This window comes from Felis catus, chromosome E2, assembly GCF_018350175.1.
Source record: "Felis catus isolate Fca126 chromosome E2, F.catus_Fca126_mat1.0, whole genome shotgun sequence".
NCBI classification, from domain to species: Eukaryota; Metazoa; Chordata; class Mammalia; order Carnivora; family Felidae; genus Felis; species Felis catus.
Window position 1 is genome coordinate 14004245 of NC_058382.1, and position 552927 is coordinate 14557171.

The window sequence follows — 552927 nt, forward strand, 5'->3', positions numbered from 1 at the left end:
CCATGTCTTCGGGAACTCGCGGAAAGCCGGAGCCGTGGCTCGGAAAGAGAGACCTGCCTGACCCGATGCTAAGGCAGAAAAAGTATTTTTTAAAAAAATTTAAAAATTGTTGTCTTAGCCATCAACAACATTCTTCAGGCTCTGGTCCAGCCGTAGGCTTCTTTAGTAAGTGCTCCCTGAGTCTTCCCATCCGGATCAGCAGTCTCCTGTGCTTCCTGGAGGAATCCCATCCCTGACCACCCTGCCCTTGCTTCCCCATCGTGGTCCCCACGCCCCTGGGCTGTCACTGTCGGCCTGTGAAGGCAGGGACAAAGGCTGTCTTGGTCACCACTGTGCCCGCACAGTCGGGGCACAGAGTAAGGCTCAGACGACCAGCACCTCTTAGGGAACATTCATTTACTCCCTCAACACACATTTTGCTTTGTTTTAATAGTTGTATACAAAGGAGGTCATAAAAGTCCCCTGTTTTAAGTGTTTTGGTGATTTGGGGTTGCTTTTACAGAGTAGTACAGCCATCACCACAATCCAATTCTAGAACACTTCCATCACCCTGAAAAGATTTCTTGTGCCCATTTGCACAAGATCTACTTTCTGCCAGGTCTGTATTCTTTTCTCATTTTACCTGCATTTGTTGACTACTTGCTTCCATCAGATATTAAGTGCTGAGGATACACTATGACATACGCAGGCTCTGCCCTTCAGGGAAGTCAAAGTCTGGTTGGGGCAATGGCTAACGGGAAGATATGTCCACTCATTCATTCATTCAAAAATATTTATTGATGCTTATTGAATGCCTTCGATGTGCCTAGGACCTAGGGATAGAGCGTGGTGGGGGAGGGGGATGAAAAAATCCTGCTAAGCTGTAGTTGATATTTTAATGAGAGGATAAAAAATAAGGAAATAAACAAGGAAATGTGTGATACAATGGCTGGTTGAGTGCTATGTCATGTTATGAAGGGAAATAAGCCCAAGGAAGGGAAAGAAAGTGATGCGGTGTGGTTTTATTTTTTTTAATGTTTATTTGTTTATTTTGAGAGAGAGGGCATGGGGGAGGGACAGAGAGAATCTCAAGCAGGCTCCACACTCAGTGCAAAGCCCGATACGAGATCCCACAAGCCTGGAATCGTGACCTGAGCTGAAATCAGGAGCCGGACACTCAACCGACTGAGCCACCCAGGTGCCCCTATGCGGTGTGATGTTAGACAGGGTGTTCAATCGTTCTCAGCACGTCTCTGAGAAGTAAACATTTGATCGGGAACGTGACCTCTTTTATAATAAAATGTTGAATATCCCATGTAATTTATTGTATACTGTACTGAAAGGGAAAACAGATGGTTATATGGGTACAGAATGGTTGAAAGTGAGTAGGTTTTTTACCCCAGTGATCCTGGGGCTGACTGGGAGCTACAGCTCGCTGCCACTGCCCAGCCTGAGGGTACTGTACCCCATATAAATGAATCGGGGGGGGGAGTCAAAATTCAAAATCTGAAGAACAGTTTCTACTGAATGCACAGTCGAAAAGTCAAAAAATCGTAAGTTGGGGACGGTCTGTATGATGAAGTTTTGGGGTGAGGTGGGGTGGCCCGGGGCCAACAGCCAAGAAAGAATTCTTGAAGACGTCTTTGATCTTCAAAATCAATGGTCAGTAAAATCAATGGTGATTTTATTAAAGCACGGGGACAGGACCCGTGGGCAGGAAGAGCTGCACTGGGGTCCTGACGGGTAACTGATTACATACCTTCAGGTTGGGAGGGGGTCAGGGATGGAGTGAGTCTCGAAGGTATTTGGGGAGCAAGGTTGCCAGGACCTTGAAGGGCTAGCTGTTGCTATGGAAATGCCATATTACTATTTAGTAAAACTAAATAGGATGGGACCCTTCAGATGTATATGTGGGGGCCATAAGCTTGGAGTATGATTGCCAGCATGTATCTTGGGGGAGTGGAGATAAAGGAAGTTTCCAAAGGAATTTTTCTATGTTAAAGGAACTTAGAGGAGCCTGGGGGGTCAAGATACCCTGAAGCCAAGATTCCCTTTTGCCCCCGGCAAAGTGTCAGCATGGGGCAGCTGAGCTCCTAGAGGTCACTCTGCCAGTTTCAAGGACTTGTCAATGGGCTGTGGGCAGTAAAGGAAGCTCATTTTTCATTCGCCTTAGTTTCCCACATCACCGTGGCAAGCACTTAAGCCCCTTTCCTGTGTTCTCGGGGAGCCAGGAGTGTCCGAGGAATATCACACAGATCCCCCCTGGGGGGTGGGGGGTGCCAGCCTGTATTTTGCCCTCATCATGTAGTTTATTATTTTTTAATGTTTTATTTTACTTTTGAGAGAGAAAGAGGTAACGTGCGAGCAGGGGAGGGGCAGAGAGAGAGGGAGACACAGAATGGGAAGCAGGCTCCAGGCTCTGAGCTGTCAGCACCCAGGCGCCCCTCAGCTCAGGTCTTGAGCTCATGGTTTTGACTTCAAGCCCCACATTGGGATCTGCGCTGGGCGTGGAGCCTACTTAAAAAAAAAAAAGGAAAAAGAAAAAGATACAGCATAAGGAATAGTCAGTGATATTGTAATAAGGTTGTATGGTGACAGATGGTCTGTATACAGATGTTGAATCACTATGTTGTACACCTGAAACTAAAGGCACGTTGTGTGTCAACTATACTCAAATAAGAAAAAAAAAAATTAGTAAAAACAAAATGAAGGAAAATGAGAGAAATCTGAGGATCTGGTGAAATTGTCATCAAGGTTCCCTACGGCCTTTATCCAGCAGGGAAAAGGGGGACAGGAAAGGAAAGGAAAAAGAGAGGAGAGAAGAGGGGAGGGGAGGAGAGGGGAGGGGAGGAGAGGGGAGGAGAGGGGAAGGAAGGGGAGGGGAGGGGAGGGGAGGGAAGGAGAGGGGAGGGGGGGAGGAGAGGGGAGGAGAGAAGAGGGGAGGGGAGGGGAGGGGAGGGAAGGAGAGGGGAGGGGGGAGGGGAGGGAAGGAGAGGGGAGGGGGAGGAGAGGGGAGGAGAGGGGAGGGGGGAGGGGAGGAGAGGGGGGGAGGGGAGGAGAGGGGAGGGGGGAGGGGAGGAGAGGGGGGGAGGGGAGGAGAGGGGAGGGGGGAAGGGGAGGGGAGGAGAGGGGAGGGGAGGGGAGGGGACGGGGGGGGGGGGGGGAGGAGAGGGGAGGGGAGGGAAGGAATTAACGTAGAGAGCAGGTAGGAGCAGTAAGTGAAAAACAAAAGGAAACTATCCTGTTTTGATCCCATGGAATTGAGACTTCTCAATAAACCATTTCCACTTAGAATTGGGACGTGGAGGCCATGACCCAGGTGGATGGTATTGGACGCTGGTTGTACAGGGGTGGGTCTTGCGTTAGTACCAACACGAGCCCAACTGTAATTTCCAGAGATGTCTGTAACAACGTTTCCCATTCCATATGTTTTCCCTGAACCTTGACACCCCTCTCGTCGAGGAGCGAGGCTTGTGTGGCCTCTCTCTGGAGGCGGCGTCCGCCTCTTCTGTGAAACACACTTGGGGGCCTGAGCCACCCTGTGAGAATGCCAACCGCCCTGAGGCCACTAGCCTGTGAGGAAGCCCAAACTGATCCACGTGGAGAGACCACGTGGAAAAGCCCTAAAACGACATGGGGAGAGAGAGCTGCCCGCCCGCCCGTCCCCAGCTGCTTCTGTCCCTGCTTCAGCCACTAGCTGATTGCAACCATATGAGATCCGAAGCCAGAACTGCCCCGGCGGGATCCTGCCCCCAAATCTGACCGCAGGCATGGTGAGAGATAATAGCCTGACTGTTGCTTTAAGCCACTATGTTTTGGAGAGATTTGTTACCCAGCAATAGTAACTAGAAAGAGGGTGAGTGCAGAACATAAGTAGCTTGCAGAGAATTGCAGACTTCAGAGCTGAGCAAGATCACATAGTGACAACAAGGGCAGATGGCATTAAGTGCTTTCTGTGTCCGAGCACCGTTTTAAGTGCTTGGCATTAACCAACTAATTTTTTTAACGTTTATTTATCTTTGAGAGACAGCGGGGGGGGGGGGGGGGGGGGGGGGCAAAGAGAGAGGGAGACACAGAATCCGACGCAGGCCCCCAGACTCTGAGCTGTCAGCACAGAGCCCGATGTGGGGGTCGAACTCACCAGCAGTGAGATCATGACCTGAGCTGAAGCCGGATGTTTAACCGACTGAGCCACCCAGGCACCCCTAGCCAACTAATTTAATCTGCACAGCAACCCTAGGAGGAGCGCGTCATTATTACCTCCTTTTTACAAATGGGAAACTGGGCAGAAAAGACAGCAGAAAGTGGCTAAAAACAATCCGCACCCCGGTTGTAGCTTCAGCAGCTGGTGTTTACCACTCACCTTACCAATGAGGTACATGTGACTTGGCTCCGCCAATCTGGGCGTTCAGCCACAGGGATTGGCCCTGCGATGGGCATGTGACTAGATCTGGCATGATCGCGTGACCTCGGCCCGCCAATCAGAGCCAGCCTCATTACTTTGGCAGGGAAAGCTGAGCCAAAGGTGCCCTCCTTTAACTTCGGGTTATGAATGAGGTTCCCAGAGGTGGGAAGGCTGCTGGCAGCCATCTTGGGAAAAGACGGGGCACTGGAAAAGATGGGGCAGAGGGATGGAAAGAAATCGGGTTCTTGGTGACGTTGCTGAACTGTTGTATCAACTTTAGCTGAAGCCAGCCAAGGGTGGATTTTCCAGTCACAAATTCCCTTTACAGCAAAAGCCATTGGAGTCAGCTTTTCTGTTACTTGCATGAGACTAATAAAACACATTTAACAACCCGTACTTTGGGCACTAAGCGATCAGCGTGGTTCGTTGCCGGGCCGGACAACACCACTTTCCTTGCTGCATTGTGGGGAGGGCTGGGAAGTCCCGGGGGAGGGACCGGGGCAGTTGGAGTGGCCATGGTGAGGGACACTTTGTGGGCCTCAGGGAAGCATGATTTTACCAGCCAACCCAGAAATATTTTAGTATCTCAGCAATTGACATGGCAAGATAGTTTATCCAAGCTGAATGTTCACTTTACTTGCTGACTGATACAACCGCCTTTTGACATAAGCTAGTGTGAATGGATTTCTGTTTCCTGCAACTGGAAAAAAAAGACATCCTTTCATGAACCTGAGTCATGAATCAAACCTTTAGGAAATAACAAATAGCAGTGAGATCTGGCTTTCACCATAGGAGATCATTTCAGCTTTGGGTCAGGCAGAAACCCTACGGAGATTTTGACTGAGCTGCCAGAGTCCACACCCTTTGGCCCAGGAATCCTGCTTCTGGGACATACAAGGATGTGGATCGCGGCATTATTTATAATGGGAGGAAATTGGAAACAGCTTCAATGTCTGGCAACGCTGCCTCGTTGAATAAACATCGTGCAAACATTAGAAATTGTGTTTACACAAAGATGTTTTAACAGGGGACCAGCTTACGTTTTAAGAAGGGAAAAAGTAGGGCTGTATAAACAATTTGCTCACACAGTTATGTAAAACACGCGCGCGCACACACACACACACACACACACACACACACACTTTCTTATAGTCTGAATAAAACAGAAAACACTGAATGGAAATACATCAAAATGCTAACTACAGTAGTGATGTGGGATTTTCAGGCAAAGGTATCTTTGTCTCTCTAGTTTCCTGTATTTTCCAAGTTGTGCTTAACAGACAAAGATTTATTCATTTATTTGTTTCCTTAGAAATGTTAAATTTTGTTAAAGATTTTTTTTTATTTAAAAAAAATTTTTTAACGTTTATTTACTTTTGAGACAGAGAGAGACAGAGCATGAACGGGGGAGGGTCAGAGAGAGAGAGGGAGACGCAGAATCTGAAGCAGGCTCCAGGCTCTGAGCTGTCAGCACAGAGCCCAACGCGGGGCTTGAACTCACCAGCCGTGAGATCATGACCTGAGCCGAAGTCGGACGCTTAACTGACTGAGCCACCCAGCCGCCCCTTAAAGATTTTATTTTTAAGGAATCTCTGCATTCAACGTAGGGGTTCCAAATTACAACCCCAAGATCAGGAGGCATGCGCACCATGGACTGAGCCAGCCGGGTGCCTCCAAACTCTTTTTATTTTCAAAAATTTTAACTTAGATTATGAACATTTCCAGATACAGAAAAACAGAGCGACAGTAAACCCACATGGGGCCCATTACCCAGCTTCAAGAACCATCAATATTTTGCCATTTCATCCTCTTTCTCCTCCCACTGTTTTGAATACTTAAACAAACAAACAAAAAAAAAAAACAAGTGACAGACATCACATCCATTTAAACACACTGAGCATCTAAAAAGGGGGAGGATGGGGCGCCAGGGTGGCTCAGTTGGTTGAGAGTCCGACTTCGGCTTAGGTCATGATCTCACAGTTCGAGAGTTTGAGCACTACGTTGGGCTCTGTGCTGACAGCTCAGAGCCTGGAGCCTGCTTGGGATTCTGTCTCCTCTCTCTGCCCCTCCCCACTTGTGCTCTGTCTCTCTGTCTCTCAGAAATAAGTAAATGTAAAAAAAATTTTTTTAAAGGGGAGGAGTGTATTTCCTTACATAACTACATTGCCTAATCACATCTAATGAAACTAACGCTTTTTTTAAAGTTAATTTACTTTAGTAATCCCTACCCCCAACTCATGACATGATCAAGAGTTGCATGTTCTTCTCTCTTCTGACTGAGCCAGCCAGGCACCCCAACACATTTCTTTTTTCTTTCTTTCTTTCTTTCTTCTCTTTCTTTCTTTCTATTTTATTTTTGAGAGAGAGAATTGAGGAGGGGCAGAGAGAGGGGAACAGAGGATATGAAGCCAGCTCTGTGCTGACAGCAGAGAGCCCCATGCAGGGCTTGAACTCACAAACTGTGAGATCATGACCTGAGCCGAAGTCAGACAACTTACTGAGCCACTCAGATGCCCCCCTCAACACATGTCTTTCCTTCTTTCTTTTTTAATTTTTTAATGTTTATTTATTTTTGAAAGAGAGAGAGAGTGGGGGAGGGGTAGTGAGAGAGGGAAACGCAGAATCGGAAGCAGGCTCCAGGCTCTGAGCTGTCAGCACAGAGCCTGACGCGGGGCTCGAACTCACTAACTGCGAGGTCATGACCTGAGCGGAAGTCCGACGCTCAACCGACTGAGGCACCCAGGCGCCCCTAATAGCCAGTCCTGATTCTGTCTACATTTATTGTATTTGTTCTTGGTTTTGTTGTTGTTGTTTTAAAGAAGCTCTACTCCCAATGTGGGGCCTGAACTCAGGACCCCAAGATCAAGAGTCGCATGCTCTACCCAATGAGCCAGCCAGGCACCCCTGCTTTTGTTTTTTTTTTTTTTTTTTCACATTCTTATTTACAAACAGTGAACGTCGTGTGCACGTGCGCGCCCGCGTGTATGCAGGTGTGTACAGTTCCAGGAGTTTTGACAAATGCAGAGTCATGTTAAGGACCATCACAACTAGGATTCCTGGCAATACCACCACTCCAGAAATGCCCCTGGGCTTTGCAGTCAAGCGCTTTTGGTTTTTGGGTTTCCGGTTTGGGGTTTCGTTTTTGTTTTTTCCTAATGGGAGAGAAAGCGACCACCAGAGCCGTGAACTTACTTAAAATTCCAAGTACGGGGTTAGGTAGGAGACCTGGGGCTCCAGTCCTGCTCTCTGCAGCTTGGGGCCTTCCCCTCTCCGAGCCTGTTTCCTCATCTGTCAGGTGGGTGCTATGAGGGCCCAGTGAACTAGGAAGGTGGTCAGGAAGCTCTCAGCGACAGCAGGGGTTGGGCTGATCGGCCCTTCCTTCTTTATTTACAGCCCCCTAGACCAAGTCATCTGGTCCAGGCACCAGGCCTGCGCAGATCAGCCTGCACTCCTTGGCTCCTCCCCTCTCTCTCCCCAAAGCCAATCAGACACAACGTTCTGTGGTTTCTACCTTCACTGCGACTGGAATTGATCCAGTTCCCCAGCGCGGAGACCCCAGGGCCAGTCCCACCTGGGTCCCTGCCTGGCCTTCGGCCTTCCCTTGTTTCCCCTGGAACCCACTCCCCCTCTCCACACCCCCACCCCCAGCTTCCTAAATCACGCCACACCCTTCCGTATCCCACAGGATATCACAGAGGCCTGCCAAGTGCCCTCATGCCCTATATGGCAAAATCATTTCCAGTAATAAACAGAAAATGAAGCGAGCAATATTAATGGCCAGACGAAAAAGAAAATGCAGCGTGAACATTTTCTTTTCTTGAGCCTCATATATATAAAACCTTGCCAGTAAAAATGAGTTTAAAAATAAACATTACAGTACAAAAGAGAAAAAAAAAAGCACTACTGTTTATTCAAAGTTTATTCCAAGATTCAGAGTCTGAACTTGGGTCCTTTGGTTATAGTCTGATGTAATAAAGCTTTATGTAAATAATTGTGAGAGGTTTTTTTTTGTTTGTTTGTTTCCCCCCTCCCCCCCCCCTTCTTGAGAGAGAGATTGGGAGGGAGGAAGGGAGACAGGGAGGGAGAGAGACACAGAAACAGAGAAACAGGGACGAGAGAGCGTGCATGCGAATAAGCAGGTTGCATTTCAAATGGCTACTTTAAGGGGAAGGTTCAGCTCTGAGTCCCACCTTCCAGACACTGGGCTCTGAGCACTGGGGGGCGCGCCCCCACCCCCACCCCAGGATTTAGAGCAAGGGCATAGCAGAAACGTTACCTCTCAGGCCTTGGCTGCCTCGTGAAGCTCCATCCCTCCCCTCCCCACCCCCAGCACCCAACTTGGCCCAGCCCCCACCCGCAGCCTGCGTCCTTCGAGAGGGCGGCCTTGAACTGCGCGGGGCTGTGAGCTTAGCGAGCCAAGGGGAGGAACTGAGGCGGCGGGCAGGGTGTGCGGATATAAAAGCACCTGTCGTGGGAAAGAAGGGCGTGAGGGCTGGAAGTGGCCTGTTTCCTAAGCTGAGTGGTGGGAAGGCGGAGGTTCTTTTTTTTTTTTTTTCTTCTTTTTTTTTTTTTAACTGTTTATTGAAGCAGACGCACGTGCAAAACAGTACAAACCCGTAAGTATACAGCGGGATGAATTTTCACCAGTTGAACACACCCGTGCCACCAGCTCCCAGACCAAGAAACATTTCCAGGCCCCCCCGAAGCTCCTCTTTTTAGGCCGTGCCCCCTCCCCTCAAGGTCACCATCATTCTGACTTCTGACTGCATCACTGCATCCACTGCATCGATGGGGTTTTTTCCTGCCTTGAATTTTATGTAAATGGAGTCAGAAAATACATTCTCATTAGTGCCTGGCTTTTTCCACTCGACACTGTGAAATTCAGTCTCCTTAGCACGGGTAGTTATAGGGTGTTCCCACTGCAAATTCCGTTGTGTGACTATGCCCAGTTTATTTATCCATTCTCCGTTGGTAATGAGGGAGTGAGCCAAGTGGTAAGAGTCCTCCAGGCAGACAGAAAAGTCGGTGCAAAGGTCCTGAGGTGAGAACACGTCTGGTATTTTAGAAGAACAACAAGGAGATCCCTGTGACTAGAGAGGAGCAAGCAAGGGGTGGGGGTGGAGGGGGGAGATGAGGTCAGACAGGGAAAAAGCAGATGGTGAAGAGACTTATGGGCCATGGTGTTGAGTCTGGCTTTTACTCTGAGTGAAATAGAGCCAAGGGAACGTTCTGAGTAGGGGAGGGACTTGATCTGCCTTGGGTACTCAGAATCCCTCTAACTGTGTGAGGGAAGAGAGCCCAGGGACAGGGGCGGGAGAGGAAGCCCAGGGAGGAGGAGGAGGGGGAACGGAGCCAGGGGGCTAGAAGCAGTGGAGGCAGCCAGAAGTGTTTAAACTCAGAATACATTCTTGTGCATGTGATTAGGGATATATTTTATTGACGTCCACCACCTTATTTTGTGATTCTGTTGTCCTCATTTTTGCAATGAGTTCCACCCCCTCCCATTTAGGCTTCTTTAAAGTGGTTGCATATTTGGTTTGGTTTTGTCTTATGTTGTCTTTCTCTCCCTTTTCTCTCCACTAGTTTGCAATCTATGCATCATTTGTATTTTTTTTTTAGTAGTAATCCTTTTTTTTTTAGTAGTAATCCCATGCACCCTTTAAAAAAATTTTTTTTGAATATTTACTTATTACTGAGAGACAGAGAGAGACAGACCGTTAGCAGGGGAGGGGCAGAGAGAGAGGGAGACGCAGATTCTGAAGCAGGCTCCGGGCTCTGAGCTGTCAGCACAGAGCCCGACGCAGGGCTCGAACTCACAAATGGAGAAATCATGACCTTGAGCCCAGGTCGGACGCTCAACCGACTGAGCCCCCCAGGCGCCCCTACCATGCACACTTTTTAAAATCAGGTTTGACGTTCAATTGAGAGTTTAATCGTTGGGGCGCCTAGGTGGCTCAGTAAGTTAATCGCCTGACTTTGAGTTTCTGCTCAGGTCGTGATATCAACAGTTTGTGGGTTCAAGCCCTGCGTGGGGCTTCGTGCTGACAGTGTGGAGTGCCCTTGAGATTCTCTCTCCCTCTCTTTGCCCCTTCTCGCTCTCTTTCAAAATAAACTTTTTTTTAAATTTTTTTCAACGTTTATTTATTTATTTTTGGGACAGAGAGAGACAGAGCATGAACGGGGGAGGGGCAGAGAGAGAGAGGGAGACACAGAATCGGAAACAGGCTCCAGGCTCTGAGCCATCAGCCCAGATGCGGGGCTCGAACTCACGGACCGCGAGATCGTGACCTGGCTGAAGTCGGACGCTTAACCAACTGCGCCACCCAGGCGCCCCCAAAACAAACTTTTTTTAGAAGAGTTTAATCAGTATACCAGACACTACTTGGATCATGAGCCCCGTGTGCGGACCGAAGGTGTGTTCACTGGTGACTGTGTGAGCATCGGCCACTAGGGGGCAAGGGCGACTTGGGATGTGCCGGCGCTCAGTGACCGTCAGGGGCCGCTGCTGCTCTCCTCCCGTGAGCGCGGTGACCACCTGGACTGTTTCCCTCTGGACATTCCAGACGAGAACGCATTGGTCCCCGATTTGGGCCAAGGGCCTCACAGCACCGAGGCTGAGGATTAGTACAGGGGATGTAGGCAGGGTAAAGGCTAGATCCTTGATACACGTTGCAGGCCCCAGGGGGACGGGGGGGGGGGGGGGAGGGATAGTTGGGGTTCTCAAACCCACCCCACCCCACTCCCAGGATGCTGAAATTGGACCTCAAAGTTTTCCAGCACTGTTGGTCGCCCCTGTCCCCATTCCTGGGACATTTATACAGGAAGGTGGTCATGGGAGGAAATGGGATGCCCATGGGCTTCCCGGCAGAGGAGCTGGAGGGAATGAGAATAAGGGAATAAGGGAATAAGGGAATTGCCTACGTTTGTTTGTGTTTTTCTGCTGTGAATGTCCAGAGCTTCAACAGATTCTCAAAGGGACCTAGAACCCCAAACACAGACTGTTTAGAACTCTATCTCTTCCTCCAGGAAGCCTTCCCTGATGTTCTCTCAGACTCATGAAGTGCCTCCTCTGGGCACCGACGGCCTCAGATCTTCCCCTCTGGGCCCTGACCCCTCTACCTTTGCCTTCCCTGTCCCAGAATAGATTGTCACGTCTGGAAATGTGTCTATGTCCCTCACTGCAGCTCCATGAAGGCAGGGACCAGGGATTTCTTAAGGCACCAAAAATGTCACCATCACATTGTTCAACGCAGGGACTGACAGACTGAAAAAAAAAAAAAGGCACTTGAAAGATATCTTCTGGGGTACCTGGGTGGCTCATTTAAGCATCTGACTTCTGCTCAGGTCATGATCTTGCAGTTCATAAGTTCTGGCAACGTGTTGGGCTCTGTGCTGACAGCTCAGAGCCTGGAGCCTGCTTCGGATTCTGCATCTCCCCCTCTGTCTCTGCCCCTCCCCTGCTCATGTTCTGTCTCTCTTGAAAACAAATAAACATTAAACATTTTTTTTTAAAGATATCTGCCTTCCTTAACTCTAGACCTTTGCAGATGTTGTTCCTTCCACCTGGAACACCCCCTCCACTGCTTTATCTGGTTCATCTCACATCACTTGGACATCTCTCCTCCTCCAGGAACCCTTGCTAGTTCCCACCCTCTAAGGCCGGGTTAAAGTTTGCTTGTGTCCCCAATTTACTACAAAGCAGATACTACATAGAAAATATTTGTTGAGTGACTGAATGAATGAAAGGTAAGTGTTTGGGCAGGGTTACCTCCAGTATCAGCTGGAGCGTCACTTCTAGACCTCTTTTGTAGAGTTTTTCCCCCCTTTTTGATGGCTTTATTGAGTTATAATTCATGTACCATACAACTCACCCATTAAAGTGGTTTTAGTATAGTCTCGTGCAGCCATCACCCCTTTGGTGGAGCTTTGAGCCCCTTCTAGCCTGAAACCCCTCCCGTCAGGTGCTCTGCTAGGTATTTCTCACTGTCCTGTTGAAGGGGATATAGTCTGCCCTCCTCCCTCACCCTGGGAGGGAGATCAGGTAAAGAACGAGGTCTGGCCATCTGCCCTTGCCCATCTGACCAGCCACAGGGCTCAGCATTTAACCCAGAGGCCCATGGTTATGCTAATATCATGAAGGATTTGCTACGTGCCAGGTGCCGTTCTAAGTGCTTGACATACAGAACGATTCACTTACCTGCCACCAACACGCCTGAAGAGTAGGCACTATTAGTATGATCCTCTGTGTGGCACCAGGGGCTCTTGGGAATTCGACCCTTCCTGAAGCTCCAGACGTGAGCAGGGGTTCAGGTCAAGAAGGAGCCCCTGTACCCCATTTACACTGCTTGAAATGCACTTGGTGTGGTACAGCTGGTGGCTCGTGGGCTAGATAAGAGCCACAGGGTGGTTTTCAAAAATATATTATTTAAAACGGGGAAGTTTCCTTCTCTCTTCCACCCACCCATCCCGGCCCTTAAACAGAATATCCCTGATTATGTATCCTCACCTTTGTACTTTGATTTTCTTGGGGCGCCTGGGTGGCTCAGTCGGTTAAGCGGCCGACTTCAGCTCAGGTCACGATCTCGTGGTCTGTGAGTTTGAGCCCCGCGTCGGGCTCTGTGCTGACAGCTCAGAGCCTGGAGCCTGTTTCGGATTCTGTGTCTCCCTCTCTCTCTGACCCTCCCCCGTTCAAGCTCTGTCTCTCTCTGTCTCAAAAATAAATAAACACTAAAAAAAAAAAAAGTTAGATTTTCTTATCCTGCACCTGCTCCCCTAACATCATTTGCCTGAAGCATTTGACTTTGAGACTGTAACACTAATAGGTGGGTGGAGAATGACTCAGATACAGTCTTTTGTTTTGTTTTGTTTCAGTGCCAATGAGTCCTTCCACTCCCATCCACTCCCAACCTTTCCCCGTACCCTGACCTTGTGCCTTTCCAGGCCGTTTTTGTTCTTTTTGGGGGGGAGGAAGATTTTGGACACTCCCCCTGCCCCCACAGCCCCCCCCCCCCCACTATGATCAGGAAATAGGCAGGGGCCACTAGGGTAGGGCGGTCTGGTCTTTACGGGACACTTTACCATCACACACACACAGCTCATTCTCACTCCCATATGGGCCTGCACAGGCCACCCACCAGGACTGCCACTCCCTGTCCTGCCACAGCACAAACTTAGCTGGAGGCCCAGGTCTCTGTTCATCCCTCCAGGGACTCCTGCCCCCCATGTCTCCCAAGTCCCACTTGTCCCAGAACAGCTTTTGAATTCTTTGGGCAGTATGGAAATCTGGGGTCCCCTCTAGCTGAGGAAAGAGGCAGCGCCCTGAGCAGGGTCTGAGGCCACCCTTCCCATCCCCTTCCGGGGTCCCACATGGGGAAAAGATCTCTCTCGAGTTTAGAGAGATAATAAAACAGGGAGGTAGGAAAAGAGAAAGAGAAACAGAGACTAGGTCCCCGTGTCATAGAGCATCGGGCAGAGAAAATGAAATAGACAAGCGATAGGAAACAGAGATAGAGAAACGGACATAGGAGAAAGACTAAGCGACAGAGGCACGGAAATTAAGAGCCAGACACGGAGTCAAGGATGGGAAGAGGATGTAATTTAGGGGCTCAGAGAACAAACTCTGGAGCCAGACTTTCGGAAACATAGACTGGCAGAGGCAGAAGGTACAAAATAGGTGTTTTTTTAATTGAAACTTTTCATAAAAAGTAAAGGGAACGTGAAGGGCGCCGTGGGCTAGTCCCGGGCCCCCGCAGCGTCGGTAGGAGTTGCTGAGGGTGGCAGGAGCAGCGAAGGGCATCCCTCCTTCCATTGGTTCGTGCGTCCTTCCTCTCCGACCACTCGGGCTCCCCGTGCTCATGCGCGCAAGCGGGCGGGAGAGTGCGCGGCAGGGAGCCGCGTGCGCAGGCGCGGAGCAAACAGCCTGGGACCGCCGGCGCTCAGGCCCGCGGCCGGGCGGGCGCGCAGTGGTGCGGCTGGTGCGTGGGCGCGAACCCTGGGCGGCAGATGCAGCGGAAGGAGCCATCGGTGTTGACGCAGCGTGCGTTGACGCAGAGCGGGGAGGCCGCCTCGGCCTCGTCACACTCGTTGATGTCTGCAGAAGGAGGTACAAGGATCTCTGCTCAGGGCCGGGGACCCTGGAGCCGGCTTATCTGGCCCCTGGGGGGACAGGGGTTCAAGGGGTGCTGAGCCTCCTGCTTGAAGTTGAATCCAATCACTACCACCTGCCGGCTGTGTGAGCATGGGCAAGTGGCTTAACATCTCTGAGACTCAGCTTTGTGTTCTATAAGATGGGTATGGTAGGGCCTGTGTCACTAGGATTTTGTTAGGAAAATAATACTGATAATGATATCACAACAATTAATGCTTACTCGATGCCAGGCATTGTTTAAAGCACATAATGTGTATTTATCCACTAAACCCTGAGGTGGGTAGTGATTCTGTGTTCATATGGGCAAACTGAGATGCAGCCTGGGGAAGCTCCTTGCCCCAGTATCACACAACAAGCCCACCTTCCGCCCAGTTCTCAGAGTGCCCAGTCCCCTGCTATTTTTTGGCTGTGAGTCCTTGGGGGGACTCAGTTCTCTTTTCTGAACCTTGGTTTACACATAGGCCTCAGTCACAACTCTATGACATGGATTCTACAACTTATGCTCATTTTTCAGATGAGAAAAACTAAAAAAAGGGACGGTGACCTGCCCCAGGGTCACACAGCAAGTTGCTGGACTGAGCCTGAGGTCTGTCCGACTCCCCCAGAGTCCTTGATTGTAACCACTTTGCTTTACTACTGCCTGAACTAGGCAAACATGATTCATATAAGACGGGAGCTCTCCAAAGCGGTCAAGTTGCCCACGGCAGCACTGGAACTCCCTAGCAATCACACCTGCGGGATTCTACAGGATTCTTCAATCCTGCTTCCAGCCCAGCCCCTGGGCCCGGAGGTCAAGCTCTGCTTTTCTCGCAGCCTGACCTCGCCTTCTTCAGGCACATCCCATCCCTGCGCGGGATGCACTTCCTGCTTCCCCTGGTCCGGCCCGACCCCTTGACGTCCCTGACACCTCCCGCCCCCCCCCCCCAACCTCCGGTCAGGGCTTCCACCCTAGCCCCGCACAGGCTGGCCCTGGCCGCCTCTCACCGACGCAGGTCATGCGGGTCGTGTCCAGGCGGTAGCCACTGAAGCAGTCGCAGGTGAAGCCCTCGGGGACGCGCACGCAGCGGCCGTGGGCGCAGCCATCCAAGATCCCGCACTCCTCCGCCTCCAGTCCCTCGTAGGGCCCAGACAGCGCGCCTGCGGAGAATGCGGGGCTCCTTGGTTGGGGGGTCTCTGCCTTCTGTATCTTAAACCCCCAACGGGGAGGGGGGCGGTGCGCGTCCCTGGCCGGATAGCCTCTTCTAAACCGTGAGTCCTGTTCGCGGGCTGTGGGGGGCGCCGTGGGGCCAGGTTTCCCTAGCACTGCTCCCCATCACTTTCCTCCTGTCCTCAGCTCCTTGGTCTGCAGGTATGTTTCTGTCCCTCGTCATCGCTGCTCTCTGACGCTCTCTCCTACTGTATCTGTGTTCTCCCATCTCTCTGAGCCAACCCCCGACCCCAGCTTCTCTTTGTTTCTGGATCTATCTCCCTCCGCCTTCCCTGTTTCCATCTCTGTGCACACCTGACTCTTCGTCTTGGTCTCCATCCCTCGCCCGCAGTGCTCACCAGCATAGCTTCCACCTTCAGGTGACTCCTCAGGCTCTGGGAAGGAGCCACGCGTGTCGCGGGACCGATAGCGCCAGCGGGTTCCCGGGCCGGGTGGTGCCGCAGCCTCAGATTCACCATATGGACCACCGTCGTCCTCAAAGTCGGGCATGTCATAGGGTGGTGCTCCGTAGGGGGCCTCTCGGCGGGCGAAAGGCCCAGGAGGTGGTGGGTAGGGGTCGTAGGGTAGCACGGGTGGCGGGTACAGCTCGGGCCCGTAGGGAAGGCCCTGGTAGGGTGGACCTAGGTCAGGGCCATATTCGTAAGGGAGTCCAAAGCCACCTGGCCGCGGGGGGCCATATGCAGGGGGGCGCAGCACATTGCACAGGGCCTCAAAGTCATCTGTGAATAGGAGCCAAGCCTCGTGGTTAGCCCTCAGAACCCACCATTCATGTTCCCTGGCTGGAAAGAGGAGCCCAGAGGAGAGGAGAGGAGGAGGGCCTTGGGCTGAGGCATGGGAGGGACTTCAAATGAGGGGGCTGGGATTGCAGGGCCCGATAGGGTTTCTGGAGGCAGGATTAGGGCTGAGGGTTGTGACTGGGATTCCATGGTGCTGGGATGGAGAGTACTAAGTACTGGGGCTAGGAATCAGGGTCCAAGTTGTGGAATAGGGAGGACCCATGGGATATTGGACTAGAGGCCTAGAGAAATTGGATGGGGGTGTTTTAGGAACCAGAACTGGGGAGTCCCAGGACTGTTACTGGGGTGCTCAGGGGCCAGGATGCACAGGAGGGGATCTGAGCCATGGGACCTGGAGGTCTGAGGACCAAGGATCAGGGTTTTGGGCCTGGACTGAGTTCCCATGGGCTAAAGATTGGGGGACTCAGGAGTTCCAAGAGCCAAGATTTGGGGGATCTCTGGGGTTGTGGGTTGGGGTCTTAGGCACCTGGAAGTGAGTGTCCAATACATTAAGACTCGGAGGTCTGTGAGCTCTGACCAGCTAGTTTGTGGGCCAGGACGGTGTGTCTGAACAACTGGTATTTGAGGTCTAAAGGTCCAGGATTTGGCGGGGTGGGGGGTGGGTGTCTCATGGGATGTCTTGGCCTCTGAGTATGACCCAGGCAGGTCGTAGTACCTGAGTCCTGGGCGGGGCAGAGGGCACAGTCCATGCCCCAGGCCTCGCCATAGAGGCAGCAGCACTCTGTGTAGGTGGCCTGGCGATCCAGCCGAGGGCGACTGCACACGAGGTCAGCCCCCACTTCCTGCCAGCACACTCCCAGATTGTCATCTGAGGGCAGAGACAGCATGCATCAGGGTGGGACAGGCAGGATAGGACCCTCCCAAATTCTTGGCCATCTCCTGTGCTGGAGCAGCCCAGCTACCCAGTGCCTAACACCAGACGCTCCTCCTCAGCTGTGATCTGACTCCCAGAAGGCCTCTGAGATAGCTCCAGGGGAGTATGTGCTTGGTCTGGCATGAGGCAGTCACATAGGAGGAGAAAGCGGGGGTGTGGGGAGGGGGGATGTAGACACAGGAAGTGGAAGGAGAAGAGAGTTTGGGACATTGGGCAAAAAGAAAGGACCCAAAGAGATAGAGACGAACACATCGAAAGAGTCAGAGAATCCAAGAACAGGAAAGTAAAGATGGAGAGAGAGATGAAAAGGAACAGACCTCTAGAAACAAAGACAGACCCAGAGAGTGGCAGAAATTCAGAGAAAAACCTAAAGACAGAAACCCCAGAGAGGTGGAAGGAGACAGAGACGCACAGGGAAATAATAAGAGGAAGCACGGCTTTGGCACTTTGTAAGATCGGGTCCCATAACGGTCCTGAAAATGAAATTCCTCACAGCCACCCTGTAAGGTAGTCCACCCAAGGTGCCAGAAGGAAGCTGCGGCCAAGAGGCGATAAGCAACGTGCAGGTACACACGGCCAGCAAGTGCCAGGCTCCTCCGGAACCTTGGCTTTAGAGCAAATCCCCGACGCCAGCCCAGCCAGCCCAGCCAGCCCAGCAGTGGTGGCAGAGTCAGACACCCAGAGTAAATAGGGCGGGGGCGGGGGGCGTGGCCGAGCACGTGCGCAGGGGCGTGGCCTGGGCGGGGGGCTGAGCCCGGAGAGCGAGGGGCGAGGGGCGGGGCGGGGCTACCGAGGCTCTGGCTCTCGTTAGAGACGCAGCGGCGCCGGGAGCCGTCCAGCACCAGTGGGGGCTCGCAGGTGCAGTGATAAGAGCCCACGGTGTTGACGCAGCTGCCGCCTTCACACGCCGGCTCCTCGTCTGCGCACTCGTCATTATCTAGGGAGGCATGGAGGGAGTGGTCAGGAAGTAGCCCTCTACCCTTTCCCACTTCCCCAGCGCGTTGACAGCCTGATAGATGGAGTCTAGACTTCGGGAAGGACTTCTGCTGGCGGTGGCGACATTCCAGAGAGGCGCTGGCTTGGTAGAGGGTTGGGAGGGGGTGGAGGTGGAACGGGGAGTAGGGGGGCAGGCGAAGCTCGTACCGACGCACTCCAGTCGCTGGGCATGGTAGTAGTAGCCGTTGCTGCAGTAACATGAGTAGCCTGGGGCCGTGTTCACGCACACGCCGCTCTTGCACACCTGGTCTCGGAAGAGCTGGCACTCGTCCACGTCTGCGGGAAGGAGGGTCAGAGGTGCGCCCCACACCAAGAGAGATGGGGCCGGGGTGTGGGGCGGCTGGATGGGGGGAATGTGTGATTCTGAGGCTTGACCGGGGAAAGAGAGAGACCGAAAGGTGGCGACAGAGACCCAGAGGTAGAGATCGGGAAAGGTGGAGATAGGCGAGGGGGCGGGGTAGAGACAGAGAAAAAGGATGGGAGATAGAGGTGAAGAAAACAGAGAGAGTGAGATGGAGCTGGGCCTGGGGGCTGAGGGTGAGTGGGGCTTGAAGTCTCAGCTTACCCCTCCTGAGGCTCAGGTCTCCACTGGGTGCCAGGTAGCCCCGGCCATGGGGGCACAATGACTGATACTCAGCTGCACAGAGAGACAAAGCTGAGCCCAGACACCCTGGCCCGGGCCCCTGCCCTGCACCCTGGGCTTGCTCCCGCCCATCTATCTCAGGGCTTACTCCTGCCCCCTGCTCACCCAAGTTTTCAGGCCCCGTGCCTGTTTGTGCCCCCCTCTCAGCCTCACGCCCGCCTGGCTGGCAGCTTACTCTTGCCCGTACGGTACCAGTGCCCCAGCCCATGTCCAAATGTGTCCTCTGTCCCAGTCGCATGCCTGCCTATTTCTACCCAAACCCTCAGCCCTATGTCCGCCCAGGAACCCATGCCCACCTGTCTCCGTGCTGGGGCACTGCTGGATGCGGCAGCCGCTGCCCCAGCCCTCACCCACGGTACAGCAGCACTCCTGCCATGTCACATTGCGTGCCAGGATGTTGTCACATGCATCGGGAGCTGCTGTGTCAAAGTAGCACTCGCGGCGCCCGCTGCCCGCGGGGCCCTGCCTAGGCGGGCTGGGCCGGCGGGGTGGGGAAGGCGGAGGTGGCCTGGCAGGCAGACCTGGGCTGGCAGGTGCCTGGGGCTGTGAGCCCGGGAATGTGCCTGGAGAAACAAGGGGCTTTAGCCCAGCCAGCATGGGCTGAGCCTCCCACCCCCATGTTACAGACGAGGAAACTGAGGCCCCCAAACCGAGGCTGAACCAGACGCCACACCTCTCACCATCTGTCCTCGTTTCTCCCATTCTCACCTCCTGTCATATTGGCACCTCACACCCTCCCAGGTGTCTGGCCCATCATCCCAGCTGCAGTTTGGGATGGGGTGGGGGGATTCCTCTGGCCTCCTGGCTACCTTCTGGGTCCTCACATCCAATGTGTCCCCAGCTGGCCTCAGAGTCTTTGTCCCCAAACCTAGGCTTGGACCTGGACACCTCCCCTCCCCCGCCCCCCCCCCCCCCCCCCAGGCAGCCCACAGCCTCTCCACTTGGCCTCTCGCCTCCTGCCACCACCCTCCCCTCCCCTCTCATGGCCCCTGCCTTGGTCCAGTCTTCTCCTCTCCTGCCCAGGTCCCTGCCCTGGATGCTCCCTAGGCTCCCAGCCCCTAGTGTCACCCCCTCCAGCCCACCTGCACATGGCGGCCAGATTCTGATTATCCCCCTCTCCCACTCAAAACCCTCCCACGGTGCCACAGTGCCCTCAGGAAAGGCCAGCCCCCTGAGAGGGTAAATCAGTGTCATCTAGCACTGCATCCTTCTGCGGCCTCACTTCTCCCCACCCCTTCCCTTGCTCTGTCCAGCATGCCACCCCGAACTTATTTTTGTTCCTCAAGCATGGCAGGTCCTCTCTTGCCTTGCCAGGCCTTTGCCCTCGCTGTGTCCTCTGCCCAGAATGCCCTCCCTCACCCACATCACCTGGCTTATTTCTACTTTTCCTCCTGCTCTCAGTTCAGACCTTCCCTCCTATAGGAAGCTCTCACTTCCCTCTCCAGCTGGGGTAGGCTCCTCCTCTGGATTCCCACAATCCCCCAGCCTTTCCCCATCACAGCCTTGTTCCTTCCGGCCTGAGCTTCCTCCTTCCAGCCCTGATTTCTCTGGTTGTCACTCTCTGGTGATATCTCTGCCTTCTCCCACTGGACTGTGAGCTCCTTAAGGAAAGAGTGGTCTCTCCTGGTCACTACCATGTCTCTGGTACCTAGAATAAGGCCTAAACACAGTGGATGCCCTGTGAACATTTGTTGAAAGAAGGAATCTGGTAGAGTCAGGGACAGGGCTGACCCCGGTCTCACCGCCCACATTAACCCACGTGTTCTGAATTTTTTATTGTTCTTTAAAACAACAACATTTAACTGATGGCAGCCTGCCCATGACGGGAATGGTTAGACCACATCATTTTTCTGTGGGCCCTGAAGCCATCAGTTAAACAGACACATCAGTCTTACCAGCAGAAGTTCGTGGGGGAACACAACGTCCAGTCATAGGGTCAAACTCCTCAGGGCTGGTGGGACAGACACACAGGAAGGAGCCTTCAACATTCTCGCAGAGGGCAGCTCCACACACACCCTGTAGTGTTTCACATTCATTCACATCTGTGAGCAAGAGACAGAGGGGAAGGAGAGTCAATGGTTGTAGGTGTCTGTGATTCCAAAGCTCTAAAAGTCTGAGCTTTCAAATAGAAGGGTATTTTTCATGACCCAGACCCCATCATCCACTTATCTGCTGGTGACAGAGCCTGAATTTTCCTTGGGAGCCCTCTGTCTCTCCATTTTCAACTCATGTATTTATAAGTAGGGTTAAATCTACTCTGAGGGGTGGGCACAAGTTCCAGGCTTGGCCAACCAGATTACTGCATTTCTCTGGTTCAGAGAGATAGGCGGTGACTAAACTGGGCCAATCAAAACTAGTTCTGGGACTTCTGGTAGAACTACCAAGAAAGAGCCTCCCTCGTTAGCCCTAGGGTTGCCAAGCTGAGGATATGAGCCCAGAGATGCCAGGGCCTTCTTTGTCACTCTGAAAAGAGTCTGCCTGAGCAGAAATACAACAGGGGAAAGCAGAGGTGAGAGGGAGAGACAGCTAGCCTTGTTAGAATTCCTGGATCCAACTATGCCGAAAGTTCAAACATATTCCAGGACTTCACCATTTTAATTTTTTTCAAAGAAACCAAGCTTGTGTGCTTATCAAATGTAAAGAATATATCATTAAGATTCATGCAGTTCACTGTATATAAATTGAACCTCAGATAAAAAATATCTGTAGGGGCACCTGGGTGGCTCAGTCCGTTAAGTATGTGACTTGAGGGGCACCTGGGTGGCTCAGTCAGTTAAGCGTCTGACTTCAACTTGTCATGATCTCACGGTCCGTGAGTTCGAACCCCACAGCAGGCTCTGTGCTGACAGCTCAGAGCCTGGAGCCTGCTTCAGATTCTGTGTCTCCCTCTCTCTCTGCCCCTCTCCCACTCATACTCTGTCTCTCTCTCTCAAAAATAAAATTTAAAAAAACATTAAAAAAATTTTTTTAAGTATCTGACTTGAGCTTAGGTCATGATCTCACAGTTCATGGGTTCAAGCCCCACATTGGGCTCTGTGCTGACAGCTCAGAGCCTAGAACCTGCTTTGCATTCTGTGTCTCCTTCTCTCTTTGCCCCTCCCCTGCCTCTCTCTCTCTGTCTCTCTCTCTCAAAAATAAACATTAAAAAAAAAATCTGTAAATGCCTACTGAAATCTGGTTAGTGCTATGCATACTGAAGAACTTAGGGAGACGTGCATTGATGGCTACAATTTACCTTTAAACTTATCCCAGAAATAAGATGGATTACAGACAGATAGATGAGGAAATAAGGATAATAAAATAATGATAATGGAATATACGTGGTGTGCAGAAATTCATTCTACAGGTCTTTCAATTTTCTGCATGTTTAGAAATTTTCCTCAGGGGCACCTGGGGGGCTCAGTTGGTTGGGTGTCTGACTTCAGCTCAGGTCATGATCTCACAGTTCAGGAGTTCGAGCCCCACGTCAAGCTCTGTGCTGACAGCTTGGAGCCTGGAGCCTGCTTTGGATTCTGTGTCTCCCTCTTTTCTGCCCCTCCCCTACTTGTGTGTGTTCTCTCTTTTTCTCAAAAATAAACAAACATTAAAAAAATTTGGGGGGTGCCTGGGTGGATCAGTCCGTGAAGCGTCTGACTTCGGCTCAGGTCATGATCTCATGGTTTGTGAGTTTGAGTCCCGCGTCAGGCTCTGTGCAGACAGCTCAGAGCCTGGAGCCTGTTTCAGATTCTGTCTCCCTCTCTCTCTCCTCCTCCCCCCACTCATACTCTGTCTCTCTCTCAAAAATAAATAGCCATTTAAAAAAAATTTTTTTAATGTTAAAAAAAAGAAATTTTCCTCACAAAATGTTGGGAAAAAAGAAAATATTTCTGTGTACTTAAGATTAGTGTCCATTAAAAAAAAAAAAAAAAAGATTAGTGGGGCGCCTGGGTGGCGCAGTCGGTTAAGCGTCCGACTTCAGCTCAGGTCACGATCTCGCGGTCCGTGAGTTCGAGCCCCGCGTCGGGCTCTGGGCTGATGGCTCGGAGCCTGGAGCCTGTTTCCGATTCTGTGTCGTCTCCCTCTCTCTCTGCCCCTCCCCCGTTCATGCTCTGTTTCTCTCTGTCCCAAAAATAAATAAAAAACGTTGAAAAAAAATTAAAAAAAAAAAAAGATTAGTGTGCATTTTACAGACTTTATGCACATATTTTTTTAAGCCCTCCCCAAACAAGATCTGAACGAATAGGGTTTCTGTTGCTTGTAACCAGAAGAGTCCTGACTGACAAGGGAAATGCTGTATATTCCAGAGTCTAAATTCTACAACCCGAATGCATCAGTTCATATCTGTTCACACACCAAGTGTCAACTCACATTTGTTCAGGTCTACAGAGAGGAGCAGGGCCTGACCCACCTCTTCCCCACCCTCTGCCCGCCCCCCCCCCCCCGGAGCCCCGTACCCACGCAGTGACGCCCGTCCCTGGCCCCCTCGTATCCCTGGTCACAGAGGCACTGGAAAGAGCCTGGCAGGTTCTGGCACACGGCGTGGGCCCCGCAGAAGGACCGATTCCGGCATTCGTCCACATCTGCAACCACCAGACAGTCAGGCCATTGCTGGGCTTTCCATGCCCTCCACATCTCACCCAGTGCCTGATGGACACCCACCCTGGCATCCGCCCCCTGGCGTGGGCTGATAGCCAGGGTCACAGGCTGGTGTGCAGCGGTAGGAGCCGGGGGTGTTCTCACAGCGCTGGGCTCCGCAAATCGCTGAGCCATATTCTTGGCATTCATCCACGTCTGGAAAAGAGTAGGGTGGGGGGAGGGGAGGGGAGTCATAGGCCTGGATTCACAAGTTCCTGATGCCACTTCCGGTTCCCATGATTGAGAAGTCCCTATAAATCCGGTGTTCTAGGAGTCTGAGCTTCTGAAGTGTTGAGACTCTTTTAAGGTCTCATCGCCATTTCTCACGTAGTCCAAACATGGGCCCACCTCAGGGCCTTTGCACTTGCTGTTTCCTCTGTCAGGAACACTCTTCCCTCAGCTATCTGCATGGCTCCCTCTTTAACTTCACTCAAGTGTCTAGGTCAAGCTCTCCTAGTACCCCTTCCCCCACTGCCCTATCATCTGTGTCCATTTATCATGTTTTATTTTCCTTTTTTTTTTTTTTTTTTAAAGTAGGCTTCATACCCAGCGTGGAGCCCAACATGGGGCTTGAACTCACGACCCTGAGATCAAGACCTGAGCTGAGATCAACAGTTAGCTGCTTAGGGGTGCCTGGGTGGCTCAGTCGGTTAAGTGTCCGACTTCGGCTCAGGTCATGATCTCACAGTCTGTGAGTTCAAGCCCCGCGTCGGGCTCTGTGCTGACAGCTCGGAGCCTGGAGCCTGCTTCAAATTCTGTGTCTCCCTCTCTCTCTGCCCCTTCCCCACTCATGCTCTGTCTCTCTCTGTCTCTCAAAATGAATAAATGTAAAAAATAAAATAGTTAGCTGCTTAACCAGCTGAGCCACCCAGACACCTCTCTATTTCCCTTCTTAAAGTTGACATTATATTAATATGTCAAAAATATCCATGTATTTTTTAACATGCCAACTGTCACCTCCCTAGACTATAACCTCCATAATGCAGGGACTTGTGTCTGTCTTGTTCCCCCCTGTAACCCCAGGGTATAGAACCGTGCCTGACACACAGTGTGTGCCCCCAAACTGTTTGCTGAATGAAGCTTGAATGTATTTGCATACTTACTGTCTGTCTCTCCCTCCCCCCACTCCTACTCCCCCACCGTCAGCTCCGTGAGGGCATCGATTTTGTTTGGCTCATTGCCACTGTCTGGCACACAGTAGGTGCTTAATGAATTCCTGCAGAATGAGCGAACGAAGTCCCCTGAAACTAGGCTTCCACGGATCAGAGGTCTGGCAGCCAGAGAGCCAAAGATAGCCCACAGTCATTTCATCTGCTCCCCAAAATGTTGACCCACACACTATGCAAAAACAAATCTTTCCATTAGCCCCAACCTCCTGTCTCATCAGTACCCCGCTGGAGCCTGGTGGGGAAACAGGGCAGGGGGGTTGGGAAGGGAGGGAGGAGGGTGTGGGGGAAGGCATAAGGAATGAGAAGGGCAGCAACGGCTGGGACTGGAAGGGGTGGGCCTACACGTTTGGGGCGGGGCAGGGGCGCTGGAGAAGTCTGAAGAATGGGGGAAAGCACAGAATCCGGAGAGACTTGGAATAGAACTTGGGAGGCGGTGTTTAAACGGGCAAGGCCCAGCACGGTGGAACCTGGGGAATTTTGAACTGGGAAAGGATGGGCCCAGGACAGCCCGGGGAGGGCAGCTGGAAGTAGAGGGAGTGGTGGAAGGTGAAAGAAGGCAGGCTTCAAGGGACCCAGACAGAAAGAAACCCACTGGAAGCTGTGGAGGCGCTAACAGTTCTTCCTGGAGGAGATGTCTTGCTGGGGTCTAGCCTAAAATGTGCACTGAGCTAGAAGAGCAAAGAGGGCTGCTTCTGGAAGTGAGGCTTGGCCTGGTATCTGGTAGGAGTGTCTCCCCTCCCCTCCACCCCCATTTCCCACCTCACCTCCAGGGGAAAATGCAAGGGCACCCCGGTGGGTTATTTCCACCACAGAGATGGGGACACAGTTAAGTGCATTGGTTGACGGCTCCTTCCCTCCCCTCAAGTCCGGAAGGCAGGGTGCGCCTTCTCGGTCTCCAAGGGAGCTCATTCCAGCAACTAGTTCTAGAGACAGGAGCGGGGAAGGAGAGTAGTCTCACCGTCGCAGGTGCCCTCAGGTCCCGCGTGGTAGCCAGGGTCGCAGTCTCGGACACAGCGGTAGGAGCCAGGGGAATTCTCACAACGCTGGGACCCGCACAGGGCCGGGCCCCGCTCTCGACATTCGTCTATGTCTGAGAAAGGAGGCAGAGCAGTCAGATGCGGGAAACAGGGGAGGCTGGGAGGCAAATAAGAACAGGTGGGGGAGTTAAGGAAGGGAGAGGAGAGTCAGAAGCGGGGAAGGGAGGAAGCAGTGGAGGGGAGGCAGATGGCAGAGCAGGAGAGGCAGAGGGGCAGGGATCAGGCCGGGCAGGCGCCTCTCACCCAGGCAGGAGGCGAGGTCTGGGCCGGCGCGATGTCCGGGAGGACACACGCACTCGAAGGAGCCGTCGGTGTTGGTACAGATGCCGCTCTGGCAGAGGTCCTCCTCGCTGCACTCGTCCACGTCTGCAGGACAGTGTCCGAAACCGCGGACCACCTCCTCGGCTTACCATTCTCGGGCAAGCCCCTCCACCGCCCTTGCCCCGCCTCTCTGGCTGAGGTCTCCCCCTCTTCCCACCCCCCTCCGCCCCCAGCCTGCCTTAGGCTCCTCCTTTCCCTGAAAGCCCCACCCCTCCGACGCGTTCAGGCCCCGTCCTTTCCAATCACGGAGCAGTTTATCCCGACTCCGCCTTTCCCCCTCCAAACCCCTCCCCTCCCTGGCCGACGCCAAGAGGCTCCACAAGCCCCGCTTTGACGCTTTGAGACCTCAGTCCAAAACGTCAGGCGCCGCCTCCGCCTTCTCCCCGTCCCGGTTTTCTGGGTGAAAGCCCACCCTTTCCCGGTCCAGGCCCAGCCTGGGTACGGACCGAGGCAAGAGGCTCCGCGGGGTCCGGGCCGGTAGCCGGGGGCACAAGTGCAGGCAAAGGAGCCGTCGGTGTTGAGGCACTCGCCGTGGGGAAAACAAAAGTCTCCCTCTAAGCACTCGTTCACATCTAGGGTATGGGAGAAATAAGGCTGCGGGGTCCTGGCCCAAGAAGCATCAACTCCGCCCCTAAGCCACACCCCAGAGGGCGGGTTTCTAAGCCCCACCCACATCCTTTTCGTCCAGCTCCTACCTCCCCATCAGGCTTTGTCCAGGAGCCCGGACCCCACCCCCAGGTTCTCCGGTCCTCTCGCCGCCCTCTCCCCACCCTGCCCACCTGCGCAGGGCCCAGGCCGACCCGACGGCGCCCGGTAGCCCGGCGCGCAGCTGCAGCGGAAGGAGCCATCGGTGTTGGTGCAGTGGCCATGGGGGCCGCAGGAGGCACCCGAACTGCACTCGTCCACATCTGTGGGAACAGGGGTTTCAGAAAGGGTCTGGTTTGGGGCGCCTGGGTGGCTCAGTCGGTTAAGCATCCGACTTCAGTTCAGGTCATGATCTCACAGTCCGTGAGTTCAAGCCCCTCGTAGGGCTCTGTGCTGACAGCTCAGAGCCTGGAGCCTGCTTCAGATTCTGTGTCTCCCTCTCTCTCTCTCTGCCCCTCCCCTGCTCATGCTCTGTCTCTGTCTCAAAAAAAAAAAAAAAAAAAGGGAGGGAGGGGTCTGGTTTAGGGACGCTGGATGGATCCTCTTGTGGCAGAGGGCTCTATAGAAGTTGGTGGGTAGTGTCTTGAGTTGGATATGAGCTGAAAGATCCATAGCAGGAGCAGGTTGGAGAGACCAAGATTCCCTGATTCTGGCGACCATAATTGGGGGTCTTGTAGGTCAGGTTTTCTGGCAACTCCCTGTGCCAGGATCCTGGAGTCAGTGAAGGGACTCTGGATGAGGACTGGGGTCAGAAATTAATTAGGGTAAGAGGTCAGGTATTATAAACCAAGATGATTGGATGGCATTCTGTTAAATCAGGGGTTAGAGTCAGTGACTGGAATCTGAGACCAATTCAGGTCAGGGGTAACAGTCAGAGCCCAGAATTCTGCCTCTAGTCAGGGGTCAGGGTCAGGGATCATGAACCCACTACGCCAGGGAAGGTATTCTGAGAATGGGCAGGGTCAATGAAAGAGACAAGATCAAAGGTCACAGAGAGTCAAGGGTTATGGTCAGGAGTTATGGTTAGGTCAAATGTCATGGTCAAGTTTAGGAGTCATAGGTCATATTCAGGGTCAAGAAACAGTCAGGATCAGAAGGGTTACAATTGCTATCAGGGTTGTAGGGAGAGTTTATCAGTAGGGGTAATGGTTAGGTTCAAATGTCACAGACAGGTTGAGGGTTCAGGGGCCACAGAATCAGAAGTCACATTCAGAGTCAAGGGTGGTGGTCCAGGCCAGGACTTGCAATATGGGTCAGAGGCCCATAATCTAGGTCAAGAGTCACAATCAGACTCTGAGGGTCAGGGTCCAGAGGATTGAGGTCCAGGTCAGGAGATAATGGGCCAGGTCAGGGGTCACGGTGCAGGTCTAAGGTCATAGCCAGGGCTTGGTCTCACCAGTGCATCGGCCATGGTGTAGGTGGTGACCAGCAGGACAGGCTCTGCACTGGAAGGAGCCAGGTGAGTTCACACACTCCTGTCCAGGACATGCCAGATGATTCTCACACTCATCCACATCTGGGGGGCAGGGGAGAAGGTGGCCTTGAAGGAGCAGCCCAAAGCCCCCCTCCCCCATCCACATGCCTCCCTCCCTCCCCGGCCTCACCCTCGCACTCAGAGCCGGCAGCGTTGGGTTGGAAGCCGGTGGGACAGACACACTGGAAGCCACCTTCTGTGTTCTCACACCGGCCATAGGCACAGGGCGGGGGGCTACGGGCACACTCGTCCACATCTGGGGCAGAGGGGACCAGTGGGGCTGAGAAAGGGGCCTGGACCCAAACATCTCCATTGCCATCACCACCTACCCCAACATTGCAGTCTGGAGGCAGTCTCTTGGACTTTGCCCAGGCTCATCCCATCTCCCAGGAGAACAGATTCCTTCCCTGTTTCCCCAGGGAAGGTCTCTCCAGCTGCCAGGGTGAAGCTAGGGCACCACCTCCTGCATGTTGCCCTCCCCATGTCAGTTGTCCCCTCCCTAGGGTTCCCACAAGCACAAAAGTATCATTCCAAAAGGGAGGCGGAAGGGAGAGCACCCTCATATTTGCAGAAAGGGGAGAAGACTTGAATCAGACCCTCCCCACCCTCTCAGTACTCCTCTGCCCCTGTCCTCCATCACCAAGCCCCATTACTCTGCCTCTCTGACCCCAACCATGTCTCTTTCCAGTCCCCACAGCAAATGGGGGTGGAGTGGGCTTGCATTCGGCACCCTCACCTTGGCACGGGGCCCCCGGTCCTTGGGAGCGGAAGCCAGCAGGGCAGGCACAGTGGAAGGAGCCAGCCGTGTTGTCACAGCGGCCTGGCCCGCAGGGCGGTGGCTCTTGGGCACACTCATCCACATCTTCTTCACACGCCGAGCCCCGGAAGCCAGCCGGGCAAACACAGCGGAAAGAGCCAGACAGGTTCTCACAGACCCCTCTGCCACAAAGACCTGGGCTCTGCGTGCACTCGTCCACATCTGCCCGGGGCAAGGGGCCCAGAGTCACACCTTTATGTCCCCCACCCCGTGCTCCCCTCTGCCTCCCTGACCTCCATCAGTCTGCCTCCTTGTCTGTCTCGTTCTGCCCCCCATTCCCCATTATTCAAATTCTCCACCCTACATCCCTCTACCTGTTCAATCCCCAAGCTTCCTGTCCGCCTCCTAGAACTCTAGTCAGCATCAGTCGGCTTCTTTCTGTCCTGTTCTCCATAACTCTACCCCCTTCCCCCAGAACTGACATCTCTCTCCATCCTCCAGCCTCTCCATCCTCAATGACTCAGCTTTTCTGTTTTCGATCACTTGGCCTCTCTGTCCCCGTGTCACTGTGTCTCTACAGCCATCAGGCTACGTGTCTGGTTCTCAGAACTTGCCCCCTCCCCCCGCCCCGTCTCGCAGCAATCAGCCTCCCCCTGCCTCTTGCTCAGTTTCTCCATCCCTCATCACTGCCACTCTACCCTTCCCCGCACATCCCCTTCCCCTCTGTCCCTGTCAGTTCCTCACCCTGGCAGCCGGCTCCGTGGGGAGCAGCCTGGTACCCAGCGGGGCACACGCACAAGAAGCTGCCTGGAGTGTTCTCGCAGCGCCCGCGGTCACACGGCGGCGGCACGCGGTGGCACTCGTCCACGTCTGTAGTCACAAACCCGGAGGTTCAGACTGGGGCAGACACTCCCCCTCACGGCCCCCACGCCCGCCCTCCGAGGGCTCTGGGAGGATGCAAGGAGGGGAGGGCAGGGGCGGAGCCAGACTTGGGCCTGGGCCCAACTGGGGAGCGAGCCAGGGACAGTAAGGAGAGCAAGGAATGGGTAGGATTGAGGCGTAGGCGGACGGGGGGGGGGGGGGGGGGCGGGGCAGGTGAGAAGGAAGGGCTAGATGAGGACTGGGGAGCCGGGCAGGGCGGAGGCGGAGAGGGGAACCGTGGGTGGGGGGGGCAATTTGGGAAAGGCAGGATCTAGGCAGGGCAATGGAGGGAAGGGCGGCTATGGGGACCGAACCAAGGGAGGGCAGAAGCGAGGCAAGGGGCGTTTAGAGTACCGGGCCTAGGTGCGGCAGGTTAGGAATCAGGAGTCAGGTGCTAGGTTGCCGCGGTTGTAGAACAGGGGCGGGGCCTGAGGGAGGGCGGGAGCTAGTTGGGAATATGGTGGGGGCGGGGCCAAGGGAGGAGCGCAGCCTGACAGGGCTGGGGAGAGAAGTCGGCTAGTGGTACAGCAGGGACCCGCCCCGTCGGGAAGAGCCGGCTGGGCGGGGAAGAAGCCGTGGTGGGGCGGAAGGGAGAGCTGGAGCGGGTCTGGGGGCGGGACCGGGAGCGTGGGGAAGCGTGGGAGGGCGGGAACTGCTGGAGGGAGACCCGGGCAGGGGTGGAGCCTGCAGCTGGACAGGGCGGATTTCTCACCCAAGCACTCCGTAGCCCGCGGGCCGGCTCGGAAGCCCGGGCCGCACACGCAATGGAAGCTGCCTGGCGTGTTTTCACAGCGCCCGGGGGCACAGGGCGGGGGCACGCGGCGGCATTCGTCCACGTCTGAGGGCCAGGAAGGGGCTGGTCAGGAGGAGGTTGGCAGAGATTCCCCGCCCCGCCTCCGTCCACCCTCTCTGTCGGGCTCACCGACGCAGTGTGTGCCCTGCGGGCTGAGCCGGAAACCCGAATCGCACGCGCAGGTGTAGCCACTGGGCCGGGAGATGCAGCGTCCTGGGCCGCAGACCTGGGGATTGCGCTGACACACGCCCGCAGAGGGACCTGGGGAGTCCAGTCAGCCAGGGTTCCCCCATCTCTGAATCCTCTGTCCCTTTCACCCCCGTACAATTCCTTCAGACGCTCTGCCTAAGACACCCTCATGTCTGTCCCTCCCCATCCCTCTTCCACCTCTGATCCTCCGCTCCTTTATTATGGGACTTCTCATCAGATCCTCTGCCTGAATTCCCCTTATTGCCACCCCCAAAGTCTCCATTTCTGAATATTTGCTTTCCGGTCCTCTGACCGAGATACGTTCTTAGTGCCCTCTGTGGGAAAAACAATTGTCCAACATTAACTCAGCACTTACTATGTGGCAGACTCTTCAGGGATAGTTCAGTGAATCCTCACAATGATCCTCATTTTACAGATAAGGACACTGAGGCTCAGAGAGGTTAAATGGCTTGTGCAATCAAGTGAGAACTTGAACCCAGGCCTGTCTGACACCAGCTCCTAATGTTACCCAACACTCAGCTCTCCAAATCTTTCTCTCTTCCCACACATTCCTTAAGTCCTCTGGCTGTAACATCCCTAACCTGGAATCTTCACCTTAGAGCTCCCCGCTAGAACCCTCACCTGTGATACCCCCATTGATGCCCTCGATCCCCTCTACTGCACCTGATTCGGGGATCTCAGGACCAGACCAGGCAGGAATGCTGGGCAGGGGAAGCTCAGGGCCCGGCCTTGGTTCAAGTCGGGGTTCTGGACGGTGTGTGGGCAGAAAGCCTGGTTTAAAAAAAAACAAAAAACAAAAAACAAAGGAATATCAATGAATGGAGAGCTGGATTTGGGTGTCCCCCTCCTTATGAGGCTAGGGCAGCCCCTCAGAGATGACACCTCTTCCTCCAGAAGCCAGCTCACCTGTGGGTGGCCGAGAGGTGGAGGGTGGAGCCCGGTGGCTGAGGGACACTCGGGGTGGCTCCTGGCCCAGGGGTCTGGTGTTGTAGCGGAGGTCAGAGGCCGAGTAGTGGTAGCCAGGGCCAGCTGGACAGATCTCCCGAAAACCCTCTAGGAAGAAGAAAGGGAGGGAGAGGGGCAGAGAGAGGGCATGAAAGCAGGAAGGAATGAGACAGAAGAGGAATCTAGAATCTGGCCTTGACTGGGGGCAAGGCTTGGCCTGGGTGTGTGTCAGGGGTTTGGGTTGGATGTTGGCTTGGGGTGGTGCACTGGCCAAAGAATGGGACGTCCCTGAGGGTATGAGTGGGACCAAGGATGTTTTTTCCTATTTGGGAGAGTGACAGGGACAGGGGTTGAGGGTGGGATCTGCTTTGGTTTGTTGAAGGGTCTGGTTTTTAGGTAGAAGCTACACTGCCAGGGGACTGTCTCTGGGAAGGGCATATCTGGGGTGGGGACGGAGCTTAGACTGAAGGCAGGATCTCTGGAACTCCAGACTTGGCCAAAGCTTGGGGACAGGGTTGGGCAGGCAGCATACCTCAAGGGCTAGGGGTAGTCAAGGCTGGGGTTGATGCGAAGGGGTTTGTCTCAGGGGTGGGTGGGGGTGGCCAAAGGTGAGGTGGAACCCTGGTGGAGTCCACTCTGGGGATCTGAGGCCCTGGGGCACCTAGGGTGGGCACCGCGTTTAGTCAAGTCTAGAAATAGGCCGGGCAGGAGGCTGCTCACCTGAGCCAAACGGTGGGCAGAGCTGGCAGCCTCGACCCCAGGCTTTGCCCACGCGGCTGCAGCAGCAGATCTGCTTGGTGATATTGCGCAGAATGGGCAGGGAGCAGCCACCGTCGCGGAGGACGCGGAAGCAGGGCCCTTTGGCCTCTGAGATCACGTGCTGGGCTGGGGGTGGGGGAGGAAATTCTTCAGGGCGGGCTTTCGACTATAAGGAACGGTGGGGGCGAAGGGATCTGGGAGACAGGAGGATGGTCCCCGGGAGGGGTTGGTGGGTGTAAAGGCCATTCAGAAGAAGTCTGTAAAGGCCATTCAGGAGAGGTGAGGGGTGTGGAGGTGTGAGAAAGGTTTAGGGCCTGAGGGGGCAATGGGAGAATCTGAGAAGGATCTCAAGGTCTGCAGAAGGTCTGGTGGTCCAGGGAGAGGAAGGGATTTGGGGGCCTGAGAAAAGTTAAAGGAAGTCTAAAGATCGGAAGGGATATGGATCTAACAGTTTGAGGGGTTCTTAGAGGGGCTGAAGAAGGTCCAAGGAGTCTGAGAGTATGTAAGAATCCGAGACGTTCTGGGGGGGGGGGTGTCTAATAAGAGTGACTGGGGGGACCCGGGAGTCTGGGGGGATCGTGGGAGTCTAAGGCAATTAAAGACCCCGGGGGGGCTCTGGTATGGGGTCGGAGGGCCTGGCGGACAGGCGGGCAATCCAGCCTCAACCCTCTCCCGTGGCTCACAGATGCAGCTGCTGCGGGACGAGTCGTGCAGGAAGCCGTCCGGACACACGCACGTGTACCCACCGTGCGTGTTTGCACACTCCCCGTGCTGGCAGCGCCCGCCGGTCGCGCACTCATCCACATCTAGGAGGAATGCCGTGGGCTCAGGGGCATCAGGGATGGGAGCTCCCTGCCAGCCCGGCTCTTAGAGCCAAGCCCTTCCCACTCCTGCCCCCACTCACCTTGGCAGGACCCATTAACCCTTTCAAAGCCGGTTGGACACGGTCCATCTGGGGTGCCCACTCGGTCGGAAATGCCTGTGGAGAGAAGAGAGGGGTGGGCCAGGGGCGGGCGGAGCCAAAATAGATGGGCGGGGACAAAAGAGGGATGGGAGAGATTAAAAGATGAGTGTGGCTTGAGTGCAAGGTGAGCCTGAGATAAGCCGTCTGGCAGAAGGCAACGTGGGAGGCTCCAGAAATTTATGAGTGGGGCCATGGTATAAATGTGGGGTGAGAACAGAGTAAACAAAGTCAGAAAGTGGAGTGGGCGGTACCAGAGCGGTATGGATAGATCTAGACTGGAAACGATCCCCACAACAGGGTACGTGTGGTTAGAATTTGTGAACAGGGTTTGTCTATGGGCAGGGTACCAGGAACCACGGGGTTATCACCTCTCCCCAGCTCCAAGCACCTCGGGGACGTCCTGGGACTTACCCAGGTGCTCCGAGCATGCCTGACAGTCGTGAACGCCCCAGGCCAAGCCGGCCCCTCTGCAGCACACCTCCTGCGTCCGGAGCCCGGGCAGCGGGGACGCACACTGTGGGAAAAGTGTTGGGTGAGCGCGCCCCCGCGTGGTGGCACGCTCCGGGCCCCTCCCCACCCGCCTCTGCTCACTTCGCCTCCGCGCAGCTCTCGAAAGCAGTAACCGAAGCCCGAGGCATCCGAATAGCTGTCCTCGCGCGGCGCACTCTGTGCCAGCACCGTGTAGGGCGCCGCCGCCTCCGCCCGCGCCGCCGCCTCCGCCCGTGCCACTGCCTCGGCGTCCGCCTCCTCCCAAGAGCCGGACACACGCTCCACCTGGTGCACCACCACGGACGCCTCCTGCGGGTGCTCCACGTGGACGCTCACCATGGACGCCACGCCTGGAGGGAGGCACGGCGGGGCAAAGGGGTGTCTACACCCCAGTTCTTACGGAATGGGACTAGGAATGGGCGGAAGGGCGCACTGGAGAAGGGTACTTAGGGGAAGGCAGGAAAGATGGGGGTCAGAGAAACGGCGAGGTAGTGGACAGAGGGATCAGAGGGGACCCTGGCCGCGCTCTCCTCACCGTGCTCGTCGTCGCGGTGGTTGGCCAGTGGCATGGTGTACACCGAGCGGGTGAGACCTGGCATGGCTGGGGCCGGTGGCCGGGCGCCTGAGGAATGCAGCTGGCAGAATTTGCCAGCGAAGTCCGGGGGACAGAGGCAGCGGTCAGGCTTCACGCACACACCGCCGTTGTGACAGATCAAGGGACACAGGACTGGGGGGGAGGGGGAGGAGAGAGGCTAACTCAGTCCCTAACGTTGTCACCTAGTGGTTGTAAGCCGCTCCGCCTTGAGCTGTCCTGTGTCACCCCCACCCACCCAGACCACCTGCATGGGCTGGGTCCGGTCTTACAGCCCTCTGGTATAGCTCCTCCCACTGGGTCAGTTCACCACGCCCTCCCGCTCTTCACTTTCAGGTCACTCCGCCCTTCCTCTCGAGTCCCACTTTGAGGTCGAGTCCACCGTGTTCCAGCCCCACCCAGGCAGCGCTGTCCCCGCCCATTGGCTCAGCCGCGACCACTCAAGTTCTTTCCTTAGCACTTAGCCCCGCCCATCTTTTCACCAGGCTGGATTTTTTGCTGTTCTAGCTACGCAGACCCGGCGCTGGTCTCTTCCATTGCCTCAATCAACGTTTTGGCCACCCCCTAACACCACTCCCCTTTCCCAACTCTGTCTCTTTAGCATTCTAGGCACGCGCACATTCCGTCTGGCCAGGTCCACGACACTCAATCTCCGCCCACTGGCTATGCCTCGCCTTCTAAGAGCCTTGCCCACATTACCTTCTACCCCCGGGATTCTAAAGCTCGCCTGTCTAGGTGTTTAACCTGCTGCCTTTAGCCCCGCCCACCTTCCTTTCCTCGCGCGGATTTCCCCGGGCTCTCGGGCTCACGCTCCTCCCGCCCCACCTCCTCGGCTATCTGGGCGTCCTAGCCCCACCCACCGCGCTTTGTCTCCGCCCACCTCCCCTCCGGCTCCCGCTCCAGAGTTCTAGCTCTGCCTTCCCGCCTCCTGTCGCCCGGGGGCGGGGCCGCGACGGGAACGCGCCTCCTCTCCCCTCTGCGCGCCCTCGCTGGGCCCCAGGCCACCTCTGGGCGGGGCTCTGCCAGCTGTGCGGCGGGGTAAACAAAGAGAGGGGTGCGGCGGGGGTAGGGCGGCGGCTCCGCATTCCGGACCCTTGGGGAGCCCCGAGCCCGCTGAGCCAAAGAAGGCCGGACGTATCCTGCGAGGGCACCCCCTCCCTTTCTCCCCCGGGGCTGCAGAGAACAGCTGGAGACAGCTGTGCGGAGGGGAGGAAGGGGGCAGGCGGCTGGGGCCGTCCAGGAAGGCGTGTGTGGGATTCTGAGCCACACACTGGAGACAGGGAAAGCGTAGAGGGAGCCCCTTCAATTTAGAAGGGTAAAGAGACTGGACTCCTGGAAGGAGATCAGATAGAGTGCAGTACTGTGGGATTCAAAGATGGCTTAAGGTTTCTAGAATGGAAAGAGAGCCTAGCTCAGAAGAAACCGAAGCTCCCTTTCAACGGAAGAAGTCCGTTAAATCCTTTGGGGAAGTTGCCCAGAAAACAGGGCTCTAGTGCCTTCTAGGGGACAGCTAGTTTGAGGGTGCTGAGAAGAGGATTTACATGGAGAAATGGGATTCCCTGGGAGTCCCCAGCACACAAGAGCCTCAATTGTCTGAGAAGATTCTAAGATACTGTGGATCTCACATCCCCTCTCAACTAAGGGATTAGGTGCCCAAGTCTTTGGATGAATGGCTGCCTAGGGGGGCAGTCACAGTGTCTGTGGAGAGTCTTCTTGTGAGAATCAGTTGAGCAAGACCCTCTGGGGTTCTCTGAAGATAGATGGATCAGAAGTTCCTGGGGAGGGCGGTCAGCTGGAAGAGCGAGGCTTGGAAAGACAGGAGTCGGGAATCCGATGGCACTTAGTTGGAAATATAAGAGAATGGAAGTCTTTTGTGGAAAGAGAATTCAACTGGGGAGTGGAGTTATCACTACATAGGGTCTGTAGTCTAGGGTTTCTGTGGGAAGCAGGGAGGAATAGCTGAGGGACAATACTACAGAGTTGTCTGGTGAGGGGCACAGTTTGGGGGATTACATCAGAAGAATGGGAGGGAACTTTACTGGAGGGGCTGGTCTCTGGAGTCTGTTGATAGGGGGTGGGGAGGAGGCTTAGGGTCTGAAGGCTGAGACTCTGGGCTCCCCTAGTTAGGAGAGTCAGGCCAGGCAGGACTCCAGAGTGTCCTAATAAGGGTCCTTAATTGAGTAGCCGGAGAGGCTTAACTAGGAATCAAGATTCCAAAATAGCAAGGGTCTCTGCTGGCAGGCATGGTAATCCAGCTAGGTCTCAGGGCATTTCCCAGCCTCCTCAGGCATTTCTCCGCCTTCTCTTGGTCTGAATGCTGGCCCCCCACCCAGCTCCCTTGGGGCTCCCACACCCAGGACGTGTTGCTACATGGGCACGGCCAACTCCATGCCCCACGCCTCTGGAGGAATAAGGAGCTGAGGACACTGGGGTCCTGCCGAGGTCAGCCCCCCTTCACATGCCCCTCTTGTGCCTCCAGGGGCTTGGCACCCGCCTGGGCACGGCGCCTGGCACGGGCGCGTTGGGGCTGGGCCGGGAGGGAGTGTAGGCAGGAGGGAGGAAGGGGAGGAGGGAGGGAGTGGCAGCGGGCGGGGGCTCAGGCGGGAGATGAGCTCACGCCGGCCAGGGCTGGATTGGCTAGGGGCCAGGCTGGGCGAGTTCTCAGAGCCAGGGGCCCCCACTCCCCACTCCAGAGGGCCTCTGGGGTTGGGGGCAGGTAGGCCGCGACCCAGAGAGCCCGCCCATCCCTGCACCCTGGGGCCAACAGGTGACCCGCCCTCCCCACCTCACCTGAACCCGGCGGGGGGGGGGGGGCTCCCTATCTGTAGGGGTGCCTGGTGCGCGCCCTCCTGTCCCCTCTGCCCCCAGGGGGCGCCCCTTCCCCTAGGCCTCCTATCTGGGTTTCTCTCCCACGTGCGACCCTTGCAACTCAGAGTCCCGCAGAGACCCTCCTTCTAGGGACCCTGACCCCCTCAGCTCTGCCGATCAACTTTCCTCACCCCAACCCCCCTCCTCACAGGCATTCGCATCCTTTCCTAACCCCTCCCAACCAAAGATAAAGAAACTGGGAACACCCCTCGGGGCCCTGAAACTCTCCCTTAGTCTCCAAGGACTCCTTACAATCTCAGCATTGGGGCCCCCTTCCCCAAAGCTCCCAGGCTCCTCAATTCTGGTATCCCCCACTTTGACTCAAAGGCATGAAAGCCTGCCCCAGTCCCCTCACGTGGGACGCCACAGGTCCCTGCGAACCCTCCTTGCTTTGCAAAATCGGGACCCTCAGGACTCAACCCCAAAAGCCAGGAATTTAAGTCTCCCTTCCTTAATACCCCAGGGATTCCCCAACACTACCGTACACAGAATCTGGGCTCCCTCTCCTGGAGGAACTGTCTCTCCCGTCCCCGGGGATCCTCCTCCCCCTGGGAACCCCTCCCTCGGGACCACCACCCCGCACTCACAGGCGCGGAAGCCGGGTCCCCCCGGGGCCGCCCCGCCGGGCGCGCCGCTGTCCACGCTGGTGGTGTTGCGGGGCGCGCAGGTCGGGGTACAGCGGGAGCCGGTGGGCCCATGGACGCAGCGCAGGCCGCACACGGCGGGGGTGAAGCGCACGCGGAGGCGCTCTCGGGGCCGGCCCGGCACGGGCTGCGGCCCGAGCAGCGCCAGCAGCACCAATAGCGACACCCGCGCGCCGCCCGCCATGGCTGCAGCGCCGCGCTCCGCCGCGCCGCCGCCCCAGCCCGCCCGAGGGGCCCGGCCGCGCCCGCCCGCCTGCGGGGGAGGGCGGCCGCGCCCCCGCTCAGGCCCCCCCCTCCCCACCACTCCCTCCCCGGCGGCCGCGCGGGGGCGCGTGGGGCTGGGCGCGTAGCCAGAGGCGCGCAGGCTGGGCGCTAGACTCGCAGGGGGGAGGGGGCGCCCCGTCTGCCCCCGCCTCGCACCAACAAGTGAATGGGGCCCGCAGGGGAGCGGCGGGGAAGGGAACAGGTGGGGGCGGGCCGGTTTCCCCCTAGACAGGGCCGAATCCATAAAGAGGAAAGAGGAGTGGGGGCCACATTTGGGGAGGCCGGTACAGGCTGATTCTCCGCCCTAGACCCAGAGAAAGAGGCTTCATCTGGATAGGGGGCTGTCATGGCACATCTGGGCAGCCAGGTGGCACATCTGGGGGAGAGGAGAAGGGTCGGTGCACCTGGGCACATGAAAGAATTGAGGGTCTGGATGGTGGGCAGGACGCTGGGGGGCACGTTTGGGGATGCAGCCACATCTGGCCAGCACCCCACACCTGGTAGGAGAAGTCAGAATGGATAAGAAAGAGCAAACGGTGGATTGAGGCTGTGGGCGGGGGTCCTCACATCTGGCTGGATGCCCACATCTGGAAGACTTTAGGGAGAAGGGGACACATCTGGGCTGAAGGCCACAACAGGAGGGGGACTTTAGAGGGTGGTTGTGCTAGCCCAGGGGCCGAGAGCTGGAGTGGGAGGAGGGCAGGGGGAGGGTCGTGGAAGTAGGGGGAGGCCTTTGGCTCCCAGCCGCCCCGCAATTTTGGGCATTCGGTGACCGGGCAGGCGCCAACCCGCACAATCGCTTTTGTTGTCTGGGCTAGTTGGGCTGCGCTCTCTGCCGGGACAGCGCCCCCCTCTTCGGCCGCAGGGAGCCCGGACGCCTGGCTTCCCGGCCCCACCCCCGCGGGTCAGCGCCTCTGGCCGGCGTCTGGTCCTGTCCCGGGCTCACCTCGCACGGCCGGACGCCAGGGTCCCTAGAGGGTCCGTGTCCTGGGGGGCTGAGCTACAACGGGGGGCAGCTAGGCGGCGGCTGGACCGTGGGAACCAGACGGCTTTATCTGGCCCGGAACCCACCCCCCTGCCCCCCGGCAGAGGAAGGGCGGATGTTCTTACCCCGGGTCTGGCCGGCAGGGGCGCGCTGTGGGGGCCTCCTTCTCAGCAGTGCCCGGCCCCCTGGCCCACGGGGCCGCCTTCGTCTCAACAGAGCTCGGGCCTCCTGAAGCCTGGATAGGAGAGGGCAGAGGCGCTGTCAACGCGGTTAGACTGACACCCCCTTTCCCCACGACCCAACCCTAGCTGGAACGGGCCTTTCGAGCCACGAGATCTCCCAGTAACAGCTCTGCCCACCCCCCACCCCTATCCCTTTCCGGGGACCAGACCTTGTACGTTCTTCGCAGGCTTGGGGAGAAACAGAGATGAGGAAGGGAGAGAAAGAGAGCAAAGAAGACAGAGACAGAGGCAGAAAGAGAGAGTCGCAGAGAGACAGAGAGGGCAAGGGACAGGTGATGAGAGAAACAGAAAGAGACAGAGATGGAAAGAGCAAATACAGAGAGAGGGACATGGGGACAGGGGCAGAGAGACGGAGACTGAAAGACACAGAGACTTCGATAGGCACGAAAAGGAGAAATAGAAGCAGAGATCCAAGTCGCCAGGGAGAGGCAGAGAGAGACCAAAGGAAAAGAGATGCAGGGAGCAGAAAGAAACGTGTGCCGGGAATGGTGGCTGGTGGCGGGGAGCCGGGAGCTCCTGAGCATCTGGTAGGGGAGGGATTGCACACTCACGTCAGTGGCTGCCAGTTGAGGGACACCTGTCTCTTCCTCGCGCTGGGGCTGGGGCTCGGCAGCACCTGGGGCACTGGGGTCAGGCACTGCTGAGGGCCTGCACACTTTTCAGGCGGGCAGCTCTGGACCCTGCAGGAGGCTTTGGAGACAGCCAGGGACTTAGTGGAGAAGGAAGGGACCAAGTCTTTCCACCAAGTGCATCCAGCATTCTGGCTGGGATGAGAGGTGGGGAAGGGAGCGGCTGACACCTCTGCTCTTACCCCCTTTCACTCCCTGCCTATACCCCACCTAGAAGAACCCACCTCTGACGCAGCGACTTCTCTTGGGCGACTGGCCTGGGCAGCACCGACAAGCAGCCACGCTGTAAACAGGGGTGGAAGTCACTCAGACCCCTAACCCTCTCAAACTGCCCAAAGAGGGCAACGGTGGGTAGGGGAGGGAAAGTCAAGAGAAGGCTTGAGAGCAACTCGAAATCGATGTTTAATTAATTTGTGGCACTGCGCTGGATGCCTGCTTCCCCATCTGCACAGTGGGAGGCAAAATGGCTTAGATTCTCTGCGCATGAAAGTCGCAGCAACCCTACTTTAATTTGTTTTCTCAAGTGTTTAGTGGTAAAGTCTTATTGGTAAGGACATTTTAAAGCCTTAATTTTTTAATTTTTTTTTTTAAATGACGCAAAGTGGATCTTTAAGTTCACTGCCAAGCCCGTACTGCCTGGGAATCTAGAACCCCGCCCTCCCGCACATCTCTGTCCTTGACTCAGCCATCATCCCGAGCATGGCCAGCAGGTGGCGCCACTTCCACAGGCCTCAGCGGCTGGGGAGGGAGGTCCTCTTTTTGACTGTGGGTCCAGCGGGGTGCTGAGGAGGAGGAGGAGGGGGATACAGAAGGAGCCACAGCCCAGAACTGGGAATCCCAAGGTCCGAGTTCTAGACCGTTCCTGCGCTTCCACGCGCTGTGTCCTGGAGCCAGCATCTCCTTGTCTTTGGGCCTCAGTTTCTCGCCTGACCAGGAGGAAGGAGTTCTTTGAGAAATCCCCCGCTCAGTGGGTCTCAGATTCTGAGTAGCGGAGTCCTCAGCTCCAGCGCAAGTGCGTCGCAACCAAGGGGCCCCCCAGACAAATCCATTATCCCCAGGCTAAGGGGGACGAGGGACGAGGACGCGCGCTCTGGCCCCGAGAGAAGGGCAGTGGGGAGATGCTGTGAAGGGGACGTCGGGCTCAATGACTCTTTCCAGACGGGTGGGGCTCAGTGGGGAAGGAGGCCGCCCGAATGGGAGCCTCCGGGACCCCAGATCTTGCTGTTATCCCTCCCGCCGTTTCTCTGCGTTAACCCCTTCCCGGCCCCGCCCCCGGCGCGGCTCGGGTTACTAAACGCATTCGCAGAGACCGAGGCGGGAGCAGAGCCCGGGGCCTTTGTAACGGAGCGCTGGGCCGCAGGGCGGGGGGTGGGGGTACTAGGCAGACTGCTTCCTTCGATCTCGTCACCCGTAGACAGGAAGGGTGGCTATAACCCCCGCATCTATAGGAAGTTTTGGATCTTTTGCCGCGAAATCACTGGTACCTCATTCAAGCCCGGGATCCTCTTTCTAGGAAACAAGAGCATCCCCAACCCTCAGGAAATCTGAGGAACCCCCTCCGCACAACCCCTTGCAAGCCCCTCCGCCATCAGGCTGGAAGTCCACGTCTTCCTAAGTCACTAGGAAAACCCAAGGGTCCCTTTAATTAATCCAGTCGTTCCCAAACCCCAGAAAATCAGGACATCTCAACTCCACCATAGAATCCCTTCATAACCTCCCATACTCCTCCTTAAGCGCCCAAGAAGCTTGGGGAACCCCATCCTAGCTGGGGGGCCCCACCCATCTATCATCTTAGGAAAACTCAAAGCCCCATTCCTATATAAACTGGGACCCTTCTCCGGAAAAAAAAAAAAAAAACCCTGGAATTCCCTGGGGCTACATCCATCTATCACACCGGCGGGGACTCCCTCGCCTCAAAATCTCAGTACTCCCCGGATTCTAACCCCTGCAAAGTAGAGGGCCCTAACAAATCCAAGAGCTCTGGCTCTTTCATCCCTACCCTGAAGCACTGGGTTCGTATTCCCCTAAATCCGCAAGTCCTGGTCCTCACGGACCACCAGACTTATTGGATGGAGGGGGCACAAGGAAGAAGGGGCCGCAGCGGGGCTTACCCGGCCTGGCGGCCCGGGATCCCCGCAACCTCGACGGCCTCGCTGGGGCTGGGGCTGGTGGCGGAGGCGGCGGCTGCGAAGAGTGGCAGCAGCAGCACCAGCAGGAGGGGGCGGCGGCCGCTGGGGCCAGGCCGCCGCATCGTGTCCGGCGTGGAGTCCCGCTCCAGGCGGGCCGTCTGTCCAGCGGGTCCGGCTTGGCGCGGCCCCGCCCCCCGCCCCCGCCCGAGGCCGACTCATTTTCTCCACAGTCTTAGCCGCGGCTGCGAACTTCCCGCCAATCAGAGCCCGGTGCCGCCAGGGGGCGCTGTCCGCGCGGCCAATCGGAAGGCGGCAGGGGAGGGGCTAGCGGGACAGGTGCCGGGCGGGGGGCGCTGGGGCCTGGAGTTCTCAGTGCTGGAGGCGAAATCGGGAGTCGGGTACCAACTGGTGAAGGAGAGCCCAAGAGCGGAGGTGCTGGGACCCCCCGCCCCCCCCCCCACCACCACCACGGTTGGGAGGGACGCATAGGCAGTGGGCAGTCCCTTAAATTAGACTCAGGCCTCATCCTTCGCTCACAGTAGTGGGAGAATTTGATCAGAATTTGCTCCCTGACTGGTGTAAACGCTGGAAGCCCCCATAGGTGTCCACTTCTCACACTAGAGGCTCAGGATTCTGGGTGGGGGGTAGTGCTAATCCTGCAGTAGGCCCCAGGTCCGACCGCTCTGTGGCCCCAGGCCCACCCTGCACCTTCCCAAAGGGTTTCACCTTCTCAAGGCCCTGTGCTGCTGGGGTTCCGGGTCCAACAAGCAGAATCTTGTTCCTCGGAAGGTTGTAGCCTCTGTCCATCACAGGACCGAGTCTCTGCCCCTGACCCACAGACTTGGCTTTCCAAGGGGCTCCTAGAGAACTTACACCCCTCTCCTTACACCCCTCTCCGCAGCTGCCCCTAGGGGGTACCAGACTCCCCTTCCCTATCCTGAACCTTTAAAGATTTCCAACAGCACCCCTCCCACTGCCAGAATTACAGACTCTCTCTTTAGAGAATTCTAGTCCCCTCCCTTTCTGGGGACCCCAAGCCTCAGAGGGCCTTAGGCCCTATCTGCACTCTCTTTAGGGAGGTCCAGGCTCCAAGCTTTGCTTATGGTTTCCCATCTCCGTAGCTCACAAGCCCAGCCCCTTTACTTCATTTTAAACTCAAGGCCCCACCCTTTCCCCCCTCCTCGAAATTTGCCCCGCCTCTCTTCTCCCAAAGGCACCGCCCCCTGAGTTTCCGACCCGGCTCCCTACTTGCCCCCTTCCCGTCTGAATTTAAGGCCACTGCCCTTCCCATAGCGAATTCCGGTGCAGCCCCATGCTTAGGATCCCAAGCCCCACCCCTTTCATATTTGCCCCGCCTCCGAGGTTCCAGGCCCCATCCCTCCAGGCGGTTTTTGAGCCTTTTAGTTTCCAGTTCTGGATCGCTAGCTCCGCCCCTAGTGGATCACAGGCTCCACCCACACAGGATACTAGGCCACCTTCCCTGATCAGAGCTAGGTTGAGAACATCAACCTATCCAGCTTTGTCCTCATCCCCCATTCCTGCTCCTTCCAGTGGAGGGGCGACCCTTTCACCCTCCCCTGTTAGTGAGCACCGGGTAACTCACATAGCCCCGCTCACACTGTTACTGCCACCTACAGCGATCCACACCTCCATCCCACACGGACACCCAGAAATCCAGGCCCACCCACCAACCAGGGGCACGCAGCCCCTTAGAGCAGTAACGATGACACTCAGGGACATTCGTGGGCTGTCTTAGCATGATGAGGGAGTGCCTGACTGCCCACTGAATGTGTTCCGTGTCCCTGTTTTGGGGAAGCCCCCACAATCCCTGTTAACATGGCCCTGCAGGACAGCATGTCCTGGCCCCCATGCCCCCCTCCGTTGCCCTCCTCCTCACCTCCTACCCTGTGGCTGGAGCATTTGCTGGGGGCGCTGCTGAAATTTCTCCCTTCTGCCTGGGATCCGGGGCATCTTCAATGCTCGTTGCTAGGCAACAGCCTCTGGCTCACCACTACAACTTCCGGGGATGGCGTTGGCTTCCCATCCCCCCTGAATTTGGAGTCCCCAGCTCCCAATCCTTCCCCATCAGTGCCACTATCTCCCGGGGTCGTTTCTATGTCATCCCTTGGATCCTGATCTGATCTCAACCCTTCAGAATCCCTGAGTTCTGGTGCTGTGGCATTCCAGAAGCTTCCTCCCATCGTGTGCTCACACGCTGGGTTTTATCCCTGGTATTAACAGACAGACAAACCTCTTTAGTGTTCCAGATTTTCTTACATTTTCTCTCTCAGTTCTAGAATCACCAGCAATCCAGAAACACAACGTGTTCCAGATTCCCTGGCAAGGAAAAACTATCTCAGTATTCTAGATCTGTGAGCATTATAAAACATCCCACATTCTAGATTCCCTGAATTCACAACCCCTCCTCCTATGTTCTAGACTTTCTAACATTCAGACATTCCCTAGGGTTCTGAATGCCTTGGCATGTAAAAATATTTCTAAAGTTTGAGGTTCACAGGTATTCCAAAACACTCATGTTTTTGAATCATTCATCTCTGTTCATGTTCTAGAGCCCCTGACAATCCAGAGGCCCTTGCCATTATGGGTTTCTTGGAATGCAAACAAACCCTCTAGCGATCCAGAAGAGCTGACATTCCAGAATACCCTATGCTCTAGATTTTCTAGTACTCCACATTGCTGTTTCCTAGAATTCTCAGCATCTCCAAATCTCTGGCATGCAAGTGTAGAATCATAGGCATTCTACAACACTCCCCTGTTCTAGAACCATTGACTTCCAGGTCCTTTGGTCAAGCAACTTCTGTTGTGTGGATTCTCTGAAATGCAGGGCGGGGGGATCCTAATATTGTTCATCTGCTAGCACTCTAGAATATCCCTGTGTTCTAGATTCCCTCACACTCTGGACCCTTCTCCACTATGTTACAGAAACTCTGGCATTCCAGAACTAATTTCCCTTTTCAAGGGAAATCAGCATATTCGAAAATCCTTGTTCCCAGTCTGCCCCACTTTCTTTCCTCTTCGTTGGCTCAAGGAAAAGATGCACAAATCTTTCCTGAGAAGTTGCCATGGGAACAGGTATTATTTGGGCGAAAATCTCAAGGATATTAAGCTAGAGTGAGCTGAACCTGTCCCTCATAACCTCTCTGGCACGGGCAGGAAAGGGATGTGGGAAAGGTGTTTGTGATGGCGATGCTTAGGGTACAAATGTTCAGGATGTGGCAATCACATAGCTGACATCTGTGTTTCTGTTGACCTGTGGCCAGTCGTCCTTGCTTGTGGTAACAGTACCCCGATTCACCTTTCAGGAACTCCTCCTCCAATCTGTCAACCTCCTGGCCTGTGAGGGCACATGACCCCTGGAACCGTGGAAGGCCTCCATCACACCGGCCATAGTGGCTGGTTCAGGGATGGCCGTCTGACTAAATTCAAGTCAGTAAGAATCAGTCGTGTGATTTGTTGCTGTTGCTAGAAAAAAAAACAAGTTGCTAAGGAGGTACCTGGAGTCATCTTGGCACCGAGAGGGGAAAACCTGAGTATCATGCATCCCAGAGGAGAGCAAAACCAAATAGATGGAAAGACGTTCTGGACGAGTATCTGAATCCCTGGATCCAACTATGCCTGAAGCCAGATGTAAACCATTACATTCCCCTTCTTTGCTTAAACCAAGAGAGACAGATGTTCCTAAATCTACAGCCAGACATCTGGCTGGTCCTCACATCTCTCCCACCCTTTCCCTGGGGGTCCCCAAACCCTCTAAGAATGTCAGCAAGGTGTTGGCAGTGACGACTTTATTAGGGGAGGGCGACTTTGGCTCCAGAAAAGGGGGGGGGGCAGTGGGGGCCTAGTAACAACGACCATTCCAAGGAAGCCCTGGCCCTGAACCCAGGGCTCTGACAGGAAGCAGGGAGGCACCTGAGCCCCGCCACCCCACCCCACCCCGTCCCCCGCCCAGGACCTGGGTATCCAAAGGCACCATGGCAGCTGTGTTCAGAAGGAAGTCTCATTGAGCTTCACCTTGGGGGGTGCAAGGGGAGCCCCGAGACCCGTGGAGGGCCGAGGCGCTGGTGTCGGGGGCCGTCGGGACTCTGGCCCACTCCGCACCAGCTCCTGGCAGCGTTCCACGAAGCTGCCTCCCCCGCGGCGCCGGGCCTCAGCCTGGGGGGGGCTCAGGCTCCCAAGACGGCCAGACAGGGAGGCTGAGTGGAGACTGGGGGGCGGTGATGAGGGTCAGTGAGGGTCATCAGGGGCAGGGAGGCAACCCCCCCCACCTCCCCCGCCCCTCCCCCATTGCACAGAAGGGAAAGTGGAGTTCAGTCTACCTGGTGAGAGAGGTGCGAGGGGAGGGGCTGGGGAGAGAGCTCCGAGAGGAAGCCAGTGGCGCCAGCTCACATTGCTCCAGCTGCTCCATCAGCTCTTCCTCGGTCAGCCCACCTGCTGGGGGGGCAAGACAGGGGCCACTGGGCAAGGGACAAAGGTCACACGCAAGGCTTGAGGTCAGGATAGGAGGAAAAACGCAGAGGTCAAAGGCTAGGGGTCAGAAGCTACGAGAGGGTGGAAAAGTGAGGGCAAGCTGGGGTTCAAAGGCAGGGGAAAGGGGTCAGAGGGCAAGAGCCTGGGGAGGGAGACTGGCAAAGGAGGTTGTGGACAGGGGCCGGCATGGAGGCCAGGTATAGGGAGTACCGGGGGCCTGGCCGAGGCCGTCCATGGCGGTGGTCAGGTCCCACATGGCCAGGCTGCCATTGGCCTGGCCGGTGAGCAGGTAGCGCCGGGGCCGAGAGCCGAGCCGCCGGGAGCCCTCACACTCGAGCACCGTGAAGGCGGTGGTGGGGGAGCCGTCCACCGAGCGCACCGAGCACACCCTGACACGGAAGGGAGAGGGGGTCACCCTGGCCCCGGTCCCTCTTCTCACCTGTACACCCCTTCCCGGGCCACAGTCCCCACCATTATGGCTTTAGTCGCTGCCTCTCCAACCACCACCCCAGGCTTCTTTCCCCTTCCCCCATGTACTCTCGGGGTGCAGCGGCCTCTGGGATGGCTCCTGTCCAGCATCACCCCACGCCCCCATGGGGATTCTCCCCCACATCTGCTGCTCTCCCTGGTGGTTCCTGACTCAGAGAAGGCTTGTCATCCTGGGGGCCTCCCTCCCCTCCTACCACCAGCTTCCAACCCCCCGCCCCATCCCTTCGGCCTCCAGGGCCCCCTCCTCCCCTCCTGTCTGGCCCTGGTCAAGTCCTGCCGGCTCCTGTCCCCACCTGTCCCAGCCTCTTCCCTGGACTCTCGGACTCCTGTCCCACCTCCAGTCCAACCCCCATGGTGGTCACGGCTCCCCAGCAGCCCAGGCCAACCTCAGCTCCTCCGTGCCCCTCAGCAGCCTGTTCGGAGGTCCGGCCCCCAGACCACGTGCACCTCACTGGCTGTCCATTCCCAGCCTTCACCCACGCTGTTCCTTCAGCCTGGCGCACCCCCGCCCCTCCTTTCTTCTGCTCATTGCTATTTATCTCCAAGGTCCTCACGAAAACCCTCACAGGCCCCCTCCCCAGACTGGAGCAAGCACCTCCTCTGGGCTCCTACAGCTGCCCGTGCCCCTCCCCCTGTCCCCGGCACCCCCCACCTGTGCCTCCTGCCCCGATCCCGGGCTCTGACCAGGCCGAGTGACCTGCGTGAGGTCCGGCACAGGCACCTGGGGCTTCCCCAGCCTCACCGCTACCCACACGTCACACCTTGAATTCCTCCAGCCCCCAAACCCGGGACCAGGCCTCGTGCCCCCTCCCAGCCTTTGCTCCTTCAGGCGTTCCTTGGCTCGGACCCCCTTTTGGACTCCGTGACCCAGCTGGTGTCCTGCCCTCTCCCCTGACCACCCTCCCCGTTCGATGGGACGGTCCTCACCGCTGGCCAGTGGATGAAAGACGCACAAAGAGCTGGCTGGCGGTTGGCACCACCTTCTGAATGAACACTTGCTGGTCGTCCCGCTCGCCGTAGGGGCCTGGGCCAGGATGGTGGGGGGAGTCAGGGCCAGCTGGGCTCCCTGGGACTCCAGACCCTAAGGCTCTGCCCCCTCGTCCCCATCCCCAGCTTTCTGGAATTGGGCGGGGTCAGAGAGGGCTGAGGGTCAGTCAGTGGAGCTCAGGGCTGTGGGGTGGGGGTCCCGGGTCAGGTGGCGGTCAGCAGGAATCAACGGGGTAACAGAATTCAACGGGGGTAGCTGGGAGTAAATGGAGATTGACAGGGGTCAGGTGGCAGCCAGGTCAGCTGGGTGGGTCAGGAGAGGTCTACAGGGGGTCAGGGAAGGAGCCAGTGGAGGCCAATGGGGGTCAGGCAGGGTGCATGGGATGGGGGACCAGGGGCTTGTAGGCACCAATGTCATTGCCGGCGCTGCAGCCACCATGCCCGTCGGCCGACTCCAGTGCCAGGATCTTGAAGGAAGCGAGTGGGGTGGAGCCGGGCTGGGTGGAAATCATGCCCCGGAAGCGAGTCACGGACCACGTGCGCACGTGGTTGTTGTCGGCACAGACTGAGGAGCACAGGGGCAACGGCCGGTCAGGCCAGCTGTCATCACCACGGCCCAACCTTCCCGAGCCCCAGGATGACCCTTTTCAAAGGTGTCAGGATTCGGGCCCCTCTGGATTCTTCCCTTTCAGAGAATTCGCTCTTCCCCAGAACTCCCAAATGGTCAAAAATCCTCTTGGTTCTTCCTCTAAAATCGTTCCAGAGCCTGATCTCATCTAACCCTGTCACTGTCCCCACCCTGGTCCTGTCCATGGCAGCAGCCTCCTCCCGGGACTCCTGCTCCTGTCCTGCCCCGACGCATAGCCAGAGAGTCCCTGTGAATAACTGTGTCAGATCATGGCCCTCCTCTGCTCACAACCCTCTTTCCCATGATACCTACCCAGTCAAGGGCAAGGACAAAGTCATCTTCATGGCTTACAAGGTCCTACTGTCTCCCTTGCCCACTCTGCGTCCTCAGACACATCTATCATCCTCCTGGCTCAGAGCCCTTGCAATGCCTGTTCCCTCTGCTAGAATGTTTGTCCCCACCGAGGACTGCTTATTTCCTTGGTTTCGCTCAAAGCTCCTTCCTCGGTGACCCCAACCCTCTCAAGCCACTCACACAACTTTTGTTTTTATCCATGGTCTTCATCGTTGCCTGTTGGTGACTTATATTCTGATTTATTTATTTGTCATCTGCCTTCCCGCAGAACATCAGCTCCCTAAGGGCGGGCACTTGGCCTGTCTTGTCCATCACTGTATCCCCTGGGCCTGGCACACAGTAGGTGCTCAACCAATGTTTGCTGAATTGATGAATTTCTCACTCTTGCTTAGATGGGTCCCCTTACACTATTCTCTCACTTCTGCAATTACTGTTCCAGGTTAAAATTCCCTCCCCCCCCCCCTGGAGGTCCCACCCCCTGGTTTCATGCTCCCCTCCGGGCCATCCTCCTGCGAGGAGATGGGCAGTTGGGGCAGGCTGGTGAGGCCCACCTGAGATGAGGTGCTTCTCCGAGAGCATGATCTTGGTGACGGGGCTGCGGTGCACGGTGAAGGTCTGGAAGAGCTGAGGCCCGGAGCCCACGGTCTCGGGGTGCTGCACAATGACCCGCACACCCCCTGAGCTGGTGCCATAGGCAATCTCGATCCAGTTCCCGCTGTCACCTGGTGAGGGGCCGAGGATGAAGACAGCGACAGGGTCACAAGGAGACAGAAACCACGGCAGAGAGAAAGAGAAGGACAGAGATAGAGTCAGAAAGCAAGGAGAGAGGGGCAGACAGAGATAATAAGGCAGTGAGATGTCAGAAAGGGAGAGACAGAGGGAGAGATCAGAGAAAGAGAGGAGCAGGGACAGAAAGTAAGGCAGAGAGAGACGGAGCTAATAAGAGAGGGGACAGACAGAAAAATAGAGGGGCGCCTGGCTGGCTCAGCTGGTTAAGCATCTGACTTTGGCTCAGGTCATGATCTCACCGTCCTGGGATCGAGCCCCGCGTCTGGCTCTGCACCGACAGCTCAGAGCCTGGAGCCTGCAGCCTGCTTCAGATTCTGTGCCTCCCTCTCTCTGCTCCTCCCCAGAAATAAATAAATATTAAAAAAAATTTTTTTTCTCTCTCTCCCTGTGCCCCTCTCCTGCTTGACTGCGTGCGCTCTTTCTCTCTCTAATAAATAATTTTCTAAGTAAACGATAATTAAAAAAAAAAAAAAAAACCTAGCCTAATTTTCTGCATTTAAAGCCAAGAAACCAAATCAAAAAAAACTGTCCCCAAGTGAGAGAACTCGGTTTCGTCCGCCGTAAAACACGCACCCTCTTTGTTTTATGAGCGTGGAAACATCATGTCCTCATTGCAGAGGTGGAAAAGAAACACAAAGACGAACTGCTCGTGGCCAAGTCTGGCCCTGGTTGGAGAGACCTGCCACAGCTTACATACAAGCAGTGCCCGGTGTTTGTTGAATGACTAAGTGAGAGTTGAATCTTTTCTCCTTCCAGTAAATCTCACGGGGTCATGCTACACAGTGGTGGGGAGGCGGCTGTGGGCTGGGGCTGCTGGCGGGGGGGGGGGGGGGGGGGGGAGATGGGGGGAGCCGGTCATAGCTTACTGGTCTTGGGGGTGAGGTAGACGCTGAGGGCCGTGACTCCGTCCTCTGCCGGGTCCCGGTAGAGCTCACTGACAAGGAGGTCGTTGTCCTTCATGCGCAGGGGAAACTTCTGCACATCTGGGGTGGGCGGGGAGAGCAGCGTGGGCTAGTTCAAGGTGCTCAGCCCCGCCCCCTGCCTTCCCGGGAAGGTTCTCGGGCATGCGGGGTACCAGCTGCTGCTCACCCACGTAGTAGATAGAGCCGTTGTCACAGCCCAGGAGGAGGAAGGAGCCCGCCGCATCGTAGCTGGTGATGGGCTGCACCTCCTGGACCTGGGGGCAGGCGGGACCGGCTGTGGCTGGGAGGTCCTCCCTGCCTCTGCCTCCACGGCACCCCTCAGGGCGCTCCCCCGCCCGCTTCCAGAACCTACCCGGGGTTTCTAGGCCCACTTCTCTCCAGCCTCACCGGCTCTAGTTCTATCTCCATCTGCGTCTCTCTGTCTCTGGAAGTCTCTGGGTCAGCGCTTCTGCCTCTTGGCCTCTCTTTGACCCCATATTGCTGGCTTTTACTATTTATTTCTGTCTGTCTCTCTACATCCCTTCAGCACCACCGCCTTCCAGTCCCGGCTTCACTCTGCCCACCCTTCCCTCTCTCCAACACCTCTTTCTGACTTCCTCTATTGCTTTTTGTCTGTCTCCCCCCCTCTTTCTCTCTCTCCTTTCTCTGCTTTTCTGTCTCTCTCTCCCAAACATACTTTACAGGAGAAAGCAATACCGTAGGTATATTTTTCTTTATGTTTTGCACATGGCTTGGGAGGGAACGACAGACGTGTGCACGTCTGTCTCCTACGGCATCTTCACTCACCTGCTCCCCCATCCAGTGCCTGGAGAAGCCGCTCTCCTCCTTTGCAAACCCATCATCTTCCCTGTCAGCTCAGCGGCCCCTCTTCCAGAAAGGCTTCCCTGACTCCTCCTCCTTAGGCCTTTATCACCCCGGCACCCCCACCAGGATCTGGCCCGCTGCTGGGCTCTCCGGCTGTCTCCAGTTGGGCTGGGGCAGGAAGGAACCCCTCCCCGGGTCCGTGCAGACTGGACGCCTGGGAAAGAGGCAGCCAGGCCGGCCACCCCTCTGACCTGCCAGTGCTTGGTGACGGCGTTCCAAACCCCGATGCGCCCCGTGTGGCTCGTGGCGATGAGCTGGTTCCCAACGAAGAATAAGGCCTCCACGGGCACCCCCAGATGGAAGACTCCTGCAGAAGGCAAGGAGCACTCAGCCAGGACCCCACTTCCTGGGGGAGAAGGAGGAGGACTGGGGGAGAAGCCAGTCGCTCAGTGGGCCAGGAAGAACTCCAAGGGCCAGCGGATTCGGTGGGGCCACAGAATTTTTATAGGCTAGAGGATTCCAGCAGGAATTATAGAGGATTACACAGGCCAGATTCCTGACAGGGTGTGGAACTCTAACATGGTTGCAGTTTTCAATAAGGCAAACCGACGGGCGCCTGGGTGGCTCTGTCGGTTGAGCGACCAACTTCGGCTCAGGTCATGATCTCACATTGTGAGTTCGAGGCCTGCATTGGGCTCTGTGCTGACCGCTCAGATCCTGGAGTCTGCTTCGGATTCTGTCTCCCTCTCTCTCTGCCCCTCCCCCCCCCCCCCACACACTCTCTCTCTCTCAAAAATAAATTAAACATTAAAAAAAAAAAATAAAGCAAACAGAGATGTCTAATGGGAACATAGACTCTAGCCGGCTCTGGGATTCCCCTGGCATGGAGGTCTAACAGGGCAGGGAATTCTGGACGTGGGTGGATTTTTCTACAAGCCAAGAAATTCGAACAGGATACGGAATTCTAAAGGGTTGGAGCATCTTAATAATGCAAAGAATCCCTATGGGTGTAAGAACTTACAGAGTGGGTTAACAGGCCAGAGAATTCCAACGGGGTGGAAGAGAATCCTAACAGACCACAGGGTGAAGCGTAATTCTAAAGGGCAGAGGGTTCTGGAAAAGTCCCGGTGCCATACCTATCTCGGAGCCCCCGCCTTCTGCCTGCAGAGCCCACAGCAGGATCTCGCTGCCTGTAGCCGCTGCCACCATCTTATCATGTTCACCCAAAGCCCCACCGAGCACCCGGGCTGTGAGTGCCAGTCGCTCGATGGGCCAGTCCAGGCGGGGACTGGAAAACACCAGCTGCCAGCCAGAGGCTTCTTTCAGCCTGGAGGATTGGGGGATATCATCAACGCTCACCGCAAGCCCTCCCCATCAACAGGGCTTGAGCCTCCGGCCACCACCCTCCCCGAGCACCTATAGCAGACAAGAAACTGGGTATAGGCCACAGCGATCCAGTTGTGGTGTCCACACACCAGGCGCACGATCCCCGGCTCCTCTGGTGGCCCTTGGGGGGGAAGAGCAGGGATCAGGGCAGGGTCGCAGGGACCCCACTGGCTGCCCCAGTCTCCCAGGAGACAGAAACATACCCGATGGGGAGGGAGGGGCCCTCTCATCCAGCACTCGGCCCAGCAGCCCTGCATTGCCCAGGTTGGGGGGCATCGTGTTGCTCCGTCGAACGGGGGCTGGGCGTCCCCCTGACTGCTGGGGCCCCACCAGGCTGTGCCGGTTCCGCCGCTTCACTGGGAACACTGTGGCGGGGCGAAAGAGCAGAGTGACAATAGCTCTAATAATTGCCACGTAGCAAGCGCTTCAAATGCGCCAGAAGCCGACTTCCCCACACGTGGGGGCATAGTGTCCCGGCGAAAAGATTCTCGGTGGTGTGGGGACCTGGCACGAAAGGACGCGGAATCACCCAGCAAGTTACTGCCTTTTCTGTTCCTTTGAGCACATCACAAGGGCCGAATCAGTTTGGCGCTACCATAACGGTGCTATCTTTTCAGTATTTGCTAATCTTCTGTTTTAAGAAATGGAAGCCTAGGGGTGCCTGGGTGGCTCAGTCGGTTAAGCGGCCGACTGCACCTCAGGTCATGATCTCACGGTCCGTGAGTTCGAGCCCCGCGTCAGGCTCTGGGCTGATGGCTCTGAGCCTGGAGCCTGTTTCGGATTCTGTGTCTCCCTCTCTCTGACCCTCCCCCGTTCATGCTCTGTCTCTCTCTGTCTCAAAAATAAATAAATGTTAAAAAAAAAAAAAAGAAAAGATGGGGCGCCTGGGTGGCGCAGTCGGTTAAGCGTCCGACTTCAGCCAGGTCACGATCTCGCGGTCCGTGAGTTCGAGCCCCGCGTCAGGCTCTGGGCTGATGGCTCAGAGCCTGGAGCCTGTTTCCGATTCTGTGTCTCCCTCTCTCTCTTGCCCCTCCCCCGTTCATGCTCTGTCTCTCTCTGTCCCAAAAATAAATAAACGTTGAAAAAAAAATTTAAAAAAAAAAAACAGAAAAGAAAAGAAAAGGAAAGAAAAGAAAAGAAAAGGAAGCCTAGGGGCGCCTGGGTGACTCAGGTCATGATCTCACAGTCTGTCAGCGCAGAGCCCGCTTGGGATCTTCGGTGCTCACCCCCTCTGTCCCTCCCTGGCTCCCACTTGCGCTCTTCTCGCTCTCTCTCTCTAAAATAAATAAAACATTAAAAAAAGAAAAGAAAGAAATGGAAGCCAATTTCTTTGGCAGGCAGTAGCATCATAACTGTTATTTCAGGGTTTCGTTTTCACATTTACTTATTTATGGTATGAAGGCAGTGATAGAAAGCTTCTATTTATTTTTTTAAGTTTATTTATTTATTTTTTGAGAGAGAGAGAGAGAGAGAGAGAGAGAGAGAGAGAGCACACAAGTGGGGGAGGAACGGAGAGAGGGAGAGAGAAAGAATCCCAAGCAGGCTCTACACTGTCAGCACAGAGCCCAACGCGGGGTTTGAACTCACAAACCGCAAGATCATGACATAAGTCAAAGTCGGACACTCAACTGACTGAGCCACCCAGGTGCCCCTAAAGCTTCTACTTAAAATGACTTCTTTATGGGGTGCCTGGCTAGTTCAGTCGGAAGGGTATGCAACTCTTATTTTATATATGTTTATTTTAATTATTTTTGAGAGAGAGAGAGAGAGCAAGGAGAGGAGGGGCAGACAGAGAGGGGTACAGAGGATCCAAAGCAGGCTCCATGCTGAGAGCAGCCAGCCTGATGTGGGGCTTGAACTCACAAACCATGAGATCATGACTTGAGTCAAAATCAAGAGTCGGATGCTTCACCGACTGAGCCACCCAAGGGCCCTGAGTAGGTGACTCTTGATTTCGGGGTTGTGAGTTTGAGCCCCATGCTGGGTTTCCAGTAACCACTGAGGCATATCTTCCATGGCCAGTGGGGTTGCTGATCTAAGGTCCCATGGAGATTATGGTCAATAATTCCCCTTAATATTTCCACCTCCGCGCAAAATGTTTTATTTTATTTCTTCTAAGCTTCCTCACAGGGAAATCAAACGTGGACTATAACCCCCATCAGGCTCCAGAACATAAATCCTAGCCTCAGGGGACTAGCTGGCCCACTGCCTCACTGGAAGTGAGTTCCTACTTCCTTTCCAAGCATCAGTCCAGCCTCCGATATAAGGCTAAAACTCCCATCATGTCTCAGGGCTCACAGCACAGGTAAGCACAGGGCTCACAGCAAGGGCTGTGACCTTATGGGAAATGTAGTCTTTAGTCCACCCTCCCTCCCCTCCATCCCTTAGCTGTGCCCACCTGGTGGAGGCAGGTAACCGTTGAAGAGAACGTTTCCACAGGAAGATCGGTCCAACTCCTCCCGCAGCTGCAGGCGTCGAACTGAAGCAGAATAACCCCATGCTGGGACTTGGGGGTACTGAGGCAGATTCTAACCCCCTCACCAATCTCATTCTCCACCCCCATCCCCCAGATCCAGGACCAAATCCAGTGCTCTTGGCTCTAACCCAAACTTCTTTCAAGAGAGGGGAAGAGGGAGCATCTTGAGAGCTGGGGCTTGTTTTCTATGCAGTGAGGATGCTCCTGGGGCCCCACTTACCCAGAGGAGTGAGCCCGTAGAACTGGGCTTCGTGGAGGAGGCTGGAACCGTGGACACCCCTGGGTAGTAGAATTGACTAGGGGTCAGAGTCTGGGAAACGGGAGTGAGTGGAGAATTCTAAGGAGGAAGTTTTCAAAACTGTACAAAGAATCCCAAGAAGTAGCAAATTTTGACTGGATCAAGACTCTCAGGAGTGATGTTATATATGGGCAGTGGAAATGTGCGTGTGTGGTGTTTGGGGTAACTTCTAAGGACACGATTTAAATATGATCGAGGAGCTTAGGTGAACATTCTGAAGGGAAGAAGTTGAAGACAGTGGGGTCCCTTTATCCCCATGCAAACCTGGGGTCCAACTCTTTGGTGCGCAGGAAGTTGAGGATGGGGGCGAAGACGGTGGGGTCCCGGTCGATGAAGATCTGCGGGAAGGGGGGCAGAGGATGGATGGGACAAAACACGGGGCTGAGTGGGGCTCCTGTCCCTCCTCCTACCCGCTGCCCCGTTTCAGCTCTTGCCCTACTCACAGCTCCAGTCTCATCTTTCAGTGTAGAGATGCGTCCGCTGAGAAGACTGTAGGGAGGGGATGCAGAGTAGGTGTAAAGGGCAAGGGTGTGTGTGTGAAGGGGGTGGGGGGTGGGGAGGGTGAGTGGGGCATTAGGTTTTCCCATACCCTCTCGTCCTGCCCCCCACCACCCGACCCAAACTCTCTCTCCCGATCACCTGGAGAAGAAGGAGTCTGGGATCCAGGTGAGAGTCTGGCGAGAGGTACTGAACCTAAGCGGGGAAAGTGAGCGCACAGTAGGGGATGGAAGGATGGAAGGAGGGAAGGAATGTAGCTCCTTACCCCACCGCCATCCCGGGCGCCAGTCCGAGCACTCGCGCTTTCAGCAGGGGGCGGAGCAATCCTTGATGGACAGGGATTCCCCCAGAGAGAGGCGGTACTCCCACCCCGTTCCCGGTCCCCGAGGTGGGGGCCTCAGGAATCTCCTACACTCACCTCTTGCCTCCCACGTTCAGATGAATCACCTCCCCCGGAGGCCCCCGACTCGGGACCCCTTCTGCTGCAGGTGCCGCGGCTGCCATGGCCCCCGGGCGAGCCGGCCGGCCAGCACCCGCTTCCGGGTCTACACTCGGGTCCCGCCCCCCGCTGCCTGCTCATTGGCCTGGAGACTCCCAGAGCCACGGGCGATTGGACACAGCGCTCACCCGTCGCAGTTAAATTCTCCGCCTCCTTAAAGGGACCCGCCTTTCCTGTGCTGGACGGGGCGCACCGCAAGGCTGTTTTGGGGAAGTTTAGTTACAAGGGCTAGCAAAACATTCCTCTAGGAATGGTTCTCATTTTAAGAATGGAATCTAGGTGCTTCGTCGGGGACGTGTGTTTAGACCCCGAAGTTAGTTCACATCAAGGGGACATCTAAATGTTCTCTGCAGCCACAGTCTCTCCCCGCGCCCCCCTCCATTCCCCTCCCCCCGCCCCCCCTCTCAGGCGCAGCCCATGAAACGCGAACAAACCAGCATAGACCGTCAAAGCCAAAGTATTTATTATAGGTACATACAGTGTGCGCCTGCCACACCGCCCCACACCCCTGGGCCCCAGCGGCTCCTCCAGGTGGCTATGGGGGCTGCCCACAACCCGGTTCCCCCACTCCCTAGGGAGGTGCTTCTGCCAGAAGCATGCAGGGGGGAGGGCTTCCCCTCGCCCCTCCCCTCACGTAGCGGCATTTACAGCTGGAGGGGGGAGGAGAGAGGAAGACAGTTTTGAGCTTTGACGCCCCTCCCATTAAAAGCCTTCGCGGATGCGGGGCGGGGGAGGAGGAGGTCGACGTTTTGCAAAAATAAACTAAGTCAGGAATTAACCGCATGGCTCTGAGACGGCGGAGTGCAGGGGCTAAGGCCCCTTCACTCCTCCTTCCCAGACAGAGATCAAGGCAGCATTGGAAGTGAGGTAAAGGCGGGGAGGAGACGTCCCCTCCCCACCCCCTAGCACCCTGGATGGTCCAGGGGACCTCACCAGCGGCCCCATGCCCATCCCTAGGGCGGAGAGGGGGGCAGGAATTATCGCCCCTACCACCCCAGCTTCTTGGGGCAGGATCTGGGGATCGGGGCAGGGGGCTTGGCTCAACTGGCCCCTTACCCGCCCCTCCCAACTCAGTTATTGCATAAAAATAATGGAGCCCCAGCACCTGGGGTGGGGTGGCGAGCAGGAAGGGGCCGAGATATGGCTATAGGGGCAGCAATCCCCCCACCACTTCCTGGAGTGCAGAAGTCCCCTCCTTTCCAGTGCCCATCTTGGCGCGTCCGCAGTGTTGGTGGAACTAGGGGCTCCCGCCCCTGCGGAAGAGAAAGTGTCTTTGTGCCCACAGTGCGGAGAGAAGGGGCGGGGATGGGTCAGGCCCAGGGGGTGGGAAGTCACTTCCGGCGCCCGCTGGCCCTGCGCTCCCCTGCCTCCCGCTTGGGGTTGCCCTCATCCGTGGAGGACGTGGTAGGTAGTGTCTGCCCCCAGCGGGCGATCTCGGCGTGTTCTCCCACTGAAGCGGCCACAGCCTCCAGCCAGCCGTTCATCTCCTCCTGGGGGAGAGAGACAGGGCACAGAGTCCGGATTTGGAAGAAGGCAGACTGAGTAATAGATGAGCCTGGAATCGGACTGCCCTCTGAACTTCCGTTTTCCAGTCTATTAAATGGGGGTGATAACAATAATGCAAACCGTCGCATAGCACTTCAAGATGTGCCAGGCTCTGTTGTAAGTGCTTCTGTGGATTAATTCACTTAATCCTATGCAATAGGATTATATCTAACACCCACTATAGAGATAAACAACAACACAAACAATGATAACATCAGCGACATTTATAGAGCACTGACCTTTACCAGGCCATGTAAGTACTCTATAAGTATCAACTTAGTTCTCATAAGAACCCTAGAATGGAAAACTGTTTTCATCTCCATGTTAAAAGCAAATTGGCAGGGAGAGAATACAGGCCTACCCCAGAGCCTCTGGTAAGAATGAATGAGATGATGAGCATTATTTTCAACATCTCTTTAAACCACCTCCATGCCTGCTCCTCCCCTGACCTCTCCCCTTAGCCTCAGTCCCATTGTTCACTCTCTTCCACCCCCTCCTCCCCTCCCCACAGTCCGGCTGGGGGCCAGCCTTGTGCCCTCACATGTGGGTGCCTGTCCTGGTTGCCTCCTGGGCTCCACACCTCCTCTCTCCCTCTCGCCAGTCTACCCTGCACATTGTTGCCAAAGGATCTTTCTTAGACATCACTGTAACCTCTACCCCCCCCCCCCCCCCAATCTTGCTCAAACTCTGCCATGGCTTCCCAATGCCCTTCGGACAAACTCCAACCCCCTCCAAATGGCCCACAATGCTCTGTGAGATCCAACCCCTGGGAACCTTTCTGGGATCCTTCCTCCTTGAACCCTCCACCAGCTCAGTTAATGCTTTGTATTTCTGCACCTCTGGTTCTTCTCTGCCTGTATCATCCCATTTTTTCACTAACTCCCATCTTTTATCTTTCCAGTGGTGCTTCAGGGGCCAAGGCAAGGAGGTTGGACTTTGTCCTGGGGCTTCCAGGCAGCCCTCCAGGTCCCTGCCTCCCCTCCCCCCCCCCCCTCCTTAGGTTAGGAACTTCCTCTGGGCTCTCACTGTCAATAGGCTTTCCCATCATAGCCTGGTGACTCTGGCTTGTGTTTCTGGCTCACAGTTGCATCACTCTGGGCCAGAAACCAGCCAGCCAGGTTGCTCCTGAGGTCCAGAGAGGGGAGAGAAAGGACCAGATCTCACCTCATCTTTAGCCTGGAGCAAAAACTCGCTGCCATCCTGGGTCCTGTAGGAGGGGGACACAGAACTTGGGGAATCTGGAGCAGGGGCCCCGCCCACCCATCCACCAACTATCCTCCAGGGAAGCAGGGTATTGCCGGGGGGGAGGAGGGGAGTCAGGCCTTGGATCCCTCCCCCTTGCCCATTGGGGGGCTCACTGGAGCTTGAAGACGTGCTTCTTTTTCTTGTAGTCACTAGCCACCTCGCTGGTGGCCTTGTGCAGGCTGAGCAGTGGCTCCCCGCCGTGTGTGCCCCCAGACGCCGGACCCTTGGCGTCCTTGTAGAAGCCCAGCTCCCCCTTGCTGAGAACGCAGTACAGGCTCACCCAAGACCTGGGGTGATGATATGGGGCTCAAGGCAGAGTCACAGCACTCTGCCTGGGAACTCTTCATTAATACCTTTCATGGCTGAAAACACCTGAGCCTTCCTTCTTCTTGGGCCTTTGCCTTAGCTGGGCCGTGTGTCTGGGGTGCTCTTCCTTATGGATGTTCCTGAGCTGAGGGGAGACTCTAAGACTCTCAGTTCCAAGCCTTATGCTGACCCCTGCTGGGCCTGCCCTTACATATCCCCTCCCATACTGAATTTCCTGAAGGCAAGACTTAAGCTGTCTTCTCCATAAGCCTTTGCTTGGGCGTGTTCCTTGCGGACTCCTTCACCCACCATGGAATCCCCTGAAAGGAGATCTCTGTGTCTTGTGTCTGGTATGAGAAATGCCTATCTCCTATTCGGCCAAAGCCTCAAAGGAGAAGGAAGTCTCTTGAGTGAAATACACAGAAGGTGCCCCTTTATTCCCACCTTGGCCTCACTACGAGGAAAAAAGACTGCCTCAAGGCAAAACCTCAACCTGTTTTGCCCTTTTCACATCTTGGGTCTAGGCCTCACTCTGCTCGCTGGCCACCTCTCCCCAGATTCTGCCTCACAGTTGGACAAAAAAAGGGTTGGACAAACATGAGCTGAACTCCAAGAGTAAGTCGCTATTTAGACATCTGCACGTGCCCCCTACCTCAGACCTCAGAGCTTGGGCTCTATCCCTTTTCAGACCTCTCCATCCACCCCGGCAACAATTTGAAACTTCGAGGATGGATCCACCCCATTCATTGAGAGGTTGGATGACCTCTCCAAGCTTCACCTTACAAACCATTAGAACCCTGTAGACTAGACCCCAAATCCAATTTGCCATTAGCTCTATAGTTAGCTCCTGAGTTGGTTGCTATGAGTTTGGGTGGCAATTTATTTACATTTTTAATATTTTCTTCCTTTACGGTCCAGCTCCCCACCTAAGCTCCACCCCCTTGGCCACCGAACTAAACACTAAGTCCCGTTCCTCCAATTCAAAGATTCGAGTCCTTGGAGCCCCGCCCCTCTTCAGGCCCCGCCTGCCCCCGCCACCCGTAGGACTCCAGGAAGTTTAGTACCACCCCCAGGCCCATCTATTCATTTATTGGACACTCTGAGCTTGGGACCCGCCTTCCAAAACCCCGCCCACACGCTCACCGGTTGGACGACTTGCGGTTAGCGTCGAGCTCGCGCTTGCGCAGCAGGAAGCCCTCGTGCTGCACTGTGTGAGTGGGCGGTGGCGGAGGCGCGGGGGCGGAGCCGCCCTGGGCCGGGGCGGAGCGCGAGCGCCGGCTTCCCCCGCCCTCACCACCCTCTCTGGGCCGCGGCCGCCGTCGCGGCTTGGGCCGGTCCCGCGCCCGCGGCCGGTCCGGCCGAGGTGTCCGCTCGGGCGGCTCAAGCCCGTTGGGCAGGCGGCCTGGGGGAAGCTCACGAGGCTGAGGCAGCGACGGCTGTGTGGAGGGAGGGGGAAGAGGGGTGCTGTCCATAGGGGGGGTGTTGGAGCCATCTGCCTGGGGGACTCACGAGTCTGGGGGGTCCCATCTGTCTTGGAGGCGAGTATGGGAGGGCCTCAGGGCTGGAGACCCAACTTTTAGGGGCCCCATCGGTGTCGGGAGTGAGACTGTCAGGACTCCTGGGTTTGTAATCGCTCTCGATCTTAGGGAGGAAAGCGCTAGCCCTTTGGAGGTGGGTGTGCAGGCACGTTGATGTCCCGGCTGTCTGTAGGAGGAATCTGGGACTTCTGTGTGTGTGTGGCTGTCTGTGAGGATATGTGAACCCCCCACCGGGCTAGAGAAAGTCTAGGACAGATGTGGGAAGAGTGTGGAGTCTGCCTGTGTGTAGAGGGGAGTGGGAGTCTCCTTAGGTTGGTGGCCTTATCTTTCTTAAGGAGAGATTTTCAGTTTGTGGGAGGCATCTGGGGGCCCTTTCCATCACCCCGTGAGAATCTCTGCAGGGTTCAGATGGGGAGGGGGAGGCGGGAAGCAGGGCTAGGCATTGGTGTTTCTGACTCCTGCTGGGAGGAGAGGGTTCCCCATACCCCCACCCATCCTGAGGCTCAACTTACCCCAACAGGGAGCCCCGGGCCTGCTTCTTTCTCCTGCAGCTGCTCCACAATGTCAGCCAGGGTGGCCTTCCTGGGAGGGGGAGGCCGAAAGACCCAATGGAACTGGGGACGCGCTCTCCCAGGGACCAGCTTGGTTTTGGGGGGAGGAGCCTCCACCTCTTAGCCTGAGATGCCAGGCCCCTGTTCACTTCTTCAGCTACCTCTCTCAGATGCTTGCCTTGTACACCATAGGTACTTGGAACATGTCTGCTGGAGGACAGAACCTCTCCTTTGAGTTTTAGCCAGAGAAAAATCCAAACTGGTGCCTTCAAGCCTTTGGACATTATGCTGCCTTTTTTCCCCACCCACCCCCTGAGACCCCAAGCCCCTCAGACTTCTTTGGTCATTTTGGGTCATTACTATCCATTGTTTCCCCCGCTGGACTGGGATCTCCACCCAAACAGGGCTGAGGCTGGTATGGCCACTGCTCTCTCTAGCACATACCATATACAGAATGGGAACTCAGCAAACGTTCATGATATGCAAAATTAAAAAGGAGTCAAGAAGTCATTGTCTCCAAAACATATTTGACCAATGGTCTCTTAGTGGGGATACAGCTGATAAGATCAATCTGCCCATCATGCTCTGGTTAACACTGGACTCTGAAAGGCCTGGGTTCCAGTCCTGCTTCATCCAAACTGATCCACTTGCCCTCTCTGAGCCTCAGTTGCCCCATCCATAAAATGGAGATGACAGTAGCCCCCAGTTTAAATGGCGGAGAAAGACTGTGATGTGATGAAGCGTTAGAAGATGGTTTCACCATTAGCCCAGTAGAGAAACTGAGGTGCAGGGAGGACAAAATCCCTGCCTGGGCCACCTAGGCAGGGGCCAGAACTCAGTAGCTAAGTCCTTTCCTCCAACAGAACTGCCACTGTGGGACCATGGGCACCTCTCCTCCTCTCCTTCAGCCTGTTTGCACCTCTGCAAAATGGGTACCAGGGCAGTAAGCAGTTCTGAGCCCCAGCAGCCCTCCCCACGGGCCCGCGTGGCTCCAGGAGCTCTCCGTGTCCCCGCTCCCTCATTCCCTGGGCACCTGAGGGCCTCACCCCTTGGCCAGCTCTCCTCTGGTAGGCATCTCCTGTTCGCTGGACTCCTGTCTCTCCAACCGCCGCTCGCGTCGCTCGCGCCGCCGCTCCATCTGCTCATAGCGGCCCAGGGTGAGGCTGTGTGCCGCCTCGTGGTCCGCGGACTCCTGCCGCTCTGGCCGTCGCCTCCGCGCAGCCTCCTCGGGTTGATCGGCCGATTCGTGACGCTCCGGTCGCCGCCTCCTGGGCAGCTCCTCGGCGCGATCAGCTGACTCCTGGCGCTCAGGGCGCGGCCGGACCTGCTCCGCCGCCGCGAGGGCCCCGGGGGTCTCCGCCGCATCCTCGAGTGCGGCCGGCGGGGCTGGAGTCTCCACCCTCCCCGGGATCTCCGGCAGCCGGTCGATGCGCGGCTGGAGGCGCTCGGGCTTGAGCTCCTGGCGCACGTACCCCACCCGGGTCCGCACCTCTGCGGACAGTGTGTCCGAGGCCCGACGAGCCAGGGGCTCCAAGCCCCGCTCGTAGCCCCCTGGCCGCAGAAGGGGCGCTGCCTTGGCCGCCAGTTCCGTGGGGTCTCCGAAGAACTTGCGCCCCAGCAGGGGCGTCGGGGGCTGCTTGCTCTGTTCCGCCTTGAGTTTCTCTATCTGGAACGGAGGGGCCAAGGTCACGTAAAGGGGCGTGGGGGTGGGCGGCCTGGGAAGACGCCTCTGGGTTGTCTCCCACACCATGCAGTTTAACATTTTCTATTACTGACAAGGCAAGGTGGTGCAGGCCTGCGTCCATGTTCTCTCCCTGCCAGGAACTTAATTCCTTTCTTCCTTGGCAAACATCTAGTGTTAAGAGTCGGCTAAATAATCACTTTCTCTAGGTGACTTTCTGACCCTCACTGCCTCCTTCCTGAATGTCCCCTAACCCAGGGCATTGAAACAAGGGTCTCTCCTCATTCTTCAAGTCTCACTCAGATAGGCCTCCCCCTACGCCAGGACAAGTGCTCCGGGCTCCCACAGCACCTTGTGTTTCTCCCATCCCAGCCCTGGGCTGTCACTGTCTGGTGACAGGTCTGTCCCCTTCCTCTCCCCCACCGGACTGGGAGCCCAGTGAGGGTCTGTCTCAGCCCTCACTCAACCCAGCACGGAGTACCAAGTTCCAGTCCCGGTATGTCTGTCTCATACAGATGGATGGGGATGGGGGGTGGGGGGTGGGCAGGATCTCGGGTGCTGACCGTGGTCAGGCGCCGCAGAGAGCTGAACCTTTCTTCCCAGGCTGCAGCCGCTTTGCGGAAGGCCTCGTGTCGCCGGATAAGCTGTTCCACCTCATCCACGCTGCTGCCCAGCTCCCGGCTCTGCAGGAGCGGCTCTTGGGCTGTCAGCCAGGCATCGGCCACCACTGCCTCCTGGGCAAATTGGTGCACTTCCAGCACTGAGGGGAGACATTGGGGGTGAGGGTGAAGGGTGCACCCGTGGGCCCTCCACCCCGCCCCCTCCACACCCTCCCGCTTCCTGTATCCCAGCCCTGACCACTCTGGGCTCTGCAGGAAGGAGAGGGGCTGGGGGTATTTCTGAGGGCACCAGCTTCTCCCCTAGGTGTCCACCACCAGAGATTCAATGGCAAGACAGTCCTCTTGTCCACCGCCGCCCCCCAGGCCATCGTGTTTGCTGCTGGGCACCCATGTGATGGTGTACAAAGCATGCTGGGTCACCCTCTGGGCCTTTCCAAACATGCCAATCTCTGTGCCCTTGAACCCCATGCATGTGGGCCCCCACTCACTCTGCTGCAGCCATTCCCAATGGCGGTCCCACTTCTCTGACACCTCCTCCTTCCTGGTTCCCAGCTTGTCCAGCTGTGCCTGGATCTGGGAGTGGTGGGTGGGTAGGAGAGGCGTCAAGGGAGGTTCCTGCCCCAACGGGCACAGATGGCAGAGGGGCACCCCCGCGCCCCTTCCCACCTCGTCAGCCATGGCACTCTTGTTGAGCAGCAGAGAGCGCCCCAGCTCCTGGCAGGCTGTCAGCTCAGGCACCCGTGCCTCCAGCTCAGTCTTCAGGCCCTGGTGGTAGTTCATGAGCACCTCCACTGACGACACGTCCCTACGGTGGTCGGGGGCGGGAATCTGAGCCTCAGATAGCCTCTCCAGGCCCCCATGGCAGATGCAAGTCCCGGATGAACCCAGATCCCTGAGCCAGCTGTTTGGTAGCATCTGAGGACACCCACCTCGTCAGGCCAGGTGCTGAGGGGCCAGGCTCTTCACTGACTCAGTGACTCCAACTTTTTCCAAGGTGCTCAAATGGCACATTCTGGTGATTCTAACCTCAGGCGTCAAGATCTAATTTTTCTAACTTTTTAAAGCTAAGCTACTGAAGGCTCCACTGGCCAATGACCTGAACTTTCCAAGTCTGGGCTATCCAAACGGCAGGCAGCCGCTAGACCTGGGTAGCAAGTGAGCCCTTGAAATGTGGCTGGTCTGAATTGAGATGTGTTGAAGTGTAAAGTACACATCCTATTCTGAAGACTGTAAAATAGCCCAATGATTTTATTTATTAAAAAAAATATTTTGGGGGTGCCTGGGCAACTCAATTTCGGTTAAGCGCCTGACTTTGGCTCAGATCATGATCTCACAATTTGTGAGTTCAAGTCCTACATTGGGCTCTGTGCTGACAGCTCAGAGCCTGGAACCTGCTTCAGATTCTGTGTCTCCCTCTCTCTGCCCCTCCCCTGCTCACACACTCTCTCTCAAATATAAATAAACATTAAAATATATTCTTAATTTTTTTAAAGTAAGCTCTACCCCCCAACATGGGGCTCGAACTCATGACCCTGAGATCAAGAGTCGCATGCTCTACCGACTGAGCCAGCCAGGTGCTCCTCAATAATTTTAATACTGACTACATGTTGAAATGATATATATTTGGGTTAGTAAAATGAATCACTAAAATTAATTTTCACTTGCCTCTTTGTACTTTTTTATTGAGTTAAAAACATTTTTTTTAAAGTAATCTCCACACCCAACCTGGGGCTCAGACTTACAACCTTGAGATCAAGGGTTGTGTGCTCTACTGCCTGAGACAGCCAGACACCCCTGTACTTTTCTGATGTGTTTACAAGAAAAACTGATATTATATATGTGGCTCACATCTGTGGCTTGCATTATGTATCTACTGGACAGTGCTGTTCTCAGCTATCCTATGCCGAAACAAATCCCAAACTTCTGAAGGTTCCCCCAGTCAGCAAGCATAGCTTTGTAAGACTTAATACAGCCAAACTTACTTCTGAAGATCCTGAATTATAATGATTCCTGCCTAAGACTTAGTACGTCTGGAATGATCTATTTCCCCAAAGTGCCCTCCTCTGAAGTTCTCCATCTCAGTAAATTCACCCATTCATCCATGACTCCTCTTTTTCTCTCAGCCCCTGAAGCTAATTCATCAGTCAGACCAGACATCTATAACTTTAAAACAACACACTGTGAAATGCTGTGACACCTCTGAGATTTTGTATTAAAAGAACTCAGCAAGGGGTGGAGGGGGAGTTGGGGAGCACACAGATGAAACAAGGTGGGCCAAATGTTGATGGGTGTTCATTCTCTGCATGGGGGTTCACTGTACTGTTATCACGACTTCTGTGTACATTTGAAATTTTTCCTAATAAACATTTTTTTTAAATTCCTAAAATGAATAACTTCTCCCCATCTCTACAACCATCACACTGAACCAAGCCCCCATCATCTTTCACCTGGATTATAGCAGCAGCCTCCTGGCTGGTGCACCTGTTTCTACCCCTGTTCTCTGTACTCCTTTTCCCACAAGGCATCTGGAGTACTCTTTCTCAAATGCACCTCACATCACATCACTCCCCTGCGGTGAAGTCTCCCACGGCTCCCAACTCAGGGAAAAAGGCAAACTCCTCACCATGCCCTATTGCCCCTCCCAGCTCATTTGCTACCACTCTCTACTCTCCCCCACCCCCACTCACTCCATCCAACCATAATGATTGTCTAGCTCCTCCTCAAAATACAACCTACCTCGGGGTCTTTGCACTTGCTGATCCTTCCACCTGGAAAACTCTTCCCCCCCCCCCCAAAAAAAAAACCTTTACCCAACTCACCATCACTTCCCCAAAACTTTACCCAACTCACCATCACTTCCTTTAGGCCTCCATTCAAACATCACATCCTCAGAGAGGCCTTGCCAGCTAGCACCTCATCCCCTTACCTTGCTTTGTCTTCCGAGCGCTTATTACTACCTGAAATAATATTAGGTGCTTTTTAATTTATTTGTTGCCTGCCTCTATGCTCAGAATGTAAGCAGCATCAGGGAAGCAGCTTGGTCTTGCTAACCATCCACGCACAGTAGGCATTCAAGAAATATTTGCTGAGTAAATGAACGTAGGCAAGGCCTCACAGTCAGAGTCACCACTCTCCAAATCCCTGTCTTCCTGGACACGCTGCTGAACTACATTTCCCAGCCTCCCCCGCAGACAGGTTGGGGCTCCTGGGCTGACAGATGGGAGTGCAGGTTTAGTCCCTGAAACCTCCCGTGGGATCTTTCTCTCCTCTTCAGCGACTGCAACTTCTGGGGCCAAGTGATGGAAAGCCCTTGGGTCCCCATCGCCGCAGGATGGGTTTCTGTTGGCCGCTCACTTTGAAGCGTCAGGTCAGCAATAAATCAGTGCCCTCCACCCACTAGGTTAAGCCGCAAATGCAGCCCCACACCTTGCTTTCCCTATCCTGGCTGCAGCCCACTCCGTGATGTGACACAGGGAGGGCAGCAGTGGGCAACTGGGAAGGCCGGAAGGCAAGAGGATGCCCTGAGCCGCCAAGGCCAGGCCTGACAAGGGGTCACAGCACACATGAAGCATTTCGTCCAGCGCCTGGCAGTTGGGTATTGAGATTCCTTCAGGGAAGGGGACTGCCGATGGGCTGCGGCGGGGAGGGGGGCGGTGCCCAGAGGCAGGTAGGGAGCCCGAGGTGGGATGAGGGGCACCTGGGCTTGTCAGCTGCCCCAATCTGGCCGGCGATGCCGTCCATCCAGGAGAGCAGGTCACGGGCCTGGCTGTGGAATCGCAGCGCGTCGGCCGTGGAGCTGACGTGCAGGCGGGCGTCTTCACAGGCGGCCAGCAGCTCCTTCCAGCCCTGCAGCACCTCCTGCTCCCGGCTGGCGATGGCCTCTGCGTGCTCACCCGCGTACACCGTCCGCAGCTGGGCTGCCCCCTCCTGCAGCTGCCGTACCTGCGGGGCACGCCCGCTCCAGCGCCGGCCCTCCTCGGGAGCCAGGCCCCGCCCCCCGGATCCGGGCCCCGCCCCGCCTCGGCTGGCCAGGCGTAATGAGCCGCCACCCTTGTGATCCCACAACTGGGTCTCCCCCTTATCCGCTGCCTGATTTCTGTTTGGGTTGCCCACTTTCCGATTGCTTTTTAGACCCATACCGTGTTTCACTCACGTCTGCTGCCTGTTTGTCACTGACTCACCTGCGTTCTGACTGCTTTTGGACCTATGACCAGGTTTCTTTCAGTCCGCTGCCTGATTTCTCTTGGTCTGAGAGCCCTACTTCCACTGGGTCTGCCTCTACCTCAGTACAGACCGATCTGATTTCCTTCAGGAAACCTCTTTCCACCCTGATGTTGAGTAGACATACTGTCCATTTTTTTCTTCACTCAGTTGTTTTTTTTTTTTTTTTTTCAGACTCACTACCTACCGCCCAAGTTCCTTCAGAATGGTTATTCAGTTACTATTGGGTCTCCTACTCAATTTCTATCGGCTCTGCCATGTGAGTTCACCAGACCGGCCACTCACTCCCTATTGGTTCAGCCGCCTGACTTCTTTTGGAGTGACCACCATGTTTCTATCAGATCCACTGCCTAATCACTATCAGTTTCTCTGCTTGATTTCTAACAGTCTGACAGTCTAACAGCTCCATTGTCATTTCCATGAAACCCACTCCCATCAAAGTTCTTGCAGAAGAATCATAGGATGCCATCCGAGACCTATCAAATTTCTATCTGCCCCAGAGCCAAATTTCTCTTAACCCTCTGAAATTTCCTTTAGGCTCTCCATGTGGATTTGGAAAAGATTCCCTTCACCGTTTCTAGGAGAACCCCTGCCATTGGAGAAACTGTCTGATTTCTATCAGCCATTCTGTACCACCTTTCCCCCCACACTGCCTGAGTTCTATGCACCAAGCAATCAGGCGGTTTTCTGCCTGCCCCATCATCTGGCTTCTCCCTGTTCTGTGGTCTGTTTTCATCCGTTCTACTGTCTAATGTCGATCTGTTCTACAGCCTGACTTTCGCCTGCTCTGCAGCCCAACATGCCTTGGCCACGCTGTCCAGGCCCTCCCACCTCCCCTCTTGGCCACCGGCGCCCCACCTGGGACACGAGGAGCTGCAGGTCATGCTCAAAGGCCCGCAGGGTCCGCTGCATGGAGCTGGCGCTGGGTCTCGGCTCAGGCGGGGCGGTCAGACGGGGCAGTCGCCTTCGCTTCTCCTCGATCTGACCCTGAAGCTCTCGGGCATCGCTGAAGAACTTATGCAGCTCCCGAGAGGCGGCCAGCAGCTGAGCCCTTGTGCCCATAAGCTCCAGCAGCTCGGCCCAGGCCTCGTTCAGCCCGTCCTTCCACTCAGCCATGGTGGCCGCCGCCGTGTGGCCGCACTCAATCAGCTCGTCCACCATCTGGTTCACGGCCGCCAGCCGCTCCCGCCCTGCCGTGCCCGTCTCACTGGCGAACTCGGAGAATTTCTCCTGCAGCACCTGCCACCAGGAACACAGCATGGGCCAAGGCCCTTTACACACAAGCCCCCTCCACCCCTTGTACCGTGTAAGAGTAATAATAGTAACGATGATGATGACGGTCACGAGAAAAAGCAAGATCGAATGCTCATCGAGCACTTGCTCTGTAGCAATAACAGCAGCAAGAAAAATAATCCGATGACAGTAACTGACGCCATCTTGGGCACCATGTTTGCTGGGTATTGTCCTAAGTGCCTTACATTCTGGTAAATTCTTGGGGCTCACAAAAGAGCCAAGAGGTGGGTGCTATGATCATCCTCGGATTCGAGCTGGGGAAGCTGAGGCCCAGAGAACCGTAGGAGCATACGCGGTCGCCGCGGGTATTAATGTTATGACTGGTGGTGCTCACCGTGACGTGCTCAAAGTCCTGGCCAAGCTCAGGGGAGCCGGCCACCACCTCCTTCTCCGCGATCCAGTGCTCGAGCTCGTCCACCTGGCGGCTGAGCTGGTACAGCCAGTACTGCTGCTCCAGGCTCACCCTGCGCTCTTCGCCCAGCTCCTTGAGTGCCACATACAGGCGGTCCACCTGAGACTGCCGTCGGCTGATCTGCTCGCTGATGGGGGACACGGAGGGGCAGGGATGGAGCCCCCCGAGACTTCAGGACAGAGCTGTGACCCCCTGCCACCCCCCTCTCAGGGCAGGGCTGTGTTTCCTCTGAACCTTCGGCCACAGTAGCACCTGCTCGGACTCCTTCGCGGGGGCTTCTGTTTTCTGCAAGACTCGGATTCAGCGAACCCAATACTTGCATCTCAGCGCTCAGGGGAAACCGCTTCCCTAAGCTTGACAAGCTCACTGCCCCTCCCCCCTCCCCCCCATCTTCTCTGTGGTCCCACCCCCTGCCCCTCCAGTGACCCGGGCGGGGCTCCCGACTCCCTACTTGGGTCCCCAGCCAAGGCACCTCACCTCCAGTCCATCTCCTGGCTCAGGAGGGCAGAGGTCTAACCCTGGGCCCCCTCTCAGGTCCCAACCCTCGTCCAGGCCTCCCAGAGATGGCCCCTACTCCTGACCTTAGGGAGGCCATACACCTGGCCACCCAGGAGGTCTCAGGCTACACCCAATCACAGCACTCCAGGGTTTTCTGTCCTTCTGGACACTTCCCAGACACTGGGTGGAAAGAAGGCCCTTCCCTGTCTTGGGCTCTTCCTTCTCTCCTCAGTCTGAGGCATCACCTGGCATCCCTACACTCAAATCCCAGTACCCCCTGGCCCCACCCTCTCAACCATCCCTGCGCACTGCCCCTCCATCCGGGGCCCCAACCACGTGCTGAAATCCGAGGGCTCCAGCTCGGGGCAGTGAGGGCCCCTCCCACCCCAATGTCCAATTTGGGACCGTGTCCCAATTTCCACCAGCGAAGCTTCAGATCCTGCTGGGCCATTCCTTAAGAACTGGCTCCGCCCCCGCCTGACCCCAATCCCCCCCCCCCCGCCCCCGACCGCCCACCTGTCCGGGTGCCCCATCTCCAATAGCGCCCGGCACTGGCGCGACAGCTGCGCGATGCTTTCCTCGTAGTTCTCCACGCCCTGCTCCAGCTGCAGGTGCTTCTTGAGCAGCTGCAGGGTGCTCTGTTCGTCCTGGGGGCACACGGCGCCCGCGATGAGGCGGCAGCGGCCGGCCCCGGGCTCCAGAGCCCCCAGGTCCCCCGCACCCCCCAGCCCGGGCGCACCTTGCCCTTGTCCTCACTCATCATGAGCAGCTCCTGCTCGCCCAGCCACGCCTCCACCTCCGCCACGTCGAAGTAGTACTGCTCCACCTGGAAGGCGGCGTCCAGCACCTGCTGCCGCCGCTCCGCCGCCTCCCGCAGGCCGGCCCAGGCGCCCTGCAGCTGCTCCTGACCTCGGCGCACGGCCTCCGCCTCCGGGCTACGCAGCGAGGCCAGCGTGCCCGCGCGCTCCAGCACCTCCTCCAGCCGCGGCCCGTGCGCCTGGATCTCCCGTCGCAGGCCCTGGGGGCGGGAGGTGGGGGTGTGGGTGGAGAGGGGCTTTCCGAGGCCCGGCAGGACCGCTTGCGCACAGCCCACGGAGGGCATCAGAACCTCCCCCCCACCCCCCCCACCCCCCCCCCCCCCCGCCCCGCAGATAGCCCTCCACCTTGCGGCAGGTACCACGGAAGCAGTTTGCTGTAACTCGCTCACTCACACCCCCATGTTGCAGGTGGGAAAACAAGCAATTAGTAAGGGGGTGACAGGACTTGAGCACAGGACCCTGGCCCCAGAGACTGTGCTCTCAACCAAGCTGCCTGGTGGTGTCAGATACCCTCTAATGGTTGAAACAGGCTGAGAATCAGGTTGCTTAGGAGCAGTGGCTAACTCACGGGCAGTGAAGTGTGCAAATCTTTTTACACATGGGTACACCGTGTACCCAGGGCAGGATGTGGAACACTTCCATCACCCTCCAAGGTTCCTCCTCAAGCAGCTCTGCACTTGCCGTGTGCCCTCCTTGGCTTCTGTGCCTCAGTTTCCTCAAGTTGCAAACGGAGATAATACTTGTGGACACTGAGCGCCTGCTACCTGGCTGTCAGGCACTTTGCCAAGCAAGCGCTCTGCACGATGTAGCAGCTCATCTGGCCCTCATGGCAGTCCCAGGAGTCTGACTTCATTCTATCTCACTTTACAGATGGGGAAGCCGAGGCACGGCGCGGGGGGGGGGGGGGGGGTGGGGTGGTGTTGAGGAACTTGCCGACTACACGTGGCTGGTGGTGGCCCTAACATCCACTTTGTGGGGTTGTTACTATGGCGCACTCAGAACTGTGCCTGGTATGCAGTAGGTGCTCAATCAGTACCAACTGCTATCACTTGTCCAACAGCTCCTGAGTGTCCAGCACTCTTGTGCACACACAGTTGAGCTCCCCCAGCGTTAAGCACGAAGTGCACTTGACTGCTTGCCTCAACCGTGAAAAGGACAGGCCAGTTCTGCTTGCCCTCAACACTGTCAACGGCCAAGAGTGTGTTCATTGAAACAGAGACACGAAAGCTGGGGCGCCTGGGTGGCTCAGTTGGCTAAGCGTCCAACTCTTTTTTTTTTTAGAGAGTGTATATATATATATATATATATATATATATATATATATATTAACGTTTATTTATTTTTGAGACAGAGAGAGACAGAGCATGAATGGGGGAGGGTGAGAGAGAGGGAGACACAGAATCTGAAACAGGCTCCAGGCTCTGAGCTGTCAGCATAGAGCCCGACACGGGACTTGAACTCACAGACCGTGAGATCATGACCTGAGCCAAAGTCGGCTGCTTAACTGACTGAGCCACCCAGGTGCCCCAAGTGTCCAACTCTTGATGTCAGCTCGGGCTGTAATCTCGTGGTTGTGGGATCGAGCCCAGAGTCAGGCTCCATGCTAAGCGGAACCTGCTTGGGATTGTCTCTCCCCTCCCTTCTTCCTGCCCCTCCACTGCTCATGAGCGCGCTCTCTCTCTCTCTCTCTCTCTCTCTCTCTCTCTCTCTCAAAATAAATAAACTTAAAAAGAAGAAGAAGAAGAACGAAATCTAAAAAAACCCTCCATCTGTGCAGCGTGGTCACAAACTTTTGAGAATAATTTGTAAACCCACCTCCCCTCCATCTCTCAGTGCCCATTCTCCCAACTCATATTCTTTGGTAAAGGGGGTAATGAGAATAGCTGCTAGGGTTACTGTGGGGATTAAATTAAACAACCAACATACCCCCCTAGGACGGCACTTGGCACACAGTAAGTCTTTTAATCCATGTGTAATTATTATCGGTAGTCGTAGTGTTTCTCTTTTATGTGTCTTACACTAGGCTTTGACTGAGTTGTTTTGACTGAAGAGTCCTTCGGCTAAGTGATTTGAAAATTTAGATGTGGAACTAAGGCCCGGAGAAGTGAACAGAGATCCAGAGAGATCTTTGGGGGCTCAAAAGCACCCCCACCTTGATCAGCTGGGGAGTCAGCGCTCTCCCACTGATTATCTCGTCCTTTCTCCCTGTGGGTGGTTTGAGTTCTCATCTACTGTTGTTTTTCTTTGTCCTTGCCCAACAGCCATGCTTCTCACTGTTACTCATGGGACCCTGGCTTTCCTTTGAGGAACCCCCTTGCCTCAATCTCAGCCCAGGTGATTAAGGCTGACTCCACCTGCAGGTTCCAAGAGTGGGCCCTGAGTCCAGACCAGGCCAACAGAGCAGACAAATCCCTGGCCACCATGATTAGTTCGGGGATGGGTATGGGACTCAAGCTCGGCCAGGGAGAGTTTATCCCTGGGACTATTGCTGAAAATATTGAGAGAGAGAAATCCTCTTCAGTTTTACTGGTGGGATGTACACTTGAATCTGCTGGAGGTCTTTCGCTACCAGGGGAGAAGAGCTGGCCCTGAGAACAAAGCTACCACAGAAACATACACCCACACACCCACACTCACACCGCGTTGAGAGATCCGTGACATCACGGAAGTACCTGGATGCATCTATACCTGCTGTCCATCACAGTCTTCCCCATCACAAGAGCCAGCGAATTTCCTTTTTGGGGCCTTAACCACTTGGACCTGTTTTCTCTCATATCCAGATGTGTCCTAACCCACACCCTCACCCTGGCTCTGCTTACCTGGTTCTTTTTGATGTACTGTTGGACAGCCTGCAAACCACTGCCTCGCTCGGTCTGCATGGCCAGTGGCAGTCGCTCCTGGACCCATGCCTGGGGAGGATACAGGGAGCAGGTCAAGGGGAGAATGCACCCAAGGACCCCTGCATCCCAATTCAACTGGAAGCCACCGGCACAGTATCTAAGGCCCTTCCTCACCAAAGAGTCTTGGTCACATCTTTGGCCCCTTCTCTTGACACGCTCTGCTTTGCCCTCTGCATGCACTCAAGCCAGGTTCGTGCTTACCTCTGTCCTCTGCGCAGGCACGTCTTGCTTCCGGAATTCCGTTCCTGCTCCCTCAGTGGGCTCACTGGGACTCGTCCTTCCTGTCTCCACTCAGCATCCCCTCCTCTAGGAAACCCTCCCTGACTCTGGACCTCGGCCAGCTGCCTCCTAACTTCCTCATAACAGCCCTAATCACCCTGGATTGTCACTGTCTGGAGAGAGCTCTGTCTCCCCGCCCCCCCCCCCTTGGACTCTTGAGCCCTCTATGGGCAGGAATGGGGTCCGTCTCGGTCACCCCCGTGACTGCGTTATCATCCAAGCCCAGAGCTGGGCCCATAACGATCAAGTGAATGAGCAAATGCGTGAGTAAATGAACGAATGAGCAAATGAGGAAGTGAGTGACTAAGTGCGAAAATGAATGAATGAGGGGCGAGCGAATAAATGGATAGTAATAAATCAGCGAGGGAAGGAATAAAGGATGAGTCAGTGAACAACTAAATGGCTTCATGAATAAATCAAGGAATGAGAGTAAGTGAGGGTGGAAAAGGTGAATGAATAAATGCGTGGATAAGTGAACGAGTGAATGAGTAAGGGAAGGATTGAGTGACTGGGTCTAGCGCGGTGTCAGTCGGTAGGTCTCCCAGTCAGCTCCGCCCTTGAACTCGCCAAGGTCCCACGGCCTCGCCCCCACTCCCAACCTCCACTCCCCCGCTGGCTCGCCGGCTCCCCTGTGGCCTCCTAACCCGACCCATCCGCGCAACCCTCACCTCCCGGTTACCCCGGTCCCGCCCCGTCCCCGCGCCGGTCCTCACCAGCTCGTCGTCGAGGTCGTGCGCCACCTGGTGCAGCTCCTTGGAGGCGAGCAGCAGGCGGCGGCGCTCCTGCAAGGGCTCGAGCAGGCGCACCAGGCGCTCGCCCACCGCGTTCTGCCGCTCGCCCACCAGCTCCTTGCTGGCCGGCTCCAGGGGCAGCGCCGCGGTCTGCGCCTGCAACTCTCCCACCTCGCGGTACCACTCCTCCACCTGCGACTCCATCGACTGTGGGGACAGGGGCAGAGACAACGGGCTCCACCCTCCCTCCCCATCCTGCTGCGGCTCTCCAGGACCTTCATGGTGACGGCCAAACCCGTCACCACGAGGCACCATTTCACTGGGCCCTTGCCCTCCAGAAGCGCTACCCTCCTCGCTGATGCTGCCACACATTAAACAAGTTCCTGCCTCAGGGCCTTTGCCTTTGCTATTCCCCCTACCAGGCATGCTCTGTCTTGTCAATCAGATTTCAGTTCAAACATTATTTTCTCAAAGAGGCTTACCTGCCCCCCTGGACTAAAGCGGCCCACTAATTCGTTAATTGTCAGAACAACCCTTCAAATTTCCACCCTACTTTACAGAGGTGGAAACTGAGGCCCAGAGAAGTTAGGTAACTTGTCCAAAAGAGCCAACCTTTCCAAACGTCATAAATGCAACATTATAGTGATTTAAATGGCTGGTATGCCATAGGGGTAGACAGAAAGTGCAAAAGCAAACCCAAATACACTGGAGAATTCATACACTTTATAGATGCCATTTCAAATCTCCAAAGAAAAGATGGATTATTCAATGAGTGGTCATGGGCCAACTGGCTAACCAGTTTAGCTGGATCCCTTCCTTGCTCTTTGTGCTGAAAACAATTCCAGATGGATTAAAGACTTAAATGGAATAAGTAAATCCATAAGGCAGAGAAGAAAACCTGGGCAAATGCTTTTATAATCTTAGGATGGAGAAAATCTTTCCAAGCAAAAAAAAAAAAAAAAAATCATAAAGGGAAAGATTTATAAATTTGGCCACATAAAATACTTTTGCATCAACCAAAATTTCTAAATGTAGTTGGAAGGCAAGTGACCACCTGAAAAAAATATTTAACACGTATTAGAACAAGGAGCTAGTTTCTTTGACAGTCAAAGAATTCCCCTTCTCCCTGCTTCCTTTGTCTCCACTTACCACCATCAGATAATTCTGTCTTTATTTGAGTTTTTTTTTTTTTTTTTTTTTTTATCGGTCTCCGGCCTCTAGAATGGGAGCTTCATGAGGGCAGGGTTTGTGTCAATTGGCCTGTGTATTCCTGAGCACCTAGAACAGTGTCTGCCATGTAGAAGGTCTTCAGTTGTGATTTGTTCAATGCCAAAGACAAAGGCTGGCCCAATGTGAACAGGCACTTCTCCCAGTGAAAAGGCAAACACAGAAGACAAACTAAGCAGCCGAAAAGATGCCCAGTCTCACTAATCAGCAGGAAAACACATTTAAAACAAAGTATCTTTCCCTATTCACCAGATTGGCAAACATGTAAGGGGAGGATAATATCTAGTATTGGCGAAGATGCAGAGGGACGGTCAGGTACACTCAGCCACTGTCGGTCGGTGGTGGTGCAAATTAGTAGAGCCTTTTTGGAAGGCAATTTGGCAAGTCCTATCAAAATGTAAAAAAAAAAAAAAAAAAAAAAAAAAAAACACAAAAATGTGTATACGTTTTGACCCAGCATTTGCACTTGCCCTTCTAGGAATGTAACTAAAGAAATACTGGCACATGTGCATAAAGATGTTTGTCCCAGGATGTTCATTGTAGCTGTTTGTCCAAGGATCACATCGTAGCAGAGTTTATAATGGGAAAAAATTAGAAACAAACACGATGCCCATCAAGAATGAAATGGTTAAAAAAATCCACATCAGTATGGAATAATGGTCAAGACTTACTGTTAACAGAAAAAAGCAACTTAGAACACACATTTGAATATATTACATTTGTCACGGGTTGCACATGCATAACGATTCCCTGGAATAAACAAGAAATTAATCACAGATGGTACCTATTGGGGAGACGAGAACTCCATGAATGGGGCAGGGGTGAAGGAGAGACTTGTTGCATAGGATTTTTTTGTACAGCTTTTGATGTCTGAGCCATAAAATATAATTATTAAAAAATTTAAGCATTGGGGCCCCTGGGTGGCTCAGTCGGTTAAGCGTCTGACTTGGGCTCAGGTCATGATCTCATGGTCCATGAGTTCGAGACCCGTGTCAGGCTCTGTGCTGACAGCTCAGAGCCTGGAGCCTGCTTCGGATTCTGTGTCTCCTTCTCGCTCTCTGCCCCTCCCCCATTCATGCTCTGTCTCTCTCTGTCTCGAAAATAAATGAACATTTAAAAAAAAATTTAAGCATTAAAAAATTAAAAACAGTAAAAATCCATGCAGGTAGTGAATGAGTGCACAGAAAGAGGTCCAGGAGGATGCACACCAAATCATAACTGAGGTTTCCTTTGGGTGCGGGAATGAGAGGCATGGTTAAGGGAGACTTTACGTCTTACTGAAGACTTCTAGGTTAGTAAGATCTTTTACCAAAAGAATATATTAATTTATTACTTGTGTGACTCTAAACAGATGGGGGAAAGCCATAAAAGAAAGCAAAACAATAATGAAATTAAGTGGTAACAGATTAGAGCAAATGACTGCAACTCAATACTCAAGACCCAAGAATCAAGTGAAGACTTTTTGTTCCAAAGTTCGGTAATGCAGAACTGTTGATTTTGCCAGCCCACCATTCACCCTTTCCTCTGCAGCACCTCAAATCCTGCTCTCAGATCTGAGCTTCCTGAGGGACTAAAAGAACCTTGAGCTCCAAGGGTGGCCACATGACCCAACCTAGCCAATCAGAACACTGAAACCAACCATCCTGGCCACAGGGATTGGATAACAGATGGCGTGTGACCTAAGATCAGCCAATGAAAACTCTTCCCACTTTTGCGGGAAAAACGAGTGAGCTCGGGCAGGTGCTCTCTTTCCCATGGGGTCCCTTAGCTGTTAGAACATATGCCCGGGGTGCTGGGGGCCAAGGTGCCACCAGGAAGGAACAGACTCCCGGACAAGGAGGCCAACACAGAAGAAAGCAGGTCCCAGAAAAAGAGACAGATTGCCCAGGACACAATTTGAGTAACTGATCCAGCCATGCCTACAGCTGCATACCCGCTGGATTTTTCAGCTAGGTGAGCCAAGAACCTCCCCTTTAGCCCAAGTCAATGTGGTTTGAAGTTCTATGAACTGCACCCTTGAATCCCAGCTGATACAGTTAACAATCTGTAGGAGTCATAAAAATGGATAAAAATCAAACGTTGTAACAAGTCAAAACCATCCAAAAGAAATTTCAAAAGGCATAATTACATGCTGCAGAAATCAAAGCAAAGTAAAATAGTCACTCCAAAACCCTTTTCACTGAGAAAATCACTGCAGCAATGTGTAGAAAATCAAAATGCATTCGAATTCTGGAAACACATATAATCTGAAATGTTAAGGTTACAAATTCTAGTTCTCCACTAGATCAAAACCCCTCCATAACCTGCCCACCAAACGGCTGTGTGAACTGAGATGGGGTAATTACAGGACTGACACTTTTCTACTTCTGCAAGAATGCCACATATTTTGAACACTCATTTAATGTGAATCCTTCCCTGTAAATGTGAGCAAAGGTTACAGAAGGACAGTTGGTCATTAAACACACAGAAAGATGTGTAGCCTCCTTCAATGTTAAGGGAAATGCAAATTAAAATAACCATAAGGCACGGGCGCCTGGGTGGCTCAGTCAGTTAAATGTCCGACTTCGGCTTGGGTCATGATCTCACGGTTCATGGGTTCGAGCCCCGTGTCAGGCTCTTTGCTGACAGCTCAGAGCCTGGAGCCTGCTTAGGATTCTGGCTCTCCCTCTCTCTCTGCCCCTCCCCTACTCATGCTCTGTCTCTCTCGTGTGTGTGCAAAAATAAACGTTAAAAAAAATAACCATAAGCGTCTTTCAGGGGCGTCGGGGAGGCTCAGTTGATTAAGGGTCTGACTCGATTTCGGCTCAGGTCACAATCTCACAGTTCCTGAGATCCTGCATTGGGGATTCTCTCTCTCCCTCTCTCTCTGTCCCTCCCCCACTCATGCATGTGCACCTGCTCACTCGCTCTCTCTCTCTCTCTCTCTCTCTCTCTCAAAATAAATCAATAAACTTAAAAAAAAAGAGTATCTTTTACTTCTCAGATTAGCAGAGATGAGAAAGCTTGATGATGACCACTTGGGAAGAAGAATGCTGTCTCCTGGAGGTGTGTCCACTGCCTTTTCAAAATCTCTCGCAAAAAGTTTAACACCTACACCTTTTGGCCCAGAAATTGGACCTTGAGGACCCTTTTCTACAGAAATGTTTGCACGTGGGCTCAATACGTATGGACGGGGATGTCTCTCGCAGTGGTATTCATACTAGCAGAAGATTAGAAACAGCCCAGAGGTCTCTCAGCAGAGGGCTGGTTAAAGATGGATGGTGGAGCCACCCAACACTAGATCCATATATTCTTTGACAAGAGAGGACACCCAGGGTGTTTTGTCAGGTGAAAAGGGCAAGCTTCAGTATGGTCCATCTCTGTGTCAAGGCTCTCGTCCCTGGAGAGCGAGACTGTGCATGGGGGGAGGCGGCGGGGAAGGAAGCCTTTTTACTTTTCACGTTATACTTCTTACCATCACAGCAATCATAGGTAACACATCCTGATGCCTGCCCCCTGACAGGAGCTGCTCTAAGCGCTTGGCCAGGATTAATGTATGTAATCTTCACAGCACAGGAGGTCAGGAAGACGGGGATGTTTGCTTCATTCACAGCTGGATCCCAGTGCCTGGCCCTGTGCCTGGCACAAAGTAAGGTCTCTGTAAACGTGTGCTAACTTTGTTTGTTGGACTAGTCACTAAGCTGTTCTGCTTCTCTTAGCTGGGCAGTATGAAAAATTAAGAATGAGGGGCTCCTGGGGGCGCCTGGGTGGAGCAGTCGGTTAAGCGTCCGACTTCAGCCAGGTCATGATCTCGCGGTCCGTGAGTTCGAGCCCCGCGTTGGGCTCTGGGCTGATGGCTCGGAGCCTGGAGCCTGTTTCCGATTCTGTGTCTCCCTCTCTCTCTGCCCCTCCCCCGTTCATGCTCTGTCTCTCTCTGTCCCAAAAAATATAAATAAACGTTGAAAAAAAATTTTTTTAAGAATGAGGGGCTCCTGCGTGACTCAGTTGGTTAAGCATCCGACTCTTGATTTCAGCTCAGGTCACAATCTCACAGTTTGTGGGTTTAAGCCCCTCATCGGGCTCTGTGCTGACAGTGCAGGGCCTGCTTGGGATTCTCTCTCCCTCTCTCTCTGCCCTTCCCCGCTTGAGCTCTCTCTCTCAAAAACTAAACATTAAAAAAATTTAATAAAAATAAAAAATAATAAAAATTAAGAATTTTAAAAATTAGGGGTGCCTGGGTGGCTCAGTGGTTAAGCGTCTGACTCTGGCTCAGGCCTGCTTTGGATTCTGTGCCTCCTTCTCTCTCTGCCCCTACCCCTCTCACATTCTGTCTGTCTGTCTCTCTCTCAAAAATAAATAAACATTAAAAAAATAATAATTGAGGCTCAGAAAGGTGGGGTCACTTGCCCTGGGTCACACAGTAGTGGAATGGGGCCTCAAACCCTGGATGTGCAGCTCCTGTATCAGACTCTCCCCCTAGGCCATGCTGAGTTCATGAAGAAATGTGACAAAGAATGCTTGGGGGGGAGGGGTGTTTCCTTGGCCAGAGAAAGAGCCTTACTTGGTGCGGTGTGTGTGTGTGTGTGTGTGTGTGTGTGTGTGTGTGTGTGTGTGCAGGGGTGGGGTGGGTGGTAAGGAGTCCCCAGAGACTCAGCCTAGCAGCTGCAAATCCTCCAGTGCATTTTCCCCTGGCCCGTCCCCCTCAGATGGCAGGAGACCAGCCACCCCCCTCCCCAGGCAGGAGCCCGTGGCTGAGCCAGACCAGCTGGTCAGGCCCTTGAGGACCTGGCAAGTGGGGGCTTGGGACTCCACCATCTGGTCCCTGGGCCTGGAAGCACAGTTGGGCAGGAGGCTCTGAGAGAGGACTCTGGGTCACGTGGCCTACGCCTCAGGTGGGCTCCCAGGAAGCCGGCGGCAGCAGCTGGGGAGGGGGGAGGGGGGAGGACACAGGAGGACACAGGGATCAGGAGAGATCAAGGGAGAGATGGAGAACTGAAAGAAAAAGAGAAGAGAGTGAGAGAGTAAGGGAAATAAAGAGAGACACGACGATGGGAGACAGAAACTCCCAGAGTTTCCACACAGAGGAACTGGGGGAGCAGGGCCGAGAGACAGGCCCAGAGAGAGGCCGAGAGGGCAGACCACTCACACATCCACACCCCCTCTGCCTGAGCCAGCCCGCTCCAGCCCTGCCTGGCCCCGGGGCCTGAGGGGTGCGGCAGCCAGGAAATGTGCCGGCTGGATGGCGGCCGCCCGCCCTCCTGCGTGTGCCCAGTGTCTGAGCTCTCAGGCGGCCCCAGGGGACAGCGGGGCCTTGGGCAGCCCCTCCCCTCCCCAGCGGCAGCTCCAGAGGCCCAGCTGGGCTCCATCTGGGGGCCGTGGCCTACTGAGTCACTCCCCGCCGCCTCGGGCTCCCTCTGCTGGGGAAAGTCCTGTTCTGGGGCCTGCCCCGACTCCCATCTCTGTGTGATCCTGGCCAGACCCTTGTCTCTGCCGGGCCTCAGCCTCTCCCTGGAACAAATGCTTGAACAAATGTTTCCTTCCTTGGGGAGGGAAGAGTAGGAGGCCCCAAATCCTCCCTCCAAAACCTAAATGGCCAAAAGAAAGACAGGGATGTTCAAGCTCACCAGTCACGGGAGAAAATACAAATGCAAACACCCATCCATCAGACTGGGAAAAATCTAAAAAGTGACAACACCAGGTGTGGGTGAGTATGGGGGGAAACAGGAACTCCCGTTCGCTGTTGGGGAGAGAGCATTAATTGGCAGCACGCCTCAGGCAAGCTATTTGGCAAGATCACGTGACCTGAAGATAGCTCTAACCTTTGGCACTATGTTAACGTTTCATATGTCACCCCCCAAAATACACTTTTTTAAAAGTAGGCTTCACACACAGCACAGAGTCCAACATGGGGCTTGACCCCATGACCCTGAGATCAAGACCTGAGCTGAGATCGAGTCGGATGCCCAACCTACTGTGCCACCCAGGCATCCCCCAGAACACATTTTTAAGAGAAGTTTATTTATTTTGAGAAAGAGAGAGAGTGAGCACATCCATGTGAGCAGGGGAGGGGCAGAGAGAAAGAGAGGGAGAGAGAGAGAATCCCAAGAAGGCTCCACACTTTCAGCGCAGAGCCCGATTAGGGCTTGAACTCATGAACCATGAGATCATGACCTGAGCTGAAATCAAGAATCGGACGCTTAACTGACTGAGCCACCCAGGCACCCCCCCACCCAAAACACATTTTTATAAAGCAAAATGAGGGGCGCCTGGGTGGCTCAGTTGGTTAAGCGTCTGACTTCGGCTCAGGTCATGATCTTGAAGTTTGTGAGTTCTAGCCCCCCATTGAGCTCGCTGCTATGGGTGCAGAGCCTGCTTTAGATCTGTCTCCCTCTCTCTCAAAAATAAATAAACATTTCAGATAAATAAAATAAAATGCAAAATGAGTGGGAGGGATACCCCAAATGGAAAACAAAGGAAATAACTGTTTTGCATAAATAGCAACGACACCGAAGGCCAGGAAATAACTACCAACTAACTTTGAGCACACTATAGTGATGATACGCTCCATCCGGTTGAAGACAATTAAAACAAAAACTTAAAAACCTGTAAACAAATACTGAAACAACTCCATAAATTACATCTTTGAATCTTCGCTACGTCCACGTGAGGTATTATCATTGTGCCCATTTTACTGACGAAGAGACTGAGACACAAAAAGTGAAGTAATTTCCAGGTCAATCGGTTCGCAAATGAGAGAGCCAGGGCTTGACCCCAGGCAGCTAGGCTCCCACAACCATGACCTGGCCCATGGTGCCCCACTGCCTCCCGCGGTCCCGCTGCCAAAGAGTGACTTAGCACGATGGTGTTTCCCATCACACAGAGCAGGACCTGAGGTGTGGAGTTGGAGGCAAAGCCACTTGCCTAACATCATATGGCTGGTAAGACGCAGTGTTATCATTCAAACCCAGACCCGCCTGATTCCTGGGTCTGTGCCTTTACCCACCGCAATGTGCTGCCAGGGAGGAATTAGCAATAGCAGTAAGACCATTAACAACGCTAGTAATAGTTTCCCCTGCACTGGCTGCCTTCTTTCGCCCCTCCTGACCCCCAGTCTAAGCTTCTCCACCCTGCTCTGTGCCCCAGGGGCCTGACCCGTGCAGACGGCCTCAATCGGCCCCCCTGCCTTCCAGCTTCCAGATGGGCTGGGCTCAGGACTAGCTACAAAATTTGTGGGGCCCAGAGCAAAATGAAAACGCAGGGCCGCTTGTTCAAATATTATGAAGAATTTCAAGACAGCGACAGCAGAGCACCGAATTTCCTCAAGTTATCCTCGGTGGGGCATGCTTTCTGCTTCTGTCTGGGACCCTGACAGTCACAGAGCCTCGTTTCTTAAGAGCTCACGACACCCCCCAACACCTTTTCAAGGGGTGTGCAAGGTTACAACTATTTTATAAGAGTGCTAAGGTGTTTTTTGCCTTTATCACACCCATTCCCTTTCAAGGATATAGTGCGGTTCTGCAGGGACCATATGACCCGTGCCATTGTAACCAAATGCTGGCAGAAGCAAAGGTGAGAATCTTCTATCAAGCCAGACGGGAAAGAGTTGCAGCACTGAAAACAGTGCCAATCTTCCAGTGTTTTTTTCGTTTTTGTTTTTTTGTCTTGGAAAATATATTCTTCACAAAAGAACCCTTTGGGCTTGACGTGTGATTGATTTCTTATTGCTGTTTGTATGTGAATCAAAAATGGAAGTATTTCTCAGGTTTAATTTTTAGTCCAGTAAATATCAATAGGCATAATGCACCTGAACAAAAGCTCTTGGGGGATCTCCATGATTTCTAGGAGTGTAAAGGTGTCCTGGAGACCGGGCCATTTGAGAGCTGCTGCTGTGTATACAGCAATGACATCACTGGTATCAGATTCAGATCTATTTGTCTCTCTGCTCCTTTGCCTGTCTCCCCACTAGAACGAGAGCCCCAGGAAGGCCATGGTTTTTGGTCAGTTTTGCCCACTGCTGTATTCTGGCACCTAGAAGAGCACCTGGCATACAGCTGGTGCTCAATAAAGATTCGCTGCATGGATGAATGAATAGATGGTAATTAGTGTCATGCTTTTATTATTAGTCAGCTTGGTTTTTTGTTTTTGTTTTTTTGTTTTTTGGGTTTTTGTTTTTTTGCCAGACCCTATGCCAAGCCCTTTAGGAGCATAACTATGCAGAAGATATATTAAAGGAGCAGTGAAAAATCAAGGGTGTCCTGGATTTGAATCCAGGCTCTTCACTTGCTACCCTGGGCCAGTAAGTTCACCTCCTGGAGGCTCAGTTGCCCAAGGGTCATGGTCAGACATAGTTCCTGGCACATAAAGGCAGGAGCTGTCACATCCTGAGAGGGTGCATTCGCACCACCAGCCATTCATGTCAAATGGTCAGATACTGACCGCTGGCCAGCTGCCAGCTAGAAGCGGAGATAAGGCAGACACTGTGTCTGTTCCCTGAGCCCTCTCTGTGTCCTAGGGAGTCACTGGCTAGCTGTGTGTCCCTGGGCCAGGTGCTTGCCTTCTGTGCCTCACTTTCCCCATTGGTAAAATGGGGGACCGTAACGGGTTGCTGGAAAGAGGGAGAGCTTGGCACAGAGACTGCTAGAGGAGGCTCTCCATGAATGTCATTCTTTCTCTGTGCAAAGCCATTCCCCCACCTCTGGGCCTTGGTTTCTCTATCAGGGTCCTGTGAAACCGTCAGTGCGCTGGCTATCTAACTACTGCTTCTTGGTTCTGAATTCTTCTTCTCCCCTTTGTACCCCAGGCCCTCCAGGTGGTGGCTACCTCCAACAGTTACTATTGACTGGGTTTCCTCAGTATTCTCCTTCTGTTCTTCCAACCCTCCTAACACATTTGAAATAAATCTCTGTATTGAATCCCTCTGCGTAAAACACCTTGAGTGGAGTCTGACCCTGATTCCCATCACCCCGTGGCACAGGGAGTCCCTGTCTGGGTCAGCCAGGCCATACCTGTAGCTTCTTGAGCTGGCTGTTGACGGTGGCTAGGTCCCCACCAGGATCCACGTCTTGCAGCTGGCTTTCCATGTGAAGGAGCTTCTTGTCCAGCTCCACGAAGCTCTGCACCAACTGGTCGGCCTTGCTGGCCTCAAAGAGCTGTCTTGCCTTGGCCTGGGTGGTGCTCTCCAGCTCGGCCCAGCACTGCCGGATCTCACCCAGCTTCTTCCGCACTGAGGCCGCCAGCTCTGGCTTCTCCTGCATCAGCTGTTGGCCCTCCTGTCCCAGACAGGCAGGCGACAAGAAGTGAGAGGGAGGGAGAGGATGGTGAGGAGGGACAGAGAAATATGGGGGCAATGGGACACAGGGAGAGATGTGGAGAGAGAGAGACAGGGGCAAGGAGTTGGGGACACACAAAGAGACAGAGACATGAGGGGTGGATACAGAGACAGGCCCAGAGATGGAAGGAACCAAGATGTGGGAAGAAAGATGAGGCAAGAGACAGACAGAGAGACACAAACAAAGACATGGGAGGAAGACAGGGAGAGACAGACAGACATAGAGTGGTGGACACAGAGACATGCACAGAAAGTCAGAAACACGGGAAGAGGGCCATAAGAAAGACAGATACGTGAGAGAGATAGAGACAGAAGAGAAATAGAGGAAGAGCAAAAGAAGCAGAGAGAATGGACTTCCATTAAACTCAAAGAGTAGCTTTGCCCTGTGCCACCAGTTGTGGGGCATCAATGGCCATTTAAGTATTCAAGGCTGACTCGGGTGTCCCCTTTGAGTCACAGGAGAGGGGGTATTGAGGGCTGTAGGTCTAGGGGACCAGCAAGAGTAGGGATCAGTTTGAGGGTTGAGGCTGGGTTCCTCCAAGACCGAAGTCAAGCTCCTTGGTGGCCTAGAGCTACATATGTTATATCACATATGAAAAATAACAATACCGTAGCAATTAAGCTCCTAGGTGCCTGGCCTTGTATTAAGGACTTTACATGCACAAGAGTCCAGGGAAGTAGCAAAATTTATTATTTCCTTAATTTTCAAGCAGAGCAAACAGGCTCAAAGAGGTTAGCACAATTTCCCAAGGTGCATAGCTGGTAAGAGGCAGAGACACAATTAGAGCCCAGGGTTGTAGGAATCCAAAGTTCACGTTTGGGCTTCCCAGGACTGCTGTAGCCTTTGTACCTGAACATCCATCTTAGGGGCTCCAAATGGAGTGAGAGAAAACCTGGTGGGGGAGTTAAAATACTTAACAACCAGGAAAGTAAGGGCACCACGCAGGAGAGATGCTAGCCCTTTTACAGATGGGAAAACTGAAGCTCAAAGAGGTTACATGAATTCCGCAAGGCCACATTGCTAGGAGCAGATGTGGAAATGATCTGAAGTGGTTCAGAGATGTGCGGGTGGGCAGGGCAGCAGTGGAGGGCGCAGGAACCGAGATGTGGGTTCCCTGGAGGCCTCCAGCACCTGGCACGTGCAGAGGCACCTTCTACGTCCTCACCCTCTCGATCTTCTCCAGCCACTCCTTATTCTGAGCCAACTCGGCCATGAACGCCTGGTGCCGGAGCCATCTCTTATGCAGCTTGTGGCCGTCTTCCCGTGTGCCATCGCGCGCCATTAGCATCTTCTCATGGATCCAGCCATCCAGCTGTGCAGGACAGGGGGAGGAGCTCAGCCGATTCCCCCAACCTGGCACAGCACCCTATCCCCTCCAGAAGGTTCCAGATTCAAAGCCCAGGCTGCTAGATTTAGGGGGAGGGAGGGAGGAAGGGATGGAAGAACCTTTGCAGGTGAGGTCTTTGTTGAAGGGTGGGCACAGCTCAAGCTCTTTCTTAAGGGGTGGAGGATGGACGGGCACCCACAGAATTCCCAACGTCTTAGCTGCCCTGTCCTCAGGGCAGCCCTTCTCAACTCCTCATAAGCCCCCAAAGGCATGGCTCCTGGGCCAGTCAGCCTTCTCCCATCCAGGACCAATCAACCCTCCAAAACTAGACCTCCACCTAATTTAGCTAACTTCCTGTTTAGCCCATCTTCCCCCACCGTCTTCCCAATAGTAACACTTTGACCCTTCGATTCAGTCTTAGCCACCTCCAATAAGGACCAGTTCGAAGATTCCCAACCCATTCCCAAGGGTATCAAATGAAGCCTGTATCTAGCCCTAACCTCCCAATATGGCCAGATGAACCCTTAAACATCTTCCCAGCTAGATCCAAGTCTACTTCTCCCCAAACGAGCCCTCCAATCTGGGGCAAACCCATCCCCCACAACCCAGCTCCAGCTTCCCTAATAAGCCTACAGGACTTTCCACATTCAGCCCTGGGATGACTAGTTAAAGCCCCTAGCCAAAGCCAAACTCTCAAAAGTAAGCAACAGGGCTGCCTTCTCTGGCTCCACGAATGAGCCTACCCCAAAATATAGTCCCAGACTCCTCAACAGGATCGGATAGAAGCTTCCTAAGCCAACCCCCTTCCCAAACTAAAGCCAGTTCTACTCCCCACCCCCCACCAAGACCAGTCATCTAAAATGCAAGCACAGAATAGAACCCCCTCAGCAGGTGGACCAATCACCACAAGGCTGCTTTCTGAGCGACCCCCCCCCCCAAAATAAGACTTATCCCCCAAGCCGGAATCTCCCTACCCACTCATGGCCAAACCTGGCACCTGGAACATTTTGCTCCTCCCCCTTTTTCTCCCCCCTCCCCCAGTCACAAGATCCTCCTCTTCCCTCCTGGAAAAAAAAAAAAAAAAAAAAAAAAAAACAGACTCTAGCTGGTCTGAGAGGCAAATGCACAATTGCAGTCATAGCCAAGGACAAATCCTGAGCCGGCCAAACCCCACCCTGTGTCCCCTGAGCATGTGCTCCCTAGGGGTCCTGGTCAGCTTCAGACTCCATCATACACACACACTAGAGCCAAATCAAATGCTGAACCCCCCAACTCAATTCACAGGTTTCCAACACACAGGGAAGAGTTTGCCAATGGCAGGCACAGCTCCCAGGGAAGGCAAAGCCCCTAAAGGAGATGGTACTTCGTCATCAAGGTAAAGTCCCCCGAAAGTGATTGACCCCCATCACCGAGGGCAAAGCTAGAGTCCCAAACAACCAAGGAATTGGCCCTCAAAATCAAAGCCCCCAAACCCAGAACAAATCCAAGACCCTCATCGTCCAAAGCCGACCCTCGCAAAAGTGATTTGCTCCTATCAATCATCTAAGGCTAATACAGATCGCGCAAGAACCAAGGAAGAAACCTCTCAAAAGGCTGAGAACCCCCAGCCCCAGGGCAAACGTCAAATCCCCCATTACCCAGAGGAGAGCTCCCTAGAGAGGATGAGACCTCCGTAAGCCCCAGAGCAAATCCAGACTACCTCCGGAGTAGCCTTAGAAGTCCCCCCTCTTTCGCTTCCCTCCCTGGGGACCCGGCCCCTCAGTCCCGCCCGCACCAGCACCGCGGACAGCTCCCAGCATCCCTGCCCCTCCCCAGGGCTGGGGTCCCTGCGCGGGTCCGACCCGCCCCCGCGCCGCCCGCGCCCCTCCCTCCCGAGGCCTCGGCGGGCGAGCACGCGCCCAAGCCCCCTCCCCCTAACGCCTCGGCGGGGACGCGCGTCAGCCCCCTCCCCTGGGCGCCCCGGGGACCTGAAGTGGCGGCGGCGTTGGCGGAGGAGCGTTCCTGCGGCGGGCGGGCTCTCGCCCCTCCACTGCGACGGCGGTGGCAGCGGTGGTGACGGCTGAGACTCTAGCGGATGCGCGCCCCCGCTCCCGCCCCCGCGCCGCGGCAGCGCGCCCGCCCGCGCGCGCCCCCTGCCTGCCTCCGTGCCCGCCTCCTTGCCGGGCCTCAGTTGGGGGGTGGAGGAGGATTCACCACCTCTCTAAAGCTTGGGGGGTGAGGGGAGGGTTCTGCGCCATCTCAGATTATTGCTAGCTACTTGGTCCAGAACAATCTCACAAGAGGGAGGAGGAGTTCCTGGACCTAATCGAATGGCTGGAGGGGGGACCTGGGGCCTGGGCTACCTCCGCCATGTGAAGTATGGGGTGGGGGTGGGGTAGGCTCTTGAACCATCTCGAATGAGAAAGCACTCAGATTCCTGGCTATCTCAGAAATACAGATAGAGGATATGGGAGGAGTCCTGGAACATCTCTTATAAGATGTTCTGCCAGAAGGACTTATAAGATAGACTGCCAGAATAATCTCCATTGGGAAGGAGGAGGACAGGGGGTTCCTAGACCCATCTCTAGTGGGCTTGTGTCCCAGACCCATCTCTAATGAGCTTGAGTTATGTGGGGGTGGGAGGTATGGAGGCTCTTGTCCATTTCATATGTGGGGACAACAATCTCCCATGGGGTTCACCACGGAGGGTGTCAAACCATCTTTAATAGGAGGAATTGGGAAATAGTTCCTGAACCATCCTTATTTGGGAGGAACTTGGGTACTGGATCATTAAGGAGCAGGGGGCAATGATCCTGGGTAGATGGCTGAGACCAGGATCATCTCTGGGGTTAGGAAAATGTTTACCCGGCCATCTCTAATGTGGTCTAGAACAGTTTCTATGGAACGCAGGGGAAGGAAGGGGAGATAGCATGTCTCCTGAACCGTCTCTAATGGGGAAGGAGACCTGGACCATCTCTGATTTGGGGAGATCCTTACAGATGTGTAGATCATCTCTAAAGGAAAAGAGCTTGGTTGCTGGACACTCTTAAAAGGGTTAAGGCTTGTTTTTGACTGAAGTTGCGCTCTGGGCCTCTGGTCTACCCAAGCCTGCTCCTGACCCTGCGTCTTCCACCACTCTCCCCAGCAAGGCGCTTCTCACAAATCTCCCGAGAGAAAGGTGAGATCACCGCGCGTCCCCGCGGGACCCGTAGGCGCGAACGCGCGCCGTTGCCAGGGGCGCCCAGGGCCCCTCCCTCCTTCTCCACGGGAAAGGAGGCGGGAGCCGCGGAGCTTGCGCACTGAGGCTGGAATCCGTGCGCCTCCTGGCGGCTCCAAGTGAACGTCGCTCCGCGACCCACTTAGACGGGGCGTCCCCGCCCCCATGGCGCCTCAAGCCCAGGAGCACTTCCCTCCCTAGGAAAGAAGTCGCTGTGCCCAGCACAGCTGGAGTTCCTACCTCATGGCAGTCTCGGAGGAAGTGCTGCAGCCCAAGTTGGTCGTGTAGCTTCTGCATCCATTGCTGCGCCCGTAGTTGGTTTTCTTGGCTCCTGGGGATGGGGAGAGAGGGACTGGGGCATGCCTAGGTCGGGGGAGGGGGGCGGGGGGGGCACTGGCTGTAGGGCTGTGAGGGCATCAGGCTTGGCAGGGCTAGGAACCCGGAGCATAGGTAAGAGCGAGGAAGAGGAGAGAGTAAGGCGGGGATGGGGGGAGAGGCAAAGAAACGTCAATGAGGGCAGAACCAGGGACGAACTGGAGAGGGGCAGAGAGAGAGAGAGAGAGAGAGAGAGAGAGAGAGAGAGAGAGACGGAGACAGACAGACATCTGGAAAGACATACAGACACTTATAAAGAAAGTGGGACAGAGAGACAGACACAAGCCCAGAGAGAGAGAGAGAGAGAGAGAGAGAGAGAGAGAGATAAGAAACCTGCAGACAGAGTAAGAGATACAGAGAGATAGCAACTTAGAGATCAAGAGACACCTAGAGAGCAAGAGATTAGGAGGGGAACACAGATTCAGGGAGAGAGAGAGAGAGGTGCAGAGGCCTACAGAGAGAGATAAACACAGACACAAGACTAGAAACAGAACTTCAGAGGAAGTGACTGACAGAGACCCACAGATAAAGAGAAAGAAACCCAGGAAGAGAAAAAAGTAAGGAAAGACAAGTAAAGAAATGCAGTAGGGAAGTGCCAGAGAGGCAGAGAGACCAACAGCAGTAGACAAGGAGAGGGAGAGAAGGAGGCAAAGGGAGTGAAAGTGATAGAGAGTCGGGGCAGGGACAACCGGGAAAGGCAGAGAAGTGGCAAAGACCATAGCAGTAAAAGACACAGCTGGCCAGAAAGGAGGGTGCAACAGAGTTGGAGACAGGGAAGAGAGTGGGGCATGGGAAGAGAGGGTGGGCAGGTACACTGGCAAGCAGCGCCAGACTTTTGGCCTGAGTGAACTGGCAGGGCTGGACCCAAGCCCCACCACCCCGGAGCCAGCCAGGACTGCAGCCCCAGGCAGCCTGGCCTCCTGCCCACAGTACAAAGTGCCCAAGAGTCCCGGTGGAGGGGGACTGGGGACATCCCGTTTTCTTTTGCCTTAAACAAGCCGCTCCTACCTCAGGGCCTTGGCATTGGCTGTTCCCTCTGCCCAGAACGCTCTTCCCCTCAACATCTACTTAAATACCACCTTCTTAGCAAGGCCCTTCCTGATCACCCTCCAACACTTCCTGGCTTTCTTCTTTAATGTTCTCTCTCCAACTTAGCACTATCTAATACACTGTATATGTTACATATACATATGACATCTCCCCCACTAGAATGTCATTCCGCGAGAGCAGGAATTTTTGTCTGTTTTGGTCACAGATGTATCCTCGATGCCTAGAAAAAGAGCCTGGCACACCTTAGGTGCTTGATATATATTTCTTGAATGAATGAATGAATGCATGCATGAATGAATGAAGGCAGAGAGAAAGAGAGATGACAAAAACAAAGGTAAAGTGTATGAAAAAGAGAGGGAGGCAGAAGAGAATAAAGAGTCAGAGAGATGCAGATGCAGGGAGAGACACAGAAGGAAACAGAGACACAGAGATATACAGATAGATGGAGGCAAAGAGGCAAAGCTTGTGAGAGAAAACGACAGGGAACCCGGCGTAGAGCTGGACAGAGGAACCAGACAAGGCAGAGACAAACAAGCCAAGTACTGATTCCCTCCTGCCCAGCTGGAGGCTGGGCTTGGGCTCAGCTCAAGAGCCAGAAAATGGGAAATGCCTCTGAAATTGAACTGAAATAATCCCTCCAGGCCTTCACCGGCCAGCTTGCCTAGCATCAGTTCTAGGAACAAGGAAAATCCCTCCTTTCTGGGAGGGAGGGAGAGAAAACAGCAGCGTTCACATCCTTCATACCCCGGCTGGGTCACATCCTGGCTGTGACCTTAGGCAAGTCCATTCCCCTAACCAAGCCTCTCAAGTGCAACGTGCAGATCATGAGAACACTTCACACACAGGACTGGGCCAGGCTCCAGGTGATGCGAGGCACATGGAGGGACTAAACGACTCACCCTGAATCTCACAGGTTGAGGGGTAGAGCAGGGGCTAGCATCTGACCCTGTCTGACGTCAGGGCCCCAGCTCACAGCTCTGCATTGGTTCTGTCCCCCATATGGGTGTGGAAAGCCCTCCCCCCAAACCCTAGCAAATGGATGTTTTAGAATAACTTCCACAGGGTGGGAAATCTGTCCCTAGGCAACTGTCAGTGACCTAGGGGTGAGGGAGGCAGGGATTAGAACTGTCTCAGTTCCTGCTGTGTTTCCCAGCCTCACCCAGCCTAGGGCAGACATCACCCTGGGGCTCCCACAACCCCCTGCATTTCTCCCATCCCAGTCCCGACCATTCTGGGCCATCCTTGTAAGAAAGCATGTGAGCTCTGTGAGGGCAGGAGTCATGTGCTATCCTGGTCACGGCTGCACGCCCAGCATTGCCCCACGCAGGGCCTGAAACAGAGTATGGACTCGGTACCTGAGTCCGCTGAATACATGATAGAATGAATGGAGCAATTAATGACAGAAAAGGAAGGAAGGAAGGAAGAGGGAATCAGAGAATGAGCAGTCCACCAGGATCCTCCTCTTCGTTCTGCAGAGCCTGGCATACAGCAGGTACTCAAGAAGTGTGGGGTAAAGGAAGGGTGGGTCCAGGCCTGGTGCTGGGAGCACTAGATCATGAGTTTATACCTTCAGGACCAGAACCCCCATGAAAGTTTCCTTGACAAAATTCCAGCCTTGGGGCACCTTGGTGGTTCAGTCGGTTAAGCATCTGACTTTGGCTCAGGTCAGCATCTCTCGGTTTGTGAGTTCAAGCCCCACGTCGGGCTCTGTGCTGACAGCTCAGAGCCTAGAGCCTGCAGTCTGCTTCTGATTCTGTGTCTCCCTCTCTCTCTGCCCCTCCCCCACTCACACTCTGTTTCTGTCTTTCTCTCTCTCTCAAAAATAAAAATTTTTTAATTAAAAAAAAAAAGAAAAAGAAAATTCCAGCATTGTCCCAGATGAATTTAGAGGAAAAGGACACCTGAGCCCCAGACAGAGGAAGGGCTGGGGTCTCTGGGCTGTGGATGGTGGTGGAGGGACCAGGCATGCTTCCCATCAGAGGATGGGAAGACAGAAGGAGCAGCGCGGGGCCCTTGTGGCTCACCACAAGGGGCAGAAACAGTGATGATGATAAAGTCAGCCTAGAGGAGCCCCTATAAAGGACTCTACTTGAGGGCTGCAATTTGGGGGGCGGGTACTGTTTTGTTCCGGGACTAGAATAGTGCCTGGCACACAGTAGATATCAGTAAATGTCTTTGCTTAATTAGTACAAGGACAGACAAGAGACCGGGCGGTGGTGACAGACAGATGGTGATAGAAGAGACTGATAATGTGCAACAGCAGCAGGAAAGACACACACACACACACACACACACACACACACACACACACACCATGTGTGCTTCCTAGGAAACTGGGCAGTTGGGCCCAGAGGGAGGTGCTCACTCACAATATCCGACAACCAGCATGGCAGGGGACACTGTCCCATCCAGAGAGCCAGAACAGAACCCGGCTCTGGCCTTTAGCTGCTAGATCGGCGCACCAGAAGGGCAGGGTAGATGCAGGGCATCCAGGAAAAGAAGTTAACACGTTAACAACCAGTTCAGCTACCTCAGGCTGAGGGCAGGCTTGGCAGAGCAACTTCATTATATATCCTTGTGTATCTTTTGGGTTTCTGAGCATGAGTTACCTTTCCGCAAAGTATCAATTTAAAGCAAATTAAAAATGGTATGAATTAAATAAAAATCCGAGAGGGGAAGAGAAGCAGAAATCATGATGTAAAGCAGAGGAGCCCTGACCTCTTGATCCCTCCCCTGTGCCGAGACCACACCCTCTGTGCCGAGACCACACCCCCTGTACTGAGACAACACCCGCCCTGCCTGGACCACGCCCACTATGCCCAAACCACACCCCCGTGCCGAGACCACACCCCCTGTGCCTCTGGGGTCCGAGGGACCTACTTCTCCAGCAGCCGGGTCACAGCCTCCTGGGCCTGCTCTCCGTAGGCGTTGCCCTGCCTCAACAGGCCCTCGGCAGCCTGCACCGCCACCTGCATCTTTTGCTGGTTCAGCTCCATCGTGGTGAGAAAATCCCGGTGCCTTTTCAGTGCCTCCTCCACTGACTCCACCGTGCCCGGGAGCTCCAGACCCGACAGCGCCACCTCCTGGGAATGAGGAGGAGGGGTGGTGCTCAGGTGCGCCCTGCTCCATTCCGTCCTGGACCTGGGAGAGGCTTGCCACCTCGCTCCTCCCCCTTGCTCACTGTGCTCTAGCATCCAACAGGCCAGGCATGATCCCACCTCAGGGCCTTTGCCCATGCTAGTCCCTCTGCCTGGCTGGTCCCTCCTTTCAGATATGCCCATAGTGGGCTCCTTAACTTTCTTTAGGTCTCTGGCCATCTGCCAAAAACACCACCCTGCACCCCAGTTATATCCCTTTACCCTGCTTTATTATCTTTCACAGCACTACCTGACATGATATTATATATATCGTGTGTGTGTATATATATGTGTGTGTGTATATATATATATATATATATATATATATACACATAAATATATATTTGCATTTACTTGTTTATCATCTTCTCCCTCCCCACACACACTAGAAGGCCAGCTGCACGAGGGTGGGACTTTGTGTTTTGTTTCCTAATGTGTGCTCAGTCCCAGAATAGTACCTGGCACAAAGGAGGCACTCAGTAAATACTTGGTTAACTGATGAAGCCTGAACTGGGTGCTGTGTGACTTCAAGGAAGTTCTTTCCCTCTCTGGGATTATTTTTCTAACTGGTAAAACGGGTAGGTTAGAAAGGTTCTCTTAAGGCCACCTCACCTCCCATATTCAGTATCCTCAGAATTCCGGGGGCTCCCTGTCTGTCCCCCCAGTTAACCCTCAAACTGGGTCAGCTTTCACTAGATGACCAGCACTGGTGGTCACCCTTTCTAAAATCTCCAAAGCTTGGTACCTACTCTTGGGCAATCTGAAAACAGGATGTTCTGTCTTGTCCAAATGCTCAAACTTGGTTCCCATCCCAGAATGATCTCCCAATGGATGCGCTCTTCCCAGATAACCATGGCACTTCATCTCTCAAACCATAAACAGTTACCCTCTCCGTAAGGAATGCACGTTGCCATTCCCAATAAGAAGATTATCTGCTAATTTGGGCACCCACAACCACATAATCCACAATCAATTGCTGATCCGGATAACCTCTCAGCCTGAATTACCTGTTTCCATAATCTTTATCCTCCCTCATCCACCCCAAGATCTTTGAACCCCATTAACCATCATCAATTAACCTCACCTTCTTATTTCCTTCCAGACAATCCACAAACGCAGGAAGCCAGTGCAATGTATATCCAAGTGCATTACTGACTTGGGATAGTGCACACACTGTTAGCCACCTTAGATAAAACACTAATCCTCAAATCCTGTTACACACCTGCCCACACGTGTTCACACTGGATGAGCCACAAACCCGAGATCCCAGACACCCTCCCCGCTCCCACTGACCTCGGACAAGCCACGAACGCAGCGGTCCCTGCAAAAACTCCCTCCATACATTTCCCTCCGTCGCCACAATCCCCCACCGCGTGAACCCCGAAGCGGCCACCTGGTTGCGCAGCACCGCCCGAGCCTGGCGTAGGTCGCGCAGAAAGAGCTGGTAGACGTGTGCCTGCACCAGGGCCTCCCTGCGCGCCTCCCACAAGCCGAGCAGCTTGTGCCAGCCGAGTTCCAGGTGCGGCAGCCACTCGTCGAGTGCCAAGCCCGGGCCCAGCTCGGCGCCGTCGGCCGCCAGCAGCGCCTCGCTGGCCGCCACGATGCGGGCATAGTCTTCCTCGCGCTGGTCCACCTCCTCCTTGAGCGCCGCGTGGCGAGCCAGCAGCGCATCGGCCTCTTCCAGGCTGCCGGGCAGGGGGCCCTCGACACCGCCCGCCGCCTCCTGGGCGCGCACCAGCCAGTCCAAGAAAGCGTCCAGGTCGTGCAGGAAGCGCTGCAGGCGCCCGGCCGCGGCCACGGCCTCGCCACAGGCCTGAGCCGCGCTGGCCAGCGCGCCCCACTCGGCGCCCAGTTCTTCCGCACCCTGGTGCAGCCGCGCAGCCTGAGCCGGGAAGCGCACGGCCAGCAGGGCCGCCTCCTCCTGGAGGGCCGCCTGGCGGGGCTCCAGAGCTTGGAGAGCCGCCTCCAGGCCGCTGAGACGCCACTGCAGGGCGCCGCCCGCTCGGGGCGCGCTCTCCACGGCCCTCCGCTTCTCGCGCACCTGGGCGCGCACTTCGGCCACTTCCAGCACGTGGTTCTCCACCAGCAGCACTGCGCTCACCTCCTCTTTGCGCTGTTCCACCAGCTCCACGATGCGGTTCCACCTGCGGGGGGTTGGTGGGGGGAAGGAGGGCGGCTTGAGGTGGACAGGGACTCCTCCTGGGCCTGGAGGGCCCAACGCCCTGGGATAGAACCCAGCCACTGTGTGACTTTGGAAAGTCACTTTATCTCGCTGGGCCCCAGTTTCTGCTGGTGTAAAATAAAACCCTACAAGGCACACTTGCTTAGAGCAGCGGTTCTCAAAATGTAAGCTGAGCGAGGTCAAAAGTATCTTTGTAATAACGCTAAGACTAAGCCGCTATTTGCCCTCTCCGTATTCTCTCCCTGGTGTCCAGGGTACTTTCCAGAGGCTGCGTGAGAAAAGGCAGAACGCAGAAGCAGATCCGAGAATTCGGCTGCCTTCTCTTCAGCCAGACATCAAAGAGATGTGGGGCGCCTGAGTGGCTCAGTTGGTTAAGCCTCCAACTCTTGATTTTGGCTCAGGTCATGACCTCCCGGTTGGTGAGTTCAAGCCCAGCATGGGGCTCCATGCTGACAGTGCGGAGCCTGCTTGGGATTCCCTCTCTCTCCCTCTCCCTCTGCCCCTCCCCCAGTTTTGTGCTCTCTTTCTCTCAAAATAAATAAACTTAAAAAATTTTTTTTCATAAAAGACTTGCAACAACACAAAACAATGCCACTCACTACATTTTTTTGTTATGAAAAGCAGTTATTTTTCATAAAATATATGAGTATGCTGGTTACATTAACATAATGGGTTTATTATTATTTTATTTTTTTAAGTTTGTTTATTTAGTTTGAGAGAGAGTGAGTGGAGGAGGGGCAGAGAGAGAGAGGGGGAGAGAGAGGATCCCAAGCAGGCTCCGCACTGTCAGCACAGAGCCCAATGCGGGGCTTGAACTCACAAGTTTCGAGATTATAACCTCATGTGAAATCAAGAGTTGGACGCTTAACTGACTGAGCCACCCAGGTGCCCCTATTATTGTTATTTTATTTTATTTTATTATTTTTTAATTTTTTTTTTTAACATTTATTTATTTTTGAGACAGAGAGAGACAGAGCATGAACGGGGGAGGGTCAGAGAGAGGGAGACACAAAATCTGAAACAGGCTCCAGGCTCTGAACTGTCAGCACAGAGCCCGACGCGGGGCTCGAACCCACGGACCGTGAGATCATGACCTGAGCCGAAGTCGGCCACTTAACCGACTGAGCCACCCAGGCGCCCCGTATTATTGTTATTTTAAGACAACTTAATATCTTTACATTTCCCAGTATTAATTCCCAACACAGTAAATATTGATAGATATAACTCACGAAAACAAGCTCTTTGGGGCCCCGAACAGTTTTTAGGAGACCAAAGGGATTCTGATCCCACAGTGTAAGAAGTATAAGAATACTATGTTGCATCCAGCAAATAGAAACCGGGTACATTCCACAAGCCAAGTGCTGAGGATCAAATGATGTACAGGCAAATCTGTTCTATATCAAAATAAATTAATGGTAAAAAATACAGATTTCTTTGGGCCCTCAAGCAAGTGATGACACTTCACTGGGCCTGTGTTAACAGCTCAGAGCCTGGAGCCTGCTTCAGATTCTGTGTCTCCCTTCTTCTCTCTGCCCCTCCCCCACTCACACTCTGTCTTTCTCTCTCTCTCTCAAAAATAAATAAACATTAAAAAAAATTAAAATCACCTCCAGCCCCCAGTTGTGTTCTACCAGGTCACTTGAACTCTCTAAATATCTTGTTCATTTATTTGTTTATTTGTTCACTGTCTCTCTGTCCCCTCTAGAATGGACATGCCACAGAGCAGAGATTAGGACTCTGAAATCAGAAGGACCCAAGTTCAAGATCTGCTTTGGCCAGATTCATCATGTGACCTTGGGCAAATCATTTCCCGCTGCTCCTCAGCTTCCTCATCTGGAAAATGGGAATAATAATGTCCATTTCACTGAGCGTCTAATGATATCTTGTGGCTAAAGCACTTGGCATATAACCTTATTAAGCACTGTCAATCTTTGTTGTTGTCATTTGAGACCTTGATGCTTTGAGAGTGTCAAGGCTACAGAGGCTTTAAAATCACTGGTTATTGGAATCTTGCAGCACAGCAGTTAAGAATACCGTCTTTTTTTTTTTTTTTAATAATTTTTTTTTTCAACGTTTATTTATTTTTTGGGACAGAGAGAGACAGAGCATGAATGGGGGAGGGGCAGAGAGAGAGGGAGACACAGAATAGGAAACAGGCTCCAGGCTCTGAGCCATCAGGCCAGAGCCCGACGCGGGGCTCGAACTCCCGGACCGCGAGATCGTGACCTGGCTGAAGTCGGACGCTTAACCGACTGCGCCACCCAGGCGCCCCAAGAATACCGTCTTTGAGGGGCTCCTGAGGGGGCTCAGTTGGGTGAGCAACCGACTCTTGTTTTCCGCTCAGGTCATGATCTCATGGTACATTTCTCAGCCCTGCATCGGGCTCCGTGCTAGGACAGTGTGGAGTCTGCTTGGGATTCTTTCTCTCTCTCCCTCTCTCTCTCTGCCCCTACCGTGTGTGCGCTTTCTCTCTCTCTCTCAAAAATAAATAAAAGAAAAAAAAAGAGTATAGCTTTGAGTCAAACTCAACGTGAAATCCTGGCTTGACCCTCCCTACTTTGCTGTGTGACTTTGGGCCGGTGTCTTTGCATCTCTGGAGCCCCAGTTTCCTCTTCTCTAACATGGAGCAATTCATGCCCCAAAGGGTTGCTGAAAAGACTAATAAAAGATGCTCAAGAGCCCCAGATCCAGATTCAGACAGCATTAGGTTTGACCTCCTACTTACTGTACCGGGTAATCAATCATATTAAGGATTCCGCCTCCCCGAATCTGTCTTCATCTATGAACCCTACCCACATTGGAAAAACAGCTGGTAGTGTTCAAGGGGGAAAGATATTAATTTGTTACCATTTTTAGTAAAAGGCGAAAGATTTATACGATCTGAAGACAAACCAGAGTATCCATTTTTAAAGAGTTCTGAATTCTGGAAACTTTACTATGGAAACTGGGATATTAAAAGATAAAACAAGGCATATAAAGTGCTTAGAAAAATTCCTGGCAGATAGTAGACCCTCAGTAAATCATATCTGTACAAGCCAATTAATAATCCACTAAAATATATCGTATACCATATCCTCACTAGCACTGGGTATTACCATTTTCCTCCAAGACTTTGCTGACTTCCTAGGTGGCCACGATCACCTCAGGGTGTCGAAATTGCACATCCTCGACTCGCCACAGTTGAGCGAATGAGGAAAAGAATGAAGGAAAAGAACTGGCCTGAGGCGCCAGGCCCCGCCTACCTGCTGTTGAGGTGGTCCTGGCAGGAGCGCACCTCATCTGAACTGGGATGGCCTCCTTCCACCAGCTCCTGAACCGTGTGGTTCACATCCAGGACGCGGCCCATCAGACTGTTCATCTCCTGGTCCAGGCTCTCAAATCTGTAGGAGGAGGAGGGTCGTGCTCAAGCAGGCCTGGACCCTGGGGACCTGCCCACGTCTTGGCCTTCTCCTGGATTTCCTTCTAATTCTTATCCTCTTAGGACCCTGTGCCAGCTCCTCCTCCTTCTACCGGTCCCTTAAGTGTTACATTTCTCAGGGGCACCTGAGTGGCTCAGTCGGATGGGCGTCTGACTCTCGGTTTCGGCTCACATGGTTTTTGTGCCTCTCTGGGTTCCCAGCCACCATTCTCAACCCCTCCAACATACCCTCTACGTGGCAGCCAGGGAGATCTTTTTAAAGCTGGGCACAGTCCTCCTTTTTTTTTTAAAACAAATGCCCAAAGCTGTGGCTTGGGTAATTGTGGGCACAGTAAGGGCAGGGACCAGGCCTGGGTCTCAGCTATGCCCAGCACAAGACCGAGAACAGAGCAAGAGCTCAATAAGTTCCAGCTGAATGAATGAGTAGGCGAACAAAAGGGCTCATCCACTAATTTCACAATTCATTACTAAGTCAGCCAACAGACCGATGTATGTAACGTGTCACAGCGGGTAAATGCTACGAAGAAATGTAAAACAGGGTGATGGAAGAGAAAGTGACAGGGTCAGAGCCATTTCATTAGCTAGGGAGGTGACATTTGCGCAGGAACCGCGGCAGTCCCAGGGGAGGGGCCAGGTTGCGGTGTCTTGAGAAGTTTTAATTTCCCGCCAAGTGAGTATAAGTCCCATAATGATAGCAAACGCCCCTGAAATGCTCCCTGTACCAGGTATTTGCTCAGTGTTCTATTAAGTATTTACTCATTACTCGTCACCTGTGAGGTGGGGACTATTATCATTCCCATTTCACTGGAACCCCTGGTCGCAGCTGAGAGAAAATGGGAACTGTTGATGCACGAAGGCGAGGCTGTGTGCGTGAGAAAGGGGACCTGGAAGTCCCAGGAGGGCGCGCTCACCGGTGCTGCACCACCTCGACGTCGTCGAGCGAATCGGGCACACGCATGGCCAGCAGCCATTGCTCCTTCTCACCGATCCACAGCTCGCACGCGTGCACTTCGCCAAACATGCGGTAGACCGCCAGGGCGTCTCGCAGCCACTGGCGCCGCAGCGCAGCCACCTCGGTCACCTCGGCGAACAACTGCTCCGCCTCCACCACGCGCACCTGCAGGGCCACCACGAGTGGCCCGGCGCCGCTGGCGCCCCCCAGTGTCGCCAACTGACGCCGCAGGCCGCCCACGGGCCCGCGATGCGCCTCCACCTCCCCGGTGAGCGCGCGGTGCTGGCGGGCCAGGCGGCGGCTGGACGCCTCGTCGTGGCCGAAGTCGCCCGCGGCCGCTAGGCGGTACGCGTCGCGAAGCCAGTCGAGGAGCCCGTCGAGGTCGGCGCCGAACTGGTGCAGCGCCCGCGCCTCCTGCAGCCGCCGCTCGCGCCGCGCCGCCGCCTCTTCCAGCCGCTGCCAGCGCCGCCGCGCGCTCGCCGCGCGCTCCGCCAGGCCCGCCAGGTGCACCGTCTCGGCGCCCGCGCCCACGGCGCCGCCGGCCGCAGCCAGCTCCTCGCCGCGCCGCAGGGCCTGCTGCAGCAGCGCCCGCCGCCCGCCCAGCTCGCCCTGCAGGATCTTGTGCTGCGCCAGGAGGCGCGCAGTGCTGGACAGGTCGTGCGCGCCGCCAGCCGCGCCCCCGGCGCCCGCCGCTCCCGCCGCGCCGCCGCCGCCGCCGCCGCCCGCCGCCTCTAGGAGGCGCTCCTTGTCTCGGGCCCAGCTCTCCGCCTCCTCCAGCTCCTGCAGCAGCGCCCACAGGCTCCGCGAGGCCTCCAGCTCCGCGCGCCGCCGCGCCGCCTGCTCCTGCAGCTCCGCCAGACAGCCGTGCACGTGGTTCACGCGGTTGCAGATGACCTGCGGATCGCAGGGCTGGTAGCCTGGGCCAGGAGAAGGGGAGGATCCCGGGTTGGGCACGGGCCAGGGGGCGCCCAAGGAAGGGAGGTACAGGCTACCTGCCCTGTCTGTCCTTTGCTAGGTCGGCATCATCAGGTGCCAGGTTGTGCGTCCCCTCCTCCAGGCAGCCTTCCCTGACATGCTGTCTGGAGCAGGAACCTTCTCTGGCTCCCCCAGGCTTCTCTTATCCCAGCCCTGCCCCTCTGCCTGTGCCCCACGGGCACCATCCCTGCCTGCCCTGACCCCTCTGGCATGTCACTGCCTGTTCTGTCTCCCCCACTGGGCTGAGAGGCCCATGAAGGCAGGGTCTAGGGCTGTCTCCGTCACACTGTGTCCTCACCATTGCCTAGCACGGGGTGGAGCCCAGAGCAGTAACCTAATGAAAACGGCGACTTATTGACTGAATGATGTATAGAAACTAAGATTCAGAGAATCCTAGTATCTGTAAACTGTGTTTCCTTCAGAACTGGACCAAATGAAACATCTCTATTTTTTTTTAATTAAAAAAATTTTTTAATGTTCATTTATTTTTGAGAGAGAGAGAGAGAGAGAGTGAGCAGGGGAGGGGCAGAGAGAGAGAGGGAGTCACAGATCCAAAGCAGACTCCAGGGTCCGAGCTGTCAGCACAGAGCCTGACTTGGGGCTCAAACTCACGAACTGCGAGATCATGACCTGAACAAAGTCGGGCGCTTAACCGACTGAGCCACCCAGGCGCCCCACTATTTTTTTTAATTTTATTTTAAGTAATCTCTACACCCAACCTGGGGCTCAAACTTACACCCCTGAGATCAAGAATCGCATGCCCTATCCACTGAGCCAGCTAGGCACCCAGATGTGTCTCTATCCTTAAGCCATTTTCTGGGTTCCCTCTCTCATCCTCTGTTGCCTTCTCTCTTAACTTCAGTGATGACCTGAACTCCCATGTTTCTTCAAATACTTCACCTTCCTCCTAGACTTCTGGTTTGTGACAAGAGAACTGTGAAATTAACTTAATGGCTGGCTGCCAATGTTGCTTTAATGGAATAGAATAGAATGACTAGAAAATATCAGGATGCAACTTGCGGGGTAAGGGGAAGTATTGTTTCATACAATTTGTGTGTGTGTGTGTGTGTGTGTGTGTGTGTGTGTGTGTGTGTGTGTGAACTGTGGGTCAGGAGGTAAACACATTTCTTACTGGGTCAAAACACTGCAAGAGACACTGCCCTAGATGGGATACACCATTTCTGGAATTCTGGACATTTACTGAAATTGACCCAAATACCAAGGCATCCACCTGAATAATCAACAACAATAGGCATCCGTGTATCCAGACCTGACTCTGGCACAACGCCACCGTGGGGCAGTATCCTTATGAGCCCCATCTTACAGATGAAGAAACTGAGGCTCGGGGAAGGAAGCCACTTGCCCAGGATCAGCTAAGAAGCGGCAGATCAGGAGGCCACACTCTGGACCACTTATCAGGCATTGCTCCCTCCTGTCACCATGACAACACACATTAGCCTCTTTGCTGTTTTTGTGGTGCTGTTGGCCGCCACCAGGCACCAAGATCTCACAAGGAGAAGACAGAAGGAGCCTCCTGGGACAAACCTTCACAAGAAGGAGAGGGTCTCAATGAGCCTGTCCCGGGGTTTGGATGTGGGTAAGAGGGGCTGAGCCAGGGTGGGCATGTCCCATTGGGGCTTGGAAGGAGACTTCAACATTTGACCCAGCCCATGAGGGTGAGAACCGCCCCCCCCCCCCCCGCCCCAACACACACACCATCTTGCAAGCCAGATAGGCCTTGCCTTTTCTACTGATGCTTCCAGATTCCAAAGGGCTGTGGCTCCAGACACAGGAGTGAGACAGGCCAGCCCTAAACCCTCTGAGCTCTGCGGTTCTGGGCCTTAGTTTCCTCATCAGCAAGAAAGCAAAAAAGCAGCCTTGTCAGCACTCACAGCTAGAGACACAGTTTCTCAGGACGCCAACTTCAGACAAGGTCACTCTGCGACCATGGTGGAATGGGATGGAAACAAGACCATTCCATAATCACGTCTCAGCACACACAAAAAAAAGGTCACTGGGCAAGCCACAGAAACTATCATCCAGCCCCTTCACCCAGCTAAGCTGAATGACCACTACCAACTCCTGTTCCTCCCACTACCTGGATAAAAATGATTAAGATGGGGGGCGCCTGGGTGGCTCAGTCGGTTAAGTGTCCGACTTCGGCTCAGGTCATGATCTCGCGGTCTGTGAGTTCAAGCCCCGCGTCGGGCTCTGTGCTGACTGCTCAGAGCCTGGAGCCTGTTTCACATTCTGTGTCTCCCTCTCTCTCTGACCCTCCCCCGTTCATGTTCTGTCTCTCTCCGTCTCAAAAATAAATAAACGTTAAAAAAAAATGATTAAGATGGGTGATCACCTAATTACTCCCACCTCCAGACAGTATCCAATCCGCAGCAAAAGACACTGCATAAATCATCCCCAAATCACCTAACACAAGCCCACATCCTATCACAAGCCCCTTCCTAACACCCTCCTAGTGAGAAGCTCCATGGTTCTCCAGCGTGTGTGCGAAAAGCCAACAGACCCAGCTTGGTTTGACAACAGGGGGATTCCTGGCGGTCTGTGGCTGGAAGGTATTGACATCAGTAAAATGAGAACTTTATTAGAGCCAGTCTTGGCTTTTCCTATCAGCATCCATGCCCCTGATGCTGGTAATGGCTTTCCACCCTCCTCTTCTTCCTCCATTCCTGTCTTTGGAAAGAGCCAACCCTACTCTTGGCCATGGGTTGGGCATGTCACATAGATGTGGCCAATTAGCTCAGTGCAGAGCCTGGGGTCACAATGCTTGGCTAAGCAGAGGGCATGGAACCCACAGTGGGCTAAAGAAAGCTTTCCTGGAATCTTTTGTCAGAAATATTGGGAGAAAGGGGCTTGTCTCCTGTTGGGTCCGCTAAGTTGCTAGGATGAAAACATGGGGCTGAATGACCCCAGATTTACACCACAAGGGAAGGAACTGCCCGGTAGTGACACAAACATAGAGACTACAGTCAGAGAGATAGAGTCTTAAAAGCATCATCAGACAATCCCTGGATCCAGCCATACCTGAAGCCAACCTTGCCTTTTCCTGGACACTTTAGTTACACTGGCCAAGATGCTCCCCTTTTCTCCTTAAGCTAACTGAGTTGAGTTTCTATCATTTGCTGCCAAACAGGCCCTGACTATACATTACCTCACACGGTTTTTCATGGTATTCACTGAGATTTGGCTGTGAGGGGCTTAGCATAAAACAAGTACTCAATAGGGCCACCTGGGTGGCTCAGTTGTTAAACGTCTTTCTTCATCTCAGGTCATGATCTCACAGTTTGTGAGTTTGAGCCCCGCGTCGGGCTATGTGCTGATAGCTCAGAGCCTGGAGCCTGCTTCAGATTCTGTGTCTCCCTCTCTCTCTATCCCTCCCCTGCTAGTGCTCTGTCTCTGTCTCTCTCTCTCTCTCAAAAATAAAATAAACATTAAAAAAAAAAGCACAAGTGCTCAATAAATGTGAACTATTACTGCAGAATCTCAAAGCAGGAAGAAATCATGTGGTCTAACCTCCACCCAAGGCAATAATTTCCCCCATGATATTCCCTGATGGAGGGTGATCCTATTTTGTGCTTGGATGCCTCCAAAGACAAGGAGCTTACTCCTTCCTTCTGTCTCTTAGGGGTCATTCTGCTTCCATTAGCACCAGCCCTGGAAGTCTTCACCCCAGTCCCCGACCCCAGACTCACCCTGCAGCTGAGAGAAACGCAGGGCAGCAGCGTTGAGCGCCTCCACTCGCTCACTCTGGGCCGCGATGTCCCCCTCCAGCAGTCCATGCTTCTGCAACAGGTCCTCCGCCTCCACCAGGTGCTGCCCACATTCCCGGGACAGCAGCTGAGCCTAGAAGACGGGGCAGCCCTGAGCACCTTTTAGGCATTGGCCTCAGGCAGGCCCCACCCCACATTGTCAGGCCCACTCTTGTGTTCCTCCACCCCATCCCTTGAACTCGGATCTCTATCTCAATCTCCTTGTCTCCGTCAGCATCTCGCGCTGGCTCTCCCTGACTCCCTGTGTCTGTCCCCACATTCCTGCGCTCTGTCTCTGTCACGGGCGCCACCCTCCCTCTGCTCTCTGCCTCCATCTCTCTCTCTGCCTCTGTCTTTCCTGTTTCCATCTCTCCCTGCACCTGTATCTCCAGCCTGTCTCTCTCTTTCCCAAAAGGATTCCTTCTCCTATGTGTCTCTCTGTGGCCGCTTAGATTTCTTTTGCCACCCTCCTGCCTGCTTCTCTAGTTTGATCTCTCTCTGATTTCCCCTTCTCTCTCTCAAACCGTCACCATCTTCCTCTGGCTTAATCTGTCTGTCTCTATCTGTCCCTAGCTCCCTCTGGCTCTGTATCTCTGTCGCTTCTTTTTTTCTTTCTTCTCTCTTTTTTTTTTTTTTACATGTTTTTTTAATTTTATTTTTGAGAGAGAGACAGAGTGCAAGCAGTGGAGGGGCAGAGAGAGAGGGACACAGAATCTGAAGCAGGCTCCAGGCTCAGTGCAGGGCCCGACGCGGGGCTCGAACCCACGGAGCGCGAGATCACGACCTGAGCCGCGGCCAGACGCCCAACCGACCAAGTCACTCAGGCGCCCCTCCTCTGTCTCTTCCTTGATCTTCCTTTTTCTGCCTCTCTCGGCGTCTTTCTGTCTCTTTCTCTTTGTCTCTCGTTCTCTTCCTCTTCCTGTCTCTCTCTCTCTCTGTCTCTTTCTCTTTGTCTCTCTCACCTCTTCCTGTCTCTCTCTCCCCGTCCCTCTCCGGCTCCCTGACAACCCGTTCGGCGTCTGTAGCCCTCCCTGCCCTCCCCGCACACCATGCCCACCCTTGACCCCCAGGGCCGGCCCCACCTGCATCTCCTCCATCCAGTCCACCATGTACACCATCTCCTGGAAGATCTTCTGCAGGGCCAGGTTCTGCTCGAGCCGCGTCCGCCGGGCACCTACCAGCCCGGTCAGCAGGGCCCACTGGCGCAGGACGCTGTCACGCTGGGCCGCCACGCGCCGGGCGTCGTAGTAACCTTCTGCCGCCAGGGCCTGGGCCAGCTCGGCCACGCCCTGCACCCGCTCTTCATAGGCTGCAATGTCCGCCTCGATGGCCTCGTGTTTCTTCATGGCTGCCTCCACCGCCGGCAGCTCGTACCCGAAGTTGTCCTGGGGCAGGGCAGGCCACAGATGCTCACCTGTTTCCTTTGCTATCCACCTGTTACCTTGACCCTGCTCCGCCATCCCCAGTAACCCTGGAGACCAGCCCCCCCTTCCTGTTGCCCCGGAGACCAGCCCCGCTTTCTTCTGTTACCCTGGAGACCGGCTCCACACGGCTCCATTACATATCTAGCCTTAAACTTGTCACCCAGGAAACAGTCACCATCCTCCCATTGCCCTAGAGACGGGGGACCAGGCCTACCCTACCCTCTTACTTAGGAGACCAATTCTATCCTCCTGAGTTACCCCGGACACCAGCTACAACCTCCTTTGTCATTTAAGAGTCTAATTAAATACTCTCCCTATTTCTGATGAGCTTAATTTCGTCCTCTCTAGCTCCCCAGGGAGACCGACCTCACTCTCCCGTTACCTTGGAGATCAGGCCCGCCCCCCTCCCCCACCGCTCACTTAGGAGACCAGGTCTCCCTTCCCACCCTCATTGGCCACCTAGGAGTTAATCCAACACTTCTCTGTCACTCAGGAGGCCGAGTCTCCCTCTCTGGTCCCAGGGCCACCAGCCCAGCATGCCTCCCTGCCCCCACCCCCACCTTTCACCCAGAGCCAAGTCCTGCACCCTGTACCTGGGAGACCAGGCGCTGGTTCTCATTCAGCCAGCTCTCCCTCATGGCCACCTTGTGGTCAAACCTCTGGGCCAAAAGCTCCAGCTTCTCCTGCCGGATCAGCTCAGCTCGCAGGGCGGCCTCCCGTTCGTGCTCTGCCTTCTCCAGCTGGCCCCATGCCTGGGGAGATGGGAGGAGGCCGGTCAGGCCCCAACAACGCCCCACAATTCAATGGCCCTGGCTTCTCTGTCTGAGGTGGCTCCTAGCATCTATACACCTTTCTGTAAACTGTAAAAAGATATTGCTCCTTCGTGACACTTTCCTGCTGGAAAACTGTCAGAATGAATATCCAGTCCAGGATGTCTACAGTGTAAATGGCTCCCTTGAGCCGTGCGCAACCTACACGACGCCACGGAGTAACCCTGCCGCTCCTCCACATGCTCGACCTTACCTTGTCGATATCCCAGATGCCACAGCCCTCCCGAGGCACAAAGAGGCGACGATTACAGGCACGCAGTTTGCTCTGGATGCTGAAGAGCAGCACCTCCAGGTTCCCCTTCTCCTGAAACCTGAAGGGGCTCGGGCTCAGGACCCCCACCTCCAGACCTCCACTTGCCGCCCTCCCTCCTGAGCTGGGCCTCACTTGACTGGCTTCTCCAGTGTGCAATAGGCCGTGAAGGCCTGAAGCTGCTGTTGCACCCCGCTCAAAGAGTTGGCAAACTTCTGATTGGTGATGAGGCCCACGGTGCGATGGATCCAGGCCAGGAGCTCGGCCGCCAGCTCCTCGTAGCGCTCGATGATCTTCCCCACCTCCAACACCTGGTCCAGGACCTGACCCAGCAAAGGGAGGTGGGGTCAGACTCGTCCCGGATGTGCCCCCAGGTGGTTCCCAAGCTCCCACCCACCCCATCCCTCGGATCCCCAAACCTTCCCGATCCGCTTCCCCTCCACGGCCAGAGCCTTCATCTTGGAGAAATAGTGGTAGAAAGAGACCACGTAGGTGATGATGGACTTCTCATCTGGAGCCTCCATGTTCACATCTGGGGGTAAAGGAGAGCAGGGGAGAGCAGGACAGTGAGGGTGGAGGGAGGGAGAGCCCACTCTTACTAGCTGTGTGGCCTTGGGCAAGACAAGTAGCCTCTGCGCCTCAATTCTGGCATCTGCCAAATGGGGATCTACCTCATGAGATTAAATAGTACCTGACACCTACAAACCACCAGAGAAATTATCCATAATTACTTCTTGAACACACCATTCTACCTTCCACCTCAGGGCCTTTGCACATGCTGTTTTCGCTAGGTAGAACAATGTTCCCTCTTCTGTATGCCTACCTCCCACTCATCCTTCAGGGCTCCCCTCAGCTTACACTTCCTCAGATAAGCCTCCCTGTTCGCCCTGTGTAGAGTCGGTCACCCCTGTTACTCTTCCTCATGGTATCTTATCATTGCCTCCTGGAACTTATCATCTGCAATTAAATATTCATTTATGCAATCATGTCCTTATCTTGGGTTTGAGTTCCATGATGACAAAGGCTATGCCTGTCTTTTTTCCCATTGTTCTGGTCATGCCCAGCACACAGTAGGAGCTCAATAAATATTTACGAAGTGTATTTATTTATTTATTTTATAAGTAAATAAATTTATTCTATGTATGTATTTATTTATGAGGGCAGAGATCAAGGGTGTGGGCTTTGGAGGAAACGTGTGCTTAAATCCCTGTTCCACCACTTACTCACTGCATGTCCTTAGGAAACAGACCTAACTCCTCTTCGCCTCAGTTTCCCCCATTGCAAGACTGAGGATTAGCACAGTGCCTGCCAAAAAGGAGCGCTGTAAGTTTTAGAAAGAATAGTCTGGCACAGAGGAGAAACTCAGTACATTCCAATTATCGTTTTGATGTGCCCACTGAATGCACAATATTACACTCAGCTCTTTCTCCACCAACTCGTGGTTGGTGGAACAGATATCCACTAAACACCTACCATGTGCCAGACACAGAATATAGGCACCAGAAGTCCCATGTAGGGGCGCCTGGGTAGCTCAGGTGGTTAAGCGTCAGACCCTTGGTTTCAGCTCAGGTCACGATCTCACAGTTCGTGGGTTCAAGCCCTGCGTCGGGTTCTGCGCTGACAGCATGGAGCCTGCTTAGGATTCTCTCTCTCTGCCCCTCCCCCCCCCCAAGAAGTCCCACGTACTGGTTTTCAGTGTGACACTGGGCAAGTGACTTCACATCTCTGAGACTTCATTCCTATCACTTTAAAACAGGACAGATAAGGGGGCATCTGGGTGGCTCAGTCGGTTAAGCGTCCGACTTCAGCTCAGGTCATGATCTTGCGGTTTGTGGGTTTGAGCCCCTCGTCAGGCTCTGTATCTCCTTCTCTCTCGGCCCCACCCCCACTCGTGCTCTGTCTCTCTCAAAAATAAATACATATTAAAAAAAAAATTAAAACAGGATGGATAAGTTCTATCCATCCAGGTCAGTGTGAGGATAAAAGCGGGAAGTTTTGCTAAAATTCCCAGCCATGTGCTTGGCACAGAGCAGACTCTCAGAGAGAGGGAACAGCTGTTATTCTAGAGATTGGTGGGTCGGTGTTGGCATGGTCTGGGATTAGGAATGAGGCTGAAGTCAGGGGATAATGTTGGGGGTGGGGTTGGCTCTGGAGCTGGGACCGGAGTTGGGGAGGGAGAGGGGGTTGGGCTTGGGGGAGCTGACTGGGCTTGGGGTTGGGAAGGGGATGGGGTCAAGTTGGAGGCAGGAATGGAGAGGAGTCTGGGGCTGGAGACAGAGATGCGAAAGAAAGGGACTGGGAGATGGGGGCAAAGGGGATTAGAGGTGAAGAAGGGGAGGGGCTGGGTGGGAGCCAGGACTTAGAAGGACTCGGGTTTGGGACGGTGTTGCAGCAGGATGGAGAGGAGTTTGGGCTGGCATTGGGGTCGGGGGTCCCCCCAGGAGGAAGTCCCGCTGGGGTTGTGGGGGGCTCACCCTCAGGGTCCAGCAGACGTGTCAGCCCCAGGTGCTGCTCCGCCGTGCGGAAGGCTCTCTGCAGGTTGTAGTTGGCATTGGACTTGGTGAGTTTGCTGAAGTCCACGAGATCGGGCCTAGGCAGGGGCACAGAGCGGGCAGGCAGCAGGCAGGCTCCAGAGCCAGGGGGTGAGCAGGCAGAAAGACCTCCCGGCCTGAGCCCCACCCAAAGCCAGGGGCAGGAGGGGCACCGCCTCCCGAGGGGAAAGCTGTGTATGCTGGTGCACGCCTGTGCACTTATCTGTGGCCGTGAGTACTGCGTGCGAATGAGTGGGACCGACTTGGCAATGCACACATCTACTTGGGTGCTTTGCTAAACAGTATTACGTAGCAGTTAGAAGTGTGAGGTCTACAGCCAGCCCACGCAGCTCAAACCCCAGCTCAGCCATTTCCTGGCTGGCTGTCACTCTGGGTAAGCTATTTTGTCTCTCTGTGCCTCAATTTTTTCATCTGTAAAATGGGGATGATAATAGCATCTGCCTCACAGGCTCACTGACTATTAAATGACTTATTGGAAAGCTCTTAGAACAATGCCGGGTATACAGAAAGCACTTAGTAAATGTTACCGTTGTTAGTATGACATGGGTACAGCTGGTGGATTTCTCACTGTGTGGGGAGGACGGGTCTCGCTAAATGTATGGGTGTGTATGTGACAGGCAGGGGTTGTGAACGAACATGTGTCCACAGCAGAAAAGGCTGGGTTCCACTCCGACCACACCAGAGCAAGTCCCTCCCAGGCTCTGGGCCTCAGTTTCCCTCATCTGTCATATGGACAGTCACGATGTGGGTGCAACTTGTCTGGATGCCCACCTTTCAGCCAATTCAGCGCCAGGCCCTGGGGTGTGAAATGTGGGTGCACAGGGAGCCGGAAGGGGGGCTCTGCGGCTTGCCTTGAGGAAGGACCACCATGCACACACCAGAGAAGACCATCCATGGGGGGTGAGCTCTCCACCCTGGAGGCATCGAAGCATCAGGCACAGGCTGTGTAGGTGCATGAGTATGCGTGTGTCTACGCAGCTGCACGAGGGACGTGTGTTTCCACGTGTACACAGACTATGGGGCCCGGACAGGGTTCTGTGCAGGTGTGTGCCTCGTGTAAGTGTGAAGGGATGGGTCCTTGCGTCTCTGCGTGCCATCTACATGCATATGTGTACAGGTGTGTACCCAAGGGACGTGGGGGAGGGGGAAGGGCAGGGCCAGGCTGCCCCAGGCCACGTGGTACCTGTGCCGGTGAATGAGCGCGTTGAAGGCCAAGCCGTCCCGCCAGCTGGTGGTGAAATTCTGGATGTTTACCTCAGGGTAACTGGCAGCAGCGTGGAAGGGAGAGACAGAGGCAGAAATGGAGACAGTCAGGAGGGAAGAGGGAGGGAAGGAGAGAAGAAGGGAGAGAGAGAGAGAGAGAGAGACATAGATGGATGGTCGGGGGGTAGATAGATGATATGATGGATGGAAAGATAGATAGATAGATAGATAGATAGATAGATAGATAGATAGATAGATAGATTGGAGAAAGAAAGAAAGAAAGAAAGAAAGAAAGAAAGAAAGAAAGAAAGAAAGAAAGAAAGAAAGAAAGAAAGAAAGAAAAAAGAAAGAAAGAAAGAAAGAAAGAAAGATAGGGGCCAGGAGACGGAAAAAGAGAGACGGAGAGAAAGCAAGATACAGACAGAGATGGAGAAAGAAAGGAGGAAGGGGAGGAGATAAGTAGGGAGAGAGAAGGGGGAGGGAGAGACAGAAACAAGGAAAAACAGGCATAGAGGTAAAGACAGACACATGGAAAGACAGAGAGTGTTGCAAGACAGCTGGCCAGCCCCGGAAGGCTGAGCATCAGAGAAAGCCCAGTCTCCATCCATACCTGCTCTCCGCTTCCTCCCAGCGGCAGAGGGCACCTGAGTTTCAGGCCATGCCCTTCCCGCAGGGCAGAGGGTTGGGGGACCAGGAGACTTCCCAGCAGAGCCTGAGTGGCCCCCTTCTCAGCCCCACCAAAGGTACCCAGGAGCCTGAACTTCTCACGGGAACTGCCAGAGCCCCGGTATAGACCATCCTAGGCTGCTTTCGGGGTGGGGGTGGCCAGGACTCAGGACTAGGGCTGGGGTGTTCACACAGGTGCCCCCAAGGCCTCTCGAGGTACAGGATGAGATACAGGAGACCGAGCAGGCTGGGGACGGTCCACCACTAACTAGCACTGTTTTCTGAGGAGCCCAAGTTCTAAACTTTAACCAGGCCTTCCAGATTCTTACACGGGTTTATTTGTCAAGGTCAGAAGAGTGGACGTATTTTATTTACCAGTTCGTTAACTTCAAATGTAACATTCTGACACGGAGGACTTGGGCGGTCCCTTGCACTCTTGTCCCAGAAGGGACCCTCAAGATCAGGCTAGGGCCCCACCTGCCCAGTGGGGGCGCAGGGTGGGGGGTGCACTTACCCAGCTGTCTTCATCTGACACCACAGGAGCAGTGCGTCCTTGGCGGAGCGCGTCTCTCTGTTGTCCTCAGTCTCAATTTTGATTACTTGAATCTGTGAGGATATAAAACATGGCTGCTGGGACCCAGAGGGCTTGTGCCTGGGACCTGCCGGTGCACTCCGCTACCAGGGACAAAGGGGATGGGAGGGGCGGCTTCGGGCTGGGGTTGGGGGTTCAGGAGCGTGAGGGTGGGATCTGGAGTGGACCGGGACATCCACAACTGGGGGAGGAGGAGGCTGCAGACTAGGGTCTCATTTTCCAGGGAAGCCTCCATACTTTGGCGTCTGGGCCACTTCTCTGATCCAAGCCACCATCATTTCCCCCTGGGCTAGTGCCATCACCTCCAGGCTGGCCTCCCTGCTCCTGACCCCACAGTCTGTTCTTCTTATGGCAGAGAGGGACCCTGTGAGCACCCAGATCAGATCACATGTTTCCCATCCTCTGGACTTTCCGTGGGTCCGTCTCATTCACGGTAAAAGTAAATTTCCCCTCGTCATGCCTCTGACCTCCTCTTCAGCAGCCCACTCTGCTCCAGAGACCTGCTATCCTCTTCACTGAATCACCAGTGTCTTCCCACCTCAGGGCCTTTGCACTGCTTGTTCCTTCTCTCAGGGGCCCACATGGTTCCACCCCAATTTCAGGTCTTTTCTCACATATCACCTCTGTGAGGCCTTCACCAACCACTTGATTTTAAATCACAGTATGTGTACTCAAATTTCACATCCTCCTTTTCTACCATGCCTGTTATTTATTCATCTGGTGTACTGTCTCCCCATTGTGGACTGAACTGTGTCTCCCCCAAAATTCATAAGTTGAAGCTCTAACCCCCAACTGTAACTGTATTTGGAGATCGGGCCTTTAAGGAGGTAATTAAGTTTAAAAAAAATTTTTTTTTCAACGTTTATTTATTTTTGGGACAGAGAGAGACAGAGCATGAACGGGGGAGGGGCAGAGAGAGAGGGAGACACAGAATCGGAAACAGGCTCCAGGCTCTGAGCCATCAGCCCAGAGCCTGACGCGGGGCTCGAACTCACGGACCGCGAGATCGTGACCTGGCTGAAGTCAGACGCTTAACCGACTGCGCCACCCAGGCGCCCCATAAAGAGGTAATTAAGTTTAAATGAGGTCATAGGGTAGGTCCCCAAAATGATTGGTGTCCTTATAAAAAAAAAAAAAAGGGAAGAGATCCTAGGGATGTGCGCACACAGGGAAAAAGCCATGTGCGGAGACAGAGAGAAGATGGCTACTTGCAAGCTGAGAGAGGCCTCAGGAGGAACTGATCAGGAGGAGCTTGATCTTGAACTCCCAGCTTGTAGAACTTGAGAAAATAAATTTCTGTTGTTTAAGCCACTCCGAGTGTGGTATTTTGTTACAGCAGCCCTAACGGACTAATGCACTCACTAACTTATTAAAGCTCTAGGACCACAGGATGTTTGTTTTATATTCTGCGGTATCACACTTAGCAGGTGTTCAATGCTGTCCTCAGTGACCCAGAATCTAAAGCAGGTTCAAGAGCCCCGGATGGGTGTTGGAGACTTAGGTCCTGGACTCAAGAGCTGAGTTTGGCATTTGGGTTCCGAGGGAGAAAACTAGGTTCCAAAGAGGTGCCAGCCCCTAGTGCACGGCTCCAGCTGCCAGCAGGGATCCCGCCCCCCGCCCCCCAGTCTCATTCCTTGATTTTGTACTGGCAACGCCCATATCTGTCTCCAGCCCCCACCCCTTCCTTGAGCTCTATTCCCATGATCCAGTGGACTCCTAAATGCTCCCCCTGATGTTTTAGATATCAGATTCCTCATCACCATCACATCCCACACTGTCCCTCAGATCTGCTCCTCCTTCAAATCTGTCCCTGGGTGACCCCACTTTATCCCCCCGGTCCTGAGCCTTGAATGTTGGCCTGGACGCCTCCCTCCCTCCCCTTCCCCTGCCCATTCCCATTACAGGGCATCTTTCCTATCTGCCTCCCTCTGCACTTCCCTCTGGCCCCACCCTGGTCCAGCTCCAGTCTCTTCCCTGGGCTCCCAGCCCCCAATTTTGGCAATCACCCCCAATGCAGAGGGATCTGTCTAAATCTGATGATGTTGGGGTGCCTGGGTGGCTCAGTCAGTTAAGAGACCAACTCTGGCTCAGGTCGGGATCTCATAGTTTATGAGTTCGAGCCCTGGGCTCTGTGCTGATAGCTCAGAGCCTGGAGCTGCTTTGGATTCTGTGTCTCCCTCTCTCTCTGCCCCTCCCCTGTTCATGCTCTCTCTCTCTCTCTCTCAAAACTAAATAAACACTTAAAATAAATAAATAAATAAATAAATAAATAAATAAATAAATAAATAAATCTGATGATGTCTATCCTTTTGATAAAAATCTCTAATTTCTCCCCATCTCAAACAGAATAAAATCAAAACTGCTAATCACAGATCACCTAGGCCCTGTCAACTCCTCTGACCTCATCTCCTCCCTGGCTCCCCCTTGTCTCCTATTCTCTAGACATACTGGTTTTTCTGGACCTCCAACATTTCAGCTCCTTCCCACCTCCCTCAGGGCCTTTGCATCCTGGCTGTGCCTCCTGTCTGGAATGCTTTCTCCCTTCATCTTATGTCACGCAGCCATCAGCTTCTCAGAGAGTCCTTCTCTGACCACCAAGTCTAAAATCTCAACACTGTCAACCTGATATTTTGCATTCTTTTTACTGCCTTATCATAATCTATTCTTGGGCGCCTGGCTGGCTCAATCCATTGAGGTTCTGACTCTTGATTTTGGCTCGGGTCATTATCTCAGGTTTGTGAGCTCCAGCCCCAAATCAGGTTCTACACTGACAGCGCAGAGCCTGCTTGGGATTCTCTCTCTCCCTCTTTCTGCCCCTCCCCACTCACTCTCTCAAAAATAAAGTTAAAAAATATATTAAAAATAACCTATTCTTTTCTGCATAGCTCTTACCTAGAGTTATCCACTTCTCAGACATCTCTTGTCTATGTATTTACGGGTTTGTTTATTGTCTGTCTCCCTCACGACAATGTAAGCTCCATAAAGGCAGAAAATGTGTCGATTTTGTTTCTGAACTGAAATAAAATTGACTGGATTTGAATTCCAGCTCTACTATCCAGCTGTGTGACCTTGAGCATATTACTTCCCCTCTCTGGGCTTCAGTTGCCTCCCTGGTAAAATATAATAAATAGTATCTACCTTATGGGGTTGTCGTGTGTATTAAATGCCAAGTGCTTAGAACAGTGCCTGGAACAGGGTGAAAAATATATAAATGATCACAGTGGTGGTGGTGATAATGATTATTACTTTTATCATAATTTTCATCCCCACCACTTGGAATAGGGTTCCTGGATCATAGTAGGAACATTTTTGGAATGAATGAATGAATGAATAAGCAGATGACTGGGTGGCGGAAGCCCTCCTAAGGCCACACCTTGGGAGGGTGGGCTGGGCAGGGGTCACTTGGGGATCACCTGGAAGCGCAGGATGATGGTCCAGACTAGCCCCAGGGTCAGCCGGTGGTTCCCGTCCACAATGTCATGCGAGCCCACGTTTTCCAGGTGCACGCGCTGCTCCTTCAGGAACTGCAGCGCCTTGTCCACGTTTTCCAGCGAGTGGATCCTCATGCGACCTCGCGTGGGTCTTGGCTAGAGTGGCAGGGGCGTTGGGAGGTGGAGGGCCTGGCCAAGGGCCCTGTGCCCCCGGCCTCCTACCAACGAGGTCGGCCCCCCATAGCCACGCCCCCTGGATGTCCAAACCCAGGCCACGCCCCTTCAGTCTTCTCAAAGACCAAGGACGTCTTTGCCCCTTCCAGCCAGACCCTTTCAAGAGCCTGTTCCCTTCCTGGATTATTCTAGTTCCTGTCCCCACCCTTTCTTTCTACTGAAGTTCCACATCCAACCTGATGGCCACCTTTTATCCAGAAGCCTCAGCAACCTACCGGTAACCACACTCCTGTTCCCTGCCTTTGACCTCTGTTCCAGGCCCCCCAGGTTTGGCCCCTGGCCACGCCCCTCACTGCCTCCCTTTCAGGCTTCGGCCTAGAGCCACGCCTATTCCCCTAGGTCTCCGCGGGTTTGCTGCGCTATTACTTCCAATGTTTCTGTTCTATAGCCATGCCCCGCAGGACTTCAGAGCTCCAGGCTCTGGTCCTTTAATGAACCTCTAGCTCCTCAGAATCCCACCCTTTGTGGTGAAGCCTCATCCAAGCCCAGACACACAATTGCAACACGGGGCGCCAGGGTGGCTCAGTGGGACTCCTGGTTTCCGCTCAGGTCATGATCTCGTTCTTCGTGGGTTCAAGCCCCGCATCGGGCTCTGCTCTGACAGTGCAGAGCCTGCTTGGGATTCTCCCTCTCTCCCTTTCTCTCTCTGCCTCTCCCCTGCTCATGCTCTCTCTCTGTGTCTCAAAAATAAACTTAAAAAAAAAAACAAAACTGCAACTCTTATAAAAACAAGCCAGACCCATTCCAGAGTCCTGTCTGGTTACCCAGATTTCCACGACCTAAGCCTCCCCTTCCGATGACAACTGCACCTTCATCCACAGACCCTGCAACAGGGTCCTGCCCCTATTTTACGGCCAAGCCTCTTGCTACCGCACTACCCAGGCCAGTCGCTTCTAATAAAGCCCCTCCCTTCTCCAATTGCCCCACCCCTTTCCACGGAGCTTCTCCCCACCACAAGCCCCGAGTCCGCTGGATCCCCGGCCTTCGGCCTTCACCTTCGGCAGAGCCCAGCTTCGGTTCCCAGCCACGCCCCCACGCTGCTCACACCCAAGCCCCACTTCCGGCCATAGCCCCACCCACCTGAGCAAAGAGGCCGCTCACCCATCGGGCTCTTCCAGGACACACCACACTTCGGTTAGCCAGGCCCTGTCGTAGCCCAGCCCGGAATCCCGGGGCCGCCCCCTTCCCCCAGGCCCGCAGGCCCCCTCACCAGCTGCTCCCCGGACAGCACTTCCAGGAGCCGCGTGAGCACAAAGCCGTCCCGGAGGTCGGCATACAGGTCCCCGATGTGGCAGCCGACGCGGGCGAGATGCGAGTTCACCCACTTGGTGAAGGTCTTCTTCTGCACGGCCTCGCGCTCATCTGAAGGACAGGCTCTGATGAGCCCCCGCGCCCCCAGCACCTCTCCCCTTGCAGCTTCTCCGCAGCCCCTCACTCCGGGCCAAACCCTGTTTCGGCCCAGCTCTGCAACAATCAGGGCTTCGCACAAGCGGCTCCTCCTACCTGGGACGCCCGGCCCACCCTTCGCTGCCCGCCTGGAGACGCGTCCTTTAAAGCTTTCCTGAGACATCGCTTCCACAAGAAGTCTTCCCTGATTCCCACCCCAGCCGGCCCTATTCATTCGCTCCCTGCATACTGGGGCATCTACTATGTGCCTCCGCACTCTTCTTGGCTCTGAGTACAGACAGAGCCAGAGCTCCGTTTAGTGGGGCACAGATAATACACTAGGGAGCTAGAGAAGGTTAAGGAGAGGGCGGGAGGGAATGAGAGCTGTGTCTCGGGAAGACCTCTTGGCTGCTGTGGAGAGGGTGGGTCAGAGAGGTCAAGAATGACAGCCCAGGGCAGGGAGACTGGGGAAGCGACTCTGGAAAGAGCGGACCAGCCGCACCAGGGCAGAAGCTGGGAATGGGAGAAGGGGACACACCAGGGATAGTTACAGATGAAAAATAATAATAATAATAAGACTTGGGTGTGACGGGTTGTGGGGGGTGAAGGGGAAGGAATATGCTAGAATGAATGCCCCTGAGGAAAAGAACTGAGTCACAGACACCCTCAAGCCATAGCCGAAAGGCCAGCTACAACCTGCATTTCCCACATCCCTAGGGAGCAGAGTGCCCACGTGACTGCCATCGGAGGGAGGGTGCAGGGGGGGAGGGGGGAGGGGTGCAGGGTGGGGGCGAGGTGTCAGAACAATGTGGGCAACTACTGCTGCACTTACTTACAAAGGCATTGCTAACTCTCTCCTACAACGTTTTTATTTCATTTTATTTTTTTTAGTAACAGCTTAGAATGAGCTATAATTCACCTACTATCAAATTCACCCTTTCAAAGCGTAACTTCGGTGACTTTTAGTATAGTCACAGGGTTGTGCAACCCACACCACCATCTGATATCAGAACATTTTCAACCCTCCAAGGAAAAACCTTGCGCCCTTTAGCAGTCACTCCCCATTCCCCCTTCTCCCAGCCCTGGGACACTATGAATCTCTTTTCTGTCTCTCCGGATTTACCTATGCTGGACATCTCATATAAATAGAATCATACAATATATGACCTTTCGGGTGTCTGGCTTCTTTCACTTAGCATCATGTTTTCAAGGTACATCCATGCCATCACATATATCAGTACTTTATTTCTTTTTTATGGCTAAATAATATTCCATTCTGTGGCTCTCCTGCATTTTACTCCTCTACTCATCAACGGATGGACATTGGGGTTGTTTCCACTTTGTGGCTATTATGAATAACGCGACTATGAACATTCAAGTACATACAAGTCCTTGTGTGGACACGTGTTTTCAGTTTTCTTGAGTATATACGCAGGAGTGAAATGGTTGGGTCCTATGGTAACTCTACATTTAAACTTTTTTTTTAAGTTTATTTTTGAGAGAGAGAGACAGCGAGCAAGCCTGAGCAGGAGAAGGGCAGAGAGAGAGGGAGAGAGAGAATCCAAAGCAGGCTCCAAGCTATCAGAGCAGAGCCCGACGTGAGCCTCAACCCACAGACCGTGAGATCATGCATGATCTGAGCTGAAATCAAAGAGTCAGATGTTCAGCCGACTGAGCCACCCAGGTGTCCTTACATTTAACCTTTTGAGGAACTGCCAGACTGTTTTCTCAAGTGGCTGTGCCATTTTACATTCCCACCGGCAATGTACGAGGGTTCCGGTGTCCCCACATCCTCACCACCACTTGTTATTTTCCATTTGATCACGGCCATTCTAGTGGTATAAAATGGTCTCTCACTGTGCTTTTGATTTGCATTTCCCTGATGACTAATGATGTTGAGCATCTTTTCATGTGTTCATTGCCCACGTGTGTATCTTCTTTGGAGAAACATCTATGCAAATCCCTTCCCCGTCTCAGTTGGGTTAGTCTTTTTTATCGTCTGTAGTTTCTTTGCAACTTCGTGTAAATCTATAATTATTTCATAATTTAAAGTGTTATCAAAACAGGCGGTGCCCGGGTGGCTCAGTCTGTTGGGCGACCAACTCTTGATTTCAGCCCAGGTCGTGACCCTAGGGTCATGGGATCGATCCCTGCGTTGGGCTCCTCACTGAGCGTGCAGCCTGCTTAAGATTCTCTCTCTCTCTCTCTCTCTCTCTCTCTCTCTCTCTCTCTCCCCCTGCCCCTCTCCCCACCTCCCCCGCTCTCTGGCTCTCTAAAAAATAAATTAAAAAATAAAATAAAGTGTTACCAAAACAGGAAACTACTGCCTGGCCTTCCTTTCTCTTCTCCCAGCTTCCACAAGCTTGAGCACAAGGTCCACAGGGCACAGGATAGAAGGACCTGGAACCCACGCTGATAGCTTGGAGCAGAGCCTCCCTGCCCACCAGGCTGCCCATCTCAGGATTATCCAGGAGGGAGAAATGAGCTTCTATCTCCTTTAAGTCACTGCATTGTGGGGTCTGTCTCTTGCAACAGCTCAGCCTGCACAGTATGGTTAGCATTTCATTATTAAAGAACTTCATTGTCGCACTTCTAAGTTCCCTAGTCATGCAGTAATCAAGATTTGTATAGCCAGTCTATTTCCCCTTTTAACCATTTGACAGCTCTCAATTTCTTTTACCATAACATTTACCTTTTGTAATACTATTTTTTTTAATTAAGTAAACCCTGCCCCCAATGTGGGGCTCAAACTCACGACCCCAAGATCAAGAGTCGCATGCTCCACCCACTTAGCCAGCCGGGCGCCCCTTTCATAATATTATTAAATATCGCATTTGACTCTGGCAGTAGAAAATATGCACTGTAGGGCGCCTGGGTGGCTCAGTCGGTTAAGCTTCCGACTTCAGCTCAGGTCATGGTCTCACAGTTTGTGAGTTCGAGCCCCGCGTCGGGCTCTGCGCTGACAGTGCGGAGCCTGCTTGGGATCCTCTCTCTCCCTCTATCTCAGCCCTTCCCCCACTCATACCTTGTCTCTCTCTCAAAATAAATGAATAAAACATAAATAAATAAATAGATAAATAAATAAATAAATAAATAGGGGCACCTGGGTGGCTCAGTTAGTTAAGCTTCTGACTTTGGCTCATGTCATGATCTCACGGTTTGTGGGTTCGAGCCCCACGTCGGGCTCCGTGGTGACAGCTCAGAACGTGGAGCCTGTTTTGGATTCTGTGTCTCCCTCTCTCTCTGCCCTTCCCCTGCTCACACTCTGTCTCTCCCTCTCAAAAAATAAACATTAAAAAAATTTTTTTTAAAGAAAATATGCAGGGGCGCCTGGGTGGCGCAGTCGGTTAAGTGTCCGACTTCAGCCAGGTCACGATCTCGCGGTCTGTGAGTTCGAGCCCCGCGTCGGGCTCTGGGCTGATGGCTTGGAGCCTGGAGCCTGTTTCCGATTCTGTGTCTCCCTCTCTCTCTGCCCCTCCCCCGTTCAAGCTCTGTCTCTCTCTGTCCCAAAAATAAATAAACGTTGAAAAAAAATTTTGAAAAAAATAAAGAAAATATGCAATGCTGGAAAATATCCACTGACTGACCTGTATTTTTTTTTTTTACATTAAACTAGATGTTGAAAGTTTACCTCTAATTTGAAAGTGAGTATGCAGAAACTAACAGTAAATTCACATGAAAGATCTTGTTTGTTTAAATGTGGGTTTTGTGCCGTGTGGATAGGATGGGGACCCGTGTGAGCACCTGACCATCGATCACACACGAAGAAGGGATCACGGAATAGACGCTGACTCGAGTATTTGGTTATTTTGCCTTCTAGTGGCCGGTGCCCGAGCCAAATGGCAGGTTTGGGCGAATGCTGAAGCCAAAGTGGCACTTCTGTGCATCCCCAGCATGGTGCCAGAATGGGGACAATTGAATTCAGTCCTGCCTCCATTGATAACATGCTGTTTGACTTCGAGTGGCCATTTCTCTCCTTTGGGCCTCCATTTCCCCCATTTGCAAAATGAGGGGTTTGGACTAGATCAATGGACTCTGAGGGACTCTGAGTGTTTGGGAACTCGTGCTTGGAAGACAGGGATCCATGAGAATATTGTCTTATTTAGTAATCTCATTTTGCTGGTATCAAAAGAAAATTAATAGAAACACATCCCGGCCCATCCGGATGGTGACCTCATAAAGCACAATACCGTGAGATATCGGGTTTTGTGATTGCAAATCCTGTTAGCATGGGGACGCCTGGGTGGCTCAGTGGGTTAAGCGTCCGACCTCGGCTCAGGTCATGATCTTGCGGTTTGTGAGTTCAAGTCTCCTGTCGGCCTCTGTGCCGACATCTCAGAGCTTGGAGCCTGCTTTGAATTCTCTCTCTCTCTCTCTCTCTCTCTCTCTCTGCCCCTCCCCTGCTTGCATTCTCTGTCTCTCTCAAAAATAAACATTAAAAAAATAAAAATAAAACAAATCCTGTTAGCCTGATCGGGGGTCCAGAACTGAAATGCCCACAGAGGTCTGGCAGGCTCTGAAAAGGAGAAACCTAGGCCCTCTTAAAAGGGGCAGTGGCCACACAGCACCTGTGCACGGAGCCTCCTAGCCATGAAAGCCCACTGTTGCCATGTCATTTGATGTTCCACAAGGAGCCCCGAGCCTGCATTTTTAAAGATAAAATCTCCTTATTTTCATTTTTAAAATTTGTTTTAAGTTTATTTATTTATTTTGAGAGAGAACGAATATGAGGAGGGGAGGAGCAGAGAGAGGGGGAGAGAGAGAATCAAAAGCAAGCCCTGTACTGTCAGTGCAGAGCCTGATGCGGGGCTTGAACTCATGAACCGTGAGATCATGCCCTGAGCTGAAATCAAGAGTCAGATGCTTAACCGATTGAGCCACTCAGGCGCCCCCAAATCTCCCTACTTTTAAATGCTGGCAACTGATTTATGTCTGTAATAAAACACACCGGAGGGGCGAGTCTGGGTGGCTCAGTCAGTTAAGCCTCTGACTCTTGATTTTGGCTCAGGTCATGATCTCGAGGTTTGTGAGTTCAAGTTCTGCACTGGGCTCTACACTGACATCTCGGTGCCTGCTTAGGATTCTCTCTCTCTCTCTCTCTCTCTCTCTCTCTCTGCCCCTCCCCCCGCCAAGAAGTAAATAAATAAACATTTAGAAAAAAACTACAATGGGGGTGAAACCAGATATGTCCCAGAGTGCCACTTCCGACCTAAGATGACACTGAATGTTTACTGTGTTGGTGAGTGTATTTGGTTACCTCGTAGTGTCTTCCGTGTACCCTGAGGCCACCTCTACTGTCCTGCCTGTGCTCTGAGCCCAGGGAGACCGTCACTGCTGACTGTCTCAAAAGGGTTCCCCCGGCCCTCAAAGGTCTCAGACTTCCAGTTGGGTTGGGCTAAGAGGAGAAAGGAAGGGCTGAGGAATTTATTCCCTCCCTGCCTGACCAGCTTTCAGCAGCGCCTGGTTCCTCTTTCTACAATCCCCGGCGTGTGAGGCCTCTGTCCCCCTCACTGCTCCCTGCCCCCATCCCTGAGCGTCCACTGACCTTGTAAGTGCCTGTAGCCCTGGCCACACCTCTGTAATTAGTCCCTTCCTTAAGCTCCCCTCAATTTTACCCCCTTGAGGGAGCCATCTGCTTCCGGCCGAGACTCTAGCTGGCACCCATACCTCTGGGCTCTCAAGACTCCAAGCCAAATGACAACTGTCCTACCTCTGCCATTGTGCTTATATGGAGTTACCATTTAGGTATTCTTCTCCTCTGTGCTAATCACTAGCGCAAGCAAAACACATTTCCTCAGAATAAGATTTCAGGGGCGCCTGGGTGACTCAGTTGGCTAAGCGTCCGACTTCACCTCACAGACAAGCCACACAGTGGGAGAAAATATTCACAACACATACATCTGACATGACAGGGTTCGTCATCTTGCGCCTCTGTCTCCCTCGCTCTGCCCCTTCTTCCTGCCCCCCCGCCCCCCGCCCTCGCGTGTGCTCTTTCTCTCTCAAAGATAAATGTTTAAAATCAATAAATATTGGGGCGCCTGGGTGGCGCAGTCGGTTAAGCGTCCGACTTCAGCCAGGTCACGATCTCGCGGTCCGGGAGTTCGAGCCCCGCGTCGGGCTCTGGGCTGATGGCTCGGAGCCTGGAGCCTGTTTCCGATTCTGTGTCTCCCTCTCTCTCTGACCCTCCCCCGCTCATGCTCTGTCTCTCTCTGTCCCAAAAATAAATAAAAACGTTGAAAAAAAAATAAAATCAATAAATATCTAAAAAAATTTAAAAAAGAATAAGACTTCAATTTATTCATCTCTTTAATACATTGAAACTTTCACGGAGCTGAGGAACCACTATTCTCTTGTCCATTATTGGTTAAGGAGAAAGGATATAGAGAGACTTAGTATGTCACCAGTTTGGCTACTGGTCTGGGAAAAGTTAAGAAGCCGGAAAATACCAGTAGTGGTGGAAAGGTGGGGACATCCTAACCTTCCGTGTCTCCTGGTGGGAGTTATAGACTAGGGCAGTCCTCTGGGGAGCAATCTGAGTCTAAATAAATTCGAGCACACCCCCATAACACAGCAGTGCTTATGTCCCATAAACTTTTCCACACTGGTTTATAAGGAGCATGTATGAGGATGTTCAATGCAATGCAATTTGGGGGGCAAGGGGCAGAGGCAGGTTGGGGGTTGTATAGGGCTGTCAGATTTATGACAAAGTGAAATTGCAGATCGGTAGGGAAAAGAAAGTCTTTTCCATAAATGGAGCTGAGTCAACCTGCTACCCAAAAGTGGCAAAAAACAAACAAAAAAAACCTGACCCCCCACTATACAGTAATAGAAATATCATTTGGCTTCTAAATCTAAATGTGAAAGGAATAAATAAGACTCTTAGAAGAAAATACCAAAAAACATCACCCTGACCTTGAAGTAGGTGAAGATTCTTTTTTCCTAGAGAGCATTTCCTCTTTTGTTTTTGTTTTTTTTTTTTTAAGTCTATTAATTTATTTTGACAGAGACAGAAGGCACAGGGGAGGGAGAGAGAGAGAATCCCAAGCAGGCTCTGCATGGTCAGTGCAGAGCCCCATGCTGGGCTTGAACTCACCAACCAGGAGATCATGACCTGAACCGAAGTCGGACACCTAACCGACTGAGCCACCTCGTCACCTCCCGGCCAAGATTTCTTCAACAAGACAACAAATGTGAGCCACATAGGAAATATGTACTAATTATCAAATTAGACTACATTTAAATTAAGAAATACCGTTCATCAAGAGGCAACATTAAAAGAGTAAAAAGACAAGCCACACAGTGGGAGAAAATATTCACAACACATACATCTGACAAAGGACTTGGACCCAGAATTATGCAAGAACTCCTACAGAACAATCAGAAAAGGGCAGGAAAATTAATATGCAAACGGGCAAGGGACTTGAATGGGCATGGCACAGGAGGCTCTCCAAATAGTGAATAAGCAGATGAAAAGGTGCTCTACCTCATTAGTTGTTATTAGTCATCAGGAAAATGTGAATTAAAACCACAATAGAATGCACACCCACCAGAATGGCTAAAATTAAAAAGATTGACCACACTAAGGGCTGGATGTACAGTAACTGAATCCCTCGTATACTGCTGGTGGGAATGTAAAATTTACAAATCGGCAGTTTCCACTAAAGTTAGATATACACCTAGCCTATGACCCAACACTTTCTTTCGCTCGATGTGGGTGTAAGTCACCAAAAATGAGTGCTTACGCCCACCAAAAACAGGTACGAGGAAGCTTAAAGCAGCGATAGTTTGTAATAGTTTGAAATACTAGTAATTACTGGTTTGTAATAGTCTAGCTTGTGCTGGCCCTAAACCAGAAGCAACCCAAATGCTCACCAACAGGTGAATGGGAAAAATTCGCCGTATTCACACTGTGGAATACGATACAGCAACGAGAAGGAGCACCCTACAAGTACGTGTAGACAGGGATGAGTCTCACGAGCACAGTGTTGACTGAAGGAAGCCAGACACAAAGGGGTACATCCTTCAGGACTCTATTTTTACGAAGTTCAAATAGCAGGAAAACAAATGTACGCTGTTAGAAGTTAGGCCAGTGTTTACTCTAGGGAAGTAGTGAGAGAGGTAGCCTTAGGGGGGCGGGCTTCTCTGGGGCTGTTACATTCCGCTTCCTTATCTGGGGACTGGTTACCACCCACTGCTCATTGGTGGAAATGCTGGGGACTCACGATTTATCTGCATTTTTATGTGTATATAATACTTTAATAAATAGTTAAAGTATGATATACATGCCCACTAATTAGCAATGCACATTTTATAAAATCATTGACCCACAAAGATAAGAATTTGCATTAAAACTATCAGAATGGGGAGCGTCTGGGTGGCTCAGTCAGTTAAGCATCCAACTTCAGCTCAGGTCATGATCTCACGGTTTGTGAGTTCGAGCCCCGCGTCAGGCTCTGTGCTGACAGCTCAGAGCCTGGAGCTTGCTTTGGATTCTGTGTCTTCCTCTCTCTCTGCCCCTCCCCTGCTCACACTCTGTCTCTCTCTCCCAAACAAAACAAAACAAAACAAAAAAACTAGGGTGCCTGGTGGCTCAGTTGGTTAAGTGTCCAATTCTTGATTTTGGCCCAGGTCATGATTTCACTGTTCATGAGTTCAAGTCCCACATCCAGATCGACACTCACAATGCATTGGCTGCTTGGGATCCTCTCTCTCCCTTTCTCTCTGCCCCTTCTGCGTGCTCTCTCTCTCTCAAAATAAATAAATAAACTTAAAAATTTTTTTTAAGTATATATCAGAATGGGAGGGGTACCTGGGTGGCTCAGTCAGCTGAGCAACCAACTCTTGATTTCGGTTCAGGTCATGATCCCAGGGTCGTGGGGTCGAGCCTTGCATTGGACTCGCACTGAGCGTGGAGCCTGCTTGGGATTCTCTCTCTCTCTCTGCCCCCCTCCCCCACTTGTGTTCTCTGTCTCCCTCTCAAAATAAGTAAATCAACAAACAAACAAAAAACTACCAGAACAGGGCACCTGGGTGGCTCAGTCCATTAAGTGTCTGACTCTCGATTTCAGCTCAGGTCATGATCTCACAGTTTGTGGGTTCAAGCCCCATGTCAGGCTCCATGCTGACAGCTTGGAGCCTGCTTAGGATTCTCGCTCTTCCCTTTCTCTCTCTCTCTCTGCCCCTCCCCCACTCACGCTCTCTCTTTTTCTCTCCCTCTCAAAATAAATAAATAAACGTAGAACAAGAGAGATGAAAACAGTTGTGGGTTTGTTGCATTTAGGAAAATTATAGATGTAATAACTTAAGAAGACATGGGGCACGTATGAGAATTGTTTTTTTTTTTTTTCTTACAGGGGATCCCTACACTTCTCTGGACTAGATGTTTGTCTGTTTGTGGTATCGGCACTGATGTTCTGTGAATCAGTGAAGAGTCCTTGATCCCCATGTTACCACATCCCACCCCTGCTTAAAATCTTACCATAGCTCCCCAGTGCCCTCACAACCTACACGGCGGCCTAGAAAGCCCCTCAGGATCTGACTCCAGCTACTTCCTCTCGCACTGCATTAGTCACCACCGGATTCTACCCACTCCCAACTTTTGGAAGGGTTGCATATGCTGTTTCCTCTGCCTGGAATATTCTTCTGCTCTCCACCCCAGGGTTCACTCTTATTCATCCTTCCAGGCTCAGCTTAGGCATCTCCTCCTCCAAGAAGCACTCTGCCTCTCTGGACTGAATCAGGCACCTCATCTGAGCTCCAATAGTCCCTGGGCTTCCCCATCCCAGCCCCCTGCCTGTGCCTCACCATCCAGGCCCTGACCACTCCGGGTAATCACTACTCTCCCAGGGGACTGGGAGCTCTTTGGGCTGGCTCAGTTACCATCATGTCCCTCAGATTGTCCAGCATAGGTCAGGCACAGGGGAGGCACTGGATATTCTGTGGATGAGATAATCTAGAATTCTAAGTTGATGTGATCCCAAGTTTTTAAGGTTCTAAGAGTCTAAAAGTATGATTTTAAGTTTCCACGAGTATATGTTATACCATTCTAGTTTCTTTTTTCTTTTTCTTTTTTTTTTTTTTACATGTATTCATTTTTGAGAGACAGAGAAAGACAGAGCACAAGCGGGGGAGAGGCAGAGAGAGAGAAAAACACAGAATCCGAAGCAGGCTCCAGGCTCCGAGCTGTCAGCACAGAGCCCGACGCAGGGCTCGAATTCACAAACTGCGAGATCATGACCTGAGCCGAAATCGGACACTTAACCCATTGAGCCACCCAGGCGCCCCTCTAGTTTCTTTTTTTTCTTTTAAGTTTATTTATTTATTTTGAGAGAGAGAGAGAGAAAAAGCACGAGTGGGGGAGGGGCAGAGAGAGAGGAGAGAGAGAGAGAGAGAGAGAGAGAGAGAGAGAGAGAGAGAATCCCAAGCAGGCTCCTCACTGTCAGTGCCAGTGCAGAGCCTGATTCGGGGCTCAAACTCATGAACTGTGAGATCATGACCTGAGCCGAAGTCAGATGCTCAACCAACTGAGCCACCCAGGCGACCCCATTCTAGTTTCTAAATCAGAGGAAGCTGGCCATCCATTAGTTAATTCTCATTCACACTTTTGTGGCACATATAGATTTTTTTTAATTGGGAAACTGTACAAAAACATCAGAGCTAGGGGCACCTGGGTGTCTCAGTCAGTTGCATGTCCGACTTCGGCTTAGGCCATGATCTTGCAATCCATGAGTTCAAGCCCCGCGTCCATCGGGGGCTCTGTGCTGACAGCTCAGAACCTTGAGCCTGCTTCAGATTCTGTGTCTCCCTCTCTCTCTGCCCCTGCCCCGCTCATGCTGTGTGTGTCTCTCTCTCAATCAAAAATAAATAACATTTAGGGGCGCCTGGGTGGTTCAGTCGGTGGAGCGTCCGACTTCGGCTCAGGGAATGATCTCACAGTTCATGGGTTCAAGCCCTGCGTCAGGCTCTGCGCTGACAGGTGGGAGCCTGGAACCTGCTTTGGATTCTGTGTCTCCCTCTCTCTCTGCCCCTCCCCTGCTCACGCTCTGTCACTCTCTCTCTCTCTCTCAAAAATAAATAAACATTAAAAATTTTATAAATAAATAAATAAATAAACAAACAAACAAACAAATAACATTTAAAAAAAAATCAGAGCTAGCAAATTTGGGCCCACAGTTCCCATGGCTGGAGCTGGTGACCAGGGTATTGTTCCCCAGTTGACCATGGCCCCCAGTCTACTCTCTCATTTATGTCACCTCCTTCTGGGAGGCCCTTAGGTTTGACACCACTCTTCAACATCTTATAATTATAAAGTTTCAACAATCTTAGTATCAAAGATCCCATGATGGATATGTTGAGTTACTAAAATTCTGAGATTCTGAGGGAACGGATTCCGACCTTAGGGTTTTAAGATTTCATGATTACTACAGGCTTAGTTTATGTTTACAACATTCCGCGTTTCTGAGATAAGAAGGTCCCAAGGGTCAAAGGTACTAAGGGTCTAATGTTTTAAAGACTTAGGGCTCATGGTTATGAAGTTGCATGTCTCTGAAGGTTCTCAGGGTCTTTGCTCATAGCTTTTTTTCTTTGTTTATTTGTTTAGGTTTATTTTGAGAGAGAGACCTAGAGAGAGCACACACAGTCATGTGCGAATGAGCGGGGGAGGGGCAGAGAGAGAGGGAGAGAGAATCCCAAGCAGGCTCTGTGCTCTGAAGGGCAAGATCATGACCTGAGCTGAAATCGAGAGTCAAATGCTCAACAGACTGAACCATCCAGGCACCACTGTTTGTTTGTTTGTTTGTTTGTTTGTTTGTTTGTTTGTTTGTTTTGAAGTAGGCGCCATGCCCAGTGTGGGGCCCAATGCAGCTCCCCTGCCTCCCCCGAACTCACAACCCTGAGACAGAGACCTAAGCTGAGGATCAAGAGTGAGACACTCAACCGACTGAGCTACCCAGGAGCCCTTGCTCCTAGTTTTAGTGCTGATGATTAAATAACTTCTGAGGTTCTAAAGCCCTCTCTGAATATGAAGTCCTAAGGCTCAAGGGTCTACAATTCCAAAGGTCTTAGGTTCTAAGATTCTATCACTATATGGTTCAGGTCATGATCTCAAGGTTTGTGAGTTCAAGCCCCATGTCGGCCTCTGTGCTGACAGCTCAGAGCTTGGGCCCTACTTCGGATTCTGTCTCCCTCTCTCTCTTCCCTTCCCCCACTCCTGTTCTGTCTCTCCCTCTCTCTCGAAAATAAATAGACATTAAAAATTTACAAAAAACAAAAACATCAACGTAGGGTGACCAACCATCCTGGTTGGCCCCAGGGTTTCAGAGGGTTTCAGTGCTAAAAACTGGAAGTGTGGTCATTCTATCTCAAAATTCTCGGGATCCACATTTCTATCCTGAAATTCTAAAGGTTTAGGATTATAAAGCCCTAAGGATCTATGTGTATTAGAGTTTAGGTTTCTAAGGGTCTAAGATCCAAGGAGGTCAATGATTAAAATTTCTAAGGTCTATGATTATAAAGTTCTGTGTTCTAAGAGTCTTATTTCTAGAGGCCTCAACTTCAAAGAATCTTGGAGTATGACATTCCAAGGTCCAAAAATCCAATATTTCAGCATCTTGAGATTCTAAAGAAGTACGCTTATAAAATCCCACATTTCTTTTTTTATTTAAAAAAAATTTTAATGTTTATTTTTATAGAGAGAGGGAGAGCATGAGAAAAGGGGCAGAGAGAGATGGAGACACAGAATCCGAAGCAGACTCCAGGCTCCGAGCTGTCAGCACAGAGCCCGACGCGGGGCTCGAACTCACAAACTGTGAGATCTTGACCTGAGCTGAGGTCCGACGCTCAACCAAACTGAGCCACCCAGGCGCCCCAAAAATCCCACATTTCTGAGACTACACATTTTCAAGGTTGTAAGGCAGCACTGCCCCGTACAGTATCCACAAGCCACATATGGCTACTTAAATTTAAATTAATTAAAACTGAATACAATGAAAAATTTGGTCCCTCACGAAGCACTGGCCATATTTCAAGCGCTTACAGCCAAAAGTACTAGTGGTTAGTGGTTAGTACATTGGACATCACAGATAAAGAACATTTTCCCATCACTGTGGAAAGTTCCATTGGACAGTGTTGGTCTACAGATTCAAGTGAAAAGGGTCTGTAACTCTCTTCCCATCTTCTAGGCCATCAAGGTTCTCAAGCTCTGAGGTACACAGATACCACCCCAACAACCTCCTCCCTTTCCTCCTTCCCTCCTCCCACCCCAGCCCTCTTCCAGGTACCTGCCAAGGCCTTGATCCTGGAGCACTCAAAGAGGGAGGCCGCTGCCGTGGCGGCTGCTGGCTGCTCCCGTTCCCAGCCCCGATCCGGACTCTCCCAGCGGGCTGCAGGATTGTTGTTGTTAGGGGCCGGCAGGCCCTCCATGTTGTCCACTTCCCCTGGTACCTGTGCCATCGGGGAAGGTGAGGCCTGGGGAGGAGCAGAGGCAGGTTAGGCTGGACACAGGTCCGGAGCTCAGAGGTCCCACTTCTAACAGCCGCTGTCTGTGAGTCCTGTCCACTCCCTCGCCCTCAGTTTCCCTGTCTTTAAAGTGGACCTAATACTACTGACAATAATATTCACTGTGACCACTTCATAGGGGTGTGATAAAGCACCCAGCTCAGCACCTGGAGCAGGGCGCGGGCTGGGCAAATTGTCCCTATATTATTGTTAGAAGGATGACACTTATCAGTAGAACTCTAAAATGCAGTGAAGGGGCTCTTGAGGGGTTCAGTCGGTTAAGTGTTGGACTTCAGCTCAGGTCATGATCTCACAGTTCGTAGGAGCCCCACACTGGGCTCTGTGCTGTCAGCACAGAGCCTGCTTGGGATTCTCTTTCTCTTCCTGTCTCTGCCCCTCCCCTGCTTGCATGCACGCTCTCTCTGTCTCAAAATAAATAAATAAACGTTAAAAAAAAAAAAGACATTGGGGCACCTGGGTGGCTCAGTGGGTTAAGTGTCCGACTCTTGATTTTGGCTCAGGTCATGATCTCACAGTTCATGAGTTCGAGCCCCACATCGAACTGTCAGTGCAGAGCCTGCTTGGGATTCTCTCTCTGTCTCTCTCTCTGTCCCTCAAAAATATATAAATAAACTTTAAAAAAATATAATGTTTATTTATTTTTGTTGAGAGAGGGACACACAGACAGAGTGTGAGCAGGGGAGGGGCAGAGAGAGAAGGAGACACAGAATCTAAAGCAGGCTCCAGGCTGTGAGCTGTCAGCACAGATCCTGATGCGGGGCTTGAACTCACCAACTAGGAGATCATGACCTGAGCCAAAGTCGGATGCTTAACAGATTGAGCCACCCAGGTGCCCCAAACTTTAAAGGATTAAAAAAAAAAAGACATTATAGAGGAGGAAACTAAGGTCCAAGGTCACAAAGCTAGTGGGTAGCCAGAGTTCAAACACAGGTACTACATTTGCATTAAATGGCCCCAATTCTTCATCCTTATAACCACATCCTTTGCCATAGAACTCTGGAGAGTTCCATGTAGGGAGGGGAAAAGTGGAAGAGCGTCCCCTCACAACCTTGACTTCCGGTTTGGGCACATGACTAGCTTTGACCAACAGAATTAAGTGGAAGGGCTGTTGAATTCTAAGCCTAAAACTCAAAGGACTTTGCATGTTTTTGTTTGTGCTTGATTGTGACTGTGAGAAAAACACTCTCAGGGTAGGCTGGGCCTAAGGCCCCAGTCACTAAAGCCAAGGCCGGCTAAAGCAGCCAATAGTCAGCACCGCTCCCCACCCCACATCCCAACACGTGAATCAGCCCCACTGAGACCAGAAAAACTGTCCAGCTGAGCCCAGCCTAAGTCCCTGACCTCAGACTTGATGGGTAAATAAAGGCACCATGTTTTCAAACACTGAGTTTGGGGTGGTTTCTTATGCAGCATTATTGTGGCAACAGCTAGCTGACATATTGTCTGATCCAGAGCTATGCTCGAGAACACTTGCCAGATTGCAAATATGAAATTAAAGAGGGTGGGAGGCATTCGGATACCTCTCCTCCTCCCTCTGGGCCCCAGGCCTGATTCTGAGACTACAAAAGGAAGGAACTGTGAGGAGATCAATGTCCTTCTCAAAGACCCAAACAGCTGACAACACACCAGACTGTAAGAAAGCAGGGTCTGGGTGTTGGTCAGTGTAGCGGAGATTGTCCCTTCGAGTGGACAGTCCAAAATCCACTGTTATTCTTCTCTCCTTCTACAGAAAGCTGTAAGTAGGCACATGGCTACTTACCACCTGTGTGACCTTGGCCAGTCACTTCCTCTTTCTGGGCCTCAGTTTGTTCATCTGTAAAATGGCAATAATAGTGCCCATATTCTAGGGATGTTTGTAGATGAAATGAGTTAATAGTGCAGGAAATATTGTATCTAGTGCATGCAAGCCCTTGATACACGGTCCTTGTTATCATTATTCATCCTCTCTGGTCACATATCTTAGCATATCAAAGTGCCTGTGCTGGAGTCAGAGAGAAAGGAGTTCAAGCCCTGCTTTATTCTTGCTGCATCTTTAACCCATCTTTAACTTGGCCTCCCTACCTCAGTTTCCCTCCCTGTTAAATGGTGATCACAACTGTTTCCTCGGTGGAGAATACTTGGGGATGGGGAGGCACTTAGCACTTGGTGAGCTCTCTGTCAGGCTGGGAAAAGCGCTGGCCATTATGTGATTGAATGGAGAAGGAAGGGAGGCAAAGGAGATGGGGGAGGTGGAAAGAGGTGTCCCAGGGCCCCAGCAAAGGCTCCAGGCTGGGGGTGGGGAAAAAAAAAAAAAATATCGATGCTTTAACCCTTCCGAGGCCGCGCCTCTCTCTCCCTGCAGTCTAGTCACTGTTCGAAAGCAGGGGACCTGGGAAGGACAAGGCCCGGGAGGAAGACTCACGCATGGCGCGGAGGCTGGCCTGGGTTGAGGTGTGGGGGCTCATTCTGCCCTGGACCCTTCCCCTCCTCCAGCCCGGGAGACCCTAGGGGCTCAGGCCATGCCCACGGCGCGCGGGGGAGGGATTCTCGGGCAGGTGGGGACATGCTGCAGGGAGGGGCTATCACCCAAAGCCGCTCACCTGGGCCCCGTGGCCGCCGGTGCCGCCGTCCCCGCTGCTCGCGGCGCCCGACCGCCCTCACTGGCGGCGTCCGGTGCCCGGCCCAACCCGGCCCGGCTCCGCTCGGCCCCGCCGGCCCCGCCGCTCGACCGGATCCGCATGCGCCGCCGCCGCCGCCGCCGCGCCTCCCCCGCTCGCGCGGCCGCCGCGCTCGGCGCGCCCCCGGGACCCCCTCCCGCCAGCCGCCTCGGCCGCCTGCGGCGCTGGCCCACGCGCGGTCACACACCGAGCCACGCCACTCGCCGGGCCAGAGGTAGCGTCACACACAGCCACGCACTCTCACGGGGTCACACACTCCCACACTGTCACACACACACACACACGCACACACACGGGGTCACATACAGCGTCGCAAACATTTACCCACAGCCACACACTCACACGGTATCACCCCCCCACACCCACGGGGACACACAGAGCCAAACATTCAAACTCACACGCAGTCACACGCTCACATGGGGTCCCACTCTGGCACAGTCCCCGACAGCATCACACATAGTGACACGCTCAAATAGTGCCACCACCCACACACACCATGTCACACACAAGCACGCGTATGCCATGCACTGTCGCACACTCCCATGGGGTCACAAAGAGTATCATCTGCTCACGGGTCACGCACAGCTTCACAATCACACAGTATCACACACTTTTTTACACACTCAAACTTGTTACACCTGTCACACATCTTGCAGGGTCATACACTCATACATCATACAGTCCCCAAACAGCATCACAACAGTTGACACCCACAGCCACACACTCAGATAAAGTCACAGTGACACATACTTACATGTCACATGTGGTGTCATACACTCCCATAAAACACATCTCACACGTGTCCCACACCACATCCCCCAGCTTCATGGATGCATACAGCATCACAGACCGACACAGTGTCATCCACAGTGGCACCACAAGGTCCCAAAAGAACAGCATCAATGTTTGCCACATGTCTCACACAGTCTCATACTGCAACATAGTGCTATACAGAGGATGGCGCCTGGTGTCATCCACAATTTTGCTCTCCCTTGGGGCTACTCAGTCACACATAGTCACATGGGCACATATACACACAGTGTCCCACCCTCCCTCATTTTCTCCCCTTGCAGCTTCTGAAAGGTCTTGGGGCACAGCGTGGGTCCCAGGTCAGCCTCAGGCCTTAGGAGAGGGGGCGTGAGCTAGGAGAGGTCGGTGGGCGTGGCCCGAGCTCACCCCGCCCCCGACTAGAGCGCAGAGGCGGGGCACCGGGTCCACCCACGTTCCTCCCAGTGGTCCAGATGCGGCCACGCCTCCCAGTCTAAGTGGAAGGCGGAGGGGGCGGTGCTGGACGCCAGGTGGAGGCGAGCAGACTGCTGCCGCTCCCACCGCGTTCTTCCTGGCTAGAGGCGTGACCTGTTTGGCCCCGCCCCTCGGCCTGAGCCTGGGGCCCAGAAGCAAGCTGAGGCGTGGCCTTCGGTGCCAGCCCCGCCCTGTCCCTCCCGCCGGAGAAGGACGAGAGGGAGGCCCAGCAGCCAGCCAGTTCCCGCGCGTCGTGCAACTCCGTGGCCTCACACCCCTACGAGTCCGCAGAATGGAGGTCAAGAAGATTGCCATCTTCGGTGCCACGGGCAGGACCGGGCTCACCACCCTGGCGCAGGCGGTGGAAGCAGGCATGAGCTGGGGTGGGCGGGGGATGTCACGGGGTGTATATGCCCCTCATTAGGAAGGGGCATCCTGGGACCCGGGCAAGGCTGGTTGGGCCATCCGTGCTTTGATTTGTGACCTAGGGGCAAAGCAGGTGGCGACGGGGACAGAAATGGGGGACGCCGTGAGATCCAATTTTATGAGTCTGAGGACTAGGAATTGGCCCTGGGAGGCAGAGGAGTTCCAGTGACAGGTTTAAATACAGTGCTCTTATGAAATGCTGTAGTTGTAGTTGTGGTTGTTAGCACACCCAGCGAGGGCTTACTAAGCCAGGCAACGGCTTGCCTCCCAGCCCCTACCGCTTTTCCCCCTGTTAAATCCTCCCAGCGCTCATGTCCGGGGGTACTAGTATCACCTCACTTCACAGATGAGAAAACTAAGGCCCAGAGAGTGACTTGCCCGATATCAGACAGGTGGAAAGTGGTGGTGCTGGGATTTGAACCCGGCCTGTGCTCTTAACTGCCAAAGGTGCACTTGCTCGTGGCCTGGGCACCAAGGCTGGAAGTTTAGAAGGCTGGGTGGCCAGTTGCTGTGAGCACGTTATGGAAAGAGGATAATGGAGACGTAGGTGAAGACTTGGGCGCTGGTCCTGGGAAAGTGGGTAAGAGTTGCAAATTCAGTTGCTCCGAGAAAGGGGATAACGTCCTGCGGCCTCCCCTGCCTCCACCATCCAGACTTCACCAACCCCCAGGGGTGCCTGGGACTTCCAGATATAAGGCCCCACCCTCGCTGGCCTCAGTGACGCTGAAGATATTGACTATCTGGGTGCCCCAAAAGGGTGGAGGCTGTCAGGATCCCACTCTCTATTGTCTCCTAGCCCAGCCCTTGGAGGGACTTGGCCTGACAGTTCCTCATCAGGCCCACTGCTCTCTCCCTCTCCAGGAAGACTCGGTGAGGATCTTGATTTGTGGGGAGGGGAGAAAGAAATTTGCTGATAACTATTTCTTGGGGAGGAAGTAAGAGGGAGAAGTTGAAAGGTGCTGAGTCACCCTGAAGATCCAGATTCCCATGTTACTACCTTACCCTTTATCCTGAATTCTGCTGAATTCCACTTGTCCACCCTGCTGGTCACAACTGGGACTGCACCCCAGGGAATTGAGAGCTGAGGCCGAGGGGAGGCCCTGCCATCTCAGGGTGGCTCTGACAAGTCTCTTCAGAGCCACATTGAGCCTCTGAGCCTCACTGTCTCCAGCAGGAAAAGAGGAGCCTGACTGAGCTGGCTTTTTTTTTTTTAATTCTTTTTTTCAACGTTTATTTATTTTTGGGACAGAGAGAGACAGAGCATGAACGGGGGAGGGGCAGAGAGAGAGGGAGACACAGAATCGGAAACAGGCTCCAGGCTCTGAGCCATCAGCCCAGAGCCTGACGCGGGGCTCGAACTCACGGACCGCGAGATCGTGACCTGGCTGAAGTCAGACGCTTAACCGACTGCGCCACCCAGGCGCCCCCTGAGCTGGCTTTTTATTTACCTCACTGATTCTATAGGCTGGTGCCAGCCTGCCCGCCTTCACATCCCAGCTCTGCCACTCACCACCTACATCGACGAATGCCTTGTCGTCTGTGTACCTAGACAGCTGGAAAGTGGGGATATAACTAGTAGCACTTGGGTGCCTGGCTGGCACAGTCAGTAGAGCGTGCAACTCCTGATCTCAGGGTCGTGAGTTCAAACCCCACACTGGACATAGAGATTACTTAAAAAAATTTTTTTTTTAATTTTTTAAATGTTTATTTTTGAAAGAGAGAGAGAGCAGGGGAGGGACAGAGAGAGAGGGAGACACAGAATCTGAAGCAGGCTCCAGGCTCTGAGCTGTCAGCACAGAGCCTGACTCGGGGCTCGAACCCACGAACCCCAGCCAAAGTCGGATTCTTAAACGACTGAGCCATCCAGGCGCCCCCCCCCCCAACCAAAAAATTTTCTTAGAAGAAAACTAGTATTGCTTGCTCTGGGGTGCTTGCAATGATTAAATGAGATAATATGTGGAAAATGCTAAGAACCATGACCAATACATAGTTGGTAATTCAATAAGCCCTCTTTTGGCTGAGTGAACTCATAGCTGTGTGAACTTGGCTCAGTTAACCTAAAATGGTCTCAATTCCCCCATCTTCAAAATGGGCATATAATAATATCTTTTAGGATTGCTGCAATCTGGTGCTTTTCAAACTGTGGGTCATAGTTCTGAAATACATTTAATTGGTTATAAAGGTGTCAGTATATCATAGGTTAAATATTGGTTTTATGAAACTTCTTTCAATTATATATGCATGGAGTTGTATATGCTGGGTTAGGCATGGAAATCTGTTTTGGACTGAGGGTTGAGATCAAAAATTTTAAAAAGGGCATGATCTCTGCAAATAGTTAAGAAAAATAGTTAAGAAAAAACTCAAATAGTTAAGAAAAAACTTTATGTGTATGTTGTGTGTGTGTGTGTGTGTGTGTGTGTGTTTATATATACACATATATAATTACATATGTTATATATTATACACACAGATAATATATAAGATAAAGCAAAAGCAAACATGAGAAATGACGTCTTCCAACTTTCATATACAATAGAATTTCTTTTTTAAAAAATTTAAGAGAAAAATATAAAGTTAGGGATTTGTAAAAAAAAAAAAAAAAAAGTGTGGAAGTACCTTACCAATGCTCTCGTTTTTTCTAAAGGGTAAAATATATGAATTCTTTTTTTTTAATGTTTATTTGTTTTTGAGAGAGAGCAAGCATGAGCAGGGGAAGGGCAGAGAGAGGGAGGGCTCTACACTGACAGCAGAGAACCCCATGTGGGGCTCAAAACCATGAACAGTGAGATCATGACCAGAGCCAAAGTCAGACGCCCAACCGACTGAGCCACCCAGGCGCCCTCCAAATCTGTGAATTCTAAAACAATGCTGTTTGATATGGTAGCTACTAGTGACATGTGGCTATTGAAATTTACATTTAAATATGGGTTGTTTAAAAAAAATTTTTTGGAAAAAGGGGCGCCTGGGTGGCTCAGTCAGTTAAGCAGCTGACTCTTGATTTTTGGCTCAGGTCGTGATCTCACAGTTTGTGAGATTGAGCCCCACATCAGGCTCTGTGCTGACAGAGTAGAGCCTGCTTGAGATTCTCTGTCTCCCTCTCTCTCTCTGCCCCTCCCCCGCTCATTCATGTTCTCTCTCTCTCAAAATAAATAAACATTTTTTAAAAAAAATGTTTGGAGGGGCGCCTGGGTGGCGCAGTCGGTTAAGCGTCCGACTTCAGCCAGGTCACGATCTCGCGGTCCGTGAGTTCGAGCCCCGCGTCGGGCTCTGGGCTGATGGCTCAGAGCCTGGAGCCTGTTTCCGATTCTGTGTCTCCCTCTCTCTCTGCCCCTCACCTGTTCATGCTCTGTCTCTCTCTGTCCCAAAAATAAATAAACGTTGAAAAAAAAAAATAAATGTTTGGAGGGGCGCCTGGGTGGCTCAGTCGGTTAAGCGGCCGACTTCGGCTCAGGTCATGATCTCACGGTCCGTGAGTTCGAGCCCCGTGTTGGGCTCTGTGCTGACCACTCAGAGCCTGGAGCCTGTTTCAGATTCTGTGTCTCCCTCTCTCTGACCCTCCCCCGTTCATGCTCTGTCTCTCTCTGTCTCAAAAATAAATAAACGTTAAAAAAATTTTTTAAAAAAATGTTTGGAAAAAAAAATACCATTCATCTATGGAAAGAGCTTAGCACAGGACTTGGCATATAAGAGGTTCTCAATAAATGTCATTAATCAGCAATAATATAACACTAATGGGCACCCTTGTACTGAGCATGTGTCGGAGCTCTCATTCTCCATGAGAACATTTTTCTCCCTCAGAATGCTCACAATTTACTAGGGTCCGTTGTAACCATTGGTAGTTAACCGATGCCCACACTGGCACCCTGAAAGTTTCCACTGCTCCCTGATGTGTGCGAGGACAGCCATTCCCTTCTGAAAGGTGGTCACCCAGGATGGGGACACTGGGAATTCTCATTTTCATTTTAGAGAGGAGACTGGGGTCCAACCAGGGAACGTGTTCCCTGTGGTTCCTCAGCCACTTACTGGTAGAGCTGGAGTTTGAACCCAGGTCCATGGGGCAGTAAAGCCTGTGCTTTTGTGTTTATATTGTGTGTATATCCACCCCTGTGCTTTTGTGTTTATAAAACATCAGGGAGATGGTGACGAATATGACAACGTCCTTAGAACTGCAGGGCCATTATTTACTCTAGGGCAGCATAAGTAAGACAGTGACAGAGGAAACACAAGCAGCTGGGGGCTGGGGGAAAGGATCAAGGGTGCTTCTGGCTGAGGGAACAGCATGTGCAAAGGCCAGGAGGCAGGAAACCATGATGCATTTGAAGAACTTAAAAAAGTACAGTGAGTTAAGAGGGTAGTGGCTTCAGCACAGGCTGGAGAGGGGAGGCCAGACCCCGAGGGACTGGAAGGCTGTCATGAGGAGCATAGACTTTATGTCCAGGCACTGAGGGGATCATGGGAGGGATATGAGCTGGAGGGCACTCTAGTACAACTGTGGAAAGCTCTGTCTGACTGCCATGTGGAGTATGGATGGGAGGGGGTGAGACAGGGGCCGGGAGCCCAAGGAGGACTAAACCAGGACAGGAAATAACCTTGTGAAATGATTAAAAAGTATAGTAACAGCCAGCCCCACATACCGCCCCTTTCTGTGCCAGGCACCCCCCTCAACTTTTCATTTGTTTGTTTCAGTTCTGTGCTTCTTATTTTTTTATTTATTTATTTATTTTAATTTTTTTTTCAACGTTTATTTATTTTTTTTGGGACAGAGAGAGACAGAGCATGAACGGGGGAGGGGCAGAGAGAGAGGGAGACACAGAATCGGAAACAGGCTCCAGGCTCTGAGCCATCAGCCCAGAGCCCGATGCGGGGCTCGAACTCACGGACCGCGAGATCGTGACCTGGCTGAAGTCGGACGCTCAACCGACTGCGCCACCCAGGCGCCCCAGTTCTGTGCTTTTTAAAACACCTTTATTAAGATTTAATTCACATGCCATATAATTCACCCACTCAAAGTACACAACTTAGTGCTTTCGGCCTATTCACAGAACGTGCAAACACCATCGCAATTAATTTGGAACATTTTCATCACCCCAAAAAGAAATCCCTAGGAGTCACCCCCTCCGTTTTCCTTCTTAGCCTCTCCCCCAGCTGTCTACAACCGCTCATCTCCTTTCTCTTTGTACCTATTTGCCTGTTCCAGACATTTCACGTAAATGGGATCGTACATCACATTGTTCTTTGTCACTGGCTTCCACCGGCTTCTTTCACTTAGCAAAAAACATCGTTTCAAGGGGTGTCCGTGTTGGAGCACGTATCTGTCTGTCATTTCCTCTTTTTATTGCCCAGTACTATTATGTACATTGGATGGGTAGACCGGGTTTCATTTTCATTTTATCCATGCAGTCCATGGAGGACGTCTGGGTTGTTTCCATTTGGGGCTATTATGAATAATGCCTCGATGGAATCATGTGCAAGTGTTTGTATGAACATGTGTCTTCATTTCCCTTGGACATATACCTAGGAGTGGAAAGGCTGAGTCATATGCTAACTTCATGTTTATCCTTTTGAGGAACTAACTCCCAGAATGTTTTCCAAAGCAGCTAGCTGCATCATTCAGCACACCCATCAGTAGCGTATGAGACTTTCAGCTTCTCCACATGTGTACCAGCATTTAATGTCTTTTTTATCATAGCCATTCTAGTGGGTGTGACGTTGTATCTCTTTGTGGTTTTGATTTGCATTTCCCCGATGACTGATGATGCTGAGGATCTTTTCATGTATTTATGGGCCACGTGTGTATCTTCCTTGGAGAAGTCTCTGTTCATATGTTTTGCCCAATTTTTAATTGGGTTTTATCTTTTTATTATCGAGTTGTAGGAGTCCTTTATGTATTCTAAATACAAGCCCTTTATCAGATGTATGATTTGCAAAAGTTTCCTCCCATTCTATTGATTCTCTTTTCACTTTCTTTCTTTTTTTTTTTTAATGTTTATTTTTGAGAGAGAGAGAGAGAGAGAGAGAGAGAGGGAGACACAGAAACTGAAGCAGGCTCCAGGCTTTTGCTGCTTGTGTTTTCGATATCATGGCTAAGAAACTGTTGCCTAATCCAAAGTCACGAAGACGTATACCTGTTTTTTTCCTAAGATTGTTTATTTATTTATTTTTAATTTTTTAATGTTTATTTATTATTGAGAGACAGAGAGAGACAGAGCATGAGCATGGGAGGGGCAGAGAGAGGGGGAGACACAGAATCTGAAGCAGGCTCCAGGCGCCGAGCTGTCAGCACAGAGCCCGACGTGGGGTTCTAACTCACAAATCATGAGACCGTGACCTGAGCCGAAGTCAGACGCCCAACCGACTGCCACCCACATGCCCCTCTAAGATTTTTTAAATAGTTTCAGCTCTAACATTTAGGTCTTTGATCATTTTGAGTTAGTTTTCATATACAGTGTGAGGTAGGGATCCGACTTCATTATTTCACATGTGGATGTCCAGTTATCCCAGTACCGTTTGTTGAAAAGACTATTCTTTCCCCACAGAATTGTCTGGGCATCATTGTCAAAAATCAACTGACTACATTAAACCTTTAGATGTATTATTTAAACCTACATTAACCCTGTGAGGTAGAGACTATTATCAGTGTCGCCTTATAGATGAAGGCCCTAAGGCCAAGAGAGATTATGTGACTGGCCCATTATCACACAGCTAGCTGGTGGTGTGGCTGCAATTCAAACCCAGGGTTACTTTGAGCATTAAATGAGTAAAACATATGTCAAACACATATAGTGAGTATTGCATAAACATTATTATTTTCTTAAAACAATTTTTTTTAATATTTATTTATTTCTGAGAGAGAGACAGAACACGAACGGGGGAGGGACAGAGAGAGAGGGAGACACCGAATCCGAAGCAGGCTCCAGGCTCTGTGATGTCAGCACAGAGCCTGACTCGGGGCTCGAACTCACCAGCCGTGAGATCATGACCTGAGCTGAAGTCGGACGCCTGACAGACTGAGCCACCACCCAGGTGCACTGTTTATCATTATTTTCATCATCATTGCCCCAGAGTGTTCAAATCTCCCATCACTTGTTTTTGAAATACATGACAGCTGTCAAGAGAAATGGAACAATTTTGCTTGTTGTTTTTCCTTTTCTTTTATCATTTTCTGGATAATGAACTAACCCTCTGGTAGCTGTTGGTGATGACTAATGAGGTTTCTTTGTTAGTATCATTCTGAACTCACAGATTTTTAAATATTTGATGTGTTTAAATTTTTTGTCAATTTTTTTTATTTACCAACTTAACCATTTTTTAAATTTTATTTATTTATTTTTGAGAGAGAGAGAGAGAGAGAGAGCATGAGTGAGCAAGGGGCAGAGAATCCCACGAAGGCTCCCCACTGTCAGCGCGGAGCCCGAGCGGGGCACAAACTCACCTGATGCAGGCCTCGAGCTCACCAACTGTGAGATCATGAACTGAGCAGAAGCTGGATGCTTAACTGACTGAGCCACCCAGGCATCCCTCTTTGTCAGTATTCTTTTGGACAAATCATATTGTCCCTGATTTTTCCAATGAGAACGCCTTCAAGTGGCTTCTGTGTCCTTTCAGGGGCGGCTCGGTGGCTCGGTTGATTAAGTATCCGACTTCAGCTCAGTTCATGATCTTATGGTTCGTGAGTTCGAGCCCCATGTCAGGCTCTGTGCTCACAGCTCAGAGCTTGGAGCCTACTTTGGATTCTTTGTCTCCCTTTCTCTCTGCCCTTCCCCTGCTCGCACTCTGTCTCTCTCTCTCCCTCAAAATAAATAAACTTAAAAATAAATTTATAAAAGTGACTTCTGTGTCCTTTCAATATAGCCTCATCATTCTTTAAGCATTGCCTTACCAGCACTACAAGACATTCCAGCCTCATCTTGTCCTTTCTCTAAGGAGCTCTGGTTCCTTTATCACAAGAATGATGTTTAGAAGCTGTCTTAGTCAGCTCGGGTTGCTATGACAAAATTCCATAGACTGGTGGTGTACAATAGGTATTTATTTCTCATAGTTCTGGTGGCTCCAAAGTCCAAGATAAGGTATTAATAGACTTGGCTTCCGGTGAGGGCCCTCTTCCTGGGTTGCAGACAGCTGCCTTCTTGCTGGATCCTCACATAGTGGCCAGAGAGCTCTGGTCTCTCTTCCTCTTATAAAGACACAAATCCCATCATGGGGTCCCCACCCTCATGAGCTCATCAAAACCTAATTACCTCCCAAAGGCTCCATCTCCAAATACCATCACATTGGAGGCTAGAGCTTTGGCATATGAATTTAGGGGGCTAGGGCACAAACATTTAGTCCATAACAGAGACCACAATTAATAATTTTTTAAATATCATCATGTCCATACACCCAAACATTAACAACCTTTGCCATTGTTTAGAACAAAGGAAGAAATATGTTGGCTGTGAACTTATTTTATTTATTTAAAAAAATTTTTTTTAATGTTTATTGATTTTTTGAGAGAGAGAGAGACAGAGACAGAGACAGAGTGTGAGCAGCGGAGGGGCAGAGAGAGAGGAAGACACAAAATCTGAAGCAGGCTCCAGGCTCGCATTGTCAGCACAGAGCCTGACTCGGGGCTTGAATCCACAAACTGTGAGATCACGACCTGAGCTGAAGTTGGACGCTTAACCGACTGAGCCACTGTTGGTTGTGAACTTTAAAATAGGTGTGTATGTGTGGAGACACAGTTACTCAAAATTCTTTGGGACTGGACATAGCAAGACGATGTTCAAAATCTTGAATGACCACTTAGGGCCCTGCCCTTCAGAAGTCAGCCTGGGGACCAATCCCAGCATTGGGCAACCTTTGGGGAGCTCATGTGTTCCTCTGTACCTCATTTTCCTCCATGGATGGGGGGCATAGACCGGTGTGATGCCAGGCTTTAACCCTTTAGTTGCTGGAGGGTGGAGAAGTCTGGGCAGTTCTGGGGGAGGCCCTTGGAGGCATCAGGGCAGGTTATTTATAAACGGGCATGAAGGTATTGTCCTATTTTAACAACCAGCTAAATGTCAACTGTGAGTATGCCAGCAAAAATATTTAAAGACTGGGGTGCCTGCGTGGCTCAGCGGGTTGAGCGTCTGACTCTAGCTCAGGTCGTGATATCATGGTTCTGAACGTGAGTTCAAACCCTGCATCGGGCTCTCTGCTGTCAGCACTGAGCACTGCTTTGGATCCTCTGTCCTCTCTCTCTCTCTGCCCCTCCCCAACTTGCTCTCTCTCTCAAAAATAAATAAACCTTTGGGGTGCCTAGGTGGCTCAGTCAGTTAAGTGCTGATTTTGGCCCAGGTCATGGCCTCATGGTTCATGGGTTCAAGCCCCATGTCGGGCTCTGTGCTGACAGCTCAAAGCCTGGAGCCTCCTTTGGATTCTGTGTCTCCCTCTCTCTCTACCCCTCCCCCACTCACGCTCTGTCTTTCTCTCTCTCTCTTTCTCTCAAAAAATGAATAAACATTAAAAAAATTTTAATTAAAAATAAATATAAATAAGTAAATCTTTAAAAAATGTGTGAAGACCACTTACCCATAACAAGAGACCTGGGGGATGGATTTGGGGGTTCGTGGCACCCTCCGGGACCCAGCCCGTGGAGCCTGGGAGTGGCAGCCCACAAGCCTACTGACCTGCTTCTCTGCCCTTCTTTGCCCACAGGTTATGAGGTGACAGTGCTGGTGCGGGATGCCTCCAGGCTGCCCCCAGAGGGGCCCCAGCCAGCCCACGTGGTAGTGGGTGACGTTCTGCATGCGGCCGATGTAGACAAGACCGTGGCTGGGCAGGATGCCATCATCGTGCTGCTGGGCACCCGCAATGATCTCAGTACTGAGCCCCCTCTCTGCCCACGGCCCACCCCTGCACCTCGGCCCCCAGCGCCACCCCCGCCCCCGGCCCCACCCCTGCCACCCCCACCACCACCGCCACCTGCTAGTGACAGCCACTCTCTGTCCTCTCTAAGGTCCTACTACAGTTATGTCCGAGGGCGCCCGGAACATTGTGGCGGCCATGAAGGCCCATGGTGTGAACAAGGTCGTGGCCTGCACCTCGGGTGGGTGGTGGGATCATAGGGATGGGGCTGAAGGGTGGGGGGGTAGGTACTGGACAGGCAGCCAAGGAGCTTTGGAGCCATCCAAATGCAAGGAGCCAATGCAAGTTGCCATTGGAGCCATCCCAAGTTACTGTGCACTTATTGAGCACCGACTGTGTGCACGAACCTTGCCGGGTGATGCTGGGGACACAGTGGTGACCAACACAGCCCTGGGCCCTGTACTCATGGGTCTCACGGATGGGAGGGAAGTGGTAAACAGACCCATCATCACACACAGTGGGACAGGCCAGAGTAGCCAGGGCCGAGATGAAGGGGCACAGGCAGAGGGTCAGGGCGAGAACAGGAGAGGCCTAAAGGACTACGGAAGCCCAGAGGAGGCACCTGACCCAGCCAGCCCAAGAGAGGGTCAGGGAGAGCCTCCTATAGGAAACGACAGAGCCGTGATCCACACACCAGGTCTCTACATTCACAGAGCTCCCAATTTATGAGGAGAAGGACGTGAAACAAATGGTTGCCTTGCATAATCCAAAAGACAGGGTACAGGGTGCATAATGGGAGCAGTGAATGCTAACAGCATTCACTGAGCACCTCCTGTGTGCTAAGCACCATATGAGTACCTTAGGGATGAGTGCCACTTGGTCATCACAAAATTCTGAGTATATATACTCCTAGCGGCACATAGTAGGTGCTCAGTTAATAGTAGCTGTTTTTATGCCTCCCTTGTATGGAAGGGAGTGGAGGCACGGGGAGGCCCACCGGCTGCCCCGCAGTCACACAGCTTGGGGCTGGCAGACCAGGCTGTGAAACCAGGCTGTCTGTCTCCACGGTCTCCACGCCTTGCCTCTGTGCTTCATCCTCCCCAGGAAGGAAGCGACCTGAGGGAGGGCAGAGGGATCTGCAGTTGCGAAGGCTCAGAGGCAGGAGCGTGGCGCGGGCGGAGTGAGTGAAAGGGAGAGTGTTGGGTGCTCAGGTCAGGGGGCTAACGGTGCCAGGTCTGGTGGGGCCTTGTGGGCTCTGACGGGGACTCTGCTTTTACCGCGAATGAGGCTGAGCCACAGATGAACTCTGACCCTCTGGGGGTGCACAGGCCCTGTCTGGCTGCTTGCAGGGGGCAGGTTGTGGGGGCAGGGGTAGGCAGCCCAGGGAGGAGGCTGCTGTCATGACCCAGACAGGAGGTAAGTGGACAGGAAGAGGTAGGGAGAGAGGAGGTCAGCCCTTACGTGGCTGTGAGAAAGATGGGAAGCCGGGACAACTGGCAGGCAGTGGGGAGCCCCTGCAGGGTTTTGTCCTGGCATATGACCAGCGGGCTGTGGGCCTGGCCAGGCTGTCCTCAAGCCCTGGCTTACCCTGCTTTGTGTCTCCCCAGCCTTCCTGCTATGGGACCCGACCAAGGTGCCCCCGCGACTGCAGGATGTGACCGATGACCACATCCGGATGCACAAGGTGCTGCAGGAGTCAGGCCTGAAGTACGTGGCCGTGATGCCGCCACACATAGGTGAGTGGGGCTGGGACCTGGGGGCAGGGTTGCCACCAGCCTCTCCCCTCCCATCAGATGGTGAGATCTGCCAGGCCTTCCCTGGCCAGTGTAAAATTGCAAACCCTCCCCCTGCACTTTCTATCCTCTTTCCTGCTTGATTTTATCTCCTTTCTGATACCCTTTTCCATTACCTCTGTTTGACCAACCACCCCAAATTTAGAAATGTAAAACAACCCTTATTTAGTATTTTTTTTTTTAAGTTTATTTATTTTTGAGAGAGAGCACAAGCAGGGGAGGGGCAGACAGAGAGGGAGACACAGAATCCGAGGCAGGCTCCAGGCTCTGAGCTGTCAGCACAGAGCCCGACGCAGGGCTCGAACTCACGAGCTGTGAGATCAAAACCTGAGCTGAAGTCGGAAGTTTAACCTACTGAGCCACCCAAGTGCCCCAGCCCTTCTTTAGTATTATTATTAGAAGGGAGTTACTGGGGCTAGCCCATATTCAAGGGAGGGGGATTTACCTTTTACCACACATAGCGTTCCTTTCTTTATCTTAAAAAAAAATTTTTTTTAATGTTTCTTTATTTTAGAGGGGGGAGAGGGGCAGAGAGAGAGAAAGAATCTGAAGGCGGCTCTGCGCTGACAGAGAGCCAGATGTGAGGCTCGAACCCACCAACCATGATGACCTGAGCTGAAGTTGAACGCTTAACCAACTAAACCGTCCAGGCACCCCCCTCTCTCTCTTTCTTTTTTAATGTTTATTTATCTTTGAGAGAGAGAGCACGCACGCATGAGCAGGGGAGGGGAGAAAGGGGAACAGAGAATCTGAGGCATGCTCTGCCCTTGACAGCAGAGAACCCAATGCGAACCATGAGATCATGACCTGAGCTGAAGTCAGATGCTTAACCGACTAAGCCACCCAGGCGCCCCTCCTTTCTTTATCTTATTTAGCGTGTGTCTCTGTCTGTAGAATGCCAACTCTTTGGAGGCACAGATTTTGTCTTGTTTTGATCACAGCTGTGTTCCTAGTGCCCAGAACAGGGCTTGGCATAAGGTAGATGTTCAGTAAATATCTGTCTGGTGAACCACATTTCAGGGTGCCGTTGTGGAAAGAATCAGTAAGCCACACCTACACCCTCTTTTCTTCTCCCAGGGCTGGAATCCACCTTGGGAGAGACACAGAGCCAGACACAGGGAGGGAGGAATGAATTCATTCATTCATTCATTCATTCATTCATTCATTCAACAAATGTCTTTTGCATATGGAGTATGTACCCTTCCAGGCACTGGTGACACAGTCTGCTCTCATGAGGTTTGCATTTCTAGCAGGGGAGACAGGAAACTCAATATTACTGTTAGGTATGCTGTGGTGACTGAAGAAAGTATAAAGCACAGAGAAGGGAGACATGAGGGGGTGTTTATGGAGCACTGACTCTCTAAAGAGATGGCTTCGTGCAGCGAGGGAGAGGCCGGTGAGCGTCCAGGGCAAAGGAGGATTGGGGTGAGGGATCGGGAACACCAAGGCCCAAAGGCTGGGCACTTGTATCTGCCTCACATTTGCCTGTTTTGCTGCAAGGGCAGCTCTGCTTTGCCCTCTGGCTCCTGGGATCCCTGACAAGAGAAGGCCTGTGCGCCTTCTAGAGGTTCAAATAAGGCTCAGTGCTTAGGTTCCGTTCAGGGCCCTGTGGGGACCAGAATCCTAAGCTTTGAATCGGCGGCGGGGGCTGCATGATGGAGAAACTGGGTGAAAATCCCAGTCCCAGCACTGTGTGGACTTCAGGCCCAGGGCTTCTGTGCCTCAGTTTTCTCCTCTCTGAACAGGGCTCATAATTTTACTTCCTGACCTCTGGGGTTTGAAGTGAAACCCAGAGACATCATGCCTAAACGTTATTTAACACAGAATACCTTTTTTGAGGTAGGTTTTTTTTTTTTTTTTTTTTTTTGTAGTATGTGTGTAAAAACTTCGAAACCTCCAGAAAAGTTGAAGACATTGAGATTTATGAAGACCCCTAAACCCTTCATCTAGATTCAATTAACATTCTGTCGCTTGCTTTACCTTTTGTGCACGCACCTAATGTGTATATGTGAATACATGTGTAGTATATATTTTTTATAGTATTTGTGCATATATATAAAATACATATATATTAAAAAAAATTTTTTTTGGCGAAAGTGAACCATTTGAGGATAAGTTGCAAACATCATCACATGTCACTCCTAGAACTTTGATAGGCATCCCCCGAGAGAGGTATCTTCGGGAATGGTCCACAGTACCATTGTTGCATGAAGAGAATGGACATGAACTCTACCGTATCATTTAGGGTCCATTCCATATTTAATATTTTCCAATTGTTAAAAAATATTGGGGAGCCTGGCTGGCTCAGTCAGAAGAGCTGTGACCCTTGATCTTGGGGTCGTGGGTTTGAGCCCCATGTTGGGTGTAGAGGTTACTTGAAAATAAAATTTTTAGGGGTGCCTGAGTGACTCAGTTGGTTAAGCATCTGATGCTTGGTTGGTTCCCCATGGTCTCACGATTCATGGGATTGAGCCCCATGTCAGGCTCTGGGCTGACAGCAAAGAGCCTGGTTGGGATTCCCCTCTCCCTCTCCCTCTGTCTCTCTCTCTCTCTCTCTCTCTCTCTCTCTCTGTATATATATATATATGGTTCATGAGTTCGAGCCCCACATCAAGCTGTGTGCTATCAGCGCAGAGCCCGCTTCGGATCCTGTCTCCCTCTGTCTCTGCTCCTCCCCCACTTGCTCTCTCTCTCTCTCTCTCAAAAATAAATACGCATTAAAAAAATTAAAAATATGTCTCACAAAATTGACTCAGCCAGGTCTCTTTCTAAATATCCCATCTTCTGGATTTCTCTGCTTGTTTTCTCCCAGACTCAGATGAAACATCGTTGGCAGGAATGCCACTTGGGTGAGGGTGTGTGTTTCTTACTGCACATGATTCCAGGCTGTCCCTGCACTGGTAGCTGCATTCAACCCCTAAGTGAAGTTGGTCACTGTCATAATGCAGCCAACAGATGCCCTCCTAACAGCCAAGTTATGCCTCCAAACGGAAGGACCCAGAGCAAATCTAGCTTTTGCTGCTGGGAAGTCACCCTTTGCAACCCTGGGAAGTAACTTCAAAGTAATCTCCCAGATTCAGTTTGCCCATCTGTAAAATAAGAGTCAATAATAGCCCCTAGCCTATTCTCTGCTTTTTCTCCATGTGACACATTGTCTATTTTACTTTCTTATCTGTTGCCTTTTCCTAGGGAATGACTGCACGCAAAGGGCAAGGGTTCTTGTCCGGTTTTTGCCTTGCTAGGTGCCCAGCACCTGACACATAGTAGGCCATCGATAAGGATTTATTGAATGAATGAAGTTGGTATAGATTAGCGTCCTGCTCGTGGGAAGGGTTTCATACATGGTTGACTCCTATATCCTCTGGGCTGGGCACACTGTAAGGCCCCTGGAATGATCACGTGTTGCAGGAAGGGGAAGGGGCATCTGCTTCACCCATTCCTGTGTCTTTACCTTGCAGGAGACCAGCCACTGACTGGGGCCTACTCAGTGACCCTGGATGGACGAGGCCCCTCAAGGGTCATCTCCAAACACGACCTGGGCCACTTCATGCTGAGCTGTCTCACTACTGATAAATACGACGGGCACAGTACCTACCCCTCCCACCAGTACGACTAGGGATCTGACCGCATCCAGGAGGACAGCGTTCTGAGAAATGGAGAACAGAGGAAAGGAGCAATAAATCTTGAGCCCAGAGCTTCACGTTATTCTAGAAGACCCGACTCTGACTCTTCCTCTGTCTGGCTTTGTCTGGCTGATTCGGTGTCTCTATCTCCCTCTGTGTAAGATTTTCCTTCATTTCTTCATCTGGCCCTGTGCTGGAGACCAGGTGAGGACTATGAGGACCCAGGGGGTGACCCTCCCTTCACAGATCTCACAGTCCAGTGAGGAAGACACCCTTGCCCGTGACAGTGACCACCCAGAGTGGCCAGGGCTCTGAAGGAGGAAGTCCAGAGGGCTTAGGAAACTACCTAAGCCAGCTCCAGGAGCAAACAAGTTAATAATACTTGGCTCAGAGGGGAGGAGTGGTCAGCCCCAAGAGGCTCTTACATGGAAGCTAAATTGTGCAGAATCATTGTAAAAAGCTTGAGCTTCATCCTGAGGTTCTGTGCTAGGAGGGGAGCAGGAGAGAGGTGGAGAGGGGCACAGTCAGGTTTATGTTTTATAAAGCTGCCCTTGACTGCTGTGTAAATGTGGATCGGAGGCGTGCAAGAGTGGAGGCTAGAGCCCCAGGGCACCAAGACAGAGGCCTTGACGGGGGCAAGAGAGTGGAGGTGAGTGGAGTTGGATAGTCCATGACGGAGGGGAGAGAGGCATCCAGGCTTCATGGGACTGGAACCTAGAGATGGAGTTACAGTGAGGCCACTCTGAGATGGGGCCTCTGGAAGAAGGGCAGGATGGGGGGGCGGGGAGAATGACCCCTTCCTAATCATGTCCCTCTTTGGAATCTACTGTCCCCTGCCCATGTTGCCCAGAGACACCTTTTGCAGGTTTGAGTGAGCCACTCCTCTGTCCCCACTTCACAGCCTCCCCCACCTACCCACCCAACACCTTCCCCTCAAAAAAAAAAAAAAATTCCATTCCAATCATATATTGCTTCTGCAAGCAGCAGGATGACTGGTTGACAAATTCCAACCCGTGAGAACTGGTCTGAGGAGGCTTAAACCTCCCTTCCCAGGGGTAGCCTGGAAAAAAACTCCCTCTCCCTCCTCTTGGTGACACTTTTAGGGGAAGGGCAATACTGGTTCAGTTTCAGGGCACTAGCTCAGGGTTTTTGTTTTTGTTTTTTTTTCTGCCCTGTTTCTCCTTCTGTCACATTGGGCATATTTAAAGAACTTTCACTGGATGCCTGCTCTGTGTCCATGTGCTGGGTGATGCTACGGACCAAGCCCTGGGTGACAGAGATAACCTCAGTACCTGCCCTCAGGGCCAAGAATGGGAGACATGGGCAGAGGGGTCAGGGTCAGGATGGGGTGAAGCCCAGGACACCATAGGAGCCCAGAATGGGTCCTAACCCACTCAAGCATCAAGGGAGGGCTTCTGAGAGAAGGAAATCTTTGAGATGAGACCTGGTGAGAAACAGTCTGGGAACGGAAGGTGTACTTTCAGGATGGGGAAACAAGTTTAAAGATCCAGAGGCCCTTTATTGTCATTTTTGAGTACTTGCTATGTACCTAAAGCATTGGGGTTAAGGCAGGGAAGAAAACAGACAAAATCTGTGTTTATGGTGGTGGCGGGCGCTCGAAGTCATTTTAGAAAAACTGAGAGTCAATCTGTGGTCGGATCACAGGGAGCAAGGAGTGTGTTTCAGAGACTAGACCGTGAAGGGCTTTGTGGCAAAAGGGAGGAGTTTGGATTTTGTCCCCAGGGGAGCAGCGAGCAAGTAACGAGTTCCCAGCAGTGCCACCCTGAGAGGGGAAGGATGGGGCGTCGGGGGTTGCAGGAGAGACCAGCACAGGACGTGCTGAGAAGTCCTGAAGATTAAGAAAGGGGCCTTGGGGTAAAGTACTGGGGGGCGGGAGCACAGGAACTGGGCTGCGATCGCCCAGGCAACGTTGGCCGCGCCAAACTATTGGCTGGTCTTCAGCTACGTCATCCTCCGCCCCGCAGCGTCCGCCCTCGGAACCCCGGGGGCGCGGCCTCCGCGAGTGGCTCAGCCCCGCCCGCCTGGAAAACAGGGTGGGGAGGGGCGTGCCGACCAGCCTCGCTCCCCGACAGGGTCCTCACCTGGTATAAAGGCATCGCAGAGATCAATGTTGACGACTTTGGAGCGAGGACAGTGGCTGAATTGAAGGAAACAGTTCTGACGTCCCCGCCACCCTCCACCCTAGAGACGTGGCCCCTCCCCCGGGCGAGTCGGAATCCTTTAAAAGGTCCGGGGTGCAAGGAAAGGGAGGGCCGGCCGGGTGTCTCCTGGCGACGGACCGGTGGCTCCACCCAGCCAATCCGCGCCCCGCAGCGGGCAGGGCTCCAGCCAATCGCGGCTCGCGGTTCGGCTCCTGGGCGGAGCGGGGTGGGCCGGAGGCCAAACCAAGAGGCCCTGGGGAGGTGAGCGAGGCTCGTACCCAGCACTGTTGGGTTGTAAAAGCTACGGACGTTCCACGACTTGGTCATTGCGAACCTGGCAGCTGAGGTGAGAGAGTCCACCTGGCTTGAGATTTGCCTTAGTTTAGGGAAGGTGGAGGCGCGCCCCCCGAGAGTCGTGGAGGCGGGGTCTGGGCGTGAGTCGGGGGCGCAGATAAGGGTGACTGATAGGGTTGGTGGGGCTTCGAGACTGAAATCGAGATCCCGGACTGAAGGCGAAGTTGTTGGGGCAAGATCTTCAAGTGGAGGGAGTTTGAAGCTGGGACATGGGGTGTTTGGAGAAGCGAGAGGACCGAGGAAGGAACTTTTGGGGCAGGAAATCTGGAGATTAGGACAATTCGAGTCTCCCGGACGGGTTGAATTCGGGGCTCTAGTGTTCTGGAAAAGGGGTGAGGGGTTGGAGCTGGGATCCTGAGCATTTGGAAAAACGGAGATAACTACGGGCAAGGAATCTTGGTAAGGGAGACGCAGTGGCGGTGAGGAGGTGCTGGTGAGAGTCCCATATTCAGGTCTTGGAGTCAGAGGGAGAGTTTGGAGGTGAAGTCGAAAGGCATTTGAAAGACGGGAGAAAAGGGGAAAGTTGACGGGTGAAGGTATCAGAATTAGTCTCCCAAACGGAATAAATCAGAGAGCATTTGTAGTTTTTGAGCGATGTGTTGGAGCCTGGGTTTCTGGACCCGAGAGCAGTTTGGGGAAAGAATCTAGGACCTCCTTGAGGTGCGAAACCCGAGAGAAAGCAGTTTTAGGGCCGGAGTCTGGGGTGGGGGAGGGGCGTTCCGGGCTTGGAGCTCAGACCCGCAGCCCTAGAGGCAGCAGAGGGCGGGGCTCGGCAGGCGCCGGGCAGCTGGACGTCCGGGTTCCCTTCCCCCACCCGCCCCGGGCGCTTGTGCGCATGCCTTAAGGGAGGGCGGGGGAGGTTCGTCCCAAAGGCGTGCGGCACCCTCTGGGTATTGTAGTGCAAGCTCAACGTTACCGCACGTGCCAGGCGGCTATTGGCCCACATTTCCCAGAAGCCCCTGGGCCAAATTGTTGCCTGCCTGGACGTTGAATAGAGATCCAGGGAGGAGGCGGAGTCGGGCGTTGAGTCAAGTTTTAGCAAGTTTCTTGTGGGGCGCGCTTTGGGGGAAGTCGAAGGCGCGGGCTAAGAGAATGAGGGAGGCTCCTTCCCTGCTCTTGGGAGAGCTCCCAGTCGGTTAGGAAGAGGGCAGGGTCAGAAATATACTCCCTGTAAAAGAAGAGTTTCGACAAATAGGTGTCCTAACAGGGCTTCGGTGGCTCCAGTACAACAGGCAACAATAGATAAATATTGAATGAATAAATGGCAATTAAATTCTTCTTCGTTAAGCGTTAACTGTAGATGGGTACCGTGTATATTACACATCGGATCTCCTTGAGAATACGGTGAGAATTTTTGCATTCCTCTTTTTACAGATGGGGAAACAGACCCAGAGAGGTAATGTCACATAACTTACAAAGATCAAACAGCTCAGCAGTGTCAAAGGCAGAATTCAGATCCAGGTTTCCCTGCCTCCAGTCCAGGTCTCCGTACTCCACAGCTGTCATACGTGACACTGTTGAAGAAACGAGTATTGTAGAAAGAACAGTGTTAAGACTCAGGAACTTGATCCTCATCTTACAGCTGAGGTAATTGAGTCTCAAGGAGGCAAATTCACCATTCAAGGCCACACAGGCAAGTAGGGGGATGCAAAGCCACCTATGTTTCAATCCAGATCTTGTTTTCTTAGTCATTTACATTTAGTCTCCTCCTCAGCCCTGTGGAATTCATATCATGTCCATTTTATAGATGAGGAAACAGGTTTAGATCATAAAAATGAACAACAACCGGGAGGTGCCTGGATGGCTCAGTCGGTTAAGTGTCTGATTCTAGATCTCCACTCAGGTCTTGATCTCAGGGTCCTGAGTTCAAGTCCCGCATTGGGCTCCACACTGGGCATGGAGCCTACTTAAAAACCAAACAACCATACAGGAAATTCGGGATCTGCATTATCCCTGCGGTGTCTGACTTGCCCCTCTTCTCTCTACAGGGCATCATGGTAGGAGGCTTGAAGAGAAAACACTCAGATTTGGAGGAGGAAGAGGAGGATGAGAAGTGGGACTGGGGTCCAGCAGGCCTGCGGAGCTACCAGCAAGCCCTGCTTCAAATCTCCTTAGACAAAGTCCAGCGGAGTCTGGGCCCCCGAGCACCCAGCCTACGCAGGCATGTCCTCATCCACAATACCCTCCAGCAGCTCCAGGCCGCCCTTTGCCTGGCTCCAGCACCTGCCCTACCCCCTGAGCCCCTCTTCCCGGGCGAGGAGGACTTCTCCCTGTCCGCCACCATCGGCTCTATTCTCAGGGAACTGGAGACCTCCATGGACGACACGGAGTCCCCTCAGAATCCAATAGCTCCCCCGGGCCCCCAGAACGAAGTGCTGCCCCAGCCTGATCCAGTCTTCTTGGAAGCTCTGAGCTCCCGGTATCTGGGGGACTCTGGTCTGGATGACTTCTTTCTGGACATTGACACATCTGCAGTAGAGAAGGAGCCTGCACTGGCCCCACCGGAGCCTCCTCACAACCTCTTCTGTGCCCCAGGGTCCTGGGAGTGTAATGAACTTGATCACATTATGGAAATCATTCTGGGATCCTAAAACTTCCAGGGGCTGTTTCTCATCTCTGCCTCAGTGGGCAGGATCCCTGGATGCAACTGTGTGTGTGTGTGTGTGTGTGTGTGTGTGTGTGTGTGTGTGTGTGTGTTGCGGGGGCTCTAAGCAGTGACTGTGGCCTCCTTTCCTCCCATTTCAGGGTTCCACAAACCGTCTTGCATGTGTGTGTGTGTCTGGTTGCCGCAGCCTTCTGTGAAGGTGGGTCTTCCTGAATTAATTTATCTGTTCCAAATGCCTTAACGTGACTCTGTTTCTGGGAGTCTGATTTCCCACTTCCCACATTTCTTCTGCCTTTTCCTCCAGTTCCTACTCCCCTGGTGACCACTGGGGCCTCAGGGAAGATAAAGCTGGGCCTGTGTGTTGATGACTGGGATGTGCTGCCTGGTTGCTATGGGAACTCAGACTTTGTCACTTGCACCTGGAGGGAGCAGGAGGGGCGGACCTCCTCCCTCAAGGCTGATCCCCACCTCATTGGCAAGACCCCAGTCCCAGCAGTCTCCTGATGCATAACCAGGCCGGACCACGTGCAATAGGGTGGAAACCAAACCGCTCCATGCCACATTATTTAAAAGAAAGGCGGGTTTTGTGGTGGGTTTTGTTTTGTTTTGTTTTGTTTTTGATTGTTTGTAATGACTTTTTTTTTTTTTAATAAAAGTATTTTGGAAAGGGTGATGTTGCCTGAAGTTTCTAAACTTCAGCGGGTCGATGAGAGGGACCTGGTAAGTTCCCTGGACACCTGCACCACCTCCCCACCCCCCCACCAAAGTTGGGGCAGGCATATTATTAAACATAATATTTATAGAGTACTTGTTAAGAGTACTGTTGTATCCACTTTGTTTGGATTAGGTCATTTAATCTTCATGATAATACAGAATTCTGTTAACAGGTTTTACATAGGAGGAACCTCAAGTTCAGAGAGGCCAAATCACTTGCCCTAGGTCACACAGCAAGGAAAGCAAGGACCAGGGAGCTAGGACTCAAACTCAGTTTGCCTCCAGGGATTGGTTTTCAACTATTGTGTTTGTTGCTCCTCAGTAGACTTAGACTCCCCAGCCACGTGGGTGCACAAAGGAAGGAGAAACTAAGTCCCATGAATTGCCAAACTGTCAAAGGATAGGTGACTCTAGCATCTAAAAGTCATTTTTTTCATTGCATGCAATGTGTTGCTGGGACCCAGAGGGGGAAAGAAAATGCCTAAAGATAGTCTGCATTAAGAGTAGATCTTTCTAGGGGTGCCTGGGTGGCTCAGTGGGTTAAGTGTCTGACTCTTGATCTAAGCTCAGGTCATGATCTCACACAGTTGTGAGTTTGAGCTGTGGGTCAGTTGGTCCCTGCACTGACAGAGGGGAGCCTGCTTGGAGTTCTCTCTCCCTCTCTGCCCCTACCCCACTGGTGTTCTCTCTCAAACGGGGGGGGGGGGGGGGGAAGCTCTCTCTAGAAAACTTGGCTAGGAAGTAGAGACCAGGTTGAAGTTAAAGTGCTAAGGATTTGGGGCTTTTGGGTGGCTCAGTGGGTTAGGTGTCCACCTTTGGCTCAGGTCATGATCCCGTGGTTCGTGGGTTTGAGCCCTGCTTCGGGCTCTGTGCTGACAGCTCAGCCTGGAGCCTGCTTTGGCTTGCGTGTCTCCCCTCTCTGCTTCTCTCTCTCAAAAATAAACATTTAAAGTGCTAAGGATTTATTTGGGAGGTACAAGCCCAGGCCTGTGAGAGGAGAAAAGAGAGGGGGGCCAGGAAGATGCAATGCTTAGCACTGGTTAAGCCTCTTGCAAAGACCTTTGAAGACAATGCAGCAGGTGAGTTTATACAGCATTAGGGACTCTCCTAGAAGGTTTGCAAAGAGGAACTACACCGGTGGAGTCCACAGGCAGGGAAAGGAGGGGGATTTTGCTTGTGCTTTCTGGCCCAAAGCCAAGGTTCGCAGCTTAAGAGGGGCTTTGCATGTAAGTCTGAAAGCATTGGGGTAACTGACAGGTGCCAATGGAGAGAGAGAGAAGAAATGGTCATGAGAGCCTCAAGGCACATGCGTTTCACATCTCGTGGATGCCCACGTCTTACTCCTACTTAAAACTCTCAGTGACTTCTCACACTCAGAATAAAACCCCAACTTCAAGGCCTGCAATGCAGCAATCTTGGGGCACCTGGGTGGCTCATTTGGTTAAGCAGCCAACTCTTGATTTTGGCTCAGGTCACTGATCTCAGGGTTTGTGAGATCGAGCCCCACATTGGGCTCTGTGATGACAGCAATGAATCCCTACTTGGGATTCATTCTCTCTCCCTTTCTCTCTCTCAAAATAAATGAATAAACATTAAAAAAAAAAAAAAAGACCTGTCAATCTTGCTCCTAACTTCCCCATTTGAATCTCCCACTCTTCCGCACCACCAGTCACCCTGGTCTCATTTGACTCCACGCTCATAACCACCCCAGGGCCTTTGCACTTATTAATGGCCCAGAGGATATGTCCCCTCTAGCTTCACCAACATAAATGTCCCTTTCTCAGAGAGGTCTTCTCTGCCCTTCCTAGCTCGACGTGTCTCGCGGCACCGAACATTCACCCCACTGTTTGATCTTCTTGCTAGCATCTATCCTATCTCAAGTTATTTATCACCTGTTTATGGTTAGCCTCCTGGTCTATAAAAACTCTGAGAGGGAGGGGTTTTGGTGGTCTTAGCCCAGCTGTGTGCCCTAGTGTACAAAACTATGCTCAGTACAGGTGTGCACTCAAAAACAATTTTTTTTGGCTATTAAAAAAAATTTTTTTTAATCTTTATTTATTTTTGAGAGAGAGAGAGAGAGAGACTGAGCATGAGGGGGGAAGGGGCAGAGAGAGACGGGGAACACAGTATCAGAAGCGGGCTTCAGGCTCTGAGCTGTCAGCACAGAGCCTGCCGTGGAGCTCGAACCCACGCACTGAAAAATCATGGCCTGAGCCTAAGTCGGACGCTTAACTGACCGACCCACCCAGGCGCCCCTTTGTGGGCTATTGTTGAAAAAATGAACCGACCTTGCAACGGTCAACCCTCCCTCTTACCTCTCTGAATTCACCGTCCTCACAGTCTCCCCACTACTGTGCTCCAGCTATACCAATCTCTACAGTTCTTCAAACAAGCCAGCATGTCCCAACCTTAAGACTGGATTCATACCTGCCTCCCTGAGCGATTGTGCAAACCGGAAAGGGGGGCCTGATGCATGCCAAGGATTCCAATAATCGCTCAAATTTATTGTCTACGGGGTGGGCCTGGTGCTCTTCCAGGCATACGAATAAGACAACTCCTGCCCTCATACAGCATGGCAGTTGGGGAAGGCTGCAATACCCACACAAATAACTAAAACGGAGAGTCCGTCGGGTGGTGACAAATGCTATAGAGAAAAAGAAAGCAGAGCGATGGGGGTGTTAACTATTTCAATGGGATGGCCAGAGAAGGCCTCACCGACAAGGGGACATTTGAGTCAAGACCTGAGGGAGGTGAGAAGTGAGTCATGCCAATCTGAGGGGGAACGGATGTCGGATGGATGTCGATGCAGACAGAGGTAACAGCTGCAGACAGAGGTAACAGCCGGTGCGAAGGCCCTGAGGTGGGAGCCTGAGTGGAGCGTTTGAGGGACCTGAAGAGGTCAGTGAGGCTGGAACAGTGTGCAAGAAAAGAGCATCCTAGGAGATGAGCTGAAAGAGACGTACGGTCTTGAGGGACTGAATTTTACCGAGTGAGATGGAAGCCACGGGAGGCTGTTGAGCAGAAGAGGGATGAGACCTGACTCACCTTTTAACAGGTCCTCCTTGCCCTAAAGATAATCGAGTGAAAAGGAATCAAGTAGCTTTCTAGTACCACAGTGAGGCCACTATAAGGAGCATCCCCACTTTCCAGATGGACAAACTGAGGCTCAGGGAGGCCCGGTATCCCCCGCACCCCGTTAAAGAGGCTGATGAGAGAAGTAGAAAGGCTGGCCCGCAGAGGGACCGGGTATCTGAAGACAGAGTCCACCTTCCCCAAACTGCGCTCTTCCGGCCCGCGGTGGGGGGAGGGGGCGCGGTCGCCTCGGGGCGTGGCCGATGGGCCAGGCCCCTCCCACCTGCCCACTACCCATCCCCAGCCGGCCGGGCGGTGGAACACTTCGGAGGTAGCGGCTGCGGCTGCGGCGGGAGCCGGCCCGGCGCCTGCTCCCTCCCCAGAGGCCGGGTGGGGCGGGGTGGGGCGGCCGGCTGGGGGCGGGGCGCTCCCCGACCCGCTTCCCCCTCCTCCCGCCGCGGGCGGAGCCTCCTCCCCAGGCCTGCCGGGCGGGCGGCCTGCTTCTGGTTTCATTTGCCGAGGCCTGACCTCTCTCCCTCTCCCTTCCCCCCAGCCCTTTGAATTCCTGGCTCCTTCTGCACTCTCTGGTCTCAGCTCCAGGGTCACCTCCTCAGGGAGGCTCTCCTGGGCCATCCCGCCACAGGCCTCCCTATTATATAGCGTCCTGTTTTGTTTTCCTCAGGGCACTGAACAGGGGCCGAAATTATCTTCCTCATGTATTCATCTTCTAGGGTCTCAGAATAAAACACAGTGGTCCATAGAGGGCTCTAAACCGCCTGAAAGCTTCTCTGACCTCCCAGGCAACACAGTCCGGCTACCCTGGCCTTGCTGCCTGGCAAACTCCCTCCTCGGGGCCTTTGCACTGGCCCTTCCCTCTGGCCAGAACACTCTTGTTCCAGAGCTTTAGTACCTCTCTCGTTTCATTGGGTCTACTCAACGTCACCTCTTCAAGGAACTTCCTACCAGCACCAGCCAGCATCCTATCTACACCACGCACCACGCACCCTTTCACTATTCTCCCCCTGCTCTGTTTTATTCTTTTCCTTTTCACTTCACCTTCTAAGATACTAAGCAATTTCTTTATTGTATTAAGTGTATTGTCCACCTCCTCATGTCAGGGGTTTTTGTCTTTATAGTTTTACTGCCGTATCAGTGCGGTATCATCCACAGTACCTGGCACACGGAAGGTGTTCAATCCATGAATGTTTGTGAATCAATGAATGTTTTTGTTTTCATATTTCTTTTCTTTGTTTACCTCCTCCCCTGAGCCATGAAAAGAGAGACCCTGTGAGGCTTATCCTCACGTATCCTTGCTGGATCCTTATTGACTGTAACAGTGCCCAGAATATAGTAGGTGTTCAATAAATACGGGTTAATCAAGCTCTTGCGATTTCTGGGAGCTCTCCAGCATTCCATCTGGAGCAAGCCACTTGGAGACTCGGAGCCTCCTGTTTCCTTAGGCCATAAAGATAGGTTATGGGAGAAATTATGTGAACTTGCCTAGCAGGGGCCTGCTTCTAATTAGCATTTTACCCTCCTTTTATTATGAAAAATGGTAAGCATATAGAAAAGATGGGGGGTGGGACGTATTCTCAGTGCCTGTATAGCCTCCCATCTAGATTTAATTGTTAATATTTTGTTTCCTTTATCTACATATGTATATATGCATATGTATATTTTTTCTTTTGCTGAACCATTGGAAAGTAAATTGTAGATATCTTAACATTCTACCTCTAATAGCTCAGCAGGAATTTCTTTTTCTTTTCTTTCTTTTTTCTTTTTTAATAGGAAAGGAGGTTTTGTTTTTTGTTGTTGTTGATTTTTAAGTTTATTTATTTTGAGAGAGAGAGAGAGCAAGCACTTGCAAGCAGGGAAGGGGCAGAGAAAGGGAGAGAGAGAGTCCCAAGCAGGCTCCAGGGGGCCACCAGCATAGAGCCCCAGTGGGGGCTATGAGATCATGACCTGAGCTGAGATCAAGATTCCGATGCTTAATTGACTGAGCCACCCAGGCACCTCGGTATTTCTTAAGATTAAGGACACTCACCTACAAACACAACATTTCACATCTAATAGAATTAAGATTTCCAGGGGCGCCTGGGTGGGTCTGTCGGTTGAGTGTCTGACTCTGATTTTGACATGATCTCATGGTGCGTGAGTCCGAGCCCCACATCGGGCTCTGTGCTGACAGTTTGGAGCCTGCTTTGGAGTCTCTCTCTCCCACTCTCTGTCCCTACCCCACTTGTTCTCCCTCTCTCTGTCAATAAATGAAAAACCTTAAAAAAAAAAAAAAAAAAAGAGCACCTCGGTGGCTCTGTTGGTTAAGCATCCGACTTCACCTCAGGAGATCTGGTGAGTTCAAGCCCCACATCAAGCTCTGTGCTGACATCTCTGATCCTGGAGCCTGCTTCAAGTTCTGTTTCTCTCTCTCTCTGCCCCTCCCTTACTCACACTCTGTCTCAAAAATAAATAAACATTAAACAAAATTAAAAAAAAAAAATAATTCCAGGGACGCCTGGATGGTTCAATCAGTTAAGGGCCTGACTCTTGATTTCGGCTCTGGTCACGATCTCATGATGGTATGTGAGAACGAGTCCCATGACAATTGGCTCTTCGCTGACAGCAAGGACCCTGATTGGGATTCTCTCTCTTCCCCTCCCCTGCGTTCTGTCTTAAAAAAAATGTAATAAATAAACATAAAATAAAAAGAATTAAGAATTCCACAAGTCATCTGATATCCAGTCTATATTCAGATTTCCCCGTGAATATCTTTTGTAGCTGTTTCTCCAACACCACCCCCCCCCCGCAGTCAGGATTTAGTGAAGGTTCATACGCTTATTTGGTTGTAATAAAGAAATTATACAGTAATTTTCATTCTAGAAAATCCTCCACCATCAACCCCACCAAACCCTTTTTCTGTTTTCTTGAAATTGAATTGTTGGTGGAACAGCACAGTTGTGCTGCAGATGTTCCACATTCTGTATTTGTCTGATTGTGTTCATGTTTAATTTGTTCCTCTCTGTCTCCTATAAGCTGAAGGTTAGGTCTAGAGGCTTTGTGAGATTCAGTTTATGAAATTTAACAGGGAGACTCCACAGGGAGTGTGCATACTTCCTAACGCATCATATCGGGTGGTGCCCAGTGTCGGGGTGTCCCTCTCTTGTGGGTACAGAGTTTCATTACATGGTTAAGGTGGTGAGAACCACATCTCCACATCATAAAAGGATATTTTCCCCTTGCAGTTAGTAAGTAACCTGTGGGGTGATGTGTTGGAGCCTGTCAAGATCCTGTTAACCTTTCACCCTAAGGTTTGAGCATCCATTGATAATTGATGCCTGAATCGAATAGTTTAGTTAGCATTTTCTAGAGCTTACTTTGGCCAGAAGCTTTATTTACAACTAACAATTCTTCCCAGAACTCCAGAAGAGTTAGCAAATGAGCTACTTGGAGAAGCTAAGTCCCATTGTCAGTTTATCAGACAAGTGTTAAACTCCTGTCTACCCATAGCCCACCCCACGTGTCCCCCTCTCCTTGAATTAAGTACCTGTGCTATACCAACAGCTAATCTACCAACAAAAGGACATGTCGAGCACCATTCTGAGCATTTCATGCGATTACTCTTTTTTTGATATTAATTAATGAATTAATGTATGTATTGATTTTTAAGTAGGCTCCAAGCCCTACTAAGGGCTCAAACTCATGACCCTGACATCGAGAGTCACATGCTCTACAGACTGAGCCACATAGGCACCCCGTCCCCCCCAACCCCGGCCTTTTTTAAAGATTTTGTTTTTAAATAATCTCTACACCCAATGTGGGGCTTGAACCCACACTCTCAAGATCAAGAGTTGCATGGTCTTCCAACTGAGTCAACCGGGTGCCCTTATAGGATTATTCTTTTTTAATCCTCAAAATAATCTCATTTTATTTTATTTTTTTTAATTTTTTTAACGTTTTTATTTATTTTTGGGACAGAGAGAGACAGAGCATGAACGGGGGAGGGGCAGAGAGAGAGGGAGACACAGAATCGGAAACAGGCTCCAGGCTCTGAGCCATCGGCCCAGAGCCTGACGCGGGGCTCGAATTCACTGACCGCGAGATCGTGACCTGGCTGAAGTCCGACGCTTAACCGACTGCGCCACCCAGGCGCCCCCCCCAAAAAAATTTTTTTTAAGGTGAGGAAACTGAGACCCGAGGGGATTCAAACACTCGCCCAAAGTCATAAAGTTACTTAGGGTATGAAGCCCAGGATATGTGACTCCAGTGGCATCCACTCCTGCCCCCTCCCTCCACGCCTATAACCACCATATAACTGCCCAGCATTTGCTGAGTGTGCTATAGCGCTCTTACAGATACAAACTTATTTTAATTTTCCTAACTCCCAAGGGGTAGGCAAGAAGATGCCCATTTAACAAACTGTGTGGCTCAGAGAGGTTAAGCATTTTTCCAAGGTCACACACACATCTAATGAGTGGTTAGAATTTGAACCCATGCCTATCTGGCTTACAGTACAGACCCGTTAGAGTTGGGTGTGTAAGAAGCTCAGTTTGGGTTTGGCAAGTGCATGGGCAGGTGTGAGGGGCCTGCACTTTGAGAGGTTAAAAAAAAACCCTCCCCGCTACTGTCCCGCAGGGAAAACGGCCACCCCACCTGGCCCGGTCCCTTCACGCAGTAGCCGGGCATGCGCCCTGGAGCCAACCTACCCTCCTTTCGAACCTTCCCTCTATAGGCTCCGCCCATCACCGTCCAGGCCCAATCCCTGGGTGGAGGGCGGGGCCGCCACGGGAGTGGGTGGTAGTTAAGGAGAGTCAGGAGCCTGGAGTCGTGCGCCGGAGTCAGAACTGCGTCTCACGACCCAGGCGCCGGTTGCTGAAGGAAAGCGAGCGAGCGATGCTGCCGTCGCCGCTTCCTGATTGGCTGTGCGTTGATCCCTCTTCGTTCTGATTGGCAGCGGGTGAGCTAGGTATGTAAATGAAGTGAAGGGGCCTGAGGAGAGAAGGGAAACCCTCGGCGGGGTCGTTTGGCCGGTTCGATCCCCGGGTCCTGCCGGTACGCGCCGGGGCTGCCCGGGATCGAGATGCGCGGGCCTCTAAGTGTCGCCCGGCCGGGTTGGGTGAATCACGTCGCAGCCCAGGAAGGGGGCGGAGGCGCCGGCTTCTGGCTCCGGCTGCGTGACTCACCCGCCCCCGCCGCCGCCGCTTCGGAAGGAGCCACCTCCACTGCCTGCCGGAAGCGAGCGCAGGCAGAGAAGGCGGAATTAGTCCTCCGGGGATCCCAGCCCGCACGGTCCTGGGCGGCAAGCTGGAGCGACAGCCAGGACGTGGGGGCAGTGTCGAGGATCCCGGGGTCTGAGGAGCCGGAATCCCCGGGGAAAGCCGGCCTGGCGCCGCTAGGGGGCACCGGGACCAGGGGGCGGAGTCGGGTGGGGGCAGAATTCCTGCGGTTCTGAACTCCCGGGTCTGCGGGGAAGGAGGCGAGGACCGTTTTTAGTAGGGTGGGGGGTTACTTCTAAGGTCCTGTGGGGCAACTCCCCGGGGACTGGACCTTGCAAGCTTCCAGTCTGAAAAAAGCAAGTTGGGGCTGGGGTCCAGAACTCCAGGGGCCCCTACCTCGGGGAAAGTGTGGGTCCTCAAAGTTCTCTCAGTGGCCCCCTGTGCCCGTCAAGATTTCCCGGCAAGCTCTGTCTACTAGGCCTCCCAAATAAATCCTGAATCGATCAACTTCCTTCCACGTCCACTACCAATCACCTTCTACTCCAAGCTACCATCATCACCCCAAGAGTGCACTAGCCTCCAAATGGAGCTTCCGATCACGCTCTTCCCCGTCTCCACTCCTCCCCACTCATCTTACTCCAAGCAGCTGAGGGGGATCTTCTGGAAACCTAATCCACAGCACCACTCTATTCCCTGCTCAAAACCCTTCAGTGACACTCACAGTAAAATCCAAACTTCTTGCCTCTGCTTGCTTTCCAAACCCTGTTCCCTCCCATGTCACTCTGTGCGCTGACCACACTGGTGTTTTTTCAGTTCAAGCTCATCCGGCCTCCAGGTCTTTCTTTGCTTTTGTTGTTCTCTCTTCCCTGAATGCTCTCCCCCTGGTTCTTCTATAGCTGACTCCTTCTCCTGCTTGAGGGCTCCACTCAGATGTCTCTTACTCAGAGGAGCCTGCCCTGACCACCCCCCAGAATCTTTTAGTGTCTTCCTAGCACCATCTGTACATTTCCTGTATTTAAAATTTCTTTTTTTTTTAATGTTTATTTATTTTTGAGACAGAGAGAGACAGAGCATGAATGAGGGAGGGTCAGAGAGAGAGGGAGACACAGAATCTGAAGCAGGCTCCAGGCTCTGAGCTATCAGCACAGAGCCCGACGCGGGGCTCGAACTCACGGACTGTGAGATCATGACCTGAGCCGAAGCCGGTGGCCCAACGGACCGAGCCACCCAGGCGCCCCTACGTTTCCTGTGTTTATGTATGTATTTGTCTGATTTATAGACATTCAATAAATGTTAGGTTAAACTATGTGAAACAGCTGCTTTCATGGGTTAAAAAAAAGGTTGAATATTGGGCATTTCACATGGTTCACTGAAGAAGTACATAATAATAGCTATTAAAAGTACTTGTTAATAAGAATAGTTACAATGTAGGGGCGCCTGGGTGGCTCAGTCAGTTAAGCATCTGACTCTTGACTTCTGCTCAGGTCTTGAGATCGAGCCCCGAGTCAGGCTCTGCGCTGGTATCAAAGGGACTGCTTGGGATTCCCTCCCCTCCTCTACCTCTCTCTCCCCCTCTTTCAAAATAAATAAACTTAAAAAAAAAAATAGAGTGCACTAGGCACTGTTGTAAGTGCTTTTTGTATATTATCTCATTTACTCCAGAGAACAACTCTATTATCTTAAAGTTTCCCTAAGGAAGCACAGGCTCAAGAAGTTAAATGACTGGCCCGAGATCACACCAGACACCAGTTACCAGAGCCAGGGTTTGAACTTGCCACGGACTTTCTATAAGTGAATGACTCGCCCCACCCCCCACCCCCTGCAGATGATGCTGAGCAAAGGTCTGAAGCGCAAGCGGGAGGAGGAGGAGGAGGAGGAGCCGGAGAAGGAAGCCTTGGCAGTCGACACCTGGTGGCTGGATCCCAGGCTCCCAGCAGTGGCACAGGCACCCCCGGCTGTGCCCTCCAATTCCCTCTTAGACCTCTCGGTGCTCAAGCTCCACCACAGCCTGCGGCAGAGTGAGCCGGACCTGCGGCACCTGGTGCTGCTAGTGAACACCCTGCGGCGCATCCAGGCATCCATGGAGCCCGAAGCTACCCTGCCCTCCGTGCCCAGCCCGCCTGAGGCCCCTGGCGTGGCGGCTGACAGCCTGCTGGCCAGCTCAGACGCTGCCCTCTCAGCCTCCATGGCCAGCCTTCTGGAGGACCTCAGCCATATCGAGGGCCTGAGCCAGGCCCCCCAGCCCTTGGTGGACGAAGGGCCGCCGGGCCGCCCCAGTGGCGGGGCCCCACCCGGCCTGGGGGCCTTGGACCTGCTGGGCCCAGCCACTGGCTGTCTGCTGGACGATGAGCTCGAGGGCCTGTTTGAGGACATCGACACCTCTATGTATGACAGCGAACTTTGGGCACCAGCGTCTGAGGGCCTCAAACCCGGCCCTGAAGATGGGCCTGGCAAGGAGGAAGGTCTGGAGCTGGATGAGGCCCAGCTAGACTACCTCCTGGACGTGTTGGTGGGCACACAGGCGCTGGAGCGGCCACCGGGGCCGGGGCGCTGACCCCCACAGCGGAGATGGTGGTTTGGTGTCCAAACTGAGCCTGGTTGCTGGACTAACTGTCCTTGGAAAGACACAGCTAACTTCCCTAGAACGGAGAGAGGGGCTTTGGAGAGACAGAATCCATTCCTGAGCAACTTCACCTCTGTCCTCTTGTCTAGGGCTAATGAGGGGAGTCTGGGACTGGCCCTTGGGAGGGGATGACAGGGCCCGGTGGCTGGAATGTGATGTGGACCAGGCCCTGTGCTGGACTGAATCGGCGGAGGTCGTTCCCGGGGATACTTTTTCCGTGATGTGGGAGGAGACTGCACCATTTTCTGGAAATTAAAACCAGTCCTGGGTTATTTCAAGTCTGTGTGCTTTGTCTCTGGGCTAAGGCAAGGGTCAGGTAATAACCTCCAAATTTTACTGAGCGTGGACTGTGTGTGCTAAGCACCTGACGTGTGTTCACTCTTTTCATCTTTGAAATTAGATGGCCATTATTACTATCCCCATTTCACATTTTGAGAAAACTGAGGCTCCAACAGGACATCGCATGAGGGGGTGGGTTTCAAGCCATGAACTTTACTGCTTTCTTGTTCTGGTAAGCGGATGAGTTAGCTCTGGTAACTGGCCCTCTAGAAAACTCCCCCCAACATACTCTGCCAGGTTTCCCTGATTGTGCATGATGATGGTGGTCGTGGTAGCAGTGGAGGAGCCCCAGGCCACCAGAAATCATGGCCTTGCCTGAAGTCTACCTGTGTGTCTTGAGGCTGGGGGTGGGGCAAAAGGGAGGTTTCAGAATGAGCCAGAAATAAAAGCCCAAAGCTGAAGGCTTGATGGAGCTTCTCCAAAGAGCTTTGAGAGCCAGCTCTCCCAAGAAAATGGGGAAAGGCACGGGAGACTCCAGAAAGTTAAGAAGAAAAAAAAAAAATCCACTCGGGGTCTCAAATCTGCCTTTGGGCAGGGATAGGGCAATTTGGAGGGTGCCTCTGAAATAAAGCCACCGGGTTTAGCGGCTTGACCGCAAAGCAGAGGCGGTCCTGCCTTCCTTCTAGAAGAAACCCAGGCCCTGGCGAGCTGGGGCCACCTGCCCCACTGCTCGTGTGATAGGGCCCGCCCGAGCGCCGCGCCGGGTGTCTGCGCCGCCCCCGCGGTCCAGCCGCATTCCTGGCCCGGCTGGGAGGGGCCGCACACTCAGAGGCCTGGCACGGGACCCAGGAGGCGTCCTTCCTGGCGGCTGTGGGGGCAGGGCAGCGCCCCGGGTGCGGGCGGGGGGAGGGGCACGGTGAAACCCACGGGCGGCCGCGGGGCCGGGGGCCGGACGGTGACCTGCGAGGCCCGCTGGGCCTCCAGTGGGGTAACGCCGGCAAGAGGACACCGAAATCGCCGGGCCCCAGAGCCTCCACCCTGGCCGGAAGCTCTAGGGAGGCTGAAGCTGGGGTGGAACTGGGGGAGGCGGGCAGCTTCGGCGGCCCCTCGGGCCGGGAAGGGGCGGGCAGAGCGGAGCTTCCTGGAGGAGGAGAGGAAGTCGTGCCCATTTCTGGAAGTGGATGGGGCGGCCCGGGGAGGGGGAGTGGAAATGGCCCGAAGGGAGCTGGTGCCCTGGCTGAGGGTCTTCGGGTGCCTGACTCCTACACCGGGTGACTCCAATGGGATTCAGACCTTGAGAGTGTGGGTTGAGCTCTGCAATGCCCCCTGGTGCTCAGTCTGGGGGTCTGAGATGCCACTGCCTTCGTTCCCTGTAGATCTGTCCAGTGGTCAAGTAATCTCCCAGTGTAGGGCCAGGAATGCCCTCTGTTTACAACACTCTGGGGGCCTGTTTCCGTTGTCTCTGGGTGCCAAACTGGGGGACAATCTGTGATGCATACTGATGCAGACAGCCTACCCATCTGTCAACGATGCTCGCATCTGCCCCTGTGCCTACTTGGCCAGCGATGCCCCCTCTCCCCAGAGCCTCTGTATACAGTTGCACAGGTTGTGGGCTGCGCATAGACCCTATGTTTAAGGGGCTACTATGCGTGTTTCAGGCACCATTCGTTTACATATTGACTGCAACAGTTTCCCAGCAGATGGAGGTCAAACGCCTTGGGGAAGGAGTATGCCTTTTGCACAAAAGCACCATATGGGCTGGATCAGCTATAGTCCCATCCCACAGGTGCCCTCGGGTCTATGAGCAGCTCGCGCCTGAGGACCTATTCCCCCCACCCCCTACTCTCCCCATGTCTGACCCCCAGATGATTGCGCAGGCTCCCAGGCTCTAGTGTGCCCCACCGCCCTCAGGCTCAACCTCAAGAGGCCACCCTACCTCAGCCAGCAGATTCCAGGGCCCACACCATTCCGAGCTGAGCCACCAGCCCTGGCGCTGTTACTCCTTTTCACAGAGCCTCTGTGTTCCTGCCAGGACACTCCCCAGCCAGGCTAGCTCCCCTCCAGGGGCATTCTCAGGACCCCCCATCACACACACACCTCTCTCCTCAACACCTGGGACAGTTGTCCTTGCTGTCCTTCACTCCCCTCCCTTCATCCCTTCTCTTATTCAGAAAAGATGTATGCTGGCCTACTGCATGCCTGGCTAAATCTGACCGTGTCTGTCCTCTGCTCCTCTGAGATCTGAACTCTGCCCCTACCAGGGCTCATCTCCCCCACCTCCCCGTCCCATTCACGCACTTAAGGAACATTTACTGAGCACCTGTGGTCCCAGTGCAGAAATCTATGCTTTTTTTTTTTTTAACATTTATTCATTTTTGAGAGTGAGAGACAGAGCATGAGCGGGGGAGGGGCAGAGAGAGAGGGAGACACAGAATCTGAAGCAGGCTCCAGGCTCCAAACTGTCAGCACAGAGCCCGACGCGGGGCTCGAACTCACGAACCATGAGATCATGACCCAAGCCGAAGTCTGATGCTCAACCAACTGAACCACCTAGGCGCCCCCAGAAATCTAATTATGCTTAAGTCGATGATTATTGATGCAATAAGCCCTTGAGCAGAGGTTGTGCTGAAAAGCCAGATCGCCTGCATTTGAACCTCTCTGCTTTGCCATCCTGTGGCTCTGTGACCCTAAGCAAGGGACTTCACGTCTCTGTGCTCATCTGTAAACTGGAACAGCCTACCTCCAAGGGCTGTTGTCCCGAGGTGGATGGGGTGGGTGAGTGTTGTAGGCAGAGGGAACAGTATAAGCAACGGCTAGCCCCTGAGGGACCCTAAAACTTTTTCTAGGATCTGGAAGTTCTGGGTTTGGCTGGAAAGAGGGAGAAGCAGTAAGGTAAGTGATGGGGCTGGAGGGGTCTGCAGGGGGCCAGGGCGCAAGGGACACTGGGTGAGGGACTTTACTGCTAAGGTACTAGGGAATCACGAAGTGAAGGAATCCCTCTGGCTGCCATGTGGACGCAGTGGTACAGAGGGGAGACTAAAGGCCGGGAACCCCGAGGGGAAGCTGGGAAGGGACATCACATCCGTGGCAGGATGGTTGGGAGGAAGGGGAGAGGGGTTTGAAAACCAAGAGGACAGGCTCCGGGATTGATGAGCCTCGATGGGGCAGGGGCCTCACACAAGGCCCAGGGCTCTAACCAGGAGACCCACGGGGACAGTTGGGGCTGCCTTGGGATGGTGACTGGGGGGACAAGCAGGTCTGGGGTTGACGCTGAGGCCAGAGAGGGACACAGTGGGTGAGAGGGGCTGGTGGGGGGACACCCTGGAGAAGGCATCTGGGTCTTGAGGCCCGTGGGACTGGGCTTAATAGGGAGGGTGGGAGGCAGGAGCAGGCAGAGGTGATGTGAGTGAGGGAGAGATATTGGCTGTGTTGCTGGGCACCCAGCTACCACTTGGCTCGGAGTGGATCGGAGAGGGTGGTCCCTGAGGACAAGCTTCCACCTCTTTCCCCAGCCGCACAGGATATCCTGTGTTTACTGAGGTGGCCTTGGCCGGAACCGGGACACTGGTGCCACCCCCTAAACTCAATTTCCCGTGGCCACACCCCCTGGGGTGAGGAAAATTGAGAGACACAGAGAGAGACAGAGAGAGGGACAGAGACGAGGAATGAGGATAGAGACAAAGAGAGGAACAGAGAGGTACAAAGACACACAGACACACTGTTCATGACAAAACACGGCAAACTAGAAAAGGAAGCTTCCTCAGCTTCCCCTGCCTCTTTTACATTCCCTGATTTCTCCAAGGGGCCCCTTGCACAGGCTGTCCCCCTACTTGGAACCCACTCTCACTGACCCACCACGTACCCAGCAGCCTTCCGTGAACTTTTTTTTTTTTAATTTTATTTAGTTTTGAGAGAGAGAGAGAGAGAGAGAGAGAGAGAGAGAAAGAATGGGGGAGGGGCAGAGAGAGAGGGAGACACAGAATCCTTAGCAGGCTCCATCCAGGCTCTGGGCTGTCAGCACAGAGCCTGACACGGGGCTCAAACTCACAAACTGCAAGGTCATGACCTGAGCTGAAGTCGGACACTCAACCAACTGAGCCCCCCAGGTGCCCCTCCACGAACTCACTCCTACATATCCTTCAGGTGCCAGTTCAAATGTCACTTCCTCCAGGAAGCTCTCCCTGCCCTTTCTGGTAGTACCAGAGTGCCAGGCCCCTCTTATAGACCTAGATCTGTCCCTCATAGTGCTTAGCTCAGTATGTAAGTATACACTCATGTCACTGATCACTTCTTTAATGTCGGCCCTCATACCCACCCCCCCCCCCCACACACACACACACTGGGAGTCTTGTGAGGGCAAAATCAGGGTCACTGCTGTGTCCTAAGCACCACTGAGCCCAGGGTTGGATACCGAAGAGGTATCTGTGAACAGCTGCTGAATGAATGTATACATGAGGAGGAAACATAAGGGGCATGTTTGGCCCGGGGACACAGCCATGAACAAGGAAGGACATAGTTGTCACCTCCTAGAAATTTCACATGTGCTGACCTCTCTCTGGATTCAGATCCTCCCCACAGGCTGTTCCCTCTGCCCATAAAACTTCCCCTCCCTCTTCTCTTGCCTAGCTCCTGTAGGTCATCCAAGTCTCAGTTCACATGTCCCCTCCTCCAGGAAGCCTTACCTGACCTCCCTTGCTAAGCTGGAGCAAGGGACCTTTCCTGGGCTCCCCCGTCAAGGCCCTGACCTTTTTCCCTGTGACTCTCTCACCCCAACCCTGGGCCATGCTGGGTCTGTGTCCCTGTTGGACTGTGAACTTTGTGAAAGCAAGCCCGGGCTATCTCGGTCACACTGTGTCCCCGGCACCATCCAGCGTAGGGCTGGACTCACTAACTGCTGACATTGGATAAAGACTGCTCCCTTTCTCCCCTCTGGTACACTTTGCCTGCATTTGTCCCCTCTCCCTGGAAGCCCCTTCCTGCACTTTTACCTGACTCCCTGCTTCTCCACCATCCAGTTTGACTTCAGAGGTCACGCCTTCCAGGAATCCTTTCCTGAGCCTGCCCCCCACCCCCACCCCATGGTACATGGTAAATGTAAGTCTGTCGGTATCTCCAATGCCCAGCAAAGAGGCTGCTGGCAAGGGCTTGTGAATGTTTGTTGAATGAATAAATGAACAGGTGGATGGTTGAATGAATCAGTGAGAGAGAGAGAGAGAGAGAGAGAGAGAGAGAATGCACTGGGGTGAGGGGCTCCTCAGGACCATCAGCAGCCCCATTCCTTCCTCCCTTCCCAGGAGAAGGGTTCTGGCAGGGTTCTGGCCACACCCCAACCCTTGGTGGCTGCCAGGCCTGGATGGCATTTCCCAGAGCTCAGCACATTCCTGCCTTCCCTGGCGGCTGAGAGTGGGCAGGGGGCATTTTGGAGAGAAGGGGGGAGGCCCCTAGAATTCTGGGATCCTGCCAACTTGTGCCGGGTCCCCATGCCCTCAGGGAAGTAGGCCCCAAGCTCTCGGTGTGGCGGGGAGGGGTACAGGTCCACAGAGGGGCCAGGGGGCTGGTGTGAGGGGCAAGGTTGACAACTGAGGGGAAGGCCTGGTGGCCGTGCCTGGCCAGACAATGGGACAGAAGCTGCTGACATGCATTTTGGGGGTAATCCCCAGTTTCATCCCAGCCCTGGCCCCAGGCCTGGGCTCAGAGAGCCCGGAGCATCGGAGCCAGCGGCCGGGTGGGTGCAAGGGGCATGTGGGGGTACTTGTGCTCTCTGTGCCGCCCCCCGGGGTCTGGTGAGTCAGGGCAGGCTGGGGCCGGGGGCTGAGGGATCAGGGTGAGGCCTGGGGGCCTTGGTTTGGGAGTTGGGCAGGTCGGGGTTCAAATCCTGGGGCTACCAATTACTTGCTATGGGTGACTTTGGGTTTCACTTACCCTCTCTGAGCCTCCTTGACTGTTTTATGAAGGGGACAGAAGAGAGTTGCAGGGTCTCTGGGCCTAATGTGTTCCCCGTGTACCCTGGATTCTGGGAGCAGAGCTCTGGGTGCCCAGCACATTCTTTAGCACATGATGGGTGTCCCCCCAGCACAGAAACTCCATTAAACAGAGAAGTGGGGTTCCCCTGTGCCCAGGCCAAAAGCCCCTCCCCCAACAAGTCTAGCCGGCCCCCTAATTTGTGTGACTAATAATGCAAAATTCTTATAAGGAGCACTCACTCTGTGCCAGGCACTTTTTCAAGTTTTTAGCCTCTTTTAACGCATCTCATCTTCACAACAACCCCATGAGGTGGGCGCTTTTTATCACCCCTGTTTTAGAGACAAGGAAAAGGGGGCCCAGAAAGATGCCGTGGCACAGCCAGGAGGTGACTAGACTGGGATCTGAACCCAAACTGACCGGGAGAAGGAGTAGAAGGAGTTTATTTTAGGGGCCCCTGGAACCAGTGGGGCCATGCCTGGGTCTGGAACCAGGAAATAATGCCTGTCGGGTGATCAGCCTCCGAGTGGCGGGAGCAACGTCCAAGTCCCTGGAACAAGGCTCCTGGTGAAGGTCTCAGCCCAGTCCAGGGCGCACAGCCTGTCTGAGCCGTCTTATGGCTCCCCACCCCCTTGCCTGTGGATGTAGCTGGGGGGGGGGGGGGGGCAGGGATGTTTGTTTCCCCACCACCCACTCCCTGGTGATGTCATGCCTCAGCAGCCAATGGCTGGGGTCTCTCCCTCCTCCCCCTCCCCATTCCTTTTCCCCCCCAGCCTGGGGCTGAGGCTGAGCAGACGGACTGGGAGCTCTCGAGGTGTCTGGAGGCTTAGGGGTAAGAGATCAGCCTGTCTAACCCGATGCTTGGCCAGGCTGAGAAGCCAAGGGAATGAGACCCAGGGTCCTGGGAGGTGCTGGCAGGTGCTGGCAGATACTGGGAGGGTACCTGGGCTCAGGAGGCAGTGTGGTGTAGGAGTTAAAGGCACAGACTTTGGAGCCAGACCCTGGGTTCGAATCTCAATGTTCCCCTCTTTCTGGCTATGCAGTCTTGGGCAAGATGCTGCACCCTTTGTACCTCTGCTTTTCCATCTGTGAAATGGGCTGATGGAGAGTAAATGAATTGCTGCTTACCAAGAGCTGGGCAGGATGCCTGGGGTGGAGCAGGCTTTTTGGTGCTTGGAATAGGGTGCTGGGGAGGCAGCACTGATCCCGTTGGTAGGAGGCAGGTGCCTGAGCTGGGTTTTGTCCCTCACCCAGAGTTCCCCTTGGCTAAGAGAGAAAGTGGGGCCACTGGTTAGCAAAACCTGGATACGAGACACTTGAGATGCACAGCCTACCCTCCAACTGCTGTCAAAGACTAGTGTATATTGCCTGAGCACTTACTCTATACCAGGAATATTCTAAGCACCTGCTGTTATTTTGTGAATCCTCAAAGCCACTCTTAGTGGCTCCATCTCACAGATGAGGAAACTGAGGCCCTGGGAGGTGAAATACTTTGCCCAAGTATTCAAACCTGAGAAATGTGAGAGCGGGGACTAACTGAGGGAGCTGGGAGGCCCCTGCCAGCACGCCTCCCCCTCTGCCTCACAGATGGTCTAGGGGCCAGGATGAGTCCGGTCAACTCCTCACTCCCACTGCTGAGGGCACCAGATCACTGGCAGTTAGGGAAGCTGAAGCTCTGGGTAGGCAGAGCTCCTAAATGGGGTTGGCACCAGCCATGGGGAGAAGAGGGTACAGAGGGGCAAATCTAGGGGTTTCCTCAGCAGGCCCAGCTCAGCTGAAGGGCCCAGGGCCCAAATGACAGGCACTCACCCCAGCCCCTCTGAAGGGCATTGGCGGCATCATAAATTGGATTCTAAGTGGCACCTTCCTCCGGGAGGTATTGTGAGGATTTAATGAGCCAAGGTAGGGAAGGGTCTTTGCACATAGTAAGTGCTCAAGAAATGGGGACTCCGAGAATTCTAGAAGCTCAGGAATGTACCAGGGGAGTGCCAAAGGAACCACTCAAGAATGGCTCTTGGCACCTGGGCGGCCCTGCCTGGACTTGATTCACCGGGGGAACCCCAATAGATCTTCCCCTAACACAGTCAGGGACCCCCAGGAACCTCCCCCTCCCCTCCCCTGCCTAATGGGACGGGTAGGGCTGGGAACAGAGAGTGCCCGGGGTGGACGGGGTTTCCTTCCGAAGCCACCCCCACCCCATGCCAGGACCTGGGTATGTGGCTCAGGAAGGGCACAGTTAGGCTAAATATAACCTGGGTTGGGCGGCTGTCCCAGGCAGGGATGAGGAAGGAGGGCACTCTCTCTTGCTCCCGCCCCAGCTAAGCTTCCTGTGCCAGCCTCTGGGTGTGACCCTCGCTGCCCTGGCCTGAAACCGGGAGCTTGCGGTCCAGGAGAGCCTCCCCTCCATCTCTACCACCTCCTACACGTAGCAGGCTCTCCCACCTCCAGCTCAGGATGCTACGTTGTGTCAGGGACTCAGTCTTGCAGACCCAAGTTGTCTGTTACCGTCGTATCCTGTCACTGTGATATCTGAACCCTAACTTTCTCGTAAGTAAAATGGGGGTACTGAGGCCACATCTGTAAAGTGCCTGCCCAGCCCAGAGTCGGCACCAGAGAGGTCCTTCTAAAAATGCCCGTTTCGGGGCACCCTCAATCCCCATGCCCTCCCCCCAGTTGTTTTGCTGCTTGGGCTCCTCCAGTGCTCAGAGCCACCAATACGAGTTCAGTTACAGAGTTGGGGGTCAAGGGCAGGGTCTTGGCTGTGTGACCCCAGACAGGTCACTTCCCCACGCTGAGCCTCAGTTTCCAACTCTAAAACAGCCACCGCATTCAGGGTGATTTTGAGACTTATGGGTGCCAGCCCTGGGTCCAGTTCAGAGGAAATGCCACAGATGTGGGAGCTGAGGGCTCAGAGGGGAGCCTGGGGAAGGCCATGGAGACCAGGACTCCTAGGAGCACCAGAGAGGGGCCCTCTGCTACTGTGGGGTGCCTGCCAGTGGAGTGGGTACAGCTGGAGCATTGAGGGGTCCCTGTGTCCTCTATCTTGGCCAGTGGTGGGCTATGAAGAGCCATTGTGCGGCTGGGGGTGGGTGGGCAGGGGCGGAATGTGACTGGGCCCAGCAGATGGGCCATTGTTTGAGGGAATGTGCCGCGTGAGGCCTGACCTTTCCCTGTAGAGTGGGGGTTGGCGGGTTGGCATGCCAGGTGGGGGCTGGGAGGACAAGGCCAGCGTTGGCATGAGGAGGGGTAGAGAGACAGTATCCACTCCCCAGAAAGGTCTGTTGGGGAATCTGCATGGGAATCCCAGTTCTGCCGCCTTCTCACTGTGCTGTGTGACCTTATGCAAGGTCCTTGGCCTCTCTGAGAGGCTAGGGTTTTCTGTAGTGAGAAGCACAGGGCTGATGAAGAGTAACCACTCCAACACCCATTGGTTATTATCATCCGTATAAGAGTCTGGAACTCTCAGATAAGTTCAAGTCCTGGCTTAGCCATTTGTGACCATCCGTGCATGGCTTCCCTTCTCCCAGCCTCAGGTGTCTTTTCCGTTAATGGGCTCAACGATTGTCTTGACCTCACAAGAGTGTTCTGAGGTTTATGTGCAATGACCCCTGTGGGACATCTGACACAAGATCGGGACCACGGGAAGTTCTTAGTCACAATGATAGTAAGTGCTTCTGAAGCCCCTCCATGTACCTGGAATTTTAGATTTGCTAACGTATTTGACAAAGTAGGTGCTCTCCTTCTCCCCCGTTTTCTAGACGAGGAAGCTGAGGCACAGAGAGATGAGGTGATTTGCCCACAGGGAGTACGTGGGAGTGGTTAGGATGGGTTTATACGGAATGTGGCTCCCTCGCTCCGCCCCGGTGTTTGGTGGAGTGGCTCTGCTGTCGGACAGTCCTAGGAGTCAGCTCTGGCTTTACTGTTTGCTGTAAAAAGGTCTTCTAAGCCTCGGTCTCCCTGCCTGCGCTATGGGGATAGAATATTGACAGCACGCAGGAAGGGGCAGACATGTAGGAAGCAATTGGTGGGGTCAGCTGATGGTAATGCTCACCTTCTTCTTCTTAGAGCCCCGGACCCAGGAGGCCCAAGGAGCTGGAGGTGATCCTGAGGTGAGCATTGGCCGGTGCCACATGCCCCTCCCTGTCCCTCCCTGGCCTGCTTGGAGCCTCATGCCCTGGTCTCTTCCTGGCAGGCAGCAAGACCCCAGAGGAAGGGCGCGAGCCCCGCAGACGACTGCGCAGTACCCCAGGCTGGGCTCCTGTTAGGAGGGGGTGCCTGTGCTCAGGCAGCGGTGAGAGGGCAGGGGTGGGGGGCCCTGCTCCCCTTCTGATACCAATCTTGACCTCTCCCTCCATGCCCAGCCTCCTTCTCTCATCCCTTCCCGGCCTCAAGCCTCCACCCCTGCCCCCCACAGGCTCAGAGGCAGCTGCTCCATGCAGAGCTGAAGCTGGTCCTGCAGCAGAAGGGAGAGAGGAAGCAGGAGCCTGGGGCCCAGGTGACTCCCAGCAGCGCCATGGAGGCCAGGAGCCGGAGTGCTGAGGTGAGTTCCAAGGGGGACTTAGGGGGCCTGGTGGTGGGGCTGCACAGGCTAAGGCAGCTGGAAGACGGACACTTCCTGATTTCTCTGTGCCTCAGTCTCCCCATCTGTGAAATAGAAATAGCAACAGTGCCTATTTTATAGGTCTCTGTGAGGGGAAAAAATTAACATATGTAAAGCACTTAGCACAGTGCCTGGGACCGACTAAGAGTCAGAGGAGCTCATTCATCTGGAGATAATGGAGTTATAGTAATAACGGGCTAAAGACAAGTAGGCAGGATGGTAGAGGGGTTGTTAAATGCATGAGCTTTGAGCCCATGGGCTTAAGTCCCAACCTTACCAGTTTAGCTCTAAACAGGTGACCTGACCATTCAAGCCCTGCTTCCCCATTGGTGAAATGGGACAATGGTCCCCACCTCTAAGGGTGTTGAGGGCTCACTCTCGAGCCATGGGCACAGGGCCTGGCATCCAGGAAGCCTACCTGAATGTTAGCTGTGGTCACTGTTAAGGAGATAGAGGACTGGTGCCAACTGCTTCCAGGGGATGCTAGGCACAGAGCGGGTCCACTTCTACAGGAGCCAAGCTGAAGCTGAGGGGTGGCCGGCAGGGAGTTAAGGGCAGGGCCACTGCCTCCAGGCCAGCCTATGGGCTCTGAGGTCACAGACCTGGGGTTCAGGCCCAGCCGCTTAACTTGCCGTGCGGCATTAGGCGAATCACTTTGCTTCTCTTTACTTGGTGTCCTCCTTTGAGTCTGTCCAAGCTGTGGGAGGCTGAAATGAGACGGTGGGCATAGAATGCTTAGCCCAGGCCCTCAGGGTGGTGGTGATGGGCATGCCATTCCCTGCTGCCGTTACAACACGTTCCTCCCAGCTCTCTAGTCCCGGGACCACTGCTGGGCCCAGACTTGCTTTCCCCTCTCCAAGCCCTATGCTCAACCCGACTATACCAGCCTTGATGCCCTTGCCCATTAGAGTATCTCTCAGATCCCTGTTGCTTCAGGGCTCAGCTCACAGAGACTCCTTCCGGTACACCCATGTTACCTAACTCTACAGTAGGGAAATGGGCCCAGAGAGGGCAAAGTTCTTGCCTAGAGACACACAGCAGATTGAGTTCTAAGATGGTTGTGGAACTGAGGTGAGAGTCACTGCCTTTTCTAAGCCGGGAAGTGAATCCCGGAGTGCGTCACTGGGCCGGGGCCAGGGCAGCACCATTTACAGTGAATACCAGGAATGCCACGTCTGCTCATTACCCACGCACCCCCCCTCCCCCATCACTTGATTCCCTCTCCCAAAGGCGTTATGCAGGTCTTGGGGTCACAGAGTCCACAAAAGGGAACACTCTCACATACATTCAAGCCTCCAAGAGCCCAGTCCCACCCTCACTCCTCCGTCCTGCACCACTTAAGACGTCCAGCCCTTTCCCCAGAATCCCCTTCTCACACCACCCCTTGTTCTGCTCTTATTAAAGCCCCTTCCCATACCTCAATCCCACCCTTAGACTATGGGTCGCCGCCTTACTTCCAAGTATGACTCTCTAGCCACACCCCTCTCAGATTTTTGGCCCCTCCTCTGTGGCTGTCCGCGCGTGCAGTCTGACTAGGCGCCAAACCCCTAGTCCCGCCCCGAATTGGCCCCGCCCCCCGAGGGCACAGCCCCGCCCTATCAGGCTCGCCTCTTACATCTCAGGTTCCCTCGGGCCTACCTACACCGCCCCTCCTCCATAACCCCGCCCCTAACCCCGCCCCTTTAGACGGCGGCCACAGGGCTCCTCCCGGCCAAAAAGTGGACGGAACCGTTGAGCCTTGCAGCGGTTCCGAGAGATCAGGCGGCCCTCGCGCTTCCTTAAAGGGAAGATGCCGGAGTGGGTGGGACCGCATGGCCGGCCTGAGCCGCGCCTAGGGGCTTGTAACTCGAGGACGCGTTTAAGAGCCGTTTTTAAGCGCGATGCCGGGCTCTGGGTGAGGTCCGGTCATAGCGCCCCATGCGATGCCTCGCCGTCCTCCGCAGGAGCTGAGGCGGGCGGAGTTGGTGGAGATCATCGTGGAGACGGAGGCGCAGACCGGGGTCAGCGGCATCAACGTAGCAGGTGGCGGCAAGGAGGGAATCTTTGTCCGCGAGCTTCGGGAGGATTCCCCCGCGGCCAGGAGCCTCAGCCTGCAGGAAGGTGGGCGGGGCGGATGCATGGGGCGGGACATCCCTGAGGGGGCGGGGTTAGGAGTGGGCCCTTGGTCCGGGGCGTGGCTGGCGGCCAGGAGGCGGGGAGAAGGGCTTGGGGCGGGGCTTTGTGTGTAGGCCTTGCAGTGGCTCGGAGCGGGCTCTGGAGGTTCGTTGTGTCGGTTTGACTCCCAGATCTGCAGTTTAGTAGCTTGTGAATTTCTGTGCCTTGGTTTTTTTCATCTCGAAAGTGGGAATGATTTTAGTACTCACCTCATAGGGCTATGACTCGGATTAAATGAGTCAGTATTTGAAAACAGCGCTAAGTGGCACATAGCACCATGTAAGCACTAGTTATTATTTTTGTTGTTGGGACTGGAGAAAAGAGGTGGAGTTAACAACTTGGAGGGGTGTGGAGGGGAGCTTAGTAAGTAAGGGATGTTTTAGGTGACATAGATGAGGCTGGTGTGGTATATTCATGCAACAACTATTTACTAAGTGCTTGCTATTTCCAGATATTATTCTAGGGGCTTGGGCTACTGCAGTGAACAAAACTCTCTGCACTTGAGCTTACCTTCTAGTAGGGAGAGACATATTTGAGCAAAGTTTGTAAAATACATAGTAAGTTAGAAGGCAATATGTGCTATGGATGCCAGGAGGACAGTTATATTTTTTTTCTTTTCTCTTTTAGAGAGAGAGAGCACATGAGAGAGCCAGCAGGGGAGAGGGGCAGAGGGAGGGAGAGCGAGAGAGAAAGAGAGAGAGAGAGAGAGAAAGAGAGAGAAAGAATCTTAAGCAGGCTCTGCACTCAGCGTGGACCCTGACACGGGGCTTGATCCCAAGACCCTGGGATCATGACCTGAACCCAAATTACGAGTTGGATGCTCAACTGACCCAGGTGCCACCCAGGTGCTGCAGGACAGTTGTCTTTTTAAATAGGGTGAGCCAGGAAGAGAGAAAAGGCCTGCTGGAGGACAGGGAGTGAGCTCTGTGTCCATCTGGAGGAGCATTCCATGCAGAGAGAACAGCCAGTGCAAACATCCCAAGGTTGGGGTGTGCCTAACTTGATGAAGGAAAAGCAAGGAAGCCAGTGTGGATGGAATAGAGTTAGAGGAGAGGAAAGTAAGAAAGGAGGCCAGAGAAGTAAGGAAAGGGCAGTTTTTAGAGTGCTATATAGACCATGGTGGGGATTTTGGCTTTTAATCTGGGAGGGTTGTGAGTGGAGGAGGAACATGAGTTGGCTGTGTTGAATAGCATGCTGTGGTAGCAGTAGGCTGAAGGCAGCAGGGTGGGGAACAGGGAGCCCAACAAAGAAACTACTCCGGGGCACCTGCTGGCTCAGTTGGTAGAACATGTGACTCTTGATCTCAGGGTCATGAGTTTGAGCTCCACATTGGGTGCAGAGGTTTACTAAAATAAAATAAAATAAAATAAAATAAAATAAAATAAAATAAAATAAAATAAAGAGGCTACTCTGATTATCCAGGTAAAAGATGGTGATGCTGAGGACCAAAACAGTGATAATGGAGTTGAAGAGAAAGGTTTGGATTATGGATGTATTTTGAAGGAGAGGAGCCTTCAGGGCTGGATATGGGGTATGATGAAAAGAGAGGGGTCAAAGATGTGTCCAGGGATTCTTGACCTGAGGATGGAGTTGGCAGTTCCACAGATGGGGAACACTGGGGCTGGAGCTTGCTTGGGGTAAGACCACATTTGCAGTTTGGATCTGTAAAGTGAGGGGTATCTATTGGATACCAAGGTGAAATGTGGAGGGGTAAATGGGTATAGGAGTCCTGGCTCAAGGTTCTGGAAGGGGGTGTCAGAAGTGTGACTGGAGATGTGGAAACAATGCAGCTGGATAACTCAATGCATTTGCCATTAAGGCGAACAGATGTGTGGAGCAGGAGCTCCAGGAGTGAGGTCAAGACAACTCTTCTTATGGGAAAAGTAATGGTATGCTGATGAGAATAACATACAAGAGAGGGACAAAATGATGATGTGGGGAGAGAGGGGAGAATTGCTTGAGGATGTCCCTGAAAATGTGGTGGAAAGATTGACCTGGGGGAGAAGTGAGGACAGGTGAAGTAAATTACCACAGGGGCAGGTGGGGGGGGGGTGAGTAAGGGGGTGGGAGTTTCTAGAAGTTCTTTTCTGATCCTGTTCTCTCAGTAAAGGGAACAAAGTCGAGTGTCTAAAAGGTGAGAATGGGAGAGGGAAGTGGAAAGCAACGGGTGTGGTTTGAATGGGTGTGGATTTGCTGGGGGAGGCGGAGCTAAGGCCATGGGGCGGGGCTTCACGCTTGAGTGTCTGCACCTTAAACTGGGAGGAACTTTGCTTCTCAATTCTGGGCTGGGGGTGGGCAGGATAGGCGGGGCCAAGGTTTGGGGCTGGGCCTCGCTAGCTCCAGGGAAGTGGGTGGGACCAGGCCTGGATGGAGCCAAGCGGATGCCCAGCCCACGCCCTGCCCATCTCCCGCTTCACCTGCAGGGGACCAGCTGCTCAGCGCCAGAGTGTTCTTCGAGAACTTCAAGTACGAGGACGCACTACGCCTGCTGCAATGTGCCGAGCCTTACAAGGTCTCCTTCTGCCTGAAGCGCACTGTGCCCACCGGGGACCTGGCGCTGCGGCCTGGGACCGTGGCTGGCTACGAGATCAAGGGCCCACGGGCCAAGGTGGCCAAGCTGGTACGCGTGCTTAGCCCGGTCCCGGCTCTGGACTGCCCCAGCGATCCAGTCTCTGCGCCGTGAGCCCCACTCTTCCACACCCTGGGCCAGCCTTGCCCTCTGTCTTGTCACTAACCCAACTCTAATCCCACCTTCTGCCTCCTGTTCCCCACTCCTAAACTCCTCCCTGGGGAGGGAGACCCGCCCATCTCAGACCTTCACCCACTTTGGAGAGGAGGCAGCTCTAGGCATGCCGGGGGTCCTGAACCGAAGGGACTCCAAACCAGGGAGGCCAGGTTCAAACCTGAGTGCTGCTCACTTACTGCTGAGTGACCCTGGACAAGTTTCTTTCCCTTTCTGGGCCTCAGTTTCCCCATTTCTAGAATGAAGGTATTGGGGAGAATCCTGGATGAGGACCTAGAAGTCTTGGGTCCCAGTTCCCACACTCCTGTTGACTCTTTGTCAGATGCTAAGTGAAAGTCTTTGCCTTAGGGGGCCGGTAATGGTGAAATGACAGGAAGGAAGTGGGGATGGTGATTTGGGGACGAGATGCTTCGTCCGACACATCCCCAGCCTGGTGTAATGCCAGATGGGGATCCCCCCCGTCTACCTCGAGCCTCCCACTGTCCCACCGCCTCCCGCATCTCTCCTCTCTCCCCAGAACATCCAGAGTCTGTCCCCTGTGAAGAAGAAGAAGATGGTGGTACCCGGGGCCCTGGGGGCCCCTGCAGAGCTGGCCCCTGTTGACGTCGAATTCTCCTTTCCCAAGTTCTCCCGTCTACGTCGGGGCCTCAAAGCTGAGGCTGTCAAGGGTCCTGTCCCAGCTGCCCCCGCCCGCCGGCGCCTCCAGCTGCCTCGGCTGCGCGTCCGGGAAGTGGCGGAAGAGGCCCAGGCGGCCCGGCTGGCCGCCGCCGCTCCTCCCCCAAGGAAAGCCAAAGTGGAGGCTGAGGTGGCAGCAGGAGCCCGTTTCACAGCCCCCCAGGTGGAGCTGGTTGGGCCCCGGCTGCCTGGCGCCGAGGTGGGTGTCCCCCAGGTCTCAGCCCCCAAGGGGCTGGGAGAGGTGGCCCTCCACCTGCCAAGCCTTGGACTAGGCGCCCCAGCCCCACCTGCTGTGGAGCCCGCAGCCCTAGGGATCCAGGTCCCCCAGGTGGAGCTGCCCGCCTTGCCCTCGCTCCCCGCTCTGCCCACGCTGCCCTGCCTGGAGACCCGGGAAGGGGCTGTGGTGGTGACGGTGCCCACCCTGGACGTGGCAGCGCCCACCGTAGGGGTGGACCTGGCCTTGCCGGGTGCGGAGGTGGAGGCCAGAGCAGAGGCACCTGAGGTGGCCCTGAAGATGCCCCGCCTCAGTTTCCCCCGCTTTGGGGCTCGAGCGAAGGAAGTTGCTGAGGCCAAGGTGGCCAAGGCCAGCCCCGAGGCCAGGGTGAAGGGGCCCAGACTTCGAATGCCCACCTTTGGGCTTTCTCTCCTGGAGCCCCGGCCCGCTGCCGCTGAAGCTGCTGTCGAGAGCAAGCTGAAGCTGCCCACCATCAAGATGCCCTCCTTTGGCATTGGGGTCTCGGCCCCTGAGGTCAAGATGCCCAAGGGGCCGGAGGTGAAGCTCCCCAAGGCTCCTGAAGTCAAGCTCCCGAAGGTGCCCGAGGCAGCCCTTCCAGCCGTGCAGCTCCCCGAGGTGGAGCTCCCCAAAGTGTCAGAGATAAAGCTCCCGAAGGTGCCAGAGATGGCCGTGCCCGAGGTGCGGCTTCCAGAGGTGCAGCTGCCGAAAGTCCCCGAGATGAAGCTCCCCGAGATGAAGCTCCCGAAGGTGTCCGAGATGGCCGTGCCGGAGGTGCGACTCCCGGAGGTGCAGCTCCCGAAAGTCCCAGAGATGAAGCTCCCGAAGGTGCCCGAGATGAAACTCCCGAAGGTGCCCGAGATGGCGGTGCCCGAGGTGCAGCTCCCAGAAGTACAGCTCCCGAAAGTCCCGGAGATGAAGCTCCCAGAAGTGAAGCTCCCGAAGATGCCCGAGATGGCCGTGCCCGAGGTGCGACTCCCGGAGGTGCAGCTGCCCAAGGTCTCAGAGATGAAAGTCCCTGACGTGAAACTCCCCGAGATAAAACTCCCCAAGGTGCCGGAGATGGCCGTGCCTGATGTCCACCTGCCAGAGGTGCAGCTGCCAAAGGTGTCCGAGATGCGGCTGCCGGAAGTGCAGGTGCCGAAGGTCCCAGATGTGCATCTTCCGAAGGCACCCGAGGTGAAGCTGCCCAAGGCTCCGGAGGTACGGCTGAAAGCCGAGCAGGCAGAGGCGGTGGAATTTGGCTTCAAAATGCCCAAGATGACCATGCCCAAGCTGGGGAGGGCAGAGTCCCCACCACGAGGCAAGCCAGACGAGGCCAGGGCTGAGGCCCCAGGGAAGCTGGTAATGCTCCCCTGTTTGCAGCCAGAGGCGGGCACCGAGGCTCGGGTGGGTGTCCCCTCTCTCTCACTGCCCTCGGTGGAGCTAGACCTGCCGAGGGCCCTCAGCCTGGAGGGGCAGGTCCCAGCAGCCGAAGCGGGCAAGGTGGAGCGGGCAGAGAGCCCCGGGGCAGCGGCAGGGGTCGGGGAAGTGGCCTTCCGGATGCCCTCCGTTGAAATCGTCACTCCACAGCTGCCCACGGTGGAAGTGGAGGAAGGGCGGCTAGAGGCGATGGAGATGAAAGCCAAGCCCTCCTCCAAGTTCTCTTTGCCCAAGTTTGGACTCTCGGGGCCCAAAGTGGCCAAGGCGGAGGCTGAGGGGGCTGGGCGAGCCACCAAGCTGAAGGTGTCCAAGTTTGCCATCTCACTCCCCAAGGCCCGAGCGGGGACTGAGGCCGAGGCCAAAGGGGCAGGGGAGGCAGGCCTCCTGCCCGCCCTCGATCTGTCCATCCCGCAGCTCAGCCTGGATGCCCATCTGCCCACGGGCAAGGTGGAGGTGGCCGGGGCTGATGTCAAGCTCAAGGGGCCCAGGTTTGCCCTGCCCAAGTTTGGGGTCAAAGGCCGGGACACTGAGGCGGGAGAAGCAGTGTCAGGGGGGGCTGAGTTGGAGGGCAAGGGCTGGGGTTGGGACAGGAAGGTGAAGGCGTCCAAGCTGAAGATGCCCTCCTTTGGGCTGGCTCGAGGAAAGGAAGCTGAGATCCAGGGCGGGCGTGGCAGCCCCGGAGAAAAGCCAGAGTCCCTGGCCGGCCAGCTTAAGATCCCCGAAGTGGAGCTGGTCACCCTGGGGGCCCAGGAGGACGGGGGCGCCGAGGGGGCAGCGGCCGTCAGTGGAGTTCGGCTACCAGGCCTGCAAGTATCCACGACCAGGCAGGCGGGTGCCGAGGGCCAGGAAGGGGGGCTGAGGATGCCCCTGGGTATCTCCCTGCCCCAGGTGGAGCTGCCCGGCCTCGGGGAGGCCGGCCTGGGTGCCACCCCCGGGCAGCAGGTCAAGGGTGCAGCCCCTTCAGCAGAGGGCACAGCAGGCTACAGGGTCCAGGTGCCTCAGGTGACCTTGTCTCTGCCTGGAGCCCAGGTGGCAGGTGGTGAGCTGTTGGTAGGTGAGGGCGTCTTCAAGATGCCTGCTGTGACGGTGCCCCAGCTTGAGCTGGACGTGGGGCTGAGCCGGGAGGCGCAGGTTGGGGAGGCAGCCACCGGCGAGGGTGGCTTGAGGCTGAAGATGCCCACACTGGGGGCCAGGGCCGAAGCTGGGGAAGAGGGGCCTGGAGACCAGCCCCCAGGGGCCGAGCGCACCTTCCGCCTCTCGCTGCCCGACGTGGAGCTCTCGCCACCTGCTGTGGGCAGCCACGCCGAGTACCAGGTGGCAGAGGGCGAGGGGGATGCCGGACACAAGCTCAAGGTGCGGCTGCCCCGGTTCGGTCTGGTTCGGGCCAAGGAGGGCGTGGAAGAGGGTGAAAAGACCAAGAGCCCAAAACTCAGGCTGCCCCGAGTGGGCTTCAGCCAGAGCGAGGCAGTCACTGGGGAAGGCTCCCCCAGCCCCGAGGAGGAGGAGGAGGAGGGCGGCGGGGAAGGGGCCCCCGGGCGCCGAGGCAGAGTCCGAGTCCGCCTGCCCCGCGTGGGCCTGGCCACCCCTTCCAAGGCCTCTCGGGGACAGGAGGGCGACGCAGCCCCCAAGTCCCCTGGCGGGGAGAAGTCACCCAAGTTCCGCTTCCCCCGGGTGTCCCTAAGCCCCAAGACCCGGAGTGGGAGCGGGGACCGGGAGGAGGGTGGATTCCGGGTCCGGCTGCCCAGCGTAGGGTTTTCGGAGACAGGGGCTCCAGGCCCTGCCAGGATGGAGGGGGCGCAGGCTGTCATCTGAAGCCCCGGGGGCCGAGGGAGAGTTGCCTCCCATCTTCCCATCCCTGCCTCGTCCTCGTTTTGTGTGTGACATAACTAGCACTAACCCTCAGAGGGCCGGGAGGTGGGTGACTGACCGGGAGAGGGCCGGGGAGGCCTCCTTCCCCGGCTCACTGGCTGGACTGCCTGTATCTTGCCAAACCATGTGAATAAAATAATCCAGAGGTAGGCTTGTGTTCTGTTTCCTCTGTGCGTGTAGAGGGGTGGGTTGGGGAGGGACGGGGGACAGGGGAGGGTGGAGAGGGTGCAGGGAAAGAGGTCCCCAAGGAGGAAGAAAGGGGACTTGAGCCTGCCCTGCGGAGAGTCTGTGTTCGGGAGAGACACAGGCCACCCCTGGTCTGAAGAGAGTCAGGGAAGCCTTGCGGTGGGCGGGTTGGGAAGGGGCCTGCCCTAGCCATTCCCAATTCCCTAGGGCCTCTGAGCAAGACCCCTCTGCTGGGGACTCTGCCAGTTCTGGGGGAAACACTCCCACCAGACCTCCCTGGGGTCGCCCTAAGAGAGCACAACTATTGCTACCCATCTGCCCTCTGCTGGCCACCTTCACATCCACAAGAGTGCCTCCACATCCTGGTGATCCTTTCCTGTCGGGCTGGTTTGACTGCCCCGGCCACCGGGGCCCCACCCAGGGAGGCCCCTCCCTGTCCCCTCTCCCGGCTCATGGGTTCAGAGCCTCCACCCCAGATACCCGGCTGCCTCTTGGGACTAGGTCCCAGGGTCCTCAGCTCCCATCAGGGCTGGGCCTCGGCTCCCGGGGACCCTTCCCCACTCAGGATCTAAGCTCCCCACCGAGGCCTCCAGACTCTCCCTCATCGGCTGTGCCCTCCAGTTGTCACAGACCCTTGATGTATCCTAGTCCCTTCCCCTTTAAAGCTGGCCTCCCTCAGGTCCCTGCCTGGTCGTGCTTTCTCTTCATTCCCACCAAACATGGCCAGACACGGTAAGAATTTACACTCACGGTGTGCACCCTTTGCCTAGTGCCCCGGCATTTGGGGTTTCCCTCCCACCACGGCTGTCCTGTCAGCGTTCTTAGTGACCTCTCTGTGGCCACGCTGAGGGCTTCCTCTGTCTCCCTTTTCCGGACTTCTCAGGGTCCCTTCCTCCTCCCTGAACACCCTCTCCTGTCACTTCCCCACTCCCTCTCTCTCTCTTTATGCCCTTTGGGCCCTCAGGACTCCTCCCAGGCCCTCATTCACCCTCATACCCTCCCCAGGTCATGTCACCCCTCCCCATGGTCCACATGGGAATGCAGTGCACCACCCGTGGACGTCTCCCAGGCACTGGGAGCTTGGCTCTAGAACCAGACTGCTGGGGGGTGGGGGGGAGGTGGGGGTGGGCGGTAAGCCTGTATCTGGCACCCAGCTGGGTGACCGTAGGCATTTGTTCAACTTCTTTGTGTCTTGATTTTCTCTTTCATAAAATGGAGCTATTAAAACGTATGTCATTAGGATCAGCTAAGGCTTGTAAAACACTCAAGACATGTCTATATGTTTCGGTGTCCAAGCTTTTAATCTGACACCAGCATCTTCTCCCCTAAAGTGCTCCTTATCTGAGGGACCATCCCTGAGCCCTGGGCCTTGTTCTGGATGGTTCCCTCTTCCCCCCCCCTCCCCCGACCCGTCAGTCCCACAGCTTGGCCTCCTGTCTCATACACCAGCCTCCTCCCCAACACCCCACCCTCTCTCACCTGGGCCCCGCTCCAGGCTCAGGGTCTCCAGTTTCGTCCCCTCCACTCTTATTCACACAGTAGCTTTCTGATACTTCAATCTGATGCTGCCCTGCCTTGCTCACAGCCCTTCTGTGGCTCCCCAGTACCCTGTACCCAGTACCCCAGGACCCTAAATGACTCCAAACTCCTTAGCCTGTCAGTGAAGACTTTTTACCACCTGGCCCTGCTTCAGTCACACCTCTCCTACTGCAGCCACCGGCAGGGGTGGGTGTTTGCTGAACACAGACACACACACACACACACACACACACACACAAACACACAAATCCCCCCAGCCCTTCACCTCTGTTGAGGAACGTCCCTGCCCTCCGGCCTAGAGGTCCAGGATCAGACTTCCTTCTCAGTCAACCCTTCACCTGTCCAGCCCCTCCAGGTTCCGCCACTGGGTGGGGGAGGGGGCTCTACCTGCCACCCCACCCCCCATTCCAGCCTGGGGCTCAGGTCTCCGACAACAGAACCAGAGCCACTCAGCAACGCCGGAACCCATTCGGGGGCGCCTGGGGCCCCTCGTCCCAAGCCAGGAGGGCTTCGGGGGAGGGGTGTGGCCCCTGGCAGACTGGCAGTGAGGCCCAGGGGGCTGGGGGGTGCCAGGGAGGAAGGGGCGAACCTCGCAGCGGGAGATACAAGTGCGGTTCTCTTTCCCCCACTGGGGGGGCCTCGGAGCCGGTGGCGGGGCCGAAGGCTTCGAAGGCAAAGCCTGTGGGGTGAGGGCGACAGCAGGGCAGTGCCCGGTGGCAGGGGCACCATGGCCACCATCCAGTCCGAGACCGACTGCTATGACATCATTGAGGTGCTAGGCAAGGGCACCTTCGGGGAGGTGGCCAAGGGCTGGCGGCGAAGCACGGGGGAGATGGTGGCCATCAAGATCCTCAAGAACGATGCCTACCGCAATCGCATCATCAAGAATGAGCTTAAGCTTCTGCGCTGCATGAGAGGCCTGGACCCAGAGGAGGCCCACGTCATCCGCTTCCTCGAGTTCTTCCATGATGCCCTCAAATTCTACCTGGTCTTCGAGCTGCTGGAGCAAAACCTCTTCGAATTCCAGAAGGAGAACAACTTCGCACCCCTCCCTGCCCGCCACATCCGCACGGTCACCCTGCAGGTGCTCAGAGCCCTGGCCCGGCTCAAGGAGCTGGCGATTATCCATGCCGATCTCAAGCCCGAGAACATCATGCTGGTGGACCAGACCCGCTGCCCCTTTAGGGTCAAGGTGAGTGGGGCGGCCCTGGGGTGATGGTGTCCCTCATTCCGGTCTTCTCCTGGCTTCCCCCAGCCCTAGACGCCCTCCTGTCACCATGGGCTCCCTTGTCCCGCCTACCCCACCCCCACGCCGCTGAAGTCTTCTCTGCCCTACCCTGCCCTTGATGCCTGTCCCCACCTCCTAGTCCTAAAATCCTCATCTCCCTGTCCCGATTCTGACATCCTCTGTCTCTCAGACCTGAGGCCTCTCGTCCTTGTCCAGTTCCTAGTTCACCTCCTCGAGGCCCAGTCCTGTCTCTGTGGGGCTGACATTCTGGTGGGGGAAATGGAGTCGCCAAGACAAATGAGTCAAATATGGTATATGAGTGAGAAGGAGAAAAGATAAAGTAGGGAGGAGGATGTGGGGTGTTGACTGGTGGTGCTGAGTGAAACTGTCGACAAGGAGGTCAGGGAGGCCTCACGGGGAAGGTGACATTTGAGAAAAGTCCCAAAGGAGGGAGGTAGCCATGTAGGCATCTGGGGAAAAGCATCTGGGTAGAAGGAAAAACTAGTGCAAAGGCCCTGAGGCAGGAGTGATCTGAGTCTATGTGTTTGAGAAGCACCCCAGAGCCCAGGGTGGCTGAAGCAGGGTGAGAAGAGGAAGGAAAGGGGCTCAGGGAGGTGACGGGGCCTGGTCACACAGGGCCTTGCAGGCCACAAGCCCCTGGTCCCCTCCATCTCATTCCCGGCCCCTCTGCCTGCCTGTGTCCCCTCCCATCCCAGCCCCAATCCCTCTGCCCTAGCCCCCCTGTCTGTGCCCCCCAATCCCAGCCCTGGCCCCTCGGTCCACTTCTGGGTTTGCTACTGTCTGGGGATGGGTCTGAACTAGAAGCTCCGTGGAGGCAGCCACGTCAGATCTGTCGGCATCTGCCAGCACGGTCCTGTGGCGGAGACAACGCTAAATGAACGTCAGAGTCACGGGGAGATATAGAGACATGAAAAGGCAGATCATTTTGCCCTAAGAGATGGAAGGACAGAGACCCAAGGAAAGAGAGGCTCCCACGAACACAGCAGGAAACAGGACAGATCCACAACACCTGGCCAGTGTTGGCACCCCTCCCGTGTTTGTGGAACGGATGGATGGATGGATGGATCCCATGAACACTGAGTGCCCAGGGTCCCTCAAGCTCTGAGATTCAGGCCTCAGCAGTCTGTATTTAGAGTCCGGATTAAGAGCCATTTCATCATACCACCTCCTGCACCTAGAAAGTGAGGGGTAGCTGAATGAAAAACAGGGAAACTCGGAGAGGGAAACTGAGGCAGGGACCAAGATAGAGTCTTGGACATTCAGAGTGAAAATGGCCCATGGCCCTGAGAGAGACAGACTTTCAGCCACATTCACAGTGCTGGTTCAGCAGGTGCTCGTCGAGCCCCTGTCACGTTCCGAGGGCCTGCGAGGGACGTGAACAGTGTCTGATGATAAAGACAGAAGAGGGTCGGGGCTTCAGGGAGGGGTCTTCCTAGCAGTGACACAGAGATGGAGACGGAGAGAGACGCTGAGAGATGAGAGGCACGATGAACAGGCAAACAATGAAAAGGCAAAAAAAAAAAAAAAGAACGAGAGTTACAAACAAGAGGCAGAAAGAATGGCAGGGACATAAAGCTGATTCATTCATTCATTCATTCATTCATTCACTCACTCTTGACGGAGCCCCTAGCTGTGTGCTGGGTACTGTTCTAAGTTTCTAGGGAGGCAGCAGTGAAACAGACAAAATCCCTGCCCTGATGGGACTGACATCCTAGCTGGGTAGAGAGACAATGAACTCTAGTGAAAGGTAAAATGTGTGGTGTGTGAGGTGGTGTTCAGAGCTCTGGAGAAAAGCAGAGTGCTGGGAAGGGGGATAGGAACGGTCGGGGAGGCCGTTTTTCATAGGATGGGCAGGGGAGGTCTCACTGAGAAGGGAACATTTGAGACCTGAGAGGAGGGAACCGTGTGGACATCTGGGGGAAGAGCATTCCAGGCAGAGGGATCAGCCAGTGCAAAGTCTCCGAGCTGGGAATGCACCTGGCTTATTTAAGGGACAGTGAGAGGCTCATGCGAGGGGGAAAGGGGGAGGAGCTGAGGGCAGAGAGGTGATGGGGCAGATTGCTCAAGCTTTGGGGGCCACACTGAGGACATTGGCTTTCATCACAGGATGTGATAAAGCCACAGGGGGGGTCTGAGTAGGGGAAGGACGTGATCTGAGTCAGGTCTTCATAGGATCTCTCAGGGTGCATCTGATGCAGAGATTGGGGCACCGAAGGAGGAGCAGGGAGACCAGAGAAGAGGCCCTTACATTGGCCTCAGTGGGAGACGATGGAGGACAGGACGGGGCAGTGGGGGACGATGAGGCTGGGATACAGAGTGGGCAGATTCTGGATCTGTTCAGAAGGTGGAGCCAACAAGATTTGCTGATGGACGAGGTGTAGACCGAAGGACAAAGAGAGGGATCCTAACCCTCACAGACATAGGTTCTAGTGGAAAGAAACAGACGGAGAGACCAACATGCAAACCAGAGACATAGACTGGCAAAGACAGGGACATAAGTGAGAGATAAAGACTCCCAGACACGGCGATGGCCAGATGGCAGATGCAGAAAGACACTGGCGAGAGACACCGGGGAGGCCTCGATCGGCCGTCCCTGTCCCTCGCCCTGCCCACCTGCCTCCCTCCCCCGACACAGGTGATTGACTTCGGCTCAGCCAGCATTTTCAGCGAGGTGCGCTACGTGAAAGAGCCATACATCCAGTCGCGCTTCTACCGGGCCCCTGAGATTCTGCTGGGGCTGCCCTTCTGTGAGAAGGTGGACGTGTGGTCCCTGGGCTGTGTCATGGCCGAGCTGCACCTGGGCTGGCCCCTCTACCCGGGCAACAACGAGTACGACCAGGTGCGCTACATCTGTGAGACCCAGGGCTTGCCCAAGCCCCACCTGCTGCACGCCGCCCGCAAGGCCCACCACTTCTTCAAGCGCAACCCTCACCCCGATGCCAGCAACCCCTGGCAGCTCAAGTCCTCGGCCGACTACCTGGCTGAGACCAAGGTAGGGGCGCAGGCGGGGCGAGGGCAGCGGTGGCGGGGGGCGGGGGCTGCCGCATCGCATCAAGAAAAAAGAAATCTAGGTTAGACCTCGGAGAGGACCGGAAGTTCGAGGGTCAGCTGCGGGAGTGGTCACAGCATGAGAGACGTGGGTGAGACCGAAGGTGGCACTGCAGGTGGATGGTGGCTCCTCAGAGTTTCGTGGCCGGGGGCAGCACGCTAGTGTGGCAGGGAGGTTCGACCACTGGGAGCCCTGGAGGACCGGGCTCGGGGGTGGAGGACCAGAGGTTTCGAACAGCCCCTCTGCTAGCAGCTGGTAGGGGCCGGACCCATGGATCTGGGGAGGACTACAGGTGTGGGGGGTGGGGGGAGTGAAACTTGGCTCAGTGAGACTCTGGGTTAGATGACAGGAGGACCACAGAACACAGGTACCTTTCCTGCAGCAGTAGGAGGGCTCTGGGTCAGACCGGGGCGGCGGGGGGGAGGGGGGGGTCTGGTATTGGGGAGTAGGTGTGGCCCTCCAGCAGCAAGAGAGCTCCGAGTCAGATCACAGGCAGAACCAGAAGCCTAGCTTCAGGCGTGTGGACTTCGTAGCAACATGAGCGCCCTGGACCAGCCTCCAGGGCACACTGGGAGCTGGGGGTGGAGGAGGGTGGGTCATGTGTGGGCCCCACTTCGGGAGCACCCAAGGCCCAAGGCCTGGATTCAACGTCAGCCTCGTGCCCTCCCCCCCCCCCCCCCCCCCCCCCGGGTCCCACCAGGTGCGCCCCCTGGAGCGCCGCAAGTACATGCTCAAATCGCTGGACCAGATCGAGACGGTGAATGGCGGTGGGGCGGCCGCCCGGCTGACGTTCCCGGACCGCGAGGCGCTGGCGGAGCGTGCTGACCTCAAGAGCATGGTGGAGCTGATCAAGCGCATGCTGACGTGGGAGTCGCACGAACGCATCAGCCCCAGCGCAGCCCTGCGCCACCCCTTCGTGTCCATGCAGCAGCTGCGCAGCGCCCACGAGACCACCCGCTACTACCAGCTCTCGCTGCGCGGCCGCCGCCTCTCCCTGCAGGCGGAGGGCAAGACGCCCGCGCCGGTGGTGGCCGCTGCGGAAGACGGGCCTCCCTACTACCGTCTGGCCGAGGAGGAGGAGGCCGTGGGCCTGGGCAGCGTGGTGGGCAGCGGGCCCTTCTTCTGCGAGGAGAAGGCACCGGGCATGCAAAGGGCCATCGACCAGCTGGATGACCTGAGTCTGCAGGAGGTGGGGAGTGGGCTGTGGGGGGAGACCCGAGCCGATGTGGTTCCCGACATGCTGGCCCCACTGAAGGCAGCCGCCGCTGGCCGCCGGGTGCCCGACTCGGGCCCTGAGCCCATCCTGGCCTTCTACGGCAGCCGCCTGGCAGGCCGCCACAAGGCCCGCAAGCCCCCCGCAGGCTCCAAATCGGACTCTAACTTCAGTAACCTCATCCGGCTGAGCCAGGCTTCGCCTGACGACGATGGGCCGTGCCAAGGCAGCGGCTGGGCCGAAGGAGAGCGCCGCGGGGCCTCTGCCGAGCCGCCTGCCATCCTGCAGCGGGATGGGGATGGACCAGACATCGAGGATATGACCATGGATGCTGACGTGAGTGAGCCAGGTGGGCCGGCGGGGTGCAGGTGGCTCTGGGATCAGGGCCTCCCCGAGCTCCAAGATGGGGGTGTCTGTGAACCAGGCCTTGCCCACCACCCCGCCCCCCCTCCCCCGCTGCCCCCCGCACGTCTGCATTGCCTGCGGCTGGCTCAGGGCTCAATACATACTAGTCCACTCTCAGGATGTGATAAGGTTCAGCAAACACGAACCCATGTTCAAGATACGATTAGGATTTGATACGGCCTGTGTTCAGGATGTAACATTCAGCACACCCTAGCCCACCCTTACAATGCGATGAGGCTCAGCACACGCTACTAACTTCAGGTTAAGAGGCTCAGCACACACTAACTCATACTCAGGACGTAAAGTTCGGCACACATTAACCTACTCTCATGATGTGACAAGGCTCAGCACATACTAATGCACTTTCAGGCTGTGTGAAAACTAAGAACGTAGTAGTAATCCATCTACAGGAAGTGATAAAGGCCCAACACTCGGAACAAGGCCTTAGTAGGTGCTCACCCCCCCTCGGAAAGAAGTTCCTTCAGAATCCCTTAAGGTCTCCACATATGCTATTTCAGGCCCGAAAGTTACAATGTGGGTCCAACAAAATCGCCCTCAGGAAGTGAGAAGGGTTTCATTCAGGAGTGGAGAGAGTCCGTGAGGGGCAGGCTGGTGGTTCCCAGGGTTGGGGGGCTTCTTGGCTGATGGTCCTTTCTTCTCCCCCACAGAGGCCGGGCCCTGAGCTCTTCGACCCCAGCAGCTGCCCTGGGGAATGGCTGAGTGAGCCAGACTGGACCCTGGAGGGTGTCAGGGGGCCCCTGGCTCAGGGGCTCCCACCCCGCCACGTTCACCCGCATGGTGCACCCCGGACCACCAGCTTCCTGCAGCACGTCGGTGGGCACCATTGATGGTGACCCCACCCCTGCCCATCACCGGGGGCTGTGCTAGCTGGGCTGGGATCCCCTCCTTAGAGCCATTTCCTGAACCCACAGATTATTCTTACAGAAAGATAGTTATCCAGAAATTCCCCGTTACCCTCACCCATGGTGCATGCATGCCAGCACACACACGTCGAACACAGGAGGGCCTTGGGGTCTGGCCCGTGGCCCCCGGGCCAAAGGGACACAGGAAGGGGGCTGTACCCCGCTGGCCCCGCGCATGCCCTTGGCCCCGCCGCCTCTGCCTATTTCAATAAAGAACTGTTCAGCAGCCCTGCGTGAAGCCTGGCCTGGTGCCAGGGTGGGGTTCAGGCCGGTGGCCAGGGCCCTGCTCTCCGATCTGCGCCCAGTCGGCTACCGGCTCAGGCTGGAGGCTGGGGTGCCGTCGCACTGGGAAGGGACAGGCTGCGCTCGCTCACTGACCCACCCCCTAAATATGCTACGTGCTTGGCACGGGAGAATCCACCCTCAGATCATTCCCGGTGTTCAGCAGTTGCCAACCCAAGCTCGCCAAATGCCCAGGTCTCATCTGTTGACCTGCCCTTGCCACGTGCACAGGCTTGGCATGCACTCACCCATGCTTGGGTCACGCTAAGTGTCAATTCACTTGGCAGGCAGAAATTCACGCTCGGTGCACACTCCAGTGTTCAGACATGCGAGCCCACCCTGGGGGACACGGTGACGGGTCAGCGTGTGCCCGTCTGGCTGGGAGGCTGGGAACGCCACGCTGAGTGTGCAGCAGCGTGGGGCTGGCCACGTGGGGGTCAGCTCGTGCCAGTCCACATGGTCACACGCTACATGCTCAGCACGTACTGGTTCATGTGCATTGCACACCGAGAGCCCAGCACGTGCCAAATACATGCTAAAGGCACAGCACGTGCTGTGGGTTCAGGATTTGCCAAGCCACACCGCTGACATGCTGAGGGCTCAGCGAGCACTACGTCTCCAGGAGAGGCCCATGCCAGCTGTCCCCGACCCCGACACCTCACTTCACATCACTGAGCCAGGCACAGGCTGTACAGACAAGTTATTTACTTCTTCTTATAACCTTGAGCCCTCTTTGCCCTGGAAAGGGGGGTGGGCCAGGGGGCCGGGCCCAGCATGCACCCCCATTTCTTCGGGGGCTGATCCCTCCCCCAGCTGGGCCGGGTCCTGGGGCCACAGCGTCAGGCTGGCAGGGGTGGAGGTAGAGGTGGGAGAGCAGGGGAGAGCCAGTGGAGCCACAACGGGACACACAGAAGCGGGGGCACGGGGACAGGGGCCGGGACCCGGGATATCTGGGTCCGTGGGGGCCTCGCAGGCCTCGGCCTGTCTGCGGGACTGCGGCCTCACAGCAGGCGACAGGCATTGCCCACGCTGTCAGCTGAGGTGTCAAGGTCATGGCTGTAAGGGGAGTCCCAGTCCCTTAGGAAAACGGCCTCCAGCTGGCTCCTCAGGCCACCACGCCCATTCTGTGTCACCAGCAGCGAGGTGCCCGCCGTCTCCGTGAAGTAGCTGCCGGACCAGTTGGAGGTTCCTGCCGGGTGGGGTCAGAGAGTCAGAGCCCACGGCTGTGACCAGACTCCCTTTCCATCCCCCTGGCGGAGCTCAGGACACTCACCGATGTAGGTGGCGCGTTCAGTCACCATGTACTTATTGTGGTTGACGCGGGCGTATGGGATCCGGGTCTGGGCCTCATCCGCAGGGACCACAAAGAGTTTCTGAGGGCGAGGGGAGAACGGGAAGGAGCGTGAGATGCAGGGTGGGGTTGGGGACAAGCCAGGGTCTGGGGTGGGGAGTGGAAGCAGGTTTGCAGGACTAGGGACTCAGCCGTTTCCCACAGAACTGTGAGAGCCAGAATGGGGCCCAGCGGAGTGGGTGTCTGCTACCAGGGAGGAACCAGCTGCCTTGTTTGCCATTCCTTCTAGAACAGCTCCTATTCGTCCTTTGGTCTCACCACAGATGTCCCCTTTTCCAAAAAGTCCTCCTTGACACCCCCCCCACTGGGGCAGATGCCTCCCGGGAGGACCCCCCTATCCTGGCCGTGATGCCTCCGTCCATGTCTCCTCTGTCTGGACCCTGCCCCCTCTCCCTGTGCCCTGTCCTCCTGCCTGGACCCACCGTCTCCCCGTCATGGCACAGCCCTGTCCATCTGGGTCGTCCCTGTCAGGTGACAGGTGAGCTCCTTGAGGGCTGTCTTCAGGTCCGAGGGGTAGGGCCGGGGGGGCACTTACCACCTGGATGTCGGAGTGGGTGTGGTTGTCACGCAGCGCGGCCAGGGAGTGCAGGAAGGCCCGCATGGATGGCTCAGAGTGTCCCCAGCAGCTGACCAGCAGGCGCACCTTGACGCCCCGCTCATAGGCAGCCCGCCGGAGCCCGTCGTCAATGGCGGGCCAGAACCTGGGGGATTCAGAGGACAGCTTCACCTACGGCCTCACCCTGAGGCCTGCTCCAGCTGCCGAGCGCCTTCAAATCCCAAGACCGCCCTATCTCGGGCTCCCAGTTCTGTTCCTGCCTCCTTAAATCCCACGTGCCCCATCCCGTTTCTGGCTCCCACTCCTGCCCCCCAAGCTCCTCATCCTGTTTCCAGCCCATACTCCCTGCTCCCTAACTTGAGAAATCCTACACCGCGCAACCCCTGCCCCAGGCCTCAGGTCCGCCGCCCTGTCCCCAACCCCCCAGTACTGTCATCCTTTCCTCTGTCCCCCCCGCCCCACCCTGTCTTGAGTATCCAAATCCCCCATCCCTGTCTCCTCTGCCTCTCCCTGTGGTTTCCCTTTGCCTGGGTCCCCTGCCTGCTTTGTGGCCTCATCACTCTGTCTCCCACTGCCTCTTCCATTCATGGTGGTTGCCTGCCTCAAGCCCCGTCCATGCAGCAGTGGCACCTGCGTGGGTGGGAGAACTCCATGGTGGGCAGGTAGTTCATGACCGCAACGTAGATGAAACTCCGGGCGTTGTCCACCACATTGAGCAGGGCCTTCAGATCTGGGGTGCGGCCACTGGGACACAGTGGTGGGGGCGCACTCTGCAGGGAGGGGGCAGTCAAGACACGTGCCTTGCCAAGGGTGCCATCATAGTGGACCCCAGGCACAGACAAATTGTCCCACGCCAGGTCCTGCGGATTGCACTGAATTCTCAGCCTCCGGGAAAGGTTGGGATAATTACCACGTCCACTTTATAGGTGAGGAAACTGAGGCTCAGAGAGGGTAAGTGATTTGCCTAAGGTCACACAGCTGACAAATGGAGCCAGGATTTGAACCTAGGCTGTCTGGTTCCAGAATTCATGCGAGGGGCACCTGGGTGGCTCAGTCGGTTAAGCATTGGACTCTTGATTTCAGCTCAGGGCATGATCTCACGGCTCATGAGTTCAAGCCCCACATGAGTCTCTGCACTGATAGCACAGCCTGCTTGGGATTCTCTCTCTCTCCCTCTCTCTTTGCCCCTCCCCTGCTTGTGCAAGCTCTCTCTCAAAAGAAATAAATAAACATTAAGAAAAAAGAGAATTTACGCTCTAACACAGGGGTTCCTGACATAAGGGTCCTGGTCCAGCACAGACAACATCACCTGGAACTTGTTAGAATTGCAAATTCTTGGCTGGGGGGCGGGGCGGGGGGGGCGCCTGGGGGCTCAGTCAGCTGAGTGTCTGACTTTGCCTCAGGTCATGATCACACGGGTTCGTGGGTTTGATCCCTGTGTCCGGCTCTGTGCTGAGAGCCTGGAGCCTGCTTCACATTCGGCGTCTCCCTCTCTCTCTGCCCCTCGCCTGCTCATGCTCTGTCTGTCTGTCTGTCTCTCTCAAAAACAAATAAACATTAAAAAAATTAAAAGAAAAAAGAATTGCAGATTCTTGGGCTTCACTGCACACGGACGGCATACTGAGCCAGGGTGCTGGGACGGGGCCCAGGAGTCTGGGTTTTAACAGCCACCCTCCCCGCCCGCCCCCTGCCCCAGCGCCATGCTTCTGATGCGTGCTCAGGTTTAAGGACCTCTAACCACTTTTGTCCCTGACTTGCTCATTGCTGATCTTGCCTATGTACCGTACCACACCATGCCCTTTACCTATTTCCCTCCATCCTTGTGACAGATGAGCAAACTCAAGCTCTGAAGGGGAAGTGGTAACAGGGGAACGCTTAACCTTCCTGGCGAGGCCACCGGAGCAAAGGACCCCTGTAAATCATGGGTCCCTGCATCCGTGCCTTTGTGTGGCCCTCCACCAGAACTCTGGGCTTGGCCAGGTCACTTGCTCAGGGGGACCAAAAGACACCCGGACTGGCCGCCCCAACTGGTGAAAGTCTCAGCAGCTGAAAACAGCAGCGCCTTGTCTACAGGGCTCAGCGTCTGCTACAGGCGACCGCGGATGCTGTCCAAGAGAACCTTCCACAGCGATGGAAATGTTCTATATGTATCTGCACCGCTCGGTGTGGTAGCCATCTGCCGCATGTGCCTACCGAGCACTTGAAATGTGGCTGAGGCAACCAAGGAACTGAATTCTTGGCCATGTTTAATTTTTAGCCGATTTAAACGCAAAGAGCCGCTCGCTATCTGGGACAGCACAGAGGCACCGGGGGCTTGCATGAACACAGCTGTACCTCCCTAGACGTGGCAGGAGAGAAAACCGAGGCCTAGGGAGGTTGAGACACGGCCCCGGCCCCAGACCAGGCAGAGTGAGCCAGAGTGAGTGGCCAGGACGCCCCGTCCCCATCACTGGGCAGGGTTAGGCAGAGACTGTGACAGGGCCCCTCTTCCCAAAGACTCACTGCTAGGTAGGCCAGAGCAGGGGTTCCGTTGAGACAGATCTCCATTGGTGTCTCTTGATTGTAGCGCGTGTCATAGGGCCGGGGCCAGGTTGACGGGATGGAGCTGCCCGCCTGGCCCAGGTACCAGTAGGCCTCAAAGATCTTGGTCAGGTCCCGAGCCAGGCAGCTGCAGTTGTACATGACCACGCCTAGCTCCTTGACCTGTGGGAGGGCAGTGCTGAGCCTGGGGGTGGTAGCCTGGCACCCACGGATGGCATGAACACTCACAGCCCCCTCTTCCACCCCCCTCAGCCTTCCTTCCTGCCCCTTGCCTCTCAACCTCCCCATCTTTCTGCCCCTCCGTCCCCAGCCCCGCCGCCACCACCAGGACTAAAGTCCTAAGGTGGGCGTGGATTTGACTCAAGCCTAAGAACTCGTCAAGTTCTGGCAAAAATCCTTTGGTTATTCTGAAGTGCCAGGTTTCCCAAACTTTTGCCCATGCTTTTGTTTCTACCCTCCACAGAACCAGCTCCTACTCATTCTTAGGGCTCGGCTGACAGCCTCCTCCTCCAGGAACCCTCTCTTGACTGCCCAGACTGTGTCGGGCATTCCTCTGGGCTTTCACGGTCCCTTGGATTTCCCTCATTTTTCTCTCTAGTGACGCTGGACTGGGAAGACAGCCACCAGGGATGTCTCAGCCACGGCTGTATCTTCAGCATCTCCCCCAGAGCTGGTGCTGTTAGGGGCTTGGGAGTTATTTGCTGAGGAAATAAAGGATCATTGCCTAAGCCGTACTTTCTTTCCCGTCTCACGCTAACTCTTACAGATCTTTCAGCTATCATATTAGCTGTCACCTCCTTTGGAAGACTTTCGCTGATACTCCAGACTGGGTCCCCCATCCTGGCCCTGGCCCTCTGGGCTGCCGCACTGCCTGGTGACCAGCCTGCCTCTGCACTGGACTGACAGTTCCCAGAGGTCCATTGCTTACCACCACGTTCCTAGTATCTCCCAGGACAGGCCTGGGCTTAGAGCAGGCACTCAGGGAATGAATAATGAAGGGCAAATCGGTGGACAGGGCCTTGAATGCAGAAGGGCTGGCAGCTGTCATCGGGGATCAGAGGAAACCCCAGGCTTCCGCGGGCGGGGGGGAAGGCAGTGAGGGCTGGGCTGGATTTGGGGACGTTTAGGGAGGCCTGGTAGGAGGTAGGAAGGAAGCCATTGCAGAGACTGGACACAGAAGATGCTGGGATGGAAGAGGGGTGTGGTTGGAGGCCGGGCGCCCTGTGGGAGCGGGGAGAGGCCGGGAAGGGTGGGAGGGCAGGGTGCAGGCAGACCTGGGTCAGGGAGCGCCAGTCCATGTTGGCGCTGCCGATGTAGAAGTGGGTCTGGTCCACCACCCAGAACTTGGTGTGCAGGACGCCATGGGTCAGCTTCTGCATATCCACCATGCGGACCTGGGCACCTGGGGCAGACAGGCTGTCGGGAGCCGGCTCGGATGGCCCCTGGCCCGGCACCCCCCACGGCTGCCCCTTGGCTCACCACTTTGCAGCAGGGTCTGCAGGTCAGCCTGCGGCTGGGGCCCGTTGGGCTTGCTCACGGCGATGCGGACCTTCACGCCTTGAGGTGCCAGGGCCTGTAGCTGCCGGAGGACCTCCTCACCCTGTAGGGAGGGGAGAGCCTCTGAGAGGCTGGGCCCGCCAGCTCTCCCACCCCATGCGGCACCCCCCAAAAAAGGCCGTCTTGATTTTGCATTTCAATTTGTGATCAGGACCGAACAGGCTTTCCATTAGCCGGGACACGGAGAGATGGCTTTACAGGCTAAGCTATGAAAACCTTTCATCTGGTTAATTACTGGTGCTCTGGGCCACACCAGGGCCTCCCTGCCAGTCCTGTCCTTCCAGGGACTTCCCCAAGATCTTGCCTTGGAAGCATCAAAGCTTGGCAGCACAGGGGCCTCCATGCACCCTCTCAGATGTTGGGGGCACGGCACGGGCTGGGGATCCAGGAAGGTATAGGGTGAGGCCCAATGGTGCCAAAAACTGTAAGAACCACAGCCAAGGATTCCCTGGTTCCTACTGTGAGCCAGGCCCCACCCTAAGCCCCTTCACATCTGAACTCACAGACTCCTCACTGCTCTCACTGATGAGGCAGGTCTGAGTAAAATCCCGGAGGTGCGGAGGAGAAAGCTGGCATCGGAGAACTCAGTGGTGAAGTGGGATCTGAACCCAGGTCACCTGCCTCCTAAGTCTGTGCTTTGTGCTTTGAACCACTCCAGGGGGAGCCGGCGGGGAGGGAGCACTCCAATCATTTTTAACTTCTGTGATTATGTTTTCGGGCAGTGCTTGAGGAGCCCCGCAATTTTAATAAATGTTAAGCCCGCTTCTGACAAAAAGAGGCAGCAGGGGGAGGAAAACAAGAAGGGACCAAGTCAGTGTGTCTTTCAAGGAAGGGGTTACCTGCCCAGGCTGGTCCTTTTCACATCTTGAGGTTTTATGTTTTTTAAGTGTGTCTGTAGACCTTGACAAGGATATAAAGCAAACGCTGATGGGGGGGGCGATGGTTGTCAGAGACCGTGCTGGAATCTGCATGGATTTATTCTTGTAAGCGGCAAGTGCTAGCTATTGGCCCCATTCTATAGATGTGGAAGCTGAGGCCTGAGAGCGGCAGTGACCTGCCCAAGGTCACATGGCTGGGAGGCGGCAGGCTGGCTTGAGGCTGGGCTGTTACCTACTCTTCCATTTCATTGTGTGACAGGGTCTGGGCGAGCAACTGCTGTCAGCCTAATCCCTGGTAACCAGACCCACACCCTGACCTTCAGAGGCCTCCAGATGACCGTGACAAACGCCCCCAGTCCAGAGCGCCATGTGAAGACAGTTGCTTTCAATCACCTGTGTCCAACCCACTGTGTGAGACGTGCCCATCTGTCTCCTGGGCTGCAGGGGAACCCCCTTCACTCCCCCCCACCTCCCCCCAATGGCTCCCACCGCCCCTGCTGCCAGCCAGGGCCCATGTTGCCAGGTACCTGCTGGGCAGAGGGCTCCTGAGTGTGGGTGTCATTGTTGGTGAGAGTCCAGTAGAAAGAGGCGATGTCCAGACTGCTGTGGGCACCGGCGAGCAGGCCCAGCCAGGCCTGGCTGGTGGATGGGTTGCTCGTGGAGGCATTGGGGAAGTCCAGGCCCTCTGGAATGCTCTCCACCAGCACTGCTCTGGGGGGTGGGGGGTGGTATCAGCCACAGGGGGCCAGAGACAACCGGCTGGAACATGAGTGCTCCCCTGTCCGTCCACGGAGGATATTTGTGTGTGCCTGTACTCACGATTCTGTGCGTCTGTGCATTTGTTCGTCTAGACGAGTGGAAGGCAGGCTGCGCATGCGGCTATTTGTGCGTGTGTGTGTCTGTCCACACATGTGTCGGAAGATGCCGTGCGTGTGTCTGTGTGTGTGCTGGTTTGCTCACAGACACGGACAGAAAATGATGCTGTGGCTGTCATGGGAACAGTGTTGGGGGGAGGGGTGGGGGATGGAGGAAAGGCCCTGTGACGGTGCATTTGGGAGTCTGCGATCAGATCACCTCCCCCTGTCCCAGGCACCGGCTGTGGCTCAGGGCAGTCCCTGCTCAATGTGTAAGCCTCCGGGTCCTAGCAGGGCTCTTTCCCCCCACTGCCCGAGACCCCTCCCCCGCCTCAACTTACTCGCAGGGGTCGTAGCAGGGGGCTGGGCGCTGGTTGGGCCCGAAGAGATGCAAGTCGCCGTATTCCCATAGAAACAGCTGAGTCATCAGGGCTCCGAAGCCCACGACCGCCAGGATGAGGACCAGCAGGACCCAACGAGCTTTCTGTGGGGAAGAGGAGGCCATCAGCCAGCCCAAGGCGACCAGCCCAGCCCACACCTGAGACAGGGTGAGGGTGGTGGCGGGCTCCTACCTTCTCCGCAGCCTTCCAAGCCTCAATCTCATTCATGGGCAGCTCATTGGCGGGCTCCTCAGCAGGCACCTTTAGCTGGGGAATGGGTATGGTAGGGGGGTGACAGGGCAGCTTGGCAGGGTCTCTGCCCTCCACTGCACCCAGCCCCACCCCACGGGGCCCCAGATCCACCTACCTCCTGGTACATCAGCTTAGGCTTCATCTTGCCAGGCAGCCAGGGGATATGTGGAGCCCAGGCGGGGCAAGTGGGTGTGTCAGGGTCTCCAAACTGTGGGGAACAAAAGCTGGCACTGTGGTGGGGTTTCCGGGCTTTGGGGGAACATCACGGAAAGCAGAGTAGTGTCGGGCTCACGGGATCCATTGGGTCTCCTTGTCTGTAAGCACGGGATCACTGGCATGGGGCCCGCCACCCCAAAAGGAGGAAGCTGACCGCTGGTCAGCAGGGTTTTCGAAATCCCTCAAAGTCTAACGCCTTGCTTTCTTCCCATCATTCCATGGTGCCTACACTGTCCCCCTTAGCGCCCACCCTGCCCCCTCCCCCTTAGCGCCCATCCTGCTCCTCATTATTACGCTCCCTATTAGCATCTTCCCTTCTCTGAGCTCTAATATAGACATTCCCAAGAAGACCACTCCGGATGGGGTCAGTGAAGCCCCAAATCTTTGCCTGGCTTCTCGCAGCCCGAAGACCACCCAGGGAGCATTTTCCAGGTGGCTCCTCTGCCATCACCATTAGGTACCCACCAGACAGCTCAAGCCGGGAGCCCGGAACCCTCGGGGCCTCACCGCCAGCCCCCAGCCCATCCCCCGAGCCATCCTCCGCCACCTTACCCCGGAGGGGACTCACTCCGCAGGCGGCAGCTGCTACCTCCGCGGGGCCCCAGCTTCTGCCCCAACAGGCTAAGCAGGGGCGGGAGGAAGGAGGGGGCGGGGCCAGACGGGGCTCCGCCCACTGCAGCGGGGAGTCTGCGCAGTGCGCAGGCCGCCCCGGCTCACCGCAGGGAGAAGGGGGGCTCCGGTCCCCCAGATACGGTCCCGCCAACCTGGCCGGGGTGCGGAGAGTACTTGGCTGGGGGATGGGCTTTGCCACCCATATCCCCCAGAGCCCCGGGGTGGGGTAGGGAGGGTACAGGTAAAGAGAAAAAGAAACCCCGCATCTTGTCTACAAACCTTGTGAATTTTTGTATCATGGGCATGTATTACCTAGTCAAAAATAAATAAAATTGTTAAAAAAAAAAAAACCCGTATAAAATGTCAATTATACTCAAAAAATTTTAAAAGCCTTATAAAATAAAGTGGAGCGATCAAGGTTGAATAATATGATTTTCAGAGGCAGCGAATAAAATCAGAAGGCACAACTCAAGCTATGGGGTTGGGAAGGGGGGGATGAGCGGGGTGGTGGAAGGAGACTGTGGGTTTTCTGTTGGAGTCTGTTTGGATAACTATTTAATTTCTTTAAAAAAAGCCAACTGATATTTTGATAGGGATTTTAAAAATTTTGTTTCGGAAATCCAGGCTCCGGCTGGAAGATTAAGCAAGATTTCCCATTTCCCATCTCCTTTTTCCCAAGCAGGATTTAAGACCACCGCTGACGAAAAGAATTGAAGAACCCCTCCCCGCCCACCTTTCCCAGTACAACAGGGGCGGGGCGCCCTCCCCTCCGTCCGCGCAAGAAGTCAACAGATGGATGCAGAAAAGGATGATCACTGAGAGATGCGACAACGTCAGAAGGGGTTGCCTCGAGTGGCATTTGGGGTGGGTGAGGATTGCTTTTTATTGTACGCCTATTTTCTTTTTAAAAATTGTGCAATATAAGCGACTTACAGAAAAGTAGAGGGAAAAAAAAATCTCTGTGCAGATTAAGAAATAATTATAAAGCCAACACAGGGGTTGCGTCCCACGGCACGCATTACTGAGATTTTAAAAAAGAAGGAAAGAAGAAAATTGCAAAAGGGAGCTAGGTTCCCCCCCGCCCCCCTTCCGCGTTACCGGAAGATCCAGCCTACACGTGAAAGGATAATTTGGAAACCCCTTCACCCACAACGTCAGATCCCAGATTGGCAAGGGCTGAGCACAGCTAGAGCCCCTCCTCTCATAGCAGGGAGACAAATGGGGATGGGCCAAATGGATCCAGCAAGAAATGGTAACAGACCAAGGTTATTTGGAACTTCAGAGGTCACCAGAAGCAGCAGAAAACAATCTTAGAGGTGGCTGACCGCAGGGTTGCCAGGTGGGCGAGGGGAGGCTTGGGGCAGGAAACATTTGCCTTTTATTTATTTGCAAAAGCCTTGGTGAGAAAGGTTTTATTGAAGAACACGGGGTTGAGGGGCGCCTGGCTGGCTCAGCCAGTAGAGCCTGTGACTCTTAGTCTCGGGATTGTGGGTTTGAGCCCCACTTTGGATGTAGATAACTCTAAAACAACAACAACAAAATATGGGGTTGGAACCGCAAGCGATGTAAAATTAGGGAAAATAAAGTGAACAAAAAACTGGGGGAGAGGTTGGGCACGGAGGTGCGAGGCATGGGACTGGGCACAATGAGGCCGAGAATTGGAATGGCCATTAATACACCAAAAAATAGGTAGAAACTAGCATGCACTTCATTCAGATTATTAGTGGCATTTTGGCTTTCAACTTGTATGGTGATTACAGGTCTGAAATAAAGGGTTTACTTTTAATTTCTGCTATATTTTTATCAAAATACACCTAAGGAGCAACTGGGTGGCTCTGTTGGTTAAGTGGCCAATTCTCGATTGTGGCTCAGGTCATGATCTCATGGTTCAGGAGATTGAGTGCTGCATTCATGAGGTGGAGCCTGCTTGGGATTCTGTCTCCCTCTCTGTCTCAAAATAAATAAACTTAAAAAAATACACTTAAGGTGTTTAAAAAAAAAAAAAAAAGCAACCAAAAAACTAGTAGGGTGCCCAGGTGGCTTGGTCGGTTGATTTAGAGTCTGATTCTTGATATTGGTTCGTCATGATCTCAGGGTTGGGCTCTGCTCCCTCTGCCTCTGCTCCTCCCCTGCTCACATTTGTGCTTACTCGCTCTCAATAAATAAATAAATAAATAAATAAATAAATAAATAAATAAATAAAATGGAGAGGTAGGTTAGACTGTATTAGACTATAAGGCAGGTAATACTGTGGATTCCAGAGCCAGATGCCTGACTTGAATAGGATCCTCAGTGCTCTTGTGACTGTTTGACCTTGAGAAGTGACAATGAATCTGTGCCTTAGTTTTCCCATCTGTAAGATGGGCATGGTGAGAATAGTACCTACTTTTCATAAGGCTGTTCGTTGATTTTACACATACTTACTGAGTAGCTATGTACCAGCTATTGTTTGAGGCACTGGAAATACCACTGTGAACAAAACAGACACCAGGGAAGACAGATACAAAAATAAGTAAATTATGTTAGAAGGTAATACATGCCACAGAGAATCAGGGAAGTGGGACGGGGTGGGGGGGAGGAGTTGGGATTGTCAGGAAAAGCCTCACTGAGAAGGGGATACCTGGAAAAAACTTCAAGGAGGGGAGGGAAGGAGCTACATGGACTTCTTAGAGAGTGTGTCAAGCAGAGGGAATAGCCAGTGCAAAGGCCCAGAGGCAGGAGTGTGCTTGATGTGTACTGGGAAGAACAAGGCCAGTGTGTCTGTAGTGGGGTGGGCTATGAGGAGGAGAGAACAGTCAGAGGGGTGACAGGGCCAGATTGTGCAGGGCTGCCTGGATTGTGGTGAGAAGGTCGGGGCCATGGGTAGGCTCTGAGCAGAGAACAGACATGATCTGCCTAGGGTGTTGTAGTTGGTTGACTGCTGGCCTCAAAAAAGATATGTCCAATATGGCCATAATCTCCAGGACTTGTGAATGTGACCTTAGTTGGAAAAAGGGTCTTTGCAGAGGTCATTAAGGATGTTGAGATGACATCATCCTGGATTATATGGGTGGGCTCTAAATCCAATGACAAGTGTCTTTAAGAGACAGGAAGAGAAGAGACAGAGGAGACCACGTGACCAGGGATGCCGAGATTGCTGAGATATGCCCACAAACCCAGGTATGCCTGGAGTCACGAGAATCTCCCCTAGAGCCTCAAGGGGGGTGTTGGCCCCGTCAACACCTTGAGTTTGGATGTCTGGCCTCCAGAATGGTGAGAATACATTTTGGTTGTCTTAAGCCACTCAATTTGTGGTAACGTGTGATAGCAGCCACAGGAAACTCATTCGTGTGTTTGCAGGCTCCCTCTGGCTGTGTGGGGAACAGACCTGTGTGTGTGTGTGTGTGTGTGTGTGTGTGTGTGTGTGTGTGTGTGTGGTACAGCCAGGGGTTTGGGCCCAAACAACTGCCACGGATAGTGCCCCAATAGCTGATCTGGGGAAGGTCAACTTGGGAAAAGGCCAGAAAGAAATGAAATGAACGAACGAACGAACGAATGAATACATAACACTGCGTGTTGTGTGTTCTGAACATACACAATTTGAGAAGGGGCTCCTTTGAACTAAAGGGATTAATACCTCTCAAGTGTATAGAATGGACACGTGAGAGGTTCTCAATAAATGTGATTGTGTCAAGGCTCCTGACAAAAAAAAAAAGAAAAAGAAAAAAGGCACCATTTTCCCCCTGCCACCCCCAAGACAAGATGCTTTTTATTGTAGGGCTTTAGTGACCACTTAATTTTTTAAATGCATAGGGCTTGTGTGGAAATTAAATTATGAGGCTCAAGCTCTTAGCTTGAGTGCCCTTTCCTCCATATCACAGTCTCCAAAAAAAAAAAAAAAAAAGCTTTAGCTGGATTAAGTATCCAGCATCCCTATCCCAATCCCTGGGAGGAAGGGGACGCAGGGCAGGGTGAGATCAAAGGTGGGAGCAGACAGCTAGACTGACAGAGCTAGGCTGGCAGGTGCTGGGCATTTTCCTCAGCTTGGCTCAGTTCCTGTGTTGCCAGTAACCCAGAACCCCTACGGGGTCCCTGGGCAATGCCCAGGTTGATCCTTATGCTCTGCTTCCTTGGTCATGGGATGTACCTCTGTCTGCAAGGGTGCCCCTCCCAGCCCAGAGGATATCCCTGGTCCCTTGGCTTGTGCCCTGCCTGCCTTGGAGTGTGATACTACAGCCCACAGAAAAGGAGGAAGCAAAACCCACTGGGTTTCGGAGACACGTGCTGGGTCACAGCTCCCTGAACACCCCTCCCTTGGGTGGGGGCAGGAGATTTGATCCCTCCTCCATACCAGTGTTTTACGTTGCAGAGTCTAGGGTTCAAATCCCACTTGTCACTCTTACTGAGTGACCTCAGGCATGGGGCTTTACCTCTCTGAGCCTTGCTGGCCCATCTACAGAATGGGGATCGTCTCATGGGGCACAACTCATGGGTGGCTCAGTCGGTTGAACGTCTGACTTTGGCTCAGGTCACGATCTCATGGTTTGTGAGTCTGAGCTCTGCATCGGGCTCTGTGCTGTCAATGCAGAGTCTGCTTTGGATCCTCTGTCCCCTCTCTCTGCCCCTCCCCAGCTTGCACGCATGTGTGCATGCACTCTCTCTCAAAATAAATAAGTAAACTTAAAAAAAAAAAAAAACAAAAAACAAGAAAGGGTGGGGGATCATCTCATACTCATCTAGGGGGTGGAGGCTTGGTGAACTCTGAATGGTTTAAGGGGTGGGTCTCAGAGTCCTACCGCCCTGGGTTCAGAGCTTAGCCATGTATTCCTGGGAACCAAGACTCCCTTCTCGGAGCTTTACTTTCCTCCTCAGACCAATGGGGAAACAAATATACCAACCTCACATCTGTCAATGAACCCATCCATGGGAGACAGGCAGCATAGCAAAATACCCCCAAACAAGCTTCTTGGTGACATCTGTGTATCCCCTAGTACTCTGTACACACTTTTAGCACAGATAGACTTATGTGTCCCTTAAAAAGCTAAGTCTGTGCCCAGCACATCACAACCACTCAATAAATGTTTGTTGGCAACAGAAGAAATGGGGTAGAATGGAAACCTTTGAAAAAAGATGTTCACAGGGGTCTCTCTAGACCCAGTGACATTTTTTTATACACAATGATAACCAGCTTGTGCTCTAAGCCCAGAGCAGATGGGTGGGTGCAGATTACAGCCTTTCAGCCTGAGAGTAAAATTCAGTTTAAGTTTGATTCAAGCCACCTGAGAGGGCAAAGGAGGGTGCAGGGCCAGTTGGCTGCTGAAGCACCAGACTACACCCCAGGAAACATTTACAAACCTATGGGCCTTCCATATGGTTCAAAACAGAAACGTTCTTGTGTTTGAAGGAGCTGATTTTCACTTGATTGTGCAGACCCCTTCGGACTGAACAATCGCCTGAGGTCAAGTCTACAGAAAACGGAACAGAGCACTGGTTTTGTAAACTTTGTTTTGTTTTGTTTTGAGCAGTAGAACCTTTATTTCAAAGGACCTTTAGAAGGTGCCCTTCCTAGGGAGAGAAGATGCTTGGTCTGAAAAACAAATGGGTAAAAAACAACAAAATACATCATGATTGGTGAATATTTCTGAGTTGGAACTCAAAAATCTAAGCTGTCTCATCCCTGCTCAAAACCGTTCTGTGGCTCCCCACTGCCCTCAGGGCCAAGGGCAAACTTCTTACCATGTCCTCTAGGGCCCAAAGCTGTCTCCAGCTCTCACTTCATGCCTGAATTTCAGCTTTGGAAGCTCCCTGGCCTCCTAGATGTTTCTCTCCAGGGGTCCCCAAGCCCCTCGCGCCCACCATGTCCTCAACTGTCCTTAGCATCTCTCCCAAACCTGCTGCTCTTCTGGGTCCCCATTTCAAGGACACTATCCTATTCATCCTATGGGTCTCAGCCTATGTGTCACTTCTTTCAGAAAGCACCCCTCCCCCCCCCCCCACCGCCCTGACTCCCCTGGAGTCCTGGGCATCGTCCTGGACCCTCCACAGCTTGTCCACTTGGCATCCTGAAGGTCTCTCCCACACACACCCTTTTTCTCCCCTCCACAGCCTCGACCTGCCCTCTGGGATCGAGGGATCCCACTCCCACTGGGATCCCCACTCCCGCCACCTCCCTTGGTTCCCAATCTCTATCCAACCCTTTTAGTCCCCCCCCATCTGAATGGAAAATTGTTCCTTTCCCGCTCAAAAACCTATGCCCCCCACCACCCCCTGGCATCCTCAGGACAAAGTCTCAGCTCCTCACTGTGCTTCCCAGAGCCCTGAATGATCTCCCCTTAATAACCTCTTTGGTTTACTGTCTCATTTATGTCCCATCCGTATTTAATATCTTTCAGTTCCCTGAACTGAAACCACACTTTTACCACCAAACACTCCCACAGCTGCTCCTCCTGCCCAGCACACCTTTCTCTCCTCTTCCTGTTGCTCATTCCTACCAGCTCATGTGCCACCTCCCCTAGGAAGTCCTCCCTGACTCCCGGGCTGGTCCAGAACCACCCTCCACTTTGGGTTCCAACAGTCCCTGGGCTTCTCCATCCCACATGACCTTTCTGTTTCCCCAGCCCCAGCCCTGACCGCTCTGTGCTGTCACGGCCTGGTGATGGGTTTGTTTCTCCCACTGGACTATGAAACCCATGAGGGCAGCGCTGGGCCGTCTCAGTCGCTGCAGTGTGCCCATTGCCACCCAACACAGGGACAGTAGGTATCAGTTCATTCATCTAGTCATTCAACTAGTATTCAGTGACTACTCACTGATAAGGCCTGTGTAGAAACTGGAAAGATAGCACAAAACAGAAAAAAACAAAATCCTAGTAAAGAGGACATTCTTTTGGGGGAGTGAGACAATAGATAGACGCATGAAGCATATAGTATGTGCCTTGGAGAAAAACAAGTAGGGGAGGGACATAATAGCCTCACAATTGAAAATGGTGGATGGGGGTGCCTGGCTTATTCGGTAGAGCATTCGACCCTTGATCTCAGGGTCATGAGTTCAAGCCCCGCGTTGGGCGGAGCGCTTACTTAAAAGAAAAAAACCACTAAGTGTTAGGGGTGCCTGGGTGATTCAGTCGGTTAAGCGTCCAACTCTTGATTTCGGCTCACTGTTCGTGAGATCGAGCCCCACATTGGGCTGTGCGCTGGTGGCTTGGAGCCTGCTTGGGATTCTCTCTCTGCCCCTCCCCTGCTCGTTCTCTCTCTCAAAATAAATATTAAAAAAAAAAAAAAAGAGAGAGAGAGAGAGAGAAAGTGGCTGATGTCTCAGTTCAAAAGTAACACCACCGCACATCTGGGGGCAAGGCACTGTTCTCCCCATTTCGGATGAGGCAGTAGGGTTCAGGGAAAACTCTGCTCGGGTTGTACAATCTCAAGTCTGTCGGTATGGAGTTCGAACCCGGGGCTCAGTTCTGTTCCAGGATACCACGATGTCGGAAACCGATTCATGAATGTAACATACAGGCAGAATGTCTTTTCCTTGCCACCCGGAGGGAGGGCAGGAAGTGGGGTGAGAGGGCAGGGCCCCTTGTTACTGAACCGAGCGCTGCTGGAAGCACTTTACGTATTCAGTTTCTCACCGAATTAGCCCTTTCCTCAGCCCCATGTGATGGATGAGGAAACTAAAGACCCAGAGAGGTTAAGTCATTGGCGCAAAAGGACACAGCCAAGAAACAGTGGAGCCAGGATTTGACCCTGAGCTGCCTCGGGGCCCCAGGTGTAGACAGCCGCCTCTCCTGTTGTTCATCATCTGTAGATCCGTGGCTGTCCGCCACCCCTCCCCACCAACCCCAGCAGCACGTGAACCAAGAGGTGGCACTGGCTTCGCAGACACTCTAGCAACATCTCCTCTCCCTCCCGGTCTTTGAGGGGGACGTCGGAAGCTTTCTCCAAATATAAAGGATATGTGAGTGCAGCTTTAAGCAGACAGCTCCGGTGCTCCTTCTGGCCAGGCTGCTCTGGCCGATCCATCCTTGGTCGAAGTTCTGGAGCTGCTGCTGCTGCCGTTTCATGTCACATCGTGTCACATCAGATTGAGTCTCTCTTCTCCAAATCCTCCCATGGGCTCCCGTCTCACTCAGAGTAAAGCCAAAGTCTTGTCCACGGCCCATGACATCCAGATGATCTGCCGCCTCACTCCTCTGGCTTCATCCCCACCCCTCTCCTCCCTCACTGGCCTCTTTGCTATTCCTTAAGTATTCTACGTGTGTCCCCACCTCAGGCCCTTTGCATGTGCTGTTCTCTCTGCCTACAACGCTCTTCCCCGTAGAGCCTCGTCACTCTCTCCTCTCCTTCACGTCTTTGTTCAAATATACCATCTCAGAAGACCTTTCCTGACCACCTTATTTGAAACTATAACCCTTACCATGCATTCCCATCCCTCTTCTTTTTTCTTCCCCCTTCTTCTAACACATCATAGAATCCACTTACCTGTCTGCTTGTCTTTGACCCTTGCTAGAATAGAAACTTCATGGGTGCAGGGATCTCTTGTCTGTTTTGTTCACTGATGTGTCCCACCATGCCTAGCACAGTATTGGGCATGTAGAACATGCTTGATAAATATTTGTTGAATGAATACCTTGTGTTTTTATTGCCATATTGCAGATGCAGCAACTGAGGCACAGGGATGTTAAGCCACCTGCTCAAAGCCATGCAACTTTTTAAGTACTAAGTGCTAGAACCAAGATTGGAACCAGCGTTCCAGCCCCCAGGCACACATTGCTAACCACTGTCTCACACTGCCTCCCCAAGGCAAGTCGAGTGAATAAGATACTTACCTCTCTACCTAGGCATTCAGGGTCGCTGAGGTTGGACTGAGGTGTGCCGGGACCTGCCTCATCTCTCTGTACCCCCGATTCTAAAAGTCAAGGGAACCTGGGTCTAAGCTAGCTAGTCTCCCCCCACCCCACACTACTCCTGGATTCCCACTACAGCGTCGGCTCAATGCTCTCATTTTGGGGGTGGCAGATCACTCAATCCAACAAGGCAGAAATAGGGATTAAGTATTTACCCAAGCAAGGTTTGTGATGGCCGATGGGCCACCCCCTCAGGTGTGGTGACGTGGCAGAGATGACAACATGGAGACTGTGACGTGGGGTGGCGTGGGTGGTTGCCATGGCAGAGGGTATCATGACACAGGGAGTGTACCGACACCATGGGAATGATGAGGGCACCCGAGGGGAGGGGGGGAGGTGACAATGAAGAGGTGATGAAGGGGACCGCGTGAGGGTGAGGGTGACATGGTTAATAACATTATTAGTCCAAATCTCCACATCAGGATGAGCATATCACAAGAATAAATTTGCAGAATCCTCATAATCGTCCTCGATGTAGGTGTCCTTGTGTGCGTTTTACAGATGAGGAAGCTGAGATTGCAAAGGTGTGATCAGGTGGTCAAGGTTACCCAAGGTTTAGCGGTGGAGCTGGGATTCTGGCACACGCCAGGATGGGACTCTAGCCCATACGGTGGTGAGTATGTGAGAGGTGACACGGAGAAATGACGGCAACACGGAGGCAAGAGAAACAACTGGAAGGCAGAGTGGCTCCTTATCGGGAAAACTAGAAGCATGAGGCATGGACGGTGACTGTTAGGAAGCAAAGGTGACATGGGAGGAATGGAGTGAACATGACACAAGGGAAGGGTGACTGCGATTTAAGGAGATGGTGACACGAGGCGTGTGAAGGTGACATGGGGGTATGATGACGACTTCAGTGAGGACTTCATAAAAGAAAAATAGCAACAAAAGAAGAGAGCAGGTGACGGAAAGCAATGGTGACTTAAAGGGGGAAGACTGCAACGTAGGGTGGCAATAGGGACTTAGAACGAAAGCGAATTAAGGCGGCTGACAGCGACATAAGGAGGGTGACGCCGACAGAAGCGGGGTGGTGACGATTTAACCGGGGCGCGACACAAGGGGAGGAATGGCTACATAAAGGGGCACTGGATGACAAAAGGGAAGAAATGAATTACGGCGGGAAGGACAACATGAAAAGGCTAACAGAGGCGCCGCGCCCCCAGATCGCACAGTACCTGCACTCCGCGTCTCCCACTCCGGGACCCAGCCCCGCACGCACCTGGCCGGCTGGAGCCCCGCCCGGCCACCCCCGCCTCGCACAGGCGCACTCCGGCAAGACTGCGGGCTAGCGGGGGCTAGGCATGTGCCTGTCTCATTGGCTGCGCTCCTCGCTAGAGCGGGGCGGAGCGAAGCGCCTGGGAGACCGTGGGAGGTCACGTGACGGTTGCGGCCACGCTCTCGCTGGTGGCGGCCCGGTGGGCTAGAGCGGCCGCGGTCGGTCGGTCCGGCTTCCGGCGATGGGGGCGGTGCTTCCGGGGCGGGCAGCCGGGCCGAGGGAGGAGGGTCTGACAGTTGGCGCCGCCAGGGAGGGAGGGCGGGCGGCGCGAGTGGGCGCGGGCAAGGAGGGTCAGGTGAGGCGCGGGCCATGGGTGGTGGGACTGGGCCGGATGCGGAAGGGATGGATGGCGTTCTGGTTCTGGAGACATTCTCGGCGTCGCTGTGCGGCCCGGACAAACGACTTCTTTCTCTGAACCTCAGTTTCCTCCTCTGTAGAATGGGGGCCAGAATCTGGCATAGCATCCTCCCTCTGGGTTGGAGTGAGAGCTCAGCTCGTGCATGTTGGAGACCCTAGTTCAGCGCCTAGCACACTGCACACTTCGTACTATACTTTTGTTAGTACTGTACTGATGAAAATGTTTGCGCTTGGCATGGAAGATCTGGGTGTGGGGGCATGAAATTGGAGGCCGGTAGATTTCGGTTCAAGTCCCAGCTCAGCTTTGTGGCAGTGAGCCTGTGCCTTAACCTCTCTGAACCTCATTTTCCTTATCTGCAGAACGAGGGCTAATAGTACCAATATCATAGAGTCGTTGTGAGGATGCTAATGAAATGTGCATGTGAATCCCTTAACACAGGGCTTCGTACAGTATTGAGTAAGAGCTCCATGTATTGGGACTATGATAATAATGACTCTGAGAGTTACCGGTGTAGCTGGGACTTGCAAGGGAGTAAAGGGTTGGAGGAAGCCCAGAGACAGCAATAGGAAAAACTGGAATCTGGAATTGGGCAAATCGACGTCCTGCCGCTTCCTATTTGACCAATTTTGCCGGATCTCCTAGATTTAAGTTTTTCTTTTTTTTTAAAACCACTAATGCATTTTCCTCCAGTCAGTTCACTTGAGATGGACATTTTGCATTGCTGTACTAATGGAAAACCAGCATTGCTGGCTGTGAAAAGAAGGAAAACTTAACCTAAAATGCAGCGGAAGTAGAATAGTCTATTAAATTGTAGACAGAAGCTGAAAGAGATTGAAATAACCTGTGCTTTGCGATTCCACAATGCCACGGACCCTATCAAGTTATACTCTGTTCTTCACTTGCATTTGGCACGGGGCTGACAAAAGTCAGTGACTGTCCTACCCTTTCTCTAGCTCACCGAAGGTGCATTTATTTAATGTATATGTACATAGCACTTATCTCCTGCCAAGCGTTGTTGTAAGCACTTGGTGTTTATGAACTTGCTTCATCCTTCTAACCACTGTAAGAATAGATACTCCTATCCTTCTTGTTTTAGAGCTGAGGGGAAGTGAGATCCAGAAAGGTTCAGCCACTTGCCCCAAGGTCAGGGTTCAGAAATGGTAAAAGGATTTAGGTCCAAGCCTTTTAAAAAAGGGCTTAGCAAGGGAGTCTGATACATGGTAATTTCTTGAGTTTGGGGAATTGTCATTTTCTATTATTCTTAATGTTCCAATTTTCACTGTTCAGAAAGTCAGCGCTGGAGATGGGCTTTTAATGAAGGAGAGAGGCAATTGAGCCCAGCAGGGTGACCTCTGCAGCTGTAGGGAGAGGATACCAGTACTCAGAGGCTTCTGGTAAGCATTAACTAGAACCTTGCCAAGACTGAGCACAGTGCCTGGCTTGTAGTAATCGCTCAACCAGTGTTAAATCATAGTCATTGGACTGACTTGGGTTCAAGTCCTGGCTTATAGTTATTTGCTGTGTGATCCCGGACCTGCCACTCTCGTTTGTAACGTGGGGATCGTTTTAGGGGCGCCTGGGTGGCTCAGTGGGGTAAGCGTCCGATTCCAGATTTCAGCTCAGGTCATGATCTCGTGGTTCATGGGTTCGAGCCCCGCATCGGGCTCTGCGCTGATGGTATAGAGCCTGCTTGGGATTCTCTCTCCCCCTCTCTGCCCCTCCACTGCTTGCGCTCTCTCTCTCTCTCTCTCAAAAATAAAAAACGTTCAAACAAACAAACATGGGGATCATTTTAACTTTGTTCCCCAGGTGGTTGTGGGGAGACACTGAGCTGTGTATATTCAGTGCCTGCCGAGGAAACATTCAACAAGAGCTACTGAATGGGCCCTGGAATCCGGGAGAACTTGTTTTCAAATCCCAGTAAAGTCACTTGCTAGATGTGCCATTTGGTAAATGACTGTACCTCGACGAGTCGGTTTTTTTTCATCGATTAAGATGGGGCTAATAATAGTGCTCAGTCATGAGGAGGTTGTGAGGTGTCGACACGATGCCTGGCTCCGGTCCTGGTGCATAGTCAGTGCTCAGTACGTGAGATTTGTTTTCCTGTCTGACATATCGAACCCTTGCCATGCCCTGCTCTTTGAGAGATGCTGGTTGTGCGGTCTTTGGCCAGTGGCAAAATCCAGAGGGGAAAGTAGATCTTAGGAGTCAGGTACGGGGCAGAGTGATGTCTGTGGTCACGTTCATCAATAAGACATGCGACCAAAGCCAGAGGTGGTCAGGATGAACCCTCGCTGGAGGTAGAGGAGAGAGTCTCACATCTGGTGACTTCAGGAGAGCTTCACAAAGCAGGTGGCCAGGCCAGCAGAGTGAAGGAGAGCTTGCCAGGAGGACAGGATAAGAAAGCATTCTGGGCCCAGGTGACCTGCTGTGGGAAGACCAGGGGGGCAGGCAAAGCCCTTGGGTGTTAGAGGACAGGCTAAGGTGGGATCCCTGGGAGATCAGAACAGCCACTGCTTCTAGACAGTTGGAATGCGCAGGCACTGCCGCAGGTGCCCCGTGCATAGAAACTCGCCTGGCCTTACAGCAGCCCTTCAAGGGTAGTACCATCTGGACCGTCCCTGTCCCTATTTACAGATGAAGACGCCAGGTTGACTAGTGAAGTAACCTGTTGAGACCACACAGCTAGCATGTGGTCGAGCCAGATTTGAACCCTGCAGTCTGGTTCCAGGGCCCTTACTCTTCCACTGTCTCCCCTGTACCGTCAAAATGGGGACAGGGAGGGGCAGACTGTGGAGGACGCCGAGAAGGGGTGAGGGAGAAGGACCAGAATCGGGGGCTGAGGTGGGTAGAAGAGGGCAGAGGGGCTGGAGGAGAGGGCAGGGCTGGAGAAGGACAGGAGGGCTGAGTGGGAGGTTTGGGCCCGGGCAGCGTGGGACGAGTGGTCCTGGAGACCGATAATGTGGACCCATCAGGCAAGGAAGTTTTTCCCTTTTAGTTTCCTTTCAGCCCTGCTCTTCATGTTCAGGGGAAAGTCTCCTCCGTTGGTGCTGGTATGTCTTTAACAGCTTCCGGGCACCTGCAGTCTTCCCTAAGTGGACACTGGTTTCCCATTTCTCCTCCGAGGCCCCTCGAGAGGCGGTGGGCCACCCGTCTGCGCTCAGCTCCCCCACCCTCCTCCCCTCTGTTCACTCACCGCAGCGCAGTCTCAACGGCTCCGTGTGTGCGGCCCCCCTCACATGCCAGATGGGCTCCTGCCTCAGGGCACTGGACTTGCTGTCCCTTTCCCCGGAACACTCTTCCTCTACAAGACCACGTGGCTCGCTCCTCCACCTTCTTCGGGTCTCTGAGTGTCACTGTCGAACGGTCTCCCCTGTCCCCCCTGGTTAGAATTGCAGCCCCTCCCTTCCTGGTCCTCCAGGTTTTCTCCATGACACCGAAGGCTTTCTGACTCACCGTATCCTTATCTGTTCTGCCTGTTTACTTCTCTGTCTTCCCCTCTCCCCAGTCTCCACCTAGATGCCACACTCTGTGTTTTTGTTCCCCTCCGTATCCTTAGCTCCTAGAATAGTGCCACACGCATAGTAGGTTGTCAGGAAGCAGTTTGGGAATGGCTGACTAGTTATGGTTAAAGTCTTGAGCGGGGGTGTCTTTTGTTTTCTTTTTCTTTCTTTTCCTTGCTCATCCCAGCCAGAAACTTTTGAGGTGTGTGGGAACAGAGCTGCGGACATTTGCCGTCCCTGGGCCTTGTCCCAGGCAGCAGTGATAGTTGTGGTGGCAGCTCTATCCCAGGCTGACTTCCTGCCAGCTGTTCCAGGCTATTCCTGGGCTGTGAGCCCCCAGCCCAGGAACGCTTCTCTGGCAGGCAGACCGACAGGCAGCAAGGGAGGGACGTACGTACACTCACAGCCCGTGGCGACTCATGGGCCCTTCTCCCCTCGTTCTGTCTTCCAGGCTCCCGGGAGCAGCACCAGGGCCAGGGAGACAATGGTCTCCGTGACTATGGGTGAGTCTGTGGTCTTCTCTCTGGGCTCCCTCTCCCCACTGTCCTTGTTGAGGTATGACCTTGGTGAGGGGAGACGAGGTGGGGGAGGGAGGGCCAGGTCACTGGCAGGAACAGCTGTACCCTGAGGAACGTGGAGGCGGGGCCAGGGCCTCTCCGCTCTGTGTGTTGGCCTCCGGACAGCATGGTCTAGCCTTAAAGAACTTGTGTCATGAAGTCCAGCAGCGCCTGGGTTTTCTCACCTATAAAATGGAGATACTAACAGTTCCTTACATCCTAGGATGTTGTAAGGAGTAGAGAGCTTGTTGCACATCAGATCTTGGGCATGGTTCTTGACAAATGTTAGCCGTTATTATTCTCATGAGCTGTGTCTCTGTATTCTCTCTAAGCCCGTATTTTGGGATTGCCCAAGCACTGAGGTCAGCTGGCAGCTTTGCAATTTTTTGAGATTTGTACATCTAGAAAAGTACATAAAACGTCGGAAGAGCAATTAAGAAGCGAACATCGGAATACATCCTTCACGATTCCATTTACGTAAAGCACAGAAACAGCCCAAACCAATCTGTACCATTAGAAGGTGGTGGTTGCCCTCGAGACGCCACTACACAGGGAGTTGGTGGGGGGGGAGTGGGCGTGGCTTCTGGGATGTTGGAAATGTTTTATTTCTGGATCTGGGTGCTGGTCTGCAGGCCTGTGTTGGTTTGTGAAAATTATCGACCTATGTGTACCCTTGTATGTGTGTATGTTCTAGTTCAATACAAACGTTTTAAAAAGGAACCATCCAGGCCAAGAAATACAATGTTGCCAGCCTCCCCAGAGCCCATCCCAGTCACAACCCCCTGGCTCCTCCAGATGGAATCAACCATTATCTCATCTTTGTGATCATTTCTCCTTGCCTTTTATAGTCATACCACCAATGAGAATATTCCTATTCTTTAGACTTTGGTTTTGAACTTGGGGGAACGAAATCGTGCCTTGTGTTCTCTTGTGTGTGGCTTCTTCTGTACCACACAACATCTGAGCATCCCCTCTGTTGCCGTGTGTAGCTGTGGTTCTCTCCTCTGCACTGCTGTGTGGTATTTACTGTGTGAGTGGCGGCTACTGCATTGTTTCTGGGTTGGGGCTGTTACAGACAGACTGCTGTGAATATTCTAGTGAATGTCTCCTGGTGTGTATAGCAAGCCATACCTCACTGAGTCCATGACCCACGCTGTTGCCCATCTTTAATATTTCGGAAATGGGGGTGCTTATGGCCATTTTATTGGCAGTATGTTTTCCTCCTCAGTAGGACATAAAATGATGGTGGGGGCCTGATGTGGGGATGTTGGCAGTTCCTTGACTTTCTGCTTCAGGCAGCTAGCTACCCCCAAATGATGTGGCACCTTTTTCCTCCTTAATAAGATTTTTTAAAAACTAGTTTTAGAGAGAGGGGCTCCTGGGTGGCTCAGTTGGTTAAAGGTCCAACTGTGGCTCAGGTCGTGATCTCATGGTTCGTGAGTTCGAGCCCTGCTTTGGGCTCTGTGCGGAGAGCTGGGAGCCTGGAGCCTGCTTCAGATTCTGTGTCTCCCTAGTTCACTGCCCCTTCCCCACTAACACTCTGTCTCTCTTTCTGTCTCTCAAAAATGAATAAACATTAAAAAAATAAAAAAAGTATTTTAGAGAGAGTGTAAGCAGGGGAGAGGGACAGAGAGAGAGAGAGAGAAAGAAAATCTTAAGCAGGCTCCACACTCAGCATGGAGCCTGATGTGAAGCTTGATCCCACAACGCTGGGATCATGACCTGAGCCGAATTCAAGAGTCAGACACTTAACTGACTGAGCCACCCAGGCTCTCCCCCTAACCTTAATAATAGTTTAATTAAGATACAATTCACATTTTATACAGTTCAATGGTTTTGTGTTTTTAAGTAAGCTCCACACCTATCATGGAGTCCAACATGGGGCTTGAACTCCTAACACTGCGATCAAGAGTCGGATGTTTAACCGACTGAACCACTCAGGCACCCCCGCTCAGTGGTTTTTATCCACGGAGCTATACAACCATCATCACAATCAATTTCAAAACCTTTTCATCACTCCTCCCAAACGCCCATACCCATTAACTGATAGTCAAGTTACTCTCTTTTCCTCATCGGCCTCTCAAAACTACTAATCTACTTTCTTTCTTTCTTTCTTTTTTTTTAATGTTTATTTATTTTTGAGACAGAGAGACAGAGCATGAACAGGGGAGGGGCAGAGGGAGAGGGAGACGCAGAATCTGAAACAGGCTCCGGGCTCTGAGCTGTTAGCACAGAGCCCGACGCGGGGCTCGAACCCACAGACAGCGAGATCATGACCTGAGCCGAAGTCGGACGCTTAACCGACTGAGCCACCCAGGCGCCCCTACTAATCTACTTTCTGTCTCTGTAGTTCTCTGTAGAGGTTTACCTGTTCCAGCCATTTCATATAAATGGAATCATTTTGTGGTGCCTTTTGATATTTAGACAAAGTTGCCTGCTTTTGGCTAACAGAACCCAGGGCCCCATGCCTGGGCAGGTGGATGGTGCCTGTGCAAGGCAGCAAAAGCCCCCCTTCTCTGGGCTGGTAGGGGAGTCCTGAGGGCATGAGCTCCTCACCTGCCTCAGTCCTGGGGAGATGGGCTTGTGGCCAGGTGGGCAGGGGCCTCCCTGGGAGAAGAGTGGTCCCTGGGCTTGGCCGGAGTTCTGGATGGCCACCAAGACCAGAATCTCTTTCCCCACTCCGAGGCTCAGTTGTCTGATAAGCAAAATGGGCCTAGCAGTAGCAGACTTCTTCTCATCTAACATAGCATGGATTGTTGGGTGCCATGCTATATACCTTGAGAAAAAGTTTCACCAGTTAAAACCATGGCACACCATTGATTCTGAGGTGGATCTTAGTTTCAGAGGTGTTAAAATGTGAAAAAAAAAATCTTTTGGAATTAGTGATCTTATCTAACACACATTGGCCACACCTAGTTTGAAAGTCACACCCAAGAGGCCAACAAAGAAGTTTCCAGACAATAAACTTTCATGGGTGGGTGCCTCCTTGGTCTTGACCTTGGCCTGGGTAATGGTGGTAGAATAGAATAATAATAATGATACTACTACTACTAATAATGGCAGCTGCTATGAGTTGATGTTGTCCCCTGGCCAGGTGTCATTCAAGGCCCTTTATGTGGACTTTCTCATTGAGTCTGCACAGTGATCTGAGGATGTTAGTGTTATCACTAGAATTCGAACTCGATGAAGGAAGGGATGTCTGTCTTGTGTCTTGCGGTATCCCCGGTGGCTGGAATGGGACCTGGCCTGTGCCAGTCCTCAATAAATACTTACTGAGTGTATTATCGTAAATTCACAGACGAGGAAACTGAGACACCAGGCGTTAACCTCCCATTGTCTCTTGGCCCGGAAGTGGCAGAGCCAGAATTTCAACCCAAGCTCCAAAGCCTATACTTGCTGCTCCTACAGTGAGGAGAGGGCTTTATTGACGCTCACAGGCCAGCTCTGTGTCCCTTCTTCCCATTTACCTGTGGATCCCGTCACCCTCTGGAGCTGGGCCTGTCAATGGGGACCAGGGCGGAGAACGCAGAGTCCCAGCTCCCTGAAACCTGGCACTGGCCAAGCATGGGGACAGCCGCTGCGGGTCACATCCCAGGGCAGGGCAGAGCTTATAAGGAGAAGGGCGGTACAGCAGCACATGGGTTGGGGACTCTGCTTCCTGTTAGCGATGTGGCCTGAGGCCAGCTGCCCAACCTCTCCCTGCCTCAGTGTCCTCATTGGCCAAGTGTGGGAGTCCTAATGCTGCTGAGCTCACAGAGCTGTCGCGGGCCTAGCTCCACTGTCTGCGTGAAGCGCTCAGCCAGGGCTTGGCATGCGGTGAGCATTTAATTTGTGGGAGCTGCTGCTGTTGGGGCTGCTGTTGTGGCTTTTCGGCTGCTCTTCTCTAGAGAGAACAATGGGAATAATGAACCCTGTCCACCCCTCAGCCACTTCCGAGTGGATCCAGTTCTTTAAGGAAGCCGGCATTCCTCCCGGGCCTGCTGTCAATTACGCTGTGATGTTTGTGGATAATAGGTAAGGGGCCCCGAGGGGACAGAGCTGAACCTGGAGAGAGGCGGAGAGAGGCGGGGAGAGGTGGGGGGTGCCTGGGGGGGGGGCGGGGGCGGGGGGAGATGGGAGCTGGCTGGCCCTTCCATCCTGGCGCACTGGCGGCCTCACCACTCACCCTCCCCTGTAGGATCCAGAAGAGCATGCTGCTGGATCTCAACAAAGAGATCATGAATGAGCTGGGCGTGACTGTGGTGGGCGACATCATTGCCATCCTCAAGCATGCCAAGGTGGTGCACCGCCAGGTGGGTGTCCCACCCCACCCCTTGGTCCCCGGGTTTAGGGCGCGGTGGAACAGCGGTAGCAGAGCCGGCAGGAGGCTTGGAGGCAAAGACAGGCAGACCTGAGCTCCAAGGCTGGCTGCACCATTTGTTGTGTGACACTGGGCGTGTTGCCTAACCTCTCTGAGCCTTTCTTTCTCCATTTGTAACATTAAAAAAAAAAAAAATGTTTATTTTTGAGAGAGAGAGAGAAAGAGAGAGAGTGCACACACAGGGTGAAGGGCAGTGAGAAAGAGGGACAGAGGATTCGAAGCGGGCTCTGTGCTGACAGTGGAGAGCCCAGTGCGGGGCTTGAACTCATGAACTGTGAGATCATGACCTGAGCCTAAGTCGGATGCTTAACTGACTGAGCCACCCAGGCATCCCTCTCTCTCCATTTGTAGGATGCAGATAGGCAGACCTATCTTGCAAAGTAGTTGTATTACGTTAAATAAAGCCCCAGTACAGTGTAAACAGTAGGGCCTCAGTAAAGGCTCTCTATTACCATTACTAGTTCTCATCTTCCCCGTGATAATAACATCATTAGCAGGATTCTTGTCTGTCCCCAGGACAGGAGCTCCCCGCTTAGGACCCAGGTGCTGACTTGGCCAACAACCTGGCTGTTCCATTCTCGGCCCCTCCACTTACGGTGACCCTAGACTAGTGATCTTCACTTCCCTGAATCTTCTGAAACAGGCTTCTCCCACACCACTGCTGCTGTGGCCACCTACCAGATAGTATGTGGCACCGAGCTCCACACCGGGAATGAAGAGCTTGTTGAGCTTTGATAGCTGACATTTACCGAGCGCTTACCATAGCCTGCCAGGTGCTGTCTCCATCCTTCATCCATTTTAACTCATTTCCTGCTCACTCCACTTGACTGAGAAGGAAACTGGCTCTAGAGCGGTGCTCTCAGACTCCCCACTTTACCAAATGGTAGCTGCTTCCCCCACCCAGGGACGGGCCTTCACCTGTCCAGCCAGCCAGGCCCCCGCCGTGATGGCTTTCTCACGTCAGGGACTTGAGTTATCACAGAGAAGGTCACTGGGCAACACTTTTTTTTTTTTCCTTGAAACTTTTAAATTTGGGAATGATTTCAGATTTACAGAAAAGTTCCAACAGCAGTACAGAAAGTTTCTGTGTCTCCTTCACCCAGCTTCCCTTAATGTTAACATTCGTAGTAACCACGGCCCATTTGTCAAAACTAAGAAATAAACATCCGGACACTGCTATTAACAAAAATACAGACTACTTGGATCTTATCAGTTCTTGTATTAAAGTCCTCTTTCTGTTTCATATACCATATTGCATTTATTTATGTCTGTTTCTGTCTCTTAAGACCCTGTTGATTTATACCAGTTTCATAGTCTTCCCAGATAATGTTCGACGACCTTGACAGTTTTGAAGAGTACTGGTCAGTTGTTTTATAGAACGTCTCTCCGTTTGGGTTTGTCTGATGCTTTCTCATGGTTAGGAGTGAAATGTTTTGAACTCTCTTCTGTAGCAGCTCAGGCTCTGATCTCCCTATGTTGCTCAGATTTCTCCGATTATCCTTGTCCGCATGGTATCCCAGGCACCTTTTTTTTTTTTTTAATGTTTATTTATTTTTGAGAGACAGAGAGCACGAATGGGGTGGGGCAGAGAGAGAGAGAGAGAGAGAGAGAGAGAGAGGGAGGGAGGGAGAGAGGGAGACAACAGAATCCGAAGCAGGCTTCAGGCTCCAAGCTGTCAGCACAGAGCCTGACGCGTGGGGCTCGAACTCACGAACCGTGAGATCATGATCTGAGCCGAAGTCTGAGGCATAACCGACTGTGCCACCTTGGTGTCCCATTATTTTATTTATTTATATTTTTACAGGACATGTGCAAAGCTGCCACTGAGTCCGTGCCCTGCAGCCCCAGCCCCCTCCCAGGCGAGATTCGCCGAGGCACCTCTAGCGGTGAGTCCCATCTACCCAGGGTTCCTTTCCTTCAGTCATACGCTTCAGCTGTAGAGGGGATACACCTGAAATCTGCAGAGGTGAAACAAAGCCATCTGAGGTTCTCTTAGGGAAAAAATAGCCTGGGTAGTGAGGTGGCAATATGTCCGGTCGATTTTCGTTGGTGGTAGTTCTGCTCCATAACGTCACTGTGACCACTGAATTAGTGAATATTGAGTCACTGCTCCTAGAGGAAGTACAAAGTTAGGTTCCTGTAAGCCTCTAGTCACAACATTTTTGTCAGTTGATTAACACAGATCTTATTATTATTTTCTTTTAATGTTTATTTATTTTTGAGAGAGACAGAGACAGAATGCGAGTGGGTTAGGGGCAGAGAGAGAGGGAGACACAGAAGCAGAAGCAGGCTCTAGGCTCTGAGCTGCCTGCACAGAGCCCGACGCGGGGCTTGAACTCCCGAGCCGTGAGATCATGACCTGAGCCGAAGTCGGACGCTCAACCGACTGAGCCACCCAGGCGCCTCGACACAGATCTTATTTTATGTGTATTTCTGTTTAGAGACCTTTTACTGGTAATACATTGTTGATACATTAACATCAAGCTCACAGCCAACAGCACTGTGACTCCTGCCTGGACGAAGCTAATCTAACATGTATTTTCTCCATAAGGCACATCACCTGGGAATATGAGAAAGCACGTTGTCACTATGCTTGGGCGCCATTTTAAACAGCAAAATCGCTACCCAAAAGCACAAAAGTGTAAAAAGGGGACACAAAATAGACCGTGAGAAGGATACTTGTTTACCGTGAGAGCTGAAGGCAGAGAGTCCCCTTGTTTGACTTCAGTTGGGAGTGTGTGTGGGGTGACTCGAGTGTTTCACTGTTCAGCGCATGGCTGTGAATGGCAGCAAAAGCACCACAAATACTGGTTTTGGGGTTAGAAATCAATTATAGTGAATAGGCGAATTTGCAAATATGGAATCCGTGGATGGTGAGAATGGTATTTATACATTTGATTTTTTAGCAGTGTGATACCTTTTTTAAGAAAAATAAACTTTAGAAATTTAATATGCATATTAGCTTAACAAGCCCCAAACTGGTTTAAAATACAAGCTTTTATCTCTCGTGATTTTTTTTTAATGTTTTATTTATTTTTGAGAGAGAGAGACAGAGCACGAGTGGGGGAGGAGCAGAGAGAGAGGGAGACACAGAATCCGAAACAGGCTCCAGGCTCTGAGCTGTCAGCACAGAGCCCGACGCGGGGCTCGAACTCACAAACTGTGAGATCATGACCTGAGCCAAAGCTGGACACTCAACCGACTGAGCCCCCCAGGCGCCCCGTATCTCTCGTGATTTTGTGACATGGCTGGTCACTTCTGCTCTGGGTCAGCTCAGCTGATCTCAGTGGTCACCTGGCAGTTTGGTTGAGGCTGGGTGATCTAGGATGGCCTCACTCACGTCTGGTGGTTGGCTTGATGTCGTCTGGGCCAACAGAGGTGACTTGGCCACATGTCTCTCATTTTGCAGCAGGCTAGCCCGGGCTTGTCCACGCAGTGCTGATTGCAGGGCTCTCCAGAACAGCATAAGAGGGCAGACCCCAGTGTGCAAGGCACCTCTTAAGCTTCTGCCTGTATAACACTTGCTCTTGCCTCATTGGCCAAAGTCAGTCACGTGGCTAAGCCCAGACTCAGTGTGGGCAGTGCCTACCCAAAGGCATGGACAGAGGGAGGCCGAAAAAATTGGTGTTCTTTTCAGCAGCAGTCTTCCTCAACTTACACACAGGAAAGGGTTCCAATCATGAAGGTACAGCCGAATCACTTTTCACAAGTGCAACACTCGTGTAGCCAGCAGCATCCACATCCAGAAACTGAAACATGACCAGCATCACTACCCGCCCCTCCTCTCCAGGGTACCCATTACCTTGATGTCTTTTTTTTTTTTTTTTTTAAGTTTATTTATTTATTTTGAGAGAGACAGACAGTGTGAGTGGGGGAGGGGCGGAGAGAGAGAATCCCAAGCAGGCTACGCACTACCAGCGCAGAGTCTGACGTGGGGCCTGAACCTACGAAACTGTAAGATCGTGAGCTGAGCCCAAACCAAGAGCCGGACGCTTAACCCACTGAGCCACCCAGGTGCCCCTTATTGACCCTGATTTCTTTTTTTTTTTTTTAATTTTTTTTTTCAACGTTTTTTATTTATTTTTGGGACAGAGAGAGCATGAACGGGGGAGGGGCAGAGAGAGAGGGAGACACAGAATCGGAAACAGGCTCCAGGCTCCGAGCCATCAGCCCAAAGCCTGACGTGGGGCTCGAACTCACGGACCGCGAGATCGTGACCTGGCTGAAGTCGGACGCTTAACCGACTGCGCCACCCAGGCGCCCCGACCCTGATTTCTAACAGCATTGATGATCTATTTTTTTAGTCTTTTTGCTCGTCTTTCAAATGTACATCAATGAAATCAGATAGTATGTTATTTTTATACCTTTTTGAATGTCTTAGTGTCAAACAAGTTAAAAAAATTAAAACTAACAAAAATGCTCGTGGAGAAAATAGGCAGTTAGGAATAGAGGAAGCAGGCAAAGAAGGAAAGGGGTGGGGAAGAATGTTCCAGAGAAGCATTCCTGGTACACTCGCTTCTATACACTTTATGATATACACCTTTGAATACGCATGTCTGTATCTATGTGTCTGACACCTGACTACAGTTCAGATTCGTTAGGGCGAAGATAGTTGTTTTTCTTCCACCCAAATGGTGCTTACCTGTCGTGACAAAACATCATATGCCTTATCCCTTTTAAGCAAGACATCTCCCTCTGGGTACACTGCAAGAGGCAGGGCCTCTCAGCTGCTTACCTCTCATAGCAGAACATCCCGATCATCCCAGGACAGATTCTGTGCAGCCAGGTGGTTTACAGCTGGTCAGAAAGCCACCCCTATCCGGCTTCAGAGCTGTCTGAAGAAATGTCCTGGGGAAATTGTGGAGGGGTGCATACCGATCGTTACCAGGGGAGTGAGCAGGGCTGAAAACTGGCCATTTCTTTCTGGTGAGGGGCAGGGAAGAGGTCTGATTGGGAAGGGCCAATCCCCAGAATTCCGGGTGACAGTTAGGCTCCAGTTCTTGACCTGGGTGGTGGGTATGTGGGAGTTCACTTTTTGTTAAGTGGTCTCTGTGGGTTTGGTGTATTTTTCTGTATGCTATAGTTATAATTTAAAAAATCAACCAAGTAATACATAATTGTGATAACGTATTGAGGGTCATTATGGGGAACTTGAGCAGGTTTTGAGAGAGAGCACATAGCAGAAAAAGAAAAGACTTTTGGGGAGTAGGTAGGGTGGAATACCCAAATCTGAAAGCCCTTGGTGGAGGGTCTGGGGATTACTGGGACTGTGGTATAAGCAGGGACGGCATGGAGACCCCCTCCCTCCCCTGCAGGGCTTCCCTAAGAGCTTTTGAAACCTGTGCCCTAAACCCAGCTGTTCTGAAGACAAGACCCGTGTCCTTCCCATGCTGGGGTTGACCCTCTAGAGCATGCTGTAGCTCCCACCTCGCACCCTGAAATTCCTCCTTCTGCTCCACAGAAGACAGGGGCGCCAGAGCCTGCCCTCACCCCCATCCTCCATCCCCAGAAGGGGGTTACCGCTTATCTCCCCTCAGCCCAACTGGAGCCGGACCCACCACTGCTTAGGGACCTGGCTGAGTGATCCCCTCCTGGAGTCACCATTTCCTCATCTGTAAAATTGGCTTGCAGTAGATCTGTTTGGTAGGGATGTTGGGATTTTCAGTGATAGTGTTCATCTTTGCCAGTAGATGTTCCGTGAGGACCTCTAAAGCACCAGAAACTGTGATAGGCACTAGGGATACAGAAATAAATGGGCATTGTCTTCTCATGGGGCTTGCATGCTCGTGGGAGAGCCCACCAGCAAACAAAAACGTGTAATTTGATGTCAAGCAGCGATTAGGGCTACGAAGAAAAAGAGAGCCTTGCGTAGGGTCAGGGTGGTAGAGGGGATGGAGAGGTCCAGGAAGCTTTTTCTAAGGAGGTGCTGTCTGAGAGGAGACCTGAGTAAAGAGCCAGAGAAGGCCTGTTGGTACTCAGGGAACTGCATGCCAGGCAGAGGGAACAGCATGTGCTTTGAGAAGGTGCACACTTCTGGGGGAAGAAGATCCCCAGACCAGCTGGGCTGAAGTGGAGCTGGGAGAGGAGCTCAGAACAGGGCTGGGTAACTGTTGGGTGAAGAGTGACAGGAACCAGTCTGGTCTAGGCCCTCAGGAAGGACCCCCAGGCGGTGAGGAGCGGGCTAGCTCCTGTTTAGACTGGCTGACGCCCAAGCATCCCCATCATGGCAGTGCAGCTACAGGGGGACCCCAGCTGCCCCTTCCCCATGTAGTCCCAAGGCTTGTCTTCTGTGTCCTGGCCTCCATCCCAGGGACGATGGGACCCTCGCCTTTCCTCCCTGCAGCTGCCTCTCGAATGATTGCTAACAGTCTGAACCGTGACTCCCCACCCGGCACTCCACCGAGGCGGCCGGACACCAGCACCTCCAAGATCTCAGTCACCGTGTCCAACAAGATGGCAGCGAAGACTGCCAAGGCTGCCGGTAAGGGGGTTTGGGCAGATGGCGGGAGGAGCTGGGGGTGAGTGTGGGTTGGCAGATGGTATTTGGGGGTCACGTTCCGAATATCTCATGGTGCTTTGAAGGCCTCAGGGTGTCCAAAGCGTTTGGATTTGGTCAAGCCCCTGTACCTCTGTGTGCCTTGCTTTCCAAGTCTATAGAATGGGGACAGTGGGAAGCTGTGGACGTGGTGTACTTAACAGCACAGGGGCACGGCGGTTCTCACTCAGGGGTCTGTTCAGTCTTTTTAAATTTTTTATTTTGTCTTATTACGGAAAAAATGCTTAATATGGTGTCACCCTCTTTTGTTTTTTTAAATGTTTATTTATTTGTTTTGATAGAGAGAGAGAACAAGTGGGAGGAGGCAGAAAGAGAGGGAGAAAAAGAATCTCCAGCAAGCCCTGTGTTCTCAGCACAGAGCCCGATGCAGGCTCGATCTCAGAAATTGTCAGATCCTGACCTGAGCCGAAACTGAGTCAGATGCTTAACCCGCTGAGCCACCCAGGCGCCCCTGACGTCACCCCCTTAATTAAGTCTTAAGCGTACAGTACAGCTCTGTGGACTATGGGTGGCTCATTTTTTTTTTTTTAATCATTTATTTATTTTTTAAATTTACATCCAAGTTAGCATCTAGTGCAACAATGATTTCGGGAGTAGATTCCTTGATGCCCCTCCCCCATTTAGCCCACCCCCCCCAACCCCTCCAGTAACCCTCTGTTCTCTCCATATAAGTCTCTTATGTTTTGTCCCCCTCCCTGTTTTTATATTATTTTTGCTTCTCTTCCCTTATGTTCATCTGTTTTGTATCTTAAATTCCTCATATGAGTGAAGTCATATGATATTTGTTTTCCTCTGACTAATTTCGCTTAGCATAATCCCCTCTAGTCCCATCCATGTAGTTGCAAATGGCAAGATTTCATTCTTTTTGATTGCCGAGTAATACTCCATTATATATATATAGTTACCCCATCTTCTTTATCCATTCATCCATCGATGGACATTTGGGCTCTTTCCATACTTTGGCTATGGTTGATAGTGCTGCTAGAAACATTGGGGTGCGTGTGCCCCTTTGAAACAACATACCTGTATCCCTTGAGTAAACACCTACTAGTGCAGTTGCTGGGTCATAGGGTAGTTCTATTTTTACTTTTTTGAGGAACCTCCACACTGCTTTCCAGAGTGGCTGCACCAGCTTCCATTCCCACCATCAGTGCAAAAGAGATCCTCTTTCTCTGCATCCTCGCCAACATCTGTTGTTGCCAGAGTGGTTAATGTTAGTGTCTCAGTCCTTTTTTTTTAATTATTTTTTTATTAAAAAAAAAAATTTTTTTTTTAACGTTTATTTATTTTTGAGACGGACAGAGACAGAGCATGAGCAGGGGAGGGGCAGAGAGAGAGGCAGACACAGAATCTGAAGCAGGCTCCAGGCTCCGAGCAGTCAGCACAGAGCCCGATGCGGGGCTCTAACTCACAGACCGTGAGATCATGACCTGAGCCGAAGTCGGACGCTTAACCAACCGAGCCACCCAGGCGCCCCAGTGTCTCAGTCCTTTTTAACAGATGTTCACTGAGGCCTGCACTGGTGCCGGGCCCTGTGCTTGATGCAGGGGTCAGAGGTCAAGAAACTACCATTTTCTCTCAGCAGCCAGAAGGATCCTTTCAAACCTTCAACCTGACCCTTTCACACTCAGCTAGAACTCTCCAGGGCTTCCCATTGTCCCAGTAACAAAGTCATCTTCCCACGTGGCCTATAGGTCGTGCAGAATGTGAGTCCATCTCCTGTGTCTCTCCCTGGCTCCCTTCCAGGCTCCTTCCTGTCGTGGTATTTCTGCCCCAATGTTCCCTTCTCCCGGCACATTCTTCCTTCACAGACCTTTTATGCTTGGCCTCTGTTCCTCTTCCAGGTCTCAGCTTGAAATCTGGGACTAGGACCCTGGCCTTTGGGCTTCCAAGCTGTCTTTCTGTCTGCCCCACTGTCCTGCCTTTGTCGGACCCACCCCCACAGCAAAGATCTTGGCACAAGTGGAGACTGAGGCCCAGGGAGGGGGCTTTGTTATTCTGATGCCCAGCCCCTTCATGCTCTGTCCACCTCCATTGCACATGCTCCCTTTTTGCCGTGTGTGTTTAGAAGTGCCTCATCCCCTTCTTTGGACCCTTTACTTCTTGGGGCGGGGGAGGGGCAGAGAGAAGGGGGTAGAGGACCCCAAGTAGGCTTCGCGTTGTTAGCACAGAGCCTGACGCAAGTCTTGAACTCACGATCCATGAGATCATGACCTGAGCTGAAGTCAAATGCTTAGCCGACTGAGCCACCCAGGTGCCCTTCTGGCCTTTTGATTGATGTCATGAGTAAGAAAGTTTAAATTGATTTCTAAAGTATTGAAAAAGTGGTGGGCCTGGGAGTGTCGAGGGGATTTTGTTTTTCTAATTGAGATATAATTTACTTAGACATGATATACAAATTGCAAGTATACGGCTTGATTCATTTAAAAAAAATTATTACACCTGTGAAACCATTGCTTAGCTGGAGCTCTTGAACTTTTCCATCAGCCAGCAGTTTCCCCTTCTGAGGGGATCCTGACTGGGCTGGGAAGTCAGCCTGCTCGGGGCAGGGACAGAGGCAGAGAGAGCCTGGGAGGCCCGCCACAGCGTGGGGATTCTGAGCACCGTCGGCAACCCCGTCGTGCCCAGACCTCTGAATTTCTTGGTGGTTCAGGGTCAGTGGTGATGGGGTGGTTGGGAAGATAGGGGATTGCAGTCATTTGAACGTATGGAGATAAAGGGCACATTTGTGCCCTTCGTTGGGCATCTAGCCCCCACCCCAGGAGAACATGCCACCCCAGAAGGTGCTCACCACCCCTCTCCTCCCCAGCAGCCCTGGCCCGCCGCGAAGAGGAGAGCCTGGCCGTTCCCACCAAGCGGCGCCGGGTCACTGCCGAGATGGAGGGGAAATACATCATCAACATGCCCAAAGGCACCACCCCCCGGACCCGTAAGATCCTGGAGCAGCAGCAGGCGGCAAAAGGTACTGTGCTGGCGGGGGCACACGCTTTGGTGTGGAGACTGCCTTTCCCTTTTGCTGCTTTGTGCGGGGTTGGTCATGCCCTATGGGCATTGGCCAAGAAGTGGGCTCTAACGAGATCCAGGGGGCCTTGGACCAAGGGGACAGTGAGGGTGGCCATAGAGGAGGAGAGCACATCACCACCTCCACCCTCGCATCCTGCAGTTAGTGTAGCAGGTGCTTCACCTGGCACCTCTTCCCCAAGGGCAGGGGCTTGGATTCCATGACTGCCTGACTGTAAAGTGGTGTCCGTGTCTGGCTGAGGGCGGGTGCCCAAAATGGTGGGAACCATCATCATGAGCCAGAGGAGTCTGGTTGAGGTTCAGTCCGTAGCTGGGGTTTGCATCTGGTAGTGCAGAGATGGTCTTCCTCACAGTGTTCCTTTTAGAATGTTGTACGCATTCCCACGGGGAAAGCATTCCTATGGTGCAGAAGAGTATACGATGTCAACTCATTCTTTCCCTCACTCCCGTGTCCCACGCCGTCATTAACCTTTCCAGACCGGCACCTGTGGACTTGCATGCGTGTATCTATATATAAAAACATAGAGAGGTGTTTGTTTCTATTTCAACACAAATAGCAGCAGCCTGTAGGTATTATTCTAGAATTCTTTTATTGAGATCTTTTCACATAAATACATGTGGATGTGCTTCATTCTTTTTTTATTTTAAATGTTTACTTTTGAGAGTGAGAAAAAAAGAATGCAAGTGGGGGAGGGGCAGAGAGAGAGGGAGACACAGAATCCCAAGCAGGCTCCAGGCTCTGAGCTGTTAGCACAGGGCCCAGCATGGGGCTTGAACCCACAAACCGTGAGATCATGACCTGAGCCAAAGTTGGACGCTTAACCGACTGAGCCACCCAGGTGCTCCTCTGCTTTGTTCTTTTTAACGGTCATTTAAATTTAATATTTGCATCGTATTCGTATATCATGATTTAGTATACATTCTCCCATTGATGGCTATTTAGGGTGTTATTTAGGGAGAGGGCTTATCCGTTCAGCAGACTCTCAGAGGCCCATGACCCAGAACAAGACTGAAGGGAACAAGTAGGGATTTAGAACTCTTCCCGCACACGTTCACAAACTCGTGCAAAGTTTCCAGGAGCCCAAGGGTCAATTTTAGTGGATCTTTCCCACATTTGGCACTAGCCAGAAACATGTGAGTCAGGTCCGTGTCAGCCAGCGCTCAGACACAGAGTCCGTGCCTGCCTGGACCGGAGCTGCCTGGGCCTGGGCCGCATCTCCCCTCCCTTGTCTGCACGATGCATGATGCTCGGCCGGGCCCAAGCTCCGCGCGTGGCTCAGTTGGTGCTGGCTGAGGGCTCACTTCCCTCCCAGGTCTCCACAGGACGTCCGTGTTCGACCGCCTCGGCGCCGAGACCAAGGCAGACACGACAACAGGGAATAAAGTGAGTTGGAAACGGGGAAGCCAGTTGGGGTTCTCTGATTCTTGTCTTCCTGCGGGTGTTGATCCCACATCCCTCGTACTCCCTGGGCCGCCTCCCCTGTCTTAACAGTCTCCGTTCCGTTCTTTGCACCTCAACGTCTCTCCTGATTTCCAGCCCCCGGGGTCTGGCCAACTGCTGAATGCTGCCCTTGGGTCCTCCCACCAGATGTCCCAGACTGGCCTCGGCATCTTCCCCCAGAGTAACTCCCCTCCCGGGCCCCGTCTCAGGGACACCCCAGTGCCCCATTCCGGGCAGGCTCTAGTGATGGCTCCGTCTGTCTTCCCTTCTCTGCCACTTTTCCCTGTCTGGATAGGGCGGTGGCCTCCTAACTGGTCTGCAGCTCCTGTGAACCCCCTTCTGCCCCTCCCCCCATAGCAGCAGTGTGTGCCACCCCCAGGACAGGCCACCCACCCCCCACCAGATGCTTTCACCCTGGTCAGGATGAACGCCACCCTCCTTGCCTTGGCCTGCAGTCCCGCGGGCCCCGGGGACAGTGTGTGTTAGGAGCACGCAGCCTGAGCCCTGCCCGGCATGAATCCAGCTCTGTCACCACCTGGCTGCATGGCTGCATGGCTCTGGCCACGTCACTTAAGCTCCTGGTACCTCAGCTTTCTTATCCGTGTAGTGCACACCTCATGGGGTGCTTGTGAGGATTAAGTGACACACACCTGCACAGTGCTGGGGGTGTCTGGTGCACAGCAGGCACTCTTTAAGTGTCACCTTTGACTAACTGCTCCGGAGCTCCCCAGCTGTGTTTCCTGCCTCTCCAGCCCTCGCTTGCCAGGGCTTACCCAACCTTTCCCTCACTTCTTAGAGTCTTATCATGAGCAGGATAATAACACTCAGGATCGTGTGGCTTGAAGATGTAGCCGCGTAAAGAGCTTGGCACAGAGCGAGTGCTCCATCAGTATGATTCCTATTCCTGCCTTGGGGACTTAGCCCTTGCTCTTTTCTCTGCTGATTCATCCTTGAGGGCCTGGCTTAAACATCAGTACCTCGGAGAAAGCATCCCTGAAGTCGAGAGGGGTCGAGGCCTCCCTGTCTCCTGTCCACCTGTGCTCCCATCTCTTCCAGAGAACGCACCACTGTCGTAATTAGGGAATCGTTGGGGGTCATTTCCCACGCCAGGTCTGTCTTCCCCACTGGACTGGGAGCCCCCTGAGGGCAGGGCCAAGGCTGTGCTTAGTCACCACTGTTTCCCCAGCACCGCCCAGCACGGGGCCAGGGACAGTCGGGACTCAGGAAATGTCTGTTGAGTGAATGAGCAAATTTTTCTTCTCTCATGTTCTCCCGCAGATCTCTGCAAATGGTCTTCTCTCCGTCTTCTCTCTCCCCCCTTCTTTATTAGACCCACCTGCCGTTACTTTCAGATCTCATCTCTGAGGTCTCTTGTCCAGGGAGTCTCTCCCGAACTTCAGCCAAGGTCAGGAGTCTTCTCTGGGCCCCACCAGGTCCCTGAATCTCCCCTGTCGTGGCTCTCACCACTGTGTAGCGTGCCACTGTTGGGGATTTCTCCCAGTGAGGCCAGGTACAGATGGGGCAGCTCTCCGTGCATGCATGTTGAGTGACTACATGGCTCACTTGTCCCGTCTCTGACCCCTGCAGCCCACAGGAGTCTTCAGCCGCCTGGGGGCCACCCCAGAGATGGACGAGGATCTGGCTTGGGACAGCGACAATGACAGCAGCAGCTCTGTCCTGCAGTATGCCGGGGTCCTGAAGAAGCTGGGCCGGGGCCCAGCCAAATCCAGTCCCCAGCCAGCACTGACTGTCAAAGCTAAGGCCACAAGTTCGGCCACAACGGCTGCCACCCCAACACTGCGGCGTCTGGCCCTTTCCTCACGCCCTGGACTCGAGAGGAAGCCAGAGTCCCTGTCCAAAGGCAGCATCATCCAGAGACTGGGCAAGGCTGCCCTTGTGCCTGAGGCCCAGGACAGCCAGGTCACGAGCACCAAGAGTAAGTCCTCAGCCGAGGTCAAGGTCACCATTAAGAGGACTCTGGTGGGGCCCCGGGGGAACAGCTCCAGCGAGGGCCTGGGTGCCCAGATGGACCATGCGGGCACAGTGAGCGTGTTCAAAAGACTGGGCCGCAGGACCTTCTAGCCTCTGGGCGGGGCGCAGTCCCCTCTCCAGGCTCCTGGCTCCGGCAGAGGCTCCAGTGAGGGCGCGCCCAACCCTCTGCCGGCTTCTGGATGACACTGCTTGTCTCCCTCGGCATTGGAGCCGGCCCGAGCTTTCTGGGGACTCACCCCAGTTTTCTGAGTCTGAGATGGTCGTTGTGACCTGGCCTTGCCGCTCCGGTCTTTCCTTTCTCTCACGTCCTCTGTTCTCTCCTCTCTGACTGTGGCCTTGGCAGGGCACACTCCTCTACCTCTCCCAGAGCCAAGTGCCCTTTTCCCTCCCCCATTCCCCTTCCTGCCTCTCAGCAGCATCTGCTGCCTCAGCCCCAGCTCCTCAGCCTTCCAGTCCCCCAGAGCGGGTGTCACCTGGAGGGGCCGACTTCCCGACTTCCCCTCGCCCCTCTGCCCCGTCCCCATGCTACTTTAACTTCTCGGTCTCTCCCTCTCTTCATGCTGTTCATTTCTCTTCTGTTTTCTGTCCCTGTGGCAAGGCCCGACTGTGCGCTGCGTCCTGCCTGACCCTCCTGCGCCTCCGGCCTCCCAGCGGCCCCGTCGACGGTGGCGTCGAGCCTGTAGAGACTGTTAGCCGCCCTCGCTCCCAGACCCTGGGCTGCAGCAGGGCCCCTCTGTTTTCCGGCCCTGGGCGTCTTTTTCTCTGAAAGCCTGTGGCGGGTGGCGAGCAAGGGTCACCGGGAAGGGAGGCCAGTGCCGAGAGAGAAGAAAACAGCTGTTTTAATATATTTTTGTGGCTTTCAAACTGTTTCCCTCCCCTCCTTCAGGGTGAGTCACAGGGTTGTTTTTCACACAAAGCACAATGTGGGTGGGGGTGCCAGTGAGGGGTTGGGCTCTGTCTCTGAAGGTCAAGGCTCCACGTGGGCCATGTCTTTGCTGCAGGCCCCCAGTGGAAGGGAGTAATGGTCACGGTCCCCGTTCAGTTGGGCTTCCTCTCCCCATCAACCCACTGCGGTGGTCCTGCCTCTGTGTCTGTCCCCCCCCACCGTATATTTCACCTGTGCCTGCCATTCTGCCTGTTGGCAGCTTTCCAGATTGCTGGCTTCCTGGTGAGGCAGCTCCTGCCGATTTGATCACACACCCATTCACTGCTGCACAGCCCCTACCCTGTGCCAGGCCTGTTTGAGGAGCTAGGGATCCGTTGGGAGCAAGGCAGACAAGCTCCTGCCAGCACGGCTGACCTCTCTGGCCAGGGAGATGGCGGTAAAGTGATCATGCTGTCGGAAGAATGGGAGTGAGGAGCAGAGGCGACCAAGGCCTCTTCAGAAGTTGGGGGTAAGAAGGCCTTTTAAGAGGAGCTGAGGCAAGGGCTGAGCCGGGAACGATCAGAAGCGGCTGCATGAAGTGCAGGAGGAGAGTGTTCGGCCGAAGACACGGCCAGGGCAGAGGTTGAGAGAGGAGCAGGGAGAGGCCAGGGGGCCGTCAGGCGTCAGGGGAGCCAGGGGCTGAATGAGGAGCCTGCCATGTAGCACAGGTGGGGGCAGGTGGGCGGGGACCAGGTGACTTAGGGCTTTGTGATTCATGGTGAGGAATTGGACATCTTCCCTACGCTCTGAGAAGTTGGGGAGGGTAAAGCCAGCAAGGGATGGTCTGAATTGCCTTTTGTGAAGGTGGCTTTGGCCCCTGTGAGGAGGATAAATTGTCGGGAGGCAGCCGTACAGGAACTGGGGCAAGAAAGGAAGGTGGTGGGGGGTGACGCGTGGGGAGGAGGAAGGTGAGTGGGCTTCGGTAGAGCAGCGGGCAGCGTGGATGGATGGGAAGCTGGGGTGCGGGGAGCAGGGGTCACCTCGACACCGGAGCATCTAGCCAGAGGTGCCGTTTGTGGAAACCAGGAGGCTGGGGGTAGAGGAGCGGGGGTGGGAGGGCACGTGGCCGCTGGGGTTGAGGGGGCCACCCGGGGAGCTTCGAGGAGCGACACCAGCCTGAAGGGAGCATAGAGACAGGAGAGGGCCCAGATGGGAATTGGGGGCCCTTTTCCCATTTAGAGACCAGGACTGATAGGATTAGCGGGAGTGGTCTGGGGGTTGGGAGGCCCAAGAGCAGGTGAGCATGAGATTAGACGTCACCCGTTTTTTTTTTTTTTTTTGTGATAAAATAAACCTAACGTAAACTTGACGATCTTAACCATCTTAAAGTGAGCATCCTGTCCAGTGGCATTAAGTATATTCACACCGTCATATAACCATCATCACCATCGTCCCCACATCTGTGTCATCTTCCTGAGCTGATTGTCTATTTGTAGTGTTTCGGTTGTGTCGTGTCGGGGGCTACTGTGGGTTGGGCAGCGAGCCAAGCACAGGGCCTGGGTGTGAAGGGTGGGGCTTCAGTGTGAAGGACACGGTAGGGAGGGCTGAGGCTAGACCTTTTGGGGGGACTGCAGGAGGTCGTACCTCAGAAGGACAGCAGCTGTTGGCAGCAGTGATTCCGGAGGCTGCACCCTTGTGGTGGCGCCACAGGGAGGGGCTCACACGCCGAATGCTTTCCCTGCTGCTCTTCAACTCTTGGGGTTTTTTCCCCAGTCATTTCCTCTGGTTCCACCTCATGGACAATTCTAGCAACTGCCAAGGTTCAGAGGAAAAGTTCCGGTTACTAAATTTAAGAGCACTGGATAATTTCTTGATGTGCAATGATGTAAAAAACACGTGTCGCTCACTTACCCACTAAAGGCTCACCTGCGTGAGGATAGTCCCGTCACTGTGGCTCTTTGTGGAGGCCCAGAGGGGAGTAAGCTGCCCCGCATCTCACCCAGCTGGCAAGTGGCAGGTCAGGGAGCCAACCAGGAACCTCGCTCCGTAAGCCCTACCTTGTGCTGATTGTGGGTTTGAAACAAGGACCTTTTGGAAAGGGGAGGGTGGGGTCCTAGGATAGTAGTTTTGGATTTTCTCGAGTTATTTACATGTACATGTCCCCCCCCCCCCCAATCAACTTGTTGTGAAAAGCATTTGCAGCTTTGGGATGCTGTGGCCCATGAGAGTCATGCCCCCTCCTGCCACCATGTGCTGGGTGGGCCAGACCAGACACCCCCTATGCCTCCTAGCTGCTCCAGAGCCACAGTGTGTGTCCCCACTGTTTGACTTGGTGATTCCCCCAAACCAACCCCAGCATCTGGGACCCACAGAAGTGTGTTATTTTTCCTCTGGTTCTATTAAGTATTTTTTTTTTTAATGTTTATTCATTTTTGAGAGAGAGAGAGACAGAGCATGAATGGTGGGGGAGGGGTAGAGAGAGAGGGAGACACAGAATCCGAAGCAGGCTCCAGGTTCTGAGCTTCAGCACAGAACCCAACGTGGGGCCTGAACCCACAAGCTGTGAGATCATGACCTGAGCTGAAGTCGGAAGCCCAGCTGACTGAGCCACCCAGGTGCCCCTCTATTAAGTTTTTTTTTTTGAGCAGAATACTTTCGTATGGTTCAAGATTCCAAAGGCTTTATGGTGAAAAGTTTACACACACACACTCATATATATATATACAGGCAGAGGAACATACAGTACACATATACAGGCACACAAGCATATTTATGGCCTAATTCACTTCACCTTTCCTTTCCTTTTTGAAAGGGAATTCGGGTTGCTTCCAGTCTCTTACTAGCATAAGCTGTGCTGCCGTGGGTAAGCTTGTCCCATGTGAAGTCAGGTCAGGGGTGAATATGAAGAATTCCAGTTATATCAATACTTCAGTGTGACTACTGATAATTGGGTCAGTAGGAAATCTGAACCAGGCTCCCCACCCCCCGCCCCAAGATTATTGGCGTTCCTCACACGACTTATTCGTACACTCATCACCCCATTCCAGAAAGGAGTGGAGAGCTGTTGGACTCTTCTGGTTGGAGACCACTGGAGGAAGCAGGTCAGGGAATGCTGAGAACTAGCACCAACCACACCTTTGTGCCAGGAAATACTAAATAAGGGCTTTGGTAAGTTGACAGACTTCCCAAATCCTTAGGGAAAGGGCAGCAGCATGGAGGTCAGGGACTTCCTATTCTCCTCCCATAAACAGATGTCATATGGAGGGACAGGGAACCTAGGGCTCAGGCTAAGTCATGGAGCCAGATCCGAGCCATTCCCGGTGAAGGATTCTGTTTGGATGGTGGTCTTGGGATGAGGTGACCTCCTTAGCTCACACCAGTAGACGGAAGAGGCGGGATGGGAACTTATAGCACCTATGGCGGGCAGCCAGCGTCCAGGCAGCCCCACCGCCCCTTCCTCCAGCGTCGGAGCCGGGTGCCACCCAGATGGGCCAGGTGTCAGGCTGCGGCGGCCTTGCTTCCTCCTTTCCCTCCTCTGGGGATCTGAGCCGACTTAGACTGGTGAGTGCGACTTCTATATACCCCTGCCTTTGAAGGCCTGATGTTTACCTACACAGAACTTCACCTGCTTTGTGAACTCCAGGCCTCTGCAAACTTCATCAAACAGGCGAAGCCTGACCCAGCTGGCAAGTGGGAGGACTAGGTCTGCTGTCAGGAAGCTGGCCAGGAGCCTTGCCTTTTTAAGTTGTTTTTTTTTAAGACTTTATTTTTTAGAACAGACTTTATTATTTATTTGTTTTTTTAATTAAAAACATTTTTTTAGTTTATTTATTTATTTTGAGAGAGAGAGAGAGAGGGAGGGAGCATGCACAAGCAGGGGAGGAGCAGAGAAAGAGGGCGGGAGAGAATCCCATGCAGGCTCCATGTTGTGAGTGCAGAGCCCGACGTGCGCTCAATCCCATGAACTGTGAGATCACGACCTGAGCTGACATCAAGAGTTGGATGCTCAACCGACTGCCACCCAGGCGCCCCAACAGACTTTATTTTTTAGAACACTTCAGATTTGCAGAAAAAATGAGAAGTGCATTTCTGCCAGCAGACTTCCTGTATACCCCTCCTCCAATTTCCCCTATTATTAACATCTTACATTAGCATGATTTCATGTGTTACAGTGAGTGAACCAATATTGACACATAGGTATTAAAGTCCATAGTTCTTCACATTTCCTTAGCTTTTTCCTTAGTTTTAATATCTTTTTCTGTTCCAGGATAGCATATTACGTTTATGTTGTCGAACACTTGTGTTGACAAATAGGGTATTGTCGTGCTTCCTCAGGCCCCTTCTGGCAGTTTTTGGTGACCTTGACAGTTTTGAAGAATAGTGGGCAGGTCTATTAGAGATTGTCCCTCAATTGGGATTTGTCTTTCTCCTTATTAGACCAGGGTTATGTGTTTTTCAGAGGAAGAGCTCCGAGGTAGAGTGCCATTTTATCACATCGTCTGTAGGGTGCATGCTGTCCATGTGATTTACCACAGTCTATGTTAACCTTGGTCACCTGGCTTCATTACCTACTATTTGCCAGATTTCTGCACTGTCAGTTTGCTCTCTCCCTTTCTGTACTGAACTCTTTGAAGGGAAGTCACTCTGCACAGCCCACACCTAAGGAGTACAGGGCTTAGGCTTCACTGCCTTGAGGGCAAAGTACTGACACGAATTAGAAATAAACCTGGGAGGGCGCCTGGGTGGCTCAGTCTGTGGAGCGTCCAACTTCGGCTCAGGTCATGATCTCACAGTTCGTGAGTTCAAGCCCCACATCGGGCTGTGAGCTGTCAGCACAGAGCCTGCTTCATATCCTCTGTCCCCCCCTCTCTCTGTCCCTGCCCTGCTTGCGCTCTCTCTCAAAAAAAAAAAAAAAAAAAAACCAAACAAAAAAAAAAAAAACTGGGAATTCTTCTGCAAGGAAGATGTGTCTCTTTTCTCTATTAACTTATTCAATCATTTATTTTCATCAGTCTGATGAATATATACTTTGGGTTATATAATCCAATACTACTTGAATTATTTTGTGTTCACATTATTCTAGCTTTAGCATTTGGGGACTCTTTCAGTTGGCTCCTGTGTCCTTTGACATACTTCCACTATTGGTCCTAGAGTCCACCATTTCTCTAAGGAGCCTCAGAATATTTTACCTAGAATGGTAATTGGGAATTGAAACCAAGGCCTAGGCTCGAGATGTGCTCCTTGCCACTGGGGGGGAGCACCTCCTTTTTAGAAAATGTAATTTTAATATGAAACGCCAATATATAAAGCATGTTTAAAATGGGAAAATGATAAATATTTATTTGGGATCCATTCATACAAACAGTAACAAATTCAAAGGCACCAAAAGGTACATACCAGAAGACTGTTTTGTGCCCAGCAGATTGGCAAAAAATTTAAAGTCTCCAGTGTTGGGGAAGATTTGGAGTATTGGGAATATGGTACACTGCTTTTGGGATGTAAGTTGGGATCAACCATTTTGGAAAATAATTTGGTAGGTTGTGGTATAAATGAAGATGTTATACTCCCCAACCCAGCAATTACCATTCTGGAGACACTTGTACATACAGAGACATGAATAAGAATGTTCATGAGATCACTGTAATAGCATTAACTTGGAAGCAACCCAAATATCCATTAACTGGAGAATGGGCAGATTGTGGCATAGTTGTTTCAGTTATCTAATGCACAATGAATCACCTCAAGACTTACCGGCTCAAATCAATAATTATGATCTCGTATGGTTCTGGGGGTTGACTGGACTCAGACTGTGTCACTTGGGGGCTCTCGTGGTTGCAGTCAGATGTTGGTTGGGGCTAGTGTCCTCCTGAAAGCTTCCTCGGTTGTTTGGTGGTTAACCAGTATTGGCACTCAGCTCAGACCTCAGCTTGGGCTATCGGCCAGAATGCCTACATACGGCTTCGCCGTGTGGCCTGGGCTTCCTTACAACATGGTGGCTGGGTTCCAACAGCGTGCTGCTGAAGAGAGCCAGGAAAAACCGTATTGCCTTTTCTAACCTAGTATTGCAAGTCACATTGGTTCACTTCCGCCCAGATTCAAGGGGAGGGACCATAGACCCTACCTCTCAATGACAGGAATGTCACTGTCTCATAGTAAGAAGAGCGTGGGGGATGAGAGATTGTTTTGTGGCCATCTGGGCAAATCATACATCAATATAGGATGTACTGTCTGATGTATTGGGTGTGGAATATTATATATCAATGGAAGTGAACGAACGTTGCACATATCAATAAGAATAAAGCAAAACACTGAAAAAAAATTGCAGAAGAATATGTGTAGTTCTGCAATATGCAAAATATTTACTACTTAAATATTTATTCACTTAATTCAATCAGTTTGCTCTTTAAAATGTAGCAAATGTATGAAATGCATAGGATTGACGAACTCCAGATGTGGGAGCATGGTTCCCTCCAGGGGTAGGATGGGATGTGATTGGACCTCACATAGGCAACAGCCTAGGAACGGGTTGGGGTGCCTGGCTGGCTCAGTTGGGGGAGCGTGCGACTCTTGATCTCGGGGTCGTGAGTTCAAGCCCCAAGTTGGGGTATAGAAATTACTTAAAAATAAAATCTTAAAAAAAGAAAACAGTATAGGAATGGTTTTTAAAGCTGGGTGGTGGGCACACAGGTGTTTGTTGTGTTATTCTTTATATGTTTTTGGTATCTCTTAAGAATTAAAAAACAACAATTCTCTTTCCTACTCTGGGTCATCAGTTCCACCCTCCAGAGGCAGTGGGTGTTACTGGGGTTATGTGTCCTTCCAGAAGTATTTCATTTGCAAACATAACTCTGTTTTCCCACTCAGATGGTCGCATATATGGCAGTTTTGCGCTTTGCTTTTTTCACTAATATATCCTGGAGATCATTTCATATCAATACATGACAAGCTTCTTTACTTAAAAAAATTTTTTTTTTCAACGTTTATTTTATTTTTGGGACAGAGAGAGACAGAGCATGAACGGGGGAGGGGCAGAGAAAGAGGGAGACAGAATCGGAAACAGGCTCCAGGCTCTGAGCCATCAGCCCAGAGCCCGACGTGGGGCTCGAACTCACGGACCGCGAGATCGTGACCTGGCTGAGGTCGGACGCTTAACCGACTGCGCCACCCAGGCGCCCCATGACAAGCTTCTTTAAACACACACACACACACACACACACACACACACACACACACACACACACTGGGGTGCCTGGGTGGCTCAGTTGGTTGAGCGTCCAACTCTTGATTTCGGCCTCGGTCTTGATCTTTGGGTTGTGGGATTGAGCCCCGTGTCGGACTCTGTGCTGAGTGTGGAACCTGCTCGGAGTTGTTGCTCTCTCTGTCTCCTCTGCCCCTCCCCCCCCCGCTCTCTCTCTCTCACATTAAAACACACACACATACTTTATTGAGATATAACGCACATCCATTCACTCATTTAAAGCACACAATTAGCGGCGCCTAGGTGGCTCAGTCGGTTGGGCGTCTGACTTTGGCCTAGGTCATGATCTCACGGTTCGTGGGTTTGAGCCCCACGTTGGGCTCTGTGCTGACAGCTCAGAGTCTGGAGCCTGCTTTGAATTCTGTGTCTCCCTCTCTCTCTGCCCCTTCTCTACTCATGCTATGTCTCTATCTCTCAAAAAAAATAAACATTGAAAAAAAATAAAGCGCACAATTCGATGGCTTTTAGTTACTCACAGAGTTGTGCATTCATCACTAGAATTCCAGGATGTTTTCATTACTCCGGAGAGAAAGCCCACACCCCTTAACCATGATTCTCCAAGTCCTCCCACAGTCTGCCCCCCGGCTCCAGGCCCGTGGCCACCACTAATCTGTCTCTGTAGATTTACCTTTACTAAACATTTCACGTAAACGGAATCATACAGTACACGGCCGCCCCGTCTGGCTTCTTTCACTTAGCCTGTTTCTGACATTCATCCATGTTACACCATAGACCTTCCATTATACTCCATTTTGAAACAATTGATGAGTGATGTTGCAGTGTATGAGTTCCCACATTTCGTTTACCAAAATGACAGACATTGAGGTTGTTTCCGCTTTGGGGCTGTTATGAACACTAAGGCTCTGAACACTCGTGTATGAGTGTGTGAGTGGACATGTTTGCTCTTGGGTATATACCTAGGAGTTGAATTGCTGGGCAGTGTGTTAATTGTATTTTAACCACTTGAACTGCTGGGCTGTTTTCCAAAGCTTCCTTTTAAAGTAGCTGCACGATACTCCCTTGTGTGGATGTACCTTGATGTACTTAACCAGTCCCTTACTGTGGACACTTAGGGGTTTCCAGGTCTTCTTCTATCACAGTCAGTGCCTCTAGTTTGCCCCGAATTTTGCTTATGTGTGGACATATCCATTGGGCCAATACCTAAGACTTAAATTGCAGGGGCAAAGGGAATGTACCTATGTTTTATAAGTTTGAATTTATGCTATTTGTGTAATTACAAGTACATATCGAGAATGATCAGATTCGTGTGAGGAACACTCCAATTTTTCCTCCAGTGTTAATGGCCAGCAGGTGCAGTCACCTTAGAACCAGCAGCCACTGGATTTCCCAGTTTTATTTTGGTTAAACCTTGCATAATACGGGACCGACGTTGGCATAGATGTGACATCAAGTTGAGGCAGGTGTTCAGAGCACATAAACCTACATTCATTTTTTCCAACGTTTCCCCTAAACCTTCCTTCTCTGGTCCCTCATATTTAGTGCAGTGCTTGCTCCTAAATGGTCATTGTAGCATATCGTGGCTATCATTTGGCCTTCTTGATGGCCTGTGGAGGTTAAAAGCATGAGCTCTGCAGCTGTGTGATCTTGGGCAAGTTACTCAGCCTCTCTGTGCTTACTTCTCCACCGAGATGGGAGTAATAGTAGCATCTGCCTCACAGAATAACAGGGAAGGGCTTCACAGAGCCTTGGCACTGGTTGTCATCTAATTTTATCTCTGAAATTGATGACTTTCAGCACCACGACTTAAAGAACTCTTTCAGACGTTCTCACTGGCTACAAAGAGAGCTTTTTGAGTAACTATTTAATATAATTGTAAACCTCTAGGAAAGTAGCAAGAATGGTCTAAGGGATTTCTGAATATGCTTTATCTGGACTCGCCAGTTGTTTGCTCCATTTGTCTTATCGTTCCCTCTTCCCTGTCCCCCTCTCCACAGGCATACACACACACACGCACACACACACATGCACACACACACACACATACATATATGGATGTTGTGTTTTGAAGCATTTGAAAGTTAAGTTGGCGAACGTCATGGCCCTTAACCTCCTAATTCCCCGGTGTGTATTCCCCCAAAACAAGAACATTCTCTTCCATAAGCACAGCATAACTATCCAAACCAAGACATTTAACATACAAGACTCATCTAAATACCAGTTCATACTTCAATTTTATCAGCTGTCCCAATAATGCTCCTTATGGCCATTCTCCCCACTGGCTCACAATCCAATTCTGGATCATGTGTTGCATTTAGCTGTCACAGTTTTCTTGTAAACAGAGAATGTTTAAGTAACGGCACCAAGGAAGGCCCCCCTCTTGCTCCTGGAAGGCTCGATGCCTGCAAGCAGGAATGGCCAGTTCATGTGGCGCCATCTTGTGGCAACAGCGGGAATAGTTTATAAACCACGGCGTTGGGCAGCTGTGAAATGATTCCCTCCCTGGTGCCCTAAAACATTAGGTGATATTCGTATCATCCCAATTTTTATTAATCATGTAGGACACTATGTTTTAAGCATTTCGCTGTTTCAAATCCATATACTTCCGCATAAAATGAGACTTTGTTTCCCAAATCTGGACCCAGACGGGTGAAGCACAGCGCTCTGTCTAAAAGTAGGGGCTTGGCCTGAGACACCTGTGGGAACGGATCTGGCCGCCACAACATTCCAGCGGTGTGGTATTTGGTAAGAGACTTCTCCTCCTTGCGCCTATGTGTATTTCTGCAAAATAAGCCTTACAGAGACTTCCACCTGTGGGAACATTTAACAAGGTCATGGGTATAGTTCTTAGCAATGTGCCTGATAGGTGGGAATTCATTCATAAAGGTTAAGAGATGATTATTATTCAAGCTTTTGTTAGTGGACAAGTTTAGACCTGAAGTCAAATTCACCGTATTTGCTATAACCTTCTTAATCAAAACCACATTCAGTCAACAAGTATTTTACTGATCCCCCAAGTCCTAACTATGTGCCAGGCATTGTTCTAGGAGGTAGGGATACCGTGGTGCCACCCAAGACAAGGTAGTCACCTTCGGGGGCAAATTTCTATTCTGGTTTTGAGGAAAGACAGCTACACGATGAGCAACAAGAATAGTGTTGAGTGTTAAGTGCTAGGTAGGGAATTCAAATGTGCTACAGAAATAGTAACGGTGTGGCTCTTTTGGATTTGGGTTGGCCAGGGAAAGCCTCTCTAGGTGAGGTGAGATTTGAACCGAGTTCTGAAAGACAAGAAAGAGCCAGTCGTGCAAACGTGAGGATCCGGGGAGTGAACAGTCCAGGCCAAAGAACAGCAAGTGAAACAGCCCTGAGGTGGGAACAAGCTTGTTTTTTTTGGAGGGGCAGAGATTACCGTGTCTAGGACATGGTGGTCAAGGGCAAGAGTAGGTGGTGATGAAGTTGGCAAGGTAGGCAGGGGCAGCTCGCATAGGGCCCTGAAGGCTATGATGAAGCCTTCAGCTTTTATTCCACGTGGGATGGGAAGCCATTTGTGTGTTCAGATCAGGTGGAAAAAGTGTTCGATCTTTCTAAGAGTAGAAAAAGCTTCGTCCCATGGTCTGCGTGTAAGTGCATTAGCTTCGCATGACCACTTAAACGTTTTGGGAATCTCTGATGTGTTAAAAAGTTGAATGGGCATGATGCATGGTGACTCCCATTACAATTTTTGAAACAAACATATTTTACAAAGAGGAAACCGGAACCAACATTTACAGAATCCCTGAGGCTTATCTGTACTTCTGCCAACCACTTAAAATTACTCTAATAGGATCTTCCCAAACAGTAGCATCCAGCTAGGGCTGGGCTTAGTATTCTGGCTAGGGAGTCAAAGATATTTCAACATTTCTGTATAACATGGGAAACTCTTTGAAAGAAAACCTTTTTTTATTTTTTATTTTTTTTATTTAAAAATATTTTTTTTAACGTTTATTTATTTTTGAGACAGAGAGAGACAGAGCATGAACGGGGGAGGGGCAGAGAGAGAGGGAGACACAGAATCCGAAGCAGGCTCCAGGCTCTGAGCCATCAGCCCAGAGCCCGACGCGGGGCTCGAACTCACGGACCGTGAGATCGTGACCTGAGTTGAAGTCGGACGCTTAACTGACTGAGCCATCCAGGAGCCCCCCCCCCCTTTTTTTAAACAGTTCCAGACTTCTTTGAGAATCTGATCAGTGCTATGGACTTTCTCCCCTGAAAATGCTCTGCTTAGGATGAAGAAGGGGGTTACATCGGAGTCCTCTTGGAATCCTCTCTAGATTCCCCGTGTGACAGGGAGGGCTCCCCCTTGTGGCCAGATCCACCACTTCCACCACTGCCATAGACTACCCCCCCCCCCCACCCCAACCCCATGGGGATGGAGTGGAAGCTCCCCATTTGGGGCTACTAAAGAGGTTCTTTCTGGCTGGCCCATGCACTGGCAGCCCAAACTCTGACAAGGGTTGAAATGAACTCTAGGGCCTGATTTCTGCTCTCTGGGGACAAAAGGGGATTTGGAGGAGATACCCTCTCCTTCCCTCAGGGAAGGGTTTGACTTTTTATTTTTGTTTTTTAATGTTTGTTTATTTTTGAGAGAGAGAGAGGAAGGGGCAGAGAGAGGGGGAGAAAGGATCCCAAGTGGGCTCTGTGCTGACAGCAAAAAGCCTGATATGGGACTCGTTGGGACTCAAACTCACGAACCAGAGCCTACTGGCCCCTCAGGGAAGGATCCTTAATCACTGTTTTCAGATTCAAGAGGCCTTTGGGCAACCTTCAGATGAGAAGCTACTGGCCCATCTCCCCAGAAGTGCTTGTGCCGCCCATATTTACAGTTATAGGCGGGGAGTTTGCTGAATAGATGAAAGGGTATAGAATGATTTGGGGCTTTAGGGAATTTTTTCCTCAATCACCCTTGATTTGGAAATTGAGAGACTGAAGCCCCCAAATTAAGATAATTAAGAAGCAACATGGGGCAGAAACAGGGCTATCACTTCCCATTCTATAGCATGATATGAATTCAAAGCACAGACTCTTGTATCAGACTGCTTGGGTTCAAATCCTGCCTTACCCCTAAAGTGTCCTGGGATCCTGTGCAAGCCCTTTAATTTGCACCTAACCTCCAAGATTGTGTTGACAGCAATAGGACAGCATTGGTGGGACTGTGTCAAGAACAGAAACTGGCCTGTTACAATTGCTAAATAAATTTTGTTTTAATGTTTATTCATTTTTGACAGAGAGAACGTGCGCGTGAGCTCAAGCGGGGGAGGGGGCAGAGAGAGAGGGAGACACAGAATCCAAAGCAGGCTCCAGGCTCTGCGCTGTCAGCACAGAGCCTGACGCGGGGCTCAAACTCGCGAACTGTGAGATCATGACCTGAGTTGAAGTCAGACACTTAACCGACTGAGTCACCCAGGCGCCCCTAAATAAATTCTATTGCTACTGTTTTGCAGTGAAGAAAGGCAGGCTCAGAGAAGTGAAATTATTTTGACAGGAAAGGATGCAGGAAGGGCAGGATTAGAACTAGGGCCTATCTCCAAAGCCATTGAGTGTTGTTCACCCCCAAACCAGTGTTTTTAAAACTGAAAGGCAAGACCCTGTAGAGGGTCAGAAAATCAGTTCAGCAGGGCCTCAAAAAGCACTGAAAAAAAAAAAAAATCCGAGCGTATGGTGCCTATGAGTAAATAGTATTTGATGGCACTTTCATTTCATACAGGTATCTATCTATCTATCTATCTATCTATCTATCTATCTATCTATCTATCTATCTATCTACAGGTAAGTATACCTATGTGTGTACTAGGTCATTACCCTTGACTACTGATACCCCAAGGAGTTTGTACACAAGGCTTCAGTGAGATCCTCCATGTGTTGTAAACCATCCCAGGAGGGACAGGGGTTCCAGTTAGCTCAAGGAAGACTCAGAAATAGGGGAATGGGCCATGAACTGTTGGGCATGGAAAGGGGCAAAGAGGGTAGGCCACAGTAATCTTGAATCTAGATGAGAGTGGAAGGGTTAATTCTTTTAAAAAAAAATTTTTTTTAACGTTTATTTATTTTTGAGACAGAGAGAGACAGGGGAGGGGCAGAGAGAGAGGGAGACACAGAATCGGAAGCAGGCTCCAGGCTCTGAGCCATCAGCCCAGAGCCTGACGCGGGGCTCGAACTCACGGACTGTGAGATCGTGACCTGAGCTGAAGTCAGACGCTTAACCGACTGAGCCACCCAGGTGCCCCGGGTTAATTCTTGAAACAAAAAATCTGCAAGAGCAGACTCTGTGCCAGAACTTTGGCTGGGCAGTGTTAGCTACAGTGATGACTGGGACAGTCCCGGTCTTTTCCTTAGTGGGGCGCTCTGTGCAGTGGAGGAGACAGACCTATCACCAGACAGTAAGACACTAAAATGGTCAGGGCTGTGATGGGGGAAGCCCATGAAGAAGGAATACAGAACAGCAAGTTCCAAGCGGAAAACCCATTAGCTGAGGTCGAGTTCCAGTATTAGGTTTACCTCTGGGGAACCTAAGGCCCGCCTCTGAGCCATACTTGCCTCTGCATCACTCTCACAGACTTAGGTGGACCTAAGATTCTTCACTTCCCAGCTAGGCCTCCTAGAAGTATGCACTAACCAATGTGTTACTTGCCAAGCTCCGTGGCACACTGGAACCCAAATTGAGGACAGCAGGCCCTACCCAACCTATGAGAAAGTTCTGGGAGACAGATGTCTCATAGGGCCTAGTACACTAGCTAACAAGTAGGCCAGGATCTGTGCAAAGCTCTTTTCTTACAGGGCGATTTTAAGGCCTTTGCAGGCCCAAATTACCCCATAAAAGTCCAATCCCTACTTAATTGCACATACTGTATATGATGAGCAGGTAGGGTTAGTATTTGGAGTCACAGAATGTTTAATTGATATAAAGTGTTCTGTTTAACATTAAAAAGTCCAATAGCTTGGTGACACAGCTCCGTTTCCATTTTGCAGATGTGGATTCAGAGGCACAGAAAACCGGTCAAGTCTTCTGCCTACAATCACCAGCAAGGGAATGAATGCAAAGCTGGCTTTGTGAGGCTTCAGAGCCTATACTCATCATGAGGGGACACACTGAAAAGACAACTCTCAAAACCCCCGCTCCGGGGCTCTTTAAGAGCCTCGGAACTGGGAGGAAAGGCGAGATCACAGTAAAGCGAGATCAAAGCGTATGTAAATACAGACCAGGGGCTGCCGGGAAGTATCACTGCGGCAAGACTTTAGGGAAAACGGGTGTCAGAGTCCTACTGCGCCTGCGCCATCCTGTCTCTTCTTTCCGTCGGGCGCTTGCGCGTGGCACCTCCGTAACCCACATCGACCCAAACTTGCCTGCTGTACGCATGCGTCCTGCTCTGAGTCAGCCTCTTGCCCTTTCTTGCGCTTGCGCTCTAGCGCTCTCCGAGTTCATCTCTCGCTCTTTGACGTCAGTTCCTGTTTGTGGCGGGAGAGGGCGGTATTTCCGGCCAGAGGGTGGGAGGGGGCGGTAAGCGGGGGCCGGGGGGAGGGGGCGGGGGGGCCGCGCCGCGCGAGCCGTTGGGCCTGGCTCGGAGAAGGCGTTGCCGCTGCTGCTGCTGCAGTTGCCGCCGCCAGGAAACACAAGGAGCGGGACCAAGCGCAGCGTGGCGATGGGCGGGAGTAGGGCCCCGCCGGAAAGGCTGGGCGGCCGCCGGTGACAGGTGAGTGCGCCAGCGCGTGTCCCTGAGCGCCTCCCCCCACGATGGTCGCGTCCGGACCCCCCGCAGTGCGGCACTGGGCTGTACCACCAGTGCCCGCCGGGCGGGGACCGCGGTCCTCGGGGGCCCCCCTTCCGGAACTGAGTTGGGGGCGGACGCGCCGGGGGCGGTCAGACTAGCCCTGAGGGGCCGGGGGCGGGGGCGGCCGGCCGTACCACTGAGGCGGCGCGGGGGGGGGGCACACCAAAGTGCGTTGACCGAACCACTGAAGAGCTGGGGGCTGAGGCAGTGGGATGGGAAGGGAGAGCCCGACCGGTGTGCGTGCCTTACCGAGTGTAGGGGGCCGTACCTATTCGGGGCTGTGGGAGCAGTTCCTTGAGCGTGTTTGGGGAGGTGGGGGAACTGCTGGGGAGGGAGCCGTACCAAGTGCGGCCGGGGTAGCGCCTTGTGGGTTATACCACTGAAGTGCTGGCGGGGGGGGGGGGCATCCCGAGAGCGTGGAGGAGCTCTGTATCAAAGGAGGAGGGTTGTGCTGTTTATAATCTTTGAGAGGACGGGCGGGGGTGGGGGACAGCCCCCAGTGGGTGTTCTGTGGAGTATCTTGGGAGGGCTGTAACGCGGAGTGTTGAGGAAGGGCTTCTGCCTCCCGAGTTTGGTGGGTGGGGCTTGGGGGTTTACCCTGAGCTAGAGCGGGGAGGATCGCTGTTGAACTTCTTGATGACTTTGGGGGGAAATTGTATGGTCACTGGGACTGTTGTCTACCGCAGAACCTTTTCATATTATTAAGCTTTATTTTAAGGTGTGTGGGGTACCCCTGGAGCAAATCCTTTGATTCTGTGGGCAGGAGATGTCTTGGAAGCCACTGTCTGAAGGTTCCTGAGCTTTCTGCTCCGTATTAGGGAAGGGAGCAGGTACTGAGCTTAGATTTGAGGAGCCATGTCCCCTGGGTCTGCTTGTTAAGCCTTAGGAGGAAGGAGTGTTTAGAAGAACACCTTTTCTGACAAGGCAAGGTGGCTGGGGACATCTTGATCCTTGGGATTCTGAAGACCCGCATCCTCTCATTTGGTGGCTGCTTGGGCTCAGCAAGAGGCCTCTGCTAGAGTAATCAGGTGGGTCCTCTGTGGTCTGCCTTTCAACCTTGTTCACTTTTCTTCTCACAGAGAAGCACTGGGAGTTCAGTCCTGGCCAGACCTTGTGGTGGGGGTGTGGGGGGGGGGGTGCAGATGAGCCAGGTGCCCATCAGGCCAATACAGATCATGGTGGGCTCCTCCATCCTGGCCATGAGGCTGTTGGTGTCTCCCCTAGGGTAGCTGTACAGCCTTCTGTCATGTGCCATGTTTACGCTCCCCACCAGGCGATAACAGTTGGCTTCACCATTAGGCGGCCGTGAGGCTGAGTGCTGTTTTCCCAGCTGTTCCTCTCTGCATAGGCCAAGGGGATTTGGGCGGGGGGACCCTGGCCCAGCCTGACCCTTGAGATTTCTCTGAAGGACTTCGGGTAGCCAAATCCCCCACAGATCTAGTTTCTCACTGTGGTCACTGGGTGGGTGCTTGGAGCCACTGCCCCTGCTCCCTAGCCAACTTGTGACCTTGGCTTTCCTGGTAACCTTTGCCCTGGGTCTGGAGTGTCCGGGAGGGCTGGCTGTAGTCCCTGATTGACCTGGCTAATGTGGGCTGGTGATACGGTCAAAGGGGGCAGATGGTTGCTTCTGGTCTACATCATTGGCTTCCAAGCTGACTGGCTTCTGTGGTTGTGGTTCCTAGAGAATGGCCCTGGAGTCTCTTCGAGACCGTGGTGGCTCTGTAGAATTTTTCTCCACCTGGGGTTTGTTTCTCTGGTCTCCTGCCAACTTTTAGAGGGTTTGCTGGATGGGGTTGACAGCAGCAATAAAAACAATAATCATGAGATTGATGGCTGATGTTTATCGAGTGGATTCTGTGTGCCACACACTATTCAGAATGCTTCACATGGATCAGCGTGCTGAACACTCACATCCTAGAGCCACACGTACTGTTGTCACGATCTCTGTTTTAGAAGGGGAAACAACAGACAGGCAAATCCTTTCCAGAGCCAGTGAATAGACATCCACTGTTATGTCAGGCATGCGGCAACCCTTTTAGACCCATGACCTCATTTAAATCTCAAAACACACCTATGGGGTAAGTATGATAATGCCTGTTTTTTAGAGTCCTAAGAGCTAGATAGGCGTGTGATGCCCATTTTACAGATATGGAAACTGAGACACTGAAGCGAAATGATTTTCCTGCTGTGTCACAGCCAGAAGTAGTAGAACCGTGACGGGAACCCGTGGGCCTGGTTGGCCTCAGTGAACCTCTTGTTGACAACATAACTAGAGCGGTGGGTTAGTTGCCCCCGGGGGTGGATAGGGTGTCTCTCTCCATTTTGAGGAACGAGACACTGGGGCTCAGAGGAAGACTGGCTTTGCCCTCTGTCAGACCCTAGGCGGCAGGCTGGGCTTTGAACCCAGGTCAGCTTGCCCCTGGTGTCATGCGTTCTTGGTTCACCAGGTGCCAACCTGGAGTGGGTCTCTGTCACCTCCAAGGCCCTGCCCTGGGCCCTGCCAGCTGCACCCTTGGGCCTACCCTTCCGTTTAGCCTGGGAGCCCAGGACTCTGCGGGCAGCCAGTCCGGCGGTTCTGGACTTGCTGGTGCAACTTGGTCCCCCCACTCAGAGTTGAGCCAGGGCGTCTTTGAAGCTGGTGCATAGTGTGTGCCGGGAGCCAGGAGAGAACAGCAGGGGAGACATGCAGGGGATGACCTAGCTACCAGGGGCCCTGGTGTCAGATGTCCCTGCACAAGATGGTGTGGTGGGCCTGTGTGCAGGTTCTGGTCCCTTCACATTCTGGCTGTGTGACCTTGGGCCACAGTGTTCACCCCTTGTGCAGTGGGCTCTGAACGGCCCCACTGAGGCTGCTGTGTGGATTTCATGAGTCAAGCCACGAGAAGCTTCTAGGATGGTGCGTGGCACTGCGCGGCTGCTCAGTCGGCAGTCCTGAGGGCATCCTCAGGGTGTCCTTCCCCCCACCCTACCCTCCGCCCTCTCAGGCGTCCTGTGTCCAGCTCCCCTGCCTGGCCCAGCCAGAATCCAGGAATCCGAGTCCTGCTTTCTAACCCCTGTAAAGAGCTGCGCTGAAGTGATTATCTGAGCCTGGGGTTCCAACCCGGCCCCACCACTCCCTGGCTGTGTGACCTTGAGCAGGTTCCTCAGCCTTTCTGAGCTTTCATTGTCTGTGTCTTGGGATGAGAATTCCCCTTGGTAGGTTGTTGTGAAGGGTAAATGGGTTGATTTGTGGAAAGCATTTACAGCCCTGCTGGCCTAACAGTCTCCAGCAAACGTTTCCTGTTCTCACTATTTCAGAAGAGTGCCTGACACACGATGAGCCCTCAGATTATCTTAGCAATTGTAATTCTTCATTATTTCTGCTAGGATTCTGAAGGCCCTTCCCCGGTTACAGATCCTTGTCAGGGAACACCGGGAGGAGGGCCTGGCTGAAATTAGCATCTCCATTTTCCCAAGGAGGAAACAGGTTTTGGAGGGCTGGGGCGGGGGTGGGGACGTATAATCAAATAAAGAGTGGCGAATGCAGTACCCAGGCTGCCTCCTCCTCCCACACGGTTGCTGCCCAGAGCTCCTCCGAGGTCAGACTCTACCTAGCTCCTTTTCAGACGGCAGGCTCTTTCTGACCCTCCTTCCTGTATGTGCTTTTATTGAATCTCCGCCACAGCCCACCAGGAGTAGCAGGAAGGGCCTTGACCCTGGTGAGAACAGCCCTTTTGAAGGCTGAGGCAGAAGGTTGGGTGTGAGCAGGGTGAGTAGCAGAAGTGCTGGAGGGAGTCACCTGTGCAGAGCCACATAGGGGGGCGGGGGGTGGGGAGAAGTGTGCATTTGATCCCTAAGGCATTGCAGAGCTGAAGCTTTTTGGTGATCCGCTGTCATTTATCGAGCACCTGCTGTGTGCAGGTGCAGGGTCATGGTGGTACACTCAACAGAGGCGCCACCTCCATGGAGCTGAGGGAGACAAGCCCTAAACCTGGTGAAGAAATGACAGGTTAAAGGGAGGTGCCGGGCAATGGGTTAAAATGAGGTGTGACTGGGAGCTTCCTTAGTTGAGCTGTCAGGAAGGCCTCGGAGCTGATCCCAGCTGATCCCAGATCGACCAGGTGAGTGAGGAGAAGGAACAGCCTTGGGGCATGGGGGGGGGGGGGAACCACAGTGCTAGAGTTGAAAGCTTGGCGAGGTCAGGGACCTGTGGCACAGAGGCCTCAGTGAGGGGGCGGGTGTGGGAGGGGAGGCCAGGGGCTTCGAGCGGGCAGGGGTCAGAGCCTTGCAGACTGCTCTGAGGAGCAGCGTGGTCAGATTTAGAGGGTGCCTTTTGCCATAAGAGGTTCTCACTCAGGCTTTTGCCTGGGGTGGGGGGTGGATTTTAGAGCCGGTCTGGGAGTTTCACATGCCTCCCACTTCCCCCTTGAGTAGAATCACTGCCTTAGAAACGGCCAAGGGTGATGGTCGCCTCCCTCCTCTGTGGTTTTCACACCGCATTCCCCAGGGCCCATGGCTGTTCCGTTTAGGGACAGATGGGGGGAGGCTTGGTGAGGTGATTTGTGCCTACCCCTCCCCAATGCAAACAGCTGGGCTTAATATCAAATAACTGTGCAGAACAACGGTGATACCTGATGAAGGCTCGACTGATTCTACCTTCCACTCGGCTTGTATGCCAGAGGGCTTGCCACATTCCTGGTGTGGCTCTAGAACTTGGAAGACCGGACCTTAGGGGCCTACCTTCTAGTGGCGACAGGTGCCCAGCAAACAAATCTGTGGCGGGATATCAGTTTGTGATAAGTGTTATGAAGGCAAACTGAATAGGGATCAGGGGAAAGAGAGTGTGGGGATATTACTGTGTTTTAGCTGCGGTGATCAGGGAGGGCCTCCTGGAGGAGGTGACATGTAGGTAGGGATTAGAGTGCTGTAAAAGGAGCATGGGAAGACTTGAGTGAAGGTCCCTTAGATTGAGGAGGAATCGGCTCTGATTCCCACCTCGCAGAAGCCTGGAGAACCTCGGTAACCTGTGCCGGGTCTGGCAGTGTTGGGGACGGGCTCTGAATTTGGGCAATGTGGCTCCAGAGTCTTCCCAAACCAGCAAGGCGCTTGGTAGTTGTGGGTGAAAGTGGCTTCTAATCCTGCACCTGAGCCTCATACTTAGTGCAGTAAGAGGGGCCAGCCTGTCTCTGAACTGTCTTCCTGGAAGGAGTGGAGACCCTCAGAGCAAACCTCCTGGGGTCTTTCTCCTGGGGAGAAAGCCTTTGGGGTGGGAAGGGATGGAAAGGAGTGTCTTTTGCAGTTGATCTCCAGGCCTCTGGAGGACTAGGGACACCCCTCCTTGGGCCTCTCTTCAGCTTCCCAAGAGCCCTCAGTGGAAGGCTCTCAACCACCAGGCCTCTGGGCTGCACGGTGGGGTGGTTCCGTGGCAGGCTCTTCTGGACAACCAGCCAAGCAGCAAGAGGCCCAGCTCGGGGAGACAGCCCTGGGAGCAGGACCAGGAGGGAGGGAGCGAGGGAGCAGGGGGGGGGTGGGAGGGGCAGGGGTGGGGGGTGGGAGCTCGGGCCTGGCCCCCCTTGGGGGCAGGACCCACCGCCAACTCAGCACCCGCAGCAGAGCCTGGCTGCACTGGGTGCGTGAAGCAGGGGACAGCAAGGCGCTCCGGGGTTGGCTAAGGGAAGACCTACATGTAGAGTTCCGTGCAGGAAGTTCCTCGAGCCCAGCCGTTCTGCCCAGGAAGCTCGTCCGCAGATGTTGTTTCTAAGGGTGAGGCCAGAAATCCAAGCCTGCCTTGGTTTGCCACCTCGTGAGCCCTTTCCGAAGGGACTGGGGCAGCTGCCGCTCTGTCGCCTCTCTCCCTAGCCCTCCCTGGCCTGATTTCAAGGTCTTCATCATAAGGTGGGTTGTTGCGTCGTGGTCCGGGCCGACCTGGGTTTGCACCCTGCTCCTGGCCTCTCCCTTGGTTGCTGTGGAACCCTGGTGTCCTTGTGTCAACTCTTTGAGGTGCATTTTGCTCAGTGGAAATGGGAACATCCCCTCCAAGCGGGGCTGTAGGGTGGATTCAGGGATCTCATTTGTCAGAAAGTGCTTGACGTGGGGCCTCCTGGGACGGTGCTCCAATGGATCCGTGCTGCCGCTGGAGATGGTCAGCTGGGGTCAGGTTGGGCATCTGAGAGCAGCCAAGGGGCTCTGGATGCAACCAGCCTGGGCTTGTTGATGGAGCGGTGGGAGGAGGTGGCAGGCCGATTAGCTGAGTGAGGTTCCTGCCGGGGAGGGCTAGGGAGGAATATTCATCACACCCATCACCAAGGCCCCCTGGCCCCCCTCAAGCCAGACATGACGCTGAGGAGCCTGCGCATGCGTTGAGCTCCGGCACAGCAGCCTATGAGTGGGTAAGAGTCACTGCCATTGGTAGATAGGAAACTGAGGCACAGAAAGCTACATAGAATGCTGTGTTGCTGAGAGCTAGCAGGGTGGCCTTTTTGTGCAGGGCCCTGCTCTGGGGCCTAAGGCCTGAAGCGCCTGCTCTCACCTGTCCTCACCATGACCTGGGAGCTCAGTGTAACTTTCCTCCCATTTTATAGGTGAGCAAATGAAGGCCCATGCAGGTTATTAGATTTGCCCAAAGTCACAGTGTTAGTTGGTAACAGACATGAAATTTGAACCCAGCTCTACCTGGGGTTAAGTTTGCTTCTTTAAGACTGACTCTTCTGCCTCTGATCAATGCCATGGCCACTGTTTCTGAGGTCATTAGTTGTGGTGGTGGTGTTTTTAAAAATACTTTATTTTGGGGGGCGCCTGGGTGGCTCAGTTGGTTAAGCATCCAACTTTGGCTCAGCTCATGATCTCACAGTTCGTGGGTTCGAGCCCTGCGTCAGGCTCTGTGCTGACAGCTTAGAGCCTGGAGCCTGCTTCGGATTCTGTGTCTCCTCTCTCTGTTCCTCCTCTGCTCACCTTCTGTCTCTCTCTCTCAAAAATGAATAAAGATTTAAAAAAATTAAAATATTTTTTATTAAAATATTTTTTATTAAAATTTTTAAATTTTTTTTTTTTGAGAGATAGGGCGTGAGCCAGGGAGAGGCAGAGAGAGAGAGAGGGAGACACGGAATCTGAAGCAGGCTCCAGCTCCGCATTGTCAGTACAGAGCCTGATATAGGGCTTGAACCCACAAGTCTTGAGATCGTGACCTGATCCAAAGTCAGACATTTTTTTATTTTATTTTATTTTATTTTATTTTATTTTATTTTATTTTATTTTATTTTATTTTATTTTATTTTATTTTTTTAAATATTTTTATTTATTTTTGAGACAGAGAGAACAGAGCATGAGCAGGGGAGGGGCAGAGAGAGAGGGAGACACGGAATCCGAAGCAGGCTCTAGGCTCTGAGCTGTCAGCACAGAGTCCAACCTGGGGCTCGAACTCACAGACTGTGAGATCATGGCCTGAGCTGAAGTCAGACGCTTAACCGACTGAGCCACCCAGGTGCCCCCAAAGTCAGACATTTAAATGATGAGCCAGCCAGCCGCCCCTAAAGATCTTATTTTTAAGTAATCTTTACACTCAATGTGGGACTGGAACCCACAACCCTGAGATCAAGAGTCGTACGCTCCACTGACTGAGCCAGCCAGACACCTCTCATTACTGTTGTTCCAAATGATCTTTTTTGTTTTCTTTTCTCCTAGACAGAGCCAGCACTAAGTAGGCCTCAGTTGTTCTGGAAATGACTGGATTAGCTCTGTTCGATCCCTGCTTTGGAGATGGGGTACAGCTGCCTCTCTCCACCCCCTAATGCCCAGAGAGCCCCGGCCTTGGCCAGCCTCTTCCTTTCCCTGAGCCGAGGGTGGGGGTGAAGGTTGGGAGGTACTCCCCTACCCCTGCCTTGGGGTCTGATTCCTGAAAGGCCTCTGGAGCCAGCCCGTGGCTATTTTTGATCATTTGTGTATCCCATTCTTTCACCAGATAATTTATCGAGTACGTACTATGTGCCGTGTATAGTTTTAGATGCCAGGGAGTGGCATCCAGTCTCCTGGAGGAGGCAGAGAAGTAGCGTTTGTTGTACAAGTGCTGGGTGCCGCCGAGGAAGGGAACAGAGATCTGGCTGGACTTGGTGGGAGGGGAACTTGGGGAAGGCTCCCAAGGTGAGGCATTCAGGCCTTGACATGAAAACCCAAAGGAACGGGCCAGGCAGGGGTGCAGCATAGGTAAAGGTCCTGAGGTGGGATATGCCTCAGTGTGGTGACCCTTGAATACTTGCCACTGGAGCTGGGAGAGTGAGGTGGCGGGAGAGGAGGGTGGCAGGGCTCAGCTCTGGCAGGCAAGTCTGTGCTTCTCAGACTGGTGTCCAAAGACCTGGAGGGGGTGGGGGGTAGTGGCGGGTGTTAAGCATGTGTTTTTGGGGTAGTGTCTGCGACTTGTCTACTTTTTTTTAGCTGTTTTCAACAAGTTAATATGGGCATGTCGTGAATCATCTGGATGATTCCCTTTAACCAACTAGTGACAGTATTAACGTAGCTGCTCTTCCATAGCTCTGATGAACTAAGGCTCAGGCTGGCCCTTGACCTTGGAGTTGGCCTTTGTGTCATTACCACCTCTTTTCCAAAGCGCTGGCTCTATCCCCAGCTGTGTTTGAAGCAAGTATCGTTGGGTCCCCATGATGACCCTGGATTGCTCCCCCCCCCCCAAAAAAAAGACATCTTTTGAGATAACATAAGCACATGCTCAGGTTCGTAGTAACGTCCTGTTTTAGAGATGAGGACCCTGAAGTTCAGAGAAGCGACCTGTGTGGCCTGGAGGTAGTAGTCAGGATTTGACTTGACCAGCCCTCTGGGGGTAGATTTGGGCCTCTGAGCCCTGTCTCAGCTCTCTGGGCTGGGTGGGTCCGGGCTGGCAGTGATGGAGCCACATGGGAGCTTCTCTTCGGCAGGCTGGGGTCATCCAGCCCCTTGGGCCCCTTCAGCCCCCCACTGCTTCATCAGAGAGGTCCCGGACAGCTATACCTCCAGGAGGCCAGCCACTAGCCGTGTGTGGCTGGTTACGTTTTAGTGAATTAAGTGTAAATACAAGTAAAAATTCAGTTTTTTAGTTGCACTAGCCGCTATAGCTACATTTCCATTATTACAGAAAGTTCTGTTGGCTAGATCAGCCATCTCCTGCACTCACCCACTGTGTGATCTTGGGCATGTGACGTAGTCTCCCTGGGTCTCAGTTTCCTCTTCTGAAGAATGGGGATAGTAATAGCATCTGCCTCCCAGGGTTGCTAGGAGAATTGATAGGAATCCAGACCCGGCACGTTGTGAGCACTCAGTAAATGTTAGCCGTGGGTCAGACTGCCTGTTTGCTCCTAGGTGCCCTAGGGATGAGGAGGGGACTCACGCCACCAGACCCTGCCTCAGAGCTGCTGGCCAGGGAAACAGGCAGATGACGATATGGAGCAAAGCCTATGAGGCCGGAACCCCTCAGCCAGACCGGAGGGGGGGTCCGGTGTACTTGTGCGCGCCTGCGTTTGTGTACAAGGTGGGGGGGGGGCAGCGCCCGGGTTGCAGGGCGTTGGGGATGTGGGAGGGGATGTGGGAGGTGGGAGGAGACTCGGCCTCTTGAGTGTGGGCAGAGGGAGGTGGAAGAGGCACAGGGCTGGGACCGACGTGATCCGGTTTCCTCGCCTGCGTCCTGGCTGCCCAGCATTGGGTACTCAGTCCTTCTGTCCTCAGTTTCCTCTTTGGTAAAATGTGGGTCCTTGTGGTCCCCAAGTGAGCCAGAAGGTGAGGGTGTCGGGCCAGTGCATAGGGCTTCTTCCGGGGACAGCTGGAGAGGGCGGCTGTGATACGACCCCCGCCTCAGTGGGGCCAGGAGCTCCGCATCCCGCCTCACCTCCAGCCAGACGGTTCCCCATCTGTCCCTAAGAAACAGCCACAGCCCTTACGGTGAACTCCCAGGCCCTGCCCAGCCAGGCACCCCGGCTTCCGCAGTCACACGTGCCCTGACTGGCTCTCGTGCAGGCCACCCCTGGCCTTGGTGGCACCCTCCTTCGGCCTGGAGTGCTCTTCCCCTCCCCCCTGGCCCCGTGGCTACCTCATCTCTCAGGTTTCTGCTCCCATTTCACCGTCTCAGGGAGCCGTTTTCTGACCACCCTGGATAAAACCGGAAACCCTTACCCCTTCCCACAGACCTAGTCCTCGGTGTGCTGCTGCTTTTATCCGTGACATTTGTCAGCTTCTGTTACAGCATGTAATTTGCCTATTCATTTAGCTTCATTTTGAGGCCTGACCACCCTCCCCCCCCCCCCAAACTCCCCCAGGGCAGGGAGTTCTGTTTTGGTCACTGCTGCCTCCTGGTGAGTAGAGCAGTGCTGACACGGCCTAAGTGCCAGGTTTGTGGAATGAATGAATTCAGGACTTTTTTGTTTTGCCTTTACTTGACACAATTCTGGCCCCAAAAGCTGGGATTGCATTTGCTACCGCTACCCTTAGTTAATGAAAGCTCTAGGCCCGGCCTGTGGTGGGGACACAGTGGGGACCAGGAGGACACTCCCATCCCTGCTTTGTGGAGCTCCCAGTCCAATGAGGGAGGCACCATTACCCAGATAATTGTACAGGTGACTGAGCACATTAGACGGAAGTGCTGTGAGGGGACAGGTAAGGCTAAGGTCTGAGGATCTGTGACTCATTGTGGGGCAAGGACAGACGGGGGAGGCTTCCCTGAGGAGATGAGGATTTAGCAGGTAAAGATGGGTGAGCAGGGCCAGGTAGGGGACTAGTATGTGCAAAGGCCCTGGGGTGAGAGAGAGCGAGCGAGCAAGGAGTGTTCAAGGGACCAGGAGAAGGGGAAAGTGTGTGTGGGGGTGGTGCTGCTGATCAATGAGGCAGGAGAATAGGCGGGGGCCACTTCAGGTGGGCCCTTGTCTCCACAAAAGCCTTGGATGTGATCCCCAAGCAGGGGAGGGAAGGGTCAGAGCTCCGGTTGGAGGGTCTCTCACAGCTGCAGCCTGGTGCGGTCGGTGTGTTTGGAGCCCGTGACCAGGCTGACTTCGATATCTGCCATGATTTCTGTGGGTGCCGCAAGGCCCTAGGTGGCGGGGTGAGGGGGAAGGTGTGGGGCGGGGGTGGCGAGGAAGAGAAGGAAACCTGCTCTGTGCTTATTCTTGTCCCGGTATCTTTTGCAGCCCGCCTACTCTTCAGTCTGCTTCCAGTCCTACCTGCTCCAAGCAGACAGATGGGGCAGCTGGGGGGAGTGTGTGGTGTTTAAGGGAAAAAAAGTATCTTTAATGCTGCCTTTGTACCAAGGAGGTAGAGTAGGTAAAAATTCACGTAGCACAGAGATGTGCGACGTGGGAAGTGAGGGTCCCTGTGTCTCTACCCACCAGAGGAAATAACAACACCTGATAGGTGTTGAGCGTTTGCCACATTGGCAAAGTTCAAAGGACTTTATGTGGATTAACTCATTTATGCCTCACGGCAGCCTTGGAGTGTGTACTGTTCTTAGCTCTAATTTACGGATGGGGAAACTAAGGCAAGGAAAGGGGAAGTGATTTGCCCAAGGTCACACAGCAAGTGGCAGAGCTGAAGTTGAGGCGCATTTGGTCCCGGAGGCAACTTTGACTCCCGCCCCTATGCGTGCAGTGTTTTGTTTAAACGCGTACCTCCTCCTGGCCTCCAGTCCCTGGAACATCCCCTGTCGATGATGGGGTGACGGCTTTTCTGAAGACGATGCTGTAGAAGACACTTACACTTGGACGGTGACAAGGACGACTGGCTCAGGAACGTCAGTGTGTGAGGAAGAATCAGAATTAGGCCGTGTGCTGTGTACTTGTTGGTGTTGCAGAAAAGGGAGGAGGGGGCGGGGCGCCTGGGTAGCTCGGTCAGTTAAGCATTCGACTTCGGCTCAGGTCGTGCTCTCACAGTTCGTGAGTTCGAGCCCCGTGTCGGGCTCTGTGCTGACAGCTCAGAACCTGGAGCCTGCTTCAGAGTCTGTGTCTCCCTCTCTCTGTACCCCTACCTCACTTGTGCTCTCTCTCTCTCAAAAATAAACATTGGGGGGAAAAAAGATTATAAAAGTGCCTGGGAGGGTCGAATTCACAGGTACCGAGCGCTTAGGTCTCCTGGCGTGTGCTGTGTGCTGAGTGCAACACAGGCGCTCATTCACTCTTTGGTGTGGTCACATCAGCCACTACTACAGAGCCAGACCCCTTGTGCAGGCACTTAGGTTGCTTCCGGGCTCTCACTGTTTCAGCAGCTACACCTTCAGTCGGGGGTGAGGGGGTGACTTTGCCCCCAGGGAACATTTGGTAGTGGGGGAGGACATTTTTGATAGTCACAACTCAGGGGAGGGTGTGCCGTGGGCTTTAGCAAGTAGAGACCAGGAATGCTGCTAAACCTCCCTTGTGCACAGCGGCCCCCGTGACAAGAATTCTCAGGCCCCAAATAACACTCCTGCTGAGATTGAGAAACCCCGCTTTAGGACGACCTCTGTGCATTTTCCGAACCTCCTAAGCATTTTTTGCAGGAGAATTTCCGACAGGGACATTTTCCACTTCGTTAGTTTTGTTGAAGTGCCCTCCCAAAACGCGGAACCGGTTCACAGAGCTGCGGATGGCACATGAGGGAGTTGTTTCCCTCCGCTCACCCCGTGAGCCTTTCCTTCCAGATTCCCATAAGCAGGTGCCGCCTGTTGAAGGACAGGTTCCTGTTGTCTTTGGATTATAATTTTTTTTAATGTTTATTCTTGAGAGGGAGAGTGCAAGTGGGGGAGGGGCAAAGAGAGAGGAAGACAGAATCCTAAGGCTCCGAGCTGTCAACACAGAGCCTGATGCGGGGCTCGAACTCATGAGCCCAAGTTTGATGGTTAACCGACAGAGCCACCCCGGTGCCCCTGTTATCTTTGAATTTAATCTCCTGAGCAAGTCCTCCTCCAGGAGCTGTAGGGAAGGCAGACTAGAGGGCAGGCGGCAGGCTCCTGGGGCTTGCAGCACAGGGAAGGAGCCCCACCTTGCTGTCTCCAGCTCCAGGAGATGCAGAGCCTCGGCTCCCCTCCTGCCTCCTTGTGCCATCTGTGCTGTCTGGCATAGAAACCAGGTCAGGGAGAGGGGGCCAGAGAAAAAAGAACTTGATAAATGGCAAGGAAAGGAATCTAACTTACTCTGAGCCTGTTCTGGGCACAGGGCTTCACTCTGCACATTCATTCCACAAATACTTATGAAGCACCCACTGTATACCCGGCACCCTGCAAGGCTCAGAGGATCCAGCAGGCCCAAGACAGGCAAGAGCCCCTGCCCTTACCATGCTGACATCATAGTGGGGGGAGGTCGACAATAAGCTATAATAACTTAAGTAAATACATATGGTCACACCAGCAATAAAGTGCTTACAGAGAAAACTAAAGGGTAAGGGGAGGTAGGGTGGGTGCTCCCTTTTGTCTAGGAGGCTTCTCAAAGAAAGTGGCCTGAGCAGAAGCTGAAGAAAGTGGGGTGGGGCCCTGCAGATACCAGGGAGCAGAGTATCCCAACTGAGGGGCAGCAGGTGCAAGGGCCCTGAGGTAAGGGTGTCCTGGTGTGCTGGGGGAGCCACAGGAGTAGGTATCGTCGAAATGGAGTGTGTTTAGAGAAGTAAAGGGAGGACCGTGCAGACCTCATAGGGTTCAGAGGCTCCTGTAAGGCCTCTGACTTTTGCTCTGTGTAAGATGGGGACACGGAGCGTTTGAGCACAGGAGGGATGGGCTCTGACTCAGGTGGTCACAGGATCCCAGACTATAGATGTGAGGACAGAAGCACGAGAGCTCAGCGAGGCTTTACAACAGCTCTACCCCCTCGCCCAGCAGCCCTACTCTTACAAATGAGGAAACAGGTTTGGAAGGACCCTTCCCGGGACCTGGTACCTTCCCAAGGCTGCCACTAGGGCCTCTCCTCAATGGCCCTGCATCGTCTTGTAAGTTGCCTCTCATGGATCTGACTCCAGCACTGTGAGATGAAGCTTCTGAAGGAGCTACTACAGTTTGGAAACCACTGAGCAATAAATAACACCCGTGAATCAAATAGATGGGAATAAAAATGTCTTAAATAAGTTTTTTTAATGGTTTTGTTAAGTTTATTTCGAGGGAGAGAGGGGGGACACAGGGAGGGGCAGTGAGAGAGGGAGAGAGAGAGCCAAGCAGGCTCTGAACTGTCAGTGGAGAGCCAGATGCGGGGCTTGAACTCACGAACCGTGAGATCATGACCTGAGCCAAAACCAGGAGTGGTCACCTAGCCAACTGAGCCACCCAGGTGCCTCTTTTTTTTTTTTTTTTAATGTTTATTTATTCTTGACAGAGAGAGAGAGAGAGAGAGAGCATGGGCAGGGGAGGGGCAGAGAGAGAGGGAGACACAGAATCCGAAGCAGGTTCCAGGCTCTGAGCTATCAGCACAGAGCCCGACGCGGGGCTCTAACTCATAGACCGGGAGATCATGACCTGAGCCGAAGTTGGACGCTCAACCTACTGAGCCACCCAGGCACTCCAGGTGACTCTGTCTTAAAGAAGTTTTAAAATAAATTATCATAGAGCGTTTGAGACATAACGATAGAGTAAGTCAGTGACACTCCTGTAGTCAGCGGCTATTTAAACAAACAAAAGCTTGCCAGAGTGGTCCGAGCCTCCTTGGAGACCCCCGTTCAGTCGCCTTCCCCTGTCACTGTTCAGAACAGATCGCTGCGAGCAGCGGTTTTCATTCCCATTCAGCTTGCTTCTGTGCAGAGCTGAAGGTACCCTGCCCCCATGCCAGCCTGCTCCCCAGGCTGTGGGGCTGGGGGTGTGCTGTCTGCTCCCTCCTGGGGCGTATGTCCCATCTCCAGTGGGATCATTGTAGACATGGGAGCACTAGTCACAGAGGGTGTCACTTGCCTGTGGCCACACAGCTGGGAAGCTGTGTGTGTGTGTGTGTGTGTGTGTGTGTGTGTGTGTATTTTTGAGAGACAGAGAGAGCGCACTCAAGCATGGCGTGGGGGGCGGGCAGAGGGAGGAGACAGGATCTGAAGCAGGACTGTTCTGACAGCAGAGAGCCTGATGCAGGGCTTGAACTCACTGTGAGATTATGACCCGAGCCAAAGTTGGATGCTTAAACAACCAGCTGAGCCACCCAGGCGCCCCCCCCCCAGCTTCTTTTTTTTATAGTTTTTGTTGTTGTTGTTGTTGTTATAAAATACGGAAAAATACATTAAGCCCATTTTGTGTGGTACGGTATAACAAATGGATGCAGAGCAGAGGCCTGCGTAACCACAAGAGAGTATGGTCAGCTCCCAGAAATCCCCCCTCCATTGCTCTCAAAGCTACCTGCTCTCCTGACTTTTGCAGATTCGTTTCCTTGACGTTCTGCACTTTTTTTTTTTTTAATGCTTATTTATTTTGAGAAGGGGGGAGTGAGTGGGGAGGGGCAGAGAGAGAGAGGGAGCGAGAGAATCCCAAGCAGAGCCCAGTGCGGGGCCTGAACTCACACAAACAGTGAGATCATGGCCTGAGCCGAAGTCAGGAGTCAGGCACTCAACCGACTGAGGCACCCAAGTGCCCCATCTGCATAGTTTTATGAGTGAGAAGTGCACCCCTAAACAAGTGGTGTGACGTTGTCTGTTCTGAACTTGCTGTGAATGGACTCACACTTGATGTGTTGCTTTGTGTCCGGTTTCTTTTATTTCACTGTGACCTGCTTGCACTTTGTCCCTGTTGTATGTGTCCATTCTAAGTAGAGGAACGTTCTGCTATATGAATTTACCACTGCTTGTCCATTCTCCTGTGGGTAGGCATCCGGTCTGTTTGCAGATGGGGGGGGGGGGGGTGGGTACTGTGAGTGTTGCTGTTGTATGTGCCCTTTGATAAATACACACACTCCTTTCTGTTGAGGGTTTGTGGGTTAGGGATTGCTGGGTCATGGGGTAGGCATATACTGAGTTTTAATTTTTACTGCCAGTTTTCCATGGTGGTTGAACCATTTTATACTTACGCTGGGAAGTATTCCTTTGTATCCTTACCAACTCTTGGCATTGTCAGTCTTTAAAATTTCAGCCATCCTAGCAGGCGATTTTAATTCACATTTCCCCCTAACTAATGAGACGGTGTGCGTTCCTTGGTTGTGTGAGTGTCCTCTCTTGTGAGGTGCCCTTGCTCTTTTCGCCTTGCCTCCCAGGCGGCTCACCTTGAGCCTACAAGCTGCAGATCTGGTCCAGGCCCTCAGCGGACTCAGGCCTGGACACTCAAGGAAGCAGCTAGTGGAGATGGGGCCGTACAGGCACTCCCTGCCGTGGGGTGTGTGGCCTGCGGGCCGGTGGCCAGGGCAGTCCCCTGCGTGCTGACACCTGGCTTCCAGAGGCTGTCCTCTGTCCTCCCGCCTGGGCGTCCTCCATCGGCAGCTCCCCAGGGAGCAGGCCATCCTCTTGGCTTCGGTGCCTGGTGTTTCATCACCTCTGGACTGCGTCACAGACACCTCAGCCGAGGCGCCACCCTCAGTGGGAGGACGGGGCAGGATCCAGGCAGGACGTAGGGGATCTTCCAGTTCCTCCCCCTGCCCTTGCTCAAGCTGCTGCAGGCTTCTTAGTTGCTGAAATGAGAATGTAAAACGTGGCCCCGGTGTGCCGAGCAGCGGCCAGGGCTTCCACCACTCCTCAGCTGGGAAACCCAAGGTAAACGGCTGGCACTCTCTGAGCTTCTGCCCTCCCCCAGGCACGGTCACGGCCCCCCTGCTGGGGTGGTTGGGAGCATTCAGGAGAGACTCCGTGAGGGCACCGGCACCCTGCTTGTTCAAGGCCGCCCAGCTGGCAGTGGCTCTCGGACTCTGTAACCCTGACCACTCTTGGCCACACCTGGCTGCCTTTGCTTTTCTCTGATCACGGTGGCTACGTGTTGTCTGTTCACTGGGGGCCAGGCAGGAGGCTGAGCCTCTGCGCACAGCAGGTGCTTCAGTGTGGCCGACCGCCCGAGACACGTGCAGAATCACGGAGGTAAAGTCGCAGGGCTGGGGGCGGGGGAGGGCGGAGATTGGACACTAGGCCCCCCATCCTGTCTTTCTGTGCCCTCCCCTCCTTTGGACTTGGGTTCTCCATCCCGGTTCTTTGGAACTTCCGAACTGAGCTGGTCCCAGGGAAAGCGCAGTGTCGGCCCCTGCATCAGGGAAGGAATTCTCTAACTTGCCACCACCACCTCACCCGGCCCCCAGCATTCTCCCCGCCCCCCTCTCCTGGCTCCTTACCCTGTAGCCACACCGGCCCCTTGGCAGTTCTTCACGCTCTACAAGTACTTCCTGCCTCCGGGGCTTTGCACTTGCTCTTCCCCTGCCTGAAATTCTTTTCCCTTCATGTCAGCATGGCTCACTCCCTCCTCATGAGGCCCCCACACCACACGGCTAACGTCGCACCCCGTATTCCCTGCCATCCTTTCCTCTGCTTTACTTTTCTCAGCGCCTCGCCACCGGCTGATAGTGTTCTGCGTGTGCCTGTGTGTTACCTGTCTGCCCCACCAGAACGTGAGCGCCGTGAAGTCAGGGGCTGTGTTTTACTGATGATTCATCTCTGGTACCCGGGGCAGTGTCTGGAGCTTAGGACATGCTCGGAGAAGATTGGTGGTGTGAATAGACTTTGGAGATGTTTCCGTGGCCGGGAAGCCTTTGGGGAGACTTTGGTTCATTTACTGTGTTCTCGGCAGATATCCAGGTGCTGTGCTGGTCCGCAGAATTAGCACTTTATAGGTGTTGGGAGAATTGGCCGAGGAGGTGCACAGAGAGCACCAGGGCAGCCTCTTGAGGTCAGGAAGGCTTCCTGGAGGAGGGAAAACCCACAGAAGGTGCAGGGGATGGAGGCCAGAGGGAAGGGTCTGAGGGACAGAAGGCTGGTAGAGGGAGGTGGGGAGGAGGGGCTGGAGAGGTGGGTAGCGCTGGGTGTAAACAGTCATTGTTAGGGTCGTTAGGTTTTATTGAGAGCTTTCTAGGTGACATTAGACTCATGATGGGAAGGATTTTCTTCTCTGAGCACGCTGGGGAACCCTGGAAGGGTTTTTAACCTGGAGGGCTGGGGCTGGATTTAGATGGAGTATATGGGTTGAGAGCAGAGGCTCAGGGCCCAGGGAGAAGGCCAGGGCAGTTGGGAGGGGTGTGGTGGAAGCGGGTAGATGGACAGTGGGGACGACTGGGCCGAGCGGGGGCGGGAGGCAGCTGGAGTGAAGGTCAGCAGAGGCCGGGTCCTGAAGGGCCTTGAATCCCAAGTGAGGGAGCTTGGCTCTTTCCCGAGGCCAGCGGGAAGCCACGGAGGGGTTTCGAGTGGGGGAAGGACAGGGTCAGGTTGGGGGAGTCTAGCTGCTGAATGGGGGGCAGATGAAAGGGAGCAGTAACGGAGCAGAGATCTAGGGAGGAGGGGGGGGGGGACTTGAGGGAGAGGGCAGCACTGGACGTGAGCCAGTGAGCCAGGCCACCAGGAGGGCGGGAGGCGGGGCGGGGCAGATTCAGAGACCAGTCACCCTGGAGGTGGAAGCCCGGGCTGGTGGGATGTTCAGGGTGGAGGGTCTGCAATGCTGAGTGTTCCGTCCGTGGGGTGTGAGCCACTCGGTGCTGGTCGTGCCTGCTGTGGGAGGGAGCCCCCGTTGCTTGCTCCTGGCCCTGCCTTTGCAGCTCGGAGTCCAGAACGTGATTTCTCACCCCGCTGTTTACTTCCCTGTCACTGTCCATCTTGTCTTTCCTTTCGCTTCCTCCCACTTACCTCCCTACCCGGCCCGGGCCCGGGCAGCCTGCCACCGTCACATGCCAGGCAGTAGTGTGTCCGGCCCACCAGCTCCCCTGGGGCATGAGAGAAAGCTGATGCCCATGGTGTCCCTAGAGCCAGCTGCCACTTCTCCGGGGGCCGCTGTGGCTCCTGACCTGCTGTCCGCAAATAACCCCAGGCCGGGAAAGGCGAAAGGCGCCTTGGGCTCCGTGGCCCCTGTCCAGGCCTGTGGCTCCAGGTAGGGGCCCAGCGGGCGGCTGCCTCCTGCCCTTCTCCCTTCCACCCTGGGAACCTGAGACGAAGCCGGAGGCCTCGGCGTCTGTCAGTCTGTCGGCTGCTGGTCCCTGAGGACGGAAGTGCAGGTCTTGGGGAAGGGCCCACGGCCTCGGTTGAGCCCCCAGACCGACTCCTAAGCCCCAGACAAGTGCGTATGCGTAGATTGTCGTCTCCTTCAAGATCCTGAACGTTAGAGACTTGTCTTCCCTCGGTCATCTGGTTGGGGGCAAAGAGGGGACCGAGGCTGAGAGAGTGACTTGGGGTGGCTTGGCGCAGGGGTTTTGGGGCACTTGGTTTGCCGAGGGTAGTAGGTTGGAAGGAGGGGAGGGGCGGAGGGAGAGAGAGCGTGCATGTGTGCGTGCGAGTGTATTGGGTGCGGGGGGGTGGGGGGGGTGGGCAGGCAGATGCTGGTGGCTTTGAGCAATCCCTCCGATGCCCAGGGCTGTCTGATTCATCCCAGGTTACCTCAGCGTGGGGGCCTGGGAGCGACATGGGGTGGAGCCGTGGTTCCCTTTCCTCCAGCCCAGTGTGGGGTGAAGGTGGCTGGAAGGGCTGCCTCTGCTCAGCAAGGCCTGCACGTGGGCCAAGGAGCCGCCCAGGAGCCGCCAGGCCCTCCAGAGTGAGGCCCCGAGGGCGGGGGCAGGCTCCCCCCAATCCCCAGTTGGAATCCCTGAGGACAAGGCCACATCTTCCCCCTCACACTGGGCTGTCCTTGTGACTCCACCCTGCAGAGCACCCCGAGCACAAGCAGGAGCACAGCCAGCTGGTGGGGTGGGGGGCTGGGGGGCAGAGCCTGGCCGCCCTGAGGGTAGGGGCTGCGGCCCGGCCCTGCCCTGCCCGGCCGAATCCCTCTCGCACTCTGATGGGCTCTTCTCTTGTCTTGCAGACTGTGCTCTGTCCACCGCACCTCCTGCATGTCCTGCTGCCCTGAGCTGTCCCAAGCCAGGTGACAGCGTGTTACGCTGCCACCATGAATGAGGTGTCTGTCATCAAAGAAGGCTGGCTCCACAAGCGTGGTAAGGGGCTGCTTTCGTCCACCGGATTGCGTGTCTCCCCTTCTATCTTGGCTTTCCTTCTGGCGGCTGGTGCCCGGGGAGGCAGAGGTACAGGGTCTTTACAGCCCGAGGAGCCTGCGTGCCGAGCCCCACCTGCCTGCCCCAGGCCAGGAGCTCCTTACGAGCCTGTTTCATGGAATCTCCTTCAGCAGCAGCCTGGGGAGCCACAGATCTGCCTGGGCACCCCGCACGGGCCCCCAGGCCGGATCTCGAGTCTGCCTCCATATTAGTGGTCTCATTCATAGCCCCATTTTATAAATGAAGAAACTGAGGCTCAGGGAGGGGAAGTCACTTCACTGAAGTCATACAGTGGGGTGACATCCCCCGTTCACTCTTTAAGCACATACTCACTGAGTGTGTGTGGTGCGCCAGGCCGTCCCAGGGTCCCAGGCTCCCAGGCTCCTGGGACATGTGGTGTCCTCACGGAGTTTATATTCCAGTGGGGGCTGGGGACAGTGAACAGAGAAGCAGATCTGTGCTGCCAGGAGGTGATAAGTGCTGTTGTGAGAAGTAGGAACTCTGAGGTGCAGCCGCTCTGAGGAGGGGACAGTGAACAGAGGCCCAGAGGAGGGGAGCGAGTGAGCCACACACAGAGCTGGGCAAGGGGGTCCTAGGGAACGGGGCAGCAGGGACGAAGGTGGGAATGTGCTTGGTTGAGTTGGCCTGGGTGGCTGGAGCAGGGGGAGCGAGGGTGAGCTGAATGTGGCATCCAACCATGCTGGGCCTTGGAGGCCACGGGAGGGACCTTGGCCTTAACCCTGCAGGAGATCTGAGCCCAACGTATCAGGAGCCAGGGCATGGCCTCCTCTGCTTGTACTGGTGGGCAGCTGAGGCCCAGGGAAATGAAGTCATTTACAGCGAGGAGGCTAACGTCCTACATTGTAAGACCCCCGGGCCTCCTGTCCCCAGAAGCGTGGTGCTTACCGGCTTAGGGGGGCAGCTGTCCAGGCGCTGCGGAGTAAAGGAGGCCGACTGTCTTGGCTTCTGTGGACCTTCTAGGGAGGGAGAGGGCCAAGCTTGGTGGTAGCGGTTCTCTGTGCACATCCATTCAGTCAACAAACACTTACTGAGCAGAGCCACTGTGTTCCAGGTACTGGCAATTCAGCAATGAACCAGACAGGCACAGATCCCCCTCCTTGTGTTGGTCTCACACTTAGTGGGGAAAGGTGGGTGGCACTGATGGATGAGCGTGGACAGTGGTGGTAAGGGCCGTGGAGAAAAATGGAGCAATGTGAGAAGGGGGTGTGGGAGGCAGTGGGGGGGAGCTGTTGTAAACAAGGTAGGCAGGGAGGGCTTCACCGAGAAGGGACATTTGATAAAAATATGCAGGAGGCCAGAGAGCGAGCCCCACAGCTAACTGGGACAGGAGAGTGCAGGTGGAGGGGCCAACGGTGAGTCCAGAGAGGGAGTGGGCCGGGCGTGTTTGAAGAGGGCAAGGAGGCTGATGGCGCCAGCCCTGTGGGAACTGGGAGAAACACTCACCCATCCTGCCTTGTCCCAGGCTGCAGACACAGCAGTGAGGAGGGATGGAGGTGGTCCCCAGAGCCAGGCCTCCACCATCAGACTGAGCAGGGGAGACCCGTTTCCCACTGCCGTTTCAAGGCAGGGGTGGTATTTGAGTCACCTTGGTCCACCTGCCCAGGGTGGGCCCTGAGTCTGGGGCTGTCAGTGAAACTTTCTGAACCTTGGCAGATGTCAAAGTTCTAACCCTGGTTCTGCCACTTCCTCTTGGTGACTGCAAGCAAGCTATGTCACCTCTGAGTCTTGGTTTCACATCTGTAAAATGGGTTAACAACCCAGACCTCTGACATACTCGGTTGCATGAGGGCAGGGATTTTATCTGGCTTGTTCCCTGTGGTATCCCCAGTGCCTAGAAAAGTTCTTGGCATGCGGTGGGTGCTCAGTAACTGTTGAGTGAATGTGTTGAGATTGTGTGTAGGTGGTATATACGTTAGGGTGTGCCAGGGTCTCAGGCTCCTGAGTCTCTCCAGGCCAATGGCTCACGGGGCTGCACTGTGAGGGGCTTTGGAGGTGGTCAGAGAACTGTTGCCAGGGCGGGGCTTTGTCTCTGGTCTAGGGCTGCCCATGGCATTAAATGGGCTTCAGCCCCTCTTAGGCCTTCAGGGTCTCCATTCATGCTGCAGGGGGCCAGATGAGCTGTTGGGATGGCCCAGCTGGGACACAGCCATCTTGGGTTTGCACCAGGTGCACGTGGATGCATGTTGCTCCTGGGCCATTCTTCCCCGCCCCCCCGCCCCCCCCCCCCAACGTCAGCTCTAGGCCCAACATGGGACTTGAACTCATGACCTCGTGGTTAAGACTTGCATGTTCTACCAACTGGGCAAGGAAGGTGCCCCCATCGCCCACCATTCTGAGCAGAGGCAGGCAAGGAAAGGTGGGCACCTGTGCCATCGCACCCTGCCTCTGGTGGTTAAAATAATAGAGCCCTAGTTTATCGTGTGCCCATTCTGTCTGTGCCAGGCATGGGCTCTGCTCTAGGCAAGCCCAATTTTGATGCATTTCCAAGCTGCCCTGTGAGGTGGGCACCATCTTACAGGCGAGGAAGCTGAGGCTCAGCAGGAAGACTGATGTGCCCCAGGTTTTGGCAGAGACGTGGCTCTCTGATTGCAGACACTGTGATCTCCAGGCCTGGCCCACAGGCTACCTCTTGCTGAGCAGGGTCTGTTCAAGGAACAGGCAAAGTGAGAGCACGACTCTTGGAGTCACTCATGCCATGTGTTGGTCCCCTTTCTGACACAGCCTCAGCACACCCTCTGCCAGTCCCCACCAGGCCAGCCCCTGTCTGCCAGTTTTGAGGCAGACAGTGTAGTGGTCAAGAGTGTAGGCTCTGGATGGAGCAAACCTGGGTCCAACCCTAACTCTCCCAGTTGATAACTGTGAGCCTTAGGCAAGTAATAAAAACCTCTGGGCCTCAGTTTTCTCATCTGTAAAACGGGATTGTTGCGAGGATATTTTTCCTGTCCTTCTAGGTTTCTTTTCTTTTCCTCCCTCCTTGCCTCCCTTCCTCCCTTCCTCCTTTCCTCAGCTTATTATCAATATGTAAAACACCACAGGTAAGTGCCTGGATCATAAACTCACTCCAGAACTAATGTGCAGAAGTCCTCTGTCCTTCCCAAGCAGTAACATTTTTTCCTAACTTCCAGTAGCCTTAGGTGAGTTTTTCTGGGTTTTTTGTTTTGCTCTTTAAAATAGAGGTGAGGGGGTGCCTGGGTGGCATAGTCAGTTAAGCATCCGACTTTGGCTCAGGTCATGATCTCACAGTTGGTGAGTTCAAGCCCCGCATTGGGCTCTGCACTGACAGTGTGGAGACTGCTTGGGATTCTCCCTCTCCCCCTCTCCCTCCCTCCCTCCCTCCCTCCCTCCCTCCGTCTCCCCCCCCCCCCCCCGTCTCCCCCCCACTTGCATTCTCTCTCAAAATAAATAAACTTAAAAAATAAAGTTGAGGTAAAATTTACATAGCACAAAATTAACTCTTTTAAAGTGTACAATTCAGTAGCCTTTTAGTACATTCACAATGTTGTGTAACCACTACCTCTGTCTAGTTCCAAAACATTTTCATCACCCTAAAAGAAAACCCTGTACTTACTAAGCAGTCACTCCCCATTCCCCTACCCCCACCCCCAGCCCCTGGCAGCCACCAATTTGTTTTCTGTCTTTAAGGATTTACTTATTACGGCCATTTCGTGTAAGTGAATCATACAGTAGGTGGCCTTTTGTGCCCAGCTTCTTTCGCTCAACATTACTCCTTTGAGGTTCATCCGTGTTGTAGTGCAGATCAGTATTTCTTTGCCGCTTCTGGCCGAACAATATTCCGTTGTATGAAAATACCATATTTTGTTTATCCATACATCAGTTGATGAACATCTGGGTTATTTCTACCTTTCGGCTATTGTGAACAGTGCTGCTACGAACACTTGTTTGCAAGTATTTGGGTACTTGTTTTTAGCTCTTTTGGGTACAGACCTAGGAGTGGAATTGCTGGAGCATATGTTCTCTGTAACCTGTATTTATACAGGTGATATAAACTGGGTCATACGTTCTATAATCATAACTTAATGTATTCTGTGTGATTAGATCATATACGTATTTGTGTTTGTGTATCAGGGTTGTGTATTCCATACTTATAACCTATAATATATTCTATTTTTTATTTTCTTTATTTTTGAGAGGCAGAGACAGAGCGTGAGCAGGGGGCGGGGGGGGGGGGGTGCAGAGAGAGAGGGAGACACAGAATCGGAAGCAGGCTCCAGGCTCCGAGCTGTCAGCACAGAACCTGATGCAGGGCCCAAACTCACGAACCGTGAGATCGTGACCCGAGCTGAAGTTGGACACTCAACCGACTGAGCCACCCAGGCACCCCTCTATTTTTAAATTTTTGAGGAAAACACCAAACTTTCCCACAGGGCTACCTCATTTTCCATTCCCACCAGCAGTGCACAAGGATTCCTTTTGTTCCACATCCTCACCAGCACTTGTTCTTGTTCTTGTTCTTTTCTTTTCTCTCTGTTTTAAATTACAGTTCTCCCTAGTGGGTGTGAAGTGGTACCTCATCATGGTTTTGATTTGCATTTTTCTAATGACTAATGATCTTAAGCATCTTTTCATGTGCTTGATGGCCGTTTTTATATCTTTAGAGAAATGGCTATTCAAGTCTTTTGCCCATTATTTAATTGGGCTAATTGTCTTTTTGTTGTTGAATTGTAAGAACTCTTTATATATTCTGGATACTAGACCCTTAATCAGATCTATGAGTTGCAGATATTTTTGCCCAGTCTGTTGGTTGTCTTTTATTTTCTTGATAACATCTTCTGCACAGTTTTATTTTATTAAAAAAAATTTTTTTTGATGTTTATTTGTTTTTGAGAGAGAGAGAGAGAGACAGAGCATGAGTAGGGAGGGGCAGAGAGAGAGGGAGACACAGAATCTGAAACAGGCTCCAGGCTCTGAGCTATTGGTACAGAGCTGTTGGTACTGAGCTATTGGTACAGACGTGGGGCTCAAACTCAACGGACTGCAAGATCATGACCTGAGCCGAAGTCAGACATCCAACTGACTGAGCCACCCAGGCTCCCCAGAACTTTTATTTTTAATGATCCACTTAATTTTTTTTTTAAGTTTATTTCTTTGGAGAGAGAGAGAGAGAGAGAGAGAGAGAGTGCGAGAGCGAGCGCACACACACATGCACACACACATACACACACACAAGCAGTTGAGGGGCAGAGAAAAGGAGAGATAGAATCCTAAGTAGTCTCCACGCCATCAATGCAGAGCCCGATGAGGGGCACACGCTCAGAAACTGTGAGATCATGATCTGAGTCAAGATCAAGAATCAGCTGCTTAACCGACTGTGCCACCCAGGCGCCCCTTAATTTTTTTCTTTTATTTCTAGTTCTTCTGGTGTCATATCTAAGAATTCATTGCCAAATCCAGGGTCATGAAGACTTGTTTCATGTTCTTCTGAGAGTTTACCATTTTAGCTCTTTAAGTAGATCCATGTTGAGTTAATTTTTGTATATAGTATAATGTGTGAGGCTGGGGTCCAGTTCTGTTCTTTTGCATGTGAGTCTCCAGTTGTCCCACACCATTTGTTGAAAAGACTGTTTTTTTCCCCATGGACTAGTCTTAGCACTCTGGCTGAAAATCGATTGGCCATAGATATGTGGGTTTATTTTTTGACTTTCGGTTCTATTCCATTGGTCTATATGTTTATCCTTAGGCCATACTGACTGATGACTGTAGCTTTGTAGTAAGTTTTGAAATCGAGAAGCGTGAGTTCTTTTACTTTGTTCTTCCCCCCATCTCCCAATATTGTTTTTGGCTCTTTTAGACCCTTTGCCCTATGAATTTGAATTCTGTGTAAATGTAAAGATTGGCTTTTCTGTTTCTGCAGACTAGGTTGTTGGAATTTTGATAGGTGCCGTGTTGACTCTAGATTGCTTTGGGGAGCATTGCCATCTCAACATAGGAAGCCTTCCAATCCATGAACACAGGATGTCTTTGTATTTGTTTAGGGCTTTAATTTCTTTCAGCAGTGTTTTGTGGGTTTTAGTATGTACATCTTTTGCCTCCTTGTGCTATTATAAATGGAATTTTTAGAAAATTTCCTCTTTGGATTGTTCATTGGTGATGTGTAGAAACAACAGCTGGTGTTTTTGTGTTGGATCTTGCTGAGGTTATCAGCTCTAATCATTACTTTGTGGCTTCCTTGTGATTTCTTATACATAGAATCATGTTATGTGCACATAAAGATCCTTTCACTTACTCCTTTTCAAGTCTGATGCCTTTTATCTTCTTTTCTTCTTTTTCTCTGGCTAGAACTTCCAGTGCAGTGTTTAACAGCAGTGGTGGAAGCAGTAGACCGCTTCATTTTTTCCTGATGTTTAAGGAGAAAGTTTTTGGTCTTTCATCATTGAATGGTGTTAGATGTGAGTTTTTTATAGATGCCCTTTATCCTGTGGAGGAAATTCTCTTCTGTTCCTAGCTTGCTGAGTATTTTTATCATGAAAGGGTGTTGGGTTTTGTCAAATACTTTTATACAGCAGTCAAAATGGTCATGTGGTTCCCCCCCTCATTTGATTAATGTAGATTACGTTGATTGATTTTCATATGTTGAACCACTTTTGCATTCCTGGGATAAAACCCACTTGGTCATCTCCTTCCTTTGTGCTGTTGAATTTGGGATTTTTGCTAGGTTTTTGTTGTTTTTTTTTTTTAAACTTTATATACATTGAGTCATTTAGTATCCACACTGGAAGGAATTTAATAAGTTAAAACCCATAATATACTTAGGACAGTGCCTGGCATAGAATGTTATCTTATCATTGTCACCAATTAACAAATATCCCCGTGAGAGGAGACAAAGACTCAGAGAAGTGAAGTGACTTATTGGAGGCCACACAGCACACATGGCTTGGAGCCCATCCTGTGATCACGCCGTGTGAGTTGAGGGCCTGGTGCAGTCTTTGCTTGCTTGCACAGTGGACTGATGATAACAGAGCATCTGCTGAGTCCCTGTGGTGTGTTGGGCCCTAAGCTGGATGCTTTATGGTTGCCGTCTCTTTTAACAGCTTGGGCTGTAATTCGCGTACCATACAATTCAGCCATTTATACGGTTCAGTGGCTTTTAGTGTATTCAGAGTCATGTATCCATCATTGCAATCCATTTTAGAGCATTTTCACTACCCTGAAAAGGAACCTGCCCTTCCCCTTGGCCATTCCCCTCCAGTCTCCCTCCAGACTACCTCCTCCCCTGCTCCCAAGTCCTAGGCAGCCACTAATTTGCTTTTCACCTATAGATTTGTCTACTCTGGACATTTTATATAAATGGAATCCTATAATTTGTGGTCCTTTGTGATAAGCCCTTTTCACTTAGCTTAAGTTATGGTTCATCCATGTATTAGTAATTTTTATGACTAATACCCTGTTGTATGTATATGCCACGTTTTATCTATCTGTTAGTTGATGGACTTACGGGTTTCTACTTTTTTAAAAAATTTTTAAATATTTATTATTTTTGAGAGAGAGACCGAGAGCAGGGGAGGGGCAGAGAGAGGGAGATACAGAATCCGAAGCAGGCTCCAGGCTCCGAACTGTCAGCACAAGGCCCGACCCAGGGCTTGAACTCATCAACCACGGGATCACGACCTGAGCTGAAGTTAGACACCCAGCCGACTGAGCCACCCAGGCGCCCCTCACCATCTTACTTTAATCCTTAGCAGCCCTCTGAGGAGTGGGTCCTTGCAGTGTGGATGTGTGTACGCGGGGTGCTTGGATATTCGTGGTTAGAACAAATGGAGGCAATCAAGGGGCACTCAGAGGGCACAGCAACAGTTATACCCTGCCTGGCACAGTGTTGTGACATTTGATCCACCTGCACGGCTGTCCTGGTGAATACCAGCCCATGGGATTTGGCCTTACAGGGCCACAGGGCATGTGTGTTTAGAAGCCTGGGCCTCCCCTGGGACTGTGCCACGCGCTGGCAAGGATGGCTGGGATGGCTTGCTGCTGGCCACACGCTGAGGCAGCTGGTGCCCTGGGGCACTGCAGCAGGCGCCTTCCTGCCAGGCATGACCTCTGGATCACTGGGGCCCAGCCCAGCGCCCAGTCTGCGTCAGCAGGGGCTGCCCGGAGGTTTTCTCCTCCCTGCCCTCTCATCAACCCTCCTCCCACCCAGGTGCCCTTTGTGAGGTGCTGTCAGCCTGCCCTGACCTCTCTCCCTTCCCCCTGCCTCTGATCAGGTGAATACATCAAGACCTGGAGGCCCCGGTACTTCCTGCTGAAGAGTGACGGCTCCTTCATTGGATACAAGGAGCGGCCTGATGCCCCAGACCAGACCCTGCCCCCGCTAAACAACTTCTCTGTCGCAGGTGCGTCTCGGGGCACGCCATGCCAGAGTTCAGGTGCTCAGAGAACCGCTGGCAGGTCCTGGGGGCACGTGGGGGTTGGCCTCTCTTGGGTGCAGGCCTGTGCAGGGCCTGCGTGCCCTCGGGGTCCCTTGCCCACCCTTCCCCACCCTTCCCCTCTGCCTCACCTTTGTGTCAGCTGGGCCTCAGGAGGGAGGGCTGAACGGGTAGCCAGTGGGGAGGAGGAAGAAGGGAGAAGCCAGGCATTTCCCCAGCCCCTCGCCCCAGGCAGCACGCCTCTGCGCTTCTAAGTCTGCTGGCCAGGCCCCATGGTTCTGGCTGGTGTCAGGTGCCTGCGTCCTGCGCTCTGGTAACAGCACACTTCTCTGTCCCTCTAACCTAAGACAGCGTGGCTTCCCACTCAGCCGATCACAGGGCCGACTTGACGTCCTCCGTCCCCCCTGTGGTACCCCAAGTGGTGCCTTTCAGTGGACCCTGGCCAGGGAAAGCTTGACCGGCCCAAATCCCTTGCCTGGCCTTGCAGAACCACAGTCTTGCCCCTGACCCTCTGCTTCCTTCCTTCCCTGGTGACCTCATTGGTCACCGTGTCCTCATCGTCCCACCTCCTAAGAACATTTCAAAGAAAGCCCCATCTCTTCTGCAGCTCCTCAGCCCCAACCACCGTCCTCTCCCACCGGCTCCCTGCGCCAGCTTCTTGCCCGGCGTCACCCCTCGAGTCTGCTCCTACCTATGCTCTCTGAAGCCAATTCTAGTTCCCTCTCTGTCCTGCTAAGAGCCTGTCTCGGTCACTTTCCCTGCGGTTTGGTGACTCTGATGTGGCTATGCCCTGCACCAGTTTTTCACCTGAACTGCCAGCCTGTCCTGAGAAGCTTCCTGTGCGTTTCTCCCTGGATGTTTTCTAGGTCCGTCTGACCCACCGTGTCCCAAACTGGCCTTCGAGTCTCCCCTTCCCCAACTCCATCTACCCTGTCTCTATCTCAGGGAGGGCCCTATTGCCTCCTAGTGTGCAGGCCAGAGATCTGGGCCTCATCCTAGTGGCCCCACTCTGCCATAGTCCCGGCCTCTTCCCCAGGCTCCCAGTCTCCCTTCTGTCACTGTCTGCAAGGCAGCTAGCGGGATCTGTCTAAATCTCTTCATGTCCCTTCCCTATTGAAAGCCTTTCATGGCTCCCTTTTGCCCTCAAGCCAAAGTCGAGGTTCGTCACCACACCCCCCAAGCTCTGCAGTCTGGCCCTCTCTTCTCCCCTCCTCACATCTAGAGCAGAATTTACCATTCCCTCACTGTGCTGGACTCTTTACCTCTGGGCTTCTGTATACAAAGCGCCCTTCTGCACGACTGACTACATTCCTTTCTCCTTGAGGACTCGGTGCAGAGATGCCCCTTCCTCTGGGATATGCCTGAGTTCTCTGCTAGGTCGGCTGCCTCCTGGGCTTCCCCCATGACCACTGAGCTGTCTTCCCTGACACACACTGGACCTGGAGCCCCGTAGGGACAAGGCCAGGGCTGACTCAGTCACTAACGTATCTCCACACCATCTGGCATACAGGAAGGTGGCTCGGGGATTGTGGGCCGCAGGCCGGCGGGGCTGTTCCCTCACCCTCCTGCCTCTGTCCTCTCTCTGCCTGCAGAGTGCCAGCTGATGAAGACTGAGAGACCACGGCCCAACACCTTCGTCATACGCTGCCTACAGTGGACCACTGTCATCGAGAGGACCTTCCACGTAGACTCTCCAGACGAGAGGCAAGTGTGCGCCTTTGTGTAGCCACCCTTCGAGAGTGGCCAGGCCTAGTGTGAGGAGGAGGGCCCCTGGGCCCCCTGCCTAGGAGTTTCCGGTTCTCAGCCCTTCTGAGAGCTAGAAAGAGCAGGGGTTCTTAGTCTGCAGACCTCATTCTGTATTCTTAGACTGGAGCGTGCATTGGGATCATGGGCAGAGCTTAACAGTACGGAGCTTTGGGCCTACTTCAGGGTCTCTCGTTGGCTGCAGATCCCTGGAGGGTTGGGGAGCTGCATTTTTAATTTTTTTTTTTTTAATGTCTTATTTATTTTTGACAGAGAGAGAGAGAGACAGAGCATGAGCGGGGGAGGGTCAGAGAGAGAGGGAGACACAGAATCCGAAGCAGGCTCCAGGCTCTGAGCCGTGAGCACAGAGCCCGACGCGGGGCTCGAACCCACAAACTGCGATATCATGACCTGAGCCGATGCTCAGGTCGGATGCTCAACCGACTGAGCCACCCAGGCGCCCCAAGGGAGCTGCATTTTTAATGAGCATCGCCATTGATTTTGAAGCAGCTGGTCCAGAGAGCCAGTGTTAAAAAGATCAATTTAATCATCAGAAGAGACGATACAGATTTACCTAGTTCCAAAATCAAACAGTGTAAGGAGGTTTCTCTCACTTCTGCCCTGTCCACCCCCACCCCTGCCCTCGGGTTAACTGCTCTTGTCCTGTGTCCTCGGAGAGCTTCACGGGTGGACGAGCTCACTCAGGGAGACTTTTGCACCCTGCTCTGGTCTGGCTCCCCTGCTTGGTTCTTTTTACACAAAAGGTAGCATTGTACTCAGAACTTGCTTTTTTACTTAACGTATATTAGGGAATCTTTCTGCTCCGAGATATAGAGAGCCACCGCAGCTGCTGTATTGGGTTTGGTTTTCATTTGAGAGAGAGAGAGCACGCAGGGTCGGGGAGAGGGGCAGAGAGAGAGAGAGAGAGAGAGAGAGAGAGAGAGAGAGAATCTTAAGCAGTCTCCACGCTCAGTGCAAGCCCATTGCGGGGCTCCATCCCATGACCCAGGGATCATGACCTGAGCTGAAATCAAGAGTTGGACGCTTAACAACTGAGCCATCCAGGCTCGCCATTTAGTTTTTCTTTTATTTTTTATTTTTTTATTTAAAAAAAAAAATTTTTTTTTTCAACATTTATTTATTTTTTGGGGGACAGAGAGAGACAGAGCATGAACGGGGGAGGGGCAGAGAGAGAGGGAGACACAGAATCGGAAACAGGCTCCAGGCTCCGAGCCATCAGCCCAGAGCCTGACGCGGGGCTCGAACTCACGGACCGCGAGATCGTGACCTGGCTGAAGTCGGACGCTTAACAACTGAGCCACCCAGGCTCGCCGTTTAGTTTCTCTTTTAAACAGCTGCACACGTATGTCCCCAAGGTCACCTAGCAGTTTTTTATGAGTGGTGATTGGTGAATATTTCCGGGCTTCGGCTCATTATAGGCGGTGCTGCGGCGAAGTGCCTTGTGCTTATCTCGCATGATACATGTGCGGGTGAATCCGTAAAAGGAATTCTTAGATTTGGGATTCCTGGGTCACCGGGAATATGCACTTGTGATTTTGAGAAGTGATTCTCTTACGTGATATCTCAGAGTGTCCCCACAGCCTTTTGTTTTCAAACGTTTAGATTTTTACCAGTCCGATCGGTGGGAAATGGCACCATAAGGTGGTTTTCACTGGCCTTTTTCTCTCTGTGGGTGAGCTTGAGCATTCTCTTCCCGTGTTCAGGAGCCACGTGAGTTTCCCTTTCTGAACTGTCTGTTCATATCCTTTGCTTATGTTTCTGTTGCATAGTTGGTCTTTTTCTTGTTTTTGGAAGCTCTTCATGTACGAGGGAGCTTGGGCCTTTGTAATGCATCGCAGATCTCTTTCTCCCCACTTTGTGCCTTTGGGACTCACTTTGAGAAACACTCCTTTGGCTTGTCTGGTGGGTGTGGCTTCAGCTAACCCTCCAGTGAACCCATTAAAACAGTGCCGTCCACGAGAAGTTTCTGCCATGATAGAAGATTTCAGTACCTGTGGTGTCTAAGAGGGTGGCCAGTAGTCACAGGTCCTGTTGAGGTTTTAAAACATGGAATGTGTCTAGTGCAGCCGAGAAATGGAACATTTATTTAAATATTTAAGTATTTATTTATTTACTGAGAGTGTGCACGAGTGGGGGAGGGGGAGAGAGAGAAAATCCCAAGCAGTCTCCACACTCAGCGCAGAGCCCGACGCAGGGCTCGAACCCACAAACCTTGAGATCATGACCTGAGCTGAAGTCGGACGCTTAACCGACTGAGCCACCCAGGCGCCCTGGTCACCCCCCTCTTGAACAGTGCATATCTAGAGCACACACAAAACAGTATCATAAGACGTGTTTCCACAATATGTATTATAATTGTCAGTGCGTGCTTCCCAGAGTTAAAAATACACCTGCTCTGCTGAAGGCAACAGAACTACCTCCCATCTTGGGCCATGAGGTGTTACTCCCTTGGAAGTTGGGGACAAAAACTGTGGACTGCCACTAACAGCAGACAGAGACCATCAGGTATATAGGGCCTGGGTGTCGGAAGGTGTCGGGTAAGAAGGGGAAGGTGACTCAAGGAAAGGGGACCAGTATATGCAAAGGCCGGGAAGTGAGACAGCTTGTCATCCATCACAGGGACCACAGTGGGTTCTGTGTCACTAAAGAATCCAGGGTCAGGGGTCTTGGAAGAGGGGAAGTGGAGCTCAGCCAGGTCCTGGACTCCAGTTGGAGATCCTCCCCAGGGCTTGGCAGGCCGTGAATTAATTGGGGTTTGTCACAAGGTTGCTAAAAGATTCAGGGGGATGATAAACAGGAAAGCCTTGATTCAGCAGTACCTGGCACACAGTTTGCAAGCCTGGAAAGGGAGCAGTGGGGAGCCGGCAAAGCATTTTGGTGGCTCCACTCTCCATTTCAGTGGGATTCTGTGCTGTTCAGCGTCGGGAAGAATCCCTTTACCAGGACTGGGAAGGGGTGGGTGGACGGCCCTCACCTTGCTCCTTTTCTTAGCACCTGCCACTGTTGCTGCTGGAGCGAAATCTGCTGGGGCTGCTCTGAGACCAGACTCCAGGTGCCTGACCTTAACCCTGCGGGACGTGTGAGCTGGCAAGAGGAGGGCGCTCATTTGTGGCTGTCCTCACTGGCCTGCCCCACATAGGCCTGAGCCTGGGGAGAGGTGGCAGGGGAGGGCCAGCGACGGCCATACTGGCCACTGACGTTGTCTAGATGTTGAAACAGCCTGCTCTCTGGGCTCCTGGTAGCCTCTCCTGCCTTCCCAAGATTCCCCTGCATCCCCGCCATCTTGTATCAGATGTACAGGAAAGTGGAAAGACTAGTGCAAGAAATGAACATCCAGATACCCTACAATTCCTAGACTCAGCAGTCCGGCCATTTGCCGGGTTTGCCTCATGTGGCTTTGTTTTATGCTAAACTGTGAACTTCCGTGCATATCTCATGACGCTTTGCTCCTTAATACGTCAGCAGACCTCTGACTTTCTCCTACAGAATCATGATGCCATTACCACACCCAGGTGAGCGTTCATAGTATAGTATTTACCAATCTGTCCGTATCCATGTCTACTGGAATTTCCCCAGTTGTCCGCAAAATGTTTTTCAAACCAGGATTCGCTCAAGGTACATGTTGTCTCTTTGGCCCGTTTTAACCTCGTTCAGCCCTGTCTTCCGTCTTTGCTCTCCCCCCCCCCCCACCCCCCCCCTTTTTTTTTTAAACAAGCTGGGGAAACTGTCTTGTAGAATGTCTCGCACTCTGGATGTGTTATCTTACTGCTTTTTGGCATTGTTTACTTTGTTCCTCTCTGCTTATATTTTCTGTATACTGGAAATCAGGGCTGGCAAACCACGGCCCAGCCTCCTGTTTTTACAAAGAAAGTTTTATCGGAACGTGCCACATCCATTCATTTGCAAACTGTCTATGGCTGCTTTTGCCCTACTACCGCAGAGTTGAATAGTTGTACCAGAGACCAGGTGGCCTATGAAGCTAAAATATTTACTATTTGGCCCTTTATAGGAGAAGTTGGCAGATCTTTGGTCTTAGCAGGTATACATAATAATGCATCATGTTATTATGATCTTCTTAATGTAAATCACTAAGATAAATGTAATTTCTCTGCTTGGAACTCTGAGTGGCTTTTAATCCCACTGGGAGTGAACTCCAGAGTCTATGCCATATTCTGCAAAGTGCTACATGATCTGGTCTCCTCTCCAGAATCATTTCCTACTGCTAGTTCCCCCTCACTTCAGCCACAGCGGTCTCTTTGCTATTCCTTAAACATGCCGTACACACTTCTGCCTCAGGTCCTTTGCACTTACTATTCCCTCTGCTTAGAAACCTCCTCTTCCAGGTATCATTACGGTTCTCTCCTTAGCTCCGTGAGGTCTCTGCTCAAATGCCACCTTCTCAGAGTGTCCTGCCTTGCCCGCCATGACCCTGCTGTTCTCCTGCTTTATTTTTCTTCATAGCACCTGCCTACCAGCTGTGACACTTTCTATTTATGTATTTCTGTCAGGAACATAAGTAGGTGTTCAGTAAGTGTTTGTTGAGTGAGTTAAAAGAATAATTAAAACTAATTCTCTATTGAGCCAGACTCGGTTTTAAAGTATTATTTTTAAGGGAGTGAGTTGCTTCATTCATTCATTCATTCATTCATTCATTCATTCATTCAGAGAGCACGTGTGTGGGAGGAGCAGAGAAAGAGGGAGAGAGAGAATCCCAAGCAGGCTCCATGGTATCAGCGTGGAGCCTGACATGGGGCTCGATCCCACAAATCGTGAGATCATGACCTGAGGTGAAATCAGGAGTCAGACACTTCACTGACTGAGCCAGCCAGGCACCCGTGTTCTAAGGTCTTTACGTATATTAACTCAGTTTATCCTCACAGCATTTCCAGGGATATTGGTAGTGAAACTGAGACACACAGAGGTGGAGGACAAAGGGGAGGAGAGCTGAAAGGCGTGGATTTTCCCCGCCAGGCAGCCCACCTGAGGGTGTCTAAACAGAAGGGGACCCCAGAGGCCCTCCAGCTGTCAGGGTCTCTCTGGATCAGAGGGGTCCCTGGTGAGGGAGAGAGGCCCCCCGTCTGCCGTGGGCCAGGCTGTCGGCTCTTCTGAAGCCGCGCTGAGGACAGGCCTGCCACCTGCGGTTCAGTGGGCTTCCCCCTGGGGTGTCTCTGGTGCCGCTCAGCGGAGTAGCGTGGGGCTGGGCCCGGGTTGCAGAGTCTGACCAGTGCTGTGCCCCGTCTTGTAGCGGAGCTCAGGTCCTTGGCTGTGGTGAGGAACAAAGGAGGACGCGTCTGGGCCGGGCTCCTCCCGTGGAATTGCCCTTGCTGGTGCCTTTTCTCTCTTCTGTCCCCTCTGCCACCGGGCACTTTGTCCTGAGGACAGCCCTAGCCCCCTGATGCTGCTTCTCCCTGCCCCCCAATCCGCAGCCCATGGCAGCTGCAGACTTAAAACAGAAATCTGATCCTGTCAGAACTCCCAAGGGGCGGCTTGCCTTCACTCCACTCCTGGGCTCCCGGCTTTGTGTCCCTCGTCCCCTGAGTCTTCTGCCAGAGCGCCCCGTGTGACCCCCTGGGTCTCCTCTGGGAAGGAAGCTGTAACTCTCAGCAGGGAGTGGTAGCGTGGCGCCAGAAGAGGTGTAGGGGCCTGGCTGCGAGTCTCTGCTTGGCCCCCTCCTGGCTCTGTGACCCCCACCAGTGACTCCACCGCTCTGTGCCTCGGTTTCCGCATCAGAAATGCCCGCCCCCCTCCGGTGTTCTTGATGAGTATGGAATGAGCTGGTGTCTGTGGAGCTTTTATTTTTTTTCATCGTGTCTCTGGGGAAAGGGGGTCGGTTCCCCTGGGGGCTCTCCTTTGAGGAGTGGAAGCACGGCGGCCCCAGCTGTGGGTGGCAGCTCCCCTCTGCCCCAGACACCATGTTGCAAACCCTTAAGGAGTATCCTGGACGGAGGCCCTTGCTTTTTCTCTGGAATTCTGTGCCGCAACCTTGCAGTCTTGGCCCAGTTGGAACAGGATCGGGGGCTTGTCCGGTAGCGGGAGAGCCCCAGTTACCCCCGAACAACCTCCTACATCTCTGGGGGTTCCTTGGCTCCCTGTGGGGCTGGGCGGTGTGAGCCAGGGTGGATGGGACAGGCCTCCCCCGGCGTCTTTGACACCTTCCTTGGGGCCGGCACTTCTGTGTGCTGTGCCCTGTGCGCAGCAGCTCACCCGCGCCTCAGCGTGCCTGGTCTCCCGAGGAGGGAGGGGTGAGCTCGCCCTGGTGGCGGAGCGGCTGTTCGAGCCCCGGCTCGTGCTGCTCTGAGGCCCGTGCTCCTCGCCACCAGGTGTGCAGCCCAGAGAGACTCCTTCCAGCTGCCTCTGGTGCTCCCTGCCGGGGATGTGTCATTTCTTTACCCGGCTTCTGTCGATGGACTGTGTTCTCCCCGCTTACGAACAGAGATGATGGCACACTCTGCATCTTTGTCTTTACCTTGCCTTTTGGTTTTGTTTTTTTAAAGAGAGATAGCGAGTGGGGGAGGGACAGGGGAACAGAGAGAGAGAGAGAGAGAAGGGAGAATATGAATCTTAAGTAGGCTCCACGCTCAGCGAGCAGCCCAACTTGGGGCTTGACCCCACGACCCTGGGACCATGACCTGAGCCAAAATCAAGAGTCGGTGGTTCAACCAGCTGAGCCACCCAGGTGCCCCTTTAACTTGCTTTACTCATGTGACAATCCCTCAAGATCTCTGTACGTGAGCTATATATGTATTTTTTTCTTTTTAATGTATTTAGTGTGTCTCTTAGGAGATTGGTGATTTGTTTTTTTCAGTCCATGGTCTTACACCATAAGTCAACATTTAAAAACTTCTAAGAGGACAGTCGTGATCTGATAAAGCAGATCGTGGGATGTGCCCCCCACCCACTGCCCCATTTCTTTGGAAAAGAGAAACATTAATGTGGGGATAGGGATTTACACTGTAATTTGTTCCAGAGAGGTCATGGGTTAAAACAAGTTGAGAAATGGCAGCCTGAGACATTGGCTCAGAGAGGGAAGAAGCCAGTGTTGCTCTGCGTGCATGTGCGTCGGGGCTCCATGTGCCCCGGGTCTGGGGTCACTTGAACTTCGGCTGCCTTGCTCACTCATTCCCCAGATACCACCTGAGTACCCACCCACGTCCAAACAGACGAGATCCCTGCCTTCATGGGACTGACGAACATGGGCTATGGGGCCCCCGGGCTCGGCCTCGGGAGGGCCAGTGTGCCAGCCCTTGATGTTTGTGCTGGCAGCAGTCACACCTCTGCCTTCTGAAGCATAATCTCCTGTGAGCAAGGCCATGTCGAGACCCCGAGCTCCCAGGTGTGAACTGGTACCTCTGGGCTTGGTGATGACTCGGTTCAGACCAGGTCGTGGATCGAAGCGAGAACAGCCCTGCCCTTCGGCTCTCGAAGGTCGCGGGCCCTCTGTGATTGCAGCTACCAGGCTCAGAGCACCGACTTGTGTTTTTCCTGAATTTTGTTTTTTAAATCTGTGCCTCCGTTTCCCTATCTGTAATGCACAAGGAAGGGTGAGTGGCCTGGGAGTGTTCGTAATCGGGGGACAGTGGAATCAGACTCTTCCTTGCCCCTGACTCCCAGCTCCCCTCCCTGGAGGCAGCCAGGGCCCTGCGTCGGCGTCTTTCCAGAGGTGTTTGTGCCGGTGTGCATACACGTGTCTGTGCGTCAATCCCTCTTTTCTACCTCCAGTAGTGTCACATTCCACGCTGTTCTTTTTTTTTTAAGTTTATTTTTATTTTATTTTGAGAGAGGGAGAGGGAGGGAGGGAGGGAGGGAGGGAGGGAGAGAGAGAGAGAGAGAGAGAGAGAGAGAGAGAGAGAGAGAGAGAGAGAGAGATATCAAGCGGGGAAGGGGCAGAGAGAGGGAGACAGAATCCCAAGCAGGCTCTGCGCTGTCAGCACAGAGCCCAACAAGGAGCTCGAACTCGTGAACCATGAGATCATGACCTGAGCCGAAGTCAAGAGTCAGACACCCAACGGACTGAGCCACCCAGGTGCCCCTCCGCACTGTTCTGCACCTTCTTTTTTCCGTTAAGGTATCTCTGGTCACCCCAAGCCCACACATGGATCTGCCTCCTCCTTCCTGGGAGCTACAGGGGGTCTCCTTGCATAGATGTTTCATGTGCGTTCTCTGCAGCTCCCAACGGCTGGCCAGCTGGCGAGCACAGTATTGCTGCCACACTCCATTCGGTCCCAGGTGCCGTCACCCAGAGACACACTGGGTCTTTATAGAATACCAAGCAAAAGCAGTGCCCACCTAAATTGAGATAGGCCACCGACTAAGATGCACCCGGATTCCAGCAGCGTCAGAACCTGGGGACATTGGTGCCACAGGACTGGTGGACTGTAGTCGCTGGGGGCTGTCAGTATGTGAGGAAGCAGAGACTGAGTGCAGCCCAGCAAGGTGGTTCCAACTTCTCAGGCCACTTGCACTGTGCGTGACACTGGCCAGGGGCCTCGGTGCCTCGGGTGTGCAGGAACAGTTTCACCTGCTGCCTGGGGCTGGGGGTGATTCTGAACGATGTGTGGCTGACTGGCTGATCTCACTGAGGCTTATCTAAAATTTTTTTTCTTTTTTTTTAAAAAATGCTTTTTTAATGTTTTATTTTTGGGACAGAGACAGAGCGTGAGCAGGGGAGGGGCAGAGAGAGAGCGAGACACAGAATCCGAAGAAGGCTCCAGGCTCTGAGCTGTCAGCATAGAGCCCGACGCGGGCCTCGAACTCACAAACCGTGAGATCATGACCTGAGCCAGAGTCAGACGCTTAACCGACTGAGCCACCCAGGAGCCCCTAAAAAATTTTTTTTCAGTTTATTGATTTATCTTGAGAGAGAGCAAGAGCGCACACAAGCAGGGGAGGGGCAGAGAGAAGGAGAGACAGAACCCCGAACAGGCTCCGCGCCGTCAGCTCAGACAGAGCCCAATGCAGGGCTCAGATTCACAAACTGAGATCATGACCCAAGCCCAGATCAAGAGTTGGACACTTAAACGACTGCGCCACCCAGGCGTCCTGCATTGAGGCTTATTAAATTGCTGTAATTTGGGAGGTTGCCTCTTTGTGCTGTTTGAGTTTTCTCATTCTTTGTGAACATTATGCTTTTCTCCCTATTCATGTGGCTGTTTTGTAGACATAAGCAAAATCCATAGGGGGTTCAACTTCTATTGGGTCGAACCACCTGAAACTGTGTGGTGGGTTCAGAAATGGGAGGGGTACGGAAATGTATCTTTCAGCCTCCTGGTTTCTTTTTTGTGGTCTCTGGTCATTTTTACTTTTTTTCCCTAGATATATTTTCCCTTTCTAGAGACAGAAAGTAGGTATCAAAAGAAGGTTATTTCCGAACAAATTCTAAATCATGAGTTACAGAAATAGTTACTCTCAAACCAAGCTCCCTTTTGCTGGGACCTGCTTCCCGGTCCGCAACCTTCTGTTCTGCGTCCCTGCCCCGCCAGGAACCTCTGTCCCTGCGCCCTCCTGGCGGACAACCCCCTCCAGGGATCTTGCCTTATGAGATCTTCAGCTTTCTTTAGCCAATGAATTCTTCCTCTTACTCCTGGTTCGCTTTTACAAAACATTGTGCTTGAGGTTGTTCTGGAGGAATCCCTAGGAGCACTGTCTCTCTCTTATCCCAGGCTCAGGGTGGTGGTTCATTCAAGGCGGCTGTGAAGAAAGGTGGTCTCCTTCTTTGGTCATTTAATTGCTGCCTGACTTCCAGTGGTGCTCGGGCCAGGCCACTCCCGGGACATAGATGGTCTCTGTCCTTATTCCGTTCTCGGCCTCTCTTACCCTCTGCAGCCAGAAAATCTGCAAAATTGCAGTCCTGTTCCATCAGCTTCCCTTGGCTCAGACAGATCTCGTCAGAAATTTCCAGGGCTTTTGGCACGCCTCGGGTGGCTCAGTCGATTGAGCGTCCGACTTCAGCTCAGGTCATGATCTCGCAGTTTGTGATTTCGAGCCCCGTGTCAGGCTCTGTGCTGACAGTTCGGAGCCTGGAGCCCGCTTCGGATTCTGTGTCTCCCTCTCTCTGCCCCTTCCCTGCTCGTGCTCTCTCTCTTGTTTCTCAGAAATGAATAAACGTTAAAAATTAAAAAAAAAAAAAAAGAAAAGAAGAAAGAAATTTCCAGGACGTTTGATTATTTGCTCCCACTGGAGAGGTAGGGGCTCAGTCCTTCCTGCCCAGGCTCCCAGGATTCACAGCTCTTTGGATGTGTCCCCACACAGGGAGGAGTGGATGCGGGCCATTCAGATGGTTGCCAACAGCCTTAAGCAGCGGGGCCCAGGTGAGGACCCCATGGACTATAAGTGTGGCTCCCCCAGTGACCCTTCTGCGGCCGAGGAGATGGAAGTGGCAGTTAGCAAGGCTCGGGCCAAGGTGGTAAGTGCTGGGGGGCCGGTGGCCAGGCTGTGAGTACCCCTCCCCGCACAACACTGGCCCTGCCTCCCCTGGTTTCCACACGGTGTGTGCAAAAGCGTAGCCGGGGATGTGTCCTGACTGCCCTGTGGGATGGGCCTACATGGGTGCACTTGGGGTGAGGGGCAGCCACATCACGGGAGGTTGTGAAGACCTGTCTGCCCCCACATCCGAGCCTCCCGGGGTCCCCTGCCTGGGAGAGCCAGGCTGAAGGCCACTTCACAGCAAATAGTCACTGCCCAGAGCCTCCCTTCCTGCTCCCGCCAGAGCGTTTTGGCAACAGCGTCCTTCGATGTTTCCTTTCTCTTTGTTAAAATGTCTTCCCGTGGGCCACGTGCCAAGCACCGACTGCCCCACTCTCTCCCCCTCCTGGGCAGACCATGAATGACTTCGACTATCTCAAACTTCTGGGCAAGGGCACCTTTGGCAAAGTGATTCTAGTGCGGGAGAAAGCCAGCGGCCGCTACTACGCCATGAAGATCCTGCGGAAGGAAGTTATCATTGCCAAGGTGGGCGCTCCCAGGGCTACTTCTGGCTGGCCTCTGCGGTGGGGAGTGCGCACTGGGCAGCACGCTCGCCTGTGCCTTCGGGGAGCCTGAGGCCCACCCCACCCCACCTTCTGGGCACCTGGAGGACTAAGGTGGGGAGTGTGACAGGGCTTCACTCCGCAGGCGTCATCAGGGCCTGCAGGCAGGTCTCTTGGGGCATGAAGGGCTTGTGGGGAGGCCGTGAGGGTCGGGGCTTGGCTCAGGGCCTCTCACTAGGAGGCTGGGCCAGAATGGAATTCTCTTCTTTTTTTTTCCCTTCTTTAAATAAGTTTTTAAAATGGAAAATTCCTGACATGCACAAAATTTTTAGAAGAAAAATAAATACTGTGGACTCCCATGTAGCCAGCCTCCAGCTTCCACAATTGTCAACATTTGGCCCGTCTTGTTTTATTAGCTCTGCCCTCCTTTTTGTCCTGGAGTATCTTAAAGGCATGTTCTAGATGTCATATGGTTTCACCCAGAGATACTTAGGTATGTGTCTTTAACAGATGAAGATCATAAAGACTATAACGGAACAACGATCTCACCCCAGCAAAACGAACAGCCCCCTATGTGCCTGGTCCAAGGCAGGCTTCCACAGCTTCGGCACTGTTGGCCTTTGGGGCCAGATCATTCTCTGCTGTGGGGCTGTCCTGTGTACTGTAGGATGAGTCGCCACACCCTGGCCTTCACCCCTAAAGCCAGTAGCACCCCCTCCCCCCAGTTGTGACAATCAAAAATGTCTTTAGACATTATTATCAAGTGTTCCCTAGGGACAGACTCACCAACCCCTGCCCCGGGAAGAGCCAGTGTCTGGGAACCGCAGGCAGGTCAGGATTTTTAGCAGCTCGGGTGACTGCTGTGTGTTTAGAAACCAAACTTGAGCCCATGTTAGAGTGGCCCCAGGGGGCCTGCAAAGCAGGTGCTGGGCCCACCCCCAAGTGTCTGGGAGGGGCCTGAGAATCTGCATTTCCCCAAGTTCCTAGGCGACAGGCTGCCAGCCGCTATGGGGACCACACGTTGCGGCGGGTGGAATCCTGATTAGATCCACTTCCCTCTTTCAGCAAGAACATTTATACGTGGGGATTCCCACTGCCTGTGGCATCACCTCAGGAGTCTTACAATGCCTGCTTGTCCCTCCTTAGGGGTGTTAATTTTAACATTGGCAGTCTGTCACCTCCTTCGTAAAGTCCCCAGCGACTTCTCACCTCATAGCTTTGAGATTGAGCCACTGATTGATTGGCCTTGTCTGGGGCCGTCGTTTCCTTGTGGCCGGAGGATGGTAACATTCCACTCCCGCCATGCCATTCGGTGTGTGTTTAGGACTAGAACTGCATTTCACCAAAGCATTGCTCCCCCCTCCCTCAGGTTGGGCCGGGGGTCGGGGGGGCAGGTGTGGTGTTGCCCCCCAGCCCCTCACGCAGCCTCTGTCTGCAGGATGAAGTTGCCCACACGGTCACCGAGAGCCGGGTCCTTCAGAACACCAGGCACCCATTCCTCACTGTGAGTGGTATTTCCCTCTCAGGCGGGGCCTGGCCTCTGCGTGCGCCATGTGGGAAAAGAGCCCAACCCTGCCGCCATGAAGCACGGACTTAGTGTCAGCCAGGTGGCCAGGGCTGGGTGTTGTTGGGCTCCCCCAAATGACCTGAATCAAACCCCGGGGGTGGCACCTTCTTCACAGATGGTGGCTTCGTGGCTTCAGCCAGCTGATGATACCACATTACAAGATGGTTCCGGGAGAGCATGGCCACTCGATGAGTTAGAGGCATTTAGCCCAGCTGGTCGAAGTGGGAACGTTATTTTTTTGTTCCTGTTTTTAAATGTAATTCTAGAAGGACATGAATTCTGGTGCTGCTTGTCAGCTTGGTCTGAGGAGATGCCTTTTTGGGCTACAGGCTCCCATCAAGGCCAGCAGCCATCAGTTAAATGGATCACATACAGGATGGCTTATGGGATGGGTCATTTCTTTAGCTCAGCTGTTGTCCAGTGTCCTAGTAAACCACGACACCGTTCATACTTTTACAAGGTACTTTGATGTAGAAGACAGAGAATAGTTAGACTTGTCATGAGCAGAGGGGTCACTCGGGGTCCTCTAAGGAACTTTCTGTTGGGCTTCTTAGAGCGTAGTTTGAGAACTGCTGTTTACTGGCACATCATTTGTCCATCCTGTCTTTGGGGTTGGCTCCCAGGCCACTGCCTGCTTCCAGCCAGCAGACCTATACCCTGACTGTGGAGAAGAGGGGTAAAGTGGCCCTGGTTGCGCAGAACTGGGTATCTCCCTGGCCGCACCTCTCAGAAGCTTAGCTGAAGGCTGAGGACAGCCTCCTTCAGCCCAGTAACCCTTTCCCTGCCCTCAGAGCCACAAGCTCGCTCACACACCCCAAAAGGGGAAGCTGATGTTTGAGCCCCGGCTGCCGGGGTGGGGAGCGTGCCTGCAGAGTCCGCGGAGAGCCTGCCTTCTTCCCACTCCCACCCTGGCCGCCTTCCTGCCCCCCACCCCCCTCCCCAGGCACTGAAGTATGCCTTCCAGACCCACGACCGCCTGTGCTTCGTGATGGAATACGCCAACGGTGGTGAGGTGAGCGTGGCCCGCGTCAGTGTTCCCACGTCTCCTTCCCAGGTATCGTGGGAGGCAGAGGGCAGTCGTAGAGGGGGCAGAGGGGGCCTGGCTGGATGGCCCCTCGTCCTCGAGGCAGGCGTCACCATCTCCATTTCACAGGCGAGGAAACTAAAGCTCAGGTCAGGCGGCTTGGCCCAAGTTCACACAGCTAGCGAGTCAGTGGGCAGGGGGCACGCGCAGGCCCAGAGAGGCCTGGAGAGGCTGCGGGAAGGGGGGCGGCCAGACGGCAGAGGGCGTCCTTAACGGCTGCCGAGAAAGTGTGTGCGGGGCAGGGCCTGCCAGCGCTCCGCCTTCCCCCGTGTTCTGACAGGAAGAGTCCGCCACTCGTTGTGACTGGGCTGCTCAGGCCCGGCTGCCACCTGCCCCTCGGCCCCCGCACCCTGCCTTCTGCATGTGGCGTCACTCACCGGCTCCGCGTTGTTGGCTTCATCTGTCCCACCGGTCCGCAGCTTATTGTCACTTGCTCATGACTCGTGTTCCTGTGCTTTCTTGCTGTACCCCCCTCCCTCCCTCACCTGTCCCCTCATGCTGTCCCCACTCACTCTCCCCTTGGCATCTCCTGGCTGTCCTTCGTCCTTCGTGCCTCACTCCGTTTACTCACGTGAGTTCTTCCCTGCTCACTGTCTCTCGCTTGGTTCGGTTCTTCTTGCCGTCACTTGCGGGTTCGTGGACTAGGTGTCACCGTGTCACTGGGCTCGGTGTTGGGGGCCAAGGGGCAGGGTCCTATTTCTTGCTCCTCTGGGCCGATATCTGACTTTTTGCTCCTTCCTCCGCTGGCAGCTGTTTTTCCACCTGTCCCGGGAACGAGTCTTCACGGAGGAGCGAGCCCGCTTCTATGGTGCAGAGATCGTCTCTGCCCTTGAGTATTTGCATTCGCGGGACGTGGTGTACCGCGACATCAAGGTGAGTGTGCGGTTGCCTCCTGGCCTGTGGCACCTGTGGGGCTCGCACCGGGGAGGCCGGGCCTGTGCCCTCAGGCCCACACTTCCCCCTCCAGGGAGGCTCTGACTTGGGGGTGTTCCCGAGTCCACTCACCCTCTGGCCTAGGCCCCGGCTGGCTGTCCCACACTAAGGTCCCGCAGGCCTCTCTCAGCCTCTGGTGGACACACCCCTCTGTGCGGGGAATGGGGAGGGATGGGGGTGGAGGTAATATCAGTACAAGCACCGCAGGAGATAGTTTGGCCGAATCCACCAAAGCCGAGTGGACACGTCCCCGTGAGCCAGCCGTTTTGCCCCAGGTTTATGCACGGTGGGAACCGAGCACGGATGCGCGCACACTGCCGGCAGCGCTGTTCACGCTCGCCCCGAGCTGGAAGCCACCCGGGCGTCCGCTGTCGGAGAACGGCTAGAACGCACTGCGGTGGCGCCCCGCGGTCGGGCTTTGCGCAGCAGTCACTGAGTGAACCGCAGCCCTGCAGCCGTGCTGCACCCCTCACGGGCTCACGTTGAGGGGAAGCCAGGACAGACCGTACAAACCTGTGTTATTTATTTATTTTTATTTTTTTATCATTTTTTCAACATTTATTTATTATTGAGAGACAGAGAGACACAGAGCATGAGCAGGGGTGGGGCAGAGAGAGGGGGAGACCCAGAATCCGAAGCAGGCTCCAGGCTCCGGGCCGTCGACACAGAGCCCGATGCGGGGCTCGAACTCACGGACCGCGAGATCATGACCTGAGCCGGAGTCGGACGCTTAACCGACTGAGCCACCCAGGCACCCCAGATCTGTGTTGTTTAAACATACGGTGCATGCGTAGGTGGGGAAACTAAAGAAAAGCAAAGGAGTAAAGTTCTTCCTCAGCTGAGGGGATGGTTAATAACAGGCAAGGGGCCCCTAGAGGGTTCTAGGGGTCTTGGTAACGTTCTCCCTTGGCCTGGTAGAGGTTACACAGAAGCCCACTAAATTGCCCATTTGTGTTAAGTTTGGTTAAAAGTCGAGGAAGAGGGGCGCCTGGCTGGCTCAGTCGGTAGAACATGTGACTCTTGATCTTGGGGTGGTGGGTTTAAGCCCCACGTTGGGTGTGGAGCCTACTGAAAAGAAGTGGAGGAAGAAAGCTGGCATTGCTCAGAGAGTTGGACGCTGCAGCCCAGGCTGTGGGGAGCCGGTGGGCAGAGCCCGGCTCCCGTCTCTCTCTGCCTGGCTTTTTTCCAGCTGCCCTTGGGGGCTGGCCTCCCTCTGAGCCTCACGGGCTTGACTTTGTGCTAGGGGTGTGCCCGGTGCCCGGCCTGGAGCCCCTGGCACGACAGCTACCACCCCAGGCCACAGCTCTCCGCGGGAATGGCCAGGGCGTGTGGGGTTCAGGAGCGGTGGTGGGAAACCCTGGGAAGACGCGTCCCTGATACGTTGACTTTTCCTACAGCTGGAAAACCTCATGCTGGACAAAGATGGCCACATCAAGATCACTGACTTCGGACTGTGCAAAGAGGGCATCAGTGACGGGGCTACCATGAAAACCTTCTGTGGGACGCCCGAGTACCTGGCACCCGAGGTGCCTGAGGCTGGAGGTCCCGGGGGCGTGCGAGGCCAAGGGAGGAGAGGCCCTCGGACCCGTGTGGTTTCCCCAGCGCAGACCCTGTGAGGGCCGTGCTGCGATTCCTTAGATGGCCCTCCGTGGCCACAGGCAGCGCCATGTCCCTCCGTGGGTCCCTCCCAGCCCCGCTGCCCGGCAGGCGTGTGCCCGGCCCCTCACCGCCCCTCCCCGCTCACCTGCTCAGGTGCTGGAGGACAACGACTACGGCCGCGCGGTGGACTGGTGGGGGCTGGGCGTGGTCATGTACGAGATGATGTGCGGCCGCCTGCCCTTCTACAACCAGGACCACGAGCGCCTCTTCGAGCTCATCCTCATGGAGGAGATCCGTTTCCCACGCACACTGAGCCCTGAGGCCAAGTCCCTGCTTGCTGGGCTGCTTAAGAAGGACCCCAAGCAGAGGTGAGGGCTGGAGTCTGTCCCGCCCGGCCCAGTGCTACCTGTTGCGCTGTCCCCTCGCTCGGAGGCGGCCAGGTCCACAGGCGCACGCCTGTGTGTCATCGCCACGGCGCCTCCACTAGTCCCCGCAGCTTGGGCCCTGGGGGGGACTCGCTTGGGGCCAGGCCATCCTTCGCGCCCTGCCCGCACTGCCTCGTTCTTTGGGTGTGCTGAGGGTCACGGCAGCCCTGAGCCTGGCCGAGGGTGGCCGAGGCCACCCTCTCGGCTCCTGTTCTGGACTCGGAGTCCCGGGTCGGGATCCCCCGGGGCTGTGACCCAGGGCCGAGAGCCCCTTCCCTGAGCCATGGTTTCCTCCTGTGTGGAATGGTGGTCTGTGGCCAGGACAGAATCACTAGAGGTCGCTCAGGGCCTGCGCTGAAGGCCCGTCTCCCAGAAGCCGCTGGCCCGGGAGGCGGGTACTCATGGCCATCTCTGCCCAGGCTCGGCGGGGGGCCCAGCGATGCCAGGGAGGTCATGGAGCACAGGTTCTTCCTCAGCGTCAACTGGCAGGACGTGGTGCAGAAGAAGGTGAGCCCCACGCCCACCCGCTCCTGCAGTGCCCCTCGAGGGTGATCTTGGCCAAGGCCTCCCATCCCCTGGGTCCTGAGTCTGGGTTCCTTCCCTCCGCAGCTCCTGCCACCCTTCAAACCTCAGGTCACCTCTGAGGTTGACACAAGGTACTTTGACGACGAGTTCACCGCCCAGTCCATTACAATCACGCCCCCGGACCGCTGTGAGTGTCTGAGGCCCTCCCACCGTGGGCCTGGCTGGGTACGGAGGGGTGGGGTCTGCCCTTGACCCGGTTCCGGGGAGGAAGCTCGTAGGCCCCCTCCCCGTGTCTGGGCAGTTTGCCAGCGGTTGGCTCGAAGGGCTTTTGGCTGTTGGTTGGTCTGTGCACCTTTACACCCGGCGAGGGCCGCCAGGAGCCGTTGGCCACGGCACATTCCAGAGCTCAGCGGGGAGGGGTCTGGGCAGGAGACACAGGAAGTTGTCGCTGTTGGGATGGCACATTCATAATTGTCTTCCCAAATTGCCCACGTCTCTGGGGCTGGATTGGTTCGTTGATTCTCACCCACCCAGTGCTGGGCTGTGCTGGGGACAGCAGTGACTGAGACGGCCCTGGGCCCTGCCTTGAGGGAGCTTCAGGCCTGGTGGGGTGACAGCCCAGAGTGGTCAGGTCGAGGGTATAGAAACCCAGGGACTGGGGAAACCCAGAGGAAATGCCTGACCTGGCCTGCGAGTCAGCGGGGGGCTTCCTGGGGGGTGGGGGGGCCGGGCAGCTGAGCCAAGTTCCTGGCTGAAGGAATGGCACTCGGGATGGAGTGTTGCAGAAGCTGGGGTAGAGGGGGTATGGGGCCAGAGTCAGAGGACCTTGGGGGCCGTTGGAAGGAGTGGGAACTTGCTTCATGGGGAGCGACAGAGCGGTTTTGTGCAGGAGGGGGACAGGGTTGCCTCCGGGCCGTCCGAAGCCCCTCTGGCTGTGCGTGGGGGCTGGTCGGCGGGGGCCAAGGGTCTAGGCTAGACCAGAGTGTGGCGCCGGAGGGGAGGGTCTCACCGATGGCCCACCGGCTGGGGGTTCCCGCCACCTGCACCCCTTCCTGAGGCTGGGCCCCCATGGCCCCCTTGCCCGCTCCCGGGGGTGTGGTCGGGGTGCCGGGCCATCTGCAGGCCCGTTCTCCCCGATCCACCTCCCACTGCCCCCCACAGATGACAGCCTGGGCTCCCTCGAACTGGACCAGCGGACCCACTTCCCCCAGTTCTCCTACTCAGCCAGCATCCGCGAGTGAGCAGAGCCGTCTGCTGCCACCACCGCCGCGGGACACGCACGGCTGCCATCACCGCCCGGGGGCTTTTCTCTTGTTTTTAAACTTTTTATTTTTGCCTTTTTTGTTTGCATCCCCATCTCTCACCTGCTCACCCCCATTTCCAGTTTCTTCTTCAGCCCTCTGCCAAACTCACCTCAGCGGTCCCAGCGGCCCTGCCTCCAGGATCCTGTCCTGTCCTCACCTCTGTGCTCAGACCAGGCTTTGGGAGACTCTCCGCTGGAGGGATTCCGGTTTTTAATCAACACGAGCCCCAGGGAGGGGCGAAGCGTGGGGCTGTGGGTCCTGCCTGAATTTCTGGCCAGACGCCTGCAGGCAGTCTGCCTCTGTCAGAGGTCGCCTTCTCGTGGGACACCTCAGGGGACACCTTGTGGGACATGATGCCCCGCGGACAGTGCCCCGGTGCTGCCTTCCGTGCCCTGCTGTTAGGCTCAGAGCGGCCTGGCTCGGGCAGCCCAGCCCCTCATCCCACAGGGGCAGAAAAGCAATAATGTCTAGGGACAGGCTGGGGCCTTTGGAAGGTGCGGGATTGGGGGTCCAGGGCTCCCTCGTGTGGTTGGGGGATGGGCACTGCCTCCTTGCCCCGCCTTCCCCAGCCTCCCAAGCTGCTCTCCTGACCCTGTGGATGAGGCAGGAGGAACATTTGGGGACTGGCCTCCCCGCCACCCAGTCCTGTGCCTTACCAGGGCTTCCTTCCAGCTGGCCTTAACTCCCGCTGCACCCCGGGCCCAGCCCCAGCTCTTTCCAAGGATGGGGGCTGGGATCACCCCCTTCTTTCCGCCTGGGGCGGAGGGGTGCCAGCCCCGGCTGTTACACATCTCGCACCAAGACAGTATTGGGCCCCATGGACTGGGGTCGAAGAGGGGGTGGGGTGGGGGGGGGTCTCTGGTACGTACTGGGGTGGGGGCCTCTGAGAAGGGGAGGCTCCCGGGCCCCTTTCTACCCCCCGCCTCTGGGCCCCACGTTCTGCAGCCTTAAGGTGAACATGTGTCAGTGCTGTGGGCACAGGGGTACGTGCCTCAGACTGTGTGTGTTTGTGGATGTCCCTCTGCATCCCGGACGTGGATGCACACGGGCGTGTGTGTGTGTGTGTGTGTGTGTGTGTGTGTGTGTGCGTGCATGTGTGTTGGGTATGTGTGCGTGAGGGCAAGCGTGTCTCGGCCTTGAGTGTGTGGTGTGTGTGGGCTTGGGCCCTGTCCCCGGGCCTGAGCATTTCATCCCCTGAGGGAGGGGTGCTGGCCCAGCAGGAGGACCACACCTGGGATCCATTTGCTGCCCGCTCTCCCTCCCATCCCCCCACCACCACCCAACATCTCTCGGTGTGTGGAATTTAGTTGTGGTTTTGATCTCCCTGCCCCACCTCCTGTACTAGGTAGTTCCGAGAGAGACATCCTAGGGTGGGGTGAGGGTTGGTTTGGGTGGGTGGGGGTCTTTTTCCTTTCTGTGTGCGTATGTCCTTTATCTGACAATTCTCTGTCCTCCCCACTGGCCTTCCCCCTTCCTCCCATTTGTACGGTACAAGCAATAAAGACACTCGTTTCAGACCGGGGCCCACCGCCCTGGGCCGTTACTTGCCTGCAGAGCCCGGCCCCACTGACCTGCCCCGAGGACCCGTCTGCCGTGCCGGGGCCTGGCCATCTGGAGCTGTGTCCCCTCGGGCGGCAGGGCGCGGGCGGGTGGCTGGGCCTCCGCGTGGGTGCCGCTGCGGGTGGGAGCCGCTGAGGACTTTGGGAAGCTGCCCGGGTCTGGGCTGTGACTCCGGCGGGCAGAGGCCATTCCCGGTCTTCAGAAGCTGCCTGGGCTAAAAGTGGGGGGGGGGGGGGGGGGTTGGCTGGCTCTGAAAGGGGAGGGCGTGCGAGGCGCCCCTGAGCCCCGGGAGTGCAGGTGTGGCAGTGGACGCCCTTCACGTGACCCTGGAGTCCCAGGGCCGGGCATCGCATGCAGTCCCCTTCTCCCCATTTATGCCAAACCAGGGAGCCTCGAGGCCCCCCGATTCCAACACAGAATCCTTGGCGTATGCATGGGAGTCGAGATGGATGCCTCTGGTTTGGTCACAGCCCTCCCCCAGCTCTGGGACCCTCTGAGAGCTTGTCCCCTTTACCTGTGGTTCCCGAGTTTGAACCGCCCTTCCCGCACCTTGGGACCAGGGCTGCCCTGGCACAGATGAATTTGGTGTCCGATTTCGCCAGGCGTTAGGGCTGCTTCGCACGCGTGGAGTCCTTGAGATCTTGAGTGAGGGCAGCAGAGAAAAGTCAGGGCCAGTTTAGACTCGGGAAGGCGTGGCCGTTTCTTACTTCACGTGGACTTTATTATTTATTTAATTACAAAAGCACGTGCTGGTGGTCATAAGACCAGCAGCAGTAGAAGCTTCTAAAGGAGAGCCTTCTACTTTTCCCTCCAGTCAAGGCCCCGGAGGCAGCCGGTGCCAGTTCCTTCTCTCGTCATCTCCCCGCCCCACTCCAAGGAAATCCTGAGCCTACCTCAGTCCGATAGATCGCCTCGCAGTCCCTGGTCCCTGGTCCCCGGCTCTGGGCCCACAGGCTCGCGAACACTTCCCTCGGGCGAACATAGATTCCCCAGATGTAGTGGTGCTTCCTTCTGTAGAACTTTTTCCCAAAGGGAGTTTCAGGTGGAAGAGTTTTAATAAAATTTTACCAATTGGAAAATTTTAATTTTGAGTGGATTACTTTGTCTTTTGTCATGTGTGTGTGTGAGAGTGAATAATGCAAGCAACACCGAAGTACGAGGAAGAAAAAGTGAAAATCCACGCAGATCCCAGGCCCTGCATGCCCTTCCCGGCGTTCTCGTTGGCACCATAAAAAGGCTCTTTCCCTTTGGTGTTGTGTTGTCCCAGTGAATAATGCCAAGTCCCTGGGCTATGCCTGCCACGTTTTCCCAACGCTCCTGCCGACACATGAACATTACTAGGGTGGGCTGGTCCCTGGTGAAATGAGTCTCTCCCTCTGCATTTTGGGGACCTTGCTTCATGAGGCTCCTCTCACGAGGCAGGTATGCCTCACCCGATCCAGACCCCCCCCCCCCAGTTGACAATTTACTCGGTCTCCAGATGTTTTGCTGCTACTGACAGTGCTGTAATAAACCTTAAGGATCCACCTTTCTGGCACTTTTGTGGCCCACATTCCAGGGTGGCTGTATTTTAACACCTGTCCGATAATTTTCCGGAAAATGTGTGGTGATTTATAGATTTTTAACTTTATTTTGTAAGTAACTGCAGGCTCATAGAAGAACACTTTCAGAAATAGTACTAAAATGATTCTAGGCCTGGGGCCCCTCATAGTGCCCCAAAGTAAGGGCTTGCTCAAACCCCAGAAAAGCAGGGGCGCCCGGGTGGCTCAGTCGGTTAAGCGTCTCTTTCTTGGTTTTGGCTCAGGTCGTGACTTCAAAGTTCGTGAGTTCGAGCCCCAAATCGGGCTCTGGGCTGACAGCGAGGAGCCTGCTTGGAATTCTCTCTCCCTCTGTCTCTGCCCCTCCCCCCCCCCCCCCACGCTGTCTCTGTCTCTCTCAAATAAATAAATAAACTTAAAAAACCTGCAAAGCAGAGCCTTACTGTTAGGGGTATGTGAAGGCATACAGGAGCGGATGGACAGTGCTCCCACTGGGCAAAGTTGAAAGTACTTCGAGCAACAAAAATAGCACAGTCCTGGGTTACACCCAGAGTCACAATAAACAAGTTGGCATGGAGATAAATGGTAAATGGTGCAGACAGACACGTGTACAGAATTCCAGGTCATTTCTGTAGAATTTCTGTAAGTACCGTGCCTTCAAGGAGGGGGAGCAAAGTGACTTCCTTCCGAAGTGGATGGTATAGAAGGAGGGGGGGGCAACTTCTCAGTGGAGAAACCTGACAAACACTGTATCAGCCAGGTGATCAAGGTCAGCATCAACAGAGTATCTCATGTTGGCAGGAAGTGCTCTTGATGAGGATGCTATCCCTATTGGTTCATGGTTGTGACAAACGTACTACGCTAAGATGTTGAGGGAAAACTAGGTGTGGGCTGTTAAGGGGAACTCTTCTGTCTTTGCAACTTCCCATAAATGTACTTCAAAATTTTATTTATTTATGGGGTGTCTCAGTTGTTGAGCGTCTGACTTCAGCTCAGGTCATGATCTCACAGTTGGTGGGTTCAAGCCGTGCATCAGGCTCTGTGCTGATGGCTCAGAGCCTGGAGCCTGCTTGGAATTTTGTGTCTCCCTCTTTCTCTTCCCAGCTCATGCTCCCTCCCTCCCTCCCTCTCTCTCTCTCTCTCTTTCTCTCTCTCTGTCAAAAATAAACATTAAAAAAAAAAAAAAGTACAGGGGCACCTGGGTGGCTCAGTTGGTTAAGTGTCTGACTTTTTTTTTTTTTTTTAATGTTTTTATTTTTGAAGGAGAGAGAGAGAGAGCATGGGTGGGAGAGGAGCAGAGAGAGAGGGAGACCGAATCCGAAGGAGGCTCCAGGCTCTGAGCTGTCAGCACAGAGCCCGACGCAGGGCTCGAACTCATGAGCTGTGAGATCATGATCTGAGCCAAAGTGGGACGCTTAACCGACTGAGCCACCCAGGTGCCCCCAAGTGTCTGACTCTTGATCTCAGCTCAGGTCTTGCTAGATCTCAAGTATTGAGAGTTCAGACCCCATGTTGGGCTCCCACACTGGACATGAAGCCTACTCAAAAAAAAAAAGTGCAAGGAATTCTCATCTACCCTTCATGCAGGTTCCTGTGACATTTTATGATTATTCCCTCCTTCTTCCCCTTCATATTTACATATCCGCCCTAAAACAAGAACGTTCTCTTACATGACCACAGTTCAGTTATCAAGGTCAGGAAGTTAATATTGAAACAACCCTCTTCTCTCAGATCTTTATCAGATTTGACCAGTGGTCACAGCAAAATAAAAATGACCTGGCTAACGACTGCCATGTTGCGTTCAGTTGCGGGGGCACTTTACAGAATGTCCCCCACTGAGAGTTTGTTGCCCAATGTTTCCTCACGGTTCTATTCAAGCTACCTTTGACAGGGATTTTCAGAAATGATGTGCCCTTCTCGGTGCACCTTCTCGAGAGGCACATGAGATTCTGTCCCACGACTGAAGGTGGGGTCTGTCACAGCTCTCTGCTGTAAAGTTACTACATGCCCTTTGTAGTTAGTGTCTTGAGTAGAGATACTCTGAAAATGTAAATACCTAGATTTTGTCCAAGTGTTCAGGCAAAGGGAACGACACGTACAAAGGCCCTGGGGCAGGCGGGTGCCTGGTGTGTTTGGGGAATACGAAGAGGCCGGGGGGGGGGGGTGCGTCAAAGGGAATAGAGGGGGATGGGGAAGGAAACGAGGTTAGAGAGGTAACAGTGGGCCGAAGGGGTCTTGTGGCCAAGGTATGGGGTTTGGGTTTTATTGTAAGTCTGACAGGAAGCTGTTAGTTCAGCATCTCACAATCCTCTCTCTGCTCATTTTTCCAGGCTTTCTGCCCTTCCGGTGCCTGAAAATAGCAATCCCTTTCCTGCCTCAGTGCCTTTGCTCATGCTGTTTCCACCACTTGGAATATTCCGGTCCTCCACGCACCCCACCTTTGCATTCCCGGCTCGTCTTTCGGGTTTCACTCCAACATCACCTCATCAGGTCCTTGCAAGCCACTGTTTGCCTGTTCACTATCCAGCCTGTTCACTTACTCATCCAACAACTATTTCTTGAGGACCTGCCACGCGCCAAACCCTGTTCTAGGCACTGGGAATACAGCAATCAAAACAAAACAAAACAAAACAGAAGGCAAGCCTTGCACTCATGGGGTTCACATCCTAGTCAGGAGAGAGTAACTAAGATGAGGCGGTAAGTGCTCGCGAGAGAACAAGTGTGAAGAACGGAGACAGGAAATTCTCAGGATGGCGTTTTTCACAGAGGAGGTAACATCTGAGTCAACACCTTAAATGAGGGATCTGAGGGAAGCGCATTTCAGGCAAGGGGAACAGCGAGTGCGAAGGTGCTGGGGTAGGAGCGTGCCTCGTGTGGGTGAGAACGAGCCAGGAGGCCGGTGGGGGAGGTTGGGAGACGAGCTCCAAGGTGGGTGGGGCTGGTGGGGAGGACAAGATAGGACCTCATGGACTTTCCCATTGAGATGGGAGACACGGTGGAGTTGTGAACAGAGGCAGGGTGGGATCTGACTTGGGCGTGCACCGGATCCCTTCTGGCTGAATGGGGGTGACAGACTACAGGGGATGGGGACCGGGGAGCAGCGAGGAGGTGGCTGCGCCAGCCCAGACTGACCACTTACACGTTTGGAAACAATCCCTACTTTGCAGCTGAGGAAAGGGAGGCTCGGAGGGGCTGTTCCCGATCACACAGTTAGTAGCAGGAAGAGGATTTGACTCCAGCTGCCTGACCTTAGGTTTGGAGGGGCGTTCGCCATTGCCTCTGCACCTGCCCGGGTGCTCGGCACGCATGCGTGCAGGCACGTTTAAAGCGCCCGCCACAGGTCCTCAGCTCCAGCGGGAAGAGGTGGGCGCTGGGCTCGGATCTCGACGCCAGCCTGGAGGATGCTGGTGAGAGGCAGCGGTTAGGGTCACCGCCCCCCTCTCCGCGTCCCGGGACTGTCTCCGGGGCGCTGACTCCAGACCCCTCCTCTCTCCTGCAGGGTCCCGCTGCCTCGCCCGACCCCGAGCCTCCGAGCGTCCCGGTCCCCGACAGCAACCGCGAGGGCGCGAGCGTGTCTCCAGGACGCCAGGCGCGGCCGCCCCCGGGGCCCTGCGTGCCGCCCGGGCTGGCGGAGGCGCTGAGCGCGCTGGGACTGGCGGGAGAGCGCGAGTACGCTGGGAACATCTTCGCCGAAGTCATGGTGAGCGCGGCCCGGACGGCAGCAGAGGGGTGCGGGTTTGACGAGACTCAGGCTGGCCCACTCCACGAGCCTTCCGGAACGCCCGGCGGCCTGCAGCCCCTCCTTTGCTAGTGCACAGCCCCTCCCGCGTGTCTCTGACATGTATTCGCTTACAAACACTTAGCGGTTTCTTACCAAATGTTTTTGAGCATATTCCCGGCCCTGGGGATGCTGTCATGAACAACATAGTCTGCTGTCATTGTGGACAGCCAAGCCGATGTAGGCAGTCATTGCAGAAAGGCCCCCCGAGACCAAAGTGCAGGCTCGGTAAGTCCGCAGATACCTGTGCAAGATAGGCACTGTCGGGAGAAACACCGCAGGGATGAATTTATTCAAGAAGCATCTTGTGAGTTGTCTCTCCCCAGCCAGGGACTCTTTTAGGAACTGAGATACAGCTGTGATCCAGAGAGAAATCCCTGCCCTTGTGCCAGCAGCCTAGGGAGGCAAACAGACAAAACACACAAGGAAACAGGTTATCTCCAGACTGAAAATACCGAGAGGGAGTGCAATGGGTGTAGGGAGAATTCTGTGTAGGAAAGCTGAGCTGAGGTTTGAAGGGCTGAGGAATCGACAATGCAGGGAGCTGGGGAAGGATCGTGCAAATGCCCTGGGGTGGGAATGAGCTTGGCATAGTCTAGGGCTAGAGAAGGCTGGTGTAGCTGGAGTGTGGGTTGTGAGGGGAGACAAGGGAAGAGGTTGGCAGTGTTGGCACTGGGGGGAGGGGGGTCAGAGGCGGGGGGGCGGGGGCAGTGCCTGAGAATCAGAAAGCAGTTAGGGTTTTCTCCTGAGGGTCCTGGCAGCCATGAAAGGGTTTTAAGCTGGGGAGTTCCTTGGCCAGTTTTGTATTTTAGAAAGGCCCTTGGGGGGGGGGGGAGGATCTGAGAATGAGTGGAGGGCTGGTGACCACTAGTGGTCTGGAAACCCAGGGGTTGATGCTTAGGAGGACCCGTGGCCATGAGGGCTACAGACTGGAGAGGTGGATAGGGAGGCGTCCGGAACAAAGTCCAAGGCTCTAACGGGGACAAGGAATAGAGGCACATTTGGAGAAGACTGGAGGCCGGTTTCGGGGGTGGGCGGCGGGGCGCTCACGCTTCCCCCAGTCGGTGCGAGGAGGCTGCTGCACTTAGGGCTGGAGCTCAGGCGAGAAGCCGAAGCACAGGTGTGGAGAGTGAGGCTGTCCCTGCCCAACCCCAGGTGTGCCACGCGCTGCCCCGGAGGGCCCTGCCCCGCGCGGTGACCCCGGAGATGCGCGCGCTCGTGGTGGACTGGCTGATCCAGGTGCACGTACGTATCCGGGAGGGGGCAGGGCTGGGCCGGCGTCGCAGCCTAGATCCCCGGTGGTCACTCACGCCCCTCCCCAGGAGTACCTGGGCCTGGCGGGGGACACGCTCTACCTGGCGGTGCACCTGCTCGATTCCTACCTGCGCGCCGGCAGAGTGCGCCTCCAGCGCCTGCAGCTGCTGGGCGTGGCCTGCCTCTTCGTGGCCTGCAAAATGGAGGAATGCGTGCTTCCCGAGGTACTTCCGGAGTGGGGCTTGGGAGGGTGGAAGCCTCTCTCGCCTCGTCACAGAGGAAACACCTACCGTGTGCCGAGCTAGCGCTTTACTCACTCTTGGAATCCCAGCATATCTGTATGAGGTCAGGGCTACCACGGTGTCCCTTTACCGGAGGAGGAGACTGAGGCCCAGGGAAGGACATTTTGCCCCAAACAGGTGGGATTTGGAGTCAGTCTTGAACAACAGTCGTTGTGGCCCTTGAGTAGTTCCAGCCGGTGCCTTATCAGAGCTGCCTGGTGAAGTAGAGAGGACTATTTCCGTTTTATAGACGAGGAAACGGAGCCTCAGAGCTTCAGTGATGTCCTTGTCACACAGTAAGACTCGAACCCAGGTCTGATTCTGAAGCCTGTGCTCTCCATGGCTTCCAGACAACAAATCAATGGCCCCACTTTACAGACTAGGAAATCGAGGTCCAGAACGGAGACTGAAGCGCTGCAGGGCAGGGGTCCAAGACTCCCCCACGTCTTCTCCCCCACCCCACCCCCAACCCGCAGTGTGCCTCCCTCTGCCTCCTGGGCGCTGGCTCCTTCTCGAGGGCCGAGCTCCTGCGCGCAGAGCGCCGCATCCTGAGCCGCTTGGATTTCCGGCTGCACCACCCGGGCCCGCTACTCTGCCTCGGGCTCCTCGCCGCGCTGGCCGGGAGCAGCCCCCAGGTGCGGGGCCAGGGGGGCAGGGGCGTGGCTTGTACGGGGGTTGGGGCGTGGCCTCATCTCCCCGGGGCTTTGGCAGGTGACGCTCTTTGCCACCTATTTTCTGGAGCTGTCTCTGCTGGAGGCCGAGGCAGCGGGATGGGAGCCGGGTCGGCGCGCAGCTGCGGCGCTGAGCCTGGCGCATCGCTTGCTCGACGGGGCGGGCTCCGGCCTGGAGCCGGCGCTTTACAGGTATGGCTCCAGGGACCTACATTCCTGGTCAGTCTTTATTTTTTTACTTAAAAAAAAAAAAATTTTTTTTTTTAATGTTTATTTTTGAGAGAGACAGAGACAGAATGCGAGTGGGTTGGGTCAGAGAGAGAGGGAGGCACAGAATCCGAAGCAGGCTCCAGGCTCCAAGCTGCCAGCACAGACCCTGACGCGGGGCTCAAACTCACAAGCTGACCTGATCATGACCTGAGCTGAAGTCGGACGCTCAGCCGACCGAGGCACCCAGGCGCCCCTTCCCGGTCACAGTCTTTACCGTCTCAGAGAATGAGAGACCTTGGAGCCAGGGGAGGGGGTGCACCCAGACTTGATTTTTCTGGATGTGAGAAAATGGTGTGCCTGTCTAGTCTGGGGGTGTCCGAGAATGAGGTGTTTGTCTAGATTTGGGGACTCTTAACCTTGCCCCAGGGTGGAAGATAGAGCATCTTCCTGGCCTCGGAAGATCCTAACTGCGTCCCAAGGTTGAGAATGAGAGGTTGGCCAACCTCGAGTCCCCCAGCTGCCCCTCTGGCCGCAAATGGGGTGTCCAGAGGGGCGCCCCCCACCTCTCTATTAACCATTTAACTGGATGCCAGGGTGAGTCCTCTTTTCGCCCAGCCCGTCCCTCTACCCCTCACCCTCCGGGGTAGAGCTGGATGTCTGTCCACCTTCAGCCCCCCTCCTGCTCTCCACTGGCCTCGTCCTGCGGGGGAGAATCGGGGGTCTGCCCGTCCTCGGCGCCCTCCAGGCCAACCTCCCGAGACCCCCTGATTGGTCCGAGGACAGGTCGTCTTCACCGCTGCCCCTACCCCCGCCTCAGTTTCTCCGTCTCCCCGCCGCAGCCCCGCGGAGCTGCGCCCGCTCGAGCCGTGCATGGCCCGCGCCGCGCTCCGAGGCCCCGCGCCCGGCCGCGCAGCCACCTTCCTCAAGTACGCGCGGCCCCAGCTCCAGGGCACCAGCCTCGCCGCCGCCCGCTTGCTCCGCCGCCCCCAGCCCGGGCCTCCCTGAGTCTGGACACCCCATCAAAAAAAGACTCTCCTTGTTTATCCTTCTCCCAGTTCAATAAAAGAGGTTTTTTTTTATTCTGAGCGCTCTCTGTCCTCGTTGGTCGAATTCCGACCCCTCTCTCGCTTTTGATTGGTCACTTTCCGGGCCTCTCATTTTTTCTGATTGGATCTTCTTTACCAAGTCTCTTAATGGCGGCTGGGAGATACGAGGCGAATTCTGGACCTCTCCGCCAGGGGGCACTGGCGGCCTTCCGCAAGCGCGGCTCCGCGACCTAAAACTAGCATCCCAAGCGTAACCGCCTACTGGAGATAAATGGACAGAGACGCTGCAATCTGAATGGCTCTTGGTCTCAGGCTGAGAAGAAACTGGGAGGGATGGGGGCTGTGGGAAGCTGAGAACACCTGCCCCAGCCGCAAGGAATGCTACCTCGATGTTGTCAGATTTTCAGATTTTGTTCAAGTGTAGCTGAACATCTACGGTTCCATAAGTATCTCTACGTTTATAAGTTAGCAACAAACTCACTATTTTTTAGTGGTTGGACAAGCCCAACACATCACATAATATGCCGGCCTGTGAGAGTCATCAGTCTGGGGTAGTATGGGTCTTTGATAGCAAGTGTTCTATAAATAGGATCTGATTTACTTAACCCCTGAAGTGCCACAGTGTCAATGGGTATATTTACAGCACTGGCCTCATAGAGGTGTGATGAGAATGTGAGTTAATAAGTACATAGAACTTTAGGACAGTGCCTGACGGTAGGTGTTATGGAAATTGTTAGCACTACATCCTAGCAGGACTGTGAGATAGGTATGCTTGTCCCTTGTTTCTGCCGAGCCCCTGGCACCTAGCTATTTAGTAGGTGCTCAGAAAATATTTAAGTGCTGAGTTCAGGTTTGGACCTATAGGGTGGGACCTGCTGTGTGGCCTCCAGAAAGAGGATGTGCGGTGGCAGGGTGAGGGGAGAATGGAAATATAAGCTTGGTGCTTGGAGCTGAGGCCCAAACCAGGGTCTTGCAGGTGTGGGGGAGGGTGGGCATATATACAGTACCCGAAATTATTCATTCACTCATTCATTCAACAACTATACGTGGGTGCTGACTCGGGGCCAGGCTCTTGACTGAGCCAGCCAGGTGCCCCTGGGGCCAGGCTGTTAAGATCATACACCTCACAGTCTCATGGGTGATAAGAAACAGGGGTTGTTAATTGCCCATTCCTGTGCCAGGCCCTGCGCCAAGCGCTTTACCTACATAACATAATTCAGTCCCTACAACTACTCTGAAATACACTCACATAGTATCCCCAGGTCACACAGGAGGAAGGCAGGGTGGAGGAGGATCAAGGAGCTTGGCCAAGGTCCCACCACCAAGTGAGCAGCTAAGGAGAGTGGAAGAACAACCATCCCGCTCACCTGTTCACCCTGTTTTTCTCTCAAAAGCCTCTCACATGCTTCCTTCTCTGTGCATTATTGTGCCGCTCACTCCGGGCTGTCCCTTGTCTGCTTTCCCACTGTGTCTCCTCCCCAGACAGTGAACTCAGGACAAGAAGCAGATCTCTTTGGTTCATAGAGTGATCCCCTCCTCCAGGAAGCCTTCACTCACCGCCTCAGTCTAGGGCAGGCACCTCCTCTGGACCCTGACAACCTGTTGTGTCTCCCCCATCCAGGGCTCAACCCCCTGCCTGTGTCTCCCTATCCCACCCTGGCCACTTTGTCTGAGCTTCCTGGGCGAGCCCACTCTGGGCTGTCACTGTCGGGTCACTGGTCTGTCTCCCCACGGACTAGGGGCTCAGAGAGAGTAGGGTCCAAGGCTCTCTCAGTAGCTGCTCTTTCCCGGCATCACCCAGACCAGAACTGGTCACAGAAAATATATCAGTGAGTATTTGTTGCATAGATGACAAATGGGTTTGCAAGCTGCTATCATTGTCTTACGTTACTGACGAGGATATAGAGTCCCAGGTAAATTTGGGTGATGTGTCCAAGTGCTACAACTAGTGAGAAAATAAGCAGGGAATTGACTCTGGGCAGCCTGAGTCCATAACCTGTGTTCTTATCCAAATATGGGAAATGACCAGGGGTCTGAAAACCAGTTTTCCAACGAGGTTGATCTCTTCCTGCTCTTTCCCCAAGACTTGTCTTTTCCTTCTAGAAAGCTTTGGGAGCTTTGGGCATGGGGGAGGAGAGCAGGCAGGAGGGTGGGAGGTAAGGGGAGTGGGAACAAGGGAGAGGCCGGCGGAAGAACTAGGGCTGGGGCTGATTTGGAGGATAGAATGGGAAAGTCCTGAGGGGGTTCTCTAGACCCATAGGGGGCAGGCGGAGTCGACTGCCGGAGGTGCGGGGGCGGAGAAAGGGTGGGGACCGGCCCCGCGGGGGGCGATGCGGTAGCTGCAGCGGCGGCCGCAGGAGTTTCCCACAATGCAGCGCGGCGCGCTGTCCCCGGTGCTGATGCTCAGCGCTGCCCCGGAGCCTCCGCCGCGCCCGCCTCCCGCCCTCTCCCCGCCGGGCCCGGGCCCCCGCCATGGCTCGGCTCGGCCCAGCCCTGCCCCAGAGCCGTCGGGAGGCCTGGGCGCGGCGCTCGACAGCAGCCTGCGGGCCGCCGTGGCGTTCAAGGCGGAGGGCCAGCGCTGCTACCGAGAGAAGAAGTTCCGGGAAGCCATCGGCAAGTATCACCGGGCACTGCTGCAGCTGAAGGCGGCGCAGGGAGCCCGCCCTGGAGGTCTGCCCGCCCCCGCCCCCGGGCCCGCCAGCAGCCCGGGGCCAGCCCGCCTCAGCGAGGAGCAGCGGCGCCTGGTGGAGAACACGGAGGTGGAATGTTATGACTCTCTCACGGGTACGGGGCCGTCGGGGGACGCATACGGGAGAGGAGTAGGGAGTGACGGGCAATCATGAAGCCTTGAGCGGGGGACTGGAGGCTTGAATGAAACAGACCTGGGGTCTGTGAAGGGAGACCCCAGAATTTATCAAGGAGAGGCGTTGGGGACGTAGGGGGACACAGGGATGGAAGGGCTGGGAGGCAAGAAATGGGCTCTGGGCTGTCACCTGCGAACCTCAGATGAGAAAATCTTACCCTGGATTACCGATTCAAGGCCCCACCCCTCACCTGAGATTGTGTTTAGTACTCTCCCCTGCAGAAACTTCCCAGCTAATTGCCCGGGAGCGCTTGTCTGTTTTCGCGCCCTCTAGCGGCGGCGCAGAACGATTCTATCCCAATTGGTCAGAAGATTGGCGGCCCCGGGGGCCTGAGCAGTCCCTCAGGCCCGGCTCAGCCAAGGGAAAGGGCTGGGGCTTCCTGCAGCCTGAAGGCCAGGCTCCTAGCAGTCAGATGAGCTCTGGGGGTGCCGTCAGGCTCCGTGAGCACCGGTTCCGGTGTCCCCGCAGCCTGCCTGCTGCAGTCGGAGCTGGTGAACTATGAGCGGGTGCGCGAGTACTGTCTCAAGGTCCTGGAGAAGCAGCAGGGCAACTTCAAGGCCACCTACCGCGCTGGCATTGCCTTCTACCACCTGGGCGACTATGCACGCGCGCTGCGCTACCTGCAGGAGGCCCGCAGCCGGGAGCCCACAGGTGAGGGTGGACAAAGCAGGGAAAGGGGCTGGAGCAGAGCAAACAAGGGAACAAGGGAGGATCAGAGCCGAGCTGCTTCAAGGGAGTGCTGTGCCTCCTCCCCAGCATTCACCTCTCCATCCACCTACTGCTTACCCACCCACGCAGGCGCTCACCCCCCATTCACTCACCCATGTTCCTCTGACATCCACCCAACCACCTCCCATCGGTTCAGTCACTGACTCATCCTCAGCCTCCCACTCACCTACTCAGCCACTCCCTATCCACTCACCCCCCACTCATTCATCCGCTCACGAACCCAACTCACTCACCTCTTCACCCGGGCGCTTCACCCACCCGCTACTTGTTGAGCACTCGCAGGGAGGCAGACCCAGGGTGGGCAATGACAAGACGTTTGCAGGGGCAGGGGTGGGAGGGGCAGGTTTGGCCCAGTTGGAGGCTTGTTGCTTGCCCTCTGGGACATCACAGGGTGCACGTGTGTGTGTGTGTGGGGGGGCGTGGTGCAGAGACAATAGTCTCGTATTGAGAGCCAATGAAAAGGGCGCACAACAGGTACAGGACACAGGGCTGTGGGGGCAGAGGCAAGACTGGTTTTCCTGGTGAGAGGTTTAGAGAGAACAGGCAGATGTTACGGGAGGCTGGCGGGGCGGGGAGGGAGTACGACAGAAGTCTGTGAGCAGAGGCATTCCTGGCAGAGGGCACAGCAAAAGAAAAGCCCCCGTTCTGCCTGTTGTGGCTGGGGTTTTGGGGTAAAGGCTTTGGCAACAGTAGCTGTGCTTGGGGGTGGAGGGCACTGAAGGCTGGGGACCATGAGGTGCGAGCTGCCCCAGGACACCCAGATGATGCCGTGCCCGCCTCCCCTGCAGACACCAATGTCCTGCGCTACATCCAGCTGACCCAGCTGAAGATGAACCGTCGCAGCCTCCAGCGGGAAGACAGTGGGGCCGGGGCTGGGGCCGGGGCGGGGCCAGGGAATCGGGATGTCATAGGCTAAGGCCAACCTGGGGGACTGTCGCTACCCCCACTCCCACCTCACCATGTAACTTCCCCTGACTCACGTGTTTGCTGGTAAAGCACTTGTCACTGGTGACTGTAGCCTCTGTGTGGTGTCTTGTGGGGACGGGGAGGCGGAGAGGGAATGTGCACCTGGGCTTCACCCCCTGGACCCCAGAAACCCAGAGGCTCAGGGAGGAAGTGTGGGATGGGGGGGATCCTAGTGGGGTGCCCCAGGACCAGGGCCTGGGGAAAGACACAGCCAAGAGCGGTAGGGGGCAGGGGTTACCTTTAATGCTGCATTTTGTGCCGAATCCCTATGATGTGCCCTGTCCCTGAGTATCCCTGCCCACCCTCCCCCCTCACTGCAGGGTGGGCACAGGGCCCCACCCTCTGGGGTACAAAGGAATAAATTAAGTGACCCCCTCCCCCCTTCCCCAATAAATAGAGTATCCTGCCCAGGGCCTCCCCTGCCTTGTGTCGCGGTAGGCTGGGGCGGGGCCTGGGGCGCTACATTCATGGCTGCCCAGGCGGGCGGTGGGGGGCAGGCCTCAGCGGGAGCCGTGGGCCCCGCACAGGGGCACTGTGCTGTCCTGGCTCTGCCCCTCCATGTCCATGTCAAGCAGCGTGGGCTGCATGCCGGGGGGTCCAGGGCTCTCTGGGGTGTCCGGCCTGCTGGGAGGCGAGATGCTGAGTGTCCAGCCAAAGGAGACCAGTTTCCAGGGGTCCAGGCGGGGCCGGCTGGCAGCCGGCCGGGGTCTTGGGGCGAAGGTCAGGGTGGTAGGGCGGCCAGGGAACTCGGGGGGCCGGCGGTGGGTCGGGAACAAGGTCTGGGGGTCGGGCAGGCGGGGGAAGTCCAGGGGGTCTCGAGGGCCTGGTAAGAGAGGATCAGATGAGGTCAACGGGGTGGGCCAGAGGATGGCATTTAAAAGCCAGGATCATCACATGAGCATTGGGGTCTCTGACATCTTTTGAGGTATCTGCTGCTCTTCTTGGGCCCACTTTCCAGGAGGGGTGGGACCTTCACCTAGGCCCCTACGACTCCGAACTGCTCATGCAACTGGGTGCAACTCTGGGCATATTCCTTAACCTATCAGAGCCTGTTTCCTCGTCATCCCTCTAGATACAGAAAGCCCTCATCCGTCTGAAGCCTCTTATGCATGTGGCACTGGGTGTGTGCGCACACGGAGACCTGAGGCATGACGCTATCTCTGAATGGTGATGACAGCAGCTCACTACATAGGTGAGGGTTAAATAAAACAACAAAGCACGTAGCACAGTGCCTGGTAGTAGGTAGTTAACTCCTGTCCTAATCACCTTTGTCTTTGTTAATGAATTATAGAGGGACGCCTGGGTGGCTCAGTCCATTGAGCACCTGGCTCTTAATTTCGGCTCAGGTCATGATCTCACAGTTTGTGAGCTGGAGCCCCAGACTGGGCTCTGTGTTGACAGCATGGAGCCTGCTTGGGATTTTCTCTCCCCTGTCTCTGCCCCTCCCCGGCTCAGGCTCTCTCTCTCTCTCTCTCTCTCTCTCTCTCAAAATAAACATAAAAAATGTAGAGGGAACAGTGTCTAGCACATGAGTGTTACCCATAGTTGTTACTGTTGCCATTAATGCCACCCACCTGGGCCCTGGAGGCATTAGTTTGCCACCTCTCCAGCATTCCTGGGTCTCAATCACCTGGGGGCCCACGGTGCCTCTAGCAGTGAGGACCATGGGGACACAGACCCTTCCCCCCATGCTAAGCAAGAGGCCACCCTGACATCTAGGGCGTCGCCGCTGGGCTGGGACCTGGGACTTTGGTGGGGTTAGGGGAGAAGGGTCGGTTTTCTGCGCCCTGGGTGTGGGCGCCTCACTCACCAGGGCGGGGAGCCGCGGGCTCAGGCGCCCCCCGCTGCCCCAGCGCCCCATCAGACGGCGTCCGCCGGTGCCCGCGGCTCACTGCGCGCGCGGCCGTGACGTGGGTGGGCGTGAGAGACTGGCGGGGGTCTTTCTTGAAGCTCTCCAGCTCCAGGTCCACCAGGGGGTTGGTGCTGGGCGGGGAGGGCGGCGGGGAGGGCGCGGCCGGCGCGGCCTCGTCGCTGTCGGAGCGCAGCAGCGAACGCGTGGAGTTGCAGTCGGACACGGACGACAGCGACACCAGGGTGGCCGAGGGCGCCAGGCCCGGGCCGGGGGCCGCGTCGTCGCGGCGACCGGGCGAGCGCCCGGGCGGGCTGAGGCCCCGCGGGAAGCGGCCGGCGCGCGGGAAGAAGAGGCCGTCGAGCCAGCGCCTCTGCTCCTCGCCGTCGGCCGCGCGCGCCTCGGCCACGTCGGCGCCCAGGCCCACGGCGCCCAGCAGCGTGGCGCAGCCCAGCAGAGCCAGCTCGCAGCGCCGCCGGCCGCCGTGCCCGGGCCGGGAGAGGGGCGCGGGCGCCCCCGGGGAGGGCTCGGCGGGCAGCGGCACCGTGAGGTAGGACGGGGTGGTGTAGGGGGAGGGAGGCACGCTGCTGCCTCCGTCCGCCTCCGCGAACTCCTCTGCAAGTGGGAGAGGGCCGTCAATCGCCTCCAGGGCTGGGCCTGGCCGCAGCCCCCGCCGCCCCCGGAGACTTGGTGGGCAAGGGGCTGCCCAGAAAGCCCCTTCTGCCAGTGAGGCCACCAAGTCCCATTAAACGTGGTTCTCAAATCATTCTCCTCCCAAAGCCTCTAGGAATGACCCTGCACCCTGGGGCTGCCCTTCCCCCATTTTGGGAATGTTTCCTACCCACTGGTCCAGTGAAATCGGATTCCTCCTCCCAGTGCGGGGGGGGGGGGGGGGGGGGGGGGGGGGGGATGGTCACCTCTTCGTCTTGAGTTCTGTTTCCCTCCGGATGCCCCTCCCTCTCCATTTTAAAGACACCCTCACCCTCTTACCCATCTCATTGAGGCTGGCGAAGCCTGGGGCGATCGGTGTGTGTTTGGGGGATTTGCCCAGGTTGGGGGCACTGGATGACCACTGTTTGCTTCCTTCCCCCAGGGCCTTCAGCCTGCAGGGGGCACCAGAGATAGGGACGGTTGCAATGCAGGCCTCCTGGCTGCCTGGGCCTGGGGGCAACGTGCAGGGCCAGGGGTGGGCTCCCAGTGCCTATACCTCTCCTCCCCTCCAGCCCGCTCCTTCTGCAGGGTGGAGCTGGGGCCCCAGGTCCGGCCCTTCTTCTTGCCTCCAACCAGTTCTTCCTTCTTTGGGGGCCCGCTGCGGCCCCACGTCCCACTGCCACCACCGCTGCCACCACCGCTGCTGCCACCGCCATCCACGGGAGTCACTGGGCCAAGAAAAGCCACTTGGTTACTGGGTGTTGGACAGTCTGTCCCCACTGGGCTCCCCCCCTCACTCTCACATCCACTGTCCACCAGAAGTCCAAAGGATCTTCAACCCTTCCCTTTTCTAAATCCTTCCATAGCTCCCTACTGCTGTCAGGACAAGGTCCTAGCTCCTCAGCCTGACAGTAGAGGCTCTGCATGTACTTCCCTGCCTTCCCTCAGCTTTGTCTCCCGTCACTCCTCACAGCGAAGCCCATCAGCCATCTATTCATTCCCACATGTCTGCTGAGCACCTGCCATATGCCAAGCCCCATGGGAGGTGCTGAGAAGACAGTAGTGGGCAAAGCTGAGAAAACCCCCTGCTCTTGGGAGTTTACATTTTAGGGGTGAAGACAGATGACCAACAAGAATCATACTAGGTGAGTGATTTGTGTAGGGAGTTGACAGGCGGTAAGTGCCGTGAGGGAGACGGAGCAGGAAAGGAGTCTGAGAGGTAGGAAAAGTCATGTTTGACAAGGAAGACTCTGAGCAAAGATGTGAAGGAGGTGAGGGGGTGAGTCAAGTGGATACAAGGGAGAAGAGCATTTCAGGCAGAGGGAATAGCTTAGGCCAAGGCCCTGTGGCTGGCCATACCTAGGGTGTTTAGAGCAGCCAGGAGGCCTGTGGGGCTGGTGTGGAGGGAGGGAGAAAAGGAGGAGAGAGAGGAAATGGAGTCTGGGTATGCAGGCAGAGGGCAATGAGTGCCTTGATTGGGACCCCATGTCTATCATTTCCCAGGTGGGTGTTTCCACACCTCCATGCCTTTGCACAGGCTGTTCCCTTCACCTGGAACTCTGTTCCTTTCAGTCCTTTTCCCAGCCTCGTTGCCAGTTTTCTCTTCAAGCCTCCAGCTGTGGAGGAGTTTGTTCCCTGGAGAGTCTACCGCTCTCATTCCCACACTTTGAAAGTACCCTGACATTAGTACTGTCACCACATGGTCATTGTCTTTGTTGGTGTCCCCATGAGAATGACCTCTGGGGCCTGGTACAAGCAGGGGTCCCGACAGAGGTGTGAAGGGGGTGATATGTGGGGCAAAGCCAGGGGTGACCGATGGGGCAGAACAGATTTGAGGGGATCAGCCTCGTATCCTGCCCATCAGCAAACCGGGCTGGCTGTGCCTCTGCCGCGTAGCCCCGTCTCCCGCCCACAGCCCCAGTCCGGTCCGCTCCCCTTGTCTCCTGTCTTCCCCTATCGCTCCAGCCTCCCACAGTCCACACCCTTCACAGCAGCCGGAGGGACAAGGTGCGTTTTATCACATTACTGCCCGGCTCATGGCCCCTACTGCATTTAGAATACAATCCAGTTCAGGTTCCTTAGCGAGCCCGGTTCTCTAGGCCCAGCAAGACCTGGCCCCCTGCAACCTTGACCACAAACCCACTCCTCTCCCTGCCATTCACTCCAGTCCAATCGAGCTGGCCTCCCAGGACCATACACATGCCTTGCTTATTCCCACCCCTGGCCTTGGCCCTTGCTGTTCCCTCCTGCAGGGACACGCTTCTTTCGGATCTTGACCCCCCTCGCTCCTTCTTACCACCCGGGTCCCTGCTCAAACCCCAGCTCCCTACACAGGCCTTCCTGATGTAAAACAGCACCTCTCCTCTTTTATTTCCCTTCCCTGCTTTCCTTTGTAGAGCTTATCACTATAGTATATGTACCACTTTAGTGTCTGTTGACCCCTGATGAGAATGAGGGAGGGGACCCCGCCTGTCTTGTCCCTGTTGTTCCTCCAGCTCGGTGCCCAGTAAATGTCCACAGAACGTTGTGGACTACTGACTGGTCAGGGCCTTGGGAGATACTCACGGCGAATGGCCCTCAGCCGGGGGATGATGCTGGGGCTTGCAGGGGGGCTGGCCCCGTCGGATCCTTTCCGCTTGTCCAGGGTTGGAGAGGCTTGGACTGTGATCTTATGCTCGAAGCCTGTGGAAAGAAAGAGACTTTCCTGAGCAAGATGCTCCGTGGGTAACTGGAGAAGTTCCCCTTGTGGGATAGAAGGAATGCCAGAATGGAACGCCACTGTTTTCATTCCTTAAACGGGGGTTCGCAAACTGTGGTCTCCAGAGCGGCGGCATCCACGTCAACTGCAAACCTCAGGGGCAGCACTCATCCTCAGGCCCTCTGAATCGGCAGCTCTGGGGTGAAGCACAGCCATGTAACCATGATGAGCCCTCCAGAGACCTCGGGCGCACGCTTGAATTGGGGAGGAAGGATCCTAATGGGGTCCTTAATTAACTAAGGATTGACTACAGATCTAGGCCTAAGTGTCCAGCGTGGCAGCTATTAGCCACAAGTGGCCACTGAGCACTTGCAGTGTGGCCACTGCATCTGAGCCGCTGGAGAGTTTGAACCTATCTGTGTAGTCGCAATTAATCTAAATTTAAACTTAAAAATGGATCCTCAGTTCGGTTATTGAAAACATTTAAGCATGTTTGATGCAAATCTTGGGGATGTGAATCAACTTTTTTTCAACTATAAATTTCACGAAACCCAAATACAGGTCAAGTATTTTTGAGGAAAATTAAGCGTCTGGACCAAGGTACACTGTAACCATAACATATACGCTGGATTTCAAGAATTGGGTGTGGAAAAAAAGAGGTTAAAATCTCTAACAATTTTTCTTGTATTGATACATGTGACACTGTAGCATTTTGGATATATCAGGCTAAATAAAATATATTGTTAAAGTCAATTTCACCTGTTTCTTTTCCATTTTTTCCCTTTTCCATTTTTTTTTTTTTTAAGGTGGCTACTAGATTTAAAATTAGCCATGTGGCTTGCATTAGATATCTGTTGGCCAGTGCTGTGCTGGTCACTGCATGATGGCTTATAACATTACAAAGAGAGGGTTGAGCAGACATCATGTCTTATGATGGGTGAGCGGGGTCATGTTACCTAAGAAGCGATCTTTGGGGGGTGGGGGTGGGGAAGAGACCGAACGGGAACTTGAAACTGATTATGCCTTGAGACAAACCTATTGGGTTGATCCACATGAAACTTGTTTTGGTTTTGGTCAAAAAGGGCCGGGCATCAGCAGTTTCACATAGTTTAACTTAATACCAGTTAATAGGAAATTTAGGGGACAGAGGACAAGGTAAGTCATACTGGGGAGACGCAAGCAGCAGCCTCCAGACTGTGGGAAATGCTGCAGAATAAAAGATGCAAGGGGGAAAAAAAGCTGATTAAAAGATTAAAAAAAAAAAAGAAGACAAAACAATAACAATTTTTAAAAAGTAAGGACGTGAATGCCCTTATTCTTGGCGGGCAGCCGGGGGTTTGTGCTGGGAGGGAGCGCGTGGCGGGGCATGTGGGGTGGCTGCGGGTTCTCTCTGCTTGGGTGGGGGTGATTATACTAACCCAGTAAGCTAGACGGGTTTCTGGCCCCTTTCCACATGTGTGATACATTCAGCAATAGAAAAGTTTTCAAAAAAATAGGAGGAGGAGGTAAACCCCGCGTTAGGAACGCTCCCAGCAGCCCCTGGGGGCCGTGTAAGGCGTGTGGGCGGTACCGGAGGGCAGGCTGATGTGGCTGCCGCCTTCCCGCAGCTTGAGCAGGCGGCTGCGCTTGAAGTTGCCCTTGCGTTTGCGGACCCTGGGCTTCTCCTGGCTCAGCTGGCACATGAGCAGGTGCAGCTCACGCTCCACGATGTCCATCTCGCGCTCGGCCAGCTCCTGCTCCCGCCGCCGCAGCTGCTCCTCCTGGAAGCGCTGCTCCTGGGCCGCCCGCAGCAGCTCCTCCTCACGGCTCCGGAGTTCCTGGAGAGAAGATGGGGCGAGGGGCTCACCTGTCAGCCCCTTGGGGATGGACCTGGGGGCTACTGGGTCTGCTGGGGGCACAGCACAAGGGCGTCCTGCTAAGGGGCAAATTGGGGGCACAATCCAACTCACTCTTCACCAGCCAAGCTGGTCGCCGGTGCTCCAGGCTGTATTAGCCCAAAGAAAGGGGTGGTTTTAGTTTTCACCTTTAAGTTTTTGACTCTTCAATTTGGAAAATTTCAAACATCCACAAAAGCAGAGACAGAATAGTGCCCCCAATTCTCATCATTCCACCTAAACAACTCTTTTTACTTGGCAAACCTTTTTTCACGTATCTTCTTCCTTGTCTCCTCCCTCTCTCCCTCCCTCCCATTTTCGCTGTTGTGTTTTAAAACCAATCTCAGGGGTGCCTGGGTGGCTCAGTCAGTTAAGTGTCTGAGTTCAGCTCAGGTCATGATCTCACAGTTCACAAGTTAGAGCCCGGCATCTGGCTCTGTGCAGACAGAGCTTCCTTCAGATTCTGTGTCTCTCTCTCTCTCTCTGTCCCTCCCTTGCTTGTACTCTGTCTGCCAAAAATAAATAAAACATTAAAAAAAATTTAGGGGTGCCTGGGTGGCTCAGTCAGTTAAGCATCTGACCCTTGATTTTGGCTTAGGCCATGATCTCACAGTTCGTGGGTTCAGGCCCTGTGTCAGGCTCCGTGCAGACAGTGCAGAGTCTGACAGTGCGGAACCTGCTTGGGATATGCTCTCTCTCCCTCTCTCTCTGCCCCTTCCCTGCGTGCTCTCTTTGCCTCAAATAAATAAACTTAAAAAATTAAAAAAAAAAAATTTAAACCAATCCCAGACATCAGGCAGTATCACTTGTAAGAGCATCAGTGCAGGGTGCCTTTTTCTTATTAATCTGCCAACAGGCCCCTTTCTTAATACGCAAAAAAGGCCCCTTTAGCCCTGCATGGACCCAAAGACTGGGGCTCAGGAGAAGGGACTCTGCCCCACCAAAGGCATCAGAAATGCAAGGGTCTTGCTCCATCCCTCCCACTGTGCCCCCTGCCTTCACCTTCTCTTTGGTCCGGAGGTCATCAAACATGTGCTGAATTTCCAGCTTCCAGTCTTCCTGCAGCGAGTGGAAGGACTCCAGTGGCATCTGGAATAGGGCTGACTGCTCGATGACTTCAAGCTGCTTCAAGATACTGCCGAAATCTGGCCGCCCATGGGGGTCTGGGTCCCAGCATTCTGGGGTGGGGGTGGGGGGGACAGCAGTGGGGGTGGAGAGGTCAGTGGCCATGCTCTAGGGCATCACCCTGCTTTGTGGAAGACAGGACTTCAGGGGACTGTGGACAAACAACTTCCATGGAACTGAGGGAAGGAATTCAAAGCCAAATTCCTGGCAACATTACAGTGAAACCTGGCTTTTGCTCCCTCACTTGTGGCCGAATCAAGGATCAGGGAAGAATCCCAGGGCCAGCGAATGCTAACAGGTGCCCTCAAGGGCTGTGGGCCTGGCTGGAACAACAGTTTGGGGGACACAGAGCCAACTGTAGGGGAGACAGTTTGTGGTCCAATGGTTGCAGCCCCTTCTCCCTCACTCCTGGGCCCACCGGTATGGATGGATGTGAAGGGGTGAGGTCTGGCCCGAGGGCCCCTGCCACCCAAGCTGAGCCTATCTCCACAGGGCCCTGGCTCACCCTCCAGTAGGCGGGCAAAGGGCTCGGGGCACGTGGAGGGGATGGGCAGCGTCAGCTTGTTCATAGCCACGCCATATGCCACGGCCAAGGCGTCGATTTCACGGTAGGGGACCTCACCCGTCAGCAGCTCCCAGAGCAGCACCCCGAAGCTGCAGGTGGGGAAGAGGGAGGGTGATGCCGCAGCCCACCCCCATGCTCACCTACACCCCATCCCTGCCTCCGGTCCCGTGGTGGGCCTCCCTCACCCCCACATCCGGCGCTGGTTGATGAGGCCACGAGAACATGGTTGACCTCCGCTGGCCTGATCTCAAATAGATGTGGTGGGGTTGGCTGTCTGATGTCTTGCCTTTGCTCTGCCTCTCTTTCCTCACCCCTGTCTGAAAACTTTCAGTGTCTCACCTGTACCCCCTGGACAAAGCCACTTTTCTTAGCCCTGACCTTTGACGTCCCCGGCCACTTTGCCTCTAAGCCCTCTTGCCCCCGTACCAACCCCAGCTTCGCTGAACAAGTTGAACAAGCCCTAAGCCCTGTTCTTCCTAACCTCTGGCTTTGCACATGCTGTCTCCTTCATCAAGAACATCCTTCCCTGTGTGTAACTGTTCTTTCAGTCAAAACTCAGGTGTCCCCTCTCCCAGGGAGGCTTCCTTGATTCCACAGCCTCCAAAGCTAGATGAGAGACCCCCTCCTCTATGTTCCCACAGAACCCTCAGCACTTACCTCTAAAAACAAGTTAACACTATTTAACATTTATAAAGCACTTACTCCAGGCCAGCACTGTGCTAGGCGCTCTCAGTAATCCTCACAACAGCCCTGTAAGGCAGAAGGTATTGGTATGACCCCCGTTTTAGCCGGGGGACAGGTGCAGGCACAGAGAGGTTAAACTGTCTGCCTCAATGTCACACAGCTAGTAAGCGGACTGGTCTCAGTCCACACTTGGGCTCATGCTTGATGCCCATGACGGTGTCCTTGAAGGATACACAACACTGGAGCACGCACCACTGTGCTCCGGTCACCTGCCGGTCCACCTTCTCCAGTAAACTGAACACCATTTTGTGCGGTGTCCAGCATGCAGTGAGTCCCCGAGCTCCCCCACATCCACGCGTGCATTTGACATATAAATGTCTGCTGTGTGCCAGACGCTATTCTGGGCACTGGACCAAGATGGACACCACCTCTGCCCTCCTACGGCTGACGGCCTCCCTGTCGTTCTCAGTGCCAGCACTGGTGAATGTGAGCTGGGCATCTGCTGCCTGAAATCATTTCCCATCCTCCTTTGCAGCTAAGCATGCCCATATGGCGATGGTTCTGGCCAGTGGGGTGCGGGAGGACGTGTAATATGCAACTAACTTCCAGGAAGTTAAAGAGAGTCCTCGGAGTCCCGAAGTTTAGAAGTTTAGAGTCCTTAAGGAGAATTGGTGTCCTTTCCTCTTTTCCTGCCTGCTTGCTGTGATGTGGACATAAAAGCCGGAGCTCAAGCAGCCGTTTTGGATGATGAAGTGAGCTTTGGAATGGAGACCACACAAGGTGGAAGAAAATACTAATGGCTTTCAACTGGGGGTGGTGTGAACCCTCCACCTCACCTGTGTTGCTGGAAACCTGTGAGGCTGTTTTGATTGTCACAAGGACCGGGGAGCGCTATGATGTTTGGTGGCTGGGAACCACATCCTAAAAAATACAGGGCAGTACCACGCAAGAAAGAATTACCTTGCTCTATGTCAGTGACGCCCCTGTTGAGGAACCCTGACATAGGACCCTGAATTCCTGTCACCGGGAGCACCACATCAGTCCTGGGCTTTACAGGAGAGCAGAAACTTCAGGCTTGTTTTTATTTGGGGATTTTCTGCTCCTTGCCACGGAGATATGGCTCTGTGCAGTTTGGTACGGCAAATGAATGCCTAATGGAAAGCCAGTTAGAACCTTCCCCAAAGAGCTGCACTGCTCTAGTGGAGACTTCCTGTCTGATTTGTCTGCCCAGAAGCCATGACTTTGCTACTTGGTCCATCTGGAGCCTTAGCTGGGGACTGACCTGGGTTTGGCTCCCTCCCAGTAGAAGGCCCCAGGCTGGAGAGTATCTGCTGTCGCCATCAAGTCTCACTGGTGAGATGGCAACAGCCTCCTCGCTGGCCTCCTGCCCCCGCTCCTGTCCCCCACAATCCATTCTGCATCCTACAGCCGAGGGAGCCTTGCAATGCTAAACCAGATTGTGCCATTCATAAATGCTCCTAATGGCTTTCCGCTGCACTTAGAATAAAGCCTGGCGTCCGGTCCCTCATCTGCGGGGTCCCCCGCTCTCTCTCCTATGTCATTTTCTACCACCTTCCTCCTTGCCTCCTCTGCTCCAGTCCCCCGGCCTCACGGCTGTGTCTGGAATAGACCAAGCTCGTTCTCACGTCAGTACCGCCTTTGTGGGCACTGTCCCCTCTGCCTGGGAAGCTTCTTCCCCCAAACTCTGCATGGGTGGCTCCTTCTTACCATCATCCAAAACTCAGCTCAAGTGTCATTTCTCAGAAAAGCCTTCCCTAACATCATCCTCCAGCCCTCAGAGTGCTTTCGATTTACCTCCCGGCTCTTAATACTATCTCATGCTTTGTTCTGGTGGATTAACTCTTTATCTTTGGAAAATTATTTTACAACTTTTTAACTTAAAACCAGCTCCCCCCCTCCCCCCAGCTTCTTGTGTATTTGTTTATTTATTTACTCTTCCTCTGGGCAGGAAATGTGTCTAGATTTTTTTTACTGCGGTATCCCTAGCACCCAGTGCTGATGGATGGATGGATGGATGGATGGAAGGAAGGAAGGAAGAAAGGAAGGAAGGAAGCAAGGAAGCAAGGAAGCAAGGAAGCAAGGAAGGAAGGATGAAAGGATGCCTCCAAAGCCTCAATTTCCTATTGACAAGTGGGGTGCTGTACTGGATGGTGTCTGAGGGGCCCTTGGTGTTGACATCCTATTTCTGTATTTCGTAATTTTCCGCTCGAATCCAAGTCCTTCTCAGCTGCCACTTCAGCAAGCAGACACCTGCTTTGGTGCTTTGATGGTCTGACCTTGCCAGGGGGCCTCTCTGTGAGGCCTGGATCCTAGCTTCCGCAGGAGACTGTCCCTCCCACTCTGAAACACCCTCCTCCCCTCCCCCATTTCCGGATTCCCCAGCCCCACCATCAGCACCTCCAGACATCACTGCTTTTGGAGAAGAGGGAGAGACGGATAACCTCCGGAGCCATCCAGGCATAAGTCCCTGCAGCGCTCATCTTGGTGGTCTTGTGCCACTCGCGGGCGAGGCCGAAGTCCGTGATCTTGAGCACCGTGTCTGCGAGGTTGTGGTTCTCGATGGCCTCCAGAATAAGAACTGTGGGGCAGGAAGAAAGATGGGTCACCCCAACCTTCTGGGCTGCAGACCTGAGTGTCCTGCCCGCCTGCCTCAGCTGAAATCTCCTACTTGTTCTCTCCCTCTAACCATGAGTAACCATGAGTTACCCCCCTCTGCAGCAGGTCCTTTCCTGGTCTGGAATATCGTGGACGCTTCCATGCCAGTCGGATCCCTGCCCCAAGCTCCCATGAAGGAGGAGGAGCTTCCTCTGGGTCTGCTTCCCTCCTGATTCTAACCTGGGCTCTGGGGAGCTCCGTGAAAGGTGGGTAGCCAAAGCCCAAAGCCTTGGTTCTCCTTTGTTCAGGCCTTGAATTCCTGGCCACCAGTGAGGTGGGAACTAGACTCTGAGCAGAAGGGATGAACGTGGTTCTCCTTTGCCTTTGTCACCCCTGTGGCAGACTGCATTCAGGGGCCCAGATCTACCCCTTTCTGCATCACCTTCTTCACCACCTGACTCTGCACTCCTTTCCACGGAAGGGGAAGAGTCTATTTCCTCCTCCTTTACCTTGGGTTGGCCCTAGGACTTGTTTTGGTCAACAGAACAAGGCAGAAGTGACAGAATGCCATTTCGAAGCCTAGGCCTTAAGAGGCCTCACCTATCTGCCTGCCATCACCACGAGACCATGCCTCGGCCAGCCTGCTGGTCCAAGGTAGATGGGAGGTACTTGGAGTAAAGTCTTCCCTGCTGAGGCCCGCCTAAGTCAGCTCACGCTCCATCAGGCCCACGTGTGTGTGAGAAGCAATAAATGACATCAAGTTTTAAGACCCTGAGTTTTGGGGGTGGTTTGCTACGCAGCATTACTGTGACAAAGTCTGACGGCTATATCCCCCAAGCATATTGAATGGTTCCAACTTGCTGTCTAGGGCTATTACTAACAACAATTATAATCATGGCTGGTGTTTATCAGCGGCCTATGATATGGCAGGCACTGTGCTAGGCCTTTACATGGATTATCTAGAAAGCAACCCATTTTATCGACTGGCAAACTGAGGCTCAAAGAGATGAAGTCCCTTGGCCAAGAGTGTATAGCTAGAAAACTGTGGGGCAAAGACCTGACCTACATCTGTCATTAGAGCCCAATCTCTTAACTGCTATGATATTCGACCAGCATGTATCAAACAGGCCCCAAAGTGTACAGGCCTGCCTGGGTGTGAATCCCAGCTCTGCCGCTTATCAGCTGCATAACCTTGTATGATTTATTCTTCTTAACGCTAGGATTTCTCCTCTGTTAAGTGGGGATGATAATAGTATTTACCTTATAGGGTTGTAGTAAGGTGAAGCACCAGTAGGCCCTTTAAAAATGTTAGCTATTATTATTAGTGTGTGATGTGGCCATAGTTGGCCTTTACTTCTCCCCCCAGATCTTTGACCATTCCTGGTGACTTCTCCTGTCATAACAACAGTGAGCTAATTCTACTATCATCAAAGCCCAGAAGCCTCCCTCGACTCTCTAGCATGTGACTCCATGCTTCCCTTCTTGAGTCCCCACCTCTTCTGTTGGTGGGGTGACCCTGTGACAGATGGAACACACTATGGTCTTATATTTCATTTCTGCATCATCCCTTGCTTAAAATCTTCTGATGGCTTCCACTACGTTAAAAACGAAACAAAACAAAACCCCAAATCCTCATCATGGCCTCCAAGGTCATTATGATCTGGGCCCTGCCTACCTTTCTGACCTCATCTTCTACCCCTCCCTCATTCCTCCTCTTCCAACCCCTCTGGTCTCCTGGCTGTTTCTCCAGCAAGGCATGCTTATTTCCACCTCAGGACCTTTGCTCTGCCCAGACCTTTGCAAGGCTGGGTTCTCTTTTTTCAGGTCCCTGCTCCAGTATTGCCTTCCCTGACCATCTGATTCAAAGAGCTCCTTCTGCCTGTTTTATTTTCTTCAGAGCCCCCTGATCTTATCTGGAAATTTTATCTACCTACCTACCTACCTACCTAAATATCAGTCATCTACTTCTGTTTACTAGACCATAACTTCTACGTGGGGAGATGTTGCCTGGGTCACTTCTGTAATCCCAGCGCGTAAGATAGGGCCTAGTATATTTAATTTTGCTTCAGAATTATCGGTTGAATGAACCAATGTACGAGCGACACCAGACAAGGGGCTCCTAGGGAAAGATGAATGGAGGAAGCTGTGCTGTGGAGGCCCTGTGACCTGTCCTGGGCATGGACTTGTCCCATTGGCTGAGCAGGAAGCCCTGGCCTAAGGAGCCCCAACAACGCCATATCCAGGTGGCACTGGCTACAGGAAAACCTAGAGGCCTGGGGGCATGTCCTTATACCCCACCTTCAGGCTGTGAATCAGAGGGGTGAGGAGAGGCCAGGAAGGCACCCCAGCCTTCAAGGGGAGCATGCTGGTGGTCCTGCCTCTATTTGCCCAGCATGTCAGAGGAGTCTAAGCATCAGGGAGGCAGGAACCATCTGTGTCTGTCTTTGCTCAATTCCCTGGCCCCGCCACAGGGCTTGGCACACCTTGAGCACCTGGCAGCTCGGTTGGTGTACAAGTGTAAGGCCTGGAAGGTAAGGAAGACCACTCCCTCTGTTCTAGGGTCTCGCAGTGGTCGTGGCTCTGCATAGCAACATTGCAGAAATAGCGGGACGGATTCAAACACATTTCAGGGTGTGGAACTGACAGGAATCAGAAGAGATGTGGGAGTCCAAATGTGAGAACAAAGGGGAAATCCTCACATTTCCAGGGAGGGCAGGGAACATGCTGGCCTCATTCCCTGTTGATCCCTCTCCTTAGCACATGACTTGGCCCAGCAAACACCAAATGAAAAATGAAAGAATAGATGCATGCAGAAATGAAAGGGAGTGAGATGGGGTAGAGGAAGCTTGGGAGAGCCAGGAAGGTAGGATTCTTCCCCCGCTATATCCTTAGGACGCAGGACTGGGTGTGGCACACAACAGGCGCTCCGGAAATGGGTGAGGCCACTGCGGTCTTGGTCCCTGTTGGGCTCCTGTTAATAGGTGCTCAACTAATATGTGCTGACATCGTGAGAAGCTCCTTGATCTAGAGGTGGGTCCTGGGGAGCTTTCTCTTCCTGCTGGCCCCAGTCCCCATTCGACCAACCAATCAAGTTTTGAGAGCCTGTGATAAGCCAGGCAGCCTGGAAGCTTTTACATAAGGCACATCCCTTTCCCTCCTCCCTCACTCTGGCTGGGGCAGAGGCCTGAGAGGACTCCAGGAAGTGGTTCTCAACCCCGAGGAGACACTTGGCAATGTCTGGAGACAAGTTTTGGTCTTTGGTGGAGAATGTTAATGGCATCTACCAGCTAGAAGCCACGGATGCTGCTAAACAACCCACAAGAGAACTGCCTCCTACAATCATCCAGCCCCAAATGTAAATAGTAAATAGTCAGAAACTCTGACTCCAGGCTAGATTCTTTCGGTCTCTGCCCGGTGGACCCTGGCATCATGGCTGGACAGTGAGTGCCATGAGGGCAGGCCCTGTGCTGTCCATGCTAGGAGTTCAGGGCCTGTCACAGTGTTCATGGATACATACTTATTAAGCTACTGTGACTCTTAGCCTGGGAGACAGGCGGTCCTTCAACCTTTCCAAGCCTCCTTTTCCTCCCTCACTTGGCCCGGAAGGTATACCGCTGCCCCTTCTTGCCCTAGGCAATATCTTCTGGTGTCCCCATTTCCCACCACCTAGGCTTGACCTCCTAAGATTCGGTGGAAGCAAGTTTTGGGGGGAGGACACCACTTACTGTTGATGGACTTGAGGTCCCGGTGGATGATGGGCACAGGGGCATCATTGTGTAGGTAGTTCATGCCCCGGGCCACCTGCACAGCCCAGTTGACCAGCACATGAGGGGGCACCCGGCGGCCCGCCAGCACCCTGCTCAGTGCGCCCCCCCTGGCATACTCCATCACCAGGCAGAGGTGTGGGGGGCTGAGGCAGGCGCCTCTGAGGGCAATGATGTTGGGGTGCTTCAGGGCTCCGAAGAGCCTGGCCTCCTGGCGCACCTGCTCTGCTGTCACTGCCGGGTCCCGCTCAGGGTCCAGCCGGGCGGCCTTGACAGCCACCTCCTCGCCGCGCCATAGGGCCCGGTAGACCTTGCCAAAGCCCCCTACACCGATGATCTCTTCTAGCTGCAGCTCGTGGAAGGGGATCTCCTGGGGCAGCTGGAGGCCCGCGGGCGCGGCGGGTGCGCCAGGGGCTACGTAGTTGCTGGGGGAAAACGCCCACACGGCCGCTGGGTAGCTGCCCGGTCCACCAGCCCTCGTCGCCCGACACCGCACAGTCCTGGGAAAGCACCTGGACGCGGTCGCCCCTCCGCAGGGTCAGCTCCTCATCGCCCGCCGCCTCGTAGTCGAACACCGCGGTCCAGACGGGCCCCGTGGGGGTCGTGCCCCACTCCTTGGCCGTCCCCCCCTCCTCCTCCTCCATGGGGGAGGGGCCGGGGGCTGCGGGAGGCCGCTTCACACAGGCTGCCCGCGGGATGCAGAGGGCGGGCCCCGGCGGCCAGGATGGGGGGCAGTCCCTGCGGGTTCTAGGGGGCTCCTGGAGGCCATGGCTGGGGGCGGGGGCCCTCCGCAGGAGCAAGAAAAAGCCTCCTTAAAAGGGCAGGGTCGTCCCCTCTGATTCAGCTGCCCAGGCGGGGCGGGGTGCGGATAGGGTGGCGGGTTCACCTGTCTCCCCCAAATGTCAGGGCGCTAAGAGGGCCTGGCCGCGCGGCTCCCCAATTCCTGCCGGGGCCCGCCGGTGGGGGACGAGGGTGAGGGAAGCAGGCAGCCCCCTTCCCCACGCCTCTCACCCCGCGCAGCTCCACCGGCGGCCCCCGGCTCCGCATCCCGGGCCACGACCGCCGGGCGGGGTGGGGGTGGCGGGGCCCCGGGGGCGCCCGCCCCGGGATGGGGTGGCGCGCCCCTCGGCCTTCTCACGCGCGGGGCGGCCGGGCTGCCCCCATCCTCAGCACCTGCCTCCCGGTCGGCCCCAGCCCTGCCCCCGCCCGCGCCGCTTCCCGGGGCCGCCGGCGGTGCCTGAGTGACGTGCTCGCCGCCGCCGCCGCCGCCGCCGCGGTGCCGCCTGGGAGTTGTAGTCTCCGGCTGCGCGGCCTCGAGGCTGTTCCCCTAGCTCCCAGAACCCCGCTGCCAGCCTCGGGCCGCAGTGGGGACCCCACGAGGCCGAAGGAATCCTCCCGAGGAGATAAGCTTGGCCTCGGACCCTCCCTGGGACCCGGTGGGCCAGATGCCGGGAGGAGGGAAGGAGGCGGGCGCCAAGCGCTCCTCACAGACCCTGCGGGTCCGCGGCTCAAGATGGGGTTGACGGTGGCGGACCGGCTTCGCAAAGCGAAATAGAGGAGCTGCGTGAGTGGTGGTTACTGGCTGCAGCCTCTAACGCGGCTGGAGCACGGTCCCCTTGGCTGCCCGTCCCCTCGGGCCCCGACCCGAGGTGCACGCCGGGAAATGTAGTCCGTTCCGGGACAAGCGCCGCGGGAGGCGGCCTCAAACGTTGGAGAAGGGTTGGTGGCTCCTGCCACCTAGGGGATTCGGCTGATGGCGAGGCCTCAGCAGGGAAGATGGGGCTGGCAGGACGTGTTCACTGTCCGTTGGGAAATCACAGCCATGTCTTTCCCCACCAGCTCTGGTTTCTTCCACCTCAGCAGTCAGAACTCCCCGCCTCTCGTAATAGGAACTTCAATCTATTGGGGCTTAATGCGCATCTTGTGCTAAGCGCTTTGCATGGTATCATCAAATTCTCGCAAAGCCCCCATTTTACAGATGATGCATTGAAAAGCAAAGTCACTTGTCCAAGGTCACAGAACTGTAAATGGCAAAAGCAAGACTCAAAGGTAGGTTTTAAAATTAAAAACAAACATGATTTAAAAACAAACAAAACACTGCCTTCCCATTTAAAGAATGAGGATATTGAGTCCTGCAGAGATTCAGTGACTTGCTCAAGATCTGTAAGCTTGTAAACGGCAAAATTCTGGGCCTTTTCACGTGGTTTCTCCCGACTGGCCCGGAAGTCTGGAGCGAGGAGATAAAAGAGGAACCATGAGGTGCTCTGCTTCCCAAGTTCCAGACCCTGCCCCTGCTCCTGGGAAGTTGTTCCACTCTTAGAAGTGAGTACCTGGTCTCTTGTCTACCCATCAGGGAAACATAGGAACTATCAAGAATGCTTGTTTGAAGACAGAGTCCCCCCTTATTCTGAGTTATAGGCAGTTCTGCCATGAGTGATATATGCGTTCCTGAAAAGCCCTGGAGTTCTACAAAACAGTTCACTAAACATAACAAGAATTTATGGGGAAGAAGAAAAAAAAAAAAAACAAAACTAGGGTTAGATTGCTCAAAACACTGGCAACTTCATAATCAGAGTGCTACGAGACCAATAATGATTCTCAAAGAAATACTAGCACAGTTAAAATTCCACGGAGGTTTGCGCTTAGCAACATCTTCAGTGCCTTCTTTGCAATCTTATGGGGCTTGTGCTTCCTTCTCAGAGATGCTGGTCTGGATATATTAATTTCCTTTTCTTTTCTTTCCTTTTCTTTCTTTGAAAACTTTCTGGCTTTATTATTATTTTTTAATTTTTAAATTTTATTTAAATCCAAGTTAGTTAACATATAGTGTAATAATGATTTGAGGAGTAGAACCCAGGGATTCATCACTTACATAGAACACCCAATGCTCATCCCAATAAGTGCCCTCCTTAATGCCCATCACGCATTTAGCCCATCCCCCTCAACACCTCTCAGTTCTCTGTATTTAAAGTCTCTTATGCTTTGCCTCCCTCTCTCTTTTTATCTTATTTTTCCTTCCCTTCCTTTCCTTCCCTTTCCTTTCCTTCCCTATGTTCATCTGTGTTGTTCCTTAAATTCCACATATGAGTGAAGTCATATGATATTTATCTTTCTCTGACTTATTTCGCTTAGCATAATACATTCTAGTTCCACCTATGTTGTTGCAAATGGCAGGATTTCATTCTTTTTGATCACCGAGTAATATCCCGTTGTGTGTGCATGATTGTGTGTGTGTGTGTGTATGTGTATGTATATGTATGTGTACATATATATATATATATATATATATATATATATATCACATGTAGATATTAATTTCTAATGGAAACCATTTGCATCAAAATTAAAAATCTGATTTAAGGTGTTGCTTTCATCAACCTGTCATTTTAATATGAGAAAATATCATTGTGGTTTCTTCATCTGCATTCACAGCTTTACCACATACCATAACATTGTAGCAAGCATTATGATCCTTGAAACCACTAAAACAAGTCACTGTGGATCTAAAGGAAGACAGTTCTGCAGATTTTTAGCTGTGTGTGTGTGTGTGTGTGTGTGTGTGTGTGTGTGTGTGTGAAGATCTTCTTTGATCACCAAGGCTTCCCTTTTAAGTCTGAGAAAGCTTGTCACTGATTGCTTCAAAATATTAACTTCCCGGAGAAAAATTGCATATTGACCAACATGCTTGTGTTATGCCCACATTGTTACTCTGTTTACCAATTGCTTATGGGTTCAAATCAGAGAGGCAGGTGGGCAGCAGAACACGTGGTTTCCCAGTGAATGCCTAGACTCGGGTGAGCAAGGAGCCTTGACTTGATTCTAAACCTGGTGGGTCCTGCAGTGGGAATGGGGAGTGGGATGGAATTTGTCAATTCCATAACAGATGGTTTGGATTTTGATTGGGATTGTAAATGAATAAGTTATTGATTTGGGGGAGAATTTGTGATTTAGTAATATTGAGCCTTCCATCTTAGACATAGGTTTGATTTTCTCCTGGGATATCTTGTACATGTTTCTCTGGTTCACTCACTGGGACTTTACTATTTTTACTTATTTATTTATGACTTGGATCTTTTTTTTTTTTTTCCCCTAATCAATTACTCCTCTTGCATTTTTACTGCTGATCTTGGATCTGGCTACTTTGTTGAACTCCCTCTTACTTGTTTTAGAATAGCTAGACAGCTAATTCTCCATACTTTCCTGGCTAGAGGATCCTGTTAGGGTAACAAAATGCCAGTTTAGTTCTTTCCAACCTTTATAACTCATTTCTCACCCCTTCCCCTTTGGCGAAGAGTTTCAATACAATGTTATTGGTAGTGGTGATAATAGACATTCTTGTGTTGTCCGAGATTTTTGAAGGATTAACACCAAGGTTTCACTATGAGGTATGGTGTTTTCAGATTTCGAGTAGAAGTCCTTTATCAAATTCTATTTCTGATTTGCTAGTAGGTTTTTAAAAAGCAGGTGTTGACCTTTACCAAATGCTTTTTATGCACTTATCAATGTGATCAGATGGTTTTTCTGCCATCTACATTATTCTTATGGGAAATCATTTACCTTATTCTGCAATCTGGAATGGCTTGTGATATATTGGAGTTACCTGCTCTTGAAACATTTGGGGGAAGTTGACCTTAAGATCATCCATGCATGATGCCTTTTTGGTAGGTCTCTATGATTTCAACTTCTTCTGTGGATGTTGGTTTATTCAGATTTATTGCTTTCTCCTGGCATAAATGTTTGTAATTTATATTTGCCTAGAACAATATTTTATCTAGGACTTCAGATTCATTGGCATAACTTTATGCATGATGTTTTTTATGATTCATTTGCATCTGAAGGTATATTTTCTTCGGTTTTCCTGATATTCATTTGTTTCTTCTCTAATTTTTCTGGATCAATTGCCCCAAATTTTATAGTTTTATCAGTCTTTTTTTTTTTTTAATGTTTATTTATTTTTGGGACAGAGAGAGACAGAGCATGAACGGGGGAGGGGCAGAGAGAGAGGGAGACACAGAATCAGAAACAGGTTCCAGGCTCTGAGCCATCAGCCCAGAGCCCGACGCGGGGCTCGAACTCACGGACCGCGAGATCGTGACCTGGCTGAAGTCGGACGCTTAACCGACTGCGCCACCCAGGCGCCCCTAGTTTTATCAGTCTTAAAAAAACAAACAAACAGCTTTTGGTTTGCTGATAATCTTTCCTACTTATTTGGGGGGAAGGTTATTTCGTTAATTTCTGCTTTGTTGATTCACTGCCCTCCCCCCATTTTAGTGTTTATTCTGTATTCTCCAGGTTTTGGTATGGGGTGCTTTCTTTGTCATTCAGTTCCCCAAAAATGTAATGTCAGATTATTTACACCAATTATTTAGAAATGTATTTTTGAACCTATGGGTACCTGGATTGTTCTTTGGTTGTCTTTTTGCAGTTGATTGCCAATTTTATCCAATGAACATGTTCTGAACGATATAAATCCTTAGGAATGTGCTGAGATTTCCCTTTTGACCTAATATGTGGAGGTGTTTTGTTTTGTTTTGGAAGTGTTCTGTATGTTTTTAAAGGATGTTTTAAAGGATGTTTTAAAGGTTGTTGGGATCAGAGAGCTGACTATGCAAGTTTATTAATTCTCTAATTCTTGTTCCTTACTTTTTTTTTTTTCTGTTTGATATTTTGCCTTCTGGAAGGCATAATAAACTCTCTCATTATTAGTGACAATATGTTAGTTTCTCCTTTTAGGTGTATCAGTTTTTGCTTTATATATTTTGAAGTTATATTGTTATGTGCATGAGGATTTATTATATTAACATGACATCAGTGAATTATTCCTTTCCTCAGTATGAAATATCCTTTGTTTTCCTTCCTTATGATTTTTGCTTGTATTGCTTCCTTTTCTTAACATTTCTCATTTATTCATTCATTCTTCTTTTTTTTTTCTTGAGAATTGATTTTACCATACTGTTTCATTTCTTTTTAAAAAAAATTTTTTACATGTATTTACTTTTGATAGAGAGAGACCGAGAACAAGTGGGGGAGGGGCAGAGAGAGAAGGAGACACAAAATCCCAAGCAGGCTACAGGCTCTGAGCTGTCAGCACAGAGCCCAACATGGGGCTTGAACTCACAAACCGCAAGATCATGACCTGAGCTGAAGTCGGACGCTTAGCCAACTGAGCCACCCAGGTCCCCCATACTGTTTTATTTCTGACACACTGTTAGCAGTAACTGGTATAAAGCTATTCTTTTGTGTCATTTTTTTCCTCCCATATCTCCCTTCTTACTTCTATCTCTTCTTCCACCTTATAGACACACTTTCTAATGTGTTTAATTTCTGATTCTTGGATATGTCTATATTCCTAAAAAGATGTATAGTGCTTTATGTATTTTTTTGTTTTTCATATGTTTTTAATTTACAAAAATGGTATTAAATGAATTTCTACTTCTTTTTGCTCCATGTTGTTTTTTTTAATTTAATTTTTTATTTTTAAAAATTTATATCCAAATTAGTTAGCGTCTAGTGCAACAATGATTTCAGGAGTAGATTCCTTAGTGCCCTTTACCTATTTAGCCCTTCCCCCCTCCCACAACCCCCCCCCCAGGAACCCTCAGTTTGTTCTCCATATTTATGAGTCTCTTCTGTTTTGTCCCCCTCCCTGTTTCTATATTATTTTTGCTTCCCTTCCCTTATGTTCATCTGTGTTGTCTCTTAAAATCTTCCTATGAGTGAAGTCATATGATTTTTGTCTTTCTCTGACTAATTTTACTTAGCATAATACCCTCCAGTTCTATCCACAGTGTTGCAAATGGCAAGATTTCATTCTTTTTGATTGCTGAGTAATACTCCATTGTGTGTGTGTGTATGTGTGTGTGTGTGTGTGTGTGTGTGTGTATACACCACATCTTCTTTATCCGTTCATCCATCAATGGACATTTGGTCTCTTTCCGAAATACGTTGGCCATTGTTGATAGTGCTGCTATAAACATTGGGGTGCATGTGCCCCTTTGAAACAGTATACCTGTATCCCTTGGGTAAATACCTTGTAGTGCAATTGCTGGGTCGTAGGGTAGTTCTGTTTCTAGTTTTTTGAGGAACCTCCATACTGTTTTCCAGAGTGGCTGCACCAGCTTGCATTCCCATGCTCAATATTGTTTTAAGACCATATCATGTTATTATTTATATGTCTGGTTCATGGCTTCTTTTAAAAAAGATTTTATTTATTGGGGCACCTGGGTGGCTCAGTCGGTTAGGTATCCGACTTTGGTTCAGGTCATGATCTCAGTTCGTGGGTTCGAGCCCCGTGTCATGCTCTGTGCTGACATCTCAGAGCCTGGAGCCTGCGTCAGATTCTGTGTCTCCCTCTCTCTCTGCCCCTCCCTGCTCTTGCTCTATCTCTGTCTCTCTCTCCCAAAAATAAATAAGCATTTAAAAATTTTTGTTAAGATTTCATTTATTTATTTTTTAAGTTTATGTAGTTTGAGAGAGAGCACAAATACACAGGTAGGGAAGGGGCAGAGAGAGAGAGAGAGAGAGAGAGAGAGGGAGAGAGAGGGAGGGAGAGAGAATTCCAAGCAGGCTCCATACCACCAGTGCAGAGCCCCATGGGGGCTCGAACTCATGAACCATGAGTTCATGCCCTGAGCCGAAGTCAGATGCTTCACCCAGGAGCCCCAGATTTTATTTATTTTTAAGTAATCGCTACACCCAACTCGGGGATCAAATTCACAGCCCCAAGATTAAGAGTTGTATGCTTTACCGACTGAGCCAGCCAGGTGCCCCTGATTCATTGCTTGTGATTGCTGCATAGCTCACCATCTCTATTCATTGGCTAATGAAGATCTACATTGCCTTGAATTCTTTGCTACTACAAATAATACTTCATCAGTCTTGCAATTGTATCCTCCAGGACTTGTGTGAGAGTTTTTCTGGATCATCCATCTAAGGTTGAGATTGCTGGATCATAGAATATACATACTGAATTATACCAACTGGAGGGGCGTGATAGTTCCAAATAACACGTGTCTTCACTAACTTCCTCTAGCTTAGGTCCCCTGGTTCCACTAGTTCCTTTCCGAGCTTCTATGTAATTTTTAAAATTTAAAATTTTGATTTTATTTCCTCTCTGAGCTTCTCAATTTGGCTACTCTGATGGATTTAAACCAGCATGTTGTCATTTCCTAACTGATTATGAATGGGGTTGAGCATCTCTTCAGACTTGTCAGCCATTTGGATTTTCTTTTGTGTTAATTGTCTATTCATATTTTTTGCCAGTTTTTTTTTTTTTCGGTTGATTTTCCATTCTGAAATATTTGCAGGATTTTGTTTATTCTGGAGATTAATCACTTTTTCTTTTGAAGCCGAAAATATCTTCTCCCAGTCTTTCCCTCATTAGTTAACTTTTTCAGTTATGTCTTTGTGCGGGAGAAATCTTTAATTGTAATACGTCACGGGCGTCTCATTTTCATCATGTAGCTTATGTTTTCTAGATTTAAGAATCCTTTAAAAAATGTTTGTTTATTTATCTTGAGAGAGAGCATGTGTGTGAGCAGGAGAGGGGCAGAAAGAGGGAGAGAGAAACCAAAGCCAACTCCACGCTCACTGCAGAGCGTGACTTGGGGCTTGATCTCACGACCGTGAGATCATGACCTGAGCCGAAATCGAGAGTCGTAACCTTAACCTGCTGAGCCACCCAGGCGCCCCTAGGCTTAAGAATCTTTCTTCATTACGGGGCGCCTGGGTGGCGCAGTCGGTTAAGCGTCTGACTTCAGCCAGGTCACGATCTCGCGGTCCGTGAGTTCGAGCCCCGCGTCAGGCTCTGTGCTGATGGCTCGGAGCCTGGAGCCTGTTTCCGATTCTGTGTCTCCCTCTCTCTCTGCCCCTCCCCCGTTCATGCCCTGTCTCTCTCTGTCCCCAAAATAAATAAAAACGTTGAAGAAAAAAAAATTAAAAAAAAAAAAAGAATCTTTCTTCATTCCAAAGTCATAAAGATATTCTACATTTTTCTACTAGCTGTTATGGGTTGAATTACATCCCCCATCCCAAATACACTGAAATTCTAACTCTAACCTTTGGTACTCCAGAATATGATCCAATTTGGAAATAGGGTAGTTGCAGATGTAATGACTTAAATTAAGATGAGGTAATACTGGAGTAGCTTAGGCACCTACTGCAATGTGACTGGTCTTATAAGATGACAGCCACTTGAAGACAGACACACGCGGGGGAAAGGCAGAGATGGACGTCATGGGGCTGCAAGCCGTGGAACTTCAGACATCGCCAGCAAACCAGTAAAAGCTAAGAAGAGGCAAAGAAGGATTCCCTGCAGGTTTCAGAGGGAACATGGCCCTGCTGACACCTTGATTTGGGACTTCTAGCTTCCAGAATTGGGACACAATATGTTTCTGTTAGGTTAAGCCACCCAGTTTCCGGTACTTTGTGCTGGCAGAGCTGGGAAAGTAATATACTAGCTTTATAGCTTTAGCTTTAATATTTAGGTCTTTAATCCATTTATTTGGCCTTTGTATTATGGTGAGAGGGAGGGAACCCACTTTTCTTGTAAGGAGCCAGTTTCCCCAATATCCTTTAGCAATCCGTGTCTTCCCTTCTGATTAGGCCGCTTATTCTGAAAAAAATCACTGGTCCTTTCAGATACATGTGTCTAATTCTGGCCTCTCCGTTCTGTTCCTTTGATCAGTTTGTCTGCTCGTGTACCATACCGTCTTTGTCTTCTTTTGTAAACTCTAGCTTGTTAGTGTATCTTATCTGATTCAGAAGATCCCCACCCAGCCCCCGCCTTTGGCCAATTCTCATCTACTTGTGGGTACTGATTCTTAAACATGCATTTTTTTTTTTTTTTGAATCGAGTTATCGTTTCTCAGAAAAAAATATTTCTGGAATTTGGGCTTGCTTGAATTTATAGATTGATTCAGGTGGAAGAGCCATCTGAATAATATTAATTGTTGCATTCCTAAACATGGCTTACCTCCCCGTTTGTTTGATTTCTTTTGCGTCCTTTAATAACATTACATTTTTTGTCTTCATAAATGTCTTGTGAATGGATGGGTGAGTACCTAGATTCCTTTATAAGTTTTTTAAAGATGGTTTTATTTATTTATTTAGAAGCTTATTTATTCTGAGAGAGAGAGAGAGAGAGAGAGAGAGCATGAGCAGGGGAGTGGCAGAGAGAGAGAGAGAGAGAGAGAATGCCAAGCAGGATCCACGCTGTCAGTGCAGAGCCTGACTTGGGGCTTGATCCCATGGACTGTGAGATAATGACCTGAGCCAAAACCAAGAGTCGGACACTTAACCGAATGAGCCCCCAGGCGCCTGGTTTGGGTTTTCTGTATGGAATATGCCAAATCACATCCAAATAATGACACTTCTGTCATCCTCCCTCCCTTTCCTTATATACATATTTATTTATTTACTTATTTTTAAATTTTTAAAAAAGTTTATCTTGAGAGACACAGAGACAGTGCAAGTGGGGAGGGGCAGAGAGAGAGGGAGGGAGAGAGAGAGAGACAGAATCCCAAGGAGGGTTCATGCTACCAGCACAGAACCCGACACGGGGCTCAAATTCACCAAACCGTGAGACCATGACCTGAGCCGAAACCAAGAGTCTGATGCTTAAACGACTGAGCCACCCAGACACATCTTATGTATATATTTTTATTCATAATAATATTTATAACAACAGGACCCCCAGGAGTGAACAATAGTGGTGATGGAGGCCAGCTATGTCTTCTTACTGTCCTTGGAGGGAATAAACTTAAGGTTCTATATTAAGTATGAAGTTTGTGGTAGATGAGTCTTTATCAAATTATAGACGTTCCTTTCTCTCCCTAGTTTTCTGGGAGCTTTTGTCATAAATAGGAGCTTTTGTCAATTTTTTGTTTTTTTAATCTGTGGAGGCAAACACGTGACTTTCCTAGTTTACTCCATTGTATAGTGCCTTATGTTATTAACTTTCTGGTGTTTATTTAAAACTTTTTTTTTAAATGTTTTTATTTATTTTTGAAACAGAGAGAGACAGAGCATGAGCGGGGGAGGGACAGAGAGAGAGGGAGACACAGAATCGGAAACAGGCTCCAGGCCCTGAGCCATCAGCCCAGAGCCCGACACGGGGCTCGAACTCACAGACTGTGAGATTATGACCTGAGCTGAAGTCGGACGCTTAACCTGACTGAGCCACCCAGGCACCCCAACTTTCTGGTGTTTATTAAAACCTACTTGATGCCATTTTCTTTTATTTTATTTCTTAAAATTTTTAATGTTTATTTTTGTGAGAGAGAGAGAGAGAGACAGAGCGCAAGCAGGGGCGAGGCAGAGAGAGACAGAGACAAAGAATCCAAAGCAGGTATCCAGGCTCTGAACTGTCAGCACAGACACTGACTCGGGGCTCGAACCCACCAACCGTGAGATCATGACCTGAGCGGAAGTCGGATGCTTAACCGACTGAGGCACCCAGACACCCCGATGTTTTAATTTTTAGACTCAATTGTTATTTGTATCCTATTATTGAAGTTTTGGGGACTCTATATTTTTGCTTTTTAGAGCCGTCTGCAGTAGACATTTATTTCACCCACACATACCGCCCCCCCCCCCCCCACCACAGAGTGGTTGGGTGGCCCCATTTTAACAGGGCAAAGGTCCCAACTTTCGTCCGGCCCGGCTCTGAGCATCATCCCAACTCGCATGGCCGAAGCCATCCCACTGTCCCCACAATTCCTGCGCTCACGTGTGCGAGAAGACACAACTCGCGGGTACGGAGCGATTGGTTTCATTTTAAGGACATGACCGGAAGTGGCCACCTTACTTCTGCTTACATCCCACGGGTCCAAATTACTCGCGTGGCTACAGGAGGCAAAGTGCAGCAGCAACTGGGGGTTTGGTCAGAAAACCAGGAACTGAACCAGTGATGCGGAACAGTCTGCCGACCGAGGAGAGAGGCCTCGGAAGAGCCCAACCCTGCCAGCACCGCCATCTTTGCATATGTAGCTTCCAGAACTGTGAGAAAATTTCGTTTCTGTTGTTGTTTGAGCCACTCAGCCTGTGGTACTTCGTGGCTGGCCGCTCTGGTGAACTAACACCGTCTCCAGGGCGATGATTTCAGACACGTCTTAGCCCCAGAAGAAGGCACCGCGGGGACGCCTGGGTGGCTCAGTCTGTTGAACGTCCGACTTCGGCTGGGTCATGATCTCGCTGTTCTTGAGTTTGAGCCCCAGACTGGGCTCGTCGCTGTCAGAATGGAGCCCGCCTCAGATCCTCTGTCCCCACCCCCCCACCCCCCCCCCCGCCACTCTCTCTCTCTCAAAAATAAATAAAACATAAAAAAAAAAAAGAGAGAGGCACTAAGCTTCGAGGGCCTCTCCAAAGCTGTTCATGTCACACCCACAGCACAGCCTGGTTTGGCAGACAGAGAAACCCAGGCCTGGGATGTGTCTCACTGATACGTCAGGACATTGCTTCTTCCAGGGTGTCATTCAAATCCTTCTGCTCAGCAAGGAATCTGAGGACAGATGACATCTCAGGGAAGCTGCAGACTCTTCCAGCTGAGTTGGCTGGCAGGACGTGTGGGATGTGCGGGGAAGGACTGGGGGAGAGGTGAGAACAGCAGAGGTGAGGAAGAGGGGAGGAAACACTCCCGCAGTCATGAAACCAGATCTCTTTCAATGGGCGTGGGTGAGGAAGGCACTGCAGGAGGTCTAGAAGCTTCGAGGGAAATGCTGGAAGGGAAGGGTGTATGGGGGAGTCCATGACTAAGGGATCCAGAGGTGGCACAAATGTCCCAGCCTCTTCTGCCTCTCTCGATTAGGTCAGGAGGCTACTTTACTCATGGCTAATTGCATCCATTAACCTTGATGATTTCCTTCTCTCAGTTTCTATGTATGACAAATTCATTCTGTCACTGGAAAAATATTTTCTTAAATATTTTTTTAAATTTATTTTTGAGGGAGAGAGACTCACAGAGCACATGCGGGGGAGGGACAGAGAGAAAGGGAGACACAGAATCCGAAGCAGGCTCCAGGCTCTGAGCTGTCAGCGCAGAGCCCGACGCGGGGCTCGAACCCACGGACTGTGAGATAATGACCCCAGCTGCAGTCAGATGCTTAACTGACTGAGCCATCCAGCCTCCCTGAAAAAAAAATTTTTTTAAGTTTATTTATTGGGGTGCCTGAGTGGCTTGGTCAGTTAAATTTCCAACTTTGGCTTAGGCCGTGATCTCACGGTTTATTTAAACCTGACCACACTCTCCTTCCCAAATATCCCTGTGAAGAACATACTGTTATCACTCTCTTGTTACAAATGAGGAAACTGAGGCACAGAGTTTAAAATTACTCATCCAGGGGCCACACCGATCATCAGTGGAGCCAGGATTCTAACAGGGCAGCCAGATCCGTAATCATTTCTGCTCTGATGAACAGTCTGTCTTCCATCTTCTGTCCTTATAAAAAATACTCCTTAGGGCGCCTAGGTGGCTCAGGTCATGATCTCCCTGTTCGTGAGTTTGAGCCCCTCATCGGGCTCCGTGCTGACAGCTCAGAACCTGAAGCCTACTTTGGATTCTGGGTCTCCCTCTCTCTCTGCCTTTCCCCTGCTTGTACTCTGTCTCTCTCTCAAAAATAAATAATAAAATTTTTAAAAAGTTTATTTATTTATTTTTGAGAGAGAGAGAGAGAGAGCAAGCAGAGGAGGGACAGAAGAGAGAGAGAGGGAGAGAGAATCCCAAGCAGGCTACGGTTCCGTGCTAAGCCCAACGCAGGACTCAATCCCATGAACCACAAGATCCCACAAACTGTGATCTGAGCTAAGATCAAGAGTCAGACGCTTAACCAACTGAGCCACCTGGGTGTCCCTGAAAAAATATTTACTGAGCATGGTCACTATACTGTCGCATAGCAATGGCACAGACAGTCACTGCTTTCACGCTGCTCCGGTCTGGGTGGGCAGGAGGGGCACTGAGCAAGTGAGGTGGGTGGGTGGGGGGGGGGGAGTGTTAAGTATTTCAGAAGGGGCAATAGGGGCACTGCAGGAGTACTTGTACAGAAAGAACCTGCTGGATGTAAAGGCCTCAATGAGGAAGTTGAGACCTGAGAGATGAAGTGGGAGTGGGTAAAGAGAGTTCCAGGCAAAGAGAACTGTGTTGTGAAAGCCCTAAAGCAATTAAAGTATCAGTGGCTGGACTGCGGAGTGACCAAGGCAGTGGCAGGACCTGAGGCAGCAAACAGAAGCCTGCTGGGAAGAGCTTTCTAGGAAAAGGTGAGGATTAAATTAAATTAAATTTATTTATTTATTTATTTATTTATTTATTTATTTATCTATTAAAAAAATTTTAATGTTTGTTTTTGAGAGAGAGAGAGACAGAGCATGAGCAGGGGAGGGGCAGAAAGAGGGGGAGACACAGAATCCAAAGCAGGCTCTGGGCTCTGAGCTGTCAGCACAGAGCCCGACGTGGGGCTCAAACTCACAAACCACGAGATCATGACCTGAGCCCAAGTCGGACACTAACCGACTGAGCCACCTGGCGCCCGTATCTTATTTATTTTGCTAAAGTTTATTTATTTATTTTGAGAGCGAAAACACACAATCAGGGTAGGGGCAGAGAGAAAGAGAGAGAGAGAGAAGAGAGGGACTCCCAAGCAGGCTCTGCACTGACAGTGCGGAGCCCAATGCGGGGCTTGAGCCCACGAACCATGAGATCATGACCTGAGCTGAAACCAAGAGTCCAATGCTTAACAACTAAGCCACCCAGGCGTCCCAAGATAAGGATTTTAGACTCTCTCTGGAGGCCGCGGGAAACTACGGAGGGGTTTAGGCAGTGTGGCTGGACCTACCCTGTTCGTGGGCAAAATGATGAATTAATCGTAGAGTAAGCAAGCCGTTGCAGCTTCAGGCAAGAAGTGATGGTGGCTTGGAGGAGGGCCGCTTCTCTAGGGACTGAAAGAAATGACAGAGAACTTCTGGAACATTCTAAAGGATCTGATAGGGGGTGAAGGAGAAGGAAGAGCTGAGTGTGACTGTCAGATTTCTCAGGGGACTGTGAAGAGCTGGAAGACAAGGGGGTCTGGTTGTCATTCTAGGAGATCCGTCAAGGGCAAGCAGGGTGAAAAAAATAGGAGTCTGGAGAGGGAATAGTATTATCTGGAAACAGCCAATATGCCAATATGATAACACATTATATTACTGTTCACAATAGTTGCTGTCTCTCCTGAAGGATACCCAGTTGATACGAGGCTCGGCTGTATGAGTCACAATGAAATGTGAACACGAGTGACGTTGTACCTTTTCTTTTCGTTTCTTTTTTTAACTTTCTTTTTTTTTTTTTAATGTTTATTTATTTTTGAGAGACAGAGAGATACAGAGCACCAGCAGGGAAGGGGCAGAGAGAGAGGGAGACACAGAATCTAAAGCAGGCTCCAGGCTCTGAGCTGTCAGCACAGAGCCCGACGCGGGGCTCGAACCCATGAACTGCGAGATGGTGACCTGAGCTGAAGTCGGATGCTTAACCGACTGAGCCACCCAGGCGCCCCAACGTGTATCTTTTCTGAGTGGAAGATTCAAAAGCCAGCTCATGGCTGTCCACACGTCTTTTCCCTCTGCCAGCAGATCGGAGATGTTTCAGAGGCTGCCCATGAATGAAGAGCCTGGGTGTGTGAACAAAGACGTGGAGCAGAGCCCAGCCAACCCGTGTCGGACAAGGAGACACCGGTGAGTCTCTACCTTTGTTTGTGTGAACCACCGGATTTGGGCTCATTTGTTTCTGCGGCATATGCTGACTACCCCTCTCCTCCTCTTGACATTGTTCGGTGAGTGGGGGTACTAAAGAGCCTTCAGTTAGGATTGTGGGAATATCTTCGGGGAAGGAGCTGGTTTTCCTTAGGGTGAAAGTTGGAAGGAACATTCAGGGAGAGGTTTGTAGGGGTCACCGTGGAAGAGTTTGGGAAGGATGGAGGGAGGCAGGAGATGGGCAGAGAAAGACAACGCAGAGAGCAATGTGGATGAGAGAGGGAGCCTGGGATGATGAGAGAGAGGGGGGCCTGTATTGGGGGCGATTCCCAAGGAAAGCAAGGACAGGAACCATGATGAATTTGGTCATGACGCCCCCGGGAGGGCACTGGGCTCTCAGGCTCAGAAGCACATATTTCTGTGAAAGCAGCCCCCCAGTTCCTCCCTCGGTCCCATGATGAGATACATCTGGCCCGAGTTGTTCGTCACTCCACCCTGAATGCCAGCTCTCTGTGGGATGAACAGAGGAATGAAATTTATGCATCCACGCTCTCGGTCAGATTCCCTCCATTCCCCGCCATCAGCAAAAGGCCATCTATGAACCAGGATCAACTCTTGGCTCATGTTAGTGACTGTGGACAAGTTACCCAACCTCTCTGACCTTGGTTGCCTTAGCTTTAAAATGGGATGATAATAGTAGGGGCATCTGGGTGGCTCAGTCGGCTAAGCGTCTGACTTCAGCTCAGGTCACCATCTCATGGTTCACGTGCTGACAGCGTAGAGCCTGGGGCCTGCTTCGGATTCTGTGTCTCCCTCTCTCTCTCTGCCCCTCCCCCACTCCTACTCTGTTTCTCCCTCTCAAAAATAAATAAACGTTAAAAAATTTAAAAAATAATAAAATAAAATGGGATGATAATAGTTATCTAATTCATGGGACTGTTCTCAGAACTGAATGAGACGCTGGACAGCCATCCAGATTTTTGGCAATTGTTTAGTCCTAATGTTAGTAATGACATCTATGCTGGTGCCCAGTGCAGACAAATGGTCACTCCTCTCTGCTCGAATGCCACACATTTTATCCAGTCTTCCTGCCCCCAGCCTTAGCAGAGAGGAAAGGGGACTTGTCCAAAGACCCAATCTAGAGCTTTCCCTACTATACTAGAGAAGGAAGTGGTTCTCTCAACTAGTTGAGGAATGCAACTCAAAGAAACGTCCAGCAGGCAAGGGAGTGTATTAGTTTCCTGTTGCTGCTGTAACAAATTACTGCAAACTTAGAAGTTTCCACCAATATACATTTATTATCTTCTAGCTTGAGAGGTCAGAAATCTGAAATGGGTCTCACTGGGCTAAAACCAAGGTGTCCCAGGGCTGCATTCCTTCTGGAAAATTGAGGGCAGAAGCCATTTCCTTGCCTCTTCTAGCTTCTGGAGGCCACCTGTATTCCTTGTGTCCACCTCCACATCTTCTGACCCTTCTGCCTCCCTCTTTCACTTATAAGGACCCTGGTGGTTACATTGGGTCCACTTGGATAATCCAAGATAATCTCTTCAGCTCAAAATCCTGACCTTCATCTCGTCCGCAAAGTTCCTTTTGCCAGGTCAGATAATACACTGGCAGGCTCCAGGGATTAGGACATGGGCATTGGGGGCGGTGGGGGGGGGCATGATTTTACCTACCACAGAAGGCAAGTTGAAAATTGGCTCTCAGACCTCAGAGACTTTTTATGTCCCTCCTGGTCTCCCCAGCAGTGCGCTGATCTCTTCTTTATTTCCCTCTTTTTCCCATTTATTTCAGCCCCTACAGCTCATTTTAAAATAGGTATCATCAGCTAGAGGTATTTCCTCCACATCCCCTAATCCTTAGGAATGGTGGTCCCAGTTAATGCCCCCTCTGTTTCTGTCCACCAGAATGAGCTTGATCAGACAGGGTTTCCAGGTGAAGCCTTGTCTAGGACAGCACAGTCCAAGAGGAATTGAATGTGAGCCATAAATGTGAGTCACATATGTAATTTCAAAATTTCTAGGAGTCTTGTTTAAAGTAAAGTAAAAGGGCTCCTGAGTGGCTCAGTCAACTGAGCATCTGACTTCTGCTCAGGTCGTGATCTCACGGTTCAGGGGTTCGAGCCCCGAGTCGGGCTCTGTGCTGACAGCTCAGAGCCCAGAGCCTGCTTTGGATTCTGTCTCCCTCTCTCTCTGTCCCTCTCCCACTCACACTCTGTCTCTCTCTCTCTCTCTCTCTCTCTCAAAAAATGAATAAACATTAAAAAAAATTTTTTTAAGTAAAGCAAAGGGGCACCTGGGTGGCTCAGAGGTTGAGCATCCGACTTCTGCTCAGGTCTTGATCTCACAGTTTGTGGGTTCGAGCCCTGCGTCAGGCTGTGTGCTGACAGCTCAGAGCCTAGAACCTGCTTCAGATTCCGTGCCTCCCTCTCTCTCTCTGTCCCTCCCCCACTTGTGCTCTGTCTCTTTCTCAAAAATAAATAAACATCAAAAAAATTAAAAAAAAATAAAGTGAGAAGAAATACATGGAATTAATTTTAATAATATATTTTTGTTTAATCAAATATGTAAAAAACACCATTTCAGATGCATTCAATATAGAAATTATTAATGAGATATTTTATATTAAGTCTTTGAAATCTGGCGTGTATTTTATACGTTAGCACATCTCGGTTCAGGCTAGCTACATTGCAAATGGGTAATGGCCAACCATACCGGTGGCCACCATGTTGGATGGTACAGGCCTAGAACAAAAGCTCTGCAGGGGCCCCAGGGCCTAGAACAGTCCCTGGCACAATAGGCCCTCAGATTTGTTGAATGCAGGAATTAAAGGCTTAGGTTCTTTTCCATAGTGCTGAGCAGCTGACCCACTGAAGGAACCCTGAATAGGTGGGTCATTTGCATCTAATTTGCATAACACCTCCCAGGCATTTATTCCTGGTTCTTTCTGCCGTTTCCCACTGGGTCTATTCTTACCTGGACAACTTTGAAAAGGCTGCTTAGTCCTATCTGGAAGGTAAAGGACAGAAAGGGGACTCTCCGTGAAGCCAAATCCCTGGGGACCTCTGGAGGTGGGTGGGTGAGGAAGAATGTCCCCAAACATGTCTCCCAAGGCTCTTGTGATCTGTTTCTGGTCTCTACTCATCTCCTGTCTTATCACCTTGTTATGGATTGAGCTGTGTCCCCCCATACCCCCCACCAAATTTGCTTCTTCTCTCTCCCATCCTTAGTGCTGCCCTTGAACTACATCGCTGTCCTTCAGCACTGAGGATGGGTGAGAGAAGAGGCTTGTATTAGTTTTTTGTTTTAATTTTTTTAATGTTTATTTATTTTTGAGAGAGAGAGAGAGAGAGAGGGCGCGTGTGCAGGAAAGGGTCAAAGAGAGAGGGACACACAGAATCTGAAGCAGGCTCCAGGCTTCAAGCTATCAGCATTGGAGCCTGATGTGAGGCTTGAACTCACGACCATGAGATATGACCTGAGCCGAAGTCAGACGCCCAACCAACCAAGCCACCCACGTGCCCCAAAGCTTGTATTAGTTTTCCGTTGCCATTTCCATAACAGAAAGACCACAGACTGGGGAGCTAAACAACAGACGTTTATGTTCTTAGAGTTCTGGAGGCTGGAAGTCCAAGATCAAATGGTCTCCTGATTCCATTGGGAAATAGTGTCCAAGAGAATTGAACAGATGTTCACACAAAAACCTGTCCATGAATGTTCACAGCGGTGTTACCTGTAGTAGTCAAAGAGTGGAAATAACCCCCATGTTCATCAGTTGATGAATGGATAAACGAAATGTGGAATAAAATGAAATATTAGGGGTGCCTGTGATGAGGTTTTGGAGTAGTGGGCGTTTGGTCAAGAAAGAGTTCTTGAGATGTCTTTTGGTGCAAAAAAGGTGATTTTATTTTTATTTTTATTTATTTATTTATTTATTTATTTATTTATTTATTTTCAACGTTTATTCACTTTTGGGACAGAGAGAGACAGAGCATGAACGGGGGAAGGGCAGAGAGAGAGGGAGACACAGAATCGGAAACAGGCTCCAGGCTCTGAGCCATCAGCCCAGAGCCCGACGCGGGGCTCGAACTCACAGACCGCGAGATCGTGACCTGGCTGAAGTCGGACGCCTAACCGACCGCGCCACCCAGGTGCCCCCAATTTTATTTTTATTTTTAGTGTTATTTATTTATTTATATTATTTTTAAAAGAATATATCTAGTCTTTTTTTTAACGTTTATTCATTTTTGAGAGAGAGATAGACAGAGTGTGAGCAGGGGTGAGGCAGAGAGAGGAAGACACAGAATCTGAAGCAGGCTCCAGGCTCTGAGCTGTCAGCACAGAGCCCGACATGGGGCTTGAACTCAGGAACTGTGAGATCATGACCTGAGCTGAAGTTGGATGCTTAACCGACTGAGCCACCCAGACACTCCTGTTTTGTTCTCTTTTTTCAAGAGTATTTATTTATTTTGAGAGAGAGAGAGAGAGCATGAACATGGGAAGGATAGAGAGAGAGGGAGAGAGAATCCCAAGCAGGCTCCATGCTATCAGCACACAGCCAGATGCCGGGTTTGAACTCATGAACCGTGAGATCATGACCTGAGCCGAAATCAAGAGTCAGATGCTTAACTGACTGAGCTACCCAGGTGCCCCTATGTATTTTTTATTTTAGAAGAAAGAAGATTCTTTCTAAGAGAGTTACTAAAAATCTGAAATTGAAAAAAAAATGATACTTGGGACACAGTGACGGATATGTGGATATTCTGTTTGGATCTACACACTGCAGGTGGGTGAGTTGTCATTTGAAAGACCCTAATCGCACTCCAGAGGTGGCTATGACAGGGATTTAGTGATCTGCCTCTCTAGGCAACACAGAGTGTTTGAATTCGCATAACAGATGTCAGAACTGCTTTCACTTCGGTAAAATGGGTGATAGCCAAGATGTGGGTTGGGTAGATACACCATAGGCTCCAGTCCCACGAACCAAGGAGCCTCTGCTCTTGGCAATGGCACCCTAGCCCTAGAGTTTTCAGACCCCGCACCTCCCCCCACCCCCCCGGCCGCCATGCGAGTTGCTGCCACCTGATCCTGATGAGATGGGCTGACCCACGGCTAGTGAATGGTTTCATCTGTTTCCAGTGAAGCTTTCATACAAGGTGCCTAACATGGAGGAACCTGGGCCTCACTGATCTTACGGAGTGGGTTGTGTGGCTATTTTATTGTCAGTCTGCTAATCAGTGCTTATATACCAGACAGTGCTGGGACAAGTCCTGTTTCCGTGAGGCACACTCCATGACAGCGAGTTGTGGGATGGAGACCCAGAGCTCTCCATGACGGCGTGACTGACGTCTCTAGTGACTGTGAATGGCCAAACTGGCTGTGATGGATGAATTGTAGCCCCCCCCTCCCATTATGTGTTCAAGTCCTAACCTAAGCATGGGACAGATAGGTCTTTACAGAGGTATCAACTTAGAATGAGGTCATTAGGGTGGTGCCCTAACCCAGTATGGCTGGTGTCCTTAGAAGAAGAGGAGATTTGGGGGCGCCTGGGTGGCTCAGTCGGTCGAGCATCCGACTTCGGCTCAGGTCATGATCTCATAGTTCGCGGGTTCCAGCCCCGCATCGGGCTGTCTGCTGTCGGCACAGGGCCCACTTCGGATCCTCTATTCCCCCTCTCTCTTTGCCCCTCCCCTGCACGCGCTCTCTCTCTCAAATATAAATAAACATTAAAAAAAGGAAGAAAAGCAGGAGATTTGGACACAGGCACACACAGAGGGAAGAGGATGCGAAGAGGCAGGTAGAAGATTCTGGAACAGATCCTTCCCTCCCAGCCCTCAGAAGGAACCAACCCTCCTGACACCTTGACTTTGGACTTGCAGCCTCCAGACCTTGGAGACAACACATTTCTGTTGTGTGAGACTCCCAGCCTGTGGCACTTTGTAACGGCACCCCCAGAAAACTCGTACACTGGCCTTGTGGCAAGGTGACATCTGTCAGCTGTGGTCACCAGGGTTGGTGACCCTCCTGTCACCCAAGAACTGCTCCTTCTTCCTTAGTCTCAGTCCTCGCCAGGATGGTGCTGGCACGGGTCTGACCGCAAGCTTCTCCTTTTATAGCAAAGGCACTGTGGTCTCTGCTACTGCTAGGTCTCTGAGGGTTCTAGATCACCCCCAAATGCAGCAGCTGAGGTACGGCTGGGCCCCACGGTCACACAGCTTTGCAGCTGCATGCTTGGAGAAAGGAATGTGGGAAGCACTGCAAATCAGCAGGGCCTGGGCTGTTGACCCGAAACCTAGAGGGGCGACTTGGCATTACTACTCCTTCGAGCGGCAGTTGCTATTATGAAACCCGAGGCCAGCACTTGACCCCACTTCATCAGCGCTTTCCTATGTGGTGTGACCCCAGGGTCCGGGAAAGTTACTCTGGTTTTTCAAACAGCACAGCAGGAGTCAAGAGAGATAGTGTGGTGTGGCTGAATGATTCTGTGTGTGTGTGTGTGTGTGTGTGTGTGTATTTTGAGAGAGAGCATGAGCAAGCAGGAGAGGGACAGAGAGAGGGACAGAATCCCAAGCAGGTTCTGCACCATCAGCACAGAGCCCGATGCAGGGCCCGAACTCAGGGACCATGAGGTCAGGACCTGAGCTGAAATCGAGAGTCGGGTGCTTAACCGACTGAGCTACCCAGGTGCCCCTGACTAGCTCTTCCCTGGGTCCTTCTTTTGGAGAACATTTGTTCCTGAGGGATGCACAAGAGGTAGCAGAGCTAGCTGGTCAGAGGGGGTGCATTCCGGTGGAGACGGAGCTGCCCCAGAACAGTTTACGGAGACACAAGGAGTCTGAAGTGTGGGATTCAGTAAGCAAGCACTTGCTGTATGCCAGATCACGGTTAATCACTGAACACATCACTGCTGTTAGTTCTTCCAACTACGAAGTAAGGGGCGCCTGGGTGGCTCAGTCAGTTAAGCGTCCGACTTCAGCTCAGGTCATGATCTCGCGGTTCCTGAGTTCCAGCCCCGCGTCGGGCTCTGTGCTGACAGCTCAGAGCCTGGAGCCTGCTTCGATCCTGTCTCTGTGTCTCCCTCTCTCTCTCTCTGCCCCTCCCCTGCTCACGCTCCGTCTCTCTCTCAAAAACAAATAAACATTTTTAAAAATAAAGAAGATAGCTCCAACAGTGACCATTTAAATTCTGTCTGAAGCCTCAAGCCCTGTGCTCCGGACCTAACGCACATCGCCTCACTTAATCCTCACTGGGACGGATGACGTAGGAACCCTCTTTACCGTCCCTGTTCTGTGGGAAGAGCAGGCAGACCCCTGGCAGTTCAGTCACTCACAGGAGGCCACAGATTGGGCAGCTGCCCAGCAGAACAGTCTGACTCCAGAGCGCCCACTGCCCTCCGCCTTCTGTCCGTGAGTCAGCTGAGACTCAGGTAACCACAGACTTGCTCAAGGTTAAAATAACAATCATCCGACGCTGCCTTGGAGCTCAGTCTTCTCCAAAGTGCTACCGCGGGCGCCTGGGTGGCTCAGTCCATTAGGCGTCCGACTTCAGCTCAGGTCATGACCTCATGGTTTGTAAGTTCGAGCCCCGCTTTGGACCCTCTGTCTCTCTCTCTCACTGCCCTCCCACTCACACTCCCTATCAAAGATAAACATTAAAAAAAAAAAAAAAAGCACAGTAGAGAGAAAAAAAGCAAAATCACTCTTAACCACAAACCACACCAGGAGCTTAATTAATAGCCTTTGAGTTTAAAAACAAGCTTAGGAGGGACACCTGGCTGGCTCAGTTGGCAGTGTGAGACTCGATCTCTGGGTTGTCGTGGGTTCACACCCCACACCAGGTACGGAGATTACCCCAAAACAACAACAAAAAACCGGGCTTAGCAAACTACTGTTGAATCTTTTAAATCATCAGATATGATTTTATAAACCATCTCTAATTTTCAAACCAACATTGCTTTTCCTGGATGGAATTCATCTAAAAATGTTTCAGGCCTTAGAAAGAATTCAGGTATAAATATCTTTAACAGGAAAGAAAAACTAGCAAGTTTCATTAGCACGGGCAGTCTTATCTTTTTTCTCCTCGGGTGTTAGAAGCTTGAGAACAGTAAATACTGTGGAATTCAAAAATACATTTGCTTTGAGATTTTCTTTGGCCTTCAAATCCAGCTAAGACTTCATCGATTGAAAACTAACCCCCATTTTTAAAAGGGGGAAGCACATGTTCTGATCCGACGTTTTCCTCCAAAACATCAGGGTTTATGTCCTTTTCACTCAGATGGGGGAATAGCATAGTCAAGCATCGCGCCTTGAGAATGTGATTCGCTTTAGGAATCTTGAAGATTCATATATCTCTGGGATATAAAGTTCAGGAAAGGGGATGAGGCTAGACTGTAACAGAAAGTAACTTTCACGAACTGTTCATGCTGCACGAAATTGGCTGGTAGGCAGCAAAAAGGATAAATTCTGTGACTTTGTCTACTCATGACCCTACTCTCAATACTGGTCACTGGGGGCGCCTGGGTGGCTCAGTCGGTTGAGCTGAGTGTCCAATTTCAGCTCACGTCATCATCTCACACTTCATAGGTTCGAGCCCCACATCGGGCTCTGTGCCGTCAGCTCAGAGCCTGGAGTCTGCTTCGGATTCTGTCTCCCTCTCTCTCTTCCCCTCCTCAACTCATGCTCTGTCTGTCTCTCTCTCAAAAATAAAGAAACATTTAAACAATACTGGGGGATTTTCCCACAGCACAAAGTTCTCCAGTTCCCTGGGGACACTGACTGGATATCTTACAATTCAATTCAGTTCTCCACTTCCATTCTGACGCTGTCTATCTGGAGTTAGTGTGGGGTCCCGCAGGTGAAGGGCTCCATCCCACAAGACCGGCCCCTCCCCTGCAAGTAGTGGGTTCCCAGGTTACCTGCAACTTCTGTCTGACTTGGCCACAGATTGGGGTTCCCATGACCCCCTCCTTTGGGTCCATAATTTACTAGAACAGTTCATGGAACTCAGGAAAGCAGTTTTCTTCCTGGGTTACTGGCTTACTATAAAGGGACAGGCCAATGGAAGGGATGCATAGGGTTAGGGAGAGTGATTCAGAGCCTTGGTGCCCTCTCCGGGCATGCACCCTCAGCCCGGAAGCCCTTAGAAGGTCTGAGTGAGGCTCACTACCTAGGCATGATTGCTTGTCATTGGCCTTTGGGGATTAACTCAACCTCCAGTCTCTCTTCCCTTCCCAGAGGTCAGAGTTCTCCAAGGTGGTTCTCTGACAAACAGCTCTCATCCTAGGGGCTTTCTAGAAGTCACCCCATTAGCCTAAACCCAGATGTGGTTGAAACAGGCTTGTTATGAAAAACAAAAGATGCTCCTTTCTCTTTATCACTCTTACCACCTAGGAAATCCAAGGGTTTTAGGGACTCTGTCTGGAAAGGGGACAAATATCCAATATCTGTTTCTTGCTATAAATCACAAAGGCACCGGAACCTATTGCAAAGCTTCTGGCAAGAGTCTGAAACGATTGGTTTTCCCTGTGTGTAACGTGCTCTTGATGGCACCCCCCAGGATGGACGGAAGAGAACCAGGGAGACCATGATGAGTCAGGATCAATGATGAAGTTACTCTCTCTGGGCTCCAAACCCACCCTCCTCTGCTCCGCACTGTGATGCTGAGCTGGGAAACCACGTTTCTGCTTTGCCAGATGGTTCTCTGTGAGATCCTGGCAGTAGGGCTTGCTAGACTGCACAAGTCGGGTGATCAACTCGTTCCAGTTTGCCCAGGACTTTCCCAGCATTAGCGCTGGAAGTCCTGCCTCCCAGGAACCTCTTCCCGGGAGGGCTGGACACCCCACGCAGAAGGAACTTGCCTGCTGCTCTGGTGTGAGTTCCCCCAGCAATGCTTTTTCCCTGTGGCAGCGGCCATGGCAGGAGCACCCGAATCCAGTATGTAGTGTGCTAGCATGTGGAAACTCAGTTTTATCACAAACATCAGCACCAGGCGGCTGGTGCCCTCTCTTCTGGGTCTCTGTGCCCCCCAGCTCTAGCGGGGCTAGCTATGGTATATGGTATACCGGGCCGCGGTTCTCAGAGTGAGGTCCCCCCTCCCAACAGGGGTCAGCATCACCTGGGAGCTTGTTGGACACGCAGAGTTTCAGGCCCCGCCCCAGGCCCGTCGGAGACCCCTACTCAGGGCCAGCAGTCTGTGTTTTAATCTGGGGGAGGGATAGAGGGAGAGAGAGAGAGAGAGAGAGAGAGAGAGAGAGAGAGAGAGAGAATCCCAAGCAGGCAGCACAGAGCCTGACTCAGGGCTCGAACCCACGATTGGTGAGATCATGACTTGAGCCAGAATCAGGAGTTGGGCACTCAACTCACTGAGCCACCTGGGAACCCTAGAGTCTCTCTGTTAAAGTAGCTGGTGTAGTTTCTGTCTCCTCACTGGACTCTTATGGGTCCAGAGCTCACTGCCATAATACAGCTTAAATGTGAAGAATGTCCAAACCAGAGCAGTGGGAGTGAGGTGAAGAAGCGACAGAAGGTATTTAAAATTTTTTTTAACGTTTATTTATTTTTGAGACAGAGAGAGACAGACTTCATAAATACTGGAATACCATGGATTCCTCTAAAAACGTGGCTTTATGCTTTAAGTGTAAAGTTGGAAGTTATCATAACACCAAAAGTAGTATGCTATTTGGAAGATATTTAGCTTCACAAATAAATTAGCTGTAGGTATTGAGACAGAGAGAGACAGAGCATGAACAGGGGAGGGTCAGAGAGAGAGAGAGAGAGAGAGAGAGAGAGAGAGGGAGACACAGAATCGGAAGCAGGCTCCAGGCTCTGAGCTGTCAGCACAGAGCCAGGTGCAGGGCTCGAACTCACAGACCACAAGATCATGATCTGAGCCAGAGTCAGACACTTAACCAACTGAGCCACCCAGGCGCCCCGATGGAAGGTATTTAAAAGGCCTGATTAGGGGTACCTGGGTGGCTCAGTTGGTTAAGGTTCTGACTTGATTTCGGCTCAGGTCATGGGTTCGAGCCCAACATTGGGCACTGTGCTTTTTTTTTTTTTTTTTAAATACTGGGTGTATGTGTGTGTGTGTATTTATACATATATAAATAATGTATTTTCAGAGAGAGAGAGAGCACAAGCAGGAGAGGGGCAGAGAGAGGGAGAAAGAGAATCTCAAGCAGGCTCCATGCTGTCAGCACAGAGCCAGATGCAGGGCTCGAACTCACGGACTGCGAGATCATGACCTGAACCAAAATCAAGAGTTGGACGCTTAATCGACTGAGCCACCCAGCCACCCCATCAATATTCTCTTTTATATTGCTTCTTTTGATGAATTTTTGGAAAGTCTAGGCATAGTTTGGAACATGTATCCGGTTCCCAGGTCATTAGGAGACTCAGCAGTGTTTCCTTGTATTATGGGAGGGTTGTAGTTTTTTGCTTATAACTTTGATACACTTCGAATGTAAGGTGGTTTCCATTGTGAGGAGTGATTCCAGCTTTCCCCTGGGTTGTCTATTTGTTCCAACACTAGTAAGTTAGATATGTGCCCAAAGTCCTTTCCTAAATTAAAAAAAGGTTATATTATCATACAAATGTACGTGAACAATTGGTTCTATTTCTGGATTTTATAAATTTTTCCTTGATCTGTATGCTTATTCGCACACCAATACCACATTGTTTTACATGGGTTTTAATGTCTGGTAGAGCTACTCCTTTGTTTTCTCCTCCTCCTCCTCCTTCTCCTTCTTTGCCTGTTGTACTCCCAAATAAACCTCATAATCAAGTTGTTTGGGTCTAGGAAAAAGCCCTGATGACATTTTTATTAGGGTTGTGGTACATTTATAAACTAACTCAGGGGAATTGACCTATTTATAATGTTGGCCGCAGCTTTGTTTCCATCCTTGGAATCCAGGCGCCATCTGGTGGCCACTGTGCACAACAGCAACATTTTCTCTTAAAAAGACACTCAAAGCCATCAACGATTATTATTATCACACACACTTTCTGTGGGTCAGGTAGTGGGGAGGCTTTGCTGGACGGTTCTGGCTCAAAGCCCTGGCAGTGAAGACATTTTCCAGGCTGCAGTCATCAGACGGCATGATTGAGGCTGGGGGATCCCCTTCACACATGTGGAAGACAGTGCTGGCAGTTGGCGGGAGGTCTGTTCTTCAGCATGTGGCCCTCTCCGTAGTGTCCTCATGACGTGCATCTGGTGGACCCAGAGACAGTGAGGTGGGTACTGCAATGCTAGATAATTTTAGATTTGGAGGAAAGTTGCAGATAATACAGAGAGTTCCCATTTGTCTCCTCCCCTTGCTCCCGCTGATATTAACACTATAGTACAATGATCAAAACCAGGAGATTAGTTGCTCCTGGGTGGCTCAGTTGGTTGAACATCTGACTCTTGATTTCAGCTCAGGCCGTAGTCTCATGGCTTGTGAGTTCAAGCCCCATGTCGGGCTCTGTGCTAGCAGCACAGAACCTGCTTGAGATCCTCTCTTTTGTCCCTCTCTCTTTGCCCCTCCCCCCCAAATAAATAAATAAACTTAAAAAACAAAACAAACAAAAAACCCCAGGAGATTAGCACTGTTATTATTATTATATTATCATTAACAAAGTATACTGTTAACTAAACTACCAACCTGATTTGAATTTCAACAGTCTTTCCACTGATGCCTTTTTCTGTTCCGGGATTGAACCCAGGATTCCACACTGCAGTTAGTTGTCCTGTCTCCTGGGCTCCCTATAGTCTATGACAGTTCCTCTGTATCTCCTTGCCTTTCATGACTTTGACACTTTTGAAGAGTACAGCTGCTTTGTAGAATGTCCCGAAAGTTGGGGACTGTCTGCTATCTTTTAGGTTGAACTGAATTATGCATTTTTGCCAAGAATACCATATGAATGATTTCGCGTTCTTCTCAGTGAATTGTATCCGGGGCTTCCTGGTGTCCATGTGTCTTATTATTGGTGATGCTGACTTTGATCACTTGGTTACAGTGCTGTCTGCTCTGCTTCTCCACTATAAAGTTACTGTTTTTCCCTTTGTATTTTTTTTAATTTTTTTAAACGTTTATTTATTTTTGAGACAGAGAGAGACAGAGCATGAACGGGGGAGGGTCAGAGAGAGAGAGGGAGACAAGACTCTGAAACAGGCTCCAGGCTCTGAGCTGTCAGCACAGAGCCCGACGCGGGGTTTGAACTCACGAACTGCCAGATCATGACCTGAGCTGAAGTCGGACGCTTAACCGACTGAGCCACCCAGGCACCCCTCCCTTTGTAATTAATAAGTGTATTAAGGGAGATACTTTGAGACTATACAAATATTGTTTCCTCATACTTTTGCCCAGTAATATTAGTATCCATCTGTGGATCTTGTCTGCAGCACTTATTAGTGGTTTATTTGCCTAATAGAGATATTTCGATTGCTTTTTCCTTCTACATTTATTTTATTAAAGATTTTTTTAATGTTCATTTTTGAGAGAGAGAGACACAGAGCGCAAGCAGGGGAGAGGCAGAGAGAGGGAGATACAGAATCTGAAGCAGGCTGCAGGCTCCACACTGTCAGCACAGAGCCCAACGCGGGGCTCGAGCTCACGAACCGCAAGATCATGACCTGAGCTGAAGTTGGACGCTTAGCCAACTGAGCCACCCAGGCTCCCCTGTTTAAGTCAATTTTATTGCAGTATAATCCACAGACAGGAAAAAGCACAATTATAAATGCATTGACCATTATAAGGTCAGTGCATTTTGCCCAATGTATACATTCATGTAACCAACACTACAGTCAAGATATAAAACATTTACACCATCCCGAAATGTTCTGTCATGTTCCTTTGCAGTCAATTGCACCTTCTTTCCCAACTACAGGCAACTAGGCAAACATTGATCTGCTTTCTGTCACTATAGATTAATTTTGGCTCTTCTAGAATTTCATATAAGTGGAATCATACAATACGTGCTCTCTTGTGCCTGGCTTATTTGTTCAGCAAAATGTTTTTTTGAGATTTATTGTAATTGTGTCAGTTGTCCATTCTTGAGCAGAATTCTGTTCAATCATATCATTGTTCATTGCTGAACAGTGTTCTATTCTGCGACTCTACCATAATTTATTTATCTAGTCACTGAGTTGTTTCCAACTTTTGGCTATTACGAACAAAGTTCCTATGAACATCATGTATAAGTCTTTGTATGGACGTACTTTTTCATTTCTCTTGGATAAATGCATAGAAGTGAAATTGTTGAGTCGTATGGTAATTATATTTCATAAGAAATTGCTGGGCTATCCCCCAAAGTGGGTGTTAGCATTTCACACTCCTGCCCACAGTACAGGAGAGGTCCAGTGCTTCCTGATCAATTTTAACAATTTCCTTCCTTTCAATTTTAACAATTTGAGTAGTTATATAGTGATATCTTACTGTGGTTTTATGTTTCCTGATGTCTGATGGTATTGAACATGTATTCAAATGTTCATTGACCATTTATTTTTGGGAAGTGACTGATATTTTGCTCATTTTAAAACGGAGTTGTTTGGGGCGCCTGGGTGGCTCGGTCGGTTGAGCGTCCGACTTCGGCTCAGGTCATGATCTCGCGGTCTGTGAGTTCGAGCCCCGCGTTGGGCTCTGTGCTGACAGCTCAGAGCCTGGAGCCTGTTTTGGATTCTGTGTCTCCCTCTCTCTCTGCCCCTCCCCTGTTCATGCTCTGTCTCTCTCTGTCTCTGAAAAATGAATAAACCTTAAAAAAAATTTTTTTAGGGGCGCCTGGGTGGCGCAGTCGGTTGAGCGTCCGACTTCAGCCAGGTCACGATCTCGCGGTCCGTGAGTTCGAGCCCCGCGTCAGGCTCTGGGCTGATGGCTCGGAGCCTGGAGCCTGTTTCCGATTCTGTGTCTCCCTCTCTCTCTGCCCCTCCCCCGTTCATGCTCTGTCTCTCTCTGTCCCAAAAATAAATAAAAAAAACGTTGAAAAAAATTAAAAAAAAATTTTTTTTTAAATAAAATAAAACGGAGTTGTTTGTATTCTTATAGATTTCAAGAGTTGTTTATATATTCTGGATACAAGTTAGAGATAATGTGAATATTTCCTTCCAGCCTGTGGTTTCTTTTCCTTCCTTCCCTCCTTCTTTCCTTCCTTCCTTCCTCCTTCCTTCTTTCCTTTCTTTCTTTTAAAAAAATGTTTTTTAATGTTTATTTTTGAGGGAGAGAGACAGACAGACAGACAGAGTTTGAGTGGGGGAGCGGTAGAGAGAGAGGGAGACACGGAAACTGAGCTGTCAGCACAGAGCCCGACACGGGGCTCAAACTCACAAACAGTGAGATCATGACCTGAGCCGAAGTCAGACTCTTAACAAACAGAGCCACACAGGTGCCCCATAATTTTTATTTTAAAAATAATATTTTAAAGAAATTAATGATGACAAAAACTGCTTTTACGTTTACCTACATTTTTCCCATTTGCAGCTTACATTTTTTGTGTAAATCTAAGTTTCCATCTGATATCATTTTTCTTCTATTTGAAGAACTTCCTTTAACTTTCCTTCCAGTAAAGATCTGTTAGTGGTAAATTCTCTTATTTTGTTCATCAGAGAAGGTCTTTATGTTATTTTTATTTGAGAGAGAGAGAGAGAGAGAATGAGCATGCACAAGTGGGGGAGCGGGACAGAGAGAGAGAAAGGGAGAATCAAGAAGACTTCATGCTTAGGGCACCTGGGTGGCTCAGTCAGTTTCAGCTCAGGTCATGATCACATAGTTCATGGGTTCAAACCCCTCGTCAGGCTCTGTGCTGACAGCTCAGAGCCTGGAGCCTGCTTTGGATTCTGTGTCTCCCTCTCTCTCTCTGCCCCTCCTCCATTCGTGCTGTCTCTCTTTGTCTCAAAAATAAATAAACATTAAAAAAATTTAATTTGCATATATTTTTATGCATTGGACATTTTCTTGTTCTGAGGTCATTACAGTCCCCAGGCAAACACTTATCTTTGTGGTCTTGTTATTTCTGTGCCGGCTTCCAGCACAGATGAGATTTATAAAAGTTCCAGGCTCTTGCTTGCTTGACCTGATGTCTTTTCTTCCCCCATAAAGCAGTATAACATTCATAAGGAAAGAAGTCCAAATCATAAGTGTACAGACTTATATTTTCACAATTTGCACTTTCTGATGAAATCAAAACCGAGATTAAGAACAGACTAATGCCAATATCCCAGGATCCACTTTTATGCCATAATGAAGCCACTAATCCCAGAGGTAACCACTACCCAGATTTCTTTTTTTTTTTTAATGTTTTATTTTATATTTATGAGAGAGAGTGAGCCGGGGAGGAGCAGACGGAGACAGAATCTGAGGAAGCTCCAGGCCCCAGGCTCCGAGCTGTGAGTACAGATCCTGATGCGGAGCTTGAACTCGTGAGCAGTGAGATCATGACCTGAGCCAAAGTCGGATGCTTAACCAACTGAGCCACCCAGGAGTCCCAAGGAGATTCTTTAAAAAATTAAAAATAGAACTACTACACAATCCAGCAATTCCACTTCTGGGTATACATCAAAAAAAAAAAAATTAAATCACTATCTTGAAGAGTTATCAGCACTCTCATGTGCATTACAACATTTACAATAGCCAAGAAGTGGAAATGGTCTATGCATCCATCATTGGATGGAGGGATAAAGAAAACGTGGTATTTCATACCACGTGGAGCCCCTCCACTACCCAGATTTCTAACACTATAGGTTAGTATGACTGTATTCCAGCTCTGTGTAGATGGAGTCAAGCAGTATGCACATTGCACCTGACTTCTGTGGTTCAACATTATGACTCTGCACTTGATCTTAACCAAAAGGCCGAGAAGTGATCAACATTGTGACTCTGAAACTCACATGTTATTGTGTGTCGTTGAGGGTTTTGTGGGGGTTTTTAAAAGATTTTTTTTGGTTTTTATTTCTAAGTAATCTCTACACCAAAGGCAGGGCTCGAACTTATGACCCCAAGATCAAAGTCCCATGCTCTACTGACTGAGCTAATCCAGCACTCCTGTAGTTGAAGTTCTTTTATTCTCATATCTGCGTATTCTTCCATTGTGTGAATACAAGGCAACTTAATCCTTCTAGTGTACATGTTCATTCGGCTTGTTTCCAGACTTGGCTATTAGAGTAGTGCTGTGGTAAATATGTTTGTACATGTCTTTTGGGACATTTATACATGAAATTCTTATGAGAATATAGCCAAAAGTGCTGCCTTGTTTGGAAGGCATATTTTAGCTTTCACAGACAATACCAAACAGTTTTCCAAAGTGGTTGTAACAATGAATTGATATTTCCACCAACATTGTATGAGGATTCTGTTGCTCCAAATAGTTCCCCAGCAAGGGCAACTGGGTGGCTCAGTTGGTTGAGTGCCTGACTCTTGATTTTGGCTCAGTCATGATCCCAGGGCTGTGGGATGGAGCCTCGCATGGGGCTCCGTGCTGAGTGTGGAGCCTGCTTGAGATTCTTTCTCTCTCTCCCTCTGCCCTTCTCCCCTGCTTGTGTGTGCTCTTTCTTTATATAAATTATACATATTATAATTTAATATTATTATATAAATATATATATTTATATATAACATATAATATATAATATTATATAAATATATATAATGTATGTAATAAATAAATGTATATGTAATATGTATATACATTCCCCCGACATTTGATATTGTCTGTTTTCCCCCCACTTTGGCCATACTGATGAGTGTGGAGTGATATCACACTGTGATTTTAATTTTCATCCCCCTGTGACTACTGAAGTTAAGACTCTTTATGCTTGTTGGCCTCTTGGCTGTCTTCTTTTATGACGTTCTTTTTCAAAATGTTGCCTTGTTTTTCTCTTGATTACTGCTCTTTTTCTTATATATTGTTAAGAGGTCTTTACATAGTCTCGGTTTGAATCCATTGTATCTTCTCCCATTCTTTCTTATTCATGTATATTATAAATAGAATTTCTTCTTTTTGGGGAGCGGGGGCACCAAATTACTTAATTGAAGGAATGGTACAAATGAAAGAAGTTAAGTAGATGTTTTGGCAGAATTTCTTAATTTTAAAGTAGTCTGTTGTATTATTTTTCCCTTTAAGTTTGTGCCTTTGGTTTCCTGTTGAGCAAATCTTTGCATACTCCAAGGTCATGATCATAGTCTTATCTGCTTCCATCTAAAACTTTTCTGGTTTATGCATATATATATAGATGACATGTGTGGTCTCATTGTTGTGGATGAGGTAGACATCAAAGACTTTCTTTTCTTATGGATACCCAACCCATCCAAGCACCATTTTTGTACCCCCAGTGCACTTCCATGTCTCTTCTGTCATAAATCAGGTGGGATGAACTTGCAGGTAAGTTCATAGACTTCTCCACTCTTTTCCATTGCTCTATTTGTCTATCCTTGTACCGCAGTCGCGCTATCGTAATTATAATGGCTTTGTAATAGGCCCTCCAGCTTTGTTCTTTTTCTTCAGTTTTGCCTTAGCCATTCTTTGCTCTTTTCGTTTCCACATACATTTTTAGAATCAGCTTATAGATGTTCATGAATAATCCTGCTGGAATTTTGCCTGGGGTTGCATTGATGTATATGTCGCTTTAGGAGAATTGACGTTCTAAAATGGAGATTTCAATCCATAAACATAGTATACCCCCCATTTATTTGGTTCTTAGTTCATTTTTCTCAGGAATGGTTTGTGGTTTTCAGTGTGGAAGTCTTACACATTATTTTCCTAGATATTTGACGTTTTTGATGCTATCTTAAATGGCATAACTTTTTTAAGAAGATATTTTTAAGGTAATCTCTAAACTCAATGTAGGGCTCAAACTTACAACCCTGAGATCAAGAGTCACATGCTCCACTGACTGAGCCAGTCAAGCACTCCTAAATGGCATCACTTTTAAAGTTTCTTTGTTGGTAGTATTTAGAAAGTACATAGAAATAAAATCAGCTTTGAATCTGAATCCAGCAACATTGATAAATTATGGTATGTACCTTTAGATTCCATTTTATTTTCCATGTGCATCACCATGTTATCTGTGAATAATAACAGGTTTATTTATTTTCACCCAATCTGTGTCTTTTATACATGTGTCTTGCCTTAAATGCATTGGATAGAACCTCAACAAAGTGATGAGGGTGGGCATAATTGCTTAATTCTGATCTTAGTGGGGAAAGCTTTCAATTTTTTACCCTTAATTATAATAATTCATCATTAACTGTGATTTGCTGTAGAAATTTTATTTTTTTAAAGTTTATTCATTTTTGAGAGAGTTGAAATCAAGAGTCAGATGCTTAACCAACTGAGCCATCCAGGCACCCCTGCTGCTGTAGAAATTTTAGATGTTATTGTAAGAATAAGGAACTTTTCTTCTCTTCTTAGTTTGCTAAGGATTTTACATTTTTAAATTTCTTGAACAAACCCTATTTGGTTTTGATATGTTTTTAATTTTTTTGTGATTTATTGGGATTTCTTTTTTTCTTAAATGTATATTTATATTTGCGAGAGAGATGGGGGGCAGAGAGACAGGGAGACAGAGGATCCAAATCAGGCACTGCACTGACAGCAGAGAGCCCCATGTGGGGCTCAAACTCATGAACTGTGAGATCATGACTTGAGTTGAAGTCAGACACCTAACTGACTGAGTCACCCAAGCACTGCAATTTATTGGTATTTCTTTTTTATATATATTTAATTTTTTAATGTTTGTTTATTTGAGAGAGAGAGAGAGCATGAGTAGGGTAGGGACAGAGAAAGAGACACACACACATAGAATCCAAAACAGGCTCCAGGCTCTGAACTGTCAGCACAGAGCCCAACACGGGGCTTGAACCCACGAACTGTGAGATCATAACCTGAGCCGAAGTTGGACAATTAACTGCATATATATATATATATATATATATATATATATATATGACAAATCTCATGAAACTAGAAAAGGGCTATCACATCAAGCCTAAACAAATTAGAAGGAAAGAAATAATAAAGGGCAGAAATCAGTGAAGTAGAAACAAATATACAATAGAGAAAAACTACATAAAAAAATCTTACTACTTATGAAATTGGTTAGTGCAAGACAAAAAGAGAGGGAACACAAATGAACAATATCAGGAATGAAAAAAGAGGCATTAATATAGATTATACAGACATTAAAAATGTAAGGTATTACGAAAAATGTTAAGGTGGTAAATTGGACAATCTGGTGAAATAGACAAATTCATTGAAAAAACTTTGCAAATTCACTAGTGGAAGAAGAAACAGAAAATCTGAGTAGTCTGTTTAAAAATTTATCATATCTTGGGGCGCATGGGTGGTTCAGCTAAGCGACTGACTCTTAATTTCGGCTCAGGTCATAATCTCATGGTTGATGAGTTCAAGCACCGCATTGGGCTCTGCACTGACAGCACGGAGTCTGCTTGGGATTCTGCCTCCCTCTCTCTCTGCTCCTCCCCATCTGCTGTCTATTTCTCTCTCAAAATAAATAAAAATAAACTTAAAAAAAAAAAAGTATCGTATCTCATGGTTCTTGGAATCAATCCCTGCCATCAGGCTTGTGCTCACAGCATGGAACCTGCTTGGGGTGTTCTCCCTCCTCTCTCTCTCTGCCCCTCCCCCAACTCATGCCCCCCCCCCCGTTCAAAATAAATAAACTTAAAACAATAAAAGTTTATCATAAAGAAAACCCTATGCCTAAACACAATGGAAGAAATTGCATCAATCTTGCAAAAATTCCTGCAGAAAACATAAAAGGGGAACACTTCCCAACTTTTTTGTGTGTGTCTGGAATAAACTTGATTCTGAAATCTCATGAGGATATTAAAGAAAACAATATAGACCAAGCTATCATAATCACAGATGCAAAAATATTTAACAAAATATTAGCAAATCAAATCCAGTGATATATAAAAGGATATTACATCACGAGCAAATGAGGTTTGTTCCAGGAATGAAATGTATTTTTAACATTCAATGCATTTTACCACACTAATGAAGAAAAACAAAAATTATACAATCCTCTTGGTAAATAAAAAAGTAAAGAACATTTGACAATACGCAAGACCCATTTATGATGAAACCTGTAGAAAACTGAAACCAGAGGGCAACTTCCTGAGTCTGTTGAGGGATATCTCTTCACGTCCCCACCCCCACCCCGCCAAAGTCTGTACAAACACCATACTCAATATCAAAATGTTTAAATGATCCCCCTAACATTAGGGTTAAAACAAAGATGTCTGCTGTTACAACCTCTATTTGAAATTTTACTGGAGGTCCTAGCTATTGAAATAAGGTGAGAAAAAGAAGTAAAAGACGTACGAATTAGAAAAGACTGAAACTGTTATTACTTGCAAATCATATACTTGCTTTGGGTTTTCTAGGTACACAATCCACATAAATTTAGAATTCATGGATTTAGCAATGTTGTTATGTATATGTCAATAAATAAAAGCCTATTGTACTTCTATATACCTGCAATAAGTAAGAAATAGAAGACATCATACCATTTACATTAAAATACGACAAATACCTTAGAATGAATCTAACAAAATGAACAAGTCCACTACACTGAAAAACACAAGATTCCTGTAAGAAATTAAAGAAGCCCTAAATAAGAAAGCATATAACATTCATGGACTAGAAGGCTCAATATTGTAAATATATAAAAATTTCTCCAAATGTGTTTAATGCAGTACTGATTACAAATTACAGAAAATTTTGTGGAAATTGACAAGCTGATTCTACAACTGCATTCTGAAAATGCAAAGGGCCCAAAATCACCAAGGTAAATTTACAGAAGAATAATAAAGCTGGAGGACTTTTGCTGCCATTTTTAAAGATCTGTTATAGAGCTACAGTGTTTAAGACAGTGAGATACCAACGCAAGGCAGTGGAACAGAACAGAGTCCAGTAATAGGCTCATACATATGTGGTGACTTGATTTTATAACAATCTACTGCAATGCAATGATGCTGCCCCAAATCAATTCCAGATAGTTGGAGACTCTGCGATGTAAAATAAAAATTTTAGAGGGAACGGAGAGTACCTTCTTGACCTTGGAAGACACAAAGATATTTTCAACAGGACACAGGAAACATTAACCATAAAATTAAAATATTGCAAGTTGTAATATATTAAAATCAAGAACAGTTTTCATCAAATAACATTAAGGGAGTGAAAAATCAACTCAAAGAATGAGAGAAGATATTTTCAATAGATATTATATATATATAATATATATATAGCTGATATATATATTATATATATATATATATATATATATAGCTGATATGGGATTTATATCCATAATATATGAAAAAAACTTCTAAAAATCAGTAAGAAAAATACATCTCAAAAGAAAAAAGGGGCCAAAAATGCGATAAGCCACTTCACTAAAGAGGATATTCTACAGGTCAGTAAACACGGGAAAAGTTGTTCAAAGAGACTGCCACTCACACATCAGAATGGCTACACTAAGAAAGAAAGAAAATGCCAAGTACTGACGTGGATGAAAAACAATGGGAACTCCTCTGTACTTCCTATAAGAATGTGAATTAGTACAATTACTTTAAAAACTTTATTGAGGTATGATCAACAGGCAAAAAGCTGCACATATTTAATGTATACAACTCTACGAGTTTGAGGATAAGTATACATCTGTGAAACCATCACCATCATCAAAGTCATAGACATATCCGTCACCTACCAAGTTTCATCCTGCATTATTATTATTATTTTTTTATTTTTTTAACGTTTATTTATTTTTGAGACAGAGAAAGAGCATGAACAGGGGAGGAGCAGAGAGAGAGGGAGACACAGAATCTGAAACAGGCTCCAGGCTCTGAGCCGTCAGCACAGAGCCCGACGCAGGCTCGAACTCACAGACCCTGAGATCATGACCTGAGCCGAAGTCGGACACTTAACCGACCGAGCCACCCAGGCGCCCCATTATTATTATTATTACACTCAAGATCTACCATCTTAGCAAGTTTTAAATATACACCACAGTATTGTTAGCTATAGGCAGTATGCTGTATACATTTCCAAGGTTATATTTATCAGTAATATTTAACGATATTAATTCTTGATAATTAATCTTGCATGACTGTAACTTTGTACCGCTTGACCATCGCCTCCCTGTTTCCCCCTCCCCAAGCCCCTGGCAACCACAATTTTACTCTCTGCATCTATGATTTTTTTTACTATTTTCAATTCCAGATATAAGTAAGACAATATTCGTCTTTCTCTGTCTTATTTCACTTAGCATAATTTCCTCCAGGTTTATCCATGTTGTCACAAATGGCAGGATTTCCTTCTTTTTAAAGGATGAATGATATTCCATTGTATATATATGTCACACTGAACATCCCTCCATTCTGTTTTCCACAGTGACTGCACACTGGAAATTTACATTTCCACCAGCAGTGCACAAAGATTCCCTCTTCTCCACATCTTCACTAACACTTATTATCTTTTCTTCTCTTAATAATAGCCATTCTAACAGATGTGAGGTAATATCTCATTGGGTTCTGATTTGCATTTCCCTGATGATTAGTGGTGTTGAGCATCCTTTCATGTACCTGTTGATCATTTATATGCCTTCTTTGAGAAATATCTATTCAGGTCCTTTGTCCATTTTTAAATCAAATATATATATATATATATATATATATATATATATATATTTGAGCTATTGAATTATAGGACTTATTTTTTTTTGGATATTGACCCTGTATTATAATATGGTTTACAAATAGTTTTTCCCAATCTGTAGTTTTCCTTTTCATTTTGTTGATTGTTTCTTTTGCTATGAAGAAGCTTTTGAGTTTAAATTAGTCCCACTTTTTTATTTTGCTTTTGTTGCTTGTGCTTTTGGTGTTATAGCCGAGAAATCATTGTCATGACCAATACCGAGGAGCTTTTTCTCTGTTTTCTTCTAGGGTTTTGTGATTTTAGGTCTTATGTTTAATTCTTTAATCCATTTTGAGTTGATTTTAATTCTTTTGCATATGGATATCCTGTTTTCCCAGCACCATTTATCCAAGAAACTATCCTTCTCCCCTTATGTACTCTTGGCTCCCTTGTTGAAGATTGTATATGTATGGGTTTATTTCTGGGCTCTCAATTCTGTTCCATTGATCTATGTTCGGTTTTTATCAGCACCATAGTGTTTGATTACTACGGCTTTATAATATAATTTGAAGTAAGGAAGTGTGATGTCTCCAACTTTACTCTTTTTGCTCAAGATTGCTTTGGCTATTCGAAGTCTTTTGTGCTTCCATATGAATTGTAGGATTTTTTTTTTCTATTTTTTGTGAAAAATGCCACTGGAACATTGTTAGGGACTCCATCCAATGTGTAGATCACTTTGGGTGGTATGGACATTTTAACAATATTAATTCTTCTAATCCAGGAACATGGGATGTCCTTCCATTTATTTTTTGTGTCTTCTTCAATTTCTTTCATCAAGTGTAGCTTATGCACCTCCTTAGTTAAATTTGTTCCTAAGTTTGCATTGTTTTTAATGCTATGGTGAATGGGATTTTTTTTCTTAATTTGTTTTTCAGTTTGTGGTTAGCGTACAGAAACATAATCAAGTTTTGTATGTAGATTTTGTATACTGCAACTTTACTAAATCCATTTATTCTGAGTTTTTTGGTGGAGTCTTTTGGGTTTTCCATATATAATATTCCACCTTCTTTAATAGTTGTGTTCATTTGCATTCTTCTCCATTAAGAGAAAAGTAAGTTACACCGACGGTCTAAGAAGCAGCAATACTCCTTCCACGCGAATCCTCAGTCAGCAGCAGTCTGCGGCTGCGCACTCAGGGAGACTGGCACTCCCACAAATCACTGGGCACCCTTAGGGGCGGGCCCAGGTTGCCTGCCGGGATCAATCCATCCGCCCAACCCTAGGCTTCTGAGGCATTTCCTCTTTGGGACTGCATTTCCCAGCGGCCACTACGCCGAGTTAGCGGCCACTTCCGGCATGCAGGGGTCGTTGTCCTGGTAGGGTGAGGCCTTAAGGTGGAGGAAGAAACCAGTGGCTGCCTGTGCTCATCAGGACCCCAGCCGGAGGGACTGCCAGTGTGGGTGGGCAGAGAGAGGACCTCAGGACAGGGCGCTGACAGGCACGCGAAGGAGCCTCGGCGGCCCGTGTGCGAGCGTGCAGCGAGGAGGGGGATTGTGCGAGCGCGAGTGGCGGACGAGGAATGTGGGAGTCTGTGCTTGGGGGCGCGCCTTGTGCTGCGCAGAGGCGAGAGGGGGCGTGTGGACACTGAGCAGTGCTTTGCTGTGGAGGTGTGTGTGTCAGTGGGACCATTGGCCCGCTGCTTCCTTCGTCTTCTCTCCCAGCCACGTGGCTGCAGCAGAGCAGTGGCCCCTGTAGGGAGGTCAGATACTGAGCCTAGCATGGAAGTTTCCTCGGGAGAGTCCAGACCTGGACCTGGGATGGGAATGTTAGAGCTGGAAGTGCCTCTCTGGGGCCCCCACGAGGGCAGCTACTTGCTGAGACCCACCGCATTCTCCGAGTTCTGTCCCCAGGAACCAGCTTCGAACTCGGGGACTGATTCCTCCTTTCACTTCCGCCCCTTTTTGTGCGAAGTAAGGGAGGTGTGGCCCTGGAGTGTGCTCTCAGATTTAGTCTGCGCTCCCAAGAAAAGCCTGGGGTCTCATACTTTCCATCTCCTTCTCCTTCCCCAGAGTCATTACCATTGTCCCAAAGAAGGACCCCCAGGAGGATGAGAGTATTATTGCTGTACATCTAAAGTCAAGGGTGAGTTCGTGATTTGTTTTGCTTAAGAAAAAAAAGGTGGGTTTTTTTTTGTTTTTTTTTGTTTTTTTTTTTTTGGTTTTAGAATATATAGGTTCCAGTAAACTTTCAGGAAATGTAGGGGAGACGTGCAAATTGATACCCCGCCATTTGGTCCCCCATTGCCCTCATTTCTTCACTTAATACTCACTTAGCCATTGGGTAAATTTTTCACATCTGCTTGGGCGCTCTGTTTTTCTAAGATGACACGGAAATAAGCCTCCAGCGATTGATGTTAAAGCTTTATTTTCGGGACTCCGATTTGGTAAGAAAGAGATTAGTGTTTAAGTGGAACCACACACCTAATATCTTTTGCTCTTTAAGGGCCTGCTTTTCAACGCAAGGGCAGAGCAGAGATCGTTAGCTTATTTCATTCGGTATGTGAGGCTTTCAGAAATGGGAGAAGTGATAGCAACAGGAGGTGGTATCAGTAAGAGCCAGGATTTTTCTAGCAAGTTCCATCAGCTGAAATTTGCATTGCTGGCCACATCTCGTGGAAGTTTGGCAGCTTGAGTTGTGTTTGGGGCTTCTTTTTGTGTGGACCTTGGGAAGCAGCGTAGTGTGGTTGAAACTAAGGGCTGTTGGGGCGCCTGGGTGGCTCAGTCGGTTAAGCGTCCGACTTCAGCTCAGGTCATGATCTCGCGGTCCGCGAGTTCGAGCCCCGCGTCGGGCTTTGGGCTGATGGCTCAGAGCCTGGAGCCTGCTTCCGATTCTGTGTCTCCCTCTCTCTCTGCCCCTCCCCCGTTCGTGCTGTGTCTCTCTGTCTCAAAAATAAATAAATGTTAAAAAAAAAATAAAATTAAAAAAAAAAAGAAACTAAGGGCTGTGGATCCAGAGTGCCTGGGTTGGAATATTGGTTCGCTTCCTGGCTGTCTCAGGTTTGTAACGAATGTTAAATGAGTTAATGTGTGGGGCGCCTGGGTGGCTCAGTCAGTTGAGTGTCTGACTTTGGCTCAGGTCATGATCTCCTGGTCAGTGAGTTCAATCTGTGCTGACAGCTCAGAGCCTGCTGTGGATTCTGTCTCCCTCTCTTTCTGCCCCTCCCCTCTGTTCTCTCTATCTCATTAAAAATGAATAAATGTTAAAAAAAAAAAAAGCTGTTTTAAGTGAGTGTATAAAGCCCCTTGGAGCAGTGCCAGGCATACAGCAAGCGCTTGATATGTTTTAGCTCTTGTTTATGCGTGGTCATTTTAGCTCATTCCTCTCACCTTCTATACAACAGGGACATTAGGAATATGTGATATATGAGGGCACCTGGGTGGCTCAGTCAGTTAAGCATCCGACTTCGGCTCGGGTCATGATCTCACAGTCTGTGAGTTTGAGCCCTGCGTTGGGCTCTGTGCTGACAGCTCAGAGCCTGGAGCCTGCTTCGGATTCTGTGTCTCCCTCTCTCTCTGCCCCTCCTCTGCTTGTGCTCTGCCTCAAAAATAAATAAACATTAAAAAAAAATTAAAAAAGAAAAAAGAATTACATTCTCCAGGCTAGGCTCTGAATGTTTCAGGGTAGCATTCTAAGAAAGAGCAGGCCTTACGCCACATTTTATTATATGATTTACACGAGAAAAAGGCAAACAGTAGAGTTTCTTTAACAAATGTAATCTTTATCCTCAATAATAATGATGGCACATATCAAGCAGTTCACGTGTGTCATTGTGCGTTTTCATTGAATTTTCTTAGTATTCTTCCTGACAACCACTGTTTTACTAATGAGGAGACAGAGGCACTCAGAGGTTAATTGTCTTAGTTCAGGTTCATATCCTGAATATGAAAGTAAAACTTGTGAGTTCTTTTTACTAATGACAGGATACTATGTTTGAAATTAGATATACTTTTTTTTTCCCCTAAAGCTTATTGATTTATTTTGAGAGAGACAGAGACAGGACGAGTAGGGGCGGGTTAGAGAGAGAGGGAGAGAGAGAATCCCAAGCAGGTGCCATGCTGTCAGTGCAGAGCCCGATGCAGGGCTCGAACCCACGAAACCGTGATATCATGACCTGAGCCGAAACCAAGAGTCAGATGCTTAACTGACTGAGCCACCCAGGCACCCCTAAATGTTTATTTATTTTGAGAGAGAGAGAGTGTGAGCCAGCGAGCATGAGTGGGGGGAGGGGCAGAGGGAGAGAGAGAGAATTCCAAAACAGCTCTTTGCTCTCAGCGTGGAGTCTGACGCAGGGCTTGATCTCACGAACTGTGAGATCATGCCCTGCGCCAAAATCGAGTCAGTCACTCAACCAAATGAGCCACGTAGGCACTCCTATACACACATATATTTTACAGACATAGTCATATTCTGCATCCTATTTTGTAACCTGATTTTTCTTACTTGGTATTCCCTTACGTGGATGCCCTGCTGTATTTAACCAGTTGGCTTTGTTGGACTTAGAAAACCGAACACTGCCGAGCAGTTCCATCTACATCCTTTCCAGTTTTCATGCCTTGCCCCACTTCTCCCAATCCTGAGTTCACAGAGAGGTTCCGATTTGGATAATGTGACCCTTTCTTAGTCCTGAAAGGTGGGACCAAGGGAGGAGAATCTGCACAGAGTGGGATGAGTAGCCCAGTCGTCCTAGGCCTAGTCACATATCCAGAGAACGGAGGATCCTCTTGTTGAGATATTTTGGAGGACAACGTCTTCCTTGTGGCTTGAGGGGAGAGCTTGATTTTGTCCAGACTTCACATTTGATGCCAATTTGTATGGCGGACGGGAGAGAGGGAAAAGGAGAGTGTGTGAAGCAGAGAGGGACAGAAGAGGGATTTTAGGAAGTAATTGGAACATAGAAATGGAAGAACAAATTGTATTGTTTTTATTTTTTTAATGTTTATTTTTGAGAGAGTGACAGAGAGAGAGTGAGTTGGGGAGGGGCAGAGACAGAGGGAGACACAGAATCCGAAGCAGGCTCCAGGCTCTGAGCTGTCAGCACAGAGCCCGACGCGGGGCTCCAACCCACAAACCGCGAGATTATGACCTGAGCCAAAGTTGGACACTCAGCCGACTGAGCCACCCAGGCGCCCCTATTCTTTTTATTAAGTTTATTTATTTGGAGAGAGAGAGAGAGAGAAAGAGGCAGGGAGGGGCAGAGAGAGAATCCCAAGCAGACTCCCCATTGTCAGCACAGAGCCCAATATGGGGCTCAGAGTTATGAACCGTGAGATCATGACCTGAGCCAAACCCAAAAGTAAGATGCTTAACTGACTGAGCCACTCAGGCTCCCCAAAAAGATTGTTGTATTAATTTAAGTCACTTAGCACCAAGGCACAGCTTGGCTTAAGCCCTTCTCTTATTCTCTCTAGGAGTGGAAGCGTGAGGAAAATGGACGAATTTTGTCATTCTAAAAACATGGCCTATGTAAGTTGGTATCTCCTCTCCTTGAAATATGACTTTACATTTTCTTTATCCATTCCAGATGTGCCGGGGTAAGTAGGTTATCCCACGGCACACAAGAAGTTTGCTCTGCAGCAGCGGGACACCACAAGAACTTGCAGGAACCCTGCGCAGTTCCCAGTCACTCCTTTCCTGCAGTGTGGTTCTTCGCCCCCCTCTCTGTTCCCCTTGAAATAATTTCCTTCAGTTTCACCATGATGCATGTGTGTGTGTAGTTTCAGGGCTCTGTGTCATTCAGGGACGTGGCCATCAGCTTCTCCCAGGAAGAGTGGGCGTATCTGGACCCTGCTCAGAGGGCTTTGTACAGGGACGTGATGTTGGAGAACTATAGCCACCTGTTCTCACTGGGTAAGACTATTTCCCCCGATGTTAATTAATTTGAGAGATTAATTCGTTTTGCAATAAAATTAGTATTGAGCAATTGTAATTATTAATAAATTGTTAGTGTCTGTTCTCTGGAATATCAGCTTTCTTCACCATGAATTTCAGGACTGTGTTTTTTTTTTTTTTATTAAAAATTTTTTTTAACGTTTATTTATTTTTGAGACAGAGAGAAATAGAGGATGAATGGGGGAGGGTCAGAGAGAGAGGGAGACACAGAATCTGAAACAGGCTCCAGGCTCTGAGCTGTCAGCACAGAGCCCAATGCGGGGCTCAAACCCACAAACTGTGAGATCGTGACCTGAGCTGAAGTCGGACGCTTAGCCAACTGAGACACCTAGGTGCCCCAGGACTGTGTTTTAAGAAATAGATGTGTTCTGGGGTGCCTGGGTGGCTCAGTCGGTTAAGTGTCCGACTCCGGCTCAAGTCATGATCTCACGGTCTGTGAGTTTGAGCCCTGCGTCAGGCTCTGTGCTGACAGCTCAGAGCCTGGAGCCTGCTTCGGATTCTGTGTCTCCCTCTCTGTCTCTGCCCCTCCCCCCCTCCTGCTCTGTCTCTCTCTGTCTCTGAAAAATGAATAAACCTTAAAAAAAAATTAAAAAAAAAAATAGATGTGTTCAGGGCTGCCTGGGTGGCTCAGGTGGTTAAGTGTCCAACTTCAGCTCAGGACATGATCTCACGGTTCTTGAGTTTGAGCCCCACATCAGGCTTCGCGCTTCAGATTCTCTGTCTCCCTCTCTTTCTGCCCCTCTCCACCTTGCGCACTCTCTCTCAAAAATAAATAAATAAACATTAAAAAAAAAAAAAAAAGCCAAGTTCCTTCTTGTTCCCAAAGGAAATAGTTTGGGATTTGTTGGGTTGAAAATGGGCATGTGCATGAAATGCCTGCGTCTTGCCCACCCCTCTGAACTTTCTCCCTTACGCCTGCCCTCTCTGTCACTGCCCCTTTCTTAATGACCAAGGGACAGAATTAGGAATCTTGGACATGTATGATCATTCTCTAAGACAAGTTTCATATTGTGTTTGATCTCAGAATTACTGTAGATGTTCTGGGTTGTTGTTTTTTTCTGACCCACTTGAAAGAAGAACAGTGTTTTGAGTTTTTCTATCAAAAGAGCCTCTATGATTTATGTGGTATTGATTGGATCAACCAAATTCATTTAAAACCAAAGCGGACACATTCCATTTCCTTTAACAGACATTCCTTTACTCGCTTTGTAGTTTCAGGCTGTAAAGTTTGTATTTTCACGAAATGAACATACTAAGAATGAACTAGAATGTTAAGGAGGCAAAATAAAGAACAACAATAAAAATACTATTAACTTTGTAGTACTGTATGCTAGGCAATGTTGGAAGTGTTTTACATATACTAAATAATTTTAATACCAACCCTATAAAGTAGGTATTATTATCGTCCCCATTTTAGAGATGGAAAAACTGATGGACACAGGGCTTGCCTGGGGTCCTGTTGCTACTGGGTATCAGGACAGGGTTTTCACCAGGCAGTCTGGCTTGAAGGTTCATGTTCTCAGCTACTGAATTGTACTTCCTCTCAAAGGACAGACCCTATGTGAGTTTAAGTGATGTAAGTCCTAAATAAATAAATAAATAAATAAATAAATAAATAAATAACTGACGTAAGTCCTTTGTCTAACCTAGCTGCTCTCATACAATCTTCTCAACCCTTCTCTGAAGTCTTTTCTTAGTATCATTTTGACTTTTAAATTATTACAAATTTAACCAGGTCTTAACCAAAGTTTTGTTTTGTGGGGTTTAGTATATTTAAAAAATTCTTTTTCTATACCATGCATCATTTTTTTTTTTTAAGCAGGAAGGTCCATTTCTAAGCCAGATGTGATTACCTTACTGGAGCAAGAGAAAGAGCCTTGGGTGGTTGTGAGGAAAGAAACAAGTGGATGGTACCCAGGTGAGTAGGGGAGAAGCCGGCAGAGAGGGTCAGGAGAGGGTCAGAGATGACTCACACCCCTGAGATGTGGTTTGGAAAATTCCTTCAGAGACCCAAGACCTGTTAGATAAAGATGCCTGAGACCCGGGAAGGAAGTAAAGCTCACAGCGTGGGCTCTCCAAGGAACTTTATCTGTTGCCAGTCACCTCTCATTTTTGTTCTCTTATTTCCTCCCCTTTCAGCAGAGTGAGCGCCTGTTTTCTTTCCCAGTGTGACCTTTTAACATGTATTTTGCATCCAGCTGTTTTCCAGTTCTACTTTTGCATTTAAATTTCTACATGTGTTTTCAGTGTCTAAAAAATGCATTCATATATTCAGCAAAGATTTATCGAGTGTCCACTCCCAGCAAAGCACTGCTCAGCATTGTGTGTACAGTGAAATGAACATGACTGATAAGAGTCCCTGCTCTCGTGGACTTTACCTGCAGTTGGCAAGACGTGGGTTAAACAAGCCCATGAGCAAATCTGTAATGTCAGGAATCATGCTGTGCAGACAAGTATATAGGAGTAATGGGGTAGGAATGACAGGGCTCGGTGGAGGGGGGGAGCGCTGGGTGGCTCAGTTGGTTAAGTGTCTGACTCTTGATTTCAGCGTAGGTCATGATCTCATGGTTTGTGAGTTCAGGCCCAGCATCAGGCTCTAAACTGACAGTGGGAGCCTGCTTGGGCTGCTCCCTCTCCCTCTCTCTCTCTGCCCCTACCCTGCTTGCTCTCTCTGTCTCTCAAAAATAAATAAATCGGGGTACCTGGGTGGCTCAGTCAGTTGAGCATCCGACTTCAGCTCAGGTCATGATCTTGAGGTTCCTGAGTTTAAGCCCCACGTCGGACTCGCTTCTGTCAGCCCAGAGCCCACTTTAGATCCTCTATTCCCTCTCTCTGCCCTTCCCCAGCTGGCACTCTCTCAAAAATAAATAAAACACATTAAAAATAATTAAAAATAAATAAATAAACTTAAAAAAAAAAAAGAAAGAATAACAGGGCTTGGGTGCTTAGAGCACATGTCCTGAAGTAGGCACGCTTGCATAGAACTGTGAAGGAAGGGTTTGGGCCACAAATATGGGACAGAGCATTCTGTCTGCTCAGACTAAGTGGGAGACACAGAGGCCCTGAGATGGAAGTGATTTCTGTGTGACTGGGAGCTGTAAGAAGGTTAGAACAGAATATGGGAAGGATGGTAAGAAGGGCGGTCTGGGAGTTAGGCCGGGACCAGATCATACGAGGTCCTGATTGTTATTGTGAGGAGTATAGAATGTTTTCCCAAGAGTTACTTACGGTCATGTTCTGATCTGTATTGAAAGTTTTCCTCATTTCTTACTCTTTAAACAAAGCATGACAAGAATACAGAAGACCACATAAAACAAAGAATTGCATGATTAGTTGTTTTAAGATATACACATATGAAACACCAGGTTGTGAGTTAGGATTTTGCCAGCTGTCCTGGAAGTCTGTTGTGTGTCTGTTTGCACTCACAAACCTTTCCTTCCCTGAAGGAGAGTTTTTCTCTAGAGGTTTATTGTCTGAGTGAGCATCTCCGGTCTGATTTTGTTTGGCCTTTTGTTTTAAAAAGTCTTAAGTCTCTTTCAAATTAAAGGTTCTTGATTTTGTTGTTAACAGTTTTTTCTTGATGAAGTCAGATCATTTGTCCTGTAGTTTCACACCATCTGGATTTTGCTGATTGCATCTTGGTGATATGGAGGAACATGTTCCACTGTCTCCTATTTCCTGTAAAATGATAGTTGAGTCTAGAAGCTTAATCAAACTTTTGAGGGAATTTTTTTTTTTTTTGGCAAAACTGTTTTCCTAGATGATGGTAATATTCTTCAGTCCATCGGCATGTGGTATCTGGGTTTCTTGTTTTAAAATTTTTTTTTCCAACGTTTTTATTTATTTTTGGGACAGAGAGAGACAGAGCATGAACGGGGGAGGGGCAGAGAGAGAGGGAGACACAGAATCGGAAACAGGCTCCAGGCTCCGAGCCATCAGCCCAGAGCCTGACGCGGGGCTTGAACTCACGGACCGCGAGATCGTGACCCGGCTGAAGTCGGATGCTTAACCGACTGCGCCACCCAGGCGCCCCTGGGTTTCTTGTTTTAATGATGTTAGCAGTCATTGATAGTCAGTTACTATGTCCCTTAATTCACTAGAGGTTGTAAATTGGTGATATTATAATTCTGTCATTTATTCTTTATTAGCTAGAATGCATCTGTAAAAAGAAATATCACCTTATTTACTACTTGGTTACTCAGTTATACAGATCAAATAGAAAATTGAAGATAGTGGGGCGCCTGGGTGGCTCAGTCGGTTGACCAGCCGACTTCGGCTCAGGTCATGATCTCATAGTTCGTGGGTTCGAGCCCTATGTTGACCTCTGTGCTGACAACTCAGAGCCTAAAGCCTGCTTCAGATTCGGTGTCTCACTCTCTCTCTGCCCCATCCCCCTCTCCCTCTGTCTCTCTCTCAAAAATAAATAAGTGTTTAACAAAATTAAAAATATATATAATAGCAATCTCACATTTAAAAAAAAATTAAAGGTATTCTTTTCCTTTGTTCACTAACTTTCTAAATAATGAGTTGGTTTCCTAGCGTCCTTTCAAAAGTGACTCCTTTTTTATGATGATTAGGAATACATGGGATTATAATATTTGATGTACTTCCCTCTGTTGTTACTATGTTTGCTGACTCAAATTGTCCCATCAATTGGCCAGTGCAAACCTCTTCGAGTTGGGTCTGGAGCCCTTTTAACATGACCCTGGTGGCCTTTGAGAGACTCCTTCCTGTCTAATAAGACAGCCTGTTTCTAGGCTTGTCTTGTACATTTCCCCCACCCCACCCCTTTTTTTCCCCTCAAAAAAGCCCTGATTTTTTTAATGGAAAATAGTCAATATAAATAGTCAATATAAACCCTGCTATTTTTATTATTATTATTTTTTTATGGTTAGGTTTCTTCAGTCCCTTTTTATCTAAAGAGGTTTTGTGCCTTAAAATTTATTTTAATTTTTTTTACTTTGGTTTTTCTCTCTCACTCTTCTTTGGAGTCTAAGTACAGGCTAGTTTACTTAAAGCATGGCATTCTGAATTCATGTGCTTTAAAGATTTTTCTCATGACTTGCTTCCGAAGGCTTCACAGTGGATTCCAATAGCATCATGTGAAGAATCACATCACATCCAGTCTCTTTAGAGATTGCTGTGGTTTTGGTCAACCAAGTATGGCTTTCCATTTCCAAAGGAATGAATAATCTCTGTGTTGAGCTTCAGCAGGATTTTAGTGGCCAGAGACTGTAGTAAATGATTTCACTCATTTAAAATATGTCGAGACTGCTTTATTTTATAACCCAATATATGGTCAGTTTTTATAAATGTTCTGTGTGATTGACAAAGGAATGTGTATTTGTAGTCTCAAGTTTGTTTTGTGTGTGTTTTTTTAAATGTTTATTTTTGAGAGAGAGAGTGTGTGTGTGTGTGAGCAGGGGAGGGGCAGAGAGAGAGGGAGACACAATCTGAAGCAGGCTCTAGGCTCAGAACTGTCAACAGAGAGCCCAACATGGGGCTCAAACCCATGAACCGTGAGATCATGACCTGAGCTGAAGTCAGATGCTCAACCGACTGAGCCACCCAGGCGCCCCATGTTGGAGCTATTTTCTTTGAAATGTGGTCAGTGGCACTCACTTCATAGTTGTTTTGTTTTGTTCTGTTTTTAATGTTTCTTTTTGAGAGAGAGAGAGAGTGTGAGTAATTGAGGGGCAGAGAGAGAGGCAGACACAGAATCCGAAGCAGGCTTCCGGCTCCCAGCTGTCCATATATTGGGTTATACTGACCATATATCGGGTTATAAAATAAAGCAGTCTTGAGTCAGCACAGAGCCCCACGTGGGACTGGAACTCAAGAACCATGAGATCACAACCTGAGCTGAAGTCAGATGCATAACTGACTGAGCCACCCATGTGCCCCTTACTTTGTAGTTTTAAGTTTTGTGGCCTAACATGTGATCTGTTCTGGAGAATGTTGCATGGGCACTTGAAAAGAATGTGTGTTCTGCTGTTCTGGGATGGAATGTTCTGAATATATGGGTCATTCAAAGCCACTGTTTCCTTGTTGAATTTCTGCCTGGATGATCTATCCATTGATATGAGTGAGGTGTTAAAATCCCTAATTTTTTTTTTATTTTTTAGAGAGAGAGAGCATGAGTGGGGGAGAGGGACAGAGGGAGAGAGAGAGAATTTTAAGTAGGCTCCACACTCAGCGCAGAGCCTGCTGTGGGGCTCAGTCCCACAATCCTGGGATCATGACCTGAGCCAAAATCAAGAGTTGGATGCTCAACCAACTTAGCCACCCAGGCGCCCCACCTACTATTACTGCATTATTGTCAGTTTCTTCCTTTATGTCTGTAAACAGTGGCTTTGTGTATTTAGGTGTTTCCATGTTGGGTGGATAAATATTTACAATTACTATATACTATTGTTGGATTGTCCTCTTTATCATTATGTGGTGTCATTCTTTGTCTCTTGTTACAGTCTTTACGTTAAAGTCTATTTTGTCCAATATAAGTATTGCTACCACAGCTTTCTTTTTGCTTCTATTTGCATGGTAGATGATTTTCTATGCATTCACTTTCAATCTTTATGTGTCTTTATGTCTGATATGAGTTTCTTCTAGGCAGCATGTAGATGGGTCTTGCTTTTTTATCCATTCAGTTATTGTAGGTCTTTTGATTGGAGCATTTAGTCCATTCACATTTGAAGTAATTATTGATAGGTATGTAGTTATTGCCAGTTTGTTACTTGTTTTATGGTTGTGTTTATAGTTCTCTCTTCCTTTCTTCTCTTGCTGTCTTCCTTTGTGGTTTGATGGCTTTCTTTAATGTTATATTTGGATTTTTTTTCTCTTTATCTTCTATCTATTACAGGTTTTTGTTTTGTGGTTACCATCAGGATCATATATAACATATTGGGTTGCCTGGGTGGCTCAGTTGATTAAACAGCCAACTTTGGCTCAGGTCATGATCTTAGAGTTTGTGGGTTTGAGCCCCATGTCAGGCTCTGTGCTGACAGTTCAGAGCCTGGAGCCTGCTTCGGATTCTGTATTTCCCTCCCACTCTGTCCCTCCCCTGCTCATGCTCTGTCTCTCTGTCTCTCAAAAATGAATAAATATTAAAAAATTTTTTTTTAGATAACATCTTATGTGTATAGCAGTTTATATTAAGTTGATGGTTGCTAAAGTTTGAGTCCATTCTAAAAGAACTAAAGTTTTACTCCCCCCATTCTGTTTTATGTATATGATGTCATACTTTACATCTTCTTATTTTGTGAATCCCTTGGCTGATTTTTATAGATATAATTGATTTTTCTGCTTTTGTGCTTTAACCTTCATATTGGTTTTATAAGTGATTAATCTACTACTTTTATTATATGTTTGCATTTACCTGTGAAATTTTTTCCTTTCTTAACTTTCTTATTCCATTAAAAAAAATTTTTTTACTGTTTATTAATTTTTGAGAGAGAGAGTTTGAGCAGGGGAGGGCAGAGAGAGAGGGAGACACAGAATCTGAAGCAGGCTCCAGGCTCTGAGCTATCAGCACAGAGCCTGATGTGGGGCTTAAACTCATGAACCATGAGATCATGACCTGAAATTGAAATCGGATGCTCAACCAATTAAACCACCCACATGCCCCAATAACTTTCTTATTCCTAATTATGGTCTTTTCTTTCCATTCAAAGAATGCCCTTTAATGTTTCTTGTAAGGCTGGTTTAAATGGTAATGAGCTCCTTTAACTTGTTTGTATGGGAGACTCTATCTCTCCTATTCTGAAATGATAGCTTTGCTGGGTAGAGTATTCTTGGTTGCAGGTTTTTTTCCTTCCAGTACTTTGAATATATCATACCCCTCCCTTCTGGCCTGTAAAGTTTCTGCTAAAAATCAACAGAATAGCCTTAAAGGGTGTCTCTTCTATATAACATTTATTTTTCTCTTGCTGCTTTCAAAATTCTCCCTCTGTTACTACTTTTTTGCTATTTTGATTACTGTGTGTCTTGATGTGGACTTCCTGGTGTTAATTTTATTGGGAGTTCTCTATGCCTTCTGGATCTGGATGTCTGTTTCCTTCCTCAGATTAGGAAAGTTTTCAGCTATTATTTCTTCAAATAAATGTTCTGCCCCCTTTTCTCTCTCTTCTCCTTCTGGAATCCTATAATGTGAATGTTATTATTCTTGATGATGTTGCTGAGTTTTCTGTATCTATTCTCATTTTTTATTCTTTTTATTTTTTGCTGTTCAGCTTGATTGCTTTTCACTACACTGTCTTCCAGGTCACTGATCTGTTCTTCAGCTTCTTCTAATATGCTCTTGAGTCCCTCAGTGTTGTTTTGTTTTGTTTTGTTTTGTTTTGTTTTATCTCCGTCATTGAGTTCTTCATCTCTGAGTGGTTCTTTTTTATATTTACTGTTTGTTTTTGAAGGCCTCACTGAGATCATGCACTTTTTTCTCAAGTCAGGTGAATATTTTTATGACCATTGCTTTGAATTCTTTATCAGGCACATTGCTTATCTCCATTTCATTTAGCTTTTTTGCTGTGGTTTTGTCCTGTTCTTTCATTTGGGACATATTCCTCTGTCTTCTCATTTTATATAACTCTGTGTATTTGCTTCTGTATATTAGGAGAGTCAGTTACAGCTCCTGATCTTAAAAGTAGTGGCCTTAGGAAGAAGAGAAGTCCCATGGTGCCCTGCAGTGCAGGGCCCCCTGTTCACTAGATCCATATGCTTTTCAGCCTCTGCCTCACTGTTGTGGCAGAGCCTCCTCTGTCTGTCCATTGGCCTCAGTGCCCCACTTTGCCTGTTTTGGACAAGATTTGATCTCGGTGTTGTTAAGGGGTAGTCTGGGGCCTCCAGCGGCTTATAGTGTGGTGGTGTCAGCAGTTAGACTAGATGCCTGCTCTCAGCCTGTCTGCTGGGGCTGTAGTTGAACCAACCTGCAAGGCACCCTCTATGCCTTGTCCCCTGAGAGGCTTTCCCTGGGGGGCAGGGCCGGCAGTCAGACCAGATGCCTGCCCCCAGTCCATCTGCTAGGGCTGCGGTCACACTATTGCTTGCTATGAGGTTCAGTTGCCAGAACCGCGGGCATACCCGTGTGTGTGGGGTGTGTGTGTGTGTGTGGGTGTGTGGGTGTGTGGTTATCTTCCCCCCTCCCCAGAGCAGGAGTCACTTTGGAGTGGGGTGGGTTTGATGGGGCAGATCCACAGGAGAATGTGGAGGTGGGGCATGCAGTGCTAGCAAGGTCGGTGTTGTGTGTTTGCACTGGTTCCCTGAAGCTCCCAACTATCTAGGCAAGTGTTGGTGGCACAGGGAATGGTTCCTGCCAGCTCTTTTGTTGTTGGAGAAGTTTCTTAAAGATCCCTGCACCTCCAGCACACATTCTGAGATTGGTAAATGAATGTTTTTCATGTATACCGCAGGCACTTTTCAAACTGCCGCTTCTGTGTTGTTGTATCTTAGCAGGTTGTTTGTTAATGCTGGCTCTTTAAGGATGGGGACTCAAATTTCCCGTCAACCTCTGGCTTTCCCAGAACTAAGCCTGCTGATTTTTATTTATTTATTTAAAAAAAAATTTTTTTTAACGTTTATTTATTTTTGGGACAGAGAGAGACAGAGCATGAACGGGGGAGGGGCAGAGAGAGAGGGAGACACACAGAATCGGAAGCAGGCTCCAGGCTCTGAGCCATCAGCCCAGAGCCTGACGCGGGGCTCGAACTCACGGACGGACCGCGAGATCGTGACCTGGCTGAAGTCGGACGCTTAACCGACTGAGCCACCCAGGCGCCCCGCCTGCTGATTTTTAAAGTACCTAGAGTTAAGTACAGTTTACCCACTGATTGTAAAAACTTGTGAAGTTAAGCCCCACTGGTTTTCTTTCTTTTCTTTTCTTTTTTTTTAAATATTTATTTTTGAGAGAGATAGAGCATGCAAGTTCGAGAGGGGCAGGGAGAGGGAAGGACAGAGGATTAGAAGCAGCTTCTGTGCTGACAATAGATAGCCCAATGTGGGGCTTGAACTCACAAGCCATGAGATCATGACCTAAGCTGAAGTTGGACGCTCAATCAGCTGAGCCACCCAGGCACCCCTGTACTTAAATGTTTTGAATAGTTTGCCTTTACTCTTACAATAAAATCCAAAACCCTTGCCACAGATAATGAGACCACCTATGAAGCCACTGCCATCCTTTGGATCCTGTCTCTACCACACTGCCTTCTTTCAGCGCTTAGAACATGACAGAACCTTTTTTCAATAACTTCATGCTTCACTTAGAGTGTTTTCATCATACGAGAGTCCTGTGGCCTGAGGTGCTTATAGGAGACACCATTTTCATTTTTTAAGACTCAAAAGAAGGGGCGCCTGGGTGGCTCCGTCAGTTAAGTGTCCGACTTTGGCTCAGGTCATGATTTGTGGTTCGTGGGTTTGACCCCTGTGTCAGGCTTGTGCTGACAGCTCAGAGCCTGGAGCCTGCTTGGGATTCTGTGTCTCCCTCTCTCTCTTCCCCTATCCCCCCAAAAATAAATAAACATTAAAAAAAACCAGTTTAAGTACAGACCCTTAAACTTTGATTTGCATCAGAATTATCTGATAGGGATGTTAAAAATACAGCATTTTAGGACTTATTCCTAAAAATTCCGATTCTGTGCATCTGAGTTGCTTGAACATCAGCTTTTGTAACAAACCTACCAAAGGATTTTGACTTAATACCTAAATTTCACAGTTAATCTCTTCCCTATTATGAGTATCACCATCTTATTTACATAAACTCTCTTCATTTTTGGAGCTTTTCTTATCATTTTTCAAATTCTCTGAAAGTATATTATATGTACTTTCAATATATATCTTTTTTATTTTTCTTGCTCTATATATTTTTAGAGTTATGTATTCTTTTTTAAAATTTTTTTAACTGTTATTCATTTTTTGAGAGAGAGACAGAGCGCAGGTTGGGGAGGGGCAAAGAGAGAGGGAGACACAGAATCCGAAGCAGGCTCTGGGCTCTGAGCTGTCAGCAGAGCCTCACGCAGGGCTTGAACCCACGAACCGTGAGATCATGACCTGAGCCAAAGTTGGATGCTTACCCGACTGAGCCACCCAGATGCCCCTAGGGTTATGTATTCTTTAATGGATTTTGTACATGTGTATGTACAGACAAATAAAATGTGTTTGCTTTCTCCTTTTCTTTCAGATTTGGAGTCAAATTATGGAGCTAAGAAGTTATCTCCAGAAAATGATATTTACGAAATAAATTTGCCCAAACAGAGTATAACGCAAATAAGTAAAACTCCTGGCCTCAAGGCCTCCAATTGTAGAAATGACTCAAAATGCAGAAAGAGATTTAGGGGACGACAGAGACATCAAGAGGGGTATATCAGTCAAAAGATAATAAGCTATGAAAAAATGCATACTTATACTCATCATATTTCTCTTATTCACAATACAGATAAGCCATATGAATGTAAGGAGTGTGGGAAGTACTTTAGTCGTGGTTCAAATCTTATTCAGCATCAGAGTATTCATACGGGAGAGAAACCCTACAAATGTAAGGAATGTGGGAAGGCCTTTAGACTTCTTATCCAGCTTACTCGCCATCAGAAATTTCATAGTGGTGAAAAACCCTTTAAATGTAAGGAATGTGGGAAAGCTTTTAGTCTTCCCACCCAGCTCAATCGCCATGAGAACATTCATACAGGTGAGAAACCATTTGAGTGTAAGGAATGCGGTAAGTCCTTTAATCGTAGCTCAAACCTTGTTCAACATCAGAGTATTCATACGGGTGCAAAACCCTATGAATGTAAAGAGTGTGGGAAAGGCTTTAATCGTGGTTCAAACCTTATTCAGCACCAGAAAATTCATTCTAGTGAGAAACCCTTTGAGTGTAAGGAGTGTGGGAAGGCCTTTAAATATCATTACCAACTTACTGAACATTGTCGAATTCATACTGGTGAGAAACCCTTTGAATGTAAAGAATGTGGGAAGGCCTTTTGTCTTCCAGTAGAGCTTGCTAGACATCAGAACATTCATACTGGTGAGAAACCATTTACATGTAAGGAATGTGGCAAGGCCTTCAGTCGTGGCTCGAATCTTGTCCAACATCAGAGTATTCATACTGGTGAGAAACCCTACGGATGCAAGGAGTGTGGAAAGGCTTTTAGACTTCACCTACAACTTTCTCGACATCAGAAAACGCATACTGGTGAAAAAGCATTTGAATGTAAAGAATGCGGGACAGCCTTCCAATATCAGTACCAACTTATTGAGCATCAGCGAATTCACACAGGTGTGAAACCTTATGAATGTAAGGAATGTGGGAAATTGTTTCGTCGTGGTTCAAACCTCATTCAACATCGGAGTGTTCATACTGGAAAGAAACCTTTTGAATGTAAGGAATGTGGGAAGGCCTTTAGACTCCATATACAACTTACTCGACATGAGAAATTTCATACCGGTGAGAAGCCCTTTGAATGTGGAAAATGTGGAAAAGCCTTTAGTCTTCTCACCCAGCTTCATCGCCATGAGAACATTCATACAGGTGAGAAACCATTTGAATGTAAAGAATGTGGGAAGTCCTTTAATCGTGTCTCAAACCTTGTTCAACATCAGAGTATTCATGCTGGTGTGAAACCCTATGAATGTAAAGAGTGTGGGAAGGGCTTTAATCGTGGTTCAAACCTTATTCAGCATCAGAAAATTCATTCTAGTGAGAAACCCTTTGAGTGTAAGGAGTGCGGGAAGGCCTTTAGGTATCATTACCGACTTATTGAACATCATAGAATGCATACTGGGGAGAAACCCTTTGAATGTAAAGAATGTGGTAAGGCCTTTACTCTTCTGACACAGCTTACTCGACATCGGAACATTCATACTGGTGAGAAACCATTTAAATGTAAGGAATGTGGCAAGGCCTTCAATCGTGGTTCAAATCTTGTTCAACATCAGAGTATTCATACTGGTGAGAAACCCTACGGATGCAAGGAGTGTGGAAAGGCTTTTAGACTTCACCTACAACTTTCTCGACATCAGAAAACGCACCCTGGTGAGAAACCGTTTGAATGTAAGGAATGTGAGGCAGCCTTTAGACATCAGTACCAAGTTATTGAACATCAGCGAATTCATACAGGTGTGAAACCCTATGAATGTAAGGAATGTGCAAAGAGCTTTAGTCGTGGTACAGACCTTAGAGTACATCAGAGAATTCACACTGGTGAGAAACCCTTTGAATGTAAGGAATGTGGGAAAGCCTTTCGACATCATTATCAGTTTCTTGGACATTCCAGAATTCATACTGGTGAGAACCCCTATGAATGTAAGGAATGTGGGAAATGCTTTATTTGCAGTAGTGAACTTAGAGTACATCAGAGAATTCATACTGGTGAGAAACCATATCAGTGTAAGGAATGTGGGAAGGCCTTCAGTCGTAGCTCAAACCTTATTCAACATGTTAAAATTCATACTGGTGAGAAGCCCTATGAATGTAAGGAATGTGAAAAGGCCTTTAGCAATAATTATGAACTTACTGTACATCAGAGAATTCATACTGGTGAGAAACCTTATGAATGTACGGAATGTGGGAAAACTTTTAGACTTAGTTCAGTCTTTACTGCCCATCAGAGAATTCATACAGGTATGAAACCCTATGAATGTAAAGAATGTGGAAAGAGCTTTAGTTGTAGCTCAAACCTTATTCAACATGAGAGGATTCATACTGGTGAAAAACCTTATGAATGTAAGGAATGTGGGAAGGCCTTTAGACTTAGGTCAGTGTTTATTGCCCATCAGAGAATTCATACAGGTCTGAAACCCTATGAGTGTAAAGAATGTGGGAAAGCCTTTACTGTGACTGGTCAGCTGACCCGACATCGGAAAATTCATAATCGTCAGAAGTCCTATGAATATAAGGAATGCGGGAAAAAAACCTTCCCTGGTTATGAACAGCTTACTCATCATCAGAGAGTTCACAGTGGCAAGAAACCCTATGGATATAAAAGAATGTGGGAAGACCTTCCATCATGGACTGAGATTTGCTCAACAGCACAGTATTCCTACTGGTGAGGAACTCCTTGAGTATAAGTAATGTGGAAGGATTGACAGTCACAGCAAACACTTTAGAGTAGAGAAGACATTCTGATGAGGGAGTCTTTAAATATAAGAAATACAGGGTGGCCGTCGTGTTCATTGTTTACTAATCATGAAAGATATTTTACTACGTATGTTAATTTCATGCATTTAGAAAAGCCTTCAAACTCCAACTGGAGAAAAACTATCCTTGAAACAAATATAAGCTACATCTACCTGAGGCATGTGCTTTATTTCCATTTCACTACCTATGTGACATTAGACTAGGTGTCTAGCCTCTTTTTGCATCATTTATAATGGCAATGGTAGTGAGTACTAGTGCAATTAGAGGAATAAATGTGTTACAGTAGACAGAAAATCCTTGAAAAAGTATTTGGCACATGCTTGTGCTCATAAAGGATAGCTTTTACATTGTTCCATTAGCATTACTGTTACTGAGGACAGGAAAAGTGTATTGTGAATCATTTAGAAAAACCTCATCCATTCACTATTAAGTTTTAAATAACTTCCGTATAAAATTTCATGGGAGGTAAAGAACACGTGAGGATTTTCATTAAGAGCTCATCCCTTAAGTTACATCAGAAAGTTAATTTTGGAAAGAAACCCTATGGATTTCGTGCGTGAGGAGATATTGAGAAAACAGCTGTTGAAGAATCAGGGAGAGTTTTTGAAGTGATTTGTCTATAAAAGGCAACAGGCAGAAAATGTATAATTTATATTCTCTGTCCAGAAGTTAAGATAAATATTAGTGAAAGAATAGCAAAATAAAAGCTATCCATTTATGTTATCCAACTCTTTATCATGAAAATTGCTACACATATGAAAAAGATGAAAGAATAAACACCTATATACCCCTTCTAGATTCAGAGTTGTTAACAATTTGACATTTATTTTTCTGTATATTTTATGTTGTGCCATTGAGAATATGTTTTAGACATCATGTACTTTACCCCTTATTACATCACTATGTATCTCCCAAACATAAAGACAACCTCATATATAGCCATAGTACCATAATTACCCTTAAGGAAATTATCCATAATTCCATATTACCTATCTTCATTGGCCTCTAAAATGCCTTTTTTAGGAGTTCATCTTCTGAATAGCATGCATTCCAGATTATGTATTATATTTGGTTTTAAGCTCTCTTTAGTCTTTTTTAGTCTAGGATAGTAACTCAAATTTTCTGGAGTACCAGAATCATCTGTGACTCCTAGTAAAAATACAGAGGTCCAGGCCCACTGAGCCTCTGTATCTTTACTAGTTCTGCAGGGGATTTTGGTATGTGCTACAGAGAGTCACTGGTCTAGAAACTTTCTCCTTAATTTTTTAAAAAAAATTTTAGAATGTTGACTTCATGAGAAGTCCAGGAAAATTGCCATGTGTTTAGATTTTCTGTTTCTATATGTCATTTAGCTTTGTTCTGTCTTTTGTATTTTCTGTACAAAGGAAATTTGGTCTAGAGGCTGCATTAGGTTCAGATTAAATGTTTTGAGGGGAGAATACTTGGTAGGTTATGTCTGTATGTCGTATTGCAACATGTCAGAAAACATGTAAGGACAGGTCATTACTTTGTTAGTAAAACTAAATTTGATCATTTGGGTAAGATGGTACCAGATCTCCATTGTAAAGATCTTTGGAGAGACTGTCACCTCTTTGGAAATTTATACTCATGTATTTAAATCCTTAATCAAATAGAAAATAAAAAATGAAAATAGACTGTTCAGGAATGAATTGCATTAAAATGCAAACATGATTGAACTTGTAGAATGTGCCTGAAGCTATACTCTGTACAAAATTAATACTCTTCAGTGTATACAAGGTTATTTTGAACAGAACCTTATTTTGTTGTTGTTCAGCACTTTATCCCCAGCACCTTTATTGCATCTGGTACATGAGAAATTGATAAACTTTAGGGGGGGGGTGGGAATTGAGCCTGCAACTCAAGAAGCTGTAAAACAAGAGAATGAACCTTAAGCCAATACAAGGAAGCAACACTAAAAATGGGAATTAACAGTTGGGGAACAGATTTCATTTTTTACTTTTTTTTTTAATTTTAGTTTTTATTTTTTAAAATCTACATCCAAATTAGCATAGAGTGAAACAAGGATTTCAGGAGTAGATTCCTTAATGCCTCTTAGCCATTTAGCCCATCCCCCCTCCCAGAACCCCTCCAGCAACCCTCAGTTTGTTCTCCATATTTATGAGTCTCTTCTGTTTTGTCCCTGTCCCTGTTTTTACATTATTTTTGTTTCCAATCCCTTATGTTCATCTGTTTTGTGTCTTAAAGTCCTCATATGAGTGAAATCATATGATTTTTGTCTTTCTCTGACTGACTAATTTCACTTAGCATAATACCCACCGGTTCCATCCACGTAGTTGCAAATGGCAAGATTTCATTCTTTTTGATTGTTGAGTAGTACTCCATTGTATATATATACACCACATTTTCTTTATCCATTCATCCATCGATGGACATTTGGGCTCTTTCCATACTTTGGCTATTGTTGATTCATTTTTTACTTTTAAATTTTTTCCAGACTTGGGTTATAATTGACATATAACACTGAGTAGGTTAAGGTGTACAAAATAGTGATTCCATATATGTATATATTGCTAAATGGTTACCATAATAAGCTAACACGTCTGTCACCTCACAATAGTTACCTTTTTGTGTGTGATGAAAACTTTTAAGATCTACTCCCTTAGCAACTTTGAGGTATATGATACAGTATTATTAACTAGTCACAATGCTATACATTACATCCCTAGAACTTATTTATCTTTTAAGTGGAAATTTGTACCCTTTCACCACCTTTGCCCATCCCCCAACCCCACCCCTGCCACTGGCAAGCCACCAATCTGTTCTCTGTATCTGAGTTCCAGGTGTTTTTGAATTCTACGTGTGAGTGAGATCATACAGTATTTATTTGACCTACTTCAGTTAGCATAATGCCCTCAAGGTTTATATGTGTTAAAAATGGCAGGATTCCCTTATTTTTTATGGCTGAATAATATTCCATATGATATATAATATTCCAATATGAAATACCACGTTTTCTTTATCCCTCCATCCAATGATGGATGCATAGATCATTTCCACTTCTTGGCTATTGTAAATGTTGTAATGCACATGAGAGTGCTGATACCTCTTCAAGATAGTGATTTAAATTTTTTTTTTTTTTGATGCATACCCAGAAGTGGAATTGCTGGATTGTGTAGTAGTTCTATTTTTAATTTTTTAAAGAATCTCCTTGGGACTCCTGGGTGGCTCAGTTGGTTAAGCGTCTGATTTCAGCTCAGGTCATGATTTCAGTTCATGGGTTGGAGTCCCACTACAGGCTCTGTGCTGACAGCTCAGAGCCTGGAGCCTGCTTTGACTTCTGCGTTTCCCTCTCCCTCTCTGTTCCTCCCCTGCTTGCACTCGATCTCTCTCTCTCTCTCTCTCTCTCTCTCTCTCTCTCTCTCTCAAAAATAAAATAAACAACAACAAAAAAGAACCTTACTGTTTGTCAGATTGGGTGTACCAGTTTACACTTCCACCAGTTGTGTATGAAGATTCCTTTCTTCTGCATCCTTACCATCCCTTGTTCTCTCTTACCTTTTTTATTATAGTCATTATAATGGGGGTGAGGTAATATCTCATTGTGGTTTTGATTTGCATTTCCCTGATGATTAGTGATATCGCGCACCTTTTTCATGTATCTGTTGACCATTTGAACATCTTTGGGAAAATGTCTTCAGGTTCTTGGACCATTTTTAAATTTGATTATTGGGGGATTTTTTTTTCGTTATTGAGTTGCATGAGTTCCATATGTGGTTTGCAAATTTATTCTTCCTCCATAAGTTGCCTTTTCATTTTTTTAATCTCGTTTATTTTTCTGTGCAAGAGCTTTTTAGTTTGATGTGGTCCCTCTTAATTTATTTTTGCTTTTGTTACTTGAACTTTATGCGTCATATGTAAAAAAATCATTGCCAGAGCTTTTTGCCAGTGTTTTCTTCTCGGAGCTTTATGGTTTCAGGTGTTAATGTTTAATTCGTTCATCCATTTTGAGTTAATTGTGAGTGGTATAAGAAAGGGGTCTACTTTCATTCTTTGGCATGTGAATATCCAATTTCCCCCGCAGCCTTTATTGAAGAGACTGCCTTTTATTTATTGAATATTCTTGGCTTTGTTGTCAGGTATTAATTGACTATGAATGTATGGGTTTGTTTCTGGGCTCTCAATTCTGTCCCATTGATCTATGGGTCTGGTTTTATACTGATACCTTACTGTTTTGGTTACTATAGCTTTGTAATATAGTTTGAAATCAGGAAATGTTATATCTCTAGCTTTATTCTTCTGTGTCAGGATTGCTTTGGCTCTTCCAGGTCTTTTGATTTAAAGTCTATTTTGTCTGATATTAGTATAGTCACACTTACTCTCTTTTGGTACTTTTTGCATGGAATATTATTTTCCCATACTTTCAACCTGTTTACGAATTTTGACCTCATGTAATTGGATCATGTGTTCTTTATCCATTCTGCCAATCACTGTCTTTTGATTGGAAGAGTTTAACCCATTTACATTTAAAGTAATTACTGATAAGGAGAGACTTCTATCATTGTGCTATTTGCTTTATATATGCTTTATGAATTTTTCCCCTCACTTCCTACATTACTCTTTTGTGTTTAGTTGACTTTGGGGGGGGGTAGTGAAATGTTTAAATTCTTATTTTCTTTTGTGTATAGTGTCTTTGTAGTTACCATGGGGATTATATTTAACATCCTAGTTTTAATCTATACCAGTTTAATTTCAATAACGTATAAAAACTCTGCCCCTTTACAGCTCTGTATCTGCCTCTTTGGGTTGTTGATGTCACATAATTATGTCTTTATACACTGTGTGCCCCAAAGTATAAGGTGGTAATCTTTTAATGTGGAAAGTTTCTTAATGTAGAAAAGACTTGGAGTAACAAACCAAAGTTACAGTAACATTAGATGTCCTATTATTCCCAGCCTATTGATAGTGATGCTGTGGCCGAGAATGCCTGAGACACTTGCCCAAGCCCATAGTCCTTGTAGCAAGCCCTCCCAGACATTTCCCCTACTGGGGCCAATGCTGTGGCTGGACCATCCCTTGTGGTTCTTATGAGTGCAGAATATACCTCAGCAACGACCATCAGAGAACTTTGTTGAAGAACAGGTGTTATTACTCACAGATCCCAGATGGTAGTGCATGGCATACCTGAAAGCCACACAGTGAGGTTGTACCTATAGGGAGAGTGTAGACCTGGGGCTCTGCCTTTATTATGAACGGAGGGGAGGGGAGGGTGTCTAGAGTTTCACAGATGTACTCCTTATTGGCTAATTTATTTTTTTAATTTGTTCAACGGTCATTTATTTTTGAGAGAGAGAGAATGTGTGTGTTGAGCGGGGGAGGGCAGAGAGAGAGGGAGACACAGAATCCAAAGCAGGCTCCAGGCTCTGAGCTGGCAGCACAGAGCTCGACGGGGGGCTCGAACCCACGAACTGCGAGATCATGCGCTGAGCTGAAGTCGGACACCTAACCAACAGCCCCCAGGCGCCCCTCCTTATTGGCTAATTTAAAGCCTTGGGTGGGAATTAAGGTACTGGAAGGGAGAAGCAAGGTTACCGAAATGGTCAATTATCTAGGTTCCCCAGGGCTTTCTGGAACTAGGCGCTTCATGAATGAAGATGGCCCAGTCCTTTCTTTGGTTGTTTTGCTAGTACTTGTGTCAAAAAGCTGGCAATATTTCTATTATTTAGAATGGATGTCTTTTGAAATGGATGCCTCAGTGGTCAAAAGCTTAATGTCAGGTACTTATTCCTATGCTAGCTTTTACGCTAATAATTGTGTGGGGGTTTTTTTAAATGCATTAATCTTTTGGGGCGTCTGGGTGGCTCAGTCGGTTAAGCAACCGACTCTTGATTTTAGCTCGTCACGATCTCACAGTTCATGGGTTCTGGCCCCGCATGGGGTTTGCTGCTGTCATTGCGGAGCAAACTCTGTATCCTCTGTCCCTCTCTCTCTGCCCCTCCCCCGCTCGTGCTCTCTCGAGCGCGCTCTGTCACTTTCAAAAATAAGTAAACATTAAAAAAATAATAAAATACACTCAGATAATCCCGTCAGGACTATCTCACAGGAAGAGACAGCCGAAATTCCGCCTGGTGGAGTTCGTTCCCACTCACACCCGCTCGGCCGCAGGGTCGTGCCTTCGGCCGTTCTAAGGGGACCCAGCGCCAGGGCGAGCAGCGAGGCTCCCCGAGCGCCGAGACCTAGGCGCGAGCACGCGTGGCTTTACCGCCGGGTCGCGAGACCTTGGCTGCGGCCGCGGGTTCTGCGCTTGCGCCTGCGCATTCAGAGCCCGGCGCGCTGGCCGCGGGAAGGTGTGTCCCGAAGCCCCGGGGCGGTGGTCGCGGAGGCTCCCGGGACAGGGATGGTGCGCCGTCGGTGGTTCCGCCCCCGGGGTGAGTTGGTGGCAGTCCGGGAAGGAGTCGGCTCTAGGTGAGGCTGGGGGGCGGACTCGTGGCGTGGAGCTGCCGCCCAGTGAGGAGCCCATGGCGCGTGGAGTCCAGAGCCTCACACCCGTGCGCGCGTGAGGACCGGAGGAGGGGGCTGTGAAACCCATTGTGACCGGCAGTGTGTGTGTGTGTGCGTGTGTGCGCGTGTGTGCGTGTGTGTGTGCGTGTGCGTGTGTGTGCGCGCGCGCGGCAACGCCGGCTGTGTGGTGTGTGTTACTGCCCCACGTCCCTGCTGCTTGCCCCGCAGCCCCGAGTGTCTGCACAGAGCACTGTGGGCACGTTTCCCCAACAGGACAAACACTGAGCCCTGGGATGAAGGTTCCGAGCAGGAAGGCAGAGGACTGGTCTTGGGGTGGGACTTTTAGAGCTAGAAGTGTGCCTGGGACGAACTCCGTGCAAGAAATGATGGGAGAGCCCCTACTTGGAGGCGCTGTGGGTGCTGCTACATTTTCCCGAACCACAGCGTTCCCATACCTGCAGCCGCCCTCTCACCTCTGGTTGTGTGGGTGACGTCAGGGCAGATGTGGCCCTGCAGGGGGATTTTCTTAGTCTGCCCGACTCTAACAAAGGCCTGGCGTCTCAAGGTTTCCTTCTTCCCCAGCCCTGCCATTCTCCAAAAGAAGGAGGAAAAATGGTTGTACATCCGAAAGTCCAGCTCAGGTGAGTTTGTTTCCTCTTTGTTTATAAACAAACACGCTTTTGTTTTTTAGTAACGTTTGCTTTTCTTTTCCCAAATTGCCCAACGGCTCATCCTAGGCCCGCCTTCCCAGTGAACGACGGGCCATGCCTATGAGTCCCTCTCCTCACTGTCCCTCCGCCAGATACCCCTCTCCTCATCTTTCGTATCATTCCTCAGCATTCACTTTTTGTAATAGTAAGAAATGCCCATTCCGCGGTCTAGTTAAAGCTTTGTTTTACTGAGAGTAATGTTTAGATGGAATCATCTTCCACCTCCAAAACCTCAGTTTAAAAAGTAAGGCAAGGGGCGCCTGGGTGGTGTGGTCGGTTAAGAGTCTGACTTCAGCTCAGGTCATGATCTCGCGGTCCGTGAGTTCAAGCCCCGCATCGGGCTCTGTGCTGACAGCTCAGAGCCTGGAGCCTGTTTCGGATTCTGTGTCTCCCTCTCTTTCTGACCCTCCCCCGTTCATGCTCTGTCTCTCTCTGTCTCCAAAATAAAAAAGTGTTAAAAAAAAAAAATAAGGCAATATCAGAAGCGGTTTGACTGGCGTGAGTGAGAAATGACATGGTCATCTGCTTTTTTAAGGCTTTTGGGAGCAGGAATGTAATTGGAGGGCTTAGTGTGGAAATCTGTGTCATAAGAGGCAGGGATTTCCCCAAGGAATCAATGGATTGAGATTTATATTGACAAAGATTTGTCAAAAGACAACAAAAAGTACATATGAGTGAAGTAATATTCAGTGATGAACAGTAATACTCCAATTTTAAATTTCATATAAATTTCACTTACTAATATTTGGGATTGAGACATTTTACAAGGATTATATCCAAAGCGATATTTCTGTTGGTTACTCGGTGGAGAAGTAGAGAGAGTATCAAACGCTGCTTTGTCAGCTTTGACCAAATTTTATTATTTAGTCTGCAGATGCTTTTCACCTGATTTATGTCCACTTAAAGAAGAATCTTGGCAATATAAAGATCTCATATTGAAGAAGAATGTTCAAGAACTGGTAGGCTCTTTATAACGGTCCCACTGATTTCTATTCCCACATATGTCAAACCTGTTTGCTTCTAAGACTTAAAAATTCTTTTTAATTGGATATAGATCTATTATATACTTCAAGATTGTGGAGTTAATACTCACTTTTTGCAGTTAATCAGTTATATGCATGAGGGAATTACAAAGAAGAAAATTAAAATAGCCCCAGCATCATATTTTGGGGAGGTATATTTTAGCAAAACTTTTCTTTGCACCTGTACATATATGTGATGTGTATGTTTGTTTCTGCAGAATAGAAATTGTGCTAGTGGAACATAGGTCACAGAGACACTCCAACTCCTATTTAGAAAAGGTTGTTCTACCTAACCAGAAGTTTCTTATACCTCTGAGGAAAGTGCCAGTGAGCCTCTCTATTTGATACCTGCTAGGTGTTTATACCTTTTAAGGTTTTATTTGATAAACCAGCTAAGGATAATTATTATGGCACAGTTTATCAAATAAAGTAGCTCTTCAAGATTATACTTTTTTTAAAGATTTTTTAAAATGTTTATTTATTTTTGAAAGAGAGGCAGATCACGAGTGGGGGAGGGGCAGAGAGAGAGGGAGACACAGAATCTGAAGCAGGCTCCAGGCTCTGGGCTGTCAGCACACAGCCTGATGTGGGTCTTGAACTCACAAACTATGAGATCATGACCTGAGCCGAAGTCGGATGCTTAACTGACTGAGCTACCCTGGTACCCCTACTTTTTTTAGATTTTTAAGGTTATTTTCACAACCTTATATCTATAGCCCAAGCAGGGTGAGGAGGGTGTTCACACAGGGGGTGGCCTGGTGCAGGGTGACAGAACTTACTAGGGGGCAGTTCAGTTGGTGGAATGGACCAGCATGGGGTGTCAACCTGATCAGGGTAAGGCGGGGTCCACACAGGAGGACTATGGGTATGAGATTTCAAAGCCCAAGCAGGTGAAGAGGGCATCTGGATACGAGTACTGCCTGGCTTTGGGTGTCAGGGCCCAAATAGGAGAGTTAGGCACACTCGTGCAGGCCAGGTAGGAGGTGCTGAGTGTCAGAACCCAATCCAAGTTGGGTGAGCAAAGCATCTGCAGGAGGGAGGGGGCCGGAGCAGTGATGGGAGTTTGTTACACACAGGGGGGCTGTCAAGCAAGTAAACACATTAAGAGGCACTGGAGCCGAGTTTCTCTCCCCGTCACAGCAGGGAGTAACAGGTATGGAAAGGGAGAAAATGAGAAGGGACCTTGTGACGTTAGGTTAACTAGACGTAATAGTATGAACTTAACAGTTTTCTATATGGGTAGGTAGAAAACATAGAAGCAGGCTCCGGTGGCCAGGCTCACTTCTGGGGCTGTTCCACTCTGCTGTTCCTTGCAAGCGCTCTGAGTCCCAGCGTCTGCCTGGCCTGATATGTCACTGCTCGAGTAGGAGTTGGCATGCCGAGCGACTCTGCTTGGGCCTCCTGTCCTATCACATTAGACAGTATATACACCTTAAGATCCTAAAGATAAGGCAAAATATCCAAGTAATGTTTAGGGATGATTTGTGAGCGTGACTCAGAAAAATGATGCAGTCCATCAGGATGTTGAGCACCACCTTCTGGCTTCTTCATCCTCCTCCTCTTGCTCTGTGGCGGCCATGGAAGACAGCGTTTGCGTAATCTGGGTTGGCCACGCTGTGATCCATGCCATCAGCACGTGGCTTCTGGTTTGTGCACACTGTGGTGACATGTGTCACGCTGCTGCATTGGTACTCTGTGACAATCGAGAGCCATCTGTAACTCCTTAGCAGTAACTGCCCGGTCATCTCATCTGAGATATGTTACCAACCCTGGGGACCACCCAAAGGAAACGTTACCAAGGAATCCACGTGACCTGTAGACAGGTTGGAAATGATGGACAGGTGTCCAAAGTGTTGCTGTATTCAGCCAGAGCGCACGCGCCTTTGCAGTAACTGCAGGGGACGCGCACACAGAATCCGCCATCACCGCCTGTGGGTGAGCAGTGGTGTGGGAATTTCTTTTTCAGTGGAAACACCCCCCCCCCGAATCTGGACAGTGTTTACACACGTGTTCTATTTAGAAGTTGTCACGTTCTGTATTGATATTGTTTATATTGTGGGTACTTTTTGTGTTTTTTTTTAACTTCTAAAAATTTAAAAATTTAAATTTAAAAATTAAAAAATTATTCTTGAGAAACAGAGACAGAGCGTGAGCAGGGGAGGGGCAGAGAGAGAGTAAGACACAGAATCCGAAGCAGGCACCAGGCTCTGAGCTGTCAGCACAGAGCCCGATGTGGGGCTCAAACCCATGAACTGTAGATCATGACCTGAGGTGAAGCTGGACACTCAACCCACTGAGCCACCCAGGCGCTCCTGTGTTATTTTTTTACAATTAAAAACAAACAAAACTATTTACATGTATTGACATTTTTTTCTTCTCCCAGTCTTTGCAAAGTGGAACAGAGAAAAGATGTATGTGCAGGAAAACACTTGCTTTAAACACTCTAGGGTGCCTAGGTGGCTCAAGCATCTGACTCTTGATTTCAGCTCAGGTCATGATGCCAGGGTCATGGGATCAAGCCCCGCGTTGGGCTCCACAGTGGGCACGATCCTGCTTAAAATTCTCTCTCTCCCTCTGCCACAACCCCTCCCCCCACCCCCCCACCCCCCGCTTAAAAAATAAAAAACAAAAAACTCCACTTCTAAGATGGAAGAACACCCAGGCTGGTCAGCAAACCAGCCTTTTCCCCTCTTGACCCAGTAGCATGTAACTGAGCATGGAAAAAGCAGCTGCTGGTGTCCAGGAACCGTCTGACAATTCCAGGTAGGCATCGGTGGCATAAAGCTGTCCCGGCGCTCACAGTTAGGCCACATTATTCTCCTGTTGCACATAAGCAATCTCCTAGAACACCAACATCAAGGTCACTCTGAGACCATAACGAGAGATGGAACGAGGCCACTTCATCATTTTGTCTAAGCACAGACAAACCAGGTCACAAAACAGACCAAATACCCCCTCTCCCAGCTAATGGGAGTGGCCGCTACTTCTCACCCAGTACAGCTTCAGCCTCACCCTGGTCTGCCTTCACTGCAGCTAATGTCCCACCCTAATAAAATTCCTCTTGTATCCTGATAGCCTCAAATCCAGAGCGAAGCCCCACTTCCTGAAGCCCTCCCCAAGGTGTCACCCTCTTTCTAAGACGCCACACAGCTCCCCATGGTGTGTGTTCTCCCTCATAACGAGTGCTAAACCCAGAATTTTCGACTACGGGTGTGTTCCTAGGGGTCTCTGGCTGGACAGCACAGGCAGTAAATGCAGTTAATCATGGCATTATTGTGGCAGGTTTTACTCTCAGTGGTCTTGGCTTATGCTCCCTTTCAAAATGCAGAAAGTAATTTTGAAATGCAGAACTGTGGTCGGCAGGCCTCGGGCCCTCGAGGAATGGGGGTAGCCAAGGTCACTCTTCACTAGTCATTTGGGGTCATTTCACCTGAAGGAAATGGAGAAAGGCCCTGTAAAAGCATCATATGGATGAAGAAGAAACATGGTCTTCACTTTCTGGGATCTCCACATCTTCTCAAAGATACTCCAGGAACTTGAAGTTGGATGGGTGGTCAGGGAAATGTAAAAATGAGAACATTAGCAAACCTATCCTGATCATCTTCCAGATTCCTAATTTTTCAAAAGCCACAAGGAAATGCCAACTTCCTCAAAGCAGAAAAAGTAGACCCCTTTATTAAAATATAACCTGGGGGTGGGGGGCGCCTGGGTGGCTCAGTCAGTTGGGCGTCTGACTTCAGCTCAGGTCAGGATCTCGCGGTTCGTGAGTTCAAGCCCCACATCGGGCTCTGTGCTGAGCACTCAGAGCCTGGAGGCTGCTTCGGATTCTGTGTCTCCCTCTCTCTCTGCCCCTCCCCACTCATGCTCTGCCTCTCTCTGTCTCTCGAAAACTGAGTAAAGGTTAAAATATATATATATATAACTTTGGGATTTACCTAATGGGTCTCCCTTCTGCACTGCCAAGTCTTTGACCACAGGGACTGAATCTGCGTCATCCCTGAAACCTCGGTCACTCCCGCCAGAATGCCAGTGTTGGGGTGTTGAGCGAACAGTTCTCAACAGCAGCAAAATAAGACAAACCGCCAGACTGCAGGCCTGTTGAGGGCAGTCTGTCACGTGGACTCAGGGAGAGACTATCTGGCAAGAGGAGAAGCTTTCATGAAGGATTTGGGTTTTCTGTCTCGCCCTGCTAGCGCTTTATGCTGTCCACATGATGTGCATGATTTCACACGTTCCTCTCACCGTCCCTCGGTCTTGGGTGTTATGCGCATTTAACTGATGAGGACCAGGAGTGACAGAATTTAAGGCAGATGCTTTGAGTCGCACCACCACCCGATGAGATGGAAGCAGGAACCCGCAATTGTGGCTCCCAAGAAGGGTGCTCCGTTCAGATTGTGGCAGTATCCCCTCCACCGCACCGCCCCCCCCCCCGGCCCTGCCCCGTTATTTTCTTTGCTGTCATTTCTGGGGCACTTGGCTTTGTTGTTTCCAATTTCTTTGTCCTTTATCACTGATGTTTTGGGTGCATTCTGTCACTTCTGCGATTTCCCTCCCTTACCTTCTCGCTTCCAAGTTATCTCCTGCCTTGTACCATCCCCATTTTTTTTCCCTTGGTTTTTTTAAATTTCAATGTTTTAATTTTTTTTTGAGAGTGTGCAGGCGTGCCAGCGGGGGAGGGGCAGAGAGAGAGAAAGGCAGAGGATCCAAATCAGGCTCTGTGCTGACAACAGAGAGCCTGATGCAAGGCTCGAACTCATCAGCCGGGAGATCATGACCTGAGCCAAAGTTGGACGCTCAACTGACTGAGCCACCCAGGCCCCCCCTGTTGGTTTTTAAGTACCTAATTTAAAAGGTTAAATATTGTTGTATAAAGTGTGTATAAAGCGTGCCCATGGCACCCTCACCCCGTTATTTCCCTACTTCCAGGAGTCAGCCACTTCCCATCCTCTTGTCTTTTGAAATTTACTTCCGTATTTCTAAATTCTATGCTTTTGTAAAATCATTAGTTTTAGGTATCAGCTGCTACCGAGCATGAAAGATGAGAACTTCTGGTGTCTTAACCCATTCTCTCTTTTCTCCCATGCTGCCCGGTTTCCTCAGCAGAAATCCTTCAGCTGCCTGCCCGGGGCTCTCCCTGAATCCTGTCTTCCACACAGCTGCCCCCCTCTCATCCGAGCTCCAGGCCTGCCAGTCTGGGGACCTGCAGTCCAGCCTTTCCTGGAATAAACCTCCAGCCAGGCTGCAGGAGGGTCACGGGGCCTGGAAAAACAGCTCATTCACTTACAGCTCCAGGGTCTAGGTGCACTTGGTATATGAGTTTGGATTTCTATAGCCTTTCAGGTAGTCCCTGTTTCCAGCCCTCACCTTCAGAACCTGTCACCTGTGACTTCTGAAGCGGGCATCTGTTTCTGGGCTCTGCTTCACGTCTGCTACGTTAACGAGCAGCTATCTGCCTCTTTCCGAAACCGTGTTGCTGCCAGATCCTCTCTCCTCCTGATCTTGTGAATGTACATCCTACTCTCTTATCACCTCTTATTTTAGTGAGGTCCTGGGGAGGAGAAGTTAACTTCCCTACTCAACCTGCAGTGGTCGTCTACAGAGGAATCACCCTCCGTCTCTTCAAGGACCTGTGACTACCAGTTTTCCTTCTTCCTATCTCACTTCCAAATAGATACTGACATCATGTATTTGTTCAAGAAATACTAAGTGAACGTCTACCATGCGTAAGCTCTGGGACTTGAACTGTGATCAAGCAGAGCACGGGCCTGGCGCCAGTGGAGTGCAGAAGGGTTCCCTCCCAGCTTGGGGCACCAGAGAGGGTTGTCCAGAGGGAGAGGTGTTCAAAGAGAGACCTCAAGAGACGGAATTGGTCCAACCAAACACATTTGTGCTCCAGTAAGACCGTATGGAGTAGGGCCAGAGATACTCACAAAACCCAGCCATCCAACCTCCTCCCATCAACCGTCATCCCTGCTCTTGGGGACTCTGCAGGGCTGTTTCCCTGTTCTTGATACTCCGGGTGTGAGGAAGGCAGGAATCATCAAAGACTCAAATGATCTACCTACTCTAGGAAATGCAGGTGGGCAGGTGTGCAGAGGCTTTATTTTGTGGCCAAGGGCTGTGGTCTAAGGTTCAGTTTCTATCCCTTTCCCCCAATATTTTTAAATGTTTATTTTTTATTTAAAAATTTTTAATGTTTATTTATTTTTGAGAAAGAGAGCACAAGCAAAGGAGGGGCAGAGAGAGGGAGACACAGAATCCAAATCAGGCTTCAGGCTCTGAGCTGTCAGCACAGAGCCTGATGTAGGGCTTGAACCCACGAACTGTGAGATCATGACCTGAGCTGAAGTCGGATGCTCAAGCAACTGAGCCACCCAGGCGCCTCAATGTTTGTTTATTTTTGAGAGAGACCCAGTGTGAGTGGGGGAGGGGCAGCGCGCGAGGGAAATGCAGAATCTGAAGCAGGCTCCAACTGTCAGCACAGAGCCAGATATGGGGCTCGAACCTATGAATTGTGAGATCATGACCTGAGCTGAAGTTGGACGCTTAACTGACTGAGCCACCCAGGTGCCCCTCCCCTTTCCCCAAATTTCTATAGTCATTTGGTTTGAATTCGTTGCTTCTCTCCCAAACCCAGGACATGTACCTCACCCACTCATCTGTCAGGAGAGCAGGAGGGGACAGAACATCCTATTCCAGGCCCAGTTTTCTCCGAAAGAGTTAAACTTTTAGGAAGAAATTAGACAGATTCAATCTTGTATATTTACTGAGTAAACCAATCCCAGGTAAAGAAAAAGGAACACTAGGTTTTAGGACAGAGGCTGGGGAGGTGAGAGAAGTCTCCGGCCCCTGTGGTGGGGCGGGGGAGGGGTCACTTATAAAACTCATGCTCCTGTTCATCCTTCTTGATGACTGTCTTGTATGCTTTCTCGAAGTCCTTAGCCAGAACAATGTAGCGGTTCTCACGGACAGCCAACATTCCACTCTGTTGAGGGATGAGAGTTAGAAATCTACTCCCCAACCCTAGTGATGGTGGAAGAAGAGGCAGGGCCCCAAGCCCCGGGGAGGCACTGAGGTACATGAGGACTGCAGCAGAATACTCTCAAAGAGGAAGGGTCCCCACATACCCCCTGCCCGGATCCAGGGAGAAACCCTCACTCACCTCCTGACAGATGGAGTTGATATCGGCTCCTGAAATCTTATCTGGTCGGGCCACATCTGCAACAGGCGAGTTAAGGCAACCATTCCCTGCACGAGGGGGTGAATGCCTGGAGCCAGAAGTCACCCTTGAGCTTTATCACCACCCCCTTCCCTGGACCTTGGTCTCCCAACCTGTACAAGAAGGCAGAGGTGGAGATGAAGATCTGGTCCCCAGCCCAGCCGGGACCATCCCCTCACTTCTAGAGCAGGATACAGTCTTCCAAGTCAACCTCCTCAGAGAGATTCATCTTGCTGGTGATAGTGGAGAAAATCAATCTCTTCTGGCGGCGGTCAGGGAGTGGAAATTCAATTTTACGATCAAGGCGTCCTGGCCGCAGCAGGGCAGGATCCAGAGTGTCTGCTCTGTTCGTGGCCATGATCACCTGGCATTGGGGACAGGCCAGCTGAGACCTCTGTCCCCACTACACCCTCTTTCCTGTCATGATACCTGCCCCCTTACATGCCAGCCACCACTCTTCCTGGATTCCCACACCACACCTCCCCTTGCCCATCCTGAACCCCGAACCTTGACGTTAACGTTCTGGTCAAATCCGTCCATTTGATTCAGCAGCTCCAGCAGGATTCTCTGAACCTCCCTGTCAGCTGGAGATTGTGCCACTTGGTCAGTCCAGGGCACCCCGTAAAAGGCTGCCCAAGATCCCAGGCCCTGATTAGGCATCACTCACCCCCCGTCTGGGCATCAAATCTCTTGGTGGCAATGGCGTCAATCTCATCTATGAAGATGATGGCAGGTGCGTTCTCCTTGGCCAGGCGGAACACGTCCCGGACCATGCGGGGGCCCTCGCCCAGGTATTTCTGTACAAACTCGGAGCCCACGACCCGGATAAACGCAGCTGATGGCAGGAAGATGAGGGTTAGATGAGGAAGGGCCTCCCACAGGGCCCATGCCGCTTCCTGAAACCGAGAATTCCCTGCAGACAGCCGTTCCTGTGAACATTCACTCCAAGTGGCCAGGTTACTCTCTCGTGCCCCAGGGACTGGGTCTCAGATCCCACTGGGAGGACCAGCCACCTGCTTGCACCCCATAGCAACCTAGCAGCCCATACCATGAATCCTACCACAGATGTGTCATTTTCTGGCCCAACATTTAAAAATCGGGACATTCTAAATAATAGTAATGCATCTGTGCTTCAATATGCCATATAGGGGAGAGCAAGAGACATTCACAGAATCCAAGATAGAAAAAAATCTGGATTTCCAGAGTGTTGGAAAAATCAGAGAATAAAGACAGGTTGACCATACACTAAGGCATCGTACTGCCTCCCCAAAAGCTCAGAGTTCCATTTGGAGTTCTATATGGAATGGGAAAAGACCCACTTTTGAGTATCATGAAAGAACCAGGGACCTTGGGCACGTATTCTGGTATAATCAAGCGGCAACGTGGCTAAAGATGGGTTTGTTCTGGGCCTCTCCTTTTTTGACTTCTCAGAGTTTAACTTATTTGTTAATAACTGCATGTGGCTTTGTGTTGCCTGGAGCAACCTTCAGAACCCTCCTTCCGCCCACCACACAGGAGGGAGACCCGCAGTCTGTGACGCAGGCCTGGTGTTTTACGCCATAAACCAGGAGTCGTGCAAGTGGCGGTCCTGATCACACCACTTCTCTAATGCTGGCCACGCACGGCTGTTGGGGAACTGAAATGTGCCTGGTCCAAAATGAGACACGCTGTAACCGTGACATACTCAAAAGTCTTAGGTTTCAAAAGACTTCGTACAACAAAATGTAAAACATCTCAAGAAATGTCCCTCAATAAATGGCCAGATAAATAAAACACACTATATACGTACAATGGAATATTATTTGGCCTTAAAAATGAATGATATTTTGATACCTGCTCCAACATGATGAGCCCTGAAGACAACACGCTAAGTGAAAAAGCAAGTCTTAAGAAGACAAATGTAGGATCCATCTACTTACATGAGATAACCTACGAGAGCCAAATTCATAGTCACTAAGAACAAAGGTTACCAGGGGCTCGAGGGGCAAGGGGGTGTGGAGAAACAGGGCGTTATTAATTCATGGGTATAGAGTTTCCGTTCGGGATGATGAACAAGTTCTGGAAATGGATACTGGTGGAGGCTGCACAACAGTGAATGCTCTCAATGCCACTGAATTATACACTTAAAAATTGGCTAGGGGCACCTGAGTGGCTCAGCTGGTTAAGCTTCCGACTTTGGCTCAGATCATGATCTCACGGTTTGTGACTTCGAGCCTGTATCAGGTTCTGTGCTGACAGCTCAGAGCCTGGAGGCTGCTTTGGATTCTGTGTCCCCCTCTCTCTCTGCCCCTCCCCTGCTCATGTTCTGTATCTCTTCTCTCTCAGAAATAAACAAACATTAAAAAAATTTTTTTTAAATTATTTTTAATGTTTATTTATTTCTGAGACAGAGAGAGACAGCATGAGTGGGGGAGAGGGAGACACAGAATCCGAAGCAGGCTCCAGGCTCTGAGCTGTCAGCACAGAGCCTGACGCGGGGCTTGAACTCACAAACCGTGAGATCATGACCTGAGCCGAAGTCGGTTGCTCAACCAACTGAGCCACCCAGGCGCCCCCCCCAAAATTTTTTTTTAATTATAGATGTAGCGTGCATATATTCCTATCAAACCCTGTCTAAAACCACCCGGCTCTCAGTACATGTAAACTCTCTGAGAGTAGTGCTAAAACTATATTCACACCCTTTCTGATCTCCTCAGCCTCACCTCCTAGACCTGCCAAGCACAGCCCTCCTACAAACATTCGCTGAGCAACTACCGCAGTTCAGTTACTGGGCAGGCACTGGAAATGCAGAAACACACAAATATATAAGGCCCGTGCCCTCCTGGAGTTTGGTCATGGTCTACTCATGACGCTAAAAAGTGCTTTCCTGTCCCAGGCCTTTGCACATACCATTCCCTGTGCTTGGATGCCCTCTCCCAACGGTGTGCCTGCCAAATCACTTACACCTCGCTTCCTCTGGAAACCCTTACCTAAGAGGCCTGGGCAGCAAGGGCCGGCGCGCCCTCCCGTTAGGGCAATCCCACTACCTTCCCTGCTTCTCCGGGGTATTTGTTACTCCGCAGACTGTTCCCATGCTACCTCACCTCCGACTTTGAGCCCCCTCCCTCCCTCGCTTCAGCTGCAGGGGCCTCCCTGTTATTCCTGCCTCACCAGATAGTCCCTCAGCCTGATACAGTTCCTCCCCTGGACCTTCCTGTGATTCGCTCCCTCAGGTCTTCCGGGTCTTTGTGTAAAGGTCACCTCGTAGAAAGTCTTCCCTGACCAAGCCCCAGCTCTGGCATAAAAAGCTGCAGCCTGTTACTCTCTCTCCCCTTGTCCTGCTTAATCTCAGCACGCATTCAGCACCATGGGATATATAATCTATTCACTTGTGTATCTGTTCAAGTACTTCCCTCAACTAAGGCATCACCTCCATGAAGAAAGGAGGCTTTGTTCCGTTCGCTGCCACATCTCCTGCACCTAGAACACAGCGTGGCACGCACCAGGCGCTCAATAAACGTTAACCAAATGACTGAGTTCTAAGTGTTTCTTTTTCTTTTTCCTCAGCCATACTGGGAGATTCTCCAACACACGGGACATGTCTGATTCATCACTGTATCCATGCTCCAGGCCCGGGAGAGCAGAGGTCCAATGAACTGCTAAGCAAAGGAGTGATCGTGACAATAGCTATCATTTACTGTCCACTCTCTACGTGCCAGGTATGGTTCTAGAAGCTTTATATTGATTCAGTCTTCTGAATAACCCAGACAAATACGAAATGGGAGTCACAGAGAGGCTAACTTACTGAGCAGTTACATAAACTACCTTACATAAGCAGTTGTAGGGGAGCCAGATTGCAAACCCAGTCAGCCTGGCCCAGAAAACACTACGGCCTTCTACCAGCCTCTGGTTCACACATGGTAAGATTTTAAGATGTGCCGAGCCCTATCTTTAGGCTTTACAAACAGTAATATAGGGACTTTAGGACGTTTTTGTCTGGAACCTACAATAAAAAATACATGGGGGGTGGGGGGCGCCTGGGTGGCTCAGTACGTTAAGCATCCAAATTCGGCTCAGACCATGATCTCAGTTTGAGTTCAAGCCCCGCATCGGACTCCATGCTATCAGGACAGAGCCTGCTTCAGATCCCCTGTCTCCCTCTCTCTGCTCCTCCCCTGCTTGCTCACATGCTCTCTCTTAAAAATAAACATTGAAAAAAAAAAAAAAGAAATACGTATATAAACAACCACAAGCACGTGTGTGTGTGTGTGTGTGTGTGTGTGTGTGTGTGTGTGTACTACAAGTTTCACAAATCTGAGCTCTTACTATGTGGGATGGACTCTGATGTTTTGTTTCATTTTTTGAAATGCTGGTTACACCCATGAATCTGAAGTCACGATTACTCATGGGTCACAACCCACTGTAGGAAAAACACAGCATTATTTCATTCATTTCTCACAGTAACACTGTGAAGAGTCTTCTACAGATAAGGAAACTGAGGTATGAGGATATAAAGTCACCTCCCAGGACGGCACAGCCAGTAAGAGGCACACAGGGGCTTTGACCCCACAGCCCCTGTTCTTAATCACCATGCCACTTCCTGGGTTAGATGAGAAAGCAGGAAGCAAGGTCAGAAGAGCCCAGAAGGTCAAGGCTCTGGAGAAGCACTGAGAGGCTCACCTGTCGTGTGATGAGCCACAGCCTTCGCCAGCATGGTCTTCCCGCAGCCAGGTGGGCCATACATGAGGACGCCTCGGGGAGGGTCGATGCCGATCTGAAACACAGAGGCGAAGAAGGACGAGCCAGGGAGTCCCATCACCAGCTCAATACAGTGGGGCCTCTCCCTTCCCTGCCCCTCCCAGCTCCGCACCTGCTTATACAGCTCGAAGTGTGTAAGTGGGAGCTCCACAGCCTCCCGCACCTCCTGCTTCTGGATGTCCATGCCCCCGATGTCTGCATACATCACATCTGGCTTCTGGTCTGGTGGGAGAGCAGAGCTGGGGCTCTCAGCCTGGCTCCCAGGGTCCCTTAGGACCCGCCCCCAGCCCTGGGCTCCCCTCCCCCACACCTGAGGTGAGCATCATGATGCTGCTGTCAGCCTCAGGAGGCAGCACGTCCACCAGGGCATTGCTGTGCTTGTGCAGGGCCACCGAGGCGTTAGGCTTGAGCAGCTCCCGATCAATGGTGCTCAGGATGCGCACGTAGTAGTTGGAGCCTTTGGGAGACAGGAAAAAGAGGGGAAAATGAGAAGTACCAGAACCTTAAAACGTCTCCCCACCCCTCACGGTCGTACACTCCAGGCCACCGGTATCTCTCACTCAGACCCTGCCTGGGCCTCCTGGCCACTGGCCTCCTCCGGTCCATCCCCACGTTTACAATGACAACTTCCCTGTCGTTCTATAGCCCTGACTCCCTCTCATGCTTCAGCCCGAGGTGACCAGCGGCCTCCTGGAATGCCTCCCCCTGCATGACCCTAGGGTGTCTGTCACTCACTGTGTCCCAATGTGTTCTCAGGATCTTCTCCCAAATTGTGCTGCTCTTCCTGGGTCTCTGTCTCAGGGAGGCCTACAGTCCTTGGTCCCCGGCCAGAGTCCCAAACCTCATCCTAGATCTTTCTCCCCTTCTCTCCATTGTCCATCAGTCACTATGATCTTCCATTCAGCCTCCAGAACATCTCCAACCATCTCCTCTCCTCCCTTTGGACCCTGCCTGATTCACCCTTCTAGGTTTCTGCACCAGACCTCCCGGCTCAACCAGCCTCGGGTTCCTCTCTCCCATCCACATTCTCCTTCTACGGTGCTGATGCACACCCCTGTCCAGTGTCAGTCTCTTTCCTGACCTTCAGACCTGGCTGTCTAGCAGCCTCCTGGACCCCTCCTTGCAACATCCTAGACTGTCTGCACGGTCTCCCTCCAAACCTACTCCTCTGCCCATGTTGACATCTCAGGAATAGCCCTACAGTCCCCCAAGTCCTACAGGTCAAACACACAAGCCTCATCCTGGGCGACTCCCTCCCTTCACCACCTCACCTCCAGCCCATCAGTTCAATTCCAGGCCCAGTCAGCCACCTCTCCCCACCGTTACGAGAACATGGCTCAGTCCAAAGGAGCAGAGGCCAGAAACAGAAAAAGATGGGTAACACACAGAGACAATAACCATCATGAGGGCAGGGCCTAAGCCCATGTTAATAACAGCAGCTACTGTATACCGAGTCCTACCAGAGCCCAATCTCTTCCCACTTCACCCATGGTTTCAAATGGCAGGTCCCAACCCAGTAACGGTCATGAAATCAACTGAGAGGGTCATATCCAGAACATAGTTTGAAACAAAAGCAGGGTAGAACAGAATGGAAAACATCAGAGTATACTGCACATAGTAAGGGTAAACAGCATTTGATGAAATTTCCAGTATATCTGTAATATATGTATTACATACGCATAGATAATATATATATAGTATATATGTAAGTATATTCCGTGTATATGTAGTATATATATGTAGTGTATATAACAGTTGACTCTTGAACCATGCAGGGGTTAAGGGCACTGACTCCCCGTGCATCTGAAAAATCCATGTATAACTTTTGACTCCCCACAAGCTAACTACTAATAGCCCACTGTTGACCAATACCATAAGCAGTCAATTAACACGTGTTTGGTATGTTTTACATATTATATACTGTATTCTTACAATAAAGTAAACTAGCAAAAAAAATATTAGGAAAAGAAAATACATTTATAGTACTACACTGTATTTACCCAAAAACTCCATGTATTAGGAGACCCATCCAGTTCAAACCTGTGTTGTTCAAAAATCAACTGTACACGTATGTACACACACATACACACACACACAAAATACATGCATATGTACGTGTAGAGAAAGAATGTAAGACATATGTCTACCTTCATATCAGAGTCTGAAAAACACCATTACACTCTCTTGCCTTGTTTGCTCTTCTAAGACCCTAGCACAATTCCCGGTCCGTGGCAGGAAACAGTTGAAAGACGTTGAATGAACAGATGAGTGAATGAGAGGCCCCCTGCCCACCCACCCACGCACCTGTGGTGGAGCCCACAATGGCTGTATTCTGATCCACAGCCTCCAGAAACTGCCCAATGACCAGTGGGATGCTTTGGATTCGCTTCACCTCCTCCTGGGCATGGAGGAATTCCTTCTTCAGGTTCTTCTGCTCATCCTTGATGTATTCCTCCTGCACCTCCAGGAACTCCAACTCTTGCTGCAGCTTCTGTGAGTGGAGAGGGGAAAGGTGGAGGGTTGGCTACATGCCCTGCTAAGTGAGGCGGCAGTGGAAGGTTGTGGGGTGGAGGAAGAGTATGGGATGCTGGGACCCTGTGCAGGGTCCGGCTTGGGATTGAATGTACCTTGTAGCGGCTGTACAGGTCCTCCAGGTCCTCAGGCTCCGGCCCCAGGAAGGAAAGGCCAGTCTGGGGCCGAGACACAGACAGTGCTGGGATCTCATCCTAGAACAAAGGAGAAAACTCAAGTTGGAGGAAGAAAGAATACAGAGCATCCTCCCCACTTCACCATGAACCACTCAGCCCCTAACCGGCTCCTGACATCATTCAGCCCCTCTAAATAGACCCTGCAAACCTCTCAGCCCCCTAAAAAGGCTCCTAATGTCACCTAGCCCCTAACAGGGCTCTTATGTCAACTAGCCCTCCAAAAACATATTTTATTAACACGTGCCACTTGTAACATACCCCCAATGGCACCAGACTCCCAACTAGAGCCTAAATGTCACAACCACTCCTTACCAGCTCCCAATGCTCTTCAACCCCCCTCAACAGGTTCCTAGGGTCACATGGCTAGCTCAATATAGGTTGTTAATGTCACCATGCTTTCAAACATTCTTTTATCATCCAGTTCCCTAGGAAGGCCCCAAACCACAGATTTTACTTAGCCTCGGAACATCGGTTAGCTCCCAGCCCAACTTCAGACATCATTCGGCCCACGGCCGCGTCCCATCTATCACTCACACCCCGACACAGCCCCAGCTTCGCTAGGCCATCGGTCACTAAACACTCCTAGCTAGTCCTCGAAATCATTCCGTGCCAAGGAACCTCTAACGTCACTCATTCCTGTAGCCGCGCTTTCTGCGCCTTACTGGCCCCCTAACATCATTAAGTCACCGAGCCAGGCCTCGGGGCAGCACAGAGCTCTCCACCGAAGGATCCCAAATCACCCTGACCCGGGCCGGAATTCCCGAAGTCACTCAGCACCCCACTCAGGTCGGCCTCACCCTCTCCCCGCGAGCCAAGCCCCACCAGACCTGAGCTTTCTCTACCAAGATGCCTATCTCCTCCATAGTGACCAAGCCGGCCTCTGTGCGGCCCAGCCAGATCTAGTCACCGCTTCCGCTGACGCTACCGGAAGACTAGGACCTCAGTGGATTCTGGGAAACGTAGTTTAAGACTTCGCTAGAGCGGGCTGGATAGGCCGCAAAGGAGGGAGGGAAGGGAAGATTTCGTCCTGAGCTCCGCCCCCAAGGCTTGCACAGCGCGCTCTCGGGACAGGGGTTTGGGGCGGTGCGCGTGCGCAGTAGCGCGTGGTGGCACCATTTCGGGCGGCATCTGTGCTGGGGTTTTCTCGGCAGTAGGCGGCGCTGCTTCATTGCTTTATCAATCAAGGAACTCGCAAATCCGTCTCCTCGATCTCATTAGTGAAGGGGCTGGAGATGTTTAGGGCGGCGTTCCCCAGAGGGGTTCCTTTAGGTGTCTCAACGTGAGCTGCGCCAGAGGATTCCCCCCCCCCCCCCGACCCCCAGAGCGACTCCTCACTGGGATCCACCCTGGGAGTTGATGTGATGTGGGCCGGGAGCAAACGGTGGAGAAAGAATTCTTGAGACGTTTTCAGTGGGAAGGGTGCTTTATTTAAAGCACAGGGCCAGGACCCGTACGGGAAGAGCTGCACTTGTGTTTGTGAGAAATGACTGATTAAATACTTTATAGTTTGAGGCGGGATGGTGGTGCTAAGGATAGAGTAAGTCGGTAAGGAATTTGGAAGTAAAGCGTTCAGGGCGCTAGCTGCTGCTAAGATAAGGCTATTTACTACCCTCTAGTAAAACATCAGTCTTGAGGCCCTTCAGTTGTGTATCAGTGGGCCATATGCTCAGGATCCAATTGCACATAGATCTTGGGGAGTGTTTAAAGCTATCAGGGAAAGTGACACTAACGAGCAGAATTGTAACACAGCTTTGGTAAAGGAAGTCCTTGAGAGAGCTGGAGGAATGTTACTATCTGTGAGCCTCGGGAATTCTGCTTGGAGACTGCGAGCCTCCGCAAAGTCTGGCCTTTGTTTCTTTTTACTCCCATGGGAGGTGAGGAGCCCCAAGCCCGCATTACCCTTAGCGAATCAGGTAGAAACGACGCAGGCATCTGGGCTGGAGAAGATGAGGCAGCAGTGCGGGAGTTGCGTCCCGTGGGAGACTTGTAGACCTGTGCCAGGCCCTGTGTCTAAGTCCTGGGTGCCTCAACTCGTTGAATCTGAACAGGCATTGTGTTCCCTTTTACAGAGAAGGAAATAGGCTCAGAGCTATGAAGCTGCTTGCCGGTCACAAGAGTCCTCAGATCTGTCTGTCCCCAGACAGGGGATACACACTGGCCAGTGGGGATACACTCACACGGTGTTTGTTAAGTAAATAGTTTTATTGAAATATAAATACAGCGAAGTGTACAGATCATTACTGTGCAGTTCAATGACTTTCCACTAAGTGAACACACCTACAACCAGTACTCAGATCAAGAGGCCAAACAGTAGCCACCCCCAAGAGCCCCCCACATGCTCTCTTTCTGCCATCCTATCCCTTCTTAAAGTTATTCTTTACCTGAGTTCTAACAGTGCGGATTACTTCTGTCCGTCTCAACCCCCACAGCGTGTACTGTGTATTTGGCTTTTTACTTAACATCATGTTCGTGACATTCATATTGCACATAGGAATAGTTCTTTCATTTTCACTTCTGTATGCTTTCGGTCCTGTGGATATGCCTAAAACTGGATATTTTCCAGCCTGGGGTTATCCTGGTGCTACCACTATTCTCGTACATTTCCTCGATAAACTTAGGGGAATATGCTAAGGAGTGGAATCACTGGTCAAAGGGCAAGTGTGAGGTTGGCTTTAGTCAACACTGTGAAGCTACAATAACTTACACTCACATCCCTTGTGCACACACTTGATATTGTCTCTCTGAATTTTTTTTCCATTCTGGTCGGTATATTGTGGGTTGTCACACCAGGCACCATTTGTGCATTTCCTTTTAACTGGGCAAGTTCCAAACTCTGAATCCTTACAATACCCTCAGAGGTAGGTTTGCTCTTCCTCATTTTACGGGTGAGGAAACTGAGGCTCAGACAAGGGAAAGTCACACCCGCTAAGTCACAAAGAGAATTTGTGGCTCCTGATCAAGGCCAGCCCTATGCTAGGGGAATTAGAAATCAATCAAATCTGGTCCCTGCCTTCCTTGTTTAAGACCCCAGTACCTTTTTTTTCTTATTTATTTTGAGAGAGAGAGAGAGAGAGAGAGCACATCTGGGCATATGGGGAGGGGCAGAAGGGGAGGGGGAATCCCAAGCAGACTCCACACCGTCAGTGCAGAGCCCTATGTGGAGCTCAATGGTACAAACCGTAAGATCATGACCTGAGCCAAAACCAAGAGTCAGATGCTCAACTAGTAGCAGGAATTCTCACACAGAGTTGTGACACTGAGGCTTTTCTTTCCAGGAAGCAACTGTTGGCACTATTCAGTTGGGTTTGTACCCAAAGAACTCAGCCCGGAACGCCACGTGGCATAGTTTTTTTGTACGTTTTCTGTTTGTTTCCCATTTATGGTAACACACAAACATGCAGTCTGATTAAGTGGTCTCATGTTACAAGGTCATGAGGAATGTTGTCATGTGGCATAGCCAAGTTGCCTTGAGTTTTGTTTTGTTTTTTTCTCTTTTAGGGAGGGGACCCTACCACAAAATGATTGAGCCACCCAGATGCCCCCCCCCAGCACTTTTATTTCCACACAAAAAAGGAAAACAATGAGGACAACAAATTCTCCTTTTTTTCCTCTGCATTGACAGTTCATAGTTCTGTCTTCCTTACCTCTGCCTCCCCCGAAAGTCATCCCAATTTCTACTTAAGTCTTGGAGTCCATCACCTAAAACAGGATTCATCATCTCCTTCCTTGCCTCCTGTTCCCTATCTCCTAGTTTCCAGATTTCAGACTCAAACTATGTGAGAGCCTTGCTTTTATTCCCCAAACCCTGTCAACCCATCTCTGAAATCTCTCTGCCATCTTTGGCAATGATAAATCAATGAATCCCTTTGGCATTTTTATAGATAATAATTTTATGGATAATAATTGTAAGTAACCATTTCCTAAACGCTGACTGTGTGCCTGGCTCTTTGCTAAGCACTTTACCGTATTATCTCATTCAATCCTCGCAACAGCCTTCCAAAGCAGGTAGTAGAAGTAACCAACATTTTACCTTCTGCCAGGGAAGCTCAAGTGTTTTATACACATGATCTGATTTAAATCTCATAGTTATGTGGGATTTGAAATGGGAACAGTCGTCTTACTTCCTACTCTCTCAGGTCCAACATAAGTTACCAGGCTCAGAGAGGTGAAGTCACTTGTTGGCCAAGATCATGCAGGAAGTAAATGGTAGAGCCGGTATTCAAATCCAGGACCTGGGCTTTTACCCTCCCGTGATAGTTATCATTTGGATTTGCAGATGACCTTCAACAAGTGAGCTAGTCATTCTCAAGCAGGAGGACACTGAATCATTTAGGGAATTTTTTTCAAGCTAGATGCACCTTTACCTTATTTTGATGTTATGATCCTTCCCCCTATCTTCTAGTTAAGAACCACGCATCTAGATCGTTTAACAATGGGCAAACTGGAGCCAGGATCAGCCCAGCTGACTAAAATTTCTCTCTCCTGGTTGAAGCCAAGGGCTTTCTTCCTCTAGACTACACTGCCTTCTAACAGAAGTCCTGAGCAGCTCTTGTGTTCCGTGAGGGTGTTTCCAGATCTGGGTTTTAGAGCTCTGCATGTGGCTGGGTGCATACAGGAGCCAGCAGACCAGAAGGTAAAGACAGCTGGACTGGCAGAGAACCTATTCCTCATCGACAGAGAGTGGCCAAACTCCAGCCATGATAGCCATGCCAAAATGTGGGCCCATTGTTACCAGATCTGATGTTTTGAGAGAAGTCAAGAATCCAGATTTTCTTTTCTTTTTTTAATTAAAAAAAATTTTTTTTAATGTTTATTTATTCTTGAGTGCGTGAGAGAGACACAGGGTGTGAGTAGGGGAGGGACAAAGAGAGAGGGAGACGCAGAATCCAAAGCAGGCTCCAGGCTCTGAGCTGTCAGCACAGAGCCGGATGCGGGGCTTGAACCCACGAACTGTGAGATCATGACCTGAGCCAAACTCAGATGCTCCTGAGTCACTCAGGTGCCCCAAGAATCCAGATTTTCAAGTGAAATCTTCTAATTTTTAAATGTTGATGATAAATTCAAACACTTAGAAACACCATGCAGGGGTGCCTGGGTGTTCAGTCGGCTGAGCGATGGACTCCTGATTTCGGTTCAGGTCATGTCTTATGATTCATAAGATTGAGCCCTGCATCAAGCTTCTCTCTCTCCCTGTCTCTCTGCTCCTCCCCTGCTTGTGTTCTCTCTCTCTCTCTCTCAGAATAAATAAATAAACATTTTTTAAAACTTAAAAAAAAAAAAAACCACCATACAGGCCAAACAAAACCATCTGTGGGCTTCATACAATGGATAGATGACCCCTGGTCTAGGCTCATCTTGTGCCCAGTATGGCCATCAAAGGCCCAGGAATCAAGGGCTTTACTCAGTCCCAGGGTGGAAGTGGAGAGAGGGGTCTGAAACATTCAGAAGGCAGCAAAAATACAAGGTCAAGGATGAATAAGGATTATATTCGGGGAAAAGCAGGGGCGCCTAGGTGGTTCAGTCAGTTAAGCATCTGACTTCTGCTCAGGTCATGGTCTCACAGTTTGTGAGCTTGAGCCCTGCATCAGGGACTGTGCTGACAGCTCGGAGCCTGGAGCCTGCTTCAGATTCTGTGTCTGCCTCTCTCTCTGCCCCTCCCCAGCTTGCACCCTGTCTCTCTCAAAAATGAGTAAACATTAAAAATTAAAAACAATTTTCAGGGAAAAGCAAATGTAGATATCTAACAATAGCTGATTTGTTAAATAAACTGAATGATCTTTTTAAATTTTGGAGCATCTGGGTGGCTCAGTCAGTTGAACATCCGACTTTGGCTCAGATCATGATCTCTCGATTCGTGAGTTTGAGCCCCACACTGGGCTCTGTGCTGTCAGCTTCAGATTCTGTGTCTCCCTCTCTCTCTCTGCCCCTCCCCCACTCACACTCTGTCTCTCTCTGTCTCTCAAAAATGAATAAATGTTAAAAAAATTTTTTAACATCTATCTATTATGGACTATGACACAGTTTTTTAAAGTGGTATAGAGGGGGCCCTGGGTGGCTCAGTTGGTTAAGCATCTGACTCTTGATCTCAGCTTAGGTCACTATCTCAGGGTTTGTGAGTTTGAGCCTGTGTCAGGTTCCTTGTTGATGGCACGGAGCCTGCTTGGGATTCTGTCTCTCCCTCTCTCTGCCCCTCCCCTGCTCTTTCTCTCTCTCTCTCTCTCAAAATAAATAAACTTTAAAAAGGTGGTATAGAATATTTAATACACCATATGTTCACAGAATATATAATACCTAAAAGAAAAACATAGATGACAAAGTGATAAAATATAAACCCTTTTAAAAAATCTTTTTATTTTGAAATTTCAGTTCCAGAAGATTTATAAGAATAGTACATAGTCTTTGCCCAGATTCCCCAAATGTTACCATTTAACACATATGCCTTATCATTTTCTTTTTCTCTATATATGCATTCTTATTGTGTGTCTGTATACAGATACATATTACACATATATCTTGCCATATATATGTATTTTTCTAAAACTACTACTGGGATTTTTATTTGGATTGCATTAAATTTATAGACTGATTTGGTGAGAACTGGCATGTTAACCACACCATTCCCATCCATGAATATAGTATGTCTCCACATAGCATACAGATTCTGCTATGGTAGATTTATACAGGTATACTTTGGAGATATTGCAAGTTTGGTTCCAGACCATTGCAATAAAGCAAATATTGCAATAATGTGAATCAAATTAAATTTTTGGTTTCCCAGTGCATATAAAAATTATGTTTACAGGCATACCTGTGTGGCTCAGTTGGTTAAGTATCCAACTTTGGCTCAGGTCATGATCTCATGGTTCATGAGTTCGATCCCTGCATTGGGCTCTGCACTGATGGTGTGGAGCCTGCTTGGGATTCTCTCTCTCTCTCTCTCTCTCTCTCTCTCTCTCTCTCTCTCTCAAAATAAATAAATAAATAAATAAACTTTAAAATGTCCAGGCTTAAAAAAATTATGTGTAGACTATACTGTAGTTCATTGCGTGTGCAATAGTAGTATGTCTTAAAAATGTGCATACCATAATTCAAAAATACTTTCTTGCTGAAAAACATTAACTGAGCTTTCAGTGGATCACAATCTTTTTGCTGGTGGAGGGTCTCGCTTTGATGTCGAGGGCTGCTGACTGAGCAGGGTGGCTGTTGCTGAAGGCTGGGGTGGCTGTGGCAATTTTGAAAACTAAGACAACAGTGAAGTTAGCTACATTGATTGAGTCTTCCTTTCATGAATGATTACTGTGTAGCATGCAATGATGTTTCATAGCATTTTACCCACAGGAGAACTGCTTTTTAGAAAAGACAGGCTTCTTGTAATCACCAAGACAGTATGGTAGTGGCACAAAAAGACACTCAGATCAATAGGACAGCATAGAGAACCCAGAAATGGACCCACAAACTTCTTTGACAAAGCAGGAAAGAATATCCAATGGAAAAAACACTGTCTCTTCAGCAAATGGTGCTGGGAAAACTGGACAGCGACATGCAGAAGAATGAACCTGGACCACTTTCTTACACCATCCACGAAAATAAACTCAAAATGGATGAAAGACCTAAATGTAAGACAGGAAGCCATCAAAACCCTTGAGGAGAAAGCAGGCAAAAACCTCTTTGATCTTGGCCGCAGCAACTTGTTGCTCAACATGTCTCCAGAGGTAAGGGAAACAAAAGCAAAAATGAACTATTGGGACCTCATCAAAATAAGAAGTTTCTGCACAGCGAAGGAAACAGTCAGCAAAAGTAAAAGGCAACCAACAGAATGGGAGAAGATATTTGCAAAGGACGTATCAGATACAGGGTTAGTATACAAAATCTATAAAGAACTTATCAAACTCAACACCCAAAAAACAAATCATCCAGTGAAGAAATGGGCAAAAGATATGAATAGACACTTCTCCAAAGAAGACATCCAGATGGCCAACCGACACATGAAAAAATCCTCCACATCACTCATCATCAGGGAAATACAGATCAAAACCACAATGAGATACCACCCTACACCTGTCAGAATGACTCAAATTAACAACTCGGGAAACAACAGATGTTGGCGAGGATGCAGAGAAAGAGGATCTATTTTGCATTGTTAGTGGGAATGAAGCTGGTGCAGCCACTCTGGAAAACAGTATGGAGCTTCCTCAAAAAATTAAAAATAGAACTACCCTATGACCCAGCAATTGCATGACTAGGTATTTATCCAAGGGATACAGGTATACTGTTTCAAAGGGGCACATGCACCCCAATGTTTATAGCAGCACTATCAACAATGGCCAACGTATGGAAAGAGCCCAAATGTCCATTGATGGATGAATGGATAAAGATGTGGTAAGGGTATCTGAGTGGCTCAGTCGGTTAAGTGTCCGACTTCAGCTCAGGTCTTGATCTCACAGGTTCGTGAGTTCAAGCCCCTCATCAGGCTCTGTGCTGACAGCTCAGAGCCTGGAGCCTGCTTCGGATTCTGTGTGTGTCTCTGTCTCTGCCCCTTCCCTGCTCATGCTCTGTCTCTCTCTGTCTCAAAAATAAATAAACACTAAAAAAAATTAAATTAAAAAAAAGATGTGGTATATATACAATGGAGTATTACACGGCAATAAAAAAGAATTAAATCTTGCCATTTGTAGCTACGTGGATGGAACTGGAGGGTATTATGCTAAGTGAAATTAGTCAGAGAAAGACAAATATGATGTCACTCATATGAGGACTTTAAGACACAGAACAGATGAACACAAGGGAAGGCAAGCAAAAATAATACAAAAACAGGGAGGGGAACAAAACATAAGAGACTCTTAAATATGGAGAACAAACAGAGGGTTCCTGGAGGGGTTGTGGGAGGGGGGATGGGCTAAATGGGTAAGGGGCACTAAAGAATCTACTCCTGAAATCGTTGTTGCACTATATGCTAACTAACTTGGATGTAAAATTTAAAAATAAATATAAATAAATAAATAAATAAATAAATAAATAAATAAATAAATAAGAATCTTCTCAAAGCCTGTTACTGCTTTATCAACCAAGTCTATGTAACATTCTAAATCCTTTGTTTTCATTTCAAAAATCTTCACAGCATCTTCACCTGGAGTAGACTCCATCCTGAGAAACCTCTTCCTTTCTTCATCATAAGAAGTCGCTGCTCATCCATTAAAGTTTCATCATGAGATTGCAGCAATTCAGTGCCATCGCCAGGCTCCCCTTCTAATCCGAGTTCTCTTGCTGTTTCCACCACATCCGCAGTGACTTCCTCCACCGAAGTCTTGGATCTCTCAAATTCATCCATGAGGGTGGGAATCAACGTCTTCAAACTCCTGTTCATTTAAATATTTTGGCTTCTTCCCAGGAATCACAAATGTTGTTGATGGCATCTAGCATGGTGAATCCTTTCCAGAAAGTTTCCAGTTTGCTTTACTCAGATCCGTCAGAGGCATCATTATGGATGGCAGATGTCACCTTATGAAATGCATTTCTTAAGTATTAAGACTTGAGAGTTGGAATGACTCCTCGATCTGTGGGCTGCAGAATGGACGTTGTGTCAGCAGGCGTGAAAACAGCATGAATCTCCTTGTCCATCTCCATCAGAGATATTGGGTGACCAGGTGCACTGTCAGTGAGCAGTAATATTCTGAAAGGAATCTTTTTTTCTGAGCAGTAGGTCTCAACAGTGGGCTTAAGATATTCAGTAAACTGCGGTGCCTGGGTGGTTCAGTTGGTTAAGCGTCCGACTTCAGCCCAGGTCATGATCTCACGGTTCGTAAGTTCGAGCCCCGCGTCAGGCTCTGTGCTGACAGCTCGGAGCTTGGAGCCTGTTCAGATTCTATGTCTCCCTCTCTCTCTCTCTGTGTGCCTCTGTCTGTCTCTCTCCCTCTCTCTCTCTCTCTCTCTCTCTCTCTCTCTCTCTCTCTCTCTCTCTCTCTCAAAAATAAATAAACATTTAAAAAATTATAATATTCAGTAAACCATGTTGTAAACAGATGTGCTGTCATTCAGGCTTTTTTACAGGCAGGCAGTTTAGCATAATTCTTAAAGGCCAAAGCATTTTCAGAATGGTCAGTGAGCACTAGCTTCAACTTAAAGTCACCAGCTGCATTACTCCTAACAAGAGAGTCAGCCTGTCCTTTGAAGTCAGGCATTGACTTTTCCTCTCTACCCGTGAAAGTCTCGGATGGCATCTTCTTCCAATATAAGGTTGTTTCGTCGACATTGAAAATTTGTTTATGACGGCCACCTTCATGGTGATTATTTTAACTAGATCTGGATAACTTACCACAGGTTTTATAGCAGCACTTGCAGATTCACCTTGCGTTTTTATACTATGGAGATGGGTCCTTTCCTTAAACCTCATGAACCAATCTCTGCTAGCTTCAAACTCTTCTCCTGTGCTTCCTGCCCTCTCTCAACCTTCATCAAACTGAAGAGAGTTAGGGCCTTGCTCTGGATTGGACTTTGGCTTAAGGGAATTCTGTAGCTGGTTTGATCTTCTCTCCAGACCACTAAAACTTTCTCCATATCAGCAACAAGGCTGTTTTGCTTTCGTACCATTCATATGTTCACTGGAGTAGCACTTTTCATTTTTCTCAAGGACTTTTTCCTCTGCAATTGCAACTTGGCTAATTCTTTGGCACAAGAAGCTGAGTTTTCTCCCTATGTTGGCTTTTGACATGCCTTCCTCACTGAGCTTGATTATTTCTAGCTTTTGATTTAAAGGGAGAGACATGAGATTCTCCCTTTCACTTGAACTCTTAGAAGCCACTGTAGGGTTATTAATTGGCTTAATTTCAATATTGTGTCAGGGAATAGGGAGGCCTGGGGAGAGGAGACAGACAGGGGATCGGCTGGTCAGTGGAGCAGTCAGACCATACACATCTATCAATTAAGGTCTCTGTCTTATGTGGGCAGGGTTCACGGTGACCCCAAACAATTATAATAGTAACATCAAAGGACCTGATCCGAGACCACCGAAACAGATATGATAATGAAAACATTTTAAATATTGCAAGCTTTACCAAAATGTGACACAGAAACACAAAGTGAGCAAATGCTTTGGAAAAATGGTGCCAATAATGGATTTGTTCAGTGCAGGGTCATCCAAAACCTTCAATTTGTAAAAAACACAATATTTGTGAAGCATAATAAAGAGGATGCAATAAAACCAGGTATGCCCTTACCTATATCATTTTTTTCAAGCTATTTAAAATAGTATCTTCCTAGGGGCATCTCAGTGGCTCAGCCATTTGGGTGTCATGGTCATGGCTCAGGTCATGATCTCACAGTTCGTGGGTTCAAGCCCCACGTTGGGCTCTGTGCTGACAGCTCAGAGCCTGGAGCCTGCTTCGGATTCTGTGTCTCCCTCTCTCTCTGCTCCTCCCCTGCTTGCTCTCTCTCTCTCTCTCTCTGTCTCTCTCTCTCTCAAAAATAAACATTGGGGCGCTTGGGTGGCGCAGTCAGTTAAGCGTCCGACTTCAGCCAGGTCACGATCTCGCAGTCCGTGAGTTCGAGCCCCGCGACAGGTTCTGGGCTGATGGCTCAGAGCCTGGAGCCTGCTTCGGATTCTGTGTCTCCCTCTCTCTCTGCCCCTCCCCCGTTCATGCTCTGTCTCTCTCTGTCCCAAAAATAAATAAACGTTGAAAAAAAAATTAAAAAAAAAATAAACATTAAAAATAAAATAAAATAGTACCTTTCTAAAAACAGGGATAATTAATATATAATAAATTGCACATATTTAAAGTATACAATTTGGTGAGTTTCAGTATATGTATGCACACAAGAAACCATCATTAGAATCAAGATAATGAGGGGCGCCTGGGTGGCGCAGTCGGTTAAGCGTCCGACTTCAGCCAGGTCACAATCTCGCGGTCCGGGAGTTCGAGCCCCGCGTCGGGCTCTGGGCTGATGGCTCAGAGCCTGGAGCCTGTTTCCAATTCTGTGTCTCCCTCTCTCTCTGCCCCTCCCCCGTTCATGCTCTGTCTCTCTCTGTCCCAAAAATAAATAAATGTTGAAAAAAAAATTAAAAAAAAAAAAGAATCAAGATAATGAACCCGTGTGTTGCCCTCCAACATCATTTTGGGTCCTTTTGTACTCTTCCTTCAGGCTCTCCGTGCCTCTATCCCGGGAAACTCTAATTCATTTGCAGTTTTTAGAATTGTATGTAAATGGGATCTTACAGTATATACTCTTTCATTCCGCCTAAGTATTCTCAGATTTATGCACGGTATTGTGTGTATCACAGCTCGTTCTCTTGCATTGCCGAGGGCACTCTACTGATTAATAGTCTTTGGCGATGGCAAGTATAGTTGCTATGAACATTCATGTACAAGTTGGACACGTGCTTTTATTTCTCTTGGATAAATACCTAGGAGTGGAATGGCCGGGTCCTATGGTAGGTGTAAGTTTAACCTTTTAAAAAGCCGCCACACTGCCTCCCCGCGTGATGGTACCATAGTACATTCCCATCAGCAGCATGAGAATTCTAATTGTTCCACATCCTCGCCAAATACTCCCTGACTTTCTTTTTTTTTTTATTTTTTTTAACGTTTATTTATTTTTGAGACAGAGAGAGACAGAGCATGAACGGGGGAGGGGCAGAGAGAGAGGGAGACACAGAATCGGAAGCAGGCTCCAGGCTCTGAGCCGTCAGCCCAGAGCCCGACGCGGGGCTCGAACTCACGGACCCGAGATCGTGCCCTGAACTGAAGTCGGACGCTTAACCGACTGAGCCACCCAGGCGCCCCCCCCCCCGACTTTCAAATCAGTCTTTCAATTTTAGACATTTTATTAAAATTGGTTTGTTTTTATTCTGAGAAAGAGAGGGTGAGCAGGAGAGAGGCAGAAGGAAAGGGAAAGCGAGACTCTTAAGCTGGTTCCACACCTAGTGCAGAGCCTGATTTAGGGCTCTGTCTCACAACCGTGAGATAATGACCTGAGCTGAAATCACGAGTCTCATGCTCAACTGACTGAGCCACCCAGATGCTCCTCACTTTTAGACATTCTAGTAGATGTGATTTTCACCTGAATTTACCTAATGACTAATAGTACTGAGCCTTTTTTCATGTGCTTATTTACTATCCGTTTATTTCCTTGGGTGGGGTGTCTGTTTAAATATTGTGCCCATTTTTAATTGTGTTGCTTTTTCTCGTTAATGGAGTTTCGACAGTTCTTTATTTATTTTGGTGTCTGACTTGGGTTGGGCAAAATCATGGACTGAGTAGCTCAAACAGAAGCAATTTATTTCTCACAGTTCTGGAGGCTGGGAAGTTCAAGATCAACGTGCTAGCTGTTTTGGGTCTTGGTGAGGGCTCTATTACTAGCTTATAGATCTTATATATGGCTGCCTTTTTTTGAGAGGGAGAGAGAGAGCGCACATGAGTTGGGGAGAGGAGCAGAGGGAGAGAGAGAAAGAATCTTTTTTAAAAAAATATATTTAAGGACACCTGGGTGGCTTAGTTGGTTACACGTCCAACTTCGGCTCAGGTCATGGTCTCGTGGTCCGTGGGTTTGAGCCCCATGTTGGGTTCTGTGCTGACAGCTGGGAGCCTGGAGCCTGCTTTGGATTCTGTGTCTCCCTCTCTCTCTGCCCCTTCCTCATTCACGCTCTGTCTCTGTCTCTCAAAAATGAATAAATGTTTAAAAAAATTAATATATATATATATATATATATATATATATATATATATATATGTATGTATTTTGAGAGAGAGAATGCAACCAGGGTAGGGGCAGAGGGGGAGAAAGAGAATCCCAAGCAGGCTCTGAGTAGTCAGCACAGAGCCCAACACAGGGCTTGAACTCATGAATCACGAGATCATGACCTCCATAACAAAGTCAGGAGTCAGACGCCTAACTGACTGAGCCACCCAAGTCCCAAGAGAGAGAGACAGAGAGAGAGAGAGAGAGAGAGAGAGAGAGAGAGAGAGAGAGAGAGAGAGAGAGAATCTTAAGCAGGCTCCATGCTAAGCACAGAGCCCAATATGGGGCTTAATCCCATGACCCTGGGATCATGAGCCAAAATCAAGAGTTGGGCCCTCAACCACCTGAGGCACCCAGGTACCCAGATGGCTGCCTTTTTACTGTGGCCTCACATAATGCAGGAAGAGAGCTGTGGAATGTCTTCCTCTTCTAATAAGGGTACCATCTCTATAGGATTAGGACTCCATGCTTAGGGCCTCATTAAACCTTTATCATCTCCTCACAGGACCTATCTCAAGATACAGTAACATTGAGAGTTAGGGCATCAACTACAAATTTTTTTTTGGGGGGGGGAACATATTCAGTCCATAAGACTTACACAAGTCCTTTATCAGAGATGTTATTTACAAATACCTTCCCAGTGTGCGGCTTCCCTTTTCATCCTCTTAATAATGTCTGAAGAGCAGCAATTCTTGATTTTAAGTCCAGTTTTATCAATTTTTAAAAAATGGATCCTTTGTAGGGGCGCCTGGGTGGCGCAGTCGGTTGAGCGTCCGACTTCAGCCAGGTCACGATCTCGCCGTCCGTGAGTTCGAGCCCCGCGTCAGGCTCTGGGCTGATGGCTCAGAGCCTGGAGCCTGTTTCCGATTCTGTGTCTCCCTCTCTCTCTCTGCCCCTCCCCCATTCATGCTCTGTCTCTCTCTGTCCCAAAAATAAATAAACGTTGAAAAAAAAAATTAAAAAAAAAATGGATCCTTTGTCAATGTTGTTATCTAAAAGAATCCTTGCCTAATGGAAACTCACAAAGATTTTCTTCGAAAAGTTTTGTAATATCATGTTTTACATTTGGATCTATAATTCATTTTGAGGTTGTGGGGTTGTGTGTGTGTGTGTGTTGTGTTTTGTTTTGGTTTTGGTTTTGGTTTTTTGGTATGTGGTACAAAGCAGTGCTCAAAGGTCCCCTTTTTGCCTATGGATACTCTGTTGTTCTGGCACCATTTGTTGAAAATATGATCTTTTCCCACTGAATTGTCTTGCAACTTTGTCAAAATTCAGTTGACTGTGCAGGTGTGGATCTACTTGTAGACTGTTCTCCTGATCTATTTTTCTATCTTGACACCAATACTACATCATCTTAATTACTGTAGGTTTACAAATCTTGAAATTTGGTAGTAGAGGTCTTCCAACTTTATCCTTCTTTTTCAAAGTTATTTTGACTATTCTAGGTACTTAGCATTTCTATAAGAATTTTGGAGTCAGCTTTTCGATTTTTATAAAAATTATATGTGACAATATCTTGGATCCACAGACTCATCTGGAGGAAATTGACATCTCTGTACTAAATTTTCCAATCTACGAACCCCGTATATTTCTCCATTTATTTAGGTATTCCTTAATGTCTTCCAGAATGTTTTTTTAAGTTTGTAGTGTACAGATATTGCACTCCTTTCTTCAGATTTATCCCTATATAGTTCATATTTTTATTATCTTTTTAAAAATTTTTATTTATTTTTGAGAGAGAGAGAGAGAGAGAGAGAGAGAGAGAGAGAGAGAGATGGAGAGAGAGAATATGCAGGAAGGGCAGAGAGAGAGGGAAACAGAGAACCCCAAGCAGGCTCCATGCTGTCAGTGCAGAGCCCGATGTGGGGCTCGAACCCACAAACCATGAGATCATGACCTGAGCCAAAATAAAGAGTCAGATGCTTAATTAGCTAAGCCAACCTGGAGCCCCTATTTTTCCCTTTTCAATCTGTATGCCTTTTATTTTTTTTCTTGACAGCTTGCAATAGCCCGGACTCAGTACAATATTGAATAGGAGTGTTGAAAGCAAACATTCTTCTCTTGCTCCCAATTTTAAATAGAAACTATTCAAACTTTTAACATCATCTATCTTTCTAAATGCCCTTTGACAGGTTAAGGAAGTTTCTTTCTATTCCTTGTTTACTGACTTAAAAGTCAATTTTGTTGAATGTTTTTTCTTTACCTATTGAGATGACCAGAGTTTATTCTTTAGTTTGTTAATATGATGAATTTCATTGATTGCTTTTTGAATGTTGAATGAATCTTGTATTCCCAGAATAAACTCCAGTTGGCCTTTTTATATACTATAATTTTTATGTATTGATGGATTTAATTTACTAATATTTTGTTAAGGATTTTTGTGTCTGTGTTCTAGGGAATATTGATTTATAGTTTTCTTGTAATGTCTTTACCTGGTCTCTGGTATCAAGGTAATATTAGTCTCAAAATTAGTTGGAATGTGTTCCTTCCTCTTCTATTTTCTGGATGAGATTTTTCAGAATTCATGTTATTTTATTTGATGGAATAAATGTGTGAATATTTGATGGAATTCTCCAGTAAAACCATTGGCCTGGAGATTTATTTTTTTGGCAGATATTTAGCTATAAATTCAATTTCTTTAATAGTTATAGAACCTCTCAGGTTATCTTTTTCATCTTTGGTGAATTTGGGTAGTTGGTATATTTCGAGGAATTGATACATTTCATGGAAGTTGTCAAATATGGGCATTGAATCTTTTGTAGTATTACCTAATTACCTTTTAATTCATGTTGGTTCTGTAGTGATAGTCCTCTTTCATTCACAACATAGGTGATTTTGTTTACTCTCTTTTTCTCTTGGTCAGTCTGGTTATAAGTTTATCAACTCTATTGATATATCAGAGATCGCTTTTCGTTTCATTGATTTTTTTCAATTTTATTGATTTTTCCAATTTTTTCAATTTTATTGATTTCTGCTCTTTGCTATTTTTTCCTTCAGTGCTCTGGGTTTCATTTGCTCTTCTTTTTCTAGGATCTTAAGATAGAGAGTTAGATTTGAGAGCTTCTTTTGTAATGTATGTGTTTACTGCAATAAATTTATCTCTCAAAACTGCTTTAATTGCTCCCACAAATTTTGATATTTTTAGATTCAATTAAAAGTTTTTTTTTCGGGGTGCCTGGGTGGCTCAATTGGCTGAGCATCTGACTTCAGCTCAGGTCATGATTTTGCCATTCATGAATTCGAACTCTGCATCAGGCTCTGTGCTGACAGCTCAGAGACTGGACCCTGCTTTGGATTCTGTGTGGGTGTCTCTTTCTTTGCCCCTCCCCTGCTTGTTCTCTGTCTCTCTCTCAAAAATAAATTAACATTAAAAAATATTTTTTATTTTCTATTTCCTCTTAACACTACTTCTTTGACTCATGGATTATTTAGAAGTGTGTGATTAATTTCCAAATATTTGGGAATATTCTAGCTATCTTTCTATTATTGATTTCTACTTTAATTCCACTGTGGCCAGAGGACATAACTTGTATATGCATATTTTGTATGATTTCAATTTTTAAAAATTTGTTAAGGTGTTCATTTTCTAACACAGGATAAAGTGTATCTTTTTAAAAATGTATTTATTTATTTTGAGAGAGTGTGGGAGCAGGGAAGGGGCAGACAGAGAGGGAGAGAGAGAATCCCAAGCAGACACTGTGCTGTCAGTGCAGAGCCTGATGTAAGGCTTGATCTTGGGGCTCGATCTCTTGAACCATGAGATTATGACCTGAGCCAAAATCAAAAGCCAGATGCTTAACTGACTGAGCCACCCAGGTGTCCCAGGATATGGTCTATCCTAGTAAATGTTCTATGTGCACTTGATACTTATTTTATTTTTGAGAAAGGGACAGAGACAGAGACAGAGCACGAGAGGGAGAGGGGCAGAGAGAAAGGGAGACACAGAATCCAAAGCAGGCTCAGGCAAAGCCTGACAGGAGCTCAAACTCACAGACCACAAGATCATGACCTGAGCCAAAGTCGGACATTTAATCATCTAAGCCACCCAGGCACCCACTATGTGCACTTGAAAAGAATGTGTTTTCTGCTATTGTTGGGTGCAGTGTTTTGGAAATATCAATTAGGTCAGCTTAGTTGATAGTGTTGTTTATATCTTTTCTATTTTTGCTGATTTCTTATCTATTTTTACTATTGATTACTGAGAGATGGGTGTTGAAGTTGCCAACTATAAACATAGATTTGTCTACTTCTTTCAGTTCTATCTGTTTTTGCTTGATGTATTTTGAAGCTCGGTTGTTAGGTGCAAGCACATTTAGGGTTGTTAAACTTTCTTGGTGAATTTATTTTTGTATCATTATATAATGACCCTGGTAATTTTTCTTGTTGTGAAGTATACTTTTTTTCTGATACGAATAGGGTTACTCTTGCTTTATTTTGATTAGTATTTGAGTGGTATATCTTTTTCCATCCTTTTACTTTTAACCTGTCCACATCTTTTTATTTAAAGTGAGTTTCTTGTAGATGGCATATAGTCTAAATATAATTATACATGTATATACTTTGATTATTTACATGTAATGTAATATTGATACATTGGATTTAGGTCTATCATTTTATTGTTTTGTTTGTTCTCTCCTTCCTCCTTTCTGCCTTCTTTTGGGTTTGAATTTGTTTTCTTTTAATTTTTCCATTAGCTCTCCACTTTGCCCCCACATACTTTCTGTTTATAGGTCACCCTTCCCAGTCATCTGACCAGAAAGAGAGCATTTCTCAGAATTTTTCTGTCTGCATCTGCTGCCCAGATCTGGGATTTGGATCATGCTCTGGTTAAAGTAGGGAGGTCCAGGAGGGAAAGAAACCTATAGAAACCTTACCACTATGTCAGTTGTTTTTCAAACTTTGACTTCCCTCTGCAATCTGCCTACTCTCAATTACTTTTCAGTGTCCTTGGGTAGTTACTTTATGTATTCTGGCCAGAGATTTTAGTTGTAATCCATGAGGGATTACATATAGTAGGCTTAATCAATCTTAATGACAACCATAAGCACAAACACACACACACACACACACACACACACACACACACACACACACACACACCTTTTGAAAAGAGTGATATTGTTTTGAGTTTTTGCAAATCTTTTTAATCTCCAGCTTAACAGAAAGGAATTGGATTCTGGGGCATCTCGGTGGCTCAGTCAGTTAAGTGTCCGACTCTTGATTTCAACTCAGGTAATGATCTCCTGGTTTGTGAGATCAAGTCCTGCTTCAGGCTCTGTGCTGACAGTGCAGAGCCTGATTGGGATTCTCTCTCCCCGCTCTCTCTGCCCTCTGCCCCTCCCCTGCTCACACTCTCTCTAAAAATAAATGAACATTTTTAAATATAATAAAATCTTTAAAGTAAAGAGACATTCTTGAAAAAGGCAAAACTACAGGAACATAGAACAGAGTAGTGGTTGCCAGGGGTTAGGGGGAGAGGGAAGGTGTGACTGAAGGGGATGGCACAAGAGAGGATTTTGGATGATGGAACTATCCTGTATCCTGTGGTAGTGGTAACATAAATCCATACATGTCAATTTTATTGTGTATTAATTTAAAAAAGAAAGTACTCTTGGGAAAACTATTCTCTGACTTGTAGAACTGGTGCTAATCATTCAAAACAAGAGAATGACAGTGTAGGTGGGGGGGAGACCATGAGGTTCCGGATCTACTGAGTCTGAGGTGACTTTGAGACATTCAGTCGGTATCAAGTAGGCAGTGACACACACCATCTGGAACCCACAGGAGAGTTGTGTCTGCTCTTAAGATTTTCAGCATCCTCACTTGGTATAGAGTCACGGTTTTCTTCTGAACTTGTATGTGAGTTATCAAGCGTTACCATTTCATGTTCCTTATCACTGTTGTTTATGTGACCTAGCACCAGCAGACTCAATCCTTCTATCTCAACGACTATGTGATGATAAGTGAATTTTTGTAACTTACTGTGCATGTGCATGGATGGGAAGGGATGTCTTGTTTACAATAAGAAATAAAACAAAAGCAGAAAGTCATTTAGAATGATCATGGGGCAGGAGTCAGCAGGAGTCAGTGGTTTCTGAAGCCAGGAAAGAGTTTGAGAAGGCTTAGGAAGATTGTAGAATGTAAGAAGAGGCTTGAGAATGAGAGGTGACAGAAGATAAGGAGCTTGAAAGTTGCAGTCGGAGGGGTTGGTGGGAGATCAGGTCGGGGTGTGTGTGTGTGTGTGTGTGTGTGTGTGTGTGTACATAAGTATGTGCTACCAGAAAAGCCAATGGAGAAAATTTTAAAAAGAGGTGCTTATTCTCTGAAAGCAGGAAATGTCCTCAGGACTTAATTACAAGGAGGTTATTGGCAGCCTTGGCTGGCATCGACTCAGAGCAGTGGTGGGGTTGGAAGGTAGCATGGGGAAGGAGGTGGAAAGAAGTTGAAATCAGCAGTGTACTGAGAGGAATAGTATTCTGATGGGGGTGCCCTTCATCTTCAGTCTCTTGAAATTTATGTTGGAGCCATGAGCTCTAACACCAGTTAGAGACATAAGAATTGGAAACGAACAGGGGCACCTGGGTGGCTCAGTCGGTTGAGTGTCCGGCTCTTGGTTTCAGTTCGGATCATGATCTTACGGTTCGTGAGTTTGAGCCCCATGTCAGGCTCTGTGCTGACTCTTGATTTCAGCTCAGGTCATGATCCCAGGGTCGTGGGATCAAGCCCTGTGTTGGACTCTGCATGGAGCATGGAGCCTGCTTGAGATTCTCTCTCTCTCCCTTTTCCCCTCTCCACCACTCACACACACACTCTCTCTCTAAAAAAAAAAAGAAGAATTAGAAAAAAACCTCTATTTGATGATAACATGATTATAAAAGAATCAATGGAAAAGCAACTACAAATAGAACTTAGTTAAGTAGCATGACATTAAAATTAATACATAGAAATCAGCAGTCTTCAATAGTATCCAGTTAGAAGAAAGAACAGAAAGGCAAACCCTAGTCATAAGAACAACTAGTAATAATAATAAAATATCTAGGCATTAGCTTAACAAGAAAAGTGTAAAATTTATGAGGAAAACTATAAATACTCCTGAAAGACACAAAAGTAAACATGAACAGATGGAAGGACAATGTTTTTGGACAGAAGTCTCCTGTAATAAAGATAGCAATTCTTTCAAAGTTGATTTATACATGTAGTGCAACCTTCCCCCCAAATGCCATCATTTGATCTAGAATTAGAAAAAGGTTGGTTATAAAACTTATTTGAAAGAATAAGCAAATAAGAACATCCAGGAAAACTCTAAGAAGACCATGGTAAGAGAGCACCACTGGCTATACCAGATATTAAAACATATTATAAAACTCCTGTAATTATAACACTGTGGTGTTAATGAGGGACTATAAGGCAAGCTGAGGGCCAAGCACAAGCCAGCACACACACATCTCCCCCAGGTGGGATATGTGTGACACTCCTCAGGCACTCCTGGCTGCCCAAGGATAAAAGAAAGGACAGAAAACAAATGGTTAAACTGATAAGAGGGGCGCCTGGGTGGCGCAGTCGGTTAAGCGTCCGACTTCAGCTAGGTCACGATCTCGCGGTCTGTGAGTTCGAGCCCCGCGTCAGGCTCTGGGCTGATGGCTCAGAGCCTGGAGCCTGCTTGGGATTCTGTGTCTCCTTCTCTCTCTGCCCCTCCCCCATTCATGCTCTGTCTCTCTCTGTCTCAAAAATAAATAAATGTTAAAAAAAATAAAAAAATAAAAAAATAAACTGATAAGAGTCTCCAGCAGTTCACAAACATCTTAGTAATATTCCAAGAAGAGGACAATATTATCAGTAGCCTAATCTCCAGGAACTCCCTACAGTCTTAATGGTAATGCTTTGCTAGAGGGAAAAATACCTTAGCTTGACAATAGCTAGGCCTCCAGTAAGCTCTGAGTCCTTAGCATATGGAAAATCCCTTTAAGAAACTTCCTCTTGACTTTATCTCCCCCAGCCCCATAGTATATAACCAGCCACTCTTCACCACCGCAGTGCAGCTCTTCCTGCTCACAGGTCCTGTCCCTGTGCTTTAATAAAATCACCTTTTTTGCACCAAAGATGTCTTCAAAAGTTCTTTCTTGGCCATCAGTTCTGAACCCCACCATCACCCCAAAACCTCATCAGTATTGGCTCATGGATAGACCAAAGGAACAGGATAGAAAATTCAGGAAGAGAACCAAATGTATATAGAAATTTAGCATATGGTGAAGGTTGCATCTCAAACCACTGGAGAAAAGAAGGATGTTTTATTTATTTATTTTTTTAATTTTTTTTTTCAACGTTTATTTATTTTTGGGACAGAGAGAGACAGAGCATGAACGGGCGAGGGGCAGAGAGAGAGGGAGACACAGAATCGGAAACAGGCTCCAGGCTCTGAGCCCGACGCGGGGCTCGAACTTCCGGACCGCGAGATCGTGACCCGGCTGAAGTCGGACGCTTAACCGACTGCGCCACCCAGGCACCCCAAGAAGGATGTTTTAAATAAGCGGTACCAGAGTAAGTGGGTAACTATACGGAAAAAGTTCAGATTAGATCTGTTCCTCACAACATGCACAGGGATAAATTTGAAAAGGGCCAAGAGATCTAAATTGTTAAAAGGGTGGCCCAGTCAGTCAAGTGTCTGACTTTGGCTCAGGTTATGATCTCCTGGCTCAGTAGTTCAAGCCCTGCATCAGGCTCTGTGCTGACAGCTCAGAACCCGGAGCCTGCTTTGGATTCTGTGTCTCCCTCTCTCTCTGACCCTCCCCCATTCAGGCTCTGTCTGTCTCTCAAAAATAAATAAAACGTTAAAAAAAAATTAAGTGACACTATCCTAGAACTAAAACAAAACCTGATGAATTCCTTTATAACCTTAAAGTGGGCAAAATTGTGCAAAGTGTAGAAACAGCGAAAGAAAAGATGGATACATTTTGATGTGGGGAACAAAAGCAAAAGAAATATACATAAAATTAAATTTCCTTACAACTTGCAGCCCATTGACAAAAGACCGGTGGAGTATGGCAATGCTCAAGGAGTTCACAACTAACTGCCTTAATGTTAATGTGTTGCTAGAGGCAAAAAGCAACCTTACCTTGACATCAGCCAGGCCTCCAGGATCCTGTAGGTTTCTTTAATACATGAGGGGCACCTGGGTGGCGCAGTCGGTTAAGCGTCCGACTTCAGCCAGGTCACGATCTCGCGGTCCGGGAGTTCGAGCCCCGCGTCAGGCTCTGGGCTGATGGCTCGGAGCCTGGAGCCTGTTTCCGATTCTGTGTCTCCCTCTCTCTCTGCCCCTCCCCCGTTCATGCTCTGTCTCTGTCCCAAAAATAAATAAAAACATTGAAAAAAAATTTTTTAATTAAAAAAAATATATGAAAATACTCTTAGGGGGTGCCTGGGTGGCTCAGTCAGTTAAGCTTCCGACTTCAGCTCAGGTCATGATCTCACAGTTAATGAGTTCAAGCCCTGCATCCGGCTCTGTGCTGACAGCTCAGAGCCTGGAACCTGCTTTGGATTCTGTGTCTCCCTCTCTCTCTGCTCCTCTCCCACTCATGCGTGCGCGCGCTCTCTCTCTCTCTCTCTCTCTCTCTCTCTCTCTTAAAAATAAAGATTTAAAAATTAGAAAAGAAAATCCTCTTGGAAACTTCCTTTATCCATTCCCACCCCCAACTTAGAAGTATATAATCCATCGTTCCTCACAACCTCAGTGCAGCTCTTTCTGCCCACGGGTCCTGTCCCTGTGCTTTAATAAAACCACCTTTTTGCACCAAAAACATCTCAAGAATTCTTTCTTGGCCGTCGGCTTTGAACCCCAAAACAGCAAACCACATCATTTTGGTGCCTGAACATGCGGCCTGAGTCTTCTCATCTGGACTCCGAGCCTCGGTGCAAACTTGGCAAGTAATTCCTCTTCTCTTTCTTTACTTTCATTTCAGAGGCTTTTTGAGGAGTATGGTCTTATTGGAACACTTTCTTGTCGATTGCTCAGGCTGCAATCCTCTAGCCTTCAGCTGCTCTATGAGGAGGAGAAAGCCTGCCTTTTGGCTGGAAGTTAGCACCCTGAGAAGAATGTTAAACAAGACCCAGAAACTTGATGCCCTCTCTTTCTTCCTGTCCTTATACAAAGTTGTCTTTCTTGGGCACAGGACAGCCACTTAGGTCACCAGGACAGCTGCCAATCTTAAGACTCCCATGTGACGTTTCCTCCTTATTGGTCTAATGTGATCTGCTCCACATCTCTGGTCTAGCTGCTTCTGGCCCCAAGGCAGCTGAAACCAGTATCTGATTGAATTAAAATCTAACCAGGGACCATTTTTTCCTAGGGAAGTAGGCTGTAAAAACTACATGTGCTGGAATGTCGTTTAGATCATGATGGATTTCTATCTTTACTGTTTTCCATCAATGTCCCCTATTAACTACTTAAATTACAACATTGAGTAATTTCCCCATGTAAAAGTTTCCTAGTGTTTTCCATGGGTTAAAAATGGCGTGTTCTTCACAGCCTTCACGGCACCGGCATGAAGTCCACCGGCATCACCAGCACCTATTTGTAGCCCAGGATGATGGGGAAGCAGTGGGGTTGGGGGGTGGATGCTGGCAGGGCAGTGATTACAGTGATTTCACTCAAGGGCCATCTCTTGGTGGCTTTGACACTAGGAGAACCTCTGACATATCCTGTGTGGGATGCCACCTGGGAGTCGTTGGCGGGGGGCGGGGAGGGTGATTTTCTTGGTAATGGACCCTCTCTACTTTTCTAGGAGCATGGGATCTTCTTCAGTTCCCAAGGACTCTCCATTGGGATGCCTTTTAACCCACTGGAAACAATTCAGGCTGCAAAATGTCAGGGGGAAAAAAAAGAGTGGTCTTCTGTAACATTGCATGATGTCAGTACTCCTTAGGAGACAAGGGAAAATGGCCCATTAATGGGACATTAAGATTCAGTAGGATCTATCAGATCTCTTCTGCAGGAAATGGGGCAAATGGACTGAGGTACCCTGTTTCCAGGGCTCCGTGGCACTAAATCAGGACCTTGACCTAAGGACCTCTTGCAGACTGTGTTTGGCCACTAACCAGGCTAATAACCCCCCTCCCAACATTTTGGTTGATGATTATATAAATAGGGCTCCTCCTAATTAACCCAGGTTATTGGAGTAAACACAGGCTATAGAACTTATCAGACCCAGATTAATGGCTATGATAACTGTAATCAATTGTCTCTGGTTAGTCAACCTCAGGAGGGAGCAGCTGTCAAAACTCCTTTTGTTTCAGGGAAGTTCCCGGGCTTCTCTGGCTCTACATGGACTGCCCATTTCTACTTATCGGTGAGAAAAAAACAAGCGTCTGCTCATCTGTCCAAACTGATGAGCTTCAGAGCCAGGAGCCTCTCTCTCTGTCTTCGGGGCTTTTGCCCACCTCCAGCTGTCTGGCAGCAGCTCACCTCTTCTGCCTCCTCCTTTCCTTCCTGTTTCCGCACCACCTTGGGTGCGGCCTGCATAACTGGCTCCTGGCACCCCTGTCTCCTCCTTCCACCCTCTCTGTCAAGGAGCAAAGAGCACCCCTCCGGACTTACACCACCCACCTCAGATTTCCCCACTAGTGCCCCAGCTAAAAATTTGACAATGGGGAACAAATTGGTTGTGTTTTAAGTGGACCCAGATGGAGCGTATTTGGTTTTTTAATTTTATTTTATTTATTTATTTTCAGAGAAAGAGAGCAAGGGAGGGACAGACAGAGAGTGACAGAGAGAGAATCCCAAACAGACTCTGCACTGCCAGCATGGAGCCTGACATAGGGCTCAATCCCACGAGCCATGAGTTCATCCTGAGCCAAAATCAGGAGTTGGACCCTCAACCAACTGAGCCACCCAAGTGCTCCCATATTCAGTATTTAAACTAATTTAAGTTTCTTAGTTTAATTAAGATAGACATGTCTTTAGAGTTATCAGCATTAGGGCACGTGGGTGGCTCAGTCAGTTAAGCGGCTGACTTCGGCTTGGGTCATGATCTCGCGGTCTGTGAGTTCGAGCCCCACGTCAGGCTCTGTGCTGACAGCTCAGAGCCTGGAGCCTGTTTCAGATTCTGTGTCTCCCTCTCTCTGACCCTCCCCCGTTCATGCTCTCTCTCTGACTCAAAAATAAATAAACGTTAAAAAAAATTTAGAGTTATCAGCATTAATATAAAACTTTTATATACTACCAAGGATGACTAAAGGTCAAATAAGCCCGTGTTAGCAAAAAGAAGATTTCAACTGGTGGTTACTTTTGTCTGCCTCAAAGTTTTCATGGGTAATTGTTAAGATAGCTTTCAAAGTCTCTGGTAACCCGAAACTTTAAAATTTTGCTTGGAGATGGCAAATTGGATTGAATTCATTGGGCATCTAAGTATTTTCTAAATAAGGTAAGATACTGAAGCATTGATTACTGAATGTGAGGTTTATCTGCTTTTGGTTTCCTATTGCAGATAAGCTGAGGATTACTTGGGTCTTTTGGTAAATATGCTTTGCACTTTATTACAAGAATTGAACTATGGAAAAACGTGTTTTTAAAATTGTGAAATGTATTTGGGGCACCTGGGTGGCTCAGTTGGTTAAGCATCCAACTTTGGCTCAGGTAGTGATTTCACAGTTTGTGGGTTCAAGCCCTGCATCAGGCTCTGTGCTGACAGCTCAGAGCTTGGAGCCTGCTTCAGATTCTGTGTCTGTCTCTCTCTCTCTCTCTCTGCCCCTCCCCCACTCGCGCGCGCGCGCGCGCGCGCTCTCTCTCTCAAAAATAAACATTAATAAAATAAAATAAAATTGTGAAATGTATTTATAAATTTCAGATCTAAAGAAGTCTGATATAACAGTTCACAACTGGTTACTACTTAGTTTTCACTGGAGACTATGGTTTTTAGGAGTTAAAACTTGGCTAAATGTAATTAAGACTGGTGGGAATAAGGGTAGCAACTCTCTATGTAGGAAAGCAGGAGATACACAAGAAAGATCTAAGGAAGGGGAATACATTGTGTTGAGGAAAAGGAAAGTAATTTTGTCCTAAAACGAGACTGGTTGTTTGGAGAGAAAAGGCCTAAGTCAAAATCTGAATGAAAAAGTTGTGGAAGGTTTATGAAGCGAAAGCTTCCAAAAAGAATTTTATGTGCAGTCAGGACTAAGATCGAAATGAATGGATTTTAAAAGTACACTGGTAGGGGCACCTGGGTGGCTCAGTCAGTTGAGTGTCCATCTGACTCTCGATTTCGACTCAGGTCATGATCTCATGGTTCATGGGATTGAGTCGGGCTTCCTGCTGAGTGTGCAGCCTGCTTAAGATTCTCTCTCTCTCTGTCTCTCTCTCTCTCTCCTCTCTCTCAAAATTAAATAAATAAACATTCCTTTAAAAAGAAGCGGTGACTTCCAGTTCCAGACCAGATGGCAGAGACTTATTTCTCCATACCCCTCTCCAAGTACAAGACAACTATGGCATCGTCTGATGTGCTGTTCAATGTAGATGGCAGAAGTACTTAACACAATTATATTTTTTTAAGCGAAGGAGGTAAATGGATAGACATAGAAGTAAAGTTTCAGTACTTCAGTCCAAGTGGTAAAATATTGATGCTAGACTTATGTGATACATTATATATTCATATTGTAATTCCTAGATCAAATGGTAAGAAAACTGTCCAAAGGAATGCACTCATAAAGAATATAAATCAAAATGGAATTCTAAAAAAAAATGCTCATGTAATCCACGGAATGTAAAAGCAAAAAGCCAGAAGGATGAGAAACAGAGGGAACAAATGGAAAATGAATAATAAGATGTCAAACTTAAGCCCAAGCCTCAATAATTACTTTAGATGTAGGTTATCCAAATTGCGCAAAATCAAAAACAGAGATTGGTAGAGTGAATTTAAAAACCATGATTCAACTGTAATCTGTCCCCAAAAAACTCACTTGAAATATAACAATATTGGGGCGCCTGGATGGCGCAGTCGGTTAAGCGTCCGACTTCAGCCAGGTCACGATCTCGCGGTCCAGGAGTTCGAGACCCGCGTCGGGCTCTGGGATGATGGCTCAGAGCCTGGAGCCTGTTTCCGATTCTGTGTCTCCCTCTCTCTCTGCCCCTCCCCCGTTCATGCTCTGTCTCTCTCTGTCCCAAAAATAAATAAACGTTGAAAAAAAAATTAAAAAAAAATATATAACAATATTGGCAGGTTACAGGTAAAAAGGGTGGGAAAAGATGTGCTGTGCAAACAAGAACTCTAAAAAGCCAAAAGTTACTACATTAAAATCAAATTAAGTAGACTTCAGAGCAAAAAAAATTGCTAAGAACAAGGGGGGGAATTACAGGGAAGGATCGTTCCACCAAAGAGACATATCTTGCAATTATAATAATAATTAATGTAACAAAATAACGTAATAATAAATCTGAATTTAGCTGCAGAGAGTAAATTGTCTCTAGCTGTGCCCTTTCTGTAAAGCCCAGGCAACCAGAGGGTTTCAAGGGTCTCTAGTGGTCTTATTAGTGCAAACCTGCCCCCTGAAAATCCTGGAGCAGGGAGAGGCCAGAAGGCTCAGATTCAAACACCCATTTGGGCTCTGAATGAGGATTGGGGGTGTGGGAGGGATGGATGTGTTTCTCTGACCGTAAGGAAGAGTCCCCACAAGTTATCTCCAGGGGTTTTCCAAGAATAGATAAGGGGGTTCTGAGAATAGACGTGATACACAGTAAACCACAGTTTGTGTTGTACCACACACCCATACACCCACCCCCACACACACACACACACACACACACACACACACACACCCCTTGGGTCCTGAAAGAAGTGAGAAGAAGGTCCCAGTAGGTGTCAAATCCAAAATATTAAATCGTGAGGTTCCCCACTACCACCCCATTTCTAAGGGACTCTGACTATGAAGGGCAGCAATGGATTTTGAGGGGACAAAGCCTCCTCTCTGGGGTCAAACTAGGGGAGACCTCAAGGCTTAGAGGAGATTGGGAGGCATGGTCACTGATGAAATTTGAAGTGGGGTTTGCGAGCCAACGGCAAAAAAGACTTCTTGAAGGCATCTTTGGTGCAAAAGGTGATTTCATTAAAGCACCGGGACAGGACCCGTGGGCAGAAAGAGCTGCACTGGGGTTGTGAGGAGTGACTAATTATATACTTTCAAGTTTGTGGAGGGAGAGGAGGTATAGATAACATGGGTCTCCAAGGAATTTCTGGATGCTGAAAGCAGGGTCTCACAGGACCCTAAAGATTTAGCTATTGTCAAAATAAGGTTGCTTTTAGTTTTCAGGGAAGTGTAAAAACGGAGACATTAAGGCAACCATAAACGTCTGGGGGACCGTTATACGCTGGGGGTCTCTGACACCTATCAATGGGCTACAGGCTGAATTTTTCTTGTCTTTGTTTCCCTCATCAGTCGCCCCCGAGGCTCACCCTAATTCTCTGCTCCCTCGCCCATCCCCAGACCCCACAGGGACCCAGGCACTGCTCCCCTCAAAGCTCCTACTCCCATGAGCCCCCTGCCCCCCACCTGTTTCTTGACATCCCTGGCTCTCATCCAGTCCCCTGTTTACTCACTTCATTTTCCTGGTTGACTTTGGGTGCCGTTCAACTCCAAGCCTTTATCTCTCCCTCTGGGAACCTGCCCTTCGTGGGGAATGCCAGAGCCCTCACCCACCCTGGCCACCCAAGGCCCAGGCTTTGGTGATAAGAGAGGAGGAGTCCTGGGGGCAGCAGCTGCTGGGGTGTTGTCCGAGAGGGCTCCCAGGCCTTGCAGCTGCTGTTTCCAGGGGAGACTCCCCAGCAAACAATGAGTCTTGATGTTGGGAGGAGGGGAGCAAGACCTGGGCATGGCCAGCTCCTCCGGAGGAACAGACCCCATCTCAGAAAGCCCACACCACCTCTCAGCAGCCCCTTCTTCTGCTCCCCATGTGCAACGTAGGCCCCCATTTCCCATCCCAGGTAGATCCTGGGGTGATGGGGAGCATAGAGTTCCCCAAAGCCTGTTCAGCCAGTCCCTTCTCAGGGCAAAACGACCTCCCAGAAAACAAATAATTCTCCAGGAAGTAGAACCCAGTGTCTGCGTGGAACCAGGAAACAGAGACCTCCATCCTTCTTCACACACAGCTCCCAGCTCCCCAGTTCCCACCCCACTCTTCCCAGGGGGAACCCCACCAGAAGAACCTGCCTCCCACCCTACAGTCCTCGAGAGTGTACAGAGTGCTGTCTGGGAGATAAGCCCAGTGAGGCTAGTTTTGATGTTCCCATTTTGCAGACAATGTACCTAGGAGGCCCTGCTAACCTGGGGGTGGAGGTACCCACCAGCCTGGGTCAGGTGCCCAAATTCCTGCCCACCCCAGACACCTGTCCCCATCCCCCGAAGCACTGCCTGGATGCAGGATGTGGATGGCTGGGGCCCAGGAATCAGCTTGCGGGACTAGGGAGCAGCCAGAACCCGGATGTAGGTCCTTTGCTCTTGTTCCTGGCAGGAGGGAAAGGAAGAAATCCAACCATCGGCCCAGCAAACAAGATCAAATACCACCTTCCACCCCTACTCCCCACCCCCCTTCCCCGGAGACCCAGGCCTTCAGCACCCTGCTCCCCAGCTGTTTCCCTCAGGGACACCACCCTTCCAGTTCTGAAGTTTCCAGCCGGTTCCCAGGCCACAGCCACCAGCTGTTCTCACACCCCTCTCAGGACCCAGGTGTCCGAGCTGGCCCTCCACCCTTTCCAGGCCTTCAGGGTCCCCATTCCACCTGGCTCTGGGATCACCAGCCTCCTCCAGGAAGTTGACACCATCTTCCTGGCAGATGGCCCAGGGTGTGGCCCAAGGAGGCAAGAAACTCTGCTATATAGCCCAGCCCAGGGGCTAGCCCCACAGCTCCAGGGACCTGCAGGTGAGATAGGCTGGGGTCCCCTTTAGAAGTGGGACATCAGGTCCCCTACTCTGGCCCCTGGCTCCAGGCTTCCTCACCCCAACCCCAGACCACTGGACACCCAACTCCCCATCTTTCCCTGTTCTGCCCTCTCCCCACCCCCAACCAGATCCACTGAACATCTGAGTCCCCTATATATACACACACTGGCCCTTGGATCCAACCTGCCTCAGCCTTCCTGGTGCCCAGGTAGCCCCTGTCCTGAAACTGGGCCCTTCTGTCCTCTCCAGAACAGTGTCCAGCCAGTGGGGCCAGACTAGCCTCCTATGATCCCCTCTCTTTCCACATTGCAGACATGGGGTCCCTGCTGAGCTGGTGGACGCTCTGGACCGGAGCAACCCTCCTGTGGGGTAAGTCGGGCAGAGATCCCATCGATGTCCTTGTTCTGGTCTGGGGCACGCTGCCTGCCAGGGTCAGCACCCTCCATCCGTACGCCCTCCATGAGCCTATCTCCCAATGCCACCCCAGGCTAGCTAAGATGGAGAGAGGTCCCGTGGGTTCTACAGAGAAATGTGGAATTTGCCCATTGTGTCTCTGTCCCAGAAGGAAGCAAAGAAAAAACGCGGTCCCCAAATTTAAGTATGTGAGAACTACCACTTTCTCTGTTTTCTGTAACTCAACCAATGTTTTGACTCTGAGCCTCATTCTGCGGAGGTGATGGTAATTTTTACTAAAGTCATTCTTGGAGGGCTTAGTGCCCGATTCCCCAGGGTTATGCCCAGGACCTAGAGTCTCAGGTAAAGCCAGGGTACTGGGGAAAAGATGGGAATCAGTCAGCATCTGCCTAAGTTACTTTTGAAGCCTTCATTATCCCTGATTCTCTGGCCCCGTGAGACATTGGGACATCCTTCCAGCTCTCCTTATTCAACAGACAGTCCTTCTATAACCCCTATACTCTCTCCAAGACTCTGTAGATCTCCTCCCCCTCTTTCTCCCTGCTCTCCCTTCTCTTCCCAGCCCTGGAGAATCTCTTCCTAGTTAGGGGTGTTGGAAAGCACCCACTCCTCTCTATTTCTAGGAGACACATTGTCCTCACTTCCATAATCTTCTTCCCTTTATCCCCTTTACTCACCCCCCAAGTTTTATTAAGACAGAAATCAAACAGGCACCTGAATCCAGGCAGTTTGAGCCCCACAGTACTTAAACCAATTCGAAAATTTTTCATGGAAATTCAAAGAGCCAGCTTCTCTTGAAAAAATGGTAAGATCTGGCATAAAAAGAAAAGAAAAGAAAAGCCCATAAACCATCATAATAACAGGCTGAAACCAGTAGCAACGCCGCGCTTTCCTTGGTATATGAATGCTTTGGTTTGCACACTCACCAGCCAGATTGTTTCCCACATTCACATTGTTCGCCTGGCCCCATCAGCCTTGGAGTTTGAGATCCCCTTTGAAAGTGTTCAGGCTTTTAGGAAACCAAAGCCAGAAAGGCCGGTAGGTGAATAAGGAGAAAGGAAAGAGAGAAGGCGGGGGGGGGGGGGGGGGGGGTGGTGGTGGCAGTGTGGAATGCTCCAGTCACTATTTCAATATGGTATCTAGGCACAGTGCAAACGGTTACTTGTCCCCTGGGGAGGATTGGATAAGCAGACCCATAACTCATTCTCTCCCCCTCAGGGTTGACCCAGGGGGCGTCAGTGGACCCCCAGGACCCCAGGGAGGTGGAATTCCTCGCAGCCTTCCTACAGAACTACGTGCCCAGGTACAGCCACGCCTATCTCCAACTCCTCCTCTCCAGTCTGTCGGACAGCCCTGCCTCAGTCTCCGTTCTCAGCCAGGCAGACGGCACCTCCCAGAAGGTCACGGTGAAGCCCGGCCGGTCGGTCACGGTCAACATCAGCGCCAAAGCCGAGATGGTCGGCAGTAACACCTTCCAAAGCGCGGTGGTGATCCGCTCGGACCGCGCGATCTCCGCACAGGCCGTAAACACTAAGCCCAACACGGCAGAGCTGACGCGGCTGTGGCCCGTCCGGGCTCTGGGCACTGAGTATTTTGTGGTCACGCCCCCCGGCGTCTCCTCCAAGCATGTTAAGGAGTTCGCTGTGGTGGCTGGGGCAGCGGGAGCCTCGATCAGCGTTCAGCTGGAGGGGGCAGTGACATTCCAGAGCAAGTTCTACGCAGCGGGCAGTGTCCTGAGCCTGACTCTGAAGCCCTACCAGGTGGCCCAGGTGCAGGGCACAGCTGAATTGTCGGGCTCAAAGATCACGGCCAGGAGCCCCGTGGCTGTGTTCTCCGGCCACAGCTGTGCCCAGAGACACACCAACTGCAACCACGTGGTGGAGCAGCTGCTGCCCACGTCCGCCTGGGGCACCCGCTACGTGGTGCCCACCCTGTCCTCCCAGAGCCGCTACGATCTGGTCTACGTCGTGGCCAGCCAGACCACGAGGCTGACCTACCAGCAGGGGGGCACCACCGGCTCCCGCGGGCTCCGGGCAGGTGACGTGGCCGAGTTTGAGGTCCGGCCATCCCTGCCCCTCTACCTGTCCGCAGATGTGGGCATCCAGGTCCTGCAGTTTGGCACAGGTGCCGTGAGGGATGGAGTCACCTATGACCCCCACCTGGCTTTGATCCCAGACATGGCGGCCTACTGCCCTGCCTACGTGGTGAAGAGCATGCCAGGCACTAAGGGCGTGGCAGTGGTGGTGGCCCGGACGAAGGCTGTTAACGAGCTGACCATGGAGGGGCGCAGGCTGGGGGCCGATCTCTCGTGGACAGCTGTGCCAGGCAGTGAGTTCTCGTTCGCCGAAGTGGACCTCGGCACGACTGACAGGATCCACGTGATTGAGGCCACTACCGACTTTGGGCTGCTCACCTTCGGGCTGGCCCACGCCATCAGCTACGGGACAGCAGGTGTCTGCGGTCGAAGTGAGTGATGGGAAATGAGCCTGGGGCCCCTTTGCGGGCTCTCTCACCTCCTCCCTTTTCCCACCCACCTGCTCCCCTGTGGATTCCTGGCTCCGCTGGGCTGTCCCCACCTCACCTCCATCCTCTGCCACCCTTCCCTTCCCTAAGGCTTCCCAGCTCCTCCCTCTCCTACCAGGAACTGCTAAATATTTAGCGACCAGTAAGATCCAAGGTCCCAACCAGTCAGAAGAGATGCTGGTGCCGGCCAGACCACTGCAGCAGGGTCTTAGAAGCCACCATGGTGTCCGGGGGCTTAGAGATAGGGTCCTAGGGAAGAGCCAAGGTGCCTGGAGGGAGGGATCTGTGTGTGGGGGTGGGGGGGAGAGATAGAGAGCGAGAAGGGGAGGGGCAGAGAGAGAGGGAGACAGAGAATCCCAAGCAGGGTCCGCACTGTCAGCACAGAGCCCAATGCCGGGCTCGAATTCACGAACCCTGAGATCATGACCTGAGGCTGAAATCAGAAGCCCGGTACTTAACCGTCTGAGCCACCCAGGCACCCCAGAAATATTTTGATATTTTAGCAACTATACCAATTGCTAACTACCCCTCCCCCACTTCCTATAGGAATGTTTATACCCCAGCTCAATGGTCTGGAAGTATAATAATAACAATGGCTACCGTGTTGGGGGGAGTTACCTCTCAATATACCAGAGACCATTCTAGGTGCCTTGCATGTATTAACATAGTTAATCTTTAGGGCCCGGCCCTACGTGTAACCTTAGGCTCAGCGCATGGAGGAACGGCCCCCAGACAGTACAGTGTGGTGTCTGAGGTCACACATGCTAAACTCAGACTTCCCAGGTTCAAATCCCACCTCTGCTTGTGTGACCTTGGGCGTGTGACCTCACCTCTGTGGGCCTCAGTTTCCACGTCTGTAAAACAGGGGTAATAACTGTCACAGGACTGTAGTGAGGGGGTTATAAGTTAACATTTGTAAAGTTCTTAGGGGGTATCTAGTAAGTTATTATGAGCGGACAGAAAACAAGAACTTTTGAAGACAGGGAGGCAGGGAAGAACTATTTCTTCCTGTGTGGACCCCCTGCCTCAAGCTAGGACCCTGGACATTAGGATTCCCTGCACTGGCAAAAATGCCCCCTCAGACCCTGGGCATGGAAGTCCCTCAACTTTAAAGAGTCACTTTGGGCTTGAATAGTAGAAATGGGGAAGGGGTGGGTGATTAATCATAACAAGGGACACTCAGTTAACGCCGGGGCCAACCCCTACTTATGTTGTAGCTTATTTGAGCCTGGCAACACCCTCCTTCCCAAACATCCCCGTGAAGAACGTACTGTTATCACTCCCTTGTTACAAATGAGGAGCCTGAGGCACAGAGAGTTTAAAATTACTCAACCAGTGCCCGCACATATCATTGGTGGAACCAGGATTCTAACATGGGCAGCCAGATCCCTAGTCATTTCTGTTGTGATGAACAGTCTGTCTTCCTTTAAAAAAAAAAACAAAAAAAAAAAAAACAAAAAAAACTCTTTAGGGGGCACCTGGACGGCTCAATCGGTTAAGCACCCGACTTCCGCTCAGGTCATGATCTCACAGTTTGTGAGTTCGAGCCCTGTGTCAGGCTCTGTGCCGACAGCCCAGAGCCTGGAGCCTGCTTTGGATTCTCTCCTGTTCTCTCTGCCCCTCCCCCGCTCACACTCTGTCTCCATCTCTTTCTCTCAAAAATAAACATTAAAAACAATTTTTTAATTAAAAAAATAAAGATGCCTTAGCCTTCTGACCTGAGTGGGGATGCACGGGAGGGGGAAATGGGGACAGAAAACCCACCAATTAACCTTTCCATGATGATCCTTCTCCACTACCTTCCAGTTCCTCTGGGCTGAGCTGTGTCAAACCAGGGGATCAGAATACATGGGGTTGGGTCATCCCTGGGCGCCTCTCTCCCTGTAAGATTCCAGATCTCAGTTTCCCCACTTCTAAAATGGGTAGTCGTGGGCCCACTGCCCAAACTCCCCGCAGCAGGAGAGCTCCACGGTTCCCACCTGCTAGGATACTCCTGACTCTTTCTCTGCCGCCCCCCGCCCCCAGCCGTGCTGCCCCAGGAGCCCTCCTGCCAAGATGTGCAGTGCGCTCCTCAGCAGCAGTGCCAGGTGGTGGACGGGCAGGCCCAGTGTGTGGCGGTCCCCACGGCCACCTGCCGCGCCCAGGGTGACCCGCACTACACCACCTTCGACGGCCGTCGCTACGACATGATGGGCACGTGCCTGTACACCATGGTGGAGCTGTGCAGCGAGGACCAGAGCCTGCCCGCTTTCAGCGTGGAAGCCAAGAACGAGCACCGAGGCAGCCGCCGCGTCTCTTATGTGGGCCTGGTCACCGTGCGCGCCTACAGCCACTCAGTGTCGGTGGTCCGCGGGGAGGTTGGCTTCGTCCGAGTGAGTACCCAGAAGCTTCAGATTGAATACCTGTGAGCCTCCAGTCAGAAGGAGGAGGCAAAGGCTGGGGCAGAGGGTGTGGAGACGGGGAGGGGGGGGAGTTTGAAAACCTGTGGCCGAGTGTTAAATCCCCTTTGTCCAGCAATTCTACTTGTAGAACATTAAAGGATACTCAGAAATATGGTTTAGAAAAAAAAAAGTCTATGCCAATGTCGCTTGTAATAGCAACAGGAAAAAAAGAAAAAGGCTACAAAATGTCCAACAATGGGGAATTTCTTAAGCGACTAACACTAAATTTAGTGAGCACCTATTATATCCTGGATTTGTTTCTTAGTGATTTCCATGTATGAATGCATTGAGTGCTCACAGCGATCTGTGGGGGTAGGCATTTTTTTTGAGAGAGAGAGAGAGCACTCACGAGCATGAGCAGGGGAGGGGCAGAGAGAGAGAGGGAGAGGGAGAGAAAGAATCCCAAACAGGCTCCATGCCCGGCACCGAGCCGGACCACAGGGCTCTACCCCACCATCCTGGGATCACGGCCTGAGCCAAAATCAAGAGTCAGACGCTCAACCGACTGGAGCCACCGAGACGCCCCCCACATTATTATTATTATTATTATTAACACTTCTAGACAAGGAAACTGAGGTCCAGGGAGATGACAGACTTCCCAAGGGCTCAGATGCAGTCTGGCTTCTGAGTCACTATGCTTAGCCTCTTCACCATTCTGCCTTATACAATATTTTTACACTGTTGTGTTCACTTTTGATACCAAATATGCACGTAATAAGATCCATAAATCTCAAGTCACGGAGTTTTGACAAATGTGCAATGCACACCTCCATTAACAAACAATATTTTCATCATTCTGGAACATTCTCTCATTCCCCTTCGCAAACAATTCCAACCCACCCCCAGAGGCAACCACAGTTCTGATTTTTTTCCCCCCACCATGGATTAGTTTTGCCTGTTCAAGAACTTGCGTGTGTGTGTTTAAGAAATTCACATGAATGGAATCACACAGGTAAGAAGACTTTTGTGTAAAACCTCTTTTGCTCTGCACAATATTTGCGAGTTTCTTCCATGATGCTGCGATTAATTTTTTGTTAATAGGTAAAGCATTCACGTAGCTCAGAACAAACAGGGCTTGTTGCGAAAGGTCTGGCTTTTTTTTTTTTAATTTTTTAATGTTTATTTACTTTTTGAGAGAGAGATAAAGAGAGACAGAGTGTGAGTGGGGGAGGGGCAGAGAGAAGGAGACAGAATCTGAAGCAGAGCCTGAGGCCGGGCTCAAACTCACGGACTGAGAGATCATGACCTGAGCTGAAGTCAGATGCTTAACTGACTGAACCATCCAGGTGCCCCGGCTCCCTTTCTTTCTGTCTTTCTTTCTTTCTTTCTTTCTTTCTTTCTTTCTTTCTTTCTTTCTTTCTTTCTTTCTTTCTTTTAATGTTTATTTATTTATTTTTGAGAGAGAGAGAGAGAGAGAGAGAGAGAGAGAGAGAGAGAGAGAGAGAGAATCCCAAGCAGGCTCCAAGCTGTCAGAGCAGAGCCCTACATGGGGCTCAAACCCATGAACTATGAGATCATGACCTGAGCCGAAATCAAGAGTCATCAGATGCTTAACCGACTGAGGCACCCAGGTGCCCCTAAGTCTGGCTTTCATTCCCATCTTCATCTGCTTTGCCCCTGCTCCCCACAGGTAGCTAGTTTTACTGATTTCCTGAGGGTTCACCTAGGGTTCCTTTATGACAATGCAAGCAATGTAAACAATACGTTCTTACCTTTCCCCTTTCTTAGCAAAGAGCACTGTACCATCTGCTCTGTCCTGCACTTTGCTGTGCACTGAGTGGTGCCTTTTAGAGCTGTTTCCATATCAGCATAAAGGGAGCCTCTGCGCTCTCTCTCTCTCTCTCTCTCTTTTACATCTGCACGGTTCTCCATTGGATGGATGCCTCCTCATTCAACTCAATCCCCGCGGATGGATGCTTTTTTCATGATGGCAAACAGCACAGCACTGAATAGTCTGGTACCTCCCTCGTTTTGCAAGTGTGCCGGTGATTCTGTGAGATGAATAAGTAAGCGGATTCAAGTAGGTGTGCTCCAGATCTAGAGGGATTGAGTACAAGCGCAGAGGGAGTTCAAATTCCTGAATTTACGTGAGGAATTGTGCACATGCTGGGCAGTTTTTCAGAGAGAGAGGGCCTATTCCATTGGTCAGATCCTTACAGAGGTCAGTGATTGACAGAGGTTTAGAGCTCCTGATAGAATCATGATAGGAGCCCGGGCGTGGCTCAGTCGGTGAAGCGTCTGACTCTGGATTTCAGCTCAGGTTATGATCTCTCGATCTTGAGATCAAGCCCCGAATCAGGCTCCGTGCTGATCATGGAGCCTGCTTGGGATTCTCTCTCTCCTTCTCTCTCTGCCCCTCCCCTGCCCACACTATCTCTCTCTCTCCCAAAATAACAAATTAAAAAATAAACATTAGGGGCACCTGGGTGGCTTAGTCAGTTAAGCGTCCAACTTGATCTCGGCTCAGGTATGATCTTGCAGTTCATAGGATCAAACCCCACGTCGGGCTCACAATGTGTTATCAAAATGACCGTGCAGAGGCTGCTTGCAATCCTCTCTCTCCCTCTCTCTGCCCCTTCCCTACTTGTGCTCTAAATAAATAAATAAATAAACAAACACACTAAAAAAAAGGGTTTTTTTAAAGAAAAGAATCATGATAGGATGTCCCCAAAACATTGCTAGGAGAAATGAGGGCTTCATAAAATGGGGACTTCAACATGGCCTCATTATTTAAAAGGAAAAAAATTACATAAATTAAAAGGTAGAAAAAAACCCTGGCAGGCAGGTGTGTCCACAGCGATATGAGTGATTTCCCTCTCCCGATTTTTGCTCATGAGCATTTTGTAAGTTTTCTGTCATGAACAAATATTACTTGTATCATTGAAAAACGGAGGTGACTAGGTTCCCTGGGCTGAGAGCTTGTAAGTGTCTCAGTCACGGCTGCGTCCACAGCACTGCCCATGGACGCAGACACACAGGAGGGCTCACGGAGGCCTTGCTGACCCACTGACCAAATGAAGATCTATCTTACCTTTGGACCTTTCTCCTGCAGCCTCCCTCTGCCTCTTATTCCTTTTTTTTTTTTTTCATACCCCATCCTCCTGACTAAGACAAGCATATGGGAAGAAGGAATTAAGAAGAAACACGCAGAAAGAGGAAACTGGGCCCAAGGGACCGAGAAACACACTCCTCATCTCCTGGCCAGACTCTCTCTCCGCTTAGGATATTTGCGAAGGAATCCCCTTCCCCTTGTCTCCGTGGCTCTCCCTCACTGATCCTTTACAGCTCAGCTCAGCTCAGCTCAGCTCAGCTGTCCCTGCCTCCCCTGACCTGCAAGATTGGGTCTGGCTCTTCTTCTAGACTCCCACAGCCTCCTGTGCGTCCACCATTCCAGTCCTGATCACCCTGATCTGTTGCTCTGATCTCGTGACAGTTCTGTCTCCCTCATTGGACTGGGAGCCCCACGAGAGCAGGCTCTGGGTTGTCTCAGTGATCTCCCGGCCAGGACCAGGCATAGAGGGAGTGCCCAGTGAATGGTCATTTAATGCAGCAGTGCCTTCACGTCCTGAGCACTTGTGATCCTACCAGGCACCGTTCTAAGCAGCAGGAGGAAGGAATCCCAGCTGGACTAGGGGAAGCAAGAGGGAGGGTGGAAGGGGCGAGGGCCAGACCACACGGGATCTGACCACCCACTCCTCCCCCCACAGATCGACAACCAGCGCTCGCGCCTGCCCGTATCCCTGGCCGAGGGTCGCCTGCGCGTGTACCAGAGTGGGACACGGGCCGTGGTGGAGTTGGACTTCGGGCTGGTGGTCACCTACGACTGGGACTGCCAGCTGGCCCTGAGCCTGCCAGAGCGCTTCCAAGACCAGGTGTGCGGACTGTGTGGCAACTACAACAGCGACCCCACCGATGACTTCCTCACGCCCGACTCGGAGCTGGCGCCGGACGCCGTGGAGTTCGCCAACAGCTGGAAGCTGGACGACGGGGACTACCTGTGTGACGACGGCTGCCAAAACAACTGTCCCTCGTGCACCCCGGGTCAGGCCCAGCACTACGAGGGCAACCGGCTCTGCGGCATGCTGACCCAGGCCGACGGCCCCTTTGCTGCCTGCCACAGCGCACTGCCGCCCCGGCCCTTCCTGGAGGAGTGTGTGTATGACCTGTGTGTGCTCAACGGGGACCGGTCCAGTCTGTGCCGTAGCCTCAGCGCCTACGCCCAGGCCTGTCTGGAGCACGGCATCTCTGTCGGCGACTGGAGGTCACCAGCCAACTGTCGTGAGTGATGCCCCGGGGCGGACTGGGAGCACGTGGTGGGAAGGCAGGGGTCTCTTTGCATCTGTTCAATGTCTGAGCACTTCGTGTGGTTCAGCCTGAAGCCGGACCATGCCAGGAACACAGGGATGGCCGAGATGGCCAGACGGTGCCCGCGGTGAGCCCGAGGTTGGGGCAGACACATCACTAGCCGGTGACAGTCCCAAGTGGTCCCTGATGGGCTCGGGGAGGCACAGGCAGAGTGGCCAGGGCCAGCACGGGGGAATTCCAGGGTGGGCACGGGAGACCAGGAAAGCTTCTCAACTCAGCCTGGCAGGGTCAAGGAGGATTTCCCAGAGGAAGGGATGCCCGATCGGAAGCCTGTGGGAGGAACTCAACTAGGCAGATAAAGGGGGAGCAGGAAGTGGGTTTGGGAATGAGAGAGGGGCATGTGCAGAAGCCGGCATGAGACATAGTCCTCAGAGTCCCGAAGCAGAAATGTGAACATCTCTTCGTTTGCATTCCTTTCGAGGCTCCCCGATGCCCTCTGGGTAAAGTCCGGGCGTCCATCCACTTAATGATTCATTCATTCACTCATTTACTCAACGGGCCTTCCCTGAGCCCCTCTGTGGCCCCATCCCTCCTCTGGCAATGGGCACAGTGGGGGCCAGCACACACCCATCCCTGCCCTTGGGAGGCTCCCGAGGAATTTTTCTGGAGACAGAAAGTCTAGTGTGCAGGGAAGGGGAGGTGCCCAGACCCAGGCCTAGGGCTTGAGACAGAGACTCCGAAGGAGGAGCAAGTCTGGGGGAGACACTGTAGCCATGTGGGGTTTGTCGTGGTCACTCCTATATGTTCTCACTGCCCAGTAAATGCCCGCCCTCCCGAGCTCCCCAATGCCTGGTGCAGAGGAGGAACCAGTGAGTTCTTTGACCCATGCATTCATTTCTGAATGAGCGGGCATCTCCTGTGGACCAGACCCTGTCTTTTGTGCTCTGGGATTGAGGCAGATCAGATCCCTGCTCTCAGAGTTCATATTCCAGTGGGGGAGACAGACAGTAAGCAGTAAACTATGGAACGTCTTCAAAGAGCAAAAGAAATGGCATTCGTGTAAGAAGAGGAAACGGGAGGCTCACGACGAGGGTGCTCAGGGAAGGCCTTTCTGAACAGGTGACATCATTGCTGAGAGCAGCAAAGGGCAATAGAGTGAGCTGAGTAACAATGATGCTGTGGGGTGTCTCTGCATAGGTTAACTTATTTACCCCTCACCACCCTGTGAGGTCGGTGCTATTATCATCTCATTTTACTGATGGGGAAAAACTCAGGCAGGGAGTGAATGGAGTCATTGGCCCACAATCACACAGCTTAGGAAGGGAAGACTGGGATTTGAACCCAGGCTATCCAGGCTCCAGCAGCTTTCTCTTAACCACATGCTGCACTGCCTTTGGAGGAAAGGCCAATACAGGCATCAGAAACAGCCAGCCAGTGCAAAGGCCCTGGGGTGGGAGCGTGAAGACCTGTGAGGAAGCCTCTGTGGCTGGGACAGAGTGAGCCAAAGGGAGAGGGAGAGGAGATGAGGAGGGAGGTGATGGGCGCAGGTGATGGGCAGCTTCATGGGCCACCAGGAGGACTCTAGCCTTCCCCCTGAGATGACACCACAAGGGGGCTCTGAGCAGGAGAGGGACGTCACAGGCATTCACAGGGTCCCTCTGGCTGTCTGTGAGGAGCAGCCTGTGGGGTAGCATGGGGGCCGGGGGAGACCAGGCAGAAGGTTGCTTGGAAGGGACTGGACCAGGGTAGTGGGTGGTGAGAGCAGGGGGCAGATTCTAGATAGATTTTTGAATATGGAGCTCACAGGACTTCCTGACAGATTGGTTGTCGGTGAATGAAGAGGGAAAGGAGGCAACTGTGTCTCTGAGGTTTGGGGTCCCAGCACCTGGAGGGATGGAAGTGCCATGCGGAGCTCTGGGGAAGGAGCAGAATGTGGGGAGGGAAGTCCCGTAGAGCGCTTTGGGCGGGGCGCCCCGTCAGGAAACGGAGCCTCCAACGCATCAATGCAACACCCTTGCGCTGGCCTGACGCATCCTCCCCCGTCTCCGTCTCCCCGCAGCCCTGTCCTGTCCCCCCAACAGCCGCTATGAGCGGTGCGGCCCCGCCTGCCCGGCCACCTGCAACTCCGAGGCGACGCCGTCCAACTGCTCCGGGCGCCCGTGCGTGGAGGGCTGCGTGTGCCTCCCGGGCTTCGTGGCCAGCGGTGGCGGCTGCGTAGCGGCCTCCTCGTGCGGCTGCATCTTCCAGGGCCGCCCGCTCGCCCCGGGCCAGCAGATATGGGCCGACGAGCTGTGCCGGCGGCGCTGCACTTGCGACGGCGCCACCCAGCAGGTGCGCTGCAGCGACACACAGGGCTGCCCGGCGGGCGAGCGCTGCCGCGTCCAGGACGGCCTCCTGGGTTGCTACCCCGACCGCTTCGGGAGCTGCCAGGCGTCCGGGGACCCGCACTACGTGAGCTTCGACGGCCGGCGCTTCGACTTCATGGGCACCTGCACCTACCTGCTGGCCGGCTCGTGCAGCCAGGCCGCGGGGCTGCCCGCCTTCCGGGTGCTGGTGGAAAATGAGCACCGGGGCAGCCAGACCGTGAGCTACACGCGTGCCGTGCGCGTGGAGGCCCGCGGAGTGAAGGTGGCGGTGCGCCGGGAGTACCCGGGGAAAGTGCTGGTGAGCGCGCGGGTCGGGGTGGTTGGGAGGCGGGCAGGACATCCCCCTTCAGGAGTGGGGCTCTGAACCCCCGGTAGGGCTGGGGATCCGTTAAAAGATCGTGTGGCCAGTGGTTACGTCCTGGGCGCCCGAGCCAGGCGGTGCTGCCTCTCCTTGGCTGTGTGACTGTGTCTCCAAATGACTGTCTCCAGGTTTTGTCTTAGTTTTGTCTTCTGTCAGCATGTCCACCACGCAGCAGAAGTCAAGAACCAGTGATTTTCTCTTTAAAAAAAAAAAAAAGAAGAAGAAGAAGATAAAAGTCGAGAGGTGGGGTTGTAAGATTCACAACTCTAGTGAATAATCATTGAACAGTTTTAGACAGTGGCCTGCGCCCTGGAGAGGAGGATGAATTGGAAATGGATGGAAAACTGAAAGAAGTTTCCATGTGGCAGGCACCACCCCTAAACCCTTTATAGGCCTTAAGTCATAGCTTCAGAACGGCCTTGCATTAAAGGAAGTTTTGCTCATAAAGCTGAGTGTTTGGCATAGAGAAACTTCTGGATAAACAAATGATTGCTATTTATGTTCCCACCTCTCTGAGTCTGGAATAATAATAGCTAATATATGACATTACCCCTAGGTGTTAAATGCTTGACATATAGTAACTCATTGAATCTCTACAACAACTCTGTGAAATAGCTAGATGAGAAAACTGAGGCACGGAAAGGCTAAGTCATCTATTCAAGGTCACAGAGCTAATAAGTCACAGAGCCACAATTTGTAACCAGGCTGTTTGGCTCCAGAGACCACACTCTTAACCACTACATCCTACTGCTGCTCTTGAGGAAAGGGATGAAACAGATAGGGACAGAAGTAGATGAAAGAGTACTCCAGGTAGAAGGAACAGTGAGTGCAAAGGCCCTGAGGCAGGAACAAACAAGAGGGGTAGAGGAACAGCCTGGAGGTCCGTGGGGCTGGAATGGGGGCAGGGGGATGATGTAGGGGACAGCTGCAATAGAAGTCTTGATTTAAAACAAAACCTGAAGGACAAGGAAGAGTGAAGCGTGGTGGTTCCGAGGAGGAGGGAGCAGCAGGTGCAAAGGTTGAGGCTGGACAGATTTTGAAGACTCAGGAGAACAGTGTGGAGCCAGTGTGGCTGCACCGGAGAGCGAGGCTGGAGAGACAGGGCAGCGAGGGTGGTAGGAGATGAGGTCAGAAAAGTGGGAACAAGCAGGGCCTGGTGGGAGAGGGGTTCTGTTTTAAGCCAAGACGTAAAGGGTGATGGGGAGGCAACCAGGCGGAGAATGGGGACGGGGAAGAGGGTAGGAACGTCGCAAGGAGAAGGTACAGCAAAGGCCCTGAAGCTGGGCTGAGCTTGCTGACTTCAGGAGATCAAAATGGCTTTGTGGCTGTCGTCGCAGGCGTGGGGAACAGGGAAGTACTGGAGAAGAGATTGGAGAGTAGTGAGGCTCAGGTCACCTGGGGCCTTTTAAGCCACCATAAGGGATTTGGATCAAAGCTAACACCTAACAGATGAAGTAGCATTGGCCAAGGAAAGAGTACTGGGGGGGTATCTAGGAGGAGGCAAGTGCGAAGGCCATGCGGTGACAGCGTGCTTGATGTGTTCAGGAAGACAGCAAAGAGGCTGAGTGCGCAATGTGGTAGGTGATGCGGGTACAAAGGTGGACAGAGCCAAGGTTAAACGAGACCTTGTAGGGAAGGGGCTTGGATTTGCGCCGTCCTGAAGGCTGCAGGACACGCAGCCAGGAGAGAAGTGGTCAGTGATGTTCTCGGCCAAGCGAAAAGACCCTGAAGTTGGACCAAATTGAGACAAGTGGAGGAATGGCAAGAAAGCCAGTGTGTCTGGAACATACTGAGCAGGACGGAGGGAGGGAGTAGGAGGCAGGAAGATCAGGGAGGTAATGAGGAGACAGATCCTGTAGGCTCTTGAAGGCCGTGGGTTAGGGATTTGGATTTGAGCCGATAGTTGAAGGTTGAAGAGAGGTAGATGGTGTGCCAGACCAGAGGGATAGCAAGTGCAAGGGCCCTGAGGTGGAACGAAGCAGAACGTGCTCAAGAGAACAGCAAGGAGTTGAGAGTATTTGGAGCCAAGTGAAGTGAAGTGAAGGGTGGGACACAGAACCATGAATACCCTGACCCCGTGGACCTCCTTCATCTCCACCCAGGTGGATGGCGTCCTTCAGTACTTGCCCTTCCAGGCCGCAGATGGCCAGGTGCAGGTGTTCCGCCAGGGCCAAGATGCCGTTGTACGCACAGACTTTGGCCTGACTGTCACCTACAACTGGAACAACCGTGTGATTGCCAAGGTTCCCGGCAGCTATGCTGGGGCCCTTTGCGGGCTCTGCGGGAACTTCAACGGGAACCCAGGTGATGATCTGGCCCTGCGCGGTGGAGGCCAAGCTGCCAACGTGCTGGCCTTCGGGAACAGCTGGCAGGAGGAGACGAGGCCAGGCTGTGGGGCAACCGAGCCGGGTGACTGTCCCAAGCTGGACTCCCTAGTGGCCCAGCAGCTGCAGAGCAAGAAGGAGTGTGGGATCCTTGCCGACCCTGAGGGGCCCTTCCGGGAGTGCCACAGCAAGCTGGATCCACAGGGCACTGTGCGTGACTGCGTCTATGACCGCTGCCTGCTGCCAGGCCAGTCTGGGCCATTGTGTGATGCACTGGCCACCTATGCTGCTGCATGCCAGGCTGCCGGGGCCACCGTGCACCCCTGGAGGAGTGAGGAACTTTGCCGTGAGTACCAGGAGTGACAACTGGGGGGGCTCAGCCTTGTAAAGAGTATTGGGGGGGTCTCTAGGATACCTATAGATAGGATGATCTGTAAGTATCATTAATTCACGTAACTCTGACAAAAGTATTATGAGGTGGGGACTGTGGTGATACGCATTTAACAGATGAGGAAATAGAGGCTTAGAAAGAGTTAGTTACATGCCCAGGATCACGTACAGCTAGAAAGGCACAGTTGCAGTAAATATTTGTAAGATGACCAAAAATATCTGGTAGCCCTGCATCTAATTCCCATATGGCAGCTGTCATTCAGAGATGAGTAGTAATGCTGCCTTTAGAAGAAGCCTGGTTCTGGTCCCCTCTCCAGTTTTTCTTGGTCACCATCTGGCCTACTTCACTCATTTACAATATCTGCCTGGATGGTACACATCACATCATCTGTTGAAATACACATGATAAATACATGAATGTTACATCCTTTCTTTTTCTCCTTCAACTTATATTCATTCATTCATTCATTCATTCATTCAACAAATATTTGTTGAACACCTACTATATTCCAGGTACTGAAGATATAATGGGGAAGAAAACAGGAAAAAAAATTCTTGCTCTCCCAAAGTGACCATCTAATGGTTTTTAGTTCCAGCAGAATATACCTAATGTAATATACTTACATGCATGGAAGTCTCTTTTAAAAAAAAAATGTCGTATTAATTTTGAGAGAGAGTGTGTGCATGTGCATGAGTGGGGGGTGGGTAGAGAAAGAGAGAGAGAGAGAGAGAGAGAGAGAGAGAGTCCCAAGCAGGCTTAGGGCTGTCAGCATAGAGTCTGACATGGGGCTCAATCTCATGAACCATGAGATCCTAACCTAAGCCGAAATCAAGAGTTGGATGCTTAACCAACTGAGCCACTCAGGTGCCCCAGAAAGTCTCTTTTTATTTTTTTTTTAATGTTACTTTTGAGGGAGAGAGAGAGAGAAAGAGTGAGAGTAAGGGAAGGGCAGAGAGAGGGAGACCCAGAATCCAAAGCAGGCTCCAGGCTCTGAGCTGTCAGCACAGAGCCTGATGTGGGACCTGAACCCACAAACCGTGAGATCATGACCTGAGCCAAAGTCAGATGCTTAACTGAGCCACCCAGGTGCTCCAGAAAGTCTCTTTTTAAATCGTTGCATGGGTTAGTTTTTGCTGTGTAACAAACATCCCCAAAGCTAAAAGTGGATTACAACAAATATTTATTATTTCTCATGAGTCTGTGGGCTGGGCTATTCTCCTAATCTGGGCCAGCATAGTTTATCACTGCAGTCCTACTGACAGTTCTATGGGGGCTGGAGGGTCTACAATGGCCTGATTTTACACAGCTGGCAGTTGTTAGGCTGGTTGGTTTGGGGGACCTCATCCAGGACGGCTTACCCCTGCTCCACTTGGTTTTATCTTCCAGCCAGCTAGCACAGACTTCTTCACACAGTGGTCTCAGTGTTCCAAAGAACAGTGAGAGTGGACAAGCCCCAGTAGGCAAGCACACTTCAGGCCTCTGCTTGGCGTCACATTTGCTGTTATCCCATTGGCCAAAACCAGCACCATGGCCAAGCCAAGAAGAAGGGGTGGCTGTCATCAGTCTGTCCCAATCCCCATCATACTTCTCTGCCACAAACATATATACATGTGAACGACATTTCATTATTTTTAGAAATTCTTAAGACCATCAGACTCTGTGTTAAAAAAAAAGATAGAATGAGTTATCATTGCAAATATCATTAGTACACAACTAATAAAACGTATAAAACACTAATATATTAATGTCTATATAAATATATTAAAACATAAAAATATTAAACATAAAAAACAGAATGTATTGGAAAGGCATCTCTTAGTGAGATGGATTCAGCTTTCCACCCAATAGTTCCCTTTATTTTTTTATTTTGCTGAAATATCTTATTTATTTTTATTTTTGTATTTTAAAAATTCTAAGATTTTATTTTTTAATAAATGGAAAGACATCACATGTTCATGGATTGGAAGATTTAAAAAAAATTCTAAGATTTTATTTTTAAGCAATCTCTACACTCAGTGTGGAGTTCAAACTTAAAACACTGAGACCAAGAGCCCTATGCTCTACCAACTGAGCCAGCCAGGCACCACTTGCTGAAATATTTTAAAGCAAATTCTAGACATATGAATTTTCCCATAAATACTTCAGTAAACATCTGCAACAGATAGCACTTTTTAAGAAACATGCCACAATGCCGTTATTACCAGTAATGAAAATAACACTAATTCCTTAACATCATCTAAAATTCAGCCTAGGTTCAAATTTCCCCAATTGTCTAAATAAAAACAAAAAAAGTGTGGGTTTTTTTTTTTTTTTCAGTTTATTTGAATCTGGATCCAGATCAAATCTACACACTGCATTGGGTTGGTTTTTCTTACGTGATTAAAAAAATTTTTTTTTTCTAATGTTTATTTTTGAGAGAGAGAGAGAGAGAGAGAGAGAGCGAGCATGAGTGGGGTTTGGGGGCCAGAGCCCAATGTGGGCCTTGAACCCATGAGATCATACCTGAACCAAAGTCAGACACTCATGACCTGAGCCACCCAAGCGCCCCTTTCTTAAATCATTTGTATCCTATAATAGCTCTTTTCCATTTTCTGCCTACATATTATTATGAAGTTTTTCAAATGTATAGGAAGATTGAAAGAATTTTACAGTGAATACTCATACACTTACCAGCTAGATTCTATAGTCGACCATTTTACTGTACTTGCTTTATCATATATCTGTCCCTCTATCCATTTTGTTTGTACCATTTATCTATTGGGGGAAAAAAAGTCATTTGTCCTGCAGAATTTCCTATTTTCTGAATTTGGCTAGTTGCTTCTTTGTAGTGTTATTTAACTTGTCCCTCTATTCCCTGATTCTCTTATAAGCTGGTTATGAGATCTAGAACAGTGCTGTCCAATAGAACTTTGGTGATGATGGAAGTGTTCTGTCCCTGAGCTGTCCTGTATGGTTGCCACCAGTCATGTATTGAGCACTTGAACTGGGGCTAGTGTGACCAAGGAACTGAATGTTTTGTTTTGTTTTGTTTTGTTTTTAATTTTAGAGAGAGAGAGAGAGCTCGTGCACAAGCTTGGGAGAGAGAGAGACAGACAGACAGACAGACAGGGAGATCCCGATGCCGGGGTCAATTCCACCACCCTGGGATCATGACCTGAGCCGAAATCAAGAGTAGGACACTCAACTTACTGAGCCACCCAGTTGCCCCAATCTTCTATTTTTTAAATTTTAATTAAATTACACTTAAATGGCCACAAGTGACTATCATATCAACACAGAGGCTTTATTTGGCTCAGTTTTAGTTTTTTTCATTTTGTTTCAAGGAAACCACCTGTCTTATAATTTGGAGTGACTGGAGTTTGGAGATAGGACTAGGAATTATTATTCTTTTTCTCTTCACAACACGGGCCAAATATTTTAATTTGCTACTACTATATCTCTACTAGAGAAGGAAGAAGTCAAAACCACTGCATTCACGAGTACATTGCATAGATTAAACACACACTGTACCTGCACGTATGTGTTTAAAATATGTCATTGAAGACATTACAGATAACCACAAACCACAGTTAATTTGGAGTTGAATCTTATTTATCAGGACCAGGTTACTTGTGATATCATCTGCCCCCCCCAGGAAGATCATATCATAGATTATACAGAGGGTTCCTTGCAGCTGGTCGGCTTACGTGTGAGTGCGGGAGCATGCGTGTGCCTGCGTGTGCGTCACCAGGGAGCAGGGACCCTGGATACTCACGGCTGCTCTCCCCACAGCTCTGAGCTGCCCGCCCCACAGCCACTACGAGGCATGTTCCCGTGGCTGCCCGCTGTCCTGTGGAGACCTCCCAGTGCCTGGGGGCTGCGGCTCCGACTGCCACGAAGGCTGTGTGTGTGATGAGGGCTTCGCACTCAGTGGTGAGTCCTGCGTGCCCCTGCCCTCGTGTGGCTGCATATACCAGGGCGCCTACCACCCGCCAGGCCAGACCTTCCACCCCGGCCCGGGGTGTGATTCCCTGTGCCGCTGCCAGGAGGGCGGCCTGGTGACCTGTGAGCCCTCCACCTGTGGCCCGCATGAGGCCTGCCAGCCGTCCGGTGGCGTTCTGGGCTGTGTGGCCGTGGGCTCTGCCACCTGCCAAGCATCGGGAGACCCCCATTACACTACCTTCGACGGCCGCCGCTTCGACTTCATGGGCACCTGCGTGTACGCGCTGGCTCGGACCTGCGGGACCCGGCCGGGCCTGGAGTCGTTTGCCGTCCTGCAGGAGAATGTGGCCTGGGGCAATGGGAGAGTCAGCGTGACCAGGGTGATCACTGTCCAGGTGGCTAACTTCACCCTACGGCTGGAGCAAAATCAGTGGAAGGTCACGGTGAGAGCAGGGGCGGATCATGAAGGGGAGGGGTCCTGGGGTAGAGGGCGCTGGGTGGGTGGGACATGGGCAGCACTTGGTCCAGGGGCGGTGCTCACATCTGGGAGTGGATGTGGAAGGCACAGGGTTCCCGAGGAGAGGAGGTGCCGGTCAGAGCCCTGAATGGGGAGCCAAGGAGCGAGGAGGCTTTGGGGACCTGGGACCTGCTCCCACGTGGCTCTGTTTCCCCCTCTGTCTGTTGCTTAGTCTCTCCTCTCCCTGCCTCTGACTGTCCCCTCTGAACATCTCTCCCACCCCCTCTTCCCTTCCCCTGCACCTTCTCTGTTCCTGCCCTAGCCACCTCCCTGGTATCCTGGCCAGCGACATGATGCAATCAGAGGCTGGGCAAGTTCAGGGATGGGAAAGGTTCAAGGACACAGGACAATCTGGGGGTGACCCCCTCACCCCTTGCCAACCACAACAATAACAGTAGCTACGGTTTTTACTCAGCTGATCCTTGACTTTGTTGGCCGCTGAACACTTCACATCCATGGTGTCATTTCATCCTTGCTGCCAGAAGTACCATGATTTGCTTTATTCTTTAGAAGGGAGGTCCCATCATTGGCCCAAAGTCTACCAGCAAAGACACAACTTGAATCCAGGACGGCATGCCAGGAGACTGCACGCTGGACCTTGGGCACACCATGGTACTTCTCTGACTGAGAAGCACTTGGTCTCCTATGGAAGCTGGAGGGATTCCATGCTGCCCCCCCGCCCCCGCCCCGCCGCCCCAGAGATCTCACTAAAAGGCAGGCACATGACCCTTGTGCTCATGCAGTATGGACAATGAGGATGCTGAAAAATAGCTGACTTTTTCAGGTGCCCGTAGGCACTGGCCGTGCGTTAGATGCTTTAATCGAGTCCCTGAGGTAGCACAGGCTCCTAGGATAGCACCTGACATATAGTTGGCTGTGAATACACATGAGTGGTTGGTGTTATTTGCATCTCACTGAATCCCCCAGCTTCTCCTTGAGGTGGAAACTATTATTATACCCACTTTACAGAATAGGTCACTTGTCCTTAACTGCTCCCTGTCCCTGCTTGGGAAGTATGGCAGGTGACTATGTTTTTAGGAGCCTCAGACAGGATTGTGTCTTCTGCCTTCTTCTCTGGTTCCTTATACTTCCAAAAGAATCCAATGCTCATCATGTCTGCATTAAGGAAGGATGAGCAAGCGTGTTAATCAGGGGTGGATTTATGAGGTTTTGTTGGCGCCCAGCAGCCTTCAGTTAAAGCCACTGGTTCTTGGCTCAGGGGTCTGATGTTCATTTCCCATTAGCCTAATGTTCCACCCACTGCTGCTTAAAGCAAAAAGCCTTAGCACCCACTTACTTGTCAAAATAAAATCTTCCGACCGTAGCTCGTCACAGTAGCAGATGCTCCCAGAACACCCATTCTGTGCCAGAATTTGTGAAGTACAAATATCAATTTATCTAATCCCCACAGCAACCCTCTGGACCCCACTCTGTAGATAAGGAAGCAGAAACCCAGCGAGGGGTCCTCACCTGCACAAAGTTACAGAAAGAGTAAAGGGCAGAGCTGTGTTGGAACCCAGGCCAGTGGCTCTGGAGTCCATCGCTGCGTTCTTGATCAGTAAGTGGTGAATTTAGGGGTAGCTGGTGAGCATGTTACTCCTTCGAAACCTGTACGAGCTTCCCCTGTGGCTGCTGTAACAAGTGACCACAAGTATGGTGGCTTAGAACAACGGGAATGTGTTTTCTCACTGTTGTGGAGGCCCGAAGTCCAAATTCAAGGTATTGGCAAGGCTCTAGAGGAGGATCCTTCCTTGCCTCTTCCGGCTTCTGGAGGTCCCAGGTGCTCCTTGGCTCACAGCCACCTTCCCTGTCTTTGTCTCCACGTGGCCTCTCCTCTCTATCTCCTCTTCTGGTTCTTATCATTATATAAGGAAACTCGTCACTGGACGTAGGGCCCACCCTAATCCAGGATGATCCTGAGATCATGACCCTAAGTACATCTGCAAAGACTCTTATTCCAAATGAGGTCATATTCAGGGCTTCTGGGGGGGCATATCCTTTGGAGACCACCACTCCACCCACTACAAAGACTCGACCATGCTCCCCATTTTACAAATATGGAAACTAAGGCCCAGAGAGGTGAGGTCACACAGATCTCCAGTGTCAGGCAGGGGCTCGACGAGGGTCTGCCCTCTCAAAGTGTGCCCCTGACGCGTGGACTATCCCGCCTCCCAGGTGAACGGTGTGGACATGAGGTTTCCCGTGACGCTGGCCCAGGGCCGGGTCCGTGCCTTCCAGCATGGCTCGGATGCTGTGATCGAGACCGACTTTGGCCTGCGTGTGGCCTACGACCTCGTATACAACGTGCGGGTCACCATCCCAGGCAACTACCACCGGCAGCTGTGTGGCCTGTGTGGGGACTACAATGGTGACCCCAAGGATGACTTCCGGAAGCCAGACGGCTCACAGGCAGGCAACCCCACCGAGTTCGGCAACTCATGGGAGGAGGCGGTGCCAGGCTCTCCCTGCCTGCCGCCACCCACCTGCAAGCCCGGCGGGGACTGTAACTCGGACCTGGAGTGTAGACCTGAGCTGCAGGAGAAGTACCAGCAGGAGAAGTTCTGTGGGCTCCTCACCAGCCCCACTGGGCCGCTGGCCGCCTGCCACAAGCTGGTCGATCCCCAGGGTCCCTTGCAAGACTGCGTCTTTGACCTCTGCTTGGGCGGTGGGAACGAGAGCATTCTCTGCAGCAACATCCATGCCTACGTGAGTGCTTGCCAGGCGGCCGGAGGCCACGTTGAGTCCTGGAGGACCGAATCGTTCTGTCGTAAGTAGAGGGCAGAGAAGGGAAGAACAAGGGGCAGAGGGTGGGGAGACTGAGGCACAGAAGGGGCAGGACACTGGGCCCTGCAGCCCCTCCCTCAGAGCCCCTGGGAGGGAGCTCTGACCAGCACCCCCTCTTTGCAGCGATGAAGTGCCCCCCCAACAGCCATTATGAGCTCTGCGCAGATACCTGCTCCCTGAGCTGCTCAGCACTCAGCGCCTCCCCACTGTGCCCGGAGAGCTGTGCCGAGGGCTGCCAATGTGACTCCGGCTTCCTCAGTAACGGCCAGGCCTGCGTGCCCATCCAGCAATGTGGCTGCTACCAAAACGGCATCTACTACGAGGTAGGAAGCCGGTCATTGTGGTCAGAGGCCAGGGCCTCACGCTGGACCCCCTCCCACGGCCGTCGCTCCACAGCCTGTCCACTTGGCCTCCTGAATGTCTCTCCCACCTGTCCCCTCCCCCCATCATGGCCCCACCGTGGTCCCATTTGTCATCTCCCACATGTTCCCTCCATGCCCTCACTTTTGCTCCCTCTGGGTCACCTCCCTGATGGCAGTGGGAAGACCTTTCTCAAAACAGCCATGGGTCCTGCAACTTTAAACCCTCCCCTGGCTCCCCGGGTCTAGACTGTCTCTGTGACACAGTAGGTAACTCCATCTGCTTCCCTCTCCAACCCTCACCCAGTTACTCTTTCTTTGACTTGACTGTGTATGTGTTTGTCTGTCTGTCTCCCTCAGAAGACCGCGAGCTCTGTGAGGGCAGCGCCCCTCTCTGCTGCTCTCCTCAAACAAATGATAGTGATGATAAAAGCAAATAGGTAGATGGTGCTTCCTACATGCCGGTTACTGCTTTCAGTGCCAAATCCACAGCATATGTGCATTACACATACATATGAACTTTTTACTTATTAGGAAAATTTTCAAACATGCAAACGTTAAGAGAACAGTGTAAATCTCCATGTACCCCTCACTCAGCTTTAGCGATAACCACATTTTCCTGATCTTGTTTTGTCTCTTATCCCCGTTTCCTCTCTAATCTGGATTATTTAAAGGAATTCCCAGGGCACCAGCGTGGCTCAGTTGGTTGAGCATCTGACTCTTGATTTCAGCCCCGGTCAGGATCTCAGGGTTGTGGTATTCAGCCCTGCGTCAGGCTCCATGCTGAGCATGCGGCCTGCTTGAGATTCTCTTTTTCCCTCTGCCCCACTCCCCTGCTCACACACTCTCTCTCTCTCAAAGTAAAAAAAAAAAAAATAATAAAGGAACTCCCTTTTCATTTCCCCTGTACCTTATACGTATTATTAACCAAGTCATACTACCATAGTTAGGTGCTATGATTATCGACTGCTTACAGATGAAGAAACGGAGGCATAAAAGGTTAAGAAATTTGCACAGTGATACAATTTGGAAATAGCAGAATGAGGCTTCAGACCCAGGCAATTTGCTCCAGGGCCTTTGCTCTTAATTCATGTTACACCGTTTCTCACATACAGCAGACATTAAGTGGATATTTTGGAAAAACGAGTGAGTGAGTGAGTGAGTGAGTGAGTGAGTGAGTGAGTGAATGAATGAATGAATTGGACCCCAAGGCCATGTGGTGCCCTAGTTGCACAGACAAGGGGCCACTCTGCTGAAAGATGTTCCCTTGATGTCCTCTGGACCCTCTGTCCCCGGGACACTGGAGATGCCAGTTCAGCTCCCACCCTGATGGCCGTGTCCTCTGTCCTCACAGCCGAACCAGGTGGTCCTCATCGACAGGTGCCAGCAACAGTGTGTGTGCCATGCCGGAAAAGGCCTGGAATGCCAGGCCCACAGCTGCAAGCCAGGGCAGGTGTGCGAGCCCTCAGGAGGTGTCCTGAGCTGCGTCACCAAAGGTGCTGGGCTGGGGCTGGGCCCCGTGGGGCTGGGAACAGAGGATGGGGACTCTGGAGCAGTGGGAGGTGTGAACCTAGATTTTCACAGTGGGTGGCACAAAGGACTAAGAATTGAGGTCTCCAATCTGGGGACCCCGGGGCTGGGATTCCCAGGGCTAGGGGCACAGGCCCTCCAGGCTGGGAGGTGGAGTTCTACCTTATGGTAAAATGCAGGCTTTGGGGACCCTCAGGGCTAGGTTCCCTAGGGCAGATGTCAGAGACCCTTGGCATAAGGCAAGGACAGGCAAACTTTTCCCCTAAAGGGACAGATGGTAAATATTTGAACTTGCAGGCCTTATAGTCTCGGTCATAACTACTCAACTCTGCCACTGTGGCATGAAATCAGCCATAGGCTATGTAAGTGAGGGGGTGAGGCTCCAATAAAACCCTCTGGTATTTATAAAAACAGGCAGCTAGCTATGCCATAGTTTACTGACCACTGGTATGCAGGATTAGGCTCAGGGCTTCTAACACCATCTCCCCTTCAAGGTAGGGGAAATTGGGACCCCCAGGGACAGAGACAGAAAGCATAGTCCTGAGGTCTCAGGTAGAGACCCCACGAAGGCTGGGGTCTTAGATACAGGACCCCCCCCCCCAGAAGAGGATCGGGATTTATAGGGAAACAATCTCAGACATGGGGCCCCCCCAGATTAAGTCTAAGTCACAGAGCTGCCCCCCCCCCCCGGACTGGTTTCTTAGGGTGAAGGACAGAGAATAACTCCTTATAAATAGATAAATAGATAAAAATAGATAAATAGATAAAAGAATGAGGCCTCCAGAACTGAGACCCTTGGTGCCACTGGACAGGATAATAGGGACCCAGGTCTCGAACATAGAAAACTCTGGGGCTGTGGATGCCCTCATGGATGCCCTGAGGGCTGGCATCACAGATACTGGGACCCCTGGGGCTGGGTTCTGATGTAGGGACCCTAGAGTCTAGGCCTTGGCAGTCAGGTACTCGGGGCGTGGGTCTCAGACAGCAAACTGCAGGGCCTTGGCCTTGGATGTGGGAGCCTTTGATGGGGTCTTAGACACAGTCCACCACAGGGCCTGGATTTCAAACATGGGGGACCCCCAGGGCTTGGTCTCAGATGGGAAGCCCCTGGTGTCTGTCCTCACCTGCAGGAGCCCTTAGCCCGAGGGCAGAATCCCTGGGGCAGACCGGGGCTGAGGCTGGGGAGCAGCCGGCCTGTGCTGGGCAGCCCCACAAGTTCCTCTCTCCCTGTCTCCAGACCCGTGTCACGGTGTGACCTGTCGGCCACAGGAGACGTGCCAGGAGAAGGATGGGCAGGGTGTGTGTGTACCCACCTACGAGGCCACGTGCTGGCTGTGGGGCGATCCGCACTACCACTCCTTCGACGGCTGGGACTTCGACTTCCAGGGCACCTGCGACTATGTGCTGGCGGCCGCCGGCTGCCCGGGGGTCAGCGCCCAGGGCCTGACCCCCTTCACCGTCACCACCAAGAATGAGAACCGGGGCAACCCTGCTGTGTCCTTTGTGAGGCTCGTCACCGTGTCTGCCCTCAGCGTCAACATCTCCATCCACAAAGGCGAGATCGGCAAAGTCCGGGTAAGTCCTGCAGGATGGTCTCTTGAGCCCCGTAGCTGGGAAGAGGGGTCCTGCCAGCCAGTTAGGAGCTGAGGGCTCTCTCTTCACCTAGGCCTGAAACAAAAGGACAGCAAAAAGCAACAATAACAACCGCAAACATCACCTCTCTGTGGGGTATTAAAGGAGTCTAGCCCTTTGCTGAGGGTTTTGATGTAGGACTTCAGCGTTAGCCTTTTTAGAGACCTAGGCTTGAATCCAGTCTCTCCCTATGAGCCGTGTGATGTTGGGCAAGTGACTTTTCCTGGTGGTCCTCAGTTTCCTCACCTGTGACAGGGGGATCCAATGGCACATGATAAGTGCTCAGCTGAGGGTCTGACCCGGGTGAGAGGCCATGAATGTTTGTGAGGAGGCCCAGAGCCTCCAACGTGGAGTGAAATTCAAGGAGATGAGAGAGAGAGGGCAGGCGGTGGGGGGAGACAGGCCACCTTTCTTGCCCATGGCAATGGAATTGGAGATCAATGGCAGTTCACAGGGAGAGAGAGAGGTATGGAACAGGGTAGGCGCTCAATAAATGATGGTGAGTGTGTCGAAGAGATGTCCAGACACTCGGGAGATGCACAGAAAAGAGAAAGAGTACACGCACAGAGATGCAGAGTCAGTGCACGTGTGAGAGAGACACAGAGAGGGAAGGGAGACCCAGAGAGAACGAGAGATACAGAGTAAGAGAGAAACTCAGAGAAAGAGAGGTCCAGAAAGAGAAATAGGTGTAGATGTAGAGAGAGGGAGAGACAACAGAGAGAGAGGAAGGGAGGGAGATGGAGATAGGGAGACCCAGAAAAAGAAGCAGAGCAGGGTTTTAGCAACGCCCACAATGTCAAGTGACCTACACCCGTGGCTCGTGAGGAAGGCCTTGGCAGCTCCCAGCCACGGCGCCGTGAGGGAGGGAGGCAAGGGGCCAGAGCTGGAGCCTCCCCGCCTCCAGTGGGCTCTGTTTGCCTCCTTCCCCACCTCAACCCCCAGGTGAACGGTGTGCTGACAGCGCTGCCTCTCTCTGTGGCCGAAGGGCGGCTCTCAGTGACCCAGGGCGCGTCGAAAGCGGTGCTGGCAGCCGACTTCGGGCTTCGGGTCACCTATGACTGGGACTGGCGAGTGGAGGTGACGCTGCCTAGTAGCTATCACGGCGCCGTGTGTGGGCTCTGCGGGAACATGGACCGCAACCCCAGCAACGACCGGGTCTTCCCGAATGGCACCGTGGCCCCCTCCATACCGGTCTGGGGCGGCAGCTGGCGAGCTCCAGGCTGGGACCCGCTGTGCTGGGATGAGTGTCAGGGGTCCTGTCCAACGTGCTCTGGGGACCAGCTGGAGGAGTACAAGGGCCCTGGCTTCTGTGGGCCCCTGGCCCCTGGCACGGGAGGCCCCTTTGCTGCCTGCCATGCCCACGTGGCTCCCGACAGCTTCTTCAAGGGCTGCATTCTGGATGTCTGTCTAGGCGGTGGGGCCCATGACATCCTCTGCCAGGCCCTGGCCGCCTATGCTGCTGCCTGCCAGGCCGCCGGGATCGTCATTAAGGACTGGAGGGAGCAGGCCGGCTGTGGTGAGTGTCCGGGGGAGCAGAGCAGGAGCTGAGGGGGGAGGGGGTCCCAGTCTTTCTGGATCTTTGTGTCTGTTTCTCTCTGTTTTTGCCTCTCAGTCTCTTGGCGCTTATCTCTGTGTCTCCCTTTGATTGTCTCTCTGTCTCTCCGTTTCTCATGCCGTCTCTCCTGGTCTCCGTTTGAGTCTTCCTCTGTGTCCCTCTCTCTGTCTGTCGGTGCCTCTTGCTGTTTCTCTCAGTCCCTCCGTCTGTCCCTCTTTGTCTCTCTCTGCCTCTGTCTCCTCCCCTTCCTCTGACCCCACCCCCGACAGCATTTTCTCTCTTTCTCTCCCTCCCACTCCTCCATCCACTCCTACAGAGATGTCCTGCCCCGAGAACAGCCACTACGAGCTCTGTGGCCCACCCTGCCCAGCCAGCTGCCCGTCCCCCGCGCCCCCCACGACCCCAACGCCATGTGAGGGCCCCTGTGCCGAAGGCTGCCAGTGTGACCCGGGCTTCGTGTTGAGTGCTGACCGTTGCGTTCCCCTGGACGGTGGCTGTGGCTGCTGGGCCAACGGCACCTACCATGAAGCTGGCAGTGAGTTCTGGGCCGATGCCACCTGCTCCCAGAGGTGCCACTGCGGGCCTGGGGGTGGCTCATTGGTCTGCAAGCCTGCCAAGTGTGGGCCGGGTGAAGAATGTGCCCTGCTGCCCTCTGGCCAGCACGGCTGCCACCCTGTCAGCACAGCTGAGTGTCAGGCCTGGGGTGACCCCCATTACATCACCCTGGATGGGCACCGATTCGACTTCCAGGGCACCTGCGAGTACCTGCTGAGTGCGCCTTGCTCTGCACCACCCAAGGGTGTCGAGAACTTCACGGTCACTGTGGTCAATGAGCACCGGGGCAGCCAGGCCGTCAGCTACACTCGCAGCGTCACCCTGCACATGTACAACCACAGACTGACCCTCAGTGCCCGCTGGCCCCGACAGCTGCAGGTGAGGGGTCTGGGGCCAGAGACGAGCCCTGGGGTTGTCTGGGACAGTTAGGGGTCTGCCATTCCCCTGATTACCTTTCACAGGTTAGTGGGACGTGATGGGGGGAGGGGGTTCAGAGTATAGGCCTTGGAGCAGCAGGTCTTCCCCATTTAAACTAATAAAATTAGTTTATTCTCTTAGTTTAACCTTAGTTTATTCCACTATAAAATGGGTCTAATAATACTACCTGCCTCAGAGGGTCCTGTGAGGAGGCAGTGGCATCGTGTCTATAGAGGCTCCTCCTCCTCCTCCTCCCATCCTTATTATCACACAGTGTAGATCACATGCTCAGGGTTCCACCCCATTCCCCACCCCCCGTAGGTAGTGGAGTCAAAATTCGAACCTGTGCCCGCGCCGTTCACGACCCCCACCCCTACCCGGTACCCACAGGTGGACGGCGAGCTCGTAGCACTGCCCTACCAGCTGGACTCGCGCCTGCGCGCTTACGTGAGTGGCGCCGACGTGGTAGTGACCGCCGCCACCGGGCTCTCTCTGGCTTTCGACGGGAACAGCTTCGTGCGCCTGCGCGTGCCGGCGGCGTACGCGGGCGCCCTTTGTGGCCTGTGCGGGAACTACAACCGGGACCCAGCCGACGACCTGCAGGCTGTGGGCGGGAACCCCGCAGGCTGGCAGGTGGGCGGCGCCGAGGGCTGCGGGGAGTGCGTGCCCGGGCCGTGCCCGCCCCAGTGCACGCCCGAGCAGCAGGAGCCCTTCGGCGGCCCGGACGCTTGCGGCGTGATCTCGGCCCCCGACGGCCCGTTGGCGCCCTGCCACCGCCTCTTGCCACCGGAGCACTACTTCAAGGCCTGCTTGCTGGATGCCTGCCAAGCCCAGGGCCATCCGGGAGGCCTCTGCCCTGCCGTGGAGGCCTACGTGGCAGCCTGCCAGGCCGCGGGGGCCACGCTCGGCGAGTGGAGGCGGCCGGATTTCTGTCGTGAGTACTGATCCATGCGTGGTCCACACAGTGGGCGTCTTCCCGCCTGCCCTCTTCACACGGCTCTTAGACAAGAGTCTTCTCCTCCGTGGGTCCTATCAAAAGTACACCGTGGCATTTACCCAGGGAAATGCACCAGGTCACATACTGCAATGGCAGACACTCAGGCACACCTGGTCAGAAACCCTAGGTGCTGGATCCTCTCTGGGATTCATGTGCTCAGATATCCTAGTCAGATAGACTGGGGTGGTTGACCCTGTCACAGCTATTCAGCGAGGTGCCCTTCGTCAGAGAGACCTAGAGAGTTACACCTGGTCAGATGCACCTACACTGTTTCAAACACTGAAATCCACAAGGTCAGATAGAATTGGTCTGATAACCTCAGCCAGGGACCCTTCCGGTTAGAGACACTCGGGCAGATACTCCCAGGTAGAATCGTGACCCTGACAGAGCCCCAGGTAGATATCCACAGGCTCACGGTCAGAGAGTCCAGGGCAATTCCCCCCTCAGGCACATTTGGTCAGATTTATCCTGTCAGCTTCACCCAATCAGATATACGTGGTCAGAGTCGCACTGACACCAACCTTTTCCTCTGAGACACTCCATCAGAGGCTCCAGGCCAGCCATCCACAGTCAGGTGTATTCACACCAGAGATACGGGATACATTTGGTCCCGTAGCCCGGTCAGAGCCACCCCCCAAGATACCCACACGTTTGGTTCCAATCCCGCATATCTTGGTCAGATGTAGGTGGTCAAATTCACTTCATCTATAGAAATTTTTGATCGGGCCGACCCACGACGTGGTCAGAGAGAGTTGGTCTCCACGTCCCCACACCGAATCCCCCAGTTAGATGTACTGGATCGGACACTCTGCTCAGATCCCTGGATGGATTCGTTCATGAAATGTTCTCAGGCAGAACATGCAGATTCCCCTGGGCCGGTTCTCCCACTCTGTCACCCTCCCCCCCCCCCGCCCCTCCCTCTGCCCTCCCGGCTCATTCCCCTTTTGTACCAACAGCCCTCCAGTGCCCTCCCCACAGCCACTACAAGCTCTGCGGTGACTCCTGCCCCGTGAGCTGCCCAAGCCTCTCTGTGCCCGATGGCTGCGTGCACACCTGCCGGGAGGGCTGCGTCTGTGATGCCGGCTTCGTGCTCAGCGGTGACACCTGTGTGCCTGTGGGCCAGTGCGGATGCCTCCACGAGGGACGCTACTACCCTCTGGGCGAGTCCTTCTACCCAGGCCCTGAGTGTGAGCGGCGCTGCGAGTGCGGGCCGGGTGGCCAAGTCACTTGCCAGCAGGGCGCGGCCTGCGGACCCTACGAGGAGTGCCGAGTGGAGGACGGTGTCCAGGCCTGTCACCCTACAGGCTGTGGCCGCTGCCTGGCCAACGGGGGCACCCACTATGTCACCCTTGATGGGCGTGTCTATGACCTGCACGGCTCCTGCTCCTACATCTTGGCCCAAGTCTGCCGCCCACAGCCTGGGGACGAGGACTTTGTCATTGTGCTTGAGAAGAACGCGGCTGGAGATCCCCAACAGCTGGTGGTTACTGTGGCTGGCCAGGTGGTGGTACTGGCACGGGGGCCGAGGGTAAGTAAGCGGACGTGGCCTTACCCTGGGGGTCTGAAGGGGACGTGGCCCCACTCTGGGGGGGGGGCGGGGAGGCAGGTTCTGAGTGGGGCAGGGCCCACCCTGAGGGCTTGAGGGAGATATGACCCCAGTCCAAGGGGACTAAGGGTGACACAGATCTGGAGGTCTGAAGGTGACACAGTCCCACCCTTGGGCAGTCCAAGGACATGGTACAACCCCAAAGGGCCTGAGAGGGACATAGCTCCACGCCAGAAGTCTGAGGGGTCTGTCTCACCTGTGGTACTGTGAGTCCCTGACCCCTCCGTGGCCTTTCCACCCAGGTCACCGTGGATGGCGAGGCTGTGGCCCTGCCTGTGGCTGTAGGTCGTGTGCGGGTGACCGCCGAGGGCCGGAACATGGTTCTGCAGACAACCAAGGGACTGCGGCTTCTCTTTGACGGCGATGCCCATGTCCTCATATCTATCCCCAGCCCCTTCCATGGCCGGCTCTGTGGCCTCTGTGGGAACTTCAACGGCAACTGGAGCGACGACTTTGTCCTGCCCAGTGGCGCCGTGGCCCCCAGCGTGGACGCCTTTGGAGCCGGGTGGCGGGCGCCCAGCTCCTCCCAGGGCTGTGGCGAGGGCTGTGGGCCGGGCGGCTGCCCCGTGTGCTCAGCGGAGGAGACGGCGCCCTATGAGAACATCCAGGCCTGCGGTCGGGTCCGGGACCCCCAGGGCCCTTTCGCGGGCTGCCACGCGGTGCTGAACCCCACTGAGTACTTCCGCCAGTGCGTGTACGACCTGTGTGTCCACAAAGGCGACACCACCTTCCTCTGCCGCAGCCTGGCCGCTTACATGGCGGACTGCCAGGCGTCCGGTGGGGCCGTGAAACCCTGGAGGACAGACAGCTTCTGCCGTAAGTGTCCAGGGGGGCCCCTCGGAAGACTCCAGACCAGGCTCAGGGACTCCTCCTGACCTGCTCCTGTCCTGTCTGCCTCTCAGGAGCAGTGCCTCCCTCTTGAAGCACGTCCCTCCCACACCCCCCGCCCCCAGCTTCTCCCACAGCACTCCCTGTCTGCTCCCCTCCTGCCCCGCTGACTCTTTCTCAGGCTCCCTGCAGGGGCCCACGCTCCTGAAACCACAGACAGAGCTCTTTCTCAGGACTCATCCTGAACCCTTTCTGTGGGGCCCTGGGAGGGGTGGTCAGACAGACCAGTAGCTCACATAATGCAGCCTGAGTCTGTGACTCACCTGGGCCCCCCAGGATGGGGGTACATTTCCTTCAAACTCCCAGGGCAGGGCTGTGTCTCCTTCATTCTCCGCAGGACAGCACCCATATCGGGGGCCGTCATCCACCCCTGTGGCCTTAGATTTGTCCTCAGTGCTGACAGGGGACACTGTCTTCGGCCCTGACCTCTCTCCTGACTGCCAGCCTCGGGGGTCCAGTGGCTTCCTGGACACTTTCCCCTGGGTGTCTTTCGGGTCCCTCACACCTGCTGTGTTCCCATATGACATCAGCATCTCACCCCAAACCTGACCCTCCGATTCTCTGACCCCAAGTCTGCATCTCCGGACAGCCGCACCATCCATCGATTGCTCAGGCAGAGCCCAGGGGAGTCCTCACTACTCCCTGTTTTGGCCTCATCCGGGCCCTGACCTTTCTGTCCACGCCTCCCCCTGCAGCCCTGATCACACACTGCACTGGGATATGAGCTCCATGGGGCAGGGCATGAGACTGTCTTCATAGCTGGTGTCCCCAGCATGCCAGCCCAGATCCGGTATGTGGGATGCCAAGGGCAGGGCCCGACACCCACAGGCCTGACCCTGCCCTCTCTCCTCCCTCCGCAGCGCTCCAGTGCCCTGCCCACAGCCACTACTCCACCTGCACGCGCTCCTGCCAGGGCTCCTGTGCCGCTCTCTCCGGCCTCACGGGCTGCACCAGCCGCTGCTTTGAGGGCTGCGAGTGTGACGACCGCTTCCTGCTCTCGCAGGGCACCTGCGTCCCCGTGCAGGACTGCGGCTGCACCCACGATGGCCACTACTTGCCGGTGAGCCCGGGCTGGAGGTGGGCAGGGAGGGTAGAGGAGCCCGAGGGAGACTCAGAGCTTCTCTGACGACCCCCTCAAGGATGGGGACAGAGGAGCCACCTCCATTTCCCAGTGGGGTGACTCAATGCTGGTAAAGTGTCTTAGTTTCCTGAGGCTGCTGAGACAAAGGACCGCAAGCAACCTTGGTGGCTTCAAACCAGGGAAATTTTCTCTCTCACAGTTCTGGAGGCCAGCGTCAGAAATCAGGGTCACTGGGGCAAAATCGAGGTGCGGGCAGGACAGCACTCACTCCAGAGGCCCCAGGAGAGAATCCACTCCTTTCCTCCCCCCATTTTTGGTGGCTGCAGGCATTTCTTGTCTCGTGGCCACCTGACCCCAATTTCTGCCTCTGTGTCCCATTTCCCCTCCTCCTTGTGTGTGTCACAAAACCTCCCTCTTATAAGGATACATGTGATTGCATTTAAGGCCCACCCAGGTAACCCAAGGCAGTCTATCCATCTCAAGATCCTTAATTTCTCACATCTGCAAACACCCCTTTTTTCACGTAAGGTAACATTGACTGGTCCCAGGAATTGAGACCTGTTATATTTGGGGGCTGTTACCCCGCCTCCTACAGTCCCGTCATCTGAGCCTTTCTTCATCTAGAACACGGGGTTAATCATCATCCATGCACCATGGGTATCTGAGGATCCGGTGTCATTGTGCCTGAAAGGTCCCTGCCGGGCACTGGGCCTCAGCCTTCACCTTCATCATAGGGTACAAATGCCAGCAACATACACATGGTGCAGCAGGTAGTGAGGCTGGCAATTGTTTCATGTAGAAGTTGAAAATTTGATTAATTTTTGTGCTTGATGTTTTCTGAGCTCTTGCTGTGCGCCAAGTTTGTAACAGATATTAATTCATTGAATGATCCTTTTTTTTTTAATATTTATTTTTGAGAACAGAGAGAGCAAGCACAAGCAGGGGAAGGGCAGAGGCAGTGGGGGGGTTGGGCAGAGGATCCGAAGCAGGCTCTGCGCTCACAGCACAGAGCCCGATGCGGGGCTCAAACCCACAAACCGTGAGATCATGACCTGAGCCGAAATCAGACGCTTAACCAACTGAGCCCCCCAGGCGCCCCGAATTCATTTAATGATCTTATGCACCAGGCACTATCGCAACAAAGAGAAGTCAGCCCAAGGCTGTCCGTTAGCAAGCAGGGGTGCTGGGATTGACACCCCAGCAGCCTGGACCCACCTTCTGAACTACCAGGCACCCTGCCCCCTCACAAGCCTATTTACCAAATAAAGGAAAGATGAATGACCACATTCCATACTCCCTCATCCCCATTTTATTAATGGCAGTAAGATAGGCTAGAAGGCCTGGAAGTTCAAGCCTTCTGGGGAAGGACATGCCAAACTTCTCCTTCCTCCAAGTCTCACTGCTTCCAGGAAGCCCTCCCTGATCCCCTAGGCTGGGTTACCCCTGTGCTTCCCCCATCCCAGCCCTGACAGCTCTGCCTGTGCCAGGTTTCCTGGATTCGTGAGTCTGGCATTCACCAGAGAAGTCTGGGCTGGGGAGCCATCCGTAGAGAGATGGTATTTATCTCTTTTGTTACATCTGTTCTTTTAATGTTTTCAGACATTTATTTATTTATTTATTTATTTATTTATTTATTTAATTAATTTATTTGAGAGAGTGTGCAAGTGAGCAAGGGATGGAGAGAGAGAGAAGGGAGAATCCCAGGAGGGGCAGAGAGTTGGAGAGAGAGAGAGAGAGAGAGAGAGAAAGCCTGGCTCACCCAGGGCTCATGTTTTACCCAAAGCAGGGCTCAAGCTCAACTGAAGTGGGGCACAAGCTCACCCGATGTGAGACTCGAACTCATGAACTGTGAGATCATGACCTGAGCCAAAGTCAGATGCTTAACGACTGAGCCACCCAGACTTTTATTTTTAAAGAATCCAAACTTAAGAAAACTTGCAAGAATCGTACAAAGCACTCCCAGATACCTGTCGTTTAAGTTTCTTGTTGACCTTTTGACACGTTTGCTTTTGCAACCTCTCTGTGTAAGTTTATACGCACATTTCTTCTGAAGCATTTGAGAGTATGATGCTGACCCAGTGTCCCTTCGCCCCTAAGTACTTTAGCATGCACTCCCCAAGACGGAAGTTCATTTACAGGGTTATGATGAGATTAACTTCCAAATCAGGAAATGAACACTGATTCAATACTCTAAAAGGTTGTATTTGAACTTTACTGGTTGTCCTCATAATGTCCTCTACAACGACTACCTGCTCCCCTGCGCCAGAGTCCAAATGAGGAACAGACGTTGCTTTTGGTTTTTATGAAATCTGATGAGGTCATCAGGTAGTGAACATAGAGAAGGTGGGTCAGCTGAGAGCCAGCTGGAGTACAGTGGCATCAGCTGGGATCATTGTCTCTCTTCCATGGGGTCTCATCCTCCAGCAGACTAGCCCATGCTTATTCCTATGGTGGCTGGGCAGGGTTCCAAGAAAGAGAGAGAGAAAGCTGTAAGGTCCCTGAGGTGCAAGCTTGAATTTGGTACAAGCATTGCTTCTGCTGCATTATAGTAACCAAAGTATAGTTGTAAGGTGAGCCCAGATTCGTGGGGGAAGGGGAAGTAAATTTCATCTCTTGTCTTTTTTTTTAATGTTTTTTTTTTTTGAGTGAGAGAGAGAAAGAGAGCATGAGTGGGAGAGGGGCAGAGAGAGAGAGGGAGACCCAGAATCTGAAGCAGGGTCCAGGCTCTGAGCTGTCAGCACAGAGCCCGACGTGGGGCTTGAACTCACGAACTGTGAGATCGTGACCTGGGCTGAAGTCAGACATTTAACTGACTGAGCCACCCAGGCACCCCGTAAATTTCATCTCTTAAAGGAAGTTGCTGCAAAATCATTCTGTGTAGGTCCAGAGGGCTGGAGGATTGTGTTGGAGGTTCTGATCCATCACACCGCGGTAACTTGGCCCCTCTCTCTGTGCACAGGTGAACTCCTCACTGCTGAGCTCAGACTGCAGCAAGCGCTGTTCCTGCTCCTCAAGCACTGGCCTGATGTGCCAGGCAGCCAGCTGCCCGCCAGGCCGCATATGTGAAGTCCAGGCTGAGGCCCGGGACTGCTGGGTCCCCCAAGGTCTCTGTTCCCTCTTGCTGGGTTCCAACCTCACCACCTTTGATGGGCTCCGCAGAGCAGCCACCTCCCCTGGCATCTATGACATGTCTTACCGCTGCCCGGGACTACAGAAAACCATCCCCTGGTACCGTGTGGTCGCTGATGTCCAGACTTGCCGTGGCGGAGTTGAAGCTGTGGGCCAGGCTCACATCTTCTTCCAGGATGGGCTCGTGACTGTGAGCCCAAAGAAGGGCGTGTGGGTAAGCCGGGGCATGAGGGGGCGGGGGACTGTCTCCCCTGGGTTTTTGTTCTTCCTGTTGCAGTGTCCCCACAGTCCTGGCTGCCCATCTGTCTTGCATTTTCTTTGTCCAGATCTCCGCAGTTTAGTCTCTGAATTTGTGTTGGTCTCGGTATTTCAAACCTAGCCCCTCTGTTCTGGCTGAGTTCTCAAGGAGCAAAAACACGCTCAAGCGAATTAGTAGTTTTGATAATAGTGTTCATTGAAACTCTATTGGTCGCAAGTAACAGAAAATGAATTCAGATTGCCTTGCGCAAAAAGGAATTTACTAGCCCACATAACTAGAAAATCCAGGGAGAGAGCCTCAGGAGTGGCTGGATCCAGGTGCCCTGGCAGTATTATCTGGATTTATGCCTCTGTCTTTTAGACTTGCTGTTCACCAAATCCATTTCATTCTCTGTGGTTCCCCACAACATACCCACAAGACAGGGACTGCTATTATCGACATTTAACACAGAGGCTAAACAAGGGCCTAAGAAGGTGAAATCATTTATTTAAGTAATTCAGACAGTGCCTGGGATCCCACCAGCTTTGAACCCATCAGCACCAGGCTCTGTTTCCAACGACTTTGATGAGAACAAGATGCTGGTGGTAACCGTGGCTACAAGGGACCAAGATGGTTTCCAGGTGCTCAGTGGGAACTTGCTCTGGACTCTGACAAAACTGGGCCACTGATCCTTCCCTCACCTGCCCTTCATCTTGCTCTTCGGGACCCCCTCAGGCCTGTCATTGTCTGCCTCCAGGAGTCTGCTCCAGCCCCGTTGCCCCCTCCCTTCTGCCCCTTGACTTCCTCTCACTTAGAGCTGCCTTGCATTTACCAAACTCCATAGCTCTCACGACACCAATTTCAAATTTCTGAGAGAGGATCTGTTTGGCCAAACAGAGCTGATGCCTACTTATGGTCTAATCATTCATGGCCCACGTGACAGAGACCCCGACCCAAGCATGGATGTCAGGCCACACTAAAGTCCCTAGAGGAGCACGTCCCTATTTCCATGACCTGTTTGTTGATTGCAGAGACATCCACTGGGGTTCTCTGGATTCAGGGGAGAGATACAGCCATGATCCATGCACACCTCCCTCAGTGGATGGTCTGTGTCCTCCCACCAACACACGGAGATGGTCCAAGACTCAGCCCTGCTGGAAGCAGGGAGGCTTGAGTTCTCTCTTTAGGGTAATCAGGACCAATTATTCCTTTTCTCTGGTCATCTGCCTGATCCATAATTCAGGTTAACAGACACCTACCCTTGACCTTTCCTTGCCCCTCTGTCAAGAAACAGTTCTCTATATGGCAGACAGATGCTCTAGAAATGTGAATCAGATCAGGGGTAGAACTCTACGGTGGCTTCCCAGAGCAGCATTCCAAACTCAAGCCACCTGCCTTCCTTGGCCTACAAGGCTTTGTGTGATCTGAATCCTGGTGGCCTCCAGCCCCACTTCCTGTAATTCCTTCCCTCATTAGCCATGCTAATGATTGGCCACACTGGCCTTTCTGCTCTTTGTACAGCAGGCCAAGCTTGTTCCCGCCTTGGGACTTCACATTGGCTATTCCCGCTGCTACAGGGCTCTTTGCCCAGATTGCATGCATTGACTCCTCTCACCCTCCAGGTCTCAGTTCCAGTACTCCTTCTACAGTAAGGCCTTTTCTGACCAGCTACAGAAGCTCTCCTTCTCCATCCCAGTCTCAATGCTATTACCCTCTCTTACTTCCTTCAACATACTTCTCGATATCTGAAGTTATCCATTATTTGTGTTTATTGCCTTTCTCCATCACTAGAATATAATCCACAGGTGGACAATGGTCCCATCTGTCTTGATCACCACTTTGTCCCCAGCAGATGATTCCCAGGAAAAATTTGGTTTTGTGAATACATTCGGCCCTGTTCCCTCTACAACAGGCTAGGTGCCAAGTGATACAGATGTTCTTTCCTATCTTCTAGCCATCCATCCATCCATCCATCCATCCATCCACACATCCATCCATCCACACATCCATCCATCCATCCATCCATCCATCCATCCATCCATCCATCCATCCACACATCCATCCATCCATCCATCCACACATCCATCCATCCATCCACACATCCATCCAGCCACCCACCCATCCATCCATCCATCCACCCATCCATCCATCCATCCACCCATCCACACATCCACACATCCCTCCACACATCCATCTATCCATCCACACATCCATCCATCCACACATCCATCCATCCATCCATCCACACATCCATCTATCCATCCACACATCCATCCATCCATCCATCCATCCATCCATCCATCCACCTATCCATCCATCCAGGTATATCTACCTATCTTTCCAATCATCTGCCAGAGGAAGACCCAGACCCAAAACATTTAGAAAAAAAGAACTTTTCTTTCAAAGAAGGTTTTCCAGAGAGTCTAACTTTATAAGGATTAACTCATCAGTGAAAAGAGACAACAGTTATTTAAAGGAAAAACTCAGATAGGGTTACCAAGGTTACTGAGTCCACAGCTTATGATAGAGAAACAGGAATTTTCTCACATAACTGTGATACTTTCCAGGTCGTTACTTGTCTTTAGACATCAGCATTGAAAAATTAAGTCATGCAATTGCTTTTGTTAGAGAACCAATAACTTACCGGACATGCTTAAAGCTTCTTTTATTTTGAAAAGTAGAACAGGATGATGCTGGGGTTTGATCATGTATTTATCTGTCTGGTATAAAGTGCTCCCCACCATCCTGGCTGCCCTTAGAATGCTTTGTGCATGACCATTTATCCACTGATGCGTCTCTTTGTCCATCTGTCCTCTGTCCTTTGAACCTCTGCCCAAATCCCCAGCTAGCTGTGTATACATCTCTCCATTCAGTGCATCCATCCACATCTTCATCGCTTTCAGCACCTGTGTCTCTTTTTTTGCTCCTTGAACTTCTTGTCTTGCTTGGAGTCTCCATCCTGGTAACACTCTGTGTTTTCCTCAACCACCACCAGGTCAACGGTCTCCAAGTGGCTCTCCCAGCTGAGGTATTAACATCTGTGTCCGTGCGTCAGAACCCTGATGGCTCTGTGCTAGTCCAGCAGAAGGCAGGGGTCCAGGTGTGGCTTGGCACCAACGGGCAGCTGGCCGTGATGGTCAGCAGTGACCATGCTGGGAAGCTGTGTGGGGCCTGCGGAAACTTTGACGGGGACCAGACCAATGATGGGCATGACTCCCAGAAGGCGACATTGGAGAGCTGGAGAGCGCAGGACTTCTCCGCATGGTGAGGGATGTAGCATGGAAGCCAGGCCGCTTGGGGCAGGGGCGCTGGGGCCCTCGTGGGAAGCAGAAGGTCGGGGTAGGTGCTCAGTCTGCAAGAGGAAGTGCTAAGAGTCTGTCTTTTACAGTCACAGCTGATCAGCCATCCACCAGGAATGAGGACTTCAGGACCTGACCCTCCTGGAGACTGAAATAATTGGAGAGTGCACAGTGTCCCTGTGTGCCCCTACCCTATTCTACCCCTTTGATGAGCCACTGAGGCCAACTGTGAAAGCACTGAATAAATATCTTGGGCTAAACTGCATGCTGATGTGTGTGTCTTATGCCTTCTCCTCCATGACTCTCCTTCTTGCACAGCAGCTGTCAGGTGCCTGGGGCATCTGGCACACAATGAATATTTATTGGGGGGTGAAAGGATGGGTGGATGGGTGGATGGGTGAAAAGGAGGGGGAAGGGAGGGAGGGAGGAAGGGGACATGAATGGGTGAATGAGGGGTGGAGAAATGGGAAGAGGAGGAAATGGATGATTAAAAGAGTGGATGAAGAGAAGATGAACAATTGGAGGGAGGGAAGGATCAAAAAGGGAAAGAGAGGGGCTCCTGGGAGGCTCAATCAGTTAAGCGTCCGACTTCAGCTCAGGTCATGATCTCGTGGTCTGTGAGTTCGAGCCCCGCATCAGGCTCTGTGCTGACAGCTTGGAGCCTGGAGCCTGCTTTGGATTTTGTGTTTCCCTCTCTTTCTGCGCCTCCCCTGTTTGCTCTCTATCTCTCTCTGTCTCTCAAAAAAATAAAACATTTAAAAAAAATTTTTAATAAAGTACGTCCACCTTGGAAAAGTGTGTCTGTTTCTTTCAAAGGTAAGCATACTCTTACAATAGGACTCAGTCACTTGACTCCTAGAACTCTTTACCAAAAAAAAAAAAAAAAAAAGCATATTTCCACACAAATATCTGTACATGAATGTACCTAGCAGCATTATTCATAATAACCAAAAACTGGAAACAACTCAAATGCCCATCATTGTGTGATTCCATCTGTAGGAAATGGGAAGACGGAAGTATTCTGAAATTAGGTCAGGTGATGGTTGTACAATTACATAAATTTCCTAAAATTCACTGAACCATACATATACTTATGGATTTTATGATATATAAATTATGCTTTGACATATTTAAAAATTAACATGTTGCTGATACTACTAATAGGGAAAATAAGAAAATGGGAGGAGCGTCTGGGTGGCTCAGTTAGTTAAGCATCGGTCTCTATGATCTCGGCTCAGGTCGTGGTCTCACGATTTGTGGGTTCCAGTTCCACGTCAGGCTGTGCCCTGACAGTGCGGAGCCTGCTTGGGATTCTGTCTTCCTCTCTCTCTGCCCTCCCCCAGTCATGCTCACACGCTCTCTCTCTCTCCCTCAAAAACAAATAAATTTTTTTTTTTAAATTTTTTTTTCTTCGACGTTTATTTATTTTTGGGACAGAGAGAGACAGAGCATGAACGGGGGAGGGGCAGAGAGAGAGGGAGACACAGAATCGGAAACAGGCTCCAGGCTCCGAGCCATCAGCCCAGAGCCGGACGCGGGGCTCGAACTCCCAGACCGCGAGATCGTGACCTGGCTGAAGTCAGACGCTTAAAAGACTGCGCCACCCAGGCGCCCCTAACAAATAAATATTTAAAAAAAGAAAAAGAAAGAAAGAAAGAAAGAAAGAAAGAAAGAAAGAAAGAAAGAAAGAAAGAAAGAAAGAAAGAAAGAAAGAAAGAGAGAGAGAGAAAGAAAGAAAGAAAGAAAAAAAAGAAAGAAAGAAAGAAAGAAAAGAAAGAGAAGGAAGGAAGGAAGGAAGGAAGGAAGGAAGGAAGGAAGGAAGGAAGGAAGGAAGGAAGGAAGGAAAGAAAAAGAAAAAATGGGAGAATGAATGGATTCAGGGCACGCGGTAGGATTGGCTGGGCAGTATTAGGGCCCACTTGGGTTTGTCATCATGAATCCAAAGTGAGACCAGCCAGAGTGAGTGCGGGTTTTTCTCTATCCACATTCAGCTGCCAGGATGCAAGTGCAGAGGAGAGAGAGGGTAGACTCAGTTGGGTAAAAAAAAAAAAAAAAAAAAAAAAAAAAAAGTACAAAGCGTGAGGATATGAGCCACGGAGCGGTAGTAAGGCTGAATGAGGAATCATCCTGGGCGGTGGGAATGGTGTGATCATGAAGGGGGTGAGGGACAGGGAAGAGGTTAGTTTAACGGATTGATGGCTGAAGGGTCATTGGCACAGTAGTTTTAGAGGGCGTGAGTTGGAGAGACCTGACGCGATGGGCAGACACTGAGACGCAAGGAACTAGATTCTGAAGGGGCTGCGGTTTGGGCGGGGGGCATCGCTCTCTGGGGAGGGGTCTTTCTCCCCCACTGGGCTAGGACCTCTGGGCTGCCACAGTCACCACTGTGTCCCCACCCCACCTGGGGTGTGAGCATGGGAAGGAAGGGTTGGGTGGAGGACAAGATCACTAGAGGAGAGAAGGTCAAGGCACTGAGGGGCCAGAACAGTTGAAATCACCAAGAATCACGGTAAGAGGAGCCTGATTGACAGCAGGCCCGGAGCGAAAATTGCGAGGTGAGCCGCGGTGACTTTGGAGAACAGGCAACAGGAATGGGAGCCGGGGCTACAGTGTGAGTGCACAGACTTCAGAGTCAGAGGCTTAGGGAGGAGGCAGAGAGGACACGGTGGGAAGATGCAGAGGAGAGTTTATTCTGGAGTTCTGGGAGCTAGGCAATGAGGAGCTAGGAGGGTCTCACCCCATCTGCAGGCCTGGTGGCTTGAGGACTGAGTTGAAGAAAACAGCCCCTTCCTGGAAGGGTTGGACGGAAGGCATGCCTTCCGGGCAGAACTGTGTAGCGGTCAGAGCAGGAAGCTAAAAGGTAGGTTCAGAGGGAGTTGGGCATAGGAGAAAACTGGGGAAAGCCCTCGGCGCTCTCCCCTTCTCATCCCCGGGTGTTCTGTACGTACTGTCCCCATCCTGGCCCCGACCACTCTGGGCTGACACTGTCAGGGCACCTGTCTGCTCCAAGAGGGCGGGGCCTGGGACTCTTTCAGCCACCATTGTGTCCCCGGCACCAGACCAGAAGGCGCCCACTGACTACTCACCGGTATTGCCAATTTCAGGTCTGCGGAGCAAGCTGGCAGGTGAAACGCCTCAGAGCCAGGAGATGGTGCCAGGATTCCAGAAAATAGGGCTGGCAACCCTAAATCTGCCCTGTCCTCTCAGTATTTTCGTCCTTTAAAAAAAGATCCAGTTAATTGGAAGGGAAATAGTAAAAATCCATAAGAAGTAGGTGGCATGATCCCCAACTGGAGCCAGCTGATTATTACGCAGCCTCCAGAAATCCCGAGTGAACTCAGCAGATTCTCCATCTTGATATTTAAACGGATTTTCAGAAATGCTTCTGTGTGGCTGGAACACCCCGCACATAGAACGCAAAACAGCATGGGTTTTTTCATTCACTCGGTAACATTTACCGAGGACCTTCTCTGTGCCAGGCCCAGTTCTAGGCACAGAGCGATACAGCAATGAATGGAACACACCGGTGCATTCTCCTGCAGGTTTTTAGTAATTTCTCATAGTAGCACTTGTTTGGCTTTGCGGGATGAATATTAACATCATTAAATTACAAAGCACAAAATTCCCCCACGCTTACGTAGACTCTGCTCACTCCTCACTCCTTCCTCTGCCTGCACCCTGACCTTGTCTGTCCTCATCTGCTGCCTGATCCACTGCCTTAGGCCCCTCCTTGGTCTTCCTGCTCTCATGGCTACTTCCACACTGTTTCCCACATGCACGGTGATCCCCTGTCAGATCACATCCCTTCTCCGTTCAGGAAACTTCCATAGCTCCATCTCACTCCGAGTAAAGGGCAAAGTCCTCCTCATGGCACAGAAGGCCCAGCGCAACTTCCCATGTTACCTCCCTGCTCTCCTCTTCCACTCTCCCTGCTAACTCTGCCCCAATCACACCCCTCTCTGCATCTCCAACCCTCCATGCCCTTCCTGCCTCAGGGCCTTTGCACCTATAATCCTCTCTACCTAAAATTATTTTCCCCCACGTAGGTGCATGCCTCACTCCTCACCTTTAAGCTCTTTGCTCAAATCACCGGATGCATTCCTTGACCACAGATTAAGAAATGTCACGCCCCCCCCCCCCGTTCTATTTTCCTTCCCTTCTGTTATTTTCTCCAGAGCACTTACTGCCTTCTAATAACTCCCACTAGAAGATGAACTCCAGGAGGGTGGGGATTTATATATCTTGTTCATTGCTGTATTCAGTGCCTAGAACAGTGCCTAAATGCTTTTACCAGTGCATGAACGGGAGCCCAGTATGGTCCCTGTTCTTAGGGGTGGATATAGGTCAGGGAAGGCTTTTGGGTGTAGAGGGATCCTTAGGGAGTTAATTGGAAATAGAGAAGAGGGACAGAGGGCAAAGCCTGCGGTGAGCCCTGATTACGGGATTGGAGGTGGGGTGAGTTAAGAAGAAGCAAGAAGCGCATTCAAAGAAGGGATCTCTCAACAAGCAGCGCGTTAAGCCACCGACAAGGCGGGGCCCTGAGAGGCTAGCGAAGCCCCGCCCACAGCGCGCGCGCCGGCCCCGGCCCCGGCTGGGGCTCCGAGGGGCGGGGCTGCGAGACTGCGTCACACGCCGTACGTCGCCGCGCGTGCGTTCCTTTCCACGTGCGAAAGCAGACTCGTGTAGTCTGGGACGCTGCAGAGTCCTGACCCGCCGAGCTGAGTTCTCTCCATGAAGCCAGGTGCAGGCCGGGTGTGGGGTTCGGGGTCTGGGACTGGAGCCGGCACGAATCGAGGGGCCAGACCGGAATCGGAGGGGCGGGGCCTAGGGGCAGGGGATCCGGTCTCTTGTGGGGAGGGGGATCCTAGTTCCGGTCTTCTGTGGCGAGGGGTCTTGGTTCAGCCTTGTGACCGACGCTGAGCCGGGGGGTCGGGTTCCTGGTCTGGAGATGTGTGACTGGCTTCGGAGGTCACGGTCGTGAGTCGAGGGTCCTGGGCCTGAAATGGGGGTTCCTGAACTAAGATTCATCTTACTGAGGCCATTATTAGGGGTCTTGGGAATTGGACAGGGGGTGGCAGTCGGGGGTGCTGATCCAGAGTCTGGATCCAGGCATCTGGTGTCTTGGATCTCTGGCCTTGAGATTTGAGGATAATGTCTTGGTTCAGAAGTGGAGAGTCCCGATTTGGGCCCGGGGAGAACCCCCTTAGCCTTCCGTATCACCGCCGCAACGATCGTCCCCTTAGCCCCCAGCCTGGCTTCTCCGAGAGGGCCGTGGTGAATGAGGACTCCCGGCTTGATAGTTTGTGGCCTTCTCTGTCCCACTTTCCCGCTCTCTACTCTCCCGAGGGGGCGGATCCCTGAGGTTTGAGTGATCAGAATAATTCGCGGTGAGAACTTTCACAAGCCCAAGATACGATTCGTGTGGGGTGGCGGGGGAGAGAGAGTCACAGGAGAGGAGTGATTTTATTCATTTGATTTTCCCCGAGACTCTGATGAACCCACCCCTCCTTCGCTCGTGGCAGATTGAGGAGTCCTGGCTTTGACAGCAGAAAGGTGTCAATTGAATTCAGTTCTTTGCTTCTGAAGCTACTGTGTGGCCTTGGGCAAGTGGCTTTACCTCTCTGAGTCGGTTATCTCATCAGTAAAATGGCGCCCAGTTATAATTTAGCAAGATCATGTTAAGAGAAAACTAGCATACTGCAGTAATCATTTGCAGTGTCTAAGTGTACAGATCAACAGGTTGTACATGGTAACCTCACACGATGTTGTATGTCAATTACATCCTGGCAAAGCTGAGGAAAAATAGCACAGCGCTTGACATAATAGTATTGCCACTCATTGTTATCTTTATGTTTCTTCTCAAGAGGAACAAAGGTTCCTCTCCCTAGTGTCTCAGATCTTCTTAAATCAGGCTGTGCCCCTCCCCCAATTTGCTCCACTAGAGTTTAGGGAAATCTTCCACTGTGACCCAGAAGGTATTTCCTAGTGCAGGTTTTCCTCGTTTGTTTGTTTGTTTGTTTTCTTTTTTTTTCTTTACTCCATGTGTGGAGAGATGGGGTCATCTGGTGGGAGGGGGGAGGGTTTGTGGATCCATGCCCCCTCCCAGGCTCCCCTTCTCTTCAGCATTTGGGGATCTCCTGATGAAATGGTGTGGAGGCTGCTGGGCTGTGTACCTCTGACCCTGTGATCCGATACACCTTCCTCCCAACCCTTCCCTCATTGTGTTAGGATTTGAAGTTGCCGAAGTTGTCTAGAGTCGGCCCTTCACTAAGGATTTGAGTCTGATTGAGAGAAGAATCCTTTGGGGGATTTTGAGCAGGGACGGGATGCAGTCTGATAGCTTTAAAAGGATCAGCTTCTGGCTTCTGTGTGTGAAGGACGTCAGGATAGCAGAAGTGGAAGCAGGCACATCAGTGGGAAGTCTGTTGCCGGGATCTAGTAGGAGATGATGGGGTGTGGCCCAGGGTGGTAGCCTGATAAATTGTCCAGTTTGGAAATCTGTTTTGAAGATGGAGCCAGCAGCTTGTATGTGGGTCTAAGAGAGGGGTCAAAGATAACTAAGGGTTTGGGCATCTGTAACTGGAAGGATGGAGTGTCCGGTTTTGAGATGGGGGAAGGTTGTGGGAGGAGAGGAGAGCAGGTTTTAAACTGGGGGTCCGTTGGGCCCTCCCCCCCCCCAAACTTCTGGGAAAGTGTGTGTGAACGTGTGTTTTCCCGAGGAACCGGTACTCCGAGTACATTTCTCTAGGCTCCTGGAGCTGAAATGGGTTAGGCTAGGTTTTGAGACTCCTGCCCCCTGCACCCCATGCCATGCCCACACTTCTCAGGTCTCAGTTCCATCAGGCCTGGGTTGAGTCTCTTAGGCCTGGTGGTTTCTCCCCTAAGTAGGAGGAAGGGGGACTCACTGTCCCCTCACTGAATACTCAACCTGTGTGCCAGGCTGTGTATTGAGAGAAGCGATTTGTGTATATTAAGCCATTTGCTTATTCTTTACAACTCTGCGAGGCGGGCACTGTGTTACTGCTGTATCTCTGTCTTAAAGATGAGGTTTTCAAGATCCCCATGAACCTTCCCTACTCTCTAGGGCCGTGAATGGCATGGCCATCGCCCTGTAGGGGATACACGACTGCTTGAGGGGAGGGGACCAGGGCACTGTGGTCACCATGTCATCACCCGTTTCCTGAATGAACAGAGGGGGTGCTTTTTCCTGGAGGCAGAACCTGGGGGTTTAAGAGTCTTCAGCCGACCAGACGGTTGATTAAATGCTTACCAAGCCCACCACACTTTGTGCCAAGTGTGTGCACGGTGCTGGGGGGTGCAGTGTGACCGAAACAGTTAAAACATCCCCGTTCCTTTTGGCCTTGATTCTGGTGCAGGAGTCAGGCAGTAATAACGTAAAAACTGCCACGTATGATAATTGCCAGGAAGAACAAGAAAGCCAGGTCAAGGTAGGGAGCCCAAAGACCCTTCTGAGGAAGGAATGTTTCACCAGAGACCCGAGTGCAGTGAAGAAGTGGGTGAGCCCAGCAAATGTCTGCAGGAGCCAGGCAGTGGGAACAGCAAGTGTTAAAGGTTTAGACGCCGGAGGACGAGCATGAGGAGGAAGAGCGTGAGGCCCAGCATAGAAAGAGTGAGGTCAGAAAAGTCAGCAGAGGCCGGAGCCTTGCGACGGCCGTTCTTAGTTTGGGCTGCACGTTTAGAATCTCCTGAGGAACCTTAAAAAGCCCTATGGTCAGGCCCCTACACTGGACAACTTATCAGAATCACTCTAAGTCCCAGGGATTAGCCAAAGGTGAGGCCCACTGATCTGGGGCTTTGGAAACCAGAGAAAGGAATTTGGGTTTCATTTTCCTTTTTTTTTTTTTTTTTTTTTTTCTTTTTTTCAATATTTATTTTTGCTTTTGAGAGAAAAACAGAGCACAAGCAGGGGAGGGGCAGAGAGAGACAGACACGGAATCCGAAGCAGGCTCAAGGCTCTGAGCTGTCAGCACAGCCTGACATGGGGTTGATGTAGGTTACTGTTAACATCCTGCTTTTCTCGGTTGGGTAGCAGATTGGCAGGATCCATTGTATTTTTTCCCCTCCCTCCCTCCCTCCCTCCCTCCCTCCCTTCCTTCCTTCCTTCCTTCCTTCCTTCCTTCCTTCCTTCCTTTATTTTTGAGAGAGTGGGGGAGGGGTAGAGAGAGGGAGAACGGGGTCCAAAGTGGGCTGTGCGCTGCCAGCAGTGAGCCCGATGCTGGGCTCAAACTCACAAACTGCAAGATCATGACCTGAACCGAAGTCGGACACTTAACTGACTGAGCCACCCAGGTGCCCCTGGGTTTCATTTTCAATGGGATGGAAAACCGTTGAAGGGATTTGGGCAGGGGCATGAAGAGATCCAATTTGCAGTTTGAAAAAGGTCAGTCGCTAGCTGCCATGTGGACAGGAGACTGCAGAAGTAGAGGGAGGAAAGGTAGGCACCTCTGAGTCATGTCTGGGGAGTTCTGAAACTGTCCATTTTTAACACTTCAATCAGGAAAGGCGCTGAAAAGCTCTGTGTTTTCATCTTTAACGCCATTACGAGGCACGAAGCTTTCATAGAGGTGAATATGGTGCACCTTTCCCAAAACCCTAGCAGGCTTACTACTGAACAGTGTTTTTTTTTTTTTTTAATTTTTTTTCAACGTTTATTTATTTTTTGGGACAGAGAGAGACAGAGCATGAACGGGTGAGGGGCAGAGAGAGAGAGGGAGACACAGAATCGGAAACAGGCTCCAGGCTCCGAGCCATCAGCCCAGAGCCCGACGCGGGGCTCGAACTCACGGACCGCGAGATCGTGACCTGGCTGAAGTCGGACGCTTAACCGACTGCGCCACCCAGGCGCCCCACAAGCTTACTACTGAACAGTTTTACATCAAGTGAGATTATTTTTTAAAGCATCACTAATTTTCGCACTATTATTTTATAACTTGTGTGATTGGCTGAAAGTACGGCAGAGCTTAGGGAACAGCCACAGGAAAATACTGAATCTGTTAGTACCCGAATTCCGTCCGCCTCTGCCGTTGTTTTGCGCTCGGTGAAGGGAACGAGTTTGCCCTGACCTGAGCTCGTGAAAATAAAGCCTCTCTGAATCTCTTTTTTTTTTCCTCCCGACTTTGCATGACGTCCACAAGCCCTGCACTGCTTAGGCACTGTCGCCCATCCATAAAGGACAATTCAAGAGTTTTTCTCTTTGTTTTTTTTCTCCCTGAGCTGGGAGGGACTTCTGCAAGTTTGCAAGCAGGGGGGTCAGATAGCAGAAAGGATACATCATGCCGACCTCCCCTCTGTTTGGGGGTTGGCACTTTTCTTCCAGACGAGGGAGGGCATGGAAATGTTTCCAAGGTCTGAGGGACCTTGCTGCCACGGTGCATGCGCACAGGCGGGTATTTGCGCTTCTCCAGACTAATACTGAAAATAGAATGGAGGAGCACCTAGTGACTTAGTCGGTTAAGTGTCTGACTTCGGCTCAGGTCGTGATCCCATGGTTCGTGAGTTCGAGCCCTGCATCGGGCTCACTGCTGGCAGCGCAGAGCCCGCTTTCAGGAAGGAAGGGAGGGAGGGAGCAAGGAAGGAAGGAAGGAAGGGAAAATACAATGGATCCTGCCAATCTGCTACCCAACGGAGAAAAGCAGGATGTTAACAGTAACCTACATCTCCCCTACCCGCACCCTGTAATTTTTCTCCCTTTCGATACTCAGTATTGTATGAGTTTTGCATGTATCCCCTTGGCCTCTATTTTGGTGGGGGGAGGGGGCATGGGGCGTGCATTACCACATATATCAACACGGCATGGCATTGTTTAATTTTAATTGTTGCTGAACTTTATAAAAGATACTATGTTGGGTGTGGTTTTCTTCAACTTGCTTTTTCACTTAACATTATGACCCTAAGATTTTCAGAATCTATCTGTTGTGTGTAACTGTAGACCCCGTCATTGTTGATTATGAATGTGCCCCTGTTTTATTTGCCCATTCTGCCGATGGACATCTGTGTTGGGCCCGATTTTTTGGCTACTGTGGATATTTGTGGACACCCTCCAGTGGAATTACCAGATATAGGAATAATAACATCTCAAACTTTGTTGCCCTGATTCCTGTTTCTGTTGCCACTACAGGTTTCAGCCCCCGTGGGGGCGGCTTCGGTGGCCGAGGAGGCTTTGGTGACCGTGGTGGACGTGGTGGAGGTCGAGGAGGCTTTGGTGGGGGCAGAGGTCGTGGTGGAGGCTTCAGGGGCCGTGGCCGAGGAGGAGGAGGAGGAGGACGAGGTGGTGAGTGACCTTGTAGGGGGGATGCAGTCTGGAGGCAGTGCCTGGGCTTGGGGCTCAGGAAGGAAGAGATGGGATGTCCCTGTGTCACTGCATCTCTGCCTTGTAGGTGGAGGGTTCCAGTCTGGTGGCAACCGGGGTCGTGGCCGGGGAGGAAAAAGAGGAAACCAGTCGGGGAAGAATGTGATGGTAGAACCCCATCGGCATGAAGGTGAGTGAGGAAGGCGGGGAGCTGCTGAGGGTGGGGTGCGGTGGGGTGCAGCCCAGAGTCTTCACCCTGCACTGGTCCCCTCACTTAGGTGTCTTCATTTGTCGAGGAAAGGAAGATGCGCTTGTCACCAAGAATCTGGTCCCTGGAGAGTCAGTTTATGGAGAGAAGAGAGTCTCCATTTCGGTGAGACCAGGGCCCTAGCCGATGGGGTAGCCAGCCGTCTGGTCTCCCTCCCGCCCCACTGTGCGCCCTGTGCAGGCCAGCCAGAGGGTCATCTTAATACCCGAGTCCGATCCCTGTGGCCTTCAGGTCAAAGTCCCAGGTCCTCAGTGTGGCCCAGAGGACTGTGTGCATTCCAGCTCCCCCTCCCTATTCCCTCACCTCGCATCTTCCAGCCACACGGACCTCCTTGCTCATCCCCCGGTTGTGTGTGTGACTGGTTCCTTTCATCCCCAGTGTCTCTGGTCGGATGTCACCTTGTCTTTCTCACAATGCCACCTTGCACCACCCAGTCTGTCAGAAGCAGTCCTCACTGCCCACCCTCTGCCCTGTTATCCCATTTTCTTAATGGCCAGGCCCACTCCTGCTCAGGGCCTTTCTGTGTCCTCTCCTACTGCCTAGAATGCACTTCTCCAGATGAGTTGCACGGTCCCTGCCTCCCTCAGGGTCTACTGCAGATGTCTCCTGGGCTCTTCCCTGGCCACCCTTTCTCGTTTTCACCTGCTCCTTAGCCCACACCCCATACTTCATGTCCTCTTGCCTGGCTTGATCTTTTTACCTTAGCACCTGTCACTGGTTCCTGTACCATATGTGTTAGTTCTGTGCATACTTAGTCCTTGAGGACAAGGGTCTTTGTCTCATTCTCTGTGCATCCCCGATGCCTGGCGTAGAGTCTGGCACACTGGGCGTGCCGGCACAGCGAATGGTTGTTGATTGATCGCACAGGTCCTGCTGTTGTCTCGTATGATCTTATCTCTGTGTTGATTGTCTATCCCTGCCCCTTCTACCTGAATCAGTAACCTCCATGAGTGGGCAGGTCCTGCATGTGTTGTGGTCATTGATGTGTACCTGTGTTCATTTCTCTCTCACTTCTCTCTTGAGAGAGAGAGAAGCAGGGCTTGTGCTTGCCCGATGCGGAACTCGACTCAGGAACCGTAAGATCATGACCTGAGCCCAAGTCAGATGTTTAAGCGACTGAGCCACCCAGGTTTCCACCTGTGATCATTTCTTGAACAATGAATGAGCGCCTGGGGCCCTGGGGCTGAGGGCAGTGGGGTCTAGCACAAGAGCCCAGCGCTGACTTCCATCCCCATCTCTCCCGGCCCAGGAGGGAGATGACAAAATCGAGTACCGTGCCTGGAACCCCTTCCGCTCCAAGCTGGCAGCAGCAATCCTGGGCGGCGTGGACCAGATCCACATCAAGCCAGGGGCCAAGGTGCTCTACCTCGGGGCTGCGTCCGGCACCACTGTCTCCCACGTGTCTGACATCGTAGGCCCGGTGAGTGGATGGAGGGGTGAGTAAAGGCTGGTGGTGAGGTGGAAGGAAGGGAGGGGCTGCCCCTGCCAGCCTGGAGGCAGTGGCCTTGGCTGCCTCCCTGTACCGTGTAGCTTGGGGCTAGGCCCTCCGTCTTCAAAGTGCCTGTGGGTGGAAGGAGCAGCTTGAACGCCTGGTCTCCAAAGCCTCGTTCAGCCTCACTCCTGAGTTCTTAGCCAGGAGGGAAAGGAGCTGTATAATTTAGTGGTTAAAAACTCCGGGCTCTGGTGTGGCATTTAACAGTGAGGTGGCTTTCAGCAGTTAATAACTTAACCTGTCTGAGCCTCCGTTTATCCCTCTGGAAAATGGGGTTACTGTGAAGATAAACGAGTGAATTCTTGTAAAATAACAGAGCGGTGCCTGGCCCATTGTAAGTGTTCTTAGCTGTTAAGACTTCATCTCAGTGCCCTAGCTTCCTCGTTTTAAGACCGTGTTGAGGGACTCGGCTCTCAGATGAGCAAAGCGGGATTGAATCGAGCAAAGCGGGATTGAATCACTGTTGGCCGGTGACTTCGTGTCTCTGACTCTCACTTTATTCGTCTGTAAGATGGACATAACAATAGTTGTTAAATGGTAGGGTTTTGATATGGGGATTTGCATGGCCACATGCAGTGTTTGGGCCCATAGTGGGTGTTCCATCTAAGAACCAGTATCAGTGTTTCTATTTTTTTATTTATCGTAGGACGGTCTAGTCTATGCAGTTGAGTTCTCCCACCGCTCTGGCCGTGACCTCATTAACTTGGCCAAGAAGAGGACCAACATCATTCCTGTTATTGAAGATGCTCGGCACCCACACAAATACCGCATGCTCATAGGTAGGGGTCCAGGATTGTGGAGTCCAGGCCACTCCAGGTTTCCTGGGAAAGGTGGCCAGAATCCCGATCTGAGTGGAAGCAGAGTGAATGAGCAGGCCTCCTGAGTCTGCAGGAATGAAGGGGGGGAAGGAGAGGGGGAGGCAGCTGAAGTTGTGGAATTTGGGTGTTGGGCAGGCCTGAAGGGCCAACCTCCTTCGATCTCCTGCGCCTCTCCCTAGGCACCCCCATACTTCCTGCCTCCCTCCAGAACATGGTACTTTTCATGCTGCCCCTGGCTTATGTATAAAAGCCCCCATCCTCCTCGTTGTCTGGTGAGATCATAACCCAGAAAGCACAACCTGAGTGTGGCCTTGGCTGAGAGGGGCCCGTTGTGAATATCACTTTGTTTTAAAAAAAAATTGGGAAGCATGATGTAAAACTGGAACTCCTTATAAACAACCCTCAGAGGTAACTGATAGGAGCAATTTAAAAAGCTGCTTTTGGGGCGCCTGGGTGGCGCAGTCGGTTAAGCGTCCGACTTCAGCCAGGTCACGATCTCACAGTCCGTGAGTTCGAGCCCCGCGTCGGGCTCTGGGCTGATGGCTCGGAGCCTGGAGCCTGTTTCCGATTCTGTGTCTCCCTCTCTCTCTGCCCCTCCCCCGTTCATGCTCTGTCTCTCTCTGTCCCAAAAATAAATAAAAAACGTGGAAAAAAAAATTTTTTTTAAATAAAAATAAAAAAAAAATAAAAAGCTGCTTTTTCCAATTTCAAAAAGTCAGTTTTCGTTATACCCTCTCTTTTTTTTCTAATCATACCAGCTTAAAAATAATACTTTGCAAAAAAAAAAAAACCACACACACACAAAACTTTGCATTTCGCTGGTTTTCTCTGGAGTTTTTTTCCCCCATGCATTCATACAATACCCTTTGTCCTGCAATTAATTTATTTATTTATTTATTTATTTATTTATTTATTTATTTATTCATACAATCCTGCAGGGACTCTGGCCTGTAAGTGCTTACCTTTACTTGCCTTTTTTTAAAATGAATTTTTTTAGCATTTATTTATTTTCGAAAGAGAGCATGAGCAGGGGAGGGGCAGAGAGAGAGAGGGAGACACAGAATCTGAAGTAGGCTCCAGGCTCCAGGCTGTCAGCACAGAGCCCGACGTGGGGCTCAAACTCAGAATTTGCGAGATCATGACCTAGGCCAAAGTCGGACACTTAACTGACTGAGCCACCCAGGCGCCCCTTTACTTGCCTTTTTGATGAGTGTCTGTTTACCCCCCATCCCAAGACCTGGGAGCATCTCGAGGACCAGGTCTGGGTCTGACTCATCTCTGTGTCCCCCACACCCGGCCCAGGGCTGGCCACAGAGTAGGTGGCAATCGTGACTTACAAGAGGAATGAATAGATGGTGTGACTGGGTTTCTTGGACCCATCCTGGGGTACTGCAGAGGGAGGGAGATCAGTGGGGGGGATGTGAGACTGGAAGCAGGGGAGACTGCCAGGAACCTGCTGGTAACAGGGCACAGGCCTCATGGGAGGAGCCGAGAAGATCCAACAGATCCAATTTGTAACTGCCACTTCTTTCTCCCTAGCAATGGTGGATGTGATCTTTGCCGATGTGGCCCAGCCAGACCAGACCCGGATTGTAGCCCTGAATGCCCACACCTTCCTTCGTAATGGAGGACACTTTGTGATTTCCATTAAGGTACGGGGTTTGGTGGAATCTAAGGTGGGGTGGTCGTGTCTTCTCTGTAACTGCCAAGCAGTCAGTCAAAACGAGGAGGCCTCCGTTCTGGGATGCCTCATCCAGCCAGCTCTATCCCTGCCCCAGTCGTATAGCACATGATGAAAAAGGTCTGCAGAACGAAAAGGCTTTGGGTTTGGCAATAGAAGGTACTGGTCAAGTGAATAATTGTGGAGTCTCACCATTTGAGTTTGAATTCCAGCTTGCTCTGTGACTTTGAGCAAGTTACCTAACCTGGGTACCTGTTTCTTCATTAGCCATCTCTCTTTCAGTGTTGTCTGTAAGGATTAAATTTATCAATATATATGAAGTGTTTAGTACAGCATGGTAGAAAATAAGTTTTAGGTAAATGTTCGGTGCGTTTTCAAAAACGTTTTATTTTAAAATAAAGATCCTCAGCCAGATTCACCATTTGTGGCCTTTTGTTACATTTGTTTTTGTATTCTCAGCATTACTATTGTTAAAGAAAGAGAAAATAAAACAAAAAAACAACCCTGGGTATAAAATTTAAACACTAGCTTTTAGATAAATAGGTCTCTGTTAAAATCTTCTGTTGTAAATCCAAACCAACTTGAAGAAAATTTCTGTGATGAAGTCTTTTCCCTCCACTCCCAAAACCTGAGTTTCACTGAGTTTCCAATAAAAAACAAATACCTGTGGTTTAAAGAGCAAAAGAAGAAAAAAAAAAAGCCCAAGGTCTTGCTGCAGACTTCCAAGTTCTCTCTTCTGCAGGCCAACTGCATTGACTCCACAGCCTCTGCTGAGGCCGTGTTTGCCTCTGAAGTGAAAAAGATGCAGCAGGAGAACATGAAGCCCCAGGAACAGTTGACCTTAGAGCCTTACGAAAGAGACCACGCTGTGGTGGTGGGCGTGTACAGGTGAGCAGGGGGCCCTGGAAGCCACCAAGACAGCCCTGCGCGTTAGCCCTTGGTAGGAGTGCCGGAAAATGGTGACAGGCTCTGAATCCCCCTCTCTCCTTCCTCTTACAGGCCACCTCCCAAGGTGAAGAACTGAAGCCCAGCGCCATCTGGATTGCGAGAGATTGTGTTGCTACTGTTACACGTGTGTTTTTCTATTAAAAGACTCCTCCATTGCTCCCGTCTGCTGATTGCTCAGCGACCTCCATTCAACAGAGCGCATGCTCCCTTGGTCAACTGGCGCGGTGGTGGGGGTGGACGAGCTCATCCGGTCACACGTGCGCATGTTCCTTTCTTGGCTGCCTTTTGCGCAGTCGCAACCCGGATTTCGGCGTTTGGGCGGGGTTGGTAGCTTACTGTGCGCGTCTACCGGTAAGCTCCGCTGCGCGCAGGCGCGGAGTGTTACCTTGGGTCACGTGGGTGAAGCGAACGGGGGGAGTGGGGGCGGAGCCCGAGGCGGGAGGTGGGGGCCGGTTTGTTGTGGTCGCCATTTTGCTGGTTGCATTACTGGGTAATCGGGGCCCTGGCTCGCCGCGTCCGCCGGATACTTTCAGCCAGTGGGCAGGTCTGAGCTCGGGCTTCCCGAGCAGCTTGAGTCCCCTTGCCCGCGCCCTCAGGTAACAACGCGGCTACAGGTGGGGTAGCACGAGCTCGCGGGGAGGGGGCAGTACGGACCCGCCCTGCCCGCGTCGCCGCGAGACTTAGCACGAGGCCGAGGGAGGAGGGCAGGGGGGCGGCGGGCAGGTGCAGGCCGTGCCTGGCTATTCATAGTCGGATTCTTGGAAGGGGCCGAGCCCGAGGGAGCAGTCTTGGGAGTGAGGCTGGGAGGGGGTAGCGGGGCCCCGCTCCCGCCCTTTGTTTGGGCTCGACTCCTCCGGCTGCATCGTCGTCGCCTAGCAACAGCTGTTCTGGACTGCGATTGGCCGAGCTCTTGGCAGCAGCGGCCAATGGCACGGTTGTTGCCATGGCAGGTGCGGACTGCCAAGCTCAGCTCAGCCGGCCCCGCCCGCCGGGGCTCCGCCGACCGGGGCGGGCCTCCAGGGTGGGGGGCGGGACGCCTGGGTCCCCAGGGGCGGGTGGCTGCGCGGGGCGGGGCCGGCGGGGCCGGCGGGGTGAGGGTTAACCCACCCCTCCCCCGTCCACCTGCTTTCCCCTTCCCCCGCGTGCCCCGGGCTGACCCTCGTTCCCTCTTCTCCCCACCCCCGGCGGCGGCGGCTGCTGCTGTTGTCACCCACCGGGCCGCCTGTCCCGCTTGCCCTCCCCGCCGCGGGGCTTGCCGGGCCGGCCGGGCCGGGACAGGCGGCCGTCTCCTCTCTGCCACCGCCGCCGCCATGCTGGCTGCTCGCCCACCCCACTGGGGGCCCCACCGCGCCCCAGCCCCCCGTGGGCCCCGCGCCAGCCCTGACCCGGGTAGGGGGTGGGTGCTTGGAGAGAAGGTCCTGCCGTGGGAGGGCCCCGGGGAAGAGGTTGTTTCTCGGGCGAGGGGCGGGGGAGCTCCAAGAGAGAGGAGGGATCGTGGAGTGGCAAGGCTTGGCATAGAAGAAAGGGAGTGCCATGGGAGAAGGCCTGTGGGGAGAGGATTTTGGTGTGACAGGTACTCTGTAAGGGGAGAACTCTATGTGATATTTGGGGAATTTGGTTCTGGGGGCCTTCTAGGAATTGGCACAGTTGTGTATTGACCCTGGTGTAGAGAAGAGTAACTGGAGAAAGGGCCCTGGTAGAAATCTTGGATGGGAGGAGGAGGGGAAGATCCAGTGTAGGGGAAAGAAGGGCGAGGGAAGAGAAGCCTCCTTGCTCCCATCAGGGAAAGTGAGCCTTGCTTCTGAGGGGGACCATGAAGTAATACGGAGAAGAGCCCCGATGTGCCACGGAAGCAACTACCTGGAGCAGTGGTCCCTGGTGTGGGAGGAAATGTTATAGGGAAGAGGTCTTGGCATGATATGGGGTGGGTCCCCTGGGGGGTGGGGGCTGGTGGATGGGAATGCCATGGGGTGGGACTCTGTTGTATGGAGATAATCCTATAGAACAGGTTAATCTTGGTGTGGTCCCCAGGACCCTGATGTGGTTTTAGGGGCCTGCAGAGGACTCTGTCGTGGGTTTGGAGGGGGCCCAGAGTTGTCTCGTGGTTTGGGGGGATCCTAGAGCTCTCTGGATTGAGGGATCTACTGGGAAGGGTAGATCTTGAAGTGGAGGGACCTTGCTGTGATACGAGGAGATCCTGATGATCAGGGAAGACTGCAGGAGGGCAAGATCTTGTGTGAGGGGGCGTCGGGGAGGGCCATAAGTAGAAATGGGAAGCGAACAGTGAATCCTACTCTCTATACTGTCTGTGGTTTCTATCTTTTTCTTTTCCTCCCCCCAATTATTGGTGTCTTTCTGTTCTTTCTTGTCATGGTCTATATCCCTGCCTGGATTGCAATCATTCCCTTTCACATGTTCCCCTCTTTGTGCCACCTGCTTCATTTATTTGGTAATCATCTGTTGAGGGACTCCGCTGTGCTCCCACCCCCACCACTTCTCTCTGTCCCTTCTCATTACCACCTGTTGCTCTTTTTCTCCTCTCCCTGTGCCCTGCCTTCTTTCTGATGTCTACCTCTTTCCTGCTTCGTACTGTCCCATACATCCCCTTGTTCCATGTTGTTCCCCTGCCTCCTGCCTGCTCTCAGGTCTCAGCGGCGGTGGCAGCCGAGGTGCAGGATGCGAGAAGGCGCCCCCCGGCCGGGCTCCCGCTCCAGGCCTCGCTCCCCTGCGGCCCTCTGAGCCCACCATGGCCGTCCCACCAGGCCATGGTCCCTTCTCTGGCTTCCCAGGGCCCCAGGAGCACACGCAGGTATGCTTTCAGCTGGCTCCTTACCTGCCTGGGGTAGGGGGAGGCTGGGGACAGAAGGGTCTGGGGGGTGAAAGATAGTTTGGTTGCCCAAAACAGTTTCCTTGGGGCATGAAGGGTCCATCTGGAGTGGAAAATAATAGAGGAGTTGCTGGCAGAATCTGTTTAGAGAGCCTGGGTTCAAATCCTGACATGGTGGTTAATTTAACCACTTAGGTTCTCCCTGCTTCAGTTTTCTAGAATTCTGTAAAATGGAGCCAGTAATGATACCTACCTCACAGGGTTGTTGTGAGAATTAAACAAGTTAATGAAATGCACATAAAATGCTGAGAACAGTGCCTGGCACGTCGAAAACACTCAATAAATGTTCACTAAGGAAAAAAGTTCCAGAGTGAAAGATGGGGGAGGGAGGTGGGGTGAAAGTGGGTGAAGGTTGAACCCAAAGGATCCTGGACCCAGCAGCACCTTAGGGTGCAGAGTAGAGACATTCAGGGGTAGAGACTGTTTAAGGCTCTGAAATGTAGAGCTTGAAGTGGGACGGAGTAGAAGATCAAGGGTGCTGGATCCTGAAACATTGGGCAAAAATGGTGCAGAGTTGGGGGTGAGGGATGAGAAGACTCAACGGGACAAGGGTAAGGCAAGAAGTGAGCCCTCAAGATGGGACACCCAGAGTGGAGGGTCTCTTGGCGAAGGACTGCAAAGGGCAGAGCCCACGTTTTCTGTCTGGTCTCTCCCACTGAGGTTCGGAAAGGAGTAAAGGTGTGGGATGGAAAGTGAGGGGTAAACAGTTCCCCATTCATTCACTCGGCAAATCTCTAATGACTGTCCGCTATGTGCCAGATCCTGCTCCAGGCACCAGAAATGCAGCAAGAACCAGAGAGTTTCTGCCCTTGGGGAATTTCTATCCTAGTGGGGTTGTCACATGATGACCGAGTAACTATGTGCGTGTATTACCACGATGACCCAGCCACCCATACAGCTCTCCCTCTGGAGGTCAGAAGTGCACGCCTGTCCTCAGTGCCCACCCCTCGCCCTGCCCTGCAGGTATTGCCTGATGTGCGGCTGTTGCCACGGAGGCTGCCCTTGGCCTTTCGGGATGCGACCTCAGCCCCGCTGCGCAAGCTGTCCGTGGACCTCATTAAGACCTACAAGCACATCAATGAGGTGGGCGGGGGCCCGGCTGGGTGCTGAGGGGTCCTGGCTGCCAGCACAGGTCACTCAGCAGTCCTTATCTGCTGGCCGGCTGGGCAGGTATACTATGCGAAGAAGAAGCGGCGGGCCCAGCAGGCGCCACCTCAGGACTCGAGCACCAAGAAGGAGAAAAAGGTCCTGAACCATGGTTATGACGATGACAACCACGACTACATTGTGCGCAGTGGCGAGCGCTGGCTGGAGCGCTACGAGATTGACTCACTCATTGGCAAAGGCTCCTTTGGCCAGGTGTGGGACGCACACCCTGACCCAGGGATTGGGGGGCATGGGCACCCACTGGTATTGACACACAGAAAAGTGGTGCTTTGTTCTGTCCCCCATCCCCCTTCCCATCCCCTCCTCCCCATCCCCCACCCCCATTCCTCACTTTGTGACATGTCCTGCCCTGGCAGGTGGTGAAAGCCTATGATCATCAGACCCAGGAGCTCGTGGCCATCAAGATCATCAAGAACAAAAAGGCCTTCCTGAACCAGGCCCAGATTGAGCTGCGGCTGCTAGAGCTGATGAACCAGCACGACACAGAGATGAAGTACTACATAGGTGAGGCCTGGGGCAGCCATACACCCAGTACAGGATGGGGCTAGTGTCTTCAGGGCAGGCTCTGGTCTGTAATTCCCTGACATCAGTGATTCTCTTGCCACCTTCATGATTTCTGACCTATTCCCAGCATAGTGCCGACCAGAATTTATTGGGTGCTCACCAAGGGTCAGGCTTGTTGCAAGCACACGTTGAATCAACTGGTTTCAGTATGACTACAGCCCTGGGGGGAAGGGGCATCATGGCCCACAGCTTGGAGTAGAAAAGGAAGTATTCGGGCGCTATCACTTGCCAAAGGCCACCGAGTTTGTACTCAGTGGAGCTATAATGTCACCAGGCAGTGGACTCCAGGGCCTTTACTCCTGACGTCTGTGTCAGTCTTTTTCCTCTTTTCCCACACTGATTCCTCTTAGAAAAAGCAAGAGTAGATTAGAGAGTGTGTTTCTTGAAATACATATGGTTACAGTAAATGGAAAGCGAGTGTCCTCTGCCACAAAAATAAACAGAACTGAGAGTAAAACAACGTTACAAAATTAAGGAAATGGCGAAGGGTATTAAAGACCCATCAGCACCAAAGAGAAACGTTCTCTTTCATTTGTCAGGAAGTTGGAGAGAGACTTGAAAAAAATGAACTTCTCTTAATCAAGAAAATCTTTTTCTTGACGTGAATCAAGTTACAGACCGAATGAAAACACCCTGACCAGCAGCTGCCTCCCGTGGGCACACCACTATCTGTCCGGTGCTCACACGGCAGAGTCACAGATCTGCTTGTGGCCTCTCTCCCTATTCCCGTGTGTCCCCGGCTGCCACTGGCCCTCTCCGAGGCTCCGCTTCACCAGCGGCCCATTTCTGCCTCCTTCCCCGCAGTGCACCTGAAGCGGCACTTCATGTTTCGGAACCACCTGTGCCTGGTGTTCGAGCTGCTTTCCTACAACCTGTACGACCTCCTGCGCAACACGCACTTCCGCGGAGTCTCGTTGAACCTGACGCGGAAGCTGGCGCAGCAGCTCTGCACAGCGCTGCTCTTCCTGGCCACGCCTGAGCTCAGCATCATTCACTGCGACCTCAAGCCCGAGAACATCCTGCTCTGCAATCCCAAGCGTAGCGCCATCAAGATCGTGGACTTCGGCAGCTCCTGCCAGCTTGGCCAGCGGGTGCGGCACGGCACGGCCCGGCCCGGGGGCGGGGCTCACGGCGTGGGTGTGGCAGGGGCGGGGGCATCGGTGGCTGGAGCCCGAGGGGCGGAGCTAGGCTGGGATGGGGTTGCAGGGCCCAGCCTGAAGTGGCCTGGCGGGTGCCTGAAGGGTAGTATCTGGATGAGGTGTTGGCGGTATGGAGTGTAAGGCCGGGGGAGGGGGGGATGGGGGGGTAAAAAAGTGCCACAGGATGTAGTTCCCAGTAGGAAACGAAGCGTGAGGCCAGTGTTGAGGCTGCCAGATGTGGGCAGAGTGAAGTTGGGTTGGCTTTGAGCTTGGAGTGATGCTTTGCTAAGTTGTTTGCCCTGTGCCCTTAAGAGGGGACGGGTGCTTTAGTTTTACAGCTTCATGTGAGCAGACATTTGAGATGGCTTGGAAAGGGTCTGGACTGCGGGGGTGGGAAGGGCCTGGGCTTGCAGACTGTCAGCCTCTGATGACCAGGGTCAGGCTTCGGGATGGAGATCAGGGTGAGACTAGGTCAGCAGAGACTTCTGAGGCTGGTGAATAAGATGATGGTAGTGGCTCCTGGAAAGCAGGGGTGCTGGTAACATCCAAGTTTGGAACCTCCGTCCCAGTTTTGGTGAAAGGAAGCTTGTCTCAGCTTTGGGTATGGCCATGGCACCACTAGGGGAGGCTGGGACCTCTGACCGCTGCCTTCTTCCCTGCTCCGCCCCCCAGATCTACCAGTACATCCAGAGCCGCTTCTATCGGTCGCCTGAGGTGCTTCTGGGCACACCCTACGACCTGGCCATTGATATGTGGTCCCTGGGCTGCATCCTGGTGGAGATGCACACTGGAGAGCCCCTCTTCAGTGGCTCCAATGAGGTGTGCTCCCGAGGAGGGGGTGTGCTGGAGGGGACAGAGGCCTGGTTGGCCTGATGACCCTGACTGCCCACCCGACTGCTCCACAGGTGGACCAGATGAACCGGATTGTGGAGGTGCTGGGCATCCCACCAGCCCCCATGCTGGACCAGGCACCCAAGGCTCGCAAGTACTTTGAACGGCTGCCTGGGGGTGGCTGGACCCTACGAAGGACAAAGGAACTCAGGAAGGTGCGGCCCCTGCCCCACGCCGCTCCTCCCACCCTGGTGGCCCCTCACTCTCTCACACTTGGGGCTTCCTCTCTCCCTGCTTCCTCTCCCTTGTGTCTTTCCCTTCCTTCCTCTCCCCCTTGTCTGTCCTCTCCTTCGTCCCAGCCCACCCCCCCTCCCCCCCCCCGTCTCTCCTACCCACCCCACAACTCTTCTTAGCTTCTCTCCTTCCACTTTCTCTCTTGTGCCTCTGTTTCCCCGTGTGTGTCTCCCTGCCCCTCCTGCCCACTGACGGCCACTCTCTTGCCCCCCCTCCCACCCCCTCCCTGCCAGGATTACCAGGGCCCCGGGACACGGCGGCTGCAGGAGGTGCTGGGCGTGCAGACGGGCGGGCCCGGGGGCCGGCGGGCGGGGGAGCCGGGCCACAGCCCCGCCGACTACCTCCGCTTCCAGGACCTGGTGCTGCGCATGCTGGAGTATGAGCCCGCCGCCCGCATCAGCCCACTGGGGGCTCTGCAGCACGGCTTCTTCCGCCGCACGGCTGATGAGGCCACCAACACGGGCCCGGCAGGCAGCAGTGCCTCCACCTCGCCCGCACCCCTTGATACCTGCCCCTCCTCCAGCACCGCCAGCTCCATCTCCAGCTCTGGTGGGTGCCCAAGTGCCAGGTGGGCTAGAACAGGAGGGTGGGCAACATGGGTTTGGCCTGACCTGGGGGACCTTGCCACTGGGCCTTCATCTAGAGCTTTGAAATTGTGGGATCCTGGACTCCGGAATGGGTGGGGCAAGAGAGCTCTGCCTGGCTGTGACCTGATCTCTGAAATTGCGCTTGGGCTCACACCTCTGAAACTGCTTCTGACTCTGAAAGCCAAAACTGAGCTCTGATCCTTAATCTCAGAATTGGGCCCATCCTTCAGATAGGCTCTGATCCCAAAGCCCAGGCGTGGGCCTGAGTCGCCAGCCAGACTCGGCCACCCGAAAACCCAGCCACCACCTCTCCTCACCCTAAGGCTTCTCCTCATTTCCTCCCCTGGCACTTCCAGGAGGCTCCAGCGGCTCCTCCAGTGACAACCGGACCTACCGATACAGCAACCGATATTGTGGGGGCCCCGGGCCCCCCATCACTGACTGTGAGATGAACAGCCCCCAGGTACTGGGGCCTTGGGGACCTGGGAGGTGGATAGTGGGTTATCTGGGCTTCAGGACCTGGGTCTCCATCACCCACTATTCCTCTGCTCCTTTAGGTCCCACCCTCCCAGCCGCTGCGCCCCTGGGCAGGGGGTGATGTGCCCCACAAGACACATCAGGCCCCTGCCTCCGCCTCGTCACTGCCAGGGGCCGGGGCCCAGTTACCCCCTCAACCCCGATGCCTTGGCCGTCCCCCATCACCAACCTCACCACCACCCCCGGAGCTGATGGATGTGAGCCTGGTGGGCGGCCCTCCGGACTGCTCCCCACCTCACCCGGCGCCTGCCCCCCAGCACCCGGCTGCCTCAGCCCTCCGGACTCGGATGACAGGAGGTCGTCCACCCCTCCCACCCCCTGATGACCCTGCCACTCTGGGGCCTCGCTTGGGCCTCCGTGGTGTACCCCAGAGCACGGCAGCCAGCTCATGACCCAGCCCCCTCCCTGGGGCCCCTCCTGAAGCCATACCCCCCATCTGGGGGCCCTGGGCTCCCATCCTCATCTCTCCCCTTGACTGGAATTGCTGCTACCCAGCTGGGGTGGGTGAGGCCTGCACTGATTGGGGCCTGGGGCAGGGGGTCAAGGAGAGGGGTTTAGGCGCACCCTCCTCACTAAGGACTGGACCCTTGGCCCCCTCTCCCCCCCCCCTTGTTTTCTATTTATTGTACCAAAGACAGTGGTGGTCCGGTGTCGGGGGGAGACCCCCTTCACCCTAGGGCCCTAGGAGGGGGTGGGGGCAGGTAGGGGGAGATGGCCTTGCTCCTCCTTGCTGTACCCCCCAGTAAAGAGCTTTCTCACATGCCTGCCTGAGAGTTTGCAAGGCCTCGGCTCCCCTCACCTGGCCCTCAGAGGCATGGTGGGGAACGGTGTTTGGGAGGGGGTGCCAGAAAAGCTCTGTCATGAGGGACGCATCCCTGGGGAAGTTATGGCTATTGGCGCAGACACGGGGCTGCAGGAAGTCTGGGGCTACGGAATCCTAGACAAGAGATCCTGGATAGGATCCTAGCCCATGTTTGTCTTTTCCGTGGTAAACACAGACCCTGAACGAGTACACGCCCAGCTGTGGCCTGTCTCTGGGAAACATCAGGATCTGCCCTAATAAGCCAGGGCTTCCACAGAGTCTGCACAGGAGTGGCTCCTTATGCCAGGCAGGCATCTAGTAGGTGCCGAATGCTTGCAGCAGGCCTTATTAATGCCATCTGGGGAATGGCAGGCAGGCAGTGTAAAGTACAGACTTTACCCCACCCCCACCCCCATGTCTGGTCTTACCCTTTGGAACCGTGACGGAGCAAAGCATTTTGAGATTCTCTGGCAGAAAGATATTCCCGGGGTTTCAGGTAAGTGGGTCTGTTTCCATAGCAATTTGGAAACTTAAGTCTCCCAACCGGCCAGTCAAGAGCCTCCTGATTGAAAGGTACCTACCGTCTCCCGCCATTGGGGCGCGGCGCTTCCTGGGAAATGGAGTTACACGTTGCAATCCCTTTTGCCGCTTTTCGTCAGGGGACTACAAAGACCAGAATTCTTTTCGCTCACGAGTTAGGGCCGGTCTCAGGCAGCCAATCGGTAGTCAGAGGTGGACGGGGCCCGGATGCTTGAGGCGGGCTGTAGAAAAGGAAAAAGCCGTGATTGGGTGGCGTTGGTCAGGCTGTTCGCAGGTGTTCAGTTCTGTCAGGCGTGCGGCAGGTGGGCCACTGTGCTGCTCCCCGAGACTGAGCAGGTTAGGCGTCCGCGGTCACAGAGCAGGAGGGAGGCGCTGAGGCCTGAAGCGGCCCCATCGCACAGAGCATCACCAGCCGCGGTGTCTGGCCCAGCTCACAGGAAGCCCCGGTCGGTAGGAGAGAAGCGTGGACGCCGTTACGGACCTGCGGGTGTTCGGGAGGGGGCGCAGTGTGGAACGCTGAGGGGACCCCAGACGAGGCACGGGTAGGGAACATTCCCGGAGGAGGAGGAGCTGTTTGAGCTGAGACCCGAAGACCGGATGTTTGGGGTGGCGGTGGTGCGGTGGTTTGCGCACAGGCAGCGACGAGAAACAGCCTGTTGTGTGAATATGAACTGCGGGTGATGTGGTGTTGGAGAGCTAATTGAAAGTTCTGTATGAATTTGATCGTGGAAGATTTTGTTGGCCTGATTAGGTAGCTTGGATTTTGTCCTAAAGACATTGAGGAGCCACGAGAGGATTTCTAGAAGGGAAGGGGCATGGCCCAGTTTGCTGCCATCTAGGAATAGATTGATGGGAACGAGACTAGGGTCTGGGAGCCCAGGGTGGTGGCTGTGGCACGTTCCGAGGCAAGAGATGTTGGGGATGAACCAGGGCAGGGGTCTTGGCTGGGAGGGGAGAAAGGATGTTGGTGGGAGAGACGTCCAGAAGGCTGAGTTGACAGAATGTATGGCTTTACGGGCTGCGTGGAAGGGGGAGGCGGAGAGGGGCGGGAAAGGGGTATCTCCAGCAGGTAGAACACTATCTGGCATATTATAGACGCTTAATAAGAAAAAAAATTTTTAATGGACAGTTCTAGGAGGCAGAGACTTATTATGATCTCCATTTTGCAAACAAGGATGCTGAGCACAGAGAAGGTTAAGTAATTTAACCAAGATCACATAGTTAGCAAGTGGAAGGCCCAAGATTGTGTGTGTGCTCGCGCATGTGTGCGCCATTGACTTAGCAACGTGCAAGATGAGCTTCGAGACATCATCAGGATCCAGTCATGTAGGAGTTTGGGATAAGTGTGGAAATGTATACCCCACATTTCAATATCCAGCCCAGAACCTCTCCCTGACCTGCTGACTGCCCACATGATACCTCCTCTCTCAAGATAGCTGTAGTCCTCTGGAGACCAAGGTATCTTGACCAAATTGAACTCTGGTCTTTTCCCCAAAACCTGTTCTTCCCACATTCTCAGTAAATGCCTCCTCCTTCATTGTCTTATATTCACGTCTGGTCCATCAGCAAATTCCTTCAACGTGTATTCAGAACCTGATCCTTTCTTCCCACCTCCACTCTTGTCACCCTGGTCCCGTCCACTCTATATCCTGCCTAGACCATCACGGCAGCCTCCTCAGCGGTCTCTGCGCTCCCCACAGTCTTTCTCATATGCAGCAGGGTGACGCTGAATACCTGTATCAGGTCACATTTCTCTCTTGCTCAGTACCCTCCTGTGGCGCTATCTCACACAGCAAATGCCAGTGTTCTTTCCATGGCCTTTGCAAGGCCCTTGATCCCTGCATGATCTGTCCCTGTTGCTTCTCCACCTGGTCCTTTTACCCTGCTCACTCTGCTCCAGCTACACTAGCCTCAGGGCCTTTGCACTTCCTCTCTTTACCTGGAACACTCTTCTCCAGATGTCAAGGCTCACCTTCATCTCCTTTAGTTTTTACTCAGATATCATCTCCTCCTTGAGAACTTCTTTGGTCACCCTTCTGGAACTATACTACTAACATTCGTATATTAATTTCCCTTTAACTGTTCCGTAGCATTAATCATATCACTATTTGACTCACTGTATAGGTTATCTTGTTTATTGTCTGTCTCTCCTCTGCACCCACAGCAGACCATAAACTTCATGAGGGCAGGGGCTTTTGTCTACTTCATATTTTATCTTTAACATCCAGAAGAGCTCTTGGCACATAGTAGGGGCTCAGTAACAGTTTATTGAAGGGACGAGTCAGTGGGTGATTTCAGAATACAGATCCTTACCCCGGCATCACAGGGACTCTGCCCATCCCTCTTCCACAGAACTTCAGAGGACTGCCTTAAAATTTTCTGAGGTCTCAGACATTCAGCAAGGATTTCATCTTGCTTCTGCTTTGTGCTCAGCGTCAGGAACACAGCAGAGAACAAAACAGTTTCCCTGTTCCCCGAGAATTCACAGTGTCAGGGGTAGAGGTTCAAATCGTCAGCTAATCACACAGATATGAAATTACAAAGAAATGTAGAAAGTGCCATAAGAACACTTGGCCAGAACTCTAATCTAGATCCTAGGAAGTGGAATTGAAGGATGAAAGTGTAGGCATTAGGCACTCCATTAAAAGGGGTGTGTGTGTGTGTGTGGTGGGTGTGGGTGTGGGTGTGTGGTGGTCGGAGCCCAGAGGCTGATGGGGAGCAAGAAGCCTGGTAATGTGGACCCTGTAAGGAGTTGGGTCCTTAACCCCATGCGTAATGGAGACTCTCAAAGAACTTTAAGCAGTGAGAGGAGGTGCCGTCAGTTCTGTATGTTACAAGATCCCTCTGGCTGTCGTGTGGAGGAACTGACGATGGGGTTACAGATTGAAGTAGTGAGACCTGTGAAAAGTCTGCTCTCCTGAGATTAAAATAGCCTCCTCTACCGAAGGCCACACATCTTTGTTTCTCCCATCAAGAGGTGGAGTCTCTCTGCCCTCTAATCTAGGCTGGCCCATGATTTGTCTTAACCAGTAGAGTGCAGTGGAAGTGATGCTGTGCTGGTCAGGGACCTTAAGAGGCCCGCAGTACTGCTTTCACTTTCTTGGGCCCTGGGCTGCTTTACAAAGAAGTCCAGCTACTCCACTGGAGACAGATGTGTACAGAGAGAGGCCCAGCCAGCCCCCAGCTGTTCCGCTGTTTTAGCTGATGTGCAAGACAAGAGTGATGCCATCTTGGATGTTCTAGCCAAGTTCCCAGCTAACACCAGGTAGAATGGAGACTCATCTTGCCCTCCCTGCTTTGCTCAAATTCCAGAATCATGAGCAAATAAGTGGCTGCTATCTTAAGCCACTGTGTTATGGGATGATTTGTTACTCAGCGATAGCTCACTGAAACAAGCTTCCTGATATCTTATCATTTTGTGTATTAGCTCACGTAAGCCTCACAGTCACTCTGTGTGGTAATAATTGTTATTCCCGTTACACAGATGAGGAACTGAGGGCACAGAGAAGTTAATGGAGTACTGGCAAGATATCTAGCACGTAGTAAGTGCCGAGTTTGTGATAGCTATTTGTCGTTAGCATGAAAATGTTCATAATCGTTAAAGAAGGGATAGTAAGACGATACAAGCATTATTAACCCATTTACTAGTGGTATGATTTTAGGTAAGTGACTTTATCTCTCCAAGGCTCAATTTTGTCATTGTAAAATGGAGATTATAACAATATTCGTCTCAGGGTCTGACTTAGCAAGCGCCTAGCATGTGGCAGGGATAATTACTATGAAGCATACAGCCAAGATTATTGTAGACAGTGACCTTAGAACCACAGGAGGAAGCCAATTTCTTGGAAGTTCTAGTGGAGAGACAGACAGGTCATTGGTGATATTGTTGGAGTGCTGCATCAGGCTTCACCTGAAGTGGGTTCCTTCTGGACTTTGTCATTAGGGAAACCAGCAAACCTCGCTATCATTTACGCCAAGTTGAACTGGCTTTCCGTTACTTGGAACCAGCATCCTAACTGATTCTAGCGTTTTATTCATTTATTTTTTGATTCATCAGCTACTGAATACCTACTGCATTCCAGGCACTGTTTCAGGTGCTGGTGTTATAATAGTAAACAAGGTCCTCCCAAGCTCTGACCTTGTTGGAACATCCATTCTTCTGGGGAAGGTGGATGGTCGGGAAATCAGTGTTGGGGATAAGAGCCTGGGAGATTGTTGGGGGGAGGGGGGCTGAGGAGAGGAGGGGTAGAGAGGGACAAACAGGGGGAGGGGAGGGGGCCTAAATAGGTTTTGTGGAAATGTTAATGGAGGAGAGACCTGGCCAAAAGGGAGGAAGCCAGCTGTGCGTGTGTTTTGGGAAGGACGTTCCAAGTACAACTAGAGAGCAAATTCAGAGGCCCCAGGTATGCGGGGATGTGTTGGAGGAGCAGGAAAGAGTGAACTGGACCAGAGTGAACCAGTGGACGGGAAGGGGATGAGGGTCCGGGCCATACGAGCTTGGTTGGCAGACTTGAATTCGATTCGCAGTGAGGGGGGCAGACACGCAGTGCGTTTGGGGCTCAAGAGCGATGCGATCTACCATCTTGGTAGGATTCCTTTGGCCACTGCGTGGGCACCAGGGTGGAAGCAGCGCAGAGGCTGCATCTCTCCAGCTGAGAGATGGTGGTGGTTTGGCCAGAGGTGTGGCCGAATTTAGGGCATAATTTGAAGGAAGAGTGGACAGGACTTGGGGTACAGGTGTGGGGTGAGAAAGAGGAGCCAACAGCTCTAAGTTTGGGAGGAAGTAGTACCAGGAACTGCCTGGGGGAGACCTGGAGAGGCTGCGGGTCTGTGAAATGTCCCTGTGGACTGGCCGAGCACGTGGGATGTATGAGTCTGGCATTCAGGGCTAGATCTGAGCTAGAGATACAAACGTGGGAGTCACTGGCATTTTCGCAGCGTTAAGGCCCAGGATGAGATTGCTAAGGGTGAGTGGAGGTGGAGAGCAGAGGGCCCATGAGGAGTTAATGCAGTAATCTAGGTGAGAGATCACAGTGGCCTGCACCAGGGCAGGGGCAGGAGGGAGCAGTGCTCTGGAAACATCTGGAAGACAGAGCCCACAGTAGATTGGTCATGGGTGATGATGGAGAGAAATGGACCGGGGCCTGGTGAGGGCAAGATCAAGTCTGAACACGGGGCAGTGACTCTGCTTTCCTCTTTCCCCTGGGCCCTGTGGTCCCCGCCTCCCTTTGCATTCTGCAGGCGGCTAGGCTGGCCCAGAGTAGACTCTTGCCCCGACTCTGTGTGACCTTCCAGGGCAGTGCCCTACAGCCCCTCGGGCCCTATTCCAGATTCCCCAGATGAGAACTGAATTGGGGTCCAGTGTCCAACCCAGCTGAACCTGTTGTAGCTGGAAGATTCCTTCTGGGAGGGGTGTGCACTGGGCAGTCACCTTCAGTGTCCACACTCATGGAGTGTTTCTGGCGGTCAGTGTATGGAAGTCCGGCATGTGGGCAAGGGGAATGATTTGGTGCTGTTTTGATAGGTGGGTGGGACAGACCATCTGTGTGGCCTTGGATGTGCCCTGCCTCGGGTGAATGGGGCCGGGGAGACCATGAAGGTGGGAATCTGGCAGGCTCTGGGCTCAGAGGGGGAAGGGTCAGGTTGGGAGAAGTCATGGGGATCTGGTGCAGCTTCTGCCGCCAACAGCATTGACAGTTCCTAGTCAGGGAGACACTCATCGCTCCTGGGGAGACACGCGGCCGCGGCGGCCTCCCCAGAGGAGCCCAGAGGAAGCACGTGACCTGGTCTAAGGTGTCAGGAAGGACTCCCCAGAGTAGAGAACACAGGAGGTGAGATCTGAAGAGCCAGATGAAGGGAGCGAGGGACTCTGCTGGGCCAACTCAGAGCCAAGTCCACAGCTACTTTAAAATGTTTTTATTTAACAATTTGGGGTTTACAGAAAGATTGCAAAGATAGTACAGAGACTTCCCGTACATCCTACACCCAGCTCCCCCGCACGTTAACATCTTACATAACAATAGTTTTACATTTGTCAAAACCAAGGCGTTAACATTGGTTAGTGTTGGATTAACAGAACTCTGAACTTTATTCATATCCCCCCCCCGTTTTTCCACTAATGTTCTTTTTCTGTTCCAGGATCCAATCCAGGATACCCCGTTGCATTTACTCGTCCTGTCTCCTTGGTCTCCTCCAATCTGTGACAGTTTCTCAGTCTTTCCCTGTCTTTCATGATCTTGACAGTTTTGAGGCATATTGGTCAGGTATTTTGTAGACTGTCCCTCAGTCTGGTTTTTTTCATGTTCTCCCAGTTAGACTATAGGCTGGGGATGAATCCCACTGAGACTCAGGTGACCTCATTTCATGAAGGTGGCATCCACCAGGTATCTTGCCCGCGGTATTACTGTTCCGCCCTTTCCTTACCGTGCGTGTGTTAGGAGCAAGTCACAGCATCCAGCGTACTCTCAAAGGGAGGAGAATTAAATTCCGTTTCCTAGAGGGAAAAATGTCAGATATTGTCTTCATATATAAAAACCACCACAGTAATTGATAAATGTGGGAAGATACTTTGAGGCTGTGCAAATGTCCGGTCTCCTCAAAGTTCCTCCCCCTGATTTTGGCATCCATCAATGGATCTTGCCTGGGACAGTTAATATGGTGGTTGTCTTTTTTTTTTTTTTTTTTTAAGTAGGCTCAACACCCAGCATGGGGCTTGAACTCGTGACCCTGAGATCAAGAGCTGCACGCTCTACCGACTATGCCAGCCAGGCACCCCTACTGTGGTGTTCTAATGACGCTGCTTTTCTGTCTCCCTCAGTTCTTCCCTGTATTTTATTTGGAGTTCTTCCGTATGAAGATTTGTCCATTCCACCCCATTTATTTTATTTGTACAGTCATTGATTTATATCAGTATGGACTCACGGATATTTTTTGTATTCTTTCGGTATAACCCAATACCATCAAAATTTTTTCACTCAGAGTTTTACAGGTTTGGCCTAGAGGCCCTGTCAGGTTGGCTCCTGTGTTCTTTGCTCCTTTTTTTTTTTCTCCCTCAAGCACCTCCTTACTTTCCAGCACTGTAAGGAGCCCCAGGCTTATCTGGCACTTTCCCTGGTCCTTTTGCTGGAGAATGGTAGTGGGAACCAAGGTCTGCGCCCTGGGTGTTTTCATTGCCGGGTGTCACTGCTTCCAGTCGCTCTCAGCCGACAAAGCTAGAAGATGTATGTCTGTATACACACCGACGTGTACATACACATCTGCATCTCTGAGCGTGTGTGTGCAGGTGGATGTCTGTGTCGATGCTGATGAGTGCACACTGGCCAGCTCTGACTCTACTCTAGCCCTGGAAGGTCCACTCCTGGCTACCCACCCCCCGCCCCGCCCTTGCTTTCTTTGTAACTTCTTTCTCTGACAATGAGAACCTGGCTCAGTGGACACCTTTTAGTGCTCATCTTGTTGGCCACTGTGGCAAAAATCAGCAGTGTTGGCCATTCCTGCCTTCTCTAAGGACACTCTCCCTTTGGTTTCTGTGATGCTGCTGTCCCCTGATTTTTCTCCTCTGTCTTGTTTCTTTGCAATAAGTTCCTCTGATTTCACCAATTCCTTAAGTGTTGGGGGCTCTTCTCTCCTCCCAGCCCCTGGGCCATCTTATCCACTTTTATGGTCTGTTTCCTGTCTCTGTGCTGGTGATGCCCATTCTCTGTCCTTAGCCCCAACCTCTACCTTTAGCCCCACACTTGGGCATCCTGTGGCTTCATAAAGGCCCCTCACCCTCAGCCCTCAGTGACCCCTGGGCCCTTAACACTCAGTGTGTCCCAAATTCCAAACCTTCTCCTTCAGGGGTGGCCCCTCCACATCCCAAGTTTCCACAAAGAACCCTGGGCCTCATCCTTGATGCTTTCCTCCCCAACACACGCGCGCACGCACACACCCAGCCCGACCCATCAGCCTCCATGGCTTGTGTACTAGGCCTCCTAGATACCTCTCCCACCTGCCCTCTTCTCCCCTTTCATGGCCCTGCCTTGGTCCAGCCCCACCTCTCCCACCTCATCTCGCCTGGCCTCCTCCCTGGGCCCCTGGCCTCCTGGCCTCCTTTTTCTCACTTTCACCCACCTCCACTTGGCAGTTAGAGGGAGTTCTGTAAAACACCAATCTGATCACGTGTTCCTGCTTGAAGCCTTTCCGTGTTTCTCCAGCATCCTAAGGACAAGGTTCTAACTGATCCTGAAGGCCTGTTGTGATGTAGCCCCTGACCATCACTCTGCCTGTCTCCCCAACTGTCTAAGCTCCAGACACACAGAACGTGACGTCACCAGCTCTCTCACCTGGGCCTGTGAGTGGCCCCTCCCCCTGCCCCGCCCCGTCCAGGCTAGTCAATCCCGCCCAACCCACACTCCACCCACGGTCTTCCCACGCAAAAATTTTGAAAGGATCCCAGACATCATCATCTATAAGGATGATGAACAAAATGTAACCAGTGGTCATTTCTGAGTGTCGGAAGGGGGCAAGGGCCTTTACTTTTAAGAAATTTTTTGCAGTGACTGTTTTCATTGAACACCAACAGTAGTTGTGGAAGAAAAAGCTAGCAAGGGAGAAAATTCCATCGTTTGAATTTTAAGAGGAAAAAACGTTCAGGAAGCGTCTTATAACTTTAAACATTCTGCAGCGGCAGGAAACGCGCGGTCTTTCTCTGTGTGCACAGTAACAGTCATCAGGCCAGAATGGAATTGCAAATACCCAGCTAAGGGGATTTTTCTCCTACTGATTTTCACAGTGATTGTAAACACAACTTGTATAACTTCTCTAAATGGTGTGATGCAAGCGTTTGGAACAACTGTCATATATAACAGGGTTTCGTAGGTGTGAAGGAAGGCAACTGAAGTATATCGACCTAGGGAGAATTCTTGTCTTTACTCTGATACCAGGGACTATTGGGACAATGAACTCCATGTAAAGGAAGTAGGAACACATCTGCGTGGAGACACCCTGTGGTTTTGAACCTGGCTGGCATGTGCTTTATCATGACAACTGCCTGCATTTACCTGGCTCCTTCTTCATGCCGGGTGCCTTCCTAAGCCCTTTCCATGCATGAATTCAGTAATCCTCAGCCCTCGGGCAGCTACTGTTGTCATCCCTGGGTTTCCATGAGGTGTGAGAGTTGACATCGGGGACTTCAGGTTCCCTAGCTAGTAAGTGACAGCACCAGGATTCGAACCCAAGAGTTGGAATCTGCCTTGACCCACCTTCCTCCCGGATTCCATTCTTAGAGGATGACCACATTTCTGATCATGCGATTTCTTCTTTTCGGAAGAAGGACTTCAGTGAGCTTCTCCATCTGCTAAAATATTTTTTGACATCCGCAACTATTTATAAAGAACAACACGTTTTTTCGCTTTTAAGGAAAATTTCAAACAAACACAAAAGCGGAGGGAAAGTGTAATGAATGTCCCATCTCTCAGCTTCAACAGTCATGGCCATTCTTGTTCCATCCATATCCTGCACATTTTCTCCCCTGCTCAGTTACTCTACAGTAAATACAAGTATGTTGTATTAAAAGACCTTTTTTAAAGAAAAGGTCACCTACCATTCCTTGCCTTCAGTCCTCCCCCCTGTTGGCAAATTGACCGCCTTCCCGATTCTCTGTTCCCTTTCCCCTCGTTTTCCAAATGCAGACGGATCTGTGTGTGGTGTGCCACTATCACCAGGCTCTGTCCCTGGCTCGTTTCCTGTAACCCTACCCCCCAGGCGCTTCTCGAGCCTGAAAACTATCCCTCTTAGTGACCACGGACAGGCTGGTGTTGTTTGGCCTGCCCAGCCTCTGCAATGGGACATTTAATCTGCTTGTGGCGTTTTGCCATGATAGTGGCCTCTGCCCTTATTTGGGTTATTTTCTGGATGCCCTCTCCACTCAACCCAGGTCAGGCCTCCTGAACTTGTACACAGTAACCCCCCTTTAAGCACACATCCTTACCACGGTCAGAATGAAACAGGGATTTGGGTCCTTCTCTATTAATTGCCTAGGGGCTCCATGAGGTCAGGAATCAGGTCTGTCCTTGTCCCTGCTGTGTCCCCAGCATCACCGAGCACAGGGCCTGGGATGCAGTAGGTGCTCAGGAGCGGTGATGCACTAATGAATGAATGATTGCCAAGGTCGGTAGCTGAGTGTTTGTCACGAGGGCAACAGGAAGCCACAGAAGTGTTTCAGACAGAACTGGACCCATTTTTCTCAAAACTCAAGTGCGTATGAATCCCCTGGGATCCTGTTAAAATGGAGATCCTGAGTTAGTGGGGCTAGGGAGGGCCTGCGATTCTGTACTTCTAGCAAGCTCCCCACTGACGCCAGTGCTTTGGGTAGCAAGGGTCTAGCTGTACTGCTCAGTGCAGCACGTGGCTGTCGAGCACTTGAAATGTGGCCAGTGTGAACTGAGATGTACCCGCAGTGTAAGATGCCCGCCAGATTTCAAAGACTTAGTACAAAAAAAAGAGAATGTAAAATATCTCATTAATAATTTTTATATTGATCACATGTTAATATGGTAATATTTTGGCTATATCAGGTTAAATAAAATAGATTATTAAAATTCATTTCAACTGTTTCTTTTTAACGTGGCTACTAAAAATTTTTTAATTACGTTGTGACTCACAGGTGGGGTTCTCATTATGTTTCTGTTGGATGGTGCTGGTCTAGAACATTCCACACTCCCTCTCACCTCTAAACATTTGCACATGCTCTTTCCACCTTTTGGAGCACCGCTCTTTCTCCTGATCGCCTCTTCACAACTAACTCCATACAGCTTTTGGGTCTCGATGTCTCCTCCTCCAGAAAGCCTTCCTTGACCCCCAGGGTGGGTCAGGTGCCCCTTCTGGGGTTCTACAACTCCGGCTTTCCCCCATCTCAGCCCTGACAGTCTGTGATGTCAGCGTCTCATGTCTGCCTCCCTCTTGAGACAGATAAATCCACGAGGATGCGGACAAAGCCTGTGCTGGTCACCATTTTATCTCCAGAACCTGGCCCAGAATGACTAAATATTTGTTAACGGAATGAAGAAGTGACAAGAAGTGGGTCGTCCTCATGTTACAGCTCTGGAACCGCACTGGGAAGCCAGCTTTAGAGGTCTTGTTTCGATGTGCCCGCCACCTGCACAGCATCATCGCTGCTTTCCCGGTTTCGCTGGGGGTGCGGTAGACACATGGTGGGTCTCCTCGGTCCCTCCGTAGAATTGTCCTGCTTCTGCCCCTGAGCTGCCTGGGGCTCCCGTCTTAGCGTGTGTCCTCTGCTGATGGCACAGATCTGAATGAGGGCTCCTTTGTTAAGGCACACAAGCTGTTGCTGGTACGACACAAATTTTGATAACGATTTCCCCCAGTCTGAGATTTCTTTTTCTCTTATTTGCACAGAAACATTGCTTTTAGGGGCGCCTGGGTGGCTCAGTCGGTTAAGCTTCCGACTCTTGATTTAGGCTCAGGTCATGATCTCACGATTTGTGGGATTGAGCCCCGCCTCTCTGCAATGACAGCACAGAGCCTACTTGGGATTCTCTCTCTCTCGCTCTCTGTCTGCACCTCTCCTGCTCACATGCACACTTTCTTTCTCCCTCCCTCCCTCCCTCCCTCCCTCTCCCTGTCTCTCTTTCTCTCTCTCCCTCTCTTCCTCTCAAAATAAATAAATAAACTTAAAAAAAAAAAAAAAAGAAACATTGCGTTTAAAAAGTGGTCATTAAGAAATAGTTTGTTGGTCTTCTCCTTTGAGACTCTTCTATGCTTCAGTACTTTTGTAATTAATTTGATACAAAGAGATGCTCCACTTCATCAGTAATCAGAGGAAGACCAACAAAGATGGCACTGAGGTCATCTTCCTCCCAGTCCAGCCTGCTTGTTCATGTGTCCTCGCTGCAGGCCCCCCACTGTCAGCGTCACCCTGGACTTGGTTGCCACACTCTCCCCGCCCCCATCCATCACATCCCTGCTTTGTCATCCCCACCCTGCCCATGTCCCTACCCATCCTAGACTCAAAATTATAATCACTAATGGGGTGCCTGGGTGGCTCAGTCGGTTGGGCGTCCGACTTCAGCTCAGGTCATGACCCCACGGTTCACGGTTCATGAGTTCAAGCCCCATGTCAGGCTCTGTGCTGACGGCTCGGAGCCCGGAGCCTGCTTCAGATTCTGTGTCTCCCTCTCTCTCTGTTCCTCCCCCGCCTGCACTCTGTCTCTGTCTCTGTCTCTCTCTCAAAAACAAAGATTTTTTAAAAATTAAAATTAAAAAATTATAATCACTAAGTTCCCTTCTTCCTCTATCTTGACCCCACCCAGCTGACCAAAGCCAGACGGTAATTGTAGAAACACCTAGAGGGGAAAAGAGAGGGCCACACTGAGATTCTATTTTATGTCTTCAAATGAGCAAAACTTCAGATGACTGTAGGTGACAATGGGGATTAGCAGGGCACCTCATGCACTCCAGGTGAAGGAGGAAGTCAGTGCAACCATCTGGAGAATCATTTGGTATTTGAAAAGTTCAGCCATGTTGAAGCTTTGAGTCCCTTATACTCAGCATCTCCATTCCTGGATACTTAACGAGAAGAAACGTGAGCATGCGCTCTGGGTGAGGCGTCCCAACAATGTTTGTAGTGATTCACCAACAGCAAATTGGAAACAAACCTGACGTCCATTAAAAGGAGAATGGTTAGGGGCGCCTGGGTGGCCCAGTTGGTTAAGCGTCCGACTCTTGGTTTCAGCTCAGGTCATGATCTCATGGTCGTGAGATCGAACCCCGTGTCAGACTCCACACTAAGCATGGAGCCTGCTTGAGATTCTCCCTCTCTCTCTCTCTCTCAGAATGAATAAATGAATAAATAATTAATAAAATACATGAGAATGGATGAATTGTGGTATATTCGCACAGAAGAGTATAATGTAGCAGGACAGACCTACAAAGGCATGAGGATAACATTGAGTGAATAGACTCCCACCAAAGAACTTTGCTTGCTTGCTTTTTTTTTTTTTTTTTAATTTACATCCAAGTTAGTTAGCCCATAGTGCAACAATGATTTCAGGAGTAGATTCCTTAGTGCCCCTTACCCATTTAGCCCATCCCCGTTCCCACAACCTCTGCAGTAACCCTCTGTTTGTGCTCCATATTTTTTTTTTAATTTTTTTTTCAAGGTTTATTTATTTTTGGGACAGAGAGAGACAGAGCATGAATGGGGGAGGGGCAGAGAGAGAGGGAGACACAGAATCGGAAACAGGCTCCAGGCTCTGAGCCATCAGCCCAGAGCCCGACGCGGGGCTCGAACTCCCGGACCGCGAGATCGTGACCTGGCTGAAGTCGGACGCTTAACCGACTGTGCCACCCAGGCGCCCCTGTGCTCCATATTTAAGAGTCTCTTATGTTTTGTCCCCCTCCCTGTTTTTATATTAGTTTCCCTTCCCTTATGTTCATCTGTTTTGTCTCTTAAAGTCTTCATATGAGTGAAGTCATATGATATTTGTCTTTCTCTGACTCATTTCACTTAGCATAATACCCTCCAGTTCCATCCACGTAGTTGCAAATGGCAAGATTTCATTCTTTTTGATTCCCGAGTAATACTCCATTGTGTATACATACCACATCTTCCTTATCCATTCATCCATCGATGGACATTTGGGCTCTTTCCATACTTTGGCTATTGTTGATGGTGCTGCTATAAACATGGGGGTTCATGTGTCCCTTCGAAACAGCACACCTGTATGTATCCCTTGGATAGATACCTAATAGTGCAATTGCTGGGTCATAGGGTAGTTCTATTTTTAGTTTTTTGAGGAACCTCCATACTGTTTTCCAGAGGGGCTGCACCAGCTTGCATTCCCAAGGACTTTGCTCTCTTTGCTTTTTATCTCCAGCTTCTAGAACTGTGCCTGGCAATTAGTTGGCATTCAATAAACGTGCAATTTTAAGTAAAATTTGTATTGAAGTATAATTTAATTAAATTTTATCTTAAATGATTGAATTTCACAACCCTGGGACACCCTACCCCTGGCTTTCTTGCTCTGTGAAATAATGCATTTCCTTCTGATTCAAGCCCTTTCGATTTGGGTCCTCTTACGTGCAACCAAATGCATCATAACAGGTGACGCACATGGTGAATGAGTTACCACTAACATTTTAGGGGGTCCTGCTATGTGTCAGGCACTGTGTCGAGGGCTTTACCTGCATGACTTCTTTGAATTTTCACAACACCCCTGTGAGGTTAGTTTTGGGTCCTCCATTTAACTGAGTGTGTCCTAAAAGGACTGCAGATGGTCATGCTTGGTCTTGCCATCCATTGGATGCCTTCTGGGTCTAGACACACTGCTGTGCCCACCATCACCTTCAAGGAGTTCTAACATTTCAGTCACATATTTAAGATCAAAGGAAAGTTTTCTGTATTCACCTTGTAAGAGCCACCAGAGGCATCCCAGTGGTTCCTGTTATCTACAACATAACAAACCACCCCAAATCTTAGCAGCTTGAAACAATTTATTATTATGTCGCCTGCTTCTGTGGGTTGACTGGGCTCCACTGGGCAGTTCTTGCTTAAGGACACTCCTACCATTGCAGTTGGGCATCAGCTGGGTCTGCAGTTACCTGAGTCCTGACTGGCTGGATGTCAAGATGGCTGGCTCACATGGCTGGCAGTTGACATTGACTGTGGCCGTGGGCTGTGGCTGGAGTGCCCATATGTGGCTCTGTTGGGCTTCTCAGCATGGTGGCTCCAAGAGGCAGCATTCCAAGAGTGAGCTTTCCAGAAGACCCAATCAGAAACTGGAAGGCTTCTTACAATCTAGCCTCAGAGGCCCAGAGGGTCATTTCCTCTGTATTCGCTTGGTAAATCAGGAAGGGCAGGCTGGATCCAGGGAGAGGGCACCTGATCATCTCTCTCTGTCTCTTTCTAAATGTTTATTCGTTTTTGAGAGAGAGAGAAACAGAGGGCAAATGGGAGAGGGTCAGAGAGAAAGGAAGACACAGCAGCCTCCAGGCTCTAAGCTGTCAGCACAGAGCCCGATGTGGGGCTCGAACTCACAAACTGTGAGATCATGACCTGAGCCAAAGTCAGACGCTTAACTGACTGAACCACCCAAGTGCACCTCTCTCTCTCTTTTTAAATGTTGATTTATTTTTGAGAGAGAGAGAGTAGGGGAGAGGCAGAGAGAGGATCCAAAGTGGGCTCTGTGCTGATAGCAGAGCCCAATTCAGGGCTCGAACTCATGAACCACAAAATCCTGACCTGAGCCGAAGTCAGACGCTTAACTGACTGAGCCACCCAGGTACCCCCCCGCCACTGCCTCCCGCCAATCATCTCTTGATGGGAGAAGCAGTATGCGTGCGCTCCAGGTGTCTGCTTACATTGACATTTTACAGTTTGTTATGACTCATCACCAGGAATGGCCAAGCATTGAGCCGCATCCTTTCTTCCTTCCCTCTCTCTCCATGGTTCCACTATCTCCAGGACTCCCAGCCAGAACCTTCACCTGGCATCAGGCCTTCTGTTGGGAGGGCCAGAGGCGATTTAAGGTTTCACTCGATCGGACTTTCTCTGATGTCCTTCAGCTTTGAAAATTTTACCTTTCCATTGTTGAGTATTTTCTTTTTTTACTAGAGCATAATAATACATGCTATAAAGTGCACAGATCTTAAGTTTAGTGTAGGTGAATACATTTCCACATCCAGCTCTATGACTGGGACTACTGAGGTGTGCGAGACGGATCATCACCTGTCCTTGTGACACTCACGGTCAAGTTACTGGTTTCTGAGGAGCGGTCTGGTTCTCTGCGGGTTTTCTCGACAAACTTTCTGGGTGTAGGAAAACAGAAAGCCTATTCAGAACTGCTTTTATCTCCTCCTTCAAATATTTGTATTTTAGTGCATGTCTTATATTGTACATATTAGTACAGGGCAACTTGTCGATTACACACATATAGTGGAGATGCGAACGGGAAACTTCTGGGGGCTATGTGGTCAAAAGGTCAGAGGTCTTCTGGTCTAGAGTTAGGGGGAGACACAAACGTGACAACTGAAGGTAAGGTGGTATTCTAATCGAGGCATCACTAGCCCCCATGGCATTGAAAGGACTGGGGATTGGAAGGGGTGAGGGATGGGGGATGTCGTTGGTGGTTTTCTGGAGGAGAGGACAGTAAAGCTGAGATATGAAGGATGAGAAAAGTCTCAAACTTTATGTACAGAGACTCCAGAAATGACATTGTGGTGCAGTTAAAAAAAAATGCAACTTGGGGTGAATGGGTGGCTCAAGTGGGTGAGTGTCTGACTCTTGATTTCAGCTCAGGTCATGTTCTCATGGTTCGTGGGTTCAAGCCCTGCATCGGGCTCCGTGCTGGCAGTGCAGAGCCTGCTTAGGATTCTCTCTCTCGGCCCTTACCCCACTTACGTTCCCTCTCTCTCTCTCTCTCTCTCTATCTATCTCTATCTCTCTCAACAAATAAACTTTTTAAAAAAGATATTTTAAAATATGCAACTAGTTGTAAACAGCATCCAGATTTTTTTTTTAATGTTTATTTATTTTTGAGACAGAGAGAGACAGAGCATGAATGGGGGAGGGTCAGAGAGAGAGGGAGACACAGAATCTAAAGCAGGCTCCAGGCTCTGAGCTGTCAGCACAGAGCCCGACACGGGGCTTGAACTCACGGACCGTGAGATCATGGCCTGAGCCGAAGTCGGACGCTTAACCGACTGAGCCACCCAGGCGCCCCAACAGCATCCAGATTAAGAAACAGTGTGGGGGGGGCGCCTGGGTGGCACAGTCGGTTAAGCGTCCGACTTCAGCCAGGTCACGATCTCGCGGTCCGTGAGTTCGAGCCCCGCATCAGGCTCTGGGCTGATGGCTCGGAGCCTGGAGCCTGTTTCTGATTCTGTGTCTCCCTCTCTCTCTGCCCCTCCCCCATTCATGCTCTGTCTCTCTCTGTCCCAAAAATAAATAAACGTTGAAAAAAAAAATTTTAAAAAGAAAAAAAAAGAAACAGTGTGGGTAGAGCACCTGGGTGGCTTAGTCGGTTAAGCGTCCGACTCTTGATTTGGGCTCAGGTCATGATTTCATGGTTTGTGAGTTCGAGCCCCGTCGAACTCTGTGCTGGCAGTGAGGTGGAGCCTCCTTGGGATTCTGTCTCCATCTCTGCCCCTCCCCCACTTGCTCTCGCTCTCTCTCTTAAAATAAATAAAAATAAACTTAAAAAAAAAAAAAAAGAAAAAGAAACAGTGTAGCTAGGTCCCAGAAGCCCCCCCAGCCCTTACCTCCCTATGGCATATTATAGTTTCTAGAAATGTTTATACCCACGTCTCCTGCTCCACATGCTCTTTGCACAACATGCCACATGAAGAGATGACCACTCCTCTTGATCCTGGGCAGACATTTATGACCAAGAGAGTATGGCAGAAATGACACTATGTGACATCTGACGCCGTAAAAAACAGCGCAGTTCCTGCCTGGTTCTCTCGGAATGCTTACCTTTGGAACCCAGCCGGCATGTGAGGGAGACCAGGACACATGGATGGCAAATGTGGGAGCCTTCTGGCCAATAGTCAGCATCAACTGCCAAACCTGTGAATGAGGGAGCCTTCAAGATGACCCCAGTTCTGGGGTGCCTGGGTGGCTCAGTCAGTTAAGCGTCCGACTTCAGCTCAGGTCATGATCTTACAGTTTGTGGGTTTGAGCCCTGCATCGGGCTCAGAGCTGACAGCTCAGAGCCTGGAACCTGCTTCAGATTCTGTGTCTCCCTCTCTCTCTGCCCCTCCCCCGCTCATTCTCTCTCTCTCTCTCTCTCTCTCTCTCTCTCTCTCTCTCTCTCTCCCTCTCTCCTTCTCCTTCTCAAAAATAAATAAACTTAAAAAAAAAAAAAAGAAAAGAAAAGATGACCCCCAGCTCTGACCACCATCTGACTATAACCACATGAGAAACCCCAAGCAAAAACTACTCGGCTGAGCTCAGCTAACTGCCAGAAACATGAGTAGTACCAGTGATCCATTATCATTGTTTTATGTCACTAAGTTGAGGGAAGCTTGTTATGTAGGAAAAATAACTGATACACCCCCCCCTCCCCACCGATAACCACCCTGCTGATTGCTAACACCATAGGTTTTTTGTTTTTTGGTGTTTTTTTTTTTTTTTTTTTTTTTTTTTTTTTGCCTGATTCTTTATATAAATGAAATAGTAAAGTACATCAACTTCTGGGTTTTCTCTTTTACCACGATCTGTGTGCTTGGGCCCATCTTAAGGGAGTTTTAAGGAGTAGGTACACATTTTGGCTTTCCGGCACCCTGTCCTTTGAGAGTGGTGTAGTAGACATTGGTTATATTGGTCGGTCCAGCCTCCATTCCCTTTTCTGGTTACCCCGAATTCTCATACACACACACACACACACACACACACACACACACACACACACACACTGTCGGTCTATGTTTTGGATGCAACTGAGCCCATCTCTCCGGGGACGAGCTCGTAACCCAGGCCTGATCATGAGAATCTTCCACCTCCCTGCCCACAGTGATTGTTCAGCAGTGGGTTGGTGGCCCTGGCCTGGCCGGTGAGACCCCGGGTGGGCTGAGATAGGAAGAAAGGGGCTCTATCTCCTTTTGTGGTGTGGTTCCCTGCTGTGGAATCTAAGGCTAGAGCAGCTGGGCGCCAGTGTGAGAGGCAAGCTCGCCTGAAAATGAAGACAACACAGGAAAGCAGAGTGAGGGCTGGAGGGAGTAAGAGAGAATCCAGACCACCTACCTCCTTGGCCCCGGGTCCGCGGCAAACTTAACCCGTTTCAGTTACGCGAGCCTATAAGTATCTTTCACACTTAAGCCATTTTGAATTTGGGTTTCCTGTCATTTGTGGCCAAAGGAGTCCCGGCAGAGCGGCTGCGCACGTCATTTTCTCACGGAGCCCCGGTGGACGTTTCCATTTGCTGGACTCCGTCCTCACGTGGGAAAGGCAGTACCCTCGCTTTTCCTAGTGTGGAATCTGGACCAGGAGCCTCAGCATCGCCCAGGGCCTCGTGAGAAGTGCACATTCTTGGATCCGTCTTCAGGGAACCACCAGCTCTGGAGTGGGCTCCAGCAAGTGTCTTAGAAGCCCTCCAGGGGCCGCGTGCTGAAGCGGGTGGAGCAGAGAGGGCCCCCGCTTGAGGTTCAAGCTGCGTCTCTACCTCTGGCTCGGAGTTTAGGTGAATTACGGCAATGATCCTGCCTCACCTTTTCCACCTGTAAAATGATGCACCTCCTATTTTTTTAATGTTTATTTTATTTTAGAGAGAGAGTGTGTGAACAGGGGAGGTTGGGCGGGGGGGAGGGGGAGGACAGAAGATCCAAAGCCAGGCTCTGCGCTGACAGCAATGAAGCAGTGGAGCCCGGTGTGGGGCTCGAACTCACGAACCATGAGATTATGACCTGAGCCGAAGTCCAGTGTTCAACCGACTGAGCCACGCAGGCACCCCAAGATAATTCTCAGCCTCCGTTAATGATCTAGATCAGTCATTCCTAAGTGAGGATCCACCGGTCACTCTTTTTTTATTTATTTATTTTTTTTTATTTAAAAAAAAAAATTTTAACATTTATTTATTTTTGGGACAGAGAGAGACAGAGCATGAACGGGGGAGGGGCAGAGAGAGAGGGAGACACAGAATCGGAAGCAGGCTCCAAGCTCCGAGCCATCAGCCCAGGGCCCGACGCGGGGCTCGAACTCACAGACCGCGAGATCGTGACCTGAGCTGAAGTCGGACGTTTAACCGTCTGAGCCACCCAGGCGCCCCTCTTTTTTTATTTTTTTAATATTTGTTTATTTTTGAGAGAGAGAACACAGGCAGGGGAGGGGCGAGGAGGTCAGGGGTGGGGTGCAGAGATTCCAAAGCGGGCTCTATGCTGACAGCAGCGAGCCTGACGCGGGGCTCCATCTCACCAGCCGTGAGATCACGACCTGAGCCGAAGTTGGACGCTTAACCGACTGAGCCACCCAGGCGCCCCTCCTGTTTTGTAATGCTGTTGTGTGGACCGGTGTGTTACTAGCGGTAAATCACCCGGAAGAATGCCTGGCACCCCGTCCATGCTCGTTAAAGCGAGATCAGTGGTTTTCAGACTTGGTCGCGCATTAGAATCACCTTGGCGGGCTTGTTGAAACATCGATTGCTGGGCCTTCCCCTCCCCTCGGAGTTTCTTGCCTCTCGTTAAAGGGAGCCTGGGAATTTGCATTTTGAACGAGTTCTCAGGCCGAACTGATGCTGCGGGTCCCGGGGACCCTACTTTGAGAACCGCTGGCTTAGATGTCACCGTTGCCGGTCTCCAGCTCCCTCTCTGGTGCTTCTGCAGTCACCTCAGGTGCTCTGGAATGGCTCTTTCCGCTGACTCAGGCCTCTGTCCCCCCCTCTCCCTCCCCTCTGGCACCAGTCTTGATAGTTGGATTCTCTGTGCTGGTAATTGGAGCTCCGAGCCCAGCTTTCCGCTGAGAGTGGCCCCAGGCTCCACCTGTTCAGGGCACCTGATTGATGGTTCCATCCACCACAACTGTTCCTTTTTTGGCGGCCTTCAGAACAGTCTCCAGCTTTCTTACATAAGCAGACACCTTTCCTCCCAACCCCGGGGAAGGGGCCACATCACTCCTGACACCGGCTGTCCGGCTGTCTGCCCACGCCAGCCTCGACCACCCCCACTCACCCGACCCCCATCACAGACATTGCTTTGCCGACACAAAGGGCTTTCAAGGCAGCGCCGGGGGCGCCTGGGTGGCTCAGTGGGTTGGGCATCTGACTTCGGCTCAGGTCATGATCTCACGGTTCGTGAGTTCAAGCCCCACATGGGGCTCTCTGCTGTCAGCGCGGAGCCCGCTTTGGACCCTCTCCCTCTCCCTCTCTCTCTCTGCCCCTCCCCTCGCTTGCGCTCTCTCCACCTCTCGCAAAACTAAACATCGAAAAATAACTAAATTTTAAAAAATAAAGGCAGGGCCAGACACCCGAGACTAATGTCACATTGTGTGTCAGCTGTCCTCAAATTTTTACAGAATTAAAAATTACAAAATAAAGACAGGACCAATCGAGCCCCCTCGGCCAAACTCCTCCGTCATGCGGCCTGCTAGCTGGAGCAGGGAGGTCAGTGCGGCTGGAGCTGAGCATGAAGGGGAGGGTGGCAGATCAGGACAGAGAGAGACAGATCGTACAAGGCTTTATGTCATGAGAAGAGCTAACAGTGGTAAAATTTTTAAGTCATTTTTTAAATTGTGTATATATTGTATACATAGTACTATATATATATATACACTGTACATGTATAAACACATCTACACATGTATCCTATATTTACATTATATATAATACTACATAGGATATCATATATCTTTGTACACACATATTTGCACATTTATACATAACTATATCTATATATAGTTTAAAAAATTATACAGTGAGCACACATGTAGCCACTACACAGGTAAGAAATGGGACGTAGCCAGTCAAAATCATCCCTAAGATTTGTCAATCCTGGACCAAAAGTACAAATGGAGGCACATGGGTTCACACCCATCTCTTCCCACTTCTGTCCACATCCTGAATCCTTGAGGGGTCATCCATGCATTTATGTGGACACCCTCATCTCCATATGAAAATGTGGTCCATCTCCCAGATCACCTCTTGCCCACCCCTTGGATCTAGAGGCGTGCAGACCAGCATGACCTGGCCTGGGTGTCGGGGGCCAGGTGGGCTGGGAAGAGGCGCATACAGGTGCTGGAAGGTTCAGGAACACTTGGCTAGGGGATTCTAGAGAATTGGGTACTCAGCATGGTCTAGAACTTCACTGTCCAAGAAGGTAGCCACTAGTCACATACAGCTATTTAGATTTAAGTTAATAAAAATGAAATAAAATTTTAAAATTCAGTTCCTCAAAAAAGAAAAAGAAAAATTCAATTCCTCAATAACACTGGCCACATTTGAAGTGCTCGGTGGCTACGTTAGGCTGGTGTGTATCATACTGGACAGTGCACGTAGAGAACATGTCTATTATTGCGGAATGTTCTATGGGACAGTGCTAGTTAGGAAGGAAGCGTGGTAAGGGTTCTGTAAGACAGGGAAGTATGACCCCTAAAAAGCAGGCAACAGAAACTGCCTATGAGAATAAACAGAAGTTGGATTTAACAGACAAAGCCTTCAAAATAGCATATGTTCAAATAACCAAAAGGAATCATGATTTTAAAAGTAAAGGGAAGTTAGACAATAATGACTTACCAAATTGAAAATATCAATTAAGAGTTAGACATTACAGGGGCGCCTGGGTGGCTCAGTTAAGTGTCCAACTTCGGCTCAGGTCATGATCTCACGGTCCGTGAGTTCGAGTCCCGCATCAGGCTCTGTGCTGATAGATAGCTCAGAGCTGGGAGCCTGCTTTGGATTCTGTGTCTCCCTCTCTCTCTCTCTGCCCTCTCCTGCTCACTCTCTCTCTCAAAAATAAACATTAAAAAAAAAAAAAGAGTTGGACATTATAAAATAGAGCCAAATGGAAAGCTGGAGCTGAAAAGTACAATAACTGAAATGAAAACTCACTAGAGGGGCTCACCAGTAGATCTGAACTGACAGAAGAAAGAATTAGCAAATGAAGATAGATATCATGCATTTCAAAGAATGGGGAGAAAAAAGAATGAAAAAAAACGAACAGAGAGCCCCAGAAAAATGCAGGACACCATTAAGTCAAGCAATATACACATAATGGGAGTACCAAGAGGAGAGGAGAATAAGGAGAAAAATTACTCTAAGAACTATGTTAAGAAATATATTCTAGGGGCGCCTGGGTGGCTTAGTCGGTTAAGCCTCCGACTTCAGCTCCGGTCACGATCTCACGGTCCGTGAGTCCGAGCCCCGCGTCGGGCTCTGGGCTGATGGCTCAGAGCCTGGAGCCTGCTTCCGATTCTGTGTCTCCCTTTCTCTCTGCCCCTCCCCCGTTCATGCTCTGTCTCTCTCTGTCTCAAAAATAAATAAGCGTTAAAAATTAAAAAAAAAAGAAATATATTCTAGGGGCATCTGGGTGGCTCAGTTGGTTAAGCATTTGACTCTTGATTTCAGCTCAGGCCATGATCTGACAGTTCGTGAGTTCGAGCCCCGCATTGGGGCTGACGGCACAGAGCCTGGAGCCCACTTCGAGTTCTGTGGCTCCCTCTCTCTCTCTGCCCCTCCCCTGCTCGTGCTCTGTCTCTCTCTCAAAAACCAATAAACATTGAAAATTTTATTAAAATTAACATAATGTAAGAGAAAGCAGTTGAGGAAGAATAGAGGAGGAAAAAGGACGTGAGACACATCGAATATAAAAAGTAAGAATTACCAATCAGGGGTGAATACTTGCTTTACATTTGTGTGACTAAAGAGTCATTCTCATGACTTTTCCAGAAGACAGAAGTTCTGTTCCAAGGGAGCTGGATATTTCCACTATCCAGAAACAGAAATAGGCAGGATTTAATTTTTTTAATAAGACAAAACAAAAAATGGCAAAAATTTTAAGGTACTGAAGAATATAATGAAAAGCAAAACCAATGAATATATATGTATATGAATATATATGTATATTCATTCTCAATATATGTGTATATATATACATATATGTTCATTCTCAAGTCAGTTAACATACCGTGTAGTCTTGGTTTCAGGAATAGAATCCTGTGATTCATAACTTACATATGACACCCAGTGCTTATCTCAAAACCAACAATTTTTAACCTCATCTCAAGATCTGAGCCCTGGGTGTACTTGTCGCTACTGGGTTTAACATTTGTTTTGATTACAAAATAATATGCCGTATTTAATCAAACTTAAGATGCCTTGTATTATGAAATACAGCATTGCCCTATTTACCACTAGGACAGAAAAACTGCTAGCAGTTATGCTGACACAATGCGTTGTTACCACTTACAGTATTTAGCATATATTTGCTAAAAGAGCACTTTTACATTTATTTAGAAAAAAATTTTTTAAGATTTTACTTTTTTTTTTAATTTTTTTTTCAACGTTTATTTATTTTTGGGACAGAGAGAGACAGAGCATGAACAGGCGAGGGGCAGAGAGAGAGGGAGACACAGAATCGGAAGCAGGCTCCAGGCTCTGAGCCATCAGCCCAGAGCCCGACGCGGGGCTCGAACTCACGGACCGCGAGATCGTGACCTGGCTGAAGTCGGACGCTTAACCGACTGCACCACCCAGGCGCCCCTCAAATGGTTTTTAAGTGATTGTGCTGAAACATTACGGGATGCATCAGGACTGCTGTCCAGTGGAGAGCAACTAACTATAAGATGCCCTCAATTACAGGATTAAACCCGATTTGTAGAGATCTTGCAAGGTGAAAAAACAGAGGGGCTCAGAATTAATAAAATCATGTAGACACCACTGATTGAACTCTTATCGAGTTCACCACTGATTGAACGCCACTGTGATGGTTTTCAAACTTTTAATTATTCTTCATGTTTATTTTTGAGAGAGAGAGAGAGAGAGAGAGAGAGAGAGAGAGAGAGAAACAGAACATAAGCAGGGGAGGGGCAGAGAGAGAGGGGGGAGACACAGAATCCAAAGCAGGCTCCAGGCCCAGAGCCATCAGCACAGAACTCAATGCAGGGCTCAAACTCACGAACCCATGAGATCATGACCTGAGCTGAAGTTGGATGCTTAACCGACTGAGCCACCCAGGTGCCCCACTGTGATGGTTTTCAGATGAGGAAATGTCTCTAAGGTTCTCTGCCCCTCAGTCTCCCTCCATCTAACCCTCATCTCCCCGCCCCCCCCATCTCTATATTTCCCTCTCTGCCTCAATCACTTTCCCGGTGTCCCCCCACCCCCACTTCTCTCCACCTCCCTCTATCTCTCTCTCCCTTGTCTCCCATCTCTGCAGCTCTCCCTGTTTTGCAGGCTGCCCTTAAGGTAGTTGAGGGTTCTGACTCTCCTCACTGTTCGAGCTCTTTCTTCTCCACGTTGTAAGGAATGGTGAATTTGTGCTCCGGCTTCCTGGCTGGAGGAAGCTGGAGGAAAGGCAGAGGGAGATGCTAGGATGGTGGGCCTGTCCCATGAATTTGCAACATTTCTGTGCCTTTTGAGATGATCACATATTATTTCATCTTTAACCTGTGAGTGAGCTGGGACGCATGGCACAGTTTGTAATGTTGAGATATTTCTGTATTTCTGACAGCATCCCTATCATTTCTTATGAATTACTGTCTTAAAACATTGCTGAGTTCAATTGGTTCATTTTTGACTTGGAATTTTTCCTTCTGTTTTATGAGTGCCATTTGCCTAGTTTTTTATTGTTTTTTTAGGTTTGCTAAGGGAATTGTGCCAACCATTCAAAAGATTTTTTGTAATTAAAAAAAAATTTTTTTTTAATTTATTTTTGAGAGAGAGAGCAAGGGAGGGGCAGAGAGAGAGGGAGACACAGAATCCGAAGCAGGCTCCAGGCTCCAAGCTGTCAGCACAGAGCCTGACACGGGACTTGAACCCACAAACCGCAGGACCATGACCTGAGCCAAAGTTGGACGCTTAACCAACTGAGCCACCCAGGCACCCCTAAAAGATTTTTTTTAGTTTATTTATTTATTTTGAGACCGTGAGTGTGTGTGTCTGTGTGTGTGTGTGTGTGTGTGTGTGTGTGTGTGTGTGTGTGCGCGCGCGTGCGCGCGCGGGGTAGGGGCGGGGAGAGGGAGAAAATCCCAAGCAGGGCTCTGCACTGTCAGCACAGAGCCCATCGCGGGGCTCCATGTGACCGACCATGAGATCATGACCTAAGCAGAGATCAGTAATGGAAAGCCAACCAACTGAACCACCTGGGTGCCCCTCAAAAGATTTTGGTAGCGTTCCTTTCTTTTTCTATTATTCTCTGGACCACTTTCTAATCCTAGCAATTCTTTGTCTGACTATATGGTAGAACTGGCTGTAAATCATCTAATGTCAATCTTAGAGTGTAGACCTTTTACTTCCTCTGTTACTTCTTTGGTTATTGGTAATTCAGACTACTTATTGTCATTAATATTTCCATGGAGAAACCCTATTTTCATTTGTTTGCTTGTGTATATTTTGGGGAGTATAAAATATCCTCTGCTCTGTTGGTGCCTGTGTTGTCGATCCTGATTGGGCGGCAAGGATAAGGGGTGGGGTCTTAAGTCCTGATTGACATTGCTGGAAACACCCCCGTAAACTTGGAGAGAACGTCCTCAGGCAAAGCGGGTCGCAGTGGCTAAACACACGCCCACTTGGGATGACCGACCAGTTCGTAGACCTGGGAAGCAGCGGTCCCTGTAAATGGGGTGGAGGAGTGCTGCCCGCCCGCAGGGGGAATGGAGGACCGCACCATCACGGAGCACCATCTGGCATGTTATGTGCGTCTGGCGCCCTCTGGAGCTCAAATGTGGGTAGTGACCCTAGAGTTAGGCAACGCGGCCTCCACCCAGGCGGCGCCCAAATCTTGGCTACACCTATTATCTCAAACTCTCAGGACCTTGCTCGGTGCCCTCCAGGGTCACACTACCGAGTCAGGGTTCCACCACCAGAATCCCTGCTTGGCCGCGGTATAAAACGCAGCTTCCAATTCGTCCAAGGACAGACACCCCCGTCACACGCAGGGAATTGGTTAAAGGTCTCTCCCCACCACCCCCCACCCGCCCCCACTTTTTAATGTTTTATTTTTCTTCACTGTTCTTACAGCAGAATAATAAGACGAGCACGCGTGTATCCACCACCCAGTTTAAAAAATACCTTGGGTTTTTGCTCAACCTTAAAAAATTGTTCGTGGGCACCTGAGTGGGTTGAGCGTCCGACTGCGGCTCGGGTCATAATCTCAGGGTTGGTGAGTTCAAGCTCGGCATCTGGCTCGCCGCTGTCAGCACGGAGACCGCTTCGGTGTCTTTCACCTGTTTGGTTAAGTGTATTCCTAAACGTTTTATTCTTTTGTTGCTGTTGTGAGTGGGGTTGCTCTCTTACGTCCTTTTCAGATAGTGCGCTGCCTGTGTGTAGAAACGTGACTAATTTCTGTGTGTTGATGTTCTATCCCGCAACTCGACTGAATTTGTTTATTAATTCTAAACATTTGTCGTTGGGTTATTTTCGACATAGACGATCGCGAAGAAAAACTCTTGTTTCTCCTCTGCTCTCAATACTCCACGTCTGACACCAGATGTATGTGGGTGTTCCCACACCGAGCACTTCTCAGACCCCGGCGGGGTGTCCTACAATTTAACACAGTTGGGACATTAGCTACCTGTCGTAGCATCAGATCCCACAGGGAAAGGTCTCGGTCCTACAAGACTGTCCCCCACGTCCAGCTCCAACTGCAAGTACAAATTGTCACCTGTGCTTCTGACCAACCAGCTAGAAGTCAGGGATTCCCAGTCTCCCTCCGTGGTTTCGATTATTTGCTAGAACTGCTCACAAAACCCAGGTCAACGGTTTACTTATTAGATTACCATTTATTAAAAAGGTTATTGGGGCCCCTGGCTGGCTTAGTCGGTAGAGCATGTGACTCTTGATCTCACGGTTGTGAGGTCAAGCCCCACGTTGGGCATAGAGTTTACTTTAAAAAAAAAGGGGGGGGGGAGAATTAAAAGGTTATTAAAGATGTGAATGAACAGTAAATGAAGAGACACATAGGGCCAGGTCGAGAAGGGTCCTGACACAGGAGCTGCTGTCCCTGTGGAGTTTGGGATGCTTCAGCCTTCTGGCAAACGGATGTGTTCTTGTTAACCAACCCAGAAGCTCTCCGAACCCTGTCATTTAGGATTTTTATGGCATGATTGGTGAACTCACTGACCATTAGCAATCAACTTAACCTCCAGCCCCTCTCCACCCGCTAGACGTCAAGTTGTGGGGCTGGAAATTCCAACCCTCTGATCCCAGGATTGGTTCCTTGGCAACCGTCCCTCCCCCCCCCCCCCCCCCCCCCCCAGTTTCCCAAAAGTCACCTCGTTAACATAAACTCAGTCTGGTTGAAAAGAAAAGGGCTTTTTATTTATTTTATTTTTTTTTTCAACGTTTATTTATTTTTGGGACAGAGAGAGACAGAGCATGAACGGGGGAGGGGCAGAGAGAGAGGGAGACACAGAATCGGAAATAGGCTCCAGGCTCTGAGCCATCAGCCCAGAGCCCGACGCAGGGCTCGAACTCACGGACTGCGAGATCGTGACCTGGCTGAAGTCGGACGCTTAACCGACTGCGCCACCCAGGCGCCCCAAGAAAAGGGCTTTTTAAAAAAATGTTTATTTATTTTTGAGAGAGAGAGCATGCAGGGGAGGGGCAGAGAGAGAAGGGAACAGAGGATCCGAAGCAGGCTCTGCGCTGACAGCAGGGAGCCCCATGTGGGGCTCAAACTCACAAACCATGAGATCATGACCTGAGCCAAAGTCGGAGGCTCAACCGACTGACCCGCTCAGGTGAAAAGGGCTTGTTTTGAACAAAACACTCATCTCACCTTCAGTGCGTTGGGGCTGTATCAGGAACCAAGCACAAAATCCAAATATTAGGACAAAAGACGTGCCCCTAAGGCTCTAACCACTGGTGAAATTACAGGATTTTGAGTGCTGTGAGCCAGGAACTGAGGGGAAAGGCTAACATATACAGTTGCCCCTTGAACAACCTGGTTTTGATCTGCGTGGATCCACTTATAAGCTGATTTTTTCATAAAATATATGTCCAGTGCTGTAAATGCCTTTTCTCTTCATTATGATTTTCTTAATAACACTTTCTTTTTTTTCCAGTTTACTTTATTGTAAGAATACGGTATATCCCACATATATAGAATACGTGTTAACCAAGGGTTTATGTTATACGTAAGGCTTCCGGTCAACAGTAGGCTATTACTAGTTACATTTTGGAGGGAGTCAAAAATTATACACAGGTTTTCAACTGCGTGGGGGTTGGCATCGCTAACGCCTGTATCGTCCAGGGGTCAACTGTACTTTCTTATTGTACTTTTCACAGGTATCACAATATCACAGTCTACCCCCTGACCTTCGGATACAGATCTCTTAAAGCAAATTGATTATAAAAGTCAAAGGATACTAGCACATTACTAGGGTCCCATTTCAGCCATTAATCCAGTCGAATATATATATATATATATATATATATATATATATGTGTGTGTGTGTGTGTGTGTGTGTGTGTGTGTGTCAGGACACCTGGGTAGCTCAGTTGGTTGAGCATCTGATTTTTTTTTTTATTAATTTTTTTTTTCAACGTTTATTTATTTTTGGGACAGAGAGAGACAGAGCATGAACGGGGGAGGGGCAGAGAGAGAGGGAGACACAGAATCGGAAACAGGCTCCAGGCTCTGAGCCATCAGCCCAGAGCCCGACGAGGGGCTCGAACTCACGGACCGCGAGATCGTGACCTGGCTGAAGTCGGACGCTTAACCGACTGCGCCACCCAGGCGCCCCGAGCATCTGATTTTTGATTTTGGCTCAGGTCATGATCCCAAGGTCATGGGATCGAGCCCTGCATCGAGTCTGCTTGAGATTCTCTCTCTCTCTCTCTCTCTCTCTCTCTCTCTCTCAAAAAAAAAAAAAAAAAAGAACAGGATATATATATGAAAGTGTCTCCAGGGCAAAGCTACTCAGGTTTGAAGCTGCCATTTGATCTTGTCAAGGTTCCAAAAGCAGACATCCTCTTGGCGAATGTAGCTTCACCCAGTCAGGCATCTGGTACAGTTGAGCTAAGAGACCGTATCCTCTCTCGCGCTGAGCCTCTTCCAAGGTGTTAATGCAACGTTGAGTCTCTCCCTCATTGCATAACCTGTGTATTCACTCCTTTACCCTCAGCTGCTATTCCTTCTTTTTCCTTTTATGCCCAAACTTTTCCACCCTTGGAAGGCACCTTGAGTTTGGCCACCATACTGGTCTGGACTGCAGGCAGAAGAACGAGTCCCTTCCCCAAGCCCACCCCTCCAGCGGGCGGTCTCCCCCACCAGGCAATACAGTTGCGTCCGCTGTTAACCCCAGTCTTGCCAGATGCCGTGAGGGCACAGCCCATCTCATCAGGCCCTTGGGAATTCTGACATAAGGTTTAAAAATACAGAGGTTCTTAGCGAGGAATCATCCTCTTCCCGGCTTCTGGTGTGGTAGCCCATGGGCAGGGGCCTATTCTACTGTTCAAATCTTCCATCATGCTAGGAAAACACCATGAAGTTCAGCCCACTGAGCTGACTTTTTTTTAACTTTCTTCAGTCAGAGAGGCTGTCTTCCAAACAGGATGCTCTCCACTCACCTTGGAACTTTGGTCCACAGACCTAAGCAGTACTTGGTCAATCAATTGAGAGCTGTTCATAGGGCACTGTCCAAGTGACACTAGAGTCCGGTGGCTCCTCTCATGGCTCCAAAGTCTCTCCTAGAAGAAAAGAGGCTCTCTCATGTCCCCCAGGCAACAAGATCCCGTATAAATTATTTCCATTTTATAATGGAACTCTTGTGGGTACTGACATCCCCAGTAAAACATCTCTCCAACATCACCCAAGACATTATGGGTATTTCTGGTTTCTAGAAACCAGAAGGTCCATTAGTGAGAAGGACAGTTTCCACTGTTCCAATAGCAAACTCATAGGGATAGCAAGCTTTCTTCTCAAATGGAAATCCTCTGGTCCAGAGCCCCAGTTGTCATTACTGAGAGATGCTCACAGGCTTTTGCCAGGAGGTCCAGTCTACACTCCACATAGGGCAATTGCACAGCGAATTTGTACTACCGGCACTCAGCCTTCCATTCCTCACTGTGTGGTCTCGGGCAATCTTACTGGTTCCGGATTTGCCACATCCAGTTAATATTGTGGCTAGAAGGGCAGGCTCACATGCTTTCTGGTTTACAGTATGAGGTAGGAGAATCATTCCCCGCTCAGACACAACGTCCACCCCATAACACAACCAGGTGAGAAACACCACTATTGTGCAGGAATCCTGTTGAAACATTTCGACGACCATAATCCCACCAACCCTTGTATCTTCATGTTCTCTCAGTCTGATTGTAGCCTGCATCGGATGGGTTTTCATACCCATGTCAACAAGGTCTGGAAACTCCTCCACCCCCTAACCATTTTAACCACTCTTGTGCAAGAGACTTTGGGCTTCCAGGAAGAGGTTGAGCCAAGAGACCTTTTGTCAATCTTCATCTTGATTAATCTGCCTAATGATTGCCTGAGTCAATTGCAAGGCAGGTTTCTCATTATCATCTTTGACTCTTGGCTTTTAAAATTTCTCCAAACTAAGGTAAATAGAACAAACTTGTTTGGGGCTCTTTAATGTTGGGAGGCCAGTAGGGGGTCCTTTTGGCCTGCCCAATCTTGGGTAGTACTATACTAAAATCTTTGTTTGAATTCCATCAATATCCATTTTATTCATCCCATTTCTTTTTCTTTTTTTTAACGTGTATTTATTTTTGAGAGACAGAAAGCAAGTGGGGCAGGGGCAGAGAGAGAAGGGGACAAAGGATCTGAAGCAGGCTCCATTGCTGACAACAGAGAGCCTGATGTGGGGCTCGAACTCACGATCTGTGAGATCATGACCTGAGCCAAAGTCGGACGCTCAACCGACTAAGCCACGCAGGTGCCCCTCATCGCATTTCTTAATAAGCACCTAACCAGCAAGGATGTGGGTGTTCATGTGGTAGGTCAGGGCCAGTGTGGATAGGGCTGAAGTGTCAGCTCCTGTTCCAGGGGTTGTTGGTTGGCAAGCTACCCAGGAGCTTGCCAGATATGATTTGAAACCGGCCACCGTACAGAGGGCAAGAAGAGACAGAAGAGGCAGACTACTCCAGATTGGTAAATAGCAGGTTTAATAATGAGGGAATTTACATTGGCTGTGGGGAAAGTCAAGTGGAATGCATGTTCCAGGGACAGGGGAGGGGGTAAGGAGCCTCTGGTTGTCAATGTCCAGCTCATGGGTCAACCCGCAGTCTTATCCTTTCTATAACCTCTTCCAACACGGGCTTGGGGGCACGGACTCTAGGCAACTCCATCAGCTGGGATCAGCATGGGTGAACACTGGGTGAGTCCTCAGTAGCAAAATTTGCAGGTGTCCCTGAGGGCCACAAGGGCCACTTGAATCCTCGTGGTGAAAACTGCTGGAGTCTCCCTACTCTCTTTTTCTTGAAGTGGGATGGGTGGAGAGGGTCGGGGGTAAGTGCATCACAGCCAAGGAGATCCCTCTATGGCAACAAACTCTGTAGAACTGGGGATGAGATGACACAGGTAAAATCCCTCCTATGCTTTTCTATGAGGCCTCAGGGTTTATGTTCCCCTGGGTTGCTGTGCTTCTTGCTTATACTCCAGAGCTCTCTCTGAGCTATTTTCATCAGTGAGTAGTTAGTTGTTAAATCATCGTTTTGGGGAGACACAAGTGCTGCGACCTCCTAGTCCACCACCTTGCTAATGTCCCTGTGACTTTTTTAAAGAGATAAAGATGGCCCATGGGGAACAGGTGCAAGAGAGCTTCGTCTATATGGCATGGACTTTAGTTGGAGTGCTTTCATGGAGCTAGGTCAGTTGCGACAAGCTAGCACCCAAGGAAAACTAACTGGTTTCTACTACCATTCTAAAGGCACCTGTGACTGCCCTTAATACTGAAATTTGGTTGAGACGGTACTCAGAGTGCAGAAGTTACACAGGCATTGATAAGAGGTAAATTGTTGGGGCGCCTGGGTGCCTCAGTCGGTTAAGCGTCCGACTTCTGCTCAGGTCACGATCTCTCAGTTCACGAGTTTGAGCCCTGCATCAGGCTCTCTGTTGTCAGCAATGGAGCCTCAGGTTCCACTCAGCAATGGAGTATCAGGTTCTGTGCTGACAGCTCAGAGCCCGGAGCCTGCGTCAGATTCTGTATCTCCCTCTCTCTCTGCCCTTCCCCTGCTCATGCTCTGTCTCTCTCTCCCTCTCTCTCTCAGAAATAAACACTAAAAAAAATTTTAAAGGTAGATTCTTTTTTTTTAAGTTGATTTATTTTGAGAAAAAGAGAGAGAGAGAGAGATAGCGCGCACATGATAGCGCGCAGAGAGAGAGAGAGAGAGAGAGAGAGAGGGAGAAAGAGAATCCCAAGCTGGCTCTGTGCTGTCAGCACAGTCCAATGCGGGGCTCGAACTCACGATGATGACCTGAGCCAAGATCAAGAGACACTCGACTGAGCCACCCAGGCTATCCTGGATTTCTTTCTTCTCACAGAAAAAGGCAAATTCCTGGGCTCTGGTCCATTTAGACTTCGTTGACCCATGAAAGGCCTTTGGAAACGTCTCTCAGTTGGTCAGGATTTGGATCATAGATCTTTCTCAATAAGGGTGGGTATGTCAGCCATATCTCCTGAACTGGGACACCTGGGGGAGAGGTACTGATCTAGATCATCATCCCCAGGTAAGGCATATAGTTGTATAAGTTGATCTATGTCATAGGGAATGGAGGCCCAAGGAGGATCAGGGTCCCCCAGACATATCTGTTGGAGATCATAAGGTGGAGAATCCCAAGACGAATTCCACTTGGAGGGACCAGCACCTGCAGATTGCACGCTATCAGGAGACTGAGGTAGTTCATGGTCACAGGCATCCAAAATGCTGGGACTCCCGGGATGAGTGTTTGCTGAAGTTACAGGTAAGGGAGGTTGCTCCTCTTTGATTGAAATCGTCTGGTTTGGTGATTTTAGTGACGAATTTGAATCAGTTTGTTGCTGCTCTTTCTTCCTTTTCACGCGCTGGTTCTTAAACCAAGTCTGGGGAGAGAGGAGGTGAGCAGGTTAATACGGGGGGGGGCGGGTCTAAAGGGAAATCCTCATGTTTCTCAGGAATTAGTTTCTTTTGGCATGAGAAGGCTAGTGTCTCATCTCTTCATAGTTATCTGAACAAGGGACATTCCTTCTATCCTCTGCTGTCCTGAGTTCCAGAAGGCAAAGGGAGTGTAAGATCATGACAGAGCACTCAAACCCTAGATCAGGAGGGGTTAAGCAAGGTGCTTCTGTCTTGGTGGATGCTCAGCATTTTCAGACAGACTTCTAAAGACCAAGAATTTGGAGTGGAAGTGTAGCTTGGGGTGTGTCTTCGGGATTCATTCGGAGGTTCTCATACCCCGAATACTCTGTGGCAACTTAGTTGCAAGGCATCTAAATGACCGAATGGTCTGATTAGGGAGAGTCTAGACATAAACAGGAGCTGACTCCAATGGGCTTATCTGAGATCCATCGCTGTGTAGCATTATGGGTCTGGAGTCAGAAAGGTCTGGGTTCAAATTCTAGCTCTTATGTTTATAATCCTTGGAGGATTCTCTGCGAGCTTAGTGTTCCCTAATAAAATGGATGGTCATAAGAATAAAACTATAAGACATCTGTCTGCGCACATACCAGTTGTTCAATAAATAGGAATTACATGATGACTAAAGTGTATATGAAGCTCTGGGTTAGGTGTGCTGTGTAGACACACACTCAGGGACATACCTTTATCACGGATTCGTCTAGCTGAGTAGATGAAATAAGTTCCATCATGGTAACCCAGTCTGGGTACATGGTCTCTTCGAACACTTGTTTCAGTGCTTGAAGCTGTTCTGCACTAAAGTGTGTGCGCCTCCGGCGAGCATACCTTTGCTCTTCTGCAAAAGGAATAGACACAAGGCTTTCATTAAAAAAAAAAAAAAAAAAAAAAAATACATTCAAAGATAAACTTCTTACCTGAGCCTGACCCGAGAGCCAAGAGCTTGGTCTTAAAAGTTGACTCAAATGGATAAAGAAGATGTGGTTTATATATACAATGAAATACTACTTGGCAATGAGAAAGAATGAAATCTGGCCATTTGTAGCAACGGGGATGGAACGGGAGAGTGTTATGCTAAGTGAAATAAGTCAGGCAGAGAAAGACGGATACCAGATGTTTTCACTCATATGTGGATCCTGGGAAACTTAACAGAAGACCATGGGGGAAGGGAAGGGGGAAAAAAAGACACAAAGAGGGAGGGAGGCAAACCATAAGAGACTCTTAAATACAGAGAACTGAGGGTTGATGGGGGGCAGGGGGAGAGGAGAAAGTGGGTAATGGGCATTGAAGAGGGCACCTGTTGGGATGAGCACTGGGTGTTATATGGAAACCAATCTGACAATAAATTTCATTTAAAAAATTCAAGAGGTAAAAATATAGGGAAAACTCCAATTAATTAATTAATTAATTAATTATTTAAAAGTTGACTCATGGAACCCACTCTTCACCATCTTGCTGGGATTGCTCTGCACCACTGAAATTGTTTCCCCTATGCGAAAATGGTTCAAGCCTGGTTTAAGAGCAAGTAACTGTCCTAACCGTCCACTTGTTCTAGAGGAATATACTAGTTCTGGAAAGCAGTGTGGAGGTTCCCCAAAAAATTGAAAATGGAACTACCCTACAAGCCAGCAATTGCACTACTAAGTATTTACCCAAGGGATACAGGTATACTGTTTCGAAGGGACACATGCACCCCCATATTTATAGCAGCACTATCAACAATAGCCAAAGTATGGAAAGAGCTCAAATGTCCATCTAAGGATGAATGGATGAAGGAGATGTGGTATATATACACAATGGAGTATTACTCGGGAATCAAAAAGAATGAAATCTTGCCCTTTGCAACTGCATGGATGGAACTAGAGGCTGTTATGCTAAGTGAAATTAGTCGGAGAAAGACAAATATCCTATGACTTTACTCATACGAGGAATTTAAGGTACAAAACAGATGAACATATGGAAGGGAAGCAAAAATATAAAAACAAAGAGGGGGACAAAACATAAGAGACTCTTAAACAGAGAACAAACAAAGGGTTGCTGGAGAGGTTGTGGGAGGGGGGATGGTCTAAATGGGTAAAGGGCATTAAGGTATCTACTCCTGAAATCATTGTTGCACCATATGCTAACTAACTTGGATGTAAATTAAACAATAAATAACAATGAATAAATAAAAACAGTAAATAAATTTAAATGAATAAATAAATAAACCTACGCTAAAAAAAAAAAAAAAAAAAGAATATACTAGGAACTCATAGCCAAGAAAAATGAACCAGACTAGTGGGAGAAAATATATCTTTCCTCGGGGCGCCTGGCTGGCTCAGTTGGTTGAGCTTCGGCTCAACTTCGGCTCAGGTCATGATCTCACAGTTTGTGAGTTCAAGCCCTGCGTCGGGCTCTGTGCTGATAGCTCAGAGCCTGGAGCCTGTTTCGGATTCTGTCTCCTTCTGTCTCTGCCCCTCCCCACTTGTGCTCTGTCTCTCTGTCTCTCAAAAATAAATAAATGTAAAAAATCAAAAAAAAGAAAATATGTGAGGACAGTTGGAATAACATAGGGTAGTGACATGATTATCAACGTTGGATTCATTTGAGTTCATATGATTCATAGAGTATTTGAGACTCTGTTGCCCTAATCAGCCATAGACTCAGGGTCACTGCCATCTACACTGGTCAGCATGTGAGATCTTGAAGCTGATTTGGCCATTTATCAATGAGGCCAGTGAGAGGAGCAGGTATGGAGCTTAGTGACCTGAGAATGAATGTTGATTCTCCCATTTATTAGCTCTCTCTGGGAGTATCACTACACTTATATTATTTGCCCCTTTTCTCTACCAGTAAAATGGTCCCATAGTTCACTTGCTTTGGGGAAGAACTGAGTATCCAGAAAGCAAGTCTGTTAATTACAGCCTCTGTGTATAATAGGTGCAGAGTGGGAGTTGTTTTATTGTTTAAAATATAAATGTAGGGGTGCCTGGGTGGCGCAGTCGGTTAAGCGTCCGACTTCAGCCAGGTCACGATCTCGCGGTCCGTGAGTTCGAGCCCTGCGTCAGGCTCTGGGCTGATGACTCGGAGCCTGGAGCCTGTTTCCGATTCTGTGTCTTCCTCTCTCTCTGCCCCTCCCCCGTTCATGCTCTGTCTCTCTCTGTCCCAAAAATAAATAAACGTTGAAAAAAATAAAATAAAATATAAATGTAAAACCATGGCATCTAGCAATATTCGATCCATTTTCCATAGGAGATTCTGTTTATGTAGGGGGCCCTTATTCTTCATATATATATATATATCTCTTCATACATTAAAAAAAATAATAAAATAGAGCAAAGAGTCTCAATTTCACTAGGTAATAAAGAAATGGAATATGGATCAAATATTAAGTACTGCTTTGTTTCCACTGCTGAAAATAGGACAGTGGGGGTGTACCTGGGTGGCTCAGTTGGTTAAGCATCCAACTTCGGCTCAAGTCATCATCTCACATTTCATGAGTTTGAGCCCCACGTCAGGCTCTGTGCAGATAGCTCATTGCCTGGGGCCTCCTTTGGATTCTCTGTCTCCCTCTCTCTCTGCCCCTGCCCCCCTTGTGCTCTATCTCTGTCTCTCTCTCTCTCTCTCTCAAAAATAAACACTTAAAAAAATTTTTTTTAAAAGAACATGGAAAAACAAAAACTCACAGTACACAGTAATGGTGGAGTCCAGTTACAAAATGTGTTCCAATGCTTCCTGTTGGTATAACCCAGTGGTTCCCAAAACTGACCACTTGGTGTTGGCAAGATGCTACCACAAAGTCTCACCATCTTGCCTCGGCCTGTCCACAGCCCAACTGCTCAACCTCTAGCACTGCAAGCATTTGTTGCCCTTGCCCCACCTTACCTGCCATAGTATCCTTTTGAAATGCAAGGACTCCTTCTGTCGTGTGTTTGCTGAACTCCTGAATTCAGTCTATGTATCTGCTGGGTTTGAGGACTCCCATTTATACAAAATTTTGACGTAGTATAGTCCCTGCCCTACCCCGCCCTAATGTCACACCCTCTGGTAATCCATTCAACACGTGCTCCTTGAGAACCTGTTCTGTGCCCCATGCTGTGCAGGGCCCTGGGATAAAGCGGTGATTCCAGACTTCATCTCCGACCTCAAATGGTGGAGGAAAACAAATGGAAGTCAAAATGGATAAAATGTTCAAAAATTTCACTCTGGCAAAAAGAGAAAACACGCAGGATACAGAGAGAAACAGTAAACTCGGAAGGCAATTGAATCCAGAAGGTGAAGGATGGGCTCTGTGCGTTGGGCAGCTACTGGTGAGACCTCGCAGGGTGGGGATGAGGTTCCGGGGATGGGAGGTGCATGGGGAAGCCCCTCAAACAAAGCAGCAGCAGGCAAGGGTCAAGATCTTGGCAGAGCCTAAATGGTAGACATTCTTGTAACTTCTGTTAGAGTTTGGATTTGGGATGGTTGAAAGCCCAGGGAGAAATCTGAGCAAGGGAACTTAACAGATACATTGCATTTTTAAAAAACTTATGCCTCCTGGGGTGCCTAGATGGCTCAGTTGGCTAAGCATCTGACTCTTGATTTGGGCTCAGGTCATAATCCCACAGTCCATGGGTTTGAGCCCGCATCCATCAGTGCAGTTGAAGCTGTTACCGCAGAGCCTGCTTGGGATTCTCTCTCCCCTGCCCCACCCTCTCTCTCTGCCCCTCCCTGATCTCTATCTCTCTCTAAAAACAAATAAACTTTAAAAATATCATGCCTCCCTCTTGCCTCTTACCTTCCCTTTCCCTGTTTCTCGGTTCTGCATTTTCTTCACCTCTCAGGTGACCTATTTGCCACTTATTTATTTCTCCCCATGGTGTTCTTCTCCAAGACAGGCCTTATTCATAGGGGGGTCTCACTTGATAGGAGAATTGGCTCTAGTTCCTAGTCATCCGCCCTGGAGGCCCCGCACCCATTGTGGACCCAACATCTCTGAAGTGGAGCTGGGACTCTGGCCCTGGCCCATCTCACCTGCCCCCCACTCCACCCTCATCCCTCATCTCCACATGCTCGTCAGCCTGGCTTGGAGAGGTCTTGAAAGAGCCCAAGAACTCTGACTCTGGAAACATTGTCAGTAGCCCAAAACGATTGAAGCACCCAACTGTGTCTCATACAAGAAGAAAATTCAGGGAACCTTTTTGAAGTGATCAATGGTAGAAACACCTTCCAAATATCTATTCAAAAGGGTAAAAGCAGGCCTTGAATTTTCCATGTAAATTTTAGAATTGATCCCCAGAATCTCCTTGAGAAGCCAATGAGGATAAAAGAGCGTGATGTATTCAAAGGGTATGAATGTCAAAATAGCAGAGGATTTTGCAGGTATTTACATTTAAAAACAGGAGTGCCTAGATGGCTCGGTCAGTTGGGCATCCGACTTCAGCTCAGGTCATGATCTTGAAGTCCATAAGTTTGAGCCCCGCATTGGGCTCTGTGCTGCCAGCTCAGAGCCTGGAGCCCGCTTCGGATTCTGTGTCTCCCTCTCTCTCCCCCTTCCTGTCTTTCTCTCTCTCTCAAAAATAAATAAACATTAAACATTAAAAATAAATAAATAGTAAAAACAGGGGCGCCTGGGTGACTCAGTTGGTTAGGCGTCCAACTCTTGATTTCGGCTCAGGTCATGGTCTCACAGTTTGTGAGTTGAAGCCCCATATCAGGCTCCATGCTGACAGCGCGGAGCCTGCTTGGATCCTATCTCTCTGACCCTCCTGTGCTCTCTCTCTCTCTCTCTCTGTCTCAAAATAAGTAAAATAAGCTTTCAAAAAATGAAAAATAAAACCCTGACCCTTCTTTATTTGTTTACCTAATAGTTATTCAAGTGACTACTCTGCCACGTCTTGTTCTCGTAAATAGAAAAATCAGGATTTGGAGAAATAGAGCTTGTCCTGCCCTCAAAGCACTGGCACCCTAGGGAGGGAAGCAGAAAATAAATAAGCAAACAAACCAATAAATAGTTTATGGTCGTGATAGGTACTGGTATTATGGAGGCCACCAGTGGCACTGGTTAGAGCACATTAGATTGGCGACCCAAGCAAGACAGCTCTGATGAAGTGTCTTTTTTACTGAAGGATAAGGAAGAGCATTCTAAGCAAATGGAACAGCAAACTCGAAGGCTCAGACACATGGAAAACCTGTTGATGTCTGGGGGTGGGGGGTGGGGGCAGAAGGGCGCTGTGGAGACAGGGGTCATGGGAGAAGATGAAGCTGGAGAGGCAGACCAAGGCCAGGTCACGGTGAAGGAGTTTGGACTTTATTCCAGGAAGTAGAACACCATTTAAGGGGCTTCTGGAGATCACCAGTCCACGCTCTTACCATGAGGTACTTGAGAAGTGAGAGACAAAGTAACCTCAATTTGACAGGGCTACACAGGTGCCAGGGGTTCACCTGATAGGCTGGGTCCAGTTGGGGCTAGAAAGAGTTTGACGTTCACGTCCCTCCCTCAAGATGTTCTCTTCGTGTTCCATCTGCTTTGAGCATCAGCTCCCCTGGCCCCGTTCACTACTTTCTCATAAAACCCTCTCTGACCTCGAGGGCCAGGTCAGGACCTCTGTTTTATGCTGCCAACATTCTTGTTCTTCATTATAAACTTGATGGGTTGATTTGTATGGGTTCTGATAACTCCTTCTCTCCCCAGAGATCCTCAAAGCCCTGCAGAGGACCCAGCCCATGGTCAGCCCGAAGTCAGGCACTTAACAGACTAAGCCACCCAGGTGCCTCTAATTTAATTTTTAAATTTTATTTATTTAAGTAATCTCTACACCCAATATAGGGCTTGAACTCACAACCCGAAGATCAAGAGTTGCAGCTCTTCTGACTAAGCCAGCCAGATGCTCCTAGATTTAATTTCATTTCAAAAATTTTTTATTTTATTTTTGAGAGAGAGAGAGAGAGAGAGACAGTGAGAGCAGGGAGGGGCAGAGAGAATGGAGACAGAATCCAAAGCAGGTTCCAGGCTCTGAGCTGTCAGCACAGAGCCTGACGTGGGGCTCAAACTCACGAACTGTGAGATCATGACCTGAGCCAAAGTCAGACACCCAACCGACTGAGCCACCCAGGCACCCCTAGATTTAATTTAATTTTTAATGTTTTCTGAAATTGTGTTCTTTCCATAATTTGGAGAGAATTTGGTTTAATAGAGGTCATTTATAATCCTGTAAAAATTACAGATGAGTCACACCACGGGAGAGGATAGCTAGATCTTCACCCATCATATTTACTCTTTCCCAAGCATGTAGAAAAACTACATGGGCATGGGGGACTTGTGGCTGGCTCAGTCAGTAAAGCCTGCAACTCTTGATCTTGGGGTTGTGAGTTCAAGCCCTGTTGGGTATAGGGATTACTTAAAAGATAAAATCTGTGGGGAATTAAGCTTAGGAATTCCCTGAGCCTGCACTGATGGGTTAACAAGGCATAAAGAATCACAAAGCCATAGAATGCTCATACCCAAGTTTGGGTAAACAAGTATAGACAAATAGGTGGGGGGGGGGGGGAGGGCAAAGGCCCCCAAGATGGAGGGGGTACAAAGGCCTCCAGGATAGAGAGGGTGGGGCAAAGGCCCCAGCACAAAGGTATATGAGG

At 51.3% G+C, this 552927-nt stretch overlaps 20 protein-coding genes and 8 long non-coding RNA genes across 88 annotated transcripts; 13 read left to right on the plus strand and 15 right to left on the minus strand.

The window, feature by feature from the left end:
- Window positions 1–14047: 14047 nt before the first annotated feature.
- On the minus strand, window positions 14048–42733 carry LTBP4 (latent transforming growth factor beta binding protein 4). Of its 4 annotated transcripts, none has more exons than XM_023245977.2 (33): window positions 42482–42733; window positions 40595–40653; window positions 40293–40421; window positions 39625–39734; window positions 34682–34873; window positions 34249–34496; window positions 34069–34171; window positions 33598–33672; window positions 33377–33499; window positions 32655–32819; window positions 31896–32042; window positions 31653–31760; window positions 30909–31040; window positions 30699–30824; window positions 29810–29935; window positions 29045–29287; window positions 28439–28564; window positions 28231–28350; window positions 26969–27097; window positions 26636–26761; window positions 26112–26234; window positions 25790–25921; window positions 23687–23818; window positions 23482–23607; window positions 20944–21090; window positions 19345–19611; window positions 18971–19042; window positions 18553–18681; window positions 18200–18346; window positions 17191–17343; window positions 16077–16457; window positions 15516–15668; window positions 14048–14474 (listed from the first exon to the last, which is right to left on the minus strand). In XM_023245977.2, the coding sequence occupies exons 1-33, from the start codon at window positions 42716–42718 to the stop codon at window positions 14320–14322; spliced, it is 4941 nt and encodes a 1646-aa protein (XP_023101745.2). In that variant the 5' UTR covers window positions 42719–42733; the 3' UTR covers window positions 14048–14319. The 4 variants fall into 4 exon arrangements, with proteins under 4 accessions (XP_023101745.2, XP_023101746.2, XP_044901727.1 ...); XM_023245978.2 differs by having other exon boundaries at window positions 40293–40431; window positions 42482–42636; XM_045045792.1 differs by lacking the exon at window positions 28439–28564.
- Window positions 42734–46290: 3557 nt separating this feature from the next.
- Window positions 46291–57201, minus strand: SHKBP1 (SH3KBP1 binding protein 1). 3 transcript variants are annotated; one of them, XM_003997791.5, is made up of 18 exons: window positions 57038–57201; window positions 56761–56814; window positions 56565–56610; window positions 56386–56459; window positions 56044–56102; window positions 55746–55826; window positions 53551–53712; window positions 53378–53468; window positions 53098–53288; window positions 52213–52328; window positions 51324–51411; window positions 51101–51217; window positions 49997–50167; window positions 48873–49028; window positions 48404–48500; window positions 47198–47376; window positions 46837–46951; window positions 46291–46724 (listed from the first exon to the last, which is right to left on the minus strand). In XM_003997791.5, the coding sequence occupies exons 1-18, from the start codon at window positions 57121–57123 to the stop codon at window positions 46505–46507; spliced, it is 2103 nt and encodes a 700-aa protein (XP_003997840.1). In that variant the 5' UTR covers window positions 57124–57201; the 3' UTR covers window positions 46291–46504. The 3 variants fall into 3 exon arrangements, with proteins under 3 accessions (XP_003997840.1, XP_044901729.1, XP_044901728.1); XM_045045794.1 differs by having other exon boundaries at window positions 46837–46948; window positions 56386–56610; window positions 57038–57193; XM_045045793.1 differs by having other exon boundaries at window positions 56386–56610; window positions 57038–57193.
- Window positions 57202–57559: 358 nt separating this feature from the next.
- On the minus strand, window positions 57560–135442 carry SPTBN4 (spectrin beta, non-erythrocytic 4). 2 transcript variants are annotated; one of them, XM_023246182.2, is made up of 36 exons: window positions 135330–135442; window positions 132513–132699; window positions 119060–119211; window positions 117598–117771; window positions 114107–114198; window positions 112907–112987; window positions 111646–111761; window positions 109591–109703; window positions 109307–109494; window positions 109115–109232; window positions 108685–108843; window positions 107750–108052; window positions 106611–106761; window positions 101888–102845; window positions 100801–100938; window positions 96770–97520; window positions 95120–95322; window positions 91055–91145; window positions 87457–87603; window positions 85968–86231; window positions 75739–75963; window positions 74666–74755; window positions 71768–72046; window positions 71545–71675; window positions 70453–70657; window positions 69684–70064; window positions 68302–68546; window positions 65271–65409; window positions 65093–65177; window positions 64548–64744; window positions 63350–63969; window positions 62265–62334; window positions 61358–61650; window positions 60022–60195; window positions 59828–59870; window positions 57560–58608 (listed from the first exon to the last, which is right to left on the minus strand). In XM_023246182.2, the coding sequence occupies exons 2-36, from the start codon at window positions 132682–132684 to the stop codon at window positions 58450–58452; spliced, it is 7707 nt and encodes a 2568-aa protein (XP_023101950.2). In that variant the 5' UTR covers window positions 132685–132699; window positions 135330–135442; the 3' UTR covers window positions 57560–58449. The 2 variants fall into 2 exon arrangements, 1 of the variants encoding a protein (XP_023101950.2); XR_006590313.1 differs by lacking the exon at window positions 61358–61650 and having other exon boundaries at window positions 58509–58608.
- A 1391-nt stretch (window positions 135443–136833) lies between these two features.
- BLVRB (biliverdin reductase B) lies at window positions 136834–152409 on the plus strand. Its single transcript, XM_003997792.6, has 5 exons — window positions 136834–137020; window positions 146754–146918; window positions 147055–147144; window positions 148511–148639; window positions 152155–152409. The coding sequence occupies exons 1-5, from the start codon at window positions 136942–136944 to the stop codon at window positions 152310–152312; spliced, it is 621 nt and encodes a 206-aa protein (XP_003997841.1). The 5' UTR covers window positions 136834–136941; the 3' UTR covers window positions 152313–152409.
- Window positions 152410–154671: 2262 nt separating this feature from the next.
- Window positions 154672–158111, plus strand: SERTAD3 (SERTA domain containing 3). 6 transcript variants are annotated; one of them, XR_442032.5, is made up of 3 exons: window positions 154672–154827; window positions 156824–157639; window positions 157745–158111. XR_442032.5 is itself a non-coding variant. In XM_019819513.3 (2 exons), exon 2 carries the CDS (start codon window positions 156830–156832, stop codon window positions 157424–157426), a length of 597 nt encoding a protein of 198 aa, XP_019675072.1. In that variant the 5' UTR covers window positions 154672–154827; window positions 156824–156829; the 3' UTR covers window positions 157427–158111. The 6 variants fall into 6 exon arrangements, 5 of the variants coding, with proteins under 5 accessions (XP_019675072.1, XP_006941309.1, XP_044902022.1 ...); XM_019819513.3 differs by having other exon boundaries at window positions 156824–158111; XM_006941247.5 differs by lacking the exon at window positions 154672–154827 and adding an exon at window positions 154853–156179 and having other exon boundaries at window positions 156824–158111.
- Window positions 158112–166025: 7914 nt separating this feature from the next.
- SERTAD1 (SERTA domain containing 1) lies at window positions 166026–169337 on the plus strand. Its single transcript, XM_003997794.4, has 2 exons — window positions 166026–166186; window positions 168262–169337. The coding sequence occupies exon 2, from the start codon at window positions 168262–168264 to the stop codon at window positions 168988–168990; it is 729 nt and encodes a 242-aa protein (XP_003997843.1). The 5' UTR covers window positions 166026–166186; the 3' UTR covers window positions 168991–169337.
- A 5524-nt stretch (window positions 169338–174861) lies between these two features.
- On the plus strand, window positions 174862–189143 carry PRX (periaxin). 7 transcript variants are annotated; one of them, XM_019819517.3, is made up of 7 exons: window positions 174862–175121; window positions 179365–179408; window positions 179492–179590; window positions 179714–179839; window positions 181843–181999; window positions 184477–184673; window positions 185314–189143. In XM_019819517.3, the coding sequence occupies exons 1-7, from the start codon at window positions 175079–175081 to the stop codon at window positions 188935–188937; spliced, it is 4290 nt and encodes a 1429-aa protein (XP_019675076.2). In that variant the 5' UTR covers window positions 174862–175078; the 3' UTR covers window positions 188938–189143. The 7 variants fall into 7 exon arrangements, with proteins under 7 accessions (XP_019675076.2, XP_003997845.3, XP_011288189.2 ...); XM_003997796.5 differs by lacking the exon at window positions 174862–175121 and adding an exon at window positions 176080–176131; XM_011289887.4 differs by lacking the exon at window positions 174862–175121 and adding an exon at window positions 178489–178963.
- On the minus strand, window positions 175716–191132 carry LOC102901002. The gene is made up of 4 exons (XR_442033.4): window positions 190985–191132; window positions 180318–180606; window positions 176428–176565; window positions 175716–175849 (listed from the first exon to the last, which is right to left on the minus strand). It is a non-coding gene; the product is annotated as an uncharacterized LOC102901002 (long non-coding RNA).
- A 79-nt stretch (window positions 191133–191211) lies between these two features.
- HIPK4 (homeodomain interacting protein kinase 4) lies at window positions 191212–197784 on the plus strand. Its single transcript, XM_003997797.6, has 4 exons — window positions 191212–191911; window positions 194604–194960; window positions 195718–196566; window positions 197304–197784. The coding sequence occupies exons 1-4, from the start codon at window positions 191447–191449 to the stop codon at window positions 197481–197483; spliced, it is 1851 nt and encodes a 616-aa protein (XP_003997846.1). The 5' UTR covers window positions 191212–191446; the 3' UTR covers window positions 197484–197784.
- A 746-nt stretch (window positions 197785–198530) lies between these two features.
- Window positions 198531–217230, minus strand: PLD3 (phospholipase D family member 3). 4 transcript variants are annotated; one of them, XM_006941250.4, is made up of 12 exons: window positions 217092–217230; window positions 206325–206417; window positions 206150–206224; window positions 205919–206061; window positions 205251–205434; window positions 203768–203888; window positions 203563–203690; window positions 202250–202450; window positions 200378–200517; window positions 199727–199892; window positions 199114–199213; window positions 198531–199029 (listed from the first exon to the last, which is right to left on the minus strand). In XM_006941250.4, exons 2-12 carry the CDS (start codon window positions 206349–206351, stop codon window positions 198842–198844), a joined length of 1473 nt encoding a protein of 490 aa, XP_006941312.1. In that variant the 5' UTR covers window positions 206352–206417; window positions 217092–217230; the 3' UTR covers window positions 198531–198841. The 4 variants fall into 4 exon arrangements, with proteins under 4 accessions (XP_006941312.1, XP_019675082.1, XP_006941313.1 ...); XM_019819523.2 differs by lacking the exon at window positions 217092–217230 and adding an exon at window positions 215839–215857; XM_006941251.5 differs by lacking the exon at window positions 217092–217230 and adding an exon at window positions 206978–207102.
- Window positions 217231–217368: 138 nt separating this feature from the next.
- CE2H19orf47 (chromosome E2 C19orf47 homolog) lies at window positions 217369–254205 on the plus strand. 7 transcript variants are annotated; one of them, XM_045046085.1, is made up of 10 exons: window positions 217369–217487; window positions 218838–218944; window positions 221505–221556; window positions 225537–225624; window positions 225788–225902; window positions 227775–227856; window positions 232314–232451; window positions 235336–235488; window positions 236861–236931; window positions 238576–239844. In XM_045046085.1, exons 3-10 carry the CDS (start codon window positions 221538–221540, stop codon window positions 239068–239070), a joined length of 1161 nt encoding a protein of 386 aa, XP_044902020.1. In that variant the 5' UTR covers window positions 217369–217487; window positions 218838–218944; window positions 221505–221537; the 3' UTR covers window positions 239071–239844. The 7 variants fall into 7 exon arrangements, with proteins under 7 accessions (XP_044902020.1, XP_044902019.1, XP_044902014.1 ...); XM_045046084.1 differs by lacking the exon at window positions 218838–218944 and having other exon boundaries at window positions 217427–217487; XM_045046083.1 differs by lacking the exons at window positions 217369–217487; window positions 218838–218944 and adding an exon at window positions 254067–254205 and having other exon boundaries at window positions 220776–221556; window positions 238576–238924.
- On the minus strand, window positions 227736–231107 carry LOC123382263. The gene is made up of 2 exons (XR_006590379.1): window positions 230706–231107; window positions 227736–228082 (listed from the first exon to the last, which is right to left on the minus strand). It is a non-coding gene; the product is annotated as an uncharacterized LOC123382263 (long non-coding RNA).
- Window positions 241160–242362, minus strand: LOC123382265. The gene is made up of 2 exons (XR_006590381.1): window positions 241772–242362; window positions 241160–241657 (listed from the first exon to the last, which is right to left on the minus strand). It is a non-coding gene; the product is annotated as an uncharacterized LOC123382265 (long non-coding RNA).
- Window positions 253972–255316, minus strand: LOC123382264. Its single transcript, XR_006590380.1, has 2 exons — window positions 255116–255316; window positions 253972–254543 (listed from the first exon to the last, which is right to left on the minus strand). It is a non-coding gene; the product is annotated as an uncharacterized LOC123382264 (long non-coding RNA).
- AKT2 (AKT serine/threonine kinase 2) lies at window positions 254257–306105 on the plus strand. 12 transcript variants are annotated; one of them, XM_045046067.1, is made up of 14 exons: window positions 254257–254281; window positions 274707–274836; window positions 283134–283262; window positions 284888–284999; window positions 295308–295461; window positions 295875–296006; window positions 297462–297527; window positions 298534–298644; window positions 299425–299547; window positions 301005–301133; window positions 301360–301574; window positions 302051–302138; window positions 302241–302343; window positions 303541–306105. In XM_045046067.1, exons 2-14 carry the CDS (start codon window positions 274791–274793, stop codon window positions 303672–303674), a joined length of 1542 nt encoding a protein of 513 aa, XP_044902002.1. In that variant the 5' UTR covers window positions 254257–254281; window positions 274707–274790; the 3' UTR covers window positions 303675–306105. The 12 variants fall into 12 exon arrangements, with proteins under 12 accessions (XP_044902002.1, XP_044902001.1, XP_044902010.1 ...); XM_045046066.1 differs by lacking the exon at window positions 254257–254281 and adding an exon at window positions 254607–254788; XM_045046075.1 differs by lacking the exon at window positions 254257–254281 and adding an exon at window positions 254607–254788 and having other exon boundaries at window positions 298534–298602.
- Window positions 306106–309655: 3550 nt separating this feature from the next.
- Window positions 309656–312878, plus strand: CCNP (cyclin P). Of its 4 annotated transcripts, none has more exons than XM_045047278.1 (6): window positions 309656–309965; window positions 310058–310258; window positions 311492–311575; window positions 311659–311814; window positions 312348–312506; window positions 312583–312877. In XM_045047278.1, exons 1-6 carry the CDS (start codon window positions 309960–309962, stop codon window positions 312820–312822), a joined length of 846 nt encoding a protein of 281 aa, XP_044903213.1. In that variant the 5' UTR covers window positions 309656–309959; the 3' UTR covers window positions 312823–312877. The 4 variants fall into 4 exon arrangements, 3 of the variants coding, with proteins under 3 accessions (XP_044903213.1, XP_044903214.1, XP_044903212.1); XR_006590829.1 differs by having other exon boundaries at window positions 309659–309965; window positions 311492–311581; window positions 312250–312506; window positions 312583–312714; XM_045047277.1 differs by having other exon boundaries at window positions 309662–309965; window positions 311492–311581; window positions 312583–312867.
- LOC123382452 lies at window positions 310600–312390 on the minus strand. Its single transcript, XR_006590830.1, has 2 exons — window positions 311719–312390; window positions 310600–310732 (listed from the first exon to the last, which is right to left on the minus strand). It is a non-coding gene; the product is annotated as an uncharacterized LOC123382452 (long non-coding RNA).
- A 3289-nt stretch (window positions 312879–316167) lies between the features above and the next one.
- TTC9B (tetratricopeptide repeat domain 9B) lies at window positions 316168–318307 on the plus strand. The gene is made up of 3 exons (XM_003997802.4): window positions 316168–316582; window positions 317131–317313; window positions 318180–318307. Exons 1-3 carry the CDS (start codon window positions 316168–316170, stop codon window positions 318305–318307), a joined length of 726 nt encoding a protein of 241 aa, XP_003997851.1.
- A 271-nt stretch (window positions 318308–318578) lies between these two features.
- On the minus strand, window positions 318579–335391 carry MAP3K10 (mitogen-activated protein kinase kinase kinase 10). Its single transcript, XM_023245041.2, is given in 11 exon segments — window positions 318579–319180; window positions 320168–320821; window positions 321197–321309; window positions 321414–321585; window positions 323423–323539; window positions 325126–325372; window positions 326432–326607; window positions 327060–327208; window positions 330222–330402; window positions 334145–334613; window positions 334615–335391. Coding segments are annotated over 11 exon segments (2814 nt in total). The 5' UTR covers window positions 334828–335391; the 3' UTR covers window positions 318579–318857.
- A 155-nt stretch (window positions 335392–335546) lies between these two features.
- On the plus strand, window positions 335547–413122 carry LOC101089975 (zinc finger protein 780B). Of its 16 annotated transcripts, none has more exons than XM_045047273.1 (7): window positions 349655–349882; window positions 375593–375665; window positions 379298–379430; window positions 381292–381390; window positions 400654–400712; window positions 401649–401740; window positions 412569–413122. In XM_045047273.1, exons 1-6 carry the CDS (start codon window positions 349746–349748, stop codon window positions 401718–401720), a joined length of 573 nt encoding a protein of 190 aa, XP_044903208.1. In that variant the 5' UTR covers window positions 349655–349745; the 3' UTR covers window positions 401721–401740; window positions 412569–413122. The 16 variants fall into 16 exon arrangements, with proteins under 16 accessions (XP_044903204.1, XP_044903208.1, XP_044903209.1 ...); XM_023245157.2 differs by lacking the exons at window positions 400654–400712; window positions 401649–401740; window positions 412569–413122 and adding exons at window positions 354572–354685; window positions 378992–379046; window positions 390640–395294 and having other exon boundaries at window positions 349695–349882; XM_045047269.1 differs by lacking the exons at window positions 400654–400712; window positions 401649–401740; window positions 412569–413122 and adding exons at window positions 335547–336232; window positions 390640–395294 and having other exon boundaries at window positions 349778–349882.
- PSMC4 (proteasome 26S subunit, ATPase 4) lies at window positions 408552–417449 on the minus strand. Of its 2 annotated transcripts, none has more exons than XM_011289885.3 (11): window positions 417295–417449; window positions 416387–416485; window positions 416064–416250; window positions 414070–414216; window positions 413872–413981; window positions 413682–413775; window positions 409690–409857; window positions 409530–409606; window positions 409218–409386; window positions 408966–409021; window positions 408552–408788 (listed from the first exon to the last, which is right to left on the minus strand). In XM_011289885.3, the coding sequence occupies exons 1-11, from the start codon at window positions 417328–417330 to the stop codon at window positions 408675–408677; spliced, it is 1257 nt and encodes a 418-aa protein (XP_011288187.1). In that variant the 5' UTR covers window positions 417331–417449; the 3' UTR covers window positions 408552–408674. The 2 variants fall into 2 exon arrangements, 1 of the variants encoding a protein (XP_011288187.1); XR_006590828.1 differs by having other exon boundaries at window positions 408662–408788; window positions 408966–409051; window positions 409136–409386.
- A 29866-nt stretch (window positions 417450–447315) lies between these two features.
- Window positions 447316–487016, plus strand: LOC101090476 (Fc gamma binding protein). The gene is made up of 20 exons (XM_023245830.2): window positions 447316–447487; window positions 448751–449998; window positions 452081–452427; window positions 456204–456774; window positions 458861–459465; window positions 461631–462198; window positions 466015–466607; window positions 468857–469448; window positions 469589–469788; window positions 471179–471320; window positions 472592–472929; window positions 473929–474502; window positions 474858–475474; window positions 475904–476447; window positions 477467–478038; window positions 478359–478932; window positions 479865–480064; window positions 483045–483428; window positions 486448–486716; window positions 486841–487016. Exons 1-20 carry the CDS (start codon window positions 447433–447435, stop codon window positions 486848–486850), a joined length of 9003 nt encoding a protein of 3000 aa, XP_023101598.2. The 5' UTR covers window positions 447316–447432; the 3' UTR covers window positions 486851–487016.
- LOC109494801 lies at window positions 470323–475417 on the minus strand. The gene is made up of 2 exons (XR_002149865.2): window positions 475307–475417; window positions 470323–473022 (listed from the first exon to the last, which is right to left on the minus strand). It is a non-coding gene; the product is annotated as an uncharacterized LOC109494801 (long non-coding RNA).
- On the minus strand, window positions 485863–491290 carry LOC123382450. The gene is made up of 2 exons (XR_006590826.1): window positions 489838–491290; window positions 485863–486804 (listed from the first exon to the last, which is right to left on the minus strand). It is a non-coding gene; the product is annotated as an uncharacterized LOC123382450 (long non-coding RNA).
- Window positions 491291–491337: 47 nt separating this feature from the next.
- FBL (fibrillarin) lies at window positions 491338–502424 on the plus strand. Its single transcript, XM_003997803.6, has 9 exons — window positions 491338–491492; window positions 496890–497042; window positions 497149–497250; window positions 497339–497433; window positions 498578–498748; window positions 499467–499599; window positions 501178–501290; window positions 502062–502207; window positions 502319–502424. Exons 1-9 carry the CDS (start codon window positions 491483–491485, stop codon window positions 502341–502343), a joined length of 948 nt encoding a protein of 315 aa, XP_003997852.1. The 5' UTR covers window positions 491338–491482; the 3' UTR covers window positions 502344–502424.
- A 281-nt stretch (window positions 502425–502705) lies between these two features.
- DYRK1B (dual specificity tyrosine phosphorylation regulated kinase 1B) lies at window positions 502706–511033 on the plus strand. 5 transcript variants are annotated; one of them, XM_023245832.2, is made up of 12 exons: window positions 503407–503656; window positions 504913–505076; window positions 506118–506237; window positions 506325–506513; window positions 506678–506825; window positions 507690–507976; window positions 508697–508843; window positions 508930–509070; window positions 509383–509418; window positions 509503–509698; window positions 510093–510199; window positions 510294–511033. In XM_023245832.2, the coding sequence occupies exons 1-12, from the start codon at window positions 503578–503580 to the stop codon at window positions 510663–510665; spliced, it is 1986 nt and encodes a 661-aa protein (XP_023101600.1). In that variant the 5' UTR covers window positions 503407–503577; the 3' UTR covers window positions 510666–511033. The 5 variants fall into 5 exon arrangements, with proteins under 5 accessions (XP_003997853.1, XP_023101599.1, XP_023101600.1 ...); XM_003997804.6 differs by lacking the exon at window positions 503407–503656 and adding an exon at window positions 502706–502863 and having other exon boundaries at window positions 509383–509698; XM_023245831.2 differs by having other exon boundaries at window positions 503406–503656; window positions 509383–509698.
- A 6483-nt stretch (window positions 511034–517516) lies between these two features.
- Window positions 517517–519932, minus strand: LOC123382449. Its single transcript, XR_006590825.1, has 2 exons — window positions 519728–519932; window positions 517517–518108 (listed from the first exon to the last, which is right to left on the minus strand). It is a non-coding gene; the product is annotated as an uncharacterized LOC123382449 (long non-coding RNA).
- A 24749-nt stretch (window positions 519933–544681) lies between these two features.
- LEUTX (leucine twenty homeobox) lies at window positions 544682–549202 on the minus strand. The gene is made up of 3 exons (XM_023245946.2): window positions 549196–549202; window positions 546018–546169; window positions 544682–545300 (listed from the first exon to the last, which is right to left on the minus strand). The coding sequence occupies exons 1-3, from the start codon at window positions 549200–549202 to the stop codon at window positions 544854–544856; spliced, it is 606 nt and encodes a 201-aa protein (XP_023101714.2). The 3' UTR covers window positions 544682–544853.
- Window positions 549203–552927: the final 3725 nt, after the last annotated feature.

Coding starts and splice junctions, on each gene's coding strand:
- LTBP4 (XM_023245977.2), bottom strand. CDS start 42,718: ATGAGTCGGCCTCGGGCGGGGGCGGGGGGCGGGGCCGCGCCAAGCCGG. Junction 33,673..34,068: donor GGCATGCTCGGAGCACCTGG/GTAAGTCCCAGG, acceptor TTCTCTCCACAG/GCATTTCCGACCGAGTGGGC. Junction 16,458..17,190: donor CTGCCCCGCCCAGGACTCAG/GTACTACGACCT, acceptor TCCTATTCACAG/ATGACTTTGAGGCCCTGTGC.
- SHKBP1 (XM_045045793.1), bottom strand. CDS start 57,123: ATGGCAGCCGCGGCACCTGCAGCAGAAGGGGTCCCGAGTCGGGGGCCT. Junction 56,815..57,037: donor CTGAACGTGGGAGGCAAGAG/GTGAGTGTAGGA, acceptor TTCCCCGCTTAG/GTTCAGTACCTCTCGCCAGA. Junction 51,218..51,323: donor CGGCTCTATCTACTACGTGG/GTGAGCAGCAGC, acceptor CGCCCACCCCAG/ATGTGCAGAAGTTTCCCCTG.
- SPTBN4 (XM_023246182.2), bottom strand. CDS start 132,684: ATGGCACAGGTACCAGGGGAAGTGGACAACATGGAGGGCCTGCCGGCC. Junction 109,233..109,306: donor ACACTGGAGAAGCCAGTCAA/GTGAGGCCCAGC, acceptor GAGCCCCTTCAG/GTTTCAGGAGAAGGGGAACC. Junction 97,521..100,800: donor CAGGACCACCTCAACAGCAG/GTAGGCGGGGCC, acceptor AACCCCCCGCAG/GTGGAACCGCATCGTGGAGC.
- BLVRB (XM_003997792.6), top strand. CDS start 136,942: ATGGAGGTCAAGAAGATTGCCATCTTCGGTGCCACGGGCAGGACCGGG. Junction 146,919..147,054: donor GGGCACCCGCAATGATCTCA/GTACTGAGCCCC, acceptor GTCCTCTCTAAG/GTCCTACTACAGTTATGTCC. Junction 148,640..152,154: donor CGTGATGCCGCCACACATAG/GTGAGTGGGGCT, acceptor TTTACCTTGCAG/GAGACCAGCCACTGACTGGG.
- SERTAD3 (XM_019819513.3), top strand. CDS start 156,830: ATGGTAGGAGGCTTGAAGAGAAAACACTCAGATTTGGAGGAGGAAGAG.
- SERTAD1 (XM_003997794.4), top strand. CDS start 168,262: ATGATGCTGAGCAAAGGTCTGAAGCGCAAGCGGGAGGAGGAGGAGGAG.
- PRX (XM_011289887.4), top strand. CDS start 178,894: ATGTGCAATGACCCCTGTGGGACATCTGACACAAGATCGGGACCACGG. Junction 179,591..179,713: donor GTGCCTGTGCTCAGGCAGCG/GTGAGAGGGCAG, acceptor TGCCCCCCACAG/GCTCAGAGGCAGCTGCTCCA. Junction 179,840..181,842: donor CCAGGAGCCGGAGTGCTGAG/GTGAGTTCCAAG, acceptor CGTCCTCCGCAG/GAGCTGAGGCGGGCGGAGTT.
- HIPK4 (XM_003997797.6), top strand. CDS start 191,447: ATGGCCACCATCCAGTCCGAGACCGACTGCTATGACATCATTGAGGTG. Junction 191,912..194,603: donor GCTGCCCCTTTAGGGTCAAG/GTGAGTGGGGCG, acceptor CCCCCGACACAG/GTGATTGACTTCGGCTCAGC. Junction 196,567..197,303: donor ATATGACCATGGATGCTGAC/GTGAGTGAGCCA, acceptor TCTCCCCCACAG/AGGCCGGGCCCTGAGCTCTT.
- PLD3 (XM_006941250.4), bottom strand. CDS start 206,351: ATGAAGCCTAAGCTGATGTACCAGGAG. Junction 206,062..206,149: donor CTTGGAAGGCTGCGGAGAAG/GTAGGAGCCCGC, acceptor TCTTCCCCACAG/AAAGCTCGTTGGGTCCTGCT. Junction 199,030..199,113: donor TGAACGCGCCACCTACATCG/GTGAGTGTCCTG, acceptor CCCACCCGGCAG/GAACCTCCAACTGGTCCGGC.
- CE2H19orf47 (XM_045046078.1), top strand. CDS start 221,175: ATGGTTAAAGTCTTGAGCGGGGGTGTCTTTTGTTTTCTTTTTCTTTCT. Junction 225,903..227,774: donor CCAAGGTGGTGCACCGCCAG/GTGGGTGTCCCA, acceptor ATATTTTTACAG/GACATGTGCAAAGCTGCCAC. Junction 235,489..236,860: donor GCAGCAGCAGGCGGCAAAAG/GTACTGTGCTGG, acceptor CTTCCCTCCCAG/GTCTCCACAGGACGTCCGTG.
- AKT2 (XM_045046067.1), top strand. CDS start 274,791: ATGAATGAGGTGTCTGTCATCAAAGAAGGCTGGCTCCACAAGCGTG. Junction 285,000..295,307: donor GTAGACTCTCCAGACGAGAG/GCAAGTGTGCGC, acceptor GTCCCCACACAG/GGAGGAGTGGATGCGGGCCA. Junction 299,548..301,004: donor TGGTGTACCGCGACATCAAG/GTGAGTGTGCGG, acceptor CTTTTCCTACAG/CTGGAAAACCTCATGCTGGA.
- CCNP (XM_045047277.1), top strand. Junction 310,259..311,491: donor ACATCTTCGCCGAAGTCATG/GTGAGCGCGGCC, acceptor GCCCAACCCCAG/GTGTGCCACGCGCTGCCCCG. Junction 311,815..312,347: donor AGGAATGCGTGCTTCCCGAG/GTACTTCCGGAG, acceptor CCCAACCCGCAG/TGTGCCTCCCTCTGCCTCCT.
- TTC9B (XM_003997802.4), top strand. CDS start 316,168: ATGCAGCGCGGCGCGCTGTCCCCGGTGCTGATGCTCAGCGCTGCCCCG. Junction 316,583..317,130: donor ATGTTATGACTCTCTCACGG/GTACGGGGCCGT, acceptor GTGTCCCCGCAG/CCTGCCTGCTGCAGTCGGAG. Junction 317,314..318,179: donor CCGCAGCCGGGAGCCCACAG/GTGAGGGTGGAC, acceptor CCTCCCCTGCAG/ACACCAATGTCCTGCGCTAC.
- LOC101089975 (XM_019819525.3), top strand. CDS start 349,746: ATGGCTGTCCACACGTCTTTTCCCTCTGCCAGCAGATCGGAGATGTTT. Junction 375,666..379,297: donor CTGTACATCTAAAGTCAAGG/GTGAGTTCGTGA, acceptor GTGTGTGTGTAG/TTTCAGGGCTCTGTGTCATT. Junction 381,391..390,639: donor AACAAGTGGATGGTACCCAG/GTGAGTAGGGGA, acceptor CTTTTCTTTCAG/ATTTGGAGTCAAATTATGGA.
- PSMC4 (XM_011289885.3), bottom strand. CDS start 417,330: ATGGAGGAGATAGGCATCTTGGTAGAGAAAGCTCAG. Junction 416,486..417,294: donor TCTTGGTAGAGAAAGCTCAG/GTCTGGTGGGGC, acceptor CCTTTGTTCTAG/GATGAGATCCCAGCACTGTC. Junction 409,387..409,529: donor ACCAGAACGTTAACGTCAAG/GTTCGGGGTTCA, acceptor CCCCAATGCCAG/GTGATCATGGCCACGAACAG.
- LOC101090476 (XM_023245830.2), top strand. CDS start 447,433: ATGGGGTCCCTGCTGAGCTGGTGGACGCTCTGGACCGGAGCAACCCTC. Junction 459,466..461,630: donor AGTACCCGGGGAAAGTGCTG/GTGAGCGCGCGG, acceptor ATCTCCACCCAG/GTGGATGGCGTCCTTCAGTA. Junction 472,930..473,928: donor GCGAGATCGGCAAAGTCCGG/GTAAGTCCTGCA, acceptor CTCAACCCCCAG/GTGAACGGTGTGCTGACAGC.
- FBL (XM_003997803.6), top strand. Junction 497,251..497,338: donor AGAACCCCATCGGCATGAAG/GTGAGTGAGGAA, acceptor CCCCTCACTTAG/GTGTCTTCATTTGTCGAGGA. Junction 497,434..498,577: donor AGAAGAGAGTCTCCATTTCG/GTGAGACCAGGG, acceptor CTCCCGGCCCAG/GAGGGAGATGACAAAATCGA.
- DYRK1B (XM_023245831.2), top strand. CDS start 503,578: ATGCTGGCTGCTCGCCCACCCCACTGGGGGCCCCACCGCGCCCCAGCC. Junction 507,977..508,696: donor CCTGCCAGCTTGGCCAGCGG/GTGCGGCACGGC, acceptor TCCGCCCCCCAG/ATCTACCAGTACATCCAGAG. Junction 510,200..510,293: donor GTGAGATGAACAGCCCCCAG/GTACTGGGGCCT, acceptor CTGCTCCTTTAG/GTCCCACCCTCCCAGCCGCT.
- LEUTX (XM_023245946.2), bottom strand. Junction 545,301..546,017: donor TAGACGAATCCGTGATAAAG/GTATGTCCCTGA, acceptor CTCTCTCCCCAG/ACTTGGTTTAAGAACCAGCG.